The sequence below is a fragment of the Prionailurus bengalensis genome, chromosome B3 (genome assembly GCF_016509475.1).
Source record: "Prionailurus bengalensis isolate Pbe53 chromosome B3, Fcat_Pben_1.1_paternal_pri, whole genome shotgun sequence".
Taxonomy (NCBI): domain Eukaryota; kingdom Metazoa; phylum Chordata; class Mammalia; order Carnivora; family Felidae; genus Prionailurus; species Prionailurus bengalensis.
This window is the reverse complement of record NC_057355.1, coordinates 109,868,416-110,445,131: the sequence shown is the minus strand read 5'-3', so window position 1 is coordinate 110,445,131 and position 576,716 is coordinate 109,868,416. Positions and strand designations below refer to the sequence as shown.

At 39.0% G+C, this 576,716-nt stretch overlaps 3 protein-coding genes and 1 pseudogene across 3 annotated transcripts; 2 read left to right on the top strand and 2 right to left on the bottom strand.

Annotated features, from left to right (window-relative positions):
* Nucleotides 1-15,957: 15,957 nt before the first annotated feature.
* On the top strand, nt 15,958-22,530 carry GPHB5 (glycoprotein hormone subunit beta 5). Its single transcript, XM_043556313.1, has 2 exons — nt 15,958-16,380; nt 21,214-22,530. The coding sequence occupies exons 1-2, from the start codon at nt 16,177-16,179 to the stop codon at nt 21,400-21,402; spliced, it is 393 nt and encodes a 130-aa protein (XP_043412248.1). The 5' UTR covers nt 15,958-16,176; the 3' UTR covers nt 21,403-22,530.
* Nucleotides 19,644-20,456, bottom strand: LOC122467762 (annotated as a pseudogene).
* Nucleotides 22,531-35,348: 12,818 nt separating the features above from the next.
* On the bottom strand, nt 35,349-120,819 carry RHOJ (ras homolog family member J). The gene is made up of 5 exons (XM_043556312.1): nt 119,916-120,819; nt 60,598-60,656; nt 50,071-50,235; nt 47,418-47,513; nt 35,349-37,533 (listed from the first exon to the last, which is right to left on the bottom strand). Exons 1-5 carry the CDS (start codon nt 120,157-120,159, stop codon nt 37,387-37,389), a joined length of 711 nt encoding a protein of 236 aa, XP_043412247.1. The 5' UTR covers nt 120,160-120,819; the 3' UTR covers nt 35,349-37,386.
* Nucleotides 120,820-212,438: 91,619 nt separating this feature from the next.
* Nucleotides 212,439-522,241, top strand: KCNH5 (potassium voltage-gated channel subfamily H member 5). Its single transcript, XM_043556311.1, has 11 exons — nt 212,439-213,360; nt 240,877-241,000; nt 261,439-261,545; nt 265,790-265,918; nt 275,397-275,512; nt 281,642-282,034; nt 306,257-306,683; nt 410,819-411,018; nt 448,887-449,139; nt 463,266-463,462; nt 516,008-522,241. Exons 1-11 carry the CDS (start codon nt 213,288-213,290, stop codon nt 516,953-516,955), a joined length of 2,967 nt encoding a protein of 988 aa, XP_043412246.1. The 5' UTR covers nt 212,439-213,287; the 3' UTR covers nt 516,956-522,241.
* The last annotated feature ends 54,475 nt before the right edge of the window (nt 522,242-576,716 follow it).

Genomic DNA, 576,716 nt, shown 5'->3' with positions numbered 1-576,716 from the left:
CAAAACACTACTTGCCACCTCAGCAAAGAAGACCTCTTATTTTTGTGAAATCAAAGCACTTTGTAACCATGACGAATTTCCAATGTCAGTAAACTGTCCCAGGGAGAGGTTCTGATTAAAAAGCCTCACATAGAATAGCCGTGCTTCCTTTACCTTGAGCTGGAATTGTTACACACAATTCCACGTAGTGTCTCCAGATCTAATCCTGCCCACTAGGGGCTCAGATGATGGTTAACTGAGAGCAGAAGCCAATCGGAATTATTTCTGTGGTTTTTAAATTTAGTTTAAAATTTGTTAATGTTTATTCATTTGTGAGAGACAGAGTGTGAGGGGCAGAGAGAGAGGGAGACACAGAATCCGACGCAGGCTCCAGGCTCTGAGCTGTTGGCACAGGGCCTGATGCAGGGCTCAAACTCACGAACTGAGAGATCATGACTTGAGCTGAAGTTGGACACTTAACCAACTGAGTTATCTAGGCACCCCTAAATTTAGTTTTAAAAGTGAGCTCAGGGAAGCCAGAAAAAGGGTGAGGAAAGGAAGCAAATGGTAGAGAATAGAACCACATTTTTGTTCCGAAGTGGGTAAAGAGAATGAGGGGCAGGGAGTAGAGGTGTGTTCTTAGATTAAAATTCAGTTGGCTGGGACGCTTGGGTGGCTCAATAGGTTAAGCGTTTGACTTTGGCTCAGGTCACGATCTCGGGGTTCGTTGAGTTCAAGCCCCATGTCGGGCTCTGTGCTGACAGCTCGGAGCGTGGAACCTGCTTCAAATTCTGTCTCCCTCTATCTCTGCCCCTCCCCGGCTCACACTCTGTCTCTCTCTCAAAAATAAGTAAACATTAAAAAAAATCAGTTGGTTAAGTGGACCAGTCAGTTAAGCATCTGACTCTTGATTTTAGCTCGGTTATGATATCATGGTTCTTGAGTTTGAGCCCCACATTGGGCTCTGCACTGATGGTGCAGAGCCTGCTTGGGATTCTGTCTCTGTCTCTGTCTCTCTGTGTCCCACGCATGTGTGCGTGTGCTCTCTCTTTCTTTATCTCAAAATACATAAATAATCTTTAAAAAAATTCATTTTGAATGACATGCTAAAGCCTCATGTTTTCCTGAATTTGAAGCATACCAGACTTGCTATTTTTTGTCTCTTCCATAAACTATATGGAACTATATACAATCATGTTTAATAAACATTTATTGAATATGTTGTTGTGTACTTAACCCTAGGGATTCTAAATCAAATAAGAGTTTGTCCCTACCTTCAAGTTGATTGTGCCTAAATCAGGGAAAAACAGTATGTGGACATAAAAATGAAGGAAGTTAGGTCAAAGTGCTATGGGAATCCTGAGGAGATAAACACTTTGGTCCAAGTGAGCCACGAGCCTCCTTATTTGACTTCTTGTCCCTTTTCTTTACTACACGTCTTTCCTGGGAGATCTCATTCATCCCCAAGGGCTTTCACCACCCCTGTGTGCAGATCACTCAAATGTTTTCTGTCTTGCCTAGACTTTTCTCTGGATGGCAGATCTCCGTGTTTACCTGTGAGTAGACATCTCTACTCAAAAGTCTGGGGGATATTTCAAAATCAAGACCAAGTGAATTCATGTGACCCCAAACCTCTGTGGGAACAGAGTCCCCTGCTGGCCAGTGGTACCACCCCCTACTGACCCAGCAAAGTCAGACACTTGTGCCGTCTGAGATGCCTCCCCTCCTTCATCCTTTATAAATAGATCTGGTTGGGTTAACCTCCCAAATAGATTTCAATTGCTCTCTCCTCTCTTTTATCCACACTTCCATGTCTTAGTCCACACTCTCAGGATATCTTCCCTTATTACCTCAATGGTCTCATGTCTTCTCAGGGTCTGCTTTCTCCGATCTCTCCCTCCTTCCCTTACACATACCCACTTAAGTTCTCTGGGTCAGCAAGATCTATTGGAAACTCCTATCTAATCACATCAATCCCCTGAACAAAATCCTCCAATGTCTGCCCAGCAGAACATATCCTTGCTCTTCTCTGAATGTGCCCTCCATCTCCCATCACTCCTTCCTATGCCCAAATGACTTTTCATTCCCTGACTCTTCTGAGTTCTAACTTCTGAACTTTTTCATACTCTTTCCTCTACCCAGAATGTCCCTTTCCTTTCTCTCAACATGTTCACTCCTAAGTCCTTCACATGCTCACAAGCTCAAAGGATGCTTCATCCCAGGAAGGCCTTCCTTCCTCCTTGAGGATGCCTCAAGTGTCTTTCTTAACCCATAGTCTTCATGTCTACCAAAGCCCTTATCACTGATGAAATTATTGGATTAATTTTCAGGGTATTCCTTTAGACTAAGAGCTCCTCAATACAATAACTCTGACTATATTTTTCATTTCTATGCACCCATACCTAGAATGATGTTCAATAGATGATTGCAGGGTGAATGTTGTTGAAGAGGCGGCTGATACCCCACACATTCAAAAGTGTGGTCAAGTATTTAGGAACAAGTAAATAATATTCAAATCAGTCTTCTAGAGCTGACACTAGAACCATTGTTAGTTAACTTCTGGAAGCATGGATGGCATCAAGAGAGCCAAGAAATGGACAATTGTTGCCTAACTTAATAAAAAAACCCCAAACAGATGAATTATGGAATAAGACAGGTAAGATTGATAGGTGACAAATACTTAGGAAGTATTTGACAAATACCCACTTCAGGCTTGCACAGTCTTGCTGGCTCTCTCTTCCCCTTGCAGGGGGTTCTGTAAGCCACATCATGAAGATGGTGACATCAGAAGATGGGTTCTCTGCCCCTTCATGATTGAAGAACCCTTCCCTCTGCTTCTGCTGTGATATTGATTGATTGATTGATTGATTGAAGTATAGTTAACCTACAACGTTATATTAGTTTCAGGCCTACAACGTAGTGATTCAATAGTTCTATCATTATTTAATGCTCACCGTGATGTAAGTATAGTCACCATCTGTCATCATACAATGTTATTATAGTACTGTTGACTATGTTGCCTATGCTGTACTTCTCATTTCTAAGACTTACTTATCTCTTTAACTTTTTTTTTTTAACATTTATTTATTTTTGAGAGACAGAGAGAGACAGAGCATGAGCTGGGGAAGGGCAGAGAGAGAGAGAGAGAGAAAGGGAGACACAGAATCTGAAGCAGGCTCCAGGCTCTGAGCTGTCAGCACAGAGCCCAACGCGGGGCTTGAACCCACAAACTGTGAGATCATGACCTTGGTCGAAGTTGGATCCTTAACTGACTGAGCCACCCAGGCTTCCTGAGACTTATTTATTTTATACCTGGAAGTTTGTACCTCATTTTATCGTGAGTCATTGAGACTTGGGAGCTGTTGTAGTTGACCCTGGTTAATAAGTAAGTCATATGCCACTCTGATTCTAGTTCCTTCTTATGTGACTTGTTTTCCAATCTGTTTTTCTCTTTGGAAGATGAATGGGAAGTACACAGCAAGGGTATGATATTTCAAGATATTCCTGAAGGAAGAGTAGGAGTCTGCTGGACAGAAGGAGCCGTATAAGCTAGGTCAAGGTGGTATAATAGAGTGTGTTTGCAGAAGACTGAAAAGTCTGCCCAGGAAGTCATTCATTCATGCATGCATTCTTTCAATATTTATGGTAGCATCTACTAGCTGTCAGATATAAAACTAGGGAATGAAGAGAAAATGGCTCTTATGTATTAATGGCAGAAATAGAAACGTGAACAAAAATTTAAAGAAATATTTAAATATGGTCAGAGAAATATAACAATGGTTAAGGGCATGGGCTCTGGACACAGGCTGCCTACATTCAAATTCTGGCTCGACCACCTTCAGCTCTGCGACCTTGGGTACGCAGTTCATTCATATGTAAAATGAAGATGATCTAACAATAACAATATTCTTGTGGTAAGGGTTAAAAGAGACAATGAAATGTAAGGTGCTTTGTATATATTGAGCCGGAGTAAGACTTCTAAAATATTAGCTGTTGTTATTTGTATTGGGTATGTGTGGATGTAGAATGGTGATAGGCTGGAAAGGACCTTTTATAAAACTTGTCAGGGTTTTGGGGCTCTACCCTGAAGACATTGGAGGTTATTCTGATACAGAGATGAGGAGAGATCCATTTTTAGTGCCTTGTCATTCTGTTTGCCTTACGAGGCGCCCCTTTCAAAGGAGCAGTGATTTTCCTAAACTCTTGTAAACCCATTACGTGGCAACTCTCAGTACCATGCCTGGGGCATGGTCACAAGTTCTTTTTATTATTAAACTGACACTGGCTTTAAAGTTCATCATTATTTACAAGTTTTCATTCCCTAAGGCTAATGTGAGTCAATGTGAGTCAAATTTCTTCTTTTCATAATATTTCTTAGGCTACTTATGATTTAATTCACTGCTTGGAGACATCTAAATGCACAGGCTTAGAACCAGAGACTTTCAGGGCTGGAAGGGGCTTTGGAGATGCACTCATCTAACCCCCGTGCTTTCCAGATCAAGAAGCTGAGGTCCAAAGGGATGGTGGTGGTTGATTTTCCCAGAGTCAACAATGCTTCTGGCAGTCGCGTTAGGGTTTGGGGGTGATAAGTAACCATGACCCTCTCCTTGCTCTGAGCTTGGAACTAATAGAAAAATAAGACACAGGGATCTGACAGGAGGAGGTAAAAATATTGGCTTTCTTACCGAATGAATTTAAATTGGAGAATACAACTTGATATGCAGGCAAATGGCCTTAGCTCTGAATATCAATACATTTGACAGTCACTGGTGATGATTTACGCTACAAATATTCCTTACTTTTCTCCTTTGCCAGCAGAGCTGGGTTTCCACGTAGATGCCGAAAGCACTTCCGTTCCCAGACCTCCTTATAGCTATGATTATGTGTCCTGATTCTGGCCAATGTGATTAAAGAGGAAATCAGCAGGAAACTTCTGTAAGGCCTTTCCTCTCTTACAAGAGAAATGCTTGTGACAGGTACTTTCCTCTCCTTATTTCCTTTATTTATTATTATTATTATTTTTTGTCTTTGGACACTGTTACCTAAGGGCACTCAGTTTGGAGCTGGAGCAGGTCATAAGGGGAGGCATGTTGACATGCTCAGATGGGAGATCAGAAAAATGCAGAACACCTGGGTCCTTGATGACATTGTTGGGCAGCCACACCAATCCCTTCCCCCTGATTCTGGACTTCTTCTTCCTTAAACTTAAGTATGTTTATGCCACCTTCAATGGTTTGTACTTGTTACTTGTAGCCCAAACCATCCTAACTGGTAAATCTACCTGAACTTGGAACGTCCATGGTGTTGAGTCACCATGTTTATTCCCCAGTCACACCAACTGATCAGATAAGAGATTCATGGCAGGAGTGTGGAGTAGAGAGAGGGAGCCTGAAGTGTTCTAGGCATACTCTTCTCTCTTGCCCACTATGGGAAAGTGGGAATGGGACATGAGCACCCCCTCTCCCCAACAAACCCTGATCATAGCATTGGAAGAAAAAGATTAGACTAGAGTCCAAAATTAAAAAGGTTTTGTAATTCTTTAAGTTGAGGAATGAGATCCATAATTTTACGTGAGGAACACAACTGAATTGGGTGTATGTGTGTATGTGTGTATGTGTGTGTGGATTCTGACAGTACTTCTTAAAGCTTCACGCTTCTGGCTCAGTCTGCCTTAGGCCTCATCAACCTTCAAGGCAGTTCAGAAAGTGAAGCATTAACGACAGTGTTAGGCATGCCTGAAATACGCATCTTGTTTCCAGAGCGCTGGACATGAACAATGCCAAAAGGATGGATCTAGCGACTCCATCTTTGAGGCACAGTCATTTCATTGTGAAGTCTTTTTCTTTAATTTTGCCCAAAGAGGAGAGGATTACTAAAATTATGTCATTGCCCATCAGGCTGTCAGAAAAGCCTGAACTCCTTTTTTCAAAGAGAGCTATGGAAGAGCAGAAGTAGGGAAGCAGAGAGCTGGCTGCCCGTCAAATCTAATTTCCATACTCCCCACATTTCTTTGATGAGCTATTCCACGCTGCAGAAAGGGGAACTGTTTTTTCGCTTCCAAGTAATTGAAGTGAGTCATGAAACCCAACCAACCAGACCGAGGTGCCAAGAAGTGCCAAGAAGCATACGTATGCCCTGCCTGACCACTTACATGGAGGAATCTATCAACGTGGGAGCAGGTGGCAGAGGGTGGGGTGGGGGTGGAAGCCACCAGGGTTAGTGTCCTGGGATCAGAAAGAAGATGGTGGGGGAGATGTGCACTGACCCACTGCCTTCTTATTTACATATGGGAAGGCAACTCTTGTTGGATTGACTATTTGCTGTTCTGGAAATATTTGCCAAACTTTCATGGAGACTGGTAAAGTTTTGAGTTGGGGGAAAGTGGGAAGAAGTGGCATCTGGCATTTCCCACAATCATTCAGCCATTTACTCATTTACTTCAGTGTTTATTGCCTACTGTGTGCAAGCGTTGCCGATGTAGGAGCGGACCTGAGAGTTAGAGTAAGTGCTTGTAGCTGAGCATCTAGTAAGGGTTGGAGGCAAGCTAACAGTACTGACAGAATCCGGTGGTTGTATGTGGTGGGGAGTGGCAGGGTTTGGGACAGGGAAGAGCCTCGAAAGAATCTCGAGGGGTTTCATTCCAGAGATGGAAAATGCCAGATGAAGGGTGGGGGGTGGAAAGAACCTGGAGAAAAAAACACCCAAACAACTTTGTTTGGGACATAATGAGGTTGGAGTGTTCGTTTCTGTGACATCCTGATAAAGAGGTCATGTAGATAGTGAGGAAACCAAGGAATAGGATTAAATGGTTATTAATATTCAGTCCGTTTAAGCTTTATGCTCTGGGACTAGTTTGCTTTTTACCCATGACTTGTTAACTTAGAATCATGGGTTTGAGAGTTTTGCTTTGCTCAGCTCTTAAAAATCTGCTGATTACCTCCCCACCCAAACCTATTTATTATGAAATTCCTCTATCCCCTCGATTATATAAGTTTCCCTTCTCTGGACCTGATTACCATCGTGGCTTCATCATTCAATAAATGTCAGGGCCATCTCTATTTCGGAGAGATATCTCTCTGTAATTTATTTATTTATTTATTTTTTTAAATTTTTTTTCAACGTTTATTTATTTTTGGGACAGAGAGAGACAGAGCATGAATGGGGGAGGGGCAGAGAGAGAGGGAGACACAGAATCGGAAACAGGCTCCAGGCTCTGAGCCATCAGCCCAGAGCCCGACGCGGGGCTCGAACTCCCGGACCGCGAGATCGTGACCTGGCTGAAGTCGGACGCTTAACCGACTGCCCCACCCAGGCGCCCCTTGATGTAGGCTCTTCAGCAATGTTAGGTAAGAAAATACTGAGACTCTCAAATCATGTAATTACGCCCAGCAGATCAGAAATCTGAAAAAATAAGCATTTTGATTAATTTCATTCCCCCATCATCTTTTTTTAAATATACTCTTTACTGCTTTAAGTTTTGAAATTTCACATGCATCAGCCACACAGGCTCAGCTGGTGAGAGTTCAGATATTTCTAGAAGATTGAGCTAAGGATCCCCTCACTGTAAGAAGGTTTCTCACTGGAACAGCATAACAATGTGGCTAAAGCAGCTGGATATAGTAAAACTCAGCTGAGTTTGAATCTTCAAAAAAAATTTTTTTTAAGTTTATTTACTTTGAGAGAGAGTGAGCACAAGCCAGGGAGGAGCAGAGAGAAGGAGAGACAGAATCCCAAACAGACTCCGCGCCATCAGTGAACTGTGAGATCATGACCTGAGCAGAGATCAAGGGACAGACGCTTAACCGACAGTGCCACCCAGGTACCCCAGTGAACTTGAATCTTAGCTCCATCACTGAGTACCTGGAAGGCCATGGTCACTTTTTTTTTTTTAACTTCTTTTGACCTCAGTTTGTTCCTCATAAAGAGTAGATAGAAATACTTCATAGGATTATCGTTGTCTTGAGAAGTAATAGATGGGACACATGGAAAGAGTCTAAGAGTTCAGATAATTACTCCTTGCCACCGTGTAGCACATCTGTGGTTTAGACTTGTGCTGTCCAACATGGGAGCCACTACAGGAAGTTCTTGAGCACTTGAAATGTGACAGATGTGAACTGAGATGTGCAGCCAGTATGTATCAATACAAATCAGACTCCAAAGTCTTCGTATAAGAAAAAAAGGATGTAAAAAGAGTGTACAATATTCCATTAGTGATGGTTGATATTGATTACATGTTGAAATGTAGAAAATTTGGATATTGGGTTAAATACAATCTTATTTCTGGCACTTTAGTGGACACCCCTGCCTTGCATATAGGACTTAACCCAAAGGACTTCCAACATTTGAAGTTGTGAACAAAGTACTCACCTGGATCACCACAGCAGCCTGCCCAGCCAGTGTCTCAACTCCAGTCTATCTCTTCACTAAGCCCATGGGATCTTTCTAAAACACAGACTTGGCTCCTATTTGTTTTTAATTCTTTTTTAAATGTTTATTTTTGAGAGAGAGAGAGAGAGAGACAGCACGCAGGGGATGGGCAGAGAGAGAGGGAGACACAGAATCTGAAGCAGGCTCCAGGGTCTGAGCTGTCAGCCCAAAGTCTGATGCCTGATGTGGGGCTCAAACTCATGAACAGTGAGATCATGACCTGAGCCGAAGGCAGACGCTTAACCGACTGAGCCACCCGGGTGCCCTTGCCTCTAGTTGTTTTAATTCAATTTCTTAACAGTAATACTTAAAAATGAACTTCTTTGTTTTGCTTTTCTTAATGCAGAGTAATTATTTTTTTCATTAAAAAATTGATATATAATTGATATAGCATTGTATTAGTTTTAGGTATATAATATAATGATTTGATGTATGTATATATTATAAAATGATTACCACATTAAATTTTGTTAACATCCATCACCACACATAGTAACACATTTTTTTCTTGTGATGAGAACTTTTAAGTCTACTCTGTTAGCAACTTTCAACGATACGATACAGTATTGTTAACTATAGTCACTATGCTGGAGAGTGCATCCCCAGGCTTATTTATCATATAACTGGAAGTTTGTACCTGTTGACCACTGTCACCCATTTTGCCTACCCCCTAAATGAAATGTTGATTTATTTGTATTTATTTTATTTATTTGATTTTTCAATCAAACTTTTGGTTTTGAGATCATTGTAGATTCATATGCGGTTGTAAGACATGATACAGAGAAATTCTGCGCGCCTTTTATTCAGTTTCCTGCAAGGTGTTTTATACTTAAAACTGGAGTACAATATCACAACCAGGGTACTGACATTGACATAGTCATCCACCTTATTTAGACTTAACCAGTTTTACTTGTGTTTGTGTATATGTGTATATTTCGTTCTCCGCAACTTTGTATGTTTTGGTCTTCTATCCACGACCACAGTCAGAGATAGAACATTTCCATCATCAGAAAAATCCTACATGTTGACCCTTTGTAACCACACGCACTTCCCCCCTTCCCTGAGTCTCCTGGAAACCATTAATCTCTTCCCCATTTCTATAATTTTGTGATTTCCAGAATGTTATGTAAATGGAATTATACAATATGGAAGTTTTTGGGATTGACTTCTTTTTGCTCAGCTTGATTTTCCAGAGATTCATGCAAGTTGTCATGTGTTTGTTCCCTTTAGTGTCGAGCGGTATCCTGTGGAATGGACGTGCCACAGTTCATTTAACTACTCACCACTGAAGGACACCTGAGTTGTTTCCAGTTTGCAGATATCATGAAGAAAGTTGCTGCGAACATTTGTACAGATTTCTGTGTGAAGATAAATCTCCATTTCTCTGGGATAAATGCCCAAGAGAGCAATTTCTGGGTCATCTGTATGTTGGTTTATTTATCATTTTCACTGGAGTATTGACTCTTGAGGACAGGTTCTTAGCTCCATTTGGATTTGCATCACATATACTCAGCATTTGTGTGACATATGGTGATACTCAATAAAAAATATGGAAGGGCAGAAGAAAGGAAGAAAGAAAAGATAAAGAAAGGGAAGGAGGAGAGAAATCTATCCTTCCCTTAAGTTGTTAGCTATTCCACTTCCAGACCTCCCAACATCATTTTTTTTTAATGAGTCCGGTAGCTCCAGGGCTGGATAGTGCCCAGCACAGAGTAGTTGCTTACTAACTATGTGCTACATTATGCAATGAATATTCTAGAGAGTAGAGCAGCTCTTCTCTTCTCTGGCCCCATCCTCCCTTTGCCCTGCTCTGTCACTCAAGCCCAAGCATGGGCACACAAAGGCACACGCGCACACTCTGGGGCCATATCCTAGGGATCTTTTCCTGGAACCAAGCCAACAACTAACAAATGAGGTGCTGTTGCTTCGAAGCTGAGCTAACAACAGCCTTGGCCTTGTCTGTGCAACTGCCTAGGAAATTACAAATGCAGGATTTGGGGACCCAGCAGCGTTGTGGACTCGTTCCAATGAGAATACAGGATGCACTTGAAATAAAGAATGCTTCTTTGTGACTCATTAAGCTCTTCTCCGTTCCTCTCTATTAGGCATGTGTCTGCCATGCCAGGCAAAGCTATGACCTTCAAAAGTGAAAGAGTCAGGCGGAAATAAAAACATTCCACTTCAGCGCCTAAACCATGTGCCCCTTAATCTGAAATAAATCTGTGACAACTGACAGCTACTTCTTTCAGACAGTTGTGGAGAAAGGCTTGACTTGTCCTAGTAAATCAGACACAGGCTTCATTATTTTTAGTCTCGTTAAAAAAAAAAAAAAAGTTACCATAGCAACTGCACCATCATCTAGGGCAAATATTATCTAAGTCAATAAAAAGAGGAGCTGTCCCAAATACCCAGTACTTTGAAAGGAAGAAATATCTTTTCAATAAAATTAATTTCTTCCAAGACGTCACCATTTGTCTTCATTTATAAACCCAGACTTTTCCCCCTCTGAATAAGGGACACTAAAAGCAACATACAACTTTGTAAAATCTAAGGCTGACCTCTCTTGTATCTGTTTGCAGAAAATCATTAATTCTATTAATTCCTTGAAACACATAGCTTCATTTGTGGCTTTTTGATTCATCCACAGGAGGCATAATGCTAATCGATTTGACCCTTGGTTAGAGCATTGTGTATTCTGAGAGGACAATGAGGAAAAACGTATCGGAGCACACACATCCCAACTCTTAAGAGATCATCGGAAGTTATACAGCCAACAGCTCTGTTCCTGTTGGCCCTCACTGAGTAGCTGTGGAACAGAGTGGGTATTCAGTACACGTTGGATGACTTGGCTAATTTGACTCTGTTCCTGGTCAGAGCTGAAATGATTTGGGAGTCTTTATGAAGATTTATCCATATACTGAATTTTAGAAACATGGTAAAAAGAGTGTACCCCCAAAGCGTGAGATTTGGACCTTAAAAAACGAAATCTTACCCTGCAGACTTTTTTCCTACTGAAAAATGTGTTGTTAATTTTAGCGTCACATCAAAACACCATAGGCTGGCCGGGGAAGCAATTTTGGTGCCACCCCATGTCTCCTGGTTTCAGATGCTGGTGGGCTCTCATAGTCCCCAATGACTGTTTTTCTATTCTCAGACTCACACTTTTTTCCTTTTTTCCACATTTAGTACCTTTGAGGTCAGGGTATGTGTAACAACGATTGGCGTCGTATAATTTCTTATTGGCAGCTTCTTATTTCTTAGAAGTACACACAATAATGACGGGAAAGAAAGAGAAGCAACATTTGTCGCCTGCTTATCATGTGAAAAGCCCTGAGATGAGCAATTTATAGGTGTCATTTTGTAGAATCGTCACATGAAGCCTCTGAAGGAGGCATTTTCTGTTTTGTTGAGGGCTGAGACCCCGGGGGTGACGAGACTTGTCCAAGATCACAAGTTGGCAAGCGTCAGAGTCAAGATTTGTGCACAAATCTGGACGACTTTATTGTAATAGGACCCTTTGGGTTTTCCGTCTGACTTGCCCTCAGCTTGTTCTGTTCACAGAACACTTTAAATTAGTGTTAGGTGTTACCTTGGCGTTAGGAAGGACCTTATGAGTCATAGGGTTCAACCCCATCACGTTACAGATGAGGAAATTAAGGCTGAGGGAAGGGACCTGCCCAAGCCAGCTAGGAAGCTGTACCACTGAGAGGCAGCATGCCTGAGCCAGGGAAGAGAGTCGCCAGGCTCTCGTAATGTCTTCATCTCCTGCATACACTGCCCACCCCCAGACACTCCCCGTTTGGGGCTGTCTCCATGGGCCAGGCCTCGGTTGCTTAGTCTCCTCCTTAAGGCACTCAGCTCATTCCTCCTCTGTTGTCCTGCTTCCCCAGACCTCAAGATGATTGCTCATCTACGCCCCTTCTCCCCTCTCCTTGTCCCCAGTGAAGCTGTTTCTCGTCACTTATCCTCCAAGGTGACAATGAATCCATATGAAGATGAAAATAAAGCAAGATAAGAAAAGGCTCTCCAGGGCCTGTGCCTGGAGACATCAAGTTACATCTTTGTCTGTTACCTCAAGAGAGTGACGTCAACGGTGTAAGTGTCAACAGAGGTAGAAGAGAAGGTGGCATATGCCCAGACTATGGCACCAAGATAGTCTGTAGGTATTAGAGCCTTGCGTAGCCTTTAAAATCCCAGAGCAACCTCTCGCTCCGCTTGTAGAGAGGCAAGAGGTGTGGCCTAGTGCAAGGATTGCAAAAAAGTGGCATCCAGACGTCATTCCCCTTTCCCATACCCGTGATGAAGGTGATGAGCCTCTGCCCTCCGCACTGTGACCATCCGGACGTCTTCTTGACACAGTGTCCCAGGCAGCACCTTCTGACACTTGGTTGTAGAGATGAAACAAGCTTATTTACCATCCCCAGTGCTGTCGAAGGCTTTGGAGAGGAGCAGATGACAAAATAACTGAGCCTCTACTTCTCCCAAAGGAAAAGGGAGAAAAGAATCACTGATTTACAGAATTATTGTAAGGCTGAGAGATAACATATGTGAGAACACAGCAGATTCCAAGGATCCTGGTACACAGTAGGTGCTCAGTGACTATAAACTGTCATTCTTATTAGGCTGATGCTGATGGGGAGGTAGGTGGGATGCACAGCTCTATACTATGAGGAAATTGGAGATTGTGAAAGAAAGGTGCTCTTGGTGTCTCTTTGTTGTCCTCTTGTGACATTGCAGGTGGAACTATGTATGTCTCAAGTGTAATCAATAAGGGTTGAAGAGTCCTCTTCGGAAACATGGCCAGGATGGCAACTCACCATTGGTGAACTCTAGGCCCAGCAGGTTAAGAAGATCACACCCGGGGGCGCCCGGGTGGCTCAGTTGGTTGAGCGTCCGACTTCGACTCGGTTCATGATCGTGCAGCTCGTGAGTTCGAGCCCCGCGTCGGGCTCTGTGCTGACAGCTCAGAGCCTGGAGCCTGCTTCAGATGCTGTGTGTCCCTCTCTCTCTCTGCCCCTCCCCTGTTCACGCTCTGTCTCTCTCTCTCAAAAATAAATAAACATTAAAAAAAAAAAAAAAAAAAAAAAAAGAAGATCGCACCGGGTAAGCAGTCTGTCCCACAGTACCCCAGTTCTGGTTATGCTACTCACGGGCTGAAGGGCTGAAGAAAGTCCTTTATTCTGAGCCCAGTTCAATTTTCTATTAAACACATAACAATCTGACTCTAGAGATAGGTATATTGATGGTATAGTGATGGATTCACTGAGGGTAGTTACATGTTTTGAAAAAAAAATCAGGCTCTGAATGAATAGTTTGTATTTATTTATTTATTTATTTATTTTTTCAACGTTTATTTATTTTTGGGACAGAGAGAGACAGAGCATGAACGGGGGAGGGGCAGAGAGAGAGGGAGACACAGAATGGGAAACAGGCTCCAGGCTCTGAGCCATCAGCCCAGAGCCCGACGCGGGGCTCGAACTCACAGACCGCGAGATCGTGACCTGGCTGAAGTCGGACGCTTAACCGACTGCGCCACCCAGGCGCTCCCGAGTAGTTTGTATTTAAAGAACACTTTTCTTTGCAGAAAATAAGAATTCTTTTTTTTAAAAAAACTTCTTTATTTAGTATTCTTTGTTTAATGTGCTTCTTATATGTCTCTGGCTATGTCATTATTTGCTGTGATATGTAAACTCCTAAGGGCAGGGATGATGTCTGCTTCATTTATTTTTTAGAGCACCCAGAATAATGCCATGACCAATGAGGTTTTTAATCCATTTGTATGCTACTGTTGTAGATTGGAACAGAAATTGCATCCCATGCTCATAAAGAATACTCTTTCATTCTTAGACTTTCCAGAGCCAGAAATCTAATGAAATATTTCTATTAGGACACCATTCAATATCATTACATGCAGCACAAATGTATAATTATTGGTTTATTTTAATTCCTGAAGTATCAATATTAATTGATTTTCTGTTATAAAAGCTGCCCAATGTAGAAAATGCGAAACATGCTGAAAACCCTATGAAAGAACTGAAAAATCATCTTTACTTCTCATGCCAGAAGGTAATCACGTCAAACATTCAAACTTTTTTTTATATGACTCATTTTAAAGTGTTAATATTATCTAATACTTAACTGATTTTAAGACTTTCAAAAGGTTTCTTCCTTTTGATTTCCACCCTTTCAGTTAGTGATCCTGTGTTCTTTCCAGGAAGAATTATCGTTTTGTTATTTTCCATGTATTGAAATGTTCTGTGAATTAAGGGAAAGCGTTTGCTGTCAGCTGCTAGTAACTGACTCCTGCTTCGAAGGAAAAGCTGTCGTGCCCATGAAGGGAAATTAATCCATCTTGCCCCAGTGCATTTGTTCCCCTGAGAACCAGGTGAACTACTTTTGACTGTTTCCCTAGGATTATGTCACCCACCAAGGTAACTTTCTGTTTCAGCAGGTGATGTTAAGAAACAAAACAACACCCTGTAAGTTAATCAGTTTTGGAAAATAGAGACTGGCTTTATATCCCAAGGCTTTGATGTGTTTAGTGGTTCCTGTAGGGATCTGCCTCTCTTTTGTTTTGATTGACAAGACCCTTCCTATATATTTGAGCAGTCAAGCAGCCCAGTGACAGAGGGTAGAGACATTTACCCAGAGCAATCTTCTATCACTCATCGTGATTTTCAGGAATCTTGGGTGCAAGTGTGAACCTTAAAAGGAGTTAGCTCCAGCAAGATCGGGTAAGTGCTTCTCCATATTTGTAACTTCATTCCACCAGAAGGGAAGTCTGAAGAACCCTGCTAAGGTGACAGATCAGAAGTGCATCGGTAGAAGTGCCTCAGACCGAGAGATCAGATTTCAAAGTAAATAACTTTGCAGCAATAATGAATGATTTTAAGCAACAACAAATTGAGGATGTTCCATAAATGCAGTGTCCACTCTTACTTTAACATCCAGGTGGGCTCTGTCCAGGGGGCCAAGCGCGAAGGGAATGATTCTGGCTCCCGGAAAAGCACAGAAAATGACCAAGACCCAGAAAGAATAGACCTGACAGTAAATTGGGATTATGTTTTAAACACTTCTAATGCTTTCCAATATGTAAGTTTAAACTGAATCACAACCGGGTGCCTATTACAGGGGAGGCATAGAGCAGAGGCAATTGGTCGCTAATACGATACATTTTTATGATGTCGCCAAGTCAGGTGCCAGGTTTCATAATATCTTGTGCGGACCCATGTTTTATGGTGGGTTGGGTTAGTAACCATACATCTGGGGCATACAGTTTTCATTTATCTACGCCCCTCCGATTTTCCAGCCACGACACTGAAAGTGTAATTTTGTGTAGGCAGGTAACATGGCACCAAGTACCCTAGATCTGAGCATAAATAATTTCATGTGTTATGTTAGGGTGTGCATTACTTTTGGTGTGACTCATATTTTGAATTTATTTTGAAGAGACCACTGGAACAAACTTCTTGAACACATAAGTTAAGTCCAGCAGTTGGGTTGCAACAAGGAAAAGCCTGAGGATGCCCTGGGAGGGTTGGGTGTCTAATGAGCACAAGGGGTCCATGGAAACCATACTGGAGTCAGGGAGAAGAAAATTCGGGCACCTGTGTTGGAGTCTGTGGGCTTTTACACATACTTGGCTCATTTCTTCCGAAATGCTAAGAGCAAGGTGCCTTTGACAATGACCATCATATCATTGGTCGCCCCCTGGAAGGACGCTGGCTCTGTTAATAAACTCTCTTCCCTTCCCCTCTCTGAAGGAACGCCATGAAGCTGGCATACCTTTTCCTCGGCCCCATGGCCCTCTTCCTCCTAGCTGGCTGCAGCTGTGTTCTCAGCACATCCAGTGGGAACCTGCTCACCTTTGTGGGCTGTGCCGTGAGGGAGTTTACTTTCCTGGCCAAAAAGCCTGGCTGCAGGGGCCTTCGGATCACTACGGATGCCTGCTGGGGCCGCTGTGAGACCTGGGAGGTGAGTCTCAAGACAAGCCCAGGTAGCAAAGCCTTCAGGGTCGGCCGCCTGGGTTGAATCCTAAGTGTTCACTTTTTAAATAAAATGAGGTAGAGTGGGGCATTTCTGCGGAATGTCTTTAAAATAACAATTATTTGGCATTCTCCAAAAGTAATCTGAAAGAAGCATGTTCTTGCCCCTGTAACAAAGCACTGATAAAATTAATATTTTTATTTTACGCAGTGTCGTATATTTGGGAATCATCTTTAGGGGGTTATGATGTGCTATTATTCTATCCATTTTACAGATGGCAGGAGAAATTCAAGGAGCAAATGACTGCAAAGTTACATAGACAGTCAGTAGAAAGTTAGGGATAAATCCCTGGTTCAAGCATGTAACCCACACTTCTCTATATTCCTCTACCTGTGATACAGCCAGCCAATCGCCAAGAGGCAGGCCTTGAAATATCTAGCAGGTGAGGGCAGGTCCTCGATTCTTCCCTCAGTGGCTCATGCACAGCCCTGCCCTGCCCCAACTCCCCATTGCAATTCTTAGGGATCTCAGGGATTATCATCCACAGATCCACGAAGTCCCTTTGTATTCAATGATATCCAGCCTTTTAAGAGGCAGTGCATTAAAAATGAGGATACAAATCTTGGACAAAGTTCGAACCCTATTGGGCTGAGATGAGGAGATGTTTGCCAGGTGAGCAGAAAAGAGGCCCATTTAGCACCCTATCCCATCATACCCCAGAGTGACTGTTGACTCTTTCTACTGAGGCCTGGCTTGGTTACTAAGCACAAGCTCTGATTCAAAAACCATCACCCTGGCTCAGAAACCTTAGACGACTCCCCCCTACTGCAAATTCCAAAACCAACTTCCGAGGTCTTCAGCAATATGAAGTCTGCCCGTTTTCCTGGGGTCTGTACATATTCCGAGCCGTGGTCTTGTCAGACTGAGTTTGAAAAGGTTTATTAAGCACCCCTCATGAAATCTCACTTTTGGTCTTTTTCTCGTGTCCCTTCTCATGTCTATCTGTCACTATTAAATAAATTCTTTGATGTTTGCGTCCAGTGCCAACTCCTTCCCCAGAGGTTTTCTGAGTTGCTGGCCACCCCTGACTTGTGTTCACCTGTTGCCTTATTTTTTTCCCCCACCACACAGTGCTAGGTTCTAAGTTTTTTGAGAGTGGAGTTTCATTCCTTTGCCTTTGCTAGCCCTTGTTGCAGTGTCATGTATGAAAAAGACCTTCAATAAATATTTGTTGAATTATGTGGGATTGACCTCTATCTGGAGTCATACACTTTTTTTTTTTAAAGTTTATTTATTTTCTTAAGTAATCTCTATACCAGACATGGGGCTTGAACTCATGACCCTGAGATCAAGAGTTGGATACTCTTCCAACTGAGCCAGCCGGGTGCCCCTGGAGTCATACATCTTTTAACCTAATTGACGCCAACTTAGAAGTCTGTGAACACCATGAGAGGACACTGCCATTGGAAAAAACAGCCATCCATTCAGGGACTCAGAGAGCAACCTGCTGTCACTTAGATAAAATTATGGCCCCATAAACGGTTTGGGTCCTGGTGACAAAATTTCCAAATTACATAAAACGACTCCACCTAATTAGCTTTATTTTTGCATCATCCAGGGGCTTGAGACTTAAGAGCCAAATAAAAATTCAATTACTAAGGATACTGTGGCTATGACTTGACATCAAACTTACTTGGGCGGGGGTGGGGGGTGGGGGGCGGTTGGCATCTTCTCATACTCAGGGCTCGGCCTGGCCATGCCTATCCCCACTCGAAGTTCATCTCTCTGGTCTTTGGAACTCTCTCTGGGCCTACATTTCAAACCCTGTTTCCTTCAACTCAGCTCGTTTTCGCTTCTCTTTAAAAATTGATGAATGTCTTTACTTGGATCCTCGTCACCCGCAGGAGGTCAGGGACTGTGTCCTCACTGGAGAAATAGAAGCACCAAGACCTTTAGACAACAAGATTCTCCTTAATGTTAGCCAGCTTTTATTTATGCCCTTACTGTACTAGGTACCGGGAGGTTATGTATAGAAAATTTCATATAAGAGGCCAAGATTTATTTTCCCAGTAATCTAAAAGTTTCTGAGATATAAAGTGCTTATTTTTGGTAACTTAACTGGAGAGCATGTCTGAAAATGAGGATGTCTGTGACAGCAAAGCAGCTGGATTTACTTCAAAGGTGGAGCTATTGATGAAAAGAGCCTTTGTTCATGGCCTGGGGTTAGGGTTGCCAGATTTATCAAAAACCAAGTCAAACCAAACCATGATTTCACTTAAATGTGAGTGTCACATAAACAGCAATTGTTTTTTGGGACCCAGCTGGTCCCAAATCGAGGCCTGGCAGGGAGGGAGGGGAGGGAAGAAAATACCCCAGTCTCACTGTGCTCCGTGCCCCGATCTTCTCCTGAAGTACATGGGAAGGAAGGGAGCACGGGAGCTCGTTGATTCGGTCCATAAATATTCAACCTGGGTAGGAGGTTGAATAAGAGCGGAGAGTGGGTCTGAGGGGGCTGATGGGTGAAGTCCAGCATAGCTATCTTCTGGGGTGCTTAGCCAAGATGCCACAGACAGTGTTGTTGGCTGTGAGAGTCATAAGGCATCTGTAGGCATCTTATTACCCATGCAATGAGCAGAGCCATACTTTATACTAAAAAAAAATTTTGTTGTTTATTTGACATTCATATATTACTGAGTGTCTTAGATTTTACCTGGCACCCCTGCTTGAGATTCCAAATTACTGAGGGTAAGAGGACGTGCAGCAAACTGAGGAGGGTAAAATGCTACCTGAAAAGTAGGAGGAGGCAGTGATATCGGATGGAAGTCCTTGTCAAAGGCAGAGCCATTATTCCCGCGACATTCACGTAAGAAGTTCATCCTGGGCCTCCGTTTAACATATTTTATTCACCCAATACAGGTGAAGGCGTTGGTTTTTGAAAGCTTGTAAGTTGTTATTTTTGTTGTTACTTCCTTATCCTTGCAACTACCCTGATAAGAACAATAGATTACATTTACTGAGCACTTACTTGGTGCTGGGCCTTGTGCGGTGTGCATGTCATCCTACCGTATCTCCACAACACGGCTGTGAAGTAGAGATTTTGTTTCACAGAGGAGGAATCTGAGGCTTCCAGAAGTCAAGTGGACTTTCCAAGGTCTTCAGCAAGTGGAAGAACAGGGGCTCAAGGTCAAGGGTCTGACCGCAGTATTTGAGATTGTTTTTTTTTTTACACGGTCTTTTGGTTATTTATTTATTTATTTATCAACACTCATGGCCATGAATTCATAGGGAATGGGCCCCAGCAGCTCAGGCTCCTTCCCACTGGTTCTCACAAGGCGTGCTACTCTGGGCAGAGCAGGCTGGCGCTTCAGCTGGACCCAAGGACCTTTCTCTTTGGCTTCCTTCTGTTTCTGATCATTTTCCTTCATGCACTTCAGGAAGCTGTCTCAGCAATTTGAGTGCTTAACATGCTCAACACGTACATTAATTTTCTTGGCGAGAATATTGCCCTTAACTTGTTTGCTTACAACGATGCCAAGAGTTTGCTGGGTGACACCGTAGACTCTGCCAGTCTTGGCATAGTTAACATTTGTGAGGCACTCTGTTTTGAATAGCGCCCATTCCCTTGATGTCCACAATATCACCTTTCTTGTAGATTTGCATGCAGGTGGCCAAAGCAACTCCATGTCTCCTAAAAGGCCTAGAGAACACATAGCGGGTGCCTCTTCTCTTCCCCTTCGTGGTGGTCATTTTGGTGAATTATTGGAAGATGGGGGTTCCGCTACAGGGTTTGGGATTTTAACTACTACTTTGTGCCGATTTCCTGATCTATATGCTCTTCACGAAATTATCTTTGAATTCAAGATTTACGAGAGTTGAAGGCAGGAGGTGAATCCTTTGATTACCAGAACAGCGCACAGGGCATTCCAGAAGCTGCCTTGCTGTTTTCTGTCATTAAATCAACAAATAGTTATCGAGAACCTCCTGGGTGACAGGTACTACTCTGAGTAGTAGAGGCGCAGCAGTGAGTAAAATGGGCAAAAATCCCTGTCCTGACGGAATTTGCTTTTTAGAGTGGGAAAAATACAACACAAATTAATAAAATAATGTAATATGTCCCGTGGTACTGACAGGTGCTATGCAGAAGAAAGAGCAGGAAGATGGTGGGAAGTGGCAGGGTGTGGAGGTGGGGTGTTGCGATTATAAATAAGATGGTCAGGAAAGGATGTTCTGGGCACTGGGAATGGCAGGCCAAAGACTCTGGGGCGCTGCTGTTCTTGGTGGATCTGGGGGACAATCAGGAGATACTGTGGCTGGAGCAGAGTGAGGAAGCCAGCAAGACAGGGTGGCCGGAGACATAGCAGGGGGTGCAGGGGTGGGGAAGATGATGGAGGGTCTTGAGGCTGAACGTCTTTGACTTTTACTCTGAGTGAGATGGGAAATCACTGGGGCTTTGAGCAGAGAAGAGAGAGGAATCTGACTTACATTTTGAAAGAATCACTTGGGGCTGCTGTGCTGTAAATTGACCATAGGGGGTGATGGTAGAAGAGAGACCAGTCAGAAGACTTTTGCAATGATCGGGATTATTCATTTGCTAAATATTTATTGAGCACTTGCTATGTGCCATGGGCTCTTTGGGAGCTCAGGATATGGTACAGAAAGCAGGTTGCTGCTCTCAGGAATTTGCTTTCTGTTGGGAAGAGACAGATTCACAAGTAAACAAATGACTAACGAGTTAGTTTCTGAAAGTGATTAATGGTACGGAGGACAAGAAACAAGATGGCATGTCCTAATGGGTTCCCTGTTTTCTACCCGTGAGGATAGAAGCCCATTCTGGAACCCCCCTACATTGAAGCCCATCATCGAGTCTGTACCTACAACGAGACCAGACAGGTGACGGTCAAGCTGCCCAATTGCGCCCCCGGAGTGGACCCCTTCTACACCTACCCCGTGGCTGTCCGCTGCGACTGCGGGGCCTGTTCCACTGCCACCACGGAGTGCGAGACCATCTGAAGCTGGCGTGGCCTACAGAACACAGCTGGCAGCTTTGAGCTTCACGGACCCAGGTGCACGGGCAGCCTGAGCAGCTATACCCCCTGGATTCGAGGACTGTTTAATTCTGACCACCTGTGGAGGAGGTTATCCGTCTCCCTTAGGCCCAACTCCGGCCTAAGGCCCAGAGGCAGCATACTGATGCTAAAAATGCAAAACAACATTTGTGTTTTCGCTGACATAATTTCTCTGGTTCACACACTTGCAAATTAATTTATCTTTGCCTTGAATCTCAGAACATAATTTGATTTATACCACAATCCTCCTCCAATCTGGATTTATAATACGCCAATAGTTTTAGGGCAGTGGGAGTAATTAGGAAATGGGTCTAGAAAGTCTTTAAATTCCCATCTCTTATTTAACAATTGGTCTTCAACTAGATTTAGGATCAAAGGGCCAGATATTAATAAAACCAAGGCTTTGTCCTCAAGCCCCCAAAGAAAATCCAATTGCAAGCTTCCTTAGAGAAAATACTCCCTCCTTCTTTTAACTGAGCACTTATTTCAGGTTAAAAAGTGCTCAGATTAAGAAGAGGAGGGCAATAGTAGCTCAAATTGAAACGTGTTTGGTTCTGGGTGATTCTTTTCCCGAGCAAAATTCTTGAAGCTCCTCCTTACTGAAGAGGCCCCTTCGTGATACAAACAAAAACAAAAATGAAACAACACTCAGGAGAAAATGTGAACTGGATCCATCATTTAGGTTTAAAAATGTACAGAACTAAACTCTGGTTTTGGACTCATGGGATGCTCTCCCAAAGCTATGGCCAAAATGATTAATCACAAATATTCTTTCCCACTTAGCATATTTTAAATTTAAGTTGTAATTTTTTAAATTTGGAAATTTTGCATGTTTATAGGGGTAAAACTGCATTGCTAGCTTGGGGGAAAGTCCGTGATCATCTAGGCCTTGTGCTAAAATCTTACAGCAGCTGATTCTCTGTGACTTTTTTTTTTTTTTTTTAACTCTGGTATTGTGCTAGTGTCTTTAATTCCGACATTTTGAGGGTTGAAATGAACTCTGTTCCTTTTTTCACAACACGCCAGGAAAATCTGTGTTAATGCCAATAAAGCATGTTCTTTGTCTTTTGGATTCATGAAAACTTTCAAAAACGTCTTTTTAGTCTTTAATAGACTTGGAATAGCAATAGCAAGCACATTCAAAACGAATTTAGAATGTCACGTTTAGTAAGAGACACAGACAAATGACTGGATATGGTAAGTCCCAAGGTGGCTCCATCTGGACTCACATCCTTGGCATATCCCAGCGGGGAGCCAGGAGCCCCCCTTGAAAGAGGAATTGGAAAAGTCCTCATGAAAACAGAAATGTGACTGTTGGGGTTGACGGTCAAGGACTGGGATGCTGAGGTGAACACCTGGGAACAAAGAACAGGAGCAAAGTCCACCCCAGTCCTTAGTGCAGATCTGTTGTTAGGCAAAACACTCTAACACAAAAAGTAGTGGGGAGCCTGGGATCTCGGGCCGGACAGTGGGTGGCGATTGGGAGTAACCCTGGGTGACACCTCACGAGTGTTTTCAACCCATCCCTAAGAACTTCCCTCAGAATTTTCTGACAGAAACGGCGGCTTCTTAAAGAAACTTAGGGAAAAAGGGCAGAAGCAGTAAGGGTTTGCCACAATTTGAGAAGTGACTACAGCATGAGGAAGGGGCCAGGCAGGAAACGAGTGATACACTGTAGCCAGACATTGAGGACAAGTGAATGGAGTCGCTATTTATAAATGTGCTGGCAGAGTTAAGGAAACCAACAAGGGGTGATAAAACACTCTGAATGCTTGTTTAGAAGCAATGAACATTCCTAGGCTGAAGGAGAAGAAGAGGAAGTGACCATCAGACCCCAGAGAGAGCTGTGACCTTCCTTTCTTAGGACCCAGCTGGTCCGGAATCAAGGCCTGGTAGGGAGGGAGGTGGGGGAGAAGATACCCCGTCTCACTCTGCTCTGTGCCCTGATCTTCTGCTGAAGCGCATGGGAAGGAGGAGAGCACGGGAGCTCATTGATTCCATCTATAAATATTCACCCTGGGTAGTAGGTTAAGTAAGAGTGGAGAGTGGGTCTGAGGGGGCTGATGGGTGAAGTCCAGCATAGCTATCTTCTGGGGTGCTTAGCCAAGATGCCACAGGCAGTATTGTTGGCTTGAGAGTCATAAGGCATCTGTTGCATCACAGTTACTAAGACTCCTTGTGGTGAATTGGGACGGGATACATATGGAAAGGTATGTACTGGCTAATCAATATCTTTAACATTGGAGAGATGTGGGAACAGTGGTAATTGTCAGGACTGTGGGATTAGTTAGTTGTTAAGTACAATTGAAGCACTCAGGGGATGGTGTAAAAGCCACATTTGAAGCCACCCTCTTCTCCTGGAGCCGAAGGACAGACTGTGCTGAACAGCAGGCCTCAGACCTAAGCGGGAGAGCAGCTGAATTATTAAAAAGGCTTGGGGCATGTGGGCGGCTTAGTTGGTTGAGCATCTGACTCTTGATTTCAGCTCAGTCATGATTCCAGGGGCGTGGAATGGAGCCCCACGTGAGGCTCTGTGCTGAGGGTGGAGATTCTCTCTCTGTCTCTCCCTCTGCCCTTCCCTTCTGCTTCCTTTCTCGATCTCTAAAAATGAATACATAAAGAAAATAAAAAAGAAAAGTCTGGATCCCCAGCCGTCTTCTATCCTTAAGTCAAGGTCCTCCTAGGGAAGGAGTGGGACAGGAAGACCTGGAATGGGGACAATTAGTAGATGAGCTTGAGGTTCCCTTACAGAAGGGGCCCACTCCTCCTTGCGAGAGATCAGCCTCCCCTTGCTGAGACCAGGCTGAGTCTCCATCCACAGAAGATGCTTTACATGATAATACCTGCCTTCCTCAAATACTGCCCATGACCTCTCATGGATAATTAAGGTCAAGTCTAAGGATGACTCCATTGGGGAAGGACTCTCTGTATGATGGGAGAACAAGATCTTCCATTGAAGCTTCCTGAGGACCTGATGAACGTAAACAGAGATGGGGTAGAACACAGTGAGGATGGACCTGGAGGGCGTCAAACTCTCTTATCTCAATGGATGAGGGGGAGGGTGGCAGAATATAAGACCGGACAAGAGCTTTTTAATGGGGACGTCGACCCATGAATCAGGATTTACCATCTTTACCAGGGCATGTGGATCTTGTCCCAATGCGCTATTGGGATGGCTCTTTAAAGTTTGGGGGAAATGGGGCTTATATTAATGGATAGAAGATGCCAGAACTGTCCTGGAAGGATATTTGAGGATAAAAGTCTCAAGGAAGTGGGCCTGCTAGAATGGATTTATTACATAAGACCCGAGAATTCACCAGTGGCTATGTTCATCTGGAGGTTCAACGGACTCCCTTCGCTAAAGTGCTAAGGAATGCACCTGTGAAGCTCCATGGTGGTTGTCCTTTGCAGACTGGGGTGGAAGGCAGGAGAAGCCGCCATGGAACCAGGCTTTCTGGTCTTGGCAGAGATGAGTGGGTCTGGAATAGCAGAGACCCAGCAATGACGTGTAGCTGTAAGGAGCAAGGTAAACGTAATTGCTGTAACAGGCAGCACAAGCACAACAGCAATCAGAAGACTCTCATCCACAGGCCATGTGGTGCTGGGTAGTATTCCACGATGTTCCTGGTCCTTGGTATTAAAAGACCTTCTACAATAAATATATATTAGAACCAAAAAAGCTATTAATGAAAAAGAGTGGCTCAGTCGGTTGAGCGTCCGACTTCAGCTCAGGTCATGATCTCACGGTTCAGGAGTTCGAGCCCCCATCGGGCTCTGTGCTGACAGCCCAGAGGCTGGAGCCTGCTTCAGATTCTGTGTCTCCCTCTCTCTCTCTCTGTCCCTCCCCACTCACACTCTGTGCCTCTTTCTCAAAAAATGAATAAACATTAAAAAAATTAAAAAAATAAAAGAAAAAGAGTGAAATACCTCTCTCAATGCTAACCTTGAACCTTTTTCAAAGCTCTTTCTTCCCTCTTCCTTTCCCTTCCCTTCTCTCTTCCCCATCCCTCACTTCCACAAATATTTTTATTCCCACAAATACTCATTACCCCTAATTTTGTGCAAGGCACTGTTTGGGAAATAAAGATATAAATATTATTACCATTTATGGATTTTTTTCACTCTGAGCAGGATCCTTTCTGTTAATTCTTTGGAATTCTTGCGTCGCCTGTGCTCCTAGTCACTGGAATGGCCATGTTACCATTACCACCTTACACGTGATGAAAGCGAAGCTCAGAGAAGTCAAGTGACTTGCCCAGGATCCGACCGCTGATAGGCAGCATGTGCAGGTTTCACTGCACACTCTTAACACTAGAGCATGATGCCTTTTTGGAGTGCTCCTTCCTAGTCGTTACTGCTTGGGGAAGTCTTTGAAGTCATTGATGTCAGACTATCTCTTGCCATTGGTTAGCGTGTTGGCAGCCCCTCCTGGAGGTGGCTCAGTGCAAGCTTGGGTTGTTTTATGGAGATGGCAATTTTTTTCTAATTTCCCGTATAACCTTTAGGAAGATCATGCTTTGCGGTAGCCCAAATCAAAGCTTACGACAGGAGAGCTGAGGGAGAAAAGGGTTGGAGCCTCGAAGGGAAATTCAAAGACACTGCTGTGGAAGTGAAGGCTATGTGCTCTCAGCTGATTTCACAGGCACTGGGAGCACTGGGTGCAGAGTGATGATGGTTCAGTGCCTTTAGGCGAGCTCTAGATAAATGCTCAGAAACTCCTTACTCTTGGAAATATGTTTATTTTGCAATAACAAAAGGTGAGGAGAAGGGGGATTTCCTGAAATTTTTTGTTCTATGGGAACGCTTTGAATGAAAACTATAAATTCTCACAGCTCATTCTACTTCTGGGTTTATTAGCTCCATTGATTGAACCAGTAGGTCATGCTTCTCTTCTTTCATTGATTGGGAAGTGAAAGGGCCATCCGGAGAGTACCAACTTTTGCTGCAGTGACCCAATGAACACTTCAAGCTATTTAGGTTTTAAGTGTAATAAAAAGCATTTCTGAGATAGTAAATGAAGTGTATATCTAATTGAAAACAATGCGGCATTAATTAATAATTGTTATTTCACAAAGTTTGCCAGAGGACTACTTGTATTCTGCATCCAGGAGATGCTTCCTATAAAATAATGTGCACCTTATCCTTTTAGCTTTCTTCAAAACATTAAAGCAAATTATTAAGAAGCAGCTTTGAAACCATTCTTTTGCAAATTCTGCAAATTTTATTTTCTGTGCAAAATTTCTACTAGTGAAAGTTTACTGGAGTAGAAGAATTTTGGTCGTTATTTGCTAGATGAACCTTCTGGCGTTTCTTTTACAATGAGTTCCCTTTGTTTTAATGAATGGGATTGTTTGGAATTGTGTGCAGGGAGATCCAGAAGGCTTAGTGCCTTGTTGTTGTGATCCCAGAGTATCTGAAAGGACGCTGAAGACCTCTGAAGAGGTGATGTCTAATAGCCCGAAAAAGAAACAGAGAAAGGACGAGAAAAGAAGGAGCAGGTGCAAAGCACTGTAACTGATAGTGTATGGCAGAGACTTGTCTCTAGTGTTAAGGAATTTAGAGGGATTATTCTCTCCTCTGTCTCCTCCGTTCCTGGTCCTCATTATCAGAAGTAAAGTAAACATTTCCTAAGCTCTTTGGCTTTATAATTGACTCTAAGTTCCCCCAACTGTACAATTTCTTTAGCATACTGAATAATTGAGGTGTTTTTTTTTTTTTTAAAGGCTTCCCAATATACAGGATCAGTTCTATGCTTCAACCTTGATTGTGGACCATTGGGGCTTCTGGAAAGTCATTCAAACCCCAAATACAATCATTCCCCAACAAACAAACAAACAAACAAACATTCCCCAAAAGAGAAGAAATTTTGCTTTAGCAGAAATATCAGCATTACCGAGATGAGAATGGTAATATTCTTTTGGTGATGTGGAAGATATGTTTACCAGCAAGAAATAAATATAGCTATCCCTGAGTCATAAATAATATGCAACATGAAGTTACTTAAAAGAGCATTTATTCACTTAAAATAAACTTAAAATATACATACACAAAAAAGGTTATGATGAATTATTAATTGCCATTATCTTGAGGAAGCATACATGCAGAGCTATGCACTTAAAATAGAAATTTAATCCTGTGACTTTGCAGGTTCTTTCTACAGGAAATGTATGAGCTGATCACGCTTTCTTGGCCTCATGGTGTTGCTCATGCAGAGATTCCCAAGGCTCTACACTATAGTGAGGTACACCGTCTAAGGAAGATGATCCAAGCTTCCAGGCTGTTTTGAACCTCCATCTTCTTTTTTTAAAAAAAATTTTTATGTGTATTTATTTTTGAGAGAGAGACAGAGCACAAGCAGGGGAGGGGCAGACACACACACAAACACACACACACACACACACACAGAATCCGAAGCAGGCTCCAGGCTCTGAGCTGTCAGCACAGAGCCCCATGAGGGACTCGAACTCACAAACCATGAGATCATGACCTGAGCCAAAGTTGGACACTCAACCGACTGAGTCACCCAGGTGCCCATGTTTTGAACCTCCATCTTCTGTCTCCCTCTTGAAATTTGCGTGTCAAAATTAAAACATTGGTGAGGCGGGGAGCCAATTTTACTGAGTGGAATTAAGACATCAGCATTTACAAATATGTTGGAAATGCTTCGAAGAGGAAGATTTTGTTCAGCTTTTAGCTCCTGCTTGAGCAAGCTCGGGAAGCTAGTGCTGAAACATTTCCCTATTGAAACATAAACATCAGTTAATGAGAATAAAGTCCAGTTGAAATGGGCTGCAAATTTCAGCATTAACAAAACCTGAGCCAACTTCAGGACAGAGCCCAAAGGAACTAACGTGCCATCGATCTGCTCATGCCAATCTCTACGGCATAAACCGTAGACAAGTGGAGGAGTAGAAGCAGGCGGCCTCTGAGCAGGGGACTCTCTTCTTCAGCACTTGATCATTTCAATGTGCTTAGTTTAGTAGAAATGTTTTTATTCCAACAGGGGGAGGCTTTCAGATATCTCAGACTGGTATTTTCCATTAGCTTTGCCGTGAAGGGACTGGAAATCAAACATTCAAAAATGATGAGTAAATGGATTCTTGACGAGAGATTGGTTGTTGATGCCAGTTTTCTTCATCTATTAGTTTTTTATGAAGAAGAGAAAATAGGCTTTACTTTGTGGTCTGGTGAAGGAAGTGAAGGGTGGGTGTGCAGGGCTGTGGCGGTCCCTGGTGTAAGAAGCACTTTTTGGCAGCTTATACCAGTGGTTATGAGCAAGAAATCAGGAATACATTTACAATAATGAAAACAATCTTTGGTAGTATTCTGTTTTGGGATTTGACTAGACGCCTCCAAGAATGCTAACCACTTTGGTAGCCAAACTACTCCCACGTGTAAAAGCTGTCCTAGTTAAAATATATTTTCAGGGTTGGGGCGCCTGGGTGGCTCAGTCAGTTAAGTGTCCAACTTTGGCTCAGGTCGTGATCTCGTGGTTTGTGGGTTCAAGTTCCGCCTCGGGCTGTGCTGACAGCTTGGAGCCTGCTTCGGATTCTGTCTCCGTCTCTCTCTCTCTGTCCCTCCCCCACTTGTGCACACGCTCTCTCTCTCTCTCTCTCTCACTCTCTCAAAAATAAATAAATCGACCTAAAAAAAAGCATTTTCAGTTTAAAAGTATCTTGGGACACAAATGGGTTCCTGCAGCCTAGAGCGTGAAAAGGGACCCCTGATTTTGAGCACCAAAGTCAGAACTCTGTCAACAGTGGAAGCAGGAGGTGGTCCTTTGCAGAGGTGGCGGTCCCTGAGTGACTCTGTTTGCACAATGGCATCAAGTCCTTATTCTGGGATGGAATTGCTGATGCCCTAGTCAGAAAATTAATAAGCCATTTGCAGCTTTAATTTGCCTTCAGGACCTCTTCAGCAACAATGGGATTTGAATATGATACATTTCAGTGTGTGTGTGTGTGTGCATGTACACGCAATTTTTTTTTTTTTTAAATATTTTTTTCAACATTTTTTATTTATTTTTGGGACAGAGAGAGACAGAGCATGAACAGGGGAGGGGCAGAGAGAGAGGGAGACACAGAATCGGAAACAGGCTCCAGGCTCTGAGCCATCAGCCCAGAGCCTGACGCGGGGCTCGAACTCACGGACCGCGAGATCGTGACCTGGTTGAAGTCGGACGCTTAACCGATTGCGCCACCCAGGCGCCCCTACACGCAATTTTTTAAAATGTTTTTTACTTTGTGAGAGAGAACGCGTGTGTGAGTGGGGGAGGGGCAGAGAGAGAGGGCAGAGAGAGAATGCCAAGCAGTCTCCGTGCTGAAGCACGCAATACCGTGCTGGGCTCCAGCTCATGAACCATGAGATCATGACCTGAACCAAAATCCAGTGGAATGCTTAACCGACTGAGCCACCCAGGTGCCCCCTGTGTGTACAATTTTTAAAGAGCTCTTATACACAGGGGTTGTGTGGGGGGAAAAAAAGAATGGCCCACGGTGATGTTCAGTAAAAATACATTGAATAAATGAATACAAGTCTGTCTGTGCTTAGGACAATGAGGATATAAATCTGTGGAATGCCCTGTTTATTTATTTATTTATTTATTTATTTTTTCAACGTTTTTATTTATTTTTGGGACAGAGAGAGACAGAGCATGAACGGGGGAGGGGCAGAGAGAGAGGGAGACACAGAATCGGAAACAGGCTCCAGGCTCTGAGCCATCAGCCCAGAGCCCGACGCAGGGCTCGAACTCCCGGACCGCGAGATCGTGACCTGGCTGAAGTCGGACGCTTAACCGACTGCGCCACCCAGGCGCCCCTGGAATGCCCTGTTTAGAGGACACGTCTGTCGTCCATCCTTATTGTGGTATCTACCATGCTCCCATCTTAAGCAATGCAGACAGAAGCTTCACCAAGAGTTTATGCTTCAGAAATTTGTTTTAGCTTCATTTTTATAACTTCCTGTGATATGAGTTTTTCTCATTTCTTCCTGGAAAACAGTTTTGGAGGGCATTTTTTTCTCTCTCTTATAAACACCAAAAAAAAACCCCTTTAAGAACAGAAGCACTTCAGATCTTTCAAACCAGATGCTCTGAATTTCTGCTTTGAATTTCAAAATATGCTTATTCCTTTAGTGCAGCTGGGCAGCACATGACGAGAAAAAGAAAGGACTTCGGGAAAGCCTTTTTTATTCATCCAATAAACATGAACAACTCAAATATTAGCTTAAGGAATAGCCAAAGGGTAGTATCACAGAGACAAGCAAAGCTGATGGTTTCTTCATCAGGTAGCTACATGCATGGATGTAAAAACAGAGGGTAAACTTGGTCATCTCATAGATCAGTACCTCTCAAATTTTAATGTGCACAGAGATTGCCTGTGGGTCTTATTAAAATGCAGATTTGGGGGCACCCGCGTGGTTCAGTTGGTTGAGCGGTCGACTTTGGCTCAGGTCATGATCTCACAGTTCATGAGTTCGAGCCCCACATGGGGCTCGCTACTGTCAGAGCAGAGCCCGCTTTGGATCCTCTGTCCCCCTCTCTCTGCCCCTCCCCTGCTTGTGCTCTCTCTCTCTCAAAAATAAATAAAACGTGAAAAAAAATGCAGATTCGGATTCATTAGATCTGGAGTGGGCCCAAGTTTCTGTAGCGCTAACTAACTAGCTCCACAGGAAGGCTGCCGGTTGGATCCTGGGACACACCTTTCAGTAGCAAAGGGCTAGACAAGTTCATTCTAACCGAGGCCTTTCTCAAGTGGCTGATGAAGACACCCTCAGATCACTCAGAAATGAGAGTAAGGGAAAAAAGACTATTTAATGACGTAAAAGTCAGAACATGGCATAAAACAAAGTGCAAGGTTAAAGAGTACATGAAGTAATATTCCATTAATTACAAAAGCGTACATAGAACAGCCATTCTATAAGAAGCAGGTTGTAAGAAAGCCAAAGTTATTTCCCTTGTCTATCATTTCCCCTGTAGCGATCACATGGGGAGGCACATGGACTCTTTTCAGTTGGGATAAAATTCTGCTGAGATGGACTGAGCCAGTAATTACTGTTTACTCAGAGCAAAAAACAATTTAAGCCAGGCAATGAGAAGAATGCAGAATTCATTAACCTTCTCGCCCATGGCTCCTCTAGGAGAACAAAATCCGATTGCTTTCAAAAACTTGATTCAAAACATGGCAGGTGGCGGTAATTTTAGGTGTGTGTTTGTAAAGCTGCCCCAAACATACCATCATGCCATGAAAGTATTACTGTTTTCTCCTGCAAAGAATTAACATAAAGTCTGAAGAAGACTGGTGTGTGCGGGGTTATTGGGAAGCTCAGGGAGCTAATGTGGCTTGGGGGTGAGACTCAGCTGTGGGCCTTGGGGACCATCTCCTCATATTGCCCCAGACCTCCTGTCCCCTAAAACACTGATCAGACCGTGTTCACCGAAGATAACTGCATATACTGAGAGGCTTGGAGAACATGGCTGAAAATACAACAAAATCACTCTGCCTATAGCAGCATGAAGCTCAAGGACACAACGAAATTACCGGGGTAGAACATGTTTAAAGCACAAATGCACAAAACAACTTCAGATTTTGACATAATATTCCCTGGGGAGAAAAAAAAAAAAAAGATTGTGACCAAAATTAATTATGTAGCTTTTATTTTAATCTCCTGTCATGGAAGTTAAAAGCCAAGAACTAGGGGTGCCTGGGTGGCTTAGTTGGCTAAGCATCTGACTTCAGCTCAGGTCATGGTCTTGAGGTTTGTGCGTTCGAGCCCCCGCATCAGGCTCTTTGTCGTCAGAATGGAACCCCCTTCGGATCCTCTGTCCTCCTCTCTCTGCCTCTCCCTCGCTTGTGCTATTTCTCTCTCTCTCTCTCTCAAAAATAACTAAACATTTAAGAAAACAAAGCCAAGAACTGTTGCTGAACTTGCATCCCCGAATTCACAGATGAGCCAAACCCTCCTTGACCAATTCCTCCCCTAACCCACATGGATCTGCAGTGAACACCACCCAGCCTCTGATGCCTGAAGTGCCTCTGTCTAGAGCTCGGCACTTCATCTCATTTCTCGGCTTTGTTGACCACGGAGGCACCATGAATTGTTGCTTATCTCATGTGTTTGTGTTCCGTTATTGTCATTTTGCATGTCAAATGCCATTGTTCCATTCGGAGATATTCCACTGAAGATGAATAAATGGCATTCCTACCAGTAACTGTCTTTCCAGATATCATTAAGTCACCCTTTTCAGGTTTTACGTCATGTTAGTGCTTCAGAAACTTTCAAGATAATTTCTTCACTCGTATTCCTCGGTAAGTTTCCCTTGACTGCTTGTGGATGGGCAACCGTGATGACCTGCCCGCATTCCTACTGAGGACCCAAAGAGCATTGGCCAGAATTTCATCATTTTTCATGAATGGTGAGGTGGAATTATCTAGAATTATCATATGATTAACCCTGTTGGCTGACTCTGGAACGCTCATCACACGAATAGGCCTCCTTTCTTCCCTAGGCCTCTGGAGGCCCCGGGCAGAACTTTTCCACTCTCTGGGAGAATCGTCAGGTTGTGTGTCTTTGCCTTGTGTTTACTTTTAGTTTTCTCTCCATTCTCTAAATGTTTCCTTTTTAAAAGGACCTAACTTCCTTTGTAAGAAACTCGGTTTCCCCATCCATCTTCTTTTTCCTTTTCTGTTTCTAACAGTTGTGGAAATGAAAATATTTTGTTGAGTTTCCTTATGTGTACTTGGGCAGCCTATTCAATGACTCTTAAGAGAATATCTGGTGACCTGTGGCCCTCACCTTTGAGAGAGAATGCACATTTTGCATTCTGGCATCTGATCATAGGGGCTGAAGACATAAGTGGCTAGGTAATCATCTCCAGCATGGTGTCCATTTAGACATTCCTTTAAAGCAAAACCTCAATTTCTAATTTTCCATCACTTTGGTCTCCAGGATGAGTTTGCCTTTGTGAATGCAATACTGCATCTTTATAATGCTAATTTATTTTGAGGAGGGGAGGTGAGAGAACTCTTTGGAGAGAGAGAGAAGGAAGAGAGAGAACTGACTGAGCCGCCCAGGTGCCCCAATACTGCATCTTTAAAGGTTTACCTCAAGTCCGATATTGTTTTTCTGAAGACTCTCTACTTTGCGAGGTTATTGCTCACAAGAATCTATACTCTAAATAATAACATTTTTGTTGGCCTCAAGTTTTGGGTTTAACTTTCTTTAATTTCTCCTAAAATTGTGAGCATGGTTGTGATTACTTCTTTACTACCATTTAAATATTATTTCCTTGGGGCGCCTGGGTGGCTCAGTCAGTTAAGCGGCCGACTTCGGCTCAGGTCATGATCTTGCGGTCTGTGAGTTCGAGCCCCGCGTCGGGCTCTGTGCTGACAGCTCGGAGCCTGGAGCCTGCTTCCGATTCTGTGTCTCCTTCTCTCTGACCCTCCCCCGTTCATGCTCTGTCTCTCTCTGTCTCCAAAATAAATAAAAACATTAAACAAAAATTAAAAAATATATTATTTCCTTATTGATGGTTCTATGGCAATTGTGTATGGTTATATCCACTTTATCTGGCATTTCTCTTACAGACCAGAGATCTTCCAAGTGGTTCTTTGCACATCATGATCAGACATATTGTTATTGGAGTCTCAGGACCAAAATTTCCTTCCTGTCATATGTATATGAGTTATTTTTTGGATTTCCCAGTTTAGAGTTTCCTGGTTTAGGGTTGCTGTAGTTATTGCATTAAGTAATTCTTCTCTGAGTATAACTTTTCTTGGCAGAAATCAGCCCAGATTACTTACCGTGACATGCCTTTGACTTGTGTGTATCCTTTGTGTTTCCAAAATAGCCCAAGGAGTCCATTAATTCTACCAAGTAACCAACCATCTGATTGAAAAAAATATCAACCAAACTAGCTACTTGGTTAAGCCATTAGATTGAGATTACATTGTTGTATACTGTGCAGTTAAATTGGGATACAGTATATTGTATACTGTGGATTCCAAGCATACTGTAGATCAAACTCTTGTCTCTAGGTTATTACTAGTGTGACAGATTATCTAATTTATAGGGCCTAAGTTATGCATTTGACATGTGGCTAACATCTATAGAGTAAACAGATGCAACTCTGGTAATACACCTGCAAAACTACAACTTAACATCTGTGATTATGAATCAACTGTAGTGTGAGGTAAGCATACTCACCTGGGAAGCAGAATAGCTGAGATCTGTTCCAGTTCTGCCATAACACACCTCTTTTGACCCATCTGGACTTGAGTTTCCTCATCTGTACAATGAGGGGGTTGGACTATATTTTCTGGGGTCTCTTTTAGTCTGAAAAGCTAAGACTTTACCCTCCAATGGAGATCGGCTGCCCCTTCTTGACTTTGGAAGATTGTGTAGACCATTAAAGGATCCTTCTTCAGATCCTTCTTTCAGATGTCTTCTTATCTTTGGCGTCAGGATATAGTTTTGTTTAATCTTAAGGCACGAAACACTTTTCAGTGAACTACCTTTTGCCTTGAAACAGGGAATACATGGTTAATTTGGTGGAATGACATTAACTCATTTAGGTTGCTTTGTTCTTTGTTATTTTATTTAATAATTAGCTCCTAAGCACCTAAGGGCTGGAGCCTCTCCACCCAGACACTAACGGTCTCTCTCCGGGTTCTCGTTCTAGAGGAGAGAATGATCTTCCCACTGTGGACAAGTTAATCTCTGTGTTCCAGTAGGGAGATGATGGCTTGGGCAACCATTTGCCTGTTGAATGCACACATCTGGAAAATCCTCCTTGGTGGAGCAAATATACAGCATTGGATTTTTCATCCACATCAATGAGAAGTGAGGAGTGGCCCCTTAGCAAGATGTAACTATGCAATCATGCAACAAAAGTGGCTAACAGCACTTCATTTATTACAGGACTAAATGCTCATTGTTGTTTGTAAAGAATGAATCCATAACCTCTGCAGGGTTATAGTTTATGCACAGTTGACTTTCATTTACAGAGGCAGAAAGTCCTTGTCTTCTCTGTCAAGCTTTGACTTACAAAACTCCCGTTTTCTTTCAGTTTGGGGTGTGTGTGTGTGTGTGTTTAAGAAAATGTTTAGCAACTAGATGGGAGGGAAGAGAAATAAAACTTGCAATGTGGAAGAAGGGAAACACATTTCAGAAATTCTAAACAAACAAACAAACAAAACCCAAACAACTGAGGGGGTGTCATGGAAAGTCCTAACGGAAAAGACCTACATCATATGCTTCTTTTTTATGTGCTTCCTCCAAGAGCAGAAGGGACTAGAAAGACTGGATTTTTCCAACAGAAGGAGTGTGAATGCAGAGATTCTTCTGCTGAAATTGGTGTCATTTGATGTTGCAAAGAGGCACTTGGCTTATGCAATTGAAATAAAAAGTAAAGTGCCTACCTGGGTGTTTCCAGGGTAATTGTGAGCAAATAAGACTAATTAGGAGACTTTATAGTCTCTAATTAAAAGCTAGGAAAAAACTCACTCTGTGAAACAAGAATCCCAGGATGTTTGGAAGAAGCATATAGAAAGGGCACATAATTACTTTCTGGGGGCTTTTACTTCCCAAGACCGAAATTCCTGTTCTACAGAGCACATCATTTTGGAAGCAGGGGATAAACAGATCCAGAGCTGAGTATACACAGATCCATCCCCTAAATATACATTTGGGATAATGAGTGTAGGAAATAGGGAGAGGCAATATTTTTGTACCAGCTGTACTTGGAAAATGTCGTTTAAATAGAACTGGGAGCGTGCATGGGGTGAGCTGAGAAGCACTTCGGGTTGATGCAAGTGAAAAAATTGAGGCACTTTGCTTAACCTTTGGAGACTTTTAAACATTTGCTTTTTCGTGCCCTGTAGCCAGGTCTTTCTTTTAGATCAAGTTATCATTGGGCATGGGAGTAAGTGTGAATTCAAGGGAGGAAACAGGTCTGCCATGGGGAAGGGAGGGAGCAGGAAAGTTCACTTTGCTGAATAAAGAATATTTTAAAAGATTTTTAAAAGGTCTGTATATTCTCCCCTGGTCAGTTTGATTGAAAAGCAGAGAAACTACTTTCTTAAACACAGTTCATTTGTAGCTTGCCACAATATAAATATGGAAAAAAAAATAACGCTACCCATCAGCAAAAGCATTTCCAGGGTGAATCTTTGGCAAAAATGTGGACCCACAACAATTCAACCGGGTTCAAAAATCTTGGCTTTGTAAGTTTCCAAAAGTTTAAACATTTTCTTGTTTTCTTCTTACAGTCAGGCAGGCATTCAGAGGTACATATTGGTTCTAATAGCTTTGGTAGAAACAGGCTGAATATGGAAATGCATATAAAATACATTGTCTTTAGGCTAACTTGGTATGGATTTGTAAGGCCTGAGTAAATTGGTATATTAGTAAACTTCTTAGAACAATACAAATAAATGCAAGACACATAGGGGGAACAACAGATTCAGGAGGGAGGGTTAGTATGGTATTCCCGTGTTTTGTAGAAGACACTGGGTAAGGCCACTAATATAGGAACCAAGTTCCTTTTTTTTTTTTTTTTTTTTTTTTTTTTTTTGGTGATGATTTTCCATCAGCTTCACGTTCATGGGTGGGGGTGGGGGGGGATGCAAAATGCCACATGGTCTTTGCCTTTGTTTTCAGCATGGTCAGCAGCGGCACTGGCTGAAATCCGGGCTCTGCATTCTCCGATTTGGATGCTTCTGGCTGGTAGAGAGGACGGGCAGGTGGCTGACGAGTGTGCTGCTGTGCTCCTGGAGGGCGGGGGGGGGGGGGGGGGGGGGGGCGGGTGCTCCTGGCGTGCAAGGGCAGGCCTTCGTGCTTGCGAAGGGACTTCCTCTCTGGTCGTGCCCTCCTTCGTGGTTTGAGCTTGGTCTCACCCTTGGATGCGGGTGGAGGCCGGTCCCCAGCAGCCTCAGAGAACTGAACAGCAGCTGTGACACGCGCAGCAGCGTTTCTTCTTTTTCTTGGGGTGGAAAATGGTGAGGATTGCTTCATCAAAAACTGCTTTGAGACCTTTCTGAGTTAGGGCCGAGCACTCCAGGTAGCACTGCGCTCCGATCTTAAACACAAAAAGAGAGAAACGCGTGAGGGGGAAAGGAGAGAGAACAGCAGAGTGGTTTCAGCCCCCTGCCCTGCCAAGTGCTACCGCTCCTGGTCCCACAGACGGCCGGGGGTTGGGTTGGATTTTTTTTTTTTTCTCTTTTACATTTCCATTTGCATCGGCTATTCTAATTTTTGTATTTTTTACTTTCTGGTATTAGCAATAAATGGCCATGGATTGCCTTTGGTAAGCAGCAAGTTCTGAAAGTGATCCGTAACCGCTCATCCCGAATGTAAGAATACAACAAATGTACAAATTGAGAGAGGATTCAAAGCCAGTGATATGGTTTAAATATACTTTGTGAACAACAGGGCTACATGATGTTGTTTTTAGCACCCTTTCGTATGCATGCAGAATGTGTAAATCTGGTACAAGTGAAATGTATCTCCTTCTGTATGTGAGAAGGCAGTGTCAGCTTGGTTGGTAAAGCACATAGGAAGAGTGGGGGATGAGGTTTGCTAGGTCATTCTTCACTAACACGCACTGCCGATGAGGTCTCTCTCAGCAAGGTAATATCCAATTGATATTATTATTTGGTTTTAACATACTCATTTTTAAAATTTTTATTTATTTTTGAGAGAGACCGACAGAACACAAGCCGGGGAGGGCCAGACAGAGAGGGAGACACAGAATCCGAAGCTGGCTCCAGGCTCTGAGCTGTGAGCACAGAGTCTGACACGTGGCTCGAACCCACAAACCATGAGATCACGACCTAAGCTGAAGTCGGACGCTCAACCGACTGAGCCACCCAGGAGCCCCAGGTTTAACATACTCTAAAGGCATACTTTAAGGAGCTGAAAAACCCAAAACATGTACAAATAAAAATCATAAAATACATTTACTGACAAAGACACCCTCCTAGTTGGTATACATTCTATGTGTATTTAAGTGATTAAATATTTTGTTCTTGCTTAGGGCTTTATTTCAAAGCTGTTGATGATTTCATACTGTGGTGTATTTGGCAATCACAAAATCTCTTTGAGAAATACAGAAATTCAGTCCAGAACTATAGCTTCTTATTTAAAAAATAGCACGCCAGAGGGAGGCCTGCTTGGCTCAGTTGGTTAAATGTCCAACTCCTGATATCGGTTCGGGTCGTGATCTCCCCAGATGGGGCTCTGTGCTGAGTGCGGAGAACTGATTGGGATTCTCTCTCTCCCTCTTCCTCTCTGCCCCTCTCCTGCCTGCTCTCTCTGTCTCTCAAAATAAATAAATAAACTTAAAAAAAAAAAGAGAAAAACTGAAGAATTAAAGCAGATGCGGAAGAGGATAGTCGGATGATGGTGAGCCCCTGGAAACCATAGCAGATACGTGACTAAATCAGAATAGCAAAATTACATGCCTATTCCAGTAGCTTATGTTAACAAGGGGGGCAGGGCTGGTGCCAGACCATAGGGAGAGGTGAGGAATGCAGTGAGCTGTGAAGCACACACCCCCTCTAGAGCTAGCAGTCTTAGTTTTAGACCACTGTTGCCACGGTTCACTCACTGGTGCCCATCTTTGTATTTTTCAAGATGAGATGGACTTTTGAAAAAAAATTCTTTTTAATCTTTATTTATTTTTGAGATAGAGAGACAGAGTGCGAGCAGGGGAAGGGCACAGAGGGGAGGGAGACACAGGATCCGAAGCAGGCTCCAGGCTCTGAGCTGTCAGCACAGAGCCCGACGTGGGGCTCGAACCCACGAAAGTGAGTTCGCGACCTGAGTCGAAGTTGCACGCTTAACCGACGGAACCACCCAGGTGCCCCAAGATGAGTTGGACTTTTGGGTTTTTAGTTAATAATTACCAACTTAAAAAATGCTCTGTGGGCCAACCAAGGCAGGAATGTGGGATTTCTTTGTCAGCGGCCAGTCGTCTTGCAACTTGTGGAATAAAGGAATTTGTGGTTTAGCTTAGGATAGAGTGGGAACAGCCCCAGAAGGTAAAATGAACTGTTTAAGGGCACCCAGCCAGAAAGCGGAAGAACTGGACTAGAATCTGGGTCTCTTGGTGTGTGTTCTTTTCTTTGTTCCACGATGATCATCCTTATCCCTCAACTCTGCAGAAGTTGCTCAAGTCGACGATTAGCCCACATCCATGAAAACCACACGTGAAGTAAAGTTTTTCTGGCTGTGTCCGGATATAATGCACTTTTTTTCCCCCTATAAAGAATAGATACTGTATGAGCTAAAGGAAAATACCCAAAGAAAAGATGGTGGCTATTAAAAACCTATTTTGTGGATTCATTTCAAGGTTTGCCCTTTGGATTAAAGAATGGCTTTTGGAATCATTAAAACTAGTTAGATGCAAAAGAGGGATGAAAAGTAGAGAACATTTTCTTAATAATGTCATGAAATATCTTACATTTTGGGATTGTGGCCAGTGCTTGATATGAACATGTGAAATGCACCTTACTCTAGTGAGCATGTCAACTGAATGGCTGCTTGCAACGTGCTAGTCCTTCTCTGTCATCCTGAAAAAATACGCAGAGCGTGCTGTGGGGCCGTCCTACCTGGAATACCTCCCCGCTAAGATCACGAGCCTCACTTGATCCTGGAAATCACGGGAGACCTGGGCTCAGCTCACACATGGGGTTCTGGGCCCTCTGATCCTGCAAGATGGGCAGGGGCATTCCATCCCCCTCCCTCACCTCCCAGAGTGCAACTGACAGCATGGCAGGGCTTGCCCTTTGAAGGTGGAGGAAGAGCCCACACTTGTCTGTCCTAGTTCAGATATTTTGGAAGATAGTGAAACAGTAGATCAAGACATTATTGGGTAGCCGTGTTAATACAACATGGTTTTGGACTGATAGTCCCAGGAAAAGTAGCAAACAGGGTGTGATTTGGGAAGAATGTGTGAGAAACAGAACTCAGGGAAGAGGTGAGTGTTTCGTGAGGCGCCTGGGTGGCTCAGTAAGTTCAGCGTCCGACTCTTGGTTTCAGTTCAGGTCATGATCTCATAGTTTCGTGGGTTTGAGCCCCATGTCCGGTTCCGCGGTGGCAGCACGGAGTTTGCTTGGGATTCTCTCTCCTCTCTCTCTGCTTCTCCCCAGCTCACGGTGTCTCTCTCTCTCAAATAAATGAATAAACTTAAAGAAAAAAGAGGTGAGTTTTTGTTAACCATGTATCAGTGGTCTGAGGGTCAAAGAATTCGCAGAAGAAGGTACAGCCATGTTAGAGAAATTGCTAAAAAGAAACCACCTCATTTATGACCTCAACAATGTGAAATGGAAAACTGTCCCAAAGAAGCATGACTTTCCTTACAGTTTCATCTACCCCTTGGAACAAAGTGACCTACACAGCCAAATATTTAGAACAATCTGTAAGAACGCAGGATTTGTGGATCCTTGTTTAGATCCACATGTTATCTGTGATGTGCTTTGCCAAAACGATTTATTTTCCAGAAAAAAAAAATAGAGACTGAGGAATGTACACTGAGAGAACACTTTCCTAATAGCTTTATAATAGCTCAAATTTATCATCCCAAGGCTGGGAAATTTATCAGACGTGCTCAGAACATACAAGAGTCCGACAAGAAGAAATTAAACAAACCAACAGACAAACAAAACCCACGGTGACCAATCAAGTGAAAGAAAACCAACTACTTCTTCCAGGTTGTCTTTGTGGAGGTGGGACATGTTACAGAGTAAGATAGAGCATACCCTGAAAAAGACCATGAAGTCTTCCCGGCTGTAGACGCACCTGAGAGGCACACAAATTTAACAACAATTAGAGTTTCCTGAGCAAACCTCAGGTGTCACTGGGTCACTAAATCGTTGCAAGAACTTCGCAAGGTAGGTCTGTCACCTCGTTTGCAGTTCAGAAAAGTGATGCTAGAGACGATAAGTTACTTCCATAAGGTCATGCAACTGAAGAAGTGTCAGAGGTTTGAATCTGTCCCCTGACCCAGAGTCTTAACACTCTGTGGGGATGACGCTAGCAAAAAAAAAAAAAAGAAATGTGTCCGAAAGAGTAAAACTAATGAACAAAAGAGACGTTGTTTTGGAGGCAGTGAAGGTGATAAGAGAGGAAAGAAAGAAAAAGTTAAGCCATTTCCCTCTAAATGGAGAGGGGAGCAAATACTAATGGAATATACACAGTAAGGTGGTATCTGAAGAACCAGCTAATAACAGAGAAGTTCTCTATTTCTTACTTAAGAATTAGGAGAGGTACAGGCAACACGAAAGCCAAGAAAAAAAAAAGGAACCTAGTGACTTGTGAGAGAAATTTTATCGTAACAAGTTGCTGAAAGAGGCAAAATGTTTCTAGGCTGGATGGATTTGCAGCTGACTTTTTTAAAAGACTGTAAGGCAGAGATTGCCAAGTCAAGGGTGGATAGATAATGTAGTGCACCGCTTCAGTAAAGGTTAGCATGGAGGGGTGGGGATTGTGAAAAACTGAAGGATACATCCCTTGTCTGAAAGACTGTTTAAACGTTGCAGTTGATGAGGAAATGCTTGTGTTGCCTTGTGTTGCCAGAGCTTTTGGTGTGTGTGTGTGTGTGTGTGTGTGTGTGTTTAAGAAGTCAGAAATGTGTATCTTTATGTAAAGTGTCCATTGTTCAGTGTTGCCCACTAAATCACATTAAAAACACACATGTGTGGGAATGCAAGCTGGTGCAGCCACTCTGGAAAACAGTATGGAGGTTCCTCAAAAAACTAAAAATAGAACTACCCTATGACCCAGCAATTGCACTAGTAGGTATTTACCCAAGGGATACAGGTATGCTGTTTCTAAGGGGTACATACACCCCAATGTTTATAGCAACACTATCGACAATAGCCAAAGTATGGAAAGAGATCAAATGTCCATCGATGGATGAATGGGTAAAGAAGATGGGGTATATATATATATATATACATACACACAATGGAGTATTACTCGGCAATCAAAAAGAATTAGATTTTGCCATTTGCAACTATATGGATGGAACTGGAGGGTATTATGCTAAGTGAAATTAGTCAGAGAAAGACAAAAATCATATGACTTCACTCATATGAGGACTTTAAGAGACAAAACAGATGAACATAAGGGAAGGGAAACAAAAATAATCTAAAAACAAGGAAGGGGACAAAACAGAAGAGACTCTTAAATATGGAGAACAAACTGAGGGTTACGGGAGGGGTTGTGGGAGGTGGGATGGGCTAAATGGGTAAGGGGCATTAAGGAATCTACTCCTGAAATCATTGTTGCACTAGATGCTAACTAATTTGGATATAAATTAAAAATAAAATTAAAAATGAAATAAAAAAAACTACACATGTGGACTGATCAAAGCATTTGTGGGTGACATTTGGTTCATCACTTGCCAATGTAGTCCCTATGCTTTTTAAAAAAAAAAGTTTATTTATTTATATTGAGAGAGAGAGAGACAGAGCGAGAGAGCGAGCATGGGAGGGACAGAGAGACAGGGAGAGAGAGAATCCCAAGCAGGCTCCATGCTTCCAGTGCAGAGTCTAAGGCAGGGCTTGATCCCATGAACAGTGAGATCATGACCTGAGCTGAAATCAAGAGTTGGATGCTTAACTGACTGAGCCATCCAGGTGCCCCTGTACTCCCTATGCTTTAAAGGACGCCTTTTGCAGTACTAATTTCTCTATTTGGAAGTTTTTCCTCCCTCGCCCCTAAGTTTGTCCCCCTGATAAACTTGCCTTTATCCCTCATACTTGGCTCAGATGTCAATTGCTTCAAGAAATTGTCTCTGAGTCCTCCTTCCCCGAATGTGTCCATCACTCCCCACTCTCTGCTACCTCAGTACTAAAAGTATTCTTGGGGCACCTGGGTGGCTCAGTCAGTTAAGCGTCCGACTTCGGCTCAGGTCATGATCTCACGGTCCGTGAGTTCGAGCCCCGCGTCGGGCTCTGTGCTGACGGCTCAGAGCCTGGAGCCTGTTTCGGATTCTGTGTCTCCCTCTCTCTGTGACCCTCCCCTGTTCATGCTCTGTCTCTCTCTGTCTCAAAAATAAATAAACGTTAAAAAAAAAAAATTAAAAGTATTCATTCAGGTGACGTGCCGTTGTCTGCAGTCACCCTCTTCTTCTGGCCTATGGGCCCCTTGAGGCAAGGAGCTATCTCTCCTTCATTTCTGTGACCCAGAGCCCAGTTGTGGAGTGACCGAGTTTCAAAGACCGCGAGAGAAGGAAGAAACGGCCAGCACACAAAACAAGGAGGGTAACGGTGACTTTTGCAGTCTGTAGGCAGGAATGCAAGACTCCAGTTGATTAAGACGACTGAACATTGGGGCGCCTGGGTGGCTCAGTCAGTTAAGCTTCTGACCTGAGCTCAGGCCATGATCTCACAGTTTGTGAGTTCAAGCCTCACATCGGGCTCTGTGCTGACAGCTTGGAGCCTGGAAACTGCTTCAGATTCTGTGTCTCCCTTTCTCTCTGACCCTCCCCAACTCACGCTCTGTTTGTCTCTGTGTGTAAAGTACATAGACATTTTTTTTTTTTTTTAAGATGACTAAACATTGATTCCAGGATTTCTACAGTGATTTGGCTGCTTTAAAAATTTTTTTTAATGTTTATTTATTTTTTATTTATTTTTAATGTTTATTTATTTTTGAGAGAGAGAGAAAGAGACAAAGACAGAGACAGAGTATGAGCGGGGGGAGGGGCAGAGAGAGAGAGGGAGACACAGGATCTGAAGCAGGCTCCAGGTTCCGCACAGAGCCTGACACGGGGCTCGAACTCACTGACCGCAAGATCATGACCTGAACCAGAGTCGGATGCTTAACCGACTGAGCCATCCAGGCACCCCAGCAATTTTGCCGCTTTAAACCCACTGGTGCATACATGTTACAAAGCCAGCAGGAAACGGGTACCAAGACAAAGAGTGAGAACAATCATAAGGAAGGCGCGGGGTGAAGAAGATAGCAGAAGAAGGCAAAAAAGAGGCCAAAGGCTGAAAAAAGGGAAAAAGGCAAAGCGTTTTGTCAAGAAATACCTTAGGAAGTCTGAACTTAGAAAATCATGGTCAGGTTGAATCAGATGGAATTGAGAAAGTGAATGCCCAGTGAATTATAATCTTAGAGCTCCAGTGCAGCAGGGTGGCTGGCGCATGTGAGGTGTTCAGTGAGTTATTGACAAGTGCGGCCGGTAGTAGTGTGGACATGTGCCCATGAGGAAGCTGGCTGGGGATGAACAAATGCAATAATGCCAAGGAGAGGGAGGATAAAACAAGCAGAGGCATAACGATGAATATTTATTACCAATGGATGCAAAAATATTTATGTAAATGTGGTAGACTTTTGACAAGTGTAAAGAATGGTAACTATGTATGGTATGAAAGTGGCCTTTGAAAATAAAACGCTCTTTGCGGCCAAAGAGAGGTGATAGAAGAAAAATGCTCTGGAAATGTAAAGGTACTGACCCAAAGGAATTGAATATGAAAGACCTGAACTTGCAAAGCACTTGAACTATGGGGAGAAGATGCACATTAAAGTACAGGGCTTCAGTGTATAGAAACGAAGCCCCAAGACTCCAGGTTTCTTTACAGACTACAGGAGGGAGCAGGGGAACATGTGGGTTAAGGCAGCGTCATACCCCAGCTCTGCTGCTTTCTAGCGGTGTGACCTCAGCCTCTCTGAGCCTCAGTTTCCTCTAGGAAAGTGGAAATAATAATAGACACACCTCGGGGGGTTGCTGTGAGAATTAATTAAGACATGGCATGTGAAGCGCTTGGCAGAAAGCCTGGCACACTGCAAACACTCCGTAAATGCTAGCTGTTATTATCAACTACTTGACAGGAAAGTCAGGGAGCAGAGAGACTTAAAGCATCTCTATAATTACATGAATTGTGATGAAACAAGTTAAACTCTTGCTTGGATTTCTTCTAAATTGGGTTTCATAAGCTAAACACGATTCTCTCCGTATCCGAGAGCAGTTGCTAGGAGAAACTGGCAAAAGGCAATAAAGTGGTGAACTCAGCCATTGTTCCTAAAATAAGTACGAGACGAGATGGGAGGCTTTGGAGTGACTTCTTTTCAGAGGGAGAAACAATTTCCTAAATGAGAAGTCAGGCTAGGACACTGACAACATGATGGTGGAGATAGGACGGAAGCAGGGGAAGCGGAAACCAAGTTCATGCAGAAAGCTGGTGCTGAGCCTCTGGGACCTGCTCGTGAAAAACGGATAGCTGGGAATCACATACGATTGTTTTCGTGGCTTGATGTTTATGTACCTTTAGTGAGAGAAGTTAAGCTGAATGTTTGAGGAATAGGTAGAAGAACCCCCAGACATGCACCCATTTTACAGAAGGCAAGATAAATGGTTGGAGGAGACAGTATACATCATGGTCAGGTACACAGCGGTGACATCCGCAGATCTGGATTAGAGTTGCTTGTGTCATTATCAGCTGTGTGAATCCAACATTTTCATCTCCCTAAGACTCTGTTTCCTTGCCTGTACGATGAGACAAACACTGTCTGCTTCAGCGGGTTACCATGAGGCTGAAATGAGACAGAGCCTGTAAAGGGCTTAGTATCCCAAGAACTCGATGAATGGCTCATACTAGTAGTTGTAAAATGACATTCACAGAAGTAGGAAGTGTTGTCTCAAGTACTTGTGAAATATCCTCATGTATTGTGTCCATATAAACATAATTCTACTTAGTTCATTTCTATTCGAGTGTATCCCTTAGTTTTGGTGCCTATAAGAAAATTTCCAGAAGAGAAACACACACATTTTTATTTATGAAGAATTTGTATATAATATTTTTCTTGGCCAGTTTAAAAGGGTGACTCCTATTCTGCCCAGGGCACGCAGTTTTGCAGGGTTAGTTACTTTAGGAAGTAAAAGAGGGGCGCCTGGGTGGCTCAGTCAGGTAAGAGTCCGACTTCGGCTCAGGTCATGATCTCACAGTTTGTGAATGGAGCCTGACGCTGGGCTCTGGGCTCACAGTGCGGAGCCTGCTTTGGATTCTTGCCGTCTCCTCTCTCTCTATCCCTCCCCTGCTTGCGCTTTTGCTCTCTCTCAGAAACAAATGAGAGAAACAAACAAAAAATAATACTGGTTTAAAAAAAAAGAAAGTAGAAGCAATTTCTGAAACTTCTAGTCTGGGTCTATGGGTTTGCGACTCTATCAATGAGGAAGTGACTCAGGTTATGGAAATATGATTTAAAAGCCTCCTCTTGCATAAAACACCTCCTCTAGTGTCCATTTTAGTGTCTGTTTTTGCACACATCTTGGTGGTCATTGGGAGACAAAGATTTGGTCTAAAAAAATTCCCCATCAAAATCACCATTCGTGTTAAGCTCTCAAGAATGCAGAAAGGTCTGTGATGACAGTTTCAGCTGTGAGTTAGTTGCTATTATCTGTCCTTAGCCACTTGGATTCTCCAACTAGTTATCTTCTTTCTGGTCCACGTGAGTGCTCTAGATGCTGTTTGTGAGATAATCCGGCCGCTCTAAGTGGCTATTCATTATATGGTGAGAAATATTGAACAAATATAACCCTGCCAGATGCTAATCTAAGTTTTCTGCAAGAAAATCACTAAATACCTTTTATGGGGTCATTTAAATAAATTACATTGATAGTAAGTAGTGAGATGAGTCCCTTTATTCACACTAAATACATATTCTAAAGTGGATATTCTAAATGTTGCTAAATCAAGTGACAAGTGCTTCAGGAGTTGAAATTCACCAAGTTTTTTTCTAAAAGAAAAACAGACAATGGTGGCTGGGAAGACGCCAACCAAACGGTCCCTTCCAGTGTCACTAGAACAGAGGGGACAGTATGAAGCAGACAGAGGATCCTTGAACACACTGCACTTTAAAGCAAAAGTCCACGTAGCTCACTCATTCCAAACCATGCACCAAATTCTTCCGTCAGCATATATTTCAAATCAAATCCAAATCTGACTGTACCGCTTTCGCAAGCTTCACACCGTGCTCGTAAGTGAGAGGTTTCTCTTTCATATACAGCAAACGGGCCAAGGTTTTGGGGTCATCGCGGAGATCAATCTGGCAAAACAAACAAACAAACAAAAAAAACAAAAAAAGAAAAAACCCACGCGTGATAAGCTTACTTATTTTTTTAGGCTAAGTAGATATTTTAAACCGTGATGTGGTAGAGATTCTTCCCACCACCACTTTGCGTCTATGAAGTTGCCGACTGACTTTTCTTTAAGGAGGTGCATACATACACATGCCCATATTACATCGAAAAAATAAAGGGATTTCTTTGTAAATGTCAACATCAGGTTTTCCATGTGCTTTCTTCTCCAAAAGCAATTCCCCCGGGGGCTAGACTCACTCTAATAATTCTGTGGTTGTTTCAGGCGTTTTTGAGATTTCCTACTTATTCTTAGATCCCACTTACAGGATATTACAATGATTGATCAGTCTTATTACCTTGCAGTGATGCCTCATTTGATCCCAAATTATATTACTCATTTCTTAATGTCTATTTCCTGGCTCTGAATACATCTTTGTCTTCACCCTCACGGGGATAAAGATTTGTCTCCTATGAGGATATTTTAAGGAATGTTGATGCAGACTTGGAAGGCATATCCTAAAGAGGAATTTCCAAAGGTCTACCTAAGGAATGAGCATTAATCTTTTCAAAGGTAGAACTACTTTGAAAATAGCCTGTATGTTGGGATTAGTTTTCATAATTTAATTAAATATTTTAGTTGCTTTACAATCTCACTGTGTTGGGGTGTCGGGTGGCTCGGTTGGCTAAGCATGTGACTTTGGCTCAGGTTGTGATCTCACGGTTTCTGAGTTCGAGCCCCACCTCGGGCTCTGCACTGACAGTGTGGAACCTGCTTGGGATTCTCTCTCTGCTCCTCCCCCACTCCCTCTCTGTCTCTCTCTCTCTCAAAATAAAGAAATAAATAAACTTAAAAAGATCTCAATGTGTATGTGAACCTATGCACACATGAATGGGTGTAAAGGTGACTTTTAAAGAAAAACCGAGGGGTGCCTGGGTGGCGCAGTCGGTTAAGCGTCCGACTTCAGCCAGGTCACGATCTCGCGGTCTGTGAGTTTGAGCCCCGTGTCGGGCTCTGGGCTGATGGCTCGGAGCCTGGAGCCTGTTTCTGATTCTGTGTCTCCCTCTCTCTGCCCCTCCCTCGTTCATGCTCTGTCTCTCTCTGTCCCAAAAATAAATAAACGTTTAAAAAAAAAAAAATTTAAAAAAAAAAAAAAAAAAAAAGAAAAACCGAAATATTTATACATTAGAGTACCATTTATAAGCACATTGCTCTGCTTTAGCGATCTGTGGGTTTTTTCTTTTTGGTCTATTTATTTATTTAAAAAAATTTTTTAAAATTTATTTTGAGAGAGAATACATGCTCGTGGGGAAGGGGTAGAGAGGGGCAGAGAGAGAGAGGGAATCCCCGTCAGGCTCCGTGCTGTCAGCACAGAGCCCAGTGTGGGGCTCGATCTGAACCTGAGCCAAAACCAAGAGTTGGGTGCTAAACCGACTGAGCCACCCTCTTGCCCCTCTTTTTTGGTCTTGATTGTCCAATGTAGTGCCACCAGTTATAAAAGAGGCGCGAATCGCACAGAGAGGTTTATGTCCTGTCACATATTTTGGCAGCAGGGATCTGGGCTCTGTCAGTATGGTCAAACATCATCATCTGGAATTAGGGTAAAAGCCTGCTTTTAATCAATTCTCTTTCAGAGTAGAAGCATTAACTATACTCTGATTTTTGGATGTGTTAATCTTCTGTCCATATCTTCTCTAGGAAATGCTTTTACTATTTTTAAAAATTTCTCTTTTCAGTCAGAATATAAAAGGAGAAATAGAAAACAGGAACATATGAAACAGATAATAATAAAACCCTTCCATATTATTACATTTCTGTGTCTTTGGATAGTAATTTAGCAAAATTATAAGAAGTAGGAACAATCTTGAACACATTTGTGCAATTGGCTTCCTGTTGGTAATTCAAATTATAGAACTTTATTAGCTTTCAAAACATTTTCAGGCCCTTTACAGCCACAGGTTTGTTTATCTAATACATCTGTTTTTAACTGCTTTCCTAAGATCCAAAAGACCAAGAGGTTTAAAGGGAACAGAGAAGAGTGAATTTCTGTCTTTCTCCAGTGGTGTTATGGAGCTCCTGGAGTAATGTGCCCATTTGGACTTTTGGGGTCACTTTGACATCCATACCTATTCTGTGACTTTCAAACAATTGTAGATTTCGGATATATAAAAAAAAAAAAGATTAGGTAATTAACGCGATCGACACCCGCACCTCGTTCCTCTGGCTCAGGACTGGAGAAGGGTGTCTACTTCAAAAAGTACTTTGTTACTTAAAAATAAAGAGCAGAGGGATTAATTTTTAAAGATCACATCAAAACCTCCTTTTCGTGTAAATAGCTCTATTGTTCTTTCGACCACGAGCTAAATAATCATGCAGATCTTAGGCACGGCTGCTTCTGGGGTTGATACATCAGACACACTCTTCCCTAGTGTTGGTGAAATAGGCTGTTCAAGAGAAGCCTGGTCTTTCCTTTTTTGCTGCCCTCCTGCCCTGCCCACCACACCTTGCCATCACCCGCCTCTAACCTGGGTCCCTATGAGGACGTAAGGCACGTGAGGCATGCAGTCCTTCAGCTCCGGGACCCATTCCTCCTGGACGTTGTGGTAAGAGGCAGGATTTACGACAGAGAAGCAGATCAAAAACACATCTGTGTTGGGGTAGGAGAGCGGCCTCAGCTGGTTGTAGTCCTCCTGCAGGTAGAGCAAAGAGTTTGTACAGACTCGGGAAGGCGGGCCCTACGTGCTTGAGTGTTCTGGGCAAGACTCCACCACAGCTCCCCGTGACCTGCTCCTGCTCCCGCCCTGGGATCTGGTGGTTCCCTATAGGCATTGCTAGAAATAAAGGAGCCATCAGTCAGAAAAACACCTTTTTGCTGTGTATAGAGATTGTAAATAGCACCCCCCCCCCCCACACACACAGTTTCAAAATTAAAATTTATTTATTTATTTATTTTGTGAGAGAGAGAATGCACACGCTCATGTGCGGGTGCACCAGCGGGGGATGAGAGAAGGATAGAGAGAGAGAAGGAGAGAAGAGCGAGAAGGAGAGAGAGAATCCCAAGCAGGCTCCATGCTGTCAGGCCAGAGCCTGACACGGGCTCAAACTCACAAACTGTGAGATCATGACCTGAGCCAAATCAAGAGTTAGATGCTTAACTGACTGGGCCACTCAGGTGCCCCGTAAATATCTTCCATTTAGGAAAAACTTAGGAAGCAATTTTTTAAGGAGCTTTAGTGAGATAATTTACATACTGTAAAGTTCACCCATTTAATGTGTATAATTCAATAAGGATTATTACAGTTCCCCGTCGCATTGTGCTGTATTGAATGGAGTTGTGTTGTATTGAATGTGGATTTAAATTAGTGCGCAATCGGCTAAGGCACAGCAGTTCTCTTCTTACACAATTTAAAAAAATTCCATGCAAATTTAATTTAGAATAAGCTAGCTGTAAATATAAAGCGAAGAGTTGCTGCCAAATCAGACGGCACACTTTTGTAGAAATATATTGGGTGAGGGTTGAGAGTTCAGAATTCGGGGTTTCCTGTGAAGTCTACCTAGAGGCCACAGCGTGGCCTAAATAATAAAATACCAGATTGATTCTTCTTTCCCCAGGTTTCAAACCAGAATATGTTCTGGTTGGAGAGTTCTGGCTTACGTAGGTTGTTCATGTATATGCTGTCAGAGCAGAAGAAGATAAAGACAAAGTAAAACATTGGAACATCTCACCTTTGGGAAGGTGTCAGCAAGTAACTTTCACCGTATGTGAAATGTTCTAGGAGGTTCCGAGGTAAATCTGCTATTTCAATATAACGTTTATATTTTTGTAGAATTTAGTAACACATAAGCCAAAAGTAATGTTATGTGTGTGTATACGTGATATTACAGAAGTATACACTATGTATACATACATATCTGCACACACCACAATATGACATACTTGTCATACACACCATGGATCGTTCATATATATATGCACAGTACGTACATACATAGGGCAACCAAATCTGTATGTTCACACTTACCACATACACATAGGCATGTGCAACATAGCGATTCATTTACTAGGGTCCTGACTCCTCTTCTTTTTTTTTTTTTTAAATTTTTTTTTTTCAACGTTTATTTATTTTTGGGACAGAGAGAGACAGAGCATGAACGGGGGAGGGGCAGAGAGAGAGGGAGACACAGAATCGGAAACAGGCTCCAGGCTCTGAGCCATCAGCCCAGAGCCTGACGCGGGGCTCGAACTCACGGACCGCGAGATCGTGACCTGGCTGAAGTCGGACGCTTAACCGACTGCGCCACCCAGGCGCCCCCTGACTCCTCTTCTTAACATGAAAAAACATTATTAGACTCATATATGCTCGTTGCAATTCAAATATGTAATCTCTAATAGTTTTTCCTCTCTTCCTAGAGGAAGCCATGGTTTAACCGTATCCTTTTGAATATTTTATATTTATTTACATATGTAACAGACATGTGTTCATTTTAAAAAAGATAAATTGATTACATAGTTCATATCGTTGTATCCTTTGATTATATGTGTGTGTATACATATATATATATCTAATGTTTATTCATTTTTGAGGGAGCGTGAGAAAGAGAGTGTGAGCAGGGGAGGGTCAGAGAGAGAGAGGGAGACACAGCATCTGAAACAGGCTCCAGGCTCTGAGCTGTCAGCACAGAGCCCGACGTGGGGCTCGAACTCATGAACCTCGAGATCCTAATGTGAACCGAAGTCGGACGCTTAACCAATTGAGCCACCCCACCGCTCCTAAGCAAAGATTTTTAGTTACCCAAACAAAATGCAGCATAAGATGGCAAGGACGCGGAAAAATCCAAGTCCTCGAAAATAAACTAAAAGAATATAAAAAAAATCACGGATCGTGGCTCATTTATCACTTTTCTATTAAAGCAAATAAGTAGGAGCTGGGTGCATTGCTGAATAAACACTGGTCACAGTGGACAGCTGGGCCCGGCCTGCTGGCTGCATAGCAGCTGAATTGTGCCCGTGCGTGTGTGTCGTGTATGTGGTGGTGGTGATGGGGGGGGGGGGGGGGTGACAGGGCAGTGGGGAAGTGGACAGCCCATTTCTTGTCACTCTCCCCTTCTCTTTACCCAACGAGCCCTGTAACCAAAACTTCTTGCCCCTGGTCTCTGCACTGCTTTCCTTTCTCGCTGGGGCTTTCTGTTAGAGGGGAGCTGTGAGGCTGACAAGCCAAGAACTCTCCTTCCCAGGCCACAATCTACAGCTGCTCATGGTACCCCACCTGCCCTTTGCCACTTCATCGTCCCATCTGGATTGTGAAAAATGGAGCAGGGACCATCCTGGCTTTTGTTTTTTTGTTTTGTTTTTTTTTCCTCATGCCCCACTTCTACTCTGTCCACAGCGAACATTCCATCAATGCCGTTGACTGATTGGATGACACCAGGTTCTCTGCAGTGAATTGCCAACGAACACATGGCTTTTCTGTGGGGCATTTATTGCAGGGTTTTCTTTAGAATCACCTGGGGAGCTTTAAGACCATCCTGACACCCTGCTGCCTCTCTCCCCACACTCCGGGACCAATGAAATCACGATTTGTGGAGAGTGGGCCTGGGTAGCTGGGCATTCTGATATAATTGGTTGGAACTGGCATGGAGTTGAGAACAAATGATTTGCATTATCTTTATCTTCGTCACTGAGGATGGATCAAGGGCTTATTACGAAGGGCCAGGCATTGTTTCACGCACTTACGTGTCTTGAATCCTCACTAGCACCGGAGACATGGCAGCATCAACATTCATATTTCAGAGAAGAGGAACGTAAGTTCAGAGAAGTTCGGTAGTGAACGAATGTCTCAGAGCTATTAAATACTGGGATGGGCTCTTTAGCCCGAATCCAGCTCCAGCTCTTCATTGTGACCCCATTATTTGTTTCAGCTCAGAATGTTAAGCAGCAGATTAAGCATTTTTTTTTTGAAAATTCAGTTATCTGGATATCTTAATACGGATATATATCTTGACCTAGGAATCTAAGAAATATTGGACCTTCGGATATAGGATCTATTTCATGGCCTGCACTTGCTAGAAATTACCAGCAGATGGCAGCAGACACTGTATATTTAAACCCTCAACGCCAACCGACAAAATTGCACGTTCAGAAGGGTCACTACTGGATCAGGTAGGAACAAATAACTGGTGGTCTGAAAGGATCATGTTTATCTGATTTTTTACCTAGAAGCCATCAAAGGAATTCCGCTTACATTCTGGAAAAGTTAGGAAGACCAGGGTTTGCCTGTGGGACTGTGGGTGGGCATGGGAGAGGAGTTTGGGTGTTTTTGATCATTTACCCTCCTGGCAGGGTAGCCAAGGCCCTCAGCTGAGTGACTTCTGACCTTCGCCTTTAGTGGGCTTTATCTTGCTCTGTGTTCTGGATATCTCTCCTGTGGAAAGCTTAGTCCAGCTGTGTAACTCTGGGGTGCCAGGGTGGCTTAGTTCGTTGAGCATCGACTTTGGCTCAGGTCATGATCTCACCGGTCATGAGTTCGAGCCCCACATCAGGCTCTGCACTGACCGCTCAGAGCCTGGAGCCTGCCTCAGAGTCTATGTCTACTCAATTTATTTGGAAGTGAGACAGGTGACATTTCTCTTGCTCTTGGTTAGCTCTGTGATAACAGAATACCAGAGAGTATTTAGTTGACTGAATTGGAGAAATACAGATGAGGGCTGCAAGAGGTTTTAGAGATCAGTGCAGTGGCTCCCAAAGTGTGGCCCCTGACCAGCAGCCTTGGTCTGGGAGCTTGTGAGCAACGCACATTCTCAGGCCTTCCCCAGCCCTCCCGAAGCCAAGGCCCTGGGGATCGCCTGCACCGTATGTGGTGCAACAAATTGTCCGGGTGACGCTCTTGCAGGTCAAGTTTCAGAACCGCAGCTTATCATTCCTTCCCTCTCAGCTGATTTTGTGGTTTAAGAAGTGAAACTCTAGACAGATTGAGTGATTTAATCAGGGCTACAGAGCAAACACACCTTTGAAGGAGGTTCACACCTGGACCGGCAGGACTCCCGTCGGCCCCCATTTGCCACAGGCTATGGCGATGAAATGTGGCTGAGGGTTCAGCATTAATAAAGGCAAGTGTCCTCGTGAGATGGAGGGCTGGGTGCTGGAAGGCTGGGGGATTTGAATTTGTATCAGCTGATGAGTTTTTCTCACCAGGCACATTCCGAGCCTGGGTTGGATGACCACATGTTGGGATGATGGGAAGGGGCTCTGGGAAATGAATCGATGGTCTAGCTGGTATTTCACGCCCCCCATTATCATGTCGAAGCTGAGAATGGAAGACCAGTCTTGAAGGCTTCTTGAGGAGACAAGGTGTTACTCTAAACTTGCGACTTGAGTGGGGCTCTGGAGGGCTAAAATGGGCAAGGAGGCTGGCTGGCTGGCTGGGGGTCTCAGGGGATAGGGAAGGATTTGGGTCAAGGTGGACTCTTGAGTACTTTCCACCAACTTTACCCCAAAGGCGGGAGACTGGTTTGAAGGCAGATCTGGTGCTCTTGGATTGGGCAACTATTAAGAAACTACAGCTCAGGGACAGCCTCATCAGATGGCCAAACACCCTCCACATGTGTCTGGAAGAGCCACGGCATGATGGCCCAGGTGGGGAGCAAAGTGAAATTATTTGACCAGTCCTCCTCAGACCTTAGGCACACTCGAGTCGTGTTAATGTGCAGCTTCTCATGCAGCAGCAGGTCTGGGACGAAGGCCACCGATTTATTTCTGACGAGCTTCCAGGTGATGCCGATGTCGCTGGTCCAGGGACCACATGTTGAGGGACAGGAGAGTTGCACTGAGTCTCCCCTAACCCCACCGCAGCCCACACCCACATCAAATTGGATGTAGAATTCGGCTTCAAAGTCCTCCTGGGCTTAGTGACATTTATCCCAGATTTTAGCACATGTCTCATTTTCAGATTCTCCCATCAAGTACACTCCTATCTGTCAGGCTTGGTTTGGGAAATGTGGGTAACATCCAAAGGGTGGGAGTGTAGCATAGTACTTAGGAGCATGGGCTAGGGGGACGCATTCTTTGGGTTCCAATCCCAGTACTGCCTGTGACTACTCTGTGACGCTGGGTAAATTCTCTCTGCCTCAGTTTCTTCGCCTGTAAAATGAGGTCGATAATAGTGCTTGCCCCATAGGGTTGTTTGAGAATAAAACGTGTTAGTATGTGTAGACCGCTTACAGCAGAGTCTTGGATGTATTAAGTTCTTTGGGGGTCAAGAGTCCGTCTTGTCAACAACGGCTGTAGTGTCCCTACCCTCATTGGCTCCCGGGGCTGAACCCGAAATTAACTTTTTCTAAACTGAGTAGTAAAGAGACCCAAGTGCTTGCATACTCCGATTGCACCTCTGAATCGATGTCTCTACGGCTCCATTTTTTTTTGTAATTTGAGAAGAAATAAGTTTGTGTCCTAAGGTTACTTTTACCAATAACTTGTCACGTGAGCAAACTTCTTTCACATCCTCCAAATTGCACACTTCTAAAACCACGTGAAGATGCACGTGAGCAAGAAGGTTGGGTTGCTTATTGAGGAAAAACATTTGTGTTGGGGCTTTAGGCAAAGCCTAGAGTTTGTTTTAGGCAAACTTTCCATGGAGGATCCGTGGAGGATGCCAGGTTCTGTGCTCTTGATGGCCCCATTGGGTCAGCCGATAGCAAAAGGGAAGGCTCGTGTCCTTCCAAGTGGACCCTGGGTTGCCATTAATGGACCCCACCTGTACTTGCCTCCCTGCCTGGCCACTTGCCTCTTTAAGCCCTTGGGGGCCGAGGGGCTTCAGAAATCTGGGCAGGTGAAGACAAGCAGTGTGTAGTCTCAGCTGAGGGAGGGGCGTGGCTGATGGCCTTTCTGTTCCCACACTTCCACGGTCACGGGTGACAGCTGAGCTGCTGGGGGCTGTGGTTTCTCTGCGTCATCCTGTGCTTGCTGACAAATAGCACTGCATTGTGGGGGGCCTGTGTACAGAGAACCTGGGGGTTCACCCTGCTGAGAAACGGGGCTCCCGACACCAGGAGATCCTCATTCCTCCCTGGAAGTGCTGCCTTTGAGATATGTCTATCCTGGAGTTGGGTCTGAGAGGCCACAATCTGAGCAGACCTTCACCCACATGGCTCGTGTGCCCACCGAGAGCGGGAGGCAAGATGCCTCACTGCGGTGGCTGGTTCCACTCTATGTGGCCGGCAGCAGGGTGGGAAGACGCCTGGCTCTGAGCCATGACCCGGGACACACCGGTTCGGCATTCCTCAGCTGGCAAATGCCCAGGCTTTGCCGCAGCGTCCCCACCCCGGCACCCTCGTCGTCCCCTTAGTCTCTAATGACGCACTCGAAACGGACTGGCCTGCAAGTACGTCATGGAAAAGTTGGCTCTGGGATTCTTTGTAGCTCAGCCAAAGATCTGAGCCAAAGATGGGCCGTGCAGCACGACCTGGCGAGACCTAGATAGGTTTGGCTTTATGGGCCTGGCCTTCTTGCCTCTCCAGCGTCAGCTAGGGGGTAACCTGCAGAGTCAGCCTGCGAACAATCCCTCACGTTGCCTCACTTCGCGTTTGGGATTCCACCTAATAGAGGAACTCTTTGTTTTCAAAGGATTCCACTTGAAGTCCCAATATTTGTTTGCTTCAGGGATTCGGGGCGGGAGCTAATTTTAATAGCAGCCGCCATGTGCTGGCCGTGTATGCACGTGGCTTCACTATAGACCGTCTGTGGCGAATGCTTGGCAGGCTCGTGAAGGGCCAGGAGCACGTCCGAGGAGGGCCTGGTGGGGCTGCAGTGGTGTCCGGGGCAGACTGGACATAGCAATGTGGACGGAGCCGGGTGCGACCGTTTTTGTCTTGGGCTGACTCTGAAGGCAGAAGTACTGAGTTCCTATCACATTTCCGTTCAGAACCTGTGCCTCTTGAGGTTGTTTTCATCAACGCCGACCCACAGTGAGCTCAAGGCACAGAGGAGGGACACTACTCCTTGGTTTACTCATGTAGGAAAATCGAATGATTCACAGCAAGACAGAACTCTATAGTTGGTTTCAGAGACTTATTTCCTTTTGTGCGGTTCGGGAATGAATCAGTTGGTTGTGAGATCACCTCTCTTTCTTCTTAGTAACTCTGGCCATATGAGTATGTTTGAATTAGTTAAATGTTCCTTGAGCGTGTGACCTCAGCGACATTTGCTAGAATATAACTCAGGATGATGGATTATCCTGCCCGAGGCTGGGAATGGAAATTTGGGGATCATGCTTGTAAGTTAAAGCTGTTACAAAGCCTTATTGGCAGAGTTGTAGGACCATGGGAATCCACTCAGGTTAGGGTTGCTTTCTGCTGCAGCCTCTGAAGGGTGAGGAGCCATGCTTTGACCACCAAAGACTTCCAGAGTCGTGTTTCTCAAATTTTTATTGCATACGGATCATGTGGGGATCTTCTTAAGATGAATTTTCGGATTCAGTAGGCTGGGGGGTGGGGCCTGAGAATCTGCATTTCTAACACGCTTCCTGGTGATGCCGATGCTGCCGGTGGGTGGGCCGCACTTTGAGTGGCAAGGTTCCGGAACAGTGATTCTGACAATACGGTGTTCCGACCAGCAGCAGCAGCACCAGGAAATCTGTTAGACGTGCAAATTCTTGGGCCCCATTCCAGACCCGTAGAATCAGAAATTCTGAAAGTGGGGCTCAGGGGCTGGGTTTTAACAGGGTTCACAGGTGATTCTGACATCTGCTCAAGTTTGAAAACCACCATTATCCTGCAAAATGAATTGCATGTCACCCTTTAGTGTAACACACTCCAATATTTAACACTGCTTTACTGCTGGGAGGTCTCCCTTGAGTCTAGCCTCCCATCATTTAGCTTAATTACTCCAGATCTTTTAGGCCTTCTTGAAGTCGTCTATTAAAAGTCCTAATCATAGAATTTTAGGGCCTAGAAGGAACTTTAAGATGTGTCCTGACTCCTTTTCCCCATGCTGCACGCTCCCCTGTGAACCTTGTCCACCTTTTGAGCTTTCAAAGGAGCTGATGGAAAGCATTAGAGTCAAAGTTAAGTTGAAGAAGTATCTATAACCCACTTGTTGTGACATTTTATCAGTGCCCATCACTTCACCTCTGTCGGAGGTTTGGATCATTCTACTTCCTTCAATTTGGAGTTTAAAGATATTTCTATACTGCCTTAGAGCTTCAACTCCTATACTCGTGTTATTTAAAATTTTTTTCTAAAAAGGACAGCAGTGGGAAAGAATAATTAAACTCCATAGGCGCTTTTAAACAGTTTTATTGGATTTGAAATTAAACAGAGGCCTGGGGAGGTTGCTCCAGGGACAGTGAATGCACAGAAGCTAACAATTGTCAGGGGTTTCTATAGAAGAGGGGAGCGTGGGGACACAGGGAGCTTTTCAGAAGGCAAGAGGCTTCAGAGTCAGGCAATAATCCTTGCCGCATGGAACTTTTCAAACTAGATTATATTCATAAACTCTGACTACGGGAGTGAAGGGTGTAAACTCCTCTCTCTTTCAGGCTGTGAGTTTCTGATGAATGGGGACAGCCTAATGACTCTACAACTGAACAAAAGTAGGCAAATCCATTCCAAACAGCAGTGTACCTCTATTGCCAGGAGGCTTTCTGGTGGAGGCACAGTTAAGCAGGAGGTGCCCGGAGACCCTTGTACTTTGACTAGAGGAGCCAAACCAATTTTCCCATTTGGGCATTTGGAGCATCCTTTCCTAGTTGAGTGTCTTGATATTGAGGTGAGAAGTCTCTTTCCCCACCCACTTCCTGAGAGTAGCTGGCTACAACAGCCATCTGCAAACAAAGGGAAACTGGACACTCTTACGAGTCTTGAGTCTGGTGCAAGATTTTCCAGTTCCCCACTGCCCGGGCCTGCCCAGCATCAGCCTCTGGTGTCCCACAGACATTTATACGTGGTCCTTGCAAATGCACACAGAAATCCCAAAGAGAATTCCATTTATTCTTAGTTTTCCTAGTGGAGAGTTTTCAAGTTGAGCAAAAAGACATATCTGCAGATAATTGTGGGAAAAAGGCCCAGACAAATGCATAACTACAAAGAACAATTAGCAGGAAACTCACAGTGGGAAAGAGCCTGGTGAACGTTCACTCCAAAGGACTTAAGATGTATGAATTTGGACAGACTGAACAACCCGCTGATTTTGACCTAAATAAATGACCCAATGGTAACAAGAGCTCTATGAAAGAAATTGGGCCACGGCCATCAATTGCTTAACCACTTTGCCTCCAACCCATGAATTTATAACATTAGAAGCCTTTCAGAGTGGAGTGTGGGGTGTGAGGAAAGAAAGGTAAGGTGGCATTTTCATCTAAGTAGGGCATGTGCTGACTGAATCAGTGTTGAGGGTTCTTTCTAGTCTATGGCCTTACATAATTGGTTGGTTACATTCTCCAACCTGAAGGCATCTCTGACAGAGTGAGAATATTTCAAGAATCTCAGAGAATTTAGAGTCAACCTCCGGTTGTGCAGGGTTGACCCTCACTTCTGGAAACCATTCAGGATCCTGGTTTTTCTTCTTTCCAGCACTTAATCCCTCTCCTGTGCTCCCCTCCCCCCCCAACGCGCCCACCCCCCAACTCTTTTTGGACCTTTCCACAGCTCATTAGGCAATTCATATAATGGCTGGGCAAAGAGTATAGCATGAAAAAAAAATGAGTGAAACTAATATGTATAAAATTGACTCATTAATCCTGAATCTGGCACCGGTATGGGCAGGAAGAAATTGAGACTCTTGGCAAATGTGTTATTTTGGTTACTGATAACCATCCAACAATGAATTGTTACTTGCCTATCAACACCTCGAGTAACGTTTCTTTGAGTTACTTTTTTTGTGATTATAAATGTTTTTATGATATGAAGAACATGCCTTTAGTTTCACTTAGACAGACCATAAATTTGCCCCGAATGATCAGAAAATTTAATATCTGTACTGCTAGTCCCCCTGTGCCTAGCCAAATGGATCATTCTCCCCACTCCCAAACCCTTGATGAATCAAAACAGCAAAAACGTACCTGTCCTGCCGTGTCATACAGTCCGAGCAAATGTTGCTTGCCTCCCACTGTCACAGTCACTAGGGGAGAAGAGAAGAGGAGAGTCCATAAATGCGAGCTTCCATCAGGAGGCTTCACATGTCTCCATGCCAACATCTTCCTGGGAGGCAAGGATAAGCATATGCCTCACCCATGTATATTCTAAACCAAGCCGACAGCATGATTTGCAAGTGAAAGGCAACCTTGGCCTGCAGTGAGAGCAGATGAGCTCAGCCAAGTCCAAATTTCTCAACTGAGATGAATATCACTTGTGCCACTAGGACACTCTGTAGGCTACTCATCGATCCCCATTAGGCCCTGGAATATCAAGATCCTGAAGCAAAAGGATGCTGGACCCTTTCTTGGTTAGGGTATTTTTTCCTTTTCCTTTTTTTTTTTTTTTTTTTTTTGTTGGAGCCACCTTTCAGGATACAGAATCGTGTAAGCAACTTCTCCGTTTGAACTCTCTCTGCTTCTGTCTGTCCCTGAAATATTGATTAAGCCACGAAAGCACAGAATAGTAGCCCACTGACATAGTTTAGAGTCTATAAGGCAAAGCTAATAATGAAACGAGAAGGGCTTCACCTTCATTTTAAAAAGGTTTTTTTGGTTTGTTTTGTTTTTATTTAAAAAAAAATTTTTTTTAATGTTTATTTATTTTGGGGACAGAGAGAGACAGAGCATGAATGGGGGAGGGGCAGAGAGAGAGGGAGACACAGAATCAGAAGCAGGCTCCAGGCTCTGAGCCATCAGCCCAGAGCCTGACGCGGGGCTCGAACTCACGGACCGCGAGATCGTGACCTGAGCTGAAGTCGGACGCTTAACCCACTGAGCCACCCAGGCGCCCCTGGTTTGTTTTGTTTTTAAATTGAATAGTCCAGTGCGTTAGCCCAACTGATTTATTACGATTTTGAACCTCAGTTGCCAGAGGAGATGTTGCACGGGTTCACTTTCACATACCTAAAGGGTGCATATAGAGGGAAAAGTGGGCAGTTTGATTTACCCAGCAGGTTCACTGCCTTGCCAAGCAATTGTGGCCAAAAGTGAGAAGTGATATAGGGACACCCACTACTCTGTACATGTCTGGAAATGAAATAAAGTCTCATCTTGAAACTCAACTCAGATTGAACACATGTAATGCAAAAGTAATACAATTCTCATGATGAATGAAAAGAGCCAATTTAAATTCCAGCCCCTCCCCCCCACCCCCCCCCCCTTTAATCTCTTTTTAGAAAAAGAAAGTAAAGTATGTGGGAGAATGTGATTTTTTCCCCCTACTTGATCAAAAAATGTGCAAATGCAGGGAAAGATGATTTTTGGCTCCTTCTACCCTTAGCTGTACAGGAAAGACAGACAGACTGCATAGCAAATTTTATCACTGTATCTCCTATAGAGGCTGGCCAGATTCTCCAGTCTGCTCAGAGTTGCTGATTCTGTTATGCTGTTACTTTTATTTGTTTTCAGGTTCCCGGACTACATGTATGCTAAGTACTTCTCAATGGCTCATTCTCTGAAAAGCACTTGTTTAAAAGCGCTGCCTCCCTAGACCCCAGGAACGATTTTTCTAATCTACCCAGATCAACATGGGTTCAGCTTGATAACATGGCTGTAGCCACTGCGACGAGCTTTCAAATTGTGTTTTTAAGCAGTGAACCCCGTTCCATGCATCCCTGGTGCCGATGCTGACAGAAGAGGGGGCATTCAAACATTTTTATTTCCTTTCATATTTCCAGAGCTTTGTTCTGTTATATTTTCCTCTTCCTGCATGCGTGGAGCCCAGTCAGATGTTCCTGAAATCTGCCTACATGGTTTCTTTAATGACCAAGTCACTACCTAGTCATGGATCAGGAATGAATGGAACAAATCCAGCCATTACAACATGGAATTTCCTGCCTCTGGTGAGCCCAGTACATGCAGGTCAGGGCCAGCTGTTCTGGAGACCCTCTCAGAGCCTCCCACGACCTCCAGGCCCAGAGCCATCTGTGGAGTGAGGCCCAGATGCCTAGTTATCCTCATGGCCCCTTGGGGCCCTGCATATATTCCCAAGCAATGGCACTGACCTTTGTCATGGGGGCGCTGTTGGGGTTTCCCTCCAGGCTGCTTTCCCTCAGGCCCCACCCTTCTCTCTCTGGGTACCTTTGACTGCAGGGACTTGTACCAGGCCTGCGTGAGTGCCAGCCCAGTGAGTTTGGACTGTGGAATGAGAGTCTGGGCGTAGTTTTCCCTTCTGTCTGTCCTTCTATCACTCAAGGGTTGATCGTTTTCCTAGACCATGCTCAGTGTTGGGTGTGGAAAGACCAGATACAGTTCCTCCTGTCATGGGGCCTGGGGAGGAGGGGTTTAGTGGCAAAGCCTGGGCACCGCGCAATGTAGTAAATGCTATGTCAGAGGTAGCATGGAAGGGTGTGGGAGCACACAGCGGGGGTATTACTGTATCACTATGCATGTGTGCATGTGTGTGGGTGCTGGTGGCGTGTGGGAACATGCAGGGGGCCCTACTGCATGTGTGTGTGTGTGTGTGTGTGTGCGCACACCCCCACGTACCCTCTCTGCTGGAGCTTTATCAGAGAAGGCTTTCTGGAGGACATGTCTAAGCTGAGTCCCACGAATGGCCAAGAGTTGCCCAGGGTGCACTGGGGAGGGGCAAGGGGTGGTTCACCTGCTACCCAGGGTGCACTGGGGGAGATGGGGCCCCATAGGTGAGTGAGCATGGAGGGCCGTCCTGACTCACTAATTTAGACATTTTTGCTGAAGGCTTTGTTAAGCTATGAAATCCAGAGTTCTTTTCTCCAGAGAAAATGAAAGAGAAGGAACTGAAATAATTTCCTTGTGTTAAGGCAAAGTGGTGGGAGGAGAGAGGGTGGCATTTTTTGGGCGGAAGCCGTGTTGGCTTTCAGCTTTGCTGTGTAGGGACTGTCTAGTCTGTGTGTTTGGTCAGCCCTGGTAGAAAGAATCCTAAAGAAAGGGGCAGAGCCCCTGGAAGGCGCTGTTATTCTCTCTTTTCTGCCCTCCTATTCTCCTATTCTATTGGAAGGAAGATGAGTGGATCACACAGATGATTCTAGGGAAGACCGAGGGACAGATCCGAGCATTAATCACACCTTGTGGAGATTGCAAATGGCTTTGTGAGTCCGTATCTCAACGTAGTAGTGGATGCCTTATTGCTTGCTATCCTGTATCCTACAAAGTTCCTTGATTTGGAAACAAATCAGTCACAACAGCACAGAAGGAAGACATGCCCCAAAATGCTAACAGTAAATGTAGTGAGGTTGAAAGAGCGGGATCTTTTAAGTCAGATGGTTCTGTGTTCGACACCTGTCTCTGCCATTCACTATCTGAGTGACCTTCGGAAAGCCACCTAACATCTCTGAGCCTCTCCTTTCTCATTTGTTAAAAATGGGAATAACATCACTTCCCAAAGAGAGCAAATGAAAATGCCTGGTACACAGGCTGGCCCATAGTGAGTGCTCCACAATTGTTACCTTCCCTCCTTGACGGATCTTTCCTGAACCTTTAGTAACGACAAGAGCCAGTCTGCGCTGCTCTCCACTGTATATGCAGTGCATATTAACTGGCACAAAATTTCATGATATTTGTGAATTACTGGTCACTTTCTACCCCAGATGATAGCTGTTTAGATCTGTGTCTTGTATCTCCTACTGGATCAGAAGACCCTTGAGGACAGACTCTCCATGCTTCACATCCTGCAGAACACACAGCACAGTTGCTGGTATATGCAACAGATGCTTAACACACGGTATAGGAATGGAGCACCAGAGGTGACTCAGGCAAAAGAAAGTCCTTCAAAATGTGCAGAGCCGCGCGCGGCTAGAAGCTCTCTGGCAAGACACTAATGCTGGGAAGCGCCTGCAGCCAGCAAATCTGCCTGGCAGACAAAGTCAGGCTAAAATCCCAGACCACCTTCTATTCTTGGAGCTATTAGAGTTGTTTACTGAGCTTAGAGAGGCTTTCAAGAGAATGGGTCAAAGGACCTGCTAAGGGCTCAGATGGTTCTCTCAGTAGAGTGTGAAAAGTTGTCAGTGACCTGTTAAGTATGTAAAATGAAGGCTGTCTTCTCCAAATCCATTAAACTCTTTGCTTCCTTGTGTTCCTCTATGCAGATCGGAGTGGTTAATTTTGTGAGCTGGAAGGGGTGCTAATAAAGTCTAAGTCAGGGGTTTGCTCTCTGGAGGGTCGGCTAGCTTCACCCAGGCAGGCTCTGAGCCTTCTCCTCTTGACATTTAGTCACCTCCTGGCACCGAGTGGATGAGGAAGTGTTGGCCATTCCCTGTAAACCAGCTCAAACCGCCAGCCCAGCCCAGCACTAGGAATCTGATCCAACGTCCCTCCCCCTGCTACGCGGTGGACTGGAAGGTCTCATCTGCCAAGAGCCGTCTTTTGAAGTCAATGTGATGAATATACGATGAATCCAAAGGACTGGAATGGTGAAAATTCCAGGTCAGGAGGGAGCTTCCGTTCCTTTCCCAGCACATGCCCTGCTCTCTGCATCGCTCATGTTGAGCGTGCTCTCTTGGAGGAGGTAGGATGAGGCAGATCTGAAGAGGTGTGTGGATGTGATACCTTAAAGGTGCTGTTTCAGAGGAAGAAACACTAGAGGATATACATGGCAGGAAACAGAATTTTAGGCAAGTTAAAAACATGGCTCTCAGCTAAATATAGGATGAAGATATGTCAAAGTTTTATGAACTCATTGATGAGAGAACTAGTAAGATGATAAATCTTGTACAAGGAGCGTTTTGAAGAGCTGACATTTATAGGTACTTAAGAAGCAAAATGTTGACATGAGGTGACTAGCTTCTCTAGGAGACTGGATGTTGTCCTATGGAAAAGATAACCTGGGGTGTTCTCTTTTCTACCGAACAGGAATTATTTGCATGTCTACGTGACAAGATTTACAAGTTAACATGCACCTTCAGACCATCTCAACTTTTAGTTAATAGCAGAATCAAACAAAGGTACATTCCCCTGGATTATTAACGCCTGGGGGGAGGGTGCTAACCACTGTCCCGGCATGACAGCAGAAGGACAGTTTCATGCTCTTGGCCTTATATCCAAGCTTCAGAGGAGTTCTGCTCATGTCTGAGTTCAAGTTCATACTTTGTGACTCATTTGGTGAGATGTGGGGCAAGCCGCTAGGTCTCTATCACCTGGAAATGAACAAATTGTGTTTACCCTAACGGGGTATAAAAACTCTTTCTTGGGAATGCAAGCTGGTGCAGCCACTCTGGAAAACAGTATGGAGGTTCTTCAAAAAACTAAAAATAGATCTACTCTACAACCCAGCAATTGCACTACTACACATTTATCCACGGGATACAAGTGTGCTGTTTCGAAGGGACACATGCACCCCCATGTTGATAGCAGCACTATCATCAATAGCCAAAGCATGGAAAGAGCCCAAATGTCCATCAATGGGTGAACGGGTAAAGAAGATGGAGTATTACATACAATGGAGTATTACTCGGCAATCAAAAAGAATGAAATCTTGCCATTTGCAACTACGTGGATGGAACTGGAGGGTATTATGCTAAGTGAAATTAGTCAGTTAGAGAAAGACAAAAATCATATGACTTCACTCGTATGAGGACTTTAAGAGACAAAACAGATGAACATAAGGGAAGGGAAACAAAAATAATCAGAAGAGACTCATAAATATGGAGAACAAACTGAGGGTTATGGGAGGGGTTGTGGGAGGGGGATGGGCTAAATGGGTAAGGGGCACTGAGGAATCTACTCCTGAAATCACTGTTGCGCTAGATGCTAACTAATTAGGATGTAAAATAAAAACAAAACAAAACTCTTTCTAAGCTGTTCATAGCTAGGGGTAACCATCACAATGGCTTGTCTTGTGTCCAGGGGGCTGCAAGAAAGGGAGATTTAAATGAAAACTCTCGATTCTGACTCTCATCATGCTTGCTGACTGGACACCTTCAGCATCAGCCACTGACCTTTTCCCACTCTGAACTTTTCTGACCCTCATCCCCTGCTCTTCTTCTTTTCTGGAAGAATGTGTCTGGGACAGTGATTTACCTAGCTCCACTGGCTGCTCTCAGGCGCTGCTTACGTGCGTTTGTGACCTGGTTGAAGCCTCAAAGTGTGCATGTTCATTTTTTAAGGGACCAACTCAGAAGCATCTGAGATTTCCTTCAAGTTAAAATAAGTTAGAAAACTGTATGAAACTAGAAATAAACAATACATTTTCCTAAATATGAGTTGGTTGTGAATTCCTTCCTGGTGGGTTGCAAACTTCCATCGTATATATTTCTCTTCAGGTGGCTTGAAACCTTTCTCACCCATCTACGCTGGCCTATCCCAGCCAGCTCTACCCCCTTCTTTGCAAGGAATGCTTCTTGTTTGCTGAGTTGCAGACTCTCCCCACCCTCCTTCCCTCCCATCCCCCCTGAAATAAAGTTGCCTGGGGAAGTCTCTTACTTGATGCGTAAGCCTGAGGTGTTGTTCCTGCAGAATATAGACTGTGCAGAAAACCAAACAGCCTTCCCGAGAATCTGTTAGGACTCTGAACTGAGGGCTCTTTTGGGGGTTAGGTCTGCAGGTATGTCCTACAATAATGAGAGTTCCATTGGAACAGGGTAACACATATCTGCTATACGTCTCCCATCTCCGGTCCTACCCCCTTCTCCTTTAGGTATTTAGGTATTATGAAGGGGATTTGGTTTGTAGTTGTTTTGGGTTGTACCTGCCCTGGATTTGAAGGCAGAAGAACTGGTTGGAACTGTGAACTCACTCTGAAGGAACTCTGGGGGAGCTCGAGCAAGCCGCAGCTTCCCGAAGTCTCAATTTTCTTCTTGGAAGTTTGAGGAGCAAAAGGGAGCGTGAGCAGGATGATTTTGTAGAGCGAGACTTATGCAGATGTCAGGTGGCATCACTGAACAAACGGCTTCTGAAATAACAGTGCTTTTGAGAACAGAGCTTGTGGGAATGAAGCTGCCTCGGTTCTGGGTTGGGGTGTGTGTTCCGGAAAGGTCTGCCCCCGCCAGTACTTGTTTGATGACGGAAGAGAAGGAGGAGGAGGAGGGGGAAGAGGTTGTTTAGTTCCAGGGCTTTTGGAACCGACTGGGGAGGCTCACATTAATGGTGTGTTCCCATCAAGGGTTTTCAAGGAATTTCAAAGAGCTGTGATTCCATGACGTCCACATCCTGGAATTTCAGAGTCCTGCTTGGCCTCGCTTTTCTTTCCACAGCATTCATTTGGTCGCCACATCCTGCCAATTCCACCTGCTAGGTACCTCAGGAATGGGATGCCTCTTTAGCCTTTTTGTAGCTGTTCCCGTGCAGTCCCTCACTCCCAGCCTTGTCAGTGGTCTCCTCTCCTGATCCACATCCGGTTCTCCCAGGCTCATCTGCTGGTTTCCCTTCCTGCCATCAGAGTTCATGCAGCTGTGGCTCCTGAACAGCTCCAAGATAAACTTCAAACACCTTCCAAGAGTGTACAAAGTCCTTGTAGTCTGTCCCTGGCTTGCCATTCCAGCTCTCTTTTATTTCTTACCCTCCAATGATCCAACACTCATGATGCCTTTGCTTAGACTCTTCCCCCTGGAATTCTGGGAAAAGAAATTCTGGAATGCTTTCCCCACACTTGTCAGTCTGGGAAACTCCCACAGTCATAAACACACTTCCATAATTTTTTCTTGATTCCCCCAAATAACATTAAGCTTCTTTCCATGCTCTTTTGCTCAGTGGGCCATAAAGCGTTGTGTATTCTTTATTCTCACATCTCAGAGTCTAGCATGGACCTTCCATGTAACTCCATAAATATTGGTTGGGTAACTGAAAAGTGTATTATTACCATTTAAAAAAAATTGAAATGTTTATTTATTTTTGAGAGAGAGAGAGAGAGAGAATATGTGAGTGGGGGAGAGGCATAGAGAGAGGCAGACACAAAATCCGAAGCAGGCTCCAGGCTCCGAGCTGTCAGCACAGAGCCTGACGTGGGGCTCAAACCCATGAACCATAAGATCATGACCTGAGCCGAAGTTGGACACTTAACCAACTCAGCCACCCAGGCGCCCCCGAAAAGCGCATTAAACTCATCCCAAAATGAAGGTTTTCTCTGAGACACCTATTTTCTGCAGATGAATCTTTGGCATTTCCCAAAGAGTCACCATGAGTTTTTCAACACACTAATTAGCAAGATGGGGTCACCAACAATGTTGTCCTGCACGAGAGCTGGCCTACCTGTTGTAAGAGGATGCCTCGGCAATGGGGGTCCCCTGGGTGGGATCTGTGCTTGGGGCACTCTGCCACTTTTCCAGGCAACCATCATTAGCTACAGAATTGCCAGATTCTAGGCCACTGGGGCAGGACCACTGCCAAGGCGTCCTGAGGTTCACTAAGGCTGTGGAAGCCATTGTAGCCAGGCAGCTTGGCGTTAGCCACAGAGTACAGGGGAGCCGTCTTTTAATTAAGACTTTGAGAGGAAGTGACTGAATTATAAGTGAAGCCTGCACACAGGCTTGTGGTGGCAAACCAGAGCATGCCTTTTGCAGAATCCCCTATATAAAGAGAGACTTCAAAAAATGCCAGATTCTTCATAAATTGCTAAAACCCCCTCACAATTATTAAGTTTCCACTGAGGTATGGTAGAATAAATGCCTAAGATGGAGGAGGAAACTTTTCAATTTTAGCCTTTTGACTCCGTGATCTAAATGTCTCATAGTAGCCACCAGGGGGAGCTAGTGAAAAAAAAAACAGATTTCCTGGTTTCACACCCACCCCTAGGATTTTGAGGAATAGGTCCCGGGTGGGACCCAGATATCTGCATTTTAAACCAGCTCTCCAGGAGAGTGATTCAGATCTGAGCCTCTGTTTCCTCATCTTTAAGATGAGACTAATAACTCGATTACTGTAGAGAATGCCATCCGCTTTAGACGGGCGTTGTGAAATTAGGTGAGGTAATATGTGGGAAAAACGTAAAACTTACAGAATGCTGGGCAGATATTATCTTTTTGGCCATACCTGACCCACAATCCAGGAAGGAGGGAGTTTGAAAGCAGCAACAGCACTCTCCCCTCCTTGTCTAGAAGTAGTCACTTTGGAAATGCAAACACCTGGTGACGATAAAAGTGGAATAGTGTGTTCCTGTCAAGAATTTTCAAAGAGTTATTAGGCTCATAAAAATTCTATCAGGTGCCAGCCATAACTAGTTAGAAAATATGATGGAAAACATCCTTTCCACAATAACAGCAAAAACTATAAACTGCCTAGTAATGTGCAAGACCTTTCTGGAACAAAGCACTCTGTTGAGCTACCTAAAAGATGGAAATGGAGAAACACTCATGGATTTGGGTGGGAAGCTCTGTATTATAAAGATAACATGTAGGCATCCTCTATTTAATAAGTGTAAAGTGATTCCAATGGGATTTTTGAATTGGGAACACAACAGAGTGATTACAGTAGACATACAAAAAATTAAACTAGTGAGAATAGCAACTAATTAAAAAAATGACAGGATAGCCATATGAATATATGTTAACACGTATTTTAAAGTTGTGAGAGAAGCATGACGCCAGCATAAGAATGAATGAAACAGAACAGGAATCTCAGCCACAGAGCTGTTGCTACATGTGCAAGGAGTTTGGATCTAAGTGGCAATGGAAAAAGATGAAGCATTCAATATATTGTGTTTAGACAGTTGGTTACTATTTGGAAATAAAACAGCACGTGAAGAACACTATGAAGAAAATGACTGACATATTTAATTTTATTTCAGCATGCTGTCTTGACTTGAAACCTGCATGTTCTTTTCTCAACAACAATACTGGGTTTAAAAACATTTTTTTAAAAAGTTTCTTTTTGGAGCAATTTCTACACCTAAAAGTGGGGCTTGAACTCATGACCCTGAGATTAAGAGTTGCAAGCTCTACCAACTGAGCCAGCCAGGCACCTCTGATGTATTTGAATTTAAAAAAAGAGGGGCGCCTGGGTGGCTCAGTTGGTTAAGCGTCCAACTTCAGCTCAGGTCATGATCTCATGGTCTGAGTTTGAGCCCCGCGTCGAGCTCTGTGCTGACAGCTCAGAGCCTGGAGCCTGCTTCGGATTCTGTGTCTCCCTCTCTCTCTCTCTGCTCCTCCCCCGTTCATGCTCTGTCTCTCTCTGTCTCAAAAATAAATAAACATTTAAAAAAATAAAAAAAGAAAGAAAAGTAAGTGTACTGGGAAAAAAATGGTCACAATATATGAAGTTTAGAGAAGGTTATCTTTGATACATAGGGTACATTCTAATCAATGAGAATAATAATTAATCCAAAAGAAAAGAAATAAAGACCCGGGCCAATAAATATTGGAGTGAGAAATATTCAAGTTAAACAAGATACAATTTCTGGATTATCAGACTGCCAAAGATGAACGGAATGGTACCCAGTATTGGTGAATACATGAGCTGTGGATGCTCATACACTGATGGAAGAAATGTAAGTTGGTTCATGTTTTCTGGTGAGTCATTTGTCAATATAGATCAAAAGCCTGAACATGGGTCTACCTCTGCAGCGTGTCTCCCCAGCATATCTGTGCACAATAATACACACACACACACACACATTATGACAATTTATCACCAAAGTTTTTATAATTGCTAACAGCTGGAAACAATCTAAATGTTCATTGACTGGGGATTCAGTTCAGTTATGGAGCAACCTGGCAATGCAACCTTTTAAAGAATATGGAGAAATGAGACAAAATATTGAGGATATAATGTCTAGATAGGAGGAGGTAAAATTCTGCATTGCATCTGTAAAAATATTTCTAGAAAAGACTCTTCATGTTTTCCATACTTTGTTACCATGAACATGTAAGTCAGAAAAAAATAATATTTGGGTGCCTAACAGTTTCATCCTGTTGTGATTATCACTGTTCTATATGGATTAGATTAAATGTCATCTGGGTTGTTTCCCGTCACTTACATTCTACCATTTCTTCCAGGTTCACTCTATGATTTTGTCTTAGGCTTATACAGATTTATTTTAGGCTGTGGGAGCAAGCTCATATTTTTACAAGAAGGCACCTGTGATATCCCTGTGGCAGCGGAAGGTTATAAACTATATTGTGGAGCCCCTCATCATCTTCAGAGAATTATGATGAGCCACTAATGCTCTATCCTTGCTTTTCAAAGGTACCAAGAAAATACTGTACATTTAAGGATGCTGGGATCTGCTGAAATGTATTAGTTGTAAAACACAACAAGTGTATGAGCTGTAAAGACAACGGCAGTAAATTGGTTCCAAATATAGCCCTTTACTGACAATGTCTAGGTGTAGTGAAATACACCAGCCCAGCAAACAGTTAGAGTGTGTGTTTCTGCTCTCAATAACTTCTCTACCAAAGAATTACTAGATAATTTGGAGAACATTAAGCAATTCTTCTGTTTTATACTTTTGTGCATGGTTGTTGCCCCAGATTATATTTACTCGTCTGCCTCTTTGTTATTCAGAAGCCTAGAGTTTTATGCGCTTGAGTTTTTTCCTCTATTTCATTTATTGTAGTCTAGTATCCCCCAACAAAATAGGGGTTCTTTACAGTTTTATTTTTTACCTGTTAACAACTGTCCAGCAATATTAATACTTTCTGGTTAGTTATGATCAAAAGAGGATGTATGTGTGGCAATTTGAGATAAGGCAGTTCTTGGAAGCTTTCTGCAATAAATGTCTGTGAGATCATCTTGTAATTTTTGTTAAGTATTTTCTCAGTTTGTATAAGGTAATGTCTACCACTTATATGTCCCCGTTCACATATTTTTCCCCAACTATTTTTCCTCAAACGATCTAACAAAGAAATGGAGTTTTGAAGGATGCTAGCCACTTCTGCTAAGGACACGTTCATAAATAGTAGAGGGATGCACTCAGTGAGGCTACCATCAGGCTTTGTGATTTGCACTGTCACTCGAAGCTAGAAAGAAACCTTGTACAAGGCTTGGTGCCTCAGGCTACCTGGGTCAGCAGATTGGCCATCTAAGGCTTTGAATTCTTATTCTTGGTTTGCTGATGCTTTTCTGACCATAAGTGAAAGACAAAGACACCGAAGGGGGATTCTAAACAAAAAATTGTAGCACCACATCCTAAATTCATCTTCTCAGTATTTTTCATAGTCTACCAACAGCCTCGAAGATCTGCCCCATCCTCATTCTTTACCAGCACACCTTCTTTAAATACTTTACTTTTCTTTCTGCCAACACAGGAAAGCCCAGGGTTTGCCTGGCACTCTCCTTTGGGCTTTGGAGGGGAGGGACGCTGAATAGTCAAAGGTATTTTCTCTCTTCCATAGCAGTGGGGGTGGAGGCAGGAACGGGGGGGAAAGGTGAAGATAATACACATTTTTAATTTAATATACTTTCTTGTATCCCTGACACATTTATAATGCAGATATTTGTTTTTACAGCTCAGGGGGTCACCTGCCAAGCTCTCGTATGGTACCAACATCATGTCTTTCTCTTGGAACCCATAGATACTCAGTAGTTGAAACTACTACACTGCCAAGGATACCAAGGGTAGTTGGAATTGCAGTTTCTACTAGACCAGAAGGTTAAAGACTCAAGGGTTGAAAGAGGAATTAGAGATAAGATGATGGTCCTCCTGAGTCATCACTAATTGGTCAGAAGCAAAATGAGCCTGCCAGTGAAAGTCACGTGGACACAGGACCAGGTGGTTGACAGATATAAGTGGGCGGGGAGGTATACTCCATAAAAGAAATGCAGGAAGGAGCCCGGTGGGACAGTAGCTAGACAGCTCACTCTCACCTGCCCCTTCACTGGTCTTCAGGAACTAAGGGGCCGGGGACATAATCACATCATTGGTCCAACTAAGAGCAAAGCCTCTGGAGATGCCTGCTAGTTTTCTCAGTGGGAATTCGAGGCCTGGAAGGAGCTTGTGCCAAAAACGAGGACTGTAAAAAGAGGAAATTATAAACAAGTAATCTTGAGGTTTGGAAAATGTTGTCTCATTCCCCTGGGTCATCACTGAGAGGAAATTGACCGCAAAATGTGAGAGCCTGAGTAAAGGGAGGGAGACAAGTGACTTGGGCATATGAGACCATGAAAAGGGCTGATTTCCTCAGTAATTTATTTCAGTATTTCAGTAGATTGTACCCGGCAGCGTGGAGCGTAATAAAAACCAATGTGCTTTTTTTGTATATGGGGATTTCTGAGCATCTTTTTGAAGTTCTGTGACCTGTTTTTTTAAATTTTTTAAATTAATGTTTGTTATTTATTTTTGAGAGAGAGAGAGAGAGAGAGAGAGAGAGAGAGAGAGAGACAAGAGTGTGAGCTGGGGAAGGGCAGAGAGAAAGAGAGAGAGGGAGACACAGGCTCCAGGCTCCGGGCTGACAGCACAGAGCCGGACGCGGGGCTCCAACTCACGAACCATGAGATCATGACCTGAGCCAAAGTCGATGCTTAACCGACTGAGCCACCCAGGCGCTCCTCTGTGACCTATTTTAAGAAGTGTGCTTCTGGATCTGTGGAAGTATCTATTATTGCTGTCTGTCTGTCTGTCTGTCCAGTGTAAGGGCCTGTGCAGTTGTGGCTTTAGGAGCAGCTGGTGATGTCAGACAAATTTCATTTCCCTGGGTGAGCTCCCCTCACCCTGTGGGTTTTTTTGGTGGTTTTTTTTTTTTTTTTTGGTCTCTGGCCTAGTAATTGGTATGTTCCTTTCCCCTGCTCCCTTATCAATACCTATGGATCTCTCCCCCCTCCCCCATTGACGTTCTATAAATGATTAATAACTGACTAGATTGTGAATTCTTTACAGACAAAGACAAACTTCTAGGGTCCAGCAGTGTCTTTATATTCAATAAATGGGTACTGGTTGAATGAATGGATAGCCTAAAATCCACCCCCCCCCCAGGAGGGTATACATTAAATTTTTTTTTAATATTTATTTATTTTTGAGAGAGAGAGACAGAGCACAAGTGGGGGAGGGGCAGAGAGAGAGGGAGACACAGAATCTGAAGTAGGCTCCAGGCTCTGAGCTGTCAGCACAGAGCTGGACGCAAGTCTTGAACCCACAAACCATGAGATCATGACCTGAGCTGAAGTCGGAGGCTTCACCGACTGAGCCACCCAGGGTGTCCCACATTTTAAAGATGATCATGCAACTGATAAAACTCTAATAGGGATCTAATAGGGATCTCAAGAGCATCTGATAGGTTGGAGGGGAGTTTGTGGAGACTTGCAGCTTTCCTCACACTCAGGAAATCACAGCAGAGGTCCTGGTGATAATTTCTGGTGTGGGCGCCAGGAAACACAATAGTCGAATTGAAGCCGATCAATTCTAGAAAACAAGGAAAGCTATTGAGCCCAAGGCTTGGGCACACTCCAAGACAGACAACGATGGAGTGTTTGCCTAGTTCCCAGCATTGCCACTTGAGACAACCCTGATCTGGTCTTGTGTGACACAAAGGCAGGCCCTTGAGGTTGTCAATATCAGGGCCCGGGGGCAGCAGCCCAAACCCTTGACCCCAGCCTCTGCCAGGGACTGGCCCCACCATCACTCCAACCACCATGCTACCTGGGAGCCCTGAGGGGGATGGTGCTGGTGCTGCGGACCGTGCTTCCAAATCTCACTCCCCAGCCAGGAAGCCGAGAGAAAAATAGCAAAGCGCATGTGCTAACTATGCTCCAGATAGTTTCTTGAAAATATAGAATTGGTGAGGGATGAATGAGCATTAACCATACTTCTTGAGACAAATTCACGCTTTAAAACAAGAATCGTCCCATTGGCTGGCCCTTCAACGGTCAGCAAAAGGTTTTCTCTTTTAGACTTTAGATCCAAAGATCAGGTCTTCTGGCTTTCCGTGACTGGCTGTGGTTAAATGATCCCGCGGAAGAGTGTGAAGAGAGCAGCCTTACAGACCAGTAAGTGCTGACCCACCTGAAAATGGAGATGGCTGCAGGAAAGCAGAGGTTAGGCAAGAAGAGGGCAGTGGTCTAAACCAGTGAGAGAAAATACCGAACAAATCACTTACGAGACAGTCTAAAACCTACGTGCTTTTGAAGCATTCAGGTGAGTGTATTTTTAGCAGGTGAGGGAATTAGGAATTGGCACTTGCAGGCACATGACAGCCGGATGCTCATGATTAATGACAAACAAGTATCTATTGAACGTCCCTTTGCACGTCACCACCCTGAATTCTGAAGGGTTTTCACCTTGAGAATCACAGAGGCCTTGACCTTTTGTTCAAGTGTAAGGAAAGGCGAGAGGAATAAACAATATGCATAACAAATCTAGAGCTAGCAGCAGGGCTAGGAACATTGTCGAAAAATCCTGCCAATTCTTTTGAAGAATTGTGGGAATTTCCTAATTTCTCTGTCAAATATGTCACGTTCACATTCCCGTTCTTAGGAGATGCTTCTTAACCCCATCTTCGTGTCCCTGTTCTGATGCTGCTGCATTTCTGGGAAGAGGGCTGTCCGAGTGAGGAGTGACCGGAGGGCAGGAAATCCCAGGAGTGGGGGTGGAAGGGGCGGGAAGGTTTAGAGGACCACAGAGACCGGTTGAGTTCCAGGCTGGGGGTGAGGGGGTGTGGGGTTGTGTGGGGTGGGCAAGTGTGTGTGGGGTGGAGTGTGGGGTGTGTGTGGGTGGGGGGGGAGTGTAGGGGGTGCGGTGTGTGTGAGGTAAGGGGGTGTGGAGGTGTGAGGGTGCATGGGTGTGGGGGTGTGGGGGTGTGGGGGGTGTGGGGGTGTGTATGTGGGGTGGAAGGGGTGGGAGGGTTTGGAGGACACAGACCCTGGTATGTGTGGGGGGAGTGGATAAAAAAACAGTTCTTTTAGCACACCTGCATGCTAGAGGGTTATTGATTAGGAGGCAGTGATGTTTTTGTTAGGGTCAAAATCAGCTTTAGAAATATTCCTGGACTACTTTCCCAGGGCGAAAAAGTATTTTATATCATTCTTTGGACTAAACTGTTGGTATAAGGAAGGAATTGATTTGAATGGATGTTTCCAGATACTGGAGACAGTTCTTTGATATGGTTTTGATTATATCTCAAATTCATATCTTGGCATATCCACAGATGCCTAATTATTTAGTGTAAAAATGGTAAGCAGAATAATGGTCCCCCAAAGATATCCACCTCCTGATTCCCAAAACCTGTGAATATGTTACCTCATGTGGCAAAAGGGACTTTGTTAATGCGATTAAATTAAGGATCTGAGTTGGGGAGATTTTCCTGGATTAGTTGGTGGGCCCGAATTAGTCGCATGTGTCCTCATAAGGGAAAGAGAGACGCAGGAATGTCAAGATCAGACATGTCAGAATGGGAACAGAGGTTGGAGTGATAGGAAGAGGTCCATAGAAGCTGGAAAAGGCAGGGAATGGGCTTGCCCCTAGAGCTGGTAGGAGTACAGTCCTGTTGGCATGTTGATTGCAGCCTAGTGAGATACATTTTGGACCATCGGAAATGTAAAATGAAAAGTTTGTAATTTGTTACAGCAGCAATAGAAAACGAATATAGTAAACTGTATATTGTAAAATATCTACTAGTTGAAATAAATGTTTGGAAGTCAATGATGCTTGGGGAGAGAGGATTTTCTTTGCCTCGGCTTAAAGTTTCCATGTGAAGGGTCTCAACTACTGTTAACACTCTTGGCGTGACCTCTCCGAGGACAGGAGAGAATTAGGATGTTCTGATTGGTAAATCCGGGAGTGATAACTGGGTGTGCTCAGGCCTCCCATTTTCCCTTTGGGATCTGTCTGTCCAGAAAAGTAAAAGTTCAGAGGTCTCTTTGGATACAGAGGTCTTGGTCTTCCAATGGTTTTTGTGATGGATTAGGAAGCCCACTGTTACCCACATGCCTAAACCCTTCTGGTCTTTTTCTGTTGGATTCTTCCTTCTCTCTCTCAAGCAGGGAAACGAGGTCTTATGTATCGACTCCCCGGAAACACGACTCATCACATAGATAAGCTTTCTCTTTTCCTTGAATAACTTATTTGTCATTATTTAATTTATTTATTATGTCTTGCTTACTTCCAGACAGTATTTAAGATGGCTTATAAATACATTATAATTAAAAATGAGGAGCAGAGGGAAAATGAAGGGAGGGTTGATTAGATGAAACCAGAATGAGGTTAGAATGCAAAATACATATCACGAGAGTCTCCTCTAATGTTGGCAGGGGTTGAGGATGGGGAAGCTCACAAATTTGACCCTGAACTTCTTATCAGTCAAAGTGAAGAGGGAGGCCTAACTAGTTAATGATTTATAGAATCATTACAGAAACAAAATGGAATTATTTATGGAATATGGCAGCAAAATTGATTAGTCAAGAGAAACACAACTATCCTGAGGACTGAAACTGTGGAAAACTTTGTCCTGGGTCTTCATAATGGGAATGCTTATAGAATGTAGTGAACAGGATTCTAAACACTATGTTGAGTAAATATGGCTATACACTTCATGATCCATTTCTTACCTCAGTGTAAGTAAATGGTACAATGGTACAATAAAACACACTTCTTTTCTTTACAGTGAATATTTATTGAGCATCTACTATGGGTCAGAGAAAGTGGTGCTGGGGCATAACAGGTGACCAAAACAGAATTGTCCTTGTCTTCAGGGAGCTTAGAGTCTAGAACGGGATCCAGAGACTGTAAAACTAACCCCACATTAGAAAGGTATAAAATGGGGCACTTAGAGAGTGTAAAACATGGGACTCACTTTAGATTAGGGGTCAGGGACAATCTCTTTGAGGAGGTGACTTTAAGCGGAGATCTTAGCAATAAGCAAAGTGATCAAGGCAAAAATATGTGTGTGTGTAGTGCGAAGAGATCAGGTGTGTGTGTGTGTGTGTGTGTGTGTGTGTGTGTGTTTAAGGGAGAATGAACAACATATACAGAAGCCCTGAGATGGAAAAGATGTGGAGGAAATGAAAGGTCCAGGTGGCCAATGTGCAGTAAATGAAGGGAGGGAGCAGACAATGGCCTGGAGAGCTTGTGTATTTTGTAGCATGAGCAGTAGGAAGCCTTTGAAGGTCTTTGAGGAAGGAAGTGACATGTTCTTATTTATATTTTAAGAAGCTCAGTCTGGCTGCTTTGTGACAGCTGGCAAGAGAGAATTAGGAACCTATTGTAGTGGTCCAGGAAGATGACGATGCCTTAGCCCAGGCGATGGCAGCACAGACGTGGTGTGTCTGTGGTGGTGGGGGAAAAAGTATGCACCAATAGATGGACACTTCTCCCTATTTCTAAACTTTATTTAATCCTATATCAATGTTAACTCTTTACCTGATCGACTATAGCATTTAAGTTAGTTACAGGTGCAAATTGGACATGTTTCCTAGGAGACACTTCATCTCTAACAAGGTTCTACTTAGAGCAGTGGTTCTCAACCTTGGCTGTGCTCTGGACCAGTGCTAACAGAATCTCTGGGGCTGAGACCTAGGCATGGGTACATCAGAGACCTCCCCAAGCGATCACAACGTGTGGCCAAGATGAAGGGCCACTGAGTTAGAGGATTGAAGATGAGGTGTAACAGTGAGATGAGAATTAAATTCAATATATAAGGCTGTAAACAAGGGGGAGAACAAATATTTCTACTAATGTGAGGTTTGAATGGAACCAACTATTCAGTTTTCTGTAACCAGTGCTACATGGGGAAAATTAAGTCGTGATCAACTGAGGAAACTGACATCCGTGCAAACACTTTAACTTTCAGTAGCTCTTGTTAAATTTATCAGAGGCCTCGAGCTTATACATAAAGGTGAATTCTTAGGCACTGCATGAATCAAAGTGTAGGCTAATTGGACATGAAAGGTTTCACCTCTAAATCGCTGCCAGAGGCCAGCAATTTTGAGCATATGGCAGCTGCTTAGTGGTAGTTTTTAACAGAAAAATCAGCCTGAATTCTGTTGCTAGGGGAAAATTTCCAGGGCCTCACACTTGTTAGCCCTCACGTATCAGAAATGATTCATGGATGCACTGAGTTGTGAGTTCCCGTCATCCTGCCAATTCTTCAGACGCTCTTAGCTCTGTAGGGACAGGGAGTGTGGTGGATGTGTCTTGTTTCTTCCGGCACCAATTTCATACCTTCCTCTGTTTTCTAAAAGTGCCCCGAGCTTCTCAGCATTATGCAGTGGGCTCTGACTGGTTGTAAGAGTGAGCTGTGATTACTATAAGCCTATCACATGTTCTATATCCCTTATCTTGTTAATTGGTTGGAAACTGGCATATAACCCAAGTCAGACCAATTGGGACCAATAAGTCTCAATTCCAGGTCCTTTATTTGAGCTATAGGGGAATGGACTTCCTTCTGGCTGGAAGTGAATGGATAAGGACGTACCTCCAGGAACTATTGGTAGCCATTTGTAACTATGAAAAGAAATCTGACAGCGGAACCAGGGTTGAGAAGGAAGGGCTGAAAGACGTTGTTTGAGTCGTATTAAAGTCTTCATCTAAAGCTAGAACCACCCCTGTAACTTGTAATGATGCAGACACCATGTCCTTTATTCACTGTGGTTCCAACATGACAATAAATGTTTGTTGAATGAGTGAATGGTAAACTGAGGAAAGACAGCAATGTTAGGAGATAGAAATCAATATTGAATTTATGTAATTACAGAAGAAAAGATCATTTTCTAAGAGACCAAATCCCATCATTTCTGACTCTGAAATCTTCTTGGATTAGCAAAATATGGAATTTCCTTCTGATTACCTTACAACAACAAAGGGAACTTAAATGGAAAAGAGTAGTAATAACTAATAATCTCGCCATGGGGTGGATGGGAGGGAACAAATCCTTTTTCCTTAACACTAGTATCGAGGGAAATCTGACTCAGATTTAAGTCATGTAAGTTGATGAGTTCCCAAAGCAAAGTATTTTAATTCCTTAGATTTAAAAATGGCTTACTTCATTTAATCACATTTGCCTTGACATAAATTATCAAAATTCTGCCCACATATGAATTTGTAGAATCACTATATCATGAAATAAAATATATTCATGTGTTTCAATACACTAATCAAAAGATAAACATACCTGGTCAATGGTCCACATCATAATTTGTTACCTTATTGGGGGCTATAAGGATACTTGATATAAGGAATCTATCTCATCTCACCCCTAACACGTAGGTGAGAAGAAGGCAAAAGGAACAAGATCTCTATGATGACCAGTGGTCAGACCAGTGACCCCCATGATGATTTTTACCTGAGGACATAGTCAAATATGAGAAAGAGACGATTCACTTTTATAAATGAGAAAAAAGACAGTTTTGCATGTGCCAGTAGAAACTTATACAGTCTCTTCTAGCACAAGATACAATGAAAATTTTCATAATTTCTTCCCTTCTCTATTTTTTCCCCCTACTCACTAGACCGCACTAGATCCTGGGCCTACAGGAAAGGAGGGAGTAGATAGGGAAAATGATAAACAGAGAATAGAGTCTGCCAAGGGGAAAAGGTTTTAATTTCCAATTTCATGCTTTGGAAATCCAGATACATTTGGTGAGCAGGGACCTGCCACTGGGGTTGCTGCTGTAGAACTGTGTACCGCCCGTAGGACATACCCTTCCAAGTCTTCTGCCGAAGAGACTTGTTGAGGGTCTACAGAGCCACTGTAACCCTGAGTGTCTACACTGAGAAAACCTCAGTGTATTATTTCAGTACACAAACTTACTCTTTGATCTGCCTACTCCATTCTTCACTTCATGTAACAATAAAGGCCAAGATCTGTATGTCTCTTGGGAACCTCCCTGATTGGCTCTACTTTCTGATCTTAGCTTTGTTCTGCATCCCCTTCCAATTCTGTCTCCAGACCTGTGACATGGATCTGGGTAGGAACACAGGGAGTAGTTAAATTAATGAGTCTATTTCCACTAAGGACTGACTCTGAGATCTCTTACAAGGTGGTAAACGGATCATGATCTGAAGTTTGTCAAGATGAATTTGCAACTTGGAATATAGTCTCCCTGCCCCCTCAATGTTTAGGTTTCTAGGCTAGCCACAATAGCACATACTACAGCTGAACTCTTATAAACGTATATAAAAACAGTAGTAGGAAGCATTCCTATTCTACACACTGTTAAACAGAAAAAAATTGTTAAAACTATATCTTGAATCCTAGTGGGCAAAGGAAAGCTAGGTGCAAGAAATAGGAGGAGGGAGCTAACAGGATTAATAATAGCTAACAGTCACTGCATACTTGCCATGTGGGCACTGTGCTAAGTGCTTTACGTGAATCATCTCATCTAATTTGTCACTTTAACAGTTAAGGGAAAAAAAAGTCTCAGGTTATATGATTTCTCCAAGAACACACTAGTAGTAAGAGTCAGATTTGGGTGTAGAATGGAAGCTTGTCTGGGGGTGCCTGGGTGGCTCAGTTGGTTGAGTGTCTGGCTCTTGATTTCAGCTCCAGTCATGATCCCAGGGTTGTGGGATTGAGCCCCACGCTGGGCTCAGCGCTGAGCATGGAGTCTGCTTAAGATTCTCTCTCTCCCTCTCTGTCTCTTAAAAAAAAAAAAAGAATGTAGGCTTGCCTTGTTTCAAAGTCCAGACTTTACCCACTATGTGGCTTTTGTAGAGATTCTGAAGAAAACTTCTGGAAACTTACCAGGCTCTTGATGTCACTGGCTTATTATTAAGGCAATTTTCCTAAACACTCAAGACTCTTGATTTTTAAAATTGCATGTCATGCTTTTAGTTTACACATGAGATGAGAGAGGAGAGCCTGAGACAGAAGTATTTTGAGGCCTAAGGTGTAAGGTGGGTGTTAGAGATGAGCAGAGAGAAGCAAAGACATGACAAGAAGGAAAGAGGAGTGAGTAGTTGAGAAGGTGATGGGAAACAGACATGGGGTTTGGCCCAATTCCCTTGATCGTTGCCAGGAGGGAGATGGGGTGTGGGGAGAGAAGGGAGAGGAACTCCAAAGCTGGGTCTTTGGAACACTGGGAGTCCTTGCACAAACTATGGAAACTTCTCTGGGTTTAGGAAAAGTCATCAAGCATCTAATAGTAACAGCAGCTGCACGGGTAACAGGTGACAAAACAAGAATTAGAATCCAAGTCTGTTCAAATTCAAAGCCTTAATCACTTCCTCTTTTTGACGTTTCCAATGGTCTGAGCTACTGTGGGTGGCTGTGGACGTCTTCTATGACGTCCCTACCATTGGTGGTTATGGATTTTAGAAGTTTTCCAGATGCTTCAGTTTGTAAGCATTTCCCCACAAAGAGATCATAGTCCCAGATTTATACTGGTCTACACTTAGGTCAGATTTGGACTGTTTAAGGCATATATATTTTTCTAAGCATAACCTGTATATTAATGCAGCCAATTGAGTATTCTGCCTTTCTTTTCAATGGAACAAAACAATCTTGCACTTTTTCCTACTATTGAGTTCATACTGTGATCACTCAAAGGTAAGACAAAGTGACGCTGAGAAACACCACTGAAAGAGCTGCTTTACTACCTTAGTGCATACAGAACTATTTAGAACTAGATGGAAACATTTTGGGCTTAATATTTCTATAGACACGATTGAGGAAAATTTTGGTTTTTAGTTAGTCAGTGACTTGATATTACTGGTTATTTATCAATAATTGACACGATTCAATTTTATTCTTTATGCATTCAATATTATGCTTTTCCAGGACCTGTTTAAAGGGGGTTGTTAAAACAAATATAAGATTTTTGTGAAGTGAGGAAATCAGGAAGAAAAAAATTAATGCAGGAAAAATTAAGTGAGGACAAAGATGCTCTTACACAAAATGCACAGTCTAAGCTGGACTTGTGAGAAGTAGAACACAAATTTGGTCCTCTAATTTCTGCAGCCAGTATGAAGAAGGCCATAGGATGACTCACAATGTCCATGTGAGTCCATCTGATAGTTAAGGACACTGAGGTGCAGAGAGGGTCGCCCAGCCAGTAAACCCTGGACATTGTATTTAAATTCATGCCAGTGTGGCTTCAAGCTCATGCTGTTTTCAGTAAGCTGTGATGCTTTTATGTACACAAATACCCATGTATGAGTGGACTCAATCAGAGACCAGTATAATGACATCAAAGGGAAAGCTTTGCTTCCTTGAAAACTCCCTTAATTGTTGAAAATTAATTTTTATGTAATACTCCTTGAAACTGGGATGTTAACACTTTTGTGCAATTCTTGTAAGGATTAGCGATAATGTGTAGACATACCACTAATGTAATGCTTGAGATTTGACAGGTGTTCACAGATGGGAGCCGTTATCAATTTCCAAAGCGGCTTGTTTTTGACCAGGCCTTTCCCCAATAGTGTCACAAACTAAAATGCTAACATTTCTTGCCTTCTTGCAATGTGTGAACTGCCAAGCACTTTTTCTGAGCATACTGTATCTCACCTATTCTTCCCCAAGAGCCCGTGAAGACAGAGCTCTATGGTTCCCACCTTAGAGGTGATGAACCTGGCGATGCGGAGTTAATAGAACCATCTCTTTCAGAAATGACTGCGGTACATGTTGTGGGTGGGAATAGGTGCTGTTGACCAATCGATATTGGTCAGTTGTAGGAGTTCAACTGTAAAATATGCTAGCCATGATGCTATCCTTTTAGCAGCATATCAGAGATAGTGCCTTTTGCACAAGTGTGTCAATGACTGCTAGTTGTCTTGGAAAAGTCTATGACTCTGACAGCCTAATTCAAAAGAAGGCCACCATGTGAGAGTAGTCACTGTTGTTGTATTTGCCACATCACGTCCAAAGGAGTCATGAGTTAAGCCTTCCTCAGTTGCTGAGGAGTTGTTTGATGGCAATATTTTTCAGGCTATTCTTGCCATTTAGGTTAAATATGGTGGGTGGGTCACTGTGTGGGTCATTAGGTCAAATCCTTTGCTGGTGCATCAGAAATACCAAGTTATGCACAGGCATGTCACTGCAAAGGGCAGGAGAATAAAAGCAACTAGCTTTGGTGCTTATGGGTGGGTCACTGTAATTGACAGACCAGTTAATGATGCTATCTGGGTACCTTGAGGTATACAGAGGGAGAAATTCTTTTCTTTCTCTGGCTTTTAGAAGGGTTTGTTCAGGTAGAAAGTGGGGAGAGTCTGAAGGTGTATTTTATCACTTTTTTCCCCTGGGAGTTTTTCTTCAGTTAGTTTTTCGTTTAGTTCTCCATTTGACCACCCTATCATTTTGAATACTTCTATGCCCACAATATATATTCCAATGCCCCCTAGAATCCAGTGGGTTCCTTGTATTTGGTGATATGGATGACACAGCGCATGCCTTCCATTGATTTGACTGCAAAACTCAATAGGCGATGAATTAAATTCAAATGAGTTTGAATTATTTGGCAGAGTTTTTTATTTGTATAAAAATATTGCATGTAGCAAATAATTGTGGCCATTTAATTTTAAAACTCTGACTTACCTCTCTTGTATAACTATAAAACATAACTGCTTGTATAGGCCTGTTGACAGTTGTATTTGGTTTGGATAAGAGCTTATGGATTTTTCTCTCAAAATGGTGGTGGAGAATGGCTTATTTAAAGAGAATTATGGCAAAGAAACTTACGGTGATTACTAATGTGTGCCTTTTCATCAGGACTCAGCTTCTGAAACTGGGTTTGAGGGATATGGCACAGAGAGAAAAGGTGTGCTTCTTCCTGCAATATCAACTTCCAATAAAACAGCCAAATGACAACACTTCATTTTCACATGAAAACAAAGAAAGATATACGATGGGATAGAATGCCAATTTCAGAAGGGTATTAAAGACAAAACATGGAGCTCTAAAGAAATTTTCTGCTTGTCACTGCTAGGTGCTTGCCCTACAGTGCTCTCTGCCTCTTGCTCCCGCTGTTTCCACCTTGCTCACCCTCCTCTGGGCTTACCCCCAAAGGATTTACTTGGCAGGCTTTTCTACCAAGAGATGACATTTGGTAGAAACCTTTGAGAGGCACCGGTGATTCCACCAGGACCTTTAAATTCTCTTGAGGGTAATTTGGTCTTCAAAAATGGAATACTTATACCATTTATCCATTTATCTTCATACCATGGAGTCTTCTGACCAGAATATATATTAGCTTGACATTTGGCTACCAAATCAAGCAGCATCGACAGGGGCTGTGCTTCCTCAGACACCCTGCAGGGCGCAGGTTGACTCCCCAGGGTGCCCTGGGTGCCAGCCTGCGCTCTCTCCTTGTAAGTTCTTAACAACATAACTAACTGCTCTGCAAAGTTAACTGGATATTGATGCCCTTGTCATCGGCAAAGCCGCAGAAAACACATAAAGGTAGTTAATGCGAGTGTCTTTTGCTTATATTTGCTTTTCTTTATATCAATAACTCCTTAACTTTCCCTTGAAGTCACCAAAAACGACTGGCAAGTCATTCTTCTGAATGTGTGCCCAGAGACGAAGGGAATACATATTTGTTTAAAATATAAAAATAAAGCCTGCAAATTGTTGCTGGGGCTAGAAAGCTCTTCCTCTCTACCTCTTTCTTTTTCTTTAGTGATTATGGCTGTATCTAAGACGTGGGAGGAGGCAAACAACTTTTGGTCCTTGCCTTCCCAGAAAGCTTCAAGGATGGATGACCAGTACTATTGGGATGGCATTGCATTTCTGACTTGCTGTTTAAAATTAACATTTTTTAAAAAAATGCAGACCTCCGATGACCATGGAATGAATGCATGTATGGTGTGGTCTCCCATTGTGTAAGAGCTGTCCCCAAGTAGCATTTGTGAGCCACTCTAGGGAACTGATACTAGCTTCAAGGGAACTTTCCCGGGTAGTCTTTGATATCTGGGATTTATATTAGTCATTATTTCTCATGAGTGCTCTGGGAAGAAAGCAAGTGAAATATTGGCAAAGGATTTGCCATGGGTTGAATTTGAAATCAAAAGCTTTTAGATAGTCTACTGTTGAACACATTCTTAACAAAATACAGTTTTCATCTCATGGAACCCTTATCACAAATGAGAAAACAAATACATTGGAATCCTGTTATAAATGTCTTAGATTATCTTTTAAAAAATCTTTATTTATTTTGAAAGAGAGAAAGTGAGGGTGAGGGGAGAGAGAGAGAGAAGGAGAGAGAATCCCAAGCAGACTCCACACTGTCAGCGCAGAGCCCTATGTGGGGCTCGATCCCACAAAGCCTGAGATCATGACCTGAGCCGATCAGACATTTAACCAACTGAGCCACACAGGTGCCTCTGGTCTTTTTTATTTCGATTTCTTTAAAGTAAACTCTACCCCCAATTTGGGCCTCAAACTCACAGCCCTGAGATCAAGAGTCACATGTTCTACCAACTGAGTCAGTCAGATGCCTCTTAAATAGCTTAGTTACATTAAATGAGTTGAAAATTTTCTTTCAAAAATCTAATTTCATGAAAATCCTGATACAACTTGATTTCATTATGTTCTTATTGGTTCTACAAAGCCAGGAGGTATTTATGCAGTATCCATTGTGAGGCTTAATCATAGGATTATAAGGTGGTCCTACAGTTTGTGGGCTTGGTGGTTTTTCTTGACATTTTGAGCTTGGCATTTATCATCTCCTCCTCCCTTATTGCTTCTGCCATGTATACAATGTAAATATTCCAGTATCTTTCTGTCTACTCACTATTTCTCTTCTGCTGCCCAGAGCCCTTCACATCTTCAGCCATATCATTTTTTTCCTCTGAGATCAATCAACCAGCAAGTATTTGTTATATTGTTGCTGTAACAGGCTTTGCAGGAATTAAGCTATAATTCCTAAAGGACTGTGGAAGATTTCTGTCCAAACTGCTCGACACAGCAACTAATAGAGTAATATTTCATGCCAAAGAGTACTTAATGGTTTTGATGACAATAATAAATAAATACATTAGAAAAGGATGGGATCTTTACTTTCTTTCTTTTAAACACAAGAAAACTTAGACTATTCCAGAAAGAGAGTCACATACTCATATTATTAAAACTTCTTATGTTTTTGTTTGACCGTGAGTCACCTCCCAGGCTTTGCTTCTTCCTATTAACCAAATCCAAGTCCTTTAGGGTTTTCTCATGGGTCCTATTTTCAATATTATAAATTATTCACTTTTCTCATTCCACCATATTCACAGAGTACTTACTGTATGGAATCAAATATAAAATGCCATGACACTTTATAAAGGTAGTGCAGGTCAGGGCCATTGGTCCTGAGGATTAGAAATAGTGAGATTCAGATAGCCACAAAGGTTGCTATTTTAGTTTTTCAGAATTTTATCTCTGGTCTTTTAGCCTGGAGCTAACTTGCATGATGACACTTACCACTGCCCTTATCCAGAAAATATCGCAAACGGATTGGTAAAGAACCTTCTGTTTCCCTTCCTCTACTTGTCTTGAGAGAAGTCTGCTTTTGTGTATTTCTGTCCTGAAAGTGGACAGCCATGACCATCACAAAATTACAGCCAAGACATCCTGACCTGTTTCTCTTAACCCCTGAAATGCAGAAGAAGCCCTTGACTGGTGTAGTAGGTAAGTCATATCAGGTTCCAACAGCTAAACTAGGGGTTCTGGGCAAAGCAACCTTCAGAAACAACTTGAGGCCATTTTAATTTCCCAAAAACATTAGTAAAAGTACTTGGACTACTGGGGCATCTGGGTGGCTCACTCAATTAAGCGTCTGACTCTTGATTTTGGCTCAGGTCATGATCTCACAGTTTGTGAGATTGAGCCCCATGTTGGGCTCTGTGCTGATAGTGTGGAGTCTGCTTGGGATTCTCTCCCCCCACCCCCTCTCTCTGCCTATACCCTGCTTGCATGCATGCTCTCTTTCAAAATAAACAAACTTAAAAAAAGTATTTGGACTGCTGACTTCTAATGTTCTAGAATGACTTGGGACCACAAAGATTCTATGAGGCTCCCTTGAAGTTTCTCTGGTAATATGGGTCAAATTCGTTGGGTGAACTCTCATTTCAATTTCCACTTCAAAAATGATTTGTCAATCATTCAAATAAGTTGTGTTTAGCAGTGTGTAATGATCTAGAAAGACCACAGGCTAAGTTTGGGCCCCTCATTTACCCAGCACTTCAGCCTACGGTATGATAAGGCGGTGTGGTTTCATGGTTATGAGCATGGGATGGGATGTCAACTGCGTCACTTGCTCATACAGGACATGACTATGGTCAGGTTTCTTGATTGTGTTGCATTGTCCTCCTCTCCAAAAATGGAGAAATCACTGTCAACTCCCAGCATCACCACGCAAACGTGCTGATATATATGAAAGTCCTCCTCATAGTTCCCGAAGTACGAATGGCACTCCATAAACTCCATGCTACTGTGTTATCACCCTAAGCACAACTAAAAGGACATAGCTTGAGACTTTCCCTGACCCTGATTTCTGGCAAACTAACTTTATACCGTGCTGCTGATGACTGTTGCTTTAACTATTTCCACAACTTCCTAAACGTGGCCCAGTCTAAACTCTATTTTTAACTATGCCTGAGCAAAACCAAGAAACAAGCAAACAAGAAAGCAAGCAGAATACGGGAGCTGTCTTTAATACTTCTAAGAGGAATCTGACTTTAGCTTTCTCAATATACCTTAACTCTATATTCCCCACCCCCCCCTTCAGCTTTCACTTAGGAGTTATTAAGAAAAAAATTTTCCTGTGAAAAATTTGCCATGTTAGGCCAATGATTTTCTGGTGGAAATCTAGGCCATTATCATGACTCTAAAGTGTGTTGAATATGGTCCGAATCTTGTCAATGGTTAGCAGTTATAGGACTAGCAGGACAGAGAAGGGTGGGAGAACAGCTAGTTTAAGTGGCAGGGAAAATTCCTCTCACAGCTAAGCTGTACTTGCAAAAGAAGGAGAAGCATGTGAGAAATCCCTTGATCTCCCTGCGCTGAGATAGCAGGACTGGGTGTGATGGAGATGGTCCGATGAGACACATCAGTTAATTTAGCCTAACCTTCAAATTCAGTAGAACTTCACAATACAATCTGACTTACACACCGAATATCTAAATTTTCGTCAGCGTTTCTCAATTATAGCTCTTGTTTTTTCTATATTCAGATGCTATTGGGAAAACTGAACAAGACATTACCCTTTGGAGCCGTAATTAAACCGAAACTTAACAAGAGTGGAATTGGAGTTTTTGACTAACAGCTAACAGAATGTCGTGTCACACACTACTCTCCTGCCCTTGGCCTAAGGGAAACCAGGAGGATTTCAGAAATCACACAGCCTCTCAAGAGCAGATATGTTTTAGTGTTTAAAATTAAATTCTTCCAGCGATTGGTATTGATCTGACTGGTATTGGATGCCAGGGACTGATATTGAAACACTTATACTGTTTCAAGTGCTGTGTAGAACACTTTGGAACCTGAAGAAAGTTATCTTTTCATGTTTTGAAGTTTTTTTTTCTCACGAGATAAACTGAGCTGGTTAATGTTTTGTCAAATCATGCTTTCTCGGCTATGTCATCTTGTTGCCTGCTAGCGTCTAGCTCTATTTTTTCATAATAGAGAAACTCTGATTTTTTTCTCTTGCTATATTCTCTTATTTCAACCAGCAAACTATATCTCACGAAATATCCTCTCTTCTCAACTCAAGGCCCATAGACTGTGTGTGTGTGTGTGTGTGTGTGTGTGTATGTGCGCGCGCGCATGTGCGTGTGTGTGTGTGCGTGTTTCAGACTTCTTTCTACAGAGAGAGAATTTTGGGGCTTTCACTGCTTTTGCCTCTCTAGAGAACATTGCATGCCCCATACGGATGCTGGAAAGAATATCTCAAAAGGCATTCAGCTGGGTCATCTACCATCATTTTTGGTTCACATGGAGGGTTTTGTTGACAAGACTCTGTTTAAAGCAAAGGGACTATGCCAAGTGATTCATGACATCTGCAGCCTCTTCTAGAACGTGCTGGCCACTTAAAAGACTTTCTGGAGTCAGAGGAAAGAGAATGGATGTAGAAAGGGAGATTTGACATATGTAGAAAATTTCAGAAACCACTTACAGTCTTTGTGAGAGCTGCATTTAGCTTTTAGAACATTGAAATCATGACATGTGTTTTTGAAGGAGAATTTCTTCCCTGTGTCCTATGTGCATATTTTTCCCCTGGGGAAATATTTATCCAAGCAAAAAAAAATATTTGTTAAAGAAAGTAATACATTTGTGTTTTGAAATTTCCTCTCTGGAAGAAAAGAATTCTAACTCCAGGTCTTTTGGATGGTTCTAGAGTAGGATCAGATAATTTAACCTTCTGACTGAAACACAGGTCCAGCATTAATAATCGGAAACAAGCACTCCCTTCTCTGTATCAGTTCCAACAACAGATTTATTTAACTCTAATACCAAGTGACCACTTCAATTTGAAAAACGCGTGTTGCAGCACAGGGCACAACTATTATTTTTTTTTTAAAAACTTTTTTTGAAGTAGATTTTATCCTAATTGTTTTTGTTTTGAAAACTTTGAAACATACTGAAAAGTTGAAAGAATGATTAGAACACCCTACCCCCCGAACCTAGATTCAATGATGTCAACATTTTGGTGCATATGCATATGCTCTATAACTTCATGTATATGGAGTACAGATTTTCCCTCTGAACCATTTGAAAGTGATTTGCAGATGTGTGGGTGACATTTTAGCCGTAAGTACTTTAGCAGCATCAACGAAAAATAAGGACGTTCTCCCCCAAACCACAATACTATTATTATATGCAAGAAAATTAACCTTAAGTTATAATATAACCTAAATTATTGCATATTAAACATATGCATTGCATATTAATTGCCCACAACATGCCTTCAGTAGTTTTTTTTTTTTTTTAAGTCAGGATCCAATCAGGTTAAAACATAGTATTTAATCTAGAGTGGTCTCCTTACCTTTTCCCTCTCTATGTTGCTTTTATTTTTTTGAAGAGTCCAGACCAGTTTTCTGGTGGAATGTATCATATTTTGAAACTATTAGTAGTTTTGATATGCCTTTGGCTAATTTAGAATCACAAAAGAAGCAAGCAGCCTAAGAACTTAGTTTAATATATTAGTAAAGAGAGAGTTACCAAAGTGGTGAGTGCTTTTATATTAATATAGAAGCCTCAGGAGATTTAGATTAGAGGGAATAAATTTGGCAGGAAACCTAGGAGTATTTTGGGATCACAATGTTTCCAAGTTTACTGGTTTTTAAATATTCCATAGTCAAAAGAAAGGGAACTGATGTCTTTAGCGGGTCATCATTCTTCAGTGGATACATTTAGTAAATGGCAGGGAATGCGGTTTGCAGTTTGCAGGTGAAACTGACGTTAAAGAAAACAAAGTTTTGTGTAACATTGTAGACTGGGAACTGTGGGGACAGGAAAATTCACCTATCTTTCCATAAGTACAAGTTTATATATGTTTTTTTTTAAAAGAGACCTGAAAAGTCAAATGTGAGAAAGCTATCTTATTTTATTTTTATTATTTCAAAAAATATTTATTTTGAGAGAAAGAGTGCAGGCACATGCGGAGCGGGGGAGGGGCAGAGAGAGAGAGAGAGGGAGAGAGAGAATCCCAAGAAGACTCCTGTTGTCAGGGCAGAGCCTGATGCGGGGCTCGATCTCACAAATTGTGAGATCATGACCTGAGCAGAAATCAAGAGTCCTGTGCTCAACCAAGCAAGCTACCCAGAATGCCCCAGAAAAACCATCTTATTATTTTTTTTAATGTTTATTTATTTTGAAGGAGAGAGAGATAGAGCATGAGTGGGGGAGGGGCAGAGAGAGAGAGAAAGAGAGAGAGGGAGGGAGACACAGAATCCGAAGCAGGCTCTAGGCTCTGAGCTCTCAGTACAGAGTCTGACACAGGGCTGGAACCCACAAGCCATGAGATCATGACCTGAGCCGAAGTCGGAAGCCTAACCAACTGAGCCACCCAGGAGCCCCCAAACCACCTTATTTTAATGGTCTATTTCATCGTTCAAATATGAAAGTATATATAATTATATGTGTGTATGTGTATTGCATTTCCGTATTGTTTAGATCTGAACAACCAAAACATGGCATTGCTGTTACTAATACCAATAAAACATATCTCTTATATATCAGGCATTTTATATTGAAGTGAAAGGGGGGGCGGTTTGTAAGTAATGTTGGCAATGTTCAAATAATCTCTGTAGTTTCCTTTTTTCATTTATCCATGGAATTATTAAGCATTTACAATGTACCAGACAGGATACTTGAGGCAGGGATGCAAGGATGGACAAAAGAACACGATGCCTCCTGTTGAGGGATCATAGTCTATTGGGAGGGGCCTGCAATGTAAAAAGTGACAGCTGTATGAGATCTGGTATAATAAAGGGTGCTATGTACAAGGTGCTATGTGCCTGACCTACAGCAGACACTCAAAATATTTTTGGTGAATGAGTGGATGAATGAAGGAATCATAGAAGAGGAATCATCTAGTAGAACCGGAGAAGCAACGATTGTAAGAAGGAGGTGAGGTTTAAGCTGTGTTTTAAAGGATGTGCAGGAGTTTTCCAAGTGGGCAAGGACGGTGGGACGTACCAGGTGGCTTGTACAAACGTGGAAGCGAGAGTGTGGGGAACACATATTGTTCAGTCTGGCCCAGTGTCAGGGTCCACGTGGGGTGGTGGGGGGGGGTGGGAGGAGTCGGAGCATGAACAATTAAGGACAGACAATTCTATGCTGGAAATGGTTGGGAGCCAGTGAATCATATTGAGTGGAATACTGACATGCTTGGATTTTTTGTGTTTGTTTGGTAAACCTTTCTGGTGGTGGTAGAGAGGATGAATCGAAGGAGAGAAGACCAGCTGATTAAGAGGCTGTTATAATGATTCAGGGAAAGAACAATGAATAAAGCAGTGACGGGAGAAATAGGGATGAGGGCAGACTGAAGAGTGATTTTGCCAAGTAACCAGTTGTTACTCTAGCTGTCAAACTCTAGCTGTCCTGAATATGCATTCAGGAATCGAGAACTTTGATACATCTTTGTAAGGGCTAGAAATGAAAATTTCCCTCACGTTATTTCAGTCTTTAGTTACTACCCAGTTTCAGTTTAACTTTTATAAGCAAAGAGGTCACATTAGTATCTTCACTTTTTTCCCGTTCCCGATTATTTTTTCACAGCTTTTAAAATTGAGATATAATTCATATGCCATAAATATAATCCATCCATTTAATGTGTACAATTCTGTGGTTTTTTAGTGCAATCACAGAGTTGTGCAACCACTCCCACAATCAATGTTAGATTATTTTAATCACTTCCAAAAGAAACCTTGTAACCGTTAGCAGTCCCTCCCCATTTACCCATTTCTCCAGTCCCTGGAAACCACTAAGTTACTCTCCGTCCCTATGGATTTGCCTGTGCTGGGCACTCCATATAAACAAAATCCTACAATATGTTATCTTTTGTAACTGGCTATTACCTTCACTTTTGCTCATCGTCGGAGCCAGGAAATTGGGAGTGGACTAAAAAATGGAGAAATCGTTTGAGATTCTCCCCACCCCCAACAAGAATATCAAGTTCAGAGAAGGTACAGTTAGTTACTTAGAGTTCTGTAAGAGGCCAGATAGAGATAAAAAATACTTTTTCAGTAATGATGCTACTTCTAAATTATCATAAAAACATATAATAATATTTCCATGCATTCAATGCTTGTTAGATGCTTTATGTACTTCAGCTCATTTATTCCTTACAACGTATCTGTGAGGTAGGTATTTAACTCTTTTACAGGTGAGCAAACTAAGAGATTGGGCAAGAGCTTACTTATTTCATATCTCATTTGTATGAGCTCAAAAGCCACATTTTTGATTACCATTTGAGAATACAAGGCATTCTAATTTTTTAATTCCCAGGTAACCTTTCCATTTCTTTTTTATATGCTACTTTTCATGACCTTCACATTTTCCTCAACTTGGAATGGCCACTGACCTCACCTTTTAAAGCATTAAGAAAACTCATGATAGATGAATGGATAAAGAAGATGTCATATATACACACACACACACACACACACACACACACACAAACATACATATAATGGAATATTACTCAGTCATAAAAAGAATATCTTGTCATTCATGACAACATGGATGGACCTAGAGAGTATTATGCTAAGTGAAATAAGTCAGATAGAGAAAGACTAGTGCCATACGATTTCACTTATATGTGGAAGCTAATAAAACAGATGAACAAACATAAAGTGGGAGATACAGGCTTCCAGTTATGGAATGAATAAGTCATGGGGATAAAAGGTATAGCATAGGGAATACAGTCAATTGTCTTGTAATAGTGTTGTATAGTGACAGGCAGTAGCTACACTTGTGAACGTGGCATCATGTACAGATTTGTCCAGTCACTATGTTGTATACCTGAAACCAATGTAATGTTGTGTGTCAACTACACTTCAATTAAAAAAGAAAATAATAGCAACCAAAGATACTAAGACTTTTAAATAAACACAATGGGCATAGCGTATCAGAGAAGCATAAAATCTCCACAGAGGACTATGGAATAAATATTGCAACAAGCAATAAGAAAGAGAACTCATGAAAATATGTCTTTCCTAAGAGATGATAGGATGTAGAATCTCACTGTTTCCCCATCCTTGGATGGGGTTGGGGGAAAACGCCATTGTGAAAGTGGGTTGGGGTGATTCCTGATTAATCACTTAGCCAAATGGGTAAGACTCACTACTTGAAAGATAGAGGCATTTATATAATTATTATGACTACAGAAATCACATTTTGTTTATTATTTCTTCTCAATGTTTTATGAGAAACATGATAATCTGATTTAATGTTGAACCAACTATGGTTTACTGTTTGGATATGGACTGTGCCATGGAGAGCTGCCCATGGGGGGGGGGTCAACCATGTGTCAGCTGTCAGCTCCATATTCTGGCAAACTTCCTTGAGGAAAGTGGCACTAAGAAATAGACTGTGTTTATTTTCTTTCTTTCCCACTCTCCAGGTACCCTAATTCACCTTCCTCCCTTGTGCTGTTGTCTAAATCTTCCTTGGGATTATTGTATCAGCAAAGTGTAGTTTTGGGAGAGTAAGACAGCTTTTCCTATCTTGGATTTAAATTTAATAAGCCCTTGTGAAAATTAATCTTTTCAAGTATCAGAAGGGAAGAAAGTATGCCTGAATGCCCAAGAATGTAAGAATTTATTTGAGATTGTCAGTTAGGATTCTCTAGTCGAAGATGATTTGATGAAACCCACAGTGTGGGGGCGGCTTTACCAAGGAAAATAAAACGCAGGTCTAGAAGGGACCCCAGAAAGTTGTCTTCACGTGATCCACTGCTTTAGGCATGTCAGTGTCCAAACCCCCAAGTACCATGAGTCTGTTCTCTTTATGAAGAAATCTTCATATAGGTATATTTCATAACTCCCATCCTCACTGTAGTCTCTTATGAACCAAACCGACTAACATTAATCTAAATTGAGTTACTCTATGGGACATTGTGTTGTTTACTCTTCCCTGAAAGGTGGAAACTGACCACAGTTAGGGAAAACACAGTCTAGTATGTCAGATGTTACAGGACAAAGAAGTTGGATCAAGTCTCTCTCCCACATCAACAAAAACAACAAGAGCAAAAGCTACTGACATCTACTCAACACTGTTAAATATATTGACACATTGGCTCAGTTAATCTTCATATGTCCTAGATGAAGTAAGTCCCATTATATCTTCATTTTACATGTAAAGAAACTACAGACTAAGGGCACCTGGGTGGCTCAGTTGGTTGAGGGTCTGACTCTTGGTTTCAGCTCAGGTCATGATCTCATGTTTCGTGAGATTGAGCCCACACTGGACTGTGTGCTGATAGCACAGAGACTACTTGGGATTCTCTTTCTCCTTCTCTCTCTCTGTCCCCTTCCCCACTCACACATACATGTTCTCTCTCTCTCTCTCTCTCTCAAAATAAATAAATAAAATTTAATGGGGCATGTGGATGGCTCAGTCTGTTAAGTGTCCAACTCTTGATCTCAGCTCAAGTCTTGATCTCAGGGTCATGAGTTCAAGCCCTACTTTGGGCTGCATGCTGGATGTGAAGCCTACTTAAAAACAAAAAAACAAAAAAACAAAATCAACTCCCCTCCCACCCCCAAACCACTACAAACTAGAGAGTTAAATGACTTGACCGAAATCAAAATTACCAGTGAATGACAGAACTGTGTGTCTAATTTAGGTATGTCTGATAAAAAGCATCTTCTTCTTCTTCTTCTTCTTCTCCTTCTTTTTTTAAAAGATTTTATTTTTAAGTCATCTCTACACCCAACATGGGGCATGAACCCACAACCCTGAGATCAAGAGTAGCATGCTTCACTGACCAAGTCAGACAGGTGCTCCAAAAGCACATCTTCTTGACTATTCTACGTACGTATGCATCCATTCCTAACATGGCTATGCAAGATAATTATACGATAAAAGTTTGCAAAAGCATGGCTAGTTCTTTGCCCATATAGCCAGGAAAAATGACAGCTCAAGCATGGCATGTTATAAAGAGAGTGATTTTGATTTATTTGACTAGCTGTTAATGTCACCCAGCAAGATGGTTGGGTTCACTGAATTATGCAACCGGTCAATTTTCTGTGCTTTTTCATAAACATGCTCTAATATCCACTATAAAGGACCCATAAAATCACAGGAAAAAGGTAGAGATGGATACAAATAATTTTGGGAATTAAGGAAGAGCCAACATATAAAAACAATTACAAAGCAACATATCCTTGTGGGGTGCCTGGGTGGCTCAATCGGTTAAGCATCCAACTTCGGCTCAGGTCATGATCACAGTTCGTGGGTTTGAGCCCCGCGTCGGGCTCTGTGCTGACAACTAAGAGCCAAGAGCCTGCTTTGAATTCTGTGTCTCCCATTCTCTCTTCCCATCCCCCATTCACACACACACACACACACACACACACACACACACACACACTATTTCTCTCTCAAAAATAAATAAAACATCAAAAAACAAAAAAACCCTATACTATTGTAAATGCTCATTCATTCATTCAGAAGATATTTATTGAGTGCCAAGCATTCTTCTAAATGCTAGAAGTATGGCCCCTCATCTTACTAGACAAATGATATAAGAATGTGATGTGTGAGTGCACACATATGTGCGTGCAGTATTCTAGGTGGTTATAAATGCAAGGTGAGTGGAGAGTAGTTCATTATTATACAGTGTGATTGAGAAAGACCTTGCTGATAAAGTAACATTTGAGTGGATTCCTGAGGGAAGTGAGCAAGCCAGTCACATGGTTATTGGGGCACAAGGACCAGACAGGGGGAACAGCAAGAACAATATCTCTAAAGGGGAAATGTGCATTCAAGGAACAGCAAAGAGACCAGAATGGATGGATGTGAGAGAATAAACCTTTTTTTTTGGAAAATACCTCTAATATTTTTTTCTCATCCAAGTGCATCATCCTATACCTCCCATAAGATGTTAAATAATAATGGTAATATGGGAATGTTTGCCTTAATCCTGACTTCAGTGGAAATATTTTTCACCTTTCCCTATTAAGCATGATGATGGCTTTTAGACTAAGATAGATATATAAACAAAATCCCTGTGTGTTTAAGTTGCCTATTGCTGCATAAGAAGACACACCAAAATTTAGAGACTTAAAATAATAATCACTTTATTATCTCATGCTTCTATGACTTAACTGGGCTTGGTTGGTCAGTTTTTCTGCTTTATCATACCTCAGCTTGCCTGGAGGCTTGACTAGGTTGGAGCTACCAAGGTGGCTCATGCACATGTGTATCAGTTGGTGCTACATTGTAAGGAGGCTCAGCTAGAGCTATTGACCAGAGTGCCTTAGTTCTTCTTTTTTCCATATAGCTTGGGCTTCACTGCATTGACAATTGGGTTCTATGAGGAAGGAAATCCTAGGCTCCAATGTGTTAGAAAATCAATTTCTCTTCGTGCCTTTGGGCAAGGCAGTCACAGGTCCAGCTGAGATCTGTGGGCTGGGGAATAAACTCTACCTCATGATGGTGGAGTGACATATTTATAGAAAGAGGGGAGGAATTGGCAATGGTTGTCTTTGGAGGCTATCACACCATCAATTCCCTATTTTGCTGTTGTTATTAAATCAAATTTTAATATTAATTTTTATAATGCTTTGTCAATCTTTGTGAAGATGACTATACTGTTCTTCTCCTTAGACCTATTAATATGATGAATTTTATGAATAGATTTTCTAATATTGAAGTGTCCTTAAATACTTGGAATAAATATCTCTTGCACATGGCTTTATCCGTATGATTCTTCATGACTAGATTCCACAATCTGAACTAGGTCTATGGAGGCTTGTAAAACCCTCAGTTTCTTCTCTTTTCTGTACGCACTCCTTTACATACATGGTATATCATTTTTTCTCTTCTACATGTGTCTCTCACCTTAAAAAGTGTATTTTTATTTGTGGTTTTTGAGACCTGTCACCACTGGGCTCTATCTCCTCAACTTCTTTCTCCCTCCTTCCTTTTTTCTTCAGTGAATTCTGCTGTTTGGGGCACTCTTTTAAAAATATTTTGGAATTTATGTCCTAGTTTTACTAGAAATATAGTTTATATATATATATATATATATTTTTTTTTTTTTACCATTTTTTCCCTTTTAGATGGTTTTCAGGACGAGGAGAAAACTGGCATCATGGTCATGTCAGAAGCCCCAATATGTAAATATAAAACTTTTACAGAATATACAAATATTAAATTGATTTTCCCAAGCTCTCAATAGGCATTTTAGAGTTAAAATTGAGAAGTTAAAGATGTCATTATTTGTGAAAACAGGGATGAGATTATTACAAGTTAATTGTTTGTCTTCCTTTCTTTGGTAGCAAATACAACCCTCTTGTGGAAAGCTAGAGGCAACTTATATTGCTTCCATGGAAAATTTCTCTCCACCATCAACTTCCAACTGTATCTTAATTAGGTGTAAAAGTGATAACAATTGTTTAAGTGATAGTTGGATGCAGTTGGGGAAAATGCCTTTCCTTGAAGATCGACCTCCATCACTTCCCAAATTGTGATGGGTTGAGGGTGTGAGGAACAATCCTGGGAGCTGGCAAGAGGCTCCAGGATGGGGGTACAGGAAAACGGTGAGCCTTAGCTTAGAAGTCAGAGAATTCTAGGAAATCAAGAAAGAAACTAACACAATCTTCTAAACAGCCAAATTCTGGATCTACCCTAGTAGGGACTAATTGTATTTATTAAGTACTCTGTGCATTTGGTATAAAGTAGGCCTGGATCCTTCACTAGGCAATAGGTTGTTTGAGGTATATTATCAAGAGTAAACAGCACAATTACAATTATGTCTTTAGAATAGAGTGTTTTAATATCCAAATGTTCTTATTGTGAATCTTTTTAAGATCGTAAAAATGGATTTACATTCTTGATTAGAAACGATTCTTCTGGTACTACAGCTGGGTGATCTGGGCCGTGGAGACCCTCTCTCAGCCCCTCCTCACACCTGCTGCTGAGATAATGCCAACAGTCTTGAGGCATTTCCACCCATAAAAGGAACAGGCAGGCTGTATGTACAAGTTACAGTACATGAAGCATTTATCTCCGGTTCGGAGCCCTATTTCTGGCACTCACACATCCATATTGCTTATGAATGTGTGAAGGAACAAATCAGGATTAACTGCGTTCTTAGAGATGCAGTGCTGGGGATAGAAGACGTATTTGCTTTTATGCTATTGCTGTACTTTGTGGCTAGTGACATTTTATGTCATTCTACACTTGTGGTGCATTTAATAAATAAAGTGATTTATTACTAGTAGGAAACAGTAACATTTGATAGTGTTTTCCAACACACAAAATATGTTCATGTGCATTATACAATTTGTGATTTCTTGGGGATGTTTGGCTAATATAGATTAGTTGCCTCGGGACCACTACAATGCTGTGTTATTAAGAAGACAGGTTACTTCCTAGACACCTGGTTTCAATGCAAAATTATGTGTTAGAGAGAGTTATGGTGGTAATAAATTTGCTCAACAAGCTATTTTTAGCGGCTTTCCTGGTGGAATGAAATTGGACTATGAAATGGGACTATAGACATTTTTAAAGAGTTTTAAGTATAATACCATCTTTTCTTTCTTTCTTTTTGGTAGAGAGGATGTGTGCATGTGTGCACGTATGAGAGTGCGGGGGAGGGGCAGAGAGAGAGGGAGACACAGAATCTGAAGCAGGCTCCAGGCTCCGAGCTGTCAGCACAGAGCCCGATGCAGGGCTTGAACTCATGAACCATGAGGTCATGACCTGGGCTGAAGTTTGATGCTTGACCAACTGAGCCAGCTAGCTGTCCCTAATACCATCTTTTCTTAAAAACAAACATATTGAAGCTATCTTGTCAGGATGAACCATAATCTGGAAAAACAGAGTTACCTATGTAATGGCAATACATAAGGAATATGTTAATATATATCCTTCCATCTTTTTTCTACCAAGAGAGTTGGGGTTTCTCTCCCTTTGTCTTCTACATCTGTTTCTGTCTCTGTCTCTGTCTCTGTCTGTCTCTCTCTCTCTCTCACACACACAGAGACACGCAGATTATCAACAATGAGTTGGATTGCACTTATTCCAGTCTTCCAGAGATGTCCATGAAGTTCAAGGTTGGAATGCTCATATTGAAAACATTGCTGCCAGCCTTCAGTTGATAAAATTGGTATGAAAGTTAGCCTCTATGACTAATTCACAAGTTTCTCATGGAATTGCAGACAGTAACCTCCCTGGGAGGAAAACACTGATTTGTGGGTGATAGAATGAAGCTTTTGGGCAATAATCAACTCACTGAATGTGCTCCCCCATTCTGTGCACCTCTGTGGATCACCTAGGATGATGGTAGAGTAGGGCATTTGATAAAAATGTCATGTGTAAATGCAGAACTTGGATGGAAATGAGAGGAAAGACATCCGTAACTCCAAGGAAGGGCATCTGTCGATGCTGGGAGTTCACTGCAGAGAGATGTGGTGGGGATCTAGAGACAGACAGAACCATAAGATCTCTTTCTTAGACTAATAGGTTCTACTCTAGCAATAGTCCGCATGATTGATCACAATTTCCTATTTTTCCACTGCATGCAGCAGTATGGCTAACACTTGGAGGTGCCTCCAACATCTTCACAAATGGCTTTCAGCTCTGAATTCCAGGAGAAGCAAATTTAAGGTCCATTTATCTGCCCCCGAGCCCCAAATTTTGTTCTTACTCATTCTTGGCACTGATCGTCAACAATGATAGGTGAGCTTAGAGCAGGAGGGGCTACTCCGTGTCCTTCCTTCTCTCCTCCCTAGCTCCTTTTTTTGTTCTCCAGATACACAGAGGTGAGGAGAGCAAGAAATAAAACCCGTTTTGAAGAACATGCATTCCTCCGCCTTTGTTCTCTTGACCTTCAGACCCAACACAATACCTGGCTGCTCCCATTATGAAGTGGGTCCATTCACACCCAAATCATCTCAGATCCTTTGAAGGGGGAGATGCCAAAACCACTTTGGAAATTGTACAGCAATGTCATTTTTAAACCTGTCTAGTCTAACTCCTTCATTTACGTTTTAAGACAATCATCTTGGGCGTCCGTGGAGACATGTGAAGCACTTCTCATCAGTAGGGCATCCACTGTGTTCCTCACCCTGGAAAAGGTGCTACCTTCTTTCTTTGGTGTTAGAAATATAATTAGCATTTATAAGCCAGTGCCTACTATAAGCCCAAATGTGATGGAGGAAAGAGCCTTGCTTATTAGGAGAAGCAACTTGGCAGAGGGGAGAAAAGCAGCTATTTTAAGGAGGGTATTCACAGCACCGAGAGACAGCAGAGATGGATGAGGAAAGCTTGGGGGATTTTACTGCTTCAAGAGACCAAGCACAACAATATAGATACTTAGAGATAGGCGTAAGCTAGATTCTTTAGTAAAAAAAATCCACTTCTGCCTTTTGAATGCCTACATCTTTGGTCCTTGAGGGACAGTGTGCATGAAGGAGGAAGGAGTTTGGCAGCCTTTTGTAATTCAGGCCACACTTGGATGTTTTCTGAGAACATGTGGTTCTCATGAAAAGAGCCTACTCTGATTTAACGGAACAGAACTCCAGCCCCTACTTTCAAACAGCACCTTCCCTGGGGAGTGGGATTGAGTTACCCAGTCAGAGACTCCAGGGACCAGGCATTCCTGTGCTTGTCTTCATCCCTAGAATACAAGAAATATTATGTTTCTGAGACTTGATGTTCAAATGAGAGAGAAGCAGGAATTTGGGGAGTAACAGGGGAGGATCACCATCTGTCCTGAAGAAAGGATCCCAGTGGATCTTAGTGGAAAAAGTACCAAGAGTTTGGGGCTGAAAGAACCCTGTCCTGGGAGAATTATGGAGAAAAATTTTGCTCAATTTTCTCTTTCCAAAGATTGGACAGACATTGCTCAGGGGCAGACTTGCATTATTCCTTCTGAATCGCTGATTCATTCACCGAGGCAGAAATATGCAGTCTTTTCTGAGTTCTTTTACATCACGCTATAATTACCATAACTGAATTTCTATGATTCTCACACATACCATTAAAGTATTTCTAAAGTCTTTTTTTCCCTAATAAAGGACTAAATTTAAATAGTATTAGCACGAAACTTGGCAGCTTGTCAAGTTCATATACCACTGCCTTTCTCTTAGAAGATGTACATTCCCTTTCATGTAGAAGTCACTGTATGGAGGTTCCGCAGAGGGGGAGGAAACCTTCATGCACGTACCAAAGAAAAGTTTGAAATCCTTTAAAGAAGAAGTAGGAGGGGCACCTGAGTGGCTCAGTCAGTTAAGCGTCTGACTTAGGCTCAGATCACGATCTCATGGTTCGTGGGTTCAAGCCCTGCATTGGGCTCTGTGCTGACAGCTTAGAGCCTGGAGCCTGCTTCAGATTCTGTGTCTTCCTCTTTCTCTGCCCCTCCCCACCTCTCTTCCTCTCTCTCTTAAAAATAAACATTAAGAAATTTTTTAAAAAGTAGAAGAACATAGGAAGACTACATAAGAACGAAAACAATTTTCCTGAGGCTCTTTCTTGAGAATGTCATATATCTTTCAACAGCAGATTATTGATTTTAAGAACCTTGAAAAGAAAAAAAAATGTGCATTAAACCCTCTGAAGTCACCATTTTCAGATACTTTGCTTAAAGGTTGTAGGGTGTCCACTTACAAAGAAATAGAAAAATAGTAACAACTTTTAACGGACAAATAGATCACTCTGCGGGCTGATCCTTCTCACCCTCAATATGCTTTATTTGGTGCTTTTTCTCTGGGCTCTGAGTTAATTGTAGGGTTTGTGGGAGTAAGCAGACATTGGCTGAAAATTGGAGCTAAGTGTCACTGTCAGTAGAATAGAAACTCTTTTCTTCCTGTCACAGGGAACAGGCATTGAAACTGTTCACGAGGTGGTAAAAGATGGAAAAGCTGAGGCAGTGATGTCATCAGAAAGGAAAACCACGGAGAGTTTACTAGCTCCTTGTGACACTGAAAGCAAACAAAATGGGCTCTCAAATGTTGTGTAGATGCTTTGAAAGTCATGTTTCTGTTTGTTTCTGACCTCCTTCACTCCTTCACCACAGTAAGCTCTAACACTTGGACATCTAACCCTTGAAAGCTTGGAAATCATTTGAGGACCCACATACAGAACTAGGTGTGATGTGAAGTGATTTCTTTTCCTGTGTAGATGACTATAGTTAAGGTTACTTGATGATGCAGTAGGGTCCGAAATAACTCATGATCTCTTTTAAGTATTCCAGGACTCCTATAGCTTAGAGCCTAAGATTCTCCCAGGATCCAGAAAAATCCACTGAGTGCTAGACTACCCTGGAATAGGATGTCTTTTGTGAAACTGAAATTCAATCTATAGTAATTGCTGAGGTTGCCAAATAGGATGTCTGGCTAAAGAAGCTTTTAATGTGTTAACTGGTAGGAACTAAATGAAGCATAAAAGTCATTCAGGATGATTTGTAGTCTATTACATACTAAATCCTAGTAAGACTAGTGGATCTATTACAAGGAGAGGGTATTCAGTACTGTAAAACACAGTGATCTCTGGTAACCACAGGGAACCAAACGTCTCCTGTAATACCAAAACATGTTTAAACCTATGGAGCCGAGATTAATTTGGGGATTTGAAGAAATCTGGTATTTTGAAACTCTTGACACAATATTATAATGCAGATAAACCTGGGAATAACTTAATAGAGGTTTATTAAAATGCTGGGAGAGAAATGTAGTACTCTCATATTGGTGACTTCAGTCCTTTACATTAGTCCGATTGACCTAACTTCATTTAAATAACAGGTGAAAAAGGAAACAAGATAGAAGTCCTTGAAAAGATTTAGTTTAGACTTTTATATCCTGTTAGGACTGTACCTAGCTATTTTGGTGAGATCTCCATTCCTACCAAACCATTACAAAAGCTACGGTGTGTCAGCTATGGATTTGAAATGCAAGTTATTCGCGATTGATGTAAACTGAATTTGTGAGAAGCTACCCATGAAAAATGGGGAAATACAAGGTCAGGTCTCTCTGAAAGGAGCTGGAAAGAGCTGGGTGTATTATATGAAAATTTCCTCCACTTTCAAATACATTAAGAGCCATCATTCTGAGGATGATACTACTAAGGATTTTTCCATCTTTGCTGAGCTTGAGTGAAAGTAGCTTCGATCTGCTGCCTGATGGATTCAGTTTATCTAAAAGGAAGGACTTGCTAGGGAGAATTATTAAGAGGGTAAATGAACAGAATGAATAGCATTAAACCTCTACAGTAAAGTTTGTGCCTAATGTTGACACTTAAGATTTAACATTAATCCTCTCTTTTGGAAAGTTCGGTTAAAAACACATTTACTGTTGAACATTCTTAAGGTTCGTATTTACCAGCTTGAACTATGGCAAGTGTCATGCAAAATTCATTTTGGTTGAGGAAAGATGCATGTAGGGCTCACAGTACATGTGTATCCAACATGAGCAGAAAGGAGTCTTGGGGGGGGAGAGAGAGAGAAAGAGAGAGAGAGAGAGAGAGAGAGAGAGAGAGAGGCCATAGCCAGTTTTCTTCTAATAACTTTCACTTTGACAAGTATAAAATGCCTCATTATATTTTTAAAGGTCTATTTACTTCCTTTGGGAAAGACAGAGTGCACACATGAGAAGGGAAGGGGCAGAGAGAGAGGGAGAGAGAGAATCCCAAGCAGGCTCCGTGTTGTCAGTGCAGAGCCCAATGTGGGGCTGGATCTCATGAACTGTGAGATCATTAAAAAGCCTCATTATTAATATATATGAACATGTTCATTGCATTTCTTGCAAGCATATCAGCTGAAAATTAGTATACTTTCTAGCTACTGAATGATTACATTTTATAAGTATCAATCATAATTCCTAGGAGTTTTACCCCGTTATACATTTAGGAGATGATCGACTCACTGTTTTTCCTCATAACTAATCTCCTATCTGAAAAGAAAGTTAAACAGCACATACTTTAAGGAATTAAGTTTTTCTTTTTGCCTCTAGTACATAACATCCTGAAAAACAGAGATAAAACAGAAATGCTTTATATAAATAGGAAAACAACTTTTTGCCTAGTTAAATCACTTAGAACTCACAAGATTGAAATTTGACTAGAACAAAATCTTTTGGATTTTTTTTTCCCCAAGAAAAATAAAATTGCTTTATAAGTTCTAAATGAAGCCAATACAATATTTCTGAATGTATGTTTATGATGCTTAGGATACATCCTTTTAAGATGTGAGAGGATCAAATTTCAACACAGAAAATTATCCTGACTATTCACACAGAATGCTAACCTTCGTGTAAGTGCACTGTGAGACTCTCAGGTGTCATTCATTCATTCATTCATTCAAGCAATCATTCAGTAGACATTTCTGAGTGTCTATTGTGTCCTAGGCTCATTCCCCAGCATTGAGACATAGAGTAAACAAGACAGAAGGAAGCTTGCCGTTGTGAAGTGTACATTCTAGAGGGAGACAAGAAATGGACAATTAAATAAATGAGATAGTAACTACAGAGGAAATAAGTAGGTCTCGAAAGGAAGCCCAATTGAATCAGAGTGGTTTGGCCTCACTGAAGAGATAACCTTCGAGCTGATAGGTTGGAATCCTTTCTGCCAGGTGAAAGGAGACTTTCACTACCTAGAGATGATGTGAGGCCCAAAGAAGATAGCAAAATAACACAGGGCTTGCTTGGCACATACTACATACTTAGCTGAATAGCATTAGTGAATTGCTGTTTTTATTAATCAACTGTAGACATGATTGCAAAAGGATTTGGAGGCAATTTTGCTCCCTATGTTGCATTCTGCTCAGGCCTCACAGAACATCGTTTCTCCCCTGTTGGCGAGGAGAATCGCATTCTGAGGCTTGGCTTACGAATGTGTATTAAAACAGCTGGAGAAACTCCAAAGGAAGACTTGGTCCCCACTAGCAGCACTGTGTGTCAACTGGTTGACCCAGGAAGGGTGCCTGAGCCCCAGTTCTGAAATTTCTGCCTCCCCCATAATTGACATGCTATCTCTTTCAGGAACCAGATTCTAGCCCAAGAAGTAGCCTTTCTGGACTCTCAGTGATTGCAGTTTAGGAGGTTTTCCATCTTTGTTTTTTCTCCTTTTTCCCAAATGTAGGTCAAAGCATGAAGAACAGAAGGATTGGCCAAGGGGAAACAGATGTTTATGTTCATTTCATAATCGTAGGGCTGGGTGGATATGGAAGAACAATAAATAGTGTCCAAGACATGCAGAGCTGCACCAAAAACCACCCCAAGGGTCCCAGGCTCCTTCCTGTTTTTCAAGACCCCTTTGCTTCTTCCCATGAGAGGAGGCGTTCTCTAATTTTCCCTCGATGAGGCCACTGAACGTCTTCCAGGCTGATGGTTGTTTACAGACAGCAGGCTCTACGAACAGAGGTTCACGGTTGTGGGGCCACGTCAGTCACAGCCCAGGCTTTTCTCCCAGCAGCTGGCGCTGGGGCGCCTCAGTTTGCTTAGTCAGCCCCCTTTCTGCTGTTTTATAATTTCTACTCATCTCTGTTCTGGGCTCGGAGGCTCCCCTCCTCACCCCAGCCCTCTCCCATCAGCCCTTCTGATTCTCAGCCTTCTACGTTCTCTTTCTTCCAGGGTCTCTCCGAGCCCCAGCCTGAATTCTGAGGGCATATCTTTGATGAGAACACTCTGGTCCTCATTTAGGCATTTGCTACTTGTTTCTGAGAGGCTCTAAGGGCCTCTTCTGTTTTACACAATTTTCTCTGTTAGAAACTCCCAAGTCAAGAAATTATATATGTGGATATCTATTTTTTAAGTTGCTTTTTAATGATTGATGTATTATCATGGAGTTATTCCTCTTAAACTGGATTTATAGGCATCTTTACAGTATAAAGAAAGGTTTTCTGAACTTGCTAAATTACATTAGATTGAACTACATGAACTTAGGAAATCCAAAAGATTTTGAACTGTAAAATGGAAGTTTAATAGAGTCCATCTAATAAGAAACACTTAGGATGCTTGTTGAAATTTATATCGACAGCTCTTTCTCTCAGTGGGTCTCATACAGCAGACTAAAACTATGGCATGGACTAAAGAATCTGCATTTTCAACAAGCAGGTTTTTCCGATGAGCAGGTATGTTTGGGAAATACAGGTATGTCATCTGTAGCTGAATAAACACCTAATGAAATATGGTGCTTAGGGCAATTCATATTGTTCATGTGGGTCTACTGTATTTTAAAAAAATTTTTTTGAACTTTATTTACTGTTTGGGGGGGAGGGGCAGAGAGAGAGGGAGAGAGAGAGTCCCAAGCAGGCTCTGCACTGTCAGCACAGAGCCTGAGGTGGGGCTCGAACCCACAAACCGGTGAGATCATGACCTGAGCCGAAACCGAGAGTCGGACGCTCAACCGACTGAGCTACCCAAGCGCCCCATGTATTTTTTTACTTAAAGTATTTTTTTTTTTAATTTTGAGAGAGAGAGAGAGAGAGAAAGAGAGAGGGAGGGCATGCACAAGCAGGGGAGGGGCAGAGAGAGAGGGAGGGAGAGAGAATTCCAAGCAGGCTCCCTGATGTCCACACAGAGCTTGACGCAGGGCTCAAACTCACGAACCATGAGATGGTGACCTGGGTTGAAATGAAATCAAGAGTCAGATGCTTAACTGATTGAGCCCCCCAGGCGCCCGGCCTATTGTAGTTGATGCGAGAAATGTCAACTTCGTGATTATGGCAAAGATTACTAAGTGTCCATTAGCATCTGCTCACTTTTTCTTTGGGCATAATGCTAACCTCTCTCGTAACAATGTGTGGCCGAGGGTTTGGCTTCTCTCCAATGAGATGTGAACAGAAGTGGCGCATTCCACTTGTGGATCTGGCCCACACCGCCACTCCTTGCCTTCACTCCTCCGTATTCTGGGTACCAGCAGAGTCACAAGACAGAAAAAAGTTAATCCTTAATGGCGCCATGGAGCAGAACCATCTCATCAACCTGAACACTTGCCCAATCTGCTATCCGAGCAAGACACAGAATTCTCATAGTTTGAATCATTTGATGTTTGGGTCTGTTTGTTACAGCAGCCTAGTCTATTGAGTGTGGCGTCATCATTACAAAAACCTAAAATAGTGTGCTGTTGGCTGAGCTGTTAAGTGGCAGGTGGTAAGAAAACAGGATAGGCTGGAAAGACAGAGATCTAAGTTATCCTGTGGCAAAACTGTATTTTTGAAAAACTATTGTCTGTGAAGCCTGGAAGGTGAACAGTTCCTACAGAGTTTGTAGCATGTGAAGAAAAAATTGGGAAAAACCAGAACGTTCTTGTATGTTAATTGTTACTGTGTTTAGCAAGGTGTTACAAAAAAGAAAAGAACTGCATTGGTTGTTTTTTTTTTTTTAAGCAGAGTTTGATAGAACACAAATATTAATGGACTTACAGAGCCCCTCGAGTAAAATTGATTATTTTTGGATTCCACAAATAGAAGATACAATTCAAAAAGGATTTGGGGGCACCTGGGTGGCTCAGTCAGTTGAGTGTCTGACTTTGGCTCAGTTAATGATCTTCTGGTTCATGAGCTCGAGTCCCACATGGGGCTCGCTGCTGTCAGAGCGACATCTGCTTTGGATCCTCTACAGAGGGTGCAAACCTCTTTCACTGCCAGCACAGGGGGTCTTCCCAATGTACACCCCTCCCCTTGCCTCTCCCCTGCTTGCGCTCTCTCAAAAATAAACGTTAAAAAAAAAAAAAGGATTTGAGCCATAAATGTCCATTTCTCTGTTTAAGCAAGAGAATCAGCTATGTGTCAAAGATCAGGTCCCTTGCATCTAAGCCTGCTGCTTCATATGGCCTCCCAGTAGCTATTGTTAATTTGAGAAAAAAGGGCATTGGCTACCAGAAGCAGACAAATGAAGACTGTTTAAGAATTACATCTAAGAAAGACATACTTTGGTCTTGGGTATGGTTACTGGTACACGGAAATTACCAGAAACCTGGTAAATTTTTGAAAGAGTTGTATGTCCAAAGAAATGCCAAACGTGGACTAGATATGCTTACAGCTGTGAAACAACACTGAGCCCCCCAAAACTGTACAAGCAAGAAGCAGGCTGTGAAAGTGTTACAGTCCCCAAGAAACACATGCGCCTAAAGGTCTAATTCAGATGTGTATCACAGAGGACAATGGATGAGGAAGAAGAACCTCCCAGACCTGAGCCAGGAAAAGCGGAGACTGAGGGATGAAGGAATTCCTCCCGGAGAATAGCATCAGGGTCAATTCAAGAAACTTCTTCCACTGCCAGCACAGGGAGTCTTCCCAATGTTTGCCATCAGGATTCTGTTATTGCTATGTGCCTCCCATTTTTTCCTTTTCTTTTTCCCCTTTTTAAAAATGTTTATTTTTGAGAGAGAGAGAGAGAGAGGAGAGAGAGAGACACAGAATCTGAAGCAGGCTCTAGGCTCTGAGCTGTTAGCACAGAGTCCGATGCGGGACTCAAACTCACAAATGACCTGAGCTGAAGTCAGATGCTTAACCGACTGAGCCACCCAGGCACCCCCCCACCCGCTGCCATTTTTTCCTTTTTTGAAGGGGTTTTGAATATTTTGGTTATTTCATCCCTGTTCCACCATTGTTTAAGGGGTGATTGTATAAATGGGACAGATACTGAATTTCTATTGGACCACAAGGAGCCACATCTCCATCAAATGCAAAGAGCTGTGAAAAAAAAAAAGAGTTGTGTATCATCCGCAAACACTGGGCTTTGACCTGGTGCAGTGACAGTGTGGGACTCTGGGAGTCCTTCTTTGGAAAAGGGCAAGCTTGTTTTACGTGTGGGAAACAGTGTGAAAGGATATTTCGTGGATGGAGAGGCTGATACAAGTGGAGATAGCTGGTTTCTACCGAAATCTATTCTTTCTGCTCTTGGGCATGTAGGAAAGGCTTCATAGCCCAGCCTCTTTCAGCCTGAAGTGTGACCTGGTGACCAAGTTACAAGGCCTATGGAGTGTGACTGGAAATGATGTCTGTCACTTCCAGTCTTGGCCCAGAAAACTTTCCACTGAGTCTGTCCATGTTCTTTCTCATTAGGCTGGTTGGATGCAGATAGCGATGAGATCCCAAGGGATGGCAGGGTCACAAGATGGATGGAGCCTGGGTGTCTAAATGACTAAACAGAGGAAAGCAGCCTTACTGACTTGAATTACTTGCCCAGGACCATCACATTAGCAAGAAACATCCTGCCACGGTGTTAATCCCTTACATCTTTGGGTTAGCATACCCTAACAGTGGCTTTTAGATTGATGTTATTAGCTACCGAACTCTACACTGCCTGTGTTGTTTGTTTACTGCTTCATGACCTCCACTTCCTCCATTACAAGTCATTCAACTTTGGGAAAATTGGTTAGTGTCTCCATGCCTGGATTTCCTCATCAGTAAAATCGGGAAAATAATACACCTCCCAGGGTCATTGTGAGGAAGCAATAAACTGATGTGTGAAAATATCCCACACATGCCTGAATCATAGCAAAGACTATGGAAGTGCATAGTGACTGTTATTGTTGTTAATACATATACTAGTGGCATTTCAGTTTCATAAATAACACTACCACCCTTCTTGTTGGGTCACACATGGCCATAATGAGATTCATGCTCACCCTGGGAATGAAGAGTGCCAGAAATAAAAGCTGTATTTCACAACCAAGACGAAACTGAGCGAATACACAGGAATCAGGTCCTTTTGTTTCATGAAAATTGGACACTTCCAAGAAGCTGGTAGACTTCAGAGCTTTCAGGAACAGTGCCAGGCCACTCTGTGACTCACAGTTGGTCTCTGTTGAATTCATGATGGAATTATCCTGACTGCGTTACGGCCAGAGAGTTAACTGTTGGGATTCTGCTGACTCACCTAAGGGGTGCCATGGATTTCTGTGCGTGGGGAAGTCAATTTTCAGCATAATATCAGAAGCGGTATCCTTACACCGAGGACAGAGCCTCCATCATAGACCCTTGCAATCTTGTGGTCAGGATTGATAAGGGAGACTGTTTCTGTTGACTTTTCTTTCCTGTCCATTTCCGAGAGGCCTTATATTTGTCACCCACCTTCATGCTGCCTTTGTAAAACAGGCTAAGTGTCTCCAAAACATAAACGTCCAATGTGCTGGGCCATCCCGGAGCCAAATTCGCTATTTGGCCCACATGAAGTGGGAGAAATGGCAGATTTTGGAAAAGCTATTCCAGAAATAAAATACCGTTTACCTGAAGCCCAACCTCAATGGGCAGGTAGGTAGTAAAATTTATGAAGGGTTTCCTAGCCTGGAAGTGAGGGGAGTGAGGCCAGGCTATGTAGAACGAAATGTCTTGGTCACAGGGAGCCTGTCTGCTGAAGCCTGGACTGGTCTCCCTCCTTGGCTTGTTGCCAGCTAAAACTGGAATGCGGAGGGCTGGGAATGGCAGATGTGGTGTCCAATGCTGAGGGCATGGTTTTTCTTGGGTCACAGAAACTTAATTTTCTTTATCCCTTTTCTATCTTTTCTTATGCCAAAGAGCATGCGGCTCATAATTGACCATCTCTGCAGCATGCTTTGCCTTTCGGAGTGTAATTTGCACCCTTGAAGCCTCTGAATGTGCTTGCTTTCATAAGCATCTCAGTGTAGACTGCGGGAGGAACTGTCTGTATAATTCCTGCCACTGCGCCTTTGGTGTGGCCTCCAAGGGTCCAGAAAAAGCATCAGCTATACATTACACCACCTCAAAAAAAGACCTTGGGGGGTTGGATATCTATAAGACTTTGTGGGGGTTTTTCCTACATTTATTTATTTATGTTGACAGAGAGGGAGACAGCACAAGTGAGCACAAGTGGGGGCAGAGAGAGAGAGAGAGAGAGAGAATCCCAGGCAGACTCTGTGCTGTCAGTGCAGAAACAAGCTTGGGGCTCAATCTCAGGAACTGTGAGATCATAACCTGAGCCGAAAGCAAGAGTCGGCTGCTCAACTGACTTAGCCACCCAGGCGCCCCAAGACTTCATGTTTTTGAGCATCACTGCATTTAGAAGGAACAGAGTGAGTGATTCCACTGGTCCATTCATGTCTCCTCTTACACAAACTTCTTTTATATTTTCGTCTAAGGTTAAAATCCTGGTAATTCATTTCATAGTCCCATGAGAGTTGTTTCAGGCTTCCTTTTGGCTTACAGAGAATGAATCTCATCCGTTCTCTAGAGACTCTCAGGTGTCTTCAGAAAAAACAAAAGAGAAACTCCTGAGTAAACATTCACAAATGGGCAGAACTATGTCACAAACCTTTATAGGCCTGGGGCTTTGCTTTCATTCACTTTCTATTATTTTATGTTATTCCTTCCTGCCCCTCTGTGGATTGGACATAGCTTCCCCTCTTGATCTGGCTATTAAGGCCAGGTGGTGATTGAGTCTATCTTGGACTGATCACCATTTAATTTGTGGAAAAATTAGACTGGACTTCCAGCTCTCTGTGAAAACAACTTTCTTTTACATCTTACTCAGCTGATAGAGCAATGAGATTTTCCCTTCTTTCCATAAATCATGTTAATTTCCTGCATAGGTGCCTGGATTTGGAAATAGTGACTTCAAAAATGAGTCTTGAAACACAGGTAGTTTTTGACAAACTCTAGGAGGGGTGGGCGACAGAAGAAAGAGCCACAGACAAAATCAATTCTAAGCCAGAGGATGATGGAAATGGTGAATGAGGTACACCGTGCACAGGCTTCAACCCGATCAGGCTTATCTGACACACCCATGTAGATAAACATACAAACCATGGACATAATCTAACTCAACATACAATCTAACTAAATGCAAAATGGAGGTGTTATCCCAATGTCATATGTTATGTGAAACATCCCTTGATAATGATTTACCAGTGAGGGCGGGGGGGGGGGGGGGGGGGGGAGGGGGGGAGGGGAGGGAGGGTGCGGTCTGTTGCAAAACTCAAAGTTCAAGATAAGATAAAGATATGAGGGAAGAAGAAATGTGATTGTTCCATGGTGAGCTGTGAAAGCTCTCAATGTTGTTAGGAATTCTTGAGTCATCCTAGAAGGGAGTAGGAAGCAAGGCCCAGAGATGTTTCTCAGGCTCACTTGTAGAAAGTATGAGTGGTCCTACCTACCTTCATCCCACTGCTCCCAGTTTTTAGTCCTAGCCCTTAGTCGAACTTGGGGTTACTCTGAAACATGTTCTGTATATAAGAACTATAAGTCTTGGAGGGAGCCACCCAAAATTTATGTAGGCTTTTAACTATAAGGCATATGGAACAATTTTCAGCTCATCTGCTTCCAAATGAAATGTACACATTGCAGAGTTACATTATTCAACAGCTGTGACAATGGCCACTTAGGTCAAGAAAACTCAACGCTATGTTACAATTCCAGTAGAGATAAAATGATACTTAAAGTGTGAACAAAATAGTTCAAAAATAGAATAAATGTAATTAATTTCCAAACACGTTCATTCCTAAAGATCGTACAAGCAGTTTATTCGTTTATTCAGCCACGTTTCAATGGGCCAGAAATTACCTAGGCACTGGAGGGACAAAGATGACTAAGACATACTAATTCACTTATGCAATAACTATCTATTGAGAATCTACTGTATGTTGGGCTCTGCTTTAAAAGCTGGAGACAGAGCAGTGAACAAGACAAAGTCCTTGCCCTCATGGAGTTTACATTCCAGTGTGGGATAAAAACGGCAACCAAATAAATGTAAGGGTGATGCCAGGTGGTGTGAAATGTTATGAATAAAGATGTAGCAGGATAATTGGTTAAAGAGCGACTGTGTGTGTGTGTGTGTGTGTGTGTATGTTTGTGTGTGAATGTGTTCAATAATGTGGTCAATTGAAGCTGAAGAGGATCTGGGGGAATAGTGTTAGGCTGGGGGAAGAGCAAGTGTGAGGTCTTTAAGGAAAGTGGGATATTGGTGTGTTTGAGGGATGCCAAGATGGCTAGTGTGGCTAGAGCAGAAATACTGAAGAGGAGAGTGTGGCGGTAACAGGGACCAAGTCATGGAGTGCCTTGTAGACCATGATAACTGATGGGGTCTGAGTGTGAAGGGATTGGAGGATTTGGGCCATGGATAGCCCCCGTTCCGGCTGTATGGGGAACCAACGAGAGGAGGGCAAGTTTGGAAGCAGGGAAGTGAGAGGTGAGCACACTAGCTTAGATGAGAAATGAGGTGAGTTGGACAAGAGTGAAGCAATGTAGGTGGCGAGAATTGATGGCGCTTGAGATGTATTTTGAATGTTGCGCTGATTGGCAGTAGTAACAAAGTAATAACAGTAGTAACAGGGTAATAACAAACGGTTTGAATGGAGAGGGTGGGGGGTATTGTCATAGGATGAAAGGAGTCAAGTGTAATACCAAAGTTTTTGTTCTAAGCAACTGGGTGGAAGGTAGTGGTCGTGTACTTGCACGGGGAAGACTAAGGGAGAAATAGATGGGAGGAGTTAAAGAATTTTGTTTTAACAGTTTGAGAAATTAGATGTTATTGTATATTCAAATGGGCAGCTGGATATATAAATCTGAGTCTCAGGGCCAGAGATATAAACTGGGGAGTCGGTGGCATATAAATAATATTCAAAGCCATGAGACTGGATACAACCAACTTAGGCATGAGCAAAATAGGGAAGGGAACTGAGGGACCAAACACTGAGGTGTGCCAACATATAATGGGGGGGAGGAGATGGGGCAGGCGGCAGAGGAGATGGACAGAGATTTGCCAAGTGAGGGGAATAAAAGCCAGGAGAACCTGTTATCCCAGAAACCAAGCAGAGAGATAGTAATTAGCCATAAAAAAAAGCCTCCAAGCCATCCAGTAGATGATGACTGAGAACTGACCGTGGGATTTGGCAAGACACTACTCTGTCTCAGGAGCTCAGAGCACGGTGGAAGTGGGAAACACAAGGAAACAGACAAATTGCTCTACATGGTTGAAGTCGTTCGTCTTCTACAAAGTAAACACATTTCTGGAGATAGGTTGAAGATGGAACAAGGAGCTCTCCTTATGCAGTCAAGAAAAGATGCCTGGAGGAGACGTACATTTGGGTGGAGGGAAAATAACTAAGATTCAGAAGACGTAAAAAAAATTTTTTTTTTCTATCTGGTTGTTAACTTTTTTCATAAGGACTCATGCAAAACTGAGATTTCCCCTCCCAATTTAATATCCCGCTACTATTACTCCATGCATATTTGTCAAGTATCAATACATGTGATAACTGTATTATAAGACAACACATGCATTTATCACATCCTACTCCACTTGACGAATACCACTAGAATTATAGTTTTCTTTGTTGGAGTCTTTACCTCTTAGTTACATTTTAATTTCCTTTCATAACTGTGTGCAAGTGTAGAAAACTTATTCTTTCTTTTTTTTTTTTTAATAACTTTATTTATTTTTGAGACAGAGAGAGACAGAGCATGAGCAGGGGAGGGGCAGAGAGAGAGGGAGACACAGAATCCAAAGCAGGCTCCATAGCTCGGAGCCTATCAGCACAGAGCTTGATGCGGGGCTCGAACTCACAGATTATGAGATCATGACTTGAGCTGAAGACGGACGCTCAACCGACTGAGTCACCCAGGTGCCCCGAGAACTTATTCTTAATAATAGTAGCTTCTAGGTACCTAACACTTATCATGTGTGAAGCACTGTTCTAAGAACTTCGCATGTATTATTTATTTTGCCTCACCAACACTCCTAATGCCTTTATGGTCCTTTTTTTGTCCATTTGTGATAATTAAGGCACAGAAAGGTTAAATAACTTGTTCAAGGCCACACCCCAATGGCAGTGCCAGTGTTGGAAGTGGGCTGTCTGGCTTCAACGCCCGCCATCCTGAGTGGTATGCTTCATACCCTTCTTGTTATATCTCCACTTTCCTGGGATGGGCCACTGTTATGGAAAAATCTTCAAGGGACAGGCTCTCTTTGACTTGAACTGCGTTTTTCTTCTCTTTACTTTTTTTTTGTTTTTTAAGTTTATTTATTTTGAGAGAGCGAGAGAGACAGAGAGAGAGAGGGAGAGAGAGAGAGAGAGAACGCACATGAACAGGGAAGGGGCAGAGAGGCAGGGAGAGACAGAGAGAAAGAATCCCAATCAGGCTCTGCACTGGCACATGGGACTTGAACTTACCAACCCTAAGATCATGACCTGAGCCGAAATCAAGAGTTGGACGCTTAACCAGCTAAGCCACCCAGGTGTCCCTTAAACTGCAGTATTTTAAAGACTCGGTAATTCAGTTGCTGCTTGTCCTTTCAGAATGGGCCAGTAGGACCCAGGGACAGGGTCCTGGATGCTTTTCCACATGGGGAAGACAGCACTAGTTCTTTGACAATTGACTGAAGGTTTTCATGTAACTGCATAAGGATTTACATTCAATTAGCTCATATATGGGAAGGGCAGTGGTAAAAGGAGTGTGTCTTTATGATGGGGAAGACTTCTTTATGAATGGAAATGTTCACTTCATTGTGACCCTAGATGTATGAGGCTCATGTCTTCATTTCCTTTATAACCTAACTGAAAGCCTGTGAGATGATTGTGTACCTAGAAAGGTACAGAGTGTAAATCAAAGTAACAGTGTTTGGGAATGTCTACTACGTGCAAAGTATGGCTTTGGGTAAAGTGACCGTGATTTCCTGAGAGGTGAAATCATAGAGTAGCCAAAATCTTTAAGATGCTTTGATGTTCAACTGGGTGTTATACACAGGGGGATGAGTCACTGGAATCTACTCCTGAAATCATTGTTGCACTATATGCTAACTAACTTGGATGTAAATTAAAAAAAAAGAAAAAAGATGCTTTGATGCTCACATAGCAGTAAGTATATACACAATTGAAATATAAAATAACTTGGTCCTAGTGGAAACTGGTGGTAGTTCAGCCTTTGCTTGATCTCTAATATTTTTTTTATAAATTGACTTTATCTCTAAAGTTGGTTTTGTCTTCTCTCTTCCTTATACTGGACTGATAATTAGTTCAACCAATAGATGGGGATCAGGATGCATCATTTTCAAAAGCACTTTAGCCTCTCCCTTTAGTATATTTGGGGCCCTTCCTTTGATCTAAAAGTTGTTGAAATTAGGTACCAGCCAGTTTTTCTTTCCTGGCAGAAAGAGGGTGTCGAATAAAAAAAACCTTTGCTAAGAAGTTCACATCTTAGTAACTTACTTAAGTCCCAGACCTCTTAATTTTACTAGTTTCTTTTTTCTCCGCATAAAAGTTTTCCTGTTCTCTTTATTCTGTTCTCATTAAAGTGTTCTTCTCTTGGCATAGTCATATTTTCAGAAAAACTTAAGGGAATCAGCATGAAAATTTGCTCTTAATTTTTACAAATATAGAAAAACCTTCTGGGAAGTGGATACTATTTTCACTGTGATTCTCTCTCTATCTGCTATGTAGTATTGTCATAAATCATGTAAATATAGGCGAAGGGTGGGACTTAGGTGATTGTTTAGCTGTGGAAAAGAAGCTACTTCCTCTAGAAAGAGGATTCCAAATGGCCACATAGCAAAGCCAACATTCACACAGGTTTCCTGTGTCACTTCCCCCCTGCTGAACCTGACCCAAAGCCAAGGTGAAGGAAGGGAAATTTTCCTCTTGTGAAATCTCAAATCTTTGATAACTCACCAACCTGATCACTCTGTTGAAAAAAGTTGTAAAATTAGACTACTGTAAACTTGAAGAATTTCATGAACTTGCTTTTGAGAAACAATAAGATTTGTTTTGGAAATTAAGAGAAAAAGAAAACAGAAAAATTGAGATCAGTTATCACATTGACAAATACACCTACAGACTTTAGAACATTAAAAAAACAAAACAAAACACCAAACAGTTAAGTTGTGGCTACAGTATTTTAACTGTCATGCCTTCAAATATTTTGTGTCCGATTTGATCCTTTCTGGATATACTTTAAAATGATTCAAATTTTATTTGTATCTTCATTTTTACTTTAAAAACATATTCATTAAAGATGTTTCTTTTAATTCAAGATACAGATTGCCTAATAGATATTTAAAATCTTTTAATACTCCCCCCATCTATAACCCTAGGAACATAAAAGTATAATAGTACATCACCAAATGAATTCATTAGAAAAATGTGTGTTCTAATGTTTGTTAATCTTACCATTTCATTTATGAAATGGCATGAGGTAAACATATGAAAAGTGGCAAAAATACCTCTCTCACCAGTTGTGTGGTTAGTGGTAACTTTCTTTTTTCAATCAAATCGGACACAAAACATTTTAAGGCATGACAGTTAAAATACTGTAGCCACAACTTCATCGGTTTTGTTTTTGTTTTTGAATGTTCTAAAGTTTGTAGGTGTACTTGTCAGTGTGCTAACTGATCTCAATTTTTCCATTTTCTTACTTTTTCTCTTAATTTCCAAAACAAATCTTGTTTCTCAAAAGCAAGTTCATGAAATTCTTCAAGTTTACAGTAGCCTACGTTTTTCTTTTCTTTCTTTCTTTCTTTCTTTCTTTCTTTCTTTCTTTCTTTCTTTCTTTTTTTGGTGAAAAAGTTGTGTTGCGATTGCACTACATTTTAGAACGTTCACATAACAAGTTATTAACTCTTCAGGCCAACGTTGAGTAAGATCTCCCGCCCCAAAGCCTGGAGGAGCAGTTCAGGGTTAGTTTCCCAGTGTTGCTCATTTGATTGAAGTGGGGGGGGGGTAAAGTTTTGGATACGAAGGGATGCACAAAGTGTCCTAAGAGTTGCAGCAAAGCCCTCGGCCGTGGGTTCCGCCCCGCTGTGGGGCCACCGCCGGGCCCGCGCCCATCAGTGCCCCTGGAAATCAAGCAGGCCCCTCTGCGGTTGGGGTGTCGCCGCCCGCATCTTCCCCGCGTGTGCAGGGACAGGCTCCCCACCCCCCCACCCCTCCTCTTACCTGCATAGTGGTCGAACACAGTGGGCACATATTCCTCTGGGAAGGCGTCGTTGGCGTAGCTCATGAGCAGGCAGGTCTTCCCCACGGCGCCGTCGCCCACCACCACGCACTTCAACATCTTCTTCTCCTCCGTGCTCCTGCAGCCGCAGCCGCTGTCATCTCCCTCCTCGCAGTTCATCCTGGCGGCTCCAGCTGCTGTGACCCTGCAGCTGCTGTTCCTTCTCCTGCCTCTCCCAGAGCCCATGGAGCGCGGGAAGCGAGTGGCAGGCTCCAGATCACGCTGCCTTCCTTAGGTTGCCTTGGATTCCACAGACCTGTCCCAGGCGGCCGGCACCTGCCCTCGTGCTTACCATACTGGCCAAGAAAGGTGGCGCACGTTGGGGAGAACGATTAAAAGCACGTGTCCCCTTTCCCTACAGTTTGAGTTAAGAAACCCTCATTTTCTCTGAATTCTAGGGGCTTCCTGGCAGTCTAGAAATTTCAACAGCCCGAGGGTTTCGCTGTGCTCTTCCAGACGGCTTCAGTTCTGCTAATCTACCCCCCCCACCCCCCTTTCCACTTTACATCTAACATGGAGGAAAGCTGGGCTTTTTAATGGAGTTTTCCCCTTGCTTCCTCCAGCTTGCGGAGTATCAGGAAATCATGGGTTTCCTGCTGCATTCCATATTAGGCTCAGTGGGCTGGGGAAGGCTGCAACAATGGGAGCTCTGTGTGTGTGTGTTTGTACTTGCGGGGAACGCGGCCAGGGCATGGAGCGGGGAAAACACTAGGGGTCCCACTGCAGACTCAAGCTGTCAGACTTCCTGTTTCATCTGCTGCTGGGGAGGCTGTTTGCCTGGGGCTGGCTGGGAAGAAGCTGACGAAAGATGGAAACTGGAGAGCGCTGTCTGCCACAGAAACAGAGGGAATGGTTTAAGTGAGCAGAGAGAACCACACCAGCCGTTGTGGGATAACATATGACATCATCCCTCACTGAGTCACCAGTGAAAAGCTCTGCAAATTAAAAATGGACAGTTCTTCACGTACCTACAGGAGAAACCTCAAACATTTCATCCCGGCGACAGAGAAGAAAACCTTCCAGAAGTGCATTGTTTCAGAGGGAAACCTTCTTATGGATCATAGCTATGATGTGTGCGATCAGGTTTATGAGCTGCCACATTTGAGCACAACGCTCCAGCGGGTATTCCAGACACAGACATCTTTATGGTTGTAGCACCTAAGAAATCAACCAGATGTGAGACGTTTGCATCTTCTTATTAGCGAATAAACACACATGTGCTTGGCTCACACTCTTGGAAACAAGAGTATATGGGAAGGCTTTATTGGTTTGCTTCGGGTCCCCAAATGCTGCTTTTGCTTGGAAGGTTCCCTCTGTGATTTACTCCTTTCCCCTTGGGTCAGCTTGGCTCTCTTCCATTATAAAGGAGCCATTGGCAGCTAATTTATTTGTCTATCGGGTTGCTCAGAATGAAGCCCCTTTGAAGCCCTGTGTTTGATTAATGTACTTGGTCTTAGAGAAGACGTGGAACTCTGCAAATGATTTTGACAAATGGATCAAGTACTTTTTTTTATGGGGGAATTGGTTTCTTTGAGATTCGTGAGCACTTATTTTCAAGCAATTTAGATCATCCAATTGATTTGGGGAGGTTTTTTTGTTATTTTATGGAGGAGATGGGAGAGAAGTCTAATTGGTGGCTAACTATAATATATATAATGTAATAATATATCATATAGAATATGTAGCATTATAGTGTGTGTATATATATATATATATATATAATTTTACATACACATATATATGCTGCAGTGTAACAGATATAGCTGCAAATTTCTTCTGTTTTGGATTATAGTAACATTCACCATAGTGTTCAGGATCCTGATAGTTTTTTCCTAGGCTGTGTTGCCATAACAAACAACTCCCAAACCTCAATTATTTAAAGTAACACGTATATTTCTTGCTCGCATTGTTATCTATTTTGCATATTTTTGTCATGCTCATTCAGGGAGCTAGACTGGTGGAGCAGCCACATTGAGAACATTGATGATCACCTTGGCAGAGGAAGAAATTAATGTGGTCAAGTGGCATTGGCTCCTAAAACTTCCTTCTCAAGGTGACATTTCTGCTCGCATTTGTTGACCAAAGCAAGTCACGTACCCTTGCTAGGTTCAACAGGGTCAGAAGTATAATCCTACCATGTGCCAGGAAGGAGGGAGCCAAATACTGGTGAACAGCCTGAATGAAGAGTTTAGAGGTAGTTTTAGGTAAGAGAGATAGTTTAGTTGGTTGAGGTTATGCTAGCAGCACGAAAGCTGGATTCTTTGTGTTGAGTGTTGTGCGGGAGCATTTGAAGGCACCTGTGACTGCATGTGATTTATATAATTTTATTTTCATTGTTCTACTGGAAACATCTGGCATATGGGATAATAAAAGGGCAACTTGAAAACTTACGTTTTTCTTCCAGAAAAAAGCCCTCAAGTGTGAGGGTGGCCTCCAAACGAATCTATGCAGGTAAAGGAGTGATTGACAGTGTTAAGAACCCCAAACTGAAGATGAACAAGGCCACTTGAGCACACACTGTGCTGATGTGTGTTTGGCAGAACTTTGAAGGGGTTCTGACTTTGACCTCGTCCCTGAGATCAGGCAGTAAATATGGCATGGAGTAAATATTCCCTTCAAATATGGAGTTCTCGAACAACGGCTGCCCAGCCTGCATTCTTACGCTACAGATAGGCCTTGGCCCACTGAACATGTGGCCTAAGAGAAAACTGAGAAGTTGGATTGGGTGAAATTTAGTCACATCTGTGTATAACCTAAACCTTATGCCATCAGACACAGATATTTAACTTCATGCCAATTGCTATGTGACTACAAATTGGGACATTTAAGAGACTGGAAGCTGCCAGTTGTGGTCCTTTATCTCTAACTCAAGGGATGGGTACATCTGTCAGATCCAATTGTATGCAAGGATGGGGCATGGCTATTGAGAATGTTGGCTGTGTTTCTCAAAACAAACTTGTTTCTTCACTGTTTGCTGCTCCCAAATTGAATATTTATTTAAAAAAAATGTTTGAGACATCCTATGGAAAATGGCAAAAAAGTTAAAAATTTACTAGTCTGATGATTATATGGATCACACTGTGCATGTGAGAATAAATCTTTTTAAATATCGGAAGACTGACCTGAGCCAGAGTAACAGAATTTAAAGAAAGAAAAGACAATTTAGCCTCGTTCTTCTAGGGTCCATGAGTCCACAGAACTGTGACCCCTTCCTTGTCCAGGTAGAATGGTCAAGCACATACTTTAATTCCAAAATTTGTAGTTATGAATTTACAAGTGGTATGAAAACCATTTGCTGACACGTTCTCAACCAGATGCCTGTGCTCTAAGGATCTTGGGCCGTTTGAATGATCGAGTGGTGGTTTCGTAGCCATTAATTATTGGTTTACCTCCAGCACCAAGTTCACACAAACTTACCAGTACGTGGTGAAATTTTGTTGGGCGATATTTCCTGCTTTTTCTGAGATCTCAATTCCTTGGCTCCCTCTTGTACTCTGGGCTTTGGCTTCACATGAATTTTCCCAAGTGCCAACAGAGCACTTTTGCCAAAATTTCTGACTCTTCTGATTGCTTTCAGTTTTAGTATGACTTTAATAAAACTGGTCAGAATTTTCTCCCCTGCCTATTTTTTTTTCTTTTGTGCTTGAAACTACAAGTTGCACAGGGAAATAAGGCAATCGGAGCAGATATTCTTTTTTTTTTTTTTTTTTTTTTTTAACATTTATTCACTTTTTGAGAGACAGAGAGTGTGAGTAGGACAGGAGCAGAGAGAGAGGGAGACACAGAATCCGGAGCAGTCTCCAGGCTCTGAACCGATGGCAAAGAGCCTGATGCGGGGCTCGAACTCACAAACTGTGAGATCATGACCTGAGCCAAATGCTTAACCGACTGAGCCATCCAGGCGCCCCTATTGGATCAGATATTCTGATTCTGGATTAGACTCTATGTAGGAGAATGTTTTGACTCCAGTCTCGGCAATGTGAGATGTGCTGTGGTTATGGTGATTCTGAGATGTCCAGCCCAGTCTCCAGTCACCCTCTGGTCCACAGGAAGCCCTCTCTAGGGCTAATGTGGAAATCAGGATTCTAGTGGTGGGCAGGTGGGAGACCGACAGGGGCTGTGTAGTTCTTGGAGTTCTGACCCAAATCTCCCACAGGACCTAACCCTTAACATCAGTTGGAGCACTGCTAAAACTTAACAGATTGTCCTAGGACTGACCTGGACTGGAACAGCTGCTCCCAAGGAAGGTGAGTCATTATTATCAGGAACCCTCAGTAACTGTGCCTTTTTTTTTTTTTTTGTCAGACCACCTGTACTCAGCCTCTGGCTATTGCCCGTTTTATAATCATATATCGTGTGATATGATATCATAATCATTTATCAGCCACATTTTCTTGGATATGATCTTTATAGAGTTCTAGAAATGGCTTCCTTTTTTCTTGCTTGGAGGATTTTTCTTTTTTTGCCAAATCTCTTAATTCTGATAGAAGTAGTTACTTGTGTATCTCAGGCAGGTAGAGACTTCTTTCTGTCCCAGAAGAGGCTGATTTGGCCAGTAATGGTATAGGGGTGTGTGTGTGTGTGTGTGTGTGTGTGTGTGTTCTGTATTTCACTATTGCATACCCTAATTCTGAATACAAAGCTTTGTTCCAGGCTTATGGATGCTCTGATTATTAGAAAAAAAATTTGGCCTCCCTCCACGGAAGCCCAGAGGTTAGGAATCTTTCAAATTCCTACTAACTGGAAAATCTAGAGACAGTTAAGTTTGGAAAGAAATTTCCTTTTTGATTCCTGCTTTTCCAGATTGAAGAGGTATGTTTTGGAAGGTAGACAAGTTTAAGGTTGAGGTGGTGCTGAGTTGTCTCTCTGTTAAGGCCACGGAGCAGGAATAGCTTGTAGAAATAGCCATCTTGGAGTCAAAGATCTTTTTTTTTTTTAATTTCAATTAATTATTTTTTATTTATTTATTTTTTATTTTTTTTTAACGTTTATTTATTTTTGAGACAGAGAGAGACAGAGCGTGAATAGGGGAGGGGCAGAGAGAGAGGGAGACACAGAATCTGAAACAGGCTCCAGGCTCTGAGCTGTCAGCACAGACCCCAACGCGGGGCTCAAACTCACGGACCGTGAGATCATGACCTGAGCCGAAGTTGGATGCTTAACTGACTGAGCCACCCAGATGCCCCTCAATTAATTATTTTTTAAAATTTTATTTAAATTCAAAGTAGTTAATATGTAGTGAAATAATAGTTTCAGGAATAGGATTCAGTGATTCATCACTTACATATAACACCTACTACTCATCCCAACAGGTGCCCTCCTTAATGCCCATCACCTATTTAGCCCATCCTCCCGCCCAACACCCCTCTAGAAGCTCTCAATTTGTTCTCTGTATTTAAGAGTCTTTTATGCTTTGCCTCCCTCTGTGTTTTTATCTTATTTTTCCTTCTCTTCCCCTATGTTCATCTGTTTTGTTTCTTAAATTCCACATGAGTGAAATCATATAATATTTATCTTTTTCTGACCGACTTATTTCACTTACCATAATACATTCTAGTTCCAACCTCACTGTTGCAAATGGAAAGATTTCATTCTTTTTGATCACCAAGTAATATTCCTTGTAAATATAGATACCACATCTTTATGCATTCATCAGTCGATGGACATTTGGGTTCTTTCCACAGTTTGGCTATTGTTGATAGCACTGCCATAAACATTGGGGTACATGTGCCCCTTTGGATCAGCATTTTTGTATCCTTTGGATAAATAACTAGTAGTGCAATTTCTGGGTCATAGGGTAGTTCTAGTTTTAATTTTTTGAGAACCTCCATACTGTTTTCCAGAGTGGCTGCACCAGCTCGCATTCCCACCAACAGTGCAAGAGGGTTCCCCTTTCTCCGCATCCTCACCAACATCTGTCGTTGCCTGAGTTGCTAATTTCAGCCATTCTGACATGTGTGAGGTGGTATCTCATTGTGGTTTTGATTTGGATTTCCTTGATGATGAGTGATGTTGAGCATTTTTTCATGTGTCTGTTAGCCATCTGGATGTCTTCTTTGAAAGAGTGGCTGTTTATGTCTTCTGCCCATTTCTTCACTGGATTATTTGTTTTTTGGGTGTTGAATTTGGTAAGTTCTTTATAGATTTTGGATACTAACCCATTGTCTGATATGTCATTTATAAATATCCTCTCTCATTCCGTCGGTTGCCTTTTAGTTTTGTTGAATGCTTCCTTTGCTGTGCAGAAGCTTTTTATCTTGATGAGGTTCCAATAGTTCATTTTTGCTTTTGTTCCCCTTGCCTCCGGAGACGCATTGAGTAAGAAGTTGCTGTGGCCGAGGTGGAAGAGGTTGTTGCCTGTTTTCTCCTCTAGGATTTTGATGGTTTCCTGTCTCACAGTTAGGTCTTTCATCCATTTTGAGTTTATTTTTGTGCATGATGTAAGAAAGTGGTCCAGGTTCATTCTTCTGCATGTTGCTGTCCAGTTTTCTCAACACCATTTGCTGAACAGACTGTCTTTTTTCCTTTGGATATTCCTTCCTGCTTTGTCAAAGATTAATTGGCCATACGTTTGTGGATCCATTTCTGGGCTCTCTATTCTGTTCCATTGATCTATGTGTTCGTTTTTGTGCCAGTACCGTCCTGTTTTGATGATTACAGCTTTGTAATACAGCTTGAAGTCTGGGATTGTGATGCCTCTGGCTTTGGTTTTCTTTTTTCTGGGTTGCTTTTGCTATTTGGGGTCTTTTATGGTTTCATTCAAATTTTAGAATTGTTTGTTCTAGCTCTGTGAAGAATGCTGGTGTTATTTTGATAGGCATTGCACTGAATGTGTAGATTGTTCTGGGTAATGTTGACATTTTAAGAATACTTGTTCTTCCTATCCAGGAGCATGGAATGTTTTTCCATTTCTTTGTGTCTTCTTCAATTTCTTTCATAAGCTTTCTATAGTTTTCAAGCATACAGATCTTCTACCTCTTCAAAGATCTTTGGTGATTATTTCAATTTGTTAGTGATACAGGGCCAAGATGCCCAAGCTCATTGGATTGGTTATTGTCTGAGTGGGAAAGCATCAGTGTCACTGCCACAGGCTGAACTTTTGTGTGCTTGGGGCCCTGCCACATCTTATTGCCCTTTTACATGTGGGATCTATTGGGCAAAGCGAGAAAGATTCGTGTAAATCTTCACCTCTGCTAGAAAAACAACTCCAAATTTGCCCTCCACCTAGGATGCATTGTTATTACATGAAAAAGTAACACAAAGATTGAGGACTTGAAGGGCACCTCAACAACAGCAGGGTACATGGGACTCTGCTGTATACAAGGAGGTGTTTTGGTTGTTGTGACTGAATTAAACCCATAAATGAATCCTCCTGAGAGCCTGCAGGTTACCGATCAACTCCTTGTGGGTGAGACACTAAATGCAGAGGGAAATGTGATTCTACTCTGTGTATTTAATGTGTCTGATCACACTTCCTGAACAGCTCCTTTGCTAATTAATTTGCATCTAGAAATCACCTGCATCAATAAAGAGAGACAGAAAGACTACCAGTGCTTAAATGAGACCTCAGCTCAGATCTCAGATTTGGTGTTTGTGCGTGATAGGGCCTGGGAGGAAAGATCTGGAAATCAAATCCCAGTAGGATAAGTGGAAGAGAGAGGAGAAAGAAGACAGCTTCAAACAAATCTGTGAAAACCCCCAGGACCAAGGAAGGAAGACAATGTCTTCTGTGATTGTTACCCCAGCAACCAGGGGCAGAAGAAGGTAGGCAGAGTCATTATGTGAGAAGACACAGGGCTTTCAGGTTGAGTGCCCTGGAAAAGACTCCCTTCTTATTGTCAAGATGGAGAATTCTTGCAAAGTGTTTATCTTCTGGACAATTTTATGAAATTTTCTTTTTTGTGAATTTTCTATTCACTATTGTGCTGACTTTATTAAAAGCACTGTGGGTATTTTCAACAATGTTAGTGGGTTTTAATTTGCTTCAATTGTTTTCGATCATATTATGTTTGGAAATTATTTTGTACTTTACCTCACTTTTGGGAAAATTAAAAAATTTTTAATCCATTTCGTGAGATGTATATCTCTTTTGTCTACTCTGAAAGTCTAAAGGTAACTTCTTTATACTGCAATTTTGATGATAAAATAATATAATCTTGACTGACTTTATAATGAGAAAATCGGTAATATGCTTAAAATGGTTTTGTTTTTGTAAATTTCACATATGCAAGCTTTTATCCAACCTTATTTTGTTCTTTCATATTGAAAAGAAGGTGATCCTTCAAAACTGCCCACATCTCTAAAGCATTCATGGCTAATTCCAATTAAAGCAAACGCTCAATACCGTCCTTTATTTGTTATCTCAAAAGTGGAGACTTCGTGATAATTGCTGCCCGTTCTGTAGATGCCCGAAGATTTATTTCTGTCTTACTTTTATTTTTTATTATGTCTCAAAATCTTTCAAGACCTCAATCTCGAGCCTGGAAGGGGCTTTTTATCATTATCAAATCCAACTTCTTCAACAATAAAGGAATTTTCTTCACAACATGGCTCAGAGGCTGTGCCCTTTTCATGAGTGCTATTGTTCACTGTATAAAACAGCAACTACTATTATTTACTATTTGAATACTTAGGGTGTAGCTGGCATTGTAGTGGACATTTGTTGCGTTTGCCAATTTAATGTCTCTTTCCTTTTTTGGTAATGGCACTCCAATTTTCCTTCTACCTTCTACCTTCAGTCCAAGTTGTTCAGCTCAGGCTAACCCCACCATCTAGTGTAGGAGTGGGTACACGATCCAGGTGTGGCAAATAAGAATGATCTCTGGGGCTTTCACTGATGGATGCTTTCGGGAAATAGGTGCTCTTCTCCTCTGGAATTTCTCTCACTAATCATCGCATAAGGATCACCAGGTGGAAAGATCCCACCTGATGCTGACAATAATGATGATGATAAAGTAGTTTATATTTTTAACGCATTTAATCCTCCTCCCAAATCTATGAGGTGAATATTATTATTTTCTCCATTTTTTATGATAAAAAAGCAGAGGCAAAGTGAACTCAGCTGATTTGGTTAGTGGTGGATCCAGGATTCTAAATATGGCAGCCTGCTTCTAGAGCTCATGCTTTTTGCCATTATACTAAAGAAAAATATGGGTGAAAGAGAGAAAAACAGATTCCTGATCACATAACTTGAGCTCTTGGATGTAAACTATTCCTAGCATAGCTCTGAATTTCCCTTTTGAACGAGCCATTGCATTATCTTTTTGGTTTAAATTGACTTGGGATGGATTTCTATTACTTGCACTTGCAAGAGCCCTGACTAGGGCCTGAAAGCAGTGGGGAAGTCTTGGATAAACTGTCACCTGATGTTTCAGACAATGCATGTAGAGAAGACTTGTTTAACAAAGCTGTGAAATGCTGGAGTAGCATTCGGGGCACATGTGATTATAATTTGAGTTAAAGTTGCTCTTCAAATTTGTGCCTTTTGACATGTTTACATTAAGTACGGACGGAGTGTTTATTACCGCCCCCCCACCCCCAATTTACAGGTAGAAATTCAACGTGATGGTATTAAACAGTGGGGCCTTTAAGAGGTGATTAGGTCATGAGGGTGGAGCCCTCATAAGTGAGATTAGTACCTTATAAAAGAGGCCCCGGAGAGTTCCCTTGACCCTTCTACCTTGTGAAGAGAGAAGACAGCAGTTCATGAACCAGGAAGCAGGTTTCCACCAGATACCAAATCTGCCGATGCCTAAATCTTGGACTTGCCAATCTCCAGGACTGTGAGGAATACATTTCTGTTGTTTGTAACAGTCTATGGTATCCTGTAATAGCAGCCCAAATGGACTAAGATATATGGTTAAGAACTAGATGCAAGTCACGAAGCCCCCATTTGTGTAGACTCTGAGAGAATCCTCATCAAATAATAGCTCTTTGTCTTTTAAATGTACCCCCTCCCCTCCCCAGAGAGACAGAGACAGAGCACGAGCAGGGGAGGGCAGAGAGAGAGGAAGACATAGAATCGGAGACAGGCTCCAGACATTGAGCATGTCTGCACAGAGCCCGATGCAGGGCTTGAACCCACGAACCATGAGATCATGACCCGAGCCGAAGTCGGACGCTTAACCAACTGAGCCACCCAGGAGCCCCTAAATAAAGATGTATTAATAACATCTCTATAAATTTAATCATAGGTATATACAAGATCTAAGAAACATAATTAGATCCAAATTAGTGTATCCTACAAAAGATTTATAGTTATGTAACCCAATATTCTAGGGAAGCTGGTTTTGGGTTTGGTTGACCTAGCACTTAATGTTGCCACTAGGATTCATTCTTGGCTTCCTACTTCTGGTGGGCTCTATCCTCAGGGCCTATAAGTTGGCCTCTAGCATCTCCAGGACACTCTCCAGCCACAAGGGATATGAATTTGACTTCTTCAGCTACCTAGCCTGGTAGGGAAGAGAGTGTATACCTCGGTATTTCCTATACAAGGGGCCAAGCTTCTCTCTGACTTGGGTTAAGTGAGGTATGCTGATGGGCTTAAGCCAGTTGGGCTCCATACCTGGTTAGGAAGGGGAGTAAAAAAAAATAGTAATAATAATATTACTACTTATGGTTGTAATGATAATAATCATAATGGCTAATAATCCAGTACATATTATATATTGGCATATGTTAGCATATTTCATCCTTAACACAACTGTATGAGATAAGTACCATTAAATTTTCATCTTGCAGATGAGGCCACCAAGACACAGAGAGCTAAAGTTGGCACAGCTGAGAAGTGACAGAACTGTGATTCACACTGGCACTCTGGCCATAGAACCCACACTGTTTACCTGGATGTGTTTAGAATCATGGTGAGTCACAAACAAGGAGTGTCCTACACCCGATTTCCACCCTCCAATGATAATCTTTGGCTTTTCATTTAAGAGTTTGTAAAGCTGTAGTGATGTTCAGTGCTCTGCCCTCCAATCCAAGCCTCCTTTAGGTTGTTTGTGGTGATCCTGTGAACCATGTGGAGTAGCCTATCAGTCTCTGAACTCTCGCACTTTAGGTCATTATCAATACTTCCTTGTTCTTACTGAGGGTATTGATAAAGCACCATACCTCTTGGTGTATCATCTCTGCAGCTGTTTTCAATGATTCCTGAATCCAGATGACTGTTAAATACCCTTCTCCCCTGTATGTGTTCATGCCTATTGTTCGTATAACCACAGCAGGACCAGGACTGTGGGTAAAACTGGAAAACCACTTGGGTGTTGTGATGATATCTTTAGCTACATGTTTCATGATTTGATATAGAACAGGAGCCATGTAACACTTTGTTTGGTTTAATTTTCATTTTCTTTTTTCCAGTAGATAAATTTGGCACATAATAGGAAACGTTTATTTCCTTCTACTCTGGATATAAAAGCTTATTGTCAGATAAGTTGCTGTCTTTGATACCAACTTAAAAAAAAAAAAAGAACTATGTACCATTTTCCCCCTCTTTCTTTCCTCCAAAATATATTTTGGGCATAATACATATTTTAAAAAATTTAGATATCACATTCTCTATGCCATGAAAATGTAAGATACTGTTACTAGGCCAAGTCAACTTGATGAATAACCTAGTATCTTGGGAGAATAATTATATTCATTTCTAATGTTCTTTTCTTTAGTTAACATCTGTCTCCTGCACTTTTCTTAGTATTTCTTTTACCCAACTGGAACCAATACAATGCTTAATCCTAAATTATTCTGGATTGAAGATCTTTTTAAAAAAATGTTGAAATTTTCTCTACGTCGTTGGGAAAAGCTCCCTTAAAGTAAATGTAGGCCTTCAAAATCTGCTTGAGGAGATGGTATTTGTGAAGCCTGATTAGCTAACCTTCCATGGTTTTAGACCCTGAATATACTGAAATATGCTGAAAGAGGCAGACTCCATAAAATGGAGTGACAGCTCAATTGTCTTGATAAGCCTTTGTAGAAATATAGGTTTTCTGCTGTCTTTCCTTATGTCTTTCCTTAAGCTCAGAAATAATTCTACAATTGATGCTGGTATAACATAGCTCCTGTCACAGTTATGCTAGAAAAATCACACAAGCACTTTGAGAAATAGAGGGTTCTTCCATGAGGCAGTAGAGTAAGCCATTAAAACCAAGAAGGTAGGTTCTGCTCAGACACCACCATCCCCACCCCTCCCCCACCCAATGCCAGGGTAGATGTCATCATGGTGCAAGTTCTAGCTGACAACATGGCCATCAAAACCTTCTCAACCCAGTGCTCCAGCCATCTACCATAAACTGGGTAGCATGTGAAGTAAAATCCTTTTCCAGCCCTGCTCAACCTTTACCAGATTGAGCAAGTAACTCTTCCTGTGATCAAGAAGGAAGAAGAAAAGAGACATTGATCTTTTTATATGTTAGGCGCTGTGCTGAGAAATTTTGCACACTTGGAAGTGCCTGGGTGGCTCAGTTGGTTAAACGTCCAACTTCAGCTCAGGTCATGATCTCGAGGTTTGCTGAGTTCGAGCCCCGCATTGGGCTCAGTGCTGACAGCTCAGAGCCTGGAGCCTGCTTTGGATTCTGTGTCTCCTTCTCTCTTTACCCCTCCCCTGCTCATTCTCTCTGTCTCTCTGTCTCTGTCTCTGTCTCTGTCTCTGTCTCTCTCTCTCTCAAAAGTAAATAAACATTACTGGACCTGACTGGAGAGGTTTCAAAGAGAAATCAGATTTTTGTCTTTGAAAGGAAGGAATACCAGCATAGTTTCTATGCTAATGTGAATGACCTAATAAAAAGGGGAAAAATGATACAGGAGATAGAGGGAGAATTGTTGGTGAGAAGGAAGGTGTTCACAAGCATTTGCAATGAGGGAAGAGATAAAAATATTTCTTCATGATGATCTGATAATGACAGCTTTATGTCATTGACATAAGTTTTCAAGTGGTTTGCTCAAATGGTACATATTACTGATAACAGAATCTTAAACAGTCTGATCCATTATTTGAAAGCTGGCATATCAAGATTTTAAATGTTGAAGGTAAAATGACAGAGTTTGCTCTAAGACTGACCTACAGTGAAAAGAGCTCCGTTGCTGAGAATTTGAATTTTTTCCCAGCACATGATAATATTCTTCACTAGTCCCAGGAAAAACTAATTATGTGTTATAGGGGTATATCTGAAAACCATATCTAAATGCTACCTGAAGAAATGCTGTTAGAATTGGATGCTGTCAGAGTTAGTTGAGAGAACTGGATCAAGTTGCTAACCTTTCTGCTTTTGTGTGTGCTGTGTTCCTTGACTCAGCATCTGACAGAGCTTTAAAGGAATCTTTGGTGAAAAACTCAGTTATGAGCTGTCTGAAGATCCATCCTAGATTGCCATTCCTGATGTTTACACTTGTATTTTGGAATTCTAAAATTTCTTAGAAATAGAAAATAGGAAAAAAACCCTTCTTATTTCCATGTGGATAGAAACTGATGTAAGTTGACATAGAGCTAGATGCTTTGGTGAAAAAATTGCAAGCAATTATACTACCTCTTGCTTACATGTAACCACTTTCATTTTTATTTTTAAACTGTATTTTTATTTTTTAATATTGGATTGAGTCTTTCCTTTTTTATTTTTAATTTTTAAAAAATTTAAAATTTTTTTAATTTTAGAGAAAGAGCATGAGCAGGGAAGAGGGGCATAGGGAGAAAGGGACAGAATCTGAAGTAGACTCCATGCACAGCACAGAGCCCGATGCGGGGCTTGATCCCATGGGGATCATGACTGGGATCATGACCTGAGCTGAAATCAAGAGTCAGACCCTCAACCAACTGAACCGACCAGGTGCCCTCACTTCTTCTTCTTTTTTTTTTTTTTGACCTAAAATTTGTAGCACTGTGTCAGCTGACTGCCCATTATGTGGTCTTCAGCTGTCAAAGGTTGGAGAAACCTTAGGCTATGTCATGCAGAAACATGTAGGCTTTGGAAAAATATTTGAATTGTCTTCAAGGGCAATGGGAAGCTACTGGAACATATTAAACGGAGGAGTGAGATACTTACAAGTGTTTTTAATAAAGATCACTTAGTTCTTGTATTGGTTAGAGAGGTACAAATGTGGAATTAGGGAGATCAACAAAAGGCTGGTCTATGTGAATGGTGATGGTGATTTAGACTGGAGTGGTGGCAAAGGAGACAGTAATACTTAATATTTATTGAGTACTTACTATAAGAGTCATATGGAGTAGATACTATTATTTGTCGCAATTTTATAGATGAGGAAACTGAGGCACAATGAGGCAATGTAACGTGTCCAAGGCTACACAGTTATGAGTTTGGAACTTGGATTTCAATCCAAGTATTCTGATTCCATCATTCATGATCTTAATTAGTAAGCTAACTTGCCTCTCTTGGATGGACATGAGGAAGTAGATGAAGATATTTAGAGGTGAGAGCTAGCAGGACTTGATAACTGATTGGCTGTTGGTAGAAGGTGGAAGATAAGATGGAAGATGCAGAGGTGACAACCATGTTTCTCCCTGAGCCAACTGGAAGATTCAACATTTATTAAAACAGAGAAAGAATGGAGGATACGTAGATTTGGAGGAGAATGTCAAGTGTGCTGTTTGGCAGGTACAGGTTAAGATGCCTGTGAGACATCCAAGTGAAGATGTACAGTAGGCTGTGCTCCATGTGGAATGGCAGCTCAGGGGAGGTCTGGGCTGGAGATATCCGAGGACTGGTGGTTCATTGGAAACTATGGTTGTGCTCTGAGTTGACCCACAAACAACACAGTATCTGATGCATAACATGGGCCAGCAATGCTGAAGGCATGGATTTGTAGAGCAGCCATGGATCTTTGGATTTGGAACATACCATACATAGTACTGACTCACGAAGTTTGCTTTCTGGCTGTTAGATGGTTAAGAGTGTTCACTCAAAACATTCTCAGGTATTTCCCATGAAGTGAGTGGGAAAGAAGGGCGCTCTGAAAAAATATCTGTTTTGAACTTGTACATGAATACTTAAAACTATCTGTTTAATGAATAGCTCTAATGATCTACATTCTTAGTTTGTTAAGAGATAAACTTTTCTTTTTTAGTTCTAGAACTCACCAGCATTATTAACCAAGCTGGTGCATATTGAAAACAATGACAAGTTTTCTCATCTTTCAAGTCTTAATAACCTCATATTTTAAGAGTTAAGTTTAAACATTCTAACATTTAAAATAACTATAAATTTAAAGAAAAGTTGCAAGAACAGTACAAAGATCTCCCACAAATCCTTAATCCAGAATCACCAATTAGTAACATTTTTGCCATATTTGCTTTATCATGACTTCTCCCTTTATACATATATAGTCTTTCCTGAATCTTTGAGACTATAGTGCAGACATCATATTCCTTTACTTCTAAATATTTAAACGTGTTTCCTGAGACTGAGCTCATTCTCATCGATAGCCACAGTATAACTATCAAATCCAGGAAATATATCATCTTTGTAATACCATTTTGTTATTTGCAGTCTGTATTCAAAGTTCTTCATAGCAATTTTCCCTCCAATAGAAGATCCAACTGAAGATCATGCATTTGTTTTAGTCATTATGTCTCTTTAAGCTTCTTTAGTTTGGACAGTTACTCAGCCTTTGTCTTTCAAGATGGGATTTTTGAAGTATATACACTGATGTTTTGTAAAATACTCCTCACTTTGTGTTAATCTGATGTTCCCTAAGGATCAGATTCAGGTTATGTGTTTTTGGTAGGGATACTATAAAAGTTAGGGTTGTGTTCTGTGTACCATGTCAGGAGGCAAATGATGCCAGTTTACCTGATTATTGGTGGTGTTAACTTTGGTCTCTTGGTTAAAGTGGTATTTAACCACTTTAAGATTCCCTCATAATAAAATTATCAGTTGTTCCTTTATAATATCAAGTCATCTGAAAGAATTAAATGTTAAGGTGATAGTTACTAAATCCACAACTCAAAACTTGGTTTTCTAATTGCCACATCCCTAGGAGGGAGGTGCCTTTAGGAATCTGGGAGCCAGCTAACTGAATCTGCCATGGGGATCCGTGTGAATTTGTTTAGTTTCTAGCATGCAGCTTCTAATATTGTTAGAAATTAGCCCTCCTAATCACACCATAGGGCTAAGTTAGAAAGAGGTTGGTATGTGATCATATTCGTTATGTGGTTCCAGCCCATTCTGGTAGATGGAAGAAAACATCTGGTCTCCTACCTCCTCCCTACTGTGAGGCAAAGTAAGTACTACTCTACTACCCAAAGTAGTACCTACTTTGCCTCACAACCCAGCACTAAAGAGAGGTTGCCAGACGATTATTCAAAATATACATCCAAATTATTTTACATAAACTACCATTGGATTATCTTCCCCCTTAAGGATTTCAGTATTCCTAAATCCTGGAATTGGGTATTGGCTTTTTTCCTTGTCTTTTGTTTCCTGCACTTATCAACTTTAGGATGCTAAAACGAACCTTAAAACACTAAGAATCTACTCATATAAATATGAAGAAATGTACACTGAAATTATTTTCATTTTATTCTTAAATGGATATTCTCTCAAGCCTGCAATCATTAGTTTTAACACAAATTCTGTAACAACCATGAAAACATGAAAAAACTACATACTTGTCTAAGGCTTTATGCACATTTTATCCATTTTTATTTTATAAACTTCTAATGAGTCATCCAGTATGAATTTTGGCAGACTAGTGTAAAATAGTACAATTCCGTGATTTTTCAGACCCTGGTAACATTGGGTCACATTTTGCCTTTGTTCCACATCTGCTCAAAGCTTGTAGCAAATTTATCAAAATTCCTGCTGTATAAGGACTGTTCTAACTGAAAGAGATTTTAGAGAATAATTCCTTTCAAGCATGAATATTTAAATAAGACATTTGTCCTTCATACCCTCCCATGAAAATTGGCTTCTTAGCCTTGTTTCCAGTTATTTAACACACCAATAAGTTCCACTGGGTTAAAAACAATAAGGAAAAATTGGTTCCGTTCAATCATGTTGCTTCCATGATTGACCCCCTAGGTAATGGAGTGGGCCACAAAATAGAAAGGAAAGCATATCTCATGCTGTTAAGTAGTGTATCAAATCTGGTAAAAATCAATTTGCTCATTTACCATTAATAAATTTAAAACTATGAAAATCCAAGTTGAAACAGGAATCTCTCCTCATTTGGTCAGGTATTGAGATTGGATACTTCAAAAATATGCATTGCTAACATGAGCAACCTGTCTTAGCCCAATAAGAGACTGAATACTTTGAATGCACTTAGAATACTTTTCAGCTAAAGTCAAAATTGCCAGAAAAGTTTTTTGTAGCCTTCAGTACATTGTGCTTTATAATAAGTTGTAAGAAATTTTATTGAATAGCATTTTTCAGACTGTCTTACAGTGTGTTCAATTGCAATAAGACACTTTTCCTGTAAAGGAATATTGAAAGACCCTAATAATTTTATTATGACATTCCTATCATCTTTTCTCCATGAAAAGAATACCAAACAGTTTCAAATTGACCTCAAGCATTATTTAAAGCTAAGGCACAGAGGGTATATTAGGATAAAAGCTAAGATGCTATAATAAAGAAAGTGAAGAATACTGTAGCTTATAAGAGCATAGAAGCTTACTTCTCTTGTGCTGTAGTCTAATGAGTCTAGGCAGGGGGGGCAGTGGGCTCCATGGAGTGATTCAGGGAACCACATTCCTTTCATCTTGTTTCTCCTCTACTTTCTCAGATGTTGTCTTTGTCTAGAAGTTAAAGCTAGGTTGTGGGTTAAGTCATGAAGCTAGGTTGCATTGGATGGGGGGAGCGGGAAGTGGGGGAGAGGGAAAATGGGTGATGGGCATTGAGGAGGGCACTTGTTGGGATGAGCACTGGGTGTTGCATGTAAGCCAATTTGACAATAAGTTACATTTTTTAAAAAAAGGCAATGTTGTCTTTTGTTGAAGCTTGGTTGTGGGCACATGCATCTTCTGGTTCCTCAGGAAGGGAAGGGAGCATGTAGAAGTGCATGTCCAATGTCTTAAGATCGAGAAACGATATACAAATAGTTCATGTTCCTTAGTCACATGGTTACTAAGTGTAGGGGAGGCTGGGAAATGTAACCTAGCTGAGCAGTCATGTACCCAGTGAATATTGTGTCACTATGGAAGAACGGGTAGATAGTTAGCTCCACCAAGAGGCTGGATAATTTGCCGAAGGCCACATAGCTAGTAAGTGGAAGAGTAAGTGGGAGCCATACCCAGGCAATCTTGTTCTATAAATATTGCCCTTGAATATTATTTTAGTTTTTGTTGCCATCCCAAGTGTAGTTATTTTTTATGCTTCTGTGGGTTGGCTGAGTGGTTCTTCTGTTGCCTGGAGTCACTCATGTGAATACATTCAGCTGGCAGATTGGCTCAAGACTGGTTTCAACTGGAGCTGCAAGTGGGGCACCTTGCTTCTTCTTCTTGTAGCTTTTCCACATGACTAGCTCGGGCTTCCTGACAACACTGCATTCTCAAGGCAGCATTCCAATGGGGATTGTTCTAGGAACATAGAAATAGAAGCTACAAGGTCCCTGAAAGCCTAGCGTTAGAAACCGCACATCCTTACTTCTCCTGCATTCTTTTGGTAAAATCAAGTCAGAGGGCCAGTGTAGATTTAAGGAGAACCTCCATAGCTTTATGAAAAGAGTGGGAAACTCTAACTGCAAAGGGTGTAGGGGATGAGAACTGTTGTGTCCATCTTTCTAAACAATTTACCACAAATACCAGGCAATTCTACTTCTAATAATCTAGATTGAAGAGCACCTGGGGAAATCTGAGAGATCCTCTGATCCAGGTCTGAAATTCATGTAAGAGATATAGATATCCGGAATTTGTGGTCTCCTATTTTCATTCTGCCCTAAGGGACAATCAGGATAGGAAGCATACTAGGATGGAACTAAGAGATTATGAAAATATGTCTGGTTCTGAATGGGTGATACACACCATTAGCTTTCTATGGTATAATATATTACATTTTGGGGTGTGTTCAAGGAACTAGGAGGCTTGATGTGTGGATATACACAGAGGGCATTTGAGGTTGGGAATGACTTCATCAGAGGTAAAATCAGGAGGAGATGTTCTCTAAATGAAAAGACCTGGATCTTGGGGCTATAATGTCTCTGAATTTAGAGGGACAGTCTGTGAGAAGTAGGGTATCTAAGCTCTGTAGGGCAAAGTAAAGGGGCCAGAGTTGCTTCAAGTAGGAGTCAGGGATCTATAAGGCAGTCGATAAGGGGAAATAAAGTTCACTGGGATGATGGGTGAGGGGATTAATTAGGGTTGGGAACATGGAAGAGAAGGAGATTGAACCAAACTAAAAATTCAGATGGAAACCTGAGATAATTAGTCCTGAAATGTTCAAGGGTGGTAAGTGCATCCCATTCATCCTCATATCCCTAGCCGGACTTGGTGTTAAACACGTGGTAGGTACTCTTAAATGTATATTTAAATGAAATAATTTTAGACCCAAGCAGAAGTGAGAAAATTCCTAATAAAGTCAAGCAGTAGTGGATGCCAACAAAAAGGCCAGTAGTAGATGCTCAGAATTTGTGATTTTGAAAATCGACATGGGATTTGTCTCTGCCCACTTTGTGGGAAGGGGTTCTTAAAAGAGCCATGGTACTTTTGTGCTCTGGCCTCTGATTTGATGGGAAATACAATCCCTATATGCCTATAGTTGTAGGACATACTTTGACTTCCAATAACAAACAAATTCATGAAATAGTGGAGAATTTTAAAGAGGTTTTCCTAAATTGTACAGCTAAATTCCCAAATCTTGAAGATGGATGATCCTAATTGTGCTAAATTGTTGATTTCCAACTAGTTCAACATTTTAAAGTCTCTTTCATTATGGCAATATTAAAAATGCTTTTTCTTAACATTGATTCCGTAGTTCTTTTCTGTCCTTGGTTTCAAGCATGAAATCAAATCTAACTTGTAATTTCTTTTTTTTGTCACTGAGGTTTATCATTCTAGGCAAAGTAAAAATTTCCATGGGTTTTCGTCAGTAGCAATGCCAGCAACTGTTAGTTGTCTCTTAACTATAATTGTTAGTGTTTAAGATTTGTTGATTATATCCAAAATTTCTGTATGTTTGAGCTGAATTTGGACACATAGCCAAGAATGCAGCTCCTGAGTTTTTGAATAAAATATTTTTGGAGTTCCTATATGCTATCTTACAAGGGCGTATGTCCAAATAAGAGTGAAAAACTTTCTACTTTTGGTTATGATATAGAAGACTAGGAAAAATATTTATTTATTCCCTTGATAACAACTAAAAACTCAGATACATTAAAATTATTCTTTCGTATGGGGCTAGGGAAGAAAGGTGAACACAGGAAGTCTTGAAGAACCTAATTCTATGTAAAAAGAAAGAGATAGAGAAAGAAAGAATGAAAGTAAGCCAGCAGACAGCCTTTTGTGGATAACAGAGAAGTGTGGCAGCTTCCATACGTGAGGCAGGTCCCCACGCCAGGTTTGGGCAGATGAAGCTGCAGACCTGGCGTAGATGTAGAAATCTTGTAGGATGAGGAGAAATTGGCCAAGCTTTAGATGACTGTGTGGGCTGGTGGGGTGGACTGAAATCTGGAAAAGCTCTAGAGACAAAAGCAAATTGCATGATCCAAAAATCCTCCCTTTCCCACTCTCCTTGAAGATTGTTGAGAAAACTACAGTGTGCAAGGAGCTGAAAAACAGAGAGAAATCATATTGTTTCACGTATTCTTATAGGAGTGGGTTCCATGGTTCTACGAGAGTTAAATACGAGATCTGTGCATTTCACTGTATGTAAATGATAGTTCAGTTAAAGAACCCAGAATCATGGTAAGGAATTGAATGTTCCAGAGAAAAAGGAAACGGCATTGTAGCCCATGTTCTATAATGCCATGGATAAAATTTCTTCAAAATTAACCTGGGCTGGTAATTATTTCATTCAACAAAACCGTATTGAGTACCTGCTGTGTGTGAGGCATGCCCTGGGAATTGGTGAACAGGGCAAAGATGAGCCTGGCTTGCATATGCTTTACATTTTATGCAAGGTAAAAGGATGTGTTTGTGTGCAGGAGGGAGAAGAAAACTATAAATAAATGATTTAACGGATACAATTATTTCAGATATATGCCATAAGGAAAACTGGCTGGGAGAAGGGATAAGAGGAGAAATAGATTAGATCAGGTGGTGAAGGATGCCCTCCAAGTAGGTGGTATTTGAGCTGAAAATTGAAATCACTATTTCCATGTCACTTAATATGTGTTATAGTATTATCTGAAAGGTTACATAGTAAACTGTTGCAATATTATAATCCTGTAATCTTGAATATTTAGGTTGTTTTCTATTCATCATGATAAACAATTGTGCATCTTTGTACTTCTCCCTAATTATTTTTAGGATAGATTTTTGGAATTGTTCCTTCTGATATACACTAACTGGCATTCCCAGTGTCAGTAACAATACAATAAACTACCTCAGTGTAACTTTTTCCTTTACAAAATCTACCTGGAAAAAATGATAGTCTTTCTATTGTTTTGTAGGCACATTCTGAACCAGGAAATGTGCTGTTTTCGTTTTTAGAAAATCAAATCCAAGACAAAAGTTTTTTTTTTTTTTTTGAAAAAAAAGAAGAAAGGTTATGGTCCAGTGGAAAAATCGTGGCTCACAGGTTGACCCATTATGCTTCCTTCTTCCTGTTTGGCCGATGTGTTACTGGAATCATTACGCGGTTGTATTATGAGGGGAAAGAATGAGAGGGAGGTGATGGGTAATAAGATGAAGGGAATAGATAAAGACAGAATCTAGGAACAGGCCAGGGGAGATAGAATGAGCCTGATATGGGAGGCAGAATAGCTTCCAAAAGACATCCACATCCTAATTCCCTAATAGGTGTGGCAAAGGGGACTTTGCAGATGTGATTAAGTTATGGGACTTGACGTAGAGATTATCCTGGATTATCCAGTGGGTTTAAAATACTCATGGGGGGGGGGGGCGCCTGGGTGGCTCAGTCGGTTAAGCGGCCGACTTCGGCTCAGGTCATGATCTCGCGGTCCCTGAGTTGGAGCCCCGCGTCGGGCTCTGTGCTGACAGCTCAGAGCCTGGAGCCTGTTTCAGATTCTGTGTCTCCCTCTCTCTGACCCTCCCCTGTTCATGCTCTGTCTCTCCCTCTCTCAAAAATAAATAAAATGTTAAAAAAAAATAAAAAAAAAAATACTCATAGGGACCTTTATATGAAAGAAGAAAGCAGGAGAATCAGAGTCAGAGAAGAAGTGACAACAGAATTAGAGGTCAGAGTGGTGTAGTTGCAGGCAAGAAGGGGGGTAGCCCTAGAAACTGGAAGAGGCAAGGAAACTGAGTCTCCCTTGGGGCCTCCAAACAGAATGCAGCACCTCCAACCCTCTGGTTTTAGCCAGGGGGGATCCATTTTGAATTTCTTACCTCCAGAACTTTAAGGTAATAAATTATTTTAAGTCACAATTTTAAGATTGTGGTAATTAGTTACAGCAGCGCTAGGAAAGTTAGGCAGGTGCTGAATGTAAGGGTGGAGTTAGAAAAATGAGTTTGATGTTTGGGTGGAGAGATGCTGATGGAGAAAGGTATGATATGTGAGAACTGCAGGGAGGGGCAGAGCAGAAAGAGAGTGACTCCAAGATGAGGTCATGGCCCCATGCTAGGTTTTCTCAGCACTTTGTAATTTTCCGTCCTAGCACGGATTCATATACGTGTGCAATTATTCATTTGATCCTGATCTTTCCCTCTAGAACGCAGACTGTATGAGGGCACAAACTGCCTGTTTTGACCATCATGATCTCCTGAGCAGGGCTGTAATAACTAATAAGGAACAAATGAACATCACAAAGATTAACCTCCACGAGTGGATTGGGAGAGAGAGCTGCTGGGCAAATAGAAAATAGAAAATCCGATAAGGAGGGAGGCCTAACCTATAGTCAACTTCTTGTAGATGTAAACGGCATACTGACTGATGCAGATCTATAGGCATGCTGATTGATTAAGAGCAGGTGGGAAGGGGCCCCTGGGTGGCTTAGTTGGTTAAATGTCTGATTTTGGCTTAGGTCATGATCTCATGGTTTGTGAGTTTGAGCCCTCCCCCTTCCCCCCTCCGCCCCCCATCAGGCTCTGTGCTGACAGCTTGGAGCCTGGAACCTGCTGTGGATTCTGTCTCCTGCTCTCTCTGCCCCTCCCCCACTCACACTCTGTCTCTTTCAAAAATAAACATTAAAAGAAATTAAAAAGAGCAGGTGGGAAACTAGATTTCTTTGATTTAAATCCATGTAGCTATACATACTGTCCCTAGCATATTTAAGTATGTCCCTAGGGTATTTAAATGTGATACTTGTTAGATAAGCTGGGCTAAATAGAGCAAAAGACTCCATCTATGCATGTATTTATCCATGATCCATCTATCCATCCATCCACCCATCCATCTGGTCCAGGTCAGTGGTTAGAAACACAAGTGGTGGAACCAGGGTTCAGTCGCAGCTCTGCCAGTTACTATATGACCTTGAGCAAGTTACTTAAAACTCGGTTTTTTGATCTGTAAAGTAGGGACACTAATAGGGTTATTGTGAGGATGAGATGTAAATCAATTAGACATAATTGCTGGTACATCGTCACTCATAATATTATCTGTTATTATTCGTTGAATAAGATAAATTTTGCTTTAATGGAAAGAAGCAGAGACCAGGTCTGCCACTATTTAGCTGTGTGACTGTGGACAAACTTTGCATCTCTGATCAGGAAAAAGAGTTGTCCTAAACCAGTGATTCTCCGTCTTTAATGTGCGTATGAACTTCTTGTAAATCCTTTGAAAATGCTGACTGATTTCTTAGGTCTGGAGTGGAGGATGAGATTCTGCATTCCAACAGGCTCTCAGGAAATGCTGACTCAGGTGGTTCACGGACCACACTTCCAGTAGGAAGGAACCACACAACCTGTAAGCCTCCTTCTAGTTTCAATATCTCTGCTGTTTCTATTACCAACCTTCTCGTTTCCCAAGCTATCTATATATCTTGCAATTCCCTCTAACTTTTTCTTCCTTCTCATTGCCTAGTCCAATCTTTTTTTTTTTTTTTTTTTTTTTTTTTTACTGATTCTGTTCATCTTTTAAAATGTCTCTTCTGTGTTCACTGAGCCTAAATTAGGATAGAATGATTTCGAAAATTGATGTAACTACGTGATTGATGTAGCCACTCAAATTGTTAAGAATATTAACATGGCAAAATTTATATAATTTAATATCATGAATATAAAAACATACATCATGTATGATTAAATCTATCCCCCCCCCCCCCCCATGCCGGAATGCCCCCAGCATTCTACATACAGAGGAAAAAGGGCCGGAAGGAAATAACCCAAATGGGCTGAGTTTGGATGGTAGAAATATGGTTCTCTCTAGGTATGCATTCTTTTTTTTTCTATAGTTCCTTTAATGAACATGTAGTATTTGGAAAATGAAAACATTGTTTTCAAAGAATTGCTGGACCAGAGTCCTTCCAATTCAAAGGTATTTCTGGAACCTTTAGGGACTACAACAATCCCTTTATAGCTTTTCTTTCTCCTCATTCTTTATCTTTGGGCTTCACTGACAGAAAAGGCCGCACCCTCCCCCCTCTTCATTTCAGCTCTTCTGTGAGTGGAAATTCATTCCTCCTACTACCCCTACCCTCCACCCCAGGTTCTGCCTAAAGGAAGAGATTAGCCTCTTTCCTAAACCATTACATGGTACAGAGCACCAGTCCCCACACTAGGGCGTGAGCCAGGTCTCACTTCCAATGGCTACCAGGGCCCAGGGCCAGAGTGCAGACACCATCCAGAATCTCTTGCCCTGACTCCTTTGGCCTCTGCTCCACGTAAAAGGACAGGGAAGGACGTGGAAGGACAAAGCCACGTGTTGCCCATCTGTAGCCGATGTCAGAAGTGACTTGGGATGCAGTGCCACAGCTGTGAAGCAAGTCAAGCAGCCAGCCACGTCCACAGTCACTGAGTCTCCGAGGGGAAAAGAGCCATAGAGCCAGATGTTATTTCTAGAAAAAAAAATTGCTATGGAACTTGGCCCCTGAATGGTGCATCTGTCTAACTTATCTCCATTGGTCATAGATGATGAAAACTCTGCTAGGGAGCCTGGAAAAAAACAAGGAAGAAGCATAACTTGACTATGAAAAGAAAGTCATGAAATATGTTTTTGCCAAAGCACTTATTTTGGAGTTTCTCCTATTTCTTAGCTTGAATTCATATTGAAATGTCCTCTCTGGCAGAAAAAGTCTGTCAATCAGTCGCTGATACACATTCTGCTTGATTCTACCTTTTATGTCCCAAGGGGTATGAGGAGGAGGCTTGGTTATACCTTAGAGGAGAGAAGGAAACCACTTGCATTGCCCTTGATTCTAGACTTTCTGGAACAAACCTTCTATATTAAGCCACTGTGCTTTCCAGAACTGCTGGGTCTGGTTGGATGGGTTGTTTACTGCCCAAGGGTGCCTGATTGAGGAACAAGCAGAGGCTAGAATGTAGCCTGTGCTCCACACACTAGGCTGTGCCCTGCACAGATCTGTGTCCAACTGGGAGGGGTATATTTTTATAGATAACACAAAGATGCTGTGCACTTCCCAAGCACTGTATCCGCATATTTACCTCTGCGTGGACAGGATACTGTTTCCTAGTTAGCATAAAGCATTACATGGGCATAGAGTCCAACCTGCCGCCATCTCGGACCTTCAAACTGAGACCACCACCCTCTCAGTTGCTGAGCCAGCAACATCCACATCTCTATCCTGACTGCAAACCAGAGAGCTTATAGGACTCTGCCCAGGAATCTGAATTTGTTTCTCCATTCTGGTCAGGGAGATTTTGTACTGAGATCAAGGCTCTCCACTTAAGAGAAAGATTCTTGTCTTATTTTCTGAGCCAAGTTGATATCTCAGAGACATGCCTGGTGTCTTGGTTCCTTTGGAGTTAAGGAGCTGTTTTGGTCTGGCCATTCATAGGCCAGGGATTTGAGCAGAGCTCTGCTCCCCAGCCTGCTTGCTGCTCCCAGTTTCCCCAGGGGTCCTTTCTGCTTAGATCTTAGAATATGACCTGTTCCAGAGTGAATCTCTTTATTGTTCCACTTGCCTGTATGGAAGCTTCTGCCACATTGTGTTATGTTCCTATAGTTGACAGCTTGCCTGGACCACTTCATTCCTCTTTTGCCCTCAATCTTCTGGACATCGTATTCTGTTTCTTGGGCTGAACTTGTCCTTGAGGCCTGGCTCTCTCTATTGGGTGGGTCTGGTCGAATGTCTGTTCTTTGCTAGGCTACCTCATCCTGTTTCAGGATACTTAGCCACTCTGAGATGTGGTACTTAGCTCCCATGCAGGGCCAACAATATATGAGCAAATAATCACTTAAATGTTAAAATGAATACAACTTCCTACCAGGTGCACCTGTCTAAAGTTCTACCAAAAGCATTTTCCTCTCCAGGAGGGACAGGGTGAGGGACGGTGACCAGTCAGTCACAAATACTTATGGCCATTAGTTAGTAATATCTCTATCTTTCTTAACTATAGGAATCCAGGGTAGCAGGCAGGCACTGGAGGTCCAGGAGAGCAGAACAGGAGAGACTGACACAGATAACAAGTCAGGGAGGCACTGAGGATAATTCTTCCCGTTTTTCTGCCCTTAGCCAGTTCCAGTCCTGAGCTAGCAGATTACATCACTTTAGACATTGATATAGTTTGGATGCTGAGATGTTGGGCAAAATGTTGGGCAAAAATGTTGGGCAAAAATACTGTCCTTTAGCGTCAGTAGGAGAAAGAAACAGAAACAGGATTTGGCTATTATTTGGAAGTGGGAGGAAAAGCTAAGGAAGGAGCCATAACTGCACCACGCGGCAACAGGTTCTAATGTAAAATAAGGACCAGAAGTGATTAGTGTCAGAAATGAGTTAGGAATAAAGGTCAGGGAAAGGGTGCAGGATCACAGGTAAGACAAAGAGCAGTTAGACCTCTCATCGCTAACATTAAACTTTGAATGTAATGTACACAGATGCTCACGTGAACACTCACCTCTCTGAGACATGCTGGAGTACCTTACTTCCTCCATGTGAATAAGGGCAGTACAGGGTGATGGAAAGAGCCTACTCTGTAATTGATAGGTCACTAAGTGGGAATTGAACTTCTTGTGACTTTCTTAAGGCATATGGTTGCTTCATCGAAATTAACCACTCCTGGGAGGTGGTGATCCAGATGGCTGGAACGTGGCTTTGGTGTCAGCCAGAATGAGGCTTTCTCTAGTCCTAGTTCAATCATTTGCTAGTTGTCTATGCTTGAGCACTTAACCTAAGCCTCACTTTCCTCATCTGTGAAGTGGGTACAATAATAGTACCTGTGTTAGAAGGTACTGTGAAGATTGCGTGGGATCATATGTTATTAAAAAGCATGATAGCTCCATCTAGAATGTCCATCAGGGAGTGAGTGTTTATGAACAGTACCTTTGTTTTGGAGGAATAGGGACTCCCTATTTCTCCACAAAACAATCTGCTATTCCTGTCAGCAGAGTTCTCAGATGTCTAAAGACGTCAGAGCACTTTTATTTTTGAATCTTCTGGTATATGAAGAGGTGAAATATAACAGTAGGTTTATAGTTTACATAACTGCATTTAACAAATCAATGCTGTTACACACACACACACACACACACACACACACACACACACCGTATTGTGCAACATGATTGTTTTATTCATATGATCCTTGTGGGTCTAGAAGTAACCCAAGTTTAAAGTTATGTGGGGAATGTCTTTCAGTTCTGTTTGGATCTTTTCTTTTCTTTTCTTTTCTTCTCTTCTCTTCTCTTCTCTTCTCTTCTCTTCTCTTCTCTTCTCTTTCTTCTCTTTTCCTTCTTCTTATTTTTTCACTATTTTATTTTATTATTATTATTTTTAATATATAATTTATTGTCAAGTTGGCTAACATACAGTGCATACAGTGTGCTCATGGTTTTGTGGGTAGGTTCCTATGATTCATCACTTGCATACAACACCCAGCGCTCATCCCAACAAGTGCCCTCCTCAATGCCCATCACCCATTTTCCCTCTCCCCAATTACCCACTCATCAATCGTCAGTTTGTTCTCTGTATTTAAGAGTCTTTTATAAGTTTGCTTCCTTCTCTGAAACTATTTTTTCCCCTTCTTTTCCCCCATAGACTTCTGTTAAGCTTCTCAAGTTCCACATAGGAGCAAAAACATATGATACCTGTCTTTCTCTGCCTGACTTATTTCACTTAGCATAATACCCTCCAGTTTCATCCACATTTTTGCAAATGGCATGATTTCATTCTTTCTCATTGCCAAGTAGTATTCCATTGTATATATAAACCACATCTTCTTTATCCATTCACCAGTTGATGGACATTTCAGCTCTTTCCATGACTTGGCTATTGTTGAAAGCACTGCTGTAAACATTGGGGTACATGTGCCCTTATGAATCAGCACTCCTGTACCCTTTGGATAAATTCCTAGTAGTGCTATTGCTGGGTCATAGGATAGTTCTATTTTTAATTCTTTGAGGAACCTCCACACTGTTTTCCAGAGCGGCTGCACCAGTTTGCATTTGTTTGGGTCTTTCTATACCTGAATGTTTAACCTTACTGGAGGATAAGGTGAAAAGTCTAAATTTGGGGCTCAGGCTAATGGCCCTCCTAATCCCTTATGTGATAAGCCCCAATGAAAGAGAAATCTGAGCTATACAGACCACTGTTCTGTTTGTTTCTGCTGGTAGAAATCAGAGCATCTGCTGTTCTCTATCAATTCAACAAATACATGCGTGGTTTAGGCTCAACTTGTCTTTATTTCAGGAAAATCATAATGTGGGCCAACCACTGGACCAGGGATGAGCAGAATCGTCTTAAGGTTTGAATCCATCTATCAGTATCAGGAGACGTGAAGGAAGGTGTTTCTCTTCTCCAGGCTCTGGTGCCCTGTCATTCAAATGACAGGGCTGGGATTCCATCTTCCAAGGGTCTAGGCTCTAAGTTTCTGTGATACTGTGTGTGCATGGAGTTTGCACATGTGCATGGGGCTCACTTTCTTAAAGGCTGAAAGAATCAAAGATTTGACCTCGTAATTTTCAGACCAAGTTAATTATACAAGGCGATGTTAGTAGTTAATTGCTAAGTTAATTATACTGATTTCTCCTTCAAATAATCAAAGTTAATGGTTATTTTTAGATCTATTGGTATCTTTACAAGATTTAACATCAGGAAAAAGAGTGAATCTGAAGATGAAAGGAATAAGGCATCACAACCGAAAGGGACAATTCTAGGGTAAAAACCACCAGATGACACATGAAAAGATGCTCAACATCACTCATCATCAGGGAAATACAAATCAAGACCATAATGAGATACCACCTCACACATGTCAGAATGTCTAAAATTAACAACGCAAGAGACAACAGCTGTTGGCAAGGATGCGGAGAAAGGGGAACCCTCTTGCACTGTTGGTGGGAATGCAAACTGGAGCAGCCACTCTGGAGAACAGTATGGAGGTTCCTCAAAAAGTTAAAAATAGAACTACCCTATAATACAGTAATTGCACTACTAGGAATTTACCCAAAGTTTACAAAAATACAGATTTGAAAGGGTACCTGCACCCCGATGCTTATAGCAGCACTATCAACAACAGCCAAACTATGGAAAGAATCCAAGTGCCTATCAACTGATGAATGGATAAAGAAGATGTGGTATATATACAATAGAATATCAGAAAGAATGAAATCTTGTCATTTGCAATGCCGTGGATGGAGCTAGAGTATATTATCCTAAGTGAAATAAGTCAACCAGAGAAAGACAAATACCATATGATTTCACTCATATGTGGAATTAAGAAACCAAACAGATGAACATATGGGAAGGGGGAAAAAGAGAGGAGAAACAAACCATAAGAGACCCTTAACTATAGAGAACAAACTGAGGATTGGTGGAGGGAGGTGGGTGGGGGATGGGCTAAATGGGGGATGGGTATTAAGGAGGGCACTTGTCATGTTGAGCACTGGGTGTTGTATGTAAGCAAAGAATCACTAAATTCTACTCCTGAAAACAATATTATACTGCATGTTAGCTAACTAGAATTTAAATAAAAATTTGAAAAACAAAAAACAAACATATAAAAAAAAACAAAACAAAAAAAACCCCAACACGGTGTTCTTCAGATACAACTCCAGGACCCCATCAGATATTTTTTCATTCAGTTCTTACCTCATACATTTTCTCATTGGATTTCCTTTTACTTTATTATCTCCCCCTATAAGTATCTTTTGTCTGTCTACACTATTCCACTTTTATCTTTTAATTTTTTTAAATAAGTCCAGGCATTATGCTGTATACCTAAACTTACATACCACAATAAGTTTACTTAATATCCATCACCTCACCTCATACAGAGACAAAAAACAAACATTTTTTCCTTGTGGTTGGAACTCCCAGGATCTACTCCTTTACATTTAAAAATTTTATAATATAAGGTTTAAAGTAGCAGATGCTCAAATATTCTTGGGCAAAAAGAAAATCATATCTATGAAGCAACTATGACTTCTTATTTTTTCTCTCTGCCAACAATGATCAGTTGGAAAGTAGGAAAATATTTTCCAGTAAATAACTCACATATTTGGACATGCCTAGCTGTTTAGATGAGGGATGAGAAAATAAATGTATAACTTTATTTGAAGAGAAAGTTAAAAAATCTCTATCAGGTCTTTTGTGAAAGTGATTAAAGCATTTACAAATAGGAAAGATGTGTATTCAGAAGAAAACATTATAAAGAAAAAGAACAAAAATTATGCTGTGATTTTAAAAGTTTGAGAGATAAAAGATATAGCAAAAGGCATTTAACAGAGTTCATTTACTTACTCGAATAAAAATATCTTTTGACTGGAGAAACAGATTTCTTTATAAAGTACTATTCACATAAATTATTCAAAGACAATGGGAAATTTACTATAATTCCAGATCAAGACAGATCTTAGGGTGGGTTTTGGGTGTGACAGTCATGGTTCTCAAATTTCACTCTTAAGAGTTATTCCTTTGGATTCTGAAGATCTTCTGTCCCTGAGACTGGAGGAAGAGACGGAGGGGCTTAATCCCTTCTATTTCACAGATAGAGCAAGAGCTGTGTTACCCAGAGCTGTGTGGAAAGTTAAAGGCTGAGAATCAGAACAATGACTTGTTAATTCACATTCTGAGGATTATCTTGATCAGAAGGGCAGGGAACTCATTCTTGGAAAGTGAATGCATAGATTCCAGGGGAAAGAGTAATGACCTCTAAATGCGTGGAATACTTGGCATCACCATTCATAGAGATTGCTTTTGTTCACAACAGAATCCAACCTACTGTCTCGAGAAGTCACTAAATGAATCTTAGGAACTAAAAACTCAGTTCGTGCCTTTGTCTAGGGGGGTCACTGGGTATCTTTCTCCACCTAGTGGCCAGTGCCTCCGGACCACAAAACTAAAAGACAATTGGTTATTGTGGCAATGAAATAAGTGAGGTTTCTTGTTTTGCAAGAAAACAAGGCTATCAAATCCTAGAACGAAGAAGATATTTAAGCATATGTTTGGAAAAGCCAGTGGGCGTATTAATGATTAGGTTGGCTTGCGTCAGGTTGGCTCCCATTGTTCAGATGACGTGCTTTGCATTCCAGTGGAGAAAGAGCAGTTGGGAAAACTTGCTGATCAAATAATGCACACAAGTGGAGTTAAAGCTTGAGGCCAATTTTATAATATGCAATGTTCACATTATAAAGCCCACTTTCCAAGGACAGAAAAAGATGAGATTTAAAGACTCTTTGATTGTTAATGTTATGTGACTTTTGGATACTCTGTCTCAGTTATGCTCTGGGCGTAGATAGGTACTCAGTAAAAGTCTCTTGTATTTAATTGAAATTGATAGATCCCGCTGTGCCTCAATTCTTAAATTGTTCTTGTCTCTACTTCTCCCACCTAAAATCATATTCCATTAAAAATAAATACATCTTTTAAAATATGCACCTAAGGAGCATGTTTCAGTCGTTTTCATGTTGGTCTCTGCAGAATTTGACACTGTTGAGTGCTCCCTCCTGGAAACTTTGGTCTTCCTCTCTGCTCTGGTTTCCATGACAGCATCCTCTCCTGCTTGCCTCCTACTTCCCTGGCAGGATTATTTTTGTTTGTTTGTTTGCTCTCCAGCACTACCCTCCTTTTGTGGTCTCTTAAATACCACTGTGGCCGAGGTTCTATTTTTAGCTCTCTTTTCTCCATCCCACTTATCTGCCTCCGTGGTCACTCACCATTGTGAACTCTGATGCAGATGCTTGTGGTCTCCAGTCTCCATCGTCAGCTCCCCCCCTTCTCTCCTGAGCTCCGGACCGAAGTTCCTGTCTATCTGTTAGATATTTCCACCACCAAGTCCTGCAGGCACCTGGAAACCCTGGGAAGTCCTAACTGACCTCATTATTTTGTGCCCTTCTGCTACTTGCACTCTTGCCTACATTTTCCATCTGGATATATAACATTGTTATTTCAGTAGTCAGGATCCAGAGGGTGAATGGTGTTGTCTTCCTGACATCAAGCACCGACTTGATTCTGATTAAGAAAATTAATGTTAATAAAAAGAACTATGATTTATTAAGCAGTGAAGAATTTCTATACCCTGTTTAGTGTTTCACGTATTGTACCAGATAAATTCTGAACCCACGACATATTGCCTATATCAGCTTTATTTTATTTATATATATATATTTTAATTTTTTAAATGTTTATTCTTGAGACACACAGAGAGAGACAGAGCATGAGTGGGGAGGGGCAGAGAGAGAGGGAGACACAGAATCTGAAGCAGACTCCAGGCTCTGAGCTGTCAGCACAGAGCCCGACACAGGGCTCAAACTCACAGAACGGTGAGATCATAACCTGAGCTGAAATCAGACGCTTAATCGACTGAGCCACCCAGGCACCCCTATATTACCTTGATGTTAGCGTGGCTATGGTGAAAAGTTCTGTGCTGGTTGCCATCACCCCACCTTAAGGACTTGCTCTAACTTTCCTGCCTCAGGGCTTCCTCTGAGACTGGGGAAGACTGTTGAGCCAGTGAATAAGACAGCCAGGATGTGAGGGGAAGATAAAGCTCCTTAGCAAGTGAGGAGCGGGAGTTAGTGGAGAAATGTCTCAGCTTCCTATCTTTCAGAAGCACAATTTTGAGGGCCATTCTATAAGATTCCTCTAAAGGAATCTTGCAGGATTCCTCCAAAGACCCCTTGTAGGATTCAGCCCAGGTTGCCCAGAATGGGAACAAGTCCAACAATATATCCTTAGTTGGCTTGACATTCCTCCTTTTCTTGCCCCACTCTCCCTGCTCCCTGGGGAGCACCTCTTAAACAAGCTCTCTGAACCTGGGTCTTGTCTTAGGCTCCACTTTTGGGAGAACTCAAATTGAAACACACACATTTAATCCTCACAATAGGTCTTCCTGTGAGATAATGCTATCCTTAGCCCCATTGTATAGATGAGGAAACTGACACATAGAGGTTAGTCAATTTAGCCGGGGTTAGTCAGCCTGTTAGTTGAACAGCTGGGATTTGAACATAGGCGCTCTGACTCCCAAACCTTCTGTCTGCCAAAACAACGATCTGATGGGCAAGTGGGAGAATACCTGAGCAATTATACTTGATTGGCTCTGATATCCATATGTCATTGTCCCTTCAATGTCAAGAGATTTTTTTTTTTTCTCAGCCTTTTCCAGTTTTGTGATGAGAATTCTCAGGAGATTTTTGGTTTGATGTTGAGTAGAATGGAAAGATTTGCAATTAAAGACCTGTACATCTAAAAAGAAAACAAAGTAGACTTGTATTTTTTGATAAATCTGAAGGACATTAATGTTTCACAAGGGAACTATGTGTGATTTCTGAAACTTTTGACACTTTGTTCACTGGAGGTTAATGCTTGGATGTTCTTTTGAATCTCTTTGCTTTTTGTTTCCATAAAATGAGTATGCAGCTTCACTGATAAAAGGCATTTTTAAATGTAGATAAAAATGTGATAATTTATACTAATACATGGTAAGAATTTTGGAAACATTAGTGGCTTCTCAAATAATCTTACTGACTCAGACAAAAGGAGAAATAAAATGTGAGAATTCGCTTTAGTTTAGAGTAGCAGATGGATTTTGAAACATTTTTTGAAATTGCGAATAGGACAAGGGAAAGGAACCGTGTGTTTCCCTACATGCCTTAGATACGTGATCTCCTTTCACTTGCCATGAACCCTGCCAATATTCTTGTCATTTTTCTTGTTTTACAGATGAGGGATTAAGTTTAAAGGATCTGACAAACTCCCTTCAAATCACACAGTTATGAAGTGGGAAAGCTGGGGTTTACACCCGGTCTGAGTAGCTCTCCAAACCACACTCATATTACCTTGCCTGGGCAATAGAATATAAGTCCAGGATGCAAGGATTTTGTAGTTGCACATTTAGAAAATGCGTGTCTTTCCAGGTTACATGACATGTCACCTATAGGCAGATGGTATGGTATATAGAATATGCACAAGTACTGTGGACCTTAGATCAATGCAAACAAGACTTCCCTTGGAATAGCTACCTCCAAATTTCCTCAGTGTTCCCAGGAGCAATCGAGAATTTTACATATAATATAAACTCAAAAGTATTCTAATTTATAAAACTACAAGACTCAGCTAAATCACAACACCAAAAGGAATTAACTTGCATTGCTCTTTTACCAGAAAAATGTACGACACGGAATGTTATCTTTTATACCAGGGATGGGCACACTGGCCAAATCCAGCCTACCACCTGTTTTTGGTGTCTGTGAACTAAGCGTTTTTACATTATTAGATTTTTTTTAAGTTTATTTATTTTGAGAGAAAAGAGATAGTACAAGTGGGGGAGGGACAGAGAGAGCGGGAGAGAGAGAGAGAATCCCAAGCAGGCTTCATGCTGCCAGCACAGAGCCTGACGTGGGGCTTGAACCCACGAAGCCGTGAGATCATGACCTGAGCTGAAACCAAGAGTGGGACGCTTAACTGACTGAGCCACCTAGGCACCCACATTATTAAATATTTTTTTAAAAAAGTAAAGGAAAAAAATACTTCATAACATAAAAGTTATATGAAATTGAAGATTTAGTGTGTATAAATAAAGTTTTATCAGAACACAGCCATACTCATTCATTTGCATATTGTTTATAGCTGCTTTTGCACAATATCTGCGTTGAACAGTTGTGACAAAGACTATATGTCTCTCAAAGCCTAAAATATTTACTATCTGGTATTTTACAGAAAAAGTTTGCTGCCCCTTGTTCTATACTATTTGGTGGCTAGAGGTGAAACTTTGAACATTGGTTTTCTTTGGCTTTGTTTTTAAAAAATCATTAAAATCCAATGTAAATACAATATATGCTCAAATACTAATGTGCATGTATGCTTTGTTTATACATGCTAGATTTTCTTTCAAGATAATGCTGTCATGAAACACTTATCTTCCAGTGTTGGTCCTAATAATAAAGAGACACAGGGATGTGAGAAGCAAATTCATACTGGGACTGAGCCATTCCTTAAGAAGCAATTTTATTGGTAGGAGTCATATTACCAGTAGTAATAATGGTGACCTAGGGGCTGACAGTTCAGAAATCACTTTTGGACACCAACTCACATTTAATATTGATTTAACTTAATTTTGTGAGATATTATTATTACTTCCTCTTTTGTTTACACATAAGGAAAACGTGAGATTAGTTGACTTGTCCAAGATCCCCAAATCAGTAAGTGTCAGAATCCACACCCAAACACAATGGTTACTTCTTTTTTGGCGGGGGGAGGAGGAGGAGGAGTAACTTCATTATTAAAAGGAAATATTTATGATTTTACATCCATGAGCAATAAGAATATTTTGGTATCAGAAAAACGATGGGGCACTTGGGTGGCTCAGTTGGTTAAGCATCAGACTCTTGAATTCAGCTCAGGTCAAGGTCCCAGGGTCGTGAGATCGAGCTCTGAGCTGAGACTGGAGCCTGCTTAGGATTCTCTCTCTCTCTCTTTCTCTCTCTCTCTGTCTCTCTCTCTGCTCCCCCCACCCCCACTCATGCATGCCTGCTCTCTCTCTTTCCCTCAAATAAAAAAAAAAGTGATGGGAATTTACTTAAAATAACAGATTTTGGAATTTTGATTTTATTTTTGGATGGTTTTACTATTTACAGTGTTCTTTGAAGCAACATCCTTTTATCACCATAATTGCCAATATTTCTTTTATGCCAGTTAAATTGTCAGCACCGAAATAGATTTTGCAAGTAGTGACATATGTGAGTGCATACTGAAATTATTTTTACTTACATGAGGAAAATATGCTCATTTGATTATAGAAAAATGCCATTTCAGTATTTTTCTGAATGAAAACCAATATTTTAAATGAAAAAAATATTTAAAAAAAATCAAGTTCCCAAGACATATGATTGAATTTAACAGGGTCCTAATAAATGGCTTATTTGGATTTGTAGTTTACATAAACTCATTTTATTTATTTTTTGCATATTCAGAAATATTAATACAGAACAGATGCAAGCACTATGTCAGATATTGGTGATGGGAGGTTATCCTGTACCTTTATTAAGTTCATGATCTATGGAAAGATTAGCACATGAAGTGATAATTACGATGTAACTCAGGATGATAGGTGCCATCATGGAAATCTATATAAAAGTACTATGGGTACTAATTCTTATTGGAAAATGGGAATATTGTCAGAGGGTAGGTGGAAGGATTGGGTGAATGGATGGTTCCATCTAAATAGAGAATATAGAGGAGAATATAGAAGGGAAGTTTGGGGTGATAGAAAGTGAAAGACTGGATGAGAGGATTGGGGTGAGGAGACATAAGTGACTTTGGTTTGGATATGTTGAACCACTAACAGTCTAGTGAGAGCTAATATAAGAATACACGTGGTTGCAATATTTTGTGAAAAGGGCTGTGATCAACAGCATGGGGTACCAAAGGAGAACCAAAGATGGGCACTGATTTTGACCAAATGAGGAAGTACAGAAGAGTTTCCTGAAGGAAGTCACCTTTAAGCAGATACTTAAAGAGCAAGAATTATCTGGATAAGATTGGCAGGTCAGGGCCACCATAGGTGACTGTGTAAATACTACACTACTCCAGGGGATGCTGGTCACATCGACTCAGGTGTGAATGGATTTCCCTGGAGTTTTTCAGTGCACAACCCATGCAACCATATATGCTGGTCCTATATAGCAATAGATTTTGGATGTTCTAGGTAGAAAAGGATGAAAGAGGGACAGTGTTCCAGGAAGAGTAGGCCACAAGGGCTCTGAAGTAGGAGAAAACATGATATGGTCAAGGAGTAAAAAATGGATTTTAGTTTCTGTTGTAGATTGAAAGAATGGGGTGGAAAGGTAGGGGAGAAATGACCAGAAATAAAGTTACAGTGCTAAGTATGGACTAATCATCCAGATAGTTGAAATCAGATAGGATGTTGGCACTAGAGATGGAGAGAAATGAATATCTCAGGAACAGATTTAAGAAACAAGCTTGAAATGCTTATAGGAAATTCTAGAAAATGATGCCTAATAATAAAATAAGAATAGCAAACACATTGTGTTTATTATATTTCAGGTACTATTCTAAAAACTTTACATATATTACATATAAAAAACAAGCTTTACATATAATCTGAACAATAATCCTATGAAGTAGACATTATGATTTCTCCCTGACCCCCAGTATTATAGATAAAACTATAGCAAAGAGAGACCTTAGGTGACTTCCCCAAGACCACACAGCCCAGGCATTCTGGCTCAAGTCCATACGCTTAACCGCCACACTCCTCTGCCATTCAATAAAAAGTCAAAATAATGGAATTGACTGGAAGTCAGACATGAGAGGGCAGTAGATGTACATTTGGAAATCATCAGCAGAGAGAAAGGGAAGACTCAGAGAGAGCGGTGCCCTGCAAGTCAAGGGAAAAGTTTCACAGACAAGGACCAGTGGACAATGTCAAGGGCAGCAGAATGTTCTACTGAAGAAGTTACCAGTCTTCACAGGCTTTAGTAATAGAGGGTCATGAATGACCCTGGTAGAAGCAATTTTAGAAGAATGATAGGGGTAGAAGCTAGAAGATTCCAGGTTGAAAAGTGGATGGGTACTAGAAATAATGGAGGGAGCCACGACAGATGTTGATGGAAGTGGAGAGGGGGTATTAAGGAGAGGAAGAAGTTTAATCAAGGTGTGTGTGTGTGAATCTATTATCTATCTGTCTATCTATCATCTCTATCTGTCTATCTATCATCTCTATCTATCTCTCTATCTCTCTATCATCATCATCTATCTATCATCATCATCCACCAATCTATCAATCAACTATCTCATGTTAGGTTATTGGAAAGTAGGAACTTTTCCCCCATGAGTAGTCACTGATTTTTAGGAAATCTGTGTTTTTAGGAAAATGCTTTTGTTCCACAAATTTTAACTGTTGACATACGAAGACAAGAGATTTATAAAACTAGAGCTGGTGATTCTGTTAGTCTAGAAAGGTCTATGTTAAGGTTTAAAAAATTCCCTCAATCTTTCCCAGTGACAATCAAAACCAAAGAGATACCTTCTGTGGCTGTGAAAGTGTTCAGTTGTGAAGTATCAATATTGAATATTTGTAAAAGTATCTATGAAGAAGAATTTACTTAGCAAAACTCCCTGAAGTCTTATTTATTTTTTAAATATATACTTTTAATGTGGTCCTTTCCTTCCTAGTTTGCATTTTATTTGATGCTCTTATTTCTATCCTCCGCATCCTTACTGTGCTTTTTATGGGGCCTATTCTTCCCTGCGTTCCTTGTAATTTAGTCTTCATTTTTAAATTTTTTTTTTCAACGTTTATTTATTTTTGGGACAGAGAGAGACAGAGCATGAACGGGGGAGGGTCAGAGAGAGAGGGAGACACAGAATCGGAAACAGGCTCCAGGCTCTGAGCCATCAGCCCAGAGCCCGACGCGGGGCTCGAACTCCCGGACCGGGAGATCGTGACCCGGCCGAAGTCGGACGCTCAACCGACTGCGCCACCCAGGCGCCCCTAGTCTTCATTTTTAAATGCCTTCATCTTTTCTTTTCTTTATTTATTTTCCTGTGTGCTGTCAGTTCCTGTTGCACATCCTCCTGTTATCTAACTTTTCATCTGCTTTGTGCCAGTATTTTCCTGGTGTTTTCAGGGTCTTAAAGTGTCTGTAAGAAAGCTGTTTTACTCTTTTTCATCTTTTAATTTTTCTCGTAGGACCTTTGTGTGAATGTAGAGCATAGTACTTTGTTGTTACTCAGATTTCAATTTTTTTTTAAGTTTATGTATTTATTCTGAGAAAGAGAGTGCAGGAGAGGGGCAGAGAGAGGGGGAGAGAACAGTTCCAGACAGGCTCTGTAATGCCAGCCAGCACAGAGCCCGATGTGGGGCTCAAACTCACCAACTGAGAGATTATGACCTGAGCCGAAATCAAGAGTCGGCCATTTAACTGAGCCACCCAGAGGCCCCTGTTACTTATATTTTAATGAGACATATTTTTGTGATGTTTATAGGAGGTTCTTACGGAGGCATATGGCCAGGTTAGATCTCCAGGCTTCATGGCTCAAGGGCATCCTCTTCCACTCCCCTAGCGAAAAACTTAAAAGTATGGATTTCCGGTATGGTTCCCTCAGTTAAAATTATTATTATTTTACTCAGGTGTAATTAACATTTATTTAGGTCTTTGACTTAATTTTTACTTCTTTGATCAGTGCACATATTTTGTTAATGTCGTACCTATTATAAATAGTTCCGTTTTTAGTTCGATTTCCAGGGGTGCCTGGGTGGCTCAGCTGGTTAAGCCTCTGACTCTTGATTTCTGCTCAGGTCATGATCTCACAGTTTGTGAGTTGGAGCCCCATTTCCAGCTCTGTGCTGACAGTGTGGAGCCTGCCTGGGATTCTCTTTCTCTCCCTCTCTCTGCCCCTCCCCTGCTTGCTCTCTCTCACTCAAAATAAAGATAAACTTAAAAATTATTAAAAATTCAATGTCCAATTTTTAATTGTGAAGAGTGTGTTCAAATACAATTGACTTTTGGATATGGACCTTGTATCTTAAGATCTTGCTGAACTCACTCATTAGTTTTAGGCTTTTTTTTTTTTTTTTTTTTCAGATTCAATGGGATTTTCCACAATGACTGTCACATTGTCTGAGAATAGACACAATCTGTATAGCTTTATTGCTTTCTTGCCTTATTGATTAGGAATTACTTCTTTTGTGTTCACACTTTGCATGTGAAGTTTAGGTGTTGATCCACACTTGAGGGGGATTTATATGCAGATCACGGGCTTCATTTCCTCAAGGCTCCCTTCTCTTTGTGATTTTAATGTTAAAGTTTTAGCCCCTGTAGTGCCCAGACTCCAAACTCTTTTCTCCATAGTCCATTAAGAGCCATATATTTTTTGTACGGGTCTAATCCTCTGCTTACGGGAAACTGAAAAGCAATCTCAGGAAAAGGGCTGGGTGAATTCGATAAAGCTCACTACCTGTACCTTCTTTCCCACATGCATCAAAACACGGCCTGTGCTTATTCCCCCTCAATCCCTGCAGTTACTTTAAAATATCTTGCCCAGGTTTTGTAATTTTTTCCGGTGGGATGATTAGTTTGGTATCAGCTACTCCATTGTGACTGATATTGGAAGCTTTTAAGTGTCCTTTTAAGTGAAAGAAAAAAAGGAAAATAGAAAAGCTGATATTAAGGATTTGTTTATACAGATGAATTGCAGCCTTTTCCCTTTCTCTATGACTCGGGTTCATGTATAATTATTTAAAAGTGCTTGGGAACGCAGCCAGGTTGAGGAGTGGCTGCTTAGGTATCTGCAGCCTTGATATTGTTTGTTGCCATTGTGCCGTGGTTACCATTTCCAAAATGGAAACCCATAGTATGAATATGCACGTGAGATGCACCGAATGTTCCAACCTTCTCTTGACATTTCCACCGTGCCAGCAAGTGTTTTCCTTCCCCCTAACCAAGCTCCTTGAAGTATGGATCCAGGCATATATAACACTTGCTGATTTGTTTCACACCTTCCTTTGATAGACTCAGCATTCACCCTCTCAATTTGATTTCAGACTAGTTTATACCTTTCTTTACTAAATCATAGTGTTACCTCCCATGCTCTGGGACCCATGTGGAGTATACATTTCTTAAAAAAAAAGGACTTTGTCATCTATATATTTTGTGCCGACCTCAGATCATGACAGAATCTGTTGGTTCACAGCTGTTCCATAAATATGCTTACCGGCTAAATTACAGTTTTATATAACATTATCTTTTAGTTGCTATAATTAGAGTTTCCCAAGGTTATTTTTTCAGATGTTATTGGTGTTCAATCTAAAATTAACTCCTTCAGTAAACAATGTGAAGCATAAGAGCTGCTCCAAGGAAACCACAAATATCGTCGATGTCTATCGCCTATGTAGTGCTACAGAACAGACATTACCAACATTTTTCTATGACCCTTAACTTCAGGGATTTATACAAAAGTGAAATAGGATGTACATTAAATTTCAGGAACTCACAATGCTGAGCTCTCTCAGAAACAGAGTTAGTGAAGGGTGCCTGGGTGGGTCAGTCGGTTAAGCATCCAACTTCAGCTCAGGTCATGATCTCACAGATGGTAGGTTTGAGCCCCGCATCAGGTTCTGTGCTGACAGCCTAGAGCCTGGAGCCAGTTTCGAATTCTATGTCTCCCTCTCTCTCTGCCCTTCACCTGCTCACACTCTGTCTCTGTCTCTCTCAAAAATAAATAAATATTAAAAAATTAAAACAACAACAACAAAATGGTACAGTATGTGTGCTGTGAGTTCTTGCAGAATTGCTGGGCACTTGGGTTATGTTGTGTCATGGCTGAAAGAATGCGAGCGGTCGTTCTGCTATGCCCAGGAGCCCTCATTTGTGATCCATTAATCTTTTGCCATTGACCCTCTTGTGAGCAGATTAATTGTAGTAGAAAAGTATGGACATTTTATAACGAGACTCAATTTGTTCTAAAAATGAAGACCATGAATGAATGTTTCTCTTCTTGTGTTTCCTGATAGGGCTTCAAATTGAGGGACAAAAATAAATGTTAGAAATATCTAGACGTTGGCCTTAGAAATTGAAAATGATCACAAGCTCTTTGAATTACATCTGTTAGCACCGAGGCCTGTTCCTTATTCTCACCACGCTGAGACTTCCTTTTTTGTCAGAGATTAATGTTCTCTCCTTATTCATACAAAAGATTAAAGAGGACATATAAATATGAAACATATGTTTTTCATTAATCAAAGTTTTAATTCATCTTCTTGATAGATATCAAAAGATATAAATTACTGTGTGAGAGGTAGAATTATACAATGCAACTAATATGAAGTGGGTAGTTTTATTCGAATTATGTAAAAGTATTTAATGTATTTCTTTCTTCTCATGGTAGATGAGGACTTGAGTGATGGCTGATGATACTTGCTCAATAGGAATCATTTGCTTTCTTTTCATAGAAGCCTAACCTTTCCTTCTCTTGGGAACAAGGGTGTTTGGCTGGGAGTAAACAAGGGTGTTTAGCTGCGGGAGGGGAAGAAGGTATGCCAGGGGAAGGAAAATGGAGCTAATTGATTGTGATAATACAGTTAGAATTGCAGTGCTGGAAATGATATTAGAGATGATCTATTCACGATCCTTGTGTTACAGGTGAGAAAAACTGATATTTCAAGCAGAAGAGGACTTGCATGAGGTTGGCTGAACAGGAACATAGCCAGGAAAGGTGCTCTTTATCACGCCATAATGCTCATGACCCACACTCAGTACTCACGCCGCTCTTCGAGAGTGGGGAGTCCCCCCAGCCCCACAGAATATAAAGGATGGGTTAAAGGGGGTAATTCCTGCCTAGGGTGTTCCATGAGCCAGGGAAACAAGAACATTCATATTTAGTTTTTAAAGATCTTTATGACAAAGTAAAGTAGGGTCAAATGAGCACTGTAAAGGAGCTTCATTCTCACGCAGGCTGTCTACAAGCTCCCTTCTAGCTCCCTGTTCTCACACCCGGTGAGCCAGATCCCTTCTGCTAAACCAGCAGCACAGCTCAGGGGAGACTGCTCAGAAGGGAAAGTGAAGGGAAATGCAACACCAGTTCTACTAACACTGCTGAATTTTGCTGACTAGCGTCGGGTGGTTTTGACCTTGTAAATAAAGGCAAAGTGGTTTAAACGTCGAAATGTCTCATATTTAAAAAATCTGTGGAAATTATAACAATGACACCAGGTCAAACCAGAAATGGTTGAAAAATATTTAAATAACACCAAAGAAATCTGTTCTTCCTCCACCCTTCCTTTTTTGCCCCATGGTACCACTGGCATCCGATTAATGAGATTCCAGCTCTTTTCTATGTGTATGCAAACAAAAGAATTAGGACTTTACTTTGTTTTTATAAACATGAAGCTGCATTTTGCACACCCGATTTTTTTTTTTTAGTAGGCTTCATGCCCACCGTAGGACTTGAACTCACAACTCTGAGATGAGACAGTCAGTTGCTTAACCAACTGAACCACTTAGGTGCCCCTGCACACTTGATTTTTAACCTCAGTAATATTTCTTGGATTGTACCACATATCAGTACCTAGTTACATACTATTCCGTAGTATGGTTATTCTGTTATTCATTATAACATTTCTGTGTTGAAGAACATAAAAGTCTATCAACTGATGAATGGATAAAGGAGATGTGGTATATGTATATAATTGAATATCACTCAGCCATCAAAAAGAATGAAATCTTGTCATTTGCAACAATGTGGATAGAGCCAGGATGTATTATGCTAAGCAAAAAAAAAAAAAAAATCAGAGAGACAAATGCCATATGATTTCACTCCTATGTGGAATTTAAGAAACAAAACAGATGAACACATGGGAAGGGAGGGCAAGAGGAGAGAGGGAAACAAACCACAAAAGACTATTGACTACAGAGAACAAGCTGAGGGTTGATGGAGGGAAGTGGGTGGGAGATGGGCTTAATGGCTGATGGGTACTAGGGAGGGCATGTGTTGTGATGAGCACTAGGTGTTGAATGTAAGTGACGAATCACTGAGTTTTACTCCTGAAACCAATATTGCACTGTATGTTGACTAACTAAAATGAAAACAAAACAAAACATAAAAGTTGCCTCTGGTGTTTTACTTACCAGTAATACTGGAATGAATATTTTACACCCATCCATGTGAACATGTGTGATCGTTGCCTTATGCCAAATCTATAGAGGTTGGATTTTTTGTTAATAAATTTAGGCATTGAAAATTTTTTTAGGTTTAGTCAGTTCATCTTGAGGATTTGATATAGAGGTGAGAACCAAGGTAAAAGGATAAATCTATGTAGAAGTCCTGAGTATTCTCAGTAGCAAAAATCTACAGGGATAAAGAAACTAAAGTAATTAGCTTCTCTTGCTCATTTTGGTGTTCACTCAAAGTGGCTCTGAACCAGAGGCATTCAAGATCACGTTCAGACTTGCTGATCTGCTAGAAGGACTTACAGGATTCAGAAAAAGCTACTATGCTCACAGTTATGGTTTGTTTCAGTGAAAGGATACAGATTAAAATCAACAAAGGCAAAAGGTGACTGGGTGAAGTCCAGGAGAAACCAGATGTAAGCTTGCAGGTGTCCTCTCCAGTCGAGTCACATGGGTATGCCTAACTCTCCCAGCAATGATGTGTGACAACATGTATGAAGTGTTGCCAACCAGAGGGGCTTACCTGAGCCTTGGTGTCCGGGGTTTTTAGCTTTATAATGTTTCATATTGGTTTTATAGGCATGCAGCCCCCATGTGATTAAACTTAGCTACCTAGTTCCAACCCCCCAGAGGTCAAACTGGTACAAATGGCTCAGGACCTCAGGCATACAAAAACAGGCATTTACTGTGAGTCACATCATTAGCTAGCATAAACCATCTGGTCAAACTGACACAGCCTGGCCCACGGCCTTGGGAATATAGGACACTTTTATCGAGCAGGGTATTCCAAGGGCTCAGAAGTTGTCTCCTAGGAGCTGGCTAAAGGCCAGTTCTCCTAGATCAGGCCTTTCTTTGGAATGTGCAGGGCTTGAGCAACCAGGCCTGAGTTAACCCTTTCCTGCATGGTCTCCTTGTACTTTATTGGGGGTGATTCTGTGGTCATATGTCTTGAGCCACTCGAAGAGAAGGAGATATTAGGGCTACTTGGAATATATTTGATCATTTATGTGAGGACTGAGTAATTTCTCTTGCTTCATAAAATGGAGCCATAATGCATGTAGTGGAACCAGTGTCTGACTAGGCTGACATGACTTGATTTGAGTCCTAGTCTAAGCAAGTCCTGAATTTGAGTCTGAGAGATTCATCATTCCAATAAAGATTAGGGGTTTATAGATGGAAGCAAAGTAAGGGATGAAACGGCAGTGATGGAAGTTTGAAAAAAAGATGTGCTTTGGGGGTATTAGTCTTGGTCTGGAGAGAGAGAAATGACATTAACAAATGTTCAATGTCCGACACCAATAAATGTTTATTCAAAAAACACAAACATTCGCTGTGTACCCACTATACGCAGGTACCATGATGTTCAAGTTAGGGACAAGACTAATAACTGGCAGAGTTTCAAGGGACCAGATATTTACCATTATAAAACTTTGGCAACTTTATCAGTGACCCAGTTTTGAAGAGAGTGAAGCCCAGGGATAAGAATACAATTTGCAGGTTACATTGAGATAGCAGGCAGAGAATTCAGAAACTGTAAATCCTACTCTTAAAGGAAAAAAAAAAAAAGAATCTAGCCATGAGGTGGTACACCATAAAGTAGGAACTTAGATAAGGAATAATAAGAAGACAGGGTAAGGATTCGATGACAGGGAGCCTGGGTCACAAGTCATGAAATAAATTACTGGCGAACTGAAGTTTTCTGTTAGTGTGGAACCAGAAGTAAAGCTTGAGGCCCCACTCTTATATTCCCTGTATAGGAAACAGATTGGTCTCAGAGTCTGGGAGGGACTTAGTGACTCCATTTGTAGATTGGAGCTATTCAGTGGCCAGATGTAAAGAGCTTTATACCACCCTGACATCCGTGGGTAGGGACTTTGCTTTTGTTTTATGAAAAAGAAACTAATGCTTTATTTATTAAGTGACTAAAAATTAAATGGTAGACAGGAAGATAAAGATTCGGTTGACTTATGGAAGAAAGGAAGTGGGTGATGTGAGCTGAGGGGTGATCAAACAAACCAACAGGAGGAGTTTCCTTAAGTTTGGTAATTTTGTTAAAGAGAGAACCATCACTCAGCTGACGGCAGGCACTGCCAATTCTATTCTGGTCCATTCTCAGAAAGAGCCATTCCTTCTGTTACGGGTTGTGTCCCATCCCCCCCCACCCCCCATTGAAAAATGAAGAAAGATGTATTAGAGTCCTAACCCCTAGTGTCTCAGAATGTGACCTTATTTGGAAATAAGGTCTTCACAGAGGTAATCAAGTTAAAATGAGGTCATTAGGGTGGGCCCTAACCCAATGTGACTGGTGTCCTTTTACAAAGGGGAAATTTGACACATAGCCAGACATGCACAGAAGATGAGGTGAAGACAGAGGGAGAAGACAGCCTTCCACAAGCCTTTGGATCCTTTCGGCCTGGAGTGGATCTGCCCTCACAGCCCTCAGAAGGAACCAACATTTCTGACAGCTTGATTTTGAACTTCGGGATTCCAGAAATGTGAGACAAACACTTCTGCCCAGTCTTTGGTAGTTGTTTTGACAACCCTCCCAAACTAGTGTACCTCCCATATCTGCCTCTTACAGCATTTCTTGTCCTTGACCTCTAACTCCAAGGGGAGAGATCTTTCTATCTTTAATCTTTTTCTTATCTATCAGGCCCCTTTAAAATAAATGTATCGCAATGGGTCAACAAGATGTCATATTAACTAAATAATTGGATAGGTGGCAGGTAGAATATAGCCTAGGGGTCAGTGAAGAAGAAAAATAAAGAATACATTAAGTAGACCAGAGACCATCATGAAAACACAGAACCATTCAAGGCTCTTCAATTTCAAGTAGATTTGTGGTGGGGATAATAACAAAGAGGGAGAGAGAGAAGTGATTTTAAAATCTTTGTCCTGGGGTAGTTTGTTCCTTCATTGAATAAATGACTAAAACAATCCTCTATTATATTAACACTACATTACTGATAAGTTTTGACACGTAGTGATTTTATTTTTGTTGTCAATCTGAAATAATATTCATGAATAGTTTTCCTTCTTATTTACAGTAGTTATCACTTTATATAGTTCACTTATAAAAATTTATGGTGGTTTGTTCTTTTTGTCAACATAATTCTCTCTCTTTGTGCTACTTAAGTCTTTGTGTGTAATTGGTATGGGTCCCTTGGTTACTTTTCGTTTCTGTATACCTGATAAATATACATCATTCTCTTGTTTTTGACATGAAGTGCTCCCAGTTCGATCTCTAGAGTCTGGTAGGCGTTCATGTCTTGTGGCACTGCCTGGCTGACGCAAGATCTCATTGTTTTCCCACTGCCTCTGACTCTATGAATCATTGTGGCACATGAAAAATTATAATCACCAGCATTGACTTCATCCAGTGTTCTTCCTTCCTTCAAGGTTTTACACCGAGGACGGTACCTCTCCAGATGAAATACACTGTCTCAGCCTCCTTCCTCCTTCCTCCACCTTCTTGTTGTTCCCTTGAAGTTACGGCCTCCTGATATGTGTGGGTAGAAATGTAGTAGTGTTTGAGCAATCTGGGAAGTGATGGCTTAGAATGGATTACTGACATAGGAGAGGGATTGTGGCTAGTTTTCCATGACTGTGGACTCTGAATTTCAGACCTGAGGGTAACAAAGGTACAATGGAGGTGATTTTTGCGCCCCCTCTATGCATTTTTCCTTTTCCAGGTATCCAATTCAATTTTTTTCCCCTGAGAAATATTCCTTCTCTAGTTGCCCAGAGCTGATATGGGGGTGGGGATAGGGAAGCAATTGGTTTACTGGAGCATATTTCCCCAAGGTGATGCCTTCTCAGAAACTTGAGAAAGTTTCCATTGAGAAAGTGGCTAAGGTGTAGCTTTGTATGTCCTTACTCTCCCTGCTGGTAGAACCTGGCAATAAGGGATGCTGTTTCGAAAAGGCTATGCTTTTGAAAAGGCTCCTGACTTAGTCCTAGTCCTGGCATGTCAAATCAGAGGATTGCATGCTCCCCTGGTAACAGTGATTCATTTAAGGATGGGAGGTGACCCAGGCAGAGCCAATGAGCCATAATGGTCCCAGACTGAGAAACATAAGAATGTTCTTCTGCCTTTGAACTCAGGGGAATAAGACCCTGGAGCTGTTAGGGACTGTGCCATGAAGCCTGCGAGGTATTCAATTTAGCCAACATAAGAAAGGACAGACAAAACATGAAGGGGAGCTGAGTCTTAATCATAGTATACAAACTTCTACGTTAATCTCTGCCTGAACTTTTATGCTAATTTGAGTTGGACTTCTATCATTTGGAAACAATTAATCATTGGCCAGTATGATGGGAGAGATATGTATTGTCCCTCTACCTTCTTTTTGCTCTTGTTACCTATGCCTCTGGTAGCAAAGTGTAACCCACAGGCCAACAATCACTTCTCATTTCTACTTTTAACAGCTGGACAGTTAATTGAAATTCCTTCCTGATTCTTAGAATACATTCACAGTAAGCTCTGGTTTTCTCTTTCTGGTCCTTATAAATGTTTAGTGGGAGATTGAGAGAGAGTTAATGAAGGACTCTTAGATATACTTTAAACCAGAATGGTGATGCTGATGACTGAGGCCTATAATATTCTCATTTGGCACTCTTTCCCAATTGTCTCATGCTCATCCCTTTTTAATTAGGCTTTTAAAGTCTGGCTTCATGCAGCAGAGAATCCAGGTGAGAATAGTTTAATCTAATTTTATGTCTTAAACTTTTTCCTCATGAAATGAGGATTAGACGTAGGCAGTGTAGAGATGGAAGGGTACTCTATGATGTCATCAGGGAACTGACTTCTATCTTTCCGTTCCAATATCTCAGGTATGGATCTCTAGTCTTAAGATCTCAGGGCCTTGACACAGAATTCCAGATAGGGAATAAAAAGATGAAGGAACAAACATGTGCAGTTGAATGAATCCTTAGGAAAGCCTTCTTGGAAGCCCTACCAAGTAACTTCCACCCACTTCTCATTGGCTCAAACTGCCACATGGCCACCTGTAGCTGCAAAGGAAGCTGGAAAGTATAAGTTTTTAACTGGGGACATAGGTGTTCCAAATCATAATGACATTCTTTTAGTAAGAAGAAAGAGAAGAATGGGTATAGGGTAGATAGCTTTATAAGTTTCCTTTATAAGAATAGATATTGATTGGATAGTTACTGAAAGTCTCATTATTGGAACCCTTAAGGCAACAATCCTTTTCTTATATACTCACTGCTTTGTATCTCTTCCTGTAGTTTTTGGTTATTATAAATATTCTCTTTTTGTTGTTTTCGACAGCCTTGTGTCTCTTTCCTACAGTGCTCTGTTCTTTGAGGTCTCTGAGGCCACCAGTACTCATATGTTGAAGGACACTAGTAGATTGCATATTACTCTTGTTCAGGATAGTATTTTACATATTTAAGCCATGGCTGGACCAGGGGTGTGCCTATCTATCTCTGGTGTCCCCAGGAGTTGGTTGTTGAATTTTCAGGAATTTTCTAAGCCAGCTATTAAATGCAGTCATCATTAAAAAGTAAATTATGAAAATTTACACTGAAATAAATTTTATTAAAATCAAAGGAAAAAGTACCCACACTCATCACTTCTTAATTATTTCACTCTGTAGTTATTATCTATGCTCTAAAGTTATTTATGTTTATTTTATCTGCATGGTAATTTAGATAAGAGTGTGCTACTGTGCATCTCTTCCCAATTCTGTAGCCGATGACATCATGTTGGTAGCTGGAAGGGGCCATGGTGCAAGTATTTATACCATGGAAATCAGCAAACACTGCAGCTTAGGGCTTGAGTTATTGTTTTGTTGCTTGTCTATCTAGACCTAAGATAGGGATAGAGAAAATAATGCAGATTAGACCCAAGTGTGCAGTTTCTGGTTGTTTCATTATGAATGGCACAAAAAAGTGAGGAAACATCCTTCCAGTATTAGAAAATTATTATCTGATTCAGCAAAGAAGTTGTTCACATAAATGACAAACTAGTGAAGTTTCAAATATCTTAATTGTTTCACATCTGTCTTACTAAAAGTAACCAAAACATCAACCAACTTTCAAGTCAGAACTATACCCAGAGAGTCAGTTGCTAAACATTTACCAGCATATCCTGGCTGGAACCCAATGGAGAGGAAAATCATGTTCTTGGTCTCTAGGCTAGAGTTGGTTTATGTTGGAAAGAAACACCCAAGAATTTGGTTTTCTTTCTTGTGGTGCAAGAGTCAACACAGCATCAGAAGAACCCATTCTCTAGCTTCTGTCTGCCTTTGATGCTCGAATTGCCTAGGTTCACAGACTCACTTCAATAATATTCCTTACTTGGTGAGTGGTTTTCTTAAATCTAGTTATCCTTATTTACTGCTTTATATAATATATGGATGGTCGATTGCATATGACCTCCCATGCACTGTGCTGCAGGCTTTTTGGACAATCCCTAGTGCCCACACACTGTCCTGGGAGGAGGCTGGGACCTGCAGAACTTCTCACTATATTTAGAGATGCCCTAGAGAGCAAGCGTGCAAATTTGTTTCACATTCACCATATCAAGCCATATCCTTATTGCAGTGTACCTGGGTGCTCCAGCTTCTCCAAGATTTATCACTCTAAGGAAACGTATCCAAAATAAGCTGAAATTTGTAGTTAACTATTTTGAAGATAAGAGAGGCAACGGGAATCTTTAGAATACTGGGTAGAAAACAACTGGACGTGGTCCATCATCTCAGTAAAATAATTTTAATGAATCACTTTTTCTTGCCAGCCATGACATTGTTGGCTACTAAGCTGGCGATATTTTTCAAATAAGTAGAGAAAAATCTCATTAATTTACATGCTACTGGTGTGTAATTTGAACAAAGGCTGGTTTGGAGTTTTTCTTTATACTCTTTGTGATCAATAAAGACTACTAAATGGATAGTCAAACAAGAAGAGAGAAACAAGAGTACAAAAATTTTCAAGTACTTTCACAGAACACTTGTAAATGGTTTTGTTTGCTAGTGTTGCTAATTAGCTAACCATTAATGCAGATCTTGTAGGATTTCACTTGGCAGAGCTCTGTCAGTCATCAGATATGTTCAACTTACTCAAAAAGAATGTAATTATATAACCTTAAAAATCACCCATGATTAGAATTTTTCACTAGTGCAGATTGACATTTTTTTTTCAAGTAGACTCAATTAGATATCATGGTATAGATGTAGGCACAATTCTAACATATTACACAATAACTTGCATATATGCCCATTGAAATATATTTCTTACTATTATCAAAATATTAGTATTTTTCTTCCTTTGAGAGTCATCATCCTCTCATATCTTTGTGTAGTTGTGAGTGTGTGCATGTGTGTATGTATGTATGCTAGAAATCCTTGGATCTCCTCCTCTTTCCTTTGCTAGATCACTGCTTTTCTGGGTTTTGTCTTCCTACCTACCACTCTTCACTCTTCCCTGGACTGGCTGTCTTTGCTAAAAGTTACATACAGCAACAAATAGTCCCCAGTTCCTTGGAGACAAATATTGTTTCTGTGTCAAGGGCCATCATGGAGAGGGTTGGTGGAGAACACAGCAGAGGTAGTAAACACATGGCAGCGTTCACTTCTCTTCTTTGTGCTTTTCCTCATTTTTCAGGACTTCACTAAGCAAAGTTGTCTAAACAACAAGAAATTAATTAAAGGAAGACTTTTACAACTTTCTTCAATGTGTTCCCTTTCTCAATAGAAATCCATCCACGAAATTAAACCTTTGTCAAATAGGCACTTTGTGAGCCATCATCATTCCCCTATAACATTTTGTAACTTTATTCTTGGCTTCTCAGGTTTACCTTCTCTTCCTTTTTTATGTTTATTTATCTATTTTGAGAAAAAGAGTAAAAGCATGAGTGGCGGAAGGGCAGAGAGAGAGAGGGAGGGAGAGAGAATCCCAAGCAGGCTCTGTGCTATCAGTGCAAAGCCCAACATGGGGCTCGGCCTCATGGACTGCGAGATCATGACCTGAGCCAAAATCAAGAGTCTGACACTGAACCGACTGAGCCACCCAGGCACCCCTACCTTCTCTTCTAATTTCCTTGAGGTGAATCTCTGTTCATCTTTTGGAAAACCTCTCCACAGGGCCAGGTACAGCCTCAGGATCCATTTCTTGGACCCAATAGTACATTTCTCAAAGTTTGAGCAATGTGGTCTAGAAATATGCCTTAAGGGCTCTGGGAGGACAGTGTAGGATGGCCTTTGAAAGTACTCCAGTCGTGGGGGGGGGGGGACTTGAGTCCTCAGGGTTTTTTTTCCCTTCAAATTTCTCCCCTAACATAAGCTGCAGATATACCCTTTATGCTATTCTCTCTCTCATTGTCCACCCCCTTCCCACACACATATACTGCAACACATACCTTCTAAAGACACATATAAATTCTCGGATCAGAGCTGTATAGTGTAGTGTAGTGTAGTATAAACTCACAAGAGGGAAGAATATTCCCAACTACATTATAATTTGTGAGGCTACTTATCTCAAAGTATAGATTTCACCCTGTTAGGCAGACATCATTCATTCATCTTCATACAGTCCTCTCCATTCCCTCTAAAGTGTGCCCTGTCAGTTCCACTGAGGATAAAAGACAACCAAATGATAATATACTTGTTAAAAGAAAGCATTCAGTGACACAGAGCCCCAACTTGTAAGAGCTTCATTAAACTTTCGGATGACTTATCAACCACTTCTTTAGATTCTGGCTGTGCTAGAGAAGTTTAGTTTTTCCGTTTGCCCCACTCTTACCAATCAAGAAATTTCCTACTCATTCTTTGTGCCCACATCCTGGAAACTTCTCCCCAGTTCCAAAAACAATTGGTCACTCACTCCTCTGCTCACATGTGACTTTACACATATGTTGTCCACAGTCCTGTTCACCTGATAATTATTTCTTTATATATTGGTCTAGATTGTGCTGTCCAATATGGTAGTCACTAACCACATGTAGCTATTTAAATTTAAATTGAGTCAAATTAAATACAATTAAATATTTATTTCATCAGTTGCAGGAATAATATTCCAAGTGCTCCATAGCCATATCTAGCCAAATGCTACAATATCGGTCAATGAAGGTATAGAGCACTTGCATAATCACAGAAAGTTCTATTGGATAGTGCTGGTCTGTGAACGTTCATATTACTGACCACTATATTCCCTGTCCTAGAGTAGTGCTTATAGTAGGTGCTCATCAAATGCTCTCTAGATGGATGAATGAATGATTAAGAATTCCTTTATGTTAGCTCTGCAGTTTTAAACACATTCTTTCGCAAATCTTCAATTTCCTTTTTTCTTTATTGAAATGGAGAGTTAAGAGTTTGATTCTGAAGTTTTAAGAGTCCAGTATAAGTGACTTTTCAACGGGGAAGGTAATTTAAGGAAGATACATAGAGACAGGAACAAAAACATCAGGTTCAAAGAAATCTGGAGTGGCTGGTACATGAGATAGTAACTATTACTGGGCACACACTTTACATACATTACTTCCATTAATTTTCAGGGAATATTATTATCTCCATTTTATGAATGGGAAAACAGAAGCACAGAGAGGTTAAATAACTTGATAAAGTAACTCAGTAAAAGACAGAGCCAAGATTCAAACTCAGGCAGTCTGACTTCAAAGCCTGGGCTTTAAATCAATAAGTAAGACCACCTCTTCTCACAAGTAGGAAAGGCTCAGGAATTAGATTAGAGAGGAAGGGAGCCAAGTCATGATGGGGTTTTCAGGGCCCCCTGAGGAGTTAAACTTTATCCTGTAGCTCTGGAAAAAAAATGTTAAGAAAGAAAATTACTTCGGATGTTTGTTTTAGAAATATCATTGTAGTTAATAGGAGGGAGGATGGACTTAGGGGGAATATGTACCACCAAAAGACTTACTACAAAAAACTGGAAAAGAAACAGGGTAGTATGCAAGGGGCAGGGTGAAAAGGAGTTCGTTTGAAAGAGATGTAGGACTTAGAACTGACAATATTGGAAATTTTTGATATGAGGGTGAGGAAAGAAAGGGTTGGGCATGATTGGCCAGCTTTCTGGCCTGGTTCCTTTTTAAAGTTTATTTATGTATTTTGAGAGGGGTGGGGGGCAAAGCGAGAGCACAAGAAGGGGTGGGGTGAAAGAAAGAGAGAGAATCCCAAGCAGGCTCTGTGCTGTCAGCGCAGGACTCAAATCCATGAACCGTGAGATCATGACCTGACCTGAAATCAAGAGCCAGCTGCTTAACTGACGGAGCCACCCACGTGTCCCCTGGCCTGGTTCTTCATGCATGGGGAGACATTTTACGGGCATTAGCAACACTTGAGGAAGAGCAAGTATGGGCGGGGAGTGAAGAGACATGAGGTGTTGGGTATAATTTTTAAATGCGTAGATTTGGAGGTGTTTGTGGGATATTTAGTCGGGGATGACCAGTGAGTGGTTGCAAATTCATATCTGGAGCTTGGGAGAGAAGCGTTTGGAAGAGAAATTGCTGTTTATCAGAGAAAACTTGGTAGTTGAAACTGAAGGAAAAGCAACCTCGTGAGGCAAAAAAAAATAGATGGAAAGAGGAGTATGTGGTACGTTAAGTTTTAAGGAGCATGTAGAAGAGATGGGGAAGGGATGTTAGAGAGAGGAGGAAAACCAAGAGTTGTAGGACAACTGGTGCGTGTCTCAACCCCCAAACACCCCCTCTGATAAGGTGTTACCTGTGCCTGGAAGCCCAGCACCATATCCAGTCTGTGACTTAAACAAATCATATAATCTCTCTGGAACTTAACTGCATGTTTGGAAAGCATCAGATCAGTAATTCTCAAATTCCTTTTGTGGGCCACAGGACCTTTTCTCAAATAAAATAGTTTGTGTAGCTTCACTCTATTAAACAGAAAGTAGGTATAGCTGCTTTGGTTGAAGTCAGGTCATGTATCACCAGATCCTGTGCTCTCACATAGCATGCGCTCTACCTCAACAGCTGTTTGTAATTAAGCTTAAGTCTTTGCTTAGAGACCCAAGTCCTGAAAACTCACTTAAATAGAGGAAATGTATTTTGGCCAACAGTATTGGTCAACTTTGATGATAGTGATGTTCTTCTGTGGCAGGCACTTTTGGTTGCCCATCTAATAGGCTTTTCCTTGCGAATTCCATTTCTTATTTCGCCCTGGCCCTCAACTTTTCATTGTTGATAGAGTTCTGATTTTGTTTCACTGTTCTCTTTGGATTGCTTATGAAAATTAAACTGTATTCCAGCTCCAAGGGAAATTGATAATTGGTCTAATTGTAACGGTGTTATTCCCTTTTCCAGTGATTTGGTTAGAAATGGGTAGGGCGTGTATCTCAGTCTCAGCCTATAGAACTGAGGGTGATTGAGCTGAGCACTTTCTTGGAAAGGTTTTTCTCGTTAATAAAAAGAGCTGAATGAAGCAAACACTCCCATTGTTAGCTGGATGTTGTTATCTACCTGTGATGTCTGAAATGCTCTAGCCATCTTATGACCATAAGCGGATGGTCTGTTCATGCAGACTGAACATGCAGAACAGAGAGGAGGAAAGAACCTGGAGGCTTAAAATATTCTAAGAGGATCTGGGGTGGCTCAGTCGGTTGAGCATTGGGCTCTTGATTTTGGCTCAGGCCATGATCTCACAGTTTGTGAGATCGAGTCCTGTATGGGGCTCTGTGCTAATAGCATGGAACTTGCTTAGGATTCTCTCCCTCTCTCTCTCTCTCTCTCTCTCTCTCTCTGCCCAACACCCTCTTGTACTCTCTTCATCTCTCTCTCTCTCTCTCTCTCTCAATATAAAAATAAATAAACATTTGAAAAAAATATTCTGAAACTGAGGTAATTGACCCAAAGCTGTCCAGTCCATGGTCTTCTAACTGTATGATATAATAAAAATTTTTATTGTTTACCTCCATTAGTTGGATCTTCCATTACTCGCAGCTAAAAGGATTATAATGGGTTCACTGGCCCTTCTGGCATAAAGGTGATAATCTTCAAAACCTATTCATTCTTTTACACATTCAATAAATATTAATTGAACAGACATATGCAAAGCATTGCTTAGGTGCTGAAGATACAGTAGAGAAGAGCACAGATATGGAACTGACATCATGGAAAGCTGTAAAAACAAAGAGAAACTTAGTGTGGCTGGAGCATAGTGACCAAATTATGCATGGTGTTATAAGCCAGGTTGAGGATTTATCATCTTATTCTAAGAGGGGTAGAAAGCATGAAAGAATTGAAAATGAAGGAAACATAATCAGATTTGCATTTTTAAAAAGACATGCTGGCTTCTGTGTAGAAAATGCACTGAAGAAAGTCTAGAGTAGAAGCAGGAAGGATGGTTATTTGCAGAGGTCCCGTGAGAGATGAAGTTCACTTGAACTAGGGTTATAGCCTTAGAAATGGAGATACATATGTGATTTCAGGTAATAACTTTTTGGTGGCATCATGAGGATGTGCTGATCAATTGGATCTGGGTAATAAGGAAGAGATCATTGCCAAAGTTGTCTCCCAAGTTTCTGGCATTGCCTGGATAATGGTACAACTTTTTGAGATGGGAACGCTGGAGAAGGAGGAGACTGAGGTAGCATAAGAGATAAAAGTTCAATTTTTAAAAAAAATATTTATTTATTTTGAGAGAGAGAGAGCAGGAGAGGGACAGAGAGAGAGGAGAGAGGGCATCCCAAGCAGACTCTGCACTGTCAGTGCAGAGCCCGACGACATGGGCGGGGCTCCAACTCACAAACCATGAGATCATGAGCTGAGCCAAAATCAAGAGCAAGACGCTTCACTGATTGAGCCACCCCGGTGCCCCAGGAGTTCAGTTTTGGACGTGTTAAGTATGAGATAGCTGTGAGACATTCAAGTGGAATTTTTAAGAAGGAAAGTGGAGATGTAAACCTGCATCCTCAAAAAGGTTGTGTCTCAGGAGAGAAAGAATGTAAGTCATCTGATATTCCGATAGTCGTGATAGATTTGTGTAATCACACTCTCTGTGCCTGACAACCGAGCACATGCAACTACAACGTGTCTGCTCACGGGGTCTTTAACCAGAAGATCTTTAACCATAGAGAGGAGCAAAGTTAACAGGGAATTGAGTCCATGCTCTCAGTGTTATCGTGTTGGTCTTCTAATAATGTGAACTGACCTGCATTTGTATGTCAGACACTCCTATTGACATAACTCCCAAAATATGTCCCAAACCGTTTCTTTTGCCTGCCTTTACCAATACAGACCTAATCTGGACCCCTATAGGTTATAGTGTTTCATCCGGACCAATGCCATAGGCTTCTAATATCTCCTTGTGAAGATAGATGTTCACAAGGCAGTTGGGTGGATGGTTCTGGGGTCAGGAAAGAATCTGGGATTGATGATATAAATTTAGAGTCCTTGGAACGAGGTAGGAATCAGTAGACAAGCAATCAAGGCAGGGACTATTCTAAGGATGAAGAGAATATGCAAAAGTGCAAAAGCATAAGATAGTATTGGTTTAGGGAACTAAAAGGTAAAAAAGGAAACTAATGTTAATCAAGTATAATTAGTCACTGAGATAAACACTTATACTGTAGAGAGAATTAGTAATCTGTTTAAGGTTACGTAATTTGTTCCTTTAACATACTATGGTACATTGTTATTTAATCAGTGTGGCTTAAAATACATATGGCTTTGTCACATAGTTTGGGTGGATGGGAAAGATTCATGCTTAGAAGTGAGGCTGCTCTAAGGCAAGTATATGGTTAGTCTTGTGTGCTATACAAGGTATTGAGATTCAGTGCTGTAACTCAGTTTGGTCGAACTCAGGGCAGAGGAGGCTTGGATAATGATGAGAAAAGCACATTAGTTCAAATTCAACAAATAGTTATTCAGAACCTGTTGTAGACATTCTGGGTGATATAGAATGAGGTCAGACTTGGCTCTGACCTTTGAGACGATCATCTGGGAGAGAAATGAGATATACAAGCTAATAACTACATCACAAGGTAGAATGTGACACTAGAGGGCTTTAAAGTCAGGGAATGCAAAAGTCAGGGAATGGAAGGGGGTGAGGGGGAAATGAGGGAGTTCCAGGGAAGGGGGAGGGGGGATGAAAGAAAAAGCTTTTGCAAATTTGCAACTGAATTTGTTGCCTATACAAAAGTAGAGTAAAGGGCTGGTGCCACATGGCATGTGGTGAGATCAGGAAGGGATGAGTGAGTGAGTCACTCCAAGAAATCCAACAAATAAAGATCCGGATTTAAAAACAGATAAATTAGAGTAAGGTTAACTATGTTACCAAATAGTATTTGGCCTTATAAAAGAATTCACCCTAGAAGACATAAGCAGCCCTGTCCCCAAAGACAAGGGAGGGTTTTCTTTAAAACATTTTCTTTCTAGGGGTTCCTGGGGGCGCCTGGGTGGCTCAGTTGGTTAAGTGTCTGGCTTTGGCTCAGGTCAAGATGTCATAGTTTGTGAATTCCAGCCCCACGTCGGGCTCTGTGCTGACAGCTCAGAGCCTGGAGCCTGCTTTGGAGTCTGGGTCTCCCTCTCTCTCTGCCCCTCCCCACTTGTGCTTTGTCTCTCTCTCTCTTTGTCTCAAAAGTAAATAAACATTAAAAATTTTTTTAAGACATTTTCTTTCTACAACTCTCCACTTTCTCCAGCTCTCCAGCTCTCACACAAAGCAAGGTTCTCCTGTTAACTCCGCACACAGCATACACGCACCAGCAAGTTTTCTTCTTTGGTGCACAGGGCTATGCTCCTATAGCTCATTTCCTGAACCCGTAACTGTATCAACCCAAAGGCAACTAGGGCGCACATAGAGCAGAATAAAATTGTAGGCAGTAAAAAGAGACTAATAGCCTGAGCAGGTAGTTGGGCGGCTGCTTTGAGGGAAGCTGATCACTTTGCCTTATAGGATAAGGTCATTGTGATAATGTTGGTCAAAATCTGCCCTGGGGGAAGCAAACTGCTTTCATCTGCACTGCTGTTGGTTGGCAAACCATTAGACTGATTTTTGTGTTTGTTTGTCTGTTAATTCTCCATTAAATCTGGATAATACTATAAGCATAAAGCAGCAAGCTTAAAATTAGAAAAAAAATTTGAATTTTGTCTGAAATCATGGTAATATAGTGCACAGGAGGAAAAAAAAAAGCCAAATTGAACTCGTCAAAGCTAGCCGTTTCTGCTAGAAAAAATTTGGGAGATTCATCAGGTACAACAAAAAAGTTATGTTTTGATAGTCTGGGATTCAGAACAAATGAGGGGAAAAAGAAAGTCTAAAGATCTTAATACTCATTTAATAACCAGTTCAGTGTCTATTTAAAACATTTGCAGAATTAAGACTTCCATTGTGAAGTTGTGTGGTTTTGGGGAATACAGATTTCTGTCTCCTCCCAGCCCCTGTTCGCCGTGAACTTCCTTGATTGCAGGTACATTGTATGGTGTGTGGGTCTGTGTTTAAAGCTTTTGCTAAATTGGATTTTTTCGTACCAATCTTACAGGAGGATTTGTGGAATCCTTTCCAGATATGATATTACATTATTGTAAAAGCTTTATTCCTCTTATCTTTGTGGGCAGAAGGTCAGGATGGACTGCACATGAGGATTAAAATCAGCCTGCGCCAGCGCAGAATAAACCAGGATGGATTACCCAAAACACTTTAACAAATGCTGGGGGTCCTGGCTTGCCTTTATCTTTCACCTCTGAGATTTCAGAAAATGTTTCAAGAACATCATTCGGAGGAAAGCAGAAGTCAGAAGTATAAAATTCTAGCAGCAACGAAGGCTGAACTTAGGTAAAACATTGATTTCAGTTTTAGGAACCACTTAAATGCTTACAAAATAACAGTAGCAATATTCTTAGCTCTTTCTGCACTGAGGAGAGAGGGCACCCCAAGACTCTGCCTTATGCTCCTCTCCCCCACTCCTTAAAGGGGCTGATTTCCCTTCTCGAGTTTCCTTTGTAACCTGCAAGTGAGGGTCCGGGAAGTGTCCAGCTGCACTTGTGAACTCACCTCACATCCTGGGGCGGTCTGCCTGCCCGCCACGCTCTAATTGGAAGTTCTAGAACTGTCTCTCATCCCATGTGGCTGAAATATAGATCAATCCCTTTGTTACAAAATTGTTAATGCTAAAGCTTTTGTGGGAAAGTATTAACTTATTAACTCAAGAGTATATTAATAGCGTGGCCTAGGGTTAATATAATACCTTTTCCTCTGCAATATTACAACTTAAGACCTGTATTGGCCTGCCAGTGACCCTGGAGAATTAGCAAGAGCACCTCTTGCCACTTCCATTGGAAGAGACAGATGTTTTCTGTGCAATTAAAGTGTAAGTTATAATTAATTAAGGTGCTAGTAAGAGACTTTAAAAAAATGAAGCTGAAGTTACAATGAGCTGCGTCTTTAAAAAAAATTTTTTTTAATCTTTATTTTTGAGAGAGAGAGAGAGAGAGAGAGACAGGCAGAACAGGAGTAGGGGAGGGGCAGAGAGAGAGGGAGACAGAATCTGAAGCAGCCTCCAGGCTCTGAGCTGTCAGCACAGAGCCCAATGCAGGGCTTGAACCCACCACCCCTGAGGTCATGACCTGAGCTGAAGTTGGACGCTTAACCGTCTGAGTCACCCAGGCACTCCTAAACGCATCTTTTTAAAAATGTTTATTTTTTTATTTTGAGAGAGAGAGAGAGCGGGTGTGTGAGAGTGAGTGTGAGTGGGGGAGGAGTGGAGGGACAGGGAGAGAAAGAATCTTAAGCAGGCTCCACTCTTAGCATGGACCCGGGGCTCCATCTCACGGGCTATGAGATCGTGACTGTGAGATCATGACCTGAGCCAATATCAAGAGCTCAATGCTTAACCCACTGAGCCACCCAGGTGCCTTGAACAGCATCTGACTTTTACTGTGGTTAGAATAATTTACATAGGTGAGAGAAATAAATCTCTATGTGGGAGCTGTTGGGGGAGAGGGAAAGAAAAGAGAAGAAAATGGACATCTGTCCTGTCCTTCTGGACACATAAATCAGGGAAGCCAGAGAAACTGGTCCATTATTGAGCAAAGAACATTAACGAATCTTAGAACATCAATGAAAGGCCCAAGCCAAGCCACAGGGAGGAGAGAGCTAAAGTGTTCTGCAAATTAAAGATGGGATTGAATTTCCAGAGGATTCCAGAGGGAGGGGGCCTTGGGAAGCAGAGATGCATGAAGTCTTCAGGGAATATCTAATGTTCAAGATTTTTTTACTTTTTTTTGGTCATGCAATACATGCTATTATTCAACTTAATGCCTTGTGCTTTGGGTAGAAATCAAAGTGGCAAAGGGGTGGTGGTCTTTCTCTGACACAGAACTGGGAAGACAGAGTAAGTGTGACTAGAAGGGACAAAGGTAGCTTCTTTTCCATCTCCCCTCTCTCAGTCCTGCCTCTTGTCAGGGGGAAGCCCCTGGGAGGATGGGTAAAGTGGCCCACTTCTCCCTGCATTGGGGATGGTGGTCGGAAAGCATCTTCCTCACTTCAGAGGGGATCTGCCTTACACCCAGCTGTAGCTGACTGCTTGCTAGGCATTTTCAAAGGGAATTCTAGAAATGGTAGGGAAGAACGTTCTTAGAGAATAATCTTTGGAGCCAGCCTGACCTGGATTTGACTCTTGGATTTGACTATATATAAAATCTGATGAATATGAACAAATTTTAAGACTTTTTAAAAACGTTTGACTCCTCACCTACGAATTAGTGTTGTACTGAATCACATAATACTTGCCAAGCAAGTGACACTGAGCCTGGTACATGACAGATATGTAATACATGGTACGTTATATTCAAGTCGGCAGTTTGAGTTTCTATAATGAAACCTCAGGATGCATTAAAGCTGAGGCCAGAGGACTCACGGAGGAGGCTCACCTATTTCTCCTCTCCTCTCTTTTTTACCTTCCTTCTTGGAACGATCATCTATTCTGTGCTTAGATGGTGTAAGAATTAAGTCAGGAGGTAGTTCTAGGTGGGTAAGGAATTACTAGCAGAGAGAAAAGAGGAAAGAAAATGCAAAGGTGAGTGCTTAGCAGCAGAGAAGAATTTCCTTGGTTTTTCGGTCAAGGCAACACTTCCTGTGCTCACTTGGCTGACAGAGAGGGATGCTCTCCTCCTCTCCTCTACCTGACTACATCCCAATCCCTCCGTACCCTCAGGGCACTTCTGGATAACTTTGTCTCCTGCATGGTGCTTTTCAAACAGATGTTTCCCATAGTTGTCATTACCAAGCTTTAAGGTTGGATGGAGGTAGGATGAGGGACTGGCCCATCTTGGTTGTTGGGTCCCACTGCAGCTGGCTGATTATAGGTTGGCCTGTAATTTAATATACAGATCATATCAGGAGGGAAAATGGCTTCCCATAGTCTTTTCTGTCTATGGCGCCTGGCCCTCTTCTGCTCTCAGCTGCCTTTTTTTTTTTAACCACCTGTAGGTCCTGACTTCTATCTTCACAGGGGTTTCTCATGGATTTTGGTCTTCTGAGTTCTGCTAATTTCTTCCAGTGCATCTCCAAGGCTCAGTTCAAGGGTAAGAAAGACAACATCTTACGTGTGTCATCCTTTCCCCTAACTCTCTTTGGAAATGTCCTTTTTTTACATTTTTAATTTTGCTCGGGTGTTAGCCTATTAGAAAGTTTAATTTTGTAATAGGCCTTTTGAATCTGAATAAGTCTACTCAGTATTGTGGAATCTTGGTTATACTGATTAGGTAGGAAGGGAATGGTGACTTTGAATTCAGATAAGGAGAAACTCCATTAGGTGGTCATTCCATACTTTGGAGAGATACGTTTGAACTTGTTAAATGAATAATTTAAAAAATGGTTGCAAATTGTCCCACAATCCAATTTGAGAAAATGTCCAGCTTATCACTAAACTCTGTAGGATGGGTATTATCAAAATCATACAATAGAGGCATTATGTCTTTATCCTAAGACCACAACAAAATATTCTAGATTCAAGATAGAATGAGAGCGAATTTGCAACATGCAAATAAGCTGTCTTGAGTAGTGGCAGAGGTGAAGAATGTTGGACATTTGGTTGATTTCCCTTCCTTTCTTAAAGGGAAGATTTGATCATCTGAAGGCACTGTGTGAAGGAAAACCTCGTAACCGCAAATCACGTCTTTACGAGAAACAATGAAAAACCTATTCAAACTGGCTTACTTGCTACATCAGCTTCTCTGGGCTGGGGAACTTCAAAATGTAATTACTGGCCAAGCAAAGACAATGAATTAAAAAAAAAATCCATACCACCAAGACAAGCACACTCCCCAGTGTTTCTTTGGTTGTGTGTAATCCCCATCGCCTTCTCACTAGAAACAATCCTTTGGGTTTTCTAAAGCTTTATTAATATTATAGTAAATAAAATATCCCCAGGGAAGGATTATTTTCCCTTAATGAGTAATAATAATTGTTCTGTACTGACCTTTTGTGGCCACATTTCTCCAAAGAATTGATGATCCCTGTGCTTCTATCATACTTTTTTTGTTTATATTTGTGATTTTATTCTGAGTCTGGGATATTTTCCATTGAGATTATTACATATGCCATATCTATACCATTCCAGTGAATCTGTGAGACTAGAGAAAATAACATTAAATGTTAGGCTGGCAATAGCTGTGCCGTTTTGGTGAAGTTGATTGTATTTCCATTTCTTCATCTGTATAATGGGAATAGTAACACTTAATGCATGGAGTTTTTAGAAGGCACAAAAGAGACTATAAATATGGAAGTAGTTTTTATAGCATGATGGAAAATATAGTTATAAGTTGTTTCAATTATTCATGAAAGGATAATCATTATCATATGAGGAACATGTTACTATCATCTAGTGAAAACTTTCAGTTTTAGAGCATTTCTGTCTGGACTCAATGGAATCATTGTATCAAAATACATACTGGTAAAAGTCCTTGTTTCTACTTTGAACTTCCAAGTCAGATTCCTTTTCATTGCTCAGAGGTATATCCCGCCAATGCAGGGTCTGATTGAAGAGAAACTGACACCACCCCACATACCCCACATGCATCATTGTTATATCAGTCCTTTAGTATGTACAGAGAGGAGAAGATTTTTCATCATAAGTACCAAAATTCATGCCAACAGTTTATTTACTTTTGTGAGATTTATCCAATCTAGTTGATTGATTAGTCATCAAGACTCCAACTTGGGCCTTAGACTTATGTCCACTAACCATTTGGTAAGCTGTTATTTTATCACATCCTTGGGTTCTGCATTCATGGTTTGTGTGGTTCAAGTGGTCCCCTCATGTAGCATATTTGCCCTTATCTGTGGTCACTATATGAAGAAAGCACACCAAAGACTCAAGATAGTCATCTGCCTAGAAGGTTACATTTGCTTCATTCCTTGAATTTGTTTTCAGGACAAATGGCCTTTCAAAGATGCCTATGCCAGTACCATTTGCTTTATTTTGTTTGATTGACCTCCCCCAAGTTCAAACAACTTTCAAGAAATTTGTTTAATGAATTTTATTGCTCTTACTTAGGTTTGTGAACCTCTAGAACTTATAACAATGCTCTTTTAAGGTTTATTTATTTATTTTGAGGGAGAGAGACAGATGGTGAGTCAGGGAGGGCAGAGGGAGGGAGAGAGAATCCCAAGGAGGGATTGCTGTCAGCGTGGAGCCCAACACCCGACTTGGTCTCATGAACCTTGAGATCATGACCTGAGCCAGAGTCAAGAAGCAGACACTTAACCAATGTGAGCCACCCAGGCACCCCAACAATGCTCTTTTAAAATGACATAGGACCCATCCTTCTGACATGGTGTAAGTCACTCTATACCTGAGTGCTGCAAGATTCACAATATCCTAGACATACTGCCTGGCCTAATAGTTATATGAACCTCTAAAGAATGTCATAATTAACTGGAAAATGAGATATTTCATGGTACCTTCATACCCTTGCATAGTTCTCTTTCTTCAGTATTGCAACTTTATACAACAGCTTCTTTCTTCGACCTACCTGTAGAAAGTGTTTACAGATAAATTCCATGTCTTCCCATTTGAATTAAACTTCAAGTTTCAAGTTGGTGAAATATGAATGTTTAAAGTCTATTCCTTAAAGCAAAATATCTCAAAGAGATAATTTCCTAGAAAAGATACACCTCAAACAGACACAATTCATTTTCATGTGAAGAGAGCCAGGAATTATTTCAATTTTAGGTAATCTTATCCTGAATCCCTAGAATTACATATGATTTTCCAGGCTCTTGTTATATGTTTTTGCCTCCACAGATTCTTCAGGATCATTTCAAATGTAAGTTGGTGGCCCACTTACCTTTGTGAAACCACACCTTTGTAAACTTAATATTTCCTTCCAGTCTTCTTAGACAAGAGAGCCTAACATTTGTTGAGTACTAGGTGCTAGGTACAGTGCTAGGTGCATTACCTACATTATCTAATTTAATCTGTAAAGACATATTATGAGGAAATGCATTATTGTCTTTTTTATACAAATGAAAAACACACAGAAAAGGGAGGCTTAGCAACTTGTCCCAGAAGAGTAATAAACAAAATAGTATATGGCATAACTTGGATTTGTATTTAGATATTTGACTCTGAAGTTTGTGATTTTTCTCTATACCAGGGAGTGGTAAGAATGTTTTAAAGAAATCATCAAGTTATAGTAAATTACTTCAGAGTCCATAAATCTAATATGTATGTTTGTATGTTTAATTATAGCCTGCTAGCTAGCAAGTAAAGATTTGAGGTATCTCAGAATCCCAGTGCGTCTAGTGACCACAGCTGTAGAACCCAAACATGGACATAGTCTACCATTTGTCTATACTGCTTAGTCAACATGGATATGATCCCCTCACATGACTTTGGGAGCAAAGATCTCGCCTGGGGCTTTTCCCTCTGCTAACATCTAGTGCAAGGGTATCATTGCTAACAAATGCAAAATGAATTTGAAAAACTCTAAGTTACCATGAAATTCAGTGCTGTCCTGCTGGTATGACTTTAAATCCCCATGTGACCTAAACATATAATTGTGTAATCAGCATGAGATGAAGCCAGTGGTCTAGTTATAGACAGCTTTAGCAAGCAGCACCCGGGGCCCGATATTGGCAATGGTCCACCTTTCCTTTCTCTTGGAAGGAATAAGAATCATGAATGCTGAACAATGACAGGATTGGGTCTTTTCATGCTGACTCAGATTTTACCCAGAAGAGGATTTTAATTCCTCAGATGAACTGAGACTTGGGAAATGGAAGCTTTTCTTGTGGCTCTAAGTTAGTAAGATGGAATATAGATAAAATAACCCGGATAATATGTGGCTCTATAAATACTTCTACGTTTGCTTGAATGTGGAGGAAGTGGTCACATAAAGTGTAGTAACTTCTTTTATGCAGGGGAAATTGTATATGTGTATAGCTAGGCGAAGAGGGAGATGCATCAATCCATAGATCCATTGATCCATCATTTATTCACTGATCAATTAATCGATTGATCCATCTATCCATCCATCTGTCCTTCTATGTGTAAAGTAGATAATGAGATTTAAGTTATTTTTCTTCTGTGGTCAATGTAACAACTATAATAGTAAAATGGAATCAGTGCTACTAATATCTGGGTTAAGACCTCAATACTTGCAATGACTCCAATAAGGAATTCTCCTGGTCTCAGTTTCTTTTGGGCTTATATATCTTCATCAGAGAACAATGGTATCTGTGTCCTCACAACTCTCAAAGAGTCAGGAATCAGAGTTTCTCTTTTAACTTTTATTGTTTTTCCCACACGTAAAACCAAAGGGTGAATTGGATGGTGTCTAAGATCCTTGTAAACAGCAGAGGATAAGTGGAAAGAACTGAATTTTATTTTTTAACTTTTTAATTTTTCTTAACGTTCGTTTATTTTGGAGACAGAGACAGAGCACGAGAAGGGTAGGGGCAGAAAGAGAGGGAGACACAGAATCAGAAGCAGGCTTCAGGCTCTCAGAGCCTGACGCGGGGCTTGAACACACGAGCTGTGAGATCAAGACCTGAGCTGAAGTGGGACACTCAACTGACTGAGCCACCCAGGCGCCCCATGAAAGCACTGATTTTTAAATTTGACCTATGTTTGAATCCTGGCTTCATTCCTTTCTAGTTATGTAACTTCTCTGTGCCTTAGGGTTTTTTCCTGTAAAATGAGAGTGTAATATTATTTCATCTGGTTGATGGGAATATTAAATTAGAATAACAAAAGAGCTTAGCACATGGTAGATAAACAAGGGATTTTTTTTTGTTCTCTTTCTATGACTATAGGGACTAATTGAGATACTAAAAGTTAGCTATTTATTCTTGCTCTTGATTTTAATGGTTCAGCTGAAACTGTTAAAGTTGTATAATATTACATGAGCCAATAGACAATTGCATTGAAATAAGCCGTGGTTAGGAGAGAAATATCTCACATAGCTGCTGTGGAAATTAAGTAAATTAAGACATTTTAAAGTGATTTGTTGATTCTTCTGTTCAAAATATATTTCCTAAGAGCGGATATGCAAACTGGGTGTGCAAACCCAGATGAGTCTCCTATCCTCAGGAAGCTTACAGTCCAGAGTGGGGAGACCATTATTATTCAAAGAAACACACTGAAGAAAGAATTTTCTAGCCTTTTCCCTTGGGAGAATTTATCCACATTGGTTCTTAAGAGATACTGAATATGGTAGGCTTCCGGTTACTGGGTGGTGAATTGGGGGTAGTGCATGTGAAGTGAAGTGCTTTTGACACAGGAAATTGAAGTTCAGTCAAGATCTTAAAAAAAATTTTTTTTTAATGTTTATTTCTTTTTGAGACAGAGAGAGACAGAGTGTGAGTGGGGGAGGGGCAGAGAGAGAGGGAGACACAGAATCTGAAGCAGGCTTCAGGCTCTGAGCTGTGAGCACAGAGCCCGACGTGGGGCTTGAACCCACAAACCAGGAGACTGTGACCCGAGCTGAAGTCAGACGCTTAGCTGACTGAGCCAGCCAGGTGACCCTGAAGTTCAGTCAAGATCTTGTTCGCTCCAGTTTATCATGAAGGTAGATGCCTCTGAGCTGATAAAAGAAAGCAGCCAAGAACTGAGGCCACTTTACAGACTTGGGGAGACTCTGCCTCCTTATCAGCTGCCATGGTCTCTTTGCTTATAGTGTCTTGCTTCTCTCTATGGGATTTTTGCCTTATAACATTTGCATTCTGTGACCTACCATGGTCCTGACAAGATATCACGGCCTGGTTCCAGCTTCTGCTCACTAGCCACCTCATTATCTTCATAACACCTAATTAAAATTTCTAAGAGCAGCAACTTGGGTTATCTCTATTTTTTGGTTCAAGTCACCCCAGAGTCCCTGACCAGCATGTGGGTGCTGATTTCAAGTCAGGTGCACATTTTTCGTCTTATCAGTTGTGGCCAGGGCTACTGGACTGACTCCCAGCAGGACTGGTGAGTAGGGGAGGCCCTGGTGTGTCCATTGTGCTTCATCAAGACTCACCATAAAGCCTGGGTTAAATATTTGTCCAGACTATCTGATCTGTATCCTCACTAAACAACCTTCTGTTAATTTACATGTCTTTTCAGGTACCTGGCCTTGGGAATACAAAGCTGTGAGTGACTTATGAATGGAATGGTGGCTGGAATGTAATGGTCACTCCACTGACAATCAGCACGTGGATATGTGATCTGTAGTTTCATCTCTTGATGGTCAGTGACCGCCAATCTGACCAGCTTTATGTGTAATGACGAAACTGAAGGTGTAACACCTGTTAAAATGGCTCAAATAAAAAATACAAGAAATAACAAGTGCTGGCAAGGATGTGGAGCAAAAGGAACCCTAGTGCACTGTTGGTGGAAATGCAAATTGGTGCAGCCACTCTGGAAGACAGTATGGGGGTTCAAAAAGGTAAATGCACCCCTATGTTTATTGCAGCATCATTTGCTATTGCCAAGACGTGGAAGCAGCCCAAATGTCCACCGACAGATGAATGGATAGAGAAGATGTGGTGTGTCAGACACACACACACACACACACACACACACACACACCCATCCACAATGGAATATTATTCAGCCATCAAAAAAAAAATGAAATCTTGCCATTTGTAACACATGGATGGACCTAGAGGGTGTCATGCTAAGTGAAATAAGTCAGAGAAAGACAAACACCATATGGCTTCACTCATATGTGGAATTTGAGAAACCAAACAAACTGAAAAAGAGACAAACAGACTTGTAAATACAGAGAGCAAACTGGTGGTTCCCAGAGGGGAGGTGGGAGAGGGGATGGATGAAGTAGGTGAAGGGGATTAAGAGTGCACTTATCTCGATGAGCACTGAGAAATGTATAGAGGTGTTGAATCATTATATTGTATACTTGAAACTATATCACACTGTATGTTAATTTTACCTGAATAAAATTTTTTTTTAAAAAGAAACACTTGAATGTATAAAGTGGAAGACAATGCATTGGGTGGTAACTTCTCCCAGAACCAAATTTGTTGCTGGAATAGTAACTCTTAAACCTCACAGTATTGGAGTATGGTCACACAATTTCAGTTCAGATTTGAGAATTAATTCGTTGGGGTGTAATGTTTGAAATTACTTCTTTATAAATGGATAAAATATAGAAAATAAAAATAGTTATACCCCTGATGAGAAATAGCCAATATTTACATTTTATGTACATCCCTCCCAAAAGGGGATAAGAAAGCATGCAACAGATATGTACTGCTACATTTGTAAAAATGGGATTATGCCGTTCATACTTTTGTAGTCTGTTCACATTACAGTATTTCTCAAATTTATTTCCGTTTCTTTAAATGGTCTTCTCTCTCTTTAATGGCTAATAGCATCCTTCTATAGGAACAAAGCTTGTACCACCTAAGTTGTTGGAAAATTAAATGTAATTCTTGTTGTTACAAACAATATTGGAATGAACTATTTTAGCTCAATATTTGACAGTTTCCACAAGGACTCCTTTGGGGGTACCGAGTACATTTGGTTGATGCCCTGCCCAGACTCCCTTTACTAGACTAGTGCATCTTCCCCCCAGCTGCTGCATTTTGGCTGCTAATGACTCACAGCTGCTCTCTTTCACCAGCTAGGTAACAGGTCTCAGCTAACGGGAACCTGCTTGTCAAAAGGTTACAACTCCAGGGTTGGGGGCAGCTGCAGCCAAAACCCGACTAATACGAGGATCCGTAAGACCAGCCTTCTTGATTCAAAGTATGGGGCAATTTAGGTTCCAGAGCTAGACTTGATTCTTGCTTGACTCTTTTCTCTTCCAGAACTGCACTCCTCACTTCCTTAAGTGTTTCCCTGAAGAGTACTTCCTCAATACATTATATGCACTTGCATCTAAAACTCTGGCTCTGTTCCTAGGGAACATGACCTGAGAAAATGATGAATACCTACATGATGTGTATAAGAAAGAGGGCATACATAAAGGAGCACTGATTTTTAAACATTTTTTTTCATGTTTATTTATATTTGAAAGAGAGAGAGAGAGACAGAGAGCGAATTGGGGAGGGGCAGAGAGAGAGAGAGAGAGAGGGAGAGAGACAGAATTCCAAGCAGGCTCCATGCTGTCAGCACAGAGCCCTATGTGGGGCTCAAACTCATGAAATGTGAGATCATGACCTGAGCCCGAATCGAGAGTCAGACACTTAAACATCTGAGTCACCCAGGCGCCCCAAGGAGCACTGGTTTTTTAAATGACATCTTTATTGAGAATAAAATTCATACACACACACACACACACACACACACACCATACAATCCATCCTTTTAAAAGGACCAAAGCAGGGATACCTGGGTGGCTTAGCTGGTTAAGTGTCTGACTCTTGATTTTGGCTCCAACACTTCCCAAGATGGAACCCTGAGTCAGACTCTGTGCTGAACATGGAGCCTCCTTGAGATTCTGTCTCCCTCCCCCGCTTGCATGCACACTTTCTCTAAAACAACAACAGCAACAACAAAATTATAAGGAAAAAAGGAACAAAGCAAGAGTGCACAAGTAGTCACAGATGTCTGTCCACATCAGCATGATTGGAGATTTCATCACCTCAGAAAGAAACCTCTTATACTTGAGCTGCACCCTCTACCCAATCGTCCTCTTCAGCCCCAAGCGAGCACTAATCCACTTTCAGCTCTGCAGATTTTCCGGATTTGGGTAGTTCATATAAATGGAATAATATGATAGGTGGTCTTTCGCGGCCAGCTTCTATCGCTTAGCTTCATGTTTTCCGTTTTCAAGGTTCGTCCATGTTCATATTAAAGTTTCATCAATTGCCCAGTATTGATCTTCATAGCTATGCTTTCCTCATTCTAATCCAGATTCATGCAGTGCATTTACACATTTAGGGTTGCTATGGCTTCTTGGCAAATCTGTTTTACATTATGGAATGCTCCTCAAAGTTATGTGTTTTTTAAAACAAATTAAAAAAATTTTTAAATGTTTATTCTTGAGGAGGGGGAGCTGAGAGAGAGAGAGAGAGAGAGAGAGAGAGACAGAGAGACAGAGAGAATCCAAAGCAGGCTCCAAGCTCTGAGCTGTCAGCACAGAGCCCGACGCAGGGCTCGAACTCACAAACAGAGAGATCATGACCTGAGCCGAAGTCGGATGCTTAACCAACTGAGCCACCCAGATGCCCCTCAGATTTATATACTTTAAAAGTTATGATTGGGGCGCCTGGGTGGCTCAGTTGGTTAAGCATCCGACTTCGGCTCAGGTCACGATTCACTGTCCATGAGTTCGAGCCCTGAGTCAGGCTCTGTGCTGACTGCTCAGAGCCCAGAGCCTGTTTCAGATTCTGTGTCTCCCTCTCTCTCTGACCCTCCCCCGTTCATGCTCTGTCTCTCTCTGTCTCAAAAATAAATAAACGTTAAAAAAAATTAAAAAAAAATAAAAGTTATGATATATTATTACTGAATTTAAAAGCTCTTATGTGTTCTGGATATAAGTTCTTTCTCAGAAGTATGTATTGCAAATATTGTTTTCTGGTATCTGGCTTGTCTATTTCATTTTCTTGATAATATCTTATTTTTAAAGTTTTTGTTTTAATTCCAGTTAACATACTTGATAGTATCTTTTGATGAGAAGTTTTTTATTTTTTTTATTTTATTATTATTTTTTTAACGTTTATTTATTTTTGGGACAGAGAGAGACAGAGCATGAATGGGGGAGGGGCAGAGAGAGAGGGAGACACAGAATTGGAAACAGGCTCCAGGCTCTGAGCCATCAGCCCAGAGCCTGACGCGGGGCTCGAACTCCCGGACCGCGAGATGGTGACCTGGCTGAAGCCGGACGCTTAACCGACTGCGCCACCCAGGCGCCCCTGATGAGAAGTTTTAATATGATCAAGAAAAAGACTTTTGCTTGATCATATATATATTTTAGAAAGAGTTCATGAGTTTCTACAAAACACTTGCTGGGGTTATAAGTGAAATTGTGTTGCATTGCTATAATGGATATAATTGACATCTTAACGTTATTTCCAACACCTGCATATGATACATCGCTCCATTTATTTAGGTATTCTTTAATCTCAGCATTATTTTAAGTTCTCATTATAGTCCTCTCCTATGTCTTTTGTTAAATACATTTTTAATTTCTTTTTTTGATGCCATTGTAAGTTATATTAAAAATTTTTTCCCCAATGGTTTGCTGCTAGTATATTCATCTTATTTTTGTATATTGACTTTCAACCCAGAGACCTTACTGAATTTACTTAGGATTTGAGGACTTCCTACCTAAGCTGTCATATAATCTGTGAATAGAGACTGCTTTACTTCTTTCTTCCCAAACTTTATGATTTGTATTTACTATTTATGCCTTTTTGCTCTGGTTAGGACCTCCAGAAAATGTTGAATAGATGTAGTGAGAGTAGACATCCTTGTCTTGTTCTTGATCTTGGGAGAAAGTATTTAATATTTCACAATTACACATGATGTTAGCTACCTTAGATTCCCTTTATTAAGTTAAAAAGACTCCTTTCTGTTTCTAATTGCAGAAACTACACACATTTATTACACACATGGATGTTAAATGCTCTTTTTCTGATTGATTTAAATGGTCAGGTGGTTTTCCTCCTTATTCTTTTAGCATAATGAATCACATCAGTTGATTTTGAAACTTTAAAACAAACTTACATTTCTAGGGTAAATTTCACTTGGTCATGCAATATTTTCCTTTCTACGTTTTGCTGAATTTCATTTGCTAGTATTGTCTTATGGAGTTTTGTCATTGTATTCCTAAAGAATTTTGGTATTGATAAAGCTAAAAAAAGACAAATTTGAGGTCACAAATACGTAATGCCAACAACTAATGATTTGAAAAGCCATGAGGAAGGTGTTGTAAGTTTTGAAAATTTGTATGTATTTATACAAAACAAAGGCTACACATCCTCTATTGCAAATTGTCACATAGATTAAATTCACAAAGAATAAAACTAGTATTTGATGGTTTTTTTTCTTTCTTTTATGTAGCAAAGTCATTCTCTGCCCAGATAACAGAGATTTCTTTTATTAATAAGTTGTTCTTACTCTGTGCTTTTTGAATACTCTTAAATTACTTTGAAAAAAGGATTACTTTTTTTATGTTAAAAATAATAATAGTTATGGTTACTTATTTAAAAATATTGCATGTAACTATTTCTTGTCTTTGGGTATTAATGACTTATATGTTCTTGTCTTTTCTGACAGGTCTGATTTTACCTTTCTCAAAATCAACCCTCAAATATATAATAAAATTATTAGGATGGCCTTTATTTTATTTTATTTTTTTTTAAAGTTTTTTTTTTTTTTTCAACGTTTTTTTTTTTTTTATTTATTTTTGGGACAGAGAGAGACAGAGCATGAACGGGGGAGGGGCAGAGAGAGAGGGAGACTCAGAATCGGAAACAGGCTCCGGGCTCCGGGCCATCAGCCCAGAGCCTGACGCGGGGCTCGAACTCACGGACCGCGAGATCGTGACCTGGCTGAAGTCGGACGCTTAACCGACTGCGCCACCCAGGCGCCCCTAGGATGGCCTTTATGTTTAAATAATCTTTGAGTTTCCCGGAAAGACCACTAGGAAACTCAAAGATTTCCTTCCCCTTTATCCATATAAAAGAAAGTGTATAGAAATAATTATTTCTTAGCTCTATGTTTTAATTAATTAAAAATTGTTTTGAGAGTTCTTTTGTTTAGCAAACATAGGATAAAAGAATGATAAATGGAATCAACTCCAAAGAGAATTTCAGCTTTCCTAGGGTATTTATGTTAATATAAATAGATTGTATATCTTTCATACTAAAATAAACATCATGTTCATGTACAAAGGGTGACAATATCTACAGAAATATTTTGTTTCTAGGTGTTTGAAACTTTTTTTTAGCGTTTATTTATTTTTCAGAGACAGAGTGTGAGTGGGGAAGGGGAGAGAGAAGGAGACATGGAATCCAAAGCAGGCTCCAGGCTCTGAGCTGTCAGCACAGAGCCTGATGCGGGGCTTGAACTCATGAACCACGAGATGAGCTGAAGTCAGACGCTTAACCGACTGAGCCACCCAGGTGCCCTTTTTCTAGGTTTTAATACTCTTGTCAATCAGAGACAAGAGTCATAATACAGTTTTATGAGATAAATTAAAAACTGAAGGGGTTGTCAGTTTTCACTTTTCTTAATATATAATCTTTCTCCCAGCACAATCAGTGACTAAATCTTTATAAAAACGATTATGTATTTACCTTAGTAGAAGGTCCCATTCTCCTCCATTCTGATATTGTTGGTTATTATAATAAATTAACAGACCATTTGGTTTCATCCACAGGGGCTTCTACTGCTTCTTTATATTCACTTAACTGCCTCTGATATGGCTAAGAACTGGAATGTGTCTTCTGGAAGGAACACTAAAAGAATCTGAGTAAGCCACTGTGTTCTTTCTCTCTCTCCTTCCCTTTCTCCCGCCCTGTGAGGATACTCGCTCTTGGAAAACTGTACCCATGTGGTGGGGAAGCTGGGCCATTGTATAGGTGTTCTGGCCAACATCTTCAGCTAACATCTCAGCTCCTGGCCCACACTAACCATTGGGCAAGTGAATGAGCAAGCTTTCAGATGATTCCAATCCCCCTCCTTCAAGCTGTCCCAGTTAATGCCGGTCATGTGGAGATGAGCTGTCTTCACCAAGTCCTACTCAGATTTCAGATTCATGAGAAAACTAGATGTCATTCTGAAATTTGGGAATAATTTTTATGCTATCATAGTAACTGGAATTGATTACACAACACAGTAATAGGAACAGATAAAATAGGGAATACATTTGTCACTGAAATCACTACCACCAACAGGTAACCGAGTCAAGATTTCCAGAACTATTTGGGTTCAGAAACAGAAAACAACATAAAAAGGTCGCTTCCCTCCCAGATCGTTGGCATAAGACTCCCAGATTCCAAGAGCCACTGCTTGCCATTAGTTTTTTTGAACATTTTTATTTTTTATCCTCTTTTTTAATTATCACACCTTTGTAGGAAACTCTCTTCTTTAGTTACAGTACTTCAAAACTTGTTACCCTTGACAATTGTCAGATATGTGAGCACTTCTTCAAATACTGCAGAGTTAGTTATCCTGGGATTGGCTATTTGCTACTGGGAATCCATAACGTGAATCATCTATAAGTTGATTGCAAAATTGAACATCTAGGAGAAGAGGTGGGAATTAGAACTTCTGGATAGATTTACCCTAATTATATCTTGTGGAGGAAATAGTGGGGAGGGGGTTCCTCTTGTTCACCAGTGTTTGAATATAGCATACACCTGCAATGCTGATTGACCTAAGCCAAGTAGACTCCTCTCTGGGAATTAGTGCATTGGGATTAAGGCTATCTACACTATTTGATGGAGACTGAGAGATGGAGGTTGTCAAAGGAATTTTGGGTGCAATTGAGAAAAGAGAGGGAGCTCCAGGGAAATACATTTCAGAGAAGAAGCAAACAAATGTCCACTTTGTATCTACTGAGTATTTACCCTGTATCCGGCACTGTGGTGATAAATGCTGCTGTTCATTTGGCAGCCCTACTGGCTCTCTTCCTGTTTTATAGGTAGAATCTAGCACAAAAAAGAATGCAGGCAGGGTAGCAAGGGAATATTTTTTTTTTTTTTCCTCCGAGTGTTCTGAAGAGGACATGTTGCTAGCATTATCCTGAATATTGAGAAGGAATAAGCTTGTTTGTAATTTAGAATAGAGTCTTTCACTTGATTTTTTTGTTTCCATGGGCAGCTACCTTATGTTAGGTGTTTGTCCCTTGGGAAGCCACCTCTCCTCTAATTAGGCAGTGCTTTCTGTTTCCTTCCATATGGAATACAGTTTATTTTTTTTTCTATTTTTTTTTCTATTTTTTTCCCCAACGTTTATTTATTTTTGGGACAGAGAGAGACAGAGCGTGAACGGGGGAGGGGCAGAGAGAGAGGGAGACACAGAATCGGAAACAGGCTCCAGGCTCTGAGCCATCAGCCCAGAGCCTGACGCGGGGCTCGAACTCACTGACCTTGAGATCGTGACCTGGTTGAAGTCCAACGCTTAACCGACTGCGCCACCCAGGCGCCCCTGGAATACAGTTTAAAGGAGAATGGGTTTTGAGCATTCCTGAACAAAGTGAGAGTTTTTGAACACGACATATAGAAAAATATTTTTGAAAACTTGTAGGTGATTCCAGCTTTTTAATCCCTGATTTTATTTGAGCCTGATTCACCTCACTGCACATAAGACAAAGTGATTTGAAAAGTTATTAATAGATTACAAGGCTCTATTGTATTAATAAATATAATCTCACTTCTCTGGAAAATTTATTTTAAATACTCTTTTCTAGGTTGCATAGGTCCTAAAATGAAAATATCGTAATTTCTTCATTTTGGCCAATTTATCCGTATTTTGAATGTAAAGCATAAAAGTAAATGTCATATGGTATCTAATCATTTATAAGAAGAGTAATTTTCTTTACATGATTCTTATTAAGTGTTTCGTAAGATATTTTCGAATACCTGCTACATAGTTTACACAGAAAATTTAAGAGGCATCAATAGCAAATCACAAAATAAATAGGAATCTTACCACTGAAGTTTTAATTTTGTGGACCTTGTTACGGGCTGAATTGTGCCCCCTCAAAATGGGTATATTGAAATCATAACATCCAGGACCTAAGACTACGACTGTATTTAGAGATAGGGCCTTTAAAAAGGTGATGAAGTTCAAGTGGGGTTTTTAAGGTGGGCTCTAACCCAGTCTGACTAGTATCTACACAGAGACACCAGGCACACGGGGCAAAAACCATGTGAAGATACAACAAGAAAATGGCCGTCTGCCAGCCAAGCATAGGGGCCTCAGAAGAAACCGAACCTGCTGACTGACACCTTGATCTTGGACTTCCAGCTTCCAGAATTATGAGCCAATAAAGTTCTGTTATGTAAGCCATTCAGTCTGTGGCATTTTATTATGACAGCCTGATCCAAGGAATATACTCTTCTATGAATGTGTATCTAGAGTCAGGTTACTTTCTTGTGAATTTACTGAGGTCAGGGAATAAGCTGGATTCATCTATGCTTCTTTATCATCTAACTAGACTCTGGCCCAGAGTAGCTGCATGAGAAGTGCTTGTTGAGTTGAATTGAATCGAATAAACACAAACTGTTTTGATCGTGGCAGTGGCAGAGCAGCTGGCTGCCAGCCTGGCTCTTTCTGGCTTCCACCTGAAGTCTTCCGACCGTTGTTTGCTTCTTCCTAAGTGAGAATGGCTGTTTTTGTTCTTTCTGATTATAAAGACAGGTGTAAAAACATATGCATATAGAAGTGTGTGTTCAGTGTAAAAATAGCCTGGTAATGCACTAAGTATAAAAAAGAAAGTGAAATTCACTCAGAATTCCCCCTACCCAAAACAACCACTAATTTAAACTTTGATGAATATATATTTCTCAAGGCTTTTTTTTTCCCTCAGGGGTAGGGATCATACCAATATGGTTATCAATTGATCTCTAACAAATAAATGATATGATTATATAGCATTTGTTGTTTTGCAAAATACTTTTTCCATATAATTTGAATATCTTTCATACTGGGAAATAAATATAGATTTAGAGCAGCAATTTCAAGTGGCTGACTTATATTTCACTTAAGGAATGTGTAATAACGTAGTTAAGCCTAGTCCCTACTATGGAGAGTTAGAGTGTTTTAAGTGTTTTCCTCATATGAATAGTGCTGTAAGGCTTTAGTCTTTTTGTTGTGGCTCTTCTCTCATTATCCCTCTTCCTACTTGCTGAAGATGGGAAAGATACAAAAAGAGCATAGTCTGCAACCCATGTGGGCAATATAGACACAGAGGTAATGGAGATGACTTAAGAGGAAATCCTTGCAGAATTCCCTTGGTTGGGATGTCTCCATCTGCTCTCAGGAACCAAAACCTCTCCTGTGAACTCCAGACTCAATGCATCAGATTGCCTCCCTGACATCTCCACTTTGGATATAACAACCTCAAAATGTCCACAACACAACTCTCGATTTTTCTCCTGGAACGTATCTTTCGCTGACAGTCCTTCCCCATTTCAGGCAATAGCACCATTGTTCACCAAGTTGCTGATGTCAGGGAGAGAGAAGTTAGTCCTGATTCCTCCCTTGGTCTTTACTTTCCACATCCATTCTATCAATGAGTCTCTGTTGACTTTATCTCCCAACGCCCCTCCATCCTGCCCTCTTCCTGTCTCCACTGTTCATTTTTCGGCACATTCTCACCTCTTGCCTGGATTATGAAAACAGCCTTCTTGCTGGTCTCATGCTCTTCTCTCCTGCTTCTTCCTGACACAGAATGATATTACCACACTCCACGAATAAATGTCTCAGTGGCTATCCTTTATACTTTGTGATGAGAAGTTCTAACTCCATGCCTTGGTCTACAAACTGAATGCAATTGCATTTATTTATGTCCAACTTCACTTTTCATTCCTCTCCTCCTTATCACTCCTTTCCAGCCCCACTTTCTTATGGTTTCTGTAAAGCCTCCAACTTGTCCTCACCTGAGGCCTGATACAAGGGTCATTCCTTCTGCATGGACTGCTCTTTCTTCTACCTTGTCGGGCTTAGCTCCTTTCTGTCCCCTAATCTGCAGTTTAAATGTGATCTCTACAGACAGACTTCTTCTGGGCATCTAATCTAAAGTGTGTTCCCCCTCCCCTTGACTTTTGTGTCTGGTTTCAGTCTCTTGCTTTTTCTTTTCTTAGATTTTTTTTTTTTTGGCTTGCAAATAGTTTTTCTTGCTTGTTGTTTGTCTCCTCTACTGAAAGCCATGCTTGGGCACCAGTGCTAAAGACATTTGGCCTGTAGGCTTAAGTCTACTCAGAGGTGGACACAGTCTTGGGACATAAGAATATAAGTATGTTCCCACCAGATGCGGTCCTGCTGCCCTAAGCCCAGTTGCAGTGAATCTGGAATGAGTAGTAGGGGCTTGCAGCCTAGAGAGCTGTAACTTTCATCCCATCCTTTGTCCCCCAGTGTCTATTCCAGCCTATTCCATATGATGGGGCTTTGGCTTCCAGTTTGGGTTTGAATTTTAGTTGCCAGCTCAGACTGATGATACCTTGACGATAGCCATACCAGCCTCTCTCCCCGAAACTGGACTTGTTTCCAAATTCATCCCAAGCCATTGGCTGAGATGCTGCTTCTGATCAGTCAGAGTGTCCTCCTCTACTACTCCCTCTTTGTTTCACCTGCCTGACTAAAAATATTGCTACTGTCTAGAGCTTTCCCCACGTTTCACTCCCAGGTATAAATGACAGCCTACACTGGAATCAAGCTCACCCCTGCCCCTTTAGATGTTGGGACTTGGACTGATTACTGTTCAGTTTCATTGAAGCCAACCTATGGGGGATAAAGTTTTGGAGCCAAATAGCTCTGAGCTTTAATTCTTGTTCTGACACTTATTAACCGTGTGATGTAAGGCAAGTTATTGATTTCTCTGAGTGTCAGTTTCACCATCTTTAATGTGGGGTAAATAATATCTATCTTTAAAATTTTTGAGGATTAGTGATTACCTATGACAAATAGCTGATGTAGAACCTAATATACATTTGGCACTCAAGCCCATCCTGCCCTTTCCTAGTTTCTTCCTCCCATCCTCCTAGACCATGATGCAAATTGTGGCCTAGAGTTGCATGGCTATTTCAGGCTGTTCTTTCTCTCCTGATCTGAGCTGAGCTGACTTCTTTAACTTCCTGAGTTTCTGTTTTCTTTTTGGCCCATATCCTTTAAACAAAAAACTCTCTTTTAACTGTCTCTGGTTTACACATCTGAGCCACTTTGATCTATTTCTTTCTAGAATAAGGGACATTTGTTCACTTTGTAAGTAAGATGCATGCCATATATATATATATATATATATATATATATATATATATAATTTTATTTTTTTCCCAAAGACTCCTATAGTCCTTTCCAGAGAAGATGCTGGCCTGATCTCCCCAAAGATGGTGTACAGGGTGGATGGCTTTTATTACAGTCACATGCAAGGGATGTTCTTATAATAAGCAACATTTCTTGCCCAATTTTAAGGCTCTAACATTGCTTTATACTGCAAATGGAATATAATGGTCCTCTATGATAAGAATCTTTTTTTGCAATGACTTTTTAAATGCACAATCTATTTTTTCAAGGTTACAATTAGAATTACATGACCATAGGACTTTTCTGGAAGGCATAAAGCTGTTCTCTGGAGCCCAGCCCCCTCAGACACCTTGGCATGAATAATTTGAAGAATGGCTGGGATCCCATATGTTTCTTCATTCCTCCTAGACAGCGCTGACATTTGGGAATGTATTCTTAGAGTTTGCTTCTTTGAACATGTTTGGTTCAATTAGCCTACTGGAGCTGAGGTGGCATAAACTGTTTTTTAAAGAAGTGATGCCATATTCAGAGCAGGATGTTTGAGACACAACAGATGGGCTTGTGATCAGGCTAGATTGCCATTTATCAAATTTAGAGTAAACTTAGTGGATCTACAGCACCTGACCCAGTTCCTTAAGAAGCAGAAGCTCAAGAAATGGTGATTAGAAGAAAGAACGAATGCTAAACAACTAATGGCTGGAACTCTATTGACGCCTTGGGGAAAGGAGAACATTTAAATGAGTTGGAGATTATTTAACCTTAGAATGTCAGATGTACTGCAGAGTGAGTAAACTGTCGCTAATTTTCTTTCCTGAGATTAAAAGGTCAGAACTGCTTTATGTGATAGTAACTGCCATTTACTGAGGACTTACTAAAATGGGTATCTATTTGTGCTTGTTTCTCCAGCATCTGTATTTCTTTTAAGGTACTGCGTCTGTCTCGATAGTCAGCGAGATGACCAAACATGGTCTTGCCCAGTGCACACCCCAGGCTGAGCCAGTTCCTATACTACATCGCCTCTGCAACCTTTCCTGGTGCGGGCACAGACATGTAGACAGGTGACACAGGTAGGGCCCGTTTAGGGGCTTCCTCTGGACTGGTATGTAGATATTGAGAAGAAAGGTTTCTGTTTGAACTGGCATTGCTAAACTCAGAATTGATGAATTTAGGCACTAGCATGTGGGTAAATGTTTATGGCTGACTCTGGTTGACTTAAAAAAATGTGTATATATATATATATATATCAATATCCATATATATATGCACACATACTTAAGTTTATTATACATCCTGTTGATGTAAAATGTGTGTAGCATGTAATTTGCAAGTAATATTAAAATATTCAGCACCAGCCCATTGATTCTTACAGGATACTTTCAAGGATTTTTGCCTAACTCTTGACTCTGTGGATGACCTGCAATGGTCATTGATGATAATGTAGTTCCAACATGAATATTGGTTGGTATTCTCATTTATCTTGATGATAAAGAAAAAAATAGATATAAGCTAGAATTTACATATTTGCCAATGATGCGAATGGCTATTTTGTGGAGGGTGGAGGAAGCCAATGAATACATTTTTTTCTGTTCTTTAGGTCGAAAGCTTAGTCACGTTATAGATACGGATCTATTTACTGTTAAGTAACCCTGCATTTGCTGAGAATGCAGGCTGAGGAAGCAGCCTCACAGTCAGACAGAACTGGACTTGACTCCCACCTTGGAGCAGGAGCCTTTTCACATCCCACAGTTTATCAGAAAAATGAGAACAAAGAAAAACAGGCATCCAGACATCTTATGGATTATTCTGATGATTAAATGAGACAGCATTTAATAACCAAAATACTTCACCTGTAAAACAGAGGTGATACCCTCTGGGTGCAGCTATTTTAAGAAATGGAAGTAATAAAGCCCTGTAAATAAACAGGGCCTTTCACATTTCGTAACCGTTTGGTGGCAACAAAAACTCAGCTCCATCTAGCTGGAGCAAAAAAAGAAAATTGAGAAAATCCCTGGGCAGAATCCTTTCTGTTGGTCCCTCCCCGCAGGGCTTCCCCTGGGGAGTAACCTTCATTCTGTAGGCTGGCCTTCTCTGTCCAGTCGGGGAAATGTCCAACCAGCGGCAGCCCTGTGTTCTGTGGGGCTGCTGGAACCAGCTTGCACCTGCTAGTGCAACTTTAAAATTTTCAAGGGTCTCGTGAGTGGGTTGTGAAACACAGTCACTAATAAAGATTCAATTATATTAATTTGCAATGAAATAAATTACATTAAAAATGAGCACAATACACCAAATTCATCACTTCCTAAATTATGTTACTACATTTTACTGTTATCTATATTCTTGACATTATTTATGACTGTAATATCTATAAGGTGGAAATTCTGTATCATGGCGTGCTATGCGCATCATTTTCCAACCTCGTGTTTGGTGATGTCACATTGGAAACTTGAAGTCAGCTATGGAAATCAGCTAATGCACAAATCAGGGTTTGATTTATCGTTTTGTTGATTATAGAAACTTAACAAAGTGATGGAGAAAGTGCAGATTATAAATAATTCAGATTAAACTTAAAAGTGTTTATGTCTGTAGCTATCACATTATAAATAGCAACAAAACATTTGAGGAATTATTCTTCTTGTAGTCACAATCACATGAATTATGAATAATTTTCCCCATTCCTTCAAATTCCTCTTCATCTACATTATGCTTTTTGTGTGTGTGCAGGTGATAGGTTTTTGATGTAATCAAACCTGCTTTACCTTGTTATTTATAATTCCTTGTGCTTCAAAAATAATTTAGAAGCCTATTTTGCATAATTGTTACATGCTTAACTTAGTAGCATATTTGGAATTTATGGTGGTGTATGGTGTGAAGTGTGGGTAGAAATTAAAATGTTTAATTCTACACTAAAATGTTCCCAACAACATTGAATAATTAACAAATCAATTTGTTCTGTAGCCTGCGTGTTCTAGGCACTGAATCAGAGCTAAAGAAACATATATGCAGAAGACTTGATCTCTGACCTTAAGGAGTTCACGATGTAGTGAGGGAGACAGGTAGATAAAACCAATAATATAAAGTGATTTAATTTCACTGAGTTTCACTTTCTCTGTTTCCTTGTGGACCTCTAGGGCATGTGAGAATCATTTCACCATGTTCAAGTGCACATGCCCACCAAGGTCTGGGGAATTTCTCTATGCTAATTAAGATCACAGTTCTCTAGTCACTCAACTCAGCAATCTCTTCCCTAGGGTCCTGTTGCCTCCCTGGAATTCTACCCAGGAAATGGAGCAGATCTTCTCTGTCTGGACTCCTGTAAACTTATCATTTATTTTTTTAATTTTTTATTTCCCTTGGAAATCCAGGGCTCTGTCCACATTGTAGTAGAGAAAGGACTTTCTTACTCTTTGGTTTCTCTCCAGCTTGTTTCACTTCTCTTAGCACAGAGGAATTTTTTCTCATCTAGGCTGGAAGTGAGAATATATAAGAAAACTGGTTCTTATTAGTTATTTCCCAAATCTTTTGGGAAGTCATATAGTGCACTGGATCAACAGAAGGGTTAAGAATTTGGGCTTTGAAAACAGAATACCTGGGTACATAATCCTGGCTATATCACCTATCAGTTTTGAGACCTTGTGCAAGTGACTTAACTCCTCCGTGCCTCAGTGTCATTTTTGGTTCAATGGGAACAATGTAGACACCTACTGTAGTGCTTGGTACATAAATGCTCAACAAATATTCATTGGAGTCAATGAAATTCTAATTTATTCTATTAGAATTAAGGGAGATTAAATGAAAAATAAATACATGTACTTAGAACAGTACCTGGCACCTGGTAAGAATACACATAGCCTTATTTATAACATTTTGCTTATTGCATTTCTGTTTTTCCAATGCCTACACTTTTGAAATTCAAAAGCCAGAACAGGTGAGCTGTTGTGAGGAGTGACAGTGTAATGGCAGCAAGAGACTATTGGTAAATATGGAGATTTGGGAAGAGAGCCCTTATTAATGTTTCAAAAATATGTCCTTAGGGGTGCCTGGGTGGCGTAGTCGGTTAAGCCTCTGACTTCAGCCAGGTCACGATCTCGCGGTCCGTGAGTTCGAGCCCCGTGTCGGGCTCTGGGCTGATGGCTCGGAGCCTGGAGCCTGTTTCCGATTCTGTGTCTCCCTCTCTCTCTGCCCCTCCCCCGTTCATGCTCTGTCTCTCTCTATCCCAAAAATAAATAAAAAATGTTGAAAAAAAATAAAAAAAAATGTCCTCATATGCAGGGGTTCCTCATCTGGTTTCTCCAATCCTGGTCTTGTTTTCTCTCCAGAGCATCTTTTTCAAAACAACTGCAGTATAACTGACATATAACATTATATTAATTTCTGTTCATACAACATAACGATTCGAATTTGTGCATGTTGTGAAATGATCACCATAAGTCTAGTTAACATCCAGCACCATATGGAGTTATAGACATTTTCTTTGGTGATGAGTGTCCAAAGCATCTCGCACACCCATTAAATACAGGTTCCTTTTCCTAGAATACCATGTCCCTTATTCACTCAAAACATGTCTTTGCTAGCTACAGAATGTGCCCAAGCTCCTTAAGCTGGTCCAATGAGTCCCTAACTGTGCCTCCAATCCTACCTCCCATTCTCTTTATTAAGTCTGAATTATCTACTTTTTGTCACACATCATAAGCTTTGCTATTATTATGCTTTTCCTTTTTTCTAGTTCTCTCTCCTAGAAAGCCTACCTCTTCTTCCCACCAAGGGACCCATCAAGGGCAAAATCCAGCCCATAATCATCTCACCAACTGGTGTCCCCGCTTTAGTTCTGTGACCGTCCACAGGAAACATCTTTTCCTAATTCTCACCAAGATGCCAAAGTAGCTAGTAGCAGCCCTGGCGAGGACGTATCTAGGGTTTCAACTGTATTTGTAATCTTTTCTTTCCAACAGCGAGACAGCCACTGCAGTAAAGAAAGCATATGGTGGCATGAGGAGAAGACACAGAAAGGGCTCTTTTTCAAGTCTTGGAAGTCAAAGACACCTTTTGGAGGAAATGATGTCTAATCTGTGATCTGAAGGAATATGCCTGGTGACACAGGACATAGGTGAAGGAGGTAAGTACAAGGAATAGAAGGGGCTCTAGGGAACCAAGACGGATGAGGATGTGGGGTCGCAATAGGAAGTGATAGGTCGAGAATAACTATGCAAGCAGGAGTCAGACAGGGATGGCTAGAAAAAGGCCAGCTAAGGGCTTTGGACTTTCACCTGAGGGTAGAGGGGAACTTAGAAGGGTGACACAAATAGATTTATGCCTTAAGAAGTAAAGGGTGAAAAATGGACTGGCGTAGAGTTCAGAAATGGAGCTGGAGAGGCGTAGGACAGGAAAAGACCGGAAGGAGCAGGGCAAGTTCAGAGGACTGTTGCCGCAGTGCAATTGCAAGATGAATTCTGGCACCGTCTGTAACTGCACCATCACCTAGGCTTTCCTGACTAATGCAGATTAGGAACTTGCTTTAGGTACAGGAAATTAGGGATACAATAACTCTCAACCCTGGCTGCACCCTGACCTTAAGGAGTGCCAGCAGTGATAATGGGTGCTGGATACTTTTAAGAGATGCACGGGAGGAGAATGAGCAGCATTGAAGGTGGGGGATAAGGATAAAGAAGAATTCAAGTTAGTAACTTGGACAACTCGGGAGGGGTGGGGGAGGAGCTGGAGGTGGCATTCCTGAGATAGGAAACACTGGGGGGGGGGACATTTTGGATATGTTGAATTAGGGAATCCCTGTGGAATTGCCATGCAGAGAGAGCTAGTCAGCACATAGGTATACATGTCTAGAGTTGCAGGAACGATATCTGTGTCTTGGAATTCAGAAATTTGTGGATTTCTGTATATTTGTAGCTCCCCGATCAGAGTTCGGGGTGGCGATCCTTGTGATCAAACACATTAATATCTATGCAGCAAAACTTGTCAATATTCACAGCAAGTGGGATAAAGGAAGAATACAGATAGCCTCATGATAATTCATGTCAGGCTTTTCTGGCAAATACATTTGTGACAAATTTGTGGGAAAAAAAGTCCAGGATTTCAAAGTTTTCAGTTTCAGAAATGTGGATACAAGACTGTCCACCTCTACGATCTCATTTAATTCTTGAATCAACCAGATGAAGTAGGCCCTATTACTATTCTATTTTTACAGATAAAGAAACTCAGCCACAGATAGGTTAATTAAAATGCTGAGGTCACAAAATCAGTATTCAAACCAGTCAGTCTAAGGTAAGAGAATGTTTCAAGAACAGAGGAGTGGTAACAGGACCAAATGTTATAGGCAGGTCGAGTAAAATTAAAAACAACATTGCCTCACTGGATTTGGCAACGTGAAAGATGGCCTTTGGGAAAGCAGTGTGAGGGAAATAGTGGGGTGGAGGCCAACCCACGGTGGGTAAAGGAGTGGAAAGGAGGCAAGGACATGGAGACACTTATTACAGACCACTCTTCTGAGAAATTGACATGAAAGGATGGGAGAGACAGAACAAAAGCTAGAGGGAACAGCAAGTTAAGAAAGCATTCTTAAAATTTTTTTAATGTTTATTTTTGAGAGAGACAGACAGAGGTGGGGGGGGGGTAGAGTGTGAGCGGGGGAGGGGCAGAGGGAGAAGGAGACACAGAATCCAAAGTAGGCTCCAGGCTCTGAGCCGTCAGCACAGAATCCTATGTGGGGCTCCATCGTACGGACCGCGAGATCATGGCCTGAGCTGAAGTCAGATGCTTAACGGACTAAGGCACCCACGTGCCCCAAGAAAGCATTCTTAAAGCATATGAAATATTGAAGAGCAAGGAATAAGAAAGCAATTAGTAACATGAGATCCTCCAGAGGCACTAGTGAGTAGGACGCAGAGCACTGGTAGAGGGATGGTGCAGGAAATCACTTCCTATTCACCTCGAAGAAAGAAGAAAAGGAAGAGAGAGAGGCAAAGCAGGAAGTCTAAGGATTGACAGCATGATCTGTTCTTTGAGTCATCTGAGACTGTGAGGTGAGAGGGTGACATCTTAGGTGTGAAGACAGAGGAGAAGCTTTGAAAAAGCTACTGCAGAGAATGGAAGGGACGGTTGACAAGGAATGTGTAGAAGGACTGGGCTGCATTGAGAAAGTGAGGGGTTCGGAGGCCTTGAATTTATGATGCATCCATCTTGGAGATTTCGAAATTGTCTCCTGAGACGCTCAGTAGGTACAAGTATGGAGAAACTCAAAGTTGGATATAGTGGAGCTGGGTCTTGGCTGGGTAGGTGTAACTGAAGGTCTGATCTTTGGGAGTTGACAATCTTGGCATGACATCTAAATCCCAGAGATTCCTGCAGAGTGCAGCGTTGCTCTAGGACAGCGGTTCTCAACCTTGATGCACAGTGAAATCACCTCAGGAACTTTGAAATTACTGATGTCTGAGTCTCATGCTCAGAAATTCTGATTTACTTGGTCTGAGGGCTGTGTCCTGAAAGTTGGGATTTTTATAAACCCGCAGGTGATTCTAATTTGTAGCCAAGGAATTATTGTTCCCCTAATTTCCTGTACCTAAAGCAAGTTCATAACCTGTATCAGTCAGGATAGACTAGGTTAGGGTACAGTAACAAACAATGCCAGAATCTGTGGGTTTTAATTAACGAAGGCTTAAATTCCTGTTTGTAGGATGTCACCAAGGGTCTAGGTGACTCTTTTGGGCAGCTGTTTTCCTTGTGCTGCTTGGCATTCCGTTGTCAGTGAGTCAGGGGAAGAGGAGCATTGAGGATTGAGTTCTGGCTCTTACTTGCTTTTACCGGGAAGTAACACACATCACCTCCATTCACATTTCATTGACCAGAACTAGTTTATGGCCACAACAAACTTCAAGAAGGTGGCGAAGGCAACTGGATATTGGTGAACATTAGTGATGATCACCACCTAGAACTTTTACTATAAATGAAAGCAGAAGGAGAGAAAAACATTTATTTACTTTATAAACCCCATATGGCATTCGTTCCACGCTGGATATCATTTTACTGACTTTCAAATAGGAACTCATCTCACCCTTATAACAGCCCTATTAAGTAGATCATTTTTATCCCCATTTTACAGAAGGGGAGACTGAGGCTACATAACTTTCCCAAGGTCATATAGCTAGCATGAGGCAAGATTAAATTCCAGGTAGTCTGGGTCCAGAGTCTAAGCAATGTCTCTCTATACAATATCCTGCTGTCTATTCTCCTTTATGTCAACTTAGATTGGGGAGGGGGTGGGAGAAGAGGAGAAGGAGGGAGGTTATAAGTGTAAGGACTTTGTGAACGCAAAGGAATCGAGTAGTAATGTGTGAATATTTAGAGCTGGAGCAGGGCTCTGAGGGCAAGCAGAGAGTGACGCTTGGGAAATGGGTCTGGGAGGAGGAAACAGTTCTGACAGATAACTGCTTCTAATGAGACCAATCCTGGAGGCCAAGGTGGAAAGCAGGGTCTGGCCCCTTTCTTTCTTCTTTGCTCCTGTTCGTCCATCAGAGGTACCCCTTCAGCATCCTCAGATTTCACCTTCAACCCATGCTGGGGTTATCTCGGAAACAAAAATTGGAGATGGGGAGAAAAGTCATTCCCCTAGAGAGTAGTGGGTAGGTTATTTTCACATAAGGGATCCAACATTAAGTCAGACCGGACCTATTTCTAACACATTTCTGAGAGTTTACATGTAATTACACTACTGTGAAACTACATTAAAAAATCTTCAAAGGAGGGGTGCTTGATCAAAGAATCCTTCAGTGAGCCAGTAGTAATTACAAACCATCACCTCCTAATACATCAGATTTCTAAGTCTTCACTTTCATGTTGGATGCTGTTACACTAGAATACACCTGCAGCTCAGCTGGCATCCATTCGCTTCAGAGCTATGACTTAGGTGTCAGCATACACCTCTGGGTATTGGAACCCCTGGTTCTCACAGACAACACCACTCTAATAACAGGGCCTCATGAAAGAAGGACACATGATTCCGCTTGAAGATGGGATCTTTGCGATGAGACAAACAAAAAGAAGCCCTTTGTGTGACATTGAAGACTTTCGGTTCCTATTGCTCACCTGTGAAATCCTGCAGTTTGGTTACAACATATGGACTCTGTCTGCAAAACACTTTTAAAATGCTGTATTGGCACCTTGCTGCAATCTGCCGGCACATTCCTTAGGGCTAGTCAGTCCATACGGTGCCACTCCGCTTTGCTCAACTGTATTTTGATTAGGAGCTGTTGCAAGTTGTTGCCAGGGGTTTCTTCTCTCTCCAGTGCTGTGAAATCAGCGGTGGCAAGAGAGATCACTGGAAGTTGCCTGTTGTTACAGCTCTTAGCCAACATCAGATTATTTTCCATTATTTACAAGGGGCTCTTGCTATAGGGTCAGAAGGCTTGATTCTAGGCTCAGCGCAGCCTCTAAAGCACTGTGTCACCTTGGACCAGGCATTTCATCTCTCTGGGTCGTGGTTTCTTCCTCTGTAAAATAAAAACTTAAGCTAGAAGATTAAGACAAGTGTGGAAGCCAGAGGCTTGACACTTTCCCGAATTTTTTGTACAATGATTAAAATAATCCAGAAGTTATAATGCTATACACTTAAGCACAAAGAAGAAAAGATAAATGTCACTTTAATTAAGTCTGCAGATGGAAATAAACGGGGAAGTTCTACCAGTAATTGTGTGACTGCGTCTTAATGGAGTCCAAAAGAGTTTCCTCTTTGGGAAGTGTGAGCTAATACACCCACAGAGGAGTAATTAGGAACAGAGATATTTATACTAGATGGGAAATGCTGGGAAACAGAGATTTATATCAATACCCAGAGGCGAGATGTGGGCAGCTGATGATGTGCAAAAGAACATATAGATCTGAAGTCTTGAAGTATTTCCTGTTAATGATGTTGATGGATTTATCATATCATGTTAGAGTCTAGGATTGCAATCTATGAGTTATATATATAAAACATATATAAACACTATATATCTATATCATCTATATCTATATCTATATCTATATCTATATCTATATCTACATCTGTATCTTAGCCTGTCTATTACCACCCCAGTCTGTGAATGGCTCATTAGTCTAGGACCATGCTGTGTCCCTACACCAGTTTAGCTTCCACAAACACAGGTTATGTAAGACCCACCGGGGGGGGGGGGGATCCAACTGTGTGTTTAAAAATGCCTTTCCACTTCTCCCGCTCTTACACACTCCCAGTCAACTGCAGGGAGGGAGCCGTAACCTCAACCACAAATCTGAACCCTGCCGGCGGCAGGCGGATTAGAGGGATCCAGCGTGTGCCTGAGTTCCTTGCTATTTAACTAAATACACCCTAATGCATTTAGAAGACGTTCTAACTGTAGGGGAATTAACTTGCACCACCAGCAGTACTTGAGTAGAAAGCTAAAATAGCCCAGTGTTATTCCACAGTCTCTTGATTTTTTGCAGAAGGAATCCTAGCAGAGCAAACTGCTCTTTGCTTTGCGTCAACCTTCTGGGTTTGCTCAGCTGCCCCGCCCAAGCTTTGGGACTTGGGTGAAAATTTCAGAGAGGAGAGGGAAGAAAGGACCCGAGGCTAAAACCTGGATTCTGATTGTGTGTTTATGCGTCTCTTGGCCAAAGGCAAAGGCCTTACTCCGGGGTGCTCTGGAGAGAGTGGTCGTAACACGAGGCCAGTGATTAACAATCTAGGGGTTTTCAAACAAAGTCAGACACCTTCCCTCTGTCCTCCCTGACCCAAGCCGAAGCTAAGCAGATCTCCCGGACCTCAGCCTGAGGATTCCTGCTGCTTCCGGGCAACTTAGCCTCCATCATTTCTAACAGCGGTTCTCTAACCTACCATGACCCCAGCAAAAAGCGACGCCCCCACACAACCGTCCTTTTGCTGTCACTACTCAACGCTTCGCCTGGACACCAACTTCTCAGCGTGCTGCAGCCGCATTTTTGTCCCGTGTCCTTGACCCTGCTTAGCAATCTCCCTTTCTAGACAGGCTCAGTGGAGCCTCTGGAAGGGAAGCCTTAGTGCTTCTGAAACTTGAGCGAGCATGCATCACCTTACCCGGAGGGCTTGTTAAAACAGGTTGTTGGCCCCAAGTGTGCCTAGTTAACCTAGCTTCGAGGTAGAGCCCGGTAATTTGCATTTCTAACGAGTTCTTAGGAGATGTTGCTAGTCCAGGATTCCTGTGAGAACCACTGCTTTAGATAAAAGAAGGTGCCACGGCGTGAGCTCCCCCTTTCCTTTCCATCCTTCCGCGCTCCATTCGCACTTATGCCATTTTCCCTTCTCCGTGGTAGCTTCCGGCTTTGGGACTGTGTATGCTAACGGTTCCACTTCTGTCCCCTGTTCTGAGCTGATGGAGGGTTGTTAAAAAAGATTCCTGCCTGCCTCTCTCCTGCACCCCCCGCTTGCGCGCTGTTTCCTTCCACCACCTTCACTGTTTTTTCCACCACAAATCCTGTCCGCTGCGCTCCCCCTCTCTCGCGTGTGAATTTACCCACCCCCGTTTCCCACTCCTTGAATTAAGTGTAACCTATCCCGCAACTTAGCCCTGGTGGCGGGCTCGCCGCTCGCCTCCTGAGCTCTGGGGCTCCCCGGCACGGAGGCTCCCCCGCGCGCCAGGTGCGGTGGGAGGCGCAGGGGCCATTCCCGCGCCCGCTTTGCGCGCAGACCCTGGCTGGCCCCGGCTCCTGGGCGTGGGGCAGGGCGGGTGCTGACAGCTCCTCGGCAGAGCTTCGGGCGCGGAAGCCGGAGGGGGGCGGTAGCAGCGTCAGGTGGCTGCTCTGCGTCCCCGCGCGCCGCCCTGTCAGTCCCCGCTCCGCGCCTCAGCCTCAGCTGGAGCGGGAGCTGATCTACACCTTCGCCCCGACAGCTGCGTCCTCGGGAGCAGCCGGGGCTCGGGACCCCGGCGGGAGAAGCTGAGATGTGACCCCTCCGACTGCCCATTGCTCTCTCTGGCATCCTGCCTGCTTCTTCCTTTCCCGCTCCACGGCCCCATTGGACAGCGAACGTGTGTCTGGATCTCTGGGGAGAGAGGAGCGGCTACCGGGCGCACAGCCCGGCAGAAGTTGGGCTCAGCTGGGCAGCCTTGATCCAGCTGCGCGCGAGGGGTGGGCCAGCGCGGGAGGAGAGGAAGGCTCAGTAAACGGGTCCGCATCTGGGCTGAGAGGGACTGGGAGCCAGAGCTAGGGGTGACTCTTCCCGCTCCCCGGCCTCGGGGCGCGGGGCAGCGGGAGAAATGCTGAGTCCGCGCCCAGGCGACCGCCGCCGCGGCAGCAGCAGCCTCAGCAGCAGCTTCAGCATCAGCACCGGCGGGACAGCGACAGCGGGGGCGGCGCAGGCGCACTGTGCCCCGCGGAGCCTGCAGTTCCCGAGCCCCGTGTGCGGCACCGCCACAGTCTGGGCAGCGGCGGCCGGGGGAGCGCTACTACCATGAACTGCCTGGTCCTCCTCCCCAGAGCTGCTCATCCAGGTCGGGCTGGAGACACAGTCAGGGGACCCTGTCGCCGCCGCCGCGCCCCCTCTTCTTTCGGCTCGATCTTCTCCTCCACCTTTACCTCCTCTTCTTCCACCTTCTCTTCCTGCATCCCCCCCTCCCCCGCCGCGGATCCTGGCCGCTGCTCTCCAGACCCAGGATGCCGGGGGGCAAGAGAGGGCTGGTGGCACCGCAGAACACATTTTTGGAGAACATCGTCAGGCGCTCCAGTGGTAAGAAGAGTTGCAGTTCAGAACACCCCCACCTCCATCCTGCCCACGCGCGCCCCCCATCCTCCCCATCCCATCCCTCTCCCAAGGGGGAGGGGGATGCAGACAGCCCTACCTGGTGGCTTCAGTTACCAGTTGGACCTGATTTGGGGTCGGCAGGGGAATAAGGTAGTGAAGGAAAGTTAGTTGCATCCCCTCCCCACGACAGACTCTCCTCCCTCCCACCTGTCCAGAGCCCAGAAGGGAAGGGGGAGCTGGGAGACTGTAGGTTCATCTGGAGAATAAAGTTGAGTTTTCCTTTGTTGAGGGATATCTTTCTTGTTCATCCTTTCCCCACATTTTTCCCCCCTCAAGGAGGCTCCAGGGACTGATCAGATTCTTAGAGTTAATCTCAGTGGGAAGGTTTCCCTCGAGTTGGGAAATGGCTGTGAAAGTGGCTACTTAATAAGGTTTAAGTCTCTGGAATGGCTTTTGGGCCCAATGAGCACTGCTGAAGGGAACCTTGTGCTAGGGAGAGGAGTTGGAGTTGAACCTAACAGAGTCAGTACTTGAAAAATGGGAAGCCAATTACTATGGTTAAGTTTGTGTTGAAAGTTTCTTTATTTTAATTTTTTTCCATTGTGCATTGCTCGTTATTAATCTATTTGATATATTTCATTTGACTTAAACAGGGGAAATGTGAAAGGGAAGCAATAGCTACTGTGCTTTTAAAGAAGTGGAGTAAGAATTTAAAAAAAGGCCATTCTACTTTGCTACTGATTGTAAGGTTTTCTTGCCTTAAAGTGTCTTTAAAATGCCATCCATTTATAAAGTCATTTCCTTCAAGATATTCTGAATGGAGATCATTATATAGTTCACATTTTAAGACCTTATAAACTTTGCATGTTACTGAAATCTACATCTTTCATGTTGTTTTAATTCTTTTATATAATTTCCAATTTTATAAGCAAGATATGTAAAGTGTCCTTCAAAGTTTTTTTCCTTCAGAGGCCTGTTATTTTATTTTGAGATCTTTTATTGGGAGACTTATGAGAAAGATATTGCTGCATATTGATTACAGTAGAGCTTGGGCCAAAGCAATGGAAATACTCTATGCAGTTCCAAAATTCATTGTTTATTCATTCATTGAAACAATATTTACTTGGGTGTCATATACAACAGACACTCTGTGGGGTCCTTTGGATAAAAGAAATGATGAAGACACTTCTGCTCCTAAGAAGCTCTCTGCCTAGTGTGTAAGACAGAGTCACACTAAAATAATAATAAATAATTAAATACAATTATGCTTTCCCTGAATGGGTTGACTAGATTATACTAATTCTTAGATTAGGATCTCTTCAAAAACGAAGCTTGCGAATAGTTCCCCTGATTTTTGGGACCGTGTATATATAAGTGTCCTGAGGTATTTTTCATAAATCTCTGATGTGGTATTTGGTTTTAATTTGAAGCTTGTGACTTTATTTCTTCCACATTGGTCAACATCTGATATTATACAAGTCTAGAGCAGACTTTTTGGGTTGAAAAAAAATAGCTAACAGTCTTGGTCTAATTTTTTAAAAAATCTATAATATTTTTGGCCATTCCAGTGTGATTTGAAATATGTTTTTTATTTTTTATGATAATATAAAATACAAATTCATAATGGTAGGCAACTTCCACGTTTATACATACCTTCATGTATTCCTGTTAAATGCAGACCTAGAATACAGGGGATGTTACTATTAAAACAACCAGTTTGGGAACTTTAAAGTCTATTGGGATCAACTATTTCAGATACATACATTTTATTTCAGCTTTCTCATGCTCTTGGGTTATTTCAATTCCATGCAATCTGGTCCGTGAGGGGACTTGTCAGAGAATGCCTGAAAAAATAAAGCCCATAGGCTCTCTGTTCCTCTGCACGATGACCTGAAAGAAGATGAGAATTCCTTGACTGCAGTTTACTAGTATAGCATCTTTGGTTGAAAGTTCTTCTACAGAGTGGAGCGATGAGCCAGTTTTGAGAATATGTTTGATTTCAGATATAGTAGGAAATTAAGGCTTACCTTAATGTGGCTTGGAAATATCTGCTTCTGCCACCTCTATTTTAGATCTACCATCCAAACTGATGAGTGTTTGATTGTTTTGACACTTTGTGTTCATAATTGCTTCATTGGTTTAATGTTTCTTTCAGTGGATAACAACCCCAAGTGCAAATGAAAATTTATCTGTTCTGGCATTTAAAATGCCACTTCTAATTGCTTATGGCTAGCTTTTAATACCACTACTCGAAACCTCCGAGCTTTGTTTGCAATGTATTGGGCCGGTGAGGTAACTATGTGCATGTGCAGGTAGTAAAAACTAGAAAGTCTCAGTACTACTTTTACAGGAAGAGCCCCAGAAATTGAGAATTACAGTATTCAATTGGTCTGCACATTCATGTGGGAGTAGCCCACAGTTGTTGTCATTTCTATATGATTTGGCAGAGAAATAGAAAAATTCATTCTGAGAAATTGTTTAATTGAAACTAACAGAGGAAATTCCCTTCAGGATTCTCACAGATGGATGAAGTTTGTCACAGTGAAGATTTCGTTATTCACTAACTTTTAACAACATTGAAAGTGAAGTGTTGGCAGAGCTTTAGTGGAACAGACAGAAATCGAAGAGAGTTGCCTACTTACCCTTACCCCACGAAATGCTTCTCTTTCTGATACATCACCATTTTCTTCTTATGAAAAGATCAGGTCTTTTACTGAGAGCTGGATGAGATAGACACGTATACAGAGAGATGTACACAGATACACCACAGACAGGCATCCATCCAGATACGAAGATGGATGTACAGGAAAAAAAAAAAAAACCCAACCTCTCTCTCTTACACACAAAGAGCAAAAGAGAGATATACAGAAAGAGAGACAAAGAGAGGGGGAATATCAGATTTGGAAGAGTAATGGACACAAAGAGAAAGCATCAGGCACTAATTTGTCCACGGATATAACTAATGAACTGAAATTGCAGCCAATTAGACATCCATCAGAGAACTTCATGTTGTGGAACAAAAGAGCACAAAGTGTGGTCTATTTGGATGTAGCTTTTAAACCAGAGGACTTCCTAATAAAGTTCCTGAGTTCTCATTTGCAATTTCCCACAATAACAGTGCTTCATTCTGTGTCTTAGAGTAGCACTATCTCCTATTTGCTGTTACGTTACACCTCTTGAGATTGGATTTTTATTTTCCTTCTTTGGTTGACTCAGTCTGTTCTGGGGAAGCATTTCAAAGTGTTACTGGTGATTCAAAGTCTATAAAATAAAATAATGAGGGCCACTGAGTAGGATGGATACAAACATGCTTTATGGCCAAATCCCACAATAGTAGAAGTAGGAAATTCCTCTTTTTAATTTTAAGATAAAAGACAAGATAAGTTTTAGATAAATAAAAGGAATTATAATAATTCTTAACATTTGATTCTAGCAGATATAGAGAACACATTATCAGTAGTCTACGAAGTTGCAAAGGTCAGAAGTATAAGCGTAATAGCAAGGTTTGGATACAGTTTTGGCTAGGAGGTTCAAAATAAGTTGCTAGGAATGGAAAGTTTGGGAACTATGGGATGAGTTCATTACATGTATGACAGGTCTTGTAGACAGCCCCAGCCCAAAGTGCTTCTTGACTGAACCCATGTCTGGCACATTATTAGGCTGTCTTTCTTTGTTTAAATTGTAATTATTTGTGCAAACTCTTCATCAGTATACATTGGGCTGTAGGGAGCAGAAAACTTGTGGGTAGAGGGTAAATACCTGAAAGAAAACAAGAGTATCTTAAGAATTATAGGTGAAATTTTAGATTCAAACGAAACAAAACAAAACATTTCCAAGACCTTCAATCGGATTATGTCTTTGGGCAGCACATTTTATTCATATGTTGTCTTTGGTTCCTTAGCAAATAGGCAGAAATGATTAGTTTTCATGACTGTGAACTAGGTTGCCATTTTGATATATTATATATACCAAATTTAATGTCTTTTTATTAGAATATAATTATTGTTCTTTAATATTTTAAACATTATTAAAATCTATGAATGTTTTTCTCTTTAGAGGAAAAAAAAGGGGCTCAGGAAAGAAGAAAACAGAAAAGGTAGTATTTTATCAACCAGTTCAATATACTCGATTTTCCATTATTGCTTGAGATATCAGTGTTGTACAAGCACTTTCTTGGCTGAGTCATCTCATAGGAAAATCCAAAATTATTATTTTTTGCTATAATTAATATTTATGAAAACTGAGATCTTAAAAGAGAACCTATAGGAGAAAAAATAGAGAACTAGTGATTTAAAAATAAAACAGAAAAAGATACCATACCTTTTTAGTAGCATCCAATGTAAAAGAAATGATGAAAAACATGATTTTTTGGGGGGGCATAAAGTTCCTGATATTTTTTCTTGAACGATTTTCTTTGACATCTAAACCGCTATTGAGGAAATACTGATAGAACCGTGTTGTGTTTGGTTTCCTCAGGTATTACAGTGTATCATTTTTACTTTGAAAATATCACTGAGGTTGAAATTATACTGACCACTCCCTAAATTATATTTATAAGTAAGCCAGTGGATTTGTCTCTTGCTCTAGAGCCCACAGTGTGTTATGTAATGAGTAGCAATGCTTTGCTGACCAGAACTTTGCTTATTCCAGGTCACTCTTGTCTTCACTAGAAATCGTCCTCTTTGTCTGTCTTTTGGGTGGTTCCAGAAGTAGGGTGTGTGAGAACTCCATGTACCTGGCCATCCTTTAACTGCCCTCCTGAAAGAACAATGTAAGACACTATTTTTTAATAAAAGACAGCAGCTAGGAATATTTTAATTGACGGTGACTGAGTTGACTTCCAACAAGAAATCCTTTAGCTTAGTCAATATTTGTCTTTTACTTTCATTGTTAATAATGGCTGTTTGCGAGCATGGAGGAAGAGTGCTTCTGTGTTCTCCAGTGTCTGGCCTAGGAAAAAGGTTGTATTGTTCTCCAAAGCTCTGTAGATAGTATTTACCACAAGAGGTCACTATCGGTTCTGTCACAGGTGAACCAAGTAGTACATATCTTCCTTTTTCCATTTTTGTGATTTTTCCCTCCAGTTGGATTGGAGGTTAAAATCAACATAATTAATTGTTACTCTTGGAAGAAAAAAAAATCTAAAATATTAGACATATAGGGAAGCAAAATGAAGAAAGATACTCATTTCTTTTAATTATTGCAGTCTTTAGTTGCTAAAATTAAATAAATTTATTTTATGACTAAATGAATTGGTTATTAATAAAAACAGTTTATGTAAAGAAACACATTTAAATACATTTGAGACTAATATAATACTTCAGCAGATGAACAAAATTTTATTGTAATAAACCATTTCACCATGGTGGTAATCTATGTGAAATACAAAGTTTTGCAGAAAAATGCCATGTAAATAATGTCCATATATATTTCTATTTCAACAACATTTTTCCTCTGTGAGATATCTTGATATAATTCATATTAAATCAGTGAAGTAAGATCAGTTCTTGACAGCGCTTTGATTTTATTGAAAGGTAGTTCACAGATTTACAGTTATTTTCCTAGGATATTATATGATTCCAATATTTTCATGTTATCCAGACTTTTAAAAAAATTTTTTTTAACGTTTATTTATTTTTGAGACAGAGAGAGACAGAGCATGAACGGGGGAGGGTCAGAGAGAGAGGGAGACACAGAATCTGAAACAGGTTCCAGGCTCTGAGCCGTCAGAACAGAGCCTGATGCGGGGCTCGAACTCACGGACCATGAGATCATGACCTGAGCCGAAGTCGGACGCTCAACTGACTGAGCCACCCAGGTGCCCCCAGACTTTTAAAATAAAATACAGAGCTAAAACAAACATTCTCTGAAATTTTCCAAACTTATTGAATTTTCCTCAGAATAGGGTTGGAGATAATATTACTTTAAGAGGTTTTGTTTCTTGTCAATCAGGAAGTCTGAATCTTGGTTTCAGGAATTTCTTTTTCTTTTTCGTAGGATTAGAAACCAAGTATTGGGAGATGCTTCAAAATGTCCCAAACAAAATTAGTTTTAAATAGAAAAATTAAAGATAGTAGTTTTGAAATACATTACGTTTTCATATGGAAAAGGTAGAAAAATTAATTAAGGAGCAATAAAAAAATTAGAAAGGAAGAGTGGTTGAAAGCTATTTGAAATATTATTGAAATGGATTTCTTTCTCGGGGTCTGTTCCTATTAGAGAAATATACATACTAAATATGAAGTCCTATTACTTGAGATATGAGCTTAGGTGCACAGTTATAGCAGTCCCTGGAGGTAATGACATATAACTAGAAAGTCATGAACATGTTGCTATATGAACTAAGCTCCTTAAAGATATGGGTCATACCTCACTCGTATTTCTATATCTTCCACTATGAAGAGTACATAGCACCAAGTACTAGTTGAATAAATGTCTTTTGATTTTGTCTCCTAAATTAAACAAGTCCATAATTGGTTTCTTTTCCCCAAAGGAATGCTGATTAAGTCTATTAAGTAAGCTTGTATAAGTAATTGCATAGTTTCAGGTATCCAGTCAATGGGTAGATCTGAAAGCAGAAATGGCATCGTACAGGGCAACTCACACGGGACTCGTGCAAGCACGAGAAGCGAACATGGAAGTGTTCTCATGCTCATCTCCTATTCCAGATAAAAATTTTTCTACTGCTCTTGTTCTACCCTCTAAGAGTTTAAAAGCTAGACTCTTTTATATAAGAAAGAACCATAGAGAAATTTGTAGATTCTGATTAATTTTGTTAAAAAACAATTTTGCAGTTAGGACATGGCAAGTTTTATCCTTGGGAACCCATCCTTACCAGTTTAAGTATCTTCTGAGTGAGTTTTGCCCTGTGGTTCTGTGTAGTATCCCACAGAAGAGAGGAAATGGATTTTGGCTTTTTAAAATTTGTTTTTTCAACGTTTATTTATTTTTGGGACAGAGAGAGACAGAGCATGAACGGGGGAGGGGCAGAGACAGAGGGAGACACAGAATCGGAAACAGGCTCCAGGCTGGGAGCCATCAGCCCAGAGCCTGACGTGGGGCTCGAACTCACGGACCGTGAGATCGTGACCTGGCTGAAGTCGGACGCTTAACCGACTGCGCCACCCAGGTGCCCCGGATTTTGGCTTTTTAGAGATGGCAGGGCCAGCCTCAGATCACCAAGTTTAACTGAAAATCAGACAACTCACTTGAATTGAGGGGAGGAGTTAACCTTTATCCTGATCTTTTCTGTAAGATCTTATCCTGATCTTTTCTGATCATTCTGTCTGCCGGCATATTTTTTATTTGGGGCAATTAAAGCACAATGAGTTTATTTTCATATATTTACAGCATTGAGAGAATAGAAGAATTCTTCAACCAGGGTTAAGTGGCTCCAGAATAAAGTCCCCTACAAACAGCTCCCATCCTTTTGCTTGACATTCATATTCTTTTTGGTTAATAATTCATTACTGAAACGAAAATTTATTGATTGTCTCCTACGTGCTAGGAACGGATCTAAGTTCTGGGGATACATAATACGCACAATGATAGAAATAATGCTTCTTTTTTTTTTTTTTTTTTCTGTGAGGGGCTAGCACTATAACTTGCTTATTCTTCCCTAGTTTTCTCCTCTGTAACATACAATGATAAGAGTACCTAGCTCATGGTATTGGAGTGAGGATTAAATGAGGTAGTATATACAAAGTACTGAGAACAGTATGTGGCACACAACAAATACTATGTCAGTATCCGTGCGTTTAGTTGCTACTATCATTTGGATGTTTGAATCTTTTTTTTTTTTTTTAAAGGGTCTTTATTCAACGTTTATTTATTTTTGGGACAGAGAGAGACAGAGCATGAACGGGGGAGGGGCAGAGAGAGAGGGAGACACAGAATCGGAAACAGGCTCCAGGCTCTGAGCCATCAGCCCAGAGCCCGACGCGGGGCTCGAACTCACGGACCGTGAGATCGTGACCTGGCTGAAGTCGGACGCTTAACCGACTGCGCCACCCAGGCGCCCCTAGATGTTTGAATCTTTGAATGCACCATCTGTAGTTGATGTCTTTAATTCTTGGTCACCATTTTCCTTTGCACTTCTTTCAAATGATTTCTGTCTGTAATGTTGAAATGTCCTAGAAGATTACAAATGAGTCTTCTTGTGAATCCAAAGCCCTTTTATTTTTCCGTATTTTTCTGACCTCGCAGGGTTCGACACTATGCTCCGCTACCCTCTCTGACACTTGTTTCACTTTTGTCTTTCATGACTTTGCACTTTCTCCTGCCCTTTTTCCTGGATTCTCTTTCTAGTCCCTTTCTATTGCTTTCCTGTTCCCTCTCTCCTCTTTTCCCTGCCCTGTCCCTTGTCTTTCCCTCCCCTCTCCTGAAGACTGAATAGTCTTCCAGGTTCAAACTTCAACCATCTTTCTTACACACATGCACCCTCCTTTTCAGAGCAAGCTTGTCCTCTGTCATAATTTAAACTTTATCCTCCCTGTGCCCCAGTCTTGTGTTTCTAGTGGCCTCTTCTTATACTTCTTGTACTTCTCACAAGTAATCTAAACCTCAAATGTGGCCAGAATTGAATTTATCATCAGTTTTAGCTTCAAACAGACTTACGTGCTTTGCTGTTTCCCCATCTCTGTCAAAGGTGTCTCTAATATTTTAGTCTTTTAGCAGGATCAGACCTATAAATTAATACAGAACAAACTGATGGTGGTCAGAGGGAAGGAGGATAGAAGGATGGTCAGAATGGGTAAAGCTGAGTGGGAGATACAGGCTTCTACTTATGGAATGAGTAAGTCATGGGAATAAAAGTTACAACATAGGGAATATAGTCAATGACATTGTAATAGCATTACATGGTGACAGAATGTGGCCACACTTGTGATCATAGCATAACTTATAGAGAGGTTGAATCACTATGTTGTACGCCTGAAACTAACACAACATTGTGTGTTGCAGCTAGACTCAAATAAAAACTTTTTGTTGTTGTTGTTAATTTTAGTCTTTTAGTCTAGAAACCCGAGGGTCTTCTTTGACTTCCAGGTCAGTATAATATTAGTCTTGCTTTCTAACCAGATTAGTTATTGTTTTTAGTTATTACTACTAAATGACTAAATATCGTTTTTAGTTATTATTACTACACAGCACTTGTGTGCAAAGTAAGTAAATTCATGCCAGTTAACTATACTGATTTATCTCAGGGCATGAAACATGTCCACAACTGACATCATATGAAGCCAATGTATGTAGATATGATGAACCAAAGAAAGACTTACAGGTGGAAAGAAGAGTTGCTTCATTAACTGCGCTCAGGAACAAAATGTCTTATCTCTGTGTGAGGAATGAAAGGTATGATACATTCTCCTCATTCATTTCTAAAGCAGTCTTTCTCTCTCCTAGAGCAACCATAGTCAAAGTAACATGAAATCTTTCTGAGACTCTGTGGGGGCATTTCTTTCTTTCTTTCTTTCTTTCTTTCTTTCTTTCTTTCTTTCTTTCTTTCATCTTTCTTTCTTTCCTTAATGTTTATTTTTGAGAGAGAGAGACAGAGCGCAAGTGAGGGAGGGGCAGAGAGGGAGGGAGACACAGAATCCGAAGCAGGCTCTAGGCTATGAGCTGTCAGCACAGAGACCCGACGCGGGGCTCGAACTGACAGGCTATGAGATCATAACCTGAGCTGAAGTTGGAAGCTTAACCGACTGAGCCACCCAGGCACTATGGGGACATTTCTAAGGCTCAGGGAACAGTGCTCTCCACAGAGCAAAGGCATTCCATCTTGATGACAGAGACTCCTGTCCTGGTAACAGGAGCCCTTACCCATGGTGAAACACTGGGCCTCTGTAGGATTAGAAGTCTTACCTGGCAAGTTGGTGGAAAGACTCAGCAAAGCCATAAATGTAGCAGTTCTTGTACTGTACCTTGTCATGGTAAGGGCTTAATAAATATTCACCTTTTCCTATTTTCTTTAGATAAGGTAAGGCAGGGAAGATTTTCTTCCTTCCTTTTTTAACCTGAAGAAAACAAAATATTAAGTAGTTGAGATTTTAAGTCATAAATTGATGAGTCTAAGCTTAAAGCATTTGGACTCACTTGACCAAGGGCCTACTTCTTTGGGGGGGGGGGGAACAAAACCCCAAACAAACAAACAAACACTACCCTTCCCTCCAACAAAAAACTACTATTTAGAGCCAAAGAAACATCAGTACTTTTTAGCTCAGTAACTGGCAGTGCTTGCAGAGGCCAAAGAAGAAGGCAGAAATGTCAGGCTTTTTGTAACTGGCCCAGTGAAATCTGGCCAAAGGAGAGAATTGAATTGAATTTGTGATCTGTATCTTTTCCTTGCACAATTAGCTCCTATTGCATAGATAGTAGGAAAGAAAATAGAACAAAGCTTTAGAAAATTAATTAGATTGTAAATGCATTCAGAAAGGCCTCGCTTCTGTATTTCTACCAGGTGTGCAGGTTACACTCATCTTTTAATTGGAATTCTTCATTAGTTATCTAGCCATTAGTGTTGATTGCCTTAAAAGGTTAACTTCAAAGAAAATATATAATCCCTTTAGAACAGATGCAGTTCGGTTCCAAAAACAAGGTTTGTTTATTTGCAGGATTTAAAAGTGATGCTTAACCATTAAATATGTAACACTTTTCCCCCCTGATAAATACATTTTGACTGATTTAGCTTTTTGTCCAAGATTATGTAACTAGTGACTGTCTTATGGCTTTAGGTATTTTAAGAAATTTCATTGTAATAAACTTCCGTAAAAATTCATCATTATTTATGTCAGGGTTAAGGTTTTCTGTTGTATTCTGAAACATGAGTCATACAGGTCATTACTGCAGTTACCTTTTGCTTCTAATAATTCTGACCAGTATACTTTTTAGAAACCCATCTTCTCATGAACGAAATACCGACTATCAAAAGTAGAAATTTTGAATTGTTGGGAATTCTTTTGTGTGTCAGTGTGTAGCAATATTTTCTATAACAAAATTGCTATTATTCCTACCATTAAAATTTTAGAAATATGTGGTAAACAATCTCAAGTATTCTGAGCCACTTTGGCTAGATGGAAAAATGATGAAGTTAATGCCATCAAAGAAACATAGAAACCTAAAAATGTACCTTTGATCTTGAAGGAGATGAAAAGTGGAGGCATATGTTTATCTTTGATGACAGCTGAACAAGTATGAATAAATTAACAGATATTTTTTGCATATTTCAAACTCTCACAGTGATGGTCTGCCTAATGTTGCCAATATTATTATATAATAATTAGTCTCATTGTGGAAGGTACAAAGTGTATGTGTCTACACACACACATATGCACACATTCCCTTGCTATAGAGCTATAGGGTAAAGGTGTATTTGTAAGAACAGGAAAGAGACCAGCTTTATATTCTGTTACTACATAGTGGAAGTGAGCAATGCATCTCCCAGAAATCAATGTTGTGGATGTGGATATGACATATAAGTTATTTATGCTTTTGTTTAGCCATCTGTGCCAGGATGGTATTTAACCCAAATAACATGTGCTGTATGTGCTTTGGGGATTGTTCTGCTGTTACTGTTCTATGAAACTTAAATGTATCTATAGATATCACTCACCCAGAAGACAAGTTTAAAAAGTAATATACACTTCATGATTTAAATTTTCAAGTTTCCAGGGTGCAGGGAAATCTGCTAGGAACCTCTGATTTTTTTTTTTTTCAGAATTGTCAGTTCTTTGAAGAAAAATACCCAGCACGGTCCTTATCTATATTCTTGACAATGTCCAGCGTTGTTCTAATTATTGTTTGTTGATTATATGACTTAAAATTTTTTTAATGTTAATTTTTGAAAAAGAGAGAGAGACAGAGTGCAAGTGGGGGAGGGGCAGAGAGAGAGGGAGACACAGAATCCAAAGCAGGCTCCAGGCTCTGAGCGGTCAGCACAGACCCTGATACGTGTCTCGAACTCACAAACCATGAGATCTTGACCTGAGCCGAAGTAGGATGCTTAACTGACTGAGCCACCCAGGCGCTCCTGATTATATGACTTTAAATAGAAATCAGAATTTTTATATTTGATTTGATCATTCAACAAACACTTGTGGGGATTCAGTGATGAACAAACAGACATGTTCTCTGACTTCAGGGGACTTGAAGTCTGGTAGGGGAGAAAGGTATTCGACAAACCCATGTCAAATATATAATTACAAATTGTGGTAAGCACTGTGAAGAAAAGGAAGAAAAGGAAATACAGGGATTCATTTCAATTGGGAGACGGTGTCAGGGAAGGTCTTTCTAAGACAGAAGTGTAAAGTGGAGACCAAAGTAAGAGATAGCTAGATGATAAGTGGGCAGAAAAAATATTTCAGGTGAAGAGAAAACAGGTGAACCGTCCTAAGGAGAGACAGAGAAAATGTGGGGCCAAGTTTGTGAAGTTCAAAGGCTAGTGTGGTTGGATTGCAGTGAGCACAAAAAGATAAAGTCAGGGCTTAGCTCTTCAGGGCAAGGTGCTTGCATTGTATTCCAACTGCAGTGGACAAATCTCCACTCAGGCCATAAGGATTATTTTTGTAACAACAAGTTAGGTCAGAAGGAGGAGGAGTCATAGTAGGGGACCAGCTAGGAGACTGTTGGACTAGACCAGGCAAGAGATAATGGTGGCTTGGGCTGCTCTGGGAGCAGTAGAGATGGAGAGAAGTAGATGCATCGGACATGCATGTTTCACTGGTAGAATTATTAGGGTTTAGTGGTGAATTGGATGGCATAAATGAAGAGGTGTGAAGGATGCCTTTCTGGGTTTTGCCTTGAGCATCTGAGTATAGATAGAGGTAGGGAAGGTTTCCCTGAGAGCCAGCTTCGGAGTGAAACTCTGGACATCACCTGCATCATGGCTTTATCTAGCTCCCTTGAAGTGAAGACAAATGAAGGCAAGGGGGGCTTAGTTCAGTGTGACTGTGTACAGAGGGGACTTCTGTATTCTACTTACAGACGTTCACAAAAGAATATTACAGGCTGGCTAATTAGCTTGGTTGGTCTAGTTGTCCTTGTGGATTAGAAACAGGTAGCTTCAGACTTTCATAAGAGGGTGATTTAGACCAGAAACCAAGTACATTTTTGAATAAAACCAAAATCCCAAACCAAAACTTAAATTTATAGTGAACATTTGACAAGAAGCATTGTTGAAATGCCCTCTTTAGCCAATCTCTTTTGGAAAACGTTAGCAATTACTACGTGGATTTTATTGTGTTGCTTTTAAGCTTCAAATTACCCTCTTTGGTCATTGATTTTCAGAATGTGCATTCTTTAGCTCTTTGATTCAGAAGATTTGGAGGGTGGAGTGGAAGTTGAAGCTATGAGCAGCTGTGATCAAGCCCTTCTCCACAGAGGCCCCTGGGATCTGGAGAGCAGCTTGAAATAGCTCTCAGCTAGCTTTCTGGGCTTCCACCTGCACAGAACCTCTGTCGGAGGGGCTCTGTCCTGGGTAGTAAGGCTTTCAGCCTAGTAAGGATAACAGCCCCAGTTTCTGGGTGGTGTGCTTCTCCAAAGTAAGGACTAAATGAATACAGTCAGAGGGAAAATCCTGTCGGTTGCCTTCAGAGGCAACCCTAGACCTTGGAAAAACTGTACCTTAGTGACAGTGTTTTGTTCAGTGTTTGTGGATTATTTTTGTGAAGTGCTTTTCCTTTCTCAGCCCCACTTGGTGTCTTCGCTCTTCCTCAGTACTCTGGAATTCGTGTGTCTCCTCACTTCCTAAAATGTATGAAAACTTTTCAGTGCTAGGGCTCTGAGGGTCATCTTGCAAAGAAAGTTGAGGGGATGAGGAGGGAGGGAGAGAGAAATAGAAAGAGACCAAGAGGGAGAGATATTTAACCCCCCAAAAGGTTACACTTTTTGTAACACCCAAAAGGTGTTTCACTTTGTTAATGTCTGTGGAATTTGTGGACCGCAGAAGGGTATAGTTTTCTTAAAACAAAACAAACAAACAAACAAACAAACAAACAAACACCTGTATAATTATCATTAACAAACATGTCAGATACAGGGAGTGATGGAGCAGCTCATAGGAAAACACTGCTTTTCTGGAATTGCTACAATTCTGGAATTGTAGAAAGGGAAGGAATATCTCCCATACTTTTATATTGTTGTTATTGATCAAATATAACTTCTTTTCTTTGGGAAATTTCTATTGGCCAAGACTATTGACCTCATAGTTTGTATATGATCTCCTTTAGAAATGGCATTAATATGCAGTAACATAGAATGTGGTTATTTCCCTATTATCCGAAGAAATGGTGCTGTAACAAGGAAGTGCGTCCTTTATGTTCAAACAAAGCAAAACAAAAGCTTAGATAGCAGTTCAAAAATACACTGTGATAGGATAGAAAGCCTTAGTCAGCGAGGCCTGGCTGTGCGTTTGTCCCCCACCAGACACTTTTTTCCTGTGTGCACTGGGTCCTTTCACTTTCCTGGTCTGCTTTCCCACCCACGAAAGGAAGGAAAGCAAGTGTAAGATGAATGCATTCGTGGGCTTGAAGATCACCTGATGATCTGGTTAGAATGCAGGTTCTGATTCATCAGGTCTGTGGTGGGTCCTGGAGTCTGCATTGCTAGCAAACTTCCAGGTGGTTCTGGTCCACACTTTGAGTAGCAAAGTACTAGGTCAGTTTCCCAAAGCTAGCTGCGCATGGGACTTGCCTTCAGTGGCTGTGTTTTTGTGTTTCATCTTTAGGGAGTCTATTCAGTGTGTCCGCATTAGAACTTAGCAATCTTTATTTTTGATATTTTTGACACTCATGACAGGATTCTATGGCAGCCTCCAGTATTTGGGAATTATTGCAGTAGCCATTCTGGCTCCATTAGAACCACCTCAGAAAATTTAAAAACAAATACCGGTGCCTGGATCGCACCCAGACCTATTAAAACGGAATCTTTGAGGGGTGAGGCCTGGAATGAGTAACTCCTGGGGCCCCTTCCAATTCTCCTCAATCTTCATCCCCATTAAATATGGAATCAAAATTGAGAGCAACTCATAATGATTCCTACTGGGCCATTGTGAATCAGGGTCTTGTGATTTATTTTTTGACCTCCTTCTAACCCTTCAGGGAAGAGTGCTTGTTTTATTTCATGTCTATCTCTGAGAAAACACTGAATGGTCTTTAAAAGAATAGGAGATGTTTCAAGGCTTAGCCTCTTGCAGAGATTCTCTTGAGAATCTGCTCATGTGTAGAATTACAGCTTCTGAAATGCTGTACTAGACTGCCACCACCCAGTAGAGATAATGACCTGATTCTTAGGCCCCTCATGCAGGAACATAGTGCATATTTGAATCATTTGGACAAGAAATGCATGCAAACATCTTCAAGAACTGAAACAGTCTGGATCCCAAGAAGGTTGAATTTTCCAGAATTCATGGCTCTTGGTGTGCCAAGAGTTGTGAGGACAAATCAGAACTGGTTTCCCTAGCAAGATTGGTTGATAAATATCTTAATCTGTTTGAGCTACTCTAACAAGATGTCATAAATCTGGTGGCTTCTTTATTTTATTTCTCACAGTTCTGGAGGCTGGAAGTCCAAGATCAAGCATGGTTGGGTTCTAGTGAGAACTCTCTTCCTGGTGGCAGACAGCTGACTTCTTATTGTATCCTCACAATGTGGAGAACAGCAGAGAAGGCAGACTATCTTGTGTCTCTTACAAGGGCACTAATCCCATTCATGAGAGACTTCACCCTCATGACCTTGAATCCTAACCACATCCCTAAGGTTCTACCTCCTAATGCCTTCACATGAGGGCTAGGGTTTCAACATATGAATTTTGGAAGGACGCAAACATTCAGTCCAGAACAATGAGGATGGTGGTGGTCACCAAGAATTCTGAGCAATTAACTTAATAGCTTTGTGTTTCCAAAACTTCTTAACTGGTCTCACTTTCAAGATTTGCAACTCATCACCTTTGTGGAGAAGTTATCTCTCGGTTGCTAGGTTGCTTTCCCCACCATTAAAAAATATATATTTTTAGATGTTTATTTATTTTGAGAGAGATAGAAACAGAGCATGAATGGGAGAGGAGCAGAGAAAGAGAGAGACACAGAATCCGAAGCAGGTTCCAGGCTTTGAGCTGTCAACACAGAGCCTGATGCAGGGCTTGAACCCACGAACCGTGAGATCATGACCTGAGCCAAAGTCAGACGCTTAACCAACTGAGTCACCCAGGCACCCCACTCCACCATGTTTTAAAGCCAAAAGAAATTAAAAATTTTCAGGAAACAATTTTAATTAATTTGCTACCCTGTTATTAATGTTTGTTAATAATACCAGATTTCACATTCACTAAAACAATAATTTTTATGAGTATAGGAAATGGAACAGTTGTGTGAATGTTTTAGATTCACAAATTATATTTCAATTAACAAACAGACAAATATCCCAAGGAAGATCCTGGACAGTCTATTTAGTATTTATCAGTTTTCATCTAATTTAACCTTTGACATGAAAACGAAATCTGTTTCCCCTTCTTTTGTCCCCACCACTCTCCTCCTAATATTTTATTTTGTAGTTTAGTGTATTTAGTGTATTTCAGTGATAAATACAATTTTTATAGGTTCTGGTTTGCAGGGTCACTATTTAAATATCTATGTCCTTTTTCTAGTTCATTGCTTGTACACACATATACAGAACTCACACATAGGATGCTCTGTCTGCATATATGACACAATTGTACAAGAATCTTGTACATAATAAATAATAACAATTATTAGTTAATAAAGACTTTTTGCTCCAATAGTTGATTTATAAAGATTTTTCTTTCATTACTCTATTTCATCTCCATAAACTACCCAGAGTGGTAGGTATTGCTGTTTCCAGCTTGTGTGTGAGGAAACCAATAACCTAATAAAAACTCCCCAGGTTTTCTGGAGTAGCTCCCTTGGGAGTATTGAGAAGGGGTCCGAGTGTTGGCAGAAAGTTTGGGAACAGGGCTCTTTGTGGTAATTTGATTGTTATGAATATTTACCAGTTGATAACTTGTTATATGAAGTACCTAGCACTGTGGCTATTTTCTCAATTACGATTTTATAAAACCTTCAGAAATGAGAAAAGCAGTTCTTATGCTTGTCCTCCATAAACCCAGAGCACATATCGCTAATGTGCAATTGTTAAGACCTTGAGGTAAGGGCTAGTGAACACAGAGTTACTTCACGCTCTGATGGTCTAAATGGATAATATCAAACTTGAAGCATAAAGATGAATGGACGCCATATTTCCTAGACTATTTGTTAATCTTTAAGTTGTTTAAAAAAACTCTTCTGAGTTGTTAGGTCTGATTGAATCTGTAAGTGAATACTCAAATGTGTAGCTGGTAAATATCTGAATAGTCCATATCCTATGTTTATTGGTTAAAATCAAGTATATATTATAAAAAATGGGATCGATTCCAATTTCTGTGGAGTTTTGTTTTTCCTCTGAACAACTCTGCTTTCAAGCTAATATGACAATTAATCCTCCCTCCTGTGAGTTGATTTAGGACTTCATTCTTAGACTTCCTACTTTTCTATTCCAGCAAAAGAAAAAAAAAAGACACAATTCTACCTAAAAAAGTTTGAATCTGCAAATATCTCAGTCAAGAATTAGAATGTAGAGAACCTCTGTTGTAGTTGCTGCTCCTGAAGAATCTGGTCTCGATGAGTCTCTGACTCATCACAGAAAGGAGTTGTTTTCCAGATTAGAGAAAATGGGTACGATAATCTGTAGATAACAGGTAGATGATCTGTCCCGATGCCTAGCACAGAGTTTGGGCTCTGCTAAAGGTTGCTTTGATTTTGTTATTCCGTGGAGTTACTAGAGTATAAGTGAAGTAATATATCAACAATAAATGAATGATCATAGCTAGGCCCTTCTAGAGCTGGAGTCTTAATTTTCTCATTATTGAAAATGGTATGGTGGGAGCAGTTTAATATTTTTAATAGCAGAGTTAACTAGGAACAGTTAGAGCTCCTAATCCAAAGCCTAACAAATGTCTTGAAAACAAGTCTGTTTATGACAGAGGGAGGTCTGCAAGACTTTGGGGCTGTTTAGGGTGTTGTGAAATAGAACTCTTACTTCAGGGTATAAAATTGATTTAATGGGTCCTGACTAGCACAGCAAAAAATTGAGATAGAGTTAAAAAAAGAGGACCTCTCATGGTAAGTGTTTTCTGAGAAATTGTTTTTTAGTTATGTGTTTGTGTAGGTACATGTGTGCACCTGTGTAAACATGTTTTGAGATACTATGTAAAATTAATTTCTTACTATGAGCTTCAACTTAAAAAAAGTTTGAAAAACACTGGTTTGATTAGTTTCTTGGGGAGAGAAAGCCTCCCTCAGTAGGACTTTTCATGTTTTGGTAGTTCATTTTTAGAATCTTTGGTTTCTGTTTCCTGGGATACAGGCAATTATTTCAATCAATAAATAATTACTATACTGAAACTTTTGTGGGCACAGTAGGCACAAAATTTAGAATCCTGAGGACTACATTATCCAAGAAGTTAAAAAGTAGCATATGTAAAGTATTTAGAGAGGCAGTGCATACTAAATTTCATGATATCAATTATATAAAGAAATCTCACATGAATACATTAATTCCTGTGTTTATTGATAATAGTCAACCAACAAGCAAACATCTACTATGTGCCAGGCACCATGTTAGGTACAGGGGGATAAAATGGGACCAAAATGGATATAGGCTTTGTCCTTATAGAGCTTACAGCTCGACAGGCAGATATGCATTCATCGTATCATAACACAAATAGGTATAAAATTGTAATTGTGATAAGGGTTGTGAGGAAGAGGTGCATTATGTCTGAACTATTAGGGATGACGTGGCCAGAAGGTCAGGGAAAGATTTACTGAGGTCATGACAGTTGAGTTAAGATCTAACTAACTGCAGGTATCAATCATTAAGTAAGGAAAAGACTGGTGTTTAGGCAAAGAGAATGACAAGTTAAAAGACCCTATGATGGGAGAGAACTTGAAGCTTACAAAAACATAAGAAAAATCAGTGTAGAGGACATGAATCAATTTGAATTTTGGAAAGACCTCTTTGGCTTCAGTATGGACAATCCATTGAAAAAATCTCAGGGTTGGTGTAAAACAATTAGGTAGCTGTTGGAGTGATCTAGGGGAGAGATAATGGAAGCTTGGATTTGGGAGATGATAGCGAGGATCCAGAGAAATGGAGAGATTTGAAAATTTGAAGACATAAAATTAATAGGATTTGGTCATGGATTAAGTATAAGGATAATGAGAAGGATGTTGAAAGATGGCTCCAAGATTTCTGGCTTACATAATTGCATGGATGGTGATCCCATTGTCTAAGATAGGAAACACTGGAAAAGCACCTGATTTGGGGGAATGAAAGGTCATGGGCCTATTATATTGAGGTCCACTAAAGATATCTTAGAGGATATCTATGTCAACTTGGATATCAAGATCTAGAATTTATAAAAGAGGTCTGGTTTGAAGATATAAACTAATGAGTTACGGAATCTATGGAGACAGGTGAAGTATAAGAGGAACTGATGTGGAGAAACTCTAGTATCTACTTACTGGATAAAGAATGTTGAGCCTGCAAAGGAAATGGAGGACTGTTCAGAGAACCAGGGGACAGTCATTTTATGAAAGCTAAAGATTGAAAAATTTTAAGGAGTGGTTACCAGGGCTTCTGAATTGTCAAGTGAGATGAATAAAAAGCATCCTTTGGATTTGGTAACATGTAGAGGCTGTTGGTGATCTTGTTTGTCCTGGAGTGGTAAGGAAAGAACTAGATAGGAGTGAGTTGTATGAATAGGAGCTGAGAATATGGAACCAATGGGAACACACAACTTTTTTGGAAAGTTTGTCCAGCGAGGGGTTGGAGACAGATATGGTGGTAGTCAGAGGGGGATGTAGGCTAAGTGGTACTCATAGAATGTGTCTGGTTCTGAAAGGTTTTGATAGGTAAAGAGATGGGGGAAAAGTGTTTCAAGTGGACAATAGGCATCATGAGTGAGTATATTTTGGGGCCATAATGAGAAAACTGACTTAATTGTAATAGTAGAGACTTTAGGAGTAATGAGAAATATGTTTGTATAGGTAGGGAGGGTATAGCTGGATTTTATTTAAAAAAAAATTTTTTTTTAAACATTTATTTATTTTTGAGACAGAGAGAGACAAAGCATGAACGGGGGAGGGTCAGAGAGAGAGGGAGACACAGAATCTGAAACAGGCTCCAGGCTCCGAGCTGTCAGCACAGAGCGCGACGCGGGGCTCGAACTCACGGACCGCGAGATCATGACCTGAGCTGAAGTCGGCCGCTTAACCGACTGGGCCACCCAGGCGCCCCAGGGTATAGCTGGATTTTAGAAGGCTTTCTAAATCTGAGAGGCAATTTGATGATGTAAGCACTTGGGAGTCTATATTTGGATGAGGAGTAGTAGGATGATGGAGGCAGGAATTCAGGGGAGACAGTGAACATTAATGTCAAAAGTAAGATCAGTTGAGTCAGGGAGAACATGTAGCTGAATGGACTGCCACTGTTGCCTCATCATGAAGTGGACAGCATATGGATTAGCGAGAGTAAACTGATTAGACTCCAGCCTGGGGTAAGAGGAGAAAAGTTAATTTTTGGTGATCATATTATATTTATTTATACTTGATGCTATACATAAATGAAAATGTCATATATTTATAGAAGCATTTATTTATACTTTATGAAGCATTTTTGTAGGAATAAGCTCATTTTAATCTCTACTATAACCACCCTATGTATCAAGGAAAGGTATTACGATTCTCATAGCTAAGGTTCATTTCAAATGCCACAGTTTCCCTAAAACTTCTGAATCTTTGGTCTTCCTTCTTCCATGTGTTTTCTTTTAAATTTGAGGGAATTAATTTATTAGTGGTAACACACAAATTTTAAGTGTACAGTTCAATTAGTTTTGACAAATGTGTATACTTGTGTAGCTTATACCTCTATGAAGATAGAGAACAATGACCTCCCCCAGAAAGTTCTTTTTGACTCTTTCCTATCAGTCTCCCTCCCATCCCCTTTAGCAATCATTGTGCTGATCCCTATCACCATAGATTAGCCTTGCCTGTATTTAAACTTCATATGAATGAAATGATAGCTTCTAGCTATCATTATAATGTTTATCAGACTCACCCATGCTGTTGCATGTGTGAGTAGTTTGTTCCATTTTAGACCCGAGTGGCTTTTCTTGTAGGACTATGTCACAATTTTTAATCCATTCTCTTGCTGATGGATATTTACCTTGTTTTCATTTTTGACTGCTATGAATAAATCTGATGTGAACATTTTCCTTACAAGTCTTTTGGTTAACATATGTTTTTGTTTCACTTGAGGAAATGCCTAAGAATGAAATTTCTTGGTCATGGTTAAATATTTAACTCTACAAGAAACTATTTTTCAAAGTGATTGTTCTATTTTCTATTCTGATTAGTATTTTATAAAGAGTTCCAGTTGTTTCACTCTCATCAACATTTTGTCCTATTAGCCTTTACAGCTACTCTAGTGGTTGAGTGATGCATCATTGTGCTTTTAATTTGTATTTTCCTGCTGCCTGATGATGGTGAGCATCTTATTCTTGTGGTTATTGGTCATTGTTTATCTTCTTTAGTGAAATGTCTGTTCGAGTTATGTGCCCATGTTGTTCACTGGGTCATTTGTCCTCTTGTAGGATTTTTTTTGGTATGTCCTGGATAGGAGTTCTTTCTCAGATATCTGTATTGTAAATATTTTCTTAGTCTATGGATTTCCTTTCCTTTTTTTTTTTTGAAAATGTCCTTGAATGAGCACTTGATTTTAATTTGATGGTATCTAATGTATTTATTAACACTTTCTTTTACAGTGATTGCTATAGGAGTCTTATCTAAGAAATTCTTGTCTTCCTTAAAGTTGCAAATATTTTTTTTCCTGTGTTTTCCTTTTAGTTTTCACCTTTGTCTTTACGTCTATCACCCACTTTAAATTGGTGTGTGTGTGTGTGTGTGTGTGTGTGTGTGTGGTGTGACGTAGCAGTGATGGTTCAACTTTTGTTCATGTGGACATACAGTTGTTTTAGCCGAGTTCATTGAAGAGACTTTTCTTTACCCATTAAACTGCTTTGGCATCTATGCAAAAAACCAGTGGACCATTTTTGTGTGGGTCTATCTCTGAACTTTTTAATTTGCTTTATTGGTTGTATGTTTTCCCAGCTTGGTTCTTCTTTTTCAGATTTTATTTTGGATTATTTTTGGTAATTCATATTTTCGTAATATTTTATGATTACTTTGTCAACTACTGTTTTCACTGGGATTATATTGAATCTATAGATCAATTTGCAGAGAGTTGATGTCTGAAAAAATATCCAGTCTTTCAATTCATGAACATGGCATAGCTCTCCATTTGTTTAAGTGTCCTTTAATGTAACTAAGGAGAATTTTTTTAGTGTTCATTCTAGAGGCCTTGCACATCTTTTGTTAAATTTATTTCTAAGTATTTGATATCCTTCTAAGTGAAATTGTTTTTCACTTTGCAACTGTCTAATACTAGTATATAGAAACAAAATTAACTGTTATATTGACTTTATTTCCTGCAACCTTACTAAATTCACTTATTACTATTTTTTTAATGTTTATTTATTTCTGAGGGGGGTGGAGAGAGAGAATGAGAGCACAAGCAGAGAAGGGGCAGAGAGAGAGAGAGGAAGATACAGAATCCAAAGCAGGGTCCAGGCTCTGAGCTGTCAGCAAAGAACCTGATACCAAGCTCGAACTCACAAACTATGAAATCATGACCTGAACTGAAGTTGGATGCTTAACCAACTAGCCACCCAGGAGCCTCACTAAATTCACTTATTAATTTTAGATGTTCCTTTAAATATTCCTTAGGCCTTTCTCTGTAAACAATCATACCACCTGCAAATAGAAAGTCATTATATCTTCCTTTCCAATATTTGTATCTTTTGTGTTTTTTCCCTTTTACTTTTTTTTTTTTTTTTGCCTTATTTTACTAGTTGGGCCACCAATAAAATGTTGAGTGTAAGCATTGAGAATATACATCCCTGACATTTTCCTGATCTTAAGGGGGGAGTTATTCAGTATTCCACCCTTAAGAATAATGTTAGCTATAGATTTTTTAGTAGGTATCATCTGTCGGTTTGAGGAAGTTTCCTTCTTTTCCAAGGTTGCTCAGAGATTTTAATCATGAACGAGTGTGAGTTTTGTCAAATGCTTTTTTTTTGCATCTATTGAGAAACAATCGTATGATTTTTTTCTTTGATTCTATTGATGTGATGGATTACATTGATTGATTTCATAATGATAAATCAGCCTTACATTCATGAGAAAAACCCTACTTGGTTATTATATATATATTGCTGAATTCTATTTGCCAATATTTTCTTCTGGAGTTTTGCAACCACATTCCTAAGATCTGTTTGTCAGTAATCTTTTTTTAACAGCCATTGTCAGGTTTTGGTGTTATGATAATGCTGACCTCATAAAACAAGTTAAGATACAGGATACAAGAGTGTTGATTCATAGGAGCACTTGTACCCCAATGTTTATAGCAGCACTTTCAACGATAGCCAAATTATGGAAAGAGCCTAAATGTCCACCAACTGACAAATGGATAAAGAGGATGTGGTTTGTATATACAATGGAATACTACTTGGCAATGAGAAAGAATGAAATCTGGCCATTTGTAGCAACGTGGATGAAACTGGAGGGTGTTATGCTAAGTGAAATAAGTCAGGCAGAGAAAGACAGATACCATATGTTTTTACTCATATGTGGATCCTGAGAAACTTAACAGAAGACCAAGGGGAGGGGAAGAGGGAAAAAAGTTACAGAGAGACGGAGGCAAACCATAAGAGACTCTTAAATACTGAGAACAAACTGAAGGTTGATGGGAGGTGGGGGAGAGGGGAAGGTGGGTGATGGGCATTGAGGAGGGCACCTGGTGGGATGAGCACTGGGTGTTGTATGGAAACCAATTTGACAATAAACTATATTTAATAAAAAAATAAATTAAAAAAAGTTAAGAAATGTTTCCTCATATACTTTCTGACAGAGTGTGTAATATTTGTATTATGTCTTATTTAAATATTTGAAGGGGGCCCCTATGGGGCTCAGTCAGTTAAACGTCTGACTTAAGCTCAGGTCATTGTCTCCCCGTTTGTGAGTTTGAGCCACACATTGGGCTCTGTGCTGACAGCTCAGAGCCTTGAGCCTGCTTTAAATTCTGTGTCTCCTCTCTCTCTCTGCCCCTCCCCTGCTCACACTCTGTCTCTCTCTCAAAAATAAATAAACAAAAAAATTAAATATTTGAAGGATTTCACTGAGTCTGGAGCCTTCTGGGCTAGTTTTTTTTTTTTAATAGATAGCAAGTATTAAGATTTTTCATTTCTTTTTGTGCTTTTTAAGGTGTTTTTCTTATTCAGAAATTTTGTTCATCAAAGTTTTAAAATTAATTGGCAAAAAATTGTTTGCACTATACCTTTATTATCATTTGCTATCTGTAATATATCCAGTGATGTCTTCTCTTTTATTCTTAATGTTGGTAACTTGTGTTTTCACTCTCTCGTTCTCTTTTTTTTAAATTATCAGACTTGTTAGGGGCTTATCATTTTTATTAATGTTTCCAAAGAATTAATTTTGACTTTGTCAAGGTTCACTTTTCTTTTTAAAAAAAATTTTTTTTAACGTTTATTTATTTTTGAGACAGAGAGAGACAGAGCATGAACAGGGGAGGGTCAAAGAGAGAGAGAGACACGGAATCTGAAACAGGCCCCGGGCTCCGAGCTGTCAGCACAGAGCCCGACATGGGGCTCGAACTCACAGACTGTGAGATCATGACCCGAGCTAAAGTCGGACGCTCAACCAACTGAGCCACCCAGGCGCCTCAAGTTTCACTTTTCTTTGAATACTTTCTATTTTATTGATCTGCATTCTGGTCTTTGTTTCCTCATACTTAATTTGGGTGTAATAGCTTTTCTAATTTCTTCATATAAAAGTTTAGATAACTGATTTTAAAACTTTCATCTTTTAAAAATATAAACATTTAAAATGAGAAATTTCTCCTTAAGTATTGCTTCAAGTGTATCCCACAAACTTTGATGTGTTGTTACTTCATTAACGTCCAGTTAAAAATATCCTCTAAATTTCTTTTGATTTCTTCTTTGACCCATTTCTTCTTCTAGACCCAGTCTAGAAAGGAATTGGGTAATATCCAATTGTGTAGATTTTTTTTAGATAATTAAAAAAAACCCACCTCATTCCTAATTTAATTGCTTTGAGGTGAGACTATATACTCTGTGATTTCCATATTTTGAAATTTATTGACTTCATTTTTGTGGCTCAAAATCAGATCTGTCTGGGTAAAAGTTACACGTGCACTGGAGAAAAATGTGTATTCTGTAGCATTCTGTAGAGTATTCTATGAATGTCAGTTAGCTAGAGTTAGTTGATAGTGTTGATAGTGTTTAAATATTCTATATCCTCAATCATTTTTACAGCTGGTTGTTCTGCCAGTTGATGTGGGAGAGAGTAAACATTCCATTTTTATTGTGAAATTGTTGAATTCTCCTTTTTTGTTATGTCATTTTTATCTTTCATGTATTTTGAAGCTCTTTCATTACTTTTGTATACATACTTTTATATACAATTGAGACTGTTATGTCTTCCTAATGAATTGACCCTTTTGCTATTATTAATTGTTCCTTTTCATCTCTATTATTCTTGTCTTTTGCATTAATATAGCCACATTGGGTTTCTTATGCTTAGTGTTTGTGTAGTGTATGTTCCCCATACTTTCACTTTCAACTTGTTTATGTCTTTATTATTTATTTTTTTAAGCTTATTTTTTTTTGTTTTGAGAGAGAGCAAGAGAGAGAGAGAGAGAGAGAGAGAGTGAGTGCATGTGGGGGGAGGGACAGAGAGAGAGGGAGAAGAGAGAGAGAATCCTAAGCAGACTCTGCACTGTCAGTGGGGAGCTCAGTGCAGGGCTTGAACCCATAAACTATGAGATCATGTCCCAAGCTGAAGTCAATGTTTAACTGAGCCACCCAGGTGCCCCTAAACTTAAAGTCTTAAAATCATAAGTTAATTTCTCTTTTTAGTATGCTATTTTGAATATGAGTTCGAGAGAGATTTCTTTGGTAGATATTTTGAATTTTTGAATTATAGTATTCCCTTAAAAATGTACTCTTTTTATTTTAGTTATTTATTTATTTTTCAATGTTTATTTTTGAGAGAGAGAGAGAGTGTGAGCATGAGCTGGGGGGCGGGGAGGCAGAGAGAGAGAGGGAGAGAGAGACATAGAGAATCCCAAGCAGGCTCCACACAGTCAGCATAGAGACCAACGCAGGGCTTGATCTCACAAACCCTGAGATCATGACCTGAGCTGAAATCCAGAGTCAGATGCCTAACTGCCTGAGCCACCCAGATACCCCTAAAATTTACTCTTTTAAAATATTTATTTTAAAAATAGTATTTTAGGGGTGCCTGGGTGGCTCAGTCGGTGAAGCATCCGACTTCAGCTCAGGTCATGATCTCACGGTTTGTGAGTTCTAGTTCTGTGTCAGGCTCTGTGCTGACAGCTCAGAGCCTGGAGCTGCTTCGGATTCTGTGTTTCCCTCTCTCTCTCTACTGCTCCCCTACTCTCACTCTGTGTCTTTCTCTCAAAAATGAATAATAAACATTAAAAAATATTTTATTTCTATATTTTAATATTATTCTAATTTTGTTTCACTATAATGTTAACTTATTTATCATCTGATTTACAAAATTGCTAAAGGTGCTGCCTAAAACGGTTAGATTTTCAATCAAGGTTGATACCAAAAGATATTATTTTTGTATTAATTTTTATACCTAATGCAAAACCACTTCTCTATGTAAAATAGATCAGAAATGTTCCTTTTATTTAGAATAATGATAGTTTCCAAATTCTGTGTAAAATGTGGTTGAAAAGAATATCTTTGAATAATTTTATTTAAAAAAAGACTCTTCTGTTATTTTAAATTAGACTTCTCAAGATCAATCTCATGGACAAAATTATATGTCAAAATTATAATAGAATTTTGGAGGAGTCATACAAGTTTGCCTCAATATTATCAAGTTCATTTTCTTGGTCTGTGGAGAAGTGACTGTAGCCCTCGTCTTAATAAATTAATCTGTGTAATTATTATAGTCACTAACTTTTATTTAATATTAATCATACTTGTTCTTCATAGCTTAGAATATACTTGAATGCAAAGAGGTATTATAAACTGGCTTCTCTTCAATGGGGTTTTTGTTTGTATGCAAATCTTGTACTTATTGCAGATCTCATTTGATAATCACGCCCAACTGACTATGTCAATCTCCAGAATAGGTTTTGTTATTGGTACCACAACAAACCATTGTTGCGTTGGTCTATCTATGAATTTGTCTTTTCATTTCCTTGAAAGAAGTACATTGTTAAATGCAGATAAAAAACTTCCTTTTCCTTCTTTCTTCTTTAGAATCGAGTTTCTTACTGGGAAACGCCCAGATTGTGGATTGGCCAGTAGTTTATAGTAATGACGGTTTTTGCAAACTCTCTGGCTATCATCGAGCTGACGTCATGCAGAAAAGCAGCACTTGCAGGTAGGTCCTAGAAGAGCTCAGGAATCTTCTCTGAAGTGTAACTAAATGTTGACTGTGATTCATGGCTACACTTGCAGGAGTCCCCCGCTTGTCCCTGGTTTTCCTTCCTGAGGTTTTGTTTCCCGTGGTTTTGTGCTTCCCATGGTGTATTACCCCCAGTTAACTACTTTCAGAAGCAGATGCTCCTCCTTCTGATGCAATGTCACGTCCAGAGTAGCCTAACACTACCTCCAGATGCCAATGTCATTCACCTCACTTCATCTCATTATATAGGCATTTTCTCATCTCAAATCATCACAAGAAAGGTGAGTACAATATAATAAGGTGTTTTGGGAGAGAGATAGACCACGTTCACATAACTTTTATTACAGTATATTGTTATAATCGTTCTATTCTATTATTACTGTTGTTGATCTCTCCCTGTGCCTAATTTATAAGTTAAACTTTATCATAGGTATGTATGTCTAGGGAAAAAACAGTTTATACAGTGTTAGGTCCTATCTGCAATTCCAGGCATCCACAGGGGTTGGGGGAGGGGTTTGGGAGAGGGTCTTGGAACATATCCTCCCCAGATAAGGGGAAGCTCCTGTCTTAGACTCACTGTGATGTTGTGGTTTATAATAGGAAATATATATTTGGTATCTGACACAGTTCCTGGCACAGGTCTCTTAAAACTCTTGGAATTTTCTGTGATCAGAGAAATAAAAGTGTCTTTTGTTATGTTAATGGTGACTTTCGGAAGGCCCTTAAGTAACCTTAGTGTGGAGGCTGTTGCCATGGGAACCATCTAGGTGCTAGGAGGGTGGAAACTTTCAGTACTTCTGCTCCTCAACTTCTCAGCCTCTAGGGAAGGGATGGCCCGGAGGCTGAATTAATTGCCAATGGTCAGGGATTTAATCAGTCTGGACTGTGTAGTGTAGCAGCCACAAGCACACGAAAGGACAGGGTTGGTGAGCGTGTGGAGGGCCTGGGAGAGCAGCGCACCTGGAGATGGCACTCTGTTTTTCCACCATACCTTGCCTGTGCATCTATCTCTTTGGTCTGGCTGTTCCTGAGTTATATCCTTTTATAGTAAACCAGTGATCTAGTAAAGAAAAGATTTCTCTGAGCTCTGTGTGCTGCTCTAGCAAATTAAACAAACCCACGAAGGTTGCGGAAACGTCCAGTCTGTAGCCGGTAGGTCCGAAATACAGGTACCTGTATTTCAATTGGTGTCTGGAGTTGGGGGGTGGGGGGTGGTCTTGTAGGACTGAATCTTATGCTGTATCTCCAGGTAGTGTCGGAATTGAGTTGAATTGTAGGACAGCTGTAACTGGACCAACATGAGTTTGCTCCTTGGTGAGTCAGAAACTACCTGATGGAGTTGTCGTGCAAACAAAACTTTAATCGCAGCAAATAAGGAGATACAGGGGAATGGCTTCCAAAGCCTCCCCAGAGCAAGGGTGAATGGATTCCTTTTATTTAGGATTAGGATGAGTATTTAGACAGGGAAGCCTTGTCATTGTATGTAGAAGCGGGCATAACATCGTGCATGCGTCTTAAGGAAACATGCCTGTCCACACGTTGTATGTTATGTAGATGAGCCTTGTGGTCCTCCTTGGGTGGAGATTTTATACTATAATGAGCTAAATGTAGTTGTCGGTCATTCTAGAGGTCACTCCATGGTCCATCTGTGCAGGTGTGAGTCTGAGGTTAAGCTCAAATGCTCTAGGCCGTCCCGGCTGCTGGAGGTCTTGTCAGGGCAGTGGCTGTCACTAGTAGGGTGGTTTCACTTTCCATTTGCCGGAGTTAAGAGATAAGTTGGAAAGAAAAGCTTAAGGAAAAATGTGGGACAAAGTTCGGTGCATATAAGCAGGTGGGCAGTAAAGGTCAGGTCTTGGGGTCTAGCTAGTGATACAACCAGGTGGTGTCCCAAGAATTGTTTGTTGGTGTGGAGACTTGTTGCCACCCATCCTCCCCCATTGGTGCTAGAATCTGTCTACACTCACAAACAAAAACTGTAGGACAGTATAAAAGCAGGAAACTGTATTAGAATATTAAGGAGACTAAATTGTTAATGCAAACATATAGTTTAAGAGCCACTGGGGAGAACTTGTGCAAAGAACAAGATTTTCCCATATCTGTAAATCTACTAATTCTTTCAAGAAATACTTTTGAATACTTACAATGAGCCATGAATTATTCTCAGGTGCTGAGTGATCAAAGGAGCGTCCCGTATCAGGCAACCACTGATGGCTTCAGCACTTCTTGAGCTGCTAAAACTGTCTTGAACAGAGTAGAGTAAACGGCCCCCAACCCAGTAGGACATAATTCAGGAACATTTAAAGAACATCGAGGGGCACCGAGCCTGGAACCCGCTTCGGATTCTGCGTCTCCCTCTTTCTCTGCCCCGCTCACTCTCTGTCTCTCAAAAATAAGTAAACATGAAAAAAAAAATTAAAGAACGTCAAAATGAAGTTTTTACATCTTGAGTAAATCACATCTACTTGGTAATGTTGATACATTGTAACTTGCTATTTTCTTTGGCTCATGTAAAACAGAATCTGGCATTTATATTATTTATTACAATTCTTTCTAAAATATGCCATATTTGTGAGTTTAAAGAGAGTATTATGAAAAAGAAAAAAGGTCGTATAAAAGAAAGGAAATTCTATAAAGAGAACCAATTTAGATCCTAAAACTTTTTCACAGTATTTCAGTAAGGCCAGATGGGGTGTTTTTTACTGGAGATAATTTCTCTTCAAAGTTCTCACTTAACTAAGCACCAAAATCATGGTACTTTGGAACTATAAGGGATTTGAATTATTGTCTACTTCATATCCTTTGTTTTTCACAAAAGAAAATTGAGGGAGGGTTATGTTAAGGGACTGGCCCGGGGAAATACAGGGATTTCTTTATCTTTTTTTCCTGTATATTTATGCTAAAAACATATACAATACACTATATATATATATATATATATATATATATATATATATTCTGCATCTTCAAGGAAGCCAGCGATTCATCTTATACCAGTGAGTGTAAACCTGACTACATGTAGGAATCATTTGGAGGGATTTTGTGTAACATAGATTCCCAGACCTCACCTCTGGGAATCACCTACTGAATCAGCATCACCTGAGGTGGGAGGTAGGAACAGGTACCAGTACCTTTAACCATCCGCTCAGATGATTCTGAGTTTAGCCAGGTTTGAGAAATAATCTGTTCAAACTTCTTCCTTCACTTATCTTGTCCCTACAATCTTTTTTCTCTCTAAAGTTATTTTCACATTCGGTCTTCACTCCCAGGTCTGAAATTGGTAAACAGGAGTGATGGAAAACTGTGCTCCCCTTTCCCCCCACTGAGAGACTGCCTTAGGTAGCACTGATGTCTTCATGCCTTTTTCATCCACTGGATGAGTGTGAGCTCCTAGGATGCCATTGCACTAAGGTGTGTGTTTTAAGTTCTGGGAGGTTGAGGTCTGTATTGAGCTTCTCTGTTCCCTTATGTCTCAGCAGGCTTGTTAGGAAAACGTTAGTTTTATGGTAGACGTTACTTGTGGAACAGGCTCTATAGAGAGTTCCAGGGACTGTAGATGCTCTCATGCCCATTTCCTCTTTTTGGACTGTGGACATCCCATCATTATGTCATGCCTGTTTCAGATGCCATTTTCTACCTGAAGTTATTTATGATTCCGTCAATGAGGTGTGGTTTTGCTCCTCTGACTCCCTTTTGGTTCATTATTTGGCATCATCATCCGGCCTTCAACTAGCTTTCCTTATCCCTTGGGGTTTTATCGCTATTGCTTTTGTCATTTTAGAGGCATATTGCTCTTCGTATCTGAATATATGGTAAAGTCCTGTACCCATCTGTCTTTGATTCCACATATCTGCCTCCACTTTTATCCTGTTTTCTTTGGCATGTGAGGTCTGTCCTACAAAAGGGTTTATTAAAACAAATGCTTGCAGCATATTCTCTCCCGTAGAAGAATAGCTTTTTAACTCCTGCCACCAGTGTCAGATTATAAGTGTCTTTAAGGTAGGCATTTCATCTCCTTCACTTTTGTATGCACTAAGGACACAGCTCAGTGTTTTGCATTTGTCTTTGCTGAATTAGATGGCTCACTTTGCAAGAAACCCTAACCCACGTCTCACGTGCTTCTGTGCTCCCAAGAGTTATGGTATTCGAGGTGGTAAGAGAGCAGAGGGCTTTGGATTGGGTTATGCTTTTTCACTGTGGGAAGAAGTATGCAAACCTTCCCCCAGTTCTTCTTTCTTCACTGTTGTTAGAGATGGCATTTTCCAAATGATAATATTCTCTTTTAGAAAAGAACTTGAAAATTTTTTTTTAATGTTTATTCACTTTTTTTTTTTTTGAGAGAGAGAGAGAGAGAGAGAGAGAGAGGGAGAGCAACAGACACCCAGGCATCCCTTAAATAACTTTCTTTTTAAAAAAATTTTTGTTTTGAGAGATAGAGACCAAGCAGGGGATGGGCAGAGAGAGAATCCCAATCAGTCTTTTTTTTTTTTTTTTTTTAATTTTTTTTTTCAACGTTTATTTATTTTTGGGACAGAGTGAGACAGAGCATGAACGGGGGAGGGGCAGAGAGAGAGGGAGACACAGAATCGGAAACAGGCTCCAGGCTCTGAGCCATTAGCCCAGAGCCCGACGCGGGGCTCGAACTCACGGACCGGGAGATCGTGACCTGGCTGAAGTCGGACGCTTAGCGAACTGCGCCACCCAGGCGCCCCCCAATCAGTCTTGTGCTGTCCGTGCAGAGCCTCAGGTGGGGCTCGATCCCACAAACCCCGAGATCATGACCTGAGCCGAGATTAAGACACGGACGCTTAACGGACTGAACCACCCAGGGGCCCCTCAAAGTAATATTCTTATGTAAACAATTATTACTTGATTGCATGAAACACCCCGTGTGTTTTGCTAACCTAGAAATCGCAACCAGTTTAATGCCTTCGCGGAACAATGAAGACTAGCATCTGATATATGAGCAGATGATATTTGAGCCTTATCAGGTTTTCTTATAGGCATAGTTGATTTTAATGTACTCTGCTTCTAAACCTCTTTGTCCCTTTAAAAAATTAAACTCTACTCATTTTATGTTTACTGCAGCATTTTTTAGAAGAATGAAGTCCTGGAAATAGTTAAAATGTCCAGTCGTAGGTTTGTTAAAAAATACTATGGCAAAGCCAAACTTTCTAAATCATATGTTGGAAGGATAAGACACTGAAAGAAGCTAACAACATATTTTTTAAGTAAAAAAAATGAACTGACCAACCAATCAACCATCAACAACAACAAAAAGGTTACAGAACAGTATCTGTAGTATGATTCTGATTTTTTTTACATATGGCTTTTTTCTATTTCCAGTATAAATCTATAAAAGCCTTTGAATATTACACACAAGGAAACGAGAAGGAAAGACAAAAATTATATACACATTTAGAAACACATTGTTAAAGCTAAAAGTTATTATAGAGTTTGGAATCACTGAATTCCAGTTGGAGATAACTCGATACTGAGGATAGCCTGGCAAATATTTCAAAGAATTTTACTGAGTTTCATAATGACAAATGTTAGGCAAATGTAACAGAATAAGAAACTACAAGTCAGTGGGCATCCGTTTGTGAAGAAAATATACGTCATTTTATATGCTGAAACAATAAATCATCTTTTTATACAGCTTTCATTAGATGGATTAAAGTATTTTAAAATAATCAAACATGAATTGTTTGAGAAAATGAAAAACTGTTCATTGTGATTTTGCAATATCAAGAAGCTAATATTTAGTTCTTCTGCTTTCTTGTTTCTCTTTGTCCTTCTCAGTCTCCCATTAGACCAGGTGCAACAAATTAACTGCTAAACTAAACATACTCCTCAGTTTCTTCCCATAGTATTGTGATCCTTCTGGGAAAAGTCTCCCTTTTATTTTATTTCTTTTTCTTGTCTTTGATTTCCTTTCCCCTTCATTCCACCCCCTTCCTTTTCCATAGCTATTCATTGTAGCATGTTTATTGTGTGTCTTTCGGATCCATCTTCTGTTTGTTTATTAAATAAGTATATTCTTGAAGTGATGTTACTTTGTGTGTGTTTGTTTTTAAAATCTACGTAAGTCATACCATGCAGTAAGATTGATAGTTTCTTACTGTTTCACTCAACCTTTTGTTGTTGAGAGGTTTTTATGTTGCCATATGACAATCTCTTTCATTATGTCTGACGCTGTATAGTGCCCAAATGTCTTCACAGCCTTCTGTTTTATTATCTATTCTAGCAGTCGTGAACTCGAACTTCTGACATTTTGCTACATTCAATAACAAATATCTTCATACACATCTTCTTGTGGCCCCGTGTGAGAAATTGTTTGTCTCCACACCCAGAAGTAGTGTTGCCGGAGAGTAGAATGTATGCCGAATTTATAAATTAACTGCTGCCAGATGGCTGTCCAGAGTACCTTTCTGTTTCCTCTCTCAGCAGCCATGAAGGAGTATTACCATTTTCCTCAATCCTTGTACTTCACAATAGCATCTACATTTCTGTTTTTAAATATGTGATGTGTGGTGGGGCGCCTGGATGGCTCAGTCTGTTAAGCGTCCGACTCTTGATTTCAACTCAGGTCATGATCTCACTGTTTGGGAGTTCGAGCCCTGAGTAGGGCTCCGCACTGACAGAGCAGAGCCTGCTTGGGATTCTCTCTTTCTCTCTCTCTCTGCCCCTTACCTGCTCACGTTCTCTCTCTCTCTCTCTCTCTCTCAAAGTAAATAAATAAACTTTAAAAAAATGTGATATGTCCTATGTACCATCTCATTTTGTTTTGGCTAAAATTTCAAAACACATTCTTATGATACTTGAGGATTACCAGGAATTTCAAATCTAGTCCATTTCATTGTCTAATAATTGCATTTCCAAGCCTTTGGGCTATTTTGCTACTTATTGAAGGACACAAAACGTACTGCATATTTAAAGGTGACTGTAGGTTTTGGGGGAATGGCATTTAGTAGCATCTGATCTTATCTCATGACCCCCAGGAAGCCCTGACGTTGGTTGAAGGCATCAAAACATACTATCATAAGTAGGGTAGAAATCACTTTAGCATTTTACCTTTGATTAACCTGAGATTTTTAAAAATCCCTCTGTTCTTGTTTGTTTTCATCTTTATTTTTTAAGCGCTTATTTATTTTGAGTCGGGGGAGGGGGCGAGGAAAGGGACAGAGAAGGAGAGTGAGAATCCCAAGGGGGCTCTGCACTGTCAGCACAGAGCTTAATGTGGGGCTCAGACTTCCCAACCATGAGATCATGACCTGAGCTGAAATCAAGAGTCAGATGCTTAAGCGACGGAGCCACCCAGGCGCCCCAGAGCTGTGCTGTTTTTAGAGAGGTGAGAAGAGCAATCATACAGGTACGGAGGATTGGAGTAGATAGATACTTTCAAATACATTTTTTTTTTCTGGAAGGCTCATTAATAATCCATTACCCAAGCCATCAAATTAGACAATGAAACAATTAAGAGGCACTTTATTGGATGTACTTCACAAGGAGTTTCATTAGCACAGGGTCCTTTCAGCCAGCCAGAGCACAGTACGCATGAGGGATGCCACTCGGTGTGGTGACATTTGGCTGAGGGCTCTGATTCACACGGTGGCACTGAGGGAAAGTGTTGGAGAGCAGAGGTGCCTCAGGGATGTCACACTCCAAAGGTTAGATGTCCAGTGCCACCCCTAGTTTCCATTAGTTACACACCATGGATCTACCATTATGACTCTATCTAAATCTTCTTAAACTCCTATAAATTAATGGGTTGTGAAACCTTTTGGTTATGATTCACTGTATAAAGTAACTCCTTGATTTATTTTGAAATTACCTCTTTCAGATTTTGAAAGCTGTGTTATTTGTTTCTAAAATTTCCTCCTTACTCCCTCTCTCTCAGGCTTCTTTTTGATTCTTTGACTATTTGAGCTCATTCTCCCATTAACTTTTGTGATAATTTTATTCTTGTGGCTGATTCTGAGCTAGAGACCACATTTACCCACTGCATTAAGTCAATCTGTGTGGTTTCTGTGATGAAGCTATCCTAGGTTGTGAATTACAGCCTATAAATAATATTATCCTTTTTGTGGTGACTGAATATGGCATTTTAGTCCAGGAACATCGTTGACCATTTGCAGATTAAGATAGATTGGCAGAACTCATGAATAGGTTATATATTTTTTTGTTTGTGAGGTTCCTGTCTCTCCTGGAAATCTGTCAACACTTATAGCCATTCTTGCTGGTAGGTATCATAATAAGGCTTGTTGTGAGCTTTTGCTGGTAGAATAAAGGACCCAAGAATAAGTAAATCCTGCTGTAAAGCAAACCTACCTGACCTTAGAAATTTGCTAGGGCAGGAAAGACATGAAAGGTATATTGCTGAATGCTCAGGCCTGCTGGATATAGCCTAGGCCAGACCTCAGGAAAACTTCTCCCTATCCTAAGACCAAATTTTATCACCGGTTTATCGTGTGGCAAGAAAAGTGGCAAGATTATTCAGGAGCAGGTCCTGAATGGATTTATATTTCACCCTCATTGGCTCACAAAAAAAGAAGACACACAAAATGATGTATGTATCCCTTTAAGATACAGTGACCCTGCCCATTAGCAAGCATGGCCTAACCCCTGTTCTAGAATTATAGAGGAGCTAGAGAGTAGTGGGGTTGGGGCTAGGGCTGGAGGAGCTTTCTTCTAACCCCACCCATAGGGAGCATTTCCAGTAATAATTCAGGCAGTGTATAGCACATTATAATTTGCAACTGCATGTGCATTATCCTTTTAAAGCCCTCACCCTCTGAGGTATATGAACATTATCATCATTTTACTGATGAGGAAACTGAGAGTCCAAGCAATTATATGATTTGCCCATGAATTATGCAGTTTGTAAATGGTGCAGTGGTCTTCTGTTATATCATGATCACTCAATATTATAACGGAGACAGATAGCATCTGTGCATCTAATTTTCTTTTCTTTTCAATAAGATAACAGTGCACTTGTAGTAGTCATGTATAATTACTGTAAGGGAAGCTTGGCATTCTGTGTGAGAGAGCAGCTTGAAGTTCTGAAATGTTTCTCTGTATTCCCATTATATATTCCTGGAGGATATACGCAAGAAATGTGTAAAATTATGATATAGGTATATAGTTTCAAAAGCCTGAGGATTACCATTTCTGAATCTTGGTTTCCTTCAGATTCCATTGACCATTCAAAGACTTCATTGAGCTTTAGTCATCCAGAGTCAGGCTGCTGGAAACCTTGCTAAAGACACTCAACATTTACGTGTAAAATAGCCAAGCAAATAAACAAATGTGCCATATTCCTGTAGACTTTGTGGAAGCACTGATTTAGTCAGTTTGGGCAACTTCAGATGGAAATATGTCCTTTCACTGGAAGAATGGATAATACATTTCAGACATTCCTTATAGTTTGTTTTGAAATATTTTTTATTAGTTAATTGCTGAATTTTACCACTTCAAATATGTGTTCTGTCACTGGAAATATGTGGTTTAATAAACATAAAATGAAAAATGTGAGTGAAACAATATAACAAAATAGAAGACTAACTTTAAGAAAGTATTCAGAATGTAATAATCTAGGATTTTTTTTCTTCAAGTGCCTTTATTATGACAAGCAATTTTACCGCTAAAAGGGCTAAATGAGTGAAGAATACATTATAGAGTTTTCTGACTTTATTTAGAAAGTTGTGGAGCACCTGGGTGGCTCAGTCGGTTAAGCATCAGACTTCAGCTCAGGTCATGACCTCGCGGTCTGTGGGTTCGAGCCCCACGTCAGGCTCTGTGCTGACAGCTCAGAGCCTGGAGCCTGTTTCAGATCCTGTGTCTCCCTCTTTCTCTGACCCTCCCCTGTTCATGGTCTCTCTCTCTCTCTGTCTCAAAAATAAATGTTAAAAAGTTGCTTGTTTTCATCTTTAGAATTTTCACTGAATCAGACTTGTGTTGTATTTGTTATTAAGCGGTATTATCACATCAATTTCCAAGAATTTTGGAATTTTGAGTTGTCACTTATTTTTAAATCCTATTAGAGTTGATTTTTCAAAATTTTTATCTTAATTGCTTGTTATATTATAGACATGTTCTTTTTTAAATGTTTTTCTGTTGGCCAATTGCGGATATTGTGTTTTATTTTATTGAACCATAGAGCTCTGACATTTACTAACAAGAGTTAAATCGTTTTTTCTTTCTTTATAAGACCATAAACATTTAGTTACCTTAATTATCTTAACTTTTTTTCTGTTTTTTAAATGTTTTCTTTCATTCTTTTTTTTAAATGTTTATCTATTTATTTTGCATGTGCATGTGCATAAGTGGGGGAGGGGCAGAAAGAAGGGGAGAGAGAGATTCCCAAGCAGGATCCCCAAGCCTGATGTAGGGCTTGATCTCATGACTGTGAGATCATGATATGAACCAAAGTCAGGAGTCAGACACTTAACTGACTGATCCACTCAGGCAACCCAATGTTTGTTGTTGTTTTTTTTTTTTTTTCTCTCTATTAAGGAGTTTTTAGATTAAAAATCACAGTCAATTAAAAAAAAACCTGGTTGATTTAAAAAGTTCACCCTATAAAAAATATTAACAGTATTAAACTAGTGTCTTAATTTCTGGAGGGGAAGGAGGGTGTCTTTGTGCTCTTTAATTCTAGTTTCACAGTAATGCCTTCAAGAGATTTTCACAAAATTCTCATGAGGCAGAGTTTAGTCTTTGGTGGAAGCAATGGCTTTTCAATGCTGTCTTACAGGTAGGCTCTGAGAGCTTTCTATGTGAGTCTGACACCGAGATTATGGAGTTAGAACCTGCCATTTTATTCTGAGATTCTCTTGCTTAACTTACTATTATGATGACAATGAAAATTCTTTTTTGAAAATGCAGAATGCAGACTGGGCAGTCTTTGGTAAACCTCATCCATTTCCTTTCATTTCTTAGTTTCTAGAATTCTAGTTGCCTAGGTTAGTATTATCATAAGATGGGCCATCACTCTGTAATTTCTGGTTCTGATTCGACATTCCTATAGGATCTTCTAGTTTTTCTGGATCTTGCTATCCAACTATGCTTTTCATGTTATAAATTTTCTAGATTGATACATTCAGGGCCAGATTTCCCATGAAGATCATGAATCTTAACCTTCAGGGGCCCTCACTTGAGTGGAAGTCTTTCAAAGCTCTGTACCTAATTTTGTTTTATAATTTTATGTTATTTTTTCTTTAAAGAGGGTCCCTAAAATTGTATAAGCTTTAGTCTCTATCACACTTGGATCAGCCTCTGGCCAATATGCTAAGTCATTGAAACTGGATGAAAAACAATAACAAAGATATACATGGACCTTCAAAAAACTTATTCAAGGTATCTGGAAGTGCCACATATTCTCTCCTGGTGGACTAAATGATCTGGACAACTATGCTAACTAGTAGGACTGTGTATCTAGAACCAGATGCACAGCTAAAGATTGTGAAAGCATCAAGAGTAGAGTTTTAGAGGCTTGTAGTCCTTGACTGAGTTCTATTTTGTAGATTTTCAGACGTTTGGTGAAATTCGCTTAGAAAAGTGGATAATTTCAAACATTAGGAAATTTTTGTGGCATGTAAAATCTCACTTTTTAATTTATGTTTGTATGTTCCCCATAACCATGGCAACAGTGTGTGTCTCCTTCAATTTCTCACCATTATTTTCCTCCCATGAGCCATACCTGCACCTATCTTTAAATTTTAACGTTTATTCATATTTTGATAGACAGAGCGTGAGTGGGGGTGGAGCAGAGAGAGAGGGAGACACAGAATCTAAAGCGATCTCCAGGCTCTGAACTGACAGCACAGAACCCGATGCAGGGTTCAAACTCCGTAAGATCATGACTTGAGCCAAAGTTGAACACTTAACTGACTGAGCCCCCAGGGGCCCCCATACCTGCACCTATCTTTTTTTTTTTAAATTAAATATAATTTATTGTCAAATTGGTTTCCATACAAAACCCATTGCTCATCCCAACAGGTGCCCTCCTGAATGCACATCACCCACTTTCCCCTCTCCCCCACCTCCCATCAACCCTCAGTTTGTTCTCAGTATTTAAGAGTCTCCTATGGTTTGCCTCCCTCCCTCTCTGTAACTTTTTTTCCCCTTCCCCTCCCCCCTGGTCTTCTGTTAAGTTTCTCAGGATCCACATATGAGTAAAAACATATGGTATCTGTCTTTCTCTGCCTGACTTATTTCACTTAGCATAATACCTTCCAGTTCCATCCATGTTGCTACAAATGGCCAGATTTCATTCTTTCTCATTGCCAAGTAGTATTCCATTGTATATACAAACCACATCTTTATCCATTTGTTAGTTGGTGGACATTTAGGCTCTTTCCATAATTTGGCTATTGTTGAAAGTGCTGCTATAAACATTGGGGTACATGTGCCCCTATGCATCAGCACTCCTGTATCCCTTGGGTAAATTCCTAGCAGTGCTATTGCTGGGTCATAGGGTAGATCTATTTTTAGTTTTTTGAGGAACCTCTACACTTCTCCAGAGTGGCTTTACCAGTTTGCATTCCCACCAGCATTGCAAGAGGGTTCCCGTTTCTCCACATCCTTGCCAGCATCTATGGTCTCCTGATTTGTTCATTTTATCCACTCTGACCAGCATGAGGTGGTATCTGAGTGTGGTTTTGATTTGGATTTCCCCGATGAGGAGTGATGTTGAGCATCTTTTCATGTGTCTGTTGACCATCTGGATGTTTTCTTTAGAAAAGTGTCTATTCATGTCTTCTGCCCATTTCTTCACTGGATTATTTGTTTTTTGGGTGTGGAGTTTGGTGAGTTCTTTATAGATTTTGGATACTACCCTTTGTTATGTCATTTGCAATATCTTTTCCCATTCCATCAGTTGCCTTTTAGTTTTGTTGATTGTTTCCTTTGCAGTGCAAAAGGTTTTTATCTTGATGAGGTCCCAACAGTTCATTTTTGCTTTTAATTCCCTTGCCTTTGGAGATGTGTTGAGTAAGAAATTGCTGTGCTGAGGTCAAAGGGTTTTTTTCCTGCTTTCTCCTCTAGGGTTTTGATGGTTTCCTGTCTCACATTCAGGTCCTTCATCCATTTAGAGTTTTATTTTTGTGTATGGTGTAAGAAAGTGGTCTAGTTTAATTCTTCTGCATGTTGCCGTCCAGTTCTCTGAGCACCATTTGTTAAAGAGACTGTCTTTTTTCCATTGGATATTCTTTCCTGCTTTGTCAAAGATTAGTTGGCCATACATTTGTGGGTCCAATTCTGGGTTCTCTATTCTATTCCATTGGTCTATGTGTCTGTTTTTGTGCCAATACCATACTGTCTTGATGATTATAGCTTTGTAGTAGAGGCTAAAGTCTGGGATTGTGATGCCTCCCGCTTTGGTTTTCTTTTTGTGGTTCCATAAAAATTTTAGGATTGTTTGTTCTAGCTTTGAGAAGAATGCTGGTGCAATTTTGATTGGGATTGCATTGAATGTGTAGATTGCTTTGGGTAGTATTGACATTTTAACAGTATTTATTCTTCCAATCCATGAGCATGGAATGTTTTTCCATTTCTTTGTTTCTTCTTCAGTTTCCTTCATAAGCTTTCTATAGTTTTCAGCATACAGATCTTTTACATCTTTGGTTAGGTTTATGCCTAGGTATTTTATGATTCTTGGTGCAATTGTGAATAGGATCGGTTTCTTTATTTCTCTTTCTGTTGCTTCATTATTGGTATATAAAAATGCAACTAATTTCTGTACATTAATTTTGTATCCTGAGACTTTGCTGAAGTCATGTAGCAGTTCTAGCAGACTTTTGGTGGAGTCTGTCAGGTTTTCCATGTAGAGTATCATGTCGTCTGTGAAAAGTGAAAGTTTGACTTCATCTTTGCCAATTTTAATGCCTTTAATTTCATTTTGTTGTTTGATTGCTGATGCTAGGACTTCCAACACTATGTTAAACAACAGCAGTGAAAGTGGACATTCCTGTTGTGTTCCTGATCTCAAGGGGAAAGCTCTCAGTTTCTCCCCATTGAGAACGATATTAGCTGTGGGCTTTTCATAAATGGCTTTTATGATGTTTAAGTATGTTCCGTCTATCCCAACTTTCTTGAAGGTTTTTATTAAGAAAGGATACTGTATTTTGTCAAATGTTTTTTCTGCATCTATTGACAGGATCATATGGTTCTTATCTTTTCTTTTATTAATGTGATGTATCACATTGATTGATTTGTGAATATCGAATCCACCCTGCAGCGCAGGAATGAATCCCACTTGATCATGGTGAATAATTCTTTTTATATGCTGATGAATTTGATTTGCTAGTATCGTGTTGAGAATTTTTACATCCATATTCATCAGGGACATTGGCCTGTAGTTTTCTTTTTTTGCTGGGTCTCTGTCCGGTTTGGGTATCAAAGTAATGCTGGCTCCATAGAATGCGTCTGGAAGGTTTCCTTCCCTTTCTATTTTTTGGAACAGCTTGAGAAAGATAGATATTAACTCTGTTTTAAATGTCTGGTAGAATTCCCCAGGGAAGCCATCTGGTCCTGGACTCTTATTTTTAATAACTGATTCAATTTCTTCACTAGTTATGGGTCTGTTCAAATTTTCTATTTCTTACTGTTTGAGTTTTGGTAGTGTGTGGGTGTTTAGGAATTTGTCCATTTCTTCCAGGTTGTCCAGTTTGTTGGCATATAATTTTTCATAGTATTCTCTGATAATTGCCTGTATTTCTGTGGGATTGGTTGTAATAATTCCATTTTTATTCGTGATTTTATCTATTTAGGTCCTCTCTCTTTCCTTTTTGAGAAGCCTGGTTAGTGGTTTATCAATTTTATTTTTTCAAAAAACCAATTCTTGGTTTCATTTATCTGTTTTAGTGGTGGTTTTTTTTTTTTTTTTGGATTCTATATTGTTTATTTCTGCTCTATTCTTTATTATTTCTCTTCTTCTGCTGGGTTTGGGGTATCTTTGCTGTTCTGTTTCTAGTTCCTTTAGGTGTGCTGTTAGATTTTATATTTGGGATTTTTCTTGTTTCTTGAGATAGGCCTGGATTGCAATGTATTTTCCTCTTAGGACATCCCAAAGGGTTTGCTGCATCCCAAAGGGTTTAGGTTGTTGTATGTTCATTTTCATTTGTTTCCATATATTTTTAAATTTCTTCTCTAATTGTCTGGTTGACCCATTCATTCTTTAGTAGGATGTTCTTTAACCTCCATGCTTTTGGAGGTTTTCCAGACTTTTTCCTGTGGTTGATTTCAAGTTTCATAGCATTGTGATCTGAAAGTGTGCATGGTATGATCTCAATTCTTTTATATTTATTGAGGGCTGTTTTGTGACCCTGTATGTGACCTATCTTGGAGAATGTTCCATGTGTATTTGAGAAGAAGGTATACTCTCTTGCTTTGGGATGCATAATTCTAAATATATCTGTCAAGTCCATCTGGTCCAATGTATTGTTCAGGGCCATTGTTTCTTTACTGATTCTGTCTAGATGATCTATCAGTTGTTGTAAGTGGAGTATTAAAGTGCCCTGCAATTACCACATTCTTATCAGTAACATTGCTTATGTTTGTGATTGTTTTATATATTTGAGTGCTTTCAAATTCAATGCATAGACATTTATAATTGTTAGCTCTTCCTGATGGATAGACCCTGTAATTATTATATAATTCCCTTTTTTATCTCTTGTTACAGCCTTTAATTTAAAGCCTAATTTGTCTGATATAAGTATGGCTACTCTAGCTTTCTTTTTACTTGCAGTAACATGATAGGTAGTTCTCCACCTCCTCACTTTCAATCTGAAGGTGTCCTCAGGTCTAAAATGAGTCTCTTGTAGACAGCAAATAGATGAATCTTGTTTTTTTTTTTTTTTTTTTTTGTTTGTTTTTTGTTTTTTTTTTTTTTTTTTTTTTTCCATTCTGATAACCTATGTCTTTTGGTTGGAGCATTTAGTCCATTTACATTCAGTGTTATTGTCCAAAGATATGGGTTTAGAGTCATTGTGTTATCTGTAGGTTTCATGCTTGTAGTGATGTCTCTGATACTTTGTGGTCCTTGCAACATTTCACTCACAGAGTCCCCCTTAGGATCTCTTGTAGGGTTGGTTTAGTGGTGATTAATTCCTTCAGTTTTTGTTTGTTTGGGAAAACCTTTATCTCTCCTTCTATTCTGAATGACAGACTTGCTGGATAAAGGATTCTTGGCTGCATATTTTTTCTGCTAATCATATTGAAGATTTCCTGCCATTCCTTTCTGGCCTGCCAAGTTTCAGTAGATAGGTCTGCTACTATCCTTATGTTTCTACCTTTGTATTAGTTAAGGCCCATTTATCCCTAGCTTCTTTCAGAATTCCTCTTTATCCTTGTATTTTGCCAGTTTCACTATGATATGTTGTGCAGAAGATCAGTTCAAATTATGTCTGAAAGGGGTTCTCTGTGCCTCTTGGATTTCAATGCCTTTTTACCTCCCCAGATCGGGGAAGTTCTCAGCTATGATTTGTTCAACTACACCTTCAGCCCCTTTCTCTCTCTCTTCTTCTGGAATTCCTATGATATGGATACTGTTCCGTTTGCATCACTTAGTCCTGGATTTTTGTATCTCTCTTTTTCTTAGCTTCCTCTTTTTCCATATTTTTATCCTTTAATTTACCTATTCACCCCTCTGCCTCTTCAATTCATGCTGTGGCCCCTCCATTTTATTTTGCACCTCATTTATAGCATTTTTTTTTAGCTCCTCATGACTATTTCTTAGTCCCTTGATCTCTGTAGCAATAGATTTTCCGCTGTCCTCTATGCTTTTTTCAAGCCCAGCGATTAATTTTATGACTATTATTCTAAATTCTTGTTCCGTTATATTGCTTAAATCTGTTTTGATCAATTCTTTAGCTGTCACTTCTTCCTGGAATTTCTTTTGAGGAGAATTCTTCCGTTTCGTCATTTTGGTTAGTTTTCTGTCCCTTAAGAGTTTTAAAAGTTTGTTGTGTGCTCTGCACCTGCGAGCACTGCTATATTAAAGGAGGGTCATACACCGTCCAGGGCCTGGCCCTTCAGGAGGTGTTTTTTGGAGAGTGTTACTTGCTCGCTGTTGTTGTGACTTTGGTTATTTTATTTCCCTACTCGTAGTGATGTTTTGGACCCTCCACCAGATGTGCTTTGATTTGTTCCTTGGAATAGCCCTGTAAAAGAAAACAGATAGACAAACAGGAAACAAAAGCATGCAAACACACAAACATAAAACAAATAAAACAAAAAACGCAAAAAACTAAAAACAATCAAAAGCAAAAAACCAGAAACACCGGCCACAAGTAAAGGACAGGGTGGAAGCGGTGCTGATGGACAAACACATACAAAGAGAGAAATGGCTGGGGGGGGGGGGGGGGGGGGGGGGGGGGGGGGGGGGGGGGGGGGGGGGGGGGGGGGGGGGGGGGGGGGGGGGGGGGGGGGGGGGGGGGAGGAAAAAATAAACATTGACCAGGCAGAGAGACTAAAAGGCTTAATCCTGAGAGAGAGAAAGGAAAATGAGGAAGGAGGCGGGGAAAAAGAAATGAAGATAGAGTTATCCAGACAGAGAAACCATATGGCTTCATTATTCCAGAGAGAGAAAGGAAAGTAAAGAAGGAGGTGTAGAGCATGTATCAAGAGAATGGATGAAATATGTCTGTTTAGACAAACCAATAACCAGAGTAACCAGCGTAGAGGAGGGAAGAGATAAGGAGGAGAAATGGGGGGAGGGTAGACTATATCTATATATCCAGAGTTGACCTAGAATTAATCCAGGCAATGCTGCAGCGCTCCTCTAGAGGAGCTGTCCGTCTGGTTAAACAGGGTCTGTCTGGCTCCAGTGGATACGCAGTTACCCAGCGCTGAGGGGCGTGGTTTGGTGTAGGCTGGTCCCGCCTCACTGAGGGGCGTGGTTTGGTGTAGGCTGGTCCTGCCTCCACGGTGGGCCCCTGCAGACCCATCCCTGAGGCCCCGCCCTGGTGGTGGCGGTGGAGGGAAAATGGCGGTGGTCCCCCATTCTCTTCTCCGCAGACCCGCTGGACTCCACTTGAGTCGTCCTCACTGTGCTGCGGGTACAGACGGCGCGGTCCTTCTCGCTCTGCCAACTCCCCTGACCCTGCGCTTGGCTAGGATTCAAAGACCGGCTCCGCGCACTCTGGCGCTGGGGAAACGCCTCTCAGCGCGGCGGAAGTGTGGCCCTGGCTCGCTTTGTTTGTGCCACCCCGCTTCAGGGAGGACCGCCTCTCCTCTGCAGACTGTGCCACTGACCCCTCGGGTGTGGTGGATGGAGGCCGGCTTTGTCTTTTCCCACAGCACCCCAGGAAGGGGGTTGCTCTTTCCTGCTGCGGACTGCGCCCTGGAGGCCACTGAGCCTGGGGGTGGCAGACGCGGGCAGGCTTTGTCCTACGGCGCCGCCCTCCAGGGAGGGGACCGCTTTCTCCTACGGCAGACAGTGCCCCTGATCTACCACCAGCCCAGGGCTGGCTCCCCTCCTCCCCAGGTGCGTGAACAGGGAGCCGGCCCCAGTCTGAAGAAATCCCTGCAGTTAGAGATGGCTTCCCTCTCGGTCCCAGTCCGAGGTTTTTCTCTTGTCCAGATACAGTTCTGAACTTCCCTAGCCGCTCTTTCTCTTCGTCTCTGCAGAAGGCGACTCCCCACCCCCAGCTCCCCCTCCCCCCCACTTCGTGCCTACGCGGCCTGTTTTATCTCCCCCAGTTAGCAATCGCCTACCTATGGTCTCTCAAGTTGTGCTGGCTTCTTCCTGGTAGATTCAGTCTCTTTTCCTTCCAGACTCTTGGGGTTCAAAGTCCTTTGGCTTCAGGACTTCTTTGTTTTAGTGCCGCGGGAAGTATGGATCCCCCTACTTCTCGGCCATGTTGGCCCCCTCCTACCTGCACCTGTCTTAACTGATGAGAAGAATTGATGAGAAGGCTCGTGCATTATATTGTAACACGGAGTCTTCACGTTTCCTTGTTGTGTGGGAGGATAAAAAAGACCATGCAAGTTGAAACTGTGTGATACGATCTTAACACCCGGGGGAAAAATTTGTGATTTTTCTGTGACTTTTAACAACGTCTGTCAAAACATTAAAAACTCTCTTACTGTTGATCATAAATGGAGGGAAATGCAAGTAATAGTAAAACTAATACTTAGCACACTGATTTAGAATGTAAGAAACACTGAGCATTAAAGTGTTTCATTTCTTTGTAAAAAATGATCACAAGTCACTTGAAGAATACTTGCCTTCTCGTAATATAGCATGACATGAAGAGAGCTTTTTTTTTCTCTCTTAGTAAAGGCTCATGCTCCTTTGTAAGTCTGTATCAGCCTCGACTATTTTATCCTTGTACTCTCACTGTTGTGCACTCTCTCCTAGACCTCTTTTAATGTGAATTTTTTTTTTTACTGGCATCACTTCCTTTGGGAAGCTTTGATCCTTTGTGTCACAACCACTGTCCTGACTTATGTTGACAAGTTCGCCCTCCCTCAATTCCTCTGTTTGCATATCTAGAGTCTCTCTCCATTTTTTTTAAAGTTTATTTATTTTGAGAGAGAGAGAGCGAGCATCAGTTGGGGAGGGGCAGAGAGAGGAGGAGAGAGAGAATCCCAAGCAGGCTCCATGCTGTTAGTGCAGGGCCTAATTGCAGGGCTTGATGTCACGAGCTGTGAGATCATGACCTGAGCTGAAATCAAGAGTCAGATACTTAACTGACTGAGCCACCCAGGTGCCCTAGAATCTCTCAAGTGACAGCAGTGTCAACATTCCCGCAGCTACGTTTCATCTATACCTTCATGTGTGTTCAATTTGAATGTCACTTCCAGCATTATCATTTGCTGGCCAATCTTTGATAGCTAATTCCTGCTTTTGATGATCCATGTTTGTAAAATGTCATGTGGGTTCATTGCTGAGAACCAAGGAGGCAACACAACTACATGCTTTGTGGGCATGAACTTAATAACAGATGCACCATGACCAATATTGAGGGGCTTGGAAAGAAGTAATGGGATTGGTCACTGATTATGATGTGTATCTTTCATTTACCAGTCATTTGTAGGCTGGGGAGCTAGCAGAAAAGTTTATATTTTATGCAGATGTTTACAGTTATTATACTATGATAACTGAAATTTGAAACATGCTGTTGAATTTATTTAACTCAACTGTGGTAACTGAAATTTGTGCCTATAGGAACTATGTAAATTGATAACTCTCTCTCTGTACGTTTGAAATAACTTCTAAACCTAGCTGTTAGCAAGAAGTTTAACAGTCATGATTAAAACATCGTTTCAATAATTTATTTCCTCTTTTGAGAGCAACATTTTATTTTGTAACTAAATGTGAATATTTAACCCAAAAAGACAGCTATGTAATTTTATATAGCATTTGAAAAGCAAAACAAAAACAAAAAACTGAAATGGATTGCTTTTTCCAGTTTTATGTATGGAGAATTGACTGACAAGAAGACCATTGAGAAAGTGAGGCAGACTTTTGACAACTACGAGTCAAATTGCTTTGAAGTTCTTCTGTACAAGAAAAACAGTATGTATCTAAATTATCAATAAGATGTGTCAACTCTGATGAACGATATGTTTTGGTTAGTGGTAATTGAGCTGTAGTGTAGGGAGAATATAAAACTTTGTTTCTTTTCTTGGCAAAGGCAGGGGGTGCTGATAAAATTAGCAAAACTAATAAATGATTCTACCTATGAAAAGCAACCTTTTGAGGAATAACAGAAAAATACGGTGCATTAACGTGATTTTGTGTGTGTGTGTGTCAGATGGCAAAATGTTTTATAATATTTATGGTAAAGATCCTGTAGTTATATGACAGCAACTAAAGATGACAAATTCATTCATTTCTTCTTATGGTTAAAGGAAAAGGTGATTAGTATCACAGTATGTGTGATTACTTTTCTACATGTTCATCAATGACGTGTGATATCTCTTTGAGGTCAGTCTTTACCAATATGGCCTTTTGCTAGACTCTGACTCTTTTGTGTGGAAGGCTTACAAAAGTATTCATTACTTTCAGAATAGGCCATTCCCAGCTGGTAAATTTGCGTTGGTTATGGTGAGGTCTTCTCTGGGACAGAATTTGTGACTGAGAAATTGTGCATTGTATAATAAATTATATTATAAACATGAGACCCCATGATCTGGACTCTTTCAGAGTTTGAGGGAAAAGCCAGCCAAACAACAACCAACTAGTATACTCCACAACCAAGTTTTCTTTTTTTCTTTTCTTTTCTTCTTTCTTTCTTTCTTTCTTTCTTTCTTTCTTTCTTTCTTTCATGTTTATTCATTTTTGAGAGAGAAAGAGAGTGAGCAGAGAGAAGTAGAGAGAGCAAGAGACACAGAATCCAAAGCTGGCTCCAGGCTCTGAGCTGTCAGCACAGAGCCCAACATGGGCCTTCAACTCACAAACTGCGAGATCATGACCTGAGTTGGAGTCAGATGCTTAACTGACTGAGCCACCCAGGCGCCCCACCAACTTTCCTTTCTAATTTGTTTTCTTTGAGTAGTCTGGTTACTTTTATTTCTTTTTCCCAAATTGATCTTTTTTTTTTTTTTTTAAAGTGAATAGTCACTTCATGCAATGCTTCAATTTATTTAGTGTTAATGATAAATGATAGCAAAGCCAATTGTTACCTTAGTGGAAACTGATGGTCACTAAATCCTTCCCCAGTTTGGGAAGCATTTTAGCTTCAACAGGAAACGCTTGCTCCATGTTCAGAGTGGGTTGGAGTGTTTGCAGCATAGTTCATTCTCTCCATCTTACCTCAAACATTTATTCACTATAAGTTATTTAGAATTGAACTTAGTTTTCTCTTTTTATTAATGGGTCATCAAAGGGATAACAACAACCACGGGCATTGCTTTAAGATTAGTGTACTTGGTAATGGGAATGTTGGTTTTTAATGGTTTTACCTATGGAATGTGTTATCATTTTATCTTTCATTTTAGAATCAAGGCCAGAGAGGTATTTCTCTTTAGTCATAGCCAAATGTCTGTTGGCTTGTCACCTAGAAAACAATCCATTCTGAATGATCTGCTCTGTCATCTACCAGAGAAAAGTCAAGCTCGAGGTGTTTTCTGGGTCTTTTTCACCGGGTCCATATCTGTGTTGATAATTTGTAGTAGACCCATATGCCCCCTGCAATCATTTTCATATAGGGTTGTTTTCCTTTGAATGACTTAGATATATGCCCCAAGTTTAGCAAGTAACTCAAGGGTACTCCATATTACTAAAATCATTTCACTCTGACACTAAGAAGAGTAAACAACTCTTTGCCTGATTTTAAAGCATGAACGCCAAGTTCATAGTTTCTGAGTTTCTCAAAAATACGTTTGTGGAGATTCTGTTTTCCTTACATCCTTTAAATCATGTTAGAAACAACTTGAATTTTACATTCCCAAACGTTTCCTTCCAAGGTAGTATTTTGCTTTCTTTTAATGGTTTGAAATTCTTTGATCTTCATTGAGTTTTTTTTCTTTAATATGAAGGAGAGATATCATTTATATATTTGAATAGAGTTCTCTTACACTTAAAGCAACTTTTAAAAAATCTTGCAAATTGTTACCTGAAGGATTGTGACCATCAACTGAAAAAAGTATGTTTTTGTAATTTTAAAAATGTTAGATAGCAAAATTCACATGTCTGTGGATAAATGTTTTGGGAATGCCTGAATGCCAAGTCTTCCCAATACTTCCATTAAGTAATTAGGTTAAACAGCATTTTGCAAATGAGGGGATTGAGGTATCTGATTTAACATGTGTCATCACTGACATTTCAGTTTGTAGGCTCTATTTTTAAACCCCATTGCTCTGATCAGCAGGCTGCTTCTACTGTTGAGGAGAAAACAGTAGCTCTGGGATGATGATTTAAAGGGGTCTGTCTGCACCAAGGCAGACCTGTGATAGCCTGGGCTACTCCAGATAATCAGTGCCAAGGCACTGCCGTGAGTTTCCGTCTACAACTGTCCTCTCTGTCTAACCCTCTTAGACTTCCTGCTCCCTTGAACCCCAAAACCAGAATATGGATATTTCACCAGCCACTCAGCAAACCTTCTGTCTACTTGAGCAGTCTGACCCTGCAGCTCAACTTGAAAAAAACAAATCTGCCTTCATATCTTAAAGCAATTTTAAAAACAGCCCTGACTCAATGCTAAAATTTGAAGAGTTGCTGTTTTTATAGGAAGATGGGAAATGTAACATCATCTCTTTCTGTTCAAATTTTTAACAGACCTTGGAAAATGACTTATTTTTAATGCCCTTTTCTCTCTGTTTATAACCCTGCTGTCTCAAGTTGACTGTGTTGGAACAGCCATAGGCCACGTATCTGTGAGCATGTGTGTCTGGTGATTTGTAAAAACTGCGTACATCACTCACAGTTGTTGGGTACACAGTGCAGAATAAGAAGCAGAAAATAAAGAACAAGCCTGTCTGGGAGATGGTGTGATGGCTTTTGAGATCCCTGTGTCAGCGGTGATCATTTCGGAAAGGGCCATGTTTTTCAATAGGCCCCAGGTTGCAAAGGACCCGAACTGAATATTCCATAAAAATTTCCTCTCTCTAATTCTCTGATTTCTTGAACCTGGTAGTTAAGCCATCTCTTCTTGTCTAGATGACAAATTCCCCTTTGCGGTGACATTATTATGTGACTTTTTTTGGCCAAAGGTATGAAGGTTTTTCCTATTTGGTTTTCATTGCAAGCCACTAATAGGCTATCAACTCTCACGTAGAGACTATTAATAGCTGCATATTTCACTCCCCAAATCCCAAAGCTAACAAAAGCCTCTATGTCTTTAAGATAGGAAATTTGGAGAGGCTTTACTGCACGATGGCTTGGAAAGAATATGATGCAAACTGTGTCTTTGATTTTGATGGAACATTCCTTCAGTGTTTTATCGCTTAATGGATAATTACTCCTTTGAAGGCATTTCTTGTGTCTTCAAATATTTATTATTTGAACTAATGCCAGTTCCTGGTTTGTCCAAATCCTAAGCCTTAAGTGCTCTGAAACTCTTTGCTTTGTGGAGGTTGCAGGAGCCACTGTTTAAAGAACATAGCGGCAGAGTCAAGCCTCATTCTTTGAGTGAAGGAGATAGGAAGCAGTGGCTCATAAAGACACCTGAAGAATCTCAAGGGTTGGGGACACTTTTTTTTTTTTTTAATATTGCCTTACAAGCTTCAGGTAGAGCTCGGTGTACAACAGGCATCAAGTATTTCTGACATCCTCTTTCTCTGATGTAGGGGTGCTGTCAAAGGCATAGAGCCATCGTATAACTCTGACTGATGAGAGAAGCTTGAGATAGGAATAGTGTTTCAAATGTTCCTCCGAGAGGACTGCTTATCAGAGCATCAGGGATTGCTGTTGAAGTCAATTGGAAACACTTCTCAAAGTGACAAGGAGAAGCATGGAGGAGTGGTCATGCATGGGGAAACTATGAAAAGGAATTTGGTGAGCGAAGCAGGGGTGTAGGGACCCAGACCTCAAGGGAATGCTGGTGTTACTTAAGTGGTGAGACTGCCATTGGGCTCCTGCATTGTGAAATGACACCCTCTGCTCTCCTTTCAAATTCTGGTATTTTGGGTTGAAAAATGTTTATTAATATTTGAGCAACTGGTAGTTGCTTGATTTGGAAAGCAATGAAAATATTGTTGTTTTGGTGTTGTTTGGTGTTGGTTTGGTGTTGGTTTGGCAGCTGAAGGCAGAGGGAAGGCAGGAGACCAAACCACTGCTGTGGATCTGTCACACTCTATTGTCCTTTCTCTCTCTTACAGGAACCCCTGTTTGGTTTTATATGCAAATTGCACCAATAAGAAATGAACATGAAAAGGTGGTATTGTTCCTATGTACTTTCAAGGATATTACATTGTTCAAACAGCCAATAGAGGATGATTCAACAAAAGGTAATTTCCAAAGGGATGGCCACACTTAAGAATTAGGCTGTCAATTATTTATATTGTTATTATTATTATTGTTTAGAAAAATACATTGGTTGAACTGGAAAACACAATTTTACTATTAGTACTTCTTTTCTTTACATTCATGCCAGCAATTATCCAAAATCAGTTTTATCCAGTCATATCATTTGAATGGAAATAGCACGGCTATCCAAAGTTGAAATGAGAATTGGTTAACTTGAATTATTATAAGAGGAATTTAGATAAGCTATAAGGAAGAAATTTCACAGGTCATTATTAATTTAGAATCAATATAATGGGAGTTTCAACAACTTCTACCAGGATGAGCTTTAGAAACACAAAATTTAACAACCTGTGAGATGGTTTAGGTGAAGTCCTTTTACAGCACAGTTGACCGGTTGATTGAATTTGGTTGAACTAATAAGTGATTGATTAGCTGATTTTTTTCAGGTTACTTTTCACCCTTTACCCATTCAGCTGTTGCAGATAGTCTTGGGTAGATGCTGTTAGCTTATGTGAAGAATAATTTTGTTATCAAGTGAGTGGCTGGCAAAATACAAACATCCTGACTATAGTCATACTGACTATAATATTCAGGGAGACGGCTATAGAAAGCAGTAGTCAGTGGTGTGCATGTATCCCCTTTTCTAGGTAATATATTCTCATTTTATTCCCTCCAATTATGTTTAAATTAAAAACTGGTGTCATATAAATGAAGAATTTCAAATACTCTTAGAAGATTTTATGAAATGTTATTTTTAATAATCCCTCCAGAGACTAAAAATGAGATCTTCCTCTTTGTATTTGGCAAACATTGTCTTCCTTTTCTTACCTCTTAAAAAAAAAAAACTGGTACAGAAATTTAATCTTTCCATCCGTAACCCTAATTATAGAAAAATTTTGTAGTTTTAGTCCTTGCATATGGATTCACATATATTATGTTATACCTGGTCGGTTTCTGGTTAGTATCAAATTGCAAGAGGAAAATTTTACAATGTGCAAACCATTTAAAGTATAACATAGGACAATTTATTTGCAAATGTTTCTGAAAATGTGTATATTAAATCATCTCCTGGACTATTGAATATTCACTTTTGGACTCATATTCCTTTACTTTTACTCAGAGACTCGGTGTCTAAGAGGTTTAGGATAAATTTAAACATTATTTTAAAAATAGAATAGTCTTCTAATAGTATTTAGGTTTAATGCTTATTTGTTTTAAAATTCGAAGGTGCTCCATCCAATAGCAATAGAATATGTGTTCTCAAGCTTACATGGAACATTCACTGGATAGATCACATTCTGGCCATAAAACACACCCTGACAAATTTAAAAGAATAGAAAGCTTAAAAAAGGCAGTTTCTTAGACCACAATGGAATTAAGCCAGAAATCCATAACAGAGAGAGCTAAGAAATCTCCAAATATTTGGAAATTAATACATTTGTAAATAGCCCACGGGTCAAAGAAGAAGGCTTAAAGTAAGCTAGAAAAATATTTTGACTAAATGAAAATGAAAATACAACTTATCAAATTTATGGGATGCAGCAAAAGTAGTGGTTAGAAGGAAATGTATGTGACATTAAATGCATATACTAGAAAAGAAGAAAGACGTAAAATTAATAACCTAAGCTTCCACCTTGGGGAGACAAAAAAGAGCAATTTAAACCAAAGCAAACTGAAGACAAGAAATAAGGAACCTTGGAGCAGAAATCAATGAAGTAGAAAATAGGAAAACAGAGGAAATCACCACAACTCAAAGCTGGTTCTTTGAAAAGATCATCAAAGTTAATAAACCTCTAGCCAGGCTAAGTGAGAACAAAGGGAGAAGATGCAGGTGACCGGTATCAGAAATTAAAGAAGGGCCATCACAACTCATCCGAAGGACATTAAAGCATTACAAAAGAATACTTTGATCAACTCTGTAGCCACTGAATTGATACTTTAGGGGAAATGGACCTCGTCTTTGAAAAACAAACTGCCAGAACTCACACCGGGAGAAACAGCTAACCTAAATCATTCTATATCTATTAAATAAATTTAATCAATAGTTAATAAACTGACAAAACAAAGGATGTTTTTGTTTTTTATTTTTTGTTTTTGGCAAATCTACAGTCTTTTCTAGAAAATGGAAGCAGAGAGAGCTCCCCTAACTCATTCTGTGAGGCCAGCACTACCCTCATACCAGAGCCAGAAAAAGACACTGCGAGAACAGAACATTACAGACCAATATTTCTCATGAATATAGATATAAAAACCCTCAATAAAAATTGAACCCACATGACAACCAAGTGGGATCTATTCCACATATGCAAAGCTGGTTCGACATGAAAAAAAATCAATCCCTGTAATCTTCGCTTCAACAGGCTGAAAAAGAAAGATTATACCATCATACCATTCAACATAGAACAAACATGACAAAACCCAGCACCCATTCATGGTAAAAACTCTTAGTAAAGTAGGAATAGAGAGGAACTTCCTCAACTTAATAAGGAACATTTATGAAAAACCTATAGCCAACAGCTGACTATATCTTAAAGTAATATGTTTTAAAATAAGAGATAAATAATTGGTATACGATTTGTGACCTAACATATTCTTCAGATGAATTTCTCTTGCCTTTACACTGAATGACAATAATACAGAGTAAGAAGCCTTCATGTCACAGTCTTTTCCCTTAAATAATATTTATATTTATATTTATATTTTTATTTTTATTTATGTTTATGTTTATGTTTATATTCAATGAATATTATTTTCTCTCACTTTTTAAAAGTGATTTCATGACACAGCTGAAGTTAGGGAGAATATGGTACATTTGCAGTTTTGGCCTGCTGAACGTTGATGGTGTCAGTATATTTAGCCTATTTATAGAAACTGAAAGTTGACAGCATTCAAAGTGAGATTGGAAAAGGTGCTAATATTGAGAGCTGACTTTTCTCAAATTAATGCCCTTCCATTTATCTGCCTACACCTCCATCTCTGTATCCTTACATCAGAATCACAGAGTTCCTCCTGTGGCAGAATCTCTTAACTGCATCATGCATTCTTATAAAAAAATGGTATTTGAATAAATGCCAAACGACTTAGACCTTTTGATTTTGAACTATGTGCTGGATAGATATGTAAATTAGAATTTAGAGGGGAAATCAGACCCCACTGTGAAAAGCATTAGGGAAGAGTATCTCTTTCCAGGGCCTGAATTTGTAGAGGAAGAGCTTGTTTTAAACAGACTTTTATTTTGAGACTCTTCCACACCTGTCAAATACATAACAGATTATTGAACAAGTAATGCACAATGTAACCATGAAGGCTGTATATGAGCTACTTTCCATTATTCGTATGAGCTGTAAAATTAATATGAAAAATTCAATAGAAATAAAATATTTATGCCATTAAGTAATCATCCTACTATCTCTATGAAGGTAGAAGCATAGGAAAGTATGTTTGGAAATCTTGGCGGAAAAATATGTCTCTCAAATTCTTAAGTTGAGTAAAAGGGTAAAAGGGAGTGTGGAACTTTTAAGAAAGTGCAGATAAGATTTCGTGATAACACCGTAATATCAAAATGATTTGGGTGTAGAGCATTAAACTGGGAGACGGTAGATTTACTTTAATTCGGGCTTGGGCACCAGAAATACTTAACACGAGACTTTTCAGGACTCTTCTAGGAAATTTTGTTCCCCTTGTTTATCTATTTTACCAATTTTCCCCCCTAACCAAAAATGTTGATTAAGCACACAGAATGGTGCAGGCCATTCTGCACCTGTGTCCTGAAGGTACATAGTTCCTTCCCTCATATGATAATGGGGGAGGGGAAGACAAACAAGTAAATATAGATTGGAAATTTTCTTCTTATTGCCCTTATTTTCTCAGTAATATAAAAAACATGGTTCTCACCTGAGAGTAAGCATGGTGAAGGAGATGAAGTATTGAAGGTTTGGGGAGAGAGGAGTAGGCATGAAATGGTGATCTAAGAGGGTGGAAAAGTGAGTGGGCAACGGGAATTCAGCAGGTTTGCTGAACATGAAGGTCTGCTTGGGGCTAGTGATCATGAATTCACAAGCATCTATGAGCATGATTATATATTTTACTCCACCTATGTTTAGTCAAAGGTGTATAGATGCAGAAGTAATGAAGAGTTGGATGTAACCAGAGTTGGGATTTGATAAGGTGAGTAAGATGAAAAGAATCAGAGAGAAGGATCAGGGAGTTGTGGCTGTTGCAAGGGAGGACATGGAGGGTGTTTGCAAAATTCTGAGGAAGCACTTAGGTAGTAGAGTTCTACCTAGGACATAGGAAATAGTGTTTAAAGATGCAGAATAGACAAGTGAGTCCATACATTAACAGGCCAGAATGTAACTTTTAATCCCAGAGCAAGGGCATTTTACCTTCTTAATGTGAAATGTCGAAAGTCCTTTGAAGATTTGCCAAGGTTGGAATTAACATTAATCTCCTTCTACATGATTTGGTATTTTTACCAAGAAACCCAGACACATAGTTGAAAGACTTGAGTAAACTAATTCTGAATAAATACAATTGTTTCTAAATTGTATCTGGGATAGTAACTATAATGTGATAGCAATTTACGTGCACCTCTTCCTCATAATGAATCTCACGATACCAAAACTTCAATCTAGGTTGATTTTTGCCTTTAAAATGAATGGCACTTACTGATGTCAATGATACCTTTGACGTACATCATGATGGATGGTAGTAAAAATCATTGAAGGGAAGGAAACCTGTTTTGATGGAGTAGTTACTATATGTCAGGAACTTTATATTCTTTATTGCTCTTACCTATAATTCTGAAAATTAGTATTGCTACCTCTGCTTTACTGTTGAAGATCCTGACATGCAAAGTGTGACTGATTTTCAATCCCATATTCTCTCTATTGCATCATGCTGTCTCATCCTTTCTAGTGGAAACTTACTATTGCATTTTTGTCACCTTAATCCCCTGCTCTCCTTTTTTCCTGCAACAATTGAGAACACTCTGATTCTGACAGTATTGTACTGTATTAAAGCAATGAAACTTACTGATAATAATCAAGGGGGCAAAGCATTTTTGTTATCTTTTGTTCCTGGTACTGAGGTCTTGGAACTGTTGCTCAGCTAATCAGTCAATGGTACCTGATTCATCATTTGTAATAATGCAAAGGGGAAAAATTACAGCCAAGAAATCCATTCTGTTGATTATCCATATGTGTTCTAAAAGAGATGACCAAAATCTCTGCCCATTTAGCTGTGCGGTATTTTCAAACAGATTCCAAAACTGCCAAGACACTCACAGTGTGAAATATCCTGTGCCAAATAGTTATGGCATCTTCATGCCAATAATTGAGACAAAAAATTCCTATAGAATGAAACTAACAGCAAAAATAGCAACCTTCCCCTTGTGGGAAGCCAATGGTTTTCTTTAGAGAGGAAACAACAGATGAAATATGAGTAATTATACCATGTAGTCTCTTTGGCCAAGTGTATAATTGTTTACCTAAGCTTTTTTCTTATAGATTAGAATCTTGTGTTGCAGTCTAGTAAGATTGATTTAACTGCCTCTGTGACTTCCTCTTATTTTTAAGATTAGGCAGTCCATGACAAAGAGGTTAATTGCAACCCAATAGAGCTAAACTAATGTTTTATTAAGAAGGAGTTGGCATCCTGAGCTTTTAGGAGAACAAGTGTTCTCATAATTCCATGAACAACTCATAGAACAAGTTTTAGGCTCTTCATATTCAGCTGTCTGTTCACATTACCCCATATCGACCACATCTAAGTAACATCAGCGAACTGTGCTGAATAATCAGTTATACCAGTTAGGTCTCTGTAAAGGTGAGACCAGTAAATGTATCGCTGGAAAAGGTTAGAACTGCTGATGTGCCTTTTTTCTGACCTAGACAGTATGGCTGCTCAATTTTTTCAAAGTTTGACTGTATAGTGGGGGTTGGTGACAGAGCAAATGAACTAATTTAGTTAATAACATAGGCAATTCCAGATGTGTCCAAGGGCACAAAAGGATAGGCATAGGAAATTCGCTGTTGTGTTGTTAGTGATAGAGAAAAATCTAGAAACCACTTAAATGCCCATAAATAGAACATATGCATGGTCACAAAAGAGCAAATACCTACTTCTCTGAGATGATAAAGAGGCAGGCAAGATTCAGTGCCATGTGGGTGGGTCTAGAGATGGAGGGGACAGAAAGGAAATTGAAGGCTATCATGTTTCTTATGGCCTCTGCTTATTCAATAACATTTGACGAGGTAATTGGTTGAGAGTGAGGAGAGAGGAGTAGTATAAGGGTTTTGAGAAAAATGCTAATTGTTTAGAACTGAGAATTATAAGAAAGCCCTAACCCTAGCATTGGCTGTAGGAAATGAGAGAACGCATGCCATTTGATGATTTGTATTCTTCCATGTATCAATGAATTTATTCTTTCAATATCTCTTTTAATTTTTTTCAAAATATTTTCTGGATAAACCTTATTACATTCTGGGAATAAAAATTGGCTTCTTTGTTAATCCAATCCTTAGATGTACTAAGTGTGTAACATTACTTGTCTTAGAAATATGAAGCTTCAATTAGTATAACATTGCCTTGGAAGTTTCTAGAAATATTCAATGCAATTATAATATCAAGTTGAAGTAAGAAAGAAAATGATCACCTGAAATATTGTAATGTATCTATTGCCAACATGTCATCTGAAGACACCCTTGCCACTTTTACTGAACAAAGCAAAACCAAACCCAACCCCTGATAATAAAACAAAATGGGACTTATTTTAAATTTGATTTTTAAATTACAAATAAGTCAATTAATTAATTAATGGCCTGTTTTATGCCAGGCCCTTATCAAGTGCTTGAATATGGAGAGATGAACAGTAGTTCAGTGGGAGTGACTAACATGTTAATCAACAACTGCCATTAGTGTTGCAAGTGCCATGTGAGGTATTTATCCTATGATGTGCAAGCACAGAGGAGGATACCTCTCTTATGAGTGGATCTAAGAAGGTTCCAGAAGGAGATAATGCTTTAACTGAGTCTAGAGGTTCCAGTCAGTGTTAGCCAGACATAAGGGGATGGGGGGAAGCATTTCAGGCAGGCAGAATGATTATAATGCTTGAAAACCTGGACACAATGAATATCATGGGGTGTACAGAGAATTCCTAGGAGATTTAATTTTAGTTTTGAATTTATTCTTCTTTTAATTTGCTGTTAATTTTGGTAGAGTTGTTATACAGAGCATGTATAAAGAAGTAGAAGGAGATGAATGCAGAGCAGATCTTTGGGGCCGGAAACTAAATGACCTATATACCAAGAAAATGCAATGTTATCCTGAAGGCCTCCGGGGATCTTAAAGAGTTTGAAATAGGGAAAGGGGAAGCACTTTGGCAGCAATGTAGAGTTTCTTGGGAGTATATGGTCAGAGAGCAGATAGAGAGTATCGTCTTCAAGATACTGCCAACCTAACTCAGGTGGAAGATTGTCTGACATATAGGGATGGAGAGACGAGATTCAACTTGAGTGAATTTATTAATGTTATAGTCTATAAGTCTTAAAAGTGATTGGATATGTGGTTGTGGAGGTAATAGTGAAGGAGGATGGTAAATTTCAAGTTTCTGATTGGACAACTGGAAATATCATGGGACCATTCACCAAGTCCAGGAATACATGAAAGGTGAAGAGTTGGAGATGGAGGGAGACGATGATGAGATTGGTTTTGGACGTGCTGAGTGTCAGATGCCTATAGAACATCTTAGTAAAAGGTGGCTCATGGCTGATTAGATACAAGATAGGTCTAATGCTGAGAAGAAGAGTCTAGACTGGTGATACAGATTGCATGTTGGTCTTTTACATTGATGTTAAGTTCTTAGAGAGCTGGTGGCATATCTGGTGATGGTTGTTGTTGTTGTTGTTCTTCTCCTTTTAGCACATTGCACAGGGTTAGCCTTAGGGTTGCATACAATCCCCAAAGCCTAACATTTTTGTTGTTGTTGTTGTTGTAGTTGTTGTTCTAGTCACTAGGATAAAGTCCATTGGTGAAGAATTAAGGACATTCTATCAACTGATGCCAGATTACTTTTTTTTCTAATCCACTTATTGGATACCATAAAGGGAACTGAAATTTGGGGAAATACAAAGCTTAAATGAAGTCAGAATTAGCCTGAAGAATGGTAGTAAAACATGATGTCATCTACCTAGTATAATTTGAAAGGCATTTGACGGGTGTCTGCTGAGGGTTTTTTCCTTCATCTTTTGTCACATTGTCTGAAATTTCATCATTGCCATTACCGTCATTCCTTGAGACCATCAGAAGTTTTCCTTTTTTAAGGAGTTATTTGGCAAATAACCTAGTGAAGTACAATATCATAGAAGTTATCAAATGGTCTTATTGGAATCTTTAATAAATTAGAGCTTTTGGAATATCCAGAAAAGGATAATTGAGACAGGCTCAGAGTATGGTTAGTTTTGCTCTACTTACTCATGTCTCATTGATGTTTCCTTGAAATTAATTATTTAAAATGGGAATTTGAGGCGTTGGGAAGAAATTTCTTTCTCATTAAATTCACATCCCCTCCCCCACTAAAGTTAAAATTACTACTCTTTCAGAAAACAATGTTAGAGATTCTAGATATTTAAAGAATGATATTTAGATACCACTGCAGTTAACAAGAGAGAAATAACATTTTGCTGTTACAAGAAAGATGGAAGTGTGATATGAACCATAATATGTGAGATTTGTTGAAATTGGGTTTCATTTTCTTATGTGTATATATCTACACACAAATGCACAGTAAAATTGTTTTTTATTAGGCTATAATAAATACCCCCCCCCCCCCCCCCCATCTTCCAGCAGCTTAACACAGCAGAAGCATATTTCTTGCTCACGTTACAGTCCGAGGCAGGTGATCCTTGGCATATGGCAGCCTTCCATGCACGGATTCAGTGCTTTACTATTCCCTAGGGGCTTGTTGTCACTTGTGTCCAGCTGGTAGAAGGAGGGAGAATGTGTAGAGAAGTCTCACCTGCTTCATAAGTTGTGGCATGTGTGAGAGTGACACACATCATTTCTGCTTTCATTCCATTGATGAGAACTGGGAACATGGGGACAGCTGGATGCAAGGAGTGCTGGGAAATACATTCCTGGCTGGACAGTTGTTTTCCAGTAACAAATCTATATAATGCAAGGGGGAAACACAGAATTTTGTGGACAGCTGTACCTTGGGTACTGGGACTATGTAATAGATATGAGCAAAACACAAAGATCACACATAAAAATTAGCCATTACTTTATAGCTACACTTGAAATATGTGGTGATGTTTATGTAGAAATAAAGTGCTTTAGATTGATACTTTTTATTAGTTCTGGATGTTATGCTATTTCTGAGATCCCCTGAATATTAGCAAGAATGTTGGGTTCCATATTCATTATATGTGAAAAACTGAGACTTTCTCTCCTTATTTTAAGGTTGGACAAAATTTGCCCGATTGACACGGGCTTTGACAAATAGCCGAAGTGTTTTGCAGCAGCTCACGCCAATGAATAAAACAGAGGTGGTCCACAAACATTCAAGATTAGCTGAAGTAAGTGGGAGACTAACTTTCCTTCCCAAGATGGTGGTGGTAGCACATTTTTCCCCCTGAAATGATTCAATATAGATATCTGTGGTTATTATATTATAAGTACTCATCCTCTAATTATTTTTCCTGTGTAGATTTATAGAAATTTAAAATATATCTTTTTATTCTCTTGTATTTTTGAAATGGGAAACAAGTTCATGATATCCCAAGTCATATCTGTAGAGGTCTGTAGATGGTGAGATTTTCTTTGAGTAAGTGAGATAGGAAGTTCACTCATTTCATCCATAACCTGAGGGTTTTCTCTGTGCTGGGTACTCTATCAAGGATGAAAAGATGAATATGCAATGGGCTCTACCATCAAGGAACTAAAGATCCTTGCAAAAAAAACCTGACAATAGAATGTGACAGGTAGGATGACACACATGCAAAAGCATTTACCTAGACTTGGGGCTCTAGGGAAGCTTACCTGGGATGAGTGAATCTTGAAGGAAAAATATGAGAGATTGATAAAGAAGGGATGCAGGTCATTCCTACCAGGGAGACCAGCAGGTGCAAAGGCACAGAGGTGAGACAGTATGATGACTTTGAGTATGAATTCAGTGTGGGTGAGGTCAGGGGAAGGAAAGTTAAAGTGATGTGTAGTAAAACAGTGGTGGTTTGTGTCCCATGTGTTAGGGAAAAGATATGATCACATTTGTACTTCAGAGAAACCTCTCAAAGGGAGATTAGTCCCTACGGTTTTCTTTACGATGCTATGTTTTTTCTTGTATTAATTTAAAAACATGATTCTGAGAAGGGATCCATAGATTTCACCAGATTGTCAAAAGGGATCCATTGTACAAAAATGATTAAGACCCCCTGCTTGACCTAGTGGCTCTGTGTTGAATGGGAGGATAGGGAAACCAGTTAAGAGACTTAATGGTAAATCAGTTAGGTTGACCATGGCTTTAAGCAAGGAAACCAGAAGCAGAAGTGGGCAGAATGCAGACACACCAAGATTAGAGTCAACACATTTGTTGACTAGTACTGTTGGCTAATAAAATAGCAAATATAAGAACAGGAAGAGAAGGTTTAGGGGAAATGGTTATGAGTTCAGTTTGGGGCATATTAAGTTTGAAGTGCCTGACAGAAAAATCCAAGAGGGCATGCCTCAAAGGCAGAGGAATTTATGGTCTGGCTCTGGAGGGATTTCTGGGTCTGAGTTGCAGACCTTGGTGCCATAGGATGAGATGATGTTGCCCAGAGAAAGTATAGTGACCCAGAGAGAAAAGGGTCTGCAGAGCAGTTAGTGGGCACTCAGAAAATGTTCTGAGGTGGCCTACCAAAGCAGAGAGAGATAAAATTAAATGTATATGTTCATCAGTTTGCTCTGCTGGAGAAAAGTGAGTTGAAGCATTCTTGAGTATCTTTCTGAACTGGTTGTAGATATTAAATTTGGTTTGGAGAGGGTTAGAAAGTAAAGTATGTTCCTTGAATTTGGAGGGTTCTGGAGTTTTTCTTGGACCATAGCTAACTGGGGGACTTGGAAGGCTTTCTGCTTTAAATGGCACTGTTACCTTGGGGAGAAACTAAAACTTTGATGTGCAAACACATTTTTAAAAGCCAAGGTAAGGTCATGATTACAACTAAATATTAATAATAATGATAATCGCAATATTTTAAAAGACAATATGCAATTAGTACAGGATTTAATGTTCTTTTAAAAAAATTTAAGTGTTTATTTTTGAGAGAGAGAGACAGAGAGACAGAGAGACAGAGACAGAGCATGAGCAAGGGAGGGGCAGAGAGAGATAGAGGGAGACACAGAATCCGAAGCAGGCTCCAGGCTCTAAGCTGTCAGCACAGAGCCCAACGCAGGGCTTGAACTCATGAACCGCAAGATCATGACCTGAGCTGAAGTTGGAAGCTTAACCAGCTGAGCCACCCAGGCGCCCCTCAACTAGCACAAGACTTAAAGCAGATTGTTAGATACAACTTCCTTTGTCAATAATTGTTGTTATGAAGTACTACTTGATTTTACAACTTTCTTTTCTGCCTTAATTGTCCATTTCCTTTTACAAAACAAACTGGAGTGGAAGAGCTTGTTTCTGTGACTGCTGACTTTCATAGCTATGATTCCTTTCTGGTCTTAATGATATCTTAATTCAGAATTTTTCTTTTCTCTGTTATACCACTGGGAAAGAACAAGAGGAAAGGGATCATAGAGAGGAAATTTTTTACCTTAGCACCCTGAATCATTCGTTGGTTTTTTTCTTCTGCATCAACTGGGGAAGCTTCCCCTCAACAGCTCATGATTTTCTTTTACTTTTATTTTTTAGGAAATTTCATTCCTGTTTCTTCCCATCTGATTTTATTTTGTTTTTATTTTTTTGCTTTGCCTTTTGATTATTGTTAGTTTCTTTGTTGACCATCCCTAATTCACAAACCTGACTCAGACACAAAATTGTTTTCTGTCAGGTTGTAGGTTTGATTTCAGAGAACATGAAGAGATAACAAGATTCTCAAAAGATATTTTGTTTGCATGTGCTCTGAATCCAAAGGCTGACCCACAAGAAGCATCAATTTAGCAAAAAGATATCATTTCAAAAATTTTACTCTGAGTCTTATAATGTGTTCAACCTGAGTATATGGATTTGCTGGTAAATTTCAGGCTTTCACTTTTTCCAAGATAAAGTATAAATTTCCAAGATAAAAATATAAATTTTATCTCAATTCCATCCGGACACCTACATTTGGAGCCGATTCCCAGTTTCAGAGATCCTGGTCTCTGTGTAGGCAGTTCCCCTATTGTCCACGTGGACCCATATCCTGCTGACTGGCTTCAGCTTCTCACTTTTATACTGGTGGAGAGATAAACTTCCGTAATAATGCCATGTCCATGGTCCTGATTCTATTAGCATCAATGCTCTCAGATATTCAGAGAGAAAGAATGTGTCTGTATTGGGATAAAAATACATCGGAAAATGTGTTTTCACCCCCTCCACCTCAGGCTCATCACTTATGAAAGTACAAGTGGAATAGCAATGAAAGTGAAGAATTGTTACTCACTGCTTTATAAAAGCACCGGCGTCAGAGTGAAGATGAAAGTAGTGCTCTGCATCTGAGAGACATCAAAGCACAAGCATGTGTGTTCCTTTGTTGTTCATGCGTGCTCCTGCTCCTTGTCTTCTTGTAGCATTTCTGGATCCTTTTACATATGCAAGTCACTGTCTGAAGAACTAGGTCCTGGATGGCTAAGGAAATAAAAGACAAGAGTTTTACCTTGGACTGTGCATTATAATCACCCAAGAAAGGTTTTGAAAATATGGGCCTGAGAAAGAGTATACCATAGTTTAAAAAATTTCTCCACATGATTCTAGATTGTAACCAGATTTAAGGGATACTGACCTTAGGAGTGATCCCATTCCATCTCTAGAGAAGACATCTCATGTTCTGCTGAGGTGCTGAGCAGGGCAGGCTTGTCTATAAACACAGTGTGTGGGGCTACAGTGCTTTTAGGGGTCTATGGGATGTTTGAATTTCTATTAACAGTAGAAGGAAAAATTAAACTTTTAGGTTAAAAAATTGAATATATAATATTAATTTATTTTTTGCAACAATGCAGTTGTAAAATGCAATTTTTATCTATCTATCTATCTATTTATTTTTAAATGTTTATTTTGAGAGAGAGAGGGAGAGTGAGAGAGAGAGCAGGGATGGGCAGAGAGAGAGAGAATACTAAGTAGCCTCCATGCTGTTAGTGCAGAGCCCAACACAGGACTTGATCCCATGAACCATGAGATCAGGACCTGACCTGAAATCAAGAGTTGGATGCTTAGCCAACTGAGCCACCCAGGTGCTCCTAGTTTATTTTATATTTTTTGGAGGAAGGGTCCAGGAAAGCAAAAATGCTCAGGGCCCATGAAGGTCATAATATACCCTGGCACTGAGTTTATTTTCTAGGTATACTTTCTTTGTGCTCAGTCTATGGTCTGTGTAGATATAGATGGTAAAATATTAACATTGACTTTGAAGAAAGTTTTCATGTCTAATACAGTGAAGTTGGAATGGATAGACCATTGGTTGTAAAGTGAGAGAGAAACCATGATTATATATATAAAGCTCTATCCCCAAATGAAGCTTTCATTCCTGGTAAGAAAATTTGCTGCCAAGTAATTTAAGACCTTATGGGACAAATATGGCTGGGCACTGATAATGAGGATAAATACATAAAAATCTTTAGAAATAGTTCTTATAGCCCCCAAAATAATAACAATAGTTTTAATACACAACTAAAGAGAATACCAGTGATGTTTTTTATGTTTCAAAATATTAATGATGGGTATTATATACATAGTTTTCAGTTATGTAAGTTCTATGCATGAGAGAAACTTTTCAGGATAATTCTCTCTCAAGTTTCAAGAAGTGCTAGTATATTTGCTTTGCTTTGCGGCTTATGAGTTATATGCTAGTAGGTATTTTTGTTTATATATATTTTTACATTCAAATATTGATGCATTTAGGGGCGCCTGGTTGGCTCAGTTGGTTAAGCGTCTGACTTAACCTCAGGTCGTGATCTCCCGCTCTGTGAGTTCCAGCCCCGCGTCAGGCTCTGTGCTGACAGCTCGGAGCTTGGAGCCTGCTTCAGATTCTGTGTCTCCCTCTCTTTCTGGCCCTCCCCCGTTCATGCTCTGTCTCTCTCTGTCTCAAAAATAAATAAACGTTAAAAAAAATATTGATGCACTTATGATTTTATGGTAACCCTTTGACTCCTACTGGACCCCATTAGCCCTGGAGACACTGAATAATTGGATATATAATATGACAAAACTGCTGGAAATACTATTTATGAAAGTCACATTTATAAACTCCTTACATATAGGTTCACTCATCCTTAGCTTCATTGATGGCATGGAGCAGAGCTCTCAGATCTATTCTTTCAACTCCTTTTCACAATTTCCAGGTTCCATGTTCTGCAAAACAATGCTAAGTCAGTGTTTGTTACTTTTGCCCAGTGCTGCCCAGCCTTCTGCTCTTGCTCTGTCATCTGCTTTTTGTCTTTGCCTCTTTAATTAGACCTGCTTAGAGTAAGTCAAGGTTCATATAACCTTGCAGTGAAAATTTTCCATTTGTCCAAAAAGGTATAGACAAGCAAACCTGAGTATTTAGCATTTTTTTCCCTAAAGAGAACATTCATCTGGGCAGAAAATACAGTTCTTCAAGTCCTGGTTGAAGGGAGAAAAGGAGAAAGTAGGCTATAATATTTACAACCCTGATATCACTATGCCAGTCATTAGGGCCCTTGCTGAGTCCCACTCAACAGCAAGATCACCAACAGTGTGGTCCTGGGGTTCAGCGAGGCCATCAGAATCAAAGTTATGCTCTCTGAGGTGCTAAATATGTGTGAAGAATGGATAACAGTGAGTCACCCAAATAAGTGCTGGATAATCAGTTAGAGATGTGATTTTAGGCAGGCTTGCAAGTGAGTGTACAGAATGCAGTCTCAGAAGTGGATTCCAGCAGTGCTGTGGATCAATGTTGGTGTTGGAGGAAGTCATCAAGAGGATGTGACTGCTGGTTGACTCTTGAGCTGAACCCAGGCAATTGAAGGCTTCTCATTCCTGTCCTTCGAATGTACATTCTACCCACCGTTCCCATAGTGGGAACCATTTTCAAGGACATAGCGCTGAAAGAGTAGGATGTTTTGGGGACCATTGGATGATATATGTAACCGGACCAGGGCATCTCTTAATCTTTTAAGATTCTGGTGGGTGGGTGGTAGATATCTACTAGTCTCATGGCTTCCTGCCACAAGCCTCATAGGTATGTTCCCTAGCTTATTAAACCTTCCACCTAACAGTATGGTGTGGTCTGCCTTTTTCTTTGGTTTCTTCTTGCCCTTGGTGTTTGGGGGCCAGTTTGTGAACCAATATTTGGCCACTGGAGAGAAAGCCAGGTGGAACAGCAGATTAACTTCCTTTGAACAAACTTTGGTACAACTCAGAAGTGGGAGACAGAACTATGGGGTGTGATTAGTCTGGAAACCAGGAGTCATGAAAACTATGCTGTGGTTTGAGTTTTGGTGAGTTTGAAGTCATTACTAACTGTACAGAGATGTCCAAGTCATTTATATGCACATTGTCTCTCTTTTAGGTTCTTCAGCTGGGATCAGATATCCTTCCTCAGTATAAGCAAGAAGCGCCAAAGACGCCACCACACATTATTTTACACTATTGTGCTTTTAAAACTACTTGGGATTGGGTGATTTTAATTCTTACCTTCTACACCGCCATTATGGTTCCCTATAACGTTTCCTTCAAAACGAAGCAGAACAACATAGCCTGGCTGGTGCTGGACAGTGTGGTGGACGTTATATTTTTGGTTGACATTGTTTTAAATTTTCACACGACTTTTGTGGGACCTGGTGGAGAGGTCATTTCTGACCCCAAGCTGATAAGGATGAATTATCTGAAAACTTGGTTTGTGATCGATCTGTTGTCTTGTTTACCTTATGACATCATCAATGCCTTTGAAAATGTGGATGAGGTAAGTTTCTTTTTTTTTTCTGAATACTGTGGTTCATATGTTTTGAGAAAATTAAGATAAAAGTTTACAGATAATCGAAACTTCTTTTTAGCCACATGTTCAGCATTCACCCTACTTGCCATAAATTGTAATATTCAATTACTTTATGTTAATTTTCATCTGCTTCCTTTTCTTGCTTTCTGGTTGATAATACCAATTACTGGGACAGTGGTTGTGGTTGGAAATTGTGGTTTGAAAAGTGGAGGTTGTGGTTGGAGGAGGTGGAACAGAAGAAAAGTCGTAGCATTTGGGGCAAAACAGTTTATGAACTAGGTAATTGACTAAAAGATATGAAACAGATGTATTTTCTTTGGAAAACTGTAGCATTTTAAAACGCTATGCATCCATAGATCTTTTGTCTCCTCCTCTCCAGATATATATGGTAGCAGTGCTTGATTGAGATAATATAAAAAAAAGTTTATGGAAAAGTCTTAAGTTTTTGCCTTTTTGGGTTCTTCTTTATAACCTTTGCTTTAAATTTTGTCTAAGCACATTTGTGGCTAGAGACTATATTGGATGATTTCTGATGTCTGGTCTAGTTCAAGGTTCTGCTCATTCAGTGTGTTATCTATACAATTAAAAACACTTAAAATATGTAATGTCTTAAAAGACCACTTTATCCAGAGCTTCCTAACTGATAACTTAATAGTGGATGATTTTCAACTTGCTACATCAAGCTAATAGGATGCAACCAATAATCTCAACTAATAACATAAAAATGAGTCAATATAGAATGCATCTATTATTAAAATATGTTCATAATGATAATATTACAAACTTAATTTCCCTAAAGATTCTACTCTGTCCTTGTCAGCTGCTCAGATGGAAAATTCTCCACTACATTGTTGTTGTTATTCTATGTATGTTGGGAGGTAGATAGAAACTATTTGGTGACTTTTTCCCATACAATTTCTATGCTCACTTAACTTTAATATTATTAAAAAAACCCTATTTCCCTGAAAGTTAAGTGCAGACATTGTGTTTTGATGCCATACACATTAGTTTAAAAATTACAGAAAAAAGAGCAATGATAGTAAATTATTTTATAATTTTAGATTCCATTTACATCAAGCTTTTAAAGGTACATTTATTTCTTTCCTATTTACCCTCTGGAAAGGCTTGAGAGGAGTTTATTTTGAAAATGTGAAATATGGGAAGGAGATGATAGAAGTTATATTTCACTTACTATATGAATTTATATATTAAGATTTCAGTCATTTAGAACATAGACACCAATATTTTAATAACAAGAATCAAAAGATTGGCTCAGCTCATAAAAGGGAAGATACGTTAAATGTGTTACAAAATAATAAATGTATTTGACATAATATATAAATATATCAAGAGATCCTCAGCCTCATGCATATTAAGTAAAATGCAAAGTAAAACTATACACTGACGTACCATTTTCAGGTTGTTACAAGCAAAACTTAGTTTGGGTACCTGGGTGGCTCAGTTGGTTGAGTGTTGGACTCTTGATTTCTGCTCAGGTCATGATCTCATGGTCATGGGATCAAGCCCCACATCAGGCTACCTGCTGAGCTCAGAGCCTGCTTAAGATTCTCTCTCTCCTTTTGTCCCTCCCCCACATGTGATTGTTCTCTCTCTCTCTCTCTCTCTCTCTCTCTCTCTCACAAAAAACACAAAACAAAAGAAAACACCAACAAAAACCCCCAAACAAAACCAAAAACCAAAAACCAAACAAAAACTTTGCTAACACACTAGGATGGTGAGTATGGTGGCTAAGAAGGTGCACTGCTCAGATCTTCCTTCATGAAAACCTACTACCCAGAGCACAATTCATAGCTTCCTGCAACCAGCTCTTGGTTTGGGAAAGACAACTGTTAGCATCTTTTTCGAACTCAGCATTCATTCAGTGAGTTACCACACTGTCACACTAGTAGCTTGAAACTGGCCATGGCCGCAGTGGGAGTATTTACACCCAGAAAGACACAAATGGTATGAATAAAGGCTTTTTTTTTTTTTTTGACTGACAGCTGCTGCATTTTCTGATCTGTTGCATTTCATACACTGAAGCCATATTTCCCCAAGGCTACTCTTAGCCAATAATTAAGAATGGTGGTAAACAGTATAGTTGACTCCTGCTCAATGGAGAACTCCTCTATTGAGTAGCATTTGCTCTGGGGCTCCCCATTTACCTGTACTGTGGTCTGAGACTGTTCTACCCAATACCTCTTCAGACGTGTCAGACCTGCATTGTGGTCTGAAGCCTCCTCCCTCTTCCCTTTATCTTTCCCAGGTATCATCTCAGTAAAACTCTTGCACATGTAATCCTGACTTGGCAGCACTCTTAGGGGACGTGAACTAATAAAGTGAACGTGTGGGTATTCTCATACATTGCCCAAGGGGAAGGTAAATTGGTAAAACTTCTATGCAGAATGATTGACATTACCTCATTTTGGAAAAAACAAAACAAACAAACAAACAAACAAAAACAACCCTAGAGCCAACCACTTTCGCATTGTTTAGGAGATTCTTTTATTATTGCTTGCATGTCAGCAAACAACAAGATTACCTACCTACCTCTTGGTTTTTCTTTTCTTTTTCTTTTTTTAATTTTTAATTGTCTTTGAAAGTATCGGAGCTTGAACTCATGACCCTGAGATCAAGACCCAAGCTGAGATCAAGAGTCAGATGCTTAACTGACTGAGCCCCCCCCAGGCGTCCCTGATTTTTCAGTTTGAGGCCTAGTCTTTGACTTCACAAATGGCATTTTCTCCCTACTCTTACTATGTCCATGCACTTTTCCCATCACCTAGTTCTCACAATACAGGTATATCATCTTCTTGGTTCAATAAATATTAGGTGTTCACAACATTATTACTACAGATATGGAACCTTAAACATGCTATGATTGTTTTCCTGCACTTTACATTTTCCCGAGCATTAATAAATGTCTGGGTTTATTATTTGCTTGGTTTTATGTACTTATCACTAATTCAAACACTAAGCTCTCTGCCAATTGTTTAAATGTTCTCTCATTACATCGATGCAAGCAATATTCTATCAACATCATTAAAAAAAAATTTTTTTAATGTTTTATGTATTCTTGAGAGAGAGAGAGAGACAGAGCATGAATGAGGGAGGGGCACAGTGAGAGAGGGAGATACAGAATCCCAAGCAAACTCCAGGCTCTGAGCTGTCAGCACAGAGCCCGACGTGGGGCTCGAACTCACGAACTATGAGATCATGACCTGAGCCGAAGTCAGAAGCTCAACCGACTGAGCCACCCAGGTGCCCCTATCAACATCATTTTCTTAAACAAATCTTTTTGCTCCCACCTCCCACATGATCGACCATTTGGCTACTTATAACATTCTAGGCTAGAGAGAATTTCTCCTCAGAATTTTGAAAGACATAATGTCATTGTAGTCTATCTTCTAAAAACTGTTAAGAAACTTGTAACCACTAGGATTTTGGCCCTTTTGCATGGCACCTGTTCTCTCTTTCTGGAAGTTTGGTGTGCTCTCTTTGTCTCTGGATTTTGAAACTTTCTGATGATAGGCCTTAGTGTGGGGTCCATTTTCATCAGTTTTATTGGGCACTGATGGTGGCCCTTTTCAATCTGGAAAAGTGTGTCTTATGTCTTAATTTCTTTTTCCTGAAATTATTTTCTCCACCCTTCTCCTCACTTTTCTCTTGCTGGTATTCCTTTTATTCAGACATTATATGGATTGGACTGGCCTTCTAGTTTTCTTTTTTTCTTCTTTCCAATTTTCCAACACTTTCTATTTTTGCTATACTGTCTGGGAGATTTCCTCAACATTATTGTCTAACTTTCTTTGTCCTTAATGATTGTTTTTGTTCGAGATCTATTTAACTTGATATCAATAAAGCTAAATTAGCTTTCATTTAGTATTGGCATATATAGATATATCTTTTAAATTTTATTATTATAGATTATTCAACTCTAGCTGTATCTTTATCTTATATAGATTCTGAGAGGCTTTTTAAAAAATGTATATTATTTTTTTGAGAGAGAGAGAGGGAGAGACAGAGACAGAGAGCAAGCAGGGGAGGGCAGACAGAGAGGGAGACACAGAATTGGAAGCAGTAAAATCTGAGAGTCTTAACTGACAAGCTTAATCTATGCATATATTTTGAGATTAATTGCATTTTTATTTACGTAAAGCATTTTATTCTCTACTTTAAAATACCTTTGTTCTTTTCTCTCTGTTTTTATTCCTTTTTTCTTTTTTCTTCTAATTTTTGGATTGATTTTTTTCTCTCACCTACTGGATATCTTCCATTAGTTTGGAAGTTTTTCTGTTAACTGATTACTCTTAACATTTCTTTTTAAAAATATTTAAAAATTTTACTTATTTATTTTTAAGTGTTTATTTTTGAGAGAGAGAAAGGGAGAGAGAGAGAGGGAGAGAGAATGAGTGGGGAAGGGGCAGAAGGAAAGGGGGACAGAGGATCTGATGCAGGCTTTGCACTGACAGCACACAGCCTAATATGGGGCTTGAAGTCACGAACCATGAGATTATGGTCTGAGCCAATGTGGGATGCTCAACCCACTGAGCCACCCAGGTGCCCCTGATTACTCTTAACATTTCTAGCATCATTATGTGGCTTATTAGTATCTTTACTCTTTTCCTAATTAATTCAAGGACCTTTGTTCATCTTATCTTTGAAATTATTATTGTCTTGTATTTTGCATCTATATTTTTTAACTTTCCCTTTTAATTATTATATTATAGTCTTATTTATTTATTGAAAGTTTCTTTCTTTTTTTTATTTTTTAATTAAAAAAAATTTTTTTTTCAACATTTATTTATTTTTGGGACAGAGAGAGACAGAGCATGAACGGGGGAGGGGCAGAGAGAGAGGGAGACACAGAATCGGAAACAGGCTCCAGGCTCTGAGCCATCAGCCCAGAGCCTGACGCGGGGCTCGAACTCACGGACCGCAAGATCGTGACCTGGCTGAAGTCGGTCGCTTAACCGACTGCGCCACCCAGGCGCCCCTGAAAGTTTATTTCTTAGAGAGAGAGTGAGAGCGAGAACGAGAGAGCGAGAGTGAGAGAGAGAGAGAGAGAGAGAGTGAGATCGTGAGCCGGGGAGGAGCAGAGAGAGAATCCCAAGCAGTCTCCGCATTGTCAGTGTGGAGCCCAATGCAGGACTCAAACTCATGAACCATGAGATCATGACCCGAGTGGAAACCAAGAATTGGTTGCTTAATTGACTGAGCTACCCAGGTGCCCCAATTGTTGTCTTATTTAATTTCAATACTTATTTAGATGTACCCACATATCCATCAGTTTCTTTGATCACATTATTTTATCCATTTTTGGCTTCTTTCTGGTTTAGTTCCTGTGGATCAACTCTGTATTTTCTATTATATGACATCCAACTTTCTGGAACATACTTCTTCAGGGAAACCTGCCTACATTATGTTAAAAAGCAAAATTCAGCCGAGTAAATTTTAAAGGCCATACTGGCTTTATTCAATGATTCATGAGTTTGGCAACTTCCCATCTAGCAAATAGAAAGGAGCTCTGAGTTGCTGTACAACACAGAAGACTTTTATAGGCAGAAGGGGGCAAGACAAAGACATAATTAGCAAAGAGTGGGTTATTTCAGGCAACGTCACCTTCATTTAGGGGAAGGCCAGGGGTCTATCAGGCAGGTTACTTCATTAGTGCTGACCAGGTAATTCCAGATGGACTGGTTAAGATTACATTCCTGGGAGAGGCTGAAACTGCAATCAAGTTGATGTTAAGTCTCGGTTCCGTGACACGGGCGGGCTTAGCACAAGTGACTCCCATTTTGGGCCTTTTTTAAAAAAGTAATTATTCCAAAGCAACTCTAATGAATATCTTCATCGTATTTCATCTTCATTTATGTACATGAGTGCACATTAATGTAATTGAAGTTATTTTTCTTTTGTTGCTTTGTATGTGCTCATGAACATGTACCATTTGTTGTGGGACCTGGGCTCTTATTCCTTCCTTAGGATATGTTTGTTGTGAGCCTTTGGGATGGTTACTCTGGCTCTCAGTTTCTGTGTCTGTAAGAAAAAGGAAGGAATACCTAATTACTTACACCACAGGGTGGTTATAAGGAATAAATGGGAATAGAGACATGAGTGAATTTTACTTGTAGAATTTTCCTATCTGAGAGAATATTATTATTTCCTTTGTGTATTTTTTTCCCCTCAGCTTGATTCTAAGACCTGTGATAGGGAAGAATGTGGCCCATCTCCTTGGTAATCCTTTATTATTCTTCGTGCATATCAGTGACTCACTGACCTGAAGCAATGACGTATTAGCAAGGTTTTAGTAAATTGTACAATGACATAAAACTTATGATGAAGTGAGCTGGTGGTGGCTTGGGAATAGGAGAGTATGAATCTGAAAATAGCAGTTTAATCCTTTAATGTGATGCGGGTGCAGGACTTAATAACTCTTTATTTTCAACATTGTTTCAGTTGATGTGCACTCTGAAGGTAATTTGATTTACTAGGAATTCACAAACTGAATATGTGATTCTGTAAGAGAGTTGTGAGGCATGGAAGACAGCGTCCATTAGAGGAAAATGTTCTGTTTGAGAAGACGTAATGCAGATTTCCTAGAAACCATAACTCAGGGTAAAAATGTAACGAGGAATCCAAGGAATAGAATCAAGCACTTTTTTTTTTATTACTTTTTTAAGGGAGAAAGCGTGAGCGGGGGAAGGGCAGAGAGAGAGGGAGACAGGATTTCTGAGCTGAGGATGCAGGCGGGAACTCAGGAGCTCATGACCTGAACTGAAGTCAGTTGGTCAACAGACTGTGCCCTCAGGTGCCCCAGAATCAAGCTCTTTTTTTCTTTAAATTCAAGTTAATTAACATACCATATAGTCTCGGCTTCAAGAGTAGAACCCAGTGCTTTATCTTTTATATAGGACACCTAGTGCTTGTCCTGAAGAAAAGTGCCCACCTTAATGCCCATCACCCACTTAACCCATCTCTCCACCCACCTCCCCTCCAGCAACCCTTAGTTTATTTTCTGTATTTATGAATCTCTTAAGGTTTGCCTCCCTCTCTGTTTTTATCTTATTTCAAGCTCTTTTGTATGTGTGTTTGAATGCCACTCTGGGTGGTCCACGGAACCTGATTTCTGGGAGGCCTGGAAATGAATTATAGGGCATTAGGGAAAGATATGGCAGCTGCAGGTAACACCATTTGATAGTGTAAGTGGACATAGGAAACCTGATATACACAGGACAGAGAGTGGTATTAGTAAGTGCTAAACATGATAAACTAGGTCGTGACATATTGAAATTGGGAAAAAGATCACTAATGTATTGTTTCAGGGGGCAAAATGGATCGGTCAGCTACTGCTAAGTGGAAGTATATAAATATTTTAAATTTTCTGAAAAGCTTATGGAAAAACATTTCTACATTGTTATTATTATTATTATTATTATTATTTGCAGTTTATGCTTATGAAGTTGTCACATGCATTATTATGTTTTGGCATACATATTTACATTGCATATTTTTTGTTTCTTATCTAGCCATCAAAACAAGAATTGGAAATTAAAGAGGCTAATTTTACTTATAGATTTTGGTGACTTTTTCAGCCTCTGATTTCTTTTTCTCACTTCTGTTGAATTTCAGACCCTCAACTAAATAGAGCATGTTAGAAACTGCTATTTAATACAATTTGGTTGCCATTACTTTTTCATTAAAGCCTACAGATAATTTGCAATAATGTTTGAGTGGTATAGGTAGAGATTACATAATCTTTTTTTTTTTTTTTTTTTTTTGGTTTTCCTACATTTAATCTAATTAGATCCTTAGAAACACTGGCCAGTCCACCTTGGAATTTATTGATTTTTCTTATCAGTGTGTTTGCACAGACGATAATAGACTTTAAGAGCAGTTTTAAATTCACAGCAAAATTGAGAGGACAGTACAGAGATTTTCCATGCAGAGGTTGCCCCCACATACACTTAGCCTCTCCATTACCACCATCCCCCACCAGAGCAGTACATTTATTACCACTGATGAACCTACATTGACACACTATTATCAAAACCCATAGCTGTATGTTCTTTGGGTTTGGACAAATATATAATGACATGTATCCACCATTACAGTATCATACAGAATACTTTCACTGCCTTAAAAATCCTCTGTGCTCTGCCTATTTATCCCTTCCTCCCCTTCCCCTCTAGCAATCACTGATCCTTTTACTGTCTATATAGTTTTGCATTTTCCAGAATGTCATGTGGTTGGAGTCACACAGTAGATAGTCTTTTCAGATTGGCTTCTTTCAGGTTTTCATATGTATTTAAGGTTCCTTCATGTCTTTTTGTGGCTGATAGCTCATTTCTTTTTGGAGCTCAATAATGTTACATTGTCTAGATGTACCAGTGTATTATCTATTCATCAATTGAAGGGCATCTTGGTTGCTTCCAAGTTTTGGCAATTATCAATAAAGCTGCTGCAAACTTTGTGTGCAGGTTTTGTGTAGGAGTAAGTTATCAACTCATTTGGGTTAATTCCAAGAAGCACAATTGCTGGATCATCTGGGGAGATTATGTTCAATTTTGCAAGAAATTGCTGAACTAGCTTCCAAAGTGGCTGTACCATTTTGCATTTTCATCAGCAATTAATGACAGTTCCTGTTGATCCACATCCTCACAAGCATTTGGTGTTGTCAGTGTTTTGGATTTTAGCCATCCTAATAGATGTGCAGTGGTAACTCGTTGTTTTAATTTGTAATTCCCTAATAACATAAGATGTTGAACAGCTTTTCATATGCTTATTTTCCATCTGAATGTCTCCCTTGGTTAGGTGTCTATTCAGATCTTTTGCTCATGTTTTAAACAAATTGTTTATTTTCTCCTTGTTGAAATTTAAGATTTCTTTGTATATTTTATATAATAGTCCTTTATCAGATATGTCTTTTGCAAATATTTTCTCTTCTCGGTCTGTGGCTTGTCTTCTTATTCTCTTGATAGTATCTTTCACAGAGCAGAGTTTTAATTTTACTGAAGTTCATTTTATTAATTATTTCTTTTATGGATCATGCCTTTGGTGTATCTAAAAAATTACTACCATACACAAGGTCACCTAGATTTTCTCCCATATTATCTTCTAGAAGTTTTATAGTTTTGCGCTTTAAATTAAGTCTATTATCCATTTTGAGTGAATTTTTGTGAGGGGTTTAAGGCCTGTGTCTAGATTCATTGTTTTTGCATTTGGATGTCTAGTTATAACATTTGTTGAAAAGAGAATCTTTGCTCCATTGTACTGCCTTTGCTCCTTTGTTAAGAATCAGTTGACTGTATTTATTTGGGTCTATTTCTGGCCTCTCTGTTTTGTGCCATGGACTTATTTGTCTCTACTTCCACCACACTGTCTTGATTACTAGAGACTCATAGCAGATGTTGAAGTTGAGTAGCATCTGCCCTCTGACTTTATTCTTCTTAATTGTGTTGGCTATTTTGCACAATTTTTGCCTCTACATACAAACTTTAGGATCAGCTTATTGATATCCACAAAATAACTTGGTGGGATTTTGATTGGGAATGTGTTGTAACTATAGATCTAATTGAGAAGAACTGACATCTTGACAATATTGAGTATCCCTGTTTATGAACATGGGATATCACTCCATTTATTTAGTTCTTTTTTGATTTCTTTCATCGAAGTTTTGTGGGTTTCCTCATGTATATACATCTTGTATGTATGTGACTATAATGTTAGCTGTAGGTTTTTTGTAAATATTCTTTATCAAGTTGAAGAAGTTCTGTTCCCTGTTTTCTGGGAGGTTTCTTTTTCTTTTTTTAATCATGAGTGGCTATTATATTTTATTAAATGGTTTTTCTGCATCTATTCATGTAATCATGCGATTTTTATTGTTTAGTCTGTAATGTTATGTCTTACCTTAATTTATTTTTTAGTGTTGAACCAGCCGTGCATACTTAAGAAAAATCTTACTTGGTCATATTGTGTAATTATTTTATAGATTGCTTGATGTGATTTATAATATTTTGTTGAGGACTCTTTCATCTATGTTCATGAGAAATATTGGTATGTAGATTTCTTTTCTCAGAATGTCTTTGTCTGATTTTGGCATTATGGTAATCCTGTATTCCAAAAGATAAGTTAGGAAGTATCATATCTAGTTCTATCTTCCAGAAAAGACTGTATAAAATTGTTATATTTCTTTCTGAAATATTTGGTAGAATTCACCCATGAACTTATCTGGGCTTTCTGCTGTCTTGGAAGGCTATTGTCTAATCAGTTTGTTTAGTAGACACAGTTCTCTTCAAATAGTCTATTTTTTCTTGTGTGAGTTTTGGCAGATTGAGTCTTTCAAGGAATTGGTCCTTTTCTTCTAGATTTATTCATAGTATTCTCTTATTAGTGTTGTTATTAGCCTTTTAATGTCTATGATACCTATAGTGATGTTCTCTCTTTCATTTCTCATATTAGTAATTTGTGTTCTCTTTGTTTTTTCTTCTTAGTAAGTGTGGCTAGAATCTTAATAATTTTATCTATATTTTCAAAGAATAAGCTTTTGGTTTTGTTGATTTTCCCTTATGATTTCTTATTTTCAATTTCATTGATTTTTTTGTTCTAATTTTCATTATGTCTTTTCTTTTTGTTTACTTTGTACTTAATTCTCTTTTCTTTTTTTCAGTTTACTAAGGTAGAAGTTTAGATTATTGATTTTAGATCTTCCTTCTTTTCTATTATTTGCATTCAAAGCTATAAATTTCCCTCTAAGCACTACTTTCCTGTGCCACACAAATTTTGATATGTTGCATTTTCATTTTCATTTAGTTCAAAAACTTTTAAAATTTTTCTTGAGATTTATTTGTGACCATTTCTTATTAAAAAAAAATGTTTATTTATTTCTGAGAGACAGAGAGAGACAGAGCGTGAGCAGGGAATGGGCAGAGAGAGAGTAAGACACAGAATCCAAAGCAAGCTCCAGGCTCTGAACTGTCAGCACAGAGCCCGATGCGGGGCTTGAACTCACAAGTGGTGAGATCATGACCTGAGCCAAAGTCGGACACTTAACTGACTGAGCCACCCAGACACCCCTAACCATTTCTTATTTAGAAGTGTGTTGTTGGGGCACCTGGGTGGCTCAGTCGGTTAAGTGTCCAACTTCAGCTCAGGTCATGATCTTACAGTGTGGGTTCAAGCCCCGTGTCAGGCTCTGTGACAGCTCAGAGCCTGGACCCTGCTTTGGATTCTGTGTCTCCCTCTTGCTCTGCTCCTCCTCCACTCACGCTCTGTCTCTCTCTCTCTCAAAAATAAATAAACATTAAAAAAATAAAAAAAAAAGAAGTGTGTTGTTTAGTCTTCAAGTATTTTGGGATTTTCTAACTATCTTTCTGTTGATTTCTAGCTTAATTCCATTGTGATCTAAAAGTGAATACTGTATGATTTCTATTCTTTTGCATTTGTTAAGGTGTGTGTTAGTCTAGAATATGTTCTATCTTGCTAATGTTTTATGTGAGCTTGAGAAGAATGTGTTTTCTTTGCTGTTTTTGTATAAAGTAGTTGACTGATGTCAATTATATCCAGTTGATTCATGGTACTGTTGAATTCTACTATGTCTTTACTGATGTTCTGCCTGGTAGATCTGACCATTTATGACAGAGAGGTGTTGAAGACTTCAACTATAACAGTGGATTTATCTATTTCTCCTAGAAGTTCTACTTGCTTTTGCCTCACATATTTTGATGTTCTTGTTATGTTCATATACATTAAGGCTTATTACATCTTGGAGAATTTACCTTTTCATCATTATGCAATGCCCCTCTTTATCCTGATAATTTTCTTTCCGATGAAGAGCTTGAGACTTTTACTGTGATGAAATTTTCATGTATTACCTGTGGGGTGATTCTACCTTGTATTCAGGACTTAGGTTTTTAGTAGCCTGCTTTAAAAAAATCTTAGCTACGGTTTTAAGACCTATATACGTCCCAGTCCTTCTCTGAGTGAGAAAGCGCCTTTACAACCTAGTGATTCTAATAACAATAAAAAAAATCTATGTATATGTATATCTATATATACACTTTTTAAAGTTTATTGTTTTGAGACAGAAAGAGAGCACAAGTCGGGAGGGGAAGAGAGAGAGGGAGAGACAGAATCCCAAGCAGGCTCCGCACTGTCAGTGTGGATCTTGCTGCGGGGCTTGAACTCATTAGCCATGAGGTCATGACTTGAACTGAAGTCAAGAGATGGACACTCAACCAACTGAGCCACTCAAGTGCCCCAAAACATTTATTGAGGATTAGATTGGTAGTTCACTCACACTTGACTTTCTCCTATCCACTCAGGGGTAAGTGTATGGATAACCATATTTGGCATCCTTTAAAGCCTTTAAATCTTTCAAGTCAAGAATCAGGATTGAGTAAAGTTCAAGTATCAAGATGTAATAATCCAGGATTGCTGGAGACAGCAAGATGAGGATTTTGAGGCAAAGAATTCAAAGAACCTTAGGGCATAAACTATTTATGCTTTCTGTTGAAGAGTTAATGGGTCTTTGGGAAGTTCCTATGGTGAAAAATCAAACCATTTGATTTTCTGGAGTCCTGGAAAAATAAAGTCATGCTAAGGAAGATAGAGGAATTACATAAAAGTCATGTTAACATGGTTTCAGCTCTGAGTCTCCAGGCTGAGTGTGGGGTTACGCAGGGTCAGTTCCCTAGTTTTTAAGTTAGGATGGTTGTCTCCTTGGGAGACGGTACAAAGCATAGTTTTCTGGACTGCTACATAGACTGCTATGAGGTCAAATCCTATGGAAGAGGATGCCTGTTGCTGCCCTACTCATAACCAGTGATTTCTTCCCTGTATCCCTCTGAGATATCTAATGAGAACAAGCATGGCTTATGACAGTCTTGTGAGCGTGAATGCTTACTTGGTCAGCATTGCAGACAAAAATATGGACTTTACAATCAGATGCCTGGTGTGCATTTTTCCAGAAGATGCTAGTTTTCACTGTGATTTGTTTGTGCTTAGGTGATTGTGTTAGGCAAAATCAGCCATCTTAAGTTATATTCACATTTATACACAGGCTTATACTGAGTTGTGAATGGCCATACTCAAAATTTTTTGTTTGAGCTTCTGCAGATGTTGTAATTGTTTTGGCCACGATGAGTGAAGAAGCATAGATGATAGAAGCTTGTGCAACAGTTATTTTATGATAGTTACAAATTGTTAGACTAGCAGAATTTTTAACTCAAATATTGTCCTGCTAGAATTTTAGAACCATTTGAACTTTTTGTGTTCAGTATTAAAATATAACTAAAGTTTAATAATAGCACATATATTTAATGCCATTTTCACCTTTACTGACAAAGAAAGTAATCATATTTAGGGAATACAGTTTCCACATGTAGAAGCCTGTCAGTGCGTGTAATAAAGTTATATCGCTAAGACTGATAATTTCTTCTCCTTAGTGTGATTAGTAAGCCATGTACTTAGATTGAATTTTGAGATGTGGCAGTATATTCAGAAATATAAAGGAATAGCCAAGAGGGATTTATTTTTCTCTCAAAGTTATCCTTTAAATGCAAAAAAAAAAATACCTTCTGTGATTTCATTCCTCCATTCATTCAACAGATATATATTGAGCTACTTCTTTATTCTAAATATTGGGAACCTCAACAGTGAACAAGCACACAAATCCTCCTTATCTTCATGGAACTGTCAAAGAGAAATTGTACTGAACACTTGTTAAAAATGGCAACAAAGACTTCATTCAAGACTATTGTAATAGGGAAGAGAGATTGAACTCAACCATGCTGAAACAGAAGGCAGAGAAGTTGGTCAATGTGATTAAGCCATCTATATTTGCTAATTGCTGTCATCAAAGTTAGACTCCTACCTGCCCACAGATGCTGAGAGATAGGGGTACTATTTTTTTTGATTATGTTTCAAAAGGATGGCTCCCAAGTCCTTGAGAAAGACATTCCTGGCTTGTACAACTGTCAAAAGTCTGGGAGAAGATTTATATCTCAAAGGGGCAGAGAAATAATTTATAATTGAAAGTTTTCTAAAGTAAAGACTCTAAGAAAAGGGAGGTCAGGGCCTAGAGTCAGGAAAAAAGCCCGTCTAAAGTTTAATCAAGGTGCATTAAGGTTGTCTTGGTCAGAGTTTTTATTCTGGCGGATAAAAACAGCAAACATGTATGGAAAATTTAAGAAGTATATATGTAATTTCAGATAGTGACATGATCTATATACAGACATAATATAGGGCAATAAGATACAGCTAATAACTGGGATGATCAGGAGTTGAACCATGTGGGAAAACATGTACTGGGCTAAATGTAACTGTTAGGTTAAGGTTTGTTGCTGTTGTTGTTGCAAAGAAAAGAGACTCAAGTAACCTGAAGTGATGGGAGATATAAGAGCAGGCATTTTTTAGAAAATTGGAAAAGAAACATGGGACCTTAGGAACTAATGTGTGGTTCTGGACTATCAGAGCTATGGAAGCCTTGGTCCAAGGCAGCCAAGTTGTAATATTAGGGGAGTGAGCCTGGAAGTGGATGTTGGGCCAAAGAATTGGGTCGGGAGGAAAAAGTTTACAAAAGGGGAGCTACTACTCTTTGACCACCTTCTTTGCATGTCTCCCAGGTTTGCTTTGAGATTGCATCATCTTTTTAGAATAGCCTTAAAAACCACATTGTCACATATTATCATTACAATTGTTGGAAAAGGACCACTTTTAGAAAATGGTTTTGGAGGACATGACTGTTCACCCTCCTCTTCTATTTTTCCAGAATTTGTAGATCTGAGTGTTCTACTATTAGTAAGATTCACTTAGTCCTGTCAGTATCCTCTCCTGCCTTTTCTCTACTGACTAAATTTTTACCTTCTCTTCTCCTTTTCTTTATCTGTTGGATCTCATCCCTGAATCTTCATAACTTTTGCTACCTGGTCCATCATGGCCACTTCAGCCTTCCTTTGTTTCAACTCTCACTGCCTCCTCCATTATTCCCTCAGCATTTCCTGGACCAGGTACTTATGCTTTAAAACAAGGGCCTTAATCTATTTGAGGATGGGGATAGTTAAGGGAAGTCTCTGAAGAAGTGATAGACATTTAAGCCCAGACCTGAGAGATGAGTAGGAGTTAACCAGGCACAAGGGGTGATTTGTAGGTTCAGGAGAGTGCTTTAAACATCATGTTTAGAGACTCCCAGGTGAGAGAATATGACATTTTTGAAGAAAAGAATTAAGTTTTCTATGACTGGAGTACAGAGAGCAGAAGACAGAGATGCACAAGGCAAAACTATAGAGTTAGGCAGGTTGCATTAAGGCGTTTGGATTATTGTAAAGACAGCAACAAGTTATTGAAGAATTTAAAGCATCCTTCAACTTAATTTGCTTGTACATGTATCATAATGTGTAAAAAAAATTGAAGCTTCAGGCAATATACCTCTTTTTAGGGTGTGTATTTTGGTCCTGCTTTATATTCATTATGATCCAATTAAAGAGAAAGTCTTTTCCACAAGAAGCACTTAAAAAATTAGTACATTATGGATATTACTGAAGATAGATGTCTGCTCTTCATCTATCTGTCTATCTATCTATGCCACTGTGTTTTGATAAGAATATAAATTGGCTAAAGCAGGTAGTATGTACAAGTTATCTAAATTGAGATCCTTCTCTGAAGCATGTTAACTAATGTATGGAGTAATTAGGATTATTTCCCCATGGATCTCTTGGTAGCAGGAATTGGACAAGTGAATTTTGAATAGAAAGGAGGCAATAGAATTTGTTATCTGGGTTAAAGGTTCAGATAATAAATGTACTTTGCAATTTTCTTTCAGTCTTTAGATTGTGTTCTACAATAGAAAATGGAAATGCAGTATGTAGTCATTCATGTATATAATCTATTTAGAATAAGGACCCAATGCTTATGAAATGGAGCTTATTACTGTTCTGTGGTTTCTATTCAGTTGCCTGCTATGGTGCTATCCATGAAGATGAAATAACTATTAATTATTAATACAATATCAGTGGTGGAGGAATCAGAAATTATTATGAGAGACTTATGTATTGGTTAGTTTATTCTTTAAATAACGTATTCATTCTTTCAATAAGTATTTGGCACTTACTATTTGCAAGGGAGTGCTAAATAAAAGGATTAACAGAACATATACATTCACAACTAAGGCACATGTCCTGAAGGGAATGTACATGGTCCTTTGAGACTATATAATGGAATGACCTGATCTAGACTGGAGAAGAGAGTTTTCCTGGAGAAGCAGTGACTGAGCTGAGATCTGAAGTATGAAAAGAGCTAGCTAAGTAAGCTAAGGATAGAGGGCATGAAAGACTAGCAAGTGCCTAGGCCCTGTGTTGGAGGGAGCATGGCATATCCAAAACCTGAAATTTGGATGAAGAGTGAGCTGAAGAATGTTGAAGGATGAGGTTAGAGCGGTAGGCACGGGCCACACCATGCAAGTCTGTGTAAACCAAAACAGATTTAAGAACAATGGGAAGCCATCATATGATTTTAAATTGGGAGTGATTTTGTAAAGTAACTCTTTTTTTCATTAAAATTTTTTAATGTTTATTTATTTTTGAGAGAGAGAGAGAGAGAGAGAGAGAGAGAGAGATACACAGCATGAGTGGGGAGGGACAGACAGAGAGGGAGACATAGAATCTGAAACAGGCTCCAGGCTCTGAGCCGTCAGACACCCGGCTCGAACTCATAAGCCGTGAGATCATGACCTGAGCTGAAGTCGGATTCTTAACCAACTGAGCCACCCAGGTGCCCTGAAAAGTATAAGAGTTACATAGTGCTCAGAGAAAATTGGATGGGGACAAATAAAGGACTTGAAACTTATTAGGAAACATTTATAGATCCAGGAGACAGATGCTAGTAGCATGGCCTTAGGTAGTGACAGTAGAGATGGAGAGAAATGGATACATCTGAGAGATACTTAGGAGCCGAAATTAACAGGATTTTAAGATAGATTGGGTGTGAGGAATTTCAGAATACTTCTGACAAGAATACTTCTTAGTTTCTGGTTTGCTTAATCAAATGGCCAATGCTGACATTTGCTTAGATATTAAAAGAGGACCAGAGATATAGTGTGGAATGGGAGAAGGGGGGAGGAGTTTCTTGTAAACTACCTTTCTTTCTCTTTCTTTCTTTCTTTTTCTTTCTTTCTTTCTTTCTTTCTTTCTTTCTTTCTTCTTAATAAGAGACACATGAGATATTTAAATGTCTAGGGAAGAATGTAGTTGAAGAGGGGAATGGTTGGAATTTTGAGCAGAGTAGAGAAAGTTTGAAATCTAGTGGGTACATAAATTCTTACGAAAAGCAGTAAAATTACTAGGTAGTTGAAAGATGCTTTGAGATTGATGATAATGAGTTTATAGTGGAGGTAATCTGCCCTATTATATGCTCAAGATTATGATGTTCTTGACCGTTAACACAAGCATGAAGAAAGCTGATAATGGAGCTAGGATTTGGATTTTGATAGAGGCTACAATGAAGAGGCAGAGATGTTAAGAAATTCAGGGTATATAGTGTTACTGATGTTATGGGACTGCATAAAGAAGAAAGTGGAGAATGGAGAGAGTTGATAGATTGAGAAAAAGTAGATCTGTTGGTGGACTGGAAGTTCAATAAGATTGAGCTCTGCAGTTGGTGTAATTGGACCATTTTGCTCAATAGAGAAGAGGAAATGGTCAGATAGCAGGGTGATTAAGTTCAAGACTTCAGAGCTAGAAACACTTTTAGGATATGGCAAATTTCATGTTATGACCCTGGGAGTGGGTATCTGAGGAGAAATGGAAAGATTGTTGCAGAGGATTTGGTGAAGAAACTGTGAGACCAAGGTATTGAACGACTCATTCACATGTATAATAAAGTTATCTATGGTGACTTTAGGTGAGGTTGGATTTGAAAAATATTTAGGAAATATGTGAAGTAATAATTTTGAGTTTTCTATTCTCGTGGTATATTCATTGGCATGGATCTATTCAAAGCAGAATAGGGACACATTTCCCAATAAAAAAGATAAATAATGTCTAACATTTATATGTTAAATTTTATTTTACATACCCATATCTTACCTATATTGGACAGTCTTATTAAAATGAGACCTTTGTATCTAGTGACAATCTATATAGTCCCTAGTATTAAGTCATACCAAGTATGAAATTCTATGCACATAAACACATAACAGATATATTTTCCCCACATTTGTATCAGTTTTTTTTAAGTTTATTTATCTTGAGGGAGAGAGTAGGGAGGGGTAGAGGGATGGAGGGAGGGAGAATCCCAAGTAGTCTCTGCCTTGTAAGTGCGAAGCTCGACGCAGGGCTTGAACCCAGGAACCTTGAGATCACGACCTGAGCCAAAGTCAAATGCTTTACCGACTGAGCCACCCAGGTGGCCCATTATCAGTTACCTTTTTTCCCTGCATCACAAACTACTCCAGAACTTGATGGATAGTAACAATCACCATTTCTTTAACTCACAAGTTTTTGGCTAAATTGGGTGGTTCTGCTAAGTTGGGCTAGGTTTAACTTATCTTGATAAGCTTGCTCATGCATTTGTGGTAAACTGCTGAGTTGCTTGGTAGCTGACTGATCTGGGATGGCTCAAATGGATGATTCAGAGGGTTGCTTCTGTGGTCTCTCATCATTCAAAAACCTCATAGGTATTTACATGGCAAGTAAGCTGGGTTCCTAGACCTTGAGTGGAGGTGCTATGCCTCTTGAGGTGTAGGCTTAGCACGGGGACAAAGTCATTTACACCACATGCTGTTGGCCAAAGCAAACCATAGGGCCAGCTTGGATTCAAGGGTTGGAGAATGACCTTATTTCCCGGAGGGAGGAGCTGCAAAGTCACACAGCCAAGCAGTGTGGATATAAGAAGGAAAATAACCACAGCTACATTTTTTTTCCTTGCAAACAATCTACCACAACATCCTGTGTGTGGCAATGTAAGATGTAGGTGAAACACCATGCACTGGATTTTACAAACCTGCATTCCTCCTCTGTCACTCCCACTTATTTGTCATGTATCTTTGTATAAAAAAGTTCTTGGAGCATCCCTTTTCTCTTTATAAAGCAAGAAGGGAAGAAGGTAGGAAAATATATTAGCTGATAGTAGCCATTTGCCTACTATCATTAGTGATGGTCCAATGAGAGCATTGATTTGTGTTTTAGGTGGCTTTATCATTGAAATATATGATTTTTATGCCAATAACATCCCACATCTCTTTAGTGTGGGAATCCATAAAAATATTGAGGAGTTAATACCTCAGCGATATGTGCTGGATATTGTTTGCTGTGCTCCTGTGGCCTGAGGGGCTTGTCAAGTAAGGAAATAAGCTGGAAAGGCAGAAGACTGATGACTGAAAGTTCTCCATTAACCCTGCTGTGTTCTATTATGCATTTCATGTGTTTGAAATTCTCTTCCACCTGTGGAACCCCAGGGATTCGTGTGCTAAGAGCTCAGAGGTTGGGATAGAGGCAGAAATCCTCTGGACTTCAGAGGAGGGCACAGAAGGTCTGGAAAGTGTGGTGTGAAATGAAGCAGAAAATAAATGAGCACATAAAACTGGTGGAAAGTACAGAATCAAGAAATTGTTATTAAAAAGGTGTTGGGGCGCCTGGGTGGTGCAGTCCGTTAAGCATCTGACTTCAGCCAGGTCACGATCTCGCGGTCCGTGAGTTCGAGCCCCGCGTCAGGCTCTGGGCTGATGGCTCAGAGCCTGGAGCCTGTTTCCGATTCTGTGTTTCCCTCTCTCTCTGCCCCTCCCCCGTTCATGCTCTGTCTCTCTCTGTCCCAAAAAATAAATAAACGTTGAAAAAAATAATTTAAAAAAATAAAAAAAAAATAAAAAGGTGTTGGTACAGAAGGAGGGCATTTTTTGAGGACTGGTTTAAACAAGGAATTAAATACAATTTGTGGCCCAATCTAAAAGTTGTGAGAGTGAATCATAAGTAAGGGAAGTCTCTTATTTTAATACAATATTGAATATGACCCTCCCTCAAAAAAATCACATGATGCTGAAGAAATCACGAATTTGAGTTGTGTACTATGGTGAGATGTTAACAACAGAGCAGTGACTGCTGGATTTTCCTTGACATTATTTTTTATGTTTAAATATAATATGCTTAAAGAAAATGACAGTTTTAAGTGTGGAACTCAAAGAATTTTCACTAAGTGAGCACATGTAATGATAACTAGCCATATTAAGAAACAGAATGTTGCCAGAATCCCACAATCCTCCTCATGCCCATCATAGTCACTACCCTTCCCCACCAACAAAGGGAGCCAGTATCTTGACTTCTAATTCCACAGAGGAATTACACCTGTTTTTACACTTTTTGTACGTGCAAGCATGCAGTATACACTCTTTTGTATTTGGTCTTTTTGCTCCACATGATGTTTTTTAGATTTATTCTTGTTATTGTATATAGATAGTCTGTTCATGTTTAGTTTTGAATAGTATTCCACTAAATGAATGTATGGATGTTTATCCATTATACTGGTGATGAACGTTTGCATGATTTCAAGTTTTAAGTATTTAATCGCATTTTATGTATTTATTTTTTTAATGCTTATTTATTTGAGAGATAGAAAGGAGAGAGAGAGAGCACACGCGCACGTGCGTGCATGTGCGCACAAGTGGAGAGAGGCAGGGAGAGGGGGAGAGAGGGAATCCCAAGTAGTCTCTGTGCTGTCACACAGAGCCTGATGTGAGGCTCGAACCCACGAACATGAGGTCATGACCTGAGCTGAAATCAAGAGTCAGATGATTAACCGGCTAAGCCACCCAGGCACCCTTTCATCACATTTTAAAAGCAAATTGTTTCAGTTTGAGTTTTGATGATGATTGCATTAAATTCTCTTTAATACAAAACGATAGAGAATGAGAAAGTTAAAACAGCTTTCCAAATAAAGCAAGCTTGCTTATTTGCATATTAATAATTTTGAATAACAGTTTCTGATTTTACAAGTCCTTGAAGGGTACTCTCCGGACAAATTCAAAGTGAACCTTGGGGATTATGTTTGGGAGCAAACAGGAGTTTGGTTTGATGGGAGCACTACTGAGACGCACAGGCATAGTGGAGATGACCTGGCGGTCCAGACAGAGGTGAGGCTGGGCACCTTAAAGGCCTGCCCTGGAGATTGTGGTTGATGTAATGTCTGTGATGAGTCCCTGGAGGGTACTGTGTATTAGAAAGATGAATCTTGCAGGGTTCGTTGGGGGTAAGGACGGGAAGATTGCACAGCGGTTGGTTGTTGTGGAACAGGCACTAAGAATCTGAGGGACTAGGAGTATCAGGAGCTAATACTTAATCCTGTAGGTATGAAGTAACAGTGAAGGTTGGAGAGGTACATGAATAGATAGATGTGATTTAAATATATACCAGACCGGTGGCCTGTATAGTGTGGTCTGAATTAAAGGGAGTAGGAACAGAGCTAGGGTGGCTGATAGGCTCTTCCGGTGACACAAGAAAGAAAAAAATATGAAGTCATGACCAAGACAAGGCCTTGGGAATAGGAAAGAAGGGAAATTTTTGAGAGGTTTATTAAGTAGATGTATTCTGAGCACTTGCTCATGTCCTGTGATAACATTTGATAATCAGCTGGGGGTGGCAGGAAGCTCAGGCCCAGGTCTGAGGGACAGGGCAGGTAATGATGTCACTCATGACAGTTGGTGACGGAGAACTCATTCAAGTGGAACAAGGGATTCCCTGTGGGACCAATTACCTTGTGAACACCCATGACACATTTAAATGCAGATGTATAGTGAGTATTTGGCCTCTGTGTCAGGAACTCAGGAGACAGGACCGGTGAATCATCCATATAGAGAAGTCAGTAGAATCATGCATATGCAGTAGATCAGCCAGGAGAGGGCTGAGGAAAATCATGATGAGAACCCTAACACATCATAGAAGCATGGAGAGGGGTAGCCCTAGAAAACGATTTTGAAAGAGATATCGGTTGGGGAGTTGGCAAAACCCAGGAGAAAGTGGTGTCGTAGTTTGCATGCTTGCAAAATATGTTGTAATGTTTAAGTAGTGTTAATCATGGCCATAGAAAATGGTGCTTTTTGATTAAGTGGGGTCCAGAGCAGGTATCCTTTGGGGTGGACCATCTCCTTTTGGAGAGCTCTGCCCATGTCAGAGATCAGGAGGGTTTGCTCTGCCACTGTTTGGACCTAATTCTAGTAGGCCCTGATTTTCACAATCTGGTTGAGAGTTGTGACTTTTTTAGTTCGAATGAGGATAACGATTTCCTCTCTGTTTTTTCTTCTCTTCATTTTTAGAGAAAAAAACTCAGGTAGAAATACCTTTTCTGTGCAGTATTTTCACAGCAGTATCATAGTTCCTTTAAAATTTTAAGCTAGCTAGAGAAGTACGTCCATAGCAGCACTATTTTCATTTTTTAATTTAATGCTGTTTTGAGTTTGTCATGCATTTGGACTATGGGTTTCTTCAGAGCAGAAGCAAGGCATATTTATGTTCATGTTCCCAGGGCCTAACTCAGAGGTTGGCCCATGGAAGTGCTTAAGAACTGCTTATTTTTGTCTTCATTGTTCGTGATTACACGGCTCCATTTCTGAAAGCCTCCAAGCTCTCTTGAATATTCTTGCCTTTCTTTTTCTTTTTCTTTTATCTTTTCTTTTCTTTTATTATTTATTTTTTAATATAATTTATTGTCAAATTGGTTTCCATACAACACCCAGTGCTCTTGCCTTTCAATATCTGTTGTCAGTAAATTATGCCAATTCATCTTTTGAATTTTCATAATTCTGCTTTTTTTTTTTAACTGCCTAAAGTTTGGTATCTGTTTTCCCCCCTCAAGTGTTCAAGCAAAATGAGAATTTATTTTAAGGCTGTACTGATGCCACAGCATTTGAGAATAGGAGCTGAAATAGAGCCCAAGGTATTGAGGTTGAGACAGAAAACTGTCAAAATGCTCCTGCTACTCTTTCATTTGTACAAGTTCTCTTGTTTCTACTTTTCTTTGTTCTATTTCAAATATTTATTTTGAAAAATTGAAATCATATGCTACCTACCATATGGGGTAGAACATAACCAAATACATTAGTAATCCTTTTACCTTAACTGTCAAGAACTTTACAATGCCCAAATTAGTCTTATTGCTGTCACATCTGTTCCACTATCCCAACCAATTCTTCTGTGTTGGTCAGAAGGAAGCTCAGGGTAAGTTATGCTAGACTCCTTGTCTCCTCTCTGGGAGAAAAAATTCGCAATAAGGGAGTCATGGTCTTCATGAGTCTTGGAGGTGGGGGTCAGACGAGAGGCTTCCAGATCACAGCTCTATATTCCCTACCTGCATCAGGAGTGAATTTATCGTCTTTCCCCACATGGCTTATTATGTGCTTCCAAAAAGAATAATTATGGGGCTTTCATTGATTGAAGAAAGTAGATGCTGTATTTCCATTTGGATGATGCTGTATTTGGATTTTAAGCTTTGAGCAAAATATGAATTATCTTGTTGCTGTTCCCTTACGGTATTCTTTTCTGTAACTATTGCTAAAGGATGATCGGATTTTGTAGATTACGTACCCATTCTACGTTCAACTCTTAACTTTTTCAGAGCTCTACAAATTTAGTGCTTATCATGACTGTGACAGGAGGTAGTGGAAGCAACAATGGCATTTGCTCATTGTCCTCGTATGCACAGAAGTATTTCCTGTTTGCTTGCCAGTAAGATTGGGATTCCTTTTTCAGAAGTTTTACTGCTCATAGCTATTACAAAATGAGAAGTAAAAATAAATGTTTTCGAGTAGAGGAAAAGTTTTATAGGAAAGAAGTAATAAAAGGTCTGATTTCATCATCCCATTTCTATACTCTGTATATATTGCATTTGAGCAATTTTCTCCTTTGGTTTTTTTTCCTCTGTGCTATTTATACTTCACTTATGAAGATAAATTGGATCTTCCTCAGCTAATGAAAAGTTGTCTTATTTAATAATTCAGAAATATCTTATTTCTTGGTGGAAAAATAAATCTGCTTTTGAAAAAAGTTTCCTTAGCATTTTAGCTTTTTTGTGGACTTAAAGTCATAGCTATATTATGTGTATGTTCTTAGCATATAAATGGGCAATCAAGTTCATGAAGGTAAACCATTGAATTGTTTCCCAGCCTTTTCTTTTCTGAAAGTGTCCTGTCATTTCTTTTCTTTTCTTTAGGGAATCAGCAGTCTCTTCAGTTCTTTAAAAGTGGTGCGTCTCTTGCGACTGGGCCGTGTTGCTAGGAAATTGGATCATTACCTAGAGTATGGAGCCGCAGTCCTCGTGCTCCTGGTATGTGTGTTTGGACTAGTTGCCCACTGGCTGGCCTGCATATGGTACAGCATTGGGGACTATGAGGTCATCGATGAAGTGACGAACACGATCCAAATAGACAGTTGGCTCTACCAGCTGGCCTTGAGCATTGGGACTCCGTATCGATATAATACCAGTGCAGGGATATGGGAAGGAGGACCCAGCAAGGATTCTCTGTACGTGTCCTCTCTCTACTTTACCATGACAAGCCTTACTACCATAGGATTTGGAAACATAGCTCCTACCACCGATGTGGAGAAGATGTTTTCAGTGGCCATGATGATGGTTGGCTGTAAGTATCTCATTTTTCTTTTTTAATTACGAAAAAATTGTTGTTGGTGGTGGTTTTCCAGGCTCCAGTCTCTAACAAGATTAAAATGAAACTACTTTGTCTTCAGAAAGGTGTTTATTCCATATTATTTGCATTGGTTTAATTTTTATTCAGCCTTAGAAAATAAAATGCAAAATAATACATTTTACTTTTCAGAATGTATTGAGCACATGAAAAACAGTGTTGATAGAGTGGTACGAAAATCGGAATGGGAACTCTTTGATTTAATTCTGTTCACAGCCTTGTAACCAGCAGAGCTCTTTCCAAGGGAAACCAGCATCTAGAAAGGCAGCATCTGGCACATCCCATAGGTTTTGTTGGCAGTGTATTAAATTCCAAAAAAAGCAGCCAGGATATGATGGGTGATACATAGTTTAGAAAATAGTTAGTAATTGAATTCTTGACTAACGTTGATCTCAGGATAGTTTTCTGCAGGTTTTTACAATTAAGAAGAATAAAAGTTTCATAAATTTAGGCTCCGTAGCAAATACTCTAGGTTAATAAACACTCTAGGTTTAATATATGCTCCTTTGAGAGAATTAAAGGATTAGTAAATACGAGCTCATTTGGCAATGACAAAAGTATCTGGGAGTTAGCAGGCTTCCTGAGTACTAAATGCCTGGATGGTGTTCTTGGGACTAGAATGTTCTCTAAAGGAGTTGAAAGACCATGTGTTCTACACTCAGACTGAGACTGGATTGTGTCAGATCAGAAATTAAGGAAATACGTATCAAAGAAGCTATTTTAAAAGAAGATTATGGGGGAGACTTCACCATTATATACCCCTTCAAGTTGACTTAGATGATTTATCCAAGCCTAATTCTAACCCCCCAGAGTAACCTTAAGATCATTGTACTGGAGGTATGATTAGTGTTATTAGTACTTGTTAAGCCTTTAGGTCATGGTCATTGGTTTGTGGTATAAGACCTCCTTTCTGAGATTCCACATTGGGGAGGTTTACATTTTTTTAAAAGTTTATTTATTTTGAGAGAGAGAAAAAAAGCATGAGTGGGGCAGGGGCAGAGAGAGAGGCAGAGAGAATCACAAGCAGCCTCTGCACTGATAGTACAGAGCCCAACGCAGGACTTGAACTCATGACCTGAGAGATCAAGAGTCGGCCACTTAACTGACTGAGCCACCCAGGCACCCCTATATTTTGTGAATGATGGGAAAGATGTTAAGAGTCCAGGAGTATCAAGAGGCCTATGAAAAGTCAATGTCTTAGGTCAAAGTAAGGCAGTTTTCACATTTTCAGAGGTGAGAATATTTGATAGCTATCAGAGCACCAATGTTGGCAGTTTAGCTTCCGTCTCTGTGCTCCTCTGTGCAGGTACAGAAACAAGAAGGCACAGGTTCCACTCGCTGTTTAAAGAGGTAGACTGAGAATTCCAGGTGCTGTCTGCTTCAGAGGCTTGTAGGAAGAAATATGTTCCTTCATACAAAAAGATACTGATGATTTCTTAAACTGTTGTGTATATACCCAACTTGGTAAGATGTATCGGTGCTTTATAAATTCAGAAGACATTTTGTCAGATGTGGTATTTATTACTATACTACTTTTTGTATTATATAATGCATTTTGCCTTACACTTGAGTGTAGTTAGATTAAAAAAATTTATTTTGAAGCAATTATTGATTCACTGGAAGTTGCAAAAATAGTACAGAGAGGGCCTTTGTGCCTTTTACCTAGTTTCCTCCAATAATGACATCCTGTATAATCCAGCACAAGATCAACATTGGCACTGATACAACATGCGTGTATAGTTCTGTTTTTTTTTTAATCATGTGTAGCTTCCTGTAACTACCACTGAAATCAAGATACAGAATTGTCCCATCACCACAAAAACCTTTCTCATGTTACCCCTTTATAATCATACCCACCCCTTCTCCTAAAGCATCCCTAAACCCTGGCAACTACTGATTTGCTCTTCACCTATATAATATTGTGATTTTGAGAATGTTATGTAAGTGGAATCATGAAAAACGTGACCTTTTGAAATTGGCTTTTTTCAGTCATCATTACCCCTTGAAATCCAACAAAACTTCATTCGGTTCACTTGGGCCCATCCTTTCTCTACTTCATGTGTGGCCAAATATATTGCTATATCTAAATGTCTTTCTCCTTCTTTTCTTTCTCTTTAGTTCTTGTCTTGATTTCAAGATGAACACCTAGTCTCAAACTTTGTCCTTTTCTTTTCTGAGTTTCTACTATTTCCTTTTAACACCTGAGCAGTAGTTTTCTGTTTATAAACTAGCTTCTGACATTTTTTTTGTCTGTTGACTTTAGCTTTTTGTTTGTTTGTTTGTTTTTGGTTTTGTTTTTGTTCTTTTTTTATGCCTCAAAGTCCAGTTTCTATTGCCAAGATCGTCCCAGGGAGATGCCTTTTAATTTCCTTCTTAGTCCCTGGGTCCTTAGTAATTTAATGATATGTTTCCTTTGAAACAACCCAAGAAGTTGATAGAAAACTGTCAAGACCCATGAAGTATAACAGTAACTTCTCATAATTCCAAAATTTATTAGACACACAAGCTCAAAATATCAACCAAATGTACCTACTGAAGCTATTTGTAGTCTTAGTATCACTTTTTCCCCCTACAATAACACCAAGGAAAACAAAACAAACTACTACTGTTCCCAATATGTGTTATCAGCCATAGATACAGCCAGGGATTTAGCGTCCATCTCTCTCTCTCTCTCTCTCTCTCTCTCTCTCTCTCTCTCTCTCTCTGTATGTGTGTGTGATGGGGAAGGAGAGTACGAGAGTAAGAGAAGAGGGAGATAGAAAACAGAAAGGTTCATGCTTTTAGTTGTGTTAAGATTCTAGTCAATCCATGCTGGCTGTTTGAGAAGCACCACTTACAACCTTTTAAACACAGTAACTAAGAAAAGTTTTTTTTTTTTATCTGGGGCGCCTGGGTGGCGCAGTCGGTTAAGCGTCGGACTTCAGCCAGGTCACGATCTCGCGGCCCGTGAGTTCGAGCCCCGCGTCGGGCTCTGGGCTGATGGCTCAGAGCCTGGAGCCTGTTTCCGATTCTGTGTCTCCCTCTCTCTCTGCCCCTCCCCCGTTCATGCTCTGTCTCTCTCTGTCCCAAAAATAAATAAACGTTGGAAAAAAAAAAAAATTTAAAAAAAAAAGAAAAGTTTTTTTATCAAAACGTTGATGGAGATACCAACTGCCTATATTCTGTTGTGAAAAATGCCTATATTCTGTAGAAGAAGTAATCACTACTTGTAAATCATAGCTTCTTTTTCTGGAGAAAGTCATCTGAAATTTCCATGCCTTCTAGCAAAATTGAGAAATTTTAATGGCAACAGTTCCAGTTCCTAGGTCCTTTCTGAGCCCTCTTCTTCCTTTAATGGGCTTTCCTCTCTGACCTCTAGGTCCTTCCCCCCTGATGCTGAATTGCATGCGGACTCCATCCAGGAACACAGTCCCAAGGTTCTCCTTGTTGCTATCAGACAAATCTTCAGACAAAATTTATGACTGTGGCCTCCCTTCAATTCCAGTCACTCTGTGTTCCCTTTTGATCCCTTCTGCATCAGCAGGATCCCAGGGTATTTCTTCTTCCTGCTACCCGGAGATTTACTAGACTTAAATCCTTTGTTACATCATTTGCCCAAGATGGAGAATCACCTTGCTCAGATTATAGAACTGGAAAAGTTTTTTTCGATCTTCTCAACATATATCTACCACCATGCATTCTTTATCTCAATTTTGTCTCTTCTCAGCTTTGGCATGCTCTATGCCTTGGGTAGAACTCCATGGCTCTGGTAGCAGCCATTACACTACCGCAGGGTAGTTAACTCTCTCTCATTCCTCTGCATTTGTCCATTCATGAATGAACCTGACAGCTCTGCTGACATTCATCAAATTCACTGCCAGAGGACATTTGCGAAAAGATATTTTTGTGTTGAGTTCTACAGCAGTTGTGGAAAATAGCATACTTTAAAAAAATGTTATATTTATTTTTGAGAAAGAGCGAGAGAGAGAGTGAGCAAGGGAGGGACAGAGAAAGGGGGAGAGACAGGAGACAGAAAATTGCAAGCAAGCCCTGCACTGCCAGTGCAGAACTTGATGCAGGGCTCAAACTCACAAACACCGAGATCATGACCTGAGCCGAAATCAAGACTCGGAAGTTCAACTGCATACTGCATACCCTGCATACTTTTTTTTTAAAGATCAAGATGTGGGTAATGTCTTTGCTTATTTGCAGAGTAAATATGTCATGATGCCTTCATGAAATGCTCTCTAATCCATTTCATTTGTATAATCTTATTGAGTCCCTAATTATTTTCTTTTTTACAAAGATTAGCAGACTGACTAATTTTGCTTCTATTCAGAAAGCACCTTAGTGCACTGATGATTTGTTTTGATGACTATAAAACAAAGAAATATGAGAATGGAATGTTTCTGATATGATTATCCTTTTGTCTTAATGTATTTTTATGAATCCGCTTTTAAAGATTTATCAGAAGCAATTACTTACTTAGTTTCTTCTTCATTACTAAATGATCATATAAATTATACTTTTCTTTAATCCAACCATTATAAAAATCTATACACTTGCATCTTTCACTATATTTTTTTAAAAAAAAGAAACATATAAAATAAAATATAAGTTATAAATAACTTTATGCCATGAATAATTTATGTCCAACCATAAATTTTCTCTTTCTTTTTCTCTCTCACTTTTTCTCTATTTTTGTTCATTTGCTTGCTTTATTTTGTTTAAAATTTTCTTTTTTAAATTTTTTTAATGTTTATTTATTTTTGACAGAGACAGAGCATGAGCCGGGGAGGGGCAGAGAGAGAGGGAGACACAGAATCCGAAGCAGGCTCCAGTCTCTGAGCTGTCAGCACAGAGCCTGACGCGGAGCTGGAACTCACAAACCGCAAGATCATGACCTGAGCTGAAGTAGAATGCTCAACTGACTGAGCCACCCAGGCGCCCCTATTTTGTTTTAATACACTGTTAAATACATTAGTAAACATGTACACAGCATATTTCAAAGGGCTATAAGATTTGACTTTGCAGGGGTGCGCCTGGGTGGCTCAGTCGGTTAAGCATCCGACTCTTGATTTTTGGCTCAGGTCGTGATCTTTTTTTTTTTTTTTTAATTTTTTTTTTAATTTTTTTTTTATTTTTTTTTTTATTTATTTTTTTTTATTTTTGGGACAGAGAGAGACAGAGCATGAACGGGGGAGGGGCAGAGAGAGAGGGAGACACAGAATCAGAAACAGGCTCCAGGCTCTGAGCCATCAGCCCAGAGCCTGACGCGGGGCTCGAACTCACAGACCGCGAGATCGTGACCTGGCTGAAGTCGGACGCTTAACCGACTGCGCCACCCAGGCGCCCCCAGGTCGTGATCTTAAGGGCATTGAATGGAGCCCCGTTGGGCTCCATGCTGGAAGTGGAGCCTGCTTAAGGTTATTTCTCTCTCTCTCTCCCTCTGCCCCTCCCCTGCTTGCACTCTCTTTCTCTCAAAAATAAGTAAGTAAGTAAATAAATAAATAAAAATGAAAATAAATTAAAATAAGATTAGACTTGGGGTACTTATTGTATTTAAAAGCATTTTTTCCCTATTTTTGCCTGCTTAGTTGCTAGATTGAAGCAGCCTGACTCATGTGGTATATGGCAATCAGAATCTGTCCTGGTGGGATGTCGTGCAAATTAAATCTTTAAAAGTAAAACAAAGAAAGACTAAAAACTATAAAAATGAAAACTGCTGAGATTAATCGGTAGGCAGGTAGTCATAAAAACGCTAATCTGCAATTTTCAAACAGGATGTAATAGATGATAGCCCAAACAGTCTAAGAACTCTCGTGTAATTGACTGATACGGTTTACAATGCAGCAGGCAAATGGTTTAGCATATTTAGAAGTACAGCAGGACCATCTGCTAGTGAGATGTGCATGAAGAGAAATTCGAATCTTCATGTGGGTGGTTAAGCCACCAGGGAGCCCTTGGTTACACACTGGTCACTCAACATCAGGCAGAGGAGGCTGATGCCATGCACCATATTCTCCAGTTGATGATCTAATTTAGCATTCTCTGTGGAGTTCAGATAAAAGCCAAGCTGAGATTATAGGCATTGCTTTTATCTCTCTCCATAGGAAAAGGAAATAAATAGAAAGTGGTGAGACCCAGAGATTGGGAGAATATAGAATAAGTTGAGGGTGAAGGCGTGTGTGACCTTAGAGAGTCTTTGAATCTCTTTGGTTTTAGTTTTTCAGTTGTGTAATGCAGGAGTTGAAATAAATGACTTTTAATATTCCTGTCTGTGCTAACAAATATTTCAGATTCTGTTAGTGAAGTTATGCCACTGTTCTTAGAGTTGGGTTGGCTGTTGGTAATGAGGTTAATAATGAAATGGAAGACGTTCCACTTACCGGTTTTAGGGTTTTTCATGTATATTACGTATCTTGCCAATTTTATTGAGAGTAAGGTGCATCTTTTATGGAATATATTCAGTAATGAGGGGACACTGTCAGGAAATCTTGTAGAGAAAAGAAAATATTGTTTTTGGAAAGAAGAGTGTTTTTTGAATAGAAATTAGGCAGCTAGATAGACTGAAAGACATTTGCTTCAGGACATAAGAGTAGGGCCCAAGGAGAAGTGTGTGCACCAGACCAGTGGGAACTCTGAAGGATATTTGGCCTACACAGATGTCCAGGCAGGTTTCAAAGTGGACTGGAATTTAAATAAAAACTTGGAAGAAAAAAAGTAGAATGAAATAAAATAAATATTAAAGAAATGCTGCTTTAAAAAAATAAAAGTGAACTGTTGCCCTTTTCCAATATTAGAACAATTATTCTTCGGATCTTAACATGAGACTTTAGGTGACTGAGATACAATCCTAAGTTACATGTTGAATTTTTTCTTGCCCTTGCTGTTGTGGTGTAGGTAGGAAGTGGAGTGTGAACATGCTGATTTTCATTTCTGGTTTTAGATTCAGCCAGATGGAGAGACTTTTAAGCTTAATGTTTATTTTGGAAACTGGGTCAATTCTTTGTGTCTGCTTTACTTCTGCTTGTAAAAAAGATTTTCTTTCTTTTCTTTTTTTTTAAATCTCTTTTCTTTAATAAGCTGAGTATCCTATGAGGAAAAACATTTTGTGGAACACAAAGTTCAGGGTTATAAGTACCTTTATTCATGGTTTAGTAGTTGCAGATGTATAGCCTGGTAGTTAGGAAAAGGCTATGTGGTGTGTACTTTATTCCATTTCTTAATCACAATAGAACTTGTATCTTTTGCAGGAATGTTCTTTTATACTCATGTTTCTTTTTATGCCTAGTCACATTTTCACAAAGCCTCTCAGATTCTATAAAGATTGAGTTTTCCCAGAAAACAGGAAATTTTCTCAGTGGCTCAGTAATTAGTCTGGTCTCTTTGAAAGAGCTGGTCTCTGGAACTACCTTGTATCTCAGTATCACTCAAAATTATTTAATTCATTCATAATTGTCCCAGACAGTTATTAAGCAGACAAACTGGATACTTTGTGGCTCTCAGTAAGTTAGTAGTATGGTGAGTGTCAGACAAGAGAATCACTGAATCATCTTTCTTTCTCTCCCATTCCCTCTATCTCTATCCCCGTCCCCATGTCCATGTCCATGTCCATCCACCTTCTCTCTCCATCTCCATCCTCATTTCTATTCCCATCTCCATCCCCATCCCAGTCTCCAGCCCCATCTCCATCATCATGCCCATCCCTGTTTCCATGTCCATATCCATCTGCATGTCCATCCTCCTTTCATCCCATTCCTATCCTCATCTCTATCCCCTTCTCCAACCTCATCCCCATCCCATATCCATCCCTTCCCCATCCCCATCTCTGTTCCCATTTCCACATGCAACTATTTCCCCATCCCCATCCACATCCCCATCTCCATCCCCATCCGCATTCCCATCCCCATCCCATCCCCATCTCCATCTCTGTCCCCATTTCCATGTGCAACTCTTTCCCCATCTTCATTACTTCTCCATCATCATCTCCTTCTTATTTGTCTTTATACGGTGAGCTAAAAGCTAAGACTTTGAACAGATGAACAAAGAAGTTGGGCTGAACTACAGAGCAGGTAAGAACAGGGTCTGTTCCTTGTCCTATTTGTCATTACATATTTAGCACAAAGTATTGTGCCCAGTTGAAAGTTATGCTCATTAAACATGTTGAATGAATGAAAAAAGTTTACCTAGCTTATCCTGAGGAATGCAGGAAGATTTCTGGGAGGAAGTGACTCATGAGATTAGAATAGAAAAACATACTGGACTTCGGTACTTTTTGAAATAAAGAGAACATATGTGAAAAAAACAGGAATGAAATGGCTTGGCCCTTTTGTAGAACTCCATGTATTTCACTTGCATAGCTTGACAAGGAGTTTATCATTTATCCTAAAGGTTGTGAGATAAAGAAGAATTTCATTCTTCTGTGTGGAGGATGAATTGGAGCAGAGAAAAGCTGCAGGTAGAGAAACCAGTTTGGAGGCTGTTGCAATGATTCAGAAGTCATAAATTGAGGGGGTAGGGATATGGAAGGTGGCAGTTTCAGAACCAGCAAATTGTTTTTTTCTGTAAAATGACAGTTGACAACTATCTTAGGCTTCATGGTCAAGTCTCTGTTGCAACCACTCATGTCTGGTATTGTAGTGTTTTTTTTTTTTAATGTTTATTTATTTTGAGAGAGAGAGATAGAGGAGAGAGAGCATGGGCAGAGGAGGGGCAGAGAGAGAAAGGAGAGAGAGAATCCCAAGCAGGCTCTGCACTATCAGTACAGAGCTTGATGCAGGGCTCATACCCATGAAATGTGAGATCATGACCTGAGCCAAAACCAAGAGTTAGATCCTTAACTGACTGAGCCACCCAGGTGCCCCTCTGCTGTTGTAGTGTTAGAAGAGGCAAAGACATAAATAAATGGGCATGCTTATGTTCCAATAAAACTTTAAGCACGTGGCAGGCCAGGTGCGGCATATTCATACTTTCCCACAGTCTAGGGAGACAACATAGTTTATGAAAAGACCATGGACTTTAGAGTCAGACAAACCTATGTTCAATTATTAAGAATTTACACCAGTTATCTAGACCTTCATCTGTAAAATGGAGATCACTACATTGCAGAGTTTTTTTGGAATACTCAAAAATAGATTGTATATAAAATTACTGAAATGCTTTTTTAAGTTGTTATTGGTGAGTGGATAAATGTGTCAAATATGACAGAGAGAAGAATCCAAAAGGACTGGAAGGTTTCTGGCTAATTCAGCTGTGTGAATGACCACGTTCTTTTCTGAGATAGGAAAAAAGAAGCAACTATTCCTGGGGGAAGAGAATGGTTCTATTTTGAACATGTTTGAGTATGAGGTGCCTGAGGTCATTTAGGTGGTAATGTACATTAGGTTAGACAGTTAAAAGTGTGATTTTGGGGTTCCAGAGATGTAAAACATGGTGAGATCTCTTTGTGAATCACAGGGTAGAGAAAGTAACCAATGTCAAGAGAGTGGCAGGGTAGATTCAGAATGAAGCTGGTGAAGGATGACACTTGAGGGAGGAGAGCCACAGAAGGATAAAGAAGAGAGCCCAGAAGGATAAAAAGAAAGCATGGCTCCAGAAGAAGTTTCTTGCAACTTCAAGAAGGAAGGGAGAACAACAAGAGAAATGGGACAGTGACTCAGGAGGGTCTGGTTAGCATTAAGAGGTCATTGGTGACCTTCTATGAGTAGTTTCATTGGATAGTTGAGGGGAGAGAATCACATGGGGGAATTTGCCTTTTGGGGATCTAAACCTTTTTTTTTTCTAATATGAAGGAAAATATGAAGAAAAATTTAACTTAGTGCAGACAGATAATGCTTACACAATATTTTTTCACTGCCAATGTTGCCTTTTATTTTTCTAAATCACCATTCAAGTTCAATAAAATATATATACATTAGACTATTAGGTAGGGTACATACACTTGGAGTTTTCTTTCCATGTTACAAGATAGAAAAGGAAATTGACTTGCAAAGACGTTTTTATGAAATCCCACATTCTAAGAACAGGGGTTTCAGCCAGGGAAGAATTTTACTTATGAAATTATATAGTAACCTTCTAATAAATTTGTGTTGATTCCTATGAATGTGTCTATTGCCCAAGGTGGGTGTTTGCCTGGTGGGTGAAATTGTGCTCTGCTAGAGAGAAAGCACTGGGGACTTACAGGATCCTTATGTATGTGGCATCAAGGGTCAACTGGTTTATACTTTTAATTTTGCTGGAAACAAAATACTTACAAAATTTTTCAAAGGTTGAAAGACTAACAAGTCCACATATGAATATATTTAGAATTTGCTAAAATAAATGTTATACCCAGAAGGCTTTATATATGGATTTAAGAATTGCTTTGGTATGCTCAGACAGGGGATTTTCTTTGGAGCAATTTCTAAGCCAGTTCCTAAGTGACTGCTTCTTACGTCTTTACATAATATTTACATAAATTGCAATGACTGCATCAGGCCTCCCTGGGAGTAGAGGTGCCAGGTACATGGTTGTAGTTTTGGGCTTTGTGTGTGTAGATAGGAAGATTTTTATGGGATGAGAGTTATGTTCTGGTTGACTGTCAGGAAATACTGGAGGCTTTAAAAGATTCTCTCTGAAGCTAGTTCTGAGCTAGCGCTTTAGATACTCTCTTCTTTAAAGTTGAATTTATGTTTAACAACCCCCCCAAAAGTCTTAATCTGTGAAAATCTAATTTGGGAGCCTTACTGATTTAAAATGAATGTAAGGGAAGGACACTTAAACTCCTACCTCTAGTTAAGACTTGGCAAAAGAGATGGATGTTGATTTTTCTTTTCTAAAAAAATATTTTTACATTTATTTATTTTTTGAGAGACATAGAGAGACAGAGCACAAGTTGGGGAGGGGCAGAGAGAAAAGGAGACACAGAATCCGAAGCAGGCTCCAGGCTGTCAGCACAGAGCCCAACGCGGGGCTTGAACTCACAAACCATGAAATCGTGACCTCAGCCGAAGTCAGATGCTTAACTGACTGAGTCACCCAGGCACCCCAGGTGACTCTTCTAATGAGACTTTGGGATGGGTGGTGTTGACCTCAGGAGCTTTTCTTATGCTAAGCTGCCTATGACTTTGCCTTTTCAGTTTTCTTAGAAAAGGCCTCAAAAGAACCCCATAGTAGGTGTATTTTCTAACTCTCTTCTCTTAGGGGGAGCTAGCTAGAGAGCACTCTTCCTTCCCCCCATCCCGCCCCCCCAATCCCAGACACACACCAGAATTCTAGATTCCATCCTCCCTTGTCCTGTCACTGCACTGTGTCCTAAAAAATTCCAATCTGGATCTACCTACCTGCCTCTTTTGCTCCTGTTTCGGGATTGCTGAGAACTGGCTGGAGTAAACCACAGCTATGTGAACAGGTGCCACTACAATACGTTGTTCATAATCTTACAAATCTTTGCTTATTTTAGGTCATCTCCCTCTCACATTTTGCTGAGTAGCTATTCTTGTGCAATTCTAATGTTTTCTTCTCAGCTCTCCTGAATCTCTGACTGCCCTTTCCTATTTCAGCAGATGGCCTTTCTTTTATTTCTCTGAAAAGGAAAGGGTGGCTGTAGCAGACATGCATCCCTGTACCTTCTTGACCCTCTTACAAAGACTGGCTGGAAGAGGGAAGCAGGTTGGGAGTGAGGGGGCAGCCAAACCACACAGGACCTGATAGGTCAAATTAGTGACTTTTTTTCCAAGTCAGATGGGAAGGCTTTTGAGGGTTTGGGGCCAAAGAGTGGCATGATTTGTCTTATGTTTTATAAAGATCAATCTGATGGCTGTGTGGAAAACAGACTGCAAGAGATAAAGGATGGAAGAGGGCAGATAGGGTAATAGTCAAGGTGCAAGATGATGGCAGTGGTAGTTAGAATCGGTTAGACTCTGGACAAATGTTAAGACCCACAAAATATGAGAGAAAGCAAGAGTCAGGATTTAATTTAAGGCTTTTGGTGCAAGCAACTGCTAAATTGGGAATGGCCCTTTGTGATGTTGAGTGAGCAGTTAATGTATATAAGTCTAGAATTGTGTGGATGGTCCAGGGTATGGTCATGTTATCTGTTTCATCCTTTAATGTTTATTTCCTCCAATTATTTGCTCTTGTTTCTGCTGTGTTTTCCATCTCTCTAGCTGTCTACTGGCTCTTTCTCATCAGCCAGTAAACGTGCTCATTGTTTCTTCAATCCAAAAAAATACACATATGTGAATAGAAGAACACTCGAGTTCACACTCTCTTTGCCTGTGATCTAACTACCAGTTCTTTTTTTTTTTTAAAGCAAGCTTCCAGAAGTATGAGTCTTTACTTTCTTATCTTATTTTACTACCTAAAAAGTGGACTTCTTTCCCCTACCACCACTTGAAATACATTTGCTAAATTTCATAGACATTTTTTCATCCATGCAGAAACATCTCTGGCTTCTTGATGTTTATCTCTCCCTGGTTTCTCTCCCATTTCTCTGGCTATTTCTTCTATTTCTTTTGCTGGATCATTATATTCTGTCTCTTAAATATTGGAAAGTGTGATTTGGGGAACAGATTTTTGAAAGATCAAGGGCAGCTCTTGATCTGAGGCTGAGTACTGTCCCCCACCAAGGAGTGATTTAGGGGAGCTAGACAACTTCTAGATATCTCCCTGATCATTTTGTCTGATGGTCCCTATTTTGTGTGTCTTTCCCTCCAAAAGTCCCCTGTACACCTGCCACTTTGTTCTCTGAAAGATGTAAGTCTCTTGTCAGCACACCAGCATGGATTGAGCTTCAAACTAGCTCACTGTCACAGTGAAGAAGAAAGAGAGGCTGAGATTTCAGAGCAGAGTAGAGAAAACATTTGGAGCGTGGGGAGCTGCTTGGTAGGCCGGGGCGGGAAGGGGCTAAGGTGATGATGCCATGAGGGAAGAGACTCTTCAAGATAAACTCTTATTCTTCCTAGCTCTGTGGTGGGAAAAGTAATCAGAGATTAATAAAATATGCCCCTTTTCTCCGATTTCTTGCCATGAGCAGTTTCCTCCCTAATCTGTCTAAAGTGTCTCTGTCCTCCGTATCATTATCTTTCTGTTATGGGCTATAATTATGTTCTTTAATTCTTTCTTTACATATTTGCTGCTTGTCTTCCCAGCTCAAGTGGGAGCCGTAAAGGCAGGGAACTTGTCTGTCTGGTTCACCTCTATATATCTGGTATAATGAGAGCACAGTAGGTGCTCAGTAAATTCTTTTTGAACAAGTGACTGGGTTTTGATACTCCATATTCAAAAGGTTGTGTATTCAGAGCAAAGCAAAACTATACCAGCTCTCCAGATCTAAGTATTTTAATGGGGAGTTTAAATTTTTATACAGTAGAACTTAGATACATGAATATGTGGCTGACTTCATTTTTCTATACAGAGCTCAATTAGTTTGCGACCTACCACCTCACTCTTTTCCATCTTTCAAAAGGTATCTTTCTTTTTTTTTTTAAAATATTTTTTAAAGTTTATTAATTTATTTTGAGAGACAGAGCAGGCTCTGCACCAGCAGCGCTGAGCTTGATGCCGGGCTGGAACTCATGAACCATGAAATTATGATCTGAGCCAAAACCAAGAGTCAGACACTTAACCAACTGAGCCACCCAGGTGCCCTTCAGAAGGTGTCTTTCATGCTGTATCTGTCCTATGGTTGCACTCCTTAGTCTTTGCCATGTACCAGAGAGTTCTGGATGGGAAGCAGGATACACTTCTCTGTTGCTCTTGGATTTCCCCTTACCCTATTTCAAGTTTCTTTTTTCATCTATATTTCTTGCTATTCTGCCCACTTATGTTTCATTGCCTTTCCCCCTGCCTCCAATATTTTCTGGGAAAAGAGCTAAGATTTTAACAGTAAAAATAAAACACAACAAGAACAACAATAACAAAAAAGCCATTTGCTGTCTCAAGGGCCTGGCACTTGCAAAGGAAATCTATGCTTTCAAGATTATTGTTTTGGCTAAGGGCTTAAAAAAAGGTCTAATTTGAAACTCAAAGCTACGCTGCTTTCTTTGTTCCTAGCTATATGCATACTCCCCTTGACAAGTGACTGACACTGTTTCAGTGGGAGGGCAGCAGAGCGGCCATTAGGAAGAATGAGGGGTTAAAGGCACTGAAAATACTTCTGTGTGTGTTCCTCACCCACAATCACGGGTAGGTCCTGGAATAAAGGGATTCACTGCAACCTCCCAATCCCTTTTTGTTCATTGGGTATAGAAGAGAACCAAATGGGATTCAAATGGTTTGGAAGTAACTGTACCACATGTAGAATTTAATGATAAAGTTTGGATATTCTATTCTTAGAGGCCAGACAAGGTTAGAACTACTTCAGCCTAAATCAGAAGTATAAATATCCATGTCATTGCTGTTATTACTATTTACTAAAGAAACAAAATCATATACCTGTATTTTGGAGAAATTTGCAGCTTGAAACAAATGTGTTCAAGTAAGTCCATTTACCCAAAGGGAACTTTCATTGGCTGCTGATGTTTGGCGAAAGATTTTCTATAGCTATGTGACTTTAACTGCTAATTTAGTTATTGGAGAGATTCCCAGAGATAGGAAGGTGATTTGGTTAGAAAAGAATGGGATTTGGTTAATATGACAACTCCAGAGATGAGAGAGCTGAAATAAACAGGAAAGGACCCAGGACCCACAAAGACAAGGAAGGAAATCAAGAATTTTTCAGACCTCTGGTTTTTCCTGACTTGTTTTTAATTTATTCTGTGGGCCAATTCGGATTGTCTGCCTATTTTTTTAATTTAATTTTTAGATCAAAGTAATATATGTACATAAAGAACCAAATAGTGCTATAAGGTTTATTTTTGAAAAATAGAAGTTTTCTAATCCCTATGCACTTTTCCATTTCCCAGCAATCACTTTAAAATTGTTTCAGTTTTTTGAAAATATCTATCTTTTTATCTATAAATAGCATGATTATTGGAGAGGATTTTCAATTTTAGTCATTATAAATTGACTTCCATCTTTGGAAGATTAAAATATAATTCTCTTTTAATTATATTTGGCTCTGTCCCCATCCCTTAACCACCACTACGTACCCATATATACATTTTTCAATTTTCTAGCCTCTAAAAATATATAGATCACAAATTTGATGAAATCAATAGTGTGTTTTCAAAATCATGACTACACAAACGCTGTTTGTAATTGAATTATGTGGTTTACTATGATTATTTTCCTGTATAACTTTTGGTTTTATGTCATTTTCCTTTTTATTTTTATTTATTTATTTTTTTTTACTGTTTATATATTTTTGAGAGAGAGTTTGGGAACAGGGGAAGTGCAGAGGGAGGAGGAGGACAGAGGATCCAAAGCAGGCTCCGTACTGACAGCAGAGAGCCTGATGGGGGGCTTGAACTCACGAACTGAGATCATGACCTGAGCCAAAGTTGGATGCTCAACTGGATGAGCTACCCAGGTGCCCTTCCTTCTTAGTTTTCCATGTACTTCTCCTCTATCATATAACACTCATCTAAATATGCTTTTATTAGGTAGTTATCAACTTCCTGTCTTTGGAGGCTATTTCCTTGGAATCTTCTGAATTTCCCCAGTCTGGACTAGTCTCTATAGACTTGACCAACATCTCTCACTCAGCCTGATTTTTCCCTTCATCTTTGAACCTCAGAGTTTCCTTTTCCTTTCTCTTTTGTGGACCTTCTGTTTACTACATCTGTTTTGATAGAACAACTCTTACAATAGTTTACAGAGAAAGGATGCATAGAAGGTAATATTTTGAAGTTGTGTATGTCTTAAAATGTCTTTCATTTACCCTTTTGCTTAACTGATAGCTCATCTGGGTAAAGATAAGAAGGTTAGAAATAATTTTATGACAGAATTTTGAGATATCCTTCCTTTGTTTTTGAGTTTTCAGTGGAATTATTTAAAAGACTGAGTCTAGGGGCGCCTGGGTGCCTTAGTTGGTTAAGCGTTGGACTCTGGCTCAGGTCATGATCTCGCAGTTTGTGAGTTCAAGCTCCCGGTCAGGCTCTGTGCTGACAGCTCAGAGCCTGCAGCCTGCTTCAGATTCTGTATCTCCATCTCTTTCAGTACCACCCCCTCCCCCGCACACACACAGTCTCACCCCTGTCCATGTCTCTCTCTCTCTCTCTGTCAAAAAATAAACAAACATTAAAAAAAATTTTTTTAAAAGACTGATTCTATTCAAGTCTTGATTCTTATAAATATGTTTTCTTCTCTCTTTATTTCTGCAAAACTTTAGAATCTTTAGGTACCCAGTATTATGAAATACTATGGCAAAAGTCTCTTTTTATGGGTCTTTTGTCATCTACTCTTTTAGATTCTACAATCTCTTCTAGATTCTCAGTAGGTCTGCTTCGTCATTTGGAAATATTTATTCTTCACTTCTGGGACATTTTCTTGCGTTATTTTTTTGATAAATTCCTTTTCCCCCCTTTATTAAAATGCCGATTATTTGGATATTGGATCTCCTGGATTGATTTTCTAATTTTCTTATTCTCTTTCTATAATTTTCTGGGTTTTTTTCGTCTGCAGTCTGGAAGTTTCTGCCAAGCTCATCTTCTTTTTTCTTTTCTTTTTTTTTAATGTTTATTTATTTATTTAGAGAGAGAGCATGCACGAGCAGGGAGTACGGTGGTGGCAGAGAGAGAGGGACAGAGAGAATCCCAGTCAGGCTCTGAACTCTCAGCACAAAGCCTGACAGGGTGTGGGAAGGAAGGCTAGACTTGGTCAGGGGGCTTGATCCCAGGAAATGTGAGATCATGGCCTGAGCTGAAGTCAAGAGTTGGATGCTCAACAGATGAGCCACTCAGGTGCTCCTGTCCGGCTCATTTTCTAGCCTTTCTATCCTTCTACTAAGTTTTCATTTCTGCTAATTTCTAAGAGCTCTACAGTTTTCTCTGTGTTCCTTCTTAAAACATCCTGTTTTTGCTTTATCAGTTCAAAAATCTTCTCTATTGTCTCTGAGGATGTAAGATAGTTTAGGTACAGTTTTCAGATCCCCACATAGTCTTTGTGTCCTTCAAATTGATTTTTGGTTTGTTGGCTTTGGTCTCTGTTGCTTATGTTGGAGGCTTTATGCAGATTATGTGGGAATTGTGGTTGTTTTATTATGGCTGGACTTATGACCATGGCCTTGATGTAGAGAGATCTGTTGGCTTATTTTGTGGAGAATAATCAACATCAATATTTTTACATCATTTCTGTTCAATTTTCCCAGAGAAAATGTTTTCCAAATTCCAGGATGCAGAATATAAGCCTTGCTCCAGATTTTGGGAAGCTGAATGGAAATAGAGCTGAGAGTGTGATGTTTAGAGCATAAACTTTCACACAATCCCCTTGGTTTCAATATGGTATTTTTATTTGCTCTTCCCTCAGTCCAGAGACCCTCTTCAGTCTGCAATGGGTGGAAAGGGAAGTGCCTGATTTTGGAATTAGGCAGGGCATATAGGAGATGGATATCTATCTGCTTCTTAAATATTTTCTATTTTTTATTTATTGAAAAATTTTTAATGTTAATTTTATTTTTATTTTTGAGAGAGAGAGAGAGAGAGAGGGAGAGAGGTCAGAGAGGGAGGGAGACACAGAATCCAAAGCAGGTTCCAGGCTCTGAGCTGTCAGCACAGAGCCTGATGCAGGGCTTGAACTCACAAACCATGAGATCATGACCTTGAGCCAAAGTCGGATGCTTAACTGACTGAGCCACCCAGGCACCCCTTAAATAGATTTGCAATAAATCCTCCAGTTTCAACTCCACCCTTGCCCCCGCACTTTGGGGGTAGTAGTAGCAGCCATTCCTGGGATATATGCCGGTTCTATAGTGCACACCAGCGTGAACCTTGGTTTTCTCTTTTGCTGACTTAAGATTCAGCTTTCTTGAATCTGCTAAGTCAGCTAGTACTTGTTCTATTTTTTCCAGATTTCAAAATTTTGTTGTTTTTGTATGTTCTCCCATTTTCTGCATCCCTATGGTTTTATGGCTTTAAACCCATGTACTGTTATTTTATGGAGTTTTGAGAGAAAGCAGAGGCACCTACATGTGGTCAATCCTCTATCTTTCGTTGAGCCTCTCTTTCCCTTTGGCCTGGTTCTGTCAGTTCTCCTGGTTCTTGTTTCTCTTTCATTTGTTTATTATTCAGTTTTATATAACTCTTGATCTAAAAGTTCCCACTGCTATTTATCATTTGTCTGAAGCTACTAGGTTAGTCTCAAGTTTAATATATCAATCTTGCTAACTCCACACTGCTATAATATCTGTCTACTGAATCTATACATCTCTTCCACTCTCTGCTTGCCTTCTCAGCTACGCTGCATGGTCCCTGTTCCTTGGAAGTCCTGTGCTATTATTACAACCTCTGCTCAATCATTCTCTGTGGTATTCTTCCCTCTGTATTCATGAGAGTCAGGCTCTCTCTGATACTACATTCATCCTCAAGCCCAATCTCCAATAGAGCATCTGTCCCCAATCCCTTAAATATACAGACTAACCTTGTATAAATAGTCTATTTTGTTAGCCAGATTGAGTCGGAAGTTTAACTTTTTCACATAGGCTTCCACTTTAGAATTAAAGGAAAGCATGCAATTTACAAGCATCATGGGTTCATGGGTGAAGCCGGGATTACGTATCTTGAATGTCTTAAAGTCGAGATTCTGTTGTAGTCTTAGGACTAGACATGGTCAACAATGAAGGGGTGAGAGGAAAAACCACTCTCAGTACTATGGGCGAAATTTAAAGCAGTGGCTAAAATTCCTCTTCTGTCAGCCTTAAATAAATAGCATTCCATAGTCCACAGTGAGTCAGCACAGTGATGCTTGGATTTTGTTGATAAACCTGTTATAGGTGTTTCTCAGTTTGTGTTTCAGCTGGAATACTGTCAGCTGGAACACTTCACTGAGGCAGTCAGTGTAGGAGGGGAACATATGTGTCTTTGATGAAAGCTGCTTTGCGGTGAAAATCACAGGGATTCCTGTGAAGCTCTATCTTGTGAACATTGTTATGTAAGCACTGCCTTTAAAATCTTTGGTTTGGGTCTCAAGTAAATAGGTTTATACAGGATGGCCCTACTGGCTCTGCAGGAGTGAAAATAAAATGTCTCACTATTGTGGTATTTGGGACTTTTCTGTTGTCAGATAGAACTTTGCCTATGTAAATTTAAAGCAAGGGAAGAGCAACTAATAAAAATTCGTGATTAGTGGCTAAAAGGCAGGCTTAAAAGTATCATGATTAAAGGCTCTGTCCCCATTATAAATTGAGTAACCATAGAGTTTAGGAGAGAGTGAAGTAGGGAGAAAATGGTGTGGGATGAGGCCAGAAAGGTAATGGGCACCAGATCCCGCAGGGCCCTAGAGATCATGTTAGTCTGAGGATGGGAACTTCTGGAGGATTCTGAGCAGAAAACAACATGATACGGCATTTTAACAGGGTCACTCTGAGTAACAGGGGAAGGAAAGACAACTGAAGGAGGCTTTGGAATAATATTCCTAAGGGATAATGGTAGCTTGGACTTAGGTAACAATAGAGGAGAAGGTGCACAGTGGTTAGATTCTAGTTATATTTTGAAGCTGGAACCAACAGGATTTGCTGACAGATCAGATGTGGGTGCTAAAGGAAGGGAGAAATTAAGCATGATTCAAAGTTGTTTTGGTTTGGTCTATGCATCTCTAGGAATGGAAATGATTATGGAGAAGGCAGAGGGATTTTTTAGGCGGAAGATGTCATAGAATTAGGAGTTAAATTCTGATGGGTCATGTTAAGTTGGATATGCTCATTGGACATACAAGTGCAGATATCTAATGGGCAGTTGGGTAGAGAGGATTCCAGGGCAGAGATTCTGGCTAAAAGTATACGTTTGGGAATTGTTGGTATAGAGCTGATATTTAAAATGTGGCTGAGACTGGTTGAACCCTCCATAGGATTGAGATGGAGAAGATGTCTAAGAATGAAGCCCTTGGCATTCCAATATTGAATGGTCAGTAAGACAAGACAAAACCAGCAAAGAGACTGAGAAAAGGCACTTAGCGAGGTAGGAAGAAGCCTAGGAGTGAAGTGTCCTGTAGGCCAGGTGACGAAAGTGTTTTAAGGAGGGGCGAGTGAAGCCATGGGAGGTGCCACTTATAGATCAAGCAGAATGGGACCTGGGAACTGGCTGTTGGGTTTTTTTCAGTCAGGGTGATCCAGTTATCTTGAAAAGATTTGATGGAATCTTGGGAAGAGAAGCTTTTACTCTAGCCCTCTAAGCCTCAGTTTCTCATCTGTAAAATGGTATAACATTACCCATTTCAGAGAGTTGTGGGAACAAAATCAATGGACTCATATAAAGTACTCAGAACAGTGCCTGGTACATTGTATATGCTAAATAACTAGTTTTGTTCTTACTGGAAACCTCTGTTAATTGTCAGTCACCGTCTCATGGAGAGGTCATGCAACTACTTGAGAATCCACCTATCCGAATGAGCACTCAATCCATAGAACTCCCTTCCAGGCTATCATAGAAAACCTGTTTACTGTCTCACTAAAGTATAGGTAAATATGCAAGGCACAGTGACTGTGAGGCAAGAAGTGAGGTTATCTTGTGACTACTGCAGGATCACTGATGGGTCTTAGAAACGATTCCTCTCATTTCAGCGTTCTTATTCATTCCAAACATTGTCAAAGGATAATACTTAGTACACCAGTTTGCTCTTGGAACCCAGGACAATTTTGTTATTCTTATTTGAAAACTACAATCTGGTTTGCCTTATTTCTAGTGTTTTGCTGATTAAATTCCTCATACATGGGTGGCAGGGGCACAGCTATCTCTTGGGCAGACTCTCCAGTGTCTTGGGATGAATTCTGATGGGCCCAGAACACATAAACCCTTTTACAGCTATTCATGTTTTGCTTTCTTTTTAAATCAATTTGTCTTCTGTTGGGTTTATTTCTTCTCACACAAGTGCTCATTATAATCTATGCTCTGGCCTGAGTAGTATTCTGCTTGAAGTAGAGAACAGGCAGAACAGGAGTCAAAGACTTGTATTTCCTTTGGGTCATCCATAAACATTGACTCACAGCTCAAGAAGTAGGTGCTATGGACTGAGTTGTGTTTCCTCCAAATATTTCTGACACTACCTACCCCCTGCCATGTGACTGTGTCAGAGATAGGGCCTCTATTATTTATTTACTTATGTATTTATTTATGTATTTATGTATTTATGTATGTATGTATGTATGTATTTATTTATTTATTTCTTAATGTTTACTTGTTTTGAGAGAGAGAGAGAGACAGAGAGAGCATGTGCTTGAGTTGGGGAGGGGCAGAGAAAGAGAGGGAGGGAGAGAATTCCAAGAAGGCTCTGTGTTATCAGTGCAGAGCCTGGCCTGGGGCTCGAGCTCACAAACCATGAGATCATGACCTGAGCCGAAATCGAGTCCAACGCTTAACCACTTAACCAACTGAGCCACTCAGGTACCCTGGGCTGGGGCCTTTAAGGAGATGATTAAGGATAAGTGAAGTCATAAGAGTGAAGCCCTGATCTGATAGAACTGGTGCTCTAAGAAAGTGATAAAAGCAAGTGACAAGAGAAAGTGATAAAAGGGCTCTCTCTCCACCATGTGAAAACATGGCAAGAAGGCAGCCTTCAGCAAGCCAAGAAGAGAGCTCTCAGCAGCACTCGACCATGTAGGAACTCTAGTTCCAGCATCCAGACTTGTGAGCAAATAAAATAAACTTTTATTGTGTAAGTCACCCAGTCTGTGGCATTTTGTTCAGGCAATCTGGATGGACTAAAACAGTGGAGGCTCTTCTTTCTACTATTTGTTGTCCTAGCATTTTTTCAAACATTAGTTCTTTGGGGACTTTAGATTTCCTGATAATCTAGATAACCATCTGCATTAAAAAAATTCCTATTTAAGCTTTGAAATACCGGCAGCTTCTTTAATCATGTCCAACATAGTGCTTTATGTTGTAGACCATCTAAAATTTTCATGAACTTATCACAGTGACTATAAAGATGCACCTCTAGTTTATCTCAGGCTCCTTAGCATTAAATAAACTTTGATTTCTTGGAATTAAAGAGCAAGGTAGCTGATGCAAGCCTACCCTCCTTACCTCCTTTGCATCCTTTTCTTTCCTCTCCCCCCTCACTCCCCGTATATTCCTTCTGTATTAACCACCTGCAATATTTTCTGCCTGAAACATTTAGAAATGTTTACTATATGGTATTTCAAGATACATCTGGCATTGATCAGTAGGTAGCTGTTGTCATTTTTAACGCCTGTGCAAGCCTATAGTGGCAAGAACAAACACTTACCTATTTTCCTGCTTTCTACATTAACAACAAAAATGCCAGTACCTGCAAGGTCTTCTCTCTGAATGTTCCAGATTTTATTTTTCTTAATGTAGGCATTTCTTTCTTCTTTAATATCATGTCAGAAAGCACTAAAATATTACACTATTATTTGTAGTCTCTGGAAATCCATAATTGGAAATCTAACTTCCGATTCCAGAATTGAGCCTACATGAGCTGATTAGAAGCTGCCTTGTGGCCACAAGATCCAGACTTAGGACCATCCTGAAAGAGAATGGCTACTTTTTGGGAATTTAAGGCTTTAAAGACACCAGGTATATGTGCCAAGGGCAGTGGGAAGGAGTTGGTTGATACTAGAATTTTCTAACTTCTACCTGTGAGATGCAGAATGAATATGTATCTGTACGTTACCTGTATATATGCCTATATCTCTATATAACATTGTATATCTTATTATATGTACAAATGTATATTTTAGGCTGACACAAATCTGATGTTGAAGAATATTCATTATGGTACTCAAGGAGAAAAATGTAACAGTGTACTTTTGGAGAATTTTCAAGGAGGAGGAGGAAACATTTAGAAGAGCAGTTAAGTAGGCAAGCTGCAGTTGCACAAAAGAAAGCCCATATGGTTTAATGCCATACATTAGTTTGTTTTAAACCTTTGTGGTTTATTTTCAATTTAAAATGAATATGTGCTTTAATTAGTTCTGGAGTGCGATAGGGAGGCATATGTCTTTTAGTTAAACACAGAGTAATTTACATGGTATTCTCTCCCTTGTTTTTCATGATAGATCTGAGTTCCAGTTAGCCAACAAAATGTGGTCCATAGAGACACAGGGCAGACAATCCTTAATGTGTTTGGAATCTGTTATTTTTTCTTTTTCCTTATCACACTTTGCTTAACTGAAAAGAAAGAACGTTTAAATCTTTATTCATTTATTAATAAAACACTTAACTGACATATTTCATATGTATAGCCACTTTATGATACAAATTTATGTGCATGTACATACTTATGTCCTCAGTGCTTTTATATCTTTCTCTGTCTCTGAAAGGTAGAGAGAGATATAGATACAGGTATAGATATAAATATAGATATTGAAGCCTAGGGATACAAGTAAAATCTTTTCCCTGGTCTCAACACTTCAGGGATACTGAAGGAAAACTACCTTATATAGTTGAATCTGGAAGTATAATTTCGATACCTAAATGCACTATACGAAGTGAAACCCAGAATATATATCCTCTGCATCACTCTGTCCTGGAATAAGCCAATATAAGAGTGTTGGTCATAGATACCATCGGGCAGTCTTATGTATGTCACAGGGTTGCTACAAGGCCAGATAAAAGAAAGCATAAGGAGCATGTTTTAAGCTTTTAAGCATAAAAAATGGTGGTTGGTATTCTCAGAATATTCAAAATTCAGCCACCAATGTGTCTGTCACTGCCAAAAGGGGCAAAATAAGACGTATCTTATTCATTATATCTTGGCCTTTAAGGCTGGCAGGTGAAAGGACCTGTCCTTGTCCATTCTGAAATCAGGTCATAACTGGTGGATCCTGAGAGACAGGTCAGTCTTGATTCATCCGAGGCCTTGAGCACAGCCATGGGGGATGTGTGGAAAGCTACACAAGTGTAGTTCTCTGGTGTGATGCTTTTCCCCAGGATGATTGTCTGCTCTTCCCGGGTCCAGAGGTGTGGACCTCTAGCCGGTCATTTATGGTCATGAGAAATTGTATGACTTATTTGAGATTTCCCAGAATGTTGATGACTCAAAACTAGATCACACCAGGCTGGCGTTGTCTCCAAACCTTTTCTCCATCACGCTCAATTTCTAGGCATTTTCTTCTCATCACAAATGGCCTATTAGACACTTCATATTCAATTAAGGTTTTGAGATTCTACCCACAAAGTCATGAAAACACAAACCACTTCCCTGTATTTTAAAGAACAAGCATAATTTATCTTCTATTTATTTAGAGAAGTGATAGGTTTTAAGCTCCTATTTTTACTTGGCGGTAGGTTTTTTGTAGCAGGAGAATGAAAATGGAGCCCATGTCCCTGCAACTGTGTTTAATTAGGGAACATGCTGAGCCACATTTGGCCATTTTTTGTTTCTGAACTAATGTCAGCTTCTCCAGTCTGCCATGGAACATGTTTTGCAGCTCTACAACAAAGGATTAAAATAAAATAAATGTTTGGAAAAGTGCTTTGAAATAGCTAAAGATAGAGAACCATACAAAAGCTCACGGGCTTTGGTAGGAATGACAAATTAATTATGCCATCTTTAAGTGATAACACAGAACAATTAATGCACTTAATTGCTTTATTGAAACAAAAAGCTCTTTTGCAGTTTACATAATTTCTTTGTGTAAGAAGAAGGTTTCATAAATTTATAAATTGATGCATGACCTCTGATTTAGGGAGTTTTGGTAACATATCTCTTTCTGTACTTTTTACTTGGTTTTTATTTTCAGGCAGTATTTTTCTTTCTTATTGTGTAAATCCAGAACTCAGTTCATAATGAGATAAATTATTATTAGTAGTTAGGGAAGGGAAGGAAAACAAAATCATTTTAGAATATCTAACATCTTTGAATAATTTATTGGTATTTCTTTCTTGCTTGCTTGCTTATTATTTTTTGCTTAAGTATAGTTGACACACATTGTTACATTAGATCCAGGTGTACAACTTAGTGAATTGACAAGTTTATACATTATGCTATTCTCACCATAAGTGTACCTAACATCTGTCCCATTATATCACTATTACAATACCATTGGCTGTATTCCTTATGCTCTGCTTTTTATTCCCTTGACTCACTCTTTCTATTTAATGAATCTTATTTTCAAGATTGTATTTTTTTTTGCTTGATGGGAACATACCCTAAATTTATTTTGAGGATTTCTTTTTAACATAGAACAAACCTAAGTTCAGTGGTTTTTAAGTTGCCCTGGAGGGCTGAAGATTTGTGAAGGGTCACCTTGGAACTGGTAAGGTGGGTGAGCAGATAGGGTACCACACAGTGAGCTACATGAGGGTTTTTGTACCTAATTGTATATCTAGCCCTTAGCACACTCAGTACATTGGAATGAATGAATAAACAAACTGACCCTATCCCTCCACCCTGCTTTAACTTGAGAAGTTCTGTTTTTCCTGTTTTCTTTGTTGCACTCAGACTGAGTTTTCAGGGGGAGCCTGGGTGGCTCAGTTGGCTAAGTGTCTGACTTTTGATTTCGGCTCAGGTCATGATCTCATGGTTGTGAGATTCAGCCCTTATTGGAGTCCTCTGTACTGAGGGTGGAGCCTACTTAAGTTTCTCTCTCTCCCTCTTCCTCTGCCCTTTCCCCCACCTCAAGAAAAAAAAAAAAAAGGAACAAGTTTTCAGCATCCTGGCTCCTCTCCCTATCATCTGCCTTCTCTTCCGCATTTCTCTCCACCACTCTTCCTAGGCCTCCAGCTCCCCTGTATCACTTGCCCCAGTGGGAGTCGGTATCTTAAAGTGATGGCCAAACACCAGTCTCCATTCACCATTGGACCGGCACAGTGATCAGAAACACTGCCAACCTGTTATGGAGATGGGCAAGCTCCCTGAAATCTGTCATGCACTGTATAAATGTAAGGCATTAGTAATAGTTTTATATAGGAGTTTATTGATTTGTCAAAGTAATTGATATCACCTTGCTGAGATTGGACAACCTCAGATATCCTGGGACTTGGGCTGTTTGGCATGCCTTCCAAGCCTTCATTGACCTCTCTTTCTACCCTTGGTTTGGAAATGCTATATATTTATTCATGTTCCATAGACTGTTTGACCCTCCTTATTCTGAGACAGAGAAAATGATTCATCTTCTCAGTGTCCTTAGGTGACACGTGATGAGCAGGTAGGTTATAAAAATAGTAAATATTTATTGTACTTCCATGCTGGGCAAGGATGATTCTATACATGATCTCATGTTACAATGAACAGCTAGCATTTTTTCTAGGATGTCAGGTATGAATGGAAGTGCTTTACATAAAATTGACTCATGTCATCCTCATTGTAACTTTATGAGTTAAATGATATTATTGCTCACATTTTACAAAAGAGAGAAAATTGAGCACAGAGAGATTCAGTAACTTACGCCCAGCTAGTAAGACGGGAAACTTGGTGAGGCAGTATTACTCTAGGCCAGAATGTGTGATGCTCACTGCTTTATCATCTCAACAATGCTGTAATTTCCTTTTATGTTTTTCTTTTTATCCCTGTGGACCCCAGAATGCTCTTCTAACTTTATAAAACATATTTAAAAAAAGACCTGGGGCACTTATATCATTATTAAAATATCATCTCTAGGGAAGGAGCTATGGTATTTGTTTTCTAATATGAAAATAGCTTCAGTTTTTATCTGATTATAAAAATAATTCATCCTTGTGAAGATAAATGAAACAATCCAGAAAATACAAATGAGAAATCATAACTACCTACCGGTACTTGGGTAGATATGCTTTCTGACATTTCTCTATGCACATGCATGTATGTGTATATAACATTTTTATAAATGTGACTATATTACACCTGTTGTTTTTTAACCTACTCCTAGGCTCACAGTGCAGAGGAATTGGGGATGTCTTTTCTGTGGCAGTGACTATAAGTATATGCCATGCTTTTGAATATGGTGCTGCTCTGTATGGCTGCGACAGACTTCATTTAAGCATATTCATGAACATCTAAACCACTTCCAATATTTGCATGATAAGCAAATTTATGGTAAACATGATTTCTACAAATATTTTGGTTCATGGACATTTTATTACTTGGGAGCAAATTCCTGAAGGTGGGATTGTTGGCACAAAGGACATTCACATTTTTTATTGGGTATATAGTGCCAAACAAGAAAGACTGTAACAACTTCATCCTCTACAATATATTTTGAGTGTGCCCACCTCTTTACTTCTTGCCATTGCTGATTTTGTCAATGTAAAGATGTCTGATAGTTGAAAAAATGTTTAATTTTTATTTCTGACACTCAACATTTAGTGGGGTTGAATATATATATTTATTATGATCATAAGCCATTTGTATATGCTTTGCAAATTACCTTGGAATATCCTATATCCACTATTTTTGTTAGTGACAGTTTATTTTATACTGATTTTTTATTATCTTTTTCTTTTCTTACTTTTTTTTTTGCATATTAAGGATATGAGTCTTGTTTATTTTATGTGTTGCAGATATTTTTCCCAGATGGTAGTTAGTTCTTCAGCCTTGTTTTAGTAGTTTATTTACTTCTTTATCTATTTATTATTTGCCACATAGGGTTTTTGAATTTTTATGTGGTCAAACAAACCTCTTCTCTAATAGTTTCTCCTGGCTTATGAGCCATTTTTAATAAAACTGTCTTTACCCCAACATTGTGGAAATGGCTGCATCTTAATAGGACACGGAACCAGACCATGTAACTGTCATTTATGTGTCTGTCACTTTTTTTTTTTTTAATTTTTTTTTTCAACGTTTATTTATTTTTGGGACAGAGAGAGACAGAGCATGAATGGGGGAGGGGCAGAGAGAGAGGGAGACACAGAATCGGAAACAGGCTCCAGGCTCTGAGCCGTCAGCCCAGAGCCCGACGCGGGGCTCGAACTCCCGGACCGCGAGATCGTGACCTGGCTGAAGTCGGACGCTTAACCGACTGCGCCACCCAGGCGCCCCTATGTGTCTGTCACTTTAAAGTTTACTGAGTTTTCACAAACACTTCCTCATTTAATTCAGTTCACAATATAATATTATTATTAATATTTCTCAGATGAAAATGAGACAAAGAGAATAAATACTCCAAATCACACATCTACTAAAGATTAGACTATAGGTTGGTCTGATGCCAAAGCCATGCTTTTAGCCCTGGAGTACACTATGATCCCTTAGGTGGATGGGAAAGCAGAGGAATAGAAAGGTTAAATGGCCTGTCTCATGCTGAAAATTATCCCCCCCTTTTTGATAGAAAGATTAGGAATGGAATCCTTAACTGTTAATATGTGTAATCGAGTTCCAGTTCAGACTTTTGAAAGGAGTTTCAGTGCAAAAGCAATCAGATGTTGAAAGGAAAAAAGACATAGGAACGTTAAGGTATTAAATAATATGGGGTGTGCTTCGGATTTTAAGAATTAAGAGGATGATGTCCAAGTAGTTAAATGAATTTGTAAAAATGGGTCAGTGAGAGAGCACTATATCAGAATGCTTGGTCCATTTTCAGGCAGGCATATTGAGCAAATTCTTCCCTCATCTCATTTCCAGTAAGTAGTCAGAGCAAGTATTAAGCAGGATTTTACATGTACAATTAGAAAGGATTTCATGCCTGGTATTATACTGGATTTTGATGCAGATAAATTTCTCATTCGCAGAACACTTCCAGTCTTCAGGGCAGAATTTACCATTAGAATAAAAAGGCATATAGATTTCAGTTGATATCACTTCATTAATTATGAGCACTTGCGTGAATGCACTATTTTTGGTAAGCACTGTATTTGAGACAACGCAAAAAGTAAAAGGTGTTTTGTGGGTTTTTTTTTGCCCTTTTTTCCCACTGTAAGGGTAAATCTGAGTAAGGAGCAGAAAGTGCTTGACTCCTGGTCTTGCAGTGAAATGAACAGAGCTCAGTCTCATCAAAAATAATTAGGAAATTCAATACAGAGCAAGAGAAACTATATAACGACGCAAAGCTATATAACAGGAGTAACGCACGTTTTGCACAGACTGGAGCAAAACACGGGTCAGCGCTTTCTAATTTACCATATTTCATAAAAGTTAAATATAATTAATTTTTTTTTTTTAAATTTTTTTTTTCAACGTTTATTTATTTTTGGGACAGAGAGAGACAGAGCATGAACGGGGGAGGGGCAGAGAGAGAGGGAGACACAGAATCGGAAACAGGCTCCAGGCTCTGAGCCATCAGCCCAGAGCCCGACGCGGGGCTCAAACTCGCGGACCGCGAGATCGTGACCTGGCTGAAGTCGGACGCTTAACCGACTGCGCCACCCAGGCGCCCCGTTAAATATAATTTAAACTGTACTGTAAGTTCCAATTTTTATGTTAGTTTGTATACCTATTTCATTGGTGTGGATCCTCAAACCCTAATTTCTTGCATTTCTAGAAAACAAACCACTATACCTCCCACATGAATTGCTTCTGGATCTTTCAGGACTCTTCCTGGTGATCAAGTTAATAGAAAATGGCCTAGATGTACCCTGTGAGCTCTGCTATTCTTACCTTAGCCTTGACCTCTCCTCTTACAGTTGAATTAAAGTTTATTTTATTTATTTTTGAAGGGGTGGGCAGAGACAGAGGGAGAGAGAATCCCAAGCAAGTCTTGCACCGGCAGTGTGGAGCCAGACATGGGGCTCAAACCCACAAACTAGGAGATCATGACCTGAGCCAAAATTGAGAGTTGAGAGTCAGACACTTAACTGACTGAGACACCCAGGTGTGCCCCCCCCCTCATCCCCCCATCCCACCCTTAGAGTTGAGTTAAATCAATCATTTTTTAGGATTCAGAGCTGGAAAGAATAAGACCGTGTTCTGAGTCTCAGCGTTTCTTTGCCCCTGTGTCGCACTGTGCAGCATGCTGACACCACCCTCTGTTGAGTCATGCTTCTCTCCTCTCCAAGCAAACCTTTCGTTTCCAGAGCTTCTCTGTGTTCTCAAATCCTATCAGTAGTGTTTTCTGGCCTGCAGGTTTTCAGAACAGAATCCAGGGTTTCTATGGCAGTGGGGAAAGATTTTTTTTCTCATCAGAAAATCAGAAAAGGCACCTCAGTGATACAGCAAACTTAATCGTTTTGGTGTTCTAACTTAAATCTTTTTCCCAAAGTTAATTACTTCTCACATCAGGGTTGTTCTTTCTAATAAAATGAAGTAATGACCATAAGAAGAAGCCGATATTTTTTTGACACGTTATAAGGAATAATGCTCAGGAATTTGGATGCTCAAGAAATTAATTGACCTTTATAGCAGTGTGTTCTCCAGTCCACCAATTATTCTGGATATGGTTGTTAAGAATATGAACATCAGCCACAGTTGGATTCAAATCCTGGCTGTGCCGTGTACTGTGTGGGTGTCTCTGGGCAAGTCGCTTATTTTTAAACCACAGTTTACTCATATGTCAAATGAGAATTAATGCCTTTCTCTCCTCAAAGTTACATTGAAGGCTAAATTAGGTAAGGCACATAAAATGCTTTCACAGTACCTGCCATCAAGTGAGTTCAATAAAAAGAATTCAGTTGTATCATTTAGCACTGTTACCAAACTGTTGGTGCTTCCATAAACAGCTGACCTTTAGAAAAGCTTTTTTGGCATAACATTTTCCCCCACTTCCTTATACCTTCGCTTCATCATGAACGAGGGCCAATGTGTTCAAGATTGGGATACTAAGAAAAAATAACTCTATGGCTCTTGTTCCAAAGGACTTCAGGAGATAAACAATTCCACTTTCACTTTTACTGCCTTCACTTGTTTAAATATCATGTGTGCATTTTCATGGCATTTGCAATCCTAGAAAAGTCTACAGGGCAAGAAAATAAGTGTACCACCCATAAGTATTCCACTTTTTGCTCTGGTATTTATTCATCAGATTTCTTCTACAAGTGACAGTAGTTTGGGAAACTTGCAAGCCTTAAATATTGTATTCAATGTGATGCATGCCAAACATATGGTCTCCTCTTTCAAGCAATAGAGAAGGAAGGACTTGGAAGAATATACAAATTTATACAGTGGGTTGATGGCATTAATTGCATGCAGAAAAGATAACAAAAAAGCACAATTAGTTCTACCCACATAATTGGTATGAACCTCACAAGACTTTTGGCTGGTTATAAAGTCAGATAGCCAATTAAATAAAAAGATTGCCACTTCTCATATATTGTTTAATTGGAGCAGGTGATCTCTGGCTGAGACCTGTGGTGTATTGATCTGATTCCATAAACATTTACTGAATGTCTGTTCTGTGCCAGGCACTGGCTCAGCTTTGAAATTACAAAGGTGAATAAGACAAAGACCCTGTTTTCAAGGAAGGCAGAATGCAAAATTCATAATTTATGCTTGAGGATTTACTTCCTGACTATTCTCACTGCTCAAATGGCAAGGCGTGCACATTTGAGATGTGAATATCCTCATGAGTAATTTATCAAATATGTTCCCTTTTCGTAATATCTCATATGGCAGTATTGCATAGAGTTAATTGCCAGATTACAAGGGGCCCTTGTGTATTTCTGCATATAAACACTTCCACATTTAGTGGTAGTGTATTCATGTGTGGCTGGGTATGAAATATAATTTAACCTTGTTCCTGATTCCTTAAGTAGTAAGAGAAGGGAACGTACAGGAAATATCAAAAAACCTAGCTTCATGATAATTTCTAATAAACACTTTTTCCAGGGCAATAATACTTTATACTCAAGCTGAAAAATGACATAAAGAAAGTTTGAGTAAACTCATGGCATTGGTTTTTAGACTGTCAAACTTTAAAAGTGTTATTTTATTAATTTCAAGTCAGTTTCTAGACTAGTACAGACTGGAATAAGAATGTAAGATATCATTCTTCTAAAGAAAAATTAAGGGAACTGGGAATGTGTAGGCTCTTAGGACAGGTGAGTTCTACTTGACTTTCTTAAGGATGTTGGGGCCAGAAAATGGACAATTAATTTGCATTGCCGTTTTCCCCCGTATAGCTTGCTTTCTGAAAATTGGAACTGCTAATGATGCATGATGGTTATGACCTCTTCCTCCTTCCCTTCCCTCTTATGTTTATTGAGCATCCAAACTCCTTAATGTTATTCTTTATAACAAGTCAAAAAACAGATTCTTAGGGTCACTGCTTCATTTTATTAGAGTACTCCTGTGTTTATTGAACACAAGACACTGTGCTGGTCAGGAAAATGAGGCCCTGCATAGAACTAATGTCACTTTTGAGGTCAAAGTAGTAGATCCAATAATGTAGGTGCTCTAGAGCAGTGCAGTTGTCATTCTGCTCCTATTTTCTGGTTGTGTCACTTTGGACCATTTACTGATCTCTTTAAGTTTTTGTTTCTTATTTTAAATGAAAAGTATTACCTGTCTAATGGGTTGATGTGAGGTTTAGAGACAGGTGTTCATTTGTTCAATCATCAAATATTTGTTGAGCACCTACTATTCTGTCTGATACTGTTCTGAATTCTTGGAAAACAATGGTGAACTAAAAAAGATTCCTGGATGGATGGATGGGCTCAGTCGGTTAATCATCCAACCCTTGGTTTCAGCTCAGGTCATGATCTCACTGTTTTGTGAGTTCAAGCCCTGCATTGGGCTCTGGTCTGGCAGTGCAGAGGCTGCTTGGGATTCTCTGTCTCCCTCTCTCTCTGCTCCTCCCCCACTCATGCTGTATCTGTCTCTCTCAAAATAAATACACTTAAAATTTTTTTTTTAAAAGATGGGATTGTGCCTGCAATGTTAACATCTGAGGAATAGTAAGAAGGAAGCCAATGTGGCTACAGCACTGTGAAGAAGGGTGAGGGAAAATTATATATATTAACATACGCTGGAAGTGTCTGACCAATAACAGGTACTATTGAATTATATGATTACAGCAGGAGAAGATGAATGGGCTGAGGTAGGCATCAAACTGTTTTTGTGGAACCCATGGTATTTGAGGTGTGCCTTAAGGGGCAGGTAAGAAATAGACAGTGCCTGCTAGCTAGCCCAAATTTTGTTATTTTGTCTTTGTACTGTAAAGAGGCTAGAACCCAAACTGTTTTGTCATCATAGTGACATGATCTAACCAAGCCTCTTGTTTTATTGCCAAACACTGAATGTTGTAATATCCTTCTCCCACCAATATTCTGCACATCCCTTACATATCGCCAAAGAAACATGCATATGTAGCATGTGTAAATGTACATACAATATGTTGTATGTACAGGTAAGATGTATGTAAACGTGGGAAGAGAGAAATGATGAGATTTCCTTTTCTTCCAACGGAAAATTCCTAGGAAATGAACAGTTTGGGTCACTTACAAAGCTGCATTGTAATGCCCATTTTAAAATGAAATTCAATATAAAATCATGATTTTAATGATCTGTTTTCAACCATCTTTCTGTTAGTGGCCAGTTATACTTAATTTATTCAGCAATTGGAGTTCCTTGGTGGTACAGAATCCCTGTGGCATTTTCTACCTCTGTTTCCTTATTGTTGCTCTCTTTATTTGTATCTCTTTCAATTTAAAGGGGTTGTTTGGGGGCCTTCTGAAAATATAAACATGAGTGAGACTTTCCCAGACCACATTAGGCCAACATAAATGATGACTCACCATGAGTAACTCAATTGAGATGGTGATTAACAATTTCTATTTTTGTGGAAGAAATATGGTTAACATCTTAGAGTTCTTTATATATCATTAGCAAATCTAATTTTTTAATAATAATCTTTGATATATTTTCCTATTTTAAGAAAACACATTAGAGTGGTGTTTACACCTAAAAATCCAGCCTTTTTCACTCGGCTTATATCTTATTACCGGAATTTCTGTGAATGTGTTTCATTATTGATATTCTCTCAGACTTGAAGATGAAGTGACAAATAATCTTTGACTTTGTACACAAGGTAGAGTTTTTAGTTGGGGAGGTTTGAGGCTAAAATTGTTGCTCCTCTCTCCAAGACTCCAAGAGCATATTACGGGAAGAAAGCCAAGAGAAAAATTTTCTTTTAAACCTCAGGGATGTATTACTGCTTTACAATTACTTGAAAGATGAATAAAATTCTTTGACAAACTATGTTATTTTAGGTGATGATTATGAATCATTAAGAAACCGAAGCTTCTTCTAGTATGCATTAAAAACCATTTTGCCTTGGATTTTATAGTGTTATTACTCTTCAACTTCTCCTGAGCACTATAATTATTCTAGGTGGTTATATAAATTGAATTTAGAGAGTCTCTATTAATTAGACAAACCATTGCTATCTTGTCTGCAATTCTGAATCACTTGCCCACCACTGCTCTCCAAATAAAGAAATTTCAAATTTATTTTAACGTGTGGTCTGTTCTTGATTTATGTGACTATTGATTATTCATGGCTCATTTTATATCCTAGGCCAAGAAGATGCATTAGATTTATCCTGTGGCTTCATTTGTCTTGACAAATTGCTGCCCCAACCTCTCCTTAGGAATAAAATTTTAACTTAGTACCATGTTAGAAGCCATTTTCAAGTAGATATTATTAGAAAAAATAATATATAATAAATATGTATTTTTTAGGTAATTTTTTTACAATTAAACAAAGAAAATGACTTTTTTCTTTACGTAGCAATTTAAGTAGACAGATACACCAATCCATGAAACTTGAAGGGAAAGATACCTTGCTATGTGTAAATTACTTCAGTGTTAAAAAATGTAGTTGGGGCACCTGGGTGGCTCAGTCATTTGGGTGTCCGACTTTGATTTTGGCTCAGATCATGATCTCCTGGTTGGTGAGATGGAGTCCTGCCTCAGGCTCTGCACTGACAGCACAGACCCTGCTTGGGATTTTCTCTCTCCCTCTCTTTCTGCCTCTCCACCGCTCGTGTTTTCTCTTTCAAAAATAAATAAATATGCTTTAAAAAATGTAGCTGAGGGGCGCCTGGGTGGCTCAGTCAGTTAAATGTCTGACTTCGGCTCAGGTCATGATCTTGCGGTTCATGAGTTCAAGCCCTGTGTCAGGCTCTGTGCTGACAGCTCAGAACCTGGAGCCTGCTTTACTTTCTGTGTCTCCCTCTCTCTCTGCCCCTCCCCTGTTCACGCTCTGTCTCTCAATAATAAACGTTAAAAAATTAAAAAAAAATGTAGTTGAGGCTTTCTGTTCCATCTCATTTTTACACTCAAAATGGCTTATAAAGATGATTAATTGTATATTTAATTATGTTGTACTTGTGCATGGCAGATTGCTCCTTGAGGCAATGATTAAAACGCAGTAAGATCTAAGGGAAACTAAGAGCTAATAGAGCAAGGCAAGGGAATGGAAGACTAGAATCTGGTATGACTCAGCAAACATTTAAGGGCTAAAAGATAAAGAAGATTGAGATTTGATTGTTGTCATCAGTTAATTTTCAATTTATTATTATAAAGTGGTAACATAATTATTCATGATAAATTTATTCATGATAAATTATTCATGATAAACATATTGTTATGTTAGGGCATTTTAATACATTTTATTGTTCTTTAACATGTACCAGCCCCTTTAATCCTCAAGACAAACCTGAGATAGGCAGGCTTAGGTAAAAGTAATCTTTGGTCATAATATATATATTTTTCAGTATCTTCCCTCCCCCAGCTTTATTGAGATATAACTGACATATAATATTGTGTAAGTTTAAGGTGTACAATGTCATGAATTGAAATATAAATATCATGTGAAACAGAGGAGTATGTAAAGCACTTTATATTTCTTGAGCTTTTAAAAGTTACACTTGTTGAGATGAGCACTGGGTGTTTTCTGGAGACCAACTTGACAATAAATTATATTTAAAAAAAAAATTAAAAGAGAAAAAGGATGGAGAAAAAAAAGAGAAAAAGGATGGGGAAAAAATTTAACTAGTTAAAAGACTTATTCCACCAACTTGAAATGCTGATTCTCATTTACAAAATGTTCATATGCGATGGGCTCAGTTCTTCTTCTATTCTATTTTATTGATCAAGATGTCTATTTGTGAACCAATGTCATGTTTTATTAATTTATACATCTTTGTAATATATTTTGATATCTTATGGGACCCAATTCCAGGCTTTAGCTATTCCTGAGCATTGTGTCTTCTATATGAATTTCATAATTGTCTTGTCAAGTTCCATGAAAACATTCTATTGGACTCTTGATTAATATTGCATTGAATTTATAGGCTAACTTTAGATCATTAGCTTATTTATAGCTTTCCCTTCATGCACATGCATATCTCCATTTATTTGGGTATTCTTCACTCAACAAATATGTCCTTCACTCAACAAATATGTTTTAAACACATACTATTCTTAGGTCACTGTTATACGTGTTGGGGATAGAACATTGATTAAAATGTCCCTACTTTTAAGTAGCTTATATTTTAGTGGGGGGAAAAGAGAAAAATAGGATTCAAATATGTAATATATAGTTGTCTCCATAAAGATCTTGAGTATTTCTTGTTAGGTTTATTTCTGGGTATTTCACAGTCTTTCCTATGATTCTCCTTTTTATGTTCTTTCTAAAATTACCCTTTTATTTGGTTATTGCTGGTATATAGGAGAATTACTGATGCTTGTATGTTGATTTTATATCCTGTTACACTATGAACTTAGTCCTAGTATTTTAACAGTTGATTCCATTTGGTTTTCTATTAAGTAACAATTCTGCATAATGACTATTTATCTCCTCAATCCTAGCCTACATGTTTTATTTCATTTTTCCTTGTCTTACTACATTTCTAGGATGATTAGTAAAATATGTAATAGTAGCTATGAAAGTGAACATCTTTTTTCCTTTATCTGCTTTTAATGGAATACTTCTCATTTCATAATAAAGCATGATGTTTACTATTTCTTTCTTCAATGGAGCAGGGCAATTTTTCTCCTATTTATAATTTTTAAAGTACTTTTTTAAAGTAAAAAAATTTTCAACATTTATTAAGAAGTTCGTGTGTGTGTGTGTAAAACGTGTTAATGTAGTGAATTGTGTTGATCTCTCTCCCTATTTTTCAATTCTCAGATATATAGTGATTATAAAAGTATTAAGTGTCTACAGGTACAGGCAATGTTCTAGGCACTTGAGTTGCATCAGTGAACAAACACTCCAAAATTCCTGACTTATGGAAAGCATAAAATAATAACTATGACAAAGAGAAAATTATATTTTTATTTTTTATTTAGTTTTAAATATTTATTTATTTTGAGAGGGAGAGTGTGAGTGGGGAGGTGTGGAGAGAGAAGGAGAGAGAAAATCCCAAGCAGGCTCCATGCTGTCAGCGTAGAAACGTGAGCCGAAATCAAGAGTTGGATGCTTAACCAAAGAGCCACCCAGGTGCCCAGAAAATGGTATTTTTAGTAGGAAGGGATAAGTGCAATGTAAAACAGAGACAGCAGAGCTGGTAAGGGGAATCAGGTGTAGGGAGGGAGTTTGTAATGGATTTGGATGGGCTGGCATTGCTGATTCTGAGCAGGGGAGCGGCCTGGCCTGCCTTGTGGCTGTGTGGATTCACTCTGCACTAACAGACTATGGGAGGGACGAGAAAGAGAGGAAGGACATGTGTGTAAAAGCTCCTTATAGTAAAACAGGAGGAAGTTGATAGAGACAGAACAGACCTGGTGAGTGGTAGTGGAAGTGATGAAAATCTACTTCTAATTTAAGTAGAGCTAACAGAGTTTTCTGGATTTTTTATTGCATTTAGGTTATGAGAGGAAGAGAGGGGTTAAATTTTTTGGCCTCAGCAACCTGATCATGATGCTTTTTTTCTTTTAGTAAATGGCTAGATTTGATTTGCTAACAATTTGTTCAGGACTTTTGCAATGATATTCTAAAGTTGTGCTAGGTTTGCTAGGTTTGTCTGTTCTTCCATAAGCCATGCCTTTGAAAATACATAGGGTAGCTTTTTGTATGTTTAAGAGCAGTTTGTAGAAAATGAATGTTCTCTTACTTAAAAGTTTGGTTAGGCTTGCTCAAAAAGTCATTTAGACCTTTACTTTTTTTTTTTTTTTTTTTTTTGGATAGTGAAGGGATATGTTGGGGGTCTCTAAAGACCAAGTTTGGTGATTTGCTAGAAGGACTCACAGGATTCAGTGTTTAGTTTAACTCATGGCTAAGATTTATTACAGCAAAAGGGTACAAGGCAAAATTAAGAAAGGGCAAAGTTTCATGGGACAAAGTCTGGAGGAAACCAGGTGGAAGCTTCCAAGAGTCCTTGCCCAGTGTGATCTTGTGGGTTATGCTTAATTCTACTAGCAACAAGATGAACATGTGAAGTGAAGTGCACCAAAGAAGCACATTGGAGACTCAGCACCCACAGTTTTTTTTTATCAGGGGCTGGTTACATAAGCACCCTCTGTATAACAAGCACCTAAATTCCAGACTCCCAGAAGGAATGCAGGTTTTTAGCATAAACCATATTCTTTGTACAAACAATTTAGGCACAGTGAGCCACTCGTTTAGAGAAAGTTTTATTTTATTATTATTTTTTAAGCTTATTTACTTATTTTGAGAGAGACAGAAAGTGAATGTGAGTGGGGCAGAGACAGAGAGAGAGAGAGAGGTGAGAAAGAGAATCCCAGACAGGCTCCATGCTCTCAGTGCAAGCCCAGTAAGGGGCTGGAATCGATGAACCATGAGACCGTGACCTGAGCTGAAACCAAGAGTCGGATGCTCAACCGACTGAGCTATCCAGATCCCCTAAGAAAGTTTTATATTAATGTAAGGAAGCATTTACTGGTCACTAGCCAAGAGCCAGCTTGGAAAACTCATCTAATGATAGCAGTCTCAGTTCTGTTATAACTTTTTTGCATGGAGGAATTGGGTGTCATAGAGATAGGAGGTAGATTGGATTGATTGCTGTTTGAATTTCTTCTGTATTATTGATTCATTCAGACTTTTAACTTTTTCATGAGATAATTTACTTTTTCCTAGAAAACTTGTCATTTTAACTGGGTTTCATATTTATTGACAGTTGTTCATACTATTGCCTTATAATACTATTTTTCAGTTTTTTTTTCTTTTTTTTTTATTGTTGACTTGTGCCTTGTCTCAGATTATACTTGCTAAAAGTTTGTCTCTGTTAATTTTTAAAATCTTGATAATTATAGGTTAACATGAAGTCATATGAAATAATACAAAGAGATCCCATATGTCCTTTACTCAGCTTCTCCGATGGTTGTACTATTTTGCAAAGCTTGAGTATAATACCACAACCAGTATTCTGACATTGATGCAATCCACTAATCTTACTCAAGTTTCCTCAGTTTTGCTTGTACTCATGTGTGTGTGTGTGTATTCTATACAATTTTATCACATGGCCAGATTTGTGTTTACAATGCCGCAGTCAAGATACTAAAGAGTTCCATCACCACCGTAATCTCTCCTATTGCCCTTTCATATGTACACGTGCCTCCCTCCAACTCCCTCCTATACACACACACTTCCCCATTCTAATCCACTGGCAATCACTAATCTGCTTTCCATTTCTAAGAATTTTTCATTTCAAAAAGGTGTATAAATGGAGACATACACTATATAATCTTTTGGCATTGACATTTCATGGAGCGTAGTTTCCTGGAGATTCACCCAAATTATTGTGTGTGTCAATAATCCCTTCCTTTTAATTGCTGAGCAGTAGTAAATAGTATGTATATAAACAGACATCTGGAATGTTTTCAGTTTTTTGGCAAATATGAATAAGCTGCTATGAACACTTGTTGACAACGTTTTGTGTGAACATACATTTTCATTTCTTTAGGATAAATGCACCAGAGTGCAGTTTCTGGGTCTTATGGTAATTGTGTATTTAGTTTTATAAGAAACTACCAAACTATTTTCTGGAGAGGTGTATGATTTTATTTTATTTATTTGTATATTAAAACAATTTTTTTTAAAGTTTATTTATTTATTTGAGAGAGAGACAGAGAGATGGAGCAGGGGAGGAGCAGAGAGAGAGGGAGAGAGAGAATTCCAAGCAGGTTCTGTGCTGTTAGTGCAGAGCTCAATGTGGGCTCAATCCCACAAACTGTGAGATCATGCCCTGAGCCAAAATCAAGTGTTGGATGCTTAACCGACTGAGTCACCCAGGCACCCCCGATATCAAACTTTTCATTTAGTTTATTATTTAATTTCACTTATTAATTTAGTTTATTAATTTAAAATTTTACTCTTTGCCTTTTCTTTGAATTTTTTTGTTTTTATATGGAAAATTGAGATTGGAGGTAGATCATACTGATTACTACTTCAGTTTAATTTAATTTATCTTAATATTTTTATTTTCTATTAAACATACCTGTTGCTGAAAATTCCCTCTGAGAATATCCTTGGGCATCGCCCACAGATTTTGATATTCAGTACTTTCATTATTGTTATATTTCCTGTTTCCAATTTGTCTGGAAATTTATTCCTTAATGTGTGAGTTATTTAAAATTGTTTTATTTCCCAGTTAAAATTTTTGCTTTGCTCTTTGAGCTTAATATAGTTATGTTTAATTTGAATTTTGCTTTGTAGGAATTAATGTATGTTTACCATGCTTCTTCTCTTTCCCCACCTCCTTTTCTGCCTCTCATGGAATTGACTGTCTTGTGTTCACTGGTATTGTTATAGTTGTTTATTTACTTCCCCTTTAATGATTTGGAAGTGAAACAACCCTTCAGTTGGCATTCTAAATCTTAATGCACATACTTGACCCTTTACAAATGGTTTTATTGAACATTGGCACACCATAAATTACGTACATTTTAAATCTAAAATTTTGTATTTTGAAAGAGTACATTTCAAATATATATATATGTTTGATACACATATTTTAATATATATGTATATTTTTTTAACATGGCTAAAATTACTGTTATTCCATCTTGTCCAAGGAAAGAACTCCAGAATTCTTTCACTTTTCTCTTTTTCTTCCCTGCCCTGTTGATTATCATGTTGGCATCATCTAGAATTTGTCTCATACTGTTGTTGCCATTATTAGCAATCACTTCTTATTTATAGCTGTTGAGTTCCAATCCATTTGTCTGGATGTTAGAGCTTTGTTTTCCTTCTTTGTATATATGCTGTGTCCCATCTTGCAGAGTTCCTAAGAATTTCCTTGAATCTAGGCTTTGCTGAGGGTTCCTCATTTAAGTTTCAGTAAGCCATTTTGTAATTTCTAGGAATTTGGAGTGAGAAGGAGAGACCACAGCATGTTCTAAGGCCACCATCTTGACCAGGAACTCAGGAGACAGGTGTGTGAACAGGAGGCAGGCAGATATTTGGAGGTGAAACTTGTCTGTTAAATCTCTGCTTATCTCTGCTCCCCTGACTACTAACTGAGTAGTTGACCTCACTGAGCTTCAGTTTCGTAACCTGTGAAATGGATGTCATAGCAGTCTTGTGAAGGTGAAATGAACTGAAGAATGACAAACAACCCTGTATTACTACGTACTTGATGCTTATGTTTCTTTTCTCTTTTTAGGTCAGACAAAATGAAATACGATACTTTTATACAAACTAAGTTACGAACATATTGAATATATTATCCCCAAGAGTTTGTTTAGTTTGTATACATAACTATGTTTGAAAATTGTTTATATAAAGGTCTTGGGTGATATTTTCATAATGGAGTATTGAGAATATCCTTGGGATTTCTAAGAACATATCTCCAGTACTTTGAAGATAGCATTGTGGTAGACGACTTCCATCTTGCACAATGCCCTCATGGAAATTTAATAGCAGGAGAGCATTGATTATGAGTTGATTGCTGAGTTATTTATGTGCTATTAAGTAGGGCACGGGCCCAGAGCAAGTTTCAGATGGCTCTACTTTGTGCCTGTCATTTGACACTCCAGCCAGGAAACCCAAGCTTGGGAACCGCTCCCTGTTTCACAGAAAATAAACAAATGATCAGGGAATGACAAAAAGATGTCCCTTAGTATTAAGGTTCTATTTGCTTTTAATTTCTGATAATTGTTACTCAAACTCTTAGTTTAGGTATGGTTCCCAGTTTTTCAACCCTGCAGGCGTTCCCGGATTGCAGCTTCTTGGATATGAATCCCCTTGGACTCCAGGCCCCTTTTTATATAACCTTGGGAGTTGCCCTTTCCTTAAGACTGGCACGAAACTGTCAATGAGACTATCATGTGGGAGTGAATAAAAAATGTATGATAAACTAGGAAACAGTCAGCCTGGCACTGTGAAGACAAATCATGGCAAACTTATTTCATTTTCTTCTCTGATAGAGTGACAGGCCTCATAAACAAGGGGGAGTAATGGACAAGATCTATGTTGCTTCCTTATAATCACTCCTGAAACACTCCAGGTATGACTGGGCCATATTTTATGTTTTCATATAGATGAGAAACATAGGATCTTTGTCACTAAGCCTGATTAATCTTCCCAGTTTCCCTGAGACAGTGTATCCAAACCAACATGCTGGAGGTTATGCTAACAAAAAGCAGGGCAGCAGAATTAAATAATTAAAGAGAAAACTCTTTTTATCTAGGATGACCCTGAGAGGCTTTATACATGTGGGAAATTGTAGTCAGAATTACAGGAAGGGGTTTGGATTGTAAGATTAAGAAAAAACATTGGGGCTTGAAGATGCCAAGCAGTATCTTCACAAAATATCCAGGAAAAATTGAGATGATATTGTAAGTTGTCCAATGAAGGACATAGTTTTTGTTTTTGAGACCCCTTAGGTAAGGTGTTAGAAAATAATTTGAACTGAGTTGGATTCTCATTCCCTGTTCAATCCAGTAAACTGTCTTTGCAAACATATACCTTTCATGTGCTTTCATGGGGAAAATGGAATGAGAAACTACATGGATGTCACAGAAAATGAGACCAGAAAAAGAAGTCTTGTCATTAAAGAAAAAAAAACCCAGACTTTCTCATTTGTATCCTACAAATTAGATGGTGGGTGAACAACATGCCTTTGCCATTTTTTTTTTTTGAGAGAGAGAGAGCACAAACAGGGGAGGGGCAGAGAGAGAGAGAGAGAGAGAGAGAGAGAGAGCAAGACACAGAATCTGAAGCAGGCTCCAGGCTCTGAGGTGTCAGCACAAGCCCAACACAGGGCTCGAACCCATGAACTGTGAGATCATGGCCTCAGCTGAAGTCAGCTGCTTAATTGACTGAGCCACCCAGGTGCCCCACAACATGACTTTTATATGTGAATGGTGGTCTGTTTATTTAAACTTCATGAGTTTAACAATTTCAATTGGAAAGCAAAGGGGAAAAGACTAGCGGTGTTCTGTTAATTGTTCAACAGAGAGCTAGACACGTCTTATATTTTCAGTATCCAACCTTTTCTTTAAAAGAGAGGATGGGGGAGCCTGGGTGGCTCAGCTGGTTAAGTGTCTCACTTCAGCTTAGGTCATGATCTCACCGTTGGTGGGTTCGAGCCCTGCATCAGGCTCTGTGCTGACAGCTCAGACCTTGGAGCCTGCTTTCAGATTCTGTTTCTCACTCTCTTTCTGCCCCTCCCCTGCTTGCACTCTGTCTCTCTCTCTCTGTCTCAAAAATAAATAGACATTAAAAATTAAAAAAAAATAATAAATAAGAGAGAGGATGGATTATTCTCATTCTTAATAGAAATTATGAACAATGTTGACTCAAGTGAAATATGTATTTGTGTAAAAGAGAAGAAAGTGGCTTTGTTATAGAATGAGCTTCTGTTTCCTCTACATTGCAGCTTGATCACTATTTCACTAGAAGTCTTCTCTGACCTTCCAATGTAGGTAATCTCAGCCTTTAATAAACTCCCAACACCAAGTATGTGTCTGTCTGTCTGTCTGTGTGACACACCTCCCCATACAAAGGCTGTTTGTAATTTTTTAATTTAATCTTTTCCACTAGATAGACTGTAAGCTCCCCTGAACACAGGGAATGTGCACATTTGCTCCCTGTTTCCTAACAAGAACCTAGTATGATGTCTGACACTTATTAGATGCTCAGTAAATGAATGAGACAACGAATGAATGAATGAATGTAGTCAAGACATTAAAATACTGGGGAAAATTTGGAAAAAAAAAAGCAAACACACAGTGAAGTTGAATAAAACTGTAGCTGTTGTCTGTGAAGCGATTTGTCACGTAGAAGTTTTATAGTAGGTGTGTTACCTTTTTGAGTAAGGAAGGCAACCTTCCAACCATATGGAAGAGGCAGAACAATGGGTAGGTGGCAACACCATCACATTCTGGGTGGGTGGCAGATGGATGAGAAATGGGCCTGGCTCCAGCCTTGGGTTAGGCCCATCTCAGTGACTGTTAGTGAACACATTTCTCTTTTAGTACGCCATTGAAAGCCTATTTAAAAGCACTCTGAAAAAAAAAAAGAAAGGAAGGAAGAAAGAAAGGCATTCTGTGGGGGCCTTGTGATACGGCGAGTGGGTATGAGATGAAAGACCTGAGGGAACTAGATGTCTTGGCTCACCCTGGAGGGTGTGCTGGCTGCACAACACTTCTTCACTCCCCTCTGTGGACATTGGGTTCCCTGAGGAAGTTGGCATTCATTTACTGGAGAGCGGTAAGGGTGATGGGGATTTTCTCAGCCCATGAACACACATCACAGAATAATTTTCTATCCTTTGGCAACTTCATGATTTCACGACTTCCTCTTTGTTGGGAAAATCCAGGATTCTTACCTAACATCTGTCATCTTTTGTTTTTCCCCCAAAATGCAGGGGAAGGGAGGAAAAGAGATCATAGCAAGGAAGGGGAAAATAAGATAGAAAGATCCAAACTTTCATTGTGCAGTCATTGTGAAATCAAGTCCAGGATGGTGGGGACTTTCACAGCAGACGTTGTAATTCTCACCTTCTATAGACTTATTCTCTATACCTCTTTATTTTCTATATTCACGAATAATTTTTGGTATTAGGGTTATTATGCAAATGTTACCAAAGCTAAAACAAAACAAAAGAGACTTAACTGTATCCAGAAAGATCTGAGGAACGGGTGAGGTTTTGAGATTTGGAGATAGGGTAATTGGAAGTTGTGGTTACTTATTGGGACCTCACCAGAAAGGAGATCGATTTTTTTTTCTTAACCTAGTTTGGGTACAGTTCCATCTGAACCCCACTGATTGGCTTGATGACTTCTCAGTGACTCCTCCAGCTCTTTGATTCTGTGAACGAAGAAATATACTGATACTCAGAAACACATCTAGATCAGTGGTGGGGTAAGCCTTAAACTTTATAAATGAATGTTCTTTACATCACAATCTAAGCTCTGTTTTCTTTGGATCTTCTTTTTCTTGTTTCCTGGAAAGCAAAGCTTGAACATGTCAGCTGATGATTACTATTGATGGTAGGCTTGGTGGAAGTCAGACAATCAAATTTCAGACGTAAGACCTCCATGGCTTGTGGTGGGGGAAAATGAATTGAGAAGTATATCCAAGTTGGAATTCAGCACTTTTAATTTTATCAAAGGCTGGTGGTTATCTTTAGCAACCACTTAAGCCTCAGTATATCATTGGTGAAAACTATGAGAAGTTATAAACATGTCTAAAAGAAAAATGATTTTGCACCTTTGATGAGGGCTTAATTTCTGTGAAGTATGTATGTATATGTGTGTATACGTGTGTGTGTGAAGTGACCCAAGGCAGCATCTCTAGATCAGAGAAGGTGTGGTTTATGAGGAAACCATGGAGGAACATGGGGGATAGGGGTGGGGATATATGTGTGAATGACATTTTGCTGAAGATGTGAGGATCTCTCTGGTTGGATGGGAAGAATCAAACATAATACACCCTCCAGATGAATTAAGTAGGCTGCTTTTAAGTTGGTTTCGTCTGCTTTTGTGTCTATAATAATAGCATAAGAGTGAGATAAGATGACTGAATTCAGTGTGGAGACCCTTCACTTGTATAAAACAGCAGATTCATGCCAATGAAGGAAAAACATATATAGCAATTAAGAGAAAATATTCTGGTAATTTCACTCTTGATGTATAAAGAGATTACTTAGACTAAAATTATTTGTATGCCAATGTGGAAATAATTACTTTTTGATTTACTTGCATTATTGATGAAGACGATGTGCATTTCCGAGGGAGTTGTATTTGTAATGAACTCATCAGGGAGTAGTCTTGGGGTACTCTTATAGGGATGCCCTCATTTCTGACATGTTGCAAAACCATGCTCTATGCCCTCTTAATTTCACAAAACTGTTCTTGTTCATTAAGAAACTGATAAAAGAATGATATTTTTCATTTGATCTATGATCTCACAATCAACATTTTCTGAAAAATAAACAAATATGATTGATAACATAATGAAATTATTTACATATGATATCAGATCAACTTTTAGTATTAAAGTATTTACAATAGCATTAGTAATCAGGCATCCTGTGTAACTTTGGTAGCCTCAATTTTGAAGCCAACCATCCATCAATTTATTCATTATTTTTCTAGCTGCTTCCTCGGGCCATTTGAATGATGCAGTCTAGTTTCATCTTTGTCATTGTGGAATAATCTTCTTATTTATTTATCACTGAACCCCTGGCACAATCCCTACCACTTCCTTTTTTTTTTTTTCTAAGCTTGCTGTGACACATCATCCTACACGGGCTGATAGAGTGCTAGCACTGAACAGGACCATACGTGTTGTCTGACCCAACTTTTTTTCAATGAAACTGAGGTCTAGAGATACTAAGTAACAAGCTTGATGGTACCCAGACTTCCGTATTCACTTTAACTGTGTGCCTTTCAGCCCATCTTTTCCCCAATCTTAGAAGAGTGCTCCCTCCTCATTTCTAAAGGGACAGACTCTGAGTTGGGTCCCCTTCCTTCCCCCTCCAGGAGAAACCTAATCTTTATAATAAATACTTGCCACATTCTCATCCTGACAAGAGTTTTAGCAGAATGGAGACCAGCGTCTGCCTAAGCTGTGGTAGTGTAGGAGTGTGTGGGTGTGGGAGGTGCTGGTGGTGGTTCCAGGACTCCATCTTTCGACAGGAACACGAGGGTGGTATGAAGAAGAAGAAGGGAGGTCTATTCGTTCATTAGGAATATAATCAGAGGACTACAATATCCTGCTCTTACCCACAACTATTTATTATGCCCTAATTATGGGCCTGACACTGTTTGTAATTTTCAAAATTTATGAAAAATCATACAATTTTCATAAATGTATTTATAACAGTCTTATGAGATAGATATTATTACCGACAATTTTTCAGATGAGAAAATTGGAGCAAGGACAAAATGACATGATTTGTCTGAAGTCCTACAGCTAAATGGTGGCAGAGTCAGGATTTAAAGCCAGATTTCTCTGACTACAAAATTGGTGGGTGTTTTTTTTTTTTTTAATTTAAGGCTGAATTTTATTTCCTGGACATGAGAAAGATTGGTTTTGTTTAATCATAGCATCTATAAAATAATATGTTTAAAAATCAAGACTACCATAATATGTATAGAAATACACACACACACATATATATATACATACACATATGTACATATATGTATATATATATGAAGAGAGAGACCAAAATATACCAACTTATAGAGACAAATTTTTTTATTTATATCATGAATCTTGCCTGAAAAATATTTATTGAAGTAAGATAAAACTAATGGGAATGAGAGACTTAATGTGGTTTTAGTTTTTATGTGGCTGGAGCTCTAGACTTTGACTATTATTTATACATACATATTTATGCATATATATGCATACAAAATTGAGTTCTGAAAAAACATACCATACTCCCTCTGTCAGAGCCAACCTACTTTGCTGCTAAGTCAAAGTTTCCAAGAGTGGGGAGATAAATGTGCAAGTAAAAAAAGTGTCATGAAACTTTATACCCATTTTGTTGGGCAAGATTCAGTTATGCAAAATGAACATTCTGTAGATATGCTGCACAGCTTTGTGCTAAAGATGACAGTACTATGTTTTATACTTAAAAATCTGTCAAGAGCGGGGCACCTGGGTGGCTCAGTCGGTTGAACGTCCGACTTCGGCTCAGGTCGTGATCTCGCGGTCCGTGAGTTCGAGCCCCGCGTCGGGCTCTGTGCTGACAGCTCAGAGCCTGGATCCTGCTTCGGATTCTGTCTCCCTCTCTTTCTGCCCCTCCCCCACTCATGCTCTGTCTCTCTCTCTGTCAAAAACAAATAAACATTAAAAAAAATTTTTTTTAATCTGTCAAGAGGGTAGATTGTTTTTTTTAATCTGTCAAGAGGGTAGTGTTAAGTGTTCTTCCCACAATAAAAAAAAGTTGCATGTGGATTATAAAATAAACACCTATTTATATATATTTTAAAAGTATGCATTTTGATGAGGGCAGGAATTACAAGTATCTTTTATTCGTTAAAATTGTTTTTGTCATGTGATACATCATACATGTAAAGAGCGTCTATCAAATATATGTACAGTTTCAATACAGCAAAATATACATACCACTCAGTTTAAAGAAAAAAGGAAAAATTCTACCAATACTTGAGATGTCACCGTGGTCCTTTACAATCCAAAACTCTTACTGAGAATTTTGCGTCTATACTCATAAGTGAGATGGCAGTGGGTATCAAGATAAACTAGCTTCAGAAGGAAGAGCACTTTTCCGAATTTTTCCGAATTCTGAAGGAGTTGATGTAAGACTGAATCAATCTTTCTTGACTGTTTCATAGAACATCCCTGGAAAACCATCTATACTTAGTGACACTGTGCTAAGGTTTTAATTCTGATTCTATTTTTCAATATTTACAGTGTCATTTATAGTATTTATAGTATCAAAAGAAAAGTTTCCTTTTTTCTTTTTGAGTCGGTTTTGATACATTAGTAAGTTTTGTTAAATTACATTTTGTAGAAATTTGTTCATCTCACATAAATTATCAAATTTATTAGCATACATTTTTCATCTCTGACACAAAGTTGTTAATGTCTGCTGTGCCATCATTTATGTTTATTCTTTATTATTATTTATTTCTGCTTTTTTCTTTGATCAATGTTGCTAGGCACTTTTATACTTGTTTTTTAAAACAGAACCAAGTTTTGTTTTTTTTGACCCTCTCCATCATATTTTTGTTTCCTTCTTTGTTAGTTTTTGCTCTTAGCTGTTTCCTTCATTTAAATTTTTTTCTTTTATTTTCTTAAACATCTTTACTTGGATGCTGAGCTCATTTATTTTCAGGCTTTCATATTTTTTATTGTAATTATTCAATACTTTCTCTTAGCTTTATCACACAATTGTCACTTGTGGTACCATAGTTCATTGTTTATTCTAAACATTATTTTATATAACACTTAAAAAAATACAATTGTAGCATAATGGTTTCTCATCATTTTAAATTTTTATTTATACTTGTCAGATGATTCTGTAAACTTTTAAAAACATATAATTATGCCATGTTGCTCTTGTGCATATATATGAAAGAATATATAAAACTAGATCAGTTAAGATAGTTATTAAATTCTTTCACATTCAGAATCCAGCTCTTCTGAATCATTCATTGGTTCAGTCATAGACTTTTATTTTTGTCTGTATTATGTCATCCTCTGTGCCATCAAAGGCATTCCTTAAAGAGTGATTTACTATTTTCCCTGAGATCTTCCTCCAAAACGTTGACAGCTATTACGTGGGTTTTGATATTGGTGCTTTCTTGATGTTACCATAAATATGTCACTGGATCATTTTTGGTGAACAGACAGAATTGGTATTTTTTTCCTCAAATGATCCTCAATGTTTTGTGCACTGAAAGATGAAGGATGCAATTTTCTTGTTAAATCACCAGGAATAATAATCTATTATGTGCAGGTAATGTCAATTATGTCATCTGTCGAACTATAATGGAAAGTCATCATTGATCATAAGATACATTCTGATTTCAGAGATATTAAAATGTGAAAAACTGCATGCTTTAGATTAGATACAAGATGGTGTTCAGTTCTAAATATTTTCTAATTTCGATTTCAATATCTCCTTTCTCCTCTAAACTATAGGTTATTTAAAAGCTTACTTTAACATTTCTAAATGCATGAGTGTTTCTGTTTTCTTTTTGCTGTTGACTGCAAATTTTTTTTCTATTTTTATTTATTAATTAAAAAATTAAATTTCAGTATAGTTGACACACAATGTTACATTAGTTTCAGGTGTACAACATAGTGACTCAACCTCTCTATACATGATGTTGTGCTCACCACAAGTGTAGCTACCATCTGTCACTGTGCAACACTATTACAGTATCATTGATTATATTCCCTATGCTGTGCCTTTTACTCTCATGACTTCTTCACTCAATAACTGGAAGCCTGTATCTCCCACTCCCCTTCACCCATTCTGTCCCATTCCCCCTTCTCCCTCCCTTCCAGCAACCCTCAGTTTGTTCTCTGTATTTATAGATATTGAGTGCTAACTGCTGTGTTTTTAGCTGGAAAATATATTCTGCATTGTACCAGTGTTTTTGAAATTTGTCAAGACTTGTTTTACTGTCTTGATATGGTTGATTTTTGTTCATCTTCCTTTAATGTTTGAGAAGAATTAAATCTCCAGTTTTTGTGGCTCATGAATTGTGTTGTTCAACATCTTGAATGATTTTTTCATCTGCTTGATGAATCAGTTTTTAAGAGAGATGTGTTAAATCTCCATTCATCTTTGTGAATTCTTCTAACTCCGGTCTATTGGCAATTTCTGCTTTATATATTTTGAAACTATGTTACGAGGTATATTCAAGTTTAAAATTATATCTTCCTGGGTAGTTGAAATTTTGACCAATACGTAGTTATTCTACAAATCACTGTTATGCATCTAACATCTATTATATAACTATTATATTTTGTATCCCTGTTTCTTTTTTAAATTTAATTTAATTTTAAATTCAAGTATAGTTAACATTATTATATAACTAGTATATCTCTAGCAATAACTTAGAATATCTCTAGTGATAATTATCATATTATTTGATCTTTAGTAGTATTTGTATTTATCTCTAACAATGATTTTTGAATGGGGCCTATTGTCTATTATTAATATCAGATTTATTTTGATTAATATTTGCCTGATTTATAATTTTTAGCCTTTGACTTTCAACCTTATAGTGTTCTAATTCCCTTTTGAATCTCATATAAATAGTTCATAGTTGTATTTTTTAAAAATCCACTTTGACAATCTTAACTAAAAATTTTAGTCCATTTACATTTGGTTTAGTTACCAGTACTTTAAAATTCCTATCTATAATCTTACTTTGTGCTTTCAATTTCTAATTTTTCTACTTCTTTTTCTTTCTCTTTTTTTTCTGTTTTTTTTGGATTGAATTTTCCCCCATCAGCTATTTTGGAAGTTATAATCTCCGTGTCTACTCTTCTAGTGATTTCTCTAGAAATCTTAATATGTATGTTTAACAAAGTCAACTATTAATGAGTAGCTTTTCCTTCTTTTAGTGCAATAGAAGGGATTTTAAATCAAATCCACTAATTCCCCTCTGTACTTTTTACTATTGCCATTGTTTCTTAGTTCTATTTTTAATACTAGAAATTAGATATCATAGTGACTAAAACATACAGTATACTATTTTTCTCTTACTTTCTAAAATGTAATCTTAGAAATTAACCCCTTATTAAATTATATAATATAATACCTTACATAATATTCTCTAGTCTGTGTCCCTAACATATTCTATGCTCTTGAGGATGAAGCATCTGGTTTTATTTATTTTTTAATTAATCCGCAGCGTCTGCGACAATGCTGTGTACTTTGCAGGTGCTTAATAAATACTTGCTGGCTCATTGACTCAGCATCCAATTATTCTCATGAGTTTTCATTAAATGAGAAAATTCAACACCCAAGTTAAAATGTTTAGAGATTTTTTTTTTCTGTTGTAGTTAGTTTTGGTTTTCTATGCTCCATTTCCATGGGACTGATTCAACTGGAAGTTTCAATTACTAGGCCAAGTTGGCATGGGAAGTGGTGGGTGGGAAGAGAGATGAAGAGAAACAATTGGGAATGTAAAAAGTGTTACTACATTTTGTGACTATGTGAAAAGCCGGAAAAATAGTATGGTTTAATTTCTCTTTTCTTTCTTCCTTTTTTTGAGAGAGAGAGAAAGAGAGAGAGTGTATGCAAGTGAGGGAGGGGCAAAGGGAGAGGGAGAGAGAGAGAGAATCTTAAGCAGGCTCCAGGCCCAGTGTGGAGCCCATTGCGAGGCTCAGTCTCGCGACCATGAGATACTGACCTGAGCCAAAATTAAGAGTCGGACTCTTAACTGACTGCCATTTTTCATATGCTGCTCTTCTACCTAACTATTTTCTTTCTCTTTTTTATGTACTGACATCTATCAGTACTCATAATAGTCCCATGCTGGATGGGATAGTGATTCATTTTATTCTTGGGCTTCATTCTGTGTCAGGTAAGGCCATTGTATATCCAAGACAAAATTTACATCTCTTTTATTGTTAGCCAGGCTGTTTTTTCCCAACATTTCAGTGTCTTTAAGATAAAAAGAAAAGAAAAGAAAAGAAAAAACCCTCTTTCTTCAGTATGTGATGAAGATAACGCCCTTCTTAATTTTTTAGTCTTATCTTTTCCACTTGGTTCATCTAGAAAAACATTTCTTTCCCACTAATAAAAACACTTTTCTTGCCTTATAGTATCTGATCCAAGAGAGCTTAAAAATAAACCTGAATTTCACTTAAGATAATGTAATAAAAGGAGTCTGGATCAGACATCTGTTACTCATTATTTATAACCTCTGGTTAAAAGTCATGCTAATCTAGAGTTACTGCTATTTATTTCTCGGACTGTTTTCTCAAAAGACTCATGTGTTGTCTTTAGTCATTTTCACTTTGATTGTGATGTCAGTGAGGCAGAGGTAAAATTTGAAACACTGGGTGTTATTAGGGAACAAAGGACCACCACCATAAAGCAAGTTAGTGATCAAAATTTGTCAGTTCTGACCACTGTCTCACAATGACTTGTCACCATACTCAATTGCTGAAGAATAATTTGGAATTTTTAGCTTTCAATGATTGTTTTTTGGTGTACAATATAGTAATTTAACACTACATGTTGTACACCTGAAACTAATATAACACTGTATGTTAACTAATTGGAGTTAAAATAAAAACGCAAAATAAATAAAGGTTATTTTACCAGCAGAAAAATAATAATAATTTTCTTCTAAAGAAAGGCAAGGTGTTTTTTATGTATATTATTCATATGTGGCCGTGTGATATTATTTGTTTGATCTTCAACAATTTTTAAATGTTTCATTGAGATTATTTACTGTGTTTACATACAGTTGCTGGGATCCAAAAGGATCAAGAGAGGGCTTCCTATAACAAAGATGAAAATCTTTGTTTCTGAAAATCTTTGAATTCTGATCAGAAAGCATGTAAAGAAACAAGAATTCACTTCATAGTCTGTAATGAGTTAAATAGCAGTTTATTGTGTAAATTCTGTTGATGGCTAGACAACACATGCTATATTAATCATAAAATTGAACTCTGAATCTACCTTGGAAAGACTTTTGAAGCATATGGATCAACATACCTTCTGCTTTTCCTTTGAGGACACTCCCCATCACAAGAGAAAGGTGGTGGGAGATTTCCTCTCAATTCTCAGTATTCATTGCCTGAATAAAATGAAGAATTGAAGCAGCTATACCAATAGTAGGTCTCCATCTTGCACTCTAAGGCATTTTTATCCAAGTTTTCTGCTAGTGGCTGACACAAGTGAATCAAACTGTTTCACTGTATTACTATAGATGCCCTTATGCAGTCGAACAGAATGTAATTCTGGTTGATTCATAGCATGTAGCTTCAGTGACATAACTGACAATTCAGATGGAAAGGATTTACTTGGAGTTACTGGTAAATATTGCTTATACCCTTCCTCTCTTCATCTAAGAGTATTGCCATTAGTGAAAACAGTATTCTTGGGACTGTGCTGTAGGATCCTTGTTTCTGGACATACCTATGGATTATTGGGTTGAAGATGCAGCATAGATTTCCATCATTTGTGCCCACTGGAAAAACTTATGGGGTGAAAGCAATTTCTTCCTCTACGCACCCACCCTTGGTCATTATTTTCCCTACGTAAGAGTAAATTAAGTCTTTACACAAATGGAGTTAGGGTTATACCTCCAAAAGGAATTCATAGAAAGGAGGGTTTAATGTAGGGTATCCATGAATACCAAAAAGAGGTATTCCTCAGTAGTGCTGAGGAACCTTTACAAGATATCTCTTTGGAGTAAAAGTTTTATGAGAAAAAGACATAAATCCTCTTATTGTCTTACATTTCAATATCATATCTCTGAACTAAAAGACTGTGATGGTAAGATGCTGTATATGGAGCATTTCAATTTGTCCTTTGCCCCCCTCCTGACTCAGAAAGTGATTGCTTTATTCAAATCATGATGCTGAATGAATTATTATTGACTAATGAGTTCCTTAATCTATATGGGTAGGACAGGGGATAAATTTGTGGGGAACCAGGTTATCAGAATCTTTCTGCAATTTCCTAGGAGCCTGAAGAAAATAGAACAATAAAGGATATTTATAGTTAATATTCATACTCTAAAATATCTCAAAATAGATGTAGGAAAAATTCCCCCATCTTACATTTCCAAAGCCTAACCACTTATTTTTTTATTATTATTTTTTAAAATATAATTTACTGTCAAATTGGTTTCCATACAACACCCAGTGCTCATCCCAACGAGTGCTCTCCTCCATGCCCATCACCCACTTTCCCCTCTCTCCCACCCACCATCAACCCTCAGTTTGTTCTCAGTATTTAAGGGTCTCTTATGGTTTTCCTCCCTCCCTCTCTGTAACTTTTTCCCCCCCTTCCCTTCCTGCATGGTCTTCTGGCCTAAACACTTATTTAAGAGTTAATTGAGCACATGGGAATTGTATATTTTTAAAAATAATTTATTAACTGAGTCTAAAACTAAAGAAAAGCTGAAAGTCAAGTTTTCTTCCATTACTGAGTTCAGTGTTATGGATTTAAGGCCTTTTACTCTCTTTCTGAGTTATCATTAGAGTAGATTATAGGCTTGGTTATCTACAGATTCCCAGCTTTAGAAAAGAGGGGAATGTATTCATTCAAAGTTTTAGAAATTAAATTAAGAGGAGTTATCTTTGAAATGTCTAAAAAATTTATTGAGCTTTGGTGAGTTTAATTTCAGTGTGTTTAATAAATATCAAAAGTGGATTCATTTAGTTAAGGCCATCAGATGAAGGAAGGTGTTCTTCCATGCAGACACTCAAGTAAGAGTGGAGGGTGACTTACACTTCACCTTTGGCCTCTGATTTAGCAAATAGTCAAGCAAAAGCTATCTAGAATTGGTTGGATGTTAACTAATGTTAGGTCATTTTTATTCTGGTATAGTGGAAATCGTCAGTAACCTTGACTGCCAGGTATTCTAAGGGATGAAGTTTGAAGATAGTGGTAAAAGTGAAGACAAAATAACTTGATGGAATAAGAAACTTGGATTAGTTCAGTACTGTTGCCGCTTGAGAGGGAGGAAATCTATATGAAGTGCTTGAACACAAATGGAATTACCAAATACATAAGAGGACAAAAAAGGGAAACACTCATCTCTTAGTTGATGGCAGATTTTATTACTTACCCCGTGAACTCTTCTCTTCCCACTGCCACCCTCACCCCCACCCCAGGATATAGACCTTTTCTCTTTAATACTTAGATTCTGTGTGCATGTGTATTTTATAGTGTGTGTATGTGTATATGTGTCCTCAGTATAAGGTTATTGGATTAGGGGCATAATGTTTATGTTTAGTTTCAAGTCCTGATGACTCATATTGATTTGATGACTAGTTGATCCATGGCATCTTCATGACCTTCAATTTCTAATTTTTCTACTTAGCCTAATGCCTTTCTGAGCAACTGTCTTCCATACTCTTGGATTACTCGCTTATCTCTTATGTAGTTATGTATTCATTTGAAATACACAGACACCATGTAGGATAATTTATTACCACACAGAATTGTTATTGTGTGCAGAATTTCGTACTTAATGAGCCAGTTTTGTCTCATATCCAAAACATGGCAGGTACTAAAATAGTCTGGGTGTCAGAATCCGCCCTGGCTCCCTGCCTAGTAGAGATTTGCTTCTCAAGAATCAGAATGGCAAAGCAATGGGAACTAGGCCAGCACTAAAAACCTAGCCAGGCCCTAAAAGTTGATGTGATCACTGGCTGTTCTCTAGACTACTGTATCACTTTTCTCCTTGATTCTGGGCATCTGACTCTTAGTTCTTGACTTTCCCTTTGTTTCCTGCCACTGGGCTGTGCTATTCTTGATATTCTCCCCTGCAGTTGAGCATCTTTTGGTACAGTGGGCTTCTGAGTGATGTTCTACTAGAATTTGAGCTGTCAAAGGGAGGATATCTGTTTATTTTGTTCAGTGCTATGCCTTGGTGACTAGAACAGTGCTTGGTGGGTGTCAAGTCCTCAATTAATAAATACATGTTGAATAAAATTTATTGACTTGTTTCTAGCATTTTGTTTTCCTCTAACTCTCTTATCTTTGCACTTCCATGAGTAGTATTTGTCATTGGGTATTTAACTTGTGTTCCCAACAGGGTGATAGAGGAACTCCAGAAAGAGCATTCTTTTTCTCAGTGCTCATGCACATCTAGCCACATCTAGCCCATGGCAGTCCACTGGGTGGTATACTCAAGGATGTTAATATTATACCGTGTTACCACCTATATTAGGTTTTTTTTAACGTTTATTTTTGAGACAGAGAGAGCAAGAAGGGGAGGGAAAGAGAGAGAAAGAAGGAGACACAGAATCTGAAGCGGGCTCCAGGCTCCATGCTGTCAGCACAGAGCCCTACATAGGCTCAAACTCATGAACCATGAGATCATGACCTGAGCCAAAGTTGGAGGCTTAACTGATTGTGCCCTCCCAGGCACCCCTGACCTATATTAGTGTATAAACCATCTGGCACTAAGGATAAATGAGAGTCTCCATGTGACTTTTGTCTCTCCCAAATTAGATATTTTTATGACTAAAAAGTTCTTAGGTTTTAGCAGAGAATAATTTCAGGAAATTCTTAGATAAACAGACCAATTTCTCTATATTGTCTAACTGGGTTAGGGTCAGTGATCTTTTCTGCAGCATGAAAAATATTCTTTGGGGAGAAGGACATAGGTCCAAATGGATTAATGCAGATGGGTGACAGGCATTCTGCATTCTTAGGAAGTCTACAAGTAATAATGATACTACTGTGTAGGTGAAGATGTACACACTTACCTGCTTCTAATGTCTAGCAGCACCATTTGTGCTATTGGGAATTAATCTAATACATTTCTCTGAGAGAAGTCTTAAAATTCTATAAGACTGAGTTTTATAGGAATGTATTTCAAATTAGTTTCCCATTTAAAGCCACAGAAATATAGATTGTAGAGCTCAAGATACCTTGAGAGATCATCTGTTTCAGACACCTACCTATGGGCAGGTCATGTATAATTCGAATTTCACGCAAAGCATCCATCTGAGACCCAAAGAGGTTGGATGACTTTCCTGCCAAGGGTGACATAGCATAGCTTTTGAAGAAAATAAATTTCATCTTTTGAGATATAGTACAAAAGGGAATACCTGTTCTCATAATTTTTGTTTACATTTTTCTTTCACAGAAAGCTTCTACAAATAATTGGCAGTGTCCTAAGTGCATCTTGTTATAACATGTGTAGAGTTCGGTCTGTAGTTTCAACTGAATGGGATTACAGGCTAAAATCAGAAGATTTTCCCTTTCTTTAAGGCAGAGGGTTTATGCTCTTGGTAAGACAAATCACAGTACATCTAATAAAATATAGCAGGCCCATAAGTCATCTTCAGAGCCTCAGACTCTTGATTGAGAATCAGCATACCATCATTTTTCACCATTCTTAGGTAAAAGAACTGTAAAATGCTCTTAGAAATACATGCATTAGAATTAACTGAAAGATTCATAAGACTTTAGAATTAGCTGAGGCTAAAAATCATTTCAACTGCCATTTTCATTTTAAAGAAGAAGTGGGTCCTAAAAATTGATGATACTATGTATTTGACCACAATTAAAGAAAAAGTGATGGGGCTCCAAAAGTTTCATGTTAGACTACTCAATAGCAAAGCCGACTCTAGAACACTCTTGTTTTGACCCCAAAGCCACGGCTTTTTCCATTTTAATGAAGTGAGTCTCCTTCTATGAACGTCAAACCTTATATCATGCTCAGTAATATTCAATCTGATGTGTTCAGCACTGTGGTTCAAATTGAAAGTTTATTCACATACTTCTTTTTTTTAAAAAAATATACTCAAATAATTTTTGTAGCATTGATAAGAAACAGATTTTGTCTTGCTCTTTTCTTATAATTTTGAATTTTCCCTTCCTGCTTCTGGAAATATTCACTATATAGCCTCCAAATAATGACGTTGAATTGGGACGTGAAATCTTGGGCAGTCCTTACAGTCTGTGGTAGCACCAGAGTATCTAACTAATGCTATTTTGCCCCATCCTCAACCAAGAGCTTGCATTTGGGTTGCATTTCTTTCCTCCTGTGGCCAAGGCATCATATAAGCAGAGTGGTATAGTTCTCAAGTTTACCTGATGAGTAGACCTGTATTTTGTCAAATTTATGCAATGATAATAGTAAAATGAACATTTTATTTAAAATAAGATAGCATAATAATTTATATAAGGGAAACCAGGAGGGAATTTATAACATGTATAATATATGTGTTATATATAAAATATAATTTATACAAGGAAAATTTATATAAAGGAGCTAATCATGTACTCTCTCTTGAAATGCCCTTTTGGCTATTGTCAGAGATACAGGATTAGGTAAACCAAATGTGGCATTTTGTGCAGTATTTTATTTCTTTTTTTTTTGTTAAATGTTTGCTTATTTATTTGGAGAGAGAGAAAGAGCAAGGAGGGGCAAAGATAGAATAAGGGAGAGAATCCCAAGCAGACTCCATGCTCAGCATGAAACCCAATGCGGGACTCAGTCTCATGACTGTGACATCACAAATTGAGCTAGTATCAAGAGTTGGACCCTTAATCGACTGAGCCACCCAGGTGCCCCACGTTTGGTATTTTCTTATGTCTAGAAATATTATTTTAACACTCCCCAAAAGTACAACTTTCCCTATCCTCATACTACCAACTCTACTCATATCTAACATTCTTTTCAACTGTCTCAACTGACGGTCTTAACTGGTATTATTCCCTCCTTAGTTTATCATTATTATTGTTCATACAGAGTTGTAGTAATTTCACACCTGTTTCAAAATGCTCCCCATAAGTGCAAACCTATTCTGTTTCATGGCCATGTGTGTGGAAGGAAATAAACATCCAACTATGTGTGTATATTAGCACAATGCTCATGTTGACAAGAACCATATTTTTCCTGAAAAGCATGATTGGTAAAGCCAGTTTTGCAGACAGAGAGCTTATGACCAATTTCTTTCAAGGTTCAGTTCAAGTTTGACTTCATGAAGAATTTCATGTAGGAAATGAGAAAATACTCTTAAAATTTTCAACTAACTTCACAATCATTATGGGCTCAGTCCTGGTTAAAACCATGGGTAGCTCTCTTGTGCCACAGCTTCGGTGCAGCACAGCCATTGAAGACAGCGTGTGGCTGGTTGTGTTCTTGAAAATATGCACCCTGCAGGATTCCACTTTCTGTTAGTTTTAAGTGCAGACCATATGGCATAATACAAAAATCAAAGCAGAAATTTTTGCATGCTTCAAGTATTGTAGTCTTTGACCAAACAGCCAAGTGACTTGGCTGTTATCTTTTGAGTTGATGGGTTCCAGAGGAAGTCAGCTATGCAATTAGAGAGGTTTTGGCACATCTGTACCAAAGTTGCAACCTGAACATGCCCAGAAGAGTGATATTCTTGTGTGTGTGTGTGTGTGTGTGTGTGTGTGTGTGTGTGTGTGTTTTCTCTGCAGGTGCTAAATTTTCAAGGAGAGAAATGTTCAGCTTGAGCAAACATGACTACTAATTGTGAGATGTTTATTTGCAAACAGACAAGCGTTGGCAGCACAGAATCCAAAGCAGAAATTATTACCTTAGAGAAGTGCTATGGGATTTGGGGCTTCATAATTTCCTTACAGGTCTAGCCCTTTCTTCTGAGGTTCATTGTTTGGAATTTCAACATTTTGTTTATCTTTAAAAAAAAAGAAAAAAGCACTACATTCATATGCTACCATAGTGATGTTTTGGAAGGCTCTACACAAATCGGCTTTGGAGGGAAAGAGAAAATTCCTTGTGTTTTTTACAGGAACTGACAGAATTCAAGTAAAAGGTTTAAAAAACATGAAAATAACACTTTGCTGTCCTGAAAATGTGAATGAAAAAGATCCCATAAGAGCACAGACATGTAATAGTGTCCTCTATTTTTCTAAATATTCTATGATGGAAAGAGTGGAAGAAGCATTTCAAGTAGCCATCAACCACAGCGGGGGATTTGCTGGACTCCGCCTCACATTCTCTACCCCTTTTTGGAAATACTTTCAAAAGTAAAATTAAGAACTCAAAAATTAACATAAAAACACTATGTAACTTAGTGTTTCTGTCTAACTTTGTATTTAATTGTGCTTCTCCAGTCTACTTTGAGTCGATAAATAACTCTGAAACACAAAAGGGTGTTTAGGGAATGGTCTTCACCATTGTTTCAAATTTCTCTCCTTATAACCATAATTTTTTTATTTTTTTTAAATTTTATTTTATTTTTTTTTTTCTGAAATTTATTGACAAATTGGTTTCCATACAACACCCAGTGCTCATCCCAAAAGGTGCCCTCCTCAATACCCATCACCCACCCTCTCCTCCCTCCCACCCCCCATCAACCCTCAGTTTGTTCTCAGTTTTTAACAGTCTCTTATGCTTTGGCTCTCTCCCATTCTAACCTCTTTTTTTTTTTTTTCCTTCCCCTCCCCCATGGGTTCCTGTTAAGTTTCTCAGGATCCACATAAGAGTGAAACCATATGGTATCTGTCTTTCTCTGTATGGCTTATTTCACTTAGCATCACACTCTCCAGTTCCATCCACGTTGCTACAAAAGGCCATATTTCATTTTTTCTCATTGCCATGTAATATTCCATTGTGTATATAAACCACAATTTCTTTATCCATTCATCAGTTGATGGACATTTAGGCTCTTTCCATAATTTGGCTATTGTTGAGAGTGCTGCTATGAACATTGGTGTACAAGTGACCCTATGCATCAGTGCTCCTGTATCCCTTGGATAAATTCCTAGCAGTGCTATTGCTGGGTCATAGGGTAGGTCTATTTTTAATTTTCTGAGGAACCTCCACACTGCTTTCCAGAGCGGCTGCACCAATTTGCATTCCCACCAACAGTGCAAGAGGGTTCCCGTTTCTCCACATCCTCTCCAGCATCTATAGTCTCCTGATTTGTTCATTTTGGCCACTCTGACTGGCGTGAGGTGATACCTGAGTGTGGTTTTGATTTGTATTTCCCTGATAAGGAGCGACGCTGAACATCTTTTCATGTGCCTGTTGGCCATCCGGATGTCTTCTTTAGAGAAGTGTCTATTCATGTTTTCTGCCCATTTCTTCACTGGGTTATTTGTTTTTCGGGTGTGGAGTTTGGTGAGCTCTTTATAGATTTTGGATACTAGCCCTTTGTCCGATATGTCATTTGCGAATATCTTTTCCCATTCCGTTGGTTGCCTTTTAGTTTTGTTGGTTGTTTCCTTTGCTGTGCAGAAGCTTTTTATCTTCATAAGGTCCCAGTAATTCACTTTTGCTTTTAATTCCCTTGCCTTTGGGGATGTGTCGAGTAAGAGATTGCTACGGCTGAGGTCAGAGAGGTCTTTTCCTGCTTTCTCCTCTAAGGTTTTGATGGTTTCCTGTCTCACATTTAGGTCCTTTATCCATTTTGAGTTTATTTTTGTGAATGGTGTGAGAAAGTGGTCTAGTTTCAACCATAATATTTTTAAAGCATTTTTTTAGTTTAGTCATTTATTTTGAGAGAGAGCGAGCAAACAGGGTAAAGAGCAGAGAGAGAGGGAGAGAGAATCCCAAGCAGGCTCTGTGTTCAGTGCAGAGCCTGATGCAGGGCTTGATCCCACAAACCATGAGATCATGACCTGAGCCGAAACTGAGTTGGACACTTAACCGACAGCCACCCAGGTGCCCCATACCCATAATATTTTTGAATACTTACTTGTTTAACTGTCTGCTACTTCTACTGGAGTCCAACTCTCCTGAAGGAAGGCACAGGCTGTGTTATTTTGTCATTGTCTCCCCACTGTCTGACATAGTACTAGGCACATAATAGATGTTTGGAAAATGTATAATGAATGAATTATTCTATCGTTTTTAGTACTTGCTCAATATATTTTTGTTCTTTAAATATTTGAAAGTTTTGGTTTTCGAGTGTGCTATGTAGGATAATTCTCCATTAGCCCATCCTCACCTTAAACAATCATGCAGAAAACATGTTTTCCTATAAGAATATTTTTCACTATAATTTTTTAATGCTTATTTAAAAGAATGGTCATTAGTGAAAATTAATAATCTTGGTTATAAACCTTTATCTTTTCGTCATAGTTTTGGAAAATACTTTTTTCCTTTTATAACATTTTATACTTACTATAGTCTCAGAAAATGGGATATAATAATAATTACAACTAACGTAATTGTCTTAGAGCTAAAAAGAACTTTAGATATCATGTAATCCAAAGGAAATATAATTAAGTTAGGATTCAGAGAGATGACATGGCTTGTCTAGTACCATATTGGTACATCAATTTTGGGTTGTTTTTGGTTATATATGGTATTTAGAGAATTTTTTCCTGAGCCCTAAGATCAAACATAGATTATAATTACTATCATTATCCAACCCATTCTTTGAGAACTGGCCTTTATTTTCATTTATTAAAGTAGGATACTTGTTTTTTAGGGATTTGAGATCATCTTTGTTTTTCGTATACTGGCATCCTATAAAATTCTACAAATAATTCGCAAGTTGGTTACGTGACTTTGTTTTCAATGCATTTTTATTTTTTTTTTCAGCGTTTTTTTTTTTTTTTTTTTTTTTGGGGGGGGGACAGAGAGAGACAGAGCATGAACGGGGGAGGGGCAGAGAGAGAGGGAGACACAGAATCGGAAACAGGCTCCAGGCTCTGAGCCATCAGCCCAGAGCCCGACGCGGGGCTCGAACTCATGGACCGCGAGATCGTGACCTGGCTGAAGTCGGACGCTTAACCGACTGCGCCACCCAGGCGCCCCTTCAATGCATTTTTAAAAAGCATCTAGTTTGTATCTGAATTCATTTTTCATATTGGAAGTGATATAACTTTGTATCACAGAATTCAGGTGAAAATTTTCTGGATTGAGGTTTAGATTTGTAATGTTTTCATCATCAGTACTTTATATTTACTAACATCATCTAGTTTCCTTCCTTTGTGTTTGTTATTTGCCTTTTTAAAAAGCTGGCACATGCATGGATCCTTATATCCCCTACACATACATGCCTCAAAGCTGTGTAAACGGCGTGCCAAGTGTAGTAATTTTTCATTTCTAAGTCCATTGCTTGGAATGCAAATCACAGACCTAGGGAAATCAGGTTAGAAATGTGGGCTGTCTACATACCGAAAGCTGTTAGTATCACATCAGAGGTACATTACATATTAAATGGAGTTCTGTGTTGTTTTCCAGTTTTATTATAGTTTCAACTAGAAAAATATTTTTAATTCTAATACAAATCTTGAAGAAAATATGCTCTTTCTGCAGAACTAAGGATTCTCTAAGTTGCAAAAAGGGCTTTGGCTATCAGGTTAGATACTTCTGGGTTTAGAATGTTAAATTTCCATATCTTAATAAGAGAAAGCAACTGGCTATGTTTCTGTATCCAGATATACCAAATTGGGAGCAAAGGACATTTGTCTCCATGTCTTAAAGATTCTTAACTCACACTCCTCCAACTTTACTCTTTCTACTTGCTATGAGCCATTAATCATGATTATTTATTATTATTATATCATTGTTATTATTATTGCTGTAATACATATCCATGGTGGAAAACAAGAACAGTGGTATTAAAGTGAAAAGTTTATCTTCCTTCATCCTAACGACCCCATTATTCTACCAGAGGTGATTAGTATTATGAATAGTGTCTTATGTATTCTAACAAAAATTTTATGTATCTATAGGTGTATGTTCTATTTAGACTCTCAATCTCAGTTTTCCTCTTTGTATATTTCATTTACAAGTCTAAACTTAATGCACATTGGATCACCAGCATCCCAGATTTAATGTGCCCTAGAATTTTAATTTACATTAAATTTAATTTACATTGCATAAGCAGTAGCAGAGGTATCACTGTCCAGAACTTAGAAGCAGTCCCTGGTTAGTCATAATTACTCTAGATTGAGAAAAAAGAATTTATTTTTCAGGTGAAATCATTGCATTTCTTGAGTACCTAAGGTACAAATTCATTTACTAGCTTTCAAAACAGGGTAGCCAAATTTTTTTACACACATCTTAGGTAGTTGAATTCTACTGAGCTTGCATATTCATCCAATTCTTACTCAAAAAGTTGTCCCAATTGGATCAAAGAGTTAAATGGACAGTAAGGACAGGGGAAAAGAATGATACTTCAGAGAGCAGAAAGCAAGCATCTGCTGTATATCTCCCAGATTAATGAGTGCAGTTCTGTTGGAAGAGTGAGTACTAATTAACTCATTATACTGTTCCCACTGTGATTCCTCGATGTAATTTCAGGCTAAACTCATGTTTAGAGACTCAACACCTAACTGCAGAAGATTATCATTATAAGCCATTGATAGAGCTTTCAAGGATATTAGAAAATTTCTTGGGCCATACTGTAGAAAGGAAATAATACAAAGCTAAAGGCTCTTGTACAGAAAATACTTTAAGGGGCGCCTGGGTGGCTCTGTCAGTTGAGCAGCTGACTTCGGCTCAGGTCATGATCTCGCTGTTCCTGGGTTCCGGGCTCATGTCGGGCTCTGTGCTGACAGCTCAGAGCCTGGAGCCTGCTTCAGATTCTGTGTCTCCCTCTCTTTCTCTGTCCCTCCCCTGCCCACACTCTGTCTCTCTCAAAAAATAAATAAACATTAAAAGAATTAAAAAAAAAAAAAAAGAAAATACTTTACAACTTTTTTTTAGCTTAGTTTTCCAAATGGTAATGATATTGGTTGACCAAGATGAGCTAAAGTCGTATGCTTTATTAATAAGAATTTTGGTTGTGAATTTGCATCTGTGTCTAATTCTGGAATCATGCTGCTCAGTTAACACCCACCCAGGAAGCATGTTCATCAGGTATTGTAATGCTAAAACAAATTTAGTCAACTGCATTAAAAAAGAAAAGGTGAGAAAATGAACAATTCCAAACTTAGTTTTTAAATGACCATTGTGGGACTCAGAATGGTGGCATTATTACTCCAGGACACATGTTCCATCTAGTTTAGAACCACAAAGGCGTGTAGCCCTACTCTACCTTAGCACTGTGGACACTGTCAAGTTGTAAGTGTCATGTATTATTAATTGTGAGTCTGATTACTGAGTGTGTAGCACATTGCTTGTGAGACCTGGCTAAAGTTCCATGATTGTGCATGTTACAGAGCATAGAAATTACAGCATGCAGCTCAGTACCGATTCTATAATTCACATTCTCTCTTCCTAGAGAGAATTAGTATTTTCCTGAGAAAGACTCAACCTGTCGTCCTCCCCCAGTGACCAGGAGGAGAACGACATTGAAAAGTTTTCAGCAGATTCCAGAAAGACCCTAAAAGATCATTAAATGTTTTAAATAAAAGGTTTCCAAGAATGATAGAAATGGAGTGGACTATCAAAGTTATTTTAGGAGACAGTGTATATATCTGATCAGGAGGTGGGGCTTTGAAAGTAGATAGTCTGAAATGAGAACCTAGACGTCATCACTCACCAGCATCCAATAACTTTGGGAAATTATTTAGCCTACTGAATCTTCATCTAGATCTATAAAATATGGATACTTATATCAACCTCAAAGAGTATTGTGATAGAAGTGGTCGTTAAATGGCACCTATTACTAGTAATATACAAAGTAATAATTAACTATTTTCCATTTATTACAGCATTAGGGATTTCAGGGATCTCAGATGAGAGACATTCTTGTGATAGGGGTTTATAAATGGAATTAATGGAATCTTCCATGGAAATCTTTATGCAAGTGACATGCATTTGGTTTCTTTCTGTTCTTATGTACCTCGAAGTTCCTTATTTTAGAATCTAAGCTCTTGGAAGTTACAGTATCATTGACTACCTGTAATGCCAAATAGGGGTAGAAAAATGTTATCTATTATGTACCTAAATGTTCCCCAATGCATATACATTTTACTGAAGGCTTAAAGGTGTTTCTATACAATGTCAGTACAACTGATTGAAAAGTGACACATTTAGATAAATTCAGCTCTTACAAAATGGCTGCAGCTTTGCACCAATTTTTTTCTCTCTGTGTCAATGAAAGGAAGGACTTAGCCATATATCAGTGGCTGGCTGGCACTGTATGTGGAAGCTTAGTTCCAAGTTCAGCTTGGCAACGAACACATACAGGACTCACTTTTCATCTTCTTCTAAAAATAGTCCATGTTTCTGAGATGTTTTCAAATGAATACATCCTATACTAAATTTATACTCACTGTTCATTATTTTAAAAAGAAAAAAAAGTAAAAATTTGGCACAGTTTTTAAAGTTGCCACTAATGATGATGAAATTCTTCACAATCTTCTCTGCTCACCTACAATCTATTTCTTTTATCTCTTACTCTTGTCCCCAAAGCATGTACATGTCCTAATATCAGTATTTTAATATCATCAGAAAAATTTACGATCACATGTACTTTCTTGAACATAGTTGGTAGGCAATACTGTTTCTTGTGTGAGGCTCTCCTTTTGGCTCTTGAATGTCCTAACTGCGTGCCTAATGAGATCAAATTGTTCTTCCCCCAGCATTGGCCATCAGGTCCTGCTTTCTATCTTTTTTACATTATAACAGGATTTTTGGAACTCAGTGCTGGGTTTGCTTTTTGGACAATTTTTTCTCCTAGTTTCTTTTAAGATTTTTTTCCCTTTAATTTTGATAATTTTGAGTGGTATGCTTAACTGCACAAGTGTGAATGTGTATGCATTTTAAAAAGGATGTTTATAGCTCTAATATATATTCTCACCACTAATGAACTGTTTTCCAGGTGCTACAGTCTATTCCAAAGAAAACAGAATTACATGTGGGATGATCTCTTTATAAAAAATCTGTTGCAATGCCTTGATTGTGAAAGCATGAGTAGAAATTGAGATGATACATTTTAGTTCAGTGTGTCTCACACAAATTGCTACCAAAATTTCACTGAACACAAATCTTGATCAGTAAATTTCTGATAGAAAAATATAAAATGCAGCTTGTTGTGAAGCAGCTATGTAATAAACACATTGCTTAGCATGCTTAATGAAATATTCTGTAATAAGAATGTTCTTATGTAGCAGAAAGTGGACACAAAGTTCTGTCCTGGCTCTGTGAATTTAAAAAGTATTATATGGGCTCTATTACGATTAAAAGACATGGGAGGCATTTGCTTTTGAATAGCACTAAAAGCAAAACTATAAAAATAAGACTTTTTAGAATATACGAAGGAGAAGCACAAATACATTTAATGGAAGAAGATCAACACTTCTGATAATTAATGAAATGCAGACTAAAAAAAAAAAGTAAATTCCAAATTAAATTGGCAAAGGTGCAGTAAATTTTAATGCCTGACACTGGGTTGAGAGTAGAATGCAGAAAGTGTAGCACCTTACAGGCAGGAATATTAATTGCTGCAAGTTTTCTGGAGAGTATTTGGGAATGTGCTTCAGGACGCTTAAGATGTGCCTAAGTTCCCAGAGATGTGGTTGAAAGTTTACCTTTATATTGGAAATAGGCTAAATGTGAAATACTAATGGCCTGGTTAAAGAAATCCATTCATGGATTTGATATTTTGTCTATGCTCATTACATACCACACACTGTTTCAGTCTCTGGGGATAAGGCTGGGAGCAGATGACATGTACATGATTTGATCCATATTATAGATTACATCATTAGAGTATAATCATGGAGATTACATGGGGTTTTGGTCATAGGGTTAAGTATAAGTAATTTTGTAAAACAAACCATTTTCCAAAGTGGTTGTACCACTCTGTATTCCCACTAGCTATGTACAAGAGTTTGGGTTGTTCTATGTCCTTTCTAGCATATTCTATAATTAGTCTTTATAACTTTATTCTGGTGGATGTGTAGTAGTATCTCCTTGTGATCTTAATTTGCATTAACATATTATTAATGGTTTTGAGAATTGTTTTTGTTCTTGATGATCTTTTTTCCTTCCTTCCTCCTTTCCTTCTTCCTCTCTCCCTCCCCCTTTCTTTTTCTTTCCTCCCTTTTCTCTCTCTCTCCCTCTTTCTTTCTTTCTTTCTTTCTTTCTTTCTTTCTTTCTTTCTTTCTTTCTTTCTTTCTTTCTTTCTCTTTTCTTTCCAGTTCACCTATTCCCCATCCCCCTGCCCCCGGCTGCCTCCTTGCTTCTGGAAACCACCATTTTTTTTTTTTTTTAAAGATTCCACATATAAGAGAGACCATATGGTATTTCTCTTTCTCTATCTGACTTACTTCACTTAGTGAGATGCCCTTGAGGTCCCATGTTGTTGCAAATGGAAAGATTCCATACGTATTTATGGCTGAATAATATTCCATCACATATATATCGTAATTTCTTTATCCATTCATTCATCGATGGATACTTAGGATGTTTCCATATCTTGGCTATTGTAAATAATGCTGCAATGAATGTAGGGGTGCATATTATCTTTTTGCGTTAGTTTTTTTCATTTTCTTCAGATAAAACCCAGTAGTGGAATTGATGCATCATATGGTAGTTCTATTTTAATTTTTTGAGAAACCCCCATATCATTTTCCACAGTGGCTGTACCAATTTATATTCCCACCAACAGTGCAGGAGGGTTTTCTTTTCTCTACATTCTCATCCACTCTTGTTACTTGTCTTTTTGATAATAACTATTCTGACAGATGTAAGGTGATATCTCATTGTAGTTTTGATTTGCATTTTCTTGATGATGAGTAATGTTAAGCATCTTTTCATGTACCTCTTGGCCATCTGTACATCGTCTTTGGAAAAATGTTTATTTAGATCAAAATTTTTAATTTGAGTGTTTGTTTTTTGCTATTGAATTGTATGAGTTCTTTATATATTTTGAATATTAGCCCCTTATCAGATATAAGATAGGCAAATATTTTCTCCAATTCTATAGGTGGCTTTTTATTTTGTGGCTTGTTTCCTTTGCTGTGCAGAAGCTTTTTAATTTGATGTAGTCCCACTTGTTTGTTTTTGCTTTTGTTGCTTTTGCTTTTGGTGTAAGATGAAAAAAATAGTCACCAAAACCTATGTCAAAGAGCTTACCATCTATGTTTTCTTCTAGGAGTTTCATGGTTTCAGGTCTTAACTCCATGTCTTTAATCCATTTTGAGTTATTTCCTGTGTATGGTGTGAAATAGCAGTTGAATTTTATTCCTTTGGATGTTGCTGTCAGTTTTCCCAGCATCATTTATCAAAGAGACTGTCCTTTGCCCATTATATATTTTTGTCCCCTTTGTCATAAATTAACTGACCACATATGCATGGGTTTCTTTCTGGGCTCTCTATTCTGTTCCACTGATTAATGTTTCTGGTTTTTTAATGCCAATACCATTATGTTTTAATAACCAAAGGGGTTATGGGATGAATTGTGTCTTCAAAATTAAAATTAGTATGTTGAAGTCCTTAGTACCTCAGAATGTAACTTTATTTGAATATAAGGTCTTTATTTAAAGAAATAATTTAAAGAAATAATTAATTTAAGATCAGATCATTATGGTAGGCTCTTATTCAGTATGACTGGTGTCCTTATAAGAATAGGAAATTTAGACACAGGCATGCACAGAGGGAAACCCATGTGAAGATTAGGATAAAACAACCATCTACACACCAAGAAGAGAGACCTCAGAAAGCAGACCTTCCATCTCAGACCTCTAACTTCCAGAATTGTGAGACAATAAATTTCTGTTATTTAAACCACCTAGTTGTGGCACTTGGTTGTGCACGTGTGTATAATTATATTATAATATAATATATATAATATTACTAATTTTACTAATTTAGCTTTTTTGTATATTTTGAATTTTTAAAAAATATGTGATGTAAGGTAAGAACCAAGGTTCATTTTGTTTCATGTGGAGATACTGTTGTTGTTCCTCCATTTATTGTGGACTACTACATTTTCTCCCATTTCTCCCGAGCAAACATCAGTTAACCAAATGTGTGGTTTTATTTCTGGACTCTTTATTATGTTTCAGAATATTCTTCCCTATCTTACATATCTTACCCTCATGGCAATACCATATTAACTTGATGAAGATCACTATAGAATATGTAGTGTATAGTATGTTCCCTGGATTTTATTGTTCAGGGTTTATAAATATCTAAATTTATCCTTGAGTATTTCATGGTATTTGACTTTTAAAATGTCATTGTTTTTTTAGTAACTTTTAAAATTATTAGTTGGTAGTATATAGAAATAAAATTACATTTTTTTTTATTCTCTTTGTGTCTTGTAACATGACTGTATTCACTTTTTTGTTCTAATAGTATTGATGATTTCTTAAGATTTTCTGTTTGTACAATCATGTCATTTGCAAATCCACCCTACTTCACTTTTCAAATTTCTTTTCCCTTCATTTATTCAGCTGGTTAGGATCTTACCATAATATAAAATAGAAGTGGTGAGAGTGAGTTTGTTTTACTTCCCATCTTAGGGGAAAGTCTTAAGTTTTTCACTCTTAATATGGTATCACTTATTCACTTTAAAGATATTTCCATCAATTTCTAGTACCTGAGAATTTTTTAAAATTTAAATTCAAGTCAATTAACATACAGTGCAATCTTGGTTTCAGGAGTAGGTAGAACCCAGTGATTCATCACTTACATGTAACACCAAGTGCTCATCCCAATAAGTGCCCTCCTTAATGCCCATCACCCATTTTCTCCACCCCCGTCAACCCATAGTTTGTTCTGTGTATTTAAAAGTCTCTTATGGTTTGCCTTCCTCTCTGTTTTTATTTTATTTTTCCTTCCCTTATCCTATGTTCATCTGTTGTGGATGTTTCTGAAATTCCACATATGAGTGAAATCATACAATATTTGTCTTTCTCTGACTGACTTATTTAGCTTAGCATAAAACCCTCTAGTTCCACCCACATTGTTGTAAATGGCAAGATTTCATTCTTTTTCATTGCCTAGTATTCCATTGTATATATATTCTGCCTCTTCTTTATCCATTCATCAGTTGGTAGACATCTGGGCTCTTTCCATAATTTGGATATTGTTGATTTTGCTGCTATAAACAATTGGGGTACATGTGCCCCTTTGATTCAACATTTTTTTATTCTTTGGATAAACAGCTAGTAGTGCAATTGCTGGGTCATAGGGTAGTTCTAATTTAAATATTTTGAGGAACCTCCATACTCTTCTCCAGAGTGGCTACACCAGTTTGCATTCCCAATCACAGTACAAAAGGGTTTCCTTTCTCTGCATCCTTGCCAACATCTGTTGTTTCCTGAGTTGTTAATTTTAGCCATTCTGACAGGTGTGAGGTGGTATCTCATTGTGGTTTTGAATTGTGTTTCCCTGATGATGAGTGATGTTGAGCATCTTTTCATGTGTCTGTTAGTTATCTGGATAACTTCTTTGGAAAAGTGTCTGTTCATGTCTTCTGCCCATTTCTTCACTGGACTGTTTGTTTTTGGGTGTTGAGTTTGATAAGTTCTTTATAGACTGTGGATACTAACCCTTTATCTGATATGTCATTTGCAAATATCTGTCCCCATTCACTCGGTTGCCTTTTAGTTTTGTTGTTTCCTTCGCTGTGCAGAATTACCTTGATTCTAAAACCAGAGAAAGACCCCACTAAAAAGGGAAATTACAGACCAATATCCCTGATGAAGCTGGATACAAAAATTCTCAATAATACACTAGCAAATCAAATTCGACAGTACATTAAAAGAATTATTCACCATGATCAAGTGGGATTTATTCCTGGGCTGCAGGGCTGGTTCAATATTTGCAAATCAATCAATGTGATACACCACATTAATAAAAGAAAAGATAAGAACCATATGATCCTTTCAATAGATTCAGAAAGAGCATTTAACAAAATACAGCATCAGGAAATTGGGGATAGGAAGAACATACTTTAACATCATAAAAACCATATATGATAGGCTGACAACTAATATCATTCTCAAAGAGGAAGAGCTGAGAGCTTTCCCCCTGAGGTCAAAAACATGACAGGGCTGTCTACTCTCACCACTGTTGTTCAACATCGTGTTGGAAGTGCTAGCCTCAGCAATCACACAGCAAAAATAAATAAAAGGCATCCAAATTAGCAAGGAAGAAGTCAAACTTTCACTCTTCACAGATGACATGATACTCTACATGGAAAACCAGAAAGACTCCACCAAAAAACTGCTAGAGCTGATACATGAATTCAGCAAAGTTGCAGGGTATAAAATCAACATATAGACACTGGTTGCATTTTTATACACCAATAACGAAGGAACAGAAACATATCAACAAATCGATCTCATTTACAATTTCACAAAAAAAGATACCTTGGAGTGAACCCAACGAACGAGGTAAAAGATCTATATGCTGAAAACTATAGAAAGCTTATGAAAGAAATTGAAGAAGACACAAAGAAATGGAAAAACATTCCATGCTCATGGATTAGAGGAACAAATATTGTTAAAATGTCAATACTACCCAAAGCAATCTACACATTCAAAGCAATCCTTATGAAAATAACACTAGCATTCCTCACAGAGCTAGAACATAGAATCCTAAAATCTGTATGGAAACAGAAATGACCCCAAATAGACAAAGTAATGTTGAAAAAAGAAAACTGAAGTTGGAGGCATCACAATTCTGGACGTTAAGCTGTATTACAAAGCTGTAAACATCAAGACAGTATGGTACTGGTACAAAAACAGATACATAGATCAGTAGAGTAGAATAGAGAACCCAGAAATGGACCCACAAGTGTCTGGCCTACTAATTTTTGACAAAGCAGGGAAAAAGTATCCAATGGAAAAAAAAGATAAGTCTCTTCAGTAAACAGTGTGGGGAAAACTGGACAGAGACAGGCAGAAGAATGAAACTGGACCACTTTCTTACACCACACAAAAATAAACTCAAAATGGATGAAAGGTCTAAATATGAGACAGGAGACCATCAAAATCCTAAAGGAGAAAGCAAGTAGCAACCTTTTTGACATTGGCCACAGCAACTTCTTACTTTACACGTCTCCAGGGCAAAGGAAATAAAAGCAAAAATGAACTATCGGGACCTCATCAAGATAAAAAATCTGCACAGCAAAGGGAACAATCAATAAAACCAAAAGTACCAGAGAATTTTTATCATTAATGGGCATTAAATTTTGTAAAGCTCTTTCTTGGATTTTATTGAGATGATTTTATGATATTTCTGTCTTAGTCTGTCATTTTAGTAAATTACATTGATTGATTTTCCAAATGTTAAACCAACCATACATTCCTAGGATGTATCACACTTGGTCATGATATTTATTGTCTTTAAATATTACTGAATTTGGTTTACTAATATTTTAAAGCATTTTTGTGTTAACATTTATGAGAATTATTGGTTTCTAATATTCTTGTGTACATTTGACTAGTTTTTGCATAAGAGTAATGCTACCTTCTTCAAATGACTTGAGAATTGTTTCCTTTTTATCTATTTTCTGAAAAAACTTGCTTAACATTGCTATATTTTTATCCTTAAATATTTGAGAGATTCCCTATTAAAGCCATCTGAGTGTAGAGTTTCATTTGTGGGAGGATTTTTAATTGCAAATTTCATGTCTTTAGTAAATATTGTGCTATTCAACTTTTCTGTTTATTCTCGTGGCAGTTTGGCAAACTGTGTCATTCAAGACTTGATCCATTTTACCTAAATCATTGAAATTAGTGACATAGAGATTTTTATATTATTTCTTTATTATTAATAAAAGTATCCACTTCCATTCCTGATATTGATAATTTTTGTCTTTTATCTTTTATTCTTGATCAATCTAGGTAGAGATTTGTTAATTTTGTTGCTCATATTCAAATAACCATCTTTCAGGGCTCCTGGATGGCTCCATCAGTTAAGCGTTTGACTCTTGATTTCTGCCAGGTCATGGTCTTGTGGTTTGCAGGATGAACCTTGGGTGTAGGGCTCTGTGCTGCCAGCACAGAGCCTGCTTGGGATTCTCTCTCTCCCTCTCTCTTTCTGCTCCTCCTCTGCTCGCGTGCACATGCAGTGGCTCTCTCTCAAATAAATAAGCATTAAAAAAATTAAAAATTAACAACCATGTTTGTGGTTCACTGCTTTTTCTTTTTTTTTCTTTTTAAATTTTGTTGTCTTCTACTTTTACCTCTTTATTCCCTTCCTTCTACTTACTTGGGTTTTAATTTAGACGTCTTTTTCTAAATTCTTGAGGTGCATCTTTTCCTTTATAATATAAATATTTAAAATGATAGATTTCCAACCAAATACTGCTTTCATTTCATATAAAAATTTTGATATTTTTCATTTTCTCATTCAGCTTAAGCTATTTTCTAGTTTTCTTTGATTTCTTCTGTAACCTATAGACATTTAAAAGCATGTTATTTAATTTCAAATATTTGAAGATGTTTTTCCAGATATTAGTATCTGTTGTTTATTCCTGGTTTAAATTTCTTTCTTTCTTTCTTTCTTTCTTTCTTTCTTTCTTTCTTTTTTCTTTCTTTCTCTCTTTCTTTCTCTTTCTTTCTTTCTTTCTTTCTTTCTTTCTTTCTTTCTTTCTTTCTTTCTCCATAGACCTTCAATCCTTTTTTAAATTCAGTGACACCTGTTTCATTGTATGGCATATGGTCTTTCCAAGTGAATGTTCCATATACATCTGAAAATAATGTGTATTCTACCATTGTTAGGAGTAATTTTCTATAGTCAGTTAATTAACATTGGTTGATATAGTCAATTAGGTAACACTGGTTGATAATTGAGTTCAGATTTTATATGTTCTTTTTGATTTTCTGGTAGTGTTCAATTTATTCCTGAGGAAAGAGAATTAAAGTCTTCAACTCTGTTTGTGAAATTGACTATTTCCACTTTTGGTTCTTTCAATTTTTACTTTTTATTTTGAGCATTTTTAATTAGGTGGATATCATTTAGGATTTTTGTGTGTTCTTATTGAATTCACTAATTTATTATCATGAAATATTCCTTTTATTTTCTGGTAGTATTCCTTATATTGAAGCACACTTTGATAAATGTACCCCATTCACCTTTCTTATGTTTCCTGTATGTATGACCATTTTTAAATTTCAAACTATTCATATCCTTATATTAAAAGTATATAGCTTATAGTTAGATCTTGTGTTTTTATCCAATATGACATTCTCTACTTTTTAATTGGAATGTTTAGGCTATTTACTTTTAATGTATTGTTGCTATGGTTGGATCTATGTCCACTATTTTGCTATTTGTTTTTGTTGTTTTTCTTTTTCCCCTTATTTCTGTTTTGATATTTAGTGAATACTTTTCACATTCAATTTTATTGCCTCTATTGATTTATTCACTACACTTCTTTGTTCTAATTTTTAATAGTTGTTCTAGGGCCTTAAATATATACCTTTAGTTTATCATCATATTTTACTTTCACACAATGCTGTACCACTTCACATGTAATGTAAAAACCTTATAGGGGTGCCTGGGTGGCTCAGTCAGTTAAGCATCTGACTTCAGTTCAAGTCATGATCTCACGGTTCATGAGTTCGAGCCCTGCCTCAGGCTCTGTGCTGACAACTCAGAGCCTGGAGGACACTTTGGATTCTGTGTCTCCCTCTCTCCCTGTCCATCCCCAACTTGTGCTATATCTCTGTCTCTCAAAAATAAATAAATGTTAAAAAAATTTTAAAAAAACCTTGCAAAGCATGTGTTTATATCCTATCCTGTTTGTGCTATAGCTAATCATATACTTTACTTTTATATATGTTATGTACTCTACAATATAAAATTGTTTTTACTTTAAGGCCAATTTCCTTTTAAATAAATTTAAAAATGGGAAAATATCCTTTATATTTACCCATATTTTTTTTTCTTTCCAGTGTTCTTCATTCTTATACAATCTAATCTGCTATAAATCTTATTCAGTAAACTTTTTATTCTAGATTTTATATATTTCATCTCTATAAATTTCATCTGGTTATTTATGTACCTTCTCTTTCTGTCCACTGTATAATCATATTTTTATTTAAATCCTTAAGCATATTTATAAAAGCTGTTTTAAGCCCGTGTATGCTAATTTTAGCCCTGTTAATTCTTGATCTGTTTATTTTGACTAATTATTTTTATGTCTATGGTCACATTTTCTTCCTCACATATCTAATAATTTTTTATCAGATGTTGGATATTGTCAATGTTATATTGTTGATGGATTTCATTCAAAGGGTTTTGAATATTCTTTTGATATATGGCTCAGTAATTTACATATAAACTTGTTCTCTTAAGGCTTGTTTTTAAAACTTTGTTAGTAGAGTCTAAAATAGCCTTTACTCTTTTACTAGTTTAGCCCTACTCCTAAGACATGACTTCCGGGTTTTCTAGTGAATATCTTATATATTCAATGAGGTCTCTTCACTCTGGCTGGTTGGAATATATACAGAATAGCCTGCTAGCTATTTCTAGCTTGGCCTCAAGGAGTTCACCCTATCTATACATTGTAGTATGCAGAAAAAGACTCAAGGGGACCTATGTAGGTTTTTAGAACCTCTTTCTTTGCTTATCGTATTTGTTTATGATACTTTGTCACAAAAACTTTAGCCTCCATAGCTTTCCCAAATTCCAGTCTCAGTCTCATCAGCTCACCATGATCACCTTGATCAACCTGATTTCCCTCCCATCCTTGTTCTGTGGCCTCCAGAAAGATAGCCAGGGCAATTGCTGGGCTTATCTTATTTCCTGCCTCTCAGGAAAACACGGTTATATCCTGTTTGCTTCCCAACTTTAAAAAATCTCTTGTTTCATATATTTTGTCCAGTTTTCTCATTATTTATAATGGAAGGATATGGCTTTTATCAGTTACTACATTGCTGTTGGAAGCAGAAGCCCCGATTTCGTTTTTGGGAAGACACTTGATGTTCCCTAAATATATGTACCATAATTTCAAGTTGTTCGAAGATAAACTTAGTGGGAAATAAGAATTACAGAAAATAAACCTTTCTAGTCTAAATTAGCCTTTTTTTTTTTGGCCTTTCATCTAGCAATAAGTTGAAAAGCATATTTGATACTTTGTCATCTTAGGGTTACTTGCTTTATAAAGTTTTTTTATAATCTATTTTTAAGAATGGTGCATCCAAAATGCATTTCAGATAGAAGGAAACCTTGCTAAAGTTTTAGAATTTGAGATTTGGCCGATCACCTGAAGCCATGTTCTTGCCATAAAAAATGCTTACAAGGTATTTTTCTGACTTCCAAAACCTTTATAGAAGATGATATAATATTGAAGTCAGATTTTTTTTTTAATTTTTTTTTAATGTTTATTTTTGCCAGAGAAGGAGAGACAGAGCATGAGCGGGGGAAGGGTAGAGAGAGAGAAGGAGACACAGAATCAGAAGCAGGCTCCAGGCTCTGAGCTGTCAGCACAGAGCCCGACGCGGGGCTCGAACTCACAGACCGAGATCATGACCTGAGCTGAAGTCGGATGCCCAACCGACTGAGCTACCCAGGCACCCCTTGAAGTCAGATTTAAGTTTTCACATATGACAACGTATGGACAACTGGCAAGATTTCAATATTGCTTATAGAACTATATAGCTTACTTTAATTTTTTTAAGTTGAAGTATAGTTGATGTACAATGTTATATTAGTTTCCAGGCACCCCTTGAAGTCAGATTTAAGTTTTCACATATGACAACGTATGGACAACTGGCAAGATTTCAATATTGCTTATAGAACTATATAGCTTACTTTAATTTTTTTAAGTTGAAGTATAGTTGATGTACAATGTTATATTAGTTTCAGGTATACCACACAGGGATTCAGCAATTCTATACCTTATGCTATGTTCAACATGATAAATATAGTCACCATCTGCCAGCATACAACATGGTTACAAACATTATTAACTGTAGTCTCTCTGCTGTCCTTTTTGTCTGCATGACTTATTTATTTAATAACTGGAAATTTGTATCTCTTTATCCTATTCACTTATTTTCCCTCTCTCCCCTCTAGCAACCATCAGTGTGTTCTCTATATTTACAGGTCCGGTTCTATTTGTTTATTCATTTGTTCTGGTTTTTTAGATTCCACGTATAAGTGAAATCATATGGTATTTGTATTTCTCTGTCTGACTTACTCCACTTAGGATAATACACTCTAGGTCCATCCCTGTTGTGGCAAATGGCAAGATTGTGTTCTTTCTTATGACTACTTTTCCATTCCATATATATGTTTATATACACACGTGATCTTTATGCATTCATCTATGGATGCACATTTAAGAACATATCCATATCCATATCTTGGCCATAGCTTCCTTTTATTGAATGCTTTGTATGTGGCAAACTCTGTGTAAACCATTTTATATGACTCATGTCATTTAATTACTCCAAAAACCATATAGGCCAAGGTTTATTATTATTATTATTATTATTATTATTATTGATTTTTTAAAATTTAGCTGAGGAGACAGAAACTCAGATTAAAAACTGTTCCAAAGTTACAGGCTATGGTGTGGGTGCTTTTGGGATTTGAATTCAGATTCTGAATGCAGAAATCCCATGCTGTTAATCTTACCAGCCATTTAAAAGGAAAAAGCACATTTATACACCCAAAACTCAGTTGCTTTTATCATGAGCTTCCTTGTGAAGTTCAAATCTTCTGTGGTAACAGACACACAAGCACAGTCTCTAGCAAAAACCTCACTTCTTTAGGAATAAAGTTCTAGGAGATAAACTTTAGTCTATGCTTTGTTCTTTATTCTATGGGAGGATTTTTAAGTTTGTTTTATTTTATTTATTTTTTGTTTATGTGTTTTTGAGAGAGAGAAACAGAGAGAGAGAGAGAGAGAGAGAGAGAATCCCAAGCAGGCTCCGAGCTACCAGCAGGTAGGCCAATGCAGGGCTCGATCTCACGAACTGTGAGTGAGATCATGACCTGAGCCAAAATGAAGAGTTGGACATCCAACTGACTGAGCCACCAAGGGGCCCCTTAAGTTTGTTTTAAATACAAATTTGTTTTAGGACACCTGCATGGCTTATTAGTTCGTTAAATGTTTGATTCTTGATTTTGGCTCAGGTCATGATCTCATGGTTTGGTTTGTGGGATCTAACCCTGCATCAGGCTCTGCACTGACAGTGTGGAGCCTGCTTGGGATGCTCTCTCCCTCTCTCTCTGCCCCTCCCCCATTTGTGCACAGGCACTTTTTCTCTCAAAATAAATAATCTTAAAAACGTAAGTAAAAACTAAATACAAATTTGTCTTAAATACAAATTATTTTCAGGCCTCCTGCATGCTTAAGGGTTGGTGGGCATTAAACCTCCTAAAATACACTGTTATGTTAGAAGTCTGGGTTCCTAATTAAAAATAAAAAGCTAGGACCAGATCAACCCTTGGAACATGAACCATCACTATGCATACACAGAAATCATTTTCTGTCTGTCAGCAGCAGACTGGTGATAGTCCCTCCATGTGACTTGCAAAGTCTAAGTACTGCTCTCATTTCCAGCTTCTTTTATACCCTACTACCTGATTATTTCATTTGGAGAAAATATTGAGGAGTATTATTTTCTTTTACTCCAGACCTTTTCAGAAAAGTAAAAATAAGTGACTGATTTCTTAGGTGCCTGCAAACAATAATTAATGCAATTCAAAGCACTAGATCATTAAACAATCATCTTCCCAAATGGACAGTTAGTTGTTACAACTCACTTTTACTGAGTGCCCAAGGGTGTATGACATATTGACATGTGCTTGAATCTCTGATTTGTGTATAGTTCTCATTTTCAGATAAACCATATGAGTTTTCCTAATGACTACAACAATTGCAAAAATCATTTATTTCACTCATCAAGAGACACATTATAGATCTATAAATTAGTGACAACCTAATGAACTGTGTAATCCACATCCACCCTACAGTTGTGAACTGCAAGCAAAAAGTGGTTACTGTTAAGCAACTGAGTTTTCAGGTTCATCTGTTCCCCCAGAAACTCAGTTCTTATAGTTGGAAAATGCTCATGGGCAAGGTTTTCAGCCAGGAGGCTACTGCAGTAATTCAGCTGAGAGATGATGAGCACCTAAATCAGGGCAATGGTGCTATGGTTGGGGAGAAGAGACATATTTCTTACCCATAAGTGGGGAATAATGCCCAACTCCATGTTTGTTACAAGGATTAAATGGGAATGTGAAAGCACCTGTAAACTGTGAAACCTGGGAAATCTTAGGTGGCATACTTCTGTTTCTTCACACTGTTAATGACAGCTGTCAGGCTCAGTCACCCAGCCTCTTCATGTAAATGTTCAATTTTAACCTGCTGTCAGGTTATGTACTACCTGACAGGAGCCCTGAAGATCTTTTTCATCACATGCTTATTATAGTCGACATTTCTGCCACAGTGATGTGCCCAGTAAAATGAACTTGGTATGGCTTTATTCCATATACGTCAGACCTTGGCAGTAATGATTTATTGAAAAGGTGAACATTTGGTACCGAGTGTTATTAGAAAAGAATGAAGCCTAGTAATGTGGGAGATAGAGAAGACATTTAGTAATATATCATGCTGTGTTTCATAGGGTACACAGTCTTGCAAATTAGAAAGATGAGAATAATTTTATCAAATCAAGAATTAAAACCTTTGAAACTACTAAACCAGTGTCATTTCTGCTGACCTACTGGGTTGGCATTGGCTCCGTTCCTTTAGGCAATTTAGTAAGTTTTGCTTTTCAGCCAGCAACTAATGAATAGGCTGACAGTGGAAAGTTTCTGTAACCAGAATACTCAGAGTTTCTACAAATCATTGCTCCCAAGAATTGTAAGTGGAGTAATATATTCTGCTGTTTCATGATGGATTATTTTCATGTCTTCATATTTCATCACATGGATTTGTTCCTTTAACTGGATGATTATATGATTGTCTTATACATCATTGTCCTCTGGTGATTAATCTTTAAATAATCTTGTTTAAACACAGGATGGGAATTTATCTTTAAAAGAAGTCAGGGAGGTGCTTTACCGTATATAAAATGCATGTTTACAATGCATGTGTAACATCAGTTATCCTTTTACATCATTTAATTTATTGTTCCAAGCAATGCACAAGATTCTCCTAGGAAATGCACAATTCATGGAAAATATGGTATGTTTTTCTTTGTCTATAATAAAATTTACGCTTTATATAGGGAAGCTAAAGAGACACAACTAGAACAATTTATAAAAAAATACTTGAGAAGGTACAGTTCGACATAAAGGAAGATTGTACACACTGAATATACAGAGTGCCACGGTGTGGGAGACTTTTCCCAGACCCTCCAAGACTGCAAGAATATAAATGTGTTTGAGTCCACTGGCTTAAGTTAAGTTACCCTGTCTTGCCGATTCTTCCTTATGTCTTTGGTTGGTTTATTTCTCTCCTCATATGCTAGCCCTTGCTTTATTTCAGATCCTTATAATTTCCTTCTTCACAGAGATGGCTACCAATGTGGTAGCTTGTTCACCTGTCTTTAGTCTCTTTCATGCTCCAGTGTAAGCTGTCCAAGCCTACAAGAGTAAGCTTTTTCATATTTGAAAAAATATGAAAAAATTTCATTCATTCATTTTTCATATTTGAAAAAAATACTATCGTATTTTACTCTTTATTTATCAAACATTGACTTCAGACTCAATTAGAGGGGCACCTGGGTGGCTTAGTCGGTTAAGCGTCTGACTTCGGCTCAGGTCATGATCTCGCGGTTTGTGAGTTTGAGCCCCACGTCAGGCTCTGTGCTGACAGCTCAGAGCCTGGAGCCTGCTTCAGATTCTGTCTGTCTCTCTCTTTTTCTTTCTCTCGGCTCCTCCCTCCCTCCCTTGTACTCTGTCTCTCCCTCTCTAAGATAAACATTAAAAAAATTTAAGGAGAAAGACTCAGACAACTCCACTTTAAGACCCACAAAACAGTGGCAGGGGAACACAGTGCCTAAAAATCCAACAAACTCTGCCAACTCACATATACAGCCCCTCACCTTGCTCTCTGCCACTGCCTGGTTTATTTTTTGATCAAATTCAAGTTTGGTCTCACCTAGCACTCCTTCTCTTGCTTTTCCTATAGGTAGGCATTACCTTTCATAACTAGTTCCTTCTCTATGTCCATCTGTGACACTGGTTGCTGTAGCACCACCAGTTTTTAGATTTGCTAAAATGGGTTCCTCACTGCTGGCCTGCATTAGCATCCTGGGACTGTGGCAACAGTCTCTCATATGCTCCAGTGCCTGCACCTGCTCCCCCCTGCCTGCTGCAGTGATTGTAAAATGATTTTCCATGGAGATCTGCAAAATGTTTGTAAGGTTTTAATGAATAAAAAGGGTTCCAAGAACAAACAACTATGAAAAATGGTGTCTTTACTGCAAGGCTTCTCAGAGCTTTTGATATGTTAATAAGCATTGTGATATGCCAATGTGAATTGGGACTCTCAGAGAGAGAGAGCTAATGGAAAACTTATTTGATCCAGAAACTTTTTTTTTTTTTTTAGACCGACATCTGTTAAAATCATAGAGAAGTATAGTGTTTGAAAAGATGACAGTTTGCAAATTCTGGACTGCTCCATCAAATCAAATTCCTTACACCTTATAAGTCATTTTGCCTTCTCTAGACATAGGTTTCTCATTTCACTTATATCTTTTCCAACATTTACTGTTCCTTCTAAGCTCTCAGGGTCAGCTAAATTAGTCCATATACAGTCCCAGCAAAAGAAGAATGTAGGGGTTTCACCTTCTAGAGCATTGGTTTTATACTTTATGCCCATTCTGATGACTATAAAAAGAGATTTGGGGAATATTCTAGGCTGGAGGGAATGACATGATTCCTTTTAGGCACCACATGAGGCAGCTTGTGAGGTACAGTCATCCAAATAAAGGCACTTGCAACATGAGATGGTAGGGTATGTAAGCAAAGTAGCTTTCAGGGCCAGATACTAGTTGATCCCACGAATGGCCAGTCTTCCTCCAGGAGTGAGTTCTGATGCAAATGGCAATCAGAAGCCCATAAACCACATCTCTTACAATGAGGGACAGGATCATAGGAAGAGGAATTGGAATAAGGTGGGGTGACCCATGGTGTCCCTGATTTACCTGGAACAGATCAACTAATTCCTGTTGTCCCGACGTAACCATTAAGAATGCCCTCTTTTCCTCGCAGAAAGGTGTTGGTTTGAACGATTAATTGGACAGTCACCTTAGATAAGAGAGGAGACAAGAGCCAGGAGAGGAACAGTGTGTCCTAAAAGTGAAGGAGATTGCACTGTTTAAAAGGAAGAGAGAAATGAGAGTTGTCAAGGGCAGTGTTAAGTCAGTGATGATGAGGCTAACCTTAATGTAGAACAGTCTCAGTAGGAAAATAAAGTCAACCTGTTCAGTTTTGACCTTATTCACTCTTCCAGTGCGTTTTGCAAATGTACAATTATTTAATGATCAGGATTCATACTGTGTTGATATTTTGTCAGATTTCTGACACATTATTTAGCACAGTTTTAAGGAAGATGAGAAAATTCATAAGCATTCCTAAGCCTAGAGTTTTATAACCAAATTAAAAATTTTAAATATGTATATAAAATTGCACATCTCCATATCTCCCACAGGGCCTACCATTGTGTTTACACACAGTAAGCACTTGATACATGTGTGCTTCATGTGATCACAAGCCCTGACTATTGGCCAATGCAAAGGGGGCCCATTATATTTATAAAATGGCTAAAATATCATTTTTTAAAGTGTCAACATTGTGCATAAAATTTAATGTCTCTATGCTCACACAAACTAGCTTTATAATTTCACCAAACAAGGGACAGAGTCCCTATCACTGTTGTAATTGTTTCATTTTTGCCAGCAACTTTTGTCAGTGACACACTTTGTTGAAGAATATCTAGTTATTCTTGAGGATTATGAGGGAGATAGATAATACTGGCCCTGGCTTAAAAAGCTTAAAGAATACATTCATTCGATGATATAATGCCTTTACTTTGATGAAGTGTTTGCTATGCATTACATGAAATTCTAATAGGTAGTAAGATTGTTCATACCCTGTATAGGCAGCTGGAGAGATACAGTCATGCTAATGTTGTTATACTCAGAGTCAGAGAAAGCCTCACATCCCTTTATTTATAGAAGGCTGAATTAACTTTCATTTTTTCATTCCCTGGGCAAAACTCTGACTTGGTTTAAAAAAAAAAAAAAAAGAGTCAAGGGGAGCGGCAAGATGGCGGCGTAGGAGGACGCTGGGCTCACCGCACGTCCTGCTGATCACTTAGATTCCATCTACACCTGCCTAAATAACCCAGAAAACTGCCAGAGGATTAGCAGAACAGAGTCGCTGGAGCCAAACGCAGACGAGAGGCCCACGGAAGAGGGTAGGAAGGGTGGCGAGGCGGTGCGCGCTCCACGGACTGGCGGGAGGGAGCTGGGGCGGAGGGGCGGCTCACTGGCCAAGCAGAGCCCCCGAGTCTGGCTGGCAAAAGCGGAGGGGCCTGACGGACTGTGTTCCCACAACAAGCGCGACTTAGCGTCTGGGAGGTCATAAGTTAACAGCTCTGCTCGGAAAGCGGGAAGGCTGGAGGACAAAGGGAGGGAGAGCTGCTGAGCCCCCTGACGACAGAGCTCAGTTTGGTGGGGAACAAAGGCGCTCGCCAGCGCCATCTCCCCCGCCCATCCCCCAGCCGAAATCCCAAAGGGAACCGGTTCCTGCCAGGGAACTTGCTCGCTCCTCGCAAACACCCAACTCTGCGCTTCGGCGGAGCCAAACCTCCGGCAGCGGATCTGACTCCCTCCCGCTGCCACAGGGCCCCTCCTGAAGTGGATCACCTAAGGAGAAGCGATCTAAGCCTGCCCCTCCTGCCCCCGAGCACCTTGCCTACCCACCCCAGCTAATACGCCAGATCCCCAGCATCACAAGCCTGGCAGGGTGCAAGTAGCCCAGACGAGCCACACCACCCCACAGTGAATCCCACCCCTAGGAGAGGGGAAGAGAAGGCACACACCAGCCTGACTGGGGGCAGACATCAGGTCTGACTGCGGCCCCGCCCACCAACTCCAGTTATACACCACAGCACAGGGGAAGTGCCCTGCAGGTCCTCACCACGCCAGGGACTGTCCAAAATGACCAAGCGGAAGAATTCCCCTCAGAAGAATCTCCAGGAAATAACAACAGCTAATGAGCTGATCAAAAAGGACTTAAATAACATAACAGAAAGTGAATTTAGAATAATAGTCATAAAATTAATCGCTGGGCTTGAAAACAGTATACAGGACAGCAGAGAATCTCTTGCTACAGAGATCAAGGGACTAAGGAACAGTCACGAGGAGCTGAAAAACGCTTTAAACGAAATGCATAACAAAATGGAAACCACCACAGCTCGGCTTGAAGAGGCAGAGGAGAGAATAGGTGAACTAGAAGATAAAGTTATGGAAAAAGAGGAAGCTGAGAAAAAGAGAGATAAAAAAATCCAGGAGTATGAGGGGGAAATTAGAGAACTAAGTGATACACTAAAAAGAAATAATATACGCATAATTGGTATCCCAGAGGAGGAAGAGAGAGGGAAAGGTGCTGAAGGGGTACTTGAAGAAATCATAGCTAAGAACTTCCCTGAACTGGGGAAGGAAAAAGGCATTGAAATCCAAGAGGCACAGAGAACTCCCTTCAGACGTAACTTGAATCGATCTTCTGCACGACATATCATAGTGAAACTGGCAAAATACAAGGATAAAGAGAAAATTCTGAAAGCAGCAAGGGGTAAATGTGCCCTCACATATAAAGGGAGACCTATAAGACTCGTGACTGATCTCTCTTTTGAAACTTGGCAGGCCAGAAAGAATTGGCACGAGATTTTCAGGGTGCTAGACAGAAAAAATATGCAGCCGAGAATCCTTTATCCAGCAAGTCTGTCATTTAGAATAGAAGGAGAGATAAAGGTCTTCCCAAACAAACAAAAACTGAAGGAATTTGTCACCACTAAACCAGCCCTACAAGAGATCCTAAGGGGGACCCTGTGAGACAAAGTCCCAGAGACATCACTATAAGCATAAAACATACAGACATCACAATGACTCTAAACCCGTATCTTTCTATAATAACACTGAATGTAAATGGATTAAATGCACCAACCAAAAGACATAGGGTATCAAAATGGATAAAAAAACAAGACCCATCTATTTGCTGTCTACAAGAGACTCATTTTAGACGTGAGGACACCTTTAGATTGAGAGTGAGGGGATGGAGAACTATTTATCATGCGACTGGAAGCCAAAAGAAAGCTGGAGTAGCCATACTTATATCAGACAAACTAGACTTTAAATTAAAGGCTGTAACAAGAGATGAAGAAGGACATTATATAATAGTTACAGGGTCTATCCATCAGGAAGAGCTAACAATTATCAATGTCTATGCACCGAATACCGGAGCCCCCAAATATATAAAACAATTACTCATAAACATAAGCAACCTTATTGATAAGAATGTGGTAATTGCAGGGGACTTTAATACACCACTTACAGAAATGGATAGATCATCTAGACACACGGTCAATAAAGAAACAAGGGCCCTGAATGAGACATTGGATCAGATGGACTTGACAGATATATTTAGAACTCTGCATCCCAAAGCAACAGAATATACTTTCTTCTCGAGTGCACATGGAACATTCTCCAAGATAGATCATATACTGGGTCACAAAACGGCCCTTCATAAGTTTACAAGAATTGAAATTATACCATGCTTACTTTCAGACCACAATGCTATGAAGCTTGAAATCAACCACAGAAAAAAGTCTGGAAAACCTCCAAAAGCATGGAGGTTAAAGAACACCCTACTAACGAATGAGTGGGTCAACCAGACAATTAGAGAAGAAATTAAAAAATATATGGAAACAAACGAAAATGAAAATGCAACAATCCAAACGCTTTGGGACGCAGCAAAGGCAGTCCTGAGAGGAAAATACATTGCAATCCAGGCCTATCTCAAGAAACAAGAAAAATCCCAAATACAAAATCTAACAGCACACCTAAAGGAACTAGAAGCAGAACAGCAAAGGCAGCCTAAGCCCAGCAGAAGAAGAGAAATAATAAAGATCAGAGCAGAAATAAACAATATAGAAACTAAAAAAACTGTAGAGCAGATCAACGAAACCAAGAGTTGGTTTTTTGAAAAAATAAACAAAATTGACAAACCTCTAGCCAGGCTTCTCAAAAAGAAAAGGGAGATGACCCAAATAGATAAAATCATGAATGAAAATGGAATTATTACAACCAATCCCTCAGAGATACAAACAATTATCAGGGAATACTATGAAAAATTATATGCCAACAAATTGGACAACCTGGAAGAAATGGACGAATTCCTGAACACCCACACTCTTCCAAAACTCAATCAGGAGGAAATAGAAAGCTTGAACAGACCCATAACCAGTGAAGAAATTGAATCGGTTATCAAAAATCTCCCAACAAATAAGAGTCCAGGACCAGATGGCTTCCCAGGGGAGTTCTACCAGACGTTTAAAGCAGAGATAATACCTATCCTTCTCAAGCTATTCCAAGAAATAGAAAGGGAAGGAAAACTTCCAGACTCATTCTATGAAGCCAGTATTACTTTGATTCCTAAACCAGACAGAGACCCAGTAAAAAAAGAGAACTACAGGCCAATATCCCTGATGAATATGGATGCAAAAATTCTCAATAAAGTACTAGCAAATCGAATTCAACGGCATATAAAAAGAATTATTCACCATGATCAAGTGGGATTCATTCCTGGGATGCAGGGCTGGTTCAACATTCGCAAATCAATCAACGTGATACATCACATTAACAAAAAAAAGAGAAGAACCATATGATCCTGTCAATCGATGCAGAAAAGGCCTTTGACAAAATCCAGCACCCTTTCTTAATAAAAACCCTTGAGAAAGTCGGGATAGAAGGAACATACTTAAAGATCATAAAAGCCATTTATGAAAAGCCCACAGCTAACATCATCCTCAACCGGGAAAAACTGAGAGCTTTTTCCCTGAGATCAGGAACACGACAAGGATGCCCACTCTCACCGCTGCTGTTTAACATAGTGCTGGAAGTCCTAGCATCAGCAATCAGACAACAAAAGGAAATCAAAGGCATCAAAATTGGCAAAGATGAAGTCAAGCTTTCGCTTTTTGCAGATGACATGATATTATACATGGAAAACCCGATAGACTCCACCAAAAGTCTGCTAGAACTGATACAGGAATTCAGCAAAGTTGCAGGATACAAAATCAATGTACAGAAATCAGTTGCATTCTTATACACTAACAATGAAGCAACAGAAAGACAAATAAAGAAACTGATCCCATTCACAATTGCACCAAGAAGCATAAAATACCTAGGAATAAATCTAACCAAAGATGTAAAGGATCTGTATGCTGAAAACTATAGAAAGCTTATGAAGGTAATTGAAGAAGATTTAAAGAAATGGAAAGACATTCCCTGCTCATGGATTGGAAAAATAAATATTGTCAAAATGTCAATACTACCCAAAGCTATCTACACATTCAATGCAATCCCAATCAAAATTGCACCAGCATTCTTCTCGAAACTAGAACAAGCAATCCTAAAATTCATATGGAACCACAAAAGGCCCCGAATAGCCAAAGGAATTTTGAAGAAGAAGACCAAAGCAGGAGGCATCACAATCCCAGACTTTAGCCTCTACTACAAAGCTGTCATCATCAAGACAGCATGGTATTGGCACCAAAACAGACACATAGACCAATGGAATAGAATAGAAACCCCAGAACTAGACCCACAAACGTACGGCCAACTCATCTTTGACAAAGCAGGAAAGAACATCCAATGGAAAAAAGACAGCCTCTTTAACAAATGGTGCTGGGAGAACTGGACAGCAACATGCAGAAGGTTGAAACTAGACCACTTTCTCACACCATTCACAAAAATAAACTCAAAATGGATAAAGGACCTAAATGTGAGACAGGAAACCATCAAAACCTTAGAGGAGAAAGCAGGAAAAGACCTCTCTGACCTCAGCCGTAGCAATCTCTTACTCGACACATCCCCAAAGGCAAGGGAATTAAAAGCAAAAGTGAATTACTGGGACCTTATGAAGATAAAAAGCTTCTGCACAGCAAAGGAAACAACCAACAAAACTAAAAGGCAACCAACGGAATGGGAAAAGATATTCGCAAATGACATATCAGACAAAGGGCTAGTATCCAAAATCTATAAAGAGCTCACCAAACTCCACACCCGAAAAACAAATAATCCAGTGAAGAAATGGGCAGAAAACATGAATAGACACTTCTCTAAAGAAGACATCCGGATGGCCAACAGGCACATGAAAAGATGTTCAGCGTCGCTCCTTATCAGGGAAATACAAATCAAAACCACACTCAGGTATCACCTCACGCCAGTCAGAGTGGCCAAAATGAACAAATCAGGAGACTATAGATGCTGGAGAGGATGTGGAGAAACGGGAACCCTCTTGCACTGTTGGTGGGAATGCAAATTGGTGCAGCCGCTCTGGAAAGCAGTGTGGAGGTTCCTCAGAAAATTAAAAATAGACCTACCCTATGACCCAGCAATAGCACTGCTAGGAATTTATCCAAGGGATACAGGAGCACTGATGCATAGGGCCACTTGTACCCCAATGTTCATAGCAGCACTCTCAACAATAGCCAAATTATGGAAAGAGCCTAAATGTCCATCAACTGATGAATGGATAAAGAAATTGTGGTTTATATACACAATGGAATATTACGTGGCAATGAGAAAAAATGAAATATGGTCTTTTGTAGCAACGTGGATGGAACTGGAGAGTGTGATGCTAAGTGAAATAAGCCATACAGAGAAAGACAGATACCGTATGGTTTCACTCTTATGTGGATCCTGAGAAACTTAACAGGAACCCATGGGGGAGGGGAAGGAAAAAAAAAAAAGAGGTTAGAATGGGAGAGAGCCAAAGCATAAGAGACTTAAAAACTGAGAACAAACTGAGGGTTGATGGGGGGTGGGAGGGAGGAGAGGGTGGGTGATGGGTATTGAGGAGGGCACCTTTTGGGATGAGCACTGGGTGTTGTATGGAAACCAATTTGTCAATAAATTTCATAAAAAAAAAAGAAAAGAAAAAAAAATAAATAAAAAAAAGAGTCAAGAATACAGTTACTTACTCATAGTAGCTCAGAGTAAAAGTAGGGAAGTGATAAAATAACTTATGGGGGGAAAATGCACTGAATCTGGCAGATAGATACATTTTACCATTGTATACACCCTATAGTTTCTTTCAGAATGCCTTTACCTTATAGGCTATGTGCATATACTGAATATTTTTTTAAAAATGTTTATTTATCTTGAGAGAGAGAGAGAGAGAGAGCGAGCATATGTGCTCAAGTAGGAAAGGGAGAGAGAGAGAGAGAGAGAGAGAGAGAGAGAGAGAGAGAGAATACCAAGCAGGTTCCGTGCTGTTAGCACAGAGCCCAACAAGGGGCTTGATCTTAGAAGCCATGAGATCATGACCTGAGCCAAAATCAAGAGCCAGACGCTCAACTGACTGAGACACCCAGGTGCCTCTATACTCAAGGAGAAGAATAAAATCATAAAATTTTAGTATTTTAGGAAATTTTGCCTGGTGTCCATGTGCACATTGCATTATAATGGAGAATGGAAATAAAGGGAACAGCTGGGAAGTTGTTATGGTCACACTAGCCATGGGATGATAAGACGAGATTCCGAGATGTTAATAGAAAGGAAGCTATAAGAGTTCATCTGAAGGCAGAATGAAAAACTCTTAGTAAACCATTTCATAAAGGGGTCTTACAGAGAGAGAGGAGCCAGCAATGGACCAGAGAACAGCAGCTATGCTCTTGATCAAAATGTTTCCTTGATCAAAATGTTTCCTTCATAAAATTGTTCAGTTTTGCCTTTGGAAGTTGTTACTTTGTCTGCATCTCCACCACATAAAGGATCTCTAGATAATGTATGTTGAGACAATGGTCACAGAAAGAAATGCACAGTATCTCATTTCCCTTCCCAGCACCAGACTGAAAGGCTTCCCCCCCACTCCACCCAAAATGCTGTTTATCTGGTTTGGAAACTTGGTGTTCAGTGTATTTCCAGATAGAAGGGAAACAGGAGAATACTGACAAGCAGATAGATCTCTAGACTGGACAAGATACTCTGCCCAGTTATTTAAAGAAAGGATTCAGAGATGGCTGAGAACATATTTATTTGTTGCTGAGTTCAGTGGGTTGATCCTAATAATTGAGAAAAATAAAAGGAGGAGCCCAAGTGAAGGCCATTACAATCATTTAAAAGTGATGACACGGGATCTAAACTAGATTATAATGGGGAGTCACAGGACGCAGCAATAATTTAAGAATGTACAAGGTAAGGAGGGGGATGGGGAGACTATAAATGTTAGATTTGTATTTCTCATGTCCCCTGGATATTTTGCCTTGTAAGATTCAAAAATTAGGAATTCCATTCCATCAGTTAAGTACATATCCGAATTTTTGAATTTTTAAGTCAGTCAAAATAATGATTAATGCTTGATTAGTATTGACACGTATCATAGTATATAATAGTGTATCATAGTGACTAAGCTGTTAACAAAGTGAACTAGAATTTTCTTTTTGTGTTACAAAGATATTAATAAATTTTTATTTTCTACTGCATTAAATGACATTTGAGTAATGTGGCATAGCAGATTTAAGGACTTCTCATCTGTATTCATGTAAGCATATCCTAGTTTAGTGATGGGGCCCTAAAACAGTTCTTGGCACCTTTCACTTAAGGGATGTATCCTGTTTCTATTTGACCTATAGTCTAGTCCCTGAGAGTGTTTGATTCTTTGGGATCCACTGTTGATACTTAAGAACATTTGGTCAGATCAACGTTTAGTAAACAGCTAACATTGGCTATAAGAGGTCTTCTATGGGACAGGATGATTATTTTTTGCAATATCAATCTTAAAGTTGATAATGGTATTAAGCTGAGTAGTTACTGAGACTGAAGCTCTGACCTGACTTTGGGCAGATTAATTTCCTGAATTTGTTTTCTTATGTTTACAATAAGGATAAAATAGTAACTTAGAGTGATTTTGTGAGTTTGATGAGATAACATATGTAAGGCTCATAATAAGCACTAAGTAAAGTTTACAATTACCGTTAATATCTTGGGTTTTTTTAAAGTTTTACTTATTTTTGAGAGAAAGAGGAAACAGCATGAGTGGGGGAAGAGCAGAGAAAGAAGGAGACACAGAGTCAGAAGCAGGCTCCAGGCTCTGAGCTGTCAGCACAGAGCCCGACGTGGGGCTCAAACCCGCAAACCATGAGATCATGACCTGAGCCAAAGTCAGATGCTTAACTGACTGAGTCACCCAGATGCCCCAAAGTCTTCGATTTTTAATAGCCTTTCACGAATATCTCACCTGGGAACTGACCTAATTGTCCTTTAAGGAGATTTATAGCTTCTTCCTTTCTAAAAATGCAAATAACTTATGCTTTTTCTAAAAAGGTACATGCTTATTGTAAAAATTTAAAGACAGACTAGCTTAAGCAACACAAAAATCCCCACAAATTCCATTTTCCAAATATAGCCAACTAACATTTTATAAACATCCTTGTAGCCCTGTTTCTGTATATATCTATAAATCGAAAGCAAACTTGCTTAGTATCATCTCTGCCACATTCTGTTGGAGGTCACGAATTCAGCCCAGATGGAAAGAAATAGATTTCACCTATGGTAGGAAAAGGAATGACGTCTCAATGCAAAGACATGTGCATACCAACATGGAAAAAAAATTGTGGCCATATTTTGAAACCCACGATGAGGAAATTACACAAAGATTCAGAAGTCAGAATGAATTGTACTGAAGATGAGCAGGAAGTTAGGCTGCAGAGGACACAGGACGCTCTTGGCTGTATGCTCCACAGGTACTGTTCTTGGAAGGCTTCAGGTTGTTGGAAGTTCCACTGCAGTCCTTGGATCGGATCAGTAATACTTGTGTTTTGGCAAAAAGGTATCTTATTTCAAATATTATATCTAGTGCTTCCATAATAATGTAAGCACAATAGTAACACTTTTGTAATAGTACAAAATAAACAGAAAAGAACCATAAACAAAAGAAATTTTATTTTCACCTTAATTACACCATTCTGGACTCACTTTATTTTCTCTTTTTTTTCCTGCAGCTGATAAAGCTGGACTTTTAAGTAGGTAGAGCAGGTTGATTTGCATTTTATAACTTGAGCAGAGGAAAATCCCTGTATCAAAAATCATTGTACTGTTGTATTCTGAATCTCACCATTATAGCCTCCTTGTTTTGTTCTTAAAGTTTTTTAAATAAAAAGATACAATATAAGAATTTATAAATATCCTGAAAAGTACAACTTATATATATCATTATCATCTGTTCATCAGATTAGATCATAATTGAACTCTGTGTGTGTGTGTGTGTGTGTGTGTGAGAGAGAGAGAGAGAGAGAGAGAGAGAAAGAGAGGGAGAGAGAGAGAGAATGGAGATGGTAGAGGAGAAAAATGCCTTATCCTAAGTTAACAGAGGAAAAAAAAATATTGGAAACAAAGTACAAGTACTAAAAGTATGTGTTGTTCCTTGAAACCAAAACGGTAACAGTTTTTAGACATAGAAAAAAAAAGTCTTAATTGCAGAAACAGAAAGGTCCATCATGCTATCTTTTCCAAGCTGGTATTCTATTTTTTTGTGTCTGTGCTGACTCTTGCCAAGCTTGGCATCACCTGATATGAACATATCTGATTTTCCTTTAATCATTTGAACTCAGCTGAAGTTTAAGTCTTACTTTGTAACTATGATTTTTTAAAAATAATGTAAAAAAAAAGTATCTCCTTTCCCTTGGGGCATGTCTGAGTGACTGTTCATCACCAGCAAGCTCTGTCTGTGTGCTTTTTATTTCCAAACCTCCTCACATTTCTCCTTCTTCTGTCTCTAAGATGGCTCTAGAATTTGAGGAACATAAGAGTGACCAGTGTCCCAAGGATGGCAGATCAAGCTATGCCCTTGCTTGAGATGGTGTTCAGTACCTAAGACAGCTCCCTCAGAAGTAGTGTGTGTGTGTGTGTGTGTGTGTGTGTGAGAGAGAGAGAGAGAGAGAGAGAGGGAGAGGGAGAGAGAGAGAGAGGGAGAGGGAGAGAGAGAGGGAAAGAGAGGGAGAGAGAGAGAGAGAGAGGGAGGGAGAGGGGGAGAGAGAGAGAGAGAGAGAGAGAGAGAGAGAGAGAGAGAGAGAGGGAGAGAGAGAGGGAGAGAGAGAGGGAGAGAGAGAGAGAGAGAGAGAGAGAGAGAGAAAACTAGTCTTTGTATCAGCTGGGCAATGCATCAACCAGAGGTTGTGATATCCTGAGCAATGAGGTAGGCTCAGGGTGATGGTAGGTATATTAAAGAAAGGGAAGATGTAGCACTAAAAGGAGCTGGGGCCTCTCAAGATAACACACCATTTTAATCTTTGATTATCTTTGGTTACCTGATATATTTTGATGTACTTTAGGAAACATTGTTTGATTTATAATAAATGACTTAGAAATGATGAGGTCAGTATTCATTGGGTATCTATTGTTATTGATCTATTATCATTCCTCTTATTTCAGAATCATTGTTCTATATTTTCCAGCTAGTCTTTATTGAAGTTACAAAAACTTCTATAGCTATATAATCAAAGTAAGTATGCTAATTTTACTAGAAGTCTGAATGAACTGTGCTGGATTAGAAAGAAAAGAAGAAAATAGATTTACTTAGCATAAAAAATAGAATAACTGTCACAGAAGGATCATGTGAAGATCAAGCTATTTTGATCCTTTGATTGTTTTTCATATTAAATATAATTTATTGTCAAATTCGTTTCCATTGATTCTTTGTTCTTACTTTAATTTCTTGGAGTTCTTTTGAATGAACAAAACTTTTACATCTTTTCAGTCATCTCCTTCCCTCCCTTTCCTTCCGTCTTTGATGTTACATTAGTAACTTATTAACATTGGATTATGTTTTTTATTATATGTATTAATTTGTATTATTATATATATTAATTTTATAAAATTAAGTGATTCTTTAGGGTACATAAGAAATAATATCAATAATCACTGCCATTCAATTATTGAGACAATTTTGATATAGTCAGTTGTTATGGCATTCATGGGATTGTCCATAAGCTGATGCAATCTGTCCAATATTATGCTATAACTCGCTAAATTCTGAAAATTGTCCCTCTGTGTCCCAACTCATCTCACTAGTTGACACTTAATTCAAATAATGATTTAATCAACTTGGAATTCCCCCATTCAAAATTCTTACATCCCTTAGAGAGAGTATATTAAATAGTTTTCAGTATTTAATATAAAGTAGTAAGATTCATCTCTAACTGGATAATTGGCACATTTCACATACTAGCTGAAATGGGGCACGGATTGAGTGATGTTGGGAAAGATAAAATATCTGCTCATAAGTGGATACCTGGAGGGTGCCTACATATATGGGTCATTGCAAAAAAGGAGCATCCAGGAAAGCCAGGAGCCATTATGAGAGAGCTGGAAAGAGAGTAAGACTTTGAAACTGCAGGTTCCTGAAGATCAGCTTCTTCACTTTGTTCTAAGACCAACAGGAATCATTTCATGTGTCTTAACAGACTGGGAGCTACACATATAATCACAGATTGATGGAACATTTTCCTTCTATATCTTAAATATCATTGTTAAAGGTGGACGTTAGTGAATATAAATAGAAAGGGAAATGATGGTTAAACCACCTGCAAGGTTGTAAGGTTACCAGAAATTCATTCTCATAGCAACATTTTAAATTGCTCAGTCTACAGCCAATGTTTACTTGCCAAGGTTTATAAGAAGATAATTAGGAAAAGTAAATGTTGGTTGTCATCATGAATGGGCACAAAAAGTCTAAAAAGTAAAAAATCATTAACGAAATGAATAGATGCAGCTTGACCTAAGGAGCAAACAAAATGAAGTGACTAGAGAACATAATTCCTTCAGAGACCCAGGTAGCATCATCTTCTCTGTTTTTTTGTGAGCAACTCATAAGAGTGGAAGCTGAGTTACAATTAATTCGCTGAACATAGATTTTTTTTGTTTGACTCTGCAAATTATTTAACCATGAGAAATAAACCATATTTAGTTTTTATGTTTGGGCTGGATATAAGTTTATTTGTGAATTTCTATAAACCATGAAAAGGAAAAAATCATTAACCTTCTTTCAAAGAATGTGTTTGGGAGAATTAAAGACTATATTTTCTAGAGAAAGTAGTGGCCACTACTTGAGAGCAGGAATTCTATCTCTCTTTTTATCATCATATCCCTAGTGGCTAGTTAGTGGCTGGTATAAAATAGATGTTCAATAACTATCTACTGATATCTACAATGTTGAATGAATAAGGAAATCTATGACTCATTATAATGGCATTATTCAATCTTTTAATCTATGCCTCCTTTTAAATACATTAAACATTCATGAACTTAATGTTTATATTATAAAAAAATAGGTGTTTTGGATTTGAAAATATAAAGTATATTAAATATTTTAAAAGTATTTCCTAAAATATACTCTTGGGCTCTGATGTACATCATGAGGAGGTCACTCCCCTCCTCCCCCAGTTCTCTGTCCTGTTGAGAATCATTTATTTTATTAGGGTTTAAATTATTTTAGTTGTATAACTAATCAAACTTAGCAGCTTAAAATAAGGACAGCCATTTATTTTTGCCTTGAGTCTAATTTATGTATATGTATACATTGAATGCATACAAGAATGCATGACTTATTTCTGGTCCATGTGGTATCAGCTTGGGTGGCTTGAATGGGTCTGTAAGATCCACTTCTTAGTTGGCTCAGCTACCAACATGGCTTGTTAGCTTATGTTGCAAGCCATGCACTGCACACATAGTTATAGAATGATGGAACATTTTCCATCATATCTTAACTATCAGTATTAAATATAAATATGAATGGAAAGAAACATTTTATTGAACCACCTGTATAGCCTTAAGTGTTACCAGAATATTCTTCTCATATCAACATTTCAAGTTGTTCAATTTAAGGCCAGTGATTAGCTGGGAGCTTAGCTAAGCTATTGGCTAGGTGCCTTGATTCCCCTTCATGTGGGTCTTTCTAGAAGGATGCACGGGCTTCCTTACAACATGGAAACTACATTCCAAGGGCAGATGTTGAAAAAGCAAGAAATCAGAGGTTTCCAGTTTCCTAAGGCCTGGGCCCAGCTAATGGCATATGAGTACAGTAACCATATTCGATACCTAGATTCAAAGGGAAGGGATATAGACCCTGTCTGTGAATAGAAGAGGTGTCAGAGGTTTGTGGCTATCTTTAATCTACCATCATTATCTTCAAAATAATCCCTTTGTGTGAATTAGAAAATAAAAGACTTTTAGGTAGGGCATTTACAGATCTGTATGCCAGAATTACCAAGACTTTAAATATGATAAGCTTGCAAAAGTAGCTTGTCTAAAGTTGTCCTAAGCCTAAAAGGCTACAGGAGTGCATGTAAAAAGAGGTTTATCAAATGTTAATAAATTAGCCTAACTATTATTAGTAAAGTAGGTGAGTTGATTATATCGCATTGCATTCAAAGGGTAAAATTATATAACAGGCCTCTATAAAACTAGCCAGGCCAACCATGGGAATTCATGTTTGGTGAATGATAATGGGTCTTCCCAATTTATTTATTATCTTAATATAGCCAAAGCATACGTCACCTTAACTTCCAAACATTTTATTCTTCTACTCACATTAATGATGTGTATTCCTTCCATGTTTTTGTACCACCAATAATAAGACTTTGATTAGAAAGAAGGATGTTTCTGAAAAATTGCTTCTTAGGTTTTTGGTGTGTGAAAATACTAGAAAAAATATTTGAATACTCAGGATGTTCCAGAACCTGGTGTGTGTTCTAGAAATATAGTAGGGAGTACAAAGAACAAGGTCTGAAATATAGCAGTAAGCAAAAAGGACAAGACCAATGCCTGTACTCATGGAATTTGCATTTCTAATGGGGAAGATAGAGAAGTAAGTAGATAAGCAAGTAAGTAAATAAATAAAAATAAAGTGGTGATAAATAAAATTAAGATCTCAGGTGTAGCAAGTTAATGGAGAGTGGTCTTGGAGAAAGGCGATGTTTAGAAAGGTGATCACAGAAGCCCTCTGTGGTGAGCTGGGTTTTGAACAGAGACCTGAATGAGGAGAGAAAATGGATCAGGTAAAGATCTTGGAGAAGAGTGTTCTAGGTAGAAGGAACAGTTAGTGAAAGGGTGCTGATGCATTAATGACTGGATATTAGAGTAGCAGCAAGAGGGGTAGTATGACTGGAACAGAAGGAATGAGGGAAGGCTGGTAGAAGTTAGGATTGGGGAGGGAGGCAGTGCTCTGATTATAGTGTCCTTGGGACATCACCAGGTTGGATTTAAGTCTAAGAGTGATAGGAAAGGGTTGAGGTAGAGAGGCCCAAGATAATTTCATTCTTTTTTTAAAAAAAAGATTATTCTTTCTGCTGTGTGAAAAATTGTTTGCTAGCTATTTCAATGACGACGACGATGAAGACGATGATGATGATAGTGGTGGTGATGATGGTGGAATATAACATTTCTTGGAGGCTTACTCCCTATTGGATTCTCTTTTGAAAACTGTTTCATTTGAATTATCTCATTTAACACAACCCCTTTGTGAAGATTCTATTGTAATTTTAAAGCTGTAAGTGAAGAAATAGAAGCTCAGAAAGTAACTGGCCCATGGAAACACAGCTAGCTAGTGGAAAAGCACAAAGAGTATGCAAGGGTGCTGGTAAAGGTGGTGAGCTGTGACTGAACTGAGGCTATATTCTGAAGGTAGAGCCAACAGGAATTGCTGATGCATTAGGGATAGGAAACGAACCAAAGAGTGAATTGAAGGATGACTTTGTAGCTTTTGGTCCGAGCTACTAGCTGTGGCTTTACAAATTTCTGAGATAAAGGTACATTTGGTTGTTGGAGAGAGGGTGTTGTAAATTAAGAGTTCTTTTTTGGGTATGTTTAACTTGAATGGCTATTAGATATCCAACAAGGTAAGCATGTCTATAATTCGGGAGACAGGTCTTACTTTGGGAATTAGCAGCAGAAAGATAATTTTTACTGAGATCTGTTTACCTCATTATTGTGTGTTATACCTCAGGGCCTCTCTCCTTAGACTTGTGCCCATTTACTAGAATGAAAAAGACAAGAAATAACAAGTGTTGGAAAGGATGTAGAGAAAAAGGAACTCTTGTGCACTGTTGGTGGGAATTGGTATAGCCACGGTGGAAAACAGTATGGAGGTTCCTCAAAAAATTAAAAACAGAATTACCCTATGACTATAATTCCACTACTGAGTGTTTACCCAAAGAAAGTGAAAACACTAATTCAAAAAGTAAATGCTCCCCTATGTTTATTGCATTATTTACAATAGCCAAGATATGGAAGCAACCCAACTGTCCATCTGTAGATGAATGTATAAAGATGATGTGTATTGGGGCCCCTTGGTGGCCCAGTCGGTTAAGTGTCCGACTTCAGCTCAGGTCATGATCTCGTGGTTTGTGGGTTCAAGCCCTGCATTGAGCTCTGTGCTGACAGTTCAGAGCCTGGAGCCTGCTTCAGATTCTGTGTCTCCTCTCTCTCTGCCCCTCCCCTGCTCCCCCAAAATGAATAAACATTACAAAATTTGGAAAAAAAGATGATGTGTATGTATATATAATGAAAAATGACTCAGCCCTAAGAAAGGATAAGATCTTACCATTTGTGGTAGCACCGATGGATTTAGAAGATATTATGCTAAGTGAAATAGATAGAGAAAGGTAGATACCATATGGTTTTACTTATATGTGGAACCTCAGAAAACAAACAAATGAACAAACAAACAAACAAACAGCAGAAACAGACCCATAAATACGAAGAGCAAATTGATGATTGCCAAAGGGGACAGGGTAGAGGGACAGGCAAAATGGGTGAAGGGGAATGGGAGATATAGGCTTCCCGTTTCGGAATGAATAAGTCATGGGGATAAAAGGCACAGCATAGGAAATATAGTCAATGGTATTGTAATGGCACTGAATGCTGACAGATGGAGTGAAGCATAACTTATAGACTTGTAGAATCACTGTGTTGTACACCTGAAACTAATGCAACATGTGTCAACTATACTTCAATTTATAAAAAAGAAAATTAGGGGAAATCCATAGGAGCAAAAATGGTATTCCCACTGGTATTAAATTCTGCTCCACCTCCCCCACCCCAACCCAGTTAAGACCCAAACAGATTTTGAAGATTCAGAGTTATTCAAACTTTTTGGAGTGATCTGTTGTGTCCTAATCAAGGGAGAATGAGAGGGAGGACCAAAGGTTCTCCAAGGGACTGGAAAAGTACTAATGAATAAAAAAGATATTGGGGTGCCTTGGTGGCTCAGTCAGTTAGTTCAGCTGCTGACTTTGGCTCAGGTCATGATCTCACGGTTCTGAGTTCAAGCCCCACCTAGGGCTCTGTGCTGACAGCCTAGACCCTGGAGACTGCTTTGGATTCTCTGTCTCCCTCTCTCTCTGCCTCTCCCCCACTTGTGCTCTCTCTCTTAAAAATAAACATTAAAAAAATAAAATAAAAAAAGATAAGATTAGTTGATGATGGCCACATTGCTGCCAAATATAAATGCTATTAAAAATGGACATTTTGGCGAACACACACACAGATGTGCCATTTATCCTGGGAACACAGACTGTGGTGGGAAGTGGTGTTATTGCTTGCTATGAAATATCGTACTTGTTGTTACTCTAGTTTTGAAATGTATGCTAGTCCTAAACGCTGAAAATATTTTTAAGGAAGAGGACCTGTATGTGTGATAAAATTTTATAAAATTATACACCAAAAAATGAGTGCATGTAAAACAATAGTGAAACATGGATAAGGTCTACAGTCTTGTTAATTGTTTTGTACCATTTTCAATTTCCTGGTTTTGATAAATTACTTTAGTTGTGTAAGATGTCATCAAGAGAAGCTGCATGTGGGTACATGTGAACTTTCTGCATGATTTTTACAACTTATGTCAAAGTAAAAAAAATTTTAATATAAGTACATATAATTGAATAGGTCTTACCTTTAATTATGACCTTGTTTAGTCCTACCCACCACACTCACATGAAAATGGGGGGCAGAAGTGGATATATTTGTAATATGCTTAACTTAATGGGACGTTGATTATATCCTTCATTTATTAATGCTGTACACTTTTAATACTTTGGCAGTTTTATTCATGCTTTAGTGCTTAAAATGTTTATATGAGCAGAATGTGTGCATATTTAATGTACCCAAAAGGATGAAATGTGTGGTAATTTGTTAAACTAAAAGGCAGTAGAAAGACACTTTGGCAAATATAGCATATTGCAAACATTCTAGGGAGCCAAACAAGCCAAACATGTCAAAATAATAGGTAGTCCTCTGATATTTATTGACAACTTATAATAGCAAAACACTATTCAAAAAAATGATTGTAGAATTATTTTATTAACCTCTGAAATGCTCATTATTTTAAAAATATAAATTCTCTTTATTTCTCTTTTCTGAAAATGAAAAACTTCCATGTTCGTTACATGATTCATCTACCCTAATTTGTTCACGTTATTTCTGTATTTGTCTTTCCTAATACCAACAATGACAAAATACAGATGTTAAATATGTGATAACCTATTTTTTTGTTTTGGTTTTTAAATATAAATATTCAAAGATTTAAAGACCATCTTGCCATTGGCAACAACATGGATAGAGCTAGATAATATAATGCTGAATGAAATAAGTCAGTTGGAGAAAGACAAATACCATATGATCTCACTCATATGTGGAATTTAAGAAACAAAACAAACAAGCAAAGGGGCGGGGGAGAGAGAGGTAACCGAAGAAACAGACTCTTAACTATAGTGAACAAGATGATGGTTACCAGAGGTTACCAGAGGTGGGTGCGAGGATGGATAAAATGGGTGAAGGGGATGAAGTACACTTATGATGAGTACTGAGTAATATATAGAATTGCCAAATCACTATACTGTATACCTGAAACAAATGTAACGCTGTATGTTAACTCTACTGGGAATGAATGAATGAATGAATGAACAAGTAAATTAATAAATAAATACCCAGTTGAGACATGTCAGCACTATATTGTTTCTATTAAGTTTTAACAAAACATCTTCTGCCTTAAAAATTGTTTTGTACTGGGGCGCCTGGGTGGCTCAGTCAGTAAAGCGTCCAACTTGAGCTCAGGTCATGATCTCGCACTCCATGAGTTCAAGCCCTGCGTCTTGCTCTGTACTGACAGCTTGGAGCTTGGACCCTGCTTCAGATTCTGTGTCTCCCTCTCTCTCTGCCCCTCCCCCGCTCATGCTCTGTCTCTTTCACTCTCAAAAATGAATAAATGTTAAAAAAATTAAAAAAAATTGTTCTGTACTGGTATCAAAATCTCTAAATGACAGCAAAGAAAGAAACAACTGAGTAAATGCTTATAAAATCATGGCTTTCTGTTGTAAAATTATAATTTGTTGTACTCAAACAACTGTTCTTAAAAAAACCAAATGATTTTCTAAAAATAGATTAAGGTTTTGAAGTTGCTTCACTAGCTTGATTTTATACCACTTTCTTCAGATGGGATTTGGCTGATGAAATTGCAAAATGAAACAGACCATACTTTGTTTGGAGGAGTCATTTTTCAAATGGTTTTGAGGATATAGAATGGAAGTGACCATTGTCTGAAACTCCGCTTATTTGTGAATTGCTTATGGAACATATGTGGTTGCTAAACATTGTGTTTATGAATATTAAGGGGAATAAAGTACTGTCCCTTTTCAAAAGAGCGTACTGTCAATCAAGGACTGGAACCAAAGAGACAGGATAGGGTAGGGTAGGGTTAGATTGGAGGTATGTTGAATTTGGGCTGACTTCAACTGCTTTTAAAGATGAGGTTAATATTAGTAGCCTGACCGCATCTGGAGAGAGAAGAGTTGGTGAATTATGGGTTGAGGGAGGGCATAGCAGTCAGGGGAATTAAAAAACTGTATTGCATTCATAGGGCCCTCCAGGTAAATAACAGTGGTTTGCAAGTTGGCCTTTCTCTTAATTAAAACGATGGAATAAAAAAACTTGCAATGCTAGGATTAAACATGAGTTTAATAACTGGAATTTTCAGGCAATTCCAAAATTTTAATTTAGCAGTTAATTCTAATCCTGTTTCTCTCCAGAACCTCCTTTAAAAAGTAGAATTCTTTGATTTGTCTTCACTCCTTATATTTCTGATGTTCTGTTAAAAATATTTACAAGCAGGGAAGTATTACAGAAGCTGAAAGAAGCAAGCAATGATAAAGAGCATACATTTCTAAACTGGATCATCAATCCCTGGAAAACTTAAATTGATTAGGCTTCATTCAGGAGGACAAGGCTGCCGGATATCTTTAGTCATAAGGCTAGAATTCCTTAGGCAAATTTTAACGTTGGATCATCTAATTCTTTACAAAATTCATTAGCCACTCTCATGTTTTGCCATGTTAACTAGGATAGCACATGCTCATAAAGCCATGTTTGTCATACTGAAGAACATTTCCTGAATGAATACCTAATTCCAGGTACTCTTCTCAGGGCTTAACATGAGTTAATCTCAAAAAGTTTGTAAAGACATCGCTGTCAAATGATTCATTGACTTGGCCAATATTCATATTTATTTTTACTTGGGATATTTGTTTTATTTTCATTATTTCTTCTCTTTCAGCTCTTCTTTATGCAACCATTTTTGGAAACGTTACCACAATTTTCCAGCAAATGTATGCCAACACCAACCGATACCATGAGATGCTGAATAATGTACGGGACTTTCTGAAACTGTATCAGGTCCCCAAAGGCCTTAGTGAACGAGTCATGGATTATATCGTCTCAACATGGTCCATGTCAAAAGGCATTGACACAGAGAAGGTATGTGTTATTATTATTGTTGTTATTTATTTTCCATTTCAATGGGATCTTCTGATGCCTATAGCTTTCCCACTGTATACTGCTTCCTAAGTGACATATCAGTCAATCATAGTATCTATTGAGTGCTGAGAAGGTGAAAAGCACTCAACCATTAATCATCAGTGTAGAAATTATGGTTTCTGTAAACAACTAATTACTCCATTTCCCTAAAACACTTGTTACGACTCAGAGTAATTTGCTGCATTCCTCTAGAATTAACAGTGCTGCCGTCTCTTCGGGTTGATTTTATTTTTAATTTCTCCTTTGACATTTTGCCCATCTAAAACTTAGAAAGCAACAGTTTTGCTTATAAACTAAAAAGTTCTATGTCTTCTATGCTGTCCTCTACTTAAATCTCTCCCTTTTCTCACACATATTTACAAAGCAACTTACAATTATTTATTTTCCTCTTCTCCTTACACAAATCTGTAAAGTGGATACCACCTCATTCATCTGACATCTCTGTTTTCTTATTTCTCATTTGTCTCTTCATGAAACCTCTTCTAATTCTTCCCATATATTTCCTACCAGGGGCAAAGAAGGACCCAAAGTCCTCCTTAAAAAAAAAACAAATAAAAAAAATAAATCCTGATTTCCCGCACCCAGCTGATTCACATCAAATATGGGGAATGGGTAGTAGGGCTTGAACACAAGTTTTAGAAAAACTGATCTTGAACTGTTTTACTTTATAAGAATCAGTGGAGACCATTATTTTTAGGTACTGAATTTTTGACATGCTAATCAGATAGTACATTACCTTCCTTGCCATTTCCCACAAATTTGATTTGTTCTTTTCATCATATGATGTTGACTTGGAGTTTTTATTTAAGATCTGCTCAGTAAGCACCTTTCAATGTCAAAGGGAAAGAGCAAATGAACCAAGCAATGTTCAGTCAGAGGAGTTTCATTTAGGTAGTTCTAAGTCAGAGCAGCTGTTGTTAGGAGCAGATGGTTGAGGGGATATTTAGGGACCAGACATGGAAGTGTTGAGGGAGGGAAGCCTTCAGAGGGAGTGCAGATGAGATACTTGGGGGTAATTTTGTGAGGAATCATGAAAGAGGGTGAGATTTCTTCCTTCCAACAAGATGCAGTATTAATTTTCTAGTCAAACAGCCATTAAAGTGGAAGGTATGACCACAAACAGGAAAAAGATAAACCACCTTCTGTGGAATTTGATTAATGTATGCCCAAGCCAGACAATATGTGGTTAAAAGGAGGGTGTCCAAAGGAAGAAAGTCTTTCTCAGGAACACAGGTGAGGGTCAGTGTTTAGGACATCAGAAACATGATGTCCTTGGAGGTCCACATTCAGTGAAACTGAGATCAAGAGACAACCGTCTACCTTGTCAATCACCATCTCAGTCAGAAGCTTTTCTTTTCAGAAAATTCAGTGGAGTCACATGGCAGCTGGCAGAAAACATCAGTAAGATGATGGAATAATGGCCTTTTACATTTGAAAAGAGACTGACCTATACCTTAAGCCCAGATCTAGGAAGGGGCAGATTTTTGAGTCCCAGATGCTGGGTTAGTTCAGGAAGGGAGCTGAATAGATTCTCACAAACTTTAAGGACTTGCTTACCTGTCTGCTTCTTGATGGAGTTGGGGTATAGTGCAATGGCATGGGGAATGTCTGAAAGTGGACATACCATGCAGGAGGAAACAATTTCTGGGTTCCTATTATTTACCACTTTCTTTTTGTTTGGTTTGCCTGTTCATCATTTGTGGCAACAGAAATGTACTTCTGATTAGTAGAGTATCCAAAGAGAGGAGAATAATAGGGAAAAAAAGATTGGGAAGCTAATATTAAAGGTAAAATAAACCTTTAGTTCAAATGAAAAGATTCTTAAAGAAATAAGTCAAAGTATTAAAGTGGGTTAGCTTTTGGATAAGAAAAAATCATGGGGGCGCCTGGGTGGCTCAGTTGGTTAAGCATCTGATTCTTGACTTTGGCTCATGGTTTGTGGGATCTAGCCCTGTGTCAGGCTCTGTGCTGACAGTGCAGAGCCTTCTTGAGATTCTCTCTCTCCCTCTCCTCCCCCACTTGTGTGAGCGCACTATCTCTCTCAACATAAACATTAAAAAAAAAAGAAAAAAGAAAAAATCATGCCTCTAACTGAATGGGAAGCCAGAAAGAGTAGTTTTTGACTAATGGGAGAAGCAGAGTTAAATAACTGTGGCAAATACGAAAGCTTTGTTATGCATGTATAAAACATATCTAAAGTTTAATTTGATGTGGCAGCGAACTCTCCATGCCTGTATTGATTTCTCCCAGCCTATTAAGAAAATCCCCGCCCAAAGACATGAGAGGTAAGCCGTGACAGAACTATAAATAAAGGGATATATGCTAAAGTCTGGGCCTGGGAAGGAGGTATATGAGATTCTCACTAATTGCAGAGTCAACGAGGCTGAATTTTAAAATGTATCCTTACAGAAACAGACTCTTATCCCTGAGAACAAACTGATGGTTACCAAAGGGGATGGGTGAAACAGGTGGTGGGAATGAAGGAGTGCACTTGTGATGAGCATCAGGTGTTGCATGGAAGTGATGAATCACTATATTATACATCTGAAACTAATGTTACACTGCATGGGAACTAACTGGAATTTAAATAAAAACTTTAAAACAATGTATTCCTGGGGCTCCTGGGTGGCTCAGTCGGTTGGGCGTCCGACTTCGGCTAGGGTCATGATCTTGCAGTTCATGGGTTCGGGCCCCACGTTGGGCTCTGTGCTGAATGCTTGCTTGGAGCCTGGAGCTCGGATTCTGTGTCCCTTTCTCTCTCTGCCCCTCCCCCTGCTTGTGCTCTGTCTCACTCTCTCAAAAATAAATAAATGTAAAAATAAATAAATAAATAAGTAAATAAATAAATAATGCATTCTTACCACACCATATCCTATACTGAACCAAAAGAAAAAAAAAATGTCATTCTACTTTGGTTTAGTAGAGAAACTAACAACCACAGCAGAAAACCCACATGCCTGTTAGGTAGGCATTCAGTAATTTGACAAATAAATAGTATATATAACATATAATTTTAAAATATGATAATAAAGTATCCACATATAGACACAAGAATTAGTAGCCAAAGCAAAAAATGGGAATAAATATCTCAGAACTAGAGTTTACTATGGATAAGAACTGAATGTAAGTTAAAGGACATATCACAAAGAAGGAATTGATATATTATTTAGTGTAATTATAAAATGAGCTAAAGATCTAAGAAAATATTTAATGAGGGTTTCCCATATGGCCTAACATAAATATCAGATGGACTGAGTTAAATGCAAAAAATAAGAAACCATAAACTAGTAAAAAGAAACTATGTGAACATGTTTAATTTATCTTTGTACATATTAAAGCAATGGAATACATAACAAAGTAACTGGTGAATAGATTTGGCTAGAAAATATAAAATCTTTCACACCAAAGACCATGAAAATGAAAATAAGATAGAATATTTGGAACAAATATCACAAATGAAAGGTTAATTACTTTAATATGTAAAATGATTTTGTAAATCAATAAGAATTAAGATGCCTGAGGAGAAAAATTAGCTGAGTACATAGTTTATATAAATATACAAAAATACAAATTATTAATAAACACACAAAAATATTATTTTAACTTGTAATAAATACTGAAACAGCAAGAGACCATTTTTAATATTTCAAATTGACAAAAATAATGGCCACTCTTGGCAAATGCTGTAGTGACTGACACTATCATATAATTCTGGTTTATATGTAATTTGGTATAGCATTTCCTTTTTTGTTTATTTATTTTTGAGAGAGAGAGAGAAAGAGAGAGCCCGAGTGAGGGTGGGGGATGGGGAGAGAGAGAGAGAGAGAGAGAGAGAGAGAGAGAGCATGCCAAGCAGGCTCCATGCTGTCATCTCAGAGCCCAGTGTGGTTCAAACCCACAAATCACGAGATTATGATCTGAGCTGAAATCAAGAGTCAGTTGCTTAACTGACTGACCCACCCAGGTGCTCTGGTATGGTATGGTATTTCTTGAAAGCAGTTTGATTAAAATAATATCTTAAGTTAGGGGGATATTCTAGAGCTCAGTCCTTGTGCCTCTTCTCTTTCCTATCCATATTCTCTTCTTCAGTGATATCTTGCAATCTTATGACTTTAAAATGTGTGTTAACCCTTCCCAAATCTATATACTCGTCTTGGACCTGTTCTGGAACTATGGACTCTCCTATCCAACTGCCTACTCACATCCGGTGAGACGATCCAGAACTGAACTTCTCATCATCTCCCATAAACCTGCTCCACTGAACATTCTTCCCTAATGTAATTAATGGAAACTCCACTCCTCAGTTGCTTAGACAAACGTCCCCGTATTAAAACCTCCACCAAATCCTGCTAGCTCCACCTCTACTTCTAACCCCCTCCATCTCTGGTCCAAGTCACCATTATGTCCTACCTGGGTTATTGTATAGGATACAGTAAATATTGTATTGCAGATATTGTATTGCAGATAACAGTAGATATTGTATTGCAGTATACTTTCAGCAGAGCAGCCAGTGAGTTTATATGGCTTTCATAATAAAGCTTTCTTCCTATCTATCTACCTATCTATCTTCTATTAATCACATATTCATCTGTATTGCAGGCTCTTTTGATAGTAATAATGAAGTTGACTGAGCTTGTTAAAATACAAGGGTGAAAAAAAAGGAAAGGAAAGATTGATGATAGTAATCAAATAAATTCTGTAATTCACAATCTCAGAACTATGAACAGAGTTGAGGTTGTAGCTTTAGTAAACAGCATCTGAGTTTTAACAGTTATCCCGTATTTGACATTAGAGACCTCCATTCAACTTTCTGTTCCTCAGTGAGCCAAATACTTTGTCTTACTATATGTTTCTTGTCTCACGTTTTGTTGATGGTCTCTTTCAGATATTTTATTAATGTTGGTTGTTATCAGATTTAACTATGAGTATATACTGGAAAAGACTGAAATGTATGAAGTTAAATGTCTTTGTTCCAATGCTTCTCTTCTCTCATTTGTTCTAAAACAGTGATGTTTTTTTTTCAGTTGCTAGTACAATAGAACTTAATGATGCATTGCAGCTAATTAGAGACGAACCTTTGCCCCAATTACTGAGATTTCCTTCTATCGTTTCCACATATGTAGTTTTATAGATTTTTTTTAAGTCTTTACCCCCACAAGCAAATTAATCACTGTGATTTAACCCAGTCTTGGCTTATGTGAATAATGTTTTCTCTAATACAAATTGTGGCATTAAAGTCAGGACTTACATGGAGATTGTAGTATTTCTATCAGGAAAGGTTGCCTTAGGCAAGATATTCTATACGGAACAGTACCTAGATTAATTTTATTTGATTGAAAATATTTTGTTGACACCTAATTGTTACAATTGCTTTAGATTCTTTTTAATTTTAATAACCAAAATCCATCCTCTGGGCTGTGCTGCTCGCTAACATTCTGTGCACTTAAAAGACTGAGAAATGGGTGGAATAAGTGAGGATTTAAAAAGGAAAAAGGAGATTATGGGAAAAAATAGAAAGGATGATAAAGCTTAAAACCTTATCATTTTTTATTTCTCACTGTCTCACTTTTTTTTTTCTAACATGCAATTTGAAAAAGAACAGTAGAAAAAAGCTCTTTGGTCTTCATTTCTTGTTTCATGTGTTTTATAATAAGCATAAAGTATCAGTAGGAAGATATCATTATATGAAAAGTTCTGGCAGAATTATGCAAAACATTCAGGCAGAAATATGCCTTTAGAATTTAAAAAAATTGAGATTTGAATATTTTCATCTCTTGGATCATTTTTTTAACCAAATCTATCAAAGAAGTACTCTACTTCTTCCAAATATGGCGGGCAATATATTTTTTCCTATAAGTTAAAATAATGTCCTTTTTAGTCAATTTACTTCTATATGTTATTTTTTAATTTAGAAAAGCATGTCTACATATTTTTCTTTGTATTCCTAAATGTGAAAAACAGCGATGACATTTTCATACCTGGCATCATTTCCTTGGTTCAATATTCAAATACTCCCAGAGGTTCCTATGACAATGGCACAGTTGGTTAAGCATCTGACTCTTGATCTCAGCTCAGGTCTTGATCTCAGAGTCTTGAGTTCAAGCCCTGTGTTGGGCTGTGTGCCGGACGTGGAGCCTACTTCAAAAAAAGATTTTAAAAAAAAGGGAGAGAAGACATCAGCCTTCCAAGAAAATCTCTGCAGACAAATGTGCTATGTTAAACATATCATGTAAATACATACATGTGAACATATTAAAATGAAACTGAATTGGTCTTAACATGCATTATAAAAGCACTCTTGTCTTTACTAGAGAGGTAATAATCATTCCAGTCCATATTCATCAGATCATAGATAAAATATTATGCTAGTAATTCTAGCTGGATATTTTATTTTATTTTTTAAAATTTATTTATTTTTTAAATATATGAAATTTATTGTCAAATTGGTTTCCATACAACACCCAGTTCTCCTCCCAACAGGTGCCCTCCTCAATACCCATCACCCACCCTCCCCTCCCTCCCACCCCCCATCAACCCTTAGTTTGTTCTCAGTTTTTAAGAGTCTCTTATGCTTTGGCTCTCTCCCACTCTAACCTCTTTTTTTTTCCTTCCCCTCCCCCATGGGTTCCTGTTAAGTTTCTCAGGATCCACATAAGAGTGAACACATATGGTATCTGTCTTTCTCTGTATGGCTTATTTCACTTAGCATAACATCTAGCTGGATATTTTAAAAGAAATACTATCAAATGACAGCACTCTTACCAGAAAGTAACCATGACGGCATGAAGTTCTGGGAATCTTGTTATATGGTGGATAATTAAAGGAAATATGAATATTTAGTTTGGCTAATTGAAGGCTTGGGGAGAGGTATGACAGGTGACTTAAAGTATTTTAAATTGCAGTGATCTAACTGCTTCAGGAGAAAATTAACTCCCTGCTGGTAAAGGATACAGGCAGAATGTAGTACACAATGAACTTGCAGGTCCTGACACTAATTTAATAATATTAAATATATTACATGATAATTGTGTCTGAATGATTTGGAGTACCATTACATATCATATCTTATTTAAAATTCAGACACATATATTCAAGATATCCTATACCAAAAATGATAGAATAAGATTCTATAAGTCAGTAATTATTTCCCAACAATTTTTTTATTAGTAGAGCTATGTACTCTGGTTTCACAAATGCAACTAATTGTTTTTTTCTATGGTTATAGAACAAATGCCATTTTTAAAAAATTCTGAGGAACACAAAATCCCTGATCGGGATAAGCTAGGCCTTGCCCAAGAAACAAGTGACATATTTTTTTTCTGTGGTTGTTAAGTAATCTGTTTGTTGAAAGGGACTGTGTAGTCTATCCTTGTAAGGAACTATTCTATAGCCTGTTTTGGGAAAGCATCATGCTCCGAATTTCTGAAAATTCTGACTTTCTACCTATATATAAACATGGTAAGGGAACTTGACTATTGTCATGGCCACGTGTCTGGCTCATTTGTTACCCAAAAAAATATTTTGAAGTATTCAGAATTATTATTAACATTTCTCCTTTCTAGCTGGCCTACAGGCTTTCTCTGAAAATGTGGACTTTATCTGAAGCTTCAATTTTATTTTTCCTTCCATTTATCAGAAATTAAAATAATACTCAAGGGTTTATTAGAAACATTACAAATAAAGGAGAACTTTTTAATATTTCTCTGATCATATTTCAGAACATTCAAGTGCATATGTAGTTTGTCAGGGCTTTTGGCATAGTTTAAGAGTGCTCCAATGCAAGATTCATATTATTGTCAGCTGATATGATTATTCATAAACTTCCTGCGTGTCAGGTAGCAGGCAGTATTATTTTTCTATAATAATGATAGGGAGGCATTGTATGACTAAAATAAATCCTGAGTGACCCACGCCTCTTGCTAGGAATATTAAATGTGTTCTTTTTATGTACCAGGTTGAAATTACTTCAGTGTATTTCATTTTCTTACCAATATGCCACTGGTCTCTGAGGTAGGGACTAAGCAATTATTTGATAGTGTAGTCGAGGAATGAGAAGAAGGACTTGTTTATATAGGGCAATGGGTGAGTTGCCCAGTAGCATGGCTTTATATAGACCATGAGAACTGGGTTTCATTCTTCTGTGTTCACATCCACATTGGAGATAACCACCTTACTTATTTGGCTGGAAGATGAAAAGTACCCATGTAGTGCCTGCGTACGAGAAGCAGCCACAAGTGCTAACAAATAATTTAGTCTGTTGTGCTTGTAATTTATTTCTTCCTTTACCAGTTATAAATTATGAGAACTTGCTCATGTTTGGCATCATTTTTAATCTTCGTCTTTGCTGGTATTCTGTGTCATCTTTAAATTATAGATGAAAATAGAACCTCAATTGGAGAGACAGTTGGATGAATAAAATATTTCTATATACACACCCACTGAACACAAATACAAAACATATTTTAGACTTAGAGGAAAAGTTAAATCATGAATGAATCCACATACTGCAGACACTTTGATAGTATGAGTAGGTGTGTGTATCCAACCTGCTATTTTGTTCTGAGCAGCCTTGATTGATCTGTTTTCAAACTCTCACTAGAGGAAATCTTCAGAAATGTCTATTGAAAAGCCCATTTTTGAATGAGATCATAGTGTTACCTACAACTTCTGCGGTTTACTAGACAAAAGTAGAATTATGCAGATGGTTGGATTTTATAAACTGAACTTTTTAAAAAAGATGTCTCCATTCCTGTGATTTCTGTCTTTGTTACTCTTTGACCGTGTTTGTTATATTTGATTTTTCTTCCAGGGCTCTGTGGCTTTCTATTCCTTACTCATTTTCCCATTTCTTTCCTGGTTCTTTTGATAATGCCTAAAAGATGCCTGTAGTTTGGCTCAGGCTGATTGCTTTTTTTGATTTTGGATTCATTGATAGTCTATGAAGTACCGAAAAGCTACTTTTAGCTCCTTTACTAGTTGCCAAATAACCATAGGCATCTCTGTCTGGCACAGCAGAAGGCAGCAAGAGGTGGAGAAAATAAATACATTTAAAGAAAAAGAAAAATTGTTATGTATGAAAGATATTCCTCTAGTTGTTCACTGCCAATTTCCTGAGGTGCCACTTCATGCCCTCCTCCTGGGCACAGTCCTGGACAAGGAGAGGAACACATGGCTATGCAATCTGGTGGCATGAGTGTTGACCTGTCTTGAGACTGAGACCTTCAGGCATCTCTTGGCACATTAGCATTCTTTTTGATTTCTTTATTTCTGGAATTTTCTTGAGAAAGTCTTCACTTCCTTCATTTCTGAGATACAGGGTATTGCTGAGATACAGGAGACATCAGTTAAAGAAGGATCTATACGATGGTAGAATTTATAAATAGGAAAACAGCCGTCCTTTAAAATTTACATCCACATCAGGGGCGCCTGGGTGGCGCAGTCGGTTAAGCGTCCGACTTCAGCCAGGTCACGATCTTGCGGTCCGTGAGTTCGAGCCCCGCGTCAGGCTCTGGGCTGATGGCTCAGAGCCTGGAGCCTGTTTCCGATTCTGTGTCTCCCTCTCTCTCTGCCCATCCCCCGTTCATGCTCTGTCTCTCTCTGTCCCAAAAATAAATAAACGTTGAAAAAAAATTTTTTTTAATTTACATCCACATCAAAGGGAACCTTGGTTTTGTAGGATATTGTAGTAATTGCTATGGAGTGGAAAATAAAGATAAACACAATCTGTGCTCTTGTGTTGCTCAGAGTCTAATGGGGGAGGAGACTTAAATAATCATAGAGATAAATGTATGATTCCAAATTGTGATGATGCTTGAAATACAATAAATGGAGCTATGTACGATTTTTTAAAAAGGAGAGGGCATGAATCTTATTTAGATGTGGGTCGAAGAAGGCAATAAAGAAAGCAATAGAGTTTGGACATAAAATCTTATTAGAAACTGAAACTCTTCATGCATCTTATAATAACACACAAATTCCCTATGAGCTAATCATTAAGTAACTGGTTTGAAGGTGGAAAAGAGTAGAAAGGAAAAATCTAGTTCGTCCATTAGGTACTAATAAATTATCAATTAACCAGCATTAAGCAACTGTGAATTGCCTGTACTTTCCATGTGTCGTAGAATAACTTCAACTGCTCATTCACATTGGTTAAAAATCTTACTGTAAAGCCAGTAACAATATATAAATTGACACAGGGCACGTGGATTCCATTGGTACCTTCATTTGATTAAACCAATCAGCATGTATCTGTTTCGAAGCAGTTCTGCTGCCTTTGTGGGCAAGTGTCAGAGAATAATACATTTATCACCAGAGTATAGCTTTCTGCATTCTGTTATTATCACCTCTACCAAGGATGAATAAATGTTAGAATAATATGTTATAATCATCTTGTTTCTAAAATTTTTACTTAATAGAAATATGTAACTGTTACGTACAATTAGAAATATGACAGAAAAAGAAGAAAAGAGAATAAATCATCCAGAATCCCACCACTCACAGAAATATAGCTTGCCACACTGATTCTGTGGTTTTGTGAACATATATTTATGCCATAAATATATACTACATAAACATTTCTATTATATTTAAAGGATATAGTATATATTTTAAATCTTCTATTATTAGATATTGAGATGTCTCAATATTGAGATGTCTTTATATTAAGATAAACACTGAGCATCTGGTTTGCCAGATCAAAGCGTACGTACATTTTATAGTTTATATTATTTATATAGTTTATTTCTTCTAAAAGATCAAATGAGCTATCACCAACATAGGTTCACATGTATCCTTTTTCAGAATAGCATTGTTAATATTGGGAATTAATCTTCTTTTAATTTTTATGAATTTAATAGGCCATTAATTTTAGTGTGTTTAATTTTTACTCTTTCCAACACATAAGTACTATGATTATTTTTATTTACTATTATAGAAATAGTTTGAGAGAGATGAAGTGACTTATTTTATGTCACATATGATGAAATTGGGTTTGGACTAGGTCTGCATTATAGAGGAACATTCTGTTACTTGTTGCATATTATTATCAACTAATATGCTATGTATTAGTAGACAAATATCTCCTTATCACACCTTAATTTTTCCTGTTTTTTAAAAAAGTTTATTTATTTATTCATTCATTCATTTATTTATTTATTTATTTAGAGCATGCACAGAAGTGGGGGGAGGGCAAAAGAGAGAGAAGGAGAGAGAAAATCCCAAGCAGACGCTGCACTGACAGCATGACTCAGGGCTCAAACTCAGGAGCCGTGAGAGCGTGACCTGCGCCGAAACCAAGAGTCAGATGCTTAAGTGATTGAGTGCCCCAAGTTTTTCCAGTTTTTTCCCCTATGTGTTTATTTTTCCAAATAAAGTTTCTCTACTCTCTTTACTTATCATTTTCCTATACCCCCAAAAGGAATCCATGAACATTTGACTGGAATTGTATTGTTATCATCTCAGAGTTAAGCCACACAGGAGAGACCATCTGAAAACTTGTGCAGGTTGGTCAGGATGAGATATGGTGGGCTCATGAGAAGGAATTATAGAGCTTGGGCATAGCTCTTCTAATGCAGAGTTAGAAGTTCCACTAGAAGTCAAGGTGAAGATCAAAGGATTGCACAGTTTGGATTGGAGGTAGTGTAGGTAGGGTATGATGGGCAAAATGCTAGACCAGCAGTAAGGAGACTTGAGTTCTAGTTAGCTAGTCTTCCAGTCTAGTTGTCACGTGCCAGCAGGATGGATGAACAGTCACTTAAACTCACGCAGATTCAGGATATATATTCTTTCATGATATTTCCATTTCTAGGATTAAAATTTAAGCATATAATCTGGGAAGTTTTTGTTAGAAATAGGATTTTCCTTTTAGCACCCAGGAAAAATCAGAAGACCGTCTAGATGAAATAGTTTACTATTGTAACCTTGTATCAAACTTTATCTTGGGACACTGAATGAGAAATTAATGGGAAACAGCCTTTTTAGGGGAAACCAGTCACCATTAGAAGAGAAACAACCCAATCCAACCACCCAGTTGTTTCAGTTAAGATTCCTCTTGTCTAGGGCACAATTTAAAATGCTAGTACATCCAAGGGTGGGGGGGGCGCTTGGGTGGCTCAGTTGGTTAAGTGTTCGACTTTGGCTCAGGTCGTGATCTAACAGGTCATGAGTTCAAGCCTCTCTTCAGGCTCTCTGCTGTCAGCACAGAGACCTTTTCAGATCCTCTGTCCCCCTCTCTTTCTGCCCCTCCCCTGCTCACACGCTCCCTCTGTCTGTCTCTCAAAAATAAATAAACATTAAAAAAAATGCTAGTACATCCAAAGAGAATTTCCCCCATTTAATCTGACAGTTAGTACTTGGCTTCAGAGTGTATTGTAAAAGTAATAAAATCAATGGTCACATAATTTTACATGTGTTTAATGATTCATGCACTTCAATAAATAACAGAGCACAATATGATTAGAAGCAATTCATTTATCCAACCATTCTCAAGATAGTTGAGAACCATCCTTCCATATAGTAAGAACACAAACGAAACCTAAACCCCAAACCCCAAATCCTCTTTGTTGTTAATGGTAACACTTCATTATCATTTTAATTTTCTGTTACAAGGACTTTGATTTAATAATGGCTTATTAACTTTGTAATAAAGTTTTGTATGGTTAGAGGGAAGATGAAAAATTTTTTCTAAAAGAAAGTAAAATTCTCTATGCTGGGAGCTGAAGCTTGACAAGAAGTGTTGTCGAGAATTCATAAATATTTAGGTAAATATTGATGCATAGGTTGATGTTTACTTTAAAGATCTGTTTCCTGTTCCAATCTTGAATATTACGTGTTGATTAAGCCTCTGTTTAGACTCAAGACATTGTTCCAGCCTCTACAATGCACGAGTGAATGAGACAGCCCTGCCACCTTGGGCTTGCATTCTCACAGAGCTGATCAAATCATTCTGCTTTCATTGACCTACTGATACTATTTTATGGTTACACCAAGAGGTACTTGGCCTCCGGGCCTGGGACACCTGGAAGAATGTAAACCAAGGATCAGAGGTAATAGAATACACATTTAGTGAATGTAATGGCAGAGAAAATGTTTGCTTCTAATTCCTAGGGTTCTGACTCTAAAGTCAATGCTCTTTGCCCTACATCAGTCAGTTATTCCATACATACTGTGTTCTAGATGCTATGCTACACACTGCAAATGAAACTGAGCAAGATAGGCAGGGTCTTTGACACATGAAACTTACAGTTTAGGGGGCAGACAGAGAAGAATAATTATGTGAATAATTAACATTTTCTAATTCCTTAATAAAAATTTAAATGATTGTGAAGTGTTAGCATTCAAGGTAAATAAATATATGTATATACATATACATATACATTTATATATATTTATAGATGCTTATATATAAATGCTTTAATATATAGATATATATTAAATATATATATTAAATCTATCTATGTATAGATATATTAAACACACACACACACACATATATTTAACTTTGGTTTTCTTCTTTAAGATAGAGAAGGGTGGCTCTTACCTGCATTGAGAATGGTGGAGTAAATTCACTATTCCTAAACATAATGTACTTTGTATATATCGAAATCTCTGAATCTTTATAGACATATTACAATTATGTGATCTTTGTTACTCTGTAATAATAGCCAGATGATAACAGGATTGTGACAATTCTTGCTTCTGTTTTTATTAATCAGTAAGAGGTATATAATTTTACTAAACTGCATTGGTGTAATTATAATCAGGAACAATGAAACTTGGAATTTTAATGAGCTTGTGCTGCCTAACTTGGTGTGAATATTAGATTAATGTTAAGGTTTTCCAATATTGAAAAAAGGTTCTTGTATTCTTACTGGTGTTGGGGTTGGGAAAACTGCTTTCATTTGTACAGTCATTTACTATGTAACATTTCAAAAATGTACACAAATTTTATTTTCTTAAGTCCCTTGTAAGAACCCAAGTTCCCTTAAGAGCTCAATATTTTAATGAACAGATATCAGAAAGCCATCAAACTAATTACTTACATAAGACACATATACAACAGAAATGCCTGGTTGTATAGTCTAAACTTGGTGGGTGCTAGAGCTAATATTCTTGATATTCAATTTACCTGTAATTGGTTTTAAGAAAATTCTTATATTGAAATCTTTCTACACATGCACAGAATTTCATTTATTTGGCTTTTTGAGGGCTGTTGTTGTAAAAGTTTCAAAAATAAGACAAAAGATTCAAAAACAAAACAAAACAAACAAGCAAATAAAACCAACAGTCTGATTTTCTTTCTTCACACTTCATTTTTAAAGTATTTTATATAAGATTCAAAAAGAGTTGAGAGAAAAGTTGTTATGACCTTTACTTTCTAACTAATGAAACATGTGACATGAGATCGTCACTTTATCTTCATATACCTCACTGTTGGCAACAGTGCATAAGAATGTTAGTGGCAAAGCATGAGTTGGGTCACAGAAGTAAATTTTCCAGTTGACTGGGACTTGTACTTTCCTGCACAGTTATTTAAGGATCTCGAAAAAAGCCTTTCAAATATTAGTATTTTCCTTGAGTTATATATGAAAATATTACATATTCCATAAGTTAGGACCATATTTTTGTCACAGGGAGCACTATAACTTCTCACAAATTTAGACATGTGCTTGTTTCGTTCCATAATTCCAAATCCTGTAACAGAGAAAGACAGTTTGGTCATTATGATTTCATGGATAACCTTTTAACATAGTTATACCAAACACAACTTATCCTTATGTTTGTTCATATTTGTATTGGCTTTCACACAAAATTATAGACTTCTCATAAATTAAAATCAAGAGAGAACAAGACTGTACATCAACCTACATAAACATATACACATACACATGCAGGTAAAGGATTAAACACAATAGAGGTGTCTGGCCACCTGGAGTGTCATTGTTACTGAAGTTGGTCATATTGAGCTTTTGGTTTTCCTGGCAGCTGAATTAAAAGAGAAATGTTTTTTTTCTATTAAAGGAAGCAAACACATTTGTCTAAAGGCTTACATAATTTCTTCTGGCATTGAATCCAAAGAGAACTTTGCCATGTGAGACTTTTTGTTTGCAAGCAATAGAGCATATTGATCAAGTTCAGGGATCCACAAACTTTTTGTATAAAGGACCAGATAGTACATATGTAGTTTAGGCTTTGTGGGCCATGTGGTCTCTGTCTCATCTCCTTAACTTTGCCCTTGGAGCATGAAAAGAGCCATAGATAATAAGTAAATACATGAATATTTCTGTGTGCCAATGAAACGTTGTTTATGGACACATTAATTTGAACTTCATATATTTTCAAATGTAATGGAATGTATTTTTCTTTTGATATTTTTCAATCATTTAAAAAAGTAAAAACCATTCTGTGGGGTGCCTGGGTGGCTCAGTCGGTTGAGTGTCTGACTTCAGCTCAGGTCATGATCTCGTGGTCCGTGAGTTCAACCCCTGCATCAGGCTCTGTGCTGACAGCTCAAAGCCTGGGTCCTGCTTTGGATTCTGTGTCACTGGCTCTCTCTGCCCCTCACCTGCTTGCACTCTGTCATCCTCAAAAATAAATAAACATTAAAAATGTAAAAAAAAATCTGAACTCAGTGGCTGTACAAATGCAGGTAGTGGGCCAGATTTGGCCTTCAGGCTGTACTTTGTTACCTCTGCTTAAGATCTCTAGGGGTGCCTGGGTGGCTCAGGATGTTAAGCATCCAACTCTTGATTTTGGCTCAGATCATGATCCCAGGGTTGTGGGATGGAGCCCTGCATCCAGCTCCACATTGGGCATGCAGCATGCTTGAGATTCTCTCTCTCTCTCTCTCTCTCTCTCTCTCTCTCTCTCTCTCTCTCTCCACACCCCCTCTCCCTCTGCCCCCTCCCCCACTCACACACACACTCTCTCTCTTAAAAATATAAATAAATAAATAAGATTATTGGATCTCTAGTCAGATTTCTATCTTAGTAAAAATTGCAGCATCTCCATTGCTGAAGTCTTTAGGTATCTTCCTTGATTTAGGTTTCTTCACAGAAGTTAACACAACCTGAAGTATTATATATATAGTTCACTCCTTTGTTAAAGAATTAGAATAATTCTTAGAATTATTAGAATAAACATTTCATGCAGACAGGCAATTTTGCCTCTTTTATTCTTTTTTTTTCAACGTTTATTTATTTTTGGGACAGAGAGAGACAGAGCATGAACGGGGGAGGGGCAGAGAGAGAGGGAGACACAGAATAGGAGACAGGCTCCAGGCTCTGAGCCATCAGCCCAGAGCCTGACGCGGGGCTCGAACTCCCGGACCGCGAGATCGTGACCTGGCTGAAGTCGGACGCTTAACCGACTGCGCCACCCAGGCGCCCCAGCCTCTTTTATTCTTAATAATTAGCATTTTGATAGTGATTGGTACATGGTGGATGCTCAATAAATATTTTATCAATGGATATAATTCTGGGGTCATAAGAGCATATAAATTTGGAAGCCATTAATATATAAAAGACCATCAACACCTAGCTGTGATCATGCAAAATGACATTATGGCTAAGAAAGAGAAAAGGGTATAAGATCAAACTTTGAGAAACCTCCTGCAGTTAGATGTCAAGCAGACAAGAAAGGTCTAGAAAGAACACTGAGCAGTAGCTGCTCACATTATAGGAAAAATGGAAATATTTGATTTTATGTAAGCCAAGAGAGAAAATGAACAAACGTCTTGAAGTCTTCTAAAAGACACATAAAATAAAATGTGAAAAATTCCACTTATATTTTGCAACGTGGAGCTTACTGGTGGACTTGATGAAAACAGATTTACTAGAGTATTGGAGACAGATGCAACACTGGAGTGAGGAGGAGTAATGTGTAATAATTAAGACCGTGTGATTTTGGCATAGGGACCGGCAAATTGACATATGGTAATGGCATAAGATAATGAGCCTAAATATTGTCCCAGACATATGGGGAGATTTTATATAATTCAGAGAGAGGCAAATGTGGATCTGTAGGTAAGGTAGGACCATTCAATAATTATGTCATTGGTATTAAAGGTTACCCGTATGGGAAAAAAATTCAATTTAATTGCTCCATACCACACCAATCAATTCTAACTTTAAAGATATAAATATTAAAAACTGTGATTTTTTTACAGAAGTAGGAAAAAAATCCTAAAATTCATATGGAACCACAGAGGACCCCCAATAGCCCAAACAGTCTTCAGAAAGAACACGCCCAGAAGTATCACACTTCCTTATTATAAAATATATTATAAATCTATAGTGATTAAACTGGGATTGTACTGACATAAAGACTTATAGACCATACAGAGCCCAGAAATAAACCCAAGCATGTATGGTTGACCAACTTGACAAGGGCACCAAAGAATACACAATAGGGAAAGGATAGTCTTGTCAACAAATGGGGCTGGGAAAACTGGCTATTAACCTGCAAAAGAATTAAATTGGATCTTTATCTCACACCATACACAAAAATCAACTCAAAATTAAAGACTTAAACTTAAGACCTGAAGTTATAAAACTCCTAGAAGAAAATATAGGGCAAGCTTCATGACATTGGTCTTGGCAATGATTTCTTGAATATGACACCAAAACAATGGGTAACAAAATTGGCAACAGACAAGTGTAACTGTATCAAACTAAAAAGCCTCTGCATAACAAAGGAAAGCACTAAAAAAGTAAAATGCTGCCTATGAATGGGAAAAAATATTTGTAAGCATTACATTTGATAATGGGTTAATATCCAAAATATATAAGGAACTCATACAACTCAATAGTGAAAATACACCAGTTCAATTAAAAAATGGGCCAAGGACTTAAATTAGACATTCTTCATAGAACACATACAAATGACCAGCAGGTATATGAAAAGATGCCCAGCATCCCCAATCACCAGGGAAATGCAAATCAAAATTACACTGAGATGTCACCTCACATTTATTAAAATTACTACTACCAAAAAAACCCCCAATAAACCACCACCAACAAAAAAACAAAATGAGAGAGAGAGAGAGAGAGAGAAAGAGAGAGAGAGAGAGAAAGAAACTGTCAGCAAGGATGTGAAGAAAATGGAACTCTTGTATGTTATTGGTGGGAATGTAAAATAGCACACCTGCTATGGGAAACTGAATGGAAGTTTTTGAAAAATTAAAAATAGAACTACCAGATGATAGAGCAATTCCACCTCAAAATAATTGAAATTGGTGTATCAAACAGATATTTGCCCTCCCATGTTCACTACAGCATTATTCACAATAGCCAAGATGTGCAAATAATTTAAATCTATCAGTGAACAAATGGGTAAGGAAAATGTGCTGTACACATACAATAGGGTATTATTCAGCCATAAAAAGAAGGGAATCCTGCTACATGAAACAATATGTATGAAATGAGAGGACATTATGCGAAGTGAAATAAACCAGTCACAGAAGGATAAATACTGCATGATTCTGTTTATGTAAGTTATTTAAATAGTCGACTCCTAGAAACAGAAAATAGTGTTTGAATGGTGGTTCCCAGAGTCTGAGAGAAGGGGCAATGGGGAGTTGCTTTCAATGGGTATAAAGTTTCAGTTTTGCAAGATAAATAAGTTCTAGAGATCTGCTGTGCAATATCACACCTAAGGTCAACAGTACTATATTTCACACTTAAACATTTGTTAAGAGGGTAAATCTCATGTTAAGTGTTCCTACCACAATAAAAAAAATAATATATAGAAAATCTTTCTGATTAAATATACGTTTAAATTCTTAATCTCTTAAACATGACATATTTTGACTTAATAACAAAGATACTAAAAATTTGACTTTAGCAATATTAGCACTTTCTGTACATCAAAATACACCACAGGAAAAGTGAAAAAATAATCTATGAATTAGGAGAAAATATTGAAATATAAGTAATCAGTAAAGGATTAACTTCCAGAATATATAAAGAGTTCCTATAAATTAATAAAAAAGATAACTCAATAGAAAGATAGAGAACAGACACAAATAGGCATTTCTCAAAAGAGGAAATACAAATTAAAAACATAATGCTGACCTCTGGATTCCCATAATATAATCGTGGCAGCCAAACTTTGCTCACAAATGTTCTCCCCAAATCTCTAGACTAAAAGGAGAGCAAATGAAGTCACCTTAAGAGTATGCCTAAAGCTCAGGTAAGAGACAGAGAATATTGTAAATTTTTATACTGAATTGAACAGTGGGAAATACATCACGAAACCAACAGAGTTGACTCTGGGACCTGCAACAGAGCTGAGAGTCAGAAGGGAGATATACAGAACAGAGGAAGAGGCAAGTGGTCTTAGTCATGATGGAGGACAGACAACAGTGATCAGGGTTCACCATCCACAATGCAAAATACTGAGGACAGGGGCACCTGGGTGGCTCAGTTGGTTAGCGTCCCACTTTGGCTCAGGTCATGATCTCACAGTTTGTGAGTTCCAGCCCCACATTGGGCTCTGTGCTGATAGCTTGGAACCTAGAGCCTGCTTTGTATTCTGTGTCTCCCTCCCTCTCTGCCCCTCCCCTACTCATGCTCTGTCTCTCTGTTTCTGTCTCTCTCTGTCTCTGTCTCTCTGTCTCAAAAATAAATAAACATTAAAAGAAATTCTAAATCTGAGGGCAGGAGTGAGACATAGTGAACCAGAGTACATGCTTATGTGGAGTCAGGAAGCTTGGAGCGTGCTTAGGATGAGAAGAAATAGTTTGGGGAAGGCCATACTTCTGTGGGAAAGGAAAGCCTTGGAAGACTGCTATTTTTCTTGGAATCTTAGTGGTAAAGGGATGAAAGGAAGTGTCTTAAGATAAGAGGACTAAGAACAGGATATAAGAAGATAAAACCAAATTATTTATGGATATATATATAATATATAATAAAATATGTATATTTTAATGTTATTTATTTATTGAGAGAGAGAGAGAGAGAGAGAAAGAGAAAGAGAGAGGGGAAAGGGCAGAGAGAGAGAATCTCAAGCAAGCTTCATGCTATCAGCACAGAGCCTAATGTGGGGCTCGATCCCACAAACCATGAGATTATGACCTGAGCCAAAATCAAGAGTTGGATGCTTAACCAACTGAGCTACCCAGGTGCCTCCAAAATTGTATTATTTATGAAACAAAAAGACAACCTACAAAATGGGAGAAGATATCTGCAAATGACATATCTGATAAAAGATAAGTATCCACAATCTATTAAGAACTTGTCAAACTCAGCACCCCCAAAATAAATAATCCAGTAAAGAAATGGGCAGAAGACATGAACATTTTTTCAAAGAAGACATACGTACGGATGGCCAACAGACACTTGAAAAGATGCTCAACCTCACTCATCACCAAGGAAATGCAAATCAAAACCACAATGAGTTACCACTTCATGCCTGTCAGGATAATTAACAACTGAGGAAACAACAGGTATTGATGAGGATATGGAGATAGAAGAACCCTCTTGCACTGTTGGTGGGACTGCAAACTGGTGCAGCCACTCTGGAGAACAATATGGAGGTTCCTCGAAAAACTAAAATTGGAACTACTCAATGATACAGCAATCACAGTACTGGGTATTTACCCAAACAATACAAAAACAGTAATTCGAAGATATATGCACCCCTCATGTTCATTGCGGCATTATTTACAATAGCCAAGATATGGTAGCAGCCATATGAACTACCCTATGACCCAGCAATTGTATTACTAGGTATTTACCCAAAGGACACAAAACTACAGATTCAAAGGGGCACAGGTACCCCGATGTTTATAGCAGCATTATCAACAATAGCCAAATTATGGAAAAAGCCCAATGTCCATTAACTGATGAATGGATAAAGAAGATGTGGTTTATATATATACAATGGAATATTATTCAGCCATCAAAAAATGAAATCTTGCCATTTGTGATGACGTGGCAAATGTGTATTATGCTAAACAAAATAAGTCAGTCAGAGAAAGACAAATACCATATGATTTCACTCATATGTGGAATTGAGGAAACAAAACAGATGACCATATGGGAAGGGGGGGGGAAAGAAAGAGAAAGGGAGACAAACCATAAGAGACTCTTAACTATAGAGAACAAACTGAGGGTTGCCAGAGGGGTGTTGGGTGAGTTGATGGGCTAAATGGGTGATGGGTATTAAGGAGGGCACTTGTGATGAGCCCTGGGTGTTATATGTAAGTCATGAATCACTAAATTCTACACCTGAAACCAATTTATGTTATTGGTTGTTAACTAACTAGAATTTAAATAAAAAATTGAAAAAAAACCAGAAAAACAAAAAGCAAATTGTATAGTTTACAAAGAAATTGCACTTAACTGCTGTAACAGTAAAGGGTACCTTTGAACTAAGGAATCTGGTAAGATACAGAAGAAAACCTGCCCCCCACACTCTTCCCTTACCTCCTCCTTCCCTTATACACACAAGACTGCCTACTTTTGCTGGTTAGGAAAAATACAACACAAATAATAATAAACAGGAAAAAAAGATAATTTATATATAGACATATAAAGACACTGGAAAAGAAATAAGAAAATAAAACTTCAACATGAAAACACACTTTTACAAAAAGCCATGGTACAGAAGAAAATTGATACAACACCTAAACTAAATTAAATGTAGTGAACAACAAACTTAAGAAAGAAGTTCATAAGTCATAAATAAAAAAAAATGAATATAGAAAAAGAAATATAGGGAGCTGATCAAAGTCAGAAAATAAATGAAAGCAAAGAGATAAAATAATATTACAAGTGAATACTAAATTGCAAGGTGCCCACATTCTATCTTTTATTATATAATAATAGTTATAAGAATATATAATTAAAGAGAATTAAATAAAAAGAGCAAAAAAAATTAATGAAACTAAAATAAAGAGGTACATGTATGCAAACATGTAATAGAGAACACAGGCATAAAGACCCAGTATACATATAATTCATGCCTACCAAAACATGAAATAAAACAAAAAGAACAGAACTGATGTTTAAACCATAATTTAGGAAAGCATCCTGAAACAAACAAAAAAAACCTAAACTAGGGGCGCCTGGGTGGCTCAGTTGGTTAAGCATCTGACTTTGGCTCAGGTCATGATCTCGCGGTCCGTGAGTTCGAGCCCCGCGTTGGTCTCTGTGCTGACAGCTCAGAGCCTGGAGCCCGTTTCAGATTCTGTGTCTCCCTCTCTCTGACCCTCCCCCATTCATGCTCTGTCTCTCTCTGTCTCAAAAATAAATAAACATTAAAAAAAAATTAAAAAAAAAAAACCTAAACCACATGCCTGGCCTACTTCATACTGGGGAATATGGACCCTGTTATCATAAACTTCAGGTATATCCTACATGCTTTATAAATGTCAGAGAACTGTAGTAGACATGGTAGGTATGGACGAGTGCCCATTTTAAGTGTGTTCATTGTTTTAAAATAAAAGCATTCATCAGAATTGTGTGATACAGCCAGCCAAGATGAAATAAATCAGGATGGGGTTTTCATAGATGATATAATGGGGAAGAGTAATACAAAATGTTTGTAATGAGAAACAGTAGTAATCTATGCTAGACATTTAAAAGGTGAAAACAGAAGGGGTCAAATTTGTAGGGAAGGTCAATGACGTGGAGATCTTAATACAGTTAATGAACTGTGGCTGACTGTGTGTGCGAATCTGCCTGTTGGGTGTTTAGAGGCATATACTTCCACAGTGACTGAATTGTCCACACCCCCAGTCTCTAAATGTGCTAATAAGGTGCTTCATGATAGTCTGTACCCTAGATCAGGGATATGTGTGAGCTCTCTGAGTCAGTCACTCCGAAATGGAGAAACTTTTGAGAGGATGTGAGCTAAACGCAGATGGTTACATTTATTGTGGGAGCAAGTGGCATAAGAGTAAGGGTCAGTTTGAGAAGGAGCGAGAATATAAAAAAGATTAGGAAAGTCAGAGCAGGGGACAGATGGTCATGTTGCTATCAGTTGATGGGAGTGTTGTCAGGTAGTTGGGCTCCACAAAAGGCACCAGAGTCCTAATCCAAGGATCTTTCAGGAAATGTTTCCAAAAGGGCCACATGTTGTCATGAGAGCCATAATAGATAGCATTCAAATCAGGCTTAGACTGTATAGTCAAATGTGCCTCCAACTGTTACAAGTTGACCTGGGATAAATTTCTGTTGATTATCTCTGTATCCAGTAGCAATTCTGTGTTATAGATAGAGCAAAAGGGCTTTAAAATCATCCAAACTATGGATCTGTTAATAACTATTGTAATGTGGAAATAATAATACCTGCACAGTTTTGGCAAGGATTAAATGGTTGGTGTCATTTTCTCTTTCAAAGTCTGAACTAATTGAATCTAAGAAAACAATATCGAAATCTCTGCTAAGCTGTGTTTAAGCCTTAGGAGAGAGATTCGGCTTGCCACTCTGTTAAAATATTAGACACTGTGATTTCACAAAAAGGTGTAAATCTGTTCACCATCATAGGAAGGATATCTTTTAAGTCATTTCATGCTTTCCCAGAATGTCACTCACATCTCATTGATAAAATAGTATTGGCTTTTTGTTTGTTTGTTTTTTGGTTAAAATATCTCACTCAACCACCATATTAGAAGCTTCTGAAGATAATGGCTGTGTGTTGTGGCTGTTGTTTGCGTATATCCAAAGACATAGCATGTTTCCAACATTCATAGGTGACCATCAATCAGTGAGCAAATGAAATAGCAAACAATGGCAGAACAGTGTTAGAGTGCTTTGAAAACCTCCATGAACTTCAGGAAGGAATGATTCCCTTTCCTTTGACACTGCTTCCTCAGTGTATTAGATTAGATAAAATTTGCAAACCTAATATAAATAAAGGATTCCTTAAAGGGAAAATAATAGTGTAAAGATTTTGTTCAGGTATAAAACATCACCAAGGGCCAAACAAACTCTTTGTCTAAATGAAATTTTCAAGACAGTTTTGAAGTGTTTTGGGCATTTAAGAGAGTGAAGCTAGAATATTTTACAGAGAGCTTTGTTATAAAATGCAAGGTTGCACATAGATTCCCAAAGCAAAGGTGTCTTTTGTTTTTGTTTTGTTTGTTTCTGGGGCGGGGGGGGGGGGGGCAGGTAAAACCCTTGGTTTTGTGCTAGAGGCTAATGCCCTCAGGTCAGAAGTTTGGTATTAGGTCTACTACCCTGGAGCTGAAGGACAAACTAAAATTGTCCCTGGTGAGATTCAGGTCGTCTTCTTGCCAGGCTGGGACATGTAAACTCAGGGCTACAGACACTTCTCCTACTGAGGGGCTTCCTCAAGTATTTTTGGCTTTATGAAAAGTCGCACTTGATAAAAGCGTGTTAATGGAGATGACTGCTATGCCCTATTATTAGTTGGTATTCCAGGGGTTCTGGTTTATGGGAGGGCTGTTTGTCTCTTTGTCAAAAGAGAGGGACAAAACTTTTATCTTTTCAAAAACACTTTTTATTTTGAGATAATTGTAGATTCACATGCTTGTAGGAAATCATAGAGATTCTATGTACCCTTCACCCAGTTTCCCTCATAACCAGAAAGTTGACATTGATACCATTCATCAACTTTATTCAGATTTCATCTCTTTTACACACACGAATGTGTGTGCTGTGTGTGTGTGTGTGTGTGTGTGTGTGTATGTGCGTGCGTGTGTGGTCTTATGCCAAACAATTTTATCACAAGTGTAGTTTCGTGCAATCACTACCGCTGTCAGGATGGAAGAGTTCCATCACTGGGATCTCTCGTGCTACCCTTTACGGCAACAGTCACCTGTCTCCCCACCACTTTTCCTGAATCCTGGCAATGGCCAATCTAGTCTCTCTTTAATATGGTCATTTCAAGAATGTTGTATAAGTAGAATCATGTAGACGTTTGAGATTAGCTTTATTTCATTGAGCATAATTTCCTTGAGATCCATCCAAATTATTGCATGTATCAATAGTTTGTTCCTTTTTATTGCTGAGTAGGATGCACAATAGTTTGTTCAGCTATTCACCTGCTGAAGGAAATCTGTAGTGTTTTTCGTTTGGGGCTATTGCAAAATAGAGTTCCTGTGAACAGTCACGTACAGGTTTTTGTGTGAATTTAAAATTTCATTTCTTTGGGATAAACACCCAAGACTGTAGTTACAGGTCACGTGCTGAGCACATGTGTAGTTTTGTATGAAACCATTCTCCTTTACAGAGTAGATGCACAATTTTGTATACCTAGAAGTATAAGTACAATCTAGCTTCTTTGTATCCTCACATCATTTGGGACTATCACTATTTTATTTTAGATAGGTAATGCTATCACATTGAATTTACTATGTTGGGTCTTCTAATTCTTCAACATGATTTCTGTCTCCATTGACTTAGGGATTGTTGTTGTTGTTGTTCATTCATCAGTATTTTGTAATTTTCAGAATATACATCCTGCTCATGTTTTGTTAACTTTGTATCTAAATAATTCATTTTATAAGTTACAAGTGGTGTTATGTTTTTAATTTTGGTTTCCATATATTCATCCTTATGTTTTACTTTTTTGGAATATTTGTTTGGCATTAGCCTCTCTATTGTTTTTCCTTATAGTCAATACATTTACCTCTCAGTCTGCTCTCTTTGATCTGCCCTGGGCTGAAATCAGATCACGTCTGCGGTATCTGGGACTCTGGTGGTTTCCTTGAGGCATTAAGTGATGCTCAAGGGCATCTGTTACATGTACATCCCACACACTCTGTGGCTGTCTTTTCTCCTATTTGTGGACATTTTTACTTACTCTGGCTATTTTACTTATTCATGGCTATTTTCTGGATGATGACAATTGTAATAAGTTTGATTACTGACATGTCTTGTTTCCCAGCAATGAAGGTATTGGTGACAAATATCAGTATAAGTAATACATAAGCCAACATTCATTTAGGGCCTATTTCCCCAAAGTCCTTTTCATAATGTCAACATAACATGCTGTATCAAAAAGATGATAATTTGGTTTCTAGCGTATGTAGAATACTAATTAAGTTTTAAAGGAATTTCTTAAACTTAAAAAACACATACATTCCCCCTGTGCTACTGAATAGGCTCATGCAAATAAGAAAAGTCTGTTTAATTAACGTTGTAAAATTTTAGTCACCATGACAACATACATACTATTAAGTAAATAAATAACTAGCAATGTTCACTGTCATGTTTTCAGCTCTTATCAATAGCACTGATACAAACTTAATTAAGATAGTAGAGACTACATTTAGTGATAGAATTCACTATGATGTACCAATCATCTAAGAAAAGCTGCTTCTGTTATATGAAATGAAAATAGAGGTTGATTAGCTCTAATCACAAAGTTGATTAGCTGTAAAATGGCCAACATTTCACTTTGCCTGTGCCTATGGCAACTTTTCCCCAAACATTCCTTACTTATACCCTCCTCTGATCTGCTGCATATTATTTCCTCCAAAGTTGGCTACCTTTTGCAACATGGTAGCCTTTCCCTCTAGCTTTGACTGACCTAGTAAATTTGTCTTGTCTTCCTGGTGAGATTGGCAAGCAAACTGCATGCAGGAACTGTTTGGAACCGTTTTTAACGCCACCTTCTATATGTGTTTCACATATAATAGACACCATATACCAGTACTATGTAATTATTGAATAAAATTAGGTAGTCCTGTGCCTTGCAGTGGTTTATCCCATAGATATTACAACTTAATTTTGACCAAATTTGCCTATTGCCAATATTTTTAGTGGTTGGGAATGGTGACAGTTATGATTTTCCATATTGCATTTTATCATATAAAGGCGCATACACACATACATCCACACATAACATGTACAAATGTTAGGCAGGCAGATGGATAGATTTCCATATATGTAAATACCATGTAATGGCTACTCAGATGAAGATAAAATTTTTATCACCCTAGAATGCTATCCCATTCTAATTTTGTCAAAGCAATTACTGTGCCCTTCTGAAGTAACCACTATTTTAAAAATTGAGATGTAATTTATGTTATCATAAACTTCATCATTTAAAAGCGTATAGTTCAGTGGTTTTTGGTGAATTCACAATGTTGTGAAACCATCATCATTATCCAGAACATCATCATCACCTCAAAAAAAAAAAACCACCATTCCATCAGCAATTACTTTCTATTCTCCCCTTCCTCTAAGCCCTTGGAAAGGACTAATCTACTTTCTGTCTCTATAGATTTGCTAATTCTGGGCATTTCATATAAGTGGAGTCATAAGATATATGGTCTTTTGTGACTGGCTTCTTTCACTTAGCATGCTTTCAAGATTCCTCCTGTTGTAGTGTGTATTGGTACTTCATTTCTTTTTATGACTGCATAGTATTCTTTTGTATGGATTTACCACATTTTCTTTTTTCCATTCATTAGTTGATGTGCATTGGGCTGTTTCCTGTAACTGGTATTTTGATGCCGAACTTCATAGAAGTGGAATTATACAGTATATATAAAGTATTCAATTTCATGGATATTGTTCATTCTACAGCTAGTGGGCATTAACATAGGGTTTGTTCTAAGTTTTGGCTATTATGAATAAAGATATAAAATTCTTGTACGTATCTTTTTATGAATATCTTTATACATTTCTCTAGTGTATACATAAGAGTGAAATTGATGGGTTATGGTATTGATAGCAATTTAGTTTTATTAGAAGTTGTCAAGGAGTTTAGAAAAGTGGTGACAACTCCACTAGAATATGTGAGAGTTCCAACTGCTCCACATGTTCGCCAAGTCTTGGCATGTTGTTGGCCTTTTACATTTAGCCATTATGGTGCAGGTGTAGTTGTATCTAATTGTGGTTCCAATTGGCATTTTCCCATACTTAATGGTTTTGAACACCTTTTAAAATCAGTGGCCATTTAGATCATCTATCTTGTAAATTGTTCACATCTTGTTAGTATTTTATAAAAAATTGGGTTTCCACCTTTATCCTATTGACTTGTGGGAGTTTTTCATATATCTTGGATAGGACTCCTTTGTAGGATGTATGTATTATAAATATCTTCTTTCAATCTAAGGCCAATCTTTTCATTTTCTTAACTTTTAAAATTGTATTTATTATACATGTTATGTTTTCATTATATTTATTATAGTCTATACATTGTTTCTTACCTTTTGCTTATGATGAATTACTGCCATAAAAAACTCTAGAAAGCATACTTGTGCATATAAATATTCAAATAACTGTACCCTTTTATCTATTCCAGTGGTCCCAGAGAGCTAAATTCCTGAGGCACTTTACTTACAGTGAAGGACTTAATTTACCAGAAAGCTTAGTCTGATATTGCTATCCTATTTCCACTACATATAATAACATAACAGGCTTTATTCAATAAGAACACATTGATCGAGGTCTAGTCTGATGAATGTCAGCATATTGGGAGAGTGACTGGAAGAGCTTAGTGTTCTCTGAAAGATTCCTGATTTTATAATGAAGTTATCTTACATATAAATACATCAATAGCTATATCTAGGCACCACATCTGTAATCTATATATGAGTGTTAGAGCTGTGAAAAAATGTTTCAGTGTGATCCCAATTGTTCAAACATTGATACTCTGTCTTACTTTACTGTTTTTCTTCCAGTTAATAATCTCCCAACCTTTTTAAGCAACATAAATTTTTAGCTATTATTTTATATATACTTGATTTAATCTATCTGTATATACACATGTATATATAGACATAAATGTGTATTGGCACTTATATATATTCTTTTATACAATCAAATAATCAGATCTCAAATTCTTTTTAGAATTAAATGCAATATAAATGACCGACCCACATATCTTTTGCTTCATTTACTACTCTGACTTCTTTGGATTACCTTTACTTTCTATAGTTGGTATAAGTATATATATGTACACACACATATATGGGTAGATATATTAAATTGCATAAATAATTTGAAAGAATACTGATGCACATCTTCTGGAATTTTAGTTTGCTCTATTGGAATAAAAGTAGGTTGAGACACAAGCTTTCACAATCATAATCATTCTAGAAATAGCTGTCACTATTGGTTTAACAGCTCAATTTTTGTTTCATTCATTCTCTTTAGACAATACCTATTTGTTTAAAAATAACTTTTTAAAAATAAAAATGTATATATTTAAAGTGTAAAACATGATTTGATCACATATGCATAGTGAAATTATTTACTACAATCAAACTAATTAACATATCTATCTTCACATTATTAACGTGTGTGTGTGTGTGTGTGTGTGTGTGTGTGTGTGTGTGATTTTTTAAGTAATCTTTTAAAATTAAAATATAATACTAGGCCGTCTGTTGGTTAAGTGCCTGACTTTTTGATCTTGGCTCAGATCATGATCTCATGGTTCATGGGATTGAGCCCCACGTGGGGTTCAGCGCTGACAGTGCAGAGCCTGCTTGAGATTCTCTCTCTCTCTCTCTCTCTCTCTCTCTCTCTCCCTCTCCCTCTCCCTCTCCCTCTCCCCATCTCACACATGCACATATGCACATGCTCTCTCTCAAAAATAAATAAATGTTAAAAAAATTAAAATACATTACTGAAGTGTGGGAAAATTATATTATAAATGAACAGCTTAATAAATTTTCACAAAGTGAACAAATGTATTTAGCCAGCACCCCAACACCTCATTACTGGAAGTCCTTCCATGTTTTCTCCAGACATTAGCCAGCTTTGCCCCTCCACAGTAACCCATATCTTGACTTCTACAACCACATATTGATTTTGCTAGTTGTTGAACTTTATATAAGTGGAATTATGTAGAATATACTCTTTTGTGTTAGGCTCTTTTCAATCAACATTGTGTTGTTGAAATTGATCTATGTTATGTGTAGTTCTTTCTTTTTCCTTTTTTTTTTTTTGCTGATAACAGTCCATTGTGTGAATATACCACAATGTATTTATCTATTCTAATGTTTATGGATCTTTGTTTAATTTTTTTTTAATATTTTTAAAATTTTATTTATTTTTGAAAGACAGAGAAAGACAGAGCATGAATGGGGGAGGAGCAGAAAGAAAGGGAGACACAGAATCCAAAGCAGGCTCCAGGATCTGAGCTATTAGCACAGAGCCTGAAACGGGCTTGAACCCACGAACCATGAGATCATGACCTGAGCCAAAGTCGGACACCTAACCAACTGAGCCACCCAGGGGCCCCTTTTTGTTTAATTTTCAACTTGGAGCTATTATGAATAGTGCTCCTACAAATACTCTTGTTTATGTGGTTTGGTGCATATATACAGACATTTCTGTTAGGCATATACCCAAAGTGGAATGGAATTCTTGGGTCTTAGGGTATATATATATATATATATATATATATATATATATATAAACTTTTGTCATTATAGTCAGGTAATGGAAGTACAAATTCACTTCTACCACAGTATATGAGTGGGTCATTCTTTTAAAGAAGATGGAGCATTATTTATCATAGGTGACTTTAAAAGGATCATTGCCAGATTGTTTCCAGAATTGTTTCCATTCTTCTGGATAATTCAGTCAAATATATTTTAAAATATATTTCTAAGTTTAGAAAATACTTTAACATGTGGAAAAGCATTCTCTTTTTCACTTTTTAAAAATTTTGAATATAGTTGACATACAATGTAGAATATATTTTCAGGTATACAGGTTAGTGATTTGACAAGTTTATACATTATGCTATATTCACCACAAGTATAGCTACCATCTGTCCCATTACATTGCCATTACAATATTGTTGACTGTATTCCTTATGCTCTGCTTTTTATTCCCATGACTTACTCATTCCATAACTGGAGATTTGTATCTCTCTCTCCCTTTCATCCTTTTTGCCCAACTCCCCACCCTCCTTCCCTCTGACAACCATCAGTTTGTTCTCTGCATTTATAGTTCTGATTCTGCTTTTTGTTTATTTCTTTAGATCCCACTTGTGAGTGGAGTCATATGATATTTGTCTTTATCAGGTTGACCTATTTCACTTAGCATAATACCCTCCATGTCCATCCATGTTGTGACAAATAGCATGACCTCATCCTTCTTATGGCTGTGTAATATTCCATTGTGTGTGTGTGTGTGTGTGTGTGCATGTGCGCACGCCATATTTTCCTTATCTATTCATTTATTGATGGACACTTGGGTTGCTTCCATGTCTTGGCTACTGCGAATAATGCTGCAGTAAACACAGGGATGAATATGTCTTTTTGAATTAGTGTTTTCATTTCCCCGGGGTAAATACCCAATAGTAGAATTATTGAATCATATGCTATTTCTATTTTTAATTTTTTGAGGAAATCTCCATAATGTTTTCCACAGTGGCTATACCAACTTACATTCCTAGCAACAGTGTACAAAGTTTCCTTTTTCTCCCCATCCTCATCAACACATATTGTTTCTTGTCTTCTTCATTTTAGCCATTCTGAGAGGTGTGAGGTGGTATCTCATCGTGGTTTTGATTTGCATTTCCCTGATGATGAGTGATGTTGAGCATCTTTTCACGTGTCTGTTGACCATCTGTATGTCTTCTTTGGAAAAATGTCTATTCGGTTCCTCTGCAAAAGTATTCTTATTTAGTCAAATACATGCACATGAAAAAGTACACACATGAGATTAAGAATAGAGAATAGAAAATCTAAATTTTATCAGAGCCCTAAATTTGGAAAGTTAGTGGTCTAGAACATTAGCACCTTTAACAAGCTAAAAAATCGTAACAATTGCTATTTGTTTCTTTTTATTGCTCACTTTACTGCAGAACCAAAACTATGAAGAATTTGGTAGAATGGGTTCACTACATTTTTTAAACAAAATCTTAAGTCTCACTTTTGTATATGTGGTCTATTTGCAGAAAATTTGTCTCTAAAGTGAAACCTATGAATTTTAACCTATAATCTCTCACTGATCATATCAGTCTTCTGTTGCTAAATATGACCTTTTACTTTTAAATAATGGAAGTTAATTTGCTTTGGTTTTATTTCATTACATTGTTCCTGAGTTAATTCCTTGGAGGCTTGGATACCCCAGAAATTGGCAGACTAACCTCCAGACAGCTGCTCTCCCTTGGTCCTCATGGCTGCCTGGTTATACTTGAAAAAAAAAAATAAGGTGAACCTTTTTTCTTCCCATAAAATGAATGAGAATTGAATTTCTGTAGCGAACTTTACTTCATTTGTTGGCAGTCTTAGAGCTCCTCATTCCCAAGAAGGATTGTAAAAATGTTTTATGTGCAAATGTCACTTGCCTTACTCTCTCCACTGGTTTTCACTAATTTAATACCAATTCGGTTGGATCCGTGAGGGGAGATTAATTAGCAATGCATAACCTAATTGCATCAAAGGAAGCAGGGATTTTGAAGAATGTCAGTGGTAACTTCATTGCCTATCAAAATGTCATTAATGCAATTTATTCCTTTGTCCTAAGAAAGAGAACGGGGGGGGGATCATCTTCACTTATCAATTATTATTAAAAATAACTGTCACTATATTACCCCTGATATAAGATTTTGTAGATAATAAAAAAAAAAAACAATTTATTTTAGAGCAGTGAGAAATGTCAAAAGGGGCCCTTGTTTTGTTCACTAATTTCAGAAGCTTAAAATGGAAGTATCACCATTATCCTCATTTTCACATTAGAAATTTGTTGTAGATTGAATAAAAGCAGTCAGTCTGTTGTCACTAAACTAGGGAGTAGTGGTAGGAGACCACCTTCACTAAGATTAAATAAAGCTCAACATTCTGTCTCATTACAGTTCCATATACAATTCCATACAAGCCATGTACAATTCCATTTTTTGTTTCAGGTAAAATTGCCTTTTCTTTTTCAAATGCAAATGAATGAAAAATTGAGGGGAGGGTGATTATTAAAAAGATGTAAGATAGTCTCATACACTTCTGGCTTAGAGAGTAATTTGCTGTGCCTTTTCTGGGAAATAAGTTGGCAAGATCCTTGAAAATGTTTTTATATTTTGCCCACTCACTTTTCTTCTAAAAGAATCTGTCCTCAGACAATCTGACAAAAGTACAGAGTATTTGTTGTACCTTGATTTATGAAAGGGAAAACTACAAATCTTGATATCCAATAATAATGCAGTGGTTAATTGTGTTATAATTGTATGATGGAGTATTATGCAGTGATTCAAATTATGTTTTTAAATCCGTATTTCATGGCATGGGAAGTGATTATAATGTGATATAAACACAGGAAGAAATAAAGGTTTGGAGAGTCAGGTTTCACGAAAATGGTATGTATGTATATAGATATGTAAGTAATGGAGAAATCTTATTTTCTTCTTTATAGGTTTTTGATTTCCTACATTTTATATAAGGATTATTAAAATGCATGTTTAAGTGTATTCAAATAATTAATAATAGAGAGGATAAAACCTTGTTCTTTGGGCTTTGTATAGTCAGCCATTTCCTTAGAGAATCTTAACTCTTTGGCTTCTAATTCAAGTTTTTAGGCTTGCTTTTCTAAGCTTTTGCAACATTACTAGTATCATAATGGATAAAAGTGATGGGGAAAATGACATTTATCAAATATGTTTACTCCATGCTAATATATAGCTCAGGTCCTTTTCATCTATACACTGAAACTTATATTTCAAATAAGATTACTTCCTTTTGGCAAATAGTAATGAGATAAATAATTTGTCAGTGCATCCTTATGTCTTCACCCACACACTAAAATATGGCAATACATTTATCTGAAGCTGAAATTAAAGTGTTTAGAAATGGAAACAAATCTGCAAGGAAATCTAGGCTGCTCTTTGGTGGTGGTGGTGGTATGCACATCAGTGATTTCTTAATAAAAAAAGCCATATTTTGATTAATTGGACATTAAATGATTTTCATAAATCAGCATCTATATTTTTTGTAGTATTCAAAGGCCTAGAAAACATAAAAGAGTGCCAGATGTCACATTTTGTCCCTGGTTGAGCTTCGTTGAGGAGCATGGCTTAAAAACTGGAACCCAAAGAGTTTTGGGTTTTGCTAGTAACTTATTGAGAGGCCTTGAACAAATCACATAAACTTTATGTTATACATTTGCCTTATCTGTAAAATGGGGCACTGGACTAAGAATAGTCATTTTTTAAGCTATTCGTGACTGGAAGCTCTAGGGATACAGGCACTGAAAGTTTTGCTCTTGGATCTGGAGGACGTGCATAGTAGCCCACATGTTAACAAGTGTATAACCAACTCTTACTAACTACGAGTTAAATGAATGACTATATGTGTCCTCGGTATCATAAGTCAATGAATTTCAAAAAGTTTCCTTCTTCAGACCATGGCATTTTTTTTCTTTTTGCAGGGTTGGTTGCAGAATTCTAAGAATGACTCCTTGTATACAGCTGTAGCTCTTCCAAAGAGAAAATTTATCCATTGTCTTAATTAAGAATCTAATTTATAACTATCCTGACATGAAGAGGGGATACTCATTTTTAATATGAATAATTTTCTACTGAAATGTAATTTCATTTGTTTATAACTATAAGATACCCAGTAAGGACCTTATCCACAAGAGATTGCATATGACATTCAAGGCAGAGTACATTGAAATTAGGACTAATGGAGCAGGTGTTAGAGTCATCTTGAATGATAATTTTATCACTTAAAACTAAGTTTTGTCTTGCCTAAGACACTTGTCAATGCCTTCATTTACATAAAAAGTAATCTATACTCATATTTCAATGACAGACACAGCATGTAAGGCACATGCTCTATCTAAGGATAGGGAATGAGCTTGCCACTGGGTGTGACTTTGGTCTATTTTAACTTAGTTTTAACTTGTCACTTTATGACATTTGAACTTTAGTATATGGCACCTATAAAAATAATAAATGAATTAGTGTCATAAGTGAAGTGAAACAAAAAAGGGAAGATGCAATTAATATGTAATAAAAATCCTCTTTTGATATGCCACTGAACAGAGAATATTGCTTACATTGGAGGGTTTCATTTGAAGCATGAATCCTGAAAGACATAATTAAAAGGACATAAAATGACTGCTAACCAAAATGAATCCAAAACATTAAAAATCCTGTAAGGTAAATGGAATAGAAACAGAATGGTTCATTTTCCCATTAAGCTATTCAGTATAATGTTTATGCATGTGTGTATATATTTTAAAATTATTTTTACTTTTTGGCTTTTCTAGCACTAATTTAATTTTCAACTTGAGAAAAATATTAATATTAGCTAGTGCTTGAAATATCTTCAGGTTCATGCTGAGATATTTCCTTAATTTTGCCTAGAATCTCAACAGCCAAGATACAGAATTCAGAACAGGGTGGAAAATAAAAAAAAGAAAAAGAAAAAGAAAAAGAAAAAAGTATATTGTTTTTCCAGAGAGCTAAAGCAACAATAAACTTTGTAAGGATATTCATGTTCAAGGGGCACCTGGGTGGCTCAGTTGGTTAAGCATCTGACTTCGGCTCAGGTCATGATCTCATGGTTCATGAGTTTGAGCCCCACATCGGCTGTCTGCTCTCAGCACGGAGCTCTCTTTGGATCCTCTATCCCCCTTTCTCTCTGCCCCTCCCCCACTTGAGCTCTCTCTGTCTCTCTTAAAATAAGTAAACTTGAAAAAAAAAGAACAAAAAAAAGTACTCATGTTTGATAGGGGTAATAAAACCCAACATTTCTTTAGTCCTGGCCATGTGCAAGGCTAAACTGTGCTAAACTCAAGCCCTTTCATTTAATTCCTGCAGTGGGACTATGAAATGAGTGCCATCATCCCATTTCACAGGTGAGGTTTCTAGAGATAAGACAACTTAGGCTACAGAGGTAGTAAGTGATAGATATGCACCCAGACCTAAGTGTTCTCGAGCCTTATCTTTTTCCTACCTCTAAGCCATAAGTAATGACTCATAGGCAACATGGGCTCCCATGTCACCCTGGCCGTGTCCTGTCCTAGCACTTTTCTCATTGTATTTTAACTTTTAGTACATGCCTTCCTCCTGCTACTTTGTGGCTAGCTCCTCCAAGGCAAAGACAGTGTCTTATTAATCCTTCTAGTTCCAGGGGCTTACTGCAGGGGTGCACCCCATCATTGGAGTTGAGTAAGTGCCTATTGAACCAGTAATTTCAGAAGTAATTAAAGATCAATATAATAAAGAAAACATTACATTACTATGGAAAACAACTGATATGGAAGGAAAGTGCTAATTGCTTCTAAAGCTCTGTTAGGCATTCCTTTCTTCAAAGATGAGATTTTTCAGGATAGGTGAGTTGATCCCTACTCCCTATAGGAATTATAAGGAGTATTAAAAAAGCCACAGAGTTGCTTAAGTGATACAAAATAATACGTACGGTATTAGGAAAGATTAAGGGAAAGGATATTGGAAGTATAATTTAATTAATGGTCTTTACATTTATGATGGACACATCTTCTACACAGGGAGGCAACCAACTTTTCATTGATCATGAGTCCCGAGTAAAAGGAATATCCAGGATATTTCAAGCTTTAGGTAATTTTTTTAAAGGTTAAAATGTATGTAGTACAGGAAAGAAACACATTTCATATTAAAACTTTATTCAGTATAATTTAATGGGGAAAGATCAGCTTAAGACTTCTATTTGAAGGGCTGAAAGCCTATCAGAGAAAAAAAAAATTCTGACAAGGAAACTTACCCAAGGGGGCTGGGAGAGGATTCTAAGTGAGTTTTTACACACATCTTTCAAATGGGTGGTACTGACTTCTGTAATTACATCTTGCTTTATGATTCTCTGATTAGATGTGGTGATGGTGTCCATTTTATTCTGGGTCATTAATTGCCCTGTCTGAAAGCTACAGGCAATAAGAACCTTCTAACCCTTCGGTAGAGAGCTATCTAAGTATGTTTCTGCCAGTTGTGCCCTCTTCTGAAGGCTGCCTGTAGCTTGAATTTTCCTGTTTCCCTTGGCAGTCTGGAGTCAAAGACCAGTACGAGCAAGGTTGCCAGGCAGTAATGTGCTCACCTTGCGGGCACCGCCACTCCCAATTGCATAAATCCTACAGAAGACTAGTGAATACCTTTCTCACTCCTTGAGCATAAAGTTATTTATAAAATGAAAATTTTTAAGAGTGAAAATAGACACATCAAGGGTAGAGTTTTATCAGCCAGTGCCCGCATGTCAAGTTACAAGGGTACTTTTGTTGATTTTGTTTTCTTATAATTGATTAATATGAATCCACTTCCCATGTGGAGTAAAGTACATCAGACTAAATTTGGTTTTAGTTATGAAAAAAATTCTAAAACAGAGACTAGACTAAGATGAAAGGTAATACCCTATTTTAGTTGGCTCTTTGATGAAATTATATCAAGGTTTTTTTCTGAGACTCTTCCTAACCACCTAAGACTCTGTTCTTTCTTAATGTTTTATTTATTTTTGAGAGAGAGAGAGAGAGAGAGAGAGAGCACAAGCCAGGGAGAGGAAGAGAAAGAGTGGGACAGAGGATCTGAAGTGGGCTCTGTGCTGACAGCAGTGAGCCCCATGTGGGGCTTGAACCCATGAACTGTGAGACCATGTCCTGAACTGAAGTCAGATGCTCAACTGACTGAGCCACCCAGGTGCTCCAAGACTCTGTTCTTTCTATGGAGAGATCCATACCACTCTCAAAGTTTTACTGTGTGATGCTGCATTGTAACACTCCATATGCTCATCAGCCCATCTCCCTGGATAATTAGGTCCTTGAGAACAGAGGTGTGACTTTTAACTTTGCATTCCCAGCATCTAGTACAGTATGTTGCCGACTTTGTCGCAGCTAAACATTTGTTGGATGACTTTTTTACTGAAATAGCCTTTTTTCTTTTCTTCTCACTTCTTCATTTCTCACTTTCTTCAGGTTCTCTCCATCTGTCCCAAGGACATGAGAGCTGATATCTGTGTTCATCTAAATCGGAAGGTTTTCAATGAACACCCTGCTTTTCGATTGGCCAGTGATGGGTGTCTGCGCGCCTTGGCGGTAGAGTTCCAAACGATTCACTGTGCTCCTGGGGACCTCATTTACCATGCTGGAGAAAGTGTGGATGCCCTCTGCTTTGTGGTGTCAGGATCCTTGGAAGTCATCCAGGATGATGAGGTGGTGGCTATTTTAGGTACTGTGAACTTTCCTAATGTAGTAGCAAATGTGTAACAGTTTTAGAGATTTTGCTTCTCAGGTTTCTTAAGAGAAATTTCCTCTGCTTGGTGACTTTGGAAATTGGGTCACTAATGAGACAATGAATCTTAGTAAAAACTAGTAATGCTCTTTCAGCAAAGAACATTAGTATTGGTCACAGCTTAATGGGCTGCACAAGGGTTTGATTAAACTTTCTTTGGCAATAGTAGGACAATACCTTTTAGACTAGAGCTGGTCATAGCCTAAGGTGTCTGTACCTCCATGTTGGTAAGTGTGAAAATGGCTTGTGGAACTATTTTCGGGTTGCTAACCTAGAATGATAGTCTCAGAGGGGCAACAGAACCTGTCTAACTCAATACTTTCTTTTAGATATGAGCAAAATGAGGACCAGAAAAGTTTAGTGACTTTCCCAGCTAGTTAGTAAATGAGTTAGCACTTGAGTACAGATCATCTTATTCTAAATATTTCTGCCTCATTCATCCACAGCAGACCTAAGTAACGAGCTGAAAGTGATGAAGAGGTAAATGAATTTAACCCATTATGTTAGAGTAATCATAGTGCAAGTAAATTTCAGTTTATAAAGCTTGTTCTATCCATTTGTGAACCAAGAAAAAATATTTGGCTAATAATAAAATTAAATAAAAAATTCAGAGACCTAGTAGATTGTTATACTAACAAAAAAGAGTCAGAGATTGAGTATGTAAATAACAACATTTTAAGAAATTACATGTTTGGGGCATTGTAATGTGTATATTGGTTAAAATATGCTAAATGATATTTTATTTTATTTTATTTTATTTATTTTATTTTATTTTATTTTATTTTATCTTATTTTATTTTATCTTATTTTATTTTATCTTATTTTATTTCTTATTTTTTTGAGAGAGAGAAAGAGAGCATGCACATGTGCAGGGGAGAGGCAGGAGAGAGAGAGAATCCTCAACAGGCTCCACTCCTAGTGTGGAGCCTGATATGGAGCTCAATCTCAGGACCTCATGACCTGAGCCGAAATCAAGAGTTGGTCGCTTAACCGACTGAGCCACCCAGTGCCCCTAAATATTTTAGATTAGTCCTACTCAGAAATCTGTAGCAGTTTCATGAAGTCCACATAGGAATAAAAAGAAGCCATAATGAGGTCAGAGAGAATCAGCCCTTGTTTTTCTCTCAAGTAAAATAAGTTAAAATTGCAGGATGTCAACTCCATTTTCATATTTTTCATGGCTTGTGTCTCATGAAAAACGAGCTCAATTTTTAAACTATTGGATTTTTTTTTTTTTTTTTTTTTAGCTACTGAGGTCAATCTACCATAGCTTGAATGCCACTTACTCTTGTAAGTAAAAGATTGGACTTCTGTGTTTTAGAAGCTACAAAAGTAAAGTCCAGCACAAAAATGAATAACTGATTTCAAAAAGCACAATTACCTGAAATAAGACAGAATTTAGTATTGAGAAGCAGTGAGCGTTCATAGGAAAATAGGTTCAGTAAAATTAGTAAGAGTTAGAGAAAATGGTTCAGGGTTGCAAATGACGGAACACTATTGAGAAATAGCATTACAGTTAAGGTGAGATTTCTTTTAGGAAATATTTTTATTTTTTATTTTTGCAAGAGAAATTCATATAGCACTTTAGAGTCAGCACTGTGTTTAATGCTACTTAGTGGTTGTTCTGCTTTGTTTCCCGGAGTATAAAGGCGTTCTATGTAATCCTTCATAAAAAGTGTGTATTTTGCCAGAACAATCCTTTGTGGTAAAATGAAACATATACACACCACATCCATTCTTGTTTGCTTAAAGAAGAGGATAAAACAGGTGTATTTTCTTTTCCTGCATGTTCATGTCAATGGTGGGTGGGAGAACAGGCATCGGATATATTACAGTGAAGCGTGTGCCTTGTGATAAGTTACCTCAGCTGTGTACTCATTGTCATTTACTTTGCCCCATTTTCTTCATTACAGCTTCACCTTGGTAACTTATTTTCTAAAAAGAAGGATGGAGAAAGCCCTGGGTGCAGTGCCGCTGGGTTGGGTTTGTTAAGCTGGAATCATTTGCTCAGTGAGACAGACAAAATGCATTTTCTTTTCATTTTAAAATAAAATGGTAGCTGGTTTTGCACAGTGACACAGTGAAAATGAACACAGGGCCCCTGAGTATTGGACCAGTCTCATTATATATCTGTCACATTTTATTTCTTTGTGTGCTTTTGTTTATCTTCTTCAAAAAAGTCTTGGGATTCAGAGACTTTTCATCTTTTGGTTTAATGAGTCAAATTATATGTACATCCCTCTTCCCTGGAAACTTTTCTTTCCTTGTTTTCCATGGACCTCTCACAAAGATTAATTCAGCCAAAGGGCAGTAAGAGGATTTTTATTTAAAAAAACAAAAACAAAAAACAAAGTTTGACCCGGAAGTGATCTCTCAGTGTGGAAGTAGGTGGGCCAGGCTGGGAAGTGCCATAGTGGCAGAGGCCACATGGGCTGGCCAGCTGCCTTGGCACCATGGGGCCAGACAAAAATACTGTCTTACAGGAGTCTGTGGTTTGGATCCATGATGACAGGACAGATGTGGTGATTAGCTTTGGGAACTCTGTCCTGGTACCTTCTGCCAATCTGGGTTTATTGGAGAGACAGTCTGAAGACATTGTGGACTGGGAGGGTGGACTCCTGGAGAACTTCTGCAGGAGAGGGAGCACGAGGGCATTGTCGGATTGCCCTTGTATTCACGCCATGTGCAGGTTCCACCCTGGAGGCCTCTGAAGCCCTGCCTGGAACCTACCCTGGAACCTGCCAGGAAGGTTTTTCCTAATAGCCAGCCTCTTGATTTGTAGATCCCCACTCTGGCTTCATTTTGTGACTTCTTAGTGTGGTTTCCATTGAGTACGCATGTTTTTAGACTTTTCTAAAGTACTTTTATGATTAAAAGAAGGGTGGCGGGCGCCTGGTGCCTCAGTCAGTTAAGTGTCCCACTCTTGGTTTCGGTTCAGGTCATGATCTCATGGTTGGTAGGTTGGAGCCCCATGTGGGGGTCTGCATGGGTTTGGGATACTCTCTCTCCCTCTGTTCCTCCCCCTTCCCCCTCTCTCCCAAAAATAAATAAATAAACTTAAAAAAAGGAAGGGTGGGAGGGTTATTTAACACTCAACATACCTTAACAATGTTTTAAGAGAGGGAGAGGAAAAGAGAAACTCAATAGTGTCACTCCTAACATTTTGGTGACTATCCTTTCCTTTTATGCTCTTTCTGTTTCTCTTCTCCTTCTCATTTTTTTTGGTAGCTTAATTTTGACATAATTACAAACTTAGTGAAAAGTTGCAAAAATTATCAGGGAGTGAAGTTTGATAAATATCTTTGGGTTTTCTGCCTTTTTAGTAAGTTGGTTAGGTCTTCTGCTGGCATACTTGGGTAGTTATTACAGGTTTGGTCTCAGACCACCACAAAAAATCAAGTATCTCAATAAAGTGAGTCAAGTGAATTTTCTGGTTTACCAGTTCATTTAAAATTTATGTTTACACTATACTGTAATCCATAAAGTGTGCAACATTATGTCTAAGAAAAAAGTATATACCTCAGTTAAAAGGTATTTTATTACTAAAAAAACTGCTAACCATCATCTGAGCTTTCAGGGGGTCACAATCACTGGTAGCAAGTCACTATAACATATAATAATAAGGAAAAAGTTTGAAGTATTGTGAGAATTATTAACGTTTGAGTCAGAGACAGAGTGAGCAAATAGGGGTGCCTGGGTGGCTCAGTCAGTTAAGCATCAGACTCTTGGTTTCGGCTCAGGTCATAATTCATGGTTTGTGAGTTTGAGCCTGGCATTGGGCTCTGTGCAGACAGCGCAGAGCCTGACTGGAATACTCTCTCTTCCTCTCTCTCTGCCCCTCTCCCACTTGCATTCTCTCTCTCTCAATCTCTCTCTCCCTCTCTCTCTCAAAAATAGATAAATAGATACAACCTAAAAAAAAACACAAAGCAAGTAAATGCTGTTGGAAAAATGATGCTAAATAGATCTGCTTAACATGGTGTTGCCACAAATCTAAATTTGTGAAAAACACGATATATGCATGTTAAAGTGTCTTATTATTAATATGTTTTATCTGTGCCTTCTTGTATCTCCTGTAGTTTGTGCTGTCTCATGGTTGCTGCTGTGTTATTTGGTGCACAGATATTCATAACTGTTGTATCTTCATTGTGAATTGTGGCTTTTAGCCTTAAAACGTGTCCTTTTTCATCAGGTCTAATGACTTTTTGCCTTATGTAAGAGACAGAAAGAAAAAACATGTCTCACATCCGAGCATAGCTCAGAAAAATGAAGATTTACCTCAGTTGGTCTGATAGGAGAAATAAACAGGATTTTCTCTCTTTTACATTGATTCGTTTGCCAGTTGAAAGGTAGAGAAGGGAGGTCATTTTAAAATTAATTAAAATTGCTGAATCCAAAGAACAGGTGCAGTTTCATTCTTTTGGATCTTTGCCTCTCAACAGTCTCTTGGTAGGTACATAATTCTTTAGTGTGTCAAAAATGCTAAGTGTTTAATGAATACGTTCTGAACCATAACTAATTAGTGGAAAGATTAAAAATGTAGTCAACAAAATGCTTTCTTTTTTTAACGTTGAAGGATGGCTTCAAGATGTTTTTCTAAATAGGGCAGGTGAAGATAATTGCTTTTCATGTCTTTTTCCAAGTTGAAGCTCTTTCAGTTCTTACACCTCCACCTTTTTCTTTTTGACCTTCCCACTTTTTATGAGACACAAAAAATTCCAAATTAAGTTCATGATGCATATGTAATATTTTATAGTCTTTAGTATCTTCTTGCTTTTTAGTTCCTACCCTATAATTACCTAATGTGAACAGATTTACTGGTGTGGCTAAAACAGCCAGGTTACTTTTAAGTGTCTCAGCGAGGTATATTGCATCTTTAAGGGCTATATAAATGACATTTCCCTGTGAACGATAGACCTGGCTCCCAAGATATTTGTTTTGCTGCATTCACATTGTGTCTTTTCTGGATCTGTTAATGATGAGAATCATAGAGCTGGAGTTCTTAATCTAAAACAATCTGTATCTAAGTCTTCTTCTTTTTTTTTTTTTTTCAACGTTTATTTATTTTTTTGGGACAGAGAGAGACAGAGCATGAACGGGGGAGGGGCAGAGAGAGAGGGAGACACAGAATCGGAAACAGGCTCTAGGCTCCAAGCCATCAGCCCAGAGCCTGACGCGGGGCTCGAACTCACGGACTGCGAGATCGTGACCTGGCTGAAGTCGGACGCTTAACCGACTGCGCCACCCAGGCGCCCCAGTATCTAAGTCTTCTAATTGTAAATTCAAATTCCCGAGAGAGTTATGCTTATTTATGTAGTTTGGATGGAGGGGTTAGATATTGTTATGGGGTTAGGGCAGGGAGCAGAAGCGAGGCAGAGAATGACAGAGTTAAATAACCTTAATAATAAAAAAATAATTTCTAGTACCTGAGTTAAGAGTTTTGTATTATCAAATAAAACTTACAAATTATGGTGCTCAAAATTCAAAATCTGCTTATTTTTATTCCAAAAAGAAAAAAATTCCAAGATGTGAATGAATAATATTTTGCTATTTTGAGAATCTGCGAAAATGTGACTTTCATGCTACAGTTAAGATTTCTTCCCGTACTTGCTATTAGAAGTCAAGTGTTTCACACTTTAAATCCTTAAAAGGGCTTTTCCCAAGCCCCCAAAGTTATTTTCTTTTGCATCCATGTTTCTGTTTCGAGATGTTGACCTATGAACCAGGTAGGTTTGCTATACATATTATGATGATGAACATGGTGAATTCAGACATTTTTATAAAGGTCAAGCCAGTTATTTGCTTTAAAAAAATTACATGCTTGTCTTGTTTTAAACTTTCAAAGTAGTGATTCCGACATTATTTGTATGGTTCAAATGATATACTTTAGAGTTCTTCAGCCTGTAGATTTTTTGGATAAAATGCAAGTCTTTACAGTCTAGTAGTTTAGACTCAATTTCAAATTCTTTCCCAATCATCCTTCAAAACTAAGTCTTGTTGATTCTATCACCTTGTTATCTCTTTATCCTATCCTTAATACCCCTTCACATGGTGACTGCTTTTAAAAGCTTGGTCTTGGGCTGTGACTGCCATCTGAAAGGCCTGGAGAGCTCACAATCTGTCATCAGCTTCAACCTCTAATTCTTTGTTATGTGGCCACCAAAATATTCATTCTAAAATATAATTTACCATGTGGTCTTCTCATTAAGATTGACTTTTTAGCAACTTGAGGATAAAATGTAACTTTTAGCATGGCCTCTGAGGCCATTTTGTTCTTGTTTCCTTTCCAGCCTGACTTGAGCCATTACTTTGCCCTACTGTGTTTTCACACCATGTTGAATTGCAGGAAGTTTGCTGACTACCATTTGGGCATTTTGCACAAGGAGAATACAGCAGGCCAAATGTTAAATATCTCAGGTCACTTAAAACTCTTTAATAAAACACTCCTTCCTTGTTATACATCAGGAATTCCCAGTATCAAGAAAGAATCTAATTTATACCATGGTGATTGGCCATGGTAGGAAAAGTTGAAATTATTTCTTTGGAAGGGGACTTAGCTTTGATTCCTAAAAGTAGCATTACTTCCCCTATCAACTGGAATAAATAGTTCTGCAAGTCAGAATTAATTTTACTGAAAATAAACACTTAAGGAGCACCTGGGTGGCTCAGTTGGTTAAGCATCTGACTTTGTCTCAGGTCATGATCTCACAGTTCATGAGTTCGAGTCCCACATTGGCCTCTGTGCTGACAGCTTGGAGCCTGGCACCTGCTTAGGATTCTGTGTCTCCTTCTCTCTCTGCCCCTCCCCCACTCATGCTCTGTCTCTCTATCTCTCTCTCTCTTTCAAAAATAAGTAAACATTAAAACAAAATTTTAAGGGGCGCCTGGGTGGCGCAGTCGGTTAAGCGTCCGACTTCAGCCAGGTCACGATCTCGCGGTCCGTGAGTTCGAGCCCCGCGTCAGGCTCTGGGCTGATGGCTCAGAGCCTGGAGCCTGTTTCCGATTCTGTGTCTCCCTCTCTCTCTGCCCCTCCCCAGTTCGTGCTCTGTCTCTCTCTGTCCCAAAAATAAATAAACGTTGAAAAAAAAAATTTAAAAACAAAATTTTAAGAAAATGAATACTCAAGAGTTAAAAGGGGCTTAAAGAAAGAAAAACCATATTTGTGGTTAGTAAATAAGAACCCCCTCCCCATGCTTAAGTAAAATTTAAAATCTACACATACATTTTGCTTTTAATATTTCTTATCAAAAGTATACTTTTGAAAAATGCACTTCAGCCCCTTTGAGAGGCTGATACAAATACCAATAGTCATTGAGTACTCATTATTTTATATGCATTATTATATCAAATCATTTAATCAACTCTGTGAATCAAGTATTTACTATAGTCGTTTTAAAGAGGCTGTGCAGTATGGTATCAGGTGATTCACCCCAGGTCATACCTATTTTTTTTATTTTTTATTTTTTAAAATTTATTTAACTTCAAATAAGTTTTTTTTAAATATATGAAATTTATTGTCAAATTGGTTTCCATACAACACCCAGTGCTCCTCCCAACAGGTGCCCTCCTCAATGCCCATCACCCACCCTCCCCTCCCTCCCACCCCCCATCAGCCCTCAGTTTGTTCTCAGTTTTTAAGAGTCTCTTATGCCTTTGGCTCTCTCCCACTCTAACCTCTCTTTTTGTTTTTCCCTTCCCCTCCCCCATGGGTTCCTGTTAACTATTTTTAAATGGAATTTTGAAATTATACAATTATTTGGTTTAATATTGACAGAAAATATAGTGCTTATGTTATTGTCACCAATTTGTTTCCTTTTATTAAAAAAAGATTTTTCTAACAACACTGTTAAATACCACACCAGTGTAACAAAAATCCTGCACCAAATATGATATGACTATGAGGTGGTTAATCATCTCCTACTTATCTAAAAATATGGTCCTCATAGTGACTGGTTCACCGCCAGGCAGGTGTTTAGGACCAGGGAAAACTGGCTCAGAGTGTCTCTCGGGAGCCCTCAGAACACAAGATGGGGATCTTAAATGCTGCTTGCCAGTCTTTCCTCTGGGCCCTGGAAGAGTTCAGAGTCTACCTAGTTGGGAGGTATGAAAGTGGAAATGAAGCTTTCAAGAATGCCTCAGGATTGCAAGAATGGCCACAAATCTTTGCAGTTCCTTCCTAGAAGAGGTAGAGTTTACTTCTCCATCCCTGACTCTGTTCCGACCTTGGGACTTCTCTCAGTTCTTAGGCTGAATCCTCTACCCTGCCCTGAAGTGCTGCTGTTCTCTTGACAGGGTGGGGCCATGAAGCCTCCTTTCTTACTGCTCTTTTGTTTTCCTGAGGTCAAGGCATCCACTTACAGAAAGCTTCATCTGCATTTTCCCAGCTTTCTTACACCCACCTATACATCCCTGTCTTGTTCCCACTCTCCTTCCCTGCCTTCATTCCTTATTGATACGGGATACTCTAGTTTTACATCAGCGTAGCAGGAGCTATTTGACTCTTTCTTTGTACAAATAAAAATTTACAAGCTACATCAGTGTTTTTTTTTAGTATATAAGAATCACTTGCTTCTCTAAAAGTGTCTTCAGGTTTTTATACATTATAATTTTTGAACAGAATGACCTTGGGCATCAATCACCAAAGATTGGCAGGCATCAATTCTAAATGTTTTAAAAGATTCTATTCTACTACACCTATATAATTTCTTAATTTTAACACTCATCATCTTATTCTTTCTGTTCTATGCCTTTAAAACATTAGTGGATGATACTTGGTGTTGTTATAGTCAAAGTCCATTAAAAATCACATAATTCTAAAACTCCTAGTGTTGTTCATGTACAAATGAATATTTTAATGCATATGTATTCATAATAAAGTTTATGAGCCTACTGCAATAATCACTCAGAGTGAAGGGCTGACTAATGATAAAAGTGAATACAGGGATTAGGTCCATTCTATAGAAGAATCATCACATAGAGCCATGACTACACCAGACAGGGAACGACCTACGTTTCAAATGCTGTATTTTTAGGGATTCATTGGCTATATTAGATAGCTATACTCACTGATGAATAACTGAAATAACGTTAATGCATTTGTTTTATCCATTTCATTAACTCACCAAATAATGTGTTTCAAATTTTTTAAAAAGCTCTGACTATAAAACCAGCACCTCAGGGGATCATACTCCCTAAATATACCATGGTCTGTACTACTCCTTTAATTATATTGTTACTTGTCATCTCTGTTTTGTCTTTACATTTTCCAGTTTCATAGTCTCTGAATCTTTAATTCGCTCCTGTTTTACTGTCCTGTTTCCTGTGGTTTAGAAGTGAAATACTTCATAAGACTTGATGCAGAGAACTGAGAATATATAAATAGGCCAAACAACAACTTTCATGTTGAGTGTGAGCTTTTCTACTAATTTTAGGGCTTTGGGGGAAGGTTAGTTTTCTCAAGCCCTGAAATGTTTATAGCTGAGACTACTTGCACCCAGTGAGAGCTGACCTAAAAACCAGCATCAAATATCCGATAGCCACAAAGACGAACAGAAGGACCCAGATCTGAACTTGTGCAGCTACTGGATATTCCATGCACGATCCCATGTCTCTACAATCTGTGATTTCTGATTACTCAGTGTAGATATGCATAATATTCCTTGGAGAAGAACGTTAGTCAGCTCTACTGTGAATGGTAAATTAATTAATTGATTTACAAGACACATCTTCCAGAAGTGCCATAAAAGTTTATTGTGAATTAAGTGACTATAAATTGGTATAGAAAACTGGATAAAGCAAACACACTTTAAAATGATTGATTATATCAATGTCCAATTGATAAATCGTGTATCCTAATGGAAATTCTATGTTATACAACAATTAGCATTGCTTATTATGCAGTGTGAGTTCCAATGCTGAGGGCCGAATTATCCACATTTATTAACTTTGCTATGCTTCTCTAAACTTCTTTTAAGAGGAGGAGCAGGGGTAAATTTTACTTTGCTTGAATCAGTTGGGATTCAAGTTGAGGATTTGGAGTTGAGGCCCTGGATTTTAGTCTTTTTTTTTTTTTTTTTGCCAATTTGACATAGAAAAAATATTATCTTGAAAATACAATTTGATGATTTTTAGTTGAATTACCATAGAGTTATAGATGTAGAGACACCTTAAACATTGGTTTTTGTTCATCTTGTTCGCTTTAGGGTCAAAGCAACAGGTGTTGATTCAGGTAGTTGAATAACTTGATCTAGGCCACACCATTACAGGTAGAGCCTCACATCTAACTTGAATGTCTTATTTCCCAATTTGTTCTTCTGTGTCTTTCTTCTCTCCCCTATTTTCATTCACATTTTTCTTTCCAAAAAATATCTGTTTAGCTCTTGCTTGAACTGTTCTAGGAATTGGGGAATAACAAGAGTGGATGAACCAGAGAAAATTCCCTGCCCTTATGAGTTCATGTTCTAGCTTAATGCTATTCTTTCCACATCACAGGCTTTTTATTTATCCATGATATGAAAAAAATAAATAATTTAAAATTTTTGATAGAAATATGTATCAGACATTTTTAACTTCAGCAGTTAGGTAAAATATGTAACAGACATTTGAATGCCTCCATAATTAAAAATGGTCTGGGGGCAGCTGGGTGGCTTAAGTCAGTTAAGTGTCTGACTTCAGCTCAGGTCATGATCTCACGGTTGGTGAGTTTGAGCCCTGTATCAGGCTTTGTGCTGTCAGCACAGAGCTCACTTCAGATACTCTGTCTCCCTCTCTTTCTGCCCCTACCTCACTCTCTGTCTCAAAAATAAATAAAAATATTTAAAAAATGGTCTATGTTGGCAACGGGAAATTCATTTATATATGGGGTATCTTTTACTCATGATGATACACTAATCAATCAATGAATATTCATCTATTATTCTGTAGATCTATTTACATATTTTATTAATTCAGTTTTATTAAAATAGGTAAGGAAATACATCTGTGAAAGTAGCTTGCTATTTTTAAATGAAAATTAGGCAGATTCATTAGAGAAAAATTTGGAAAACATAAAGTAGAAAGAAGAAAAAATAAACACGTTACCTGAAGCCAGTTGCTATAATTATTTAAATGCATTTTCTTCTAGTCTTGTATCCCTTTGGCTTTTTTTTAATGTTTATTTATATTTATTTTTGAGAGAGACAGAGAGAGTATAAGTGGAGAAGGGGCAGAGAGAGAGAGAGAGGGAGAGAGAGAATCCCAAGCAGACTTTGAGCTGTCAGTGCAGAGCCCGATGTGGGGTTCATTCTCACGAACCATGAGATCATGACCTGAGCCAAAATCAAGAGTCAGACGTTTAACTGACTGAGCCACCCAGGCACTCCCCTTTTGGCTTTTAACACAATTTTAATTTCAGCAGTTAATTAATTTATCAATTAATAATAACATGTCCTCTATAGAATAACATAGAATAATAAAATACAGTATATTTGGTTTTGTCATGAATATTTTATTTTAAGAAAATAAGAAAAAGTACTTTTAATTGGTAATTTCTTTAGTCTGGGAGTTTCAGTTTCATTTTTATGTACTTTATTGTAGTTGTAACCAAAATTATATTATACTTTGTATCTTTATTTTTTCATTTAGTATTATAAGGTAAGCATTTTTGCACATTATTCCAAAAGACAGTTTTAATTCTATGTGAACTGATGCTTGATATGTAGATAGCTTTCCATAGTTGGATATTTTAGTCATTTGTTTGTTTGTCTTACCAATCTGGGGCTGTGACTGAATATGCCATGTATTGGTCCTAAATCTTGATTGATTCCTGGAAGTGAAATTACTTAGTCAAAAACATTGATTATCATTGTAGTTACTGCACATGAAAATCAGATAGCTGAAGAGTACTGAGCACTTATAAATAGGTCAGAGGCTGTATTACAAGTGATAGTTTGAGAAAGGGTCACAGAAATGAATCAGAAAGAAGTAGAATCCTTCTTCTGTCTTTTCAAGGAAAAACCTAGCATAGAGAGTATAGCAGTGACGATAGAGTAAAAGGAACAAGAGGTACATGAAAGCAGCCCTTTAGAAGCCCTGTTACATTCATGGCACCAGGGACTATGATAATATAACAGTTGTTGATGTCTTCTGATTAAAAAATAATAAATGGAAATAATAAGACCATAAAACCCATTCAGTATCCATAAGGCAGAGAGAACCTACCATTTTGGTGCACTTGCTTTGTAGAGTGCATAAAATGAGATCATACTATGTGTATGGTTTGATATCCTGCCTTTGTTATTTTACATAATGTGAACACCTTTTTGTCACTATTTTCCAATTTATGATACTTGGGTGCTGCATACTATTCTTTTATTTATTTATTTTAAATTGAAGTATAATTAACGTACAGCATTATATTAATTTCAAGTGTACGAGATAATGATTCCACATTTCCATACATTACTCAGTGCTCATTCAATGAACATTTTTATAATTAAATGTGGTACTTCTGATAATGCGATTAGAATAAATATGTATTTCTTTACAGTTGGAATTACTTGTTTAAAATTTAGATAATGCCACTTACAGATATCTAAAATTCACCTGTGTAAGTGGAGGTAGGGCTTATTTTTGAAATTTCTATACCTAAAGTCTCCCTTAGGTCATCTATGATGCTGTATAACCCCAGAGACTTACCTTGGGTCACAGGTCTCTACTTAACCTTCCTTGGACAAATGTAAGGCTATCAGACCGTTGAATTGTCACTGTCACTAACTAAAAGAAAATTTTGGAGTGTCTGGAAACAAATGCTCAAGATTAATTAAATAAATATCCATTATGGTTACCTTATGCTGATCATATGATCACATGATAGTTGTAACCACTTTCTCAATATATGCATGTTTTCTCTTTCTATCCTGGAGTGCCTCATGGTTCTTTAAGGATTTCCAAACTGTCTATGTGGGCAAGAATGTGTAATCTCACTCAACCTCAATCTCTGTCTTTCTGTCTCTCTGTCTCTCTGTCTCTCTGTCTCTCTCTCTCTCTCTCTCTCTCTTCCTCCTCTCTCTCTCCCTCGTCTCTCTGGTTACATGTTGCCTTTTCTCTGGTAATCTTGCTGGCCTGAAGTGTTATAAGATGTTCCCTTCTTCTTCTTCCTTTTTTCTTGTCACTTCTGACTTCAATCTTTGTGATGAAAGCAGATATTTACTCATTTCTGTGGTTAGAGTATAGAAAGCATGTCTTTGGCACAGTGCCTTAATTTCTGAGTCTTCCTTATCCCCATCTTGTTTGGGCAACTGAGTACTCTTGATTTGGAATGGTGAACTGCGGAGTTCAGCTCACCAGTGGATGCTGCTCTGAAGTGAAGAGTTGATTTCTGTGTGATTTCCAGAATTTCAAAAAGATATCCACATTTCACTACAGTATAGCACTCTTTAGGGAACTGTTGATAGCATAACAAATCTGAGTCTCCATGTTTTCCCCAACTCAGCTTCTTAGGCTCTGTAGTGGTGGATGGGGGACCCCCGGGGCTGGGCCCTGAGGCCTTGCATAAAGGTTGGCTCAGGAGAGATGGAAAGGCATCCCTGGGGAATAAGTCATGGCCAGTATTAGTCTGCCTGGAGCATAAGACTTAGTTGCTGAATAATGTATGTTTAATATATGTGCAATCAGTTCCAGATTTATAAATACTGTAACAGCAGATCCTTCTATATTGCATTCTGTCATCTCTACAGAAGAAGCAGAAGAAGGGATGAAACTAAAAAGTCACCTTTGCTCCTTCTAGTCAGATGGAAAAAGTGATGATGGCAGAAGATAATGAAACTATTTGTTAAAATACGATTTTTGTCTTTGTTGTATTTCATACCACTCCAGATTTTCCATCAAGAACTGCATTCAGGGTGATGTTACTTTACATATTATATGACAGTGTTGTACATTGTTATATGTATCTGGATGGGGTTATATACTCAGGCTCTAAATTATGCTAGTATATCAATACCATATATGAAACTGAATAAAAATAGTGATTAGGGTAAGAACTAGTATAGGTACTTGAATACTTATCTTATACCATTTTCCAGGGAAAGGTGACGTATTTGGAGACATCTTCTGGAAGGAAACCACCCTCGCTCACGCATGTGCCAATGTCCGAGCACTAACATACTGTGACCTCCACATCATCAAGCGAGAAGCCTTGCTCAAAGTCCTGGACTTTTATACAGCTTTTGCAAACTCATTCTCAAGGAATCTCACTCTTACTTGTAATCTAAGGAAACGGGTATGTTGCATGTATCCACTTCCCCTTATTAGTATCGATAGAGTTAATATGTCATGCTCTATTAGCTGAGGTGTGGAAAAGGCATTTCATTTTGCACTCGTACATTCTCATTGATTTGAAGTGACATAATTCTCTCCCTTTCTTTATATTTTGTTTCCTTTTTAAGAGGGGGGAAGAAACCCTGAGTATGTGGTTAAAGACTTGAATCTTTATAATTTAAAAGTAAAATGAAAGGCAGAGTTGAGAAACAAGCATACTGTACTATAATATAGTTAGTTCTTGGGGTTTATGATAACTGCCATAAAAATAACGTCAGTGTCCCTTACTTTATTATGTGGATTTTTTAAGTTGGTAAGGTTAATCAGACTGAATGTTTATTTTATATTCCTGACTCTATTTAAATATCCTTTCTCATTTAATGATCAATTCATAAAGCCTATTACCTGTGAATTCTTTCAAAGCAGACTATCTTAAAAAATAATTAGCCACACTGACATGTCCTACAAATTGGTATAGCAATCCTTAACTTTGCACTGCTGTTGCAAATACAATCTTCGTGGCCGTTTTCTTTTTTATTGATGACCGTGACACAAATTTAATTTGCATAAAGACATCCCCTAGCTATGATTTATGGGTCATTGGACATTGGCTAGGGCCCTTTTATTGCCAAGAATGAAATACACATTTGGACAACTGCACTTAAGGAATTTCATCTAAAATAATTGCCTGTCTATGGTGAAGTATTTTGAAATAGCAAGCTTCCTTCCCATTGCCCCCTTAAATAGAACTTTCCCTTTAGTTAACATGGAGGAGAAAAATCAAGCCATGAGACAAATCAGCATCTCTACTGCTGCAGCAGAGAAATGAACATAAGCAAATCAATATAGCTCCCTACTTGGGGTTCTAAGAGAGGATAGGACTGCAGGAGTCATATTCCTCCCAGCTGTGTCACAACATTGGATCTACATTTGAGTAACATTTTCAGGTTATATTTTTGTTAACAAATGTTTATTGAGCACTCACAACCTGCATGACAAAACGTAAGGAGTTGTTGCGAGCACGAGGACTAGAGCCGCAATGCTTAAGGAGCTTACAGCCAAGTGTGACTGGTATATGAAACACAAATATGTGAAACACAGATTTGTACATGTAATTGAAAGTGAAGATGGTGATGAATGGGGAAGAGGGGTACCGAATATGAACTAAACGTGGAATTTTCTTGGTTATTCGTCAGGGAGTGTAGAGTCCCTTTTAAGCAGAAATAAGTCTCCTTCAGTCCATGCTCTACCTTCCCCAGTGCCAAATTCCTCTTCTGCAAGGCAGCCTGTTAGATATTTGAAACTCTTACATCTTATTAAATCTTCTCCAGTATAAATTTTGCCAGTTTTGGAGTCTTCCCACACACCGCGAGATCACCGAAACCCCTATCCATCATCGTTACGGTCCTCAGGACAGATCCTATTTGTCACTGTCCTCCTCAAAGCATGTTGTTTACACAGTACCTCATCTGATGTTTGTAATATTCCTGTGGAAAAAAAAGGACAGTTATTTTCCCTTCAAAACACATGGGGAAACTCAGGCCCAGAGGGATTAATATCAAATAACCAACTGATATATTTGCAGTGCAAGGTCTCAAAGAGGGATAATTACCAGTAGAAAATAAATTCTGGTTCTTCAGAATGAGTCCATCACAGAGCTCTATTGCCTCTTTTTTTTTTTTCTCTTTCACACATCTGAGCATATGTACACCACACCCACCCACCCACACACTGTTGTGAATGCTGAGTGCACACACCTGCATGATTACCTCTGCTAGGAAGAGAGCTAGAGACAGGAAACTGTGTGTTTTTTAATGGGACCCGGGGGTGGTGGACCCACGTCTGCAGGTACTGGTGCCCAAGTTACATCAAATGGCTTCTTCCCTATATACTCTGTTCTCTGTTACAACCTGTGTCCGTTTTTAAAAAAAAAATTTAATAAATTCCAGCCCTTCTTCAATTGATGGATGGTCTCAATAACTTGGCAAAATGTGGGGACAGGTGTGCTGTCGGTCAGTGTCACTTTGTTGTCAGAAAAAAAAAATTCTCTGGCTGGGTGGTTCAGTCGGTCAAGTATTCGACTCTTGATTTCAGCTCAGGTCATGATCTCACGATTTGGTTCTTGGGGTCCAGTCCCGCAACGGGCTCTGTGCTTACAGGGTGGAGGCTGTTTGGGATTCTCTCTTTCCCTCTCTCTCTGCCCCTCCCTGCCTCATGCTCTCTCTCTCAAATAAATAACCATTAAAAAAATTTTAAAAAGTATTCTCATAAAAATAACAGAAAATATCCTCCAGTGACTCATGAGAATATCATTTTCAGAGCCTATTTTAAAACTGTGCACTTCAATACATTTTTTATTTAATAATTGATCTTATGAAATTTTAATAACCCACAGATGAGGCACTATGATTTCCACTTCATTGAAGAAAAAGCTGAGGTTCTGGGAAGGGGACAGCTAGTTACCAAGTCAATTATGGGTCAGGGTTTGCCTTCGAATCCATCCCTGTCTGATTCTAAAACCTAACTCTTTAGGTGATATCATGTTGCTTTGGCTTGTCACGTACTTGATATATTTTTTTCCACAACAATATTCCACAGACACATAAGTTTCTCATTCCCTCACTTTCACTTCATTCCCCACAGAGCTATTAATAAAAGGATATATATTTTTAAGTAGGCTCCACACCCAGCTTGGAGCCCAACACGGGGTTTGAACTCACAACCCTGAGATCAAGACCTGAGCTGAGATCAAGAGTCAAAGCTTAACCGACTGAGCCACTCAGGTGAACCTAATAAAAGGATATTTTGTTCTTGTTGCTATTATTGCAAGCATTCCTGCATTGAAGATTTTTTGTGAATTGCACATTTGTTGTGAATTGCGTAATCAAAACTACGTCCGTAGTATGCTATTGATATCCATAGCTATCATAACCATCATTTAAGGGCATGTCCCTAGTGAGTTGGGGGGAGTGGATTTGGAACCCAGATTTTCAGCCATCACGGATTACAGCTCTGGTTTCATGAGCGCATGAGGTGGCTCAGTGGAGAGGTCTGTAAAGTGTGTGGTTCCTGGTGGTCACAATAATGGGGGGTGTGTCAGTGCTTTAGCTGCTTGCCCCATCTCCATTACGGGAAGATAAGATATTTGTTATGCCAACATAGATCCTGCTAACCATCCTTAAGTTCCTCTCTATACAAATTCTAGAACTAGAACTGGTAATTCCATCCATCAACTAGAGCAGGGGTTGGCAAACTTTCTCTGATAAGGATCAGTCAGTAGATATTTTAGGATTTGAAGGCCACAGAATCTCTGTGTCAATGACTCAGGCTTGCCACTGTAGTGTGAAAGCAGCTGTCTTAACTCAGGGAGCCATAACAAAATACTGTACATTTAAACAACAAGAATTTACTTCACACAGCTCTGGAGGCCGAGAAGTTCGAGATCAAGGTGCGGGACCCAGTGGGTACCCCAGTAAGGGCTCTTTTCTTCCTGGCTTGTAGACCTCTGCCTTTTCTCTATGTCCCCACATGGCTGTGAGTAAGGGAGACAGAAAGAGAGGAAGGGAGAAAGAGAGAGAAAAAGAGAGAGAAAGTTCTCTCTCTAGTGTCTCTTTTTAGGGCAGAATTCTTATCATGAGGACCTCACCTTCATGACCTCATCTAAACCGAATTAGCTCCCCAAAACCTCTTTGTCAAATATCATATTAGGGGATTAGGACTTCAAGATCCGAAGTTTGGGGAGATACAGTTCAGTTCACAGTAGCAGCCAAAGATAATATGTAAATAAGTGAGCATAGTTGTGCTTTAGCAAAATTTTATCTACACAAACAGGTAGCTTCCATGGGCCTTAGTGTGTCAATTGCTGGGAAGGACAATGAGAATGCAAATACAATTCTCTCCCCCTTATATTAGAAATCATCTCTATTACTTGCCGCTCAGGGGTTATCATGCAATGGAAAATACCATACACGAGAGGTGGCTGCAGAAACAGGTCAATAAAATGCATGAGTGAGGTAAGGCTCCTGTGGCTGTTGAAGATCAGTGTTCACACCATACATAAGGGGGGCAGGGGCTCCTTGGTCTGGTTGCACACTGCCTTGGAATGCCAGTCCAGTGTTGCTTGGTCTGCATTTTTTTTTTCCCCAGAGAATCCAGAGGTGCAAATTTTTACACAAAACCACACTAGTTTTGTAACTAATTTGCTTTGGCTTTTTTAAAGATAACATGGTGAAACAATGCAAGTTTGATGAATGCCAGACTGATGAATCCAAGTGTGCTTGCTCTTGGTCCAAATGTTTGTGAACTAAATGGAATGAGTTTATGAACTCTTGATCTCATGATAGTAGCAGCCTGAAATTTTTACCTAAAGCCTGTAAATTTGGATAAGAAAAATTATTACATCTTAATTTTCTTTATTTTCTAAGTGAAATTTAGCTTTCCCTTCAATCATGAAGGTTGCTAACATACTACAGTATTATTAGTATTATTAAATAGTATTATTTACAATTATTAGTATATATTAGTATTATTAAATAGTATTATTTCTTTACCAAAAGAACTCATAGATATTTTCTTATTATATTGTACTTGTTGAAGTGTTTAGGCTCATCACTGCTTAATAATTATGGAAATTATTATAGACCTGCTACTAAGATGAGGTTATTGTGTTAAAAAAGCACAGATGACTATTTTTTGTGAATTCTTTTTTAATATTTTGATAACTGGACTTCAACATACTGTTTTTTTTTCCATTTGCAATACTATATATTTTATTTTGTGCATTTAAAGCAACACAGGCTTCCCTAGACTGCTGGAGATCAAGAACCCCCACACGACAGTCAGAAGCTGAACTAAGTTGAACAAAAGGACGGGTTGGTGTATTTTTCTCAATAATAAGAACACAATTCCATAGTTTTCAGTAAGTTTAAACACATTCAGAAAAGGCATGGAGAGCAACAGCGGAAGGTTGGCTCACTCGCTGACTTGGGTTATGTATTTATGTACTTAATTAAGTGAAGCTACAATTTCCTGGAATGGCAGAATGGTGTTTATTAATTTCTTTTTTAATGTTTATTTATTTTTGAGAGAGAGAGAGAGAGAGCACAAGTGAGACAGGGGCAGGAAGAGGGGGACAGAGGATCCAAAGTGGGCTCCGTGCTGACAGCAGCGAGTCTGATGTAGGGCTCGAACTCGCAAACTGATGACCTGAGCTAAAGTCGGATGCTCAACTGACTGAGCCACCCAGGTGCCCCAGACAAAATGGTGCTTATTAACTTGAGGACCAACCCTCAGGTCCAGGTCTGAAAAGGCAAGCGGCACACCCAGCACAGGTGATCTCTAAATTGTAAAGGATTTTAATCAGACTGTTGAAGCAATTCGTGCATTTCTGCTCATTCTGCCTAGTTGTGATGCAATGAAGTTTACTGTCTGTGTAAAAAGAGTTAACGTAGCAGGTGTGACTGCTGTGCTTTAGAAGACCTGCTTCTAGAGCAGGCTCTTGGCTGGCACCTGGGAACTCAGTTTCAGGAGGGTTCCCATCAGGTTAATGGGTGAGAGTGGCTCACTGTGCCTACTCTGTTTATTCAAACAGTGTGGTCTCTGCTAAACATTTACTTATGGCCACATTAAGTGTGATTGGGATTTTGAGTTGTTTCTAAATATTTCCTTCACTTTCAAGCTAGCATGAACATATTTTCCTCCAGACTGACTATTTGGATGAGTGAGGAGTTTTATTTGCTATTTTTGGTACCTTTTCTGACAAGACCCTTTGACAAAGTGTGGCACAGAGAGTATTGGCTGGCTCAGTGTATATCAGTATGCATCCATCACGGCCCTACTACATACCTAGGCAGTCATGGAGATAAAAGGCCCAGTGCCTGCTCTCTAGGGGCCTGCCATCTAGCAAGAGTCAAATAAATCCTAACAGAGCCCGATAAATGCAATGAGAGGATTACATTCAGGGTAGAGAGTGTGGGTGGGGGTCATAGAGGAGATGAATCCAACTCATCCCAGAGGAAGACACAGGGAGGGATTCCAGGAGGTGATGATGACATGACTGGCATTAGGACTTTATTTTATTTTATTTTATTTTATTTTATTTTACTTTATTTTATTTTATTTCATTATTTTATATTTTATTTTAATTGTGACTGTTCATTTCTATTTATTTGTATATTTATTTAGAGAGCATGAGCAGGGGAGGGGCAGAGAGAGAATCTCAAGTAGGCTCCATAGCTCAGCACAGAGCCTGACTTGGGGCTCAGTCTCACCACCGTGAGATCATGATCTGAGCCGAAATCAAGAGTTGGATGCTTACTGACTGAGCCACCCAGGCACCCCAGGATTTCATTTTAAATGGAATAATATTCAAGAGGAAGGAATGATCTTGCAGACCCCCTAGTCCAATTTATTTTCTTTATAGATGAGAAAACTGAGACCCAGTGAATTAAGTGACTTGCTCAGGTTTGCTTAGCAAATAAGCATCAGGGCTGGGATGGGAATCCAAGTCCTTTGAATTCCATGCTGGTGGTATTTTTACTAGCTAGCCTAGTTTAAAAGCCTTGTGTCGAAGACTGAGTAAAATGAAATACTTGGCTGTGTTCATTTTTAACAGGGAAAAAGGAAGGTAGACGGCATGAGTTTGCCTGTGATTCATAGACTGATTTTAGTGTTTTTCACATCATGATTAGGGATAAAACTAACAGCAGAGCAGAAAAACCAGGCTATCGGCAGTGTTCAGAGTTGTGAACAGGATTCCCAGTCTCAGTGAGAGCCAATGTGTGTGGTGTGGCCACAGCAGGTGTGCTGCTTGCGTTGTGAAGGGTCTCATTTTTAGCAAAAGCATGGAACTTCTGACATATCAGTGTTGTTCAAGAAGTGTTACTGAACACGGTAAAATACTGCTTTGCTGATAATACTATGTTTCTAATATACTCTCTGCTATCTTGTCAATACTTTTAAGAACTATACTGGCTGCCACCCCATTAGTATAAACATGTGTAAAAAAGGAAATTTCTCACATTAAACAAAACTCCTATTTTTTACACCTATTTTCTTAAGAATTGAGCACTTTCACATTAGAAGTTATGAAAAAAAATACTGATAAGTTTCCTGCCAGAAGTGACATTTATTAGTACTAAAAATGTTTGTTGATTAAAAAGGGGGAAGAAGGGGAGGAAGGAAGAAAGATTGGAAGAAAGAAATAAAAGGAAAACAAGTATTTTCATACAGAATTGGGAAAATATGAGATCTGACTGACAGCAGGAAACAGACAGGGAATGAGCTGATACCGAGAACGATTCTTTGTTAGGAATGAGAACTAAGATAACCATGTGGTCAGTTCCAAAAAAAACCAACTGGGAAGAGATCGCTAACTGAAATTTGAAAAGAAAGAAAAATAGTTAAGACCGAACAATGTGAATATAGTCCTAAAATTGTGCAATAAACTGGGCTTCCCTTTTAAAGGTCATGTCTATGGGACATCTGGGTGGTTCAGTGGTTAAGCAACCAACCCTTGATTTTGGCTCAGGTCATGATCTCACGATTCGTGAGTTTGAGCCCCACATCGGGCTCCACACTGTAACAGTGTGGAGTCTGCTTGAGGTTCTTTCTCTCTCTCTGCTCTTCCCATGTGCTCTCTCTCAAAATAAATAAATAAACTTAATAAAATAATGTTTTTAAATACCATATCTATTATGTTAATGAGTAGAAACCCCTCTTGTGGTTCCAGATTGAGTGGTCATGGACAGAGAACTAATGTGTCTTTTCATTCCATGGCTCTGCTGACTTTATTGCTGTTGTCATGAAAATTTCTAAGCCAAACGATTCTAGAGAAATGTTTCCAGTACATCTACTATTATGATGGAGTGGATCTCCTTGGACCTTGATCAAAAGTGATGCCAAATTGGGGCACCTGGGTGGCTCAGTTGGTTAAGCCACTCTGTCTCTCCCTTGCTTGCTCTCTCTCTCAAAAATAGATAAATAAGCTTCAAAAAACTTAAAAAAAAAGTGATGCCAAACTGACACTTGCCCTTAGTTGTGGTCTCAAAGAAACACCTCTATGGTTGCCTTGGAGACCCATCTTGCTCCTAGTTTATGCTCCTTTTTGCTAAACATCTGTATACCCCTTAGTTCAGACACAAGCTAATCCAAGACCTATTAACAGTATTTTATCCCTTGTATTAATCTGTTCAGAATGGATGGTTAAACTGAAAGGTATTGTCTGACAGCCTTCAGGCTAGAAGTTCAAGACCAAAGTGCCAGCGAGGTTGGTGTCTGCTGAGAGTTCTGTCCTTGGGTTGCAGATGGCTGCCTTCTGGCTGTGTGCTCATATGGTCTTTCCTCTGTGAAGGAAGTCTCTGGTGTCTCTTCTTAATCCTGTTGGATCAGAGCCCCAACCTTATGACTTCATTTAACTATGATTGTTTCTTTAGAGGCCCCATCTTCAGAGACAGCCACACTGGGGGTTAGAGCTTAGATATATGATTTGGGAGGAAGACACAACAACCCTTTTTTTTTTAAATTAAATGTGAAGGAGTAACTTTGAGAAGTTTTCTAAAATCAAAACTTACAGCTGAAATAGGTCTGGATTACTGGGGATATGCATCAGCATCAACATTCAGTACTGGCTGCTGTAACTTCTCGGCAATGCATAATTATCATTACTAGCAACACGTTCTTGCCCTCCTACAGTGATTTAAGAAAGGATCCCATTTAAACTTAGAAAAATTTCCCCCCAAGAATGATGAATGCAAATTGTAAATTGGAAAAACAGGACATAAAAGTAGTTATCCCTTTCCTCCCATAAAACCAGGATCCTTTTCCTCAAATGGCAGTATTCTTAAGTAGAGAGTAACAGAAGCCAGCGGGCCATTTATGGGTGGCTAGAGCACCAATCCTGTATTTTAATATCACAGTGGAAAGAAATCGTGGGTTAGGGTCACTCATGCATTAGCACAGGCTCAGAACTCAGTAACTGTTTTTCTTTCCAAAAAGCATTCTTATCCTGGTGAATCCAGTGACACGGAATGTATTTTTTTCTTTGAGCAGTGAAGCATCTCTATAACAATTACCTTTTATAGATGGAAGACAGACTGGAATTGGATACTGAACAGGCTTTGAGTACTTGCTTGGTGTACATGTGTTGCAGCCTACATGTATTTCAGGGATCAGTACTGGCATCTTTGAAGAAGTAGTCTAGGATTCTGATAAGGGGAGTTCCAACTCCACTATTTTCCCCCCTTTCTCCCACCCTGGTACATCAGCTGAACAAAATACGGGAGTATATTCATTCCATATCCCTGCAAGCTCGTATCCAATTAAAAAGACATCACTAAAACACTGTCCACACTTGGAACAAAAGCTAATATGCTCTCCATAAAACTCTGAAGTATTCCAGAGAATCTGTGCTTCTCTCATAGCACTGATTGTGGTACTTGGGTTTCCTATTTGCATGTTTGTTTTTTCAATTAAACAACGAGCTCCTTAAAGTAGGTATTTTTCTGTAATCTCTTTGCCATTGCCAATGACCAGAATAGTGCCTGCTGTGTAACTGAATGAATGAATCAGTGAATGAATGCAAAGTGAATCTGACATACTGGCCAGCATAGTTTTTATCATCACTGACTACAATAATCACTGTCATCCAGAAAAACAAATGATGCCCTTGACGATTTTGGCAGAGAGCCTTATGAAATAGGATTATGAAAAGGACCATTACGAATTAGTGTTAAATCACAATTAGAGCTAACTTCCAGCTGCAGTTTCTAACCATTTCTGCCTGCGGAATCCACACAATGCCCCGTCTCTCTAGCACTTTCAGAAGACAGCAACGTTGACATCACTATTGCGTGAATTTAGATCACCTGATGCCAGGGGCTGTGCTTGTCAGAACAGTGCTTTCATCTCATTCGAAAGGACTTTAAAGAACAAACTTTTTTTCTCATCGTTTCCCTTGTAGAATCTGCATACACCCTTGAGTGTGAGCAGAGAGCTACTATCTTAGCTGATCATCAGGATCGCAAATGCGTGTGAACTACTAGAAACACTGGCCATTTGGGGCGCCTGGGTGGCTCAGTCGGTTAAGCGGCCGACTTCGGCTCAGGTCATGATGTCGCGGTCCGTGAGTTCGAGCCCCGCGTCGGACTCTGTGCTGACAGCTCAGAGCCTGGAGCCTGTTTCAGATTCTGTGTCTCCCTCTCTCTCTGACCCTCCCCCATTCATGCTCTGTCTCTCTCTGTCTCAAAAATAAAATAAACGTTAAAAAAAAAAATTTTAAAATAGAAACACGGGCCATAGCCTGTACCCTGTGGCTTGTAGAAGTTTCACCTCCAAACTCATGTAGCTCTGTACTTTGCAGTTCACACACCGCAGGCCTTGTCTCATTTGGGCTTCAAATCAACACTGGAGGGAAGTGAGCCAAGAGAGGTGAGGCGACTTGCTCGAGGCCACACAGCCAATCGCTGTTCTGAAGTTCCAGCCTCCAGTGTCTCAGCTTCAGGCTGGCGCTCACTCCGCTGATGGTGGTTGAAAGAGGCAGACTTTCAGCAATTCCAGAAGTTTATCATGTGCATTTAGAGGAAGCAGAGACTTAATTATGCAGTCTTTTGATTCCTTAAGCTGCTTCTATTTAGGGCTGTCTTGATCTGCTTCCAGACAGAATAAAAACTTTTCCACATTTAGCTCTCAGGACATAGGTTCACAGATCCCTCACTCTTCAGTAATACCTCCAAAGCAGCTATTTAAGGACAGTGTTTCTCAAGTTTCAGAGTGGGGCTGAATTCGGTAAGTTACCAACATACTTGAAGGGAGATCATACTGTCTGTTTGATAGCTCCCCTTTTCAAAACTAGAGTTTATTTTTATTGCAAGAAAATATGTCTTCTAGTAATAAATGAGGGAATAAGCATTTAGTATAGTCAGAAGAGTATTTAACCTAAGAAATGATAAAATTATAATTTTATAAATTATTTTTCTTGGGAATCCTCAAAGTAGCCAACAATCCACTTGAAACATCTGATTTTATTTTAGGGCTGAATCCTGCCTTACAATAGTGCCTTTTTAGGGGTGTCATAGCTGGATACCAGACTATTCATTTCCATGTGTCAACAACCACTTCTTAATTCTCAACAATTAATATTTGATGAAGGGACCTCTGGAAGTACAGTGCTATATCACGCCATCTTCATTTGCAGGAAACCCCTCCTTTTGAATGAAAAAAAGCAAGGATTTCTATTAAGACCGAGGGGCGCCTGGGTGGCTCAGTTGGTTAATCGTCCCACTTCAGCTCAAGTAATGGTCTCACAGCTCTTGGGTTCGAGTCTCATGTCAAGCTCTGTGCTGACAGTTCAGAGCCCAGAGCCTGTTTCAGACTCTGTGTCTCCCTCTCTGCCCCTCCCCTGCTCACATTCTGTCTCTGCCTCTCTCTCTCTCCCTCAAAAATAAACATTAAAACAAATTTAAAAAATATATTAAAACAGAAATGTACATAATATTTGCTTCCCTAATTTCTTTAGGTATTGATTTGAATTTTGAATATACACAATTTTTCCTATATTTGTTTCTTATGTATCTTTTTCCTTCTCTGTTATGGAAAAAGAAGTCAATGGATCACCTATGATTGTACGTATAATATGTATATAATATAAAATATATACTATATAATAATAGGTATGTATTTTACATATGTGTGTATACAGACACACACACACACACACACACATATATATATATATATATAATGTTAACTTTGGATCTGTTCATGGATCAGTACTTTAGTATATTTTTAGGTAGAGCTCTTTGGGGGTGTTCCTCCCACCCAACCCCCAAGTTAACATCTAAATTTGATGATATAGTTTGTCCTTGTAGGAATTTCTTCCCATCAGTTTTTGAGCTTAATCCACTGACTCAGCTTCTTCTATTCTCTGAGGAACCTCAGAAAATATCAAGATCAATAGACGTGTATTCAAAAGGTTTCTGTGTTGATTCTAAGTAGTTTGTAACATTTTACAACAGATTTTGAAAGGCTTTTGGTTATTCAAAGGGGCGTTTTCAAGATGTTTACAGTGCCAAAAAAGTGAAATAAATATTATATTTAAAACATATCAATGTATGTAGAATAGGAAGCATTTTAGAGCATTATATACATTTTGCAAACAAAAAAAATAGAGATCTGCTCTGTGGTCAGATTGAATTCTTAATAGTTAACGATTATGACCAAAATAGTATCTGTCTTCCTGGAATGTCCGTTTTTTTCCCCATCTGAAAGGTGCATTTAATAGATTTTGACATTCTAATCAAGTGATCTTTCCCCAAAGGAGTCAAATCAAGTCATTCTACTAAATAATCAGAGACACTCAGATGACCCAGCGAGGCTACAGTAATTTCTCCCAGAGAAAGTCATTCATTTTCTGCCTCTTCTTTCTGAATCAGGTTATACTTGATTTAACCCAACACTTTCAGAAGTTGACATTTGATGTCACTGGGGTTTGCGCTGTGTCCACAGTTTCATCCTTTAGAGAGCGTTGTCAATCTGCAGCGGTTCAGCAGAGGCTCCATCCCTCAGGAAACTCACAATCTGGAATGCAAATTGCAGGCTAAACATGGGAACTGCTCATTTTGCGTGCAGGAATCAGCCAGGTTCCCCTAACAACAGGGCACAGAGGTGATGCTGGGCACTGGACCCTGGCCAGGGATTTGCTTCCCTCTCTTACAGGTATTTTAGCAACTACTTTAAAGGTGGCTGTGAATGGCATCATAATCCCAGCATGTGAAATGGGTAATATGTAACACAGGTCCTTTGAAAGTTAGTTTCCCGTGGCAGGAAGATACATACCTCCTCCTGAGTGAGAAAATTAGTGTTTCCTAATGTTCGGAAATTCAGAGACTGGATGTCAGATGGCCTACTTAGCCATTATAGAGTGCACTGTTGCGTGGGGAAGGGTCTGTTGCACCTGAAAAAAGCAAGCACGAGAGATCAGATCCAGCCTTCTGGATTTATGATTCCATAAAGTGAGGCTGACTGCCGGCTTATGAATAGTAACATTCTCACACCTGACGGTCACCAAGTGGCTTGTTAGAGAAATCCACTGGGAAGACTTTCTCCACAGACTGTTTGGGAGTGGGAGTGGTGGTGTGGAGCAAAGAACAATGGCTGGCAGGGCCTCATTCCCTTTACTCTAAGGCAGCTGACTTCTCCCAAGAAGTCCACAAAGAAGGTCTTAACATGGATGTTCGCCCTGGTGAGAAAACTAGGAAAGCAGATTTGGATTTGGTGGCTTTGCCAGTCCAAAAAATCTCTCTTATGGGGCTCCTAGGCCATTCTACTTGGCACATTCCTTTTAGAAGGGTGTTTTTAATTGTGAACCAGCAACTCTATGGAGGTTGACAACATTAATGAAGCTCAAACAATGAGAAAGAGACAGACAGAGAGAGAGAGAGGGAGAGAGAGAGAGAAATCTTTAAAAATTCAAAGACACATCAAGACAAGTCTGTCAGAAGAAAAGATTTGCAACACATGTAATTATATGAAAATGTATCAATGCTCGAGGGTAAGCTGGCTTTACTATAAACCAAACAGCATATAAGACACTTGAATTTAGAGTTTTGGAGTATATTTTATAAAACAAACATATCTCCTTCTGGAAGCACAGGTGCCTCACGGTCTAATATCCATAGCCCAAAAATAAATTTGCCATTGATGCCATAGAACTTCAAACTATCCAAGTATTTTTTTCATTTTTTTCCAAACTCTTTTCAGGAAAATGTGAGCAATTTAGAAAACTGCTACTTTCGATTCCAGAGAGTGGCAGGATTCAATAGCCAGGTGTGCTCCAGTGTGTCAAAGATGTAGCCGCTTAATTTTGGTTAAAGAAGACCAGAGATGTATCTAATATCTCACCAAATAAAATCTATCTACTGTGAGTGACCTGGACTAGAATCAAGAAAAACTCTAACCATTTGTAGAGCAAAAAAAGTGGTTATTTTAAATGGAGAGCAAGGGCAAAGATATTCCTTTGGTGAGATATAAAAAGACTCCTGGTCTCCAAACATTGTGAAAATATGGCACAGAAAAATCATCAAGATTTGGACAAATGGAAGACAAGTTGGGAAAAACTATATTATGAAACTTGAATTGCTATTTTATAAAAGAAACCAATCAATCACCTTATCCTGTGACTTCAGCTCCTTCCTCAAGGATCATCTTTGCTCCCACTTTCTCCATTCACCTCCTGCTCTCCAGCTGTATGGGATCTCTATTTTCTCTGTATCATTTTTTCAATATTTACTGTATGTTGCTTTGCAGGGTTATATGTATTGAATAGACGCCCTGTCTTCACACATTGACTGTTAAGCTGTTAAAGATAGAGAAATGGCTACTATGCCATATTTCCACCTGCTCTTTGTACTCTAGCACTCCAGTGACATTTTGTTGATTGAATAACAATATTGCAGAGTTCACTGATTTAAAGCAAGGTGTACTGCTTCCCTTTCTAGTAGTAGAGCCTGACACCCATGGAGGAGTATGTCTGGAGAGGAAAGTAGCAGGAAAAGAGGTATCTGCTCTATATATTTTTTTAATTCTGATAACTACTGGGCTCCTTTTGAATGTAGATTTCATAAGAATTTGCAAAAGTTACACTTCAGAGACATTAGAAAATTCTTTGGGGCAGGGCGCCTGGGTGGCTCAGTCGGTTGAGCGTCCGACTTCAGCTCAGGTCATGATCTCGCGGTCCGTGAGTTCGAGCCCCGCGTCAGGCTCTGTGCTGACAGCTCAAAGCCTGGAGCCTGTTTCAGATTCTGTGTCTCCCTCTCTCTGACCCTCCCCCGTTCATGCTCTGTCTCTCTCTGTCTCAAAAATAAATAAACGTTAAAAAAAATTAAAAAAAAAATTCTTTGGGGCATTAAACATAAAACATGTAGACTTGCCATTGGGTTACTGTGTGCAAATACATCTTAACTGGTTAAAATTTGTCCCAAAATAGTAAAGAGAAATGGCAATATTTGGGATTCTCCAGGAGGCACTTGAATTACTTCTTTGCTAGAAGTAGATGTTCAATTTAGAATAAATCTTTAGTTGTTTTGGTGAAGGAAAAAGGGAAAGCATGTCCTAAACACATCGCTCCTTTGCTCTTAAACTGGAGGTGGGAGAAGTGGGCCATAGCTTTCACCCAGTTCAGAAATAAAAGTGATCTTATTGGCACCCATAGGCAAAGGGCATCTATACTCTTTCCCAGGGAATGTTCTGACATCTCTCTTCGTAAGGACTAGAAAGCCAGCTTTGGGTTCAAGTGTATGATCTTGTGCACTTGGGTTTACTCACTATGCCTCTGTTTATGCATCTGTAAAATGAGATTAACGGTAGCCAATGAAGAGCCATTGAGTGCTTAAGTGCTAGTCACTTTTCTAAATGCAGAATATCTAGGAGTGAATAAACGAGATATGTTCCCTGTCCTCATGGGGTTCAGGATCTAGTGCCTGCCTCACAGAGTTGTTGGGCTAAATGCATACAGACTATCCCACATGAGGTTTTAGTGGAAGTTAGCAGTGATGATGGCAGTGGTAATGGTGATGAAGACAGTGATATGGATGCGTTTCATAAATGGCAATGCCAGACTGGTGCCCAAGATTCTCTCCCAAAATTCTTTTTTAAAAAAAAAATTTTTTTTTCAACGTTTATTTATTTTTTGGGACAGAGAGAGACAGAGCATGAATGGGGGAGGGGCAGAGAGAGAGGGAGACACAGAATCAGAAGCAAGATTCAGGCTCTGAGCCATCAGCCCAGAGCCTGACGTGGGGCTTGAACTCACGGACTGCGAGATCGTGACCTGGCTGAAGTCGGATGCTTAACCGACCGCGCCACCCGGGCTCCCCTCTCTCCCAAAATTCTAATGGGAAGAGAAGTTCAGTATTGTCTCAGTATTAGTTGGGTCTGTCTGTCACTGGTGCTAAGAAAGTAAGAGAAATGATAACAAAGTACCTCGATATCTAGTCATCTCTGTAGAAGATAGAACCCCCCTCTTATAAACAAAATCCAACAGGTAACGACAAGGAATTCCATATGCAATAGTGAAATAGGCTGAGAACTGCAGAAATAAACATTTTCTACACTTGCCCAGAATAATGTTGATTTTTCCCAAAGGAAAGGCCTACTTTCTTCGGTTAACACAAAACAATATCTCCCTCCACCTCTTTCTAAACTCCACACATTCAGCATAACTTCTGTTACGAGTAAACTCCCCACTGTGGTCTCTAACATTTGATGAAATTATTTGGTGAACGATACATATTAAGAAAACAGGCAGGGGTTGAATGTCAAGTCCAGATCTTGCCACTTTTTGCTCACGGATTGCATTTCTCTAGCCTAGGTTAATAAGCAGCGTCCATGCTCCCCTTTGTTGTGCATGCTAAGATTAGCGTTAGCCAATTTAATTTGATCTAAAAACTTGCACTTTAACTATAGGTTCTAAACTTATCCTAAATGACATCTATCGAGTTTGTCTGAGCATTCTGCTTTCCATTGAAATAGTCCTCCCCACCTTGCCCCCGTGGCTATAGAAACAGTTATTTACATAAATGTGTTTGCCTTAATGGGTGACACTCAGGGGACGCATTGGGGAAAATGGAAAAAAAGCTTTCCAATCTGTGCCTACTATTAACCCAGTAGTTTTGTAAACCAAGAGCTCGGTTCATTCTTTTATTTAGAATCTGAAGCTAAATTTGCATTGAACTTTTAGAAGTGAAAGGCAACTACATTTCCTTTCATAAAATTTTCATTTCACCTGCTCTTAACATTAGGACATCTCTGAAGGACTGACTTAAAAAACAATACTAGTTGTATCCATTCATCTGCTCAGGAGAGAACACAATAAAGAAAGGCCACTGGTAATGTGAAGAAAGAGAAATATTGCTTGAACAAGCTCATTCCACTAGTCAAATTTGTCAAAGAAAAGGTGAGCTAATATCATTCCTTTTTATAATATTCTCTGCAAGAAAAAGTTGCTCATTTTATTCATGCTTGACATTTCATAGTAAAGGTAACATTCATTTTTAATGAAAAATATTCCACAGGATTATTAATTAAAGGGAATGCAGGAAGAGAGATCTGTCATTTAAAAAGAGAGCAACTCATGAACGAGAGAAAGTCTCCAGTCAAAAATGCAGCTCAGTGAACTTCTCTCAGGATTGCTGGCTGGCTGGGCACCAGCGTGACCCTCACCCTCTATCCTGGATAGCACCCATGTCATCTGGGCATGGGTTCTTTTGCATCAGAGCTTTGGTAAACTTGGAGTTCTAGCCCCTTTAGCTTATTGCTTGAATCTTTGATTATACTTCTTATTTTGGGCCCATTGTTCTCACCAAATTGTAAACTACTTGAGGTCAAAGATTGTGAATAATGTAATCATAGCACTTAGAGGAGAATTTTGTGCTGTACAGTTCAAAAAACGTTTGGCAGGAGAGTGCATCAATATTTGAGTGCCTCCTATTTATAAGAGGACTGAATATAGTTATTATTACATGGATTTATGTTCCCCTGGCATAAATAATATCTGTAAGAAGGGGTTAAAGAGGTTAGAGTTGTTTAATTTGTTGAAGAGAAGTTAATGCTATAAAAAAATGTGGAACATAGCAAGGTCATGAGAAATTGTAACACATATTTTCCCTTTGATGAGGTCATACTTCCTTCCCACCTCCTGGAACTTCCAGTCTTTCCTCTCTCCCCACTCCCTACACCTTCTTCTCCACACAGCTCTCTGGAGCTTAGAAATAGCCACTCTTTGGCCAAGTCTGATATCTATCTTTTGAGGCATTGTGGAAGTGCAAGAGATCATAGAGTATCCTTATGTTCAGCCCATATTTGGAACCAACTGAAAGATCAAAATACGACGATTATTACTAAGGAAGCTGATGGGAGGATATGGGTTTAGGGCTTTATCAAGTGGACTTTATGCCATGTTAGCCCTGATCCAGGCATATTTACTATCTAGACACTGGTCTGGCTGGGAAACCAAAGCTCTTTCCCAACCAGGGAACCTGCTCTGATACACTCATGCCTCCGTCCATAGGCCAAAATGCCCCCTCTTTGCAGGAAGGACTCCTTAAAAGGGGAGAGGAAATGGACAGGCTCCAACTTCTTTTTCCAACCTCATGAAGCAGAGACATCACTCCTTTTCTGGGGAGAAGGAAGTGAAAGATGGAGGAAAATGTTAGGAATATTTGCCTTGTAGAAGTCCCTTCATTTGGATACATACTTATTCTCCCCTAGTGAGTGCAAGTGGAACCACAGTACTTATGAATCATTTATAATATACAGGCATAACATACATATGCATAAAATGTATAACATTTATAACATGTATGACATTTATATATATTTGTAACATATAAAATTTATAGCAGATACATATAAACATATATGGGCATATAACACAAGTATTTTATAGTATAATACATATATTACATATTACATATGTGTATTTACACTCTAAAAGATCATTCAATTTCTACCAGTGGAATTTCAGGCAAAGGGATTATGACATGAAGGATTGCAGGTAATGCGGAGGAGATGCCACGGGGCCATGATCATTTTGGGGATGATTTAGATCAGACCATACAGGAAAGTGAGGATTGTGGATTAAGTACACCAGAATCACTTGGATGTTTAATCAAGTTGCAGGTTTTTGGGTCCCACTTCAGACACTAAACCATAGTTAGCAGGTTTGGGGGTTAAGGATTCACTCCAGGTGATTCATGTGGACAGCAGGATTGGGAAGCTGTTGCCAAAGCAGAAACTGTCTGACCTTAAAGTGTGTAGGGGATTGCAATCTGCTTTTGTGGCCACCTATTCTCCCTTGAAGGAGAGAATGCCTCAGCCACAAGGTGAATTATTTAGATTATGGATGAAGCTATCTTGGCAATAAGGGTGACCAAGGAAATAGCTGCTCTGTATGGAAATTGTGAATAGTCTGAAACGTGTAGCATTTTCTACCTAGAGATTCCCGACATTTACATCCATGCTGCGACATATGATGCATATAGGAGGCAGGGCTGGTATTATCCGGTCAGCCTGTCTTCTTACGGACCTCTGTAATGAATATCCTCGCCCCTCACCAACATTCAACTCCCAATCAGCCTTTATTCTGAGGGTCTCTCTGGCCCCTTGCCTCTAATCAAAGTCTCTCTTCCAAGGATTGTTTAAGTAAAAATAAATAAAATATATGTGATTGGTTCTCTGAATGTTTTAAACCATATATCACATAGATATTAAATTTATACTTGTTTAGAGAGCTGATGAACTCGGTACTTTTGAACACCCCATACAGTGTTAGATATTCTAAGGAAATACTGCTTTTGTTGGAAAGCCAGTTTCAACTTAACATTGATTATAGGTTAAAGTTCCCTTTACTAGGATGACAACCTCTTGTAATGTGAGGACAGCATGTTATTCTTTAGAAGTAATGTGGCTGCTGTTCTGTCTGGGACCAGACCGGCCTGAAGATGAGGGGACAGGTGACATTTTGAGACTTTCCACTTCTTGAGCTTGTGATCTACATAGACAAGCTGAATAACCTGCCACTGACTTCATTTGCTGCACAAGATAACTTCTGTGCATTAAAAGCCTGGAGCTTTGACCTTCACTCTTGCGGGCAACTTGTGTGATGTCATTGTCTTATAGGGCAGCGGAATGGTGAAGAACTCCCTCTGCTAGACTCCAGTCAAAACAACATGGAGAGCAAAGCTTAAATTGTAGAAGCCTGAGGATATGTTCTTAGAAGGACACATCCTTTACATTCTCCCTGGTGTCTCTTCCCACTTTCCTTCTTTGTCCCTTTCTTACACCTTTTGGATTAGAGGGTGTTCTGAAAGTTACGATGTTTTACTTGAAGTTTTTCAAAGCTTCTGATTCTCTAGCTCATGGAATTAAGCATATGGTGTGGAATGAAAGTTCCTGCTGTTTTAGCCATTTAAAATCAGAGAAGCTTTTCTCAGAGGCCTCTGAATGATTGATTTGGTGAGTGATTGGCCATGGTTCCTGGCCATAGTGTGAAGCTTGGTGCCAATTGTCAAGCAGTGAGTTTTCGTTTCGCTATTCTACTTGTTATTTCAGAGTATATTAACTCATGTGGTTATGCATCCTTTCCCAAAGATCTGGTCAAGATATGAAAAGCTCTTTTTGTCATTTAATATCTCAAACCATAATAAGTCCCCCCCCCCCCCGCTCTTTCTCTCTCTCATTTGTTTTTAATTGATTTGATGTCTGGAAGTCCACTGGCAGTATTCTGAGCCTATTTGTGATAATATGGGAAAAATTATTGAGTAGAATTAGAAAATCTAGATGTAAGTAACATTTCTTGCTTCTTTCCTTGGGTGACCACCTTAATCTCTTGTGCCTCAATTTGATTATCTTTAAAATTGGAATAATTATAACCTCTGACACCTCCACAATTACAGGTTAGAAAACTATTGAAAATGCAGTTTCTTACATTACTTCTTCAGGAAACATATCACTGTCTGAATTTTATAGACGAGGAAACCAAGTCTTGGAGAAGCAGGTAACCTGCTAAGATCCCTCAATGTTAAATGGTACAATAATAGTCTTGGAAACCAAACCCAAATCTTCAGAAAGTTACTAATTTTGCTTTAATGAATATGTCCCTTATAGAGCTCATGGAATTATTGGGAGTAGTAAGGATAGTAATAGCAAAGGGCTTTTAAAAAAAATCAATACAAATGTGTATTGATATGTAATAAAGGAGAATTCTCTTTACCAAAGAAATCCTTCACTATTCTTACTTTTCTCTTTAGTTCCTTGAAGTTAGAGAGTTTAAAGTTGATACAGAATAAATAAATTAATATAGAGGCAAACCTTTGGATGGCAGTTCAAGAACTTAACTTAATTCCTTATTGCTTTAGTGTCTAGCTATTCCAAACCAGGTCAGGGCTGTTTCTTGCCTCTTACATGGGGGGGAAGACTGCACTGACAACTCCTGATTATACATGGTACTATGCAAACAGCTTTTCTCTATCTGGATAAGAGAGCTTTCTTTCAAAACCTACACCATTCAGCAAATCTCTAGTGACTTCCACAGCTGTGCTCAGGAGAAACATTATTGTTAAAATAAACAAATGCCTGTTATTGTTCACCATGAAGCCACCAAGAATTATCCATGTGAGGAAACAATTTCTTTGCAGATCGAGCCCTGCTGTTCACAGCTTCTGTCCTTGTGATTTTTGATGACGGCCTCATATTTGAGCCACTCTATTTTCTTTGACTGCAATGTCCCAATGCATATATCCTATTCCTCCTGAGTGGCAATCACTCAAGCTTTTCATTGCATCTTATCTACTGTGGAGGATGGCTGCTTAGCTCCTCAAGATGCTCCCCAATATGTGAATTTCATGTATATCAGATATACATGAAGTATACCCTCCAAATCTGTTGGGGATTAGCATGTTTTTGCATGATGTGGTGGTAGATGGAAACAGATATGTTGATTTATATAAATTAAAAAAAGAACTGCAAGTTTGGATGTTGTAAGTTCTATGTTCAGCTTGGGTGGTGTTGTGCTTCTGCCACCAGCATGGTGTTGCAATGGAATATAGAGCTTTCTGAAGACTAAGAGACTGCTATAGATTAAATGTTTGTGTCCGCCAGCCCCTAAAATTCATATGTTGAAATCCCAACCCTAAGGTGATGGTATGAGGAGGTAGGGCTTTGGGGAGGTAAACAGGTTATAAGAACACAGCCGTAATGACCAGGATTAGTGCCCTTATAAAAGAGGCCTGGAAAGATCCCTTTGCCTTGTGCTCTGTGAGGGCACAGAGAGAAGGCACCCTCTATGAACTGGAAAACTGCTCTTCACCAGACACTGAATCTGCTGCACATGGTTTTGGTCTCCTCAGCCTCCAGAATGGGGAGAAATAAATTTCTGCTACTGATAAGCCACTCAGTTGATAATATTTTTGTCATACCAGTCGCAGCAGACTAAGAGATCCACATCTAACCAACAGATATGTATTCAGTGACTGCTAGGTGACAAAAAGTTGAAATGGAATAAAAAAAATAATGAAGTGAAAACCCTCTTCTTGACATCAGTTTCATTCTGGGAATTAAATTGCCGAGATATAGGGTGGAGTATTTATATAGAACGCATCCAGAGATTTGATCCTCTGTGGACACAGGCAACATAGCAAACAAATACAGGTTAAGGGGCCATCCCAGCCTCCAGCTGGAGGGCTGCCTGTAAAGGCAAGTTTGTGTTTTGTTACTGATTTCTAACTTTCACCTTGAAAGATGAAGCAGGGAATCTTGGAGTGCTGCAAGCAGTATTTTTCCACCCAGGCTGCACAGTAGAATCATTCCGGGAGCTTTGGAAAAAAAGTCTGATGCTAAGCCTCATCCTGGAGATTCTAATTTAAATTGGTTTGGGACAAGGCATAGGTATCCTTTGCTTTCTTTCTTTTTTTTAAAATGTTCTCTGAGTGATTTTAATGTGCAGCCAGGGTTGAATATTATTGTACTAGATCAGTGATTCTAAATTTTTTTTTTCAACGTTTTTATTTATTTTTGGGACAGAGAGAGACAGAGCATGAACGGGGGAGGGGCAGAGAGAGAGGGAGACACAGAATCGGAAACAGGCTCCAGGCTCTGAGCCATTAGCCCAGAGCCCGACGCGGGGCTCGAACTCACAGACCGCGAGATCATGACCTGGCTGAAGTCGGACGCTTAACCGACTGCGCCACCCAGGCGCCCCTAGATCAGTGATTCTAAAATGGTGTACAAAATCACCCAGGGCGGGGGTGGGGGGACATTGGTTAAAATTTAGATTCCTGGGACTGACCTTCAAAAATTCTGATTTGGTTGGTTTGAGGTGGGACCCAGGAATCTACCCTAAATGATTATAATTTGCATGCTTCTTGGAAAACACTTTGAAAAACACCACTTGTGAGCTTTAAGTATTTGTAATGTCATTGGCTGTTTTCTGGGAACCAGACTAGAGATTTCAATTCACTAAAAATGAGTATCTACAGTCATCCCTCTCAGATAGCTCAAGGAAATGAATGTAGCACTTATTCCTTCTTATTTTTAAAAAATCTTCCCTTCTCCTTCGTCTATAAAATTAGATATTTTTTGTATAAGAGCTTCTCACCTTTTCAGCACAGACTCAGTCTATGAAATTATTAAGAGTTCTGCTTGCAGTTTCCATAAAAAATTAATTGAATTATTTTTGTTAACTTTATTTAGAATTTTTACTTAACTCATTTAATGTTAACTTAGTTTTATTAAAGTCGATAATAAAGTCTAAGAGAAATGAAGATCATTCAGAAATCTCAAATAAGTTGAATCATACTATAAGATACTTTGTGCTTTTTTGCCACTTGTGACTAGCTATTTTAAAGCTTCTAAAATATGTTGTACACTTTTCATGACACCAGTTTCAATATATTATTTCATTTAATCCTACAAAGCCTTTGAGGAAGATACTACCATTCCATTTTATTAGCCAGAAAACTGAGATCCATAGAGGCTAAGATAAGGTTGATCCTCTAATAAGCAGCAGAAATGGAATTTATACCCCAGGGTCTTTGAGGCCAGTGGTCTTTTCTTATACTAAACTGTCTTTAGCTACAGAAAGTTTTTGCAGAATTGGCAACTTACAGTGATTTTCATTGAAACCACTGGTGCTATTCTTTCTTTGCATAGATATTTATTAAAACACAGTTGTAGAGGCTATTGTAAAATAAAAGCAAAAACCAAAGCTGTATTACTGCCTAAAAGTTTTAGCCAAAAGTTTTACTCACTTTCTCCTTCTCTCTCTGTCCCTGACAATACATTAAAAAAATAATAATCATTCTAAGTAAGCTATAAATACCACTCATGTGGGTGTATCCTCTCCGTGCCTTATGTTATCACTGGGTGAGAACTCAGGTCCTACAAGACACCAGAGGAGATACAAGAGCTTTGACAATCCAAAATCTGGATAACTCAATCTTATTTTAACAGAAAGTTGGCTTGGTATGTTTAGTTCATTAAAAGAATTGATTCATGGTGTGCCAGCATTTCTCTATCTACAGAGCCTGTACCATATTAGAGGGTCACTCTATCTGCACCATCATGAGTTTTCCCTAAAAGCTTTTCTCCCGCCCAGTCTAGCCTATTAGTAGAGCAGGTCCTTGTATCCTCAGTCAGCCTCTCATCTGAAAATATAATACAGGTTTGTTTGTTTTTTTCCTCCTACATCTGAAGCATTAAGTACCGTAGGAAACCTCTTAAGGAATAGATGCAAACCGCTTCATCTATCAGGACATTTTTTTTTTTTTTTTTTTTTTTTTTGCTGGAAGAGCTCTATCATGAGTCCTCCTCATCTAGCAGTCGATATAATAGTGTAAGATTATATATAATGCCCTTAAAAATGTAAGAGGGGTGTCATTTATAAGCATTTTCCTCTTTTCTTTATACTCAAAGAAATCAAGGCATATGTTTCAATGACGTCCACTTGTCCACTTAAAAATAAGATGTTTCTGGAAATTAGCACATTAAGTTTAGTGAAGTAAGTAATGGAAGCCAGAAATAAGAATAGTGACAGCTTCCCAAGAGTCTTTGTTTGAAGAGCTCATCAGTCTGTTTTGCTGTAAAGAGAGACGGGGAAGGAATTATATATTAGTGCATATTAATTCCATTCGTAGTCAGTATTATCCAAAAGTGATTCCTTGACACTAAACAACCAGCCGTGTAACATAGAGTTGACTAAACTTCATATCCACCTCCCTATTAAATATCTTTTATTTTATGCATAACTTGTCAGAATACATGAATAACAAAATAAGCTTAATAAAAATAAACAAAGGAAGAAAATCAAATGAAGTGCAAACATAGGGATGTTATCCTTTTGGGATTACATCTGTTAATTGTCATGTTCTTCTCTGAACTAGCTTCACAGACCAGGAAGGCTTTTTCAGAGAGGGGGGAGAGCAAGGGGCAAACCTAGGTGCCATGTTAGAAAGTCAGCAGGGGAACAAAATGGGCTGGTGGCTGTGAGCAAGAGAGCAATAGATTAAATAGTAGGGATCTCCCTCTATCTGACCAGCGAGGCAAGAGATCCAATAGTATTCTCCTTATTGAGTTTCTGAGATTAAGTAAAACAAATAAACACATACACACCCAAAGACGGACAATGGACAGATAGTAGATAATGATAAGTATTGTGTGTTTCTATACTCAAGTTATTCTTACAGTCCACATACACACCTTTTGTTATTGTGGCCCCATGGTCATTTAACAAAGGTGTGTTGATATCTTAGGCCATTCAATCACAGACTGCTGCTTGATCTTTACTCTCCTGTTGGTTTAATCAGATCTGATGTGTTTAAATGTGTGATCTCTAGGAATGGAAAGAAGCTTAACTATCTACATGGTAGGTTTGTCTGTCAAGAGAAAAGATTCTTAATGCTGCTGATTCAGATGTTAAAACATCCCCATCCCACCCCTCCAAAAACACCATCTTACTTGCCTAAAAGGTTTACAGTTAATTATGTTCTGTGTTTGGAGGCTATTATAAAATACCATTAAACTGTTGTTGTAAATCAAAGATAATGTTCTATTGGCAATCCTTGAGATACACAGCAAACTTTTCCTTCAATTCTTCAAGCTACCTGCAGGTTTATATGACAAAGAGAAACACTCGAATCTGATGCCCTGGGTCTATAGGAGCATAAATCTTTGTCGAGTTGTAATGTTTGTGCAGGACTTTCTCATATAAATATTTCAGTCTGTACAACAGTGCTGTGATTGCAGCTGGCAAGACTTTGGGATTTATAGTTTCAGTGGGTCACAGAACTCTGTATCAAAAGTTTTCTCTATTAAGTTGGCAAATGTTGATATTCAGTAGAGAGGATCTTAGACATTCTCCAACACACTGACATATAATTTCTTGTTTTTCAAATGCTGTGTTATATTAGCACCACCCTCAAAACTTTCCCTCTAAGAACTGCTAAATGCCCTGGCACAAAAAAGGAAAAAATTCTCTGCACAAGTAGTCTCATCATTTTGACTAGAGAGTCTGCAGGCTTTGAAGAATTCTATTAAACTTGAAAATGATTAAAAATTTTTCATGTCCTGGACAATGTGTACTATAGAGGGAAGTTTTAAAATTTTTATCAGAATCCTCCCCTCCCCAAATATGTAATTCTCAAAAAATTGGAACACTTCTTCAGATTTAATAAGGAAAGCCACATACCACTGTCTTTGTGCACCATACTACAATTTGTATCAGAGGGAAAGTTTACCAGTGACATTATTAATTTCCACAGATTAAGGATGACTCCTGAGGGGCGCCTGGGTGGCTCAGTCGGTTAAGCAGCCGACTTCTGCTTAGGTCATGATCTCACGGTTCGTGAGTTCGAGCCCCGCGTTGGGCTCTGTGCTGACAGCTCGGAGCCTGGAGCCTGCTTCGGATTCTGTGTCTCCCTCTCTCTGTGCCCCTCCCCTGTTCATGCTCTGTCTCTCTCTGTCTCAAAAATAAATACATTAAAAAAAAAAAGAAAAAGAAAAAGGATGACTCCTGAATAACCATGTTGCCCTTAAAACCTACTTAACAGATAAAGTCATCGCCAATCTGTCTAAATTCTTTTCGAAACTTTTGCTGCTCTTGTCCCATTATTCCCTCTGCCTTGCATGCCCCAACATCCTCTTCACACTTGTCTTCCTGCTGAAGTCTTTTAAGACCTAATTAAAATAGCACCATTTCTAAAAAATTTTTCAGATGACCTCAGTTTCCCTCCTTCATAATGTATTTTTTAATTTTTATTTGTTTTTGAGAGAAAGTGTATGAGCAAGGGAGGAGCAGACAGAGGGTGGGACAGAGGATCCGACTGAGCCACCCGGGTGCCCCGCAATGTACTTTTTTATGTATGCATTCCTTTTATTGAAGAGCCTCTTATAGTTTGATTTGTATTGAGGTTCTAAATGGCTGTATGTTCCTAACTAGACTGCAAATTACTTTAAAAGAGAGAGACCAGGTTTCATTTATCATTGCTCATTCCATTAGGCACTGTGCTTGGCCCTCAGTATATATTTGAGAAATGCTTCCTATTTAAGTGTTTGATAGATGGTAAGTTGATTCCGGATGTCTTAAGTATGATCGTAGGATCCAATAGGGAGATGGACACAAACTGCACATTATTCATGGAATACTTACTTGGCAGGGGCATTGTTAGCATGTATACATCATAGTGGGCAAGGTAAATTAAAGGAACCACAATATGATACTTTAAAATATTTTCTCTGCTCTTTTTAAATGAAGTGATACACTCTCAGTCAATAATGCTGAGTCTCATTCACTTTATAATGAGCTCTTTGTGGCACCAAGAAAGCTTAAATGTCCTGGGCTCTTAAGTATTTTGCTATATTTGCAAGCATGTTTAGTAACTCTTAGCAAGTAATAGCTATTAGTAATGAACGTTGCACTTTGCAGCTCCCACTTTTTAAAAATCTTTAAGCAATGCTTGACAAGGATTCCTTTTCTTGTTCTTTTCTTAGAACCTATTTTCAGTAAGTCTGACTTCTCAACAATTAAGAATGTCATCTTTTATTAATTACCTCTTAACACACGGAATCACTTCCATTCTATAAAACTTTGAATAGATTTATTTTAATAATAGCTAATATTTATATAACAGTGTAAAGATTACAGATGTAATTTTATATGCATCATCCAAGCCGACCCTCAGAACAACACTGTGAGATAGATAAAAGAGATTTTATTCTCTTCATTTTCACAGATGAATAAATAGACTCAGAAGCAACTAACCCCAGGCCATTTACCCCTAGTAAGTGATTCAGTGGGGGTACAGGCCCCAGGAATTCCTTCTTCAGTGGCAGTCAGTATTCATTCTACTACTTTGTGCTATCTTTAAGGTATAAGGAATAATTTATTCACTCAACAGATCAACCTTATGCATTTTTTATGTTCCAGATTCTGTGTGTCCCCAGCACTCAGCATACCTCAAAGAGCAAACAATGTATCAAGTCTTTGTTAAGATTAAATTCATGTTGGGAAAGCAGTGACAAAAGTAAATACTATATACAGTATATTAGATGGTGGTGATCACTGTGCAGGAAAATCAAGCAAGGGAAGGGAGTAGGGCATTTGCAGGGAGCTGCAAAGCAATTGTCTACAGGATAATCAGGCCTCATCACAAAAGGGATGCTTGAGCACAGACCTAAGAGAGATGAAGAAGCCAGGCTTATGGATATCTAGGGGATACGTGCAGAGGAAACAGCAAGTGCAGAGGCCCTGAGACAGGAGTTTTTTGGCATGTGTGAGGGAAGAAAGCAGGCCAGTGGGGCTGGACTGGGGTAAGCAAGGGGAGACCAGCAGGAGATAAAGTCAGAAGGTGAAGAGTTGTAGAGTCCACTGTAAGGACTTTGGTTTCTATTCTGAATAAGATGGGAAGACACTGGAGGATTTTAGTGGAAGACTAATATGGCACCATGTACATTCTGAAGGCTTCACTCTTGCTTCCACCTTCTATTTTGAGAATGGATAACTGAAGTGGAGTGGGGTGGAGAGGGAGAAGTGCAGAGTAAGGGACTAGCGGGGAGGCTTTGCAACCCCCGGGTGCCGGTGGCCACAGTGCCATGTTAGGGCTGCTTTAACAAAGCACCAAAAACCTGACAACAGGAATGTATTGTCTCACAGCTCTGGAGGCCTAAAGTCTTAAATCAAGGCATCAGCAGGGCTCAAGTGTGTCTGACAGCTCTGATGAGAATCCCTCCTTGCCTCTTCCAGCTTCTGTTGTTGGCCAGCAACCACTGGTGCTCCTTGGCCTGCAGATGTGGCCCTCCAGGCACATGGCCATCTCCTCCCTGCAGTTTTTCACATCTTTCCACTGTGCACGTCTGTCTCTGTCTAAATTTCCCCTTTTTATAAGGACACCAGTCATACTGGATTAATGTCCATCCTAAAGACCTCATTTTAATTTGATTACTTCTGTAAAGACTCTCCTCCCAAATGAAGTCACATTCTGAGGTACTGGGGCTTAGAGCATCAGCATATCTTTTTGATGGACACAAACCTGTAACAGTGGCTTAGACTACAGTGGTGTGAGCAGAAGTAATGAGCAATAGTATTTACTGACTAATTGGAATATATATAGATATATGGATATATACATATATTTATACATGTATAATATTTATACATGTATATATCCATATATCTATATTTCTGTATCTATATCTATATCTATAGCTATCTGTATCTATATCATCTATATCTACATCTATATACACACATAGAGACAGAGAAAGAGTATAGAGTATAGTACAGTGATTCCTATGAGTGCTATGAGTGCTAATTAGTAGCTATGATTTTGTTGTTAATATTGTTATTATGGTTAGATGATCATAGTACCAACAATACTTGTCTGAATGAGACAAGTATATCCCTCTCCTCAGTTCAAGGGGTCTCTAGGGTAACACCTACAGTCCTGAGCTGTCTTGCCTCACTGTTGTCCACGGTCTGTTCTGCCCTGTAACCTGGGTCACTGTCATTCCCGTGCCCACCCAAGTCACTTCCTGATTACAATTGTAGTTCCATCATTCTTGTCACCTCTTTATGTCACCAACATAGGTTTGATTATACCAACGCTTCTTCTCTTTTTTTTTTAAAGTTTATTTATTTATTATGAGAGAGAGAGAGAGAGAGAGCAAGCAGGAGAGGGGCAGAGAAAGGAGGAGAGAGAGGGAATCCCAAGCAGGCTCCACACTGTAAGTGCAGAGCCTGACGCAGGGCTCGAACTCACAAACCGTGAGATCATGACCTGAGCTAAAATCAAGAGTCGGACGCTTATCCGACTGAGGCACCCCCAACTCTTCCTTTTGATCCCACAGGAAACTGTGGTCTACAATTGTTAGAAGGTGACCAAGTCATCTTCCCTGCCTTAGAGCACTTTAGGTTTAATGAGGTAGAGAGAGATGCAAACAGATACTTTCAATACTCTATCTTAAATTCTCTGAGAGACTTGAAGGTATTCTGGGAGCCCAAGTGTGGACACTTACAAGTAGGAGGATAGTGGGGAAGGCACGATGCTAGCAGAAGAGGGGGGTGGGGTAGGAGGGGCAAGAGGACAGGCTTCCTGGGAAAGAATGGTGCTACACTAAAGCACTGAGGACACAGTCAAATTACATGATCAAGAGCATTTTGGTAAGAAAGACAGAGTTCAAAATGCATGGAAGCATAGCATGTAATGACTTGAACTAGGACAGATAAGCAATTTGGCATTAATAAAACATAACAGGCCTGATAGTTTCAGCTGCTGAGACTAAAGATATAGGTAGGGAATAGGGCAGGAAGAAAGCACCTGTGTGCCTTGAAAGAGCTCAAACTAGAGCTATTAAAGGTATTAAGCAGTGGAATGACATGATCATATTTTCACTTTAGAAATATCTCTCTGGTGCAAGTATGAATGATAATTTTCAATGAATCATGACTGGAAGCTGATATGGTGGGGTGTGAGGAAGAGAGACGAGTCTAGGATGACTCTTATGATTGAATAAATGGAGTCATTAGCCTAGCGGAAAACACAAGTAGGCGTAGTTCTGAGGCATAGTATAACGATTTGAGTATCAGCCATGCTGAGTTTGAAGTGTCATCAGATAGTTGTGTCAACATGTAGATAGCTAGATTCAGACAGTGTCGGGTATGCTTGATGTCTTGAGAGTGGAAAAATTCACTTAGGAAAAGCATATAATGTTAAAAGAGCATTGGGCCAAGGATTGAAATAGGGGGAGCATTAGTGTTAAAGACTTAATAGTAAGAGGAAACCATTAGTGACATAAAAAGGGAATGACTAGAAGAATGGAGTGTCCAGCAGTGTAAAATGTAGAAAAAAATGTTCAGTAAAGTATCAACTGAAGAATGACCACTAGATTTGTATATGTGGGGGTAAATAATAGTGGCCAGAGAGAAAGAAAATAGTTTTAGTGTAGGGATGATGGAACAAAAGCTAAAATGTGTGGGTTGGTGACTGAATAAGAGGTGTGCAAGTATTAGCTACATAAACTATGTTTTCAAGAAAATTGTATCAGACCGGGACCCAGCAGGAAATAAATGGCAGACTTTTACTGGGTAATTTGAGGAGGCTAAATAAAAGGTTTATATATAAAGTGAGCAACTGCTCACAGTTTCTGAATATAAGGGATAATGCTACCCATCGGTTGTTTATATCACACCATTACCATCCATTGGCCAAAAGAGAGAAGATGAAGGAGAGAGAGGAGGGTAAGGAGGTGGTGGTGGGGAGAAATAGAGAGAGACTGCATCAAGAAGATTGCCTGACAGGAGCTATGACCTTGAATTAAGTTTAAGTCAAGGAATTAAGCCAGCCCATGGTGACACCTCAAGGAGGAGCTTTAGTAAAAAGACCCTGATTCCTCACTCTCCCTTCTTCACTTATATCTCATTCTAATGCTGCTCATTGGCCAAACCCAACTGGAAGCAAGGTAGCAAGTAAGCCCATTGATGTAGTCATACAGGCCAGCATCCAAGGCAGGTAGGGAAGGGTGGGACTGGGTCTAGAGGGGTAAATGGGGTAAATGCTCAGTACAAAATTAGTTTGAGTACAGCAGTAAGAAGATGCAATATTAAAGTGGTTGCAAAGTAAAGTGACGGAGCTGAGTTTTGTGAAGATTCTCCCTCTGCACCAGGATGGGAGAGATGGGTAAAAGCTGAGATAAAAAGTCAGTAGAAAAGAAGTTAATGCTATTGGAGGATATAAGGATAATTGATGGAGAAAAGTCCTGGAGGATTCAGGTGACAGATAAAGAGTCAGAGTGAAGGGGTTGGCTTTAAATAGAAGTAAGAACATTTCATCTTCTCAAATTGGAAAGGAGAAGCAGAGGCACAGTTGTATGGAATCTGTAGGTGGTGAGTGGACCAGAGGGAAAGGCAAGAAATTGAGAGCTGATCTCTTTGTCTCAATTTTCCTCATAAAGAAGGCACGGATCATCTGTTGAGGGTGAGAGGGTGGGATGTGGGCAGATTGTGGGGAGAGTTATATTTCTCTGAAACTCACCAGGGCAGGAGCAGGGGTGGCAGAAGGAGAAATGGACCAAGACAAGAATTGTCCACTGACAGCCCAGTTGATGTTGGAGATCCTTAACTATCACGCATGACTGAGGGATTTTCTCATTCAGTTTTGGATGCTCAGCAACTTGACTGTGTAACTCAAGAAGGCCAGTTGAAGGGATGATTCAGGATCATGGCTTTATCAGATTAGTCTGGTAGTAGGACATACTCAATGGAAATGAGGCCACTGATATTCACCCCTCAAAATCCATCTTATATAACTGAGATCATTTTATTTTCCTCCTTTTCTTTTGGGTGCTGTTTTTTATTTTTTTAAAAAAATTTTTTTTTCAACGTTTATTTATTTTTAAGACAGAGAGAGACAGCATGAACGGGGGAGGGGCAGAGAGCGAGGGAGACACAGAATCAGAAGCAGGCTCCAGGCTCTGAGCCATCAGCCCAGAGCCTGACGCGGGGCTCGAACTCACGCACCGCGAGATCGTGACCTGGCTGAAGTCGGACGCTTAACCAACTGCGCCACCCAGGCGCCCCTGGGTGCTGTTTTTTAAATAGTATATTTGTAACATACTTAAACACATAACAATGGTGGCATTTTCAGAATTATTTCATTAGGTCTAGATAAAATTCCTGCAAGTATTATAATTAGCATGTTCATGCTCAGTACAACACATTCTTTTCTGAAGTTTAAAGCAAGTATCACGTAAGGCAGATAAATAGTCGAGGTTTAAATTTTAGTAAAAAATTGTACCATTAATGTGTACATTCCATGTAGAAACCATCTCTTTGCTGAATCCACATGGTTTATAACAAATTCATATTATGTTTCAAAAGAAGAGAATGAATTGAGTATTTTCAATGACATTTTGTCTTCATTTCTTTTGCTTTTTTTCTCATCAATATGATTAGTGGGGTTTTTTATGTTTATTTATTTTAAGAGAGAAAGAGAGAGAGACAGAGAAAGTCAGAGAGAGACGGACAGAGAGTCCCAAGCAGGCTCCATGCTGTCAGCACAGAGCCTGATGTGAGCCTCAGTCTCATCAACCCTGAGATCGTGACCTGAGCTGAAACCAAGAGTTGGATGCATAACTGACTGAGCCACTCAGGCACCCTATGATTAGTGTTTTTTTAATGGACAATAATTATATTTTTAAACTTCTAAAATTTAGTTTACAAATAAAACCAATGGAAAAATAGTATTGTTAGAAAAGAGTGTCACATGCTATAGCTACTACCCACCCTCCAAATCTGTACTTATTGTTTGGAACATAGTTCAGTATCACCTAATTGAAATTGGGTCTTTGTAGTTTTACTCTACCAGCTTTTGGTATGTGTGTCCTTGTGTGGGGGATGAAGTCTGCCTTCTAGTAAAGACAGATTTTAATTGTACATAATGCCTTCCCAGTAGAAATGAAGGTTTATTTTTCTATATTATTATTATTATCTTCTTAGATTCATTTAACAAATAAGCACTCCCATATTGTTGTTCTTAATTAGATGTAGAAATAGGTTTCTTGATTCTGTTAATAGTAAACAAGAAATAACAATTTGGAGAGATTTGTCTCCTTATAGTGAAGAACAACAAAAGGAAAATAAACGGAAGGGATGTGTCGTGTAAATTGATTACCGTGCCCCTGATTGCACTAATTGATCCATGGTGGATGTTACTGCCGTAAAGTTATTGGTTTTGCCTCTCTTGGTTATGCCTCCCCATAACCATTGAAAGAGGTCCGATGGACTTATCTACAGGAATCACTAATTCTAAGGCAATGCTTGAAATTAAATAACTATACCCTAGCAGCTACCTTATTTCGGCTTTATTAGTAAAATAAGCATCAGAAAACAATACTTTATCCACACGTTTCTTGTCCATGCATACAATCCATGAAGTCCAAATGAAGAGTATATTTTCATTTCAAACTATAAAAGTAAATGTTTACAATGTATTCTTTCAGAGTCTGAAAAGAAAAAAATAAAGACCCAGATTGCATGTAAAGTGCAGATTATTTTAATTTACTCTTTGACTTCAAATCAATAAAATGATATTTATTGGGGAAAAAGTAGAAATGGTGACCGCTGTCACGGAAGTCATAGTCTTTTGAGGAAGAAGAGAAATTTTAAAAGTAAATGTAAAAATTACCTTTCCAGATTAACTTTCCATCTCTTACTCCCAGAGACCTTTGACTCCAAGAATATAGAAAAAAATGAAAGGTTCTTCAAATGCACCGTGATCTTAGTCTTCTGCATCTTTCTGCCGTCTGCATTGCTCTGCTCACAATTCTTTCCAGGCTTTATTTCTTTGGTGAATTGCTATTCATGATTTAAGATCCAGGTCAAAGTTTTGTGAAGCTTTTCCCAAATTCCCACACCAGGCAATGTTAGTGGCTTCATGTAATGGACTATCATTAGTTACTTCTTTCTCTCAAGATTCATCCTATTTGTCCTATACTTTCTAATACTACAGCTCTCTTATCTGATGTGATAGGACCAGAACTATTAACAGCTAACATTGACCAAGAAAATCCATATGATATGCTAGGCATTCTTCAAAGTTCTTTAGATACAGCAATGTATTTATTCCCAACAATGACCATTTACAAATGAAGTAAGTGAGGCACAAAAAGGTTAAATAACTTGTCTAGAATCACACAGCTAATGAATATATTGACCACAATTTGAACCACACTGAATTGGCACTAGAGCTTATACTCTTACCAAAGCATTGTGCATCGCTTAGTAATTAGTAGTTTAATAAAAACTTTTGGTTAGATATTTTGACTTAAAACCTTACAAAATATTCATTCAATTACTAAAGTTTTGAGGCATGAGTAGTGTTTGTTAGGTAAAGCATAGCATAATAAAGCCTCTGAGATTTTCAATTTTGGTTTCTTTAAGGGAAGCAAGAGACTCTACTGATAAACATACATACAACTAACTATTAATGAGCATACAGTTCAACTGTTGGTTGTAGAGGTTTACAGGCCCAGCAGTCTAGAGCATCTGGTGTGCTATGGGCATCAGTCAGTGTGTTCTACAAAGAGGATGGAAAGTAATGGTCAGGCTAGTCATGTTGATTAAGTGGAGGTAAATTAAAGAGGTCCTGGTCTTTATTTAGCATTGTGCACATTCCTCTGCTTCTACATTTACATATTGTGTTGAAATTACCTGTTTTGAAATTACCCTTGTTCTTTATGGAGCTGTAATCAGCACGCTTATTTTACTCATTTTATCCTCAACACCTACAAACCTGTCCTGCACATAATAAGGGCTCCTAAAAATCTTTAATGAATTCTAATAGACCAAATTGTCCCACTGCATTGTTGTGACATGGTAATGAGAGGATCTACTGCTACCACACTGCGAATCTCCGGGGACGAGACATGTTCTTACTTATTTTGTAAGTAACATTTCAGTTGAAATATAACTCATTTATAGAAAAGCGTATAAACTATTAGAATACTGCTTGATGGATTTTTACAAACTGAACATATCCATGTAACCAGCATCTAGCCCAAGAAATGGAACAGGAAGCATGTCAGAAGCCTATTTCCTGCTCCATTGCTTTCATGACACCCAATCCCTCCCACCAAGATTTAACTACTGTTCTGACTTTCAACACTTTAGATTAATTTTACCTCTTTTTTATTTTTAGAGTTATATAAATGAAATGATACAATATGTGCTGATTTGTATCTGGCTTCTTTCACTCAATATTGTTTTGTAGGAGTCATTCATGTTGTACAGAGCTGGAGTTCATTAACATTCCTTGTAGAGTTTTCTACTGAATGAAAATACTTCAACTAATCCATTCTGCTCTTGATATATACATCTGGGTTTCCAGTTGGAACCATTATGACTGGTGTTGTTACCAGCATCCTTATACATGTCCTTTTATTTACATTTGCACGATATTTTTTGGAGGGAGTATATACCTAAGAGTAAAATTTCCAAACAAGACTATGTTTATCTTTAGCTTTAGTAGACACTCATAAAACAGTTTTCCAAATGGTTGTATGAATTTGTACACCTACCGGCAGTTTATGAGAATTCAAAAAAAATTTTTATATGTTTTTATTTATTTTTGAGAGAGAGAGAGAGAGAGAGAGAGAGAGAGAGAGAGAATATGAGTGGGAGGGAGCAGAGAGAGAGGGAGACACAGAATCAGAACCAGGGTCCAGGCTCTGAGGTGTCAGCACAGAGCCCACTCAATGCGGGCCTGGAACTCAGGAGATATCATGACCTGAGCCAAAGATCATGAGTGAGATCATGACCTAAAGCAAAGTCAGATGCGCAACCAACTGAGCCACCCAGATGCCCCAGTTTATGAGAATTTAATTTTGCTGCATTCTCATTAACACTACTTTTTAAAATCTTTTTAGCCATTCTGGTGAGTGTGTAAGGGTAATGCATTATGGTTTTAAATTGCACTCCCTTGATGTCTAATTAAGATGAGCACTATTTCATATGTTTAATGGCTGTTTATATTTTGTAAAATGTTAATTTTTCTATAAGAGTTGTCTGTTTTTGTTTTTAATGATTTGTAACAATTGGGATAGAATAGAGATGGTCTAAAGATTCAGGACAAAGTCATTTGCATGTCTAATTTTGCTTGTATGGAAAATTGAAATATGTAAGTGGTGAATGAAAGAGGAGAGATCTGCACCACAATTTGGTTGTTTTGCAATCAACAAATACTTAGAGACTATATTCTCAGTTTATCTGGGGGAACACATGCTATACTTATGCCACTCATCAGATTCAATATAAGCAATTGATCTTTATTTTACATGGAATGCCTGTATCATTCTGGTAAAATAGAGAACCATTTACCTTAAATAGGTTTGAGGTACACCTGATGTTTAGAAAGGGTAAGTGGCTTGGCCAAATTTATACATGCAAACTCTTGCCTCCTGACTCATACGAGACGTTTCGAGAAAAAAAAATTTTTTTCTTGCAACACAATTCTGATCTAGAAATAAGGGACACCCCATGGAGGAAATGGAAAATGGACTGAGAAATCAGGAAAAGTAACTTCTAGGTCCAACTGTCAATGGCTGGCTGTAAATCCAAGTGCCTAATCATTTTGGCTCCTTTGAGTTTCAGCTTGCAGATTCCCCCAAATTAAGAAATACCCAAGAATATTACATTTCAGGTAAATTTGATTCCAACTATAGAAGATTGAAACAGTAATATATCATCTAGACTAGATATACATTTCTAAATATTTCTAGAAGATAATACTCCAATAGAAAAAACTATTTACCTACTTCGTCTGTATTTCCCAACACTGAAGAATTTGTGTGTGATATTGAGTAAAAGCTGTATTAGTCTTTTAGCAATCAAATGTAAAAATTAACACATACTTAAATAAATGTACTAGAATTGGTTTCCCAGACAAAAGCTGTAGAAATTTTCTTTCATTATGAAAAAATATCTTTGAAGGTATTGCAACTGCCCTACTTTAGTAATTGTTCCCTCTGAGGCACAGCAATTATCTTACAAGGCAATAGCTAAAGCCACATATTAGATGTGTTCCTTGGGACAAAGGAATAGTATCAAATGAGATCTAGTAGGATTTACAGTGGAAAGTGCATTATAAAGTATGAAACAAAATTATATACAGCATTAGGAATGTCAGCATGTAATAGTGGAGGGAACACTGGAGTTAGCTTTAGGAAACAGATTTCACTCCCAGCTTGGCCATTTACCAGCTCAGTGAGCTTAGGCAAGTCACATAACTTCTCTGACCCTCATCTGTCAAATAGGGGTAATAATAATTGTCCTGCTTGATTTATAAAGTTTCTTGGAGAAATTAGCTAACATAAGCTGAAGTGCACTGTAAAGTGTATCACATTTGCCAAATATTAAATAGTGTTGTTTTCTACTTAGATACTGGAGACTCTCCTTCCATATTCCTATGTATACACCTCCCTCTGTGTGTTAACTGCCAGCCCAGGGTCATGCCTTTTGTTGTCCGCCATTATTAAAGTGATTCAACCTACTTTATCATATAATTGCTTTCTCCTCAGGCCTTTGATCTTTTGGATCCTTTGCATCTTTCTTAAATTTAGACCAGGAATTCTTAAGTCAGTGTAGCCTACTTTTTGAGTCCATTACACCTGGATTGGAAACTGTGCCTTGTCACTTATTAGCTAGGTAGACTTAGGGAAGATCTTTAAATCTCTCTAAGCCTCAGGGTTTTTTCATCTTTAAAATGGATTATTGTGAAAATTAAATAAGCAAATACTCCATGAAAAATACTTAGTACAAGTCTCCTGATCCTGGTATTTTTATTGCAAAGATTCTAAAGTGAAAACATGTGGAAGCAACCACTACTGTGACCAGAATAACTATATTCTCAAAGACAGGGTGGTCTAATGGTTCATCTACAAGACTCAGGCAATGGTGATGGCTGCATTTTTGCATTCCCAGCAAAGCATAACAGTGATGGTTTTTCTTTATCAATTTTTTCTTTTGAACTTGAGTGTGCTAGAAATTCTATGCTGAGAACTTAGAAGTAAAACAATTTTATTCTTCTGAGTTTTCTTCTGAATTTTCAAATGCTAACAAATAGGTGGTAGTTGCAATGCTACTTGGACATGAGCTTAAATCGATACCAATAGTGGGGCTCTGCCATTGCTTATTCCAAAATGTGTGGCATTGACTTAGCAGGGCTGGAAAGAAGCAAGGGAATGGATATTTGAGACTTGGAAGGATGAAGACAAATATTTTTCGGCAGCAAAGCATTTGGTAAAGTTGCTAATTGTGACTGCCTTTCAATATTGTACCTTTTTTTGGAAGAGGTCGGAAAATGATAGTAGTGAGTGGGGGTTATGACTGGTTACTTTTAGTAAGGCATGGGAAGAAAGAAGTGATCCCACACAAGGGTTACCTGGCTTATAAGCAAATATGGAAAGGAATTGAGAACAGGAAGAAGTAGAAATAAGATTCAAAAGTCACTGTACAAAAAAGTCCATTAAGACTCAATTTTGTAGCAAAGGTCAGAGAATGGATGTGACCTCCCAGCAAGCCTGATGCTTTCAATGTAGCAGCTATTATGGCAGGAGGGGTGGGGGAGAGAAAGGGAGAGAGACATGGGGCCAAGAAAGCAAAGAATTGAATCAGGCTTGAAAATATTTACGAAAAAACTTTTTATGAGGCTGGAGACACACGGAATTAACTGTAAACAGATCAGAAACTTATTCAAATTTTTAGAATGGGGTGCTTACAAGGCTCAGTTGATTGAGCATCTGACTCTTGACTTTGGCTCAGGTCATGATCTCACAGTTTGTGAGCCCGAGCCCCACATTGGGCTCAGTGCTGACAGTGAGGAGCCTTCTTGGGATTCTCTCTCCTTCTCTCTCTGCCCCTCCCCCACTTGCTCTCTCTCAAAATAAATAAACAAACATAACAATTTGGGGGTGGGGGAAGACATATATTACCAAAGAAACCACAAGCTCGGTCTTAAAATATCCTTTTACTGTATGAGCCCCAAAACGCAACTCAGGCCCCCAAATTTTCACAGGCAGGAAAGAGCCAAGGAAGCTCTTCAATCCTGAAACAGCACCAACTCTCCATGGCCCATATCAGGTCTGACTATGGAGGACTGTGGACAAAGAAGAACCTCCGAAAAGATGGAATCGGGAGCCACAGAGACCACTGGGTGGGAGAGCTTATCCCACAGAGCTAATCCTATAGAGCAGGCTCAGAGGCTAATTAAGGAATTTACCACACTGCCAGGGCCTTATAATGCCTGCCTGGCAGACTTCATCATTGCTGTGGACCAGTGACTGCGGAGTCTCTGAGCCATTTTTCCTGTCCCCTTTTAACGGGAGTATTTAGTCAGTTAGCCTGTTCCTGCTCCACCTTTGTCTGTTGGCATATGTGTTTGTATGCATGCATATTCATGTGTGTATGTGTGTGGCTGGGCTGAGGCAGGGAGGGGGGTGGGCAGCTTGCCTTTCTAGTTTACAGGCCACTCCATTCTAGGCTTTCCCATCTCAGAAAATGGCGTTACCATTTAAGCATGGGCTTAGACTAAAGAGAGATAAAATTTTTTTTTTCTTTTTCTCTCAGATTGTTCATCTGCTTATCTGCAAACCTGTCAGTTTTGCTGGCAAAATAAATCCAGAATCTCACCACCTCTCACTACCTCCATGTCTACTTCCCATGCTGATGTCTCGCTTGTATTACTCAAAGAGGCTTCTAATTGATACCCTTCTACCCTCCCCACTTTCCAGTTTATTTTCCCCATGGCAACCTGAGCGATCATCTTGAAATAGAAGTGAGATCATGTGACTCCACTCCCATGACTTCCTTCACATCTAAAACTCAAAGTCCCTGGCCTCCTGGTTTACCAAATGCTGCCTCCTTTGTCCTTCTTTGTTCACATCGTTCCTCAAATGTGTAAAGTGCTCTCTCACCTTGGGGTCCCCCTCCCCCCATGGCTATCTGCATGGCCCACGTCTTCATTTCATGACTACCTCTGCTCAGATAGCACTTTCTCAAAGAGACCCAACTACTCTTTATTTTTCTTTCTAGCCCACATCACCACCTGACATTTTATAGAATATTTAAGGAGCTTTTCTTTGCTTACTGCTATATACCTAACTCCAAAACACAGCCTGGAACAAGGTGGCTGTTTGACAAATACTTGTAATGTGAATGAATATCTTGTTTGCTGCTGCCTGCATTAAGTGTTAACAAGTAAGTACTGTTAGGATGCAGAATAGGATGGACCCATTTCTTCCTGGGCAGTAAATGAAAGCCTCATAGCAGGGCTAGCTTCACGGATGGTTCACCTGTGTCATACAGAACTTTGCACTTAGAAGGGCCCTGTTCTTGGGCCCTGAAACGGAAGGGCTTCTGTTTCATGTTCTGCTGTCGCTCTCTCTAAATTCTTAATAGTTTTGAATAGGGAGCCCTGCATCCTTTTTTATTGTGCTATAATTCACACACCATACAACTCACCATCTTAAAGTGTACAATTTAGTGTTTTTTAGTATATTTACAAAGTTGTGCAACCATCACCACTGTCTACTTCCAGGACATTTTCATCACCCCAGAAAGAAACCTCATACCCATTAGTAGTCATTCCCCATTTCCCACTCCTTCCCTGGCCATGGGTATATACCCCCTGGTTAATTTTGCCTATTCCAGATGTTTCATATAAGTGAAGTAAAAAAAAAAAGTGACCTTTTGTGTCAGGCTTCTTTTGCTTAGTATGTTTTCAAGGTTCATCCATGCTGTAGCATGTATCAGGATATCATTCCTTTTACTGGCTGAGTAATATTCCTTTGTATTCATATATACCACATTTTGTTTGTTGACTCACCAGTTACTGGATTTTGGGGTTGTTTCTGCTTTTTGGCTATCATGAATAACATTGCCACAAATATTCGTGTACTAGTGCTTTCATTTTTCTTGGATACATACCGAAGAGTGGAATAGCTGGGTCATATTGTTAGTCTGTGTTTAACTCTTTGAGGAACTGCCAAGCTGTTTGCCACAGAGGCTGCACCATTTTATATTCCTTCCAGCAGTGTATGGGGGTTCCAGTTTCTCTACATATTCATAACACTTGTTATTTTCTGTTATTAATATGTTATTTTTTTATTATAGCCATCCTGGAGGATGTGAAGTACATTGTATTGTGGTTTTGCATTGCCCTAATGATGTATCTTTTTGTGTACCTATTGGCCATTTGTATATCCTCTTTGGAAAATGTCTATTCAAGTCCCTTGATTATTTAAAAATATTTTTTTTCTTTTGTCTTTTAATTTTTGAGTCATAAAATTTCTTTATATATTTTGGATATTAGAGCCATATCAAATATATAATTTGCAAATACTTCTTCTCATTTTGTAGGTTGTCATTTTGCTTTCTTGAAAGTGTCCTTTGACACTTTTGTTTTGAATTTTGATGAATTCCAGTTCATTAATTTAATTATTTTTGGTGGCTTGAGATATAGGTGTCTAAGAAACCTTTCCCTGATTCAAGGCCACTAAATTTATGCCTTTGTTTCCTTCTAAGAATTTTGTAGCTTTAGTTCTTACATTTATGTCTTTGATCCATTTTGAATTAGGTTTTGTATATGGTGTGAGGCTGGTGTCCATATTCATTTTTTGTTCGTGGATGTGCAATTATTCCAGCACCATTTGTTGAAAAAATTAATCTTTCCTCATTGAGTTGCCTCATCATCCTTATCAAAAAAACAATTGAGCATAGATGCATGGGTTTACTTTTGGAAACCTAGTTCCATTCCATTGTTGTATATGTCTGTTCTTATAGCAGTATCTTGATTATGGTATAGCTTTATAAAACTGGGAGTTTTAAAACTGGGAACTATGAGTCTTCCAATTACATTCTTGTATCTTGGTATTGTTTTGGCTATTCTGGGTCCCTTATGTTTCCATCTGAATTTTAGGGTCAGCTTATCAATTTCTGAGAAATTGGCAGTTAGAATTTTGATAGGAATTGAATTGAATCTATAGGTAAATTTAAGGAATATTGTCTTGTTAGCAATATATCTTCCAATCCATAAACACGTAATGTCTTTCTATTTAAGTCTTCTTAATTTATTTAAATAATGTTTTGTAGTTTTGTGTATGAGTCATACATTTTTGTTATATTTTTTCCTAAATATTTTATTTTCTTTGATGCTGTTGTCGATGGAATTATTTTCTTGGTTTCATTTTCAGATGGCTCATAGCTAGTACATAGAAATACAACTAATTTTATATCGATTTTATGTCCTGCATCCTTCTGAACTCCTTTATTAGCTATAACAGCTGTGTGTGTGTGTGTGTGTGTGTGTGTGTGTGTGTGTTGTGAGGATTTCTCAGGAATTTCTATATACATGACATGTCACCCTCAAATGGAGATAGTTTTCATTCTTTTTCATTCTGGATGTCTTTTATTTCATTTTCTCGACAGTTTCCCTGGCTGGAACCTTCACTGCAATGTTGAATAGAAGTGGCAAATTGGTACATATTTATCTCTTCCCTGATCTTAGGGGGATAGCTTTCAGTATTTTACCATTAAGCATGTTATAGGCTCTGATTTTTTATGTTGTATTGGGCCCTACAAATGATGTAGCTGGTCTTGCCTCATAAAGGAGAGCACAGCTGAGCTGAGTATTAAAGGATAAGTAGGAGTTCCCCAGCATGTGAAGAGGAGAGAGAATACTAATTTGCAACATCACTGATGGGGAATGATTCTTAATATCAAAGTGATTGAGCATGGCAGGTATGTGGAGGTCAAATGAGGAGTGAAGGAAACAGATTGGAGAGGTAGGTGGAACTGAGCCATAGTTAGCCATAACAAGGTTGCTGACCTGTTAAAGAGCTTTAATTTTATTCTGTGATTTTTTTTTTTTTTGCCTTGGATGCTATCCTATTTGATACACAACAGCAAAAAATGGAATAAGGGGAAATGGGACTAGAAATTGAGGCAGGGAGGGCAATTCCTGGATTACTGCAATATTTGAGACAATGAATCTAATCTTGTCAGCCTTACCTGCAAACAGCCATTTTCTTGGTTTTGAAGACTTTATCTTCCTTCTTTCATTATTTTTCTTAAATGAAAAAACCTTTAGTAATAGAAACATAAACACTAAGTATCTGTATTTCAGAGTTATGCTAACATCAGTAATGGGGTTTACAATATATGTTTTGTTACTTATGGAAAATACATTTTTATATTTATGATCACCTGGAAAATTGAGATAAATGATTTTTATATGGTAAAGAAAAATGGGGCATAGAACATTTAATTAGTCAATTCGGTAATAGTATTAATGATTCTAGGATATTTTGCATTTGCATTTTCTTAACCACCCTTATCCACATTAGGCATTACCTGACACATTAACAAAATCAAAAGATATTCCTTTTCTCCCTCCCTCCCTCCTTTCTTTACTTTTCCCTCTCTACTCATTTCTTTTTTTAATTATCAATTAATTAATTCCTCAAAATTTATTTAGGACATAAGAGGCTGAACTAGATCTCTAACACATTCCTTGTCCTTTAAGAGCTTATAGACTTATGAGTGGCCCAAGTAAAGCAAGGCAGCCATATTTCAAAATGGAGTGTGATGTGTCATTGTTACCCTTCCTTTACACGTTTGAATTTGTTGGATGACCATCTGACACAGCCCTGTCACTGTGGCCTTCGTTAAGATGAGCTTCTAGCCTCTGGTATGCCCATGAGAGTTTTAATAAATACTCTTGGAATGGATTGAAAGAACTAGAGTTAGAATTAGTAACTGAGTTTATAGAAACAGTAAAAGGAACCAATGAACAAAACCAACCAGATCCCCTAACAGTCAGATGAACTGGAGCTTCTGCCTGATCACATATAGCTATAAATTCCTAGTCAATTCCCTAGATTCACAGATTTGGAAAGTGATGGGCCATTTGAGGGGAAACTCCTCTATCTTCCTTCAAATTATATAACACTAAATCCATGTCATTAAACAAATGATTCTAACCCTTTTTTCCTTGCCTTTATTGGATTTCAAAGTTCAGTACACATTCAAATTATTCAATTTTGATATCACTTTTATGATCAAATGTCCTACTTTTGAAATGGAAAGCTCAGTTGGCCATGTTCCCTGTTAAGTTTAAGAAGCTTTTATCATTTAAATAAATTAAACCTTCCAGCATGGGCTCCACAGAACATAATGAAGCACAGAGAAGAAAAGCTTAAATGAAATAAACCTCTTTGCTGATAGAAACAGTACAGGCTATTGTGACTACCAATAAATGTGTGGCTGGAATCACAGTCTGATTCATGATTTTTCTTTTTCTTTTTTTTTTTGTCCTTAATTTTTGTGGTGTTCATCAGCAATTTGATTTGCCATTGCACAAAAAGATGGACACAGAGTACATCAAGTGCAAGGGTTCTAGGTTATTAATACTGAGAAAAAAACAGAAATAAAAAATTTTAAAAGCTGATTTAATACCATGTTAAGAATCATGTATATTTTTTTCTTCTACATTAATCCATATGTTGTTCTATGAACACTCAGATTGTTTTACATTTTCTAAAATAATTTGTTCGGGGGAATTAAATTTTTTTTTTTTCCTAGAGAAAAATCATTGTCATTTTTATGTAATAATTGGTTAAAATTAATCTACATAACTTACATATTTATTTAGCTGGAAATATTTTACTTTCTATAGGACACACTGCCCATATAGGAATCAACTGAATTATGAAATGCTTATTGTTTGTAGATTCTTTCAGTTGCCAAAGACTAGTAAGCAAAAGTTTTAAAAATCTTAATGACAACATGCTTTTTAAAAAGGGCTTAACTAAATAAAATTTACCCATCTTTCCATTCAGTTATAAAGTGAAACCATTTTATCATATGCATAATTAAAAACTTAAAGGTAAAAAGCACTTCTTAAAAGGAAAGATTCTGGGCACCTGGGTGGCTCGGTTAAGTCAGTTAAGTGGCTGACTTCGGCTCAGGTCATGATCTCACAGTCTGTGAGTTTGAGCCCTGCATCAGGCTCTATGCTGACAGCTCAGAGCCTAGAGCCTGCTTTGGATTCTGTGTGTCTCTCTCTCTGCCCCTCCCCAACTCGTGCTCTGCCTGTGTCTGTCTCTCAAAAATAAATAAATGTTAAAAAAAAAAAAAGGAAAGATTCGATGGAATATATTTGAAAATGCTCATGCTTGTAATGGTAATGTAGCATAATTACCATGCTATGTTTATTATAAAATGTAGTCTCCTTGGTAATAAAAATACATTGTTATTTAAATTTGGAGTTTAGGGTCATAAAGTTATCTTTAAAACTATGAGAACTTATAGAGAGGGTCTATTACATTTAATGTTTGTGAAAAACAGTGAGTTACTTCCATTAGGCACTCCTGCTCTTGTATTTTCTTGGTCTATAATGCATCCTTCATAACTTAAGACAAAACAAAAAGCTATCATACTTTACACATACAACATGGTTCAACCAGTGATGGTACCTCAGTAGATTATTAGTCTTGAAATCTTGTAAACATGACAAAATCATCTCTTCATTTTTTATTTCTCTGTTTTTAATTTTAGTGCCAAATACCTTGTATTAAGAAAGTATGGCATTGGGGCGCTTGGGTGGCTCAGTTGGTAAAGCATCTGACTTCAGTTCAGGTCACGATCTCATGGCTCATGGGTTCAAACCCCGCATAGGGCTCTGTGCTAACAGCTCAGAGCCTGGAGCCTGCTTCAGATTCTGTACCTCCCTCTCTTTCTGCCCCTGCCCCACTCATGCTCTGTGCTCGCTCTCTCTCCCTTAAAAATGGATAAACATTAAAAAATTATAAAAAAAAAAAAAAGAAAGAAAGAAAGCACTGCATTGTCACCAGCTGAGAAATAAGATCTTTTTTTTTTTTTTCAAATTTTTATTTAAATTTTAGTTAGTGAACATGCAGTGCAATATTGGTTTCAAGAGTAGAATTCAGTGATTCATCACTTACATACAACACCCAGTGCTCACCACAAGTGCCCCCTTAGTACCCATCACCCATCTAACCCATCTCCCGCCCACATCCCTCCATCAACCCTCAATTTGTTCTCTATAAGAGTCTCTCATGGTTTATTCCCCTCTCTCTCTTTTTTGGAAAATAAGTTCTTAATGGATGTTATTGCATCCTTACAATGGAATCAAAGATAGGTTCTCATTCAAGTTCTTTAAAGATTGATTTGTGGGTCAAAGATTTGAATATGATTACAGTCAGCCAGCATTTATTAACTATCTACTTGTGCCCAGTAGTGGGCTAGGTGCTGAGGATGCCAGGAGGTAGATGATGTAGTGTTTGCCTCCAAATGAGGAAATAAGAGTAGACATTAATGATCAATTACAATAATACAAATAACATTGATTCATTGTGTAGAGAGTGAAAAATAATTTTAAAAAGTAGGAAACCTTCCTATTTGTATTATTTTCTATTCATAGACCTTCACAAACATACATTTACTGAGTGTATGAAGAGATTATTGAATTAACGAATAACATGTACTTATTGAGGACTTTCAATATGACAGACACTGTCATAAAGTCTGGAGATACAGCATGTAACAAAAGAGACAAAAATCTCTGCCCTCATAAACAAATGAATCCAGGTAGTAGTGGGATCAAGAATGGCATTTAAATCCAGGGAAAATTACGAACTTTGACTTGCCACCCCCTGTTTTTGGTAAAGATACTATATTTAATATAAGTAGAAGTTAGAAGAAAACCCAAGAGCTACCTTGAAGAGAGCAAGAAGCTACAAAATGACAGCATGTATTTTATTTTATTTATTTTTTTAATGTTTGAGAGAGAGTGCAAATGGGGAAGGGGCAGAGAGAGAGGGAGACAGAATCTGAAGCAGGCTCTGTGCTGACTTGGGGCTTGAACCCATGAAACGTGAGATCATGACCTGAGCTGAAGTCGGACACTCAACCGACTGAGCCCCCAGGCACCCCGACAGCATGTATTTTAAAGGGAAGCAGAGTGAAGCAAGCCTGCTGGCTTTGCCTTTGAGAATGAGGAGCGCTTTGAAGTTGCCTCCCCTAACACCCTCCTGCCCCGCTGTCAGTTACTCAGCGAGCACAGAGCCCAATGGACTGCCTTCAGGGATGGTTCTCCATGGCAAATGCTCGGTGAGGGTTATCTGTTGGGTGTGAACCTGCTGTACCACCCCCTGCTTTACCCACTCAACTATCCACATCTCTGTGTCAAAATGACCTTACAGAGCTGCAGTCGAGTGTAATGGTTAGGACTGCTTGCAATCTGACTTCTTGGATTAGTATCCCGGCCACTTACTCCTGGGGTGACCTGGAAGGCAAACCACATCACTCTCTATGTCTTAGTTTGCTTTTCTGTAACATGAGAATACTAGGCCCTATATAAAGTAGTAGTATGCAGTAATGAGATAATACATGTGTGAAAGTGACTTCTTTGCTATATGTGAACTTTTAATAATTATTTTTTTCAGTAAGTCATAAGTTCCATTCTGAAGCCAAAAGAAATAAAAGAAATTTAATCTATTCAGCAACCTCTGTCTAACTCAGTAATTTTGTTTAAAGTTACCTCTGGCTTGTGGTGCTTGGGTGGCTGAGTCGGTTAAGTGACTCTTGATTTTGGCTCAGGTCACGATCTCACGGTTGGTGAGCTCAAGCCCTGTGTCAGGCTCTGCACTATAGTGCAGTCTCTAGACCCTCTGACATTCTCTCTGCACTATCAGAGAATTTTTGCTTGGAATTCTCACTCCTTCTCCTTCTGCCCCTATCCTACTCGTGGTCTCTGTCTCTCCCTCTCAAAATAAAGAAATAAACTTAAGGAAAATAAAGTTACCTCTGGCTTAAAAGCCTGGTTATGGTTAAGTAGTTGATCAAATCCAAGTATTACTGTTTTGAGTTTGATTCCAGCTCAAATTCTGTAGCTTGGGTAAGAAATTTCCTCATGACCCTCTCTTCCCAGCCTTCCTTCTGCACCTGCTTCTACTTTCCCTGGGCTCATGATTGCCTGTGGGCCTGATGCAAAGGGTAGGGGGCTCCACTTCAGCACCCAGGGCTTGTCTGTGAGATCTGGCGGGCTTGTGGTCACTCCTCAGAGCGTTGGCCTTTTCAGCTGCCCACACCCAACTACTGGGCACTATTTATTGTGTGGCATATTTAATGGTCTGAAAGGCCCTGGCAGCAGGTGTTCTACAGAGTGCTGTAACTTCTCCCACCTCATGGAGTATCTTCACCTCATCTGGCTTCCATGGGGCTGAGATAACAGTCGTCTACCTACTCTAGTTCCCGGGCCCACCAGGATCCTAGCCATGCCCATCCAGGGACACAGAAGTATGGGCAGAAACAAAGAGGGTGTATGCTTTTTTCCAGCATGTTGGTTGGCTCCAGAGAGTGAACGTGTGGGTCCTGCTGCTCTGCAAACTCCAGCAGAGAAGTTAGGGCCTATCTCAATGTTTCCAAGTGCCCCTAAAGCTCAAGGGCCTATGTCTAGTTCCTTGTCCTCTCCTATCCCCCTGGAGTGGAGGGGGGGGGGGATGGAGGGAAAGGAGCAATGTGCAGCACTTCAGATGCTAATATCCCAAATCTCTATTCTTTCTCTTTCTCAGTTTCTTTTATATGTTCATAGTGGCAAAATCCACAACCTTGTTCTATCTCATTTGTCCCCTGATGCAGACCAGCAGCCCGGCTCTGTGACAGGACTCTCTTTGTACAATGTAGTTTGGCATTTAGAGTCTCTGTTCTCAGCTTAACAGTAGGAGTCCAGACACTTTGTCCTCGGTTTGTGTGGAGGGGCCAGCTGGTGGTCAGGGAAGCTGCAAAAGGCTTATTTTGTTGATGTTTTACATGGGCTTAAATCACTAAGCATTCTAAACTTGCTAAGCACACAATAATCGTAAGCAATCATTAGCCATCATATTGAAATTTTAAAACATACAGCCAACAAATAAGATGCCACCAGATTCTCAGTTCCAGGGACACCAAATATTTCATTGTAATTTCTAAAAATTGTGAATTTCACACAGCAGTACACATGGACACTACAGAGATAGTAATGTTTTTGTCTATTACATATCAATAGCGTTGCTGAATTCAGCAAACAAAAGCACAGGGCATGCAGTTAAATTTAAATTTCAGGTAAACAATGAGTATGTTTTAAAACGTCAATATGTCCCATTCAGATAAATGATGTATGACTTTTCAGTATTAGTGTGTCCCAAATACTGCATGGAGGCCCTGTATTTCATCTAACATCCTCATGTGCGGTTTACCTCCCTTCCCTCGTTGAGAGTCTGAAGTAGATCTTTTTATTGCAAATGTGAAGGTGACTCTCAGTTATTACATTGCATGAAGGCTATGGCTAAAGGCTAAGGAATTACCTTTATAAAAACAAACCAAAAGATCAGAGTTGAGTGGGAAGAAGGATGTGGCCAGTCATTCACATTTGTCCCCTCATGTCAGTTCCTGAAATGAAATTCAGCACATTTTCAATGAAATGGGATGAAATCAGAATGTGGTATTTGTGTTTCCATGTTTGGATCTATCTCATCCTAAAGAGTGTTAGTATCTTGAAGGGTCAGCATAAGCTCTGTTTACTTAGGGAGCATAAGAAATATGTCAACCCTTTGAAAAACTTTCAATTAAACTGCGAGAGCTTTGATGTCAGGCTTTCAGATTAGTATTACATCATTCAAAAAGACCCAATTTCATGTGCCACTAGAGAGGGAAAAATATACTGGTCTTTATAGACAGTTATTGAATTTAGAGAATATTTACTTTAAAATACAGATTATTACCACTTGATAAGCTGTATCTAGTGCATCAATTTCAATTTAGAAAGTATGCTCTTAGAGAATTCTATCTCCCTGACTTTTCTGTTCACAGTGACCATCAGTAGTATTGGTTTCTAGTATAAATCAATGTTTGTATGTTACTCTGGAAGCTTCAAGTGGTAATGGAAATGGTTTCAAATATACAGGATTTTATGAGAGTTCAATGGATATAACCAGAATATTTTGAGTGTCTACTATATGCCGTGTACTTCACATAGATCTCTAATCTAACCAATAAGTTAATGAGAGAGGGTGATGAGGTAAGTAATTTTGCCAGCCCCATAAAATTGTCTGATTCTGAGAGCACTGTATCTACTATAACTCCCTTCTGGATTTTTCTTACAGACCTCATCTGCAGTTATTTTGTTCTCCGGAAGGAACCTGAGCAAAAAATCTCACACTCATTAAATTCACTTCTAATTCTGATAATATAAGTGGTAATTTCTTACAGGTGACCATTTTTACTTCTCTTGATGGAGTTACACATTCTTCCCAGTATTATTTTCGGATGACATTTTAAATGAAATTTATGCTAACTTATTTGTGGTTACCTATCAAATAGCACATTAACTATGTATTTAATTCTATATTTAAAATTTACCTCAAAATACAAAAAAAAACTAATTCAAAGGATACATGCACCCCTGTTTATTGCAGCATTATTTATAATAGCCAAATTATGAAAGCAGCCCAAGTGTCCATTGACTAATGAATGGATAAAGATGTGATATATCTATACAGTAAAATACTATTCTGCCATAAAAAAAAGCATGAAATCTTGCCATTTGCAACAACATGGATGGAGCTAGAGAGTATAAAGCAAAATAAGTCAGTCAGAGAAAGACAAATACCATATGGTTTCACTCATATGTGGAATTTAAGAAACAAAACAAACAAAGGAAAAGAGAGAGACAGAGAGAGACGAACCTAGAAACCGACTTTAACTACAGAGAACAAACAGATAGTTCCCAGAGGGGAAGTGGGTAGGGGATGGGGATTAAGGAGGGCACTAGTCATGATGACTGAGCAATGTATACAATTGCCGAGTCACTATATTGTACACCTGAAACTAACAGAACATTTTACATTAACTATACTGGAATTTAAAAACTTAATAAAAAAAAACCTTCTGGAAATACGCACAGAAAAAGGTTAATGATACTTAGGTCTGAGGCAACCAACTGAAGTCTGAGTGGGAGAAACACTTTATGCTAAAATTGTTTATAATACTTCAAAAGGTAAGAAGATCCTGTATGTAGGTTGTAATAATGATAAGGGAAAAATGAATACTAACAATGAAAAACAAATTTTAAGAATATTGAAATCTGAAGAGTCCAATCTCCCACCGGTGACAGTATTACATGGACAACATCCTTACTTCTGTTTGGATATTTTAGTGGTGTTGAGGTTCATGAGTGTTCAAGGCAGTTTATTCTGTGAATAGATAGCAGTTTGAAATGAAGTCTGTATTGAATTGGTATTTGTCTCTCAGGAACTTTACTTACAGATCCTAGTTCTGCCCTCTGGAGCCACATAAATAAATTTAATCCCTCCTCTCACCCCACATAGGTGCTATGCTAGTAAACTAATGTTTTGGTACTTTTATATAGCCTAGAACTCATAATTTGACCCCCTAAGCAGAGGATGTTATTAAAAATGGTCTTGAATATATTCACATATGAAAGGAAACATACAAAAAATAATGATGCATTGTAAGGAAATTTAATATAGTTCCTTACACGCGTATGCATACACACATATAATAGACTAACATATATATTTACCTATTTTCTATTAAATGGGAGTATAAACTAAACAGCAGGCATCTCTATTCAGCTATTACATTCCCCCTTCCGTATGCAAGGGAGTAGGACTAAATAAGCTAAGTAAGCTTAGTCAGTGCTCCTATGTTGAGTCTTAAGTGTATCGCATCTGTTAAAGAAATGGCACTGGGGTATTTTTTTTCCCCTTCAGAAATGACCTTATCTTGTGTTGGAGGGTTTCCTCAGTAAAAGAAAGTTCATCCAGCATCGTGGCACGCAACTGCAAGCCCGTCTATCTTCATAATCATGTTCTGAACATCTCTCCCCCTCCACAGATCATTTTCCGAAAAATCAGTGACGTGAAGAAAGAGGAAGAGGAGCGCCTCCGGCAGAAGAATGAGGTCACCCTCAGCATTCCCGTGGACCACCCCGTCCGAAAGCTCTTCCAGAAGTTCAAGCAACAGAAGGAGCTGCGGAATCAGGGGTCAACACAGAACGACCCCGAGCGCAACCAGCTCCAGGTAGAAAGCCGCTCCTTACAGAACGGAGCTTCCATCACGGGCACCAGTGTGGTCACCGTGTCACAGATCACACCCATCCAGACATCGCTGGCCTACGTGAAAACCAGTGAGTCCCTCAAGCAAAACAACCGCGACGCCATGGAACTCAAGCCCAACGGCGGTGCTGACCCCAAATGTCTCAAAGTCAACAGCCCCATAAGGATGAAGAACGGAAATGGGAAAGGATGGCTGCGACTCAAGAATAACATGGGCGCCCATGAGGAGAAAAAGGAAGACTGGAATAACGTCACGAAAGCGGAGTCCATGGGGCTATTGTCAGAGGACCCCAAGGGCAGCGATTCAGAGAACAGCGTTACCAAAAACCCATTAAGGAAAACAGATTCTTGTGACAGTGGGATTACAAAAAGTGACCTTCGTTTGGATAAGGCCGGGGAGGCCCGAAGTCCGCTGGAGCACAGCCCTATTCAGGCTGATGCCAAGCACCCCTTTTATCCCATCCCAGAGCAGGCCTTACAAACCACACTGCAGGAAGTCAAACATGAACTCAAAGAGGACATCCAGCTGCTAAGCTGCAGAATGACTGCCCTGGAAAAGCAGGTGGCAGAAATTTTAAAAATACTCTCAGAAAAAAGCGCGCCCCAGACCTCTTCTCCCAAATCCCAGATGCCACTCCAAGTACCTTCCCAAATACCATGTCAGGATATTTTTAGTGTTTCAAGGCCCGAGTCACCTGAATCTGACAAAGATGAAATCCACTTTTAATATATATACATATATATTTGTTAATATATTAAAAACAGTATATACATCTATATACATACATGTGTATATACAGTATATACATATATATATTTTCACTTGCTTTCAATATGATGAAACCATATGGATTTTGATATGTAAATACTGCATGTCCAGCTGGATTCTGGCCTGCCAAAGAAGATGATTATTTAAAACATAGATATTGCTTGTATATTATGCAGTTGACTGCATGCACACTTTACATTTATTTATAATCTCTATTCTAATACACAAAAAAAGTATGATTTTTGCTAACCAAGGCAATGTAATATTTGAAGAATCAGGGTCCAACCTGCCAATGTTGCCATGACAAATTTGATCTCAGGCTGAGTATATCGAGCTGTCATTTTCTCACTGTTCTGTTAAGTTAAAATTCTGGATTAATGCCAAGGGAGAGTTCGCCCTTTTAGACCGTCGGTACCGTTTTATAATCTCTTTTCATAGGATATTTTTCTGTAACTTAGTGTTAGGTTATTTTCCCCAACAGGCAGTGTCTGCTCCATCAAAATGACTGTTTTGTTGCCTAAATCAGATAGCAGTGGGGGACGCTGAGAACGTATTGCTATGAGTTTTGTGCATGAATTGCATTTCTGCTCAACTATACCTCTCCTTTTTTAACACTATACTTAGATAGTAATCATTAACGCTTATGTAAGGAAATCCCTCCTCCCTCCGTCTTGGAGAACAGCTGCCATCTTGTAAGCTGATTTTGCCAACCCCATAAATACAAAACTATTAATATAGTGTATATTATTATAGAAAAACTGCACCACAGGGTAAAAGGGCCTTTTTACAATTCATGTTAGCGATGCTGGTTTTCCAAATGTGATGAGTGTTCTAAATTTGTACTTCTAAAACTTGTTCAAAGGTGAAGTTGAAAGGCTCTTAGCAAAGAAACAAACAAAACACATCTAAGTACTCATATCAAAATTTTAACTATAATGACATAAAATAAAAAAGAATGTAAGCAGATAGACAATATTTTGTAGCATATCTGTAACTTAAGATGAAACACAGGTACAGAATTGTTCACACAGGATTCTTAATGTTTATAGGGATAACATATGAAACATGGTGACAAAAAAACACTAACAAGTAGATGTTAAGTTGCTCAGTTCAGATAACTGCTTTTCTATAATTTTATTCTGGTTACAATTTTCTAAAGCTTTTTTGCACACAGTTCTACTGCAGGACTCCTGCTGAGTTGATACAGTAGACTGCTGTGGCTCAGGCAGATCCATTTATGAAAGGGGGTTACTAAAGACTGAATTTCAGAGTCTTTTGAGTTATAAATCCTCTTCCTAGAAAGTGCCTATTATCAACTAAAAAAAAAAGTCACAAACAGTTGTGTATAGCCAGTCCCTTAAGTGGTATGTATTGAGAATAAAATACATGTTCATTTGTAAGAACCCAGAAGAATTTTTTCTTTTGACTAAAGTCTATGTTATGAAGTTGATCAAAGAGGCATACTTTTAAATTGGTGCATGCATGACATCTAATTGTGGGAACAGGGAAGTTATTGTTTGCATCACGTTGAAAATATATTCCAGGAATCTGTACATTATTGGACCATCTGTACATATACATTCACAATATACACCAGATGACAGCAAAATCAAAGGAGATATTTTGACCTATTGTTGCCATTTTTGTGAGCTTTTCTAACGATCTCTCAGCATCCCCAAACAAAACCACCAGAACTGAAAGACAGGTTATCACAATCAGACCGGAGAAGTGCAGAACCAAGTAACTTATAAAAACAAGGGATATTTTAGAATATCTATTAGAGCTTCTTCACATGCCCACAAGATGTGCCTCTTTAATCCAGGAGTCTCAGAACAGATGTGATGTGCCAGGGGCTCCATTTCCCCTTCTCTGTGCCCACGACTTCCATTACTCATCATGGAAGTTTGCAGGGGAGCATGTCTCCAGGCAATGCTACGACATCTACCTACCACAGGCACAAGAAAATGAGGTAATCACAGTAAAAGGAATCAGCCTTGAAATTGAGACTTAGTTGCTTTCATGGCGAGGAGGGTCCTTTTTCTTGACCTCTGACATTTATTGAATTGCAGGGTAATTTTCTATTTAACCATGTACGACACAAGCCTGGTTAACCTTTTAGAGGTGAATGAAGAGTAAGCATAACCTAAGTACAGAAATGGTCAAGCTTTAGCCACGTGCTTCAAAAATCACCATTGGTGTAAAACTATATCAGAATGACTAAAACAGCAGGGTAGTTTGAAGCTGCAATCCACGCCTTTGCCTATTAGTGGTGCAAATATTTGCTGTGTTCTGCCATTGACTCAGTCGACGAACAATATTATTGTTTGTATCCGTGGGAAAGAAACGTGCTTTTGACCTATTCGAGGTTGTCACAAAGGGTTAAAATGTGTCAGTTGCTTGTTTATGGTGCAGTTATCACGCATTCTTCTCCAGTCCCCTCTGTCCCTATGTGCATGACATGATGAGGTGCTGAATGCACTCTGCTGTTTCCAGCAGAAATGCATGTGTTCAGCAAACACTGTATATAGAGTAGTCTTTTTGGTTCCCAGATTCTGCAATTCTTACCAGGTGAACTTACTCAGACTTGAATGAAGGGTGAACACTTGCTTTAATAAGTGCAATCGTGACATAGTCATGTTCTGTGTTGCCTCAGCCAGCACAAAGACAGGAGATTCTCTTTTGGGGGACCAGACGACTGCATGTTTTATTCTTACACTGTATAGATGCTTTCGGTGCATCCAGAATAAAATTTTTATTATTATATTTCTGAACAATGTATTAATAGGAGTAAATAGATACGTATTGAAAATCCAAACATTTTTCAAAGCAACTTACATATCTTCAATATTTTTCTATGATAATATATAAGATCAGATGCTGTACCCTGGACAGGTGGTTGTAATGTAATAGCGAAAGCCAAACAAAAATAGAAATGTGAGCTGTGAATCATAAGGACAAGTTTTGTCAGTCTGTATTAGGATATTATTGCACTATGGTCTAGTAGATACAAGAGCTTATGATAAAAAGAAAATAGGCACACGAAAGGCAGATGACAATACCAAAGCTACTAGTGTCCCACAATGACGTAAATAGTACTTCGAATGGTTTGGGCATAGATGTCGAAGAGAGACATATACTTCATTGTTAAAATGGAAGATTTTTATTATGACACCAGTTTCATCTCACATGAAGTACAGGTACCTGTACTTACATTGTACAGATATGTACAATTGTCCTATGTGCTCAGTGAAAAAAACTGTATGTAGACCAGAGCAAGAGAGTTTGAAAATTTGGGATTTTAAGCCACTTTTAAGAACAAATATATACTTCTGGAGTTCCTAGAGCTCTAACAAGAATATTAATTATGACCACTAACAAAAACGCCATTTTGCAAATTCATCCTATTGGAGCCCAAATAGAAATCACAACTTTCTACGAATTTAAGGAGATTTTGTTCTCCTGAGATCTGGCCCATTTACTGTTCCATTTTAAATTACTAAATTCTTTTAGAAAACTTAAAAAAAATAGTCTTCAGAGCAGTGACTGTTTTTAAAAGTGTGCAGTGGTTGGTACTGGTGAAATTATGTGTCATATTCCTAATGAATTCTACTATCTTGTATAATTTTTATCTTTTAAGCTATTTTATCTGTCTCTTTTCCAAAATTTTATGTAGGCAATGAGACAATTTATCTAGAATGTACATAACATACATGGATAACTTTATGGATATTTTATAATTATGTGAATGTTGTGTTTTCATATTTTGTTACATATAAGAATATTTCTCTTGCGGTCTTGATGGCAAGGGAGAGAAGAAAGAACAATCTTTTGGAAAACATCCTAGGATTAGTATCTGAGCTCCATCTTGGATTCTGAATCTAGCTTTGCCACAATTGTAGTGTAACTTCGGGCCAATTAACTGTTCTCTGGTGTATCTGGGCTTCAATTTCCCCACCAATAAATAATAAAATGAAGATAAGAACTGCTCCGTTCTTATATCAAGATGATGTTAGGTCGGTGGCAAATCATCTTCCTCTCAAACGAAAATCACATTAAGCTAAATTATTAATTGCTTCTTTCTTTCATAGAAGATCAGCTGAGGTGGACTCTCTAAATCTTTTTCTAGGGTTTAGAAGAGGTGTCTCTTGTCAGAAGTTGGTGGGGAAATACACTGATGGCTAAATAATTATCAGTCATTGGCATGTGAGCAAAAGTCTTGAGAATTATCTGGGAATTTAGAACTATTAAATAAACATGGAAGGAGTGAATGTCTTGTGAGAAGAGAGAAAGAAGAGAAAAATACATGTAAATATTATGATTTTGTTTATTCTATTTAATCATAGTGCTCAGCAGAAATTCTCATTCTTGTGAGAAAAAGTAAAAAAAAAATTGTTGAGTATTCAAGATACAGAGCAGTTCATCTTTCGGTTTTGTATAAAAACAATCATGACTTACTTAAGACACATGGCTCCACGTGGGCAGATATTCTTACAATGAAATTCTTAATTGTAAAAGAATCCTTTCCAATGACCAATTGATTTTTCAATGTGTATCTTGAACTGGAAAAAAAAAAGGTCAAAAAAAAAAAAAGAAAATCATTTGAATTACACTTAAAAATACTCATGTTATTGTGACCTAAATTAGTGTTCTAACTTAAAAAGTTATAATACATGATTAGTAATATTGGTAACTCTAGGAAGCCACTTATAACATGTAAACATTTTATTTTTGAGAATGAGATTCGTTTTGTTAACATTTGTTCATTCTACAAAGATAGTCTTGTATCCTAAAGAATACACTCAAGCCTGAAGTCACTCCATTGGTGGTGACCCTTTGGGTAAAGAAAATACCAAGAGCACATAGTAACAAAGGGGAAACATCTCACACACCGAGACATTTAGATCTCTTACAGGGTTTTTTAATTTTTCTGTTACGTCAGAATTTAAAAACTGTTGTAACAAAATGGGAATTAGGCATTTTTTTGAAAGCAGACACAATTTCTCAAGTTAAAGAAAGGTTCATTATAAATGCCCAATATATTTAAGAAATATTAAAGGAGATTTATGCGGAACATTCATTATTAACCATGACTTTTTACTATCCATTCTAATGTTTTTTATTTATTTGCTAAATAGTTGATAACACTTATATTTGTATCCACTCTGTGATAGGCCCATGGCATTCCAAATCACAGGTGCATTACATATGTATTCTACACATATGTAAATAAATATTTTCAATCCACTTTCTCTCGGTGTAAACTTTGTACTTACAACTTACAGGTTTTAGCAGCTCAGATAATAAAAACTCTTCGAAATGGGAATGACATATATGATTTTTTTAGAGGGTTGATATAGATTGAGTTGACATTATAAGAAAAGTTCTTCTTATTGGTTCAGGAAAACAAACCAAGAGGTGATGTATGTGGGACTACATAATCCAAACAAAAACAGAGTCAGGTTTTAAATAGGTTAGTAGTGCCAGGCTACATAAGCTCATGGGATTTGCACTTGCATCTCCGGAACAAATCTACAAAGAGGAAAAGAGAGTTATTTGAACAGAAACCAAACTATAACCTACACCTTCCTATAGTTATAGCTTGTTTTTCTCACTGGCACATCACTAGACAAGCAAAAGGAGACATGTGGATGTCAAAAGCTCTTTAAACAATAAATAATGTGAATTATAAAACCTAATGCAATCCTAGGACTTGAGCAAGTAATAAATTCAAACATACTGTGTTGCATACATTCTCCTTTAATATCAGGTTTTCTCATCCTTAAGCAAAACAGTGCTTATACGAGATGTTTCTAGTACCCATACATGAATTATGGAAAATACAGTTTTAACAGGAAAGCTACAGACCTATTCTCATTAAAAGAGACACATTTTTGGGCTTTTCATACCTCTTTTCTGTGACATTTAGATCTTCAATAAAATATTTTCCTTAATGGGGTGCCTGGGTGGCTCAGTCAGTTGAGCATCTGACTTCGGCTCAGGTCATGATCTCCCAGTTCATGACTTAGAGCCCTGCATTAGGCTCTGTGCTGACAGCTCAGAGCCTGAAGCCTGCTTCTGATTCTGTGTCTCCCTCTCTCTCTGCCCCTCCCCTGCTCATGCTCTCTCTCACTCTCAAAAATGAATAAATGTTAAAAAAATACTGAGATTTAAAAAAAATATTTTCCTTAAACTTTATTTTCACACAATCATTACTCACAAGCTTAATTAATATTTGTACTACTTTGGCATTTGCCCTTCACCACCCCCCCCCCCTCTTTATTTTCTCTGCAAAGGTATCTATTCACTTTTCCACAAATTTACAAGTGTTTTACCTCCTGGGTCTTATCCAACTTTTCTCATTTAGAATATTTCTAGAACTGGAGATTTAGATGCTAAAAATAATGACATTGCTAGTGATTCTCTTCCTGGCAATGTGAGTTATTCAGTATGTTTAAGATTACAAACCAATATACTTTTCTTATGTTAGGATAAAATGCTTACTCTGTATTTTGCTGGTTTTATTTTCCATTCTTGATACTTTTCTCCCCAAAACTACTAAAAAAAATCAGACTTAAAAATAAAATTTCTTCTTTCACCCTAGGTCTTTTTCTACATTGGAAATAATGAAGATAAACATTTATATAATTATAAATTTGTTCTTTGTTTTCATGATGGAGGAATTTAACTTATAATGATCACAATTTAATTTATAATTCTCACATGTGGTAATATAATATTTCCAAAAGTTATAGTGAAAATCTGTTTGGGGTCATAACGTATGCGAAGATGAGAAGCACTAAAAAAAATGAACATTCTTTATTAACAAAATTATATCACACAAATCAAGTGGTTAAACAGTGTCAATGTTCAGTATTACTAATGAGTTTAATCTTCAAAGCATTTTCTGTAAAATAATTGGTTCTCAGCCATCCACTGAGGGCAGAAAATATCTCCTATCCAAGTCCAAAGGCCAGTGACAAAGTATGGAGTTTTATTACCATGTCTTTCTTGTCCTTCAAAACACTTGAGGGTATGCACAAACACACAGAACCAAACAAATCATCTTCTTCTATAGAGCAAGGTAGTTAATTCATTCTTTGTAGAGTATTTAAATTTATTAAATGGCACGGTGAAGTTTGAGAATGTTTGAGAAATTAAGAGAAAATAGGTAAACATTTATGTTGACATATTTATTTCGATAGTACTAAAATTTGTAATTGGCCCTACATTATAATTAAAATTTTGAGTCATGTGATGTAGGGAAATGAGACGTGAGCTAGAATTTGGATCATGACCTGAATCAAAATCAAGACTTGGATGCTCAACCGACCCAGAATTTTTTAATTCCTATTATATGCCAGATGTTGTAAGAGTGTTAGTCTGTATGCTAACTTGAGATTTTCTATCTCTTGATTTTCATGATGAGAGTATGTCTGCATGCTTCATGAAGGTCAAGACCATTGAGATTTGGACTGGGAATCAGGAAAATGATGAAGGCAAAGGATGACAGAAGACTGAGTAGAATCTATCTGTTTCTTTACCTTCAGGCTTAGAAGTTAAGTAAGTTAATTTGGCTCATATTTATTGAGTGTTCATTCCCTGTTTATGCTGTGCTAAACATTTTATTTCGAATCTCACATTTAATTTTTGCAACAATCCTAAGAAGTAACAGATAAGGAACTTGTCAGGATAGCCTAGCTATTAAGTGGTAAAGGTGAAATTCTTTTTTATTTTTAAAGTTTTTTTTAAATTTCCTTAATGTTTATTCATTTTCGAGAGACAGAGAGAGACAGAGTGCAAGCAGGGGTGGGGCAGAGAGAGAGGGAAACACAGAATCCGAAGCAGGCTCCAGGCTCTGAGCTGTCAGCACACAGCCTGATGCGGGGCTCAAACTTACAAACTGTGAGATCATGACCTGAGCTGAAGTCAGATGCTTACCTGACTGAGCCACCCAGGGGCCCCAGTAAGTGATAAAGGTGAAATTCTAAAACAGGCAGGAAGACTTTAGAGAGAAAAATTCATTTTTTAGACTACTGACATTGCAAGGGCCATCTGGTCCAACCACAAATTCCAAGTTTTTCAAGACATGCACTTTTATTTTTTTATTTTTTTGTTAAAATTTTTTCTAACTTTTTTATTCAGTATTGCCAGAGAGACAGAGCGTGAGCAGGGGAGGGGCAGAAAGAGTGGGAGACACAGAATCCGAAGCAGGCTCCAGGCTCTGAGCTGTCAGCAGAGCCTGACACGGGGCTCGAATCCACAAATGGTGAAATCAATGACCTGAGCCAAAGTCGGCCGCTTAACCGACGGAGCCACCCAGGCACCCCAAGACATGTACTTTTAAAGGCTCCTGAGATTGAAATAACTTCCAGAAATGTCACTCTGTAACATAAAAGTAAATATCTGATTTTTCATGGTAGGTCAAAGTAAATGACAGCGGTTGAAGTCCTAATTGTTATAAGCACAAGGTGCCCCATCACAAGTGGAATTTTCCTTTACTTCTTCAAGCAATCGAAAGGCATCTGTAAAGGTAAATTGCCAAATGCAGTAACAAGTAAGAGGCAAGTTGTGGTCACTGGTACTAACACTTTCTTTTCCAACTGAATTTTAACCTAAAGAGGTAATGCATGATAGTCAAGGAAAGCAAGAGACATTCAGGATTTTTTCTATTATTTTTTCTCCATTTTAATATTGGAATTTAGATGAAACTCCAGAAAGATTTTATTTTTAAAATTTATTTTTTGATCGACTAAGTTTTAAGTGGATTATGCAGATCTTTTTATTGATTACACTGATGTTGCCTTCTTGGCCAAACCACTATTAAATGCATTATCCAAATGAACTATTTCTGTTTAGAATGGCAATTTGTATTACTTCCAAATTTAATAGGCCTCTTGTATGTATATTTGCTTTAGAAAGTATAAATAATTTTCTCTAATAAAAAATGTTAATTTTCTGAAGGTGATTTATTTGTCCTACCTTCTGAGATTTTTTTTTGAAGCTAATGTGTTGAGATAAGAAGAAACAAGGTATTACAGCATTACATTCTGGGGATCCTTAGCTCAAACCATCTTATTTCTCTTTGATGATAACAGAGCTAGAGGTAACCATGAAAAAGACCATTTTACTTGTTTCATAACAATTGTAGAGGACCCCAGTGATAGTATCCAAAGCCTTTTATAGTTAGCTCACTTTCATCTTTGACTTTTATGTTATCACTGCATTATTATTTAAATAAGGTCATGACTTGTACTACATCTGAATGAAGGTACTTGGTCAGAGAACAACTGAGGGAAAGAAATAGAAAAGTAGGGCTAGTAGTTGCTTCCTCATCATGGGTTTTCTGTGTGCGTGTGATGCTTTTTAATAGTATCTATCTATCTATCTATCTATCTATCTAGATAACACATTGTTATAACCACTACTAAGATTTTAATGAAACATTAGGAAGCATTTTGAAAGCTCATCAAATATTTGGCTTTAAAAAAAATGTAATTGAGGGCTCCCCTACCAACCAAGTTTACCTCTGGTTCTGACCTAGAAGCCCAGTCTCATAAACACTTGGCATAGTTAATCTATATGTCATGGGATAAAGCCAAGAGAGTCTGACCACTCTTTCCTTCATGCAGAATCACTGACTGTTGAATGACCAGACAAGTCAAGGCCAAAATATCCACACTGTGCCTGAATAAGCCAGAGTTAGTATTCACAATAACTAATTTAAGTAATTCATTGTCAAATATTTTGTCCTCCTTCTCTGCTAAGTCATCTTTGATAACATGAAGCTGAACCCTCTCCTCCTCTACTGAATTCGGGAGATTGGACTCTGTGACTAAAGCAACAAAGATTATTGTTGATCACAGAGCTCTTGGTGTCAAGGATCCCTCATTGGCTCCTCAACTTTTTTCAGAGTATGATGGGAACTATTCCTGATGAGGCCAAGAATGAGCAAACAAGAAGAATTGCTAGCAAACTATGCAAAATCACAATATAGATTCATTTTGAATTCTATGTCAAAGAAAGTTTGATAGACTTGAGTCTTTAATATTGGTATGCTATGTCATAAGCATGCATTGTCAGTTCATACAAAAGCCAAATGTAGTTTCATTTAAAATCAAGATTACTTAATATATTTCATATTTAGAAAAATAGTGGCAAGAATTGTTTTTTGATGTCTGTGGGAAGGTTTTCATGTGATTCTGGAGATTCTTTTTCAGAGGTTATAAATACAGTATTCACTTACATCTTGTTTTGGTTGGCAGCACGGACATCTTCCACCCTAGAACCCATTCACAGTTAAAGCAAGACAGAACATGCATTTCATATGAGGAACAATATGATTGTTACAACATTGAAGTTGGAAACCAATTTAGCACCATTTCTACCCTGAAACATTCACTGAAATTTATTGAAAAAGCAGAGACTCTTAGAATTGGTTGGTACTCACAGAACACAAATCAAAATGTACATACTTATGATATATTGAAAACCATAGATTTCTTTTGATTCTATGTTCTAGTGACTTTGTTTACTCCAGTTGCAGCATTGTATATGTTATAATGCAAATTACTCACTATAACACTAATGTTTCTATTGGAAATTCTTTTTGAAAATTCATAAATGTCTTTGCCACTGCAACCATATTGATGGGAGTTGGGGTATTAAAAATGCCTCTACCTATAAGGGTTAATTTACTGGAAACAACTGATTCGTGTATTGGCCAAGAAAACAATGCAAAAACTTCATGTGATATTTTTAACATCATTATGCTAAGTAGTACTTGTTTGCTCTTTTAAAAATCTAATCCATGCCTAGCATATCATTTCTTTCTACTTAAAGAAAGGTATTGCAATGTGTAATATAGAAATTTTGTAGGTCCTGTTGACCTATTACCTGATTGCTGAGAGAGTGTGTGAAAATATTTTAACTTTGACTTTAGGGTTAATTCTGGAACACTTGGGATCAAAATTTGATTGCTTCTGGGAGATTTGTGATGATTATCACTTTATTTAAAATTTGTTCACAAGAAATAATCATTTTAAAAAGTGAATTGGCAGGTGGAAGATTCTAACCCAAAAGAATTCTGGGTTTCAGCACAATAAACTGTATTTCATCAGGGAGGATTATTTTGGTTTTTTTCACACTTTATTTAAATGTGAATATTTTTTCATGATACAGAATAAAATGTGCATTTTATGGAACTTGTTTGAATTGTGTCTTTGTTGAAAATAATTGTTTTGAATTTGGTTTAATAAATGAGAAGCTCTCCATTACAAAAATATGAAGCAATGGATTCAGAGAAAATAATTTTGATATATTAGCTTTGATAATATTATTTTAAACATCTATAATATTTTTCCTGTAATAAGTTGTACTGTAATGCTATAAGCAATAAAATTAGTGTCACATCGGAAGTTAAAATTGTAACCCCCTGCAGTATATTTGTTTAAAGTAAAAGATTTCTCTTTTCTGTTAAAGATAGTGATAAAAACTAGATAGAATTTTGAAGAAATTTTTACTTTAAAATGGGATTTCTTTTTAGATTTCTAAATTCTTTTAATTTATCAAAAACATAATTATTTTCCTAATATTATGGGTTTATCCCAGTTTGTGAAATTAAGAAGGTTAGAATGTCCATGGAAAAATTGAATGCTTCCATATTTTAGAAAATCCATAGTTTGCCACTAGCCCTTGAAGCATTAAAAGGCGAGAGCGAGATACGTAATATAGGAAGGCTGTTACATGAGGCCTGCAGATTTTTTCTAATTAAAGAAACACAGGCTTAAGGGATGAATTTTTGGACATCACTGAAGAGTTATTTATATCTATTGTTTCTCTGTGCAATATAGCATTTTGATTAGAGGACAACTAAATAAAACTTTGTCTTTGTTATGCATATATGAAAGTGTATTTATAGAGGATAGATTCTAGAGTGAGCTGTTGTTTATAAAGAAGTCAGGAATATGAAGATCACACATAATTAAATGGATCAATACACAAATTACTGGTAATTAACACCTCTGTTTTGCCTTTTCTTCCCCTCTTCTTTCCTTATACACACACACACACACACACACATACACACAGCAATTACAATCCCTTCTTGTAAATTCTGTGATAATACATCTACTGAGAAAGATACCAACTTTCAAACATGATAAAACATATTACAGATTTGGATAAGTAAACACTCAAGTGCCAAATACCATTAAAAGGAGGAGGAGACAGACATTTCTGTGCCATGGGCTATTCTCTCCTGAGAGTGTGATGCAGAATGGATGCAAATGGATGCTTGAGACCCCAACCTTTGGTCAAGAATTCTTGCATCAAAATGCTTCTATTCCCAACCATCAGGGAAGGTTTGCTTTCTTTAAGATCACTGAAAACACCCAGTTTCCCTATATCAGCTCGGATCCATTTTTTTTTTTTTTTAATCTAAGCAAGTTAGCACAATGTGCTTTAACTGGATTAAATAACGATGTACCCTGTGTGAACAATCTAGAACTGACAGGCATTTTACAGATGGCAGAGACTTTGGAAATGAATCAGCAGCACACCTATTTTGAGAAATGAAGAAACTAAGAACTGGAGAGGGTAAGTGATTCTCCAAAATTCTATGTACAGTTGGTAGAGGAGCTGGACTAAGATTCAGTTGTCTTGATTCCAGGTCCAGTGTTTCTTCCTCTATTATTACATTGCTGTAGGCGGTTTCCACAGAGCAACACGTGTACGCACACATATTTCAGCTACTGCTACTGAAGATGTTGCTGGACTCATCTCTGGGTGTTTCTGAAAGGACAGCTGTATGTCCAACTATGCTATTTACATAAAGGTCTTTGCCCTTTATTTCATTTTTTTAAAACCTGAAACAACGGAATCTCACAAAAAGTCTACTCTCCATATGATACTAAGATTGTTATTTAGGGGGCCCCTGAGTGGCTCAGTCAGTTAAGTGTCCAACTTCAGCTCAGGTCATGGTCTCATGGTTGGTGGGTTCGAACCCCGCAATGGGCTCTGTGCTGACAGCTTGGAGCCTGGAGCCTGCTTCGGATTCTGTGTCTTCCTCCCTCTCTGCCCCTCCCCCGCTCATGCTCTGTCTCTCTCTCAAAAATAAATAAACATTAAAAAAAATTTTTTAAAAGATTGTTATTTAGTATAATGTAGTCACAATACTCTGTACACCTAAAGTTTTAGAATCCTATTTAAATACATCATCAGTTTGTTGTATCTGGCTAAAGCTGCACAATTGTGTCAGAGGTCAAGAAGACTGAAAAAAAGATTGGCTGGATGCAGACCACCCCAGATCACTCACTATGTGAGGAACAGAAACTGGAACTTCTGGGTGTCTTTTCTCCTGTGGGCCCATGTGGGTACATCAATCACTGCTTTCCATCTCATCTGATTCTACTGTCTTCTAGTGTCCAGCCTTAAGTCTTTGTGTGTGTGTGTGTGCATGTCTTTGGGGAGGACAGTCCTCTTGGTTCTTAGAATCCACTGGGACTATTCCCATAAAAAGGGAAAATAAATGTCTATGGTCACGGTTTACAAATAACAACGTTCAGTCTGGTGAGTGGTGGGTGGAGAAGTGCTAACATTTCCTCACCTGGAGTCATTCAACCCATTAACAGATATTGCTTCATTGTATGATATGGTGATCACACTGACCATGACAGAGGATGTTGCAGCAAATTCAGCTGCACCCAAATTGTGGACCTTTGGATTGTCTTCCATAGCTGTGAATATCCTGTTTTAAAACCAACACGATTCTCTTGAAATTCTTCATATTAATGACATTTGAGCTATTTAATTTATTGCCTAGCAGGAATTCCAGGAACAATATCCTGGATTAGACAGGGAAGGATTTCAGCTCTCTCACGCCTTCTTTAAATTTCCATGATCTCCACTTTTTTTTTTTTTGAGAGAGATTGGGAACATGTGAGTGAGGGGCAGAGAAAGAGATGGGGAGGGGGGAGAGTGAGAGAAGCAGGGCTCACCCTAAGTGGGTTCATGTTTTTACGATGTGGGGTTTGTGTTCACCCAAAGCGGGGCTCATGCTCACCCGAAGTGGGGTGAACTCACCTGATGTGGGACTTGAACTCACAAACCATGAGATCATGACCTGATGCTTAACGTCTGAGCCACCTAGGCACCACCACGGTCTCCATTCTTAACACCCTCCCCCCAACTCTTAACAACACGGGCAAGGAGAGAAGGGAAGAGATTTTCAGTCCTTATTCTTTTACTGCTGCACACATAGCCTGTCTTCTGCTCCCTATAGTTTGTCACTGGGCCCGAAGCAGGGGGAGGAGAAGAAACACCCTGCAGGTGACCTGAAACTGCTGGGGCTCCCTGCCTGACTATGGAAAAAAAGGGAGGACTAGAGCAAGTTATCCAGCAATCACCACTGAGTCCTCTGAAAGGTAGTCTTAGAGGAGGGAGGGCAGGGAGGGGTTCTGCCTTTCAGCACAGGAGCAGCAAATAAGACACTTCTGTGCTGGTGGAGTTGCCAGGAGCCCCTCCCTCCTTCCTTTCCTCTGCTAGTGGAGACTTTATTCTTTATGTAGCCTAAAGTAGGTTGGGACCAGATCAAATGAGATAATAGCAGTGAAAGTTCTTTGAAAAACATAATGGCTTACACAAAACTTGAGGCTCTTTTTATTTGCCATTGATTTTCCCAGGAGTCAAGAATAGATTCCAGAACTTACTGAGAAGGAGTCATAAATATTAATAACACACATTGACACCAGCTCCCAGTGAGGTTCCAAATTTTTCTCACTTATATATAGAGAAAATTGGACATGATTATAGTATGTTCAGCCATGGCTAGCAGCTGGAGTGTTTTTATTTCCTTGTCAACCATAAAGGCAAGCACAAACACTACATATACCCACTCCTGTGCCTCACCCCACTTCTAGAAACAAAATATTTAAAAAGGACTCTTTAACATGTAGGCTATATCGTAAGTATAGCCCTAGCTTCATTAACCTGAAATTCTTAAGAAAGCAGTACTATTTGAATTTTTCACTTTCAGAGTCAGTTATCGATATCTTATGAGATTTCTGTTACACAGATAGGAATTAAGTACTGTTTCAGACTTCTTCCTGATTTATGATTTAGAGCTTTAAGATAAATTCTCAAAGTTAATGTTAAAGCAATAAAGAGGTTTCTAGATGTTGAATTAGTTTAGCACTCTCACCCAACTTATTTAGATACAGGTGAGAAAATAATGCCAGAGTTGACAATTTAAAGTGTTTATGCTAAACATAACACAAGACCAAAATTCAATACCAACAATTTTATCATCCCCATCAAGCCTCCCATCTAAACTCTGACAGGATGTTTGTACTTTTTATAGAACTCCAATTGTTGTGTTTCTGCTGCTGTTGTTACTGATATAGAACCAAGATTCTTACTAATTTGTACATTGTATGTATATGGATAGATGGATGGATGGATGGTTGGATGGATGAATACACAGGTAAGTAGAATTATCTGTCAGATAGAGTTCTAGTTACTTTCACATAAGATGCTCCCAATAAGCCCACAGACAGACAAGGCCACAGGCTCTGGGTGACTAAAAGCCTTTTCTAAGCTTGCATAACCAGAATGTCAGAAGAAGTTTTCAAACCCAGATTTCTGACTCCAAGTCCTGTTTTCTTTGCCTCAAAGTAACTGCTGGACATGCATTAGATACCTGGTTTTCATATCAGCATTTGTAGAAATGAAACATATTAAAATTATTTTGGGGAGGACTCTTGAGTGGTTCAAACTATCACCTGATCACAGAATTTCAAGGTTTGGTCTTATGTTAGTCCTTAGGCAGGAGAAAATTCTAAGATTCACCTTCATGTATGTATGTCTGCCTATTCACAGATATGAAATATTGCAATTCATGGCATCACCTTGGTTTTTTCCCTTTGCACAATGATATTTGTGGAAAATCCCCACAGGAGCACTGAGATAAGTGTAGGACACTCTGGTCATATAGACATGAACCACTTAAAGGAAAGGGTTGTGTTTTCTTTTTCCTTTATAACTCCTTACAGGGTTTAGAAGGACACACCATGCCCAGCAGAGTTGCTACAATTAAAAGTCTTGAAAGAATGCTTGGAGTAGTTCAGATCTATTCTTTTAAGACTTCTGTTCTGAAAAGTTTTAACACAGCTAACTCATGTAGGAAAGATATGCCTACTACTTGGTGTTATCTTTTTGCTCAGGATGACTGAGACGTCATAAATCACTTCTGTCTGAGAATGTGAACTGTAAGTCCTAAAACTCCCAGTGCTGCCTTAATAACTCTGTGCCTCACAGGGCCCCAATGATCTAATCATGAATTCCCTTGTTCTTGGCAGATATGCAGCACTCCCCTACCCTACCTCATCCCTAGCAGGAAAATCTTTTCCTGAACCTGACTAATTTGCCATCAGCCACAACAGCTGCATTCCACCCAGTGTTCAACCTAACAGGATCCTGACAGCCCATGAGTTTTTTCAAAGAAGCCAAGCACATCCACATGTGAGAGCCAAGGGTCACCTTACCCTTTTGCTACTCTGAAGACTTCCCCAGACAGCCCGTCTGTTCTCTTCCTGAATGTAACTTCAGTGTGGCCCTGGATGGTATGCAAAGTGCTTCTCCGCCAGACCATGAGTATATGTGACTAGTGGATTGCTATTTCATTTGTCCAGTGTTTAGTGTTTTGCATTTAACCTTCTTGCCAACAAGGTGAATAGGATGTAATTAGAACAAAATGTTAATTCAATTTATTAAAGAGAATTTTAACGTCTATCAACTCACAGTGTTCATCAAAATAAGCACATTATATGTCTTCTCACTTTGATATTTAAATAAATGATGATCTGTGGGGCTTTGTAGTCAAATACGTTGATAAAATTTTATTGGGTATAAATTTTGGATTTTTCTTTTGATGTGTTGCTAATATTTCATAATAAAGGCAAATTGTTTAGCATAGAAATCATCCGATGTAGTATCAGTCCCTTTTTATTTAGTTAGAATGCTTAGAACAAATTCATTTCCCTCAATCAGTGTTTGAGACGTTGAAGTTTATTGATGCAATAAAACTGGAAAAATGATACTTTCCCTCTTGCAAATGCTTTCACTTGCCAACTCACTTTGCATTTTCTAGTTATCAACAAATTATACTTACCTGGACAATTCAATGGTGAGAGAAATTCTACTTTTTAAGTTCCTACATGATCTTTCCACTACTCTAATGAGTTTGGACTGATCATTTAGACCACTGGTTCTCCACTGAGGGCAATTTTACCCCAGGGGAAATCTGTCAATTTCTGGAGACTTTTTTGGTTGTCTATCTGGGGCAGAAACACTATAGGTGTTTACTAGGTAGAGACCAAGGATGCTGCTAAATTACATCCTACATTACAAAGGATGACCCCCACAATAAGGAATTATCCAACTCAATATATCCATAGTGCTGAGGTTGAGTATGATATTGTGATTTATAATAAAAAACATATATTTAGCTTTGGTCCCCATTTCTGGCACACAGGTTCTAAAAGTCTTGGAATTTTTTTAAGTGATGAGAGTAATGGCTGTGTCTTTTGTTATGTTAATGAGGTGACTTTTGGACCACACATAAGGATGGGGGCTGTTTACCAGTGGAAACCATGTGATTAGAGGGCTGGAACTTTTAGTCTCAGCCCCAACCTCCAGAGAGGGGAGAGAGGCTGGAGATTGAGTTCTATCACCAGTGGTCAATGACTTAATCAATCATGCATTGGTAATGAAGCTTCCCTAAAAAACCAAAAGGATTACATTTAGAAAGCTTCTGTGTTGGTGAACGTGGGGAGAATGGCAAGTCTTGAGAGGGAATGGAAGGAAAGTCCACTCTCCTTCCTCATACCTTGCCCTATGCATTTCTTCCATCTGACTGTTTCTGAGTTATATCCTTCCATAAAAAAGAACAGTAATGTAATAAGTAAATATTTCTCTGAGTTCTATGGGCCACTCTAGCAAATTAATTGAACCTGAGGGGGAGGTCATGGGAACTGCTGATTTATAGCTAGTCAACCAGACGTACAGGCAACAATTGGCACCTACAATGGACAACAGTCTTGTGAGACTGAGCCCTTAAGCTGTGGAATCTGATGCAGTCTCTAGGTAGATAGTGTTGGAATTGAGTTGAATTGTAGGACACCCAGCTGGTGTCAGAGAATTGTTGGATGCGTGGGGAAGCCCTGTCCCTGACACACACACACACTCACATGGTATTTGGTGATCATAACCCTTTTATTGAGAAACACTGGTTTAGAATATATGGTGTGCTGCTTGCACTTTTCAAATACAAAAACCATAATAGGAGTAATTTGATCTATAATAGGGTCAGAAGTTGGCATATTTGGAAAGCAACCCTTGAGAACATTTCTAAAAATAGTTCCAAGTGCCACAACAGAGGCTACAGTGTGGCTTAGCCAAGGTTTTTAACCCTTTCAATCTGTATATAATCTCTACACCCATCTGTCTGAACAGAGAAGAATCACATTCTACCATGATGAAATGGCAATTCTCTGTCCAATGTTGTAATTTTCAGCTCAGGATAACCATCACAGAATACTTGTATCTTTCATTTGATATTTAAGTTTCATATATTTATAGTGGTTTCTTTCTGTTGAAATTTGTAAATTAAAAAAAAATGATGAATTCCTAACTTTATTTTTAAAGAAGAGTTTTCTTACCAGTCAAAAGACTCTTTTAAGTATCTCTCAAATTACAAATTAGCCTTTTATGATACTGCCCAGTGCATTATAGTTTTAAATTATAGGGGCGGGGGGGAGAATAAATGTTGGCAAAGATGTGTGAAAATTTTGTGAATGAGTGATTCCTAGAAATATTTGACTCCGGCAATTTTGCTACCCTTATCCCTGCTAGTGATTCACAATTTGTTCACAAATGAGTTTTGCCTGCTATTAGAACATTGCTGCCAGGTGCAGATCTATTGGAGAAGCTTTCATTGAAGAAGGTTTATTGCCTCTTTACAAATAACTTTTTGGGGTCAGTTTAAATGGCATAAACTTCACTCATTATAAGTATATAATTCAATGATTGTTTAGTAAATGTATATAGTTGCACAATCATCACTGTGATCCAGATATAAAACATTCCCAGAATCCTCAAAATGTTTCTCGTGGCCACTTACAGTCATTCTCACTAACACCCAAACTCTAGGCAATCATTGATCTGCTGTTTCCATAGATTTGTCTTTGTTAGAAATTTTATTTAAATGGAATCATATAATATGTAAGCTTTTGTGCCTAACTTCTTTCAGACAAAATGTTATTTTAATTAAAGTTTATTTATTTATTTTGAGAGAAAGAGAGAGAGATAAAGTGCATGCACACGTGAGTGGGAGAGGGGCAGAGAGAGAGGGAGAGGGAGAGAATCTCAAGTAGGCTCTGCACCATTAATGCAGAGCCCAACACAGGGCTTGAACCCACCAGCCACGAAATCATGACCTGAGAATAAATCAAGAGTTGGCACTCAACCAAATGAGCCACCCATGTGCCCCTAAAAAAATGTTTTATGGTTAATCCGTGTTGTTGCATGTATCAGCAGTTCATTTTTATTGCTGAGTAGTATTTCAATGCACAGTTATACCCCACTTTTTTTATTTCTACTCAAAAAATTAAGGACATATATCCAGGGAGGATGCAGTCCTTGCAATCCAAGCAGGTTAGTGTCTGGGCCGACTCCTGTTTATTTTTCACACTCTTCTCTGTCAAAGCCTTTATTTTGTAGAAAGAATGGTCAATCAGTTGTTCTATTAACTAATTTCTTCAGCGGCCTGCACATTTATTTTTCTTAGACTTGCTGGTCACGACGACAACCACTTTCAAAGCTGTAAAACTCATGTTTGGAGACCTGTGCTTTTTATTGCTGTGGGTTGTTGTTTATTCGTTTTCAGTTCAACTAAAATAAAAAGAGTCTTCTTGTTCTGTGAAATAGGAGATTGGCTATATAACAGCGCTATAGCAATATCTTGTTCAGAAAAGTCACAATTTGGTTCACAAGCTTAAGAACTTACCAGTTTACCTTTACTGGTCTGTATTGCAAACTCATTCCTAGAAAGCTATGAGGGAAAGATTTTTTTTTTTTTTGACTAGTTGGCTAAAGTTCATTTTTCCAGATTAACCTAATGAGAAAGAAGCTGAAAGATTCTGAGCAGAACAGACTAGCTTGCAGTTAGACAGATTCAGTCTTGCTCCAAACTAAGTCTTCTGGCTCACTCTTGCCTGCCACCTCTCAAGCCACAGTGAAGCTGTGACAAAAATGCCTATTAAAAAGTGTTTCACAATTCTGAGACCCCAGACTGTGCTGCTTCTAAATATATTTGTTTTGTGCTTGTAAAGTGCAGACTAGGCTCCCACCAATTTACAAAAATAAATCCCATTCCCATTGGATTGACTCTGTGACCTGATTCTGTGAAGGCTAAGGGCACATCTCCTGGATACCCTTATTTCTTCAGGACTCAGCAGAGAGACATGTGTATGGAATATATTCAGTAATCATTTGTTGACTAAACAAACATTGAATGTTATTTTAACATTGTTAAGTGTCAACTGTGTGAAATATTGAATGAATATCTAAATACCTTACCTGCTCACTCCCAGATAGACTATCTTTTAGCGCAGTATTTTCAGGTTTCTTTAAATGTATTCCTTTTTGTACAATATGGTTGAAATGAAGAAACCAGCACTGTATATTCTGGAATGGTGCTAACAACATTATAGAATATACAGAATTACTAATACTTAACTGTGCACTTTAATTCTCTTGCAATTACTCAAATGTGTCTTGTTTTACAAACATACACTAGATTTGTTATAAAATGGCTATGTGAGTCAAGGAAGGGTTACAAAGGTAAAGAAGGAGGAGAGCTTACTTTCAAAGGAGCTTAGAATTCAGCATTGGAGGGAGAGAGTTAAACCGATAATATTGTATTATTGAATACAGGTGGGAGGAATGGGATGAGGAAGCAGAGAAAATACTGATTGATTGTCAAAAGAATCATCCTGAAACTTCCAAATGGGAGCATCAGTGATAGGGTCCAGCTTGCACTCCCACGGATATAGAGCTGTGAGCAGGAGCAGGTGGACAGAAGGCACTGCTCCTGAGCCCCAGTGATATGGCCAATGGTCAGGAGTACATACACCCTGATCCAGTTTGAGGGAACTAAAGGCTGCTAGAATGATGTATACAATCCTCTAAATCTGTCACATTAATTTTTCTGAGTACAGGTATGTGTATTAATTTATCATAATGTCTAAGTTTTTTCCAGAATCTATTATTCATTGGATTGAGATTTGAAGTTTATGGAAACCATGTTATTTTATTGGATAGAAATTAAATTGGAAAGGTGTAACCTACAGAAATAAAGGGATATACTAGTTTATTTTTTGACTGGAGTGCTGCGCTCTTCTAGAGGTTCTCATGTATTGCAGATGACACCTCCCTGCCCATTTTTATTGTCTTTTAGTAAATAAAACCCACCATCCTTTAGTACGACCCTTTCAGGAAAAATGCTGCATAGGCTTTGGTACCTTTTTAATTTAAACCGCAGAGTAAGCTTTAACAATATTTTCCGATACTAATATTTTTTAAGTTAAACCTTTAATTTGTAAGGATTATAGAGTCACAGGCAGTTAGAAGGTATTACACAGAGGTCCTGTGTATCCTTCACCTACTTTCCCCTAGTGGTTGCATCTTACCTAATTACAGTTCCATGTCTAAACTAGGAATCTGACACCGCACAGCCTATAGTTCTAAGGCATCTTATCTCCTGGGTAGTTTTGGGTAAACCGCAATCAAATTACAGAACCATCCCATCACTACAAAGATCTCCCTTGTGCCACCACCTTACAGTCACATCCTCCTCCCTGCCATCCCAGACTCTCCCCAGTTGCTGGCAATCGCTACTTTGCTTTCCATTCCTATAATTTTATTTTAAAATGTTTTGTGAATGAAATCGCCTAGTATGAAACCTTATGAGGTTGGCAATTTTCATTCAGCATAATGCCCTTGAGATCCATCCAAGTCACTGTGTGCGTTAATAGCGTATCCCCTTTTATTTTTGTAGAGTGTTACATGATATGAATTACTGCAGTGTGTTTTCCCATTGAGGGGCATTTCAGTTGTTTCCAGTTGTAGGCTACTACAGATAAGATGGCTGGGAACAATTGTGTCCCGGCTTTTGTGGGAACATCAGTTTCATTTGCTTGAGATAAACAATCAAGAGTAGAAATTGCCAAGTCATACAGTAAAGATATGTTTAATATTTTAAGAAACTGCCAAATGTTTTTCAGAGTGACTGTATGGTTTGACATTCCTACTAGCAATGCATGAGAGATCCGGTGTCTCTGAATCCTTACCAGCATTTGGTATTGTCACTGTTTTCACTTGAGCTAATATAATAAGTGTATAATGATATCTCATGATGGGCTTAATTTGCATTTCCCTAATGGCCAGTGATGTTGAACATGTTTTCATGTGTTCATTTGTCACCAGTATATCATTGCCAAGGAAATGTATCTTCATGTATTTGTCATTTATTTTATTGAATTGTTTGTTTTCTTAATGTTGAGTTCTAAGAATTAGTTATATGCTCTAAACATGCGTCCTTTGGAGGATGTGTGGCTTTCAAAGATTTTCTCCCAGTCCATAACATGTATTTTTAGCCTCTTAATGGCATCTTTTGTAAGGCAAAATTATTTAATTGTGATTAAGTCCAATATAGAGGGTTTTTTTGTTTATTTTGTTTTGTTTTTAAGATAATGATTTTGGAATCATGTCTAAAAACTCCTCATGAAATTCCAGGTTCTGAAGATTTTCTTCTATCTTCTAAAATATAGAAGTTTTAGATTTTTGTGTTTTATATTTAACTCTATAGTTCAATGAATTAGTTTTTGTAGGAGTTATGAGACTTAGGTTGACATTTACTTTTTTTGCCAATTGTTCTAGAACTATTTGTGGAAAAGTGTGTTCTTCCTCCATTGAATTGCATCGGCATCATTGTAAAAAATCAGCAAGCTATATTAATGTGTCCCATTTATTTATGTGTCTGCTGCTCTAGCAATACCATAGGATCTTGATTACTGGAGCTACATAATAAGTCTTGAAATTGGGTAGAATAATTCCTCCCAACTTATTCTCATTTTCCAAAATTACTCATAGCTATACTAGTTCCTTTGCTTTCCCATATAAATTTTAGAATACTTTTGTCAATATGTATAGGAAATCTCATTAGATTTTGATGGAAATTGCATTAAACCTGTATATAAATTTGGGGAGAATTAACATCCTTATTATACTGAGTCTTCCAATCCATGATTATAGTCTATTTATTTAGAGATATTTTTTTGATATAGTTAATTAGCATTTTGTAGATTTCAGCATACAGGTATGTTTTATTGAAGATATATATGTATATATAGTGATTGTAAGTAGTATTACACTCTTAATTTGGTTTCTTCAAGTGTGTTGCTATTATGCAGAAATGTAATTTATTTTTATATGTTTATCTTGTGTTCTGTGACCTTGCTGAACTTACTAGTTCTAGGAGTGGTTTTTATTGTTCTTGGGGTCTTCTATGTAGACTATAATATCATCTGCAAATAGAGATAGCTTTGCTTCTTTCTTTCTGATCTATATACCTTTTATTCCTTTTCTTGCCTCGTAGCGCTGGCTAAAACAGAGATGAAAGAAGACACTGGGTGGTTAAGGCCATCTTTGGGGAACAATGAGAAGTGTAACTTGAGAATATCAAAGGGTATATCTAGGTTATCAAACTCCTATATTAAATTTTTAATACAGGTGGAAGAAGAGACTGAAGAGATCATTTACAAGCACAATGAGAAAGACCTCAAAAGCCAGTGTAAATGGTACATTCTTATTTAAGAAGAAAATTAAGAAAGTAATATGACACATTGGATAAGAAGGCTACTAACCAAAATTTTTCTTAGTTTCTTTTTCTTACTTTTCCCCAAAATTGGAAGGTATTACTTACATTTTACATTTTGAAATTACTTATAATTTTATTCCCATTTTAGAGTCTAGATTCTAAGATTAAAAAAAAAAAGTCGGATAGCAGAAAGTTTTCTTTTTGGGCACTGGTTTTGAGGTTGTTGATTTTTCAAAACAAAAACAATTATGTTTTGTTTGAAATTATTTTTACTTTTTTACTTGTTATTTTCTCATTTTGTTAAACAACAAATCTATACTTTTTTGTAAATTCACCTTGCCCAGAGTTATCAAACGGTTCCTTTATAGAGAAATCTATTAGAGAATGTTTAAAGGAGCTTTTTCAAACCAAATAAAAGATGAGTGACCATGGAAAAGATTTCTAAATAACTTCTAAGTTTTGACAAATTTTAGTAATCCCTTTTCTTACTATAGGTAACAGTTGGTAAGAGAAAGATGAAAATAACTGCTATTTTAGCATATTTATTAAAGTGCTATGCAGGATGGAAATTTCGTTAAGTGTTAAAAAATATAAGCAAACAACAGAAAAGCTGAGAAACGAGGGTTTGGTGGGTGGTTGAAGCACTTTTGTGTTAAATCATGTCATGAATGCTTCCTTCACATGTGGAGTTGCATCATTTCTTAAGGGATTTTGTTGTCATGACAACAAGTTTTACGGAGCATTTTCAGCTTCCATAGTTAGAATTACACACAATAAAAGAGTTTGATACAATGAACACAGGTGAGCTTTCCTTATTACATTTGGATAAAGGCCCCCTGATTTATCATAGTCATATTCTTGAAACAATTAAAAATATGACCCTTCTTTCGTTTTCAAAGGAAGGTCATTTTACTAAAAAGTTTTTTTATCCCCTCAAGCAAATGAATTTAAAAGACTCTAAATTGTCTCAGTTTAAATACTATTAGATTGCAAGGTAATTTATAACGAATAAGACATGATGACATCTAATGCACGAAAGGACTTGAACTTAAAGTCTATTTCTTGCAGAGATGAATTTCGTTAAGTACTAGTAAGCCAAATATAGTTGAAAATATAGGTTGAACATGAAATACTATTAAGAATATGATAGTAATCTGCAGTGGGCATTATTTTATATCACTTGAAAATCTCCTTTATTAAAACCCATCTCTCTGGTAGTTCTATTTCTCTTTTGTAAATAGCTTCAAGATAAATGGCAACTCTTTGTGTTAATTTCAAATGTGTACTCCTATTATATTGTTTTGTAGCTATGCATTTATAGATAATTATCTTCAAAATAATCAACACATCAAGTTTTATCTTGGAGTGTTCATAAGACTCTTATTTCTAAATAGACAGGTGGACAACAAATCAATATTTTGTGCCTTTAAACATCATTGTTTTCTATTTTTTAAATAGATGACTACTGGAGCCCCATCCATTTAATCTGCATTACAAATGCTTCAAGCTTGTAAAGAAACTTCAAGAAATATTACAAAACACTCATGATTACCTTTCATGGGCCAAGATTTAGTTATAGATCCTACTTAGTTGTAAGAATGACTAGACCTGTTGTGTTTTAGCAGGATGACAATATGGCCGGCTACGTATACCAGATTGCCTTTGCTAAATAGAAATAGCAGAATGAATTTTGGGAGATAATTTCCAACACAAATTCCTAGTAAAATTTTTACGATTCTGTTTTACACTTAATATTCCAAAATAGTATGTGAAATAACTCAGTGCTTCAATTAAGAAACTACTTGATAAAAACTACCTTTTTTTTTTCAATGTGCAAGACACACAACTAATTCACTTAATGGGTTTACAGAGCTATGCTAAAGGAAAGGTCTTCACTAAATTAGCTGTTAGTCTGCAGATAAGATTTTGCCAACCTCCTCATAAATCTATCCCTGAATCCCAAACATATTTATTCAAAATCTATTATTTGTGAAACACTAAGCATGATTCTGCTAGGGCTACAACAGTAAGATACTCTTAGCAAGTTTCAGTGGGGGAGTTTTAAATAATGATCCATTATTTAAGGCATGATATGGTAACTATAAAAGAGCTATAAAGTATGTTTGAAGCTCAAGAGAAAGAGAGGCGGCCCTGGAATTGGGTGGTTAGAACTCCCATGGATATGGTGTTGAAGGATAGCATTGGCGGAAAGTGCAGACAGATAATATGGCATAAACAAAGGTCCACAGGGGAAACAATGGCATGAATTGAGGGGAATGACTTGACCACATCATGCATATATTAGAGAGGAGTACATAAAGCTTAGAGAGACTAGAATTAAGAGGGCCTTACAGGTTTTACTAAATGACAAATGCATTCTGAATTTATTAAGAAAATGGTGAGCCACTGAAAATGCAAGCAAGAGAGGGACATGATTAAAGTTGTGTCATGGGACAACAAATTTCACTATATGTGTAAAGGGAATCAGAGGCAATGAGAAATGGAGGCAAAGAAAATTAGTATACAGTTACTTTAATAGGAATGTACAGGTGAAAAGCAAACAGGACTTGGATGAGAGGTTCTTTGAAGTCAAAGAGTTTGGACTTGGTGAGTAAAATAACTGCATCACTATTACATCAAAGTTAGGAAGAGAAACTGTCAAGGACTATGCGTGTGAATATAAAAAAGTTCATTTTTTTCTTACCTAATTTTTATTTTAATTTTTCTTCCAAGTTTTAATTTAAATCCTAGTTAACATATAGTGTAGTATTGGTTTCAGGAGTAGAATTTAGTGATTCATCACTTAAAGTGCTCATCACAACAATTGCTACCCTTAATGCCCATTTAGCCCATCTCCCACCCACCTCCCCTCCAGCAACTCTCAGTTTGTTCTCTATAATTAAGACTCTTATGGTTGCCCCTCCCACCTTTTCCCCCCTTCCCCTATGTTCATCTCTTTTGTTTCTTAAATTCCACACGAGTGAAATCGTATGGTATATATCTCTAACTTATTCTGCTTAGCACAGTACTTCTAGCTCCATCCACGTCATTGCAAATGGCAAGATTTCATTTTTTTTGATGTCTGAGTTATATTCCATTATATATATATATATATATATATATATATATATATATATATACACACCACATCTTCTTTATCCATTAATCAGTCCATGCACATTTGAACTTTTTAAATAATTTGGCTATTTGCTGTTAGTGCATGTGCCCCTTTGAATCAGTATTTTTGTATCCTTTGGGTAAATACCTAGTAGTGCAGTTGCTGGGTTGTAGGGTAGTTCCATTTTTAATTTTAAAAAGTTCATTTTTTGATAAGCTAAATTAAAAACTTTATGGGGCAACTGGCTGGCTCAGTGGGTAGAGTATATGACTCTTAATCTTGGGGTTGTGAGTTCAAGCCCCATGCTGGGCATAGAGCCTACTTAAAATCAAATAAATAAATAATAAATAAATAAATAAATAAATAAATAAATAAATAAATAAAATAACACTTTACAAGTGAGATTATTTGAAAGGGGCCAGAAATGATCCTCCAGACTGGGTTTATGGGTATTTACAGGGCCACTCAGTTGGTTAAGCCTACGACTTCGGCTCAGGTCATGATCTCACGCTCCGAGAGCTCGAGCCCTGCTTTGGGCTCTGTACTGACAGCTCAGAGCCTGGAGCCTGCTTCGGATTATGTGTCTCCTTCTCTTTCTCTGCCCCTCCCCCCATTCATGCTCGCTCTCTCGCTCTCTCTGTCTCTCAAAAATAAATAAATGTTAATATATTATATATACATATATATATATAAATATGTATACGTGTGTGTACACACACACACACACACACACACGCACACACGGGACCAACCTCTGTGGGTTCAAATCCTCATTGGTCAGTTACTAATGGTGTCAACAGGTTAATTAAGCTCATTGTGTCTCAGTTTTATCATGGGCACAACACTAGCCCCTGCCTCATTGGGTTGTTATGAAGATAAAATGATTGGATAACCGTCCCTATCTTGTGGTAAGGAATTTGCACTAGTCATTACTATAGTGACCATCATCATTATTTGTCAAGTATTCCCATAACGACTTTAGGGGTCAAGAAGAAAATGAGGAGCTAGCAACGAAGACAGAAGAAGAAGGACAAGAGAAGGAATGCAACGGGCTAGCGCCCACAGGCAGATGGCAACTTGGTTTCCAGTGTCATAACATTCCTAGAGAAAGAAGACATTGGAACTACCAACAGATTTGGAAAGTAGAACCTTTGAGATAGCAGTTTCAGTAGAGAAGTAATGGCAGAACACAGACTGCAAAGGGTTAAGAGGTAAAAAGACAGTGAGAAAGCAGAGGCAAGGCTATTTATCCTAGTTGTTTAAAAACAATCAGAAAAAAAAAAAAAACAACTGGTGCTGAAGGGAAAGAAAAGAATGAGGTAAAGTGGCTGAATCTGACAGCAGAGGAAAGAGAAATGTATTTGAAATCAGTCTATTTGTTTCTATGCGTTATAAAAAGTGAACAGGTTATTGAGAGATTGTTTTATAGTGAGCGTCTTTTTTCAAGACTTCCCAGGAAAATTTTACAAGAGAACCTGGGTGTACACAGTTTCATTTCTAATGATTCATAGATGTAACATCATTGCTTACAAATGGAGAGTTATGGGAATCTTTTGAAGTTTTTATACACTTGACAGTTGTTAAATCTTTATTTTCTAATAAAAGGTGGATGATAAGCTAGTAGTGTTCTGTTTCATTTTTCATTCTGCTTCTTTTCATGTTCTGTTATTTTTAATTCATCAACCAATAAATGTTTATTGGTCCTTACACTGTGCAGGCAATGCTAAGTACAGTGGGAGACACAACAAAGTAAAGGATTTCTGTTTCATTGTGTGCATGAGACAGTTGGAATATAGATAATGTAAACACACTTTCTAAGACACTGGAGAAAATACTTATAATTTTTTTTTAAAAAAGCAAAACTTGTCTTGTTATTAATTAATTTTTATGGGAAGTTCATGTAGTTCTCTTAAAGTCTTAAAATTATTTCAGCTGTGTTTTGTATTTTCAAATGATTAATTTATTCCAGAAAATTTAAGAATGCTTCAGACAGACACACATATATGCACTCTAGTAATGTGACTCAGAATTATGGACTATTGTAAAAACTATATTATTTTATTTTCAAATAAGTATGATTGTAATTCACTGTTAAAAACATTTATAAGTACAGTAGATAAAATACCAGACTACATTTTTAAAATGTGACTTTGTAATTCTTATTTACCTACAAATAGTTCAGGCTGAATCACAGAGCTAAAAATATGGAATTATCCTAAATGACAGTGTTGCTGCATGTTGAAATGTGGAAGAGAGGTGCTGTGGCCCTTTCTTTGCCAGTATGACTGATGGCACTTATCATCTGTGTATGGGGCTGTGACTCAGAGGATCAATCAATACCAAGTGGCAGGCCTCACCACACTGCACCCATGTGACACTGATCTTTGATTTGTGGTTGAAACCATTGTCCACTGTAATTTTGCATCAGGTAAATTACCTATACACTTTTGTGGTTGAGGGTTACTGATATCTCTTATTCAGATCCATATTCTCAATATTTATGATGAAGAAGTTAGGTTGCAACAAAAACAGTCTTTTGCTAAATATTCGTTACACCTTGATGAGCAATGAGGCCATTAGGAAACTTGAAGATGCAGGCTTTATTGACCACACAATTTCTTACCACCACAACTCTTACATGCTTGCTCAAGGCCAAAAAGTAAGACCATTTGCCACTTTCTGTCTGCTCAGTTGGCTACCTGTGCAGCCTCTTGACCAGACCTGTGCCCAGTAACAACTGTTAAATCAGCAAAGTATGTCTTTGGTTCTCCCAGAAACCCCTCCTCCTCTTCAGTTCCCCTCTCCTACCATCAGCCAAAGCCTTAGTTTCCATGTAGAAATTCATGTCAACATTAGAAATGTATGCCTTCTTAACATAGAACATCTCATATCCCTTCTGAAAACTAAATCAAACCAAACCAAATCAAACCAAACAAAGCAGTTTTGCTTATTTCAAGCAGGGTGTAGTTTTCCACAGCTACAGATTTGTTGCAGTGTCTTAGTAATATGTGTGTGTGTGTGTGTGTGTGTGTGTGTGTGTGTGTTACTATATTTCTTCTTAAGCTGAAATACCAAAGTTCAATTGATCAAATCTCTGTGTATCTGTAGAGAGATATCTGAGTATGTTCTGACTCCTTTCCCAGCTATTTTATTCTATGAATTTCCTACTTTCTCCATCAATGACCTCTGCATACTTCAGAGTAGTTGTTTATAAGTTGTAATTGATAACTTTGTTTCTCCATCTCCATTTTCACTCGAACCCCTCTATTATGGATCATCAAAAAATGTAGAAACATCCTTCTCTTCAAATTCTTCAGTTCCTCTTCAGGACTTGAAGGTAATAAAACTTCTCCTATTTTCCAGATTCTTCATTCTTCTATCCTTCTTAGTTGAACTCCTACATTATGATGATGACTTCCTAGCATCTAGGATAAATCTTGGCTTTTGGCAAGAGAGATTTGGAAAGCTCTAATCTAATGCCCCAGGAGACAGGTGGAGGTCACCTAAGATTCTTCCCTGACTTTGTGTCCTAGTTAGTATTCCTTGACCATGACCTTCCTTGGTTCAACTTTCTCATTCCTTAAACCTAAGTCCTGGACTTGGTTACCTGCCTACATCCCTGCCTTGATCTTGGCATTCTCCTCCCAATTACATGTACCTGCCCTCAAATTCCAGGCTTTTGTAATGGTTTTGCTGTTTGCTGACAAATTTCCCAGTGTTTCATTACCCAGTCCAAAGTGTCAAGTGCCCCAAATGCTCTGTGCACTTAAGAGATACTCATTCTCTCAGATGTTGAGGCCAATATCTTGTTACTGTCAATTCCTCCTGCTCTCTCACTTCACCTATTCAGTCAATTGCCACATTCTGTAGATTCTTTCTTCACCATGTCTTAAAGTTGTTCCTAATCTGACCCCATGGCTGTTACTCTGAGTCAGGCTCCCATTTTCTCTTATATGAAGTATTACAATATAATTGGTCTTATGCACACTGATGCTCTCTCATTCTAATTGTTCTGGGTCCATTCCTCTGTGATAATGACCATGATTCTCACTGAAGAAGTAGTAACTTCTCCTTTGCTGTCTATCTACCTAGTGACTTTATGAGAATAAGATTCACACTATATCAAAGCAGTATTTGTATATATGCCTGGTGTGATTTTAAGTGCTTTACAAATATTAACCAATTTAATTCTACAACAACCCTATAATCCTAACTTTTATAGAAGAGAAAACCAAGGTACAGAAATGGTAGGTCACTTGTCTGAGGTTACCTAGCTAGTACAATGACAGAGTCATAATTTGACCTTGTCAGTCTAACTTCAGAGTCTTATATAACTTCTCTAAGATTATTTATTATCTCCTCTTCAGGGGTATTCATAAATATTCAACAAGTTGTACATAAAATAGCAGTAATTCCCTGGGTTTACTTCTTGCTTTAAAGAAACTTTCCATTTTCCATTTTGAATACCTAATGGTTAGATAGGTTGTTTTCTCTGCTTCAGTAGAGATGAAGTATCTTTGGGTATTAGTCCTACTAGTGATTTTTGCACCCAATCTATGGAAGTTATTATCACAATCTAATAGTTTAGGATATACTACCTCCAAATCATGAGTCTTCAAGGAGAAACTAGAATGAGGAATGTGAGGGGCAGCTGTGAAATACCAGAGGGCTTTGAAAATAAGACCGCATTTGATGTATATATATTAGGAAAACAGGCAGAAGGTATCTGAGGTCAGACAAGGAGAGGCAGTAGGAGGAGAGAGAGGAGGAGGAGCAGAGGGAAGGATCATTGCAGCTTGCTCAGGGGAAAGCATTGGATGGTAAACTGTGAACTCTGCATGTGTCTTTTTGGCATGGGAATGCCATTACTATTAATTGGACACTAGCACTGCATAAGAAATCCTATGTAATTTAGTTGGATGCATCCCCTGGCGAGCTGGCGTAATGTCAAGAGACAAGACAAAAATGAGAGAAATGCAAGAAAATACACAGGGAAAGACATTTCTAAGCGAAAAAAGTTTTAAGTAATCTCAATTTTTTTCTCATAATATTTGCTCTTGCGATGATGAGAAGCAACAAGGTTGAAACCTTGTCTAAAGACAGATTAATAGTGAAACTCTTTCCACTGTCATTAAGGGAGACATTACTATACAAATAGCAACTATTTAAAAATGTGCTAGACTGTGGGTAGAAAGTGTCATTCTCCTTGCTGTGTTTTTAATATCTGTAAATATGATCTCTGTGGCATATTATCCACCAGGAGAGTGCTATTTCACCTTTGGTGAGGTACTTCTTTACCTCCTATTGATTTATTTGATGAGTAAAAAATGAAGGTTAAGGATAGCATTTGCTATAAACACTACGTCAATAACCAAGAAAGACTTGAGATGCTTTCTGAACCTTAGGTGGCACATGAGAAAAGATCTTTTTTAAAAAGCCTTTTCATCATCTTTCTACTTCTTCTACTTGTGTGTAGAAACATGGAGACTAGAAGCACAGAAAATGAAAGAAAGGGACAAAATAACATAGTTTGTTCTACTCAACTCTGATCATGACTCGCATTTGAACTTTGTCTTTTCCTAGAATATCACACACTCCTATATAGAAATGTACATGTGAATATAAAATGAAATGCTTTAGGATTATCCTAGTAGCCATGCCTATTCATGAGGCAATCAATAGTGGCTGTATTTGCAGATTACTTATCATTAAATAAAGCAACATCAAAAACAAACTGAAAAACTCCTGAATCTTGTATTAGCTCTAGTTTTATATCCTTTGTGTGGCAGGAATGCCCAGCATTTTTATACCCTCATTCAAGGCTGATAATTAATTTCTAATAAAAGAACACAATTGTTTTTCAAAGATCAGTTCTTATTAGTTGCTTAGTATATATTCTGCTCCAGAAAAAAAATGAAAACACATCAAGCTGAGATGGAGATGAAAACTAAAGAGGGCATAACTCATTTGGATTCCTTGGTACCACTCAATCAGCATTCAAGCAAGGGTTTTGGCAAGTAGGTAACTCTTCGCCTTTTTCTCTGGGCTGCAGAGCATCTTTGAACCACACTACATGGCCTTCACAAAGCAGCCATGCAAATTTCCCTCAACCAGAATCCCAGCCAGGGTTTCTCAGGGTGATATAATTCTGATTTGTTCCCTACCATGAAATGCAGTGAGCAAAGATTATTATTTCAAGCAATCTTAGATCTTCCCTATACAAAGATCAAATTATTGATCATTTGGGACAGGCTAACTATTAAACATGATAACTTACTCATGACATATACAGAACGGATCACATTTATGCCTCTGAGGGCCCTTTCCAAGCTCGTTCAATTTTATTTCTCTGGAGTGACTGACACACTTTACAAACCAGTCCCAGAACCTTGCCTACTTTAGTCAGTATTTGAGCCCCAGAGCAGACCACACGTGTGTGTGTGTGTGTGTGTGTGTGTGTGTGTGTGTGTGTGTTTAACACCTTCTTCCTCTGTTGGGCAAAAATATTTATGATAATATTAATGCAATGATCAAAAAAATAATTATTTACAGATTCTTTCTTTAGTTTTATAACCATTAAAAATTAAAAGTGAAAGATAAAAAACTAACTGAAAATAATTATTCAAATTCAGTAAACCAGTTTAGCTATGAACTAAAATTTGCACTTACCAAAGAAAAACATATCTCACAGTTCATACTTTGTTTTACTGTTTTAAATTGTAAACAAATAAAAACAATTATAATATATTCTTTATATTTATATATATAATTAAAACAATAATAATGTAGAATATATTTAAACTTAGATGAACAAAAAAATGTTTTGAGATATATAATTATCATCAACGTTTTAGGAATTGTCCATTAATGGTGCTAATAAAATGTAGATTTGTTTTTAGTTGGTTTCTTTGTAATTCTTGAGGGTCAAAGATTCCCCTTATTGCTCCACCAGGAGAGACCTCTCCCATCACTGGCCTTGGCAGTGATCTGCTTGTTGAATATCCCTAGTAGCTCAAATTAGCATCTCCTCTGCCCTTGCACATAACTGAAAATAATTTAGGTCAAATGAGTACTTTTTGGTGCATAGCGCCCAGTCACATACACCCCACGCCCACACATATCTCTTTCAAATAGCAATATAAATCATCTTCATGGGATCAGAACTTTTACTATAAATGTTTCTTTCTGAAGCTCCCTGTGAGAACAATAGTTTCTTCGGTCTACCAGTGAGCCTGAGGATAATGGATAATGCTGGCCATGATGCGATTCATCCCCACATTCCCTCTGGAAATCAGCTTACTCCAATTCTCTATTGTTACACCAAGCTTCAGGACTGAGAAACATAAAAATACTTCTCTGCTTGTAGCTCGACAAGAGGACAGGTTTTTCTGGTCCATGTTAAATGGATTACAATTATACATAGATGAAAGTATAATGATCTAATATTCATTTTAAAGCTGTTACCTCCAGTGAAGGAGAACAGAAAATAGAATATCTAGAGACAGGAACATGCATGAATATCATGTTAATAGCTTTCTTGCTGGTTAGGACACAGTGAGCAAATAAAAGTGTAATAATTCAGCAAGACAGAGGATATTAAAATGAATCATTACCAAATTGGGACCTAAGCCAATATTGCTGATGTCAATTCCTTTTGCAAACTTTATCACGTTGTGGCAGTGGGAGTTTTTATTTGCTGAGTTTTGAAGATCTGTATTTACAGAAGTTTTTAGTGTTAAGAAAGGGATCTGATAATCTAATGGCAGTCAGAAAACTGTCATTACTGCTTTTTAAACATTTCCTTTCTGGCTATAAATAGCAGGTATGAGAGTCCTCTCATAATTCTCTCTCTCTCTCTCTCTCTCTCTTTCTATATTACATATTATATATAATATATAATATAATAAACCTAAATATCAATATCAGGCATGGGCTTAGATCACGCTCCACTGAGAATGGCTCTTAGCTCAACCAGAAGCTAAGACCTCAAGAAAAGACCATTTCCTGAATCTGTCTTCCTGAACATTCTTCCTTTTCCTTTAGTCCCTGCAGTCTGATTCATTCTCTCTCTCTATATATATCTATATCTATATATCTATATCTATATCTATATATCTATATATCTATATATCTATATAGATATATATAAGTTTGTGCATGGGAAGAGGGTCGTAGCAACCATATACACATTTGTGGACTCATTAGCTTTGCATTTCCATTGTGTGAATTCCAGAAGTACTAGAATCCCAAGGCCAATTAAAAAAATATTTTTTAATGTTTATTTTTGGGGGGGGAGGGTAAGAAAGAGGGGGGAACACAGAATCTGAAGCAGGCTCCAGACTCTGAGCTGTCAGCACAGAGCCCAATGCAGGGCTTGAACTCATGAGCTATGAGATCATGATCTGAGCCAGAGTCGGACGCTTAACCAACTGAGCCATCCGGCTGCCCCAGAACCCCAAAGTCACATTTAATCAATGTAATTGCCTATCTACGTGTTTGTGGCAAAAAATATGAAATTTTAAGAAATTGGAAAAACACAACTTAATGTGAGGTAATTGATCTTTGTGACTACTGAAAGGAAAAATAGTACTTATGTAAATAATGTGTATAAATTATCTTTACCCCAGTGTAATCAGTTTAGGAAGAACAAATAGTTCTCTGAATTGAGAACCTTCAGTTACTCACTGAATAGAGTTTAACCTATACTCAACTCTACTAAATATAATTGTCATGAAAATGGGGTCAACCTAGCTTCCTTACATGTATAGAGAGTATATATATTCTCCCTGTTACATATGCCATACATCATATATACAAATATTACACATAACAATCATATAAATAAAACTCAGATAAATCTTTAATTATCAAATTTGAGTTTTAGGATTTATTTATAGTTATACACCTACTCACATACAGTTGTTTTTCAAGCTTCACAGTTCGTCACCCCTTATGGTTACCTGGCTCTTCCTAGCTGATGAATCACTTGACCTCAGTATGCAGTACTGATGGCACCAAACTGACTCCTGGCAAGAAGGGGCGGATGCTTCGTTGTTCAACCCTGTGTCACCCTGACTTGCCTCCAGTCTGGCTTTGAGCTTGAATCCTCATGACTGACTGGATTTCCATTTTGCTCTTTGTACCCAAATCTCAATATCAGGCATGGGCTTAGATCAAGCTCCACTGAGAATGGCTCTTAGCTCAACCAGAAGCTAAGACCTCACAGAAAAGATCATTTTCTGAATCTGTCTTCCTGAACATTCTTCCTTTACCTTCAGTCCCTGCAGTCTGGTTCTCAACAATGGGTTTACTTTTTGACTTGGCTCTGTTTTTTTGCATTACATGGCATCCAAATTTACCTTTACTAAAACAGGTGCTCACAAAATGTTTGATATCCTGGTTTCCAAACTTCTAGACCTTCTACCTTGGTTGACCTTGGCATCTTCTGGTCCTTTTCTGGTTTATTACTTGCCCCAATCTTAGCTCTTCCTCTACATTGTCTTCCTGGAAAATCTTACTGTGAATCTTTGGTACCCAAAAAGTGAGACCTTATTCCAGACCCTTACTTTTGATGTTTACTATCTGCTTCTCAGTCTGCCCTAATCTAGTTAATTTATTTCCTTCTGGCCCTATCATTCTAGCCTGCTTCTTTGTTTTGAATCTTTACCTTGTCACTGAAATTCTTATGATCAATGTTTAATGTGCTCCGAATGGGAGGAAGGAAACTTCATCAAGCTGTATGACACAGAAAATAACATAAATCTTGAATTTAGTGCCATGGAAACTTTTGTGGCTTTAGGCACTTCACATTTTTTTTCCTTCTCATTCACTTAAAAATTAAGTTGTGTGAGGGTTTGATGGGACAATGTATAGCAACACACCTGTCACAGGGCCTTGAATCCCTTCTGTGTCACTCAGGATTTGGTCAGAACAGCAAAACCATCAGGAATGAGGCAGAACAGCAATTTATTAGAAGGACTTGACATTGTGCAAATGGGGAGGTTAGATAATTTATGGACCACTATTGCTTTTGCATCTGGTGCTGGCCTGAAGGGAGTGGGGAGCTAGAAAGGAGAGATGGGTATGAAGGGGAGGAAAGGAAGGGCAAACAAAAATCCAGGAAGATAAGCTGGAAACTGAGTTGGTCTTTCAACCACCCCTAATCCAGTCCTATAGTTTTGATGACACAGGTGACCTACAGGAGAAGCTGACACTCGTTTAGAATCCTAACAATGCACTTGACCAAGGAGTTGGAGAAGCCCAGGAAGGAGATCAGACATAAGCCAACAAGGTGAACCAGCATATCTGCAACAACAAACGTGAGCTGCAGTAGCCTCCGACACTGCACTGACCTGCCAAGGTAAACAAGACTCCTGACTCACTTTTGGAGTCTATTTCTCTCATACAGTTTCCTTGTGGTCAGCCCTGGCCCAGAACCACACAGAGAAGAGAAGCTGGCATAGTGCAGATACCAAACCCCTTTCTTTCTTCCCATCTGTGCTTCAAGTCTATAGCTAACAAGGTGTGTTGAAAAATTACATATACATTCTTTAGGTCTTGTTTAAATGACCTAATTGAATTGGCAATCTCTGATTTAGTCAGTTGGGTCACTTTATTCCATTCATCAGGAAATTGGACATCTGGTCAACTCTATTTTAGTCTTTGTGCCTTAAGCTAGATCAAGTTATTTCACTTCTCTTTGCCACAGTTACTGTATGTCTAGGATTTAACACCACCTCTGAGGCCATGGCTACAGCAATTTTGTACTTCTTTCAAGCATGATGGGAGGATAATTGGTTTATGACATACGAGGCCCTTTTAAGCCTCTTGAATGAGTGGGAGGGGCATCACACCACCAAATTTCATAAAATTGTTTATTTAGTTGTTTTACTTATCCAGGCCCACTGCTGATAATCCTGATATGAACACTGTGTATCTTTCTTCCAAGGGCAGGGTTATTTTAGTTTTAGAAAGGTTTCCGGAGCTTTTTAAACCTATTGGAGCTCTGAAGGTTTGGAAGAGCAATGCATTTTTCACCACGTTAAATAATACATTCAAGTATAAGTGGCTTTCAAAGTGAAGAACTAAAGAAAAGGGCACTGGATGGAGCTGCTCTTGCTGTGTCTCCAAGGTGACTGTTTGTCATGTAGCAATAGGTCTGCCCCCTGACAAGGCTGCTAACAGTGGCCTTGGTGGAGAGGGACAGTGTAATCAATAGGGCCCCCATCAAAGCTAGATCTGAGTAAATTCTTCAAAACATTGAGTTCGTGTTTTGTGAGGAACAATTTGTTTCTATGGCAGAAAAGGAAATAGCTCACTGCCCATATCAACTTCCAAATTGAAAATCAAAGATGATATATTAATTTTCTGAAAATAAATCTCTTAAGAACTCAGATTTCCAACATTTGCAAATGCATACTGGGAGATGAATCTAGGACATGTCTGTAAACAATAGGAGAGGAGAATCCTTGTATCCTCTACTAGCCACTTAAGTATATCAGTATACTTTTCAATACGAAATTAGTGTTTTGTGAAATATTTGGAATATTTCATTAAAAACTTATACAACAGCCCTATGAATATTGAATCTGAATTTAAGCACCAAATTGAAATGATTCTAATTGCTAATTTTATTTCTAACTTCTAAATGTATAGTTTTTTTAATGTTTATTTATTTTTTGAGAAAGACAGAGCATGAGCAGGGGAGGGGCAGAGAGGGAGACACAGAATCCAAAGCAGGCTCCAGGCTCTGAGCTGTCAGCACAGAGCCCATTGCAGGGTTTGAACTCACCAACCACTAGATCGTGACCTGAGCTGAAGTCAGATGCTCAACCAATGAAGCCACCCACCCCGGTGCCCCCTAAATTAATACTTTTTAAATCTTCTAGCAACAAGTCTGTAATGTGCCATCTAATCATTTATTAAATATAGAATCCTCTATTAGCAATTAATTATATGGCCAAACATAAGCCTGATCAAGTCCTCTGGTAATAATCCAGAGGGAAATGGGAAGGCATGAGTCATGGAAAGGACAGAATCGAGCTTTTCTGACTTTGGATTTGGGGAATGTAGAGAAAAAGGCCAATTTGGAGGTTTCTAGCTTGGACCATTGGGTAGATGGTAATGTAATGATCTGAGAAAGAAAATTCAGGAAGAGAAGCAGGTGGGGGATGAAACGATCAGTTTGTAACTAATATCTGGAACTAACTGCTGCATCACTGCATCACTGCATACATCTGTGGAAGTTAGTTGCTTTCCCATCAGGACCCATCCTTCTGAGCACCAACGAAAACAGTCTAACTCCTCACCATCTGCATGTAGTGAGGGAAGTCACAGCTGCTTCCCACATCTCCAGTCCCTACCGCTGGAAAGCCCCGGGATGCCGTCAGCATTTCAGAATGGCTGGTTGGCACTGGTTCGATTTGTGGGTGGATTTCATTGTTAATAATAGCGGTGTTGGCTGTTTTCAGGGCTAGTGATTTGTCCGCTACTTGGCATATGAAGCAAAATTGCTGAAATCAGGACACCTGGGGAAGCATCTTAAAATCGTGTCCTTTTAAAATGTTAACTAATGAACTTCAGTTTGATATTTTACCAGAGCCTGTGGGATTATGGGTAATAAAAACTCAAAATGTAGTGTTGATGTGCTGCAAGCAATGATAAAATTTGCTTTTTATGCACTTTTAGAAAATGCATAAATGTTTCAGGTCAGGCAGCACAGGAGCTGTCATAATGTGTTGGCATCTTGTCACTCTTACACTTTATCCTCTGCGTAGGATTGTGTTTGTTCGGACTCTGAATTGCATTAAGCTGCTTCTTATTAGAATAAAATATACTCCGTTCTGTAAATACCAAACTGAATTCACTTGGGCATTTTAATGCTGGTTTTTAGTCCAGCCTCTTGCTTTTTATGTTCAATCTTAATAGACTCAGGTAGATGTACAGATGCACTAAGTGACAATTGAGATGTTCCTTCCGTTCTTATGTAATGAGTAGAGAATGGGGTTTCATGACTATTGACTTCTTGTGTGGGTGTGTGACAATGTACATTTGATTTTTTTCCTGTCTATACAGGAAAAGTATAACTTTTAATAGAGCAGCCCTGTCCTCGCATACTTACTTTTGTATTATTCAGAATATCTGCCTACATATAGGATGCATGCTGAATATCAATTATAGATGTTGTTCTCTATTTGAAGAATGATGGAGTGAGAAGGAAAATCAGGCTTTCTAAAACTTCACTTTGGAAAAATTAAATGGAGGTGTATCTTTTAAAAAAATATCTGAACATGTCATCGTTTAAAACCTTATATCAACTCCCACTTCTTGCCAAAATTGTCTTATTGTAAATAAAAATTTGATTTACTTATCTTTAATGTTCTCTTTACTTTGGTACTATGAGCATTCCTAGGCTTCACCTCTGGACACTGTATCATTTAATTCCTGCTTCAAATATTCCCTCTGATCCACCCCTTCCTTTCCAACCTCCACACCAGTTCGGTCTTCACCACATCATCTCTGGGGCTACTGACTAGCTTTTTAGCAGGACTTCCTGTTAGTAGTCTATCCACCCCTCATTTTCTTGTAACAGTTTAATCTTCTTTAAAATAAATGTCTTCATATTCTTCCTCTTCTCAAAAAACCATCAGTGGGTTTCTATTTCTTACCATGCAGATATGAAACTGAACTTTTAGCACTCAAAGATTTTCACAATTCAGAACTATCTCCCTAATCCAATACTGTATCACTCATCTGTTACTATTATAAACCGTTCAACGATAGATCTCCTCTTTTCCTTTCCTCATTGCTTTCACTTGCCTAAAATGCCCTCCCAACTCCTCGGCCTATCCAAAGTGTGCTCACCCTTCAACATCCTGCCTCTGGTCCCATCCTCTCTGACTTAGTATTCTCTACCATGTAGTTTAGTGCCTAATAAAATGCTCTTTTAACATACAGCACTCTGAGGCAGACACAAAGTTTCATTTTTTAACAACTTTTAATTGTGGAAAAACATTTCAATGAATGCAAAAGTAGACAGTTTAGTAAAATCAGCATCTACATATCCATCACCTGGCTTCAAAAATGATCAACTCATAGCTAGCTAGTTTTATTTGATCTATGCCTCACCTATTTTCTCCCCCATAATATTTTAGAATGAATCTCAGGAATCAGGTCACTTTATTTGTAAATATTCATAATGTGAAGTAGACATTTTGACAGTACTATGTACCTGTTTTTAAGTGCCCTTAGGCACCTGAATCCATTCTGCGATAGTCAGGAGGTACCTCCCTAGTTCAAACATGTATCTCTACCTCCATATTCATAGCCGTATCTATCATGTAGCCGTATCTACATCCGTATCTATATTGATACCAATACTATATTAATATTTATAAATGTCTCTCTCTCTCTCTCTCCATCTGTATCTGTAACTAAATTTCTATATCATCTCCATAGTCTATGTACTGGGAAGGATTCACAATCAAAAGATATGTTAACAAAATGGACCCTCGTTATGGATTGAGAAGACTTCACATTCCACTATTCATTTAGCACAAGCAAAATTAAATATTATAAATAATATATTTTCCACAATAGATTTCTCACATTAGTTTCCTTCCTCATTAGAGGAGCAAGCTAATTTCCCAATTATGGAATTAGTGAAACTCTTTACCCGAGGGCTTCCTCTGCTCTGGCAGTGTCTAGTTTCCTTTCTTCTTACATTACAGAGCATCCTATAGATCTTCACTGAGCATTGTTCCATGCCATACTTGTCACACATAAGTCCTCCCTGGGATGCTTAGTTATTTTATCAGGGCCCTTGCTAGGGTTTCCTGATACATCAGTAAATACTCCAAGCTCACTTTTACACCTTTAATCAGCCAGTGTACTAATGAAGCTTCAGGTCCCTGTCAGATGCTCTGCAAAATGCCTGCCACTGATTACACCACAGCCACTGATCACTCACTCTGGTAATGGGCGTTCTACATGTGTCTCACTGGAATCTGAAATCTATGAGATCTTTGGTTAGTTGCTTCTTTGTTCCACCCTTTGCTTTCTCTAACTTTATTTTCTTTTCTAATTGGCCAGATAAGAAATGCTCCTTTAGGGTAGATGAATCACTTCCTGATTGTTCTCTCAGCTGACAATAGTTCTCCCCATTTATTGGCTGGTAGAAATATGGTACTAGGACTGTCTCAGCTCAGGATATGCGTATTAATTCACTGATAGGTAGCCTCCACTTAGGGATTCTATTGGATGGTATTATATCCCCAACTCCTTCCCTGGCAGCAAATGTGTTTTATATTTCAATCCAAAGAAGACTTCTGAGTATCTACCATGTACCAGGTATTTTATTAGATGCTGGGTAGTTTGGGGTTTTAAAAGGCATTGTTTCTTCTATTGAGGGTCTTATAGACAATGAAAGAAACTTTAATATTGTATTGACCATGCCATTTTTCTTCAATTTCTCTCTACCCTAGTGTTCTGTGTTACCATTTTCCCCTGGTTCCTCCAACCTCTCTGATCAATCCTCTTCTGTTCCTACTGCAGATTCCTCTTTTTCGGTCAACTCTTCAAATGTTGATGTGGTGTGGCTTCTCTGTTCTTTATTTCGTCTTCTTCTGTCTTTAATGTACATATTCTCCCAGAGTGATCTCATATACTCTATCCTGGTGATTAACAGGGATCCTTCTAACTAAAATATCTCTCTTGTACTACAAATCTGTACACATACAATTTATTGGATGCCCATTCTTTCTCCACCAAATCTTCTACTCTTTTTCCACTGGCACCCTGCACCTGTTGTCAAAGCCTGGCTGTTAGCCCAGCATCCTCCTCCTCCCTACCCCTCACTCCCTACGTGCAGTTAGTGGTAAAGCCCTGCCAATTCTTTATTCTTTTTCATTTCTCAAATCCTCCCATTTTCCATTAATAATTCAATTTCACTAGCTTTGGCTCTCTTCTTCTTTTCCCTGGGATATTACCAAACTCTATCAGATCTTCTTGTCTCACTTTGCATTCTCCAATGCATTGTTCACAGCAGAACAACCTTTATAAAATATTCCATAAAACATAAAGCACAAAAGCAAAATAATACATTCTTCTGATTAAAACCCCTTAATGGTTCTTTATTACAAACATGATAAATTCAAATTCCCTATTTGGGAAGGCTCTGTATTCTGACTCTATTTCTCAGTCTTATTTCATGATTCCATTGCTCCCTGCTCTCACCTCCCATAGCCACCCACATACACAACTTTCACCCATTTCCAAATAACACGCAACTACTTCCACTTTTCTTTTCCTTGGGCATCCGTTGTACTTTCCCAGGAGAACATATATTCATTTTCTTAGACTTGTTTCATTTATTTTTTATTTTTTGTTTTTTACCTGAAGTCTATCTTTATGCTTGGGTAGATTTCAACCCTCGCTTATTTGTACCTTCACTGTGCTGTGTACATGAATTCACGAAGCATCCAATCTACACTATTGCATTGTCTGTTTACACATACATCTTCTTCTATTATAAGTTCACTGAGGACAAGAACAGAGTTATATTGACTTCTGAGTTCCCAGGACCTATCAAAGTGCCTGGTCTAGATAAAACATTAAAAAAATGCTTACTGACAGTTTGGATGGAAGAATGATGGCAATATTCATTTTTATTTAATGTTATTCAATTATATATTTATATATTTATAAACTGTCTTTCTGGGCATGAACATCTGATCTTCTGAAGAATCTCTACCAGTTTACCTTCCTCAAAATATGGACTCAGTATTAATTAATTTTACTTTTTCAGATGTGGGATAGCCCATGTTAAACATTAGCCATTTTGAGCCAAAAGCCTCTGAAGGAAACACAACTCAAACTCCATGTTGGGTCTTACCACTAAATGTAAAGGACACAAGAGTTTTTTTGACTACCCGCCATCTGAATCCCCTCCTATGTTTCTAATATATATCTTGGTGGAAGGCAGGCCCTCAATCCTACTAAAGCTCCAGGAAGCCCAACTAATTCAGATTCAGGCTTCTCTCATGAATGACATCCAGATTTGGCTAACAAGATACAAGTCCTCCTGGTGCTTCAAATTTGGAGTGACACAAAAATCAGAGACAGTGGGATGCATCCACTTGTGCCACGGCTGCCCCCATTTCCCAGTTTGGTAGTAGTAGCCATGTCTGTTTCCTCTCCCAGGCAGAGAAGCAATATCTTCACAAAACAGTTCCTGGGACCTACCCAATATTTCCTTGTTCCTGCTCATTTTCCAAGCCTCATGCTCTAGCCTCCTGAGGAGTTTCCTGAGTTACTTCAATCTTTTTTTGTAAAAATCCTTTAGCTTCAAAATTCTTTAGCAGTTCCTGCTTATTTCTACTAACAAAACTGACTAATAACTATGGATGAATTTTACTTATGCAGAATTGTTTAAGTGGAAAACTATACGCTAGTGTGCCTCTAATTTAAAAATGGTTGTATTTAAATCACTAAATACATTGGGCACAGCTATCCTAAGTAATGAATACAGAAGCAAAATGTTCTTCTAACACAACACCAGGGAGCAGACTCTGTGGGCAAATGACATAAGTAATTTATGGACAATAACTATTGCTTTGCCTTCAGATATTTCTTTATCTCTTTTGCATGCCTTTCCCCAGGTGCCATCTGAAAGGGGAATAGTAGGCGGCTAATGAAGGTGTACTCAGTGGTATTTTACGCAGCCTCAAGAATAAGGAATGGAGCAATTGTCTGCAATCATAACCAGATGTTGCAAAGCTCTATAAGCCTTAATGGCTGTTGTTTCAATGCAGCTTTTTAGGAGGAAAAAAAATCAATATACTAAAATAAATGATCTATGGGAAGCATTTACTGGCCATTTTTCATGAGAAAATTATTATGCAGAGACTTAATTGTGCTCTTTGGATATAGTTTGAAAGTTGAAAAGCTAAAGAATTGTGTTTGTATTTGCATGTTTGGCTTTTGTAAGAAGTTTTATGAATTATCATTGGGACATCTATAGAGGCTTTGCTACTTACTGACAACTATGCATGATGTTGGACTTTAAGCAACTTAAAATACACGAAAGAAAAACTGCATCTTGTTCAGCTGAAAACATGTAGTACTAAATGGAACAGATGTGGGGGCCTTGCGACTTCAATATGTCAAAACAATACTTCTTTCCTCTCTCTTAAATTGGACCTCTGGTAGCTACAAGAATAGTGAGCAATCTGTGCAGGTAGCTAGACAGATATTCTCCTCCTACTCAAACACCAGATTCATGGACAGGCCAATCTGCAAATTAACTAGGTGATGTTGGCATCTTCGCCATATTTGTTTGGACAGTGAACCTTATGGTTTCTCCCAGTGTTTCCCAAAGGATGGCGCTTAGACCACATGTATGAGTCGGTTGGGACACTTATTAAAAGTGCAGACTTCTTGGCCCCACCCTTCACACTTGAATTAGAACCTCTGTGGATATAGTCTGTACATGTGTCCATGATGTGTCCTAGGAGATCGATGAAAACTCTCTGAGTATCGATCATTCATGATGTCTCTGTCCTCTTAAACCTCCTCATTAGGACCAGAGTTAATTCTAGTCAAATGTGAAGAAATACAGAATTATATTATATGCAGAGACTTCTCTATTCTTCCCCAACTCCCCTCCCTTCCCAATTCATTTGACAGCATCTCACTCCCTTACCCCTTCCTATACAATCCATCATCTGGGGACCTTGTTCTTTCACTGCTTTCTCCTAACACCTTCCGCTTCCTGTGATCCAACTCAGAATTTGGCCATCCCATTCCTCAAACTCTACTCTTCCCTTAAAACACCTCTCCTGGATTTTATCCCCATAGCCAAATCAGCAACGAAATAAGAGCCGTGGACAAGCTATTCTGTAATTATTATGGGAGGGCTGGAGAAAATTCCCCAAATAATCCTTCATTATTGAATGACACTAAAGCATTTAACAGAACCCCCTCTGTGCAAAACACTTGGTTGACTGTCTCTTCCAAGAGAGTTAACCAAATTAGATTTTGCAGCTAATACACTCTAATACATATTTGCTAAAATAATGGTGGGAATCTCAATTCAGGTTTCAGGTAATGGTAACATGATGGTGGTGGTGGTGAGAAATCTATGAAAGAAATAGTCTCTAGTTCAGGAATAGAGAGTGGAAAAGGCTGAGTAGTGGGAGGTACATGATTTCATACCAGTGAAGTCAGTACCAGTGCGCTGTACTGAATGCTCCAAAAAAGTCATTAGCCCGGAAAAACAGAGAGATATCTACTGTCTGAGTGAGGGGGTGCATGGTGTGCATATGTGAATGATACAGCAGGCCAGCATGCTTTTTAAGCATATCTTAAAGGAAATTAGGTAGGATCTGACCAGACATGGCAGGAGGAGTTCTGTATGGAGGAAACAGCATGAATAAAGACAGAAGCAGGAAAGGTCTGACCTTGGATATCTAGAGATGTAAACTGGAGATGGCAGCAGGGGATGCCAGGGAGAGAAAGTTTCCACTGGAAACACTGAGGAAGAAGAATGTGGAGGAAATTGACTACAGCTGTCCCTGAGTATGTAGGAGGGGAGGCTGGCTCTGCTTTTAAGCCTGCTTGATACTAAATATATTCATAGTTTCAGTGTGAGAATAAGCCTCATCTTTCTATAAGTCTTAAAACTGTTTTCTCTGAAAGTCCTGTCCGTGAAGAGTTTTGTTTTTTTATAGTCCCCATGCATTAGTGAAAACACAGCTTCTATTTTCCATCTTTTAGTTATTTGCTATAAGTACCCATGTGGTGACTGCCTTATTATTGGAATGTCCAAGTAAGATTCCCAGGAAATGCAGAAAGGGTGTTTGTAAATTGTAGCCTGTTTCTCCTTCGAAATGTGAAGCATAACACTCTTGGTGATACTAGAAACCAAAGGCCCTTAATTTGATTTCATTGCACCACAGATAAAGAACATCATGATTGTTTTGTTGTTTTAGTGAAGTAGAAAACATTGCCCACAGGCAAGAAACTATAGGAGAAAAAGGCAAGAGAAACTTTAGTTATCTTATAGAAAAAGAAAGAAAGAAGGAGCCCACATTTGGTAGGACCCTGTCCTTATCCAGGGGACATTTCGTGTTAAGTGGCAGTCTATTAATCCAATAACAAAATTTATGAAGAAAGTCTACTATCTTTTGAATTTAAATAGATCTCCCTATCATTCATTTAGCACTTTATATATTTTTGAGATTTGGATTTTTAAAAATCTATCTTCAAACAAATTCTTTGTTTATATTAAACTTACTGTTTTGATCTCTAAGAAAAATTTTCATATCTATGTATCTATTTGGATTCAGTGACATTTCCTTCCAGAATTAGATTTTTTTTTTTCTGAAGAGTCTGGGAAGAACTCAACCACACGTGGATATCCTGGTGAAAAGTGAAGTGAATCCACCCTACCAGTCACTTGTCTGTCCTCATTTTAATTTAAATACACCTTCTACATCCTCTGCCAGCTTGTCTCACTATTTCTCCAGGTCCATATAAAGAAACAAATTTTAACATTGCTTATAAAATTCAAAAAAAAAAGAAAGATTTTATTCTCAAATAGAGGAGAGATTAAGTACTAAATTGCCTATGAAATAAGAAATTAGATATTGTTTTCCTGTAACACAGGAAACTATTCTTTTTTTTCTTTTAGAGACCCAACTCTAGTTTTATTTATTATTAATTAATTAATTTTTAAATAGAAATTATTATCAAGTTGGATAACATACAGTGTATACAGTGTGCTCTTGGTTTTGGGGGTAGATTCCCGTGATACATCACTTACATACAACACCCAGTGCTCATCCCAACAAGTGCCCTCCTCACTGTCCATCACCCATTTTCCCCTCTCCCCCGCCCCCCCCCCCATCAACCCTAGGTTTATTCTCTGTATTTCTAAACTATGTGTTTACAAACTGGGTCTTATAAACTTAGTGAGAACTCATAGTAGAAATGAGATAGCAAATAATCTCCATAGAATGTAAGACACTTGTAACCTGCAAGGCTTTCCAGCTGCCACAAAAGTAAATATTTTAGTAGTATTTATAATTCTCATTATATTTAAAGTGAATAAAAGGAGAAGGAAACATCTAATAATTAAATAGTGATATTAATAGGTTAAGCTTCCATAACACTTCGGAATTGTCAGGTTTTTTTATAATTTTCACCTTGTTTAATCTTCATGACACAAAATCTAGATAAGGCAGGGAAGATGGTATTATTATTATTATTATTATTATTATTATGCATGTTAAAGTTGAGCTGGCAAATGGCTAGGCTTAGTTCTAATGGCTAGTAAGTAGCAAAGCCAGAACTTAAATCCTGGTGCACTTTTTTTTTCATATATTTATTTGAGAGAGAGACAGAGAGAGACAGAGAGAGAGAGAGACAGAGCATGCAAGCCAGGGAGGGGCAGAGAGACAGGGAGAGAGAGAGAATCCCAAGCAGGCTCTGCACTGGCAGTGGGGGCTCATAGACATGGGGCTCAAATCCACGAACCGTGAGATCATGACCTGAGCTGTAGTCAAGAGGCAGACACTTAACCAACTGAGCCACCCAGGTACCCCCAATCCTGGTGGACTTTGACTTCAATGGGCAGTATGTCAAAAGGGTAAACGAAGTAAAGTGTCTTTGATTTTTATCCAGAAATTTGGAATAAAGCTATCACTTTTGTAAAAAGGGACAAGCATATTTCAGCAGTGGATTTTTTTTTTTTTAACGTTTATTTATTTTTGGGACAGAGAGAGACAGAGCATGAACGGGGGAGGGGCAGAGAGAGAGAGGGAGACACAGAATCGGAAACAGGCTCCAGGCTCCGAGCCATCAGCCCAGAGCCCGACGCGGGGCTCGAACTCCCAGACCGCGAGATCGTGACCTGGCTGAAGTCGGACGCTTAACCGACTGCGCCACCCAGGCGCCCCAGCAGTGGATCTTTTTAATATATTCTTTTATGAAATACTTTACAAGATAGTAAATAGGTTTTCTTTTTATAATAAAAATACAGCTTAAATAGCAAAGCAATAATGTTAGGCAATTTCTTTTCAAACTTTATCATGAAAGGCTTTGCAAATTTAGAAACTAGAAATCACGATAAAAGCTTAATGACTAAGACACTCATTTTGTTATCATATCTTTTAGAAGCAAATACTGCCATTAGTATAAAACTTCATTATAACTTTTTAAAGTTTCTAGCAATTTAAAATTCCAATCATTTGAAATATCCTAAATTTAAAAATCAGCCCAAAGCCAGCTATTCATGAAAAGCTTGAACAAAGTTTTCAATTATAAAAATTATGATATATTTTAGCACTTCTTAGTATAGGCAAAGAAAATTATCACCATAATAGATAACTTTCTTAAAGCCACTTGTGTCTTACCATTGGAGCTTTTGAGCCTTGTATTTATTTATTTATTGTTTATTTAGTTTTGAGAGAGAGAGAGAGAGAGAGAGAGAGAAAGAGAACGCAAGCAGGGAAGGGGCAGAGACAGACACACACACACACGAATCCGAAGCAGTCTCCAGGCTCTGAGCTGTCAACACAGAGCCAGATGTGGGATTTGAACCCATGAACTGTGAGATCATGACCTGAACCAAAGTTGGAAGTCGGACACTTAATCCACTGAGCCACCCAGGAGTTCTGGAACTTTTGAGTTTTTAACCGAATGAATATAAACTATGGATTGAGGGGTGCCTGGGTGGCTCAGTCCATTAAGCGTCCAACTTTGGCTCAGGTCATGATCTTGTAGTTGGTGAGTTCAAGCCCCACATTAGGCTCTCTGCTGTCAGCCCAGAGCCTACTTTAGATCTGCTGTGCCCCTCTCTCTCTGCCTCTCCCCTGCTCGTTCTCTCTTTCTCTCTCTAAATAAATAAATGAACTTAAAAATAAAAGAAACTATGGATTGATAATATGCTAGTATTTTATTAGAACACTGGCAGAAAAAGATCAGATATGAGACTTCTTGAAGTCTACTAAAAAATGTTTCACGATTGGGTGCTTGGGTGGCTCAGTTAGTGAAGCATCAGACTTCAGCTCAGATCATGATCTCACAGCTCCTGAGTTTGAGCCTCGCATCCGGTTCTGTGGAGCCTGGAGCCTGCTTCAGATTCTGTGTCCCCCCCCTTTCTCTCCCTCCCCAGCTTGCACTCTGTCTTTATTTCTCTCAAATATAAATAAACTTCTAAAAAATTAAAAAAAAAATAAAAAACATAAAAGTTTCAAGATCAAAGACACAAAAGCACCTTGTTAATATAAGAAAGCACATTCATGTATAAAGCAAATACTATACAGCATGATTTTGGTATCAATCTCCACTTCTCTCTAAGTGTGCTTAGGAGATGTGTGTCTTCAAATCTCATCACTCAGTTCTTCTTTATTGGTTATAGTTCTGAATTTCAGGACTCCAAATTGACCTTCACTAGAATGGTCAATTGCTTGGCTGGGCTTAGCATAGCAATTTCAAGGAAATTCTCAGTTTCTCATTGTATTTTCGTAAAATTCACAGTTTAAATGCATCATCTAATTCTTACTTTGCTTTTTAAATTAAACAATTCTAAGAAATATTATAACTTAAGGGATGGATGTGTAACTTAGCTAAGAAATATTATAACTTAAGGGATGGATGTGTAACTTAGCTCCCTCACAGTGTATTATTTGTAAAAATGTCTCCAGAGGTTCTATGCCAGGAAATATATGCAGATTGTCCTGCCTTTCAGTAAAAAGAGCCTCTGAATCCCTATCCCCCCGATGTGACCACATCCCACCCTGCAATCCAGAAACCTCTGCTAACACAGTCAGCCTGGAGGTACACTACTTAATTGTTTGATCCTCACGTCATGAATGTTTTTCATGTCCATCTTGAAGAGCGCCCTCCCATCATCTCTTGATGGTAGAAAGTTAGTGTCCTTTTAAGCAAGGCATTGATTAGTCTAAAGAAGGGAAGAATGAAAATTACAGGCATTGTGGTATGATGAGGGTAAGACAGTTATGAACAAAAATAAAGAGAGTTGCCACATGTAGGTAACTACCCATTCTTTCTTTAAATTTCATCTTTAGAAAAATGGGCCTGGCCTCCATGTCTTGCCTTACTGGGTATATTTTCCCATAAGGCTGTGAAGAGGGGTAGGGTAGCCATTGGTTTCTTCCAAGCATTCAAGTTGTTCTTTCTAGACACAGAGCCAGATTCAACTTCCTCCCTTGTCTTGAAGTTAGGAGGGATCACATTACTTGCTTTGGTCCATATCTTCTGAACAGAAGTATCACAAGTCACTTTCTAGCAGATACTTTAAGAGTCAGTACATCATTCACCATGACCCCTTTTCTCCATTTTTGCAGTCAGGAAGGCACAAAGATAGAGCTCCCTTAGCCTAGGATCCTGAGTGTGAATGATATAGAGCAAGACTCCCCCTCCAGATGACCCATGATAAACAAGTAGCATGAGCAACAAATATGCCTTTGTTGTTTTCAGTCAATGATATTCTAGAGTGGTCTGTCGTTACAACAAAAGCTATCTTGTCTTGACTGATGTAAGAATCAAGTTGAGTAAAATGTAAATTGCTTCAAAAAGTTTAAGGCCCACCTAAATAGAAGCTCTCATTTCCATGTGAGATGCTTCATATTCATAAGAAAGTCTCTAAGTTTATTGATTCATTGAAAGAAATTTGAATTGTTCAGTCTTAATATTTGCACTTTCTCAATCAACAAGAGTTTTGCTAGCAAATATATTGACAAACAGAAGATTTTGGAAGCTGCATAGGTAGCTTCCTTTCAAAGTGAGACATTTATCATAGAGAAACAGAACAAGTTACTAGTGGACAATAAATACTTCTAGAATAGGAATCCTTATTTTCCATGCCAGAAATCCATCAAGATTCATTAATGGAGCAACGAATTGTGCAAAGCTTTGCTGGCCATTCCCGGAGCGGAGCCCAAGGCAATTTGGTACTCATGGGTCTTTGTGTCCCTTCTCATTGCCTTCAGGATTTTTGCCTGGTCATCCAATGTGGGTCCTGATTAGATTGCAACATGAATAGCAGGACTACAGTTCTAAGCTATATTTGAAGTCACAAGTAAAAGATTTTGGGGGGCCAAGAATAGGTAAAGATTGTGTAACTTAATACAATGACTGAGAATCTAACAATTAGAAAACCCCTAAAATACATGTCAAAATGATAAGCCCATCAGATGTTATTCCAATAAATACATTTTTTCCTTTCTTCTCTCTTCATTATATTTCTATGTAATTGAATTCCATCTTTTTGCTCCATTAGCCTTCAAAGAAACTATTACCAGGTGCTAGGCACAGGTAATATCAAGGCCCTGCAACAATGCATTAAGTAATTTGCAAACATACAATATATGTTAACAATCTATCAATGCATTAAATGGTTTTAAAAAGGGCTGTTAGTAATCAGTGGTGGCAAATGTCCAGTGTGTAAGGAAAATAGGGAAATGATGGTTGTAACTCTTAATACTACCTTGAAAATAAGCAATATATTTATTGATCTGATCTTTCAAAGTAAACTTCTCTGATCTAGTGAGAGCAACTGTTTTGACTCAGCTTATAATGTTTTTGTACCATTATTTGATACTTTAAGCTATGGGACTTCTTATATCTTAATGTTTAGTGGCAAAGAAACTGTAAGTAGACACTTCTTTCCTCTAAAACTGATCCCAAATATATAGATGTTTTAATTTCTACAGTAGCTACAATACGGGCAGAATAAGGTAGTCAAAGAAAGTCTCCAAGTTCTGGTCAGAATAGCAGTCACTATTTTTTCCTTAACCCTACTCTGCTTGATTTGGGGAAAAAAAAGGCATTTGATGTTTTCTTTTTTTTTTTCTCCAAGGGAGATCAGGAGAGCAAATGTGATGTAGGGTGTCCTATTTCAGGGCTTTTTAAGGACAATATTCTGATCTCTTAGGCTTAATAAGCAGAGTTTTTTAAAGCTTGTGCAAGAAATAAAAGCACTCCTTCACTGGGGTGACCTGGGAGTCTGAGGAGTTCAGCTGTCTTCACCTCAGAGGCATTCTGCCCCACTTGAGGTAGAGGTAAAATGCAGGCTTGAAAAAAGAAATCTATTGAGCTGAATGAGGAGCAAATATACACATGAGATGCTCAGCTAATAAAATCAGTAGGAGTAAATCGTTATACATTTTAATATGCTTAGTGGTTTTTTTCTTTTTCTCACTGAGCCACTGTGGGTGTGGAAGGTATCTGATCAAACATGAACATCTTGAAAAATTTCTTTAAAATAAGGGTAAAAGGCACAATGACTGTATACACACACACACACACACACACACACACACACACGCACACGCACACGCACACGCAGAGGAAGACTGCTTTAATTTTATTTTATCTTGTGAAGTTTAAATTGCTACAGCTTTCTGATCCAACAAGCTGATAGTTTAGGACTCCACACTTCCAGTTGACTGCCCTTCCTGAAATATCCTTTGTGCTTCTTTAATCTTTAAACAGCCCGTGTTTTGCTTAGCTAGTCATCCCAAGTTTTTCCTTTCTTCCTTTTTTTTTTTTTCTGAAAGAACAAATTGGGATGTGGCCAAGCTCAATGATTCAGGGGACTCAGAGAGAAATGTTGTCCACACAAATAGTCATTCTACTTCTGAGAAATCACTGGTGGATTATTTCATTATATTTCAAGTTTCCGTTGTCTTGCTTGTCAAATTTCAAAATTGGTTTTATTTTGAGATGGAAAAGTGTCTAAGTTGAGCCCACAGAAAACTAGTTTAGTTAAGAAATAAAAGTGAAGCAGATCACAACAGCAAAAGTGTAAGAATATCATGAGAAAGGAATTATAATTATCCACTGAATAATTAAAATATCTGAGCTAAAGAGGTTGCAGGTAGTAAATCTTATAACTTAATCCCACTGGTGAGATTTTACTTGCCAGTTTGCTGATTTTCCCCCCAAATGCTTTTTACCACTCCAATAGTGAGAATACTGTAAGCTTTGAACAGTAAAGTATCAACATGAATAAGATCTGTAACAGATTCACTACACTGGAACAAAAAAGACCAGATCGTTATTAAAGTCATCAAATTATAAATGCTATCACAAACATTACTTGTATTGTAACTAATTGTAGGGCATATTGTATTTTTATTGCCTACTGACATAAGTAGGTATGAAAAACACATCAGATTAAGGGCATTGTTTGACTGCAGTAATTAAGTATCTGCTGTAACCTAAGATAATACGTAAGCTATTGTATGCTCCATTATATACACACACACACAAAAAGCCTTACAGAAACAATATAGAAGTTGGATATGTTTACCATGACCTTCACAGCCAGCATTGATTCAGTAATAGTATTAACTCATATTCTTAGTCAAAATTCACTTTTCAAATAATTCTTGAAAGGAGAACCAGAAAATAATCTTAAATGAGAGTATAAGAAACTCTGTAAAGCAAATCTACAAAACTTCATTCAATGTAATGGTTCAGAAAAGTACTTTGATCATGTTTGGACTTGACTTAATCACAATCATTGCACCAACAGTAGACCATAGAAATACCCACTGTTTACACTGATGTATAACAATTGTTACTTTGTAGATAGTAGTTGTGCATTCACTTTCTGAGTTTCATTTTCCTCATCTGTGAAGTGGGGAAAGTATTAATCACTGCTCCATAGGATGAACATGAAGACTGATTGAAATAATGCATGTCAAGCCGCAATTCAAGTGTCACGGCCATAGAAAGTTCTTTCAGAAACAGTCCAGATAATTCCTCTCCTGTGTCCTCCTAATTATGCTGAGAATAAAACCCACTGTATCATGGCCTTTCATGGCCCTGAACGTCTGGCACTTGCCTACATCTCTTTCCTTACTTTATTTTATTTATTTTTTTTTTAATTTTTTTTTAACGTTTATTTATTTTTGAGACAGAGAGAGACAGAGCATGAATGGGGGAGGGTCAGAGAGAGAGGGAGACACAGAATCGGAAACAGGCTCCAGGCTCTGAGCTGTCAGCACAGAGCCCGACACGGGGCTCGAACTCACGGACCGCGAGATCATGACCTGAGCCAAAGTCAGATGCTTAACCAACTGAGCCACACAGGTGCCCCTCTTTCCTTACTTTATACCATGCTTCCTTTGCCCAATTGGTCAGGCAGGAGGAGTTAGTTCCTTTTTGCTCACAGGAGGGTCAGCCTGTTTGTTCTTTTCAGGCCTTCAATTGAGTAGAAGAGGGTCGCTCGCATTAATGAGGGCAATCCAGTTCACTCAGTCTATCAATTCAAGTGCTAATCGCATCCAAAAACATCCTCGCAGACACCTAGAATAATTTTTGATCAAATACCTGCACAGTTGAGTTGATATATAAAATTGACCAACACAATTTGTAAATGGCCATAAAAAGTAAAATTTAATTGCTATACAGATTTAAAAGGTTTGAAAGAAGACTTCACATAAAAAAAAAGGCTACAAGCTCCCTCATTTATTCTTCAATTCTTCTGTTTACTCAATGGATATTTATTGGGCATTTGCATGGGAAAGATGCTATTTTAAAGGTTGGGATTATAGCACAAAGCCCAACCCCCATGGAGAACAAATGTGTTGGCCATCTGGACATCACCTAGACCACAGATTCATGCAACATTACTCCTTGCTCTCCTGCTAAGATGATGGCCATGGTGACCCAATTCCCACACTTTCTATGGCTCCCTACCTGTCATCTCTCTTGCTTGCCAAGGCTTCAGGCAAATTAGCCACTACATTTCTCTTCTGCATTCACCCAGATCCACATTACTCATTAAGAGAGCTGCTGATTAGGGGTTCAGTCTCAGCCTGTGGTTTGATTAAGCCTTTTGATCTTCTCCTCTCCTCTCCTTTCAATTGTGTCTGCTGGGCCAGGCCCACATCTTCTGTCAACCACTGCACCTGGACTGCAAAAGACTCTCCCAGCCACTGCAGAAGCCATCACACATAAGGAATGTGTGCCTTCAGTGTCCTACTGTACCCTCCGTACTGTTCTATAGCTACATCTAGTTAGCACAGGTCCTGTGCTTCACAGCTTGGCAACCTTCAAGGATGGAAATCATCATGATCCCCATTCTGCAGATAAGAAAACAAAGGTCAAGAGATTAAAAAAAAAAATCTCCAAGGTCACACATCTCATAAATGATGGACCTGGGATTTAAAGTCACACAGCCTAGTTCTGGATACCAAATTCTCCCAGCTGTGTTATTCTGTCTTCATCGTCATTATTCTCCTCCCAGGACACCTTCTATCTCCCTGTGCTTCTGCTTCCACCTTCTGTCTCCTTTTTTCTATCTGCCTTCAGTTTGCTTTCTATTAACTCTTTTCTAACTCCAAGCCTGCTCAGCTGTCTCTATCTTGAAGGGGGAAAAAAGACCTTAGTTAAACAAACATACACACATCTATTTGTTCACTACACCTTACAGTAAGGCAACTAAACCCTGCCAAATATCAGCCTGCATGTCTCCCTTCATGCCAACTTGCAGAAAAGCAATTTCTACTTTAAAAAAACCCATGTCTCTCTCTCTCTCTCTCAAGCCCTGTAGTCTACATTCCTCTCTCTCTGCCAGAATTATGCCTCTTCATCCCCCAACTGTCAAACAGAATGGCTTTTTCTGAGCCCTTGTTCTACATGACTCCTGTGTTCTATGTGATATTGTGGACCAACCCCTGAGTCATTTGGAATATTTCAGCATAGGTTGAATCTCTGAGTAGAACGATGGTTCTCAACTGGGAAGACGTGAAGGGAGGGCAATTTTATCTCTAGGGGACATTTAGCAGTCTCGGTGAACAGTTTTGATTGGCAGGACTGGGGAGTGCTACTTGCTTCAAGTGAGTAGAGGCCAGGGATGCCAGTAAACACCCTACAGTGCACACACAGTCCCCTCCACAAAGAATTGTTACCAAATGTTAACAGTGCCAAGGTTGAGAAACGTCTAGATAGAGCAAAGGAAAATGAGAATTCTTTAAATTTTCTGGAGCTTGCACTCCAAGTAGATCCACTGGTTTAAACTATCGTAATGGGATTACAGAAATGCCTGTTCCATCTCTGTTTTCCTCTTTGACATCTGGCACAGACTCCAGGGATTTGACAAAATGGAAAAGGCAGCAGAGGAGCACATCCCGACCAGGTCTGAGTGCGTGTCAGCATATAACACCAAGTGCTAATTCCCAGCTCCAAATTCCTAAGAGGTTTTCTGTTTGGATGCCTTTCAGAATCTACCTGTGTGCTGTGATATTCAGGCCGGCAATGGTGCTCCTATTAGCAGTGCTCAAGATCCAGTTTCATGAAACTAATGACAGGGAATTTTCCACACAGAGCCTTGCTCACCCTCATTTTGGACTTGATTTGGGAGAACAGAGCGTCAGTTTCTGGTCTTCACTGCTCACGTATAGGGGATTTTTAGGAGTTGGTTGCAGACTTACTAAAAACAAGATTTTAGTCACACTCAGTAAGGTATGGGACACTTACGCTTAATTCCTCATATAAAAAATGCAAATGTCTGATACAGCTGTATATTTTCAACAAATATTTGTTGAATAAGCTACAAATCTTTCCATTTTTGTTCCAGAGACTGACATCACCAAATCCCCACCCTGAACTCCATGGTTCTCTTCAACTCTAGGACCTCTTCAGTTAGACCAATTAGACCACAGGCTGGTCCCAACTGACCTTCAAGTTTTATTTCTCACTAATTTTGTTTATGAACCCCTGTTCTATTCAAATCAGTATAATTAAGTTTCAAAAACACTAAGTCTGTTCCCATGAGTATCTCTGAAGTACAAGACTTGTACAATAGAAAAAAAAGCCTCTTCTGAAAATGTAAATTCTAGCAATGAGGCCCAATAGTTTAATTATTTTTCAGGGGTAGTACTATAGTGTTAAATGTTTACTAATCCTGTTTATGGTAAGAAAAAACTCTTGGCACAAAATGGGAAAAAATGAAAACAAAACGAGCTTTATCCAAGAAAAAAACAATGTATAAAACAGGCTCCTATCCAGGGATCTAATGCTAGGACATTTGAAATTTTACTTTTCAGACAAGTAGAAGAAGCTTGCCAAAATGTCAAAATATGTTAACAATCCATTTCTTTACCTACCTCACTGCCTTCCAACAAATGCTGCAGTACACAGAGCATTGAACAATCTCCATTTTTATTACACCTTCACCAACAATTCAAATCAATTCTACAAAGTTGATTTATGTGTGATCATAACTAATATTAAAGATGCTGCATCAAAACACCCTACTTCCTGGGGACACCAGTTCCTTTTTCTGCTCTGTGCTGTGGAGATTCCTTATTCTCCTGAAATCTTATTGTCTTACCTAGTTTACCATTTTTAACTCTCCATTGTTATGTGGTTTGTTTGTTTTTTTTCCTTTCATCTAAAATCCTCTCCCTCCCATGAATTTCATTTCATCCCAGCTATGGTGAGTGGCATACCACAGGGGTTGGAGCATTTTGGTTTGAGAATCAGACATTTTTGGACCTTGGTCCACATTTTCTCACTTACTAGTTGGTACTTGAAGACTCTCAGCCTCAGGCAAGATGGCTACTGCTCCTTCAAGCATTGCTTTCGTGTTCCAAGCTGAAATAAAAGGAAAGACCAAAAGTGAAAGTCCTTCCAGCAAGGCGATACCTTAGAATGAATACTTTCTGCAGGGACACTTGGGATATATCTCACTGGTTAGAACAGTGTCACATGGCCATCCTAGAAAAAGAAGGATATTAGGATTGATTTATCTTGCTCCCCCTACCTATATTAGAGGAAATTGAAGGGTTGAGGGAAAAGGGAGGTTGTAATAATGCCTGTTGAATCACCTTTCATTCTTTGCCATGGAGGTACCTCTCAGAAGGTATGGGAGTCCCACCAACACAGAAGGCTTTTATGGCACTTTTATTCATTTGTTCAATTTCAGTGTATTGCTTGCATTTAAACTTACATGTTCTTGGTCATGTAGATTTATGGGTTATATTATCTAATTATAACTTAATGAAACGTCACATAAAACACAAGTGCTTTAAAAACGATTCTTATGAAATGGAAACAAACCACAAGAGACTCTTAATGACAGAAAACAAACTATGGGTTGACAGAGGGAGGTGGGTGGGTGATGAGCTTGATAGGTGATGAGTACAAAGGAAGGCATTTGTTCTGATGAGCACTCGGTGTTGTATGTATGTGATGAATCACTGAATTCCACTCTTGAAACCAGTATTGCACTGTATGTTAACTAACTAAAATTGAAATAAAAAAAGAAAATAAAATGATTCTTGCAAGGAAACCATGATACGAAAATATTAGTAATAATTAAAGAAACACAAACTACACAAATTCATTATCACACACATTCTGTGATTGAAATGATCACAATCCAAGAAGATTAAAGTTTAGACAAAACATCTTGAAATTATCTAAAAGACTCAAGGATGACCTCATCTGAAGTATATATGGGATCTTGAGATGCTAACATGAAACCATCATGGTTTGCCTGAAAACACCCAGAATTTAAAATATATAAGTGCCAAGCATCCAGAATGTGAAAACACACCTCTATAACTTTTTCTTTATTACCATTTAAGTTCATGAGATTCTCAGTCCATGACTTTAAATTTTTCAGTAAA

Excerpts from the sequence above, each read along its gene's own strand:
- GPHB5 (XM_043556313.1), top strand. The coding sequence starts at position 16,177 with ATGAAGCTGGCATACCTTTTCCTCGGCCCCATGGCCCTCTTCCTCCTA. Across the intron at positions 16,381-21,213 it reads GCCGCTGTGAGACCTGGGAG|AAGCCCATTCTGGAACCCCC; the intron begins GTGAGTCTCAAG and ends CCGTGAGGATAG.
- RHOJ (XM_043556312.1), bottom strand. The coding sequence starts at position 120,159 with ATGGGCTCTGGGAGAGGCAGGAGAAGGAACAGCAGCTGCAGGGTCACA. Across the intron at positions 50,236-60,597 it reads TGTATGACACGGCAGGACAG|GAGGACTACAACCAGCTGAG; the intron begins GTACGTTTTTGC and ends CTCTACCTGCAG. Across the intron at positions 37,534-47,417 it reads GTGTGAAGCTTGCGAAAGCG|ATCGGAGCGCAGTGCTACCT; the intron begins GTACAGTCAGAT and ends TTTGTGTTTAAG.
- KCNH5 (XM_043556311.1), top strand. The coding sequence starts at position 213,288 with ATGCCGGGGGGCAAGAGAGGGCTGGTGGCACCGCAGAACACATTTTTG. Across the intron at positions 213,361-240,876 it reads CATCGTCAGGCGCTCCAGTG|AATCGAGTTTCTTACTGGGA; the intron begins GTAAGAAGAGTT and ends TTTCTTCTTTAG. Across the intron at positions 282,035-306,256 it reads CCTTTGAAAATGTGGATGAG|GGAATCAGCAGTCTCTTCAG; the intron begins GTAAGTTTCTTT and ends TCTTTTCTTTAG.